At 39.5% G+C, this 423019-nt stretch overlaps 1 protein-coding gene across 4 annotated transcripts; it reads left to right on the forward strand.

The window, feature by feature from the left end:
• Window positions 1-83495: 83495 nt before the first annotated feature.
• CHRM3 (cholinergic receptor muscarinic 3) lies at window positions 83496-369407 on the forward strand. 4 transcript variants are annotated; one of them, XM_055714899.1, is made up of 5 exons: window positions 83496-83782; window positions 173336-173445; window positions 238440-238542; window positions 295195-295308; window positions 367423-369270. In XM_055714899.1, exon 5 carries the CDS (start codon window positions 367442-367444, stop codon window positions 369242-369244), a length of 1803 nt encoding a protein of 600 aa, XP_055570874.1. In that variant the 5' UTR covers window positions 83496-83782; window positions 173336-173445; window positions 238440-238542; window positions 295195-295308; window positions 367423-367441; the 3' UTR covers window positions 369245-369270. The 4 variants fall into 4 exon arrangements, with proteins under 4 accessions (XP_055570874.1, XP_055570876.1, XP_055570873.1 ...); XM_055714901.1 differs by having other exon boundaries at window positions 295233-295308; XM_055714898.1 differs by lacking the exon at window positions 295195-295308 and having other exon boundaries at window positions 367423-369407.
• The last annotated feature ends 53612 nt before the right edge of the window (window positions 369408-423019 follow it).

Below are 423019 nucleotides of genomic sequence, written 5' to 3' on the forward strand. Positions count from 1 at the left end.
ATAATTTATTGTAAGGATATGTTAAATTAGACGTTAAATGACGTGTTACTATACCTAATACTTAAAGTTAGAGCCATGGTATTCTAGATGCTGCCACAAGCCTCAGGAAATGAAGCCGAAACTATTGCTGAGATGGTGAAAACCTCCGTGGGTCTCTCTTTGAGCATGCCGCTCTCAATCACCCTGCTGATAGCAAGGAGACTTGTGGGGAGACTCCAACCCATCTACCTGCTCCCCACTCTGGCCAGGCACAGGTCAGCTCTGGTTCCAGAGCTACAGACCTGAGGCAGGGTGGTGCTGAGCATGGGCTTCGCTCACCCAGGCAGCTGGATCGGGTTGAAGCAATTTAAAATGCAGAAGCGAAGTAAGTCCATGTCCACCTTCTGACACGTGTGCAGGGGTGCCCACGGAGTCTCAGTATTTCCCTTCTCTGACTGGAGAATAAAATCCTTTGGAGGTCTGTTTTTCCACGGTAGGGTGTGGTGTAAATCAGCTCCTGTTTCTTTGTATTCAGGAGCTGCTGAAAGAAAAACACGTGACAGGTCCCTTAGATTGTATTTTCCTGCATGTCACAATCACCCGCATTGTTTTGGGGTCTTTGGACTCTGAAAGGAGCACCTAAATATAACTCAAGTCTCCACCACGTAAGCAGCAAACAGATCACTTAAGGGACCAGAACAACACATATTCTTTAGTTGATCCTACAAGTAGCCGTAAATTTGATTCCAATAAGACCCCAAAAATGGCAATAGGAATTAGTGCAAACCCAACACAGACCTTAAATATTTTTTAAAATTTATTTGGTTTGTATTCTACTAAATTTCTTACTTCCCAAAGTGAAGAAATGTATCTAACATCATTTAAACTGGAATAATACGGTAAAGTTTTCAGTGCACGTAACAGTGAGATTTTGTGGTTTACAATTAATTTGACATTAAAAACTGTATTGAATGTCAAATCCAAATGACCTGTGTTATTTTGCCAAGCCTGTCCAGTAAAGCTTGTTAGGAATTTTTCAATTAAACATTTTTTTCATACAAAGCCTTTCCTGGAAAAGGTTCAGTCTGGAATTCCAATCAAATGAAAAAGAAAAACAGTGAAAAAGATGTATAGAAAATAGCCAAGGAGTAAGCAGTCATGGCACTTTTCAGGACAAGGGACACTGGTTCATGTTCCTCCTGTATTCCTGAGCTCATTTCTCAGCAATGCTGCTGTAAGAATTAAAAAAAAAATAATATTTTAAACATCATCATTATTTATGACAGGGAAATTGTTACCTACTCTTCAGCATCAGTAGCCACGACCACCTGCAACACTGATAGCGTAGTCACAGCGCACATGTGGTAGTGCAAATTTCTTTTTATGGAATAAGACTAAACATCAGGCTTGCAGAACAAATCTGGGTCAATTAGGTCTGTGCCCATCATCATTTCATTCCTTTCAAGCACTGCTTTTATGCAGCAGCAAAACAATACTGCTGTAGTTTCATACTGGTAGCTAATACTCATTTGAATTGTACAACTTCAGATAGAAATCATAGCAGCAGCAAAGCAAATTATGGTAGCAAAGCAGTGGCAAAGTGGTTAATCTTTGCTTATCCACTGTGTTCTTAGAAGATTATATGTGGAGAAGATGAAATTTTTATTGGTGGTTCCCAAAGGAGCCACAGGATAAATACTCGGCTATCTCCAAATTCTTGCATATTTAATTTAGGGTCAAATCCTTCCACAGCAAGCAGGAACTTAGTATTTGCCTAAATGGAATAACAGATATGAAACAAAAATTATGTTTGATGATTAGATATAATGATTATCAGCGTGACCAGAACTTGTATGGTTATGTGACTTCAAGAAATAAACATCCAACAGAAATATTTATTTTCAGTCTTCAGTGGCGTGAAAAATATCACCCTTACCTGGGAGAAGCAGGCTTCGCCATAGCAACTCACACTTTTTTCCCCAGCTCAGATCATTCCTCAGGATAAACTTCCCTGAGCTGTCTGCAAATGCCACCAAGAATGACCTGAGAGTGTCTCTGGCCACTTTCTCCAATGCAGCATCAAAGGGCAAGAGCAAACCGCGCCTGTGAGTCAGGGAGCGCTGCTCGGAGGAGTTGCTTAAGACGTAAATAATTTGGGCGAGAGACATTCCAGACACCTCATCCTCTCCCGCTACTGCTGCCAAGAGGCCACGTTCTTAAAAATTCAAAGCCACTATTCATATGTTTTGGCTCAATCGTATCAGAGGACAAGGTATAAAACACAATACATTTCCGAAGCTTAGCAGGAGAAATGATAAAAGCCTGAGATGCTTTCAGTGGCACGATGTGGTACAGAGCGCCTCAGCACCTGCTGCTGTTGACAAAAGAAATGAAGAAACTCTCTGTATTCTCCAAGTGGGATCATAGCCTGGATGTTTCCCAGAAAGAAAAATCACAGAAAATACAGGGGTAGGGGTAGCCTGTTACGCCCCCGTCCCTGCTGCAGGGAAGGATAAACTATACCTAAACCATTTTTAGTAGAGAAATATCTATTAAATCAAAGCCAGATGCGTTCCCTCTTCGATGTCTATCCCACAGGCTTCCCAGTCGGGGTGGGATGCTGTTGGATATCTCTGCACCTGAGGACAGGGAGAGGGAAGGGGCTGATCTGGCAAGGCTTTTCTTCTCGGCACTGAAGGGAAAGCCTGGGTAGAGGGGCAGAAACAGCTCCTGCCATGCAGGCAGCCTCCCCGGCAGCAACAGCGCAATCCCTTTGCAGCCCCCTCCTGTTTCCTTCATCCCAACTTTTTCTTTTCCCATTGTAGGAGGATGAGACACTGACACTGGTTTTGGCATTGTGGCACCTATAAACACTGCCAGAAGCCAGGAAAATCTGGGCATGGTGGGGGTGGGGGCTTTTGGAAGGGCAACTCCAGCTCTCCAACACCTCTTCTAGCACTTCAAAACACCCCTGAGCTCCTCCACCCCCAGGAGCCCACCACAAATTGCCCTTCTTTGTCCCTTGCAGCCCTCCAGTGACATCCTTCCTCACTGCAGGCTCCTGCGTGTGAGCTCCAGCCTGGCATCCTTGTCCATCCGGGAATGCCCGGTGCCTCCCGCAGCACCCCTTCCTCCCCCCCGCAGCCCAGCTCATCGCCTTCCAAACGCTGCGATGCCCAGTCCTCACCCAGCAAGGTCTTTAGTCTGACCATGTCTCGTACGAGTACCCAGGGCTGTGCTCTGAGCATGGAACATTTATTTCCCTATCAGACTTGTACAAAAAGCCCATTAACAGAGACATATGTCTGCACTTCCATAACACCTTATCTAACAGAGACAATCTTTTCTCTTAATAAAGTGTGCATGGCACAGCCATTAATAGTGAAGGCTCTGCAGCACCACTATTTGTTTTCAGAATGCGTTAACACTTCTACATTTCCAATGTTTGCTCCTCTATCCACTCTACCTCGTGTTTGAGCTTTGGCTGAGCACAGGAAACGGTTCAAACAATTATTCATCTATTTGGACAATCATGGGGAGCCTCTCCATAGCTACAACTGAAACCAGTCTGTCTTATTTTTCACTTCTATAATTTCGATCCCACACAATGAGTTCAACGTGGAGTTTTAATCCAATATTACCTCCATTTCAGAGAGAGAAATAATTCAGCTGTCTTTAAGCTATATTTAAATAGCACAAAGGAAAAGGCAGCAAAAACTGGCTTGAGGTTTGCATTTCCAAGTAACATTCCTTTATCTACCTCAAGCTTCTTAAAAATTCATGCTCAAGGTATACTTGGCAGTGGTTTTATAATTACAAAGCTATTAAGTTTTTGTAGGAAAAATTAGCTAATCATAAATTTTTCAGGAAAATAGTCTTCTGCTAGAAAATGATGATCTGAAGAGGTGAAGTCTTCAGCAGGAGTATGTTGATTATATTATATTTTCTTACAAAAATTACTATATCTCCCCAGTTAATTAAGTCTGTCCTTTCGTAGCGAGTCCACTTCTGTGTGTGGGTAACTCACATCCTTCCGCCTACCACCACCTTTGTAGATGCCGCACACTGGGTGCCAGGAAATCAAGAAGTTAAAAATACTCATGGCCCCATCAATCCCATTCTGAAAAGTTGAGAAAAACTTCTGTATCATTATTTCTCAATGAAATATCTGAATTCAGTGGAAAATGTTTCTTTATAAGGGAATTTTTATCAGCTTGGAGAAATTCTTATGAAACAGATTTCTGACCTCTCCAGCTAATGCAATATAACCGTAGTTTAGACTTGTGATGCATTTTCCCAAAAACTAACTAGAACCTGTCAATATTAGCCACCTATTGCAGACATGAGAAGGCCAAACTGAGGATACATTTATAATAATGACAGCTTTTCACTGCAAAGGAGGTACTCATATTTGGACCCACGATTATACTGTTGTGTTACAAAAAAAACCCAGAGTCACAAGCAAACTGGTGAAGTAATTTACTGCTTAACAGCAAAGTCATCATTGGGTATGTTTTCCTCAGTGCACACAAGCCATGCCTTCTGCTTGCAAAACCCATCGTAAAGATACAAAATTATTTTTCTCAAGCTGTTTTATAATTCCACATGAGATGCATATGTTCCAGGTGGGTTTTAGACATTAAAGGGAAATAAAAGGCTTAGCAAAAAGAACAAAGCGGCTGTATTCAATGTACAGAACAAACAAAAGCCTTTCCACACCCATTCAGTCACACAACCCCATACACACATGCATCGACAGAACTAAATTTCCTGTCACAAGGTGTTTCTACCTGCTTTTGCAAGCTGTTATGAGAACTCTTACTTAAAATTGATATTTGATATCTGATATCAAGCTGGCAAAAGGCTCCTCCAGCTTTTAGGTTCAAAGAAAAATCCTTTATGCAGCCATCAAGGGTGAGAGCAGAGTCTACAGGTCTGTGTTATCTAAGTTGACTTAGTGAGCTTGTTAGCAAGAACCTGAATGATTCTTGAATACCTGAAGCACAGCAATAGCTGTCTTTCTCCCTGACCTCTACAACCAAAGTGTGACAGGCAGGGAGGGAAAAGGGAGTAAGACAAGAAATTGGTGAATCTCCAGTGGGAAAGGTTTTCATTGCTAAATAAGAGTGAGAAACTGGAAACTTGGAAGTAAAGACAGGAGACCTTACAAGATAAGATGATCTTCTAATTTCCCAATGAGCAGAGAGCTTTGTCTACCATTCCCTATACCCATAACAGATGCCTTATCGCACTTCTTAAGGGGATTTGCTCCCAATTTGCTCTCTATTCTTTCACATGTTCCTGAAATAAAACTTCAAAACAGACACCCCATGTCCTTTGCTTAGCAGTACTCATAAAGGAGTCGTTTCCAAGGAAGTTTCAACAGAGATCCATTGCTCCTCCATCCTAATGCTGTATTATCCACTGCGTCTCAGTCACTGTTTCTGGAAAGTGTGAACATAACCTTGGTAGTGTAAAATTAAAAAATAAAAAAATGCATATCTATATTTAAAAACACTATTCATTTTGTGTCAGATTCTGAAGATGTTCTTGGGCACCTTTTGTGTGCACCAAGGCTGCACCTTTACTATATACTGTTATTCCCACACTTCCCTCTGGACTCTGAAGCTCGGAGATGGACAGGAGTTGCAGTCTTGAATTTTTATATCAAGGGAGTACAGGGGGAAGCACATGTGAATAACAACACAAAACAGGAATGCAAGGAGAAAGGAGTCTGCAGCACATTCCCATTTTTCTGTCTGCCTTTGAGGCATCTGTTGTTTTAAGAGCACAGTTGCCTCGAGCTCCCAGTGGAGTCAAGAGAGAGTGAGGGGCACTCCTGAGCAGGGACACCCCATATCTGAGCTGCCCCGTCTCTCTTCTCCAACAATGCACTCCGCGCCTACAATGTCATTTGGTTCAGTGCAGTGTACAGCTGTAAAGCAAACCCTCAGGGTTTGTTTATGCTGTGTGGTTTGGTTCTCAGAGCAGTTTTGGTGTATGTGAGTTGGGTTCAGTTGGGAACTGGACCCAACAGCACTCCCCAAAGCTTTTTACTGGAGCACTGCTCCAGCTCCCACTTTCTCCGCCTTTGGTCCTGCTCCCCAGCACCTGCCATCTCTCCTTGCAAAGGCCACAGGGGCATCTCTGGTTGCTGAGGTCCTTCATGGTGTGGGAAGGACATGTTTGGTGGGAATGGTGATCTTTGAAGGGGACGCAGCCCTCTGCCTGCTGTCCTGTGTGGGGCTGTGGAAGCCATTTCTGCAGCTCTCCTGGAGACACGGCAGGCTGCAGTGTGCTGGTGTCCCTTCGTGAAGCTCGAGGAGTGCAGAATTTTAATAGTGTTTTAGGATAGACGGGTGATTTCTTCCAAAGGGTGAAAAGAGGAGTGAGGCAGATGGGACTTGCAAGAGGGCACAAAGCAAGCCCGTTGCTTGTGAGACTCATTCCCTGCTCCCAGAGCCTGAACAGCTTTACAACACCCTCTGTCTTTCTGTTCCTGGCCAGGTTTCCCATCGCCAGCCCTGTCTCCTGTCATCTCCATGCAGCCCAGCAGGCAAGTGCCCTTCTGTGTCCCACACACGTGGGATCACCCAAGCAGCCCCTGCTAATTGCATTCCCCTAAACAATCCATTTCACTGAGGCCCAGGAAGGGCATCACAGGACTGAGCATAAAGATGTGGGCTTGCAAAAGGGAGGAGTAGGTAATGTGGGCTTACTGAGGTGGCTTCTCTGAAATGAGTGAGAAATACTTGGGGATGTAGTTCAGTCCTCTCACATCTTTATGTGAAAAAGCCTGGGGATGAGCCTTCAAAAGTTGCAAAGAGATGCCCTCAGGTTCAAGGGAAAATACGAGGCGTGAAGATAGGTCAAGAAATTCTGCAACTCTGATGAGGGAAAAGCCGTCGCCTAAGGAGTAATAGCCACAGGATGATAAGATTATGTCGGGTTCTGTCATTTTCCTTAGGAAGAATCTTACTCTGTGAAGGATGGTAAGTTCAAAGTTGTGAAAAAATGTCTTCTTCAATGAAGCATCAAAATACGAGTTTCCTTAGTTATAGGAGATTAAAATCAAGAGGACCCAAAAGATTCCTTTCCTTGGAGAATAATAAAAAAAGAAAAACAGTTCTGCAGGAAAATATTTGGCACTTCTATGACTGTACTGTTAATATTACAGATTATATAAATAATTTATTGTGTAAATAGCTATTTAAACTAAATAAAAAATCATTGTAATTTATTATGAACACTGTATGTGTAACCATAGATATGCTGCCAGTTTCACTCTGTTTGAATAACCAAGGTCTGAATTAATAAACGATCGTAAGCGATATTGTTGACTGATGCGCCTTCCATTTTGGAGGCTGGCATTAGCCAATTTGGCCTTAAATGAAAGAGAAATAATTTTCAATCTACATATCCGTTCTGTTTTGTTAGCAGATTGTCTACTTGTGTTTGCAGATCAGCACGAGTTCCCGATGACAGCTGACTCACACATACTGTAAACCAAGAAATATCAAGTAAAATGATGTTTGGCAGCAAAGTAACTAAAACATATAACCATTTAAATATTGACACTTGACTTTTGTCATATGAGCAGCCACGTATTTTTTATGGGTCTTTTTCTTTTAATGATAAGTCTAGATTGCTGAAGGTCTTAACAGTGAGCAGTACTTTGTCTACCATAGAGATGCCTTCAACTCTCTAGATGTCAAAAGTGTCGTGGAAATGATACAGATATTTTTTGCTGAAGTTGTTAAAACTGAAGTAGAAGCAAGGCATCCTCACTGCATGCACCGCAGTGATACTGTTTGGCTTCTGCAGGCTCTGTTAGAGGCTACAAGCTCCTGCTGTGGGCAAAAGCAGGGGCACAAAGTGGGGCACTGCGGGCACTTGCTGAAGGCTGAAGACAGCAGGAGGTGCCCCTGCAGCGTGGCATCCCAACAGCGGCAAAGGAGATGCTGGCTCATCATGTAGAGGGGTGAGCTCTCCAGTTCCTACCAGGTGCTGTACCATCTTACCAGAGCTGCCCAGCATCACAAAGCCGCTCAGGCTTTGCTTGCCCTTCCCTTGTGCTGAGCACCCATGGTGTGCTTTCCAGAAGTACAGCACCAGTGCTCTCAGTCCAGGTTTTTCAAAGCTTGATGGTGCAACCAGCACAGCAGCATCCACGTTAGGGGGAACTGAGGGGAGCCTGCAGCTGCTCAGACTGGCCACCAGACCAGTGGGGTTCTCTAACAAATGATCTGGTTTTACTTCAGAGGTGGAAAACATAAGCAGAAAGAATAAAGTATTACATAGGGCCTCCGAGTTCAATAGGACCTGTTATTCAGATACAGCTAATGCATGTAAGGTCATGCTTCCAAAGCAGGGGTAATTAAATGCCCTTAAATACCCGTTATGAGCATTATGCTTTTACAGATTGCATTTATTCTTATATCTTGCTAATTTATTAACATTTTTGCAAAGAAGTTATTCAAGATAGTTTTATGCATAAAGAGAAGTTTCATACTCCATTAAACAAAAAGATTTTCTGAACTCTATTTTTGGTTCAAAAGCAGGGAAAGTGGATACACAAATTTGAACTGAGTTGTCAAGCCTCTTAAGATGCCTAAGAAAATATTTCTGACTTGAATGTGTTATAGGAAAATGATTTTAACTAAACTGTTTTCTGATGGGAGTTAGATTCCGTGACATGGAAAATTAGTTAATTTATTTTAGTTTTTCTGGATTATTCATTGTGGTATTCTAATGTTTTCTCCTGACATTTCAAAGAAATTGACATTTCTTTCAATTTAATGTAAAAACTTTTAATAAAGCTAATGCCCAAATCCAAAATAATATTTGTGATTTGTCAAAAAGTTTCTTCCTTGGTTTTGAGTCGGTGAGAGCTGAAATTTTGCCAGCCAAGCAACCAATCAACCAACTAAAGAAAGCAATTATTTTCACATCCTTAACTTGGAAGAGTAACAGGAAAACCATTAGCTATGTAGCTCAGTGGTAAAGAATAAATGCTAATCAATCTGATGAAGTTTATCTCTTCTCACATGCTTCACATATGTTTGTTGACATTTTTCTGTTACACCAATGACATTTCTTGCCATTCCAGAAATTAGAAGGTATCATACTCCATTAAAACTGTACATCAGTTAGGCATCCCAGGCATCCCCTTCTGAATTTACCTTTTCTTTTCCTGTAAAATATCACTCTGTGGCTGTAACAGTGTAACCACAACCACCAAACCAATGTCACATTAAGTCAACCTTGAGTCTAAATCATTCAGTACTGTATTAAGATAATTGTCTCAAAAGATGGAGGCTTTGAAGAGCTACTAATAAAAATGAAAGACCTGTTGCTGTTCTGAGCTAGAACTACTGTTGTTTCATTTCCTAATAGGGCTTAGTTGTAGCTCTTCTGATTAAATGGATCTTAATAATTAGAACTTTATTGATGATAGCTCAAAAGGCTTCACTGAGAGGTGGAGATCAACCAGTGAAAACAACTTGCAGAAAAAACCTGTATTCAACTATTTTCCTAACTGCTGCAGATTCTAGGCTACTGTATGTTTAAGTTTAAAAATTATTTTCAAGTACAATATTGACTTCCAAAACACTAAAAAAAGTGCACTTTCTATACTCTTTGCATTTTTGTTTTTCTCAGTCTGTGTAAAGGATTTATACAGAAGGATTTTGTTCAAGTTTTACAGTCTCAGGCAATTCTAAAATACCTGGTGGGCATATCATGCTTTTCTGGCTGTCATTACTGCTGACCCACACAGGCTTTTATCACATTTCAGAGCTATGCTTTGGGCTGTCCTGTGCTTCTGGCCTCCTACAAGAAGCAGAGTAGACATAAACGTCCTTGAGGAAGAACACTGGCATGTCTCAAATAGGTGCTATTTTTCATCTTATTTTTTGTTTATGCTTGGAGATAGAAAATCGCAGCGTCCCTTTGCAAGGCACCACTGTTTTGCTCGGACTGAGCGAGCAGGCTACCAGTTGCTCTGTGGTGCAAAGCTGCCACGACCTCACAGGCTCTTCAGTCTCTGTCATCCTCAGGTATCACATAGCCTGAGCACACCAGGAACAGAAACAGGAGCAAGAGTAGATCAGAAATCATGTTTGTCAGTTAGGCTCATCTGTAAATGCTACTTTTTCTGAGAATGTATCTACAGTGTGTACAACATGTAGTTAAATGAAAGACAAGGGTTTAGTCATTGCTTCTAATAGGATTATTTTTTTTTGCCCAGCTGCCAAGGAAACTGAACTTTGCTGCAACTGCTTTTTGTTTCCATGAAAACTATAGCACGGTCATCTTCACATGGTTTAGAAAGATATGATAAGGGATGTATATTTCTTTTTCTCATGCCTCTAATGTCAATATGCTGTGTGAGGGAGGAAGTCGAGAGGAAATTGAAGTTTTCCTCTGAAAGATCATAAATCTAGATCTGTTACTTATTAATGAACTCCATATAGCACTAAATTGCTACTAGATTTGCTGCGTAGAAAAGAGCATGGTATGGAGTCAGGAAAGCATGCAGGCAGCAGGCGATCACAGACGTGACCAGTGCACTCTCTCCTTTGGCTTGCTAAGGTGCCTGGTAGACCTATTGAAAGAGCAGAAAATTTTGGTGGACCCAAAACTACTTGGTCTACATTCGTTACCACATTGGTAGCAAAACCAGAAATGTTTTCCACTTAGGGCATTTCCTCAGAGGAAAAAATATTCTCTGCCTGCAACAGGCTGCCCAGAGCAGCTGTGGATGCTCATCCCTGGCAGTGTCCAAGGCCAGGCTGGATGGGGCTTTGAGCACCCTGGTCTAGTGGAAGGTGTCCCTTGGGATGGGGTTTGGAACTAGATTATTGTTAAGGTCACTTTCAAGCACACCCATCCTATGATTCTATGAAGATCGGTTTGCTGCATCAGCTGCTGGATTTCTGAGCGCTGGCACTTAGCCCATGGTCCTCTTTGTGGAAGCTGTTGAAAGAAATCGTTGTAAAGACAAAGCAATTTTGTACAGATTTGCACATCCTAGCCAAAAAACCCCAGAGTTTCAGGCCATAAGTAGCTATTTAAATAAGCTGTATAATATCCACAATTGTATAACCCCAGTATGTCCTATTACTGGGAATTACAGCCTTGGTGCCTGTGAGAAATCTGTCTGGAATGGCTGAAATGCAATAGGATGATCTTACCTGGGATGTAGATGAAGAAACTGCATTTTTGTGTTTTGGTAAGAGGTACTGAAATCAGAGGCTTAATGCTGGGTCATACAATGACTATTTGAGTGCCTAAAGCATAGATTTGGTTGATGAAGAAAGCCACACAGAAAAGATGAAACAGTCAAATACTGTGAAGCATCTTGCAACCTGGACCACTGGAGGTTCCCAGCTCTCTCCTGCTGGCCAGCGATGGCCTTAGTTGTTCTGGAGTTACTAAATGAGTAAGCTGCCTTGAAGTGTCAACATTTTGTTATTTTCTTTTCTTTTGTCCATACTTAAAACACACTATATTCACCCACCTGACCAATTTGGTTAAGAAGCTGGAGCTGGTATGACCACCTCTTCAGGACAAGGAACCGTGTCTGGTTTATCTGAATGGTATCGATTTCATTGCTTAGTAGCAGGACAGGATGTCCAGGTGTTACTAAGGAAATTAACATCTTGAATGTGTGGTGTGCCTCCTTCTTGCTTTTGCAGTGCAGATGTAGCCTTTGATTTTTGCTTCTAGCTCAGCTGTGATCATCTTGGTTTCATCCTCTTCTTCCCACTCACCGTCCTGCTATCCCTTTCTTCCACCATCAGTCTCGGACAGAAAGCTGAGCTGAAGTATTGTTTTAGTCTTGGTTTACAGTTTTAGCCTTTGATTCTGCTTCTTATTTCCTTGACTTCCAGAATTTTATACTCTCTTTTGTAATTTCTAATTCATCTAGATTTTTCTTTTCCTCGGTTGACCCTAATACATCTTGACGTCTAAGTCCCAACCATTTGCCAGCAATCCTTTTTCTGCTCCTTAGGCTCTCTTCTTAGATCTCACATCTGTTTTAGGGGAGAAGAGAATGAAGGGAACAGGAATGAAGGTAGAGGAGAGGAAGATCTCAGGCTTTACCAAAATGTTTCTTCCTTTTGCTTCACATGCAGGTTAATTCTGTACTGATCAATGTAGGTAGTTGACTAAAATGGATTAAAACAGAAAGCAACCAAGAGGCACCAAACAAACAAAACAAAAAAACCTATGAGAATAGCAAACTGTGTGATTACTGGTTGCTCAGTTCTGCTTTATCCCTGGTTACAATAGTGAATTTACATTTAAAGTGCCATTACATGTTGTCAGTCACATTTTTTAGACTGTACATCTTACATTTAGTGATTTTACATAGATTCTTTATCAGAATTGTTTCTTAAATATATCTCTCTTCCTTTGGATGGTTTTTACTGTTTTTCCAGATCTGCCCTCATTTTAAAGAAAATTAAAAGTGAAGGAAAAAATAAAATAAAATCTGAACTTTCGTTGTTAGATTGTCAAGCTATCTGGAAACAAACTTCCTTGCAAGGATTGCTTTCAGACAGTTGAATACTGCTGTCTTTTGGAATTATCCATTAAAACTTAATTACTCCAACTGACCTTATATCTCAAAGATGGTTAGGGCTTTTGTATTTAAACAGTTTATTGCAAAATAAGATGGTATAATCCACGATGTGTGAAAAGCAACCTTGCCACTTGTATTGAAATACTCAAGTGTCAAAAATACTAGCTCAATAAAATCAGACATCTGTATTAATTCGTGTAGCTTTTGTACATGGACTGGTCTTTCATGCAAACTACTGTTCTGAATCCCAGTCAGCAAAGCAACAGATTTATTTTTCCATAGGTGAAAGCTAGGCAATATCTGATGAAATGCATAATTAGCCTGGCAGTATCTCATCCATGCTGAATAATCAAAGGCATAGTATCTTAAGCCATGCATGTGTGTGAAAAATATTTTATTGCTCAGCCCCCTTAGTTCCTCCTAAGGTGATAAAATCAAGTTTGCTCTGCTGTGGTTGAGATGTACACAGGTTTCAAACGATTTCATTTTCTAGGACTCTACATCACTCATTCTCTTTTCGTTGCATAGAATTCATTCTAGTAAATTTGATCAGCAGGCTTCATCCTACCTCTTCACTCAAGAGCTTTTGCTGTGTCATCCAAATATCGTAAGATGAATAGTCATCGTTTGCTCCAGTAGTAGGGAATTTGCTGGAGAGTTTTCAAACAGCTCAGAAAAAATACCTCTGACTTCGCTCACTTTTAGGAGGAGAAAACCACAGCAGGAACCCTAGCAAAGATCACTGTAGAAAGTGTGTAAGTTTTTCAGCTGGGGAAACTGTAACACAAAAAAGCTTAAGTGACTGCACAGCAAGGGGAGAGATAAATATAGAAGAAAAAGGAAATTCTACTATTGATAATCTAAGTCCAGTGTTTTAGTGATTCCACTTCTCTCTTAAAACTGAAAAAACTGGGGTTAAAAATTAACTTTCCACTAAGATGAATAAGAGAGGATCATGTACTATGTCATGCTTTTTTTTTTTGTTCTCCTTAAAGATTTAGTAAGACATCATGAGAAAATTCATTTTCTCCTGCTGTAAAATTATATAGCACATGATACAGTTAACTATAGAGCAACATCACAACTAGGCCAGTACACAAATGATAAAAATATGTATTTGTTTACAGGTTCTTAACACCATTTCCTAATTCACTGGCCTTGTTTTCTTAAACCATTTCAGCCTCAGCTCCTCCTCTTGCCAACATTGCTGATAAACTCGGAGACTCGGGGGTTTTTACAGGTCTTTATTGAGTTATGTAGAAGAATTGAAAAACTGGGATAGAATTCTCAGCCTTCTTACCATTTTAACTTGTTGAGGACTAAGATTTATATTCAGATTGTTTTTCAGTTATAACAGATCTACAAGTCAATAATGAGACTGATAAAGTACGGTTTCAGACCAGTAGGATACGAAGAAGCCTGTGTTAGTGAGCAATTTGGATCCAAGTGTCAGGCTGTGCTTTTGAAAAGAGAAGAGAGAATCACTGCAATCAAGTGAACAAAGCTTTTACAGTTACTCTCCTAATTACCACAGAATTAATTAGCAATGACTACCTGGTTTATTAGTTTGTTTTTCTCATTTGGAAACAAACACATGCACTTGGTTGCGGGTTGTGAAATTTTATTTGTGCTGGTACATGAAAGAAATTTTAAACTTCGGCTTTGTAAGGTGTATGATCCTTTGGAAAAATTCTTCTAAGCTTTGTAAGCAAAACTCCTGAAAAACTAAGCTCTAGCAAAATACAACATGTGATAAATGTTTGAGTGACACGTGATTAAATTAGCAAATTGGTACTGGGTTCTGAAGATGCTTCTGGACCAGGCAGAAATGAGTGTGGCCACACACTTACATGTTTCAGATCCATCGGGCAGCAGTGAAGCACCTGATGTCAGGCTGCTGTGCGCAGTATAGGCTCCTGTCTGTCTATACGTATATCGGGCAAGCGGGCCCTCCCATCCCCCCACCATTTCTTGGTCTGATGCCAGTGATCCTCACGGACAACCATCACAATATCTGAAATGAGGGAAAGGTCTTTCCTGGTTGATTTGCAAAAAGTACATCTTAGTAGTTTATCTCCTATGTGCCACTTAAATGCAGAAAGAAGTGGACTAAGAGAAGCCTGTAGAAGACCATAGAATCCAGCCCTCTTTTTTTTGGATAGAGGATCAAATACCCACATACTGCCTTGGTCAGAAGCATGTCTAACTTCAGTGTAGTAGGAAAGATGAAGGGAAAATGGGCAGCGCGCAGTACCCTAATAACCGATTTCAGCATTTCACATTTTATGCATTTTGAACACACATTTTAAAAATACTAGTAAAAGTGCTACCTTTTTTTTTTTTTAATAATGGTATGCAAGTAAATACACTTCAAAATATATGAGTTAATTTTCTTTCACTGCACCTTAAAGTATATGCGTGTGTGTATATATATATATATATATGTATACCATTTACTTAGGTTACACAACTTTGACTAGGTTTTCTTACTCCTGTAGAAACTCAGCCTCTTTCCATCTTTGTCAGTGTATAAACAGATCCTACATTCATCAGCCAACTAGGCAATCTTCAGAATAAAACTCATAAACTGACTGCGATGGCATAGACCTCTCATATACTGAAGCAAAAAAGCAATCACATCTGTCTGGGTAAGTCAAGCAAACAAAGACCTAAAAACCATTGAAAAATAGTCACTTGTTAGTCTAGTTGCGAGTCATCCCATCTCATTTACTTGTTTTCTTTCCCTTCTATAGCTCAATTTTTCTAGGCCCTTTCAGCAAGGGCTGACATATTTCCTCATTCTAAAGCTTCCTTTTAGAGTATCATGTAATTCTGTGGTTACAAAACCCCCACAGGTATACCTGCTTGGTTTTTTAAGATTTATCTTTAATTGTCAAATAATGTAAATTAATTTTCACGGGTCACGACGCTACTGAATCGAATTCCACTTTCATTAATTTTTGAATGTACACTGTACAATGTACACTGGTGGGGATTAAGTCTGTTTTTGTTTGTTTCTAAAAACTTAAACTTTCTGGCTGCTCTGAATATATAAATAGCAAAAGAAAAAGAAGGGGGTGAAATTAAAAAAAAAATACTGTCAGAGGATGGAATTAATGCCTTTTACAGGGTCACCCAACAGTTACAGGCTCAACAGAGGACACAGGTCCTTCATCAGGTGTGTGCCTAAACATCTCGCTAACTGTTCAAGTGCACAGGCCTGTCTATATGTTCCAGTTCCCTATTGGGAAGTGCTCCTAGTGCACTTCCTGCAGAATTACACAGATGCCACAATGGAAATGTACAAAGACACGTTATGAGGTTAATTGGCCATAGGCATTATGTGGGGTTTTCTAGGGAAAATAATTCTTGAGATATTGAATAGTGAAGAAAGTGATTAATTCCTAGAGGATATCCCTATTTTCCATGTAAAATTTCCTGTGGGAAGACTGTTTCACATACATTTTTGTCTTTGAAAAAAAAATCAATTTGATAAATGTTATCTTTCCTTTTCCTGTATTTTTTTAATATTCCCTTTCTCCCCTTCCAATGTTTCATACTGTGTACTATGGTACTGTAAGGGTACTCTTTACTTCCTTTTAAATTTTCCTACTTTCAACTAATTCTTCATCTATAGAAAAGTTGCAGAATGCTACAGAGAATGAAAGGGTGGAAGGGAAAAGCATTTTTTTCATCATTTTTTTTTATATTTAGCCCATGTTGATGCACAACCCACTTTGTACAGTTGTTACTTCCTCCCCTGCCATACACTAATACATGCACAAAATGCTTTAAAAGGCATTTCAAACAGTTCTTATAGGGAACTGGTATTTAATATCTAAGCTGTGATTTTTAAAACTAGAATTTTTTCATTCAGTCCTGGCATCTGATTTACAGGCATTTGTAATATACAGGTCTTGCATTAATTGCAACCACTCACAAATACAAGAAAACATGAACTTTCTAGATTGTGATTAAATTCAAGTTTAGAGCAGAAAAAAAGGTGATGTGATAGCTCTCTTTACTGTGTGATAACAGCACAGACAGTTTTCCCTTTTGTACCTAGTGGTAACTTAATTTCACGGTCTACTGTGTAACTACACTGTACAGACTACTAGAAAGCAAGTGAAAGATTAAATTATCGATGTCAGCATGTTCCTCATACAGATATTTAGAGAGAAAGAATTACTTGAGAAAACAATTATTCCCTACTAATATCATGAAGGCAAATTTATTCTCTAAGGCATAACTTTGGAAGCACAATAATTCTGAAGTTACATGAGAAGCATGCACCCTAATTTTTTCACTTGCTTGAAGCAAAGCATGTCTCTCACTTGCCCTAGTTAGGGAACCTCTAGGCTACAAATGGGATCCCAAAATCACAGAAAGGGTGAGGCTGGAAGGGATCTTTGGAGGTCATCTGGTCCATCTCCACTACTCAAGCAAGACCACCTAAAGCAGGCTGCCCAGGACCATGTCCAGATGGTTTTTGAATATCTCCAAGGATGGAGACTCCACAACCTCTCTGGGCAACCTGTGCCAGTGCTCAGTCACCCTCACATTAATAAAGTGTTTCCTGATGTTCAAACAGAACCTCCTGTGTTTCAGTTTGTGCCCATTGCTTCTCAGCCTGTCACTGGGCACCACTGGGAAGCGCCTGGCTCTGTCCTTTTTGTGCCCTCCCAGCAGGTATTTAATTGCATTGATGAGATCCCTTCTGAGCTTTCTCTTCTCCAAGCTAAAGAGTACCAGCTCAGCTTTTCTTCATAGCAGAGATGCTCTAGTCCCTTCATCAACTTGATGGCCCTTCATTGGACTCTGTCTAGTACATCCACGTTTCTCTTGTACTGGGGAGTCCAGGACTGGACACAGTCCTCCAGATATGGCTTCACCAGTACTGAGTAGCAGGGAAGGATCACCTCCCTTATCCTGGTGGCAATACTCTTCCTAACGCATCCCAGGATACCGTTAGCCTTTCCTTGGTGCTAGGGCATGTTGCTGAGGCAAAGGCGGCATTCGGTACTTCTGCCTTTTCCATGTTCTGTGTACCCAGGTCCCACATCTTGTAGAGCAATGAGTCCACATTGTCCCTCATTTACCTTTTGTCACCTATGTACTAGTAGAAGTCCTGTGTGGGATGTGAGCTAAACCAGACTAAATTCCTTCTGCAGTATTTTGGGCTTTATTGCAAAACACTGCTTCCAAAATTCCATCCCCCCCCAAAATGATTTACCATATTTGAAAAACAAATCTAAGTTCTACTGCCTTTTTGTTGCATGCTTCCAACAGGGGATGTAATAAATACCAGAGCAAAATTCATCCTCTTCTGTACCTCTTATTGTGTAAACACAGAGATTGGGAAAATCTCACCACTAGCTATGTAAAAATGCCTTTACATCTTTCATTATGGTTTATACAGAGGTGCCCTAGCTCAGAAGGCCACTAAAAAAATAAACGTATCTTGGTAGAAAAAATTCATTCAGCTGAAACCTGGTGTGTTTTTAATTCAGCTCTGCCTAGGACTGTTTATTTGCCAGGTCATGATCAAGTTCGTCAAGGAAGTCCTAGCTGAATGGAGGCGAGCAGGTTGCTGTTAGCTACCGTTTAGCAGGATGGCTCCAGCTGAAGCATGTCCTTGGCTTCCTCCTTCCAAATCCAGGAGAACAGTTTCAATTATCCATGTTGCAAGTTTTTAGCGATGTTTGCTATACAAGGGAATGTGTGTAAAATGAGATGCATCCTAGTTAGCTAAGAAATTGATTTTAGTAATGGAATAAATGTTTGTTTAAAAAATTGAATAAATATTTGTTTGCTGGCAGGTATTTCTGTTGTTTGCTAAGAAGGTAGGGAACTTTCTGTCTCATTAACTTTGTGCGTAAGAAGATCATGAACACAATTGCATAACCTTGGAGTTTCTAACTGAAACGTGAGTTTTCAGTGGTGTAGATCTCTATCTGAAGTATGAGCCAAAAAATAAACTTCAGCTTTATCTACTAGAACTCCCCCAGTTTCAGTCTTACTGGGGAAGATGAGACATTGGTGACCTGTTTGTTTTTCATGGCAAGGTTTCTGAAATCTGGGGTCCGTAGGTCTTTTTTCCTAGGTAGGACTAAGCTGCATCTGGAGTTGTATTTGGTAGAGTAAGAGTCTTGAATATGCAGCAGCCTTAGGGATCCACCTCCCTTGATCGTGGAAATTAAAATATAAATTACCTAGCAATGGACCATGACAGAAAATCTGGACCAGCAGCAGATGACCTGGACCCCACCCACTGCTTTTTCTCGTCATGACAACTGCCACTGTCAGAGGAACAGAGAGACCATTATAAAAAAAAAAATGCATTTGGGTGTAAAAGAGAATGTTTATTGCCCTTAACAAGAAGCAAAGAATAAAACGACCCATTTAGTCATAAGCACAAAGAATGCTGGACTTCAAGGTGTGAACAATCCTGCACGGTTTTATAATGTTTAATATCTGATGAACTGAGAGCCAAAACCAGCTGGATGGTTGTAGAGAGACTTTATAGACATTGACTCTCATAATACCATGGTATTAGTTGATGGTAACAGGGACAGTGCATTCTAAGATTAAAGTACAAGACAATGTAAATGTAATGTCCCATAAAGTCATTATGGAAATACTGTATTGCGTAGACAATGAACTCAACATAATCACATCTGGGTGCTGCTTAATTACACCACAACAACTTTAAACATCTAAGTGCTATATGGTGACTTTTCCTTTCATGATTTCTTTTGTCTTTTCTAATTTCTGTTTTCTTTTTTTTCCCCTTAAGTGTCTGTTGAATTCTGAATGAAGGTTAAGGAAACTCCAGCACCTATGGGCTACCTTTGGCATCAGTTCCCTCACTCTGACATGGCTTTTGCAAAGCCTAAATTGGATGAAACAAACGCCAGAGAAGACATTTGTCACAGGTAAGCCAGTTTTACTTTTTTTCGCTGTTATAATTTCATTTAAAAAAGCCAAAACCTTTTCTTTTTCCTTTTCTCTCTTATTCTAAGTAATGGTTCAAATGCCAACTAAAAGCACTGAGCTAACCGTAGCCTAAACAACAGGTATGATTTTGTTTTTCTTTTTAAGTCCCTGAATGCATAGTGAGTTTATTCCTACCCTATGGAATAACTGAGCAGCATGCAGTCTGTTGTTTTGTGGATTTTCATATGCCAGCCTGAAAAATGACATCCCTTGCAATTACTGCGTGAAGATACTGTGGTATTTGCTGTAAGTAAAGGATTTGTTCCCGTGCCTTTGTGGAAAGTTTCTTTATTCCTTTGAGGAGTTCTAAGCTGGCAGGTTTTCCAAAACTGACTGCCTCACAGCTGCGTTATAAATGTTTCCCTACACCCAAGGAACCAAACCACCACTGTGCAGTCTAGATACTCTAATGATAATACTTGCTATAAGAGCATGCTTTAGTTATCACAACATTTACCGCATTTCTAACAATACTAATGATTTGAAATCTTGACATGTTCTGAACATATAGTACAACATATTACAAAACTACTAACTGGAAAACATAAAGACCTGTTTTGTGACATGGTAGATCTAATACCATACTGTTCTGCAGCCAAATCTCACTTCTTTATCAAGAAAACTTAAGCAAAGTGATGTCAAACATTATCAAATATGAGCTCTGGTAAAATGCAGGTGGCAGAATCGTCTTGCTGTTTTGCTGTCTTGCTGTCTTTCTATTTCAGTTGGTCAGAAATGTCCTAGCAGAAAGCTTTTAATTTAAAAATATGGTCAACAAATACAACACTTTCTGCAACCATACATGCACTTTATGTATGGATGTGCCTACACATGCATGCAAAACTGTCCAGAGCCGGGCAGGGGGCTGGGGAAGGGGCTGGGGCACCAGCCTTGTGAGGGGCGGCTGAGGGACCTGGGGGGGTTGGCCTGGAGAGGAGGGGTCTCAGGGGGGGCCTGATCGCTCTCCGCAGCCATGTGACAGGGCCTATAGGCAGGGGGGGTCGGTCTCTTCTCTCGGATGAAGAGCCATAGGGTAAGAGGAAACAGCCTCAAGTTATGCCAGGGGAGGTTTACATTGGGTATCAGGAGAGATTTCTTCACAGGAAGGGTGGTGAAGGGTTGGAACAGGCTGCTCATGGAAGTGATTGAGTCACCATCCCTGGAGGTATTTATAAGACCTGTGACGTGGCACTTGAGGAGATGGATTAGTGATGGGTTTGGCCGTGCTGGCTTAATGGTTGGACTTGATGATCTCAAAGTTCTTTTCCAACCCAAACAATTCTGTGATGCTATATATTTCAACTTCAATATAACCACTTCTTGATAAGTTTTCTGGCCTTCAGAATACAGTCTGTGAGGATAATATCCTGTCTTTCACAGCAGATAACCACTCTGGCAGTCAGAGCATCCATCCATGATATAAGAGAGCTGGGTTTCTTCTTGAGCACATACTAGACACCTTAGGTCATCAATAATGGAGTTGTTAATCCCATTAATTAGTCACCCTAAGAGTTATTTTGGTAGAAGCTTCATATCTCTCAGTTTCTTTTATTAAAGCTGATTTACTTTATATCAATAAACTAAATATTCATCTGTCTAAATAGAGAAAGCATGATTTACTCTGTTATCTGGCAGTTATATCACTCACCAGGAACACAGGCAAGCAAAGTTCAATTCCTTGCTCTGGTTAACACACATGTGTTAAACTGCTTTTGGACCAAAAGTGGGACCTGTAATCCTTAAAAGACATAGTAAATCTTCATGCAGACAGTCAAGTCCATTGCTGGTTTGATACCGTATTGCTCTCTACAGCCTCAGCACAAGCCCTTGGACAAGGGACAAAGGGCACACTATAAATGTCACCACGCTGACACTGCTGTGTGCTGCAGTAATCCACCCTCCACTTACTGAATGCTGCCTTTCCCCCTGAAAGTTAAACTGTTGACTTATTACCCACCTCCAGCCCCTTCTGCAATGAAACAGTTGGGTTTTTTCCCAGTGTGAAATATGAATAATTAGACCAGTGCAGTGCTCATAGCAGCAAATTAACAAAAAATTTTATGTTGAATTTAATAAGTCTTCCAATCATCACTCTCTCCTTTCCTTGAACATAAGCAAACCAAAAAAAGGAGGCATTTCAAAATGTTCATATCACCTATTTTCAAATATTCACATTTGCATTCAAATCACGACACCAGCTTTAGAACCATGTACTTAATATTTTGTTTTGATTTTGACGCTCTAGATTTCAGATTGGAAGTCTTGCCTTTGAAAATATGGACTTAGAAAAGAAAACGAAGGATGTAGGAAGGGTAAGATTTACAGACAGGCAATTGAGACTTCCTGAAAAATCATCGGATGCTGTCAGGTTTGTGCTAAAGTTATCAGACTTCATCAATTTCATGGATTCTAAGCCACAGAATTCTGAAGTCAAAAAAATAAAAATCTTACAGATTTATCACAAATGTAGCTTAAGAATTCATCTGAGGATTTGTTAAATGTTTGCTTACTGGAATTGAATGAGGCTCAAAATAAAGGTGTTGGAAGGGGGAAAAACACAAACATGCTGAAGCAAAACGGAGATTAAACACTATTCACAGCTTTCACAAATCAAGCAGTTAAGTTTTACCTAGGTCATACTTCTAAGATTAAGCACACTAAAACTTTATTGGGTTGCAGAACTCGGATAGGTGTATCATTGCAGGTGTATCAGTGTGTTACTGTACCTTTCCGAACTGCTCCATCTAATCTTCCCTTTTTCTAATACTGAGCTGGAGCCTAGGTCTGACAGGCTCTCCCTCCTGGCATAGTGGGATGGTATAAAAACGCCAAGTAAAAGATAAGCAAAAGATTGCTTGTATGTAAGTGAAACCTTACGCAATACCTTCCAAGGAAAACAAGGTAACAAAGGTTGGAATGCAAAATTATAGGTGGGAGCTCAGATGTGCTGCAGAAAATTTCTCCTATAGGTACAGCTCTAGCATGTTACAGATCCAGAAAGGTCTAAAATCAAGAAATTGTAGCACACTCTTGTAAAACACTCCTTAGCTCAAGTCTGCTGCAAACTATTTGTTTCAGGCCTTTCAGAAACTGTATATCCCTTGCTGGTCTAGTGCCTATAAGGAGGTGGCAGGTCCCCAAATTGTGAATTCAAAAGCCCTTTTACACCTGGAAACTCTGGAAATAAAGGTGAGGCAAACCAGCTTAGAGAAACCACCAGTATCCCAGGGAACACAGAGAGCATAAACCAACAGTAGCTTTCCCAAATAATTATTGGTGTTATTCTTTTACTACATGTTTAGGTGAAATGACGAGCAGGTCAAAATCTAAACTGTTCAAGAACATTTCCCTAGGAGAGGATAATACCTCTCTGCTATAAATGAAAAAATTCACTTTTGCTTTTTCCTGAGGAAATTGCAATTTCTGAAAATCAGGGTTTGCTCAAACATGCAAAACAAGAAAATAGCCTTTGCAAGCCCCTTTGCTCTCTCTGAAACGGAATTCAAAGCACTGAAATAATGACGTGCTAAGCAATAGGAGAGGCATTTTTCTCCACCACTACACCTTGCAGGCTGTAATTTTCAGTCTGCTCAGGGACTCTTGATCATGCAAACCAAATTGAACAATTGTATGAACGATTTAGAAGGTATGGATGCTTTTATCCAGGGCTGAGTACTCTAGCTGAAACACCCCAAAATTAGATCACGTTGCTGTTGCCATCCTGTCTACTTGTAAAACTACATGGGTATTTGCATTCCCAAGTAAAACAGGGATTATACTGGAAAAGTCTGGGGTAAAAGATGGAAATAAACCAGACTCTGCACTACTCTAAATTTGCCAAAAAGTGTAGCTAAGGGTAGATCTCCCTGGCTGAAAGTGTGGAACACACCAAGAGCTACCAGAGGACATCTGAAGGCACAGTGGGTCACTCACTGAACCAAGAGCCTTCTCTTACACCCCGACTGGCTGACAAAATCCAGCAAGATAATATCACTGACAATCATCTTCCTTTATTCCTGTTCCCATTCACCACATACAATACAGCTAGGAAAACCAACCAAAACCAAAGCCAAACATGAAAACCAAACCACAACCCACATTTGTCAGTCACCTGTATTTGGACACAAAGGAAGTAAAGCAAGGGTTGGATGTTTGCCACCTGGTACCCATTTACCTTTGCTGCCTTTGTTTCTGTCCTGGTTTCATGAGTGCTACTGTACTTATAATTTGGGAAAGCTTCTATGTGTTTGTGTCCATGGACTATCAACACCATGCCCCAGCCTGGGAGGATGCTTTCTTGATGTTTGAGCAAAATGACCGTAACTGAGTGTTGGAAAGTATGAAGTGGACTCCCTATGTAACTGATCTTAAACAACCACCTAACGGACAAACCCTTTCATTTAGCAGGAGAGTCATCTCTATTGTAGGTCAGAAAAAAACATGTCAGAAATGATGGGAGTACTTCAAAGACCCTGAGCAACACAGTCTTCTAAGATGAAACTCTTCAACTTCTTGCCATATTTTTTGATGCAAATAAACAATATCTGGTACTATTTCAGAAAGTACAGAACTTCATTGCCCATGAATATTTTAGTTATGCAAGAATGAGAACTGAACTAAAGGTATGTAATCTATGCCTATAAAAGAGAAGGAGGAAATGCAGCCACCTGAGAGTACGTACTGCACTGACTCATGTTAATGGAGAATGGTGTATGTCCCATCAGCATGTAGAACAGAAGAATCATTCTCTGTCTGGTACAATTTTTTATTTTCCCTCAATTCCACTGCTGAACTGACCCTTAATTCCACTGCTGGAACAAAAAAACTGTTTGCAGAATTCTGGCCAGGAATACTATATTAAACTAGCAAAAGCTTTTCTTACTACGAAGTTAGCCTCACTCCTATAACACAGCCTGATGATATGTGAGCTGCCTTGAACATCTTTCTAAGTCTGTCTGTCGCTCAGTTAAAGGCAATGGCATACTAAATCCAGAGCCCACAAAATCTGTCCACCACCCTGCCTATATGCATTTATAAATTGTTGGAGAGAGTGACATGAATGTCATATAGGCAGAATGACATATTTTGTATTTCAGAATCAAAGCCTAAATTAAGTCTTAGGAGGTGAAAGACTCATACATTTAATCTACCACATACTCTGGCACTGGATTTACCTTTTCAGCCCCTCATGCCTTCCCAGAAGATGTGATTTAGTCAAAAAAAGTACCAAGCTCAAGGCAGAGCCAGCATGGGGAGATTCTGTGGTCTGTGGTAGGCAATCAGGGGAGGCCAGCTCATGGCTCCTGCCATTAGTGAATCTGTATTTCTAAAAAATATATTATAATTTGATTACACCTGTTGATATGAGGGAGAATCCAGAGATAAAAACAAAACTATGCGAAATAAACCACCTTTAATAAGTTCATTGAAACATCTTTAGCTCATACACCAATGCATTCTTGACTCCTAAATAAAAGTCCTAAGCAGACCTTTGGGCTGGCAAATAGCCCCAGTTTGTAAGGAATCTGGTTGATACAGTTGTGGAAATTAAACATGCTTCAAAGTAACGCATAGAGGAGCACGTCGTGGCTCGGAGCGAAAAGTAAACACAGTAATGTTTACATGGCCAGAGCACCGATATATGGCTAAATTCAGCAGAGTATTCCATGCAAAACTAAAACTTTGGATGTTGCTAAACATCCCCTGCTGCTTTTCAGAGAGTAGTTTAACTCAACACATTTGCATTCTGCTTGGATCTCCCAAGTCAGCCCGAGGGCAGCCCAAGGATCGTGCCTTCAGGGATTCGGGGCACAGGGAGGAGTGGGCTCCTCTTCTACTTTGTTGCCATGACACCCAGAAAATAATTGGCTCAGCACCACGAACGGTGGTTTTCAGCAGCTGTGGTGTGTGAGGATTATAGCCTTGGCAGAAATATCAGTTCCCCAACTGACATTTTCCAGAGGGCTTCACGGTGGATGAGCAATATTGAAATGTGGGCTGAGGGATGAGAGAGAAGCTTCGTGTTTTCGTCGGGAGTGACAAAACTAATTCTGACATGTAAGGGAGCAGCGAGTGGGCTTTCAGATCGCTTCTTTTTCCTGAAGTAAGATACCCAGTGGTCACCACTGACATCTTCGATGAGTTCAGCTGTTCAAGTGAATACAAAATCTATTAGTGGACCTGCTTTGTAAAAGAATATTTTGCTGCCTTTTCCACACTTGTTCTCGAGAAACTGTTTTGTGTGAACTCATGCTGCTTCAGCTTGACTGTCTATGTAAAAACTCTACCAAAACCATCTCTACCAGGGCCGGAGAATCCTGAAACAGTTACTACTCTGATCCAATTTGGGTAATTATCCAAAACTCAGCTATCAACCTAAAATAAACAGGGGCTTCTTGGCTTCTTGGAACTGATACATTTCATTTTAACAGATTTTTCACTGTGGAAAGTATAAGCTCCCTAGATAAAGCCTGGATAAGAACTTAATGCAAATAATCATTCAACTCATATGTCCATTTTATTCTCCAGTCTTTTAGTTTAGGTTTTGGGGTGGTTTTTTTTTTTAGTTGTAAATTCTTTGGAACTGGGATCACGTTATGTGTGTACATATTCTGACACTATTTTCATAGTAATGAAACCTGAATTTTAGCCTCAGCTATTCAGGAAAACCTATCAGCCCCGATTTCTCTGTTACAGAGTTCTGCCTCCCCATTAGAAAAGCAATCAAGACTGTAATAAGCATGTAGTCTGAAGCATATTAGTGATCACACTTCAAAATGTAATTTCATATCTTCCCACCTCTCTGTCCTACTTCTCAGGCTCAGAGCAGAGCAATTGCAGAAGAATGGCAGGGAGGTAGGAGGGAATTAATCAACTCTTGTCTGCCTCTATTGTGCCATTTTAATGACAGGTTCACCTTCCGTATTCCTCTGGGAAACAGAGCAAGATGCCAGAGGATCAAGTGAAATAAACTGGTAGTGGAATGTAAAATAAGTTAGAATAAGGTAATGTATGGACAAGGACAACAGCTAGAATAGATGAAATGAGGGTGGAATGGGAAGGTGGAATTGGAGGGAAAATAGAAAAGTGGACCAGATAAAAGTTAGTGCAACATGAGAAAGTGAACAGCAGATTTAAAGGGGCAGCAATTGGGATGGAAAAAACAGTCATTAAAAAGGAGAAAAAGAAGGAGAAAATGAAATTGTGTCTAAGACAATGTAAGAGAAAGATTCAGCAAACAAGAGAGGGGGGAGCACAGGAGTAAGAAAAATAACAAAAATATAGGGAATTAAGAAAATCATTCAAGAAATGGAAAGCAAAATAAAAGATGCCAAAGAACTGGAGACAAGAAACAAGATAGAATCAAGAAGCAAATGAGAGTACAGGCAATGAAGAAGACGGCATTTCATAAACAGAAAAACCACATATGGAATAAATAAAAGATATAAGCACACACATAAAGAATGACCATAAAAGATGACCTTGTGCCATGTGAGTTAAGTTTGCCCTAAGAATAGCTAGTAGTTTTCCCACTGCTGGTTTTCCCTTTGTTGGATAAAAATATTTATATATTATACCAGAGAAAACATATTTCACAGTGAAAAGCTATCTATTCATATTCGAAATGGCCTTGATGTCAAAACAGTCTGAGGAGAGAGGTTCAGACAGTTTGTTTTCTGTGCTTCCTTGTACTCCTTTATGTAAAAAAGGGCACCTACATTTTCAGTCTAGCATTCTGGTATGTGCCAAGTGGTACCATGGCCTGCAAGTGACTGCCGTAAAATCAATAGGACTGCTTGCTGGGCAAGGACTTGACTGCTGCTTTGCCTAGGGTCAACAGCAGAATTCCCATTGCTTCCAGTGCAAAAAGATCAGGCAGTAAGGTAATACTGGTGAGGAAGAACGGCAGAATCGCATATTATACATATGTACATGCACTGGGATGGGTGCATGGCAAGATACTGTGTTATATATTAAGGCAAAATATGAACCGCTTTTAGGAATGTTTCCTATTTCCACCACAAAGTGCAGATGAAAACCATCACAAAACAAACTGGTATCAAATGAATGCTTTTGCTTTTAAAAATATTTGCATTGATAAACACCAGCTAGACACTGTGTCCAAAAGGCATAATACGGTCTTTTGCACGTCATATTTATAATCCAATGTTAGATAAATTAAATTCACTTTGAAAGTTATGATGAATTTTTATGAGAAACATGTATTACATAGTCAGTAGATTTTGGATGGATAGCAAACACATGCTCTTTGTTTTAATACAGCATAAAAAGGATCGGTACTGAGGGTCAAGGATCAGCAGCCATAATGTGTTTAATTACATTCTCTTCTATATGTAGCTAATAGGCTCCCACCACCTTGAAATTCTTAGATGACCCAACATCCATACAATAATGTATGGACCTTTTTTCACTAAAAAGCAAAACTTTTAAGTAGGTAAGTAATGTAAGCAATAGCCCATTGCCAAACCTTTTACAGTTTTGACCCTTCTGGACTTTGGATATCTTCTGGTTTACATAGGTAAAAAGGAAATAGGTTCTCTACTAATGCCCTTAAAAAAAATAATATAAAACTCTCAGAACTGGTTTCACTGCCTTGGACTGCATGAGAATATTCATTTGATTAATCTGTAACTTCCTCTCCACTTGATTCAATAAGTTGAATACAAAGAGAGGAAAGGGATTTTTTTTTTTTTTTACTTGAAGCTCTCTTTTTATCATACTTTGCCCTCAGTGTCTTAATATTTCAGAGGTTCATTTCTGAGTAAAGAAACTCACTAATGGCTTGAAGTTTTGATAGGGAATTACCAAATTAAATTTGTACCCAAAAGATACATTTGTTAAACCTAACTTTCAGACTACACCTCTAGAGGAAAAAAACCCCTGGAGGTTACTCAAGAAACAAAGCAAATAGATACACACTGGTGGAACCAAACGGTTCAAATTGCATGATTGAACAACCAAAGGAGACTGGGAAGAGTAGCTAAAGATATGAGTAGGCTTACAACAGCTGGTAGCTTTCTGATTCTATTCAAATGAATTGTCTTTTAGTATCCATAATATTAAATATTGAAGCTTATGGTTTTTGGTAGTGTGACTAGAAAATCACACAAAAGGAAACACTTGGAACAATGAAGCAAGGGGAAGAAAATGAGAACCGGTAGCAAGAAGATACATTCTATTATGATTTTACCTGTTCCATTCACAAAACGTCTCCTGCTGAACTCCATGCTACTGGAAATCCATCCAAGCTCATGTTGGCTAACTGACAAAAAATATCACACAAAGATCCTCTTTCCAGAGAGATCTTTGCTAAATGGGTCTCCTAGGTCTATGAATAATTTTTTGTTACAGTTGTTTTGCTTGCAATGAGCCAACACACTATGGAGATATATCCATAAGTGAAAATAAGTTCATATATCTTCATATATGACTACAGTCACGCAGAAAATAGCAATCAGTCACAATAAATCTAATAAAATAAATAATGTTAGAAATGAATGTAGTGTTATGAATTTTGTCACACTGTCTGGGTTTGTGATTCAATAGGATTTCACAAATTAAACAAACTGGGGCCTTGTATAATAAAGTTGTGTGCTTACATACAGATTCATTTACCAGATCCATCATACAGGCATCTCATGAGCCAGGTCTGGACCCCAGCCCTGCCATCCAAAAGCCACCAGCCTCTCAAGCATACAGGGATCTAGTTAGCTGCCTACAGCTGGTGATACGCTCTTGTCTTCTCTGTAATCCAGCTACTGTCAGAAAAGATGAAGCAAAACGTTCAACCAAGTCTTCACTGCCCAGAGAGGCTGTGGAATCTCCTTCTCTGGAGACATTCAAAACCAGCCTGGACATGATCCTCTGCAACCTGCTCTAGGTGAACCTGCTTTAGCAGGGGACTGGTACTAGGACCTCCAGAGATGCCTTCCAGCCCCAACCATTCTGTGATTCTGATTCTGTGATTCATTAAATTCTGATTTATTTTTTTTTTTTTTAAGAAGGGGTATAAGTGGAGGTAAGGCTGTTTTCTGTTTATCAAAAAAACACTGCTGTCACACTGGCTGCAAGAGAGGGCGGTTACAGTGATGTCCTGGCTACTCAGGTCACCAGATCCCTGGAGCACTCCCACCACAATCACTGGCATTTAACACAAACCCTCTCTTCAGTGTCCACCTGGGAAACAACATTGGGTGTCCCTAAACTTTGCAGCAGGAATTAGGTAATTCTCGCTTCAGGCCAACTACTAGATGTGATATCCCAATGCAGAATAGTTGCATGGACTCAGTCAACCTTATTCTGTATGAAACCAAAACAGATAGCCTTTCAGTGGTTCAGACTGTCCTTCCATCTATCCACCGCCAGCTTTCACGTGTATCTTGAAATTGTTCCAGCGCCATCAACTGAGAAAGCCTGTAGCTCTCATCTTCTGCCTCTTCCCAACAAGGACACACTTTTGTCTCTCTAAGAGAAATCGGAACAAGCATCTTAAGTACTGTTAGTCTTCTCAATTTTTAGATCCCTAATGGTATATTTTCTACAAGACTAGCTCATTTTTTGTAGCCCTGCAGTATCTCACACACAGTACTGAAGCTGCGTAAGACCTGCAGACTGTTTCTGTGTTATAAATAAAATATCCATGGTAGGATTATAGAAGAAAAGAAAACCCAAGTATTTATTAACACCTCTTCCACAAGGTCCTCAAAGATACTTCAGTATGCAAGTCCTGTTATAAACACACTAAATTTAATACAAAGAATAGAAAAGCTACAGGGAAAATATGAAGGTCAAAAAATCAGAGTACATTTAAAACAAACGGTCATTTAGGTTGATGCATTTGCACTGTGTTGGCTTACAGCCCACAGTGGGATGCTACAAAGGACAGAGCATGCTGAGGGGAGTTTTTAATAATTTCCAAATGTGTCTTCAGCTCTTCTCAGCTCACTCCAAAACTCAGACATACAAGGCTGTTACTAGCAGACCTGGTGCCCTTTGTGACCGGGGCTATTTCTAATGCTCTGTATAGCTATCAAAATATTTGCTTTGGACGTGCTTTACCTAAAGAGAAGAATCATTTTGGAGAGAAAAAAAAACCCAAAACAAACCACAAACCCAACTTTAGGAACCAGCTTTAGAAATCAAACCCAACCCCAAAACTTCATAGGGTATTTTATAAATCACATGACAATGTTCAAATCATAGTGTTTATTTTTGGAAATTAAAAACAATTGTGTGGCAAAAGTTAATTATCTTTTGCAGTAACACCAGCTGACCTCAGTTAAAACAATGATGTCTAATAGTTACCATTCATTGTGCAGGGATGAAATTCAATATATAGTGAGATACCATGATGATGTACTTGAACCATTGGAGGCTATTAGTTGTATCTTTGTCTCCAAAGCCCGATAACTCTGTAAATACACATCTCTGCACTTTGTCATGCATGTTGGGTCAACGTGGAGATGGGCTGCTTCTAAAAAAGTAGTCCATTTGCTTCTGGAAGAGATTCAGAAATCGTCATTAGTCCACTCTGCACTACAATCACATGGTGCTCCAATATGCACTGAAGCTACTATACCTCAAAGAAACGGAAGAAATTAAGGTTGCTCTCCCTTGGGAGCACTACAGGTCACAGAGTGGAAGTTTTTTTCAGCATGCTGTGCTATCCACAGATTCTCCCAGTTTTCATTTACTATACTATCTGTTATTTCTCCATGATATAATATTATCCAACATCCTAGATCTTTGAGATGCTCTAGAACAAACCATAACAGCAGGAGACGTCCCATTGAATTCAGTGGAAATATTTACATTATTTGAAGACTGCCTGGGTTTGTTGCTGCAGTTTTAGCATCACTGAAGCATTTTTTCTGCCAAAGAACAGACACATTTCACTTCTAAATGTCTACCTTTTAGGACCAAGGTGTTTCCAATACTGATATAAATTTATGATTTAACTCCGGATTTTCGTACATATGTTGCAGATATTCTTATTTAGATACTGTAATATGACAAACTTCATTTCTACCCTTGTGTGATGCTTTTAATCACTCTGTTACATCATTTCACATTGTAAAGGCATTAAAACAAACAAACAAACAAACAAACAACAAACGAACCACAAACAACCCTGAAGAACTTGTCATCAAATGTTTCAAGATTCAGTAAATCACAGCAATCCAATCAGGGATATTAGCCAACTGCCAGATCAGTAGCCCTCATTGTTTTTAATGACAACCTTGCAGCAACTTGAATATCATATCATTAAAAAATCTCCCTGCCCTCTTGAAACAATTTCATGTGCCTTTAACAGGAGGTCTGGATCTACCTGTGGCTCTTCTAACCAAGGCTGACCTTTGCTATTCCATTCCCCTGAAAAATGGAAATGCATCCCTCTCTCCTCTGTATCCCTACAATTTACTGTGCTCACCAATTAGAAACCTCTGAATGAAATCGTGAAAATGGAGACAGGCTACGTGTATATGGAAAAACTAATAATGCAAACTTGAGTGTATTCCAGAAACAGAACAAGAAAATTAAAAACTCACTGTCCAAGAAAAGAGTTCCATTTTTTGTAGTTTTGGTGTGCTGTCCTCACATCAGCATGGATGCACGGATTTTGCATATGACTCTTCCAGAAGACAACGCCACCAGGGGTTACTCCACACCTATGTTGGGGGAAAACAGTTGACTGAAAGATGAGAGAGATTGCCTTCACGTGGCTTGGGGGGGTTATTTTGCTAATATTAAAAGGCAGCTAAAAGAGGAGGTTCATCCAGCAGCTGAGCTGTCATTCAGACAGTGGACACCCCTCCCCAGCCCAAGGCGAGTCCCCTTTGGGGCTGGGCACCCCGTCCTTCCAGAGGCTCCAGAACTAGCCACCTCCTTCAAAAGCGGCACCGGCTTCCTCACTCCTGCTAGTGCCCTTGGTAACCAAAGGGGCTTTCACATTTAAGAACAGAGTGTCCCATTGATTAGGGTTATCACATGAAGCCCCTAATGAATGAAAGTAATAGCAGTCATGCAGGCTGCTGTGCGAGCTCAGACACAGGTTGTCTCTTAGAGCTCTCTGCCCATCTCATGTCCTCAGTGTCACTGTTACTGCTCTTGGGGTGCAAGGTGGAGGCTAACTCCTGTTTTCACAAGAAAAGCATTAGAGCTACATTTTGGTTAGGTATTTTCTTTTTTCTTTTCTTTATCTTTGGAGAAACAAAGACACTTGAATTGGTCATACACCAACTTTATTTTGCTTTGCATTCTGTGCCATGGTCTTCCGTAAAGTCACTCCTGAACAAGACTTTGTAAGTGAAGAGAAAATTGGGGCAACTGGCTTTAGGGAACAGGAAACTGAAACTCTAATAGACCATAAGCAGGGATTTATCAGAGCATCTTATGACGCAGACAACCGGTATGTATATACTGGTTTTCACTGGGATAGAGTTAATTTTCCTCACGGTAGCTCACATGGTGCTGCTCTGGATTTGTGACCAAACCAGCGCTGATAACACACCGATGTTTCAGTTATTACTGAGAAGCATTTGCATAGTGTCAAGGCCTTTTATAACTGTTTCTCACACTGCCCCGCCAGCAAGTAGGCTGGGGGTGCACGAGACCTTGGGAGCGAGACCTTGGGAGGGGACATATCCAGGACAGCTGACCCCAACTGACCCCAGAGATATCCCGTACCACATGACATGCTGCCTAGCAGTAAAACTGGAGAGGGAAGGAAGGAGGCTGGCCGTGGCTCCACTGATGGGGGACTGGTGGGCATCAGCTGCTTGGTGGTGAGTAACTGGGGGATTTTTGCATCACCTTTTTTCTCATTTTCTTTTTTCCTTTTATTTGTTTTTGTTTGGTTGGCTGTTTCGGGGGGGTGGGGGTTGTTGTTGTTTTTAATCTATCTATTAAACTGTGTTTATCTCAACCCATGAGTTTTCTCACTTTCACTCTTCCCGTTCTCTCTTCTGATCCCCTGGGGGGGGGGGAAGTGAGCAAGCAGCTGTGTGGGGCTGAGCTGCCTACTGGGCTTAAAACCTCATACCCATATATTAGCCAGGTACATGGACTCAAGGGTTTTTCTCCAAAGTATTTTTAGGACAGGGGCTTGAAAACAGCGACAATAATTCTGCAAAACTGAGTTTTCACCAGCTTCTGTACCTAAAAGTGGCAGAACTGTGCTAATTACGCTAAACTTTAAAGGGTTGTCTTGCAGTCATTTTGTGTGCTAACAGCAGCTGTTTATCACTGTTGAACAATTTTGTTACCTGACTTATCACACTAGAAAAAACAACATAACTGATCATGTTGGACTTTTCACTGTACATTTTTCCCCTTTTCATATGCACCTAAATTGCTGTATCATAGATTAATTAAGAGAATTTTTTTTCCTGGATACATTATTGATGAGAAATTCAGCAGTTACTGCCTGCTAAAGGTCATGGTAGCATGGTGGATTTTTTCATTCTTGATCCACTCTTTAAGTCAACACGGCAGAAACAAATTTTATAAGACCATTAGCAAGTTGAGAAACACAGCAATATCTGCACTTCCATTTAATTGGCATTTGGTTCTTTCTAGATTAAAAAGTATGCCTTGGAGCCCAAATGTATTACTTACACATATTTCATGATTTTTATACTAGTGTTTCTAAGAACAAAATAACAATTGCTGTCACTTCCCACAGCATGTGTGTATGTACTCTGCATCATCCATGTGTCCCAGGTGGAAGACAAAATACTAAGGAAAATAAATGTGTTTAAAACCTAAGCTTTTCTCTTCTTTTAGCCTTCAGTTCAGTGTAAGGTTGCAGATAATGCCTGACAGACTCCTCCTTTGTGATCCATTTGAAAACACACTTTTTTTTTTCTTTTAAGTTGCAGTTAAATATTACAGATTTTCAAAACTGAGTATCATTTGAAGGAAAGGCCCTGCATTTTCTAACTGAAAGTCAAAGAGACTGATGGAACAGGACAGAAGGAAAGGATGCAGAGTGGGAAGAAAGTGACTTTTTCAATAAAGAACTGTTCTTGTCTGAAATTTTTCTGTGACTCATTTGTTTGGAGACACAATAAAGTAGGACAGTGGGATGCTGAGATGCTGTTCAGGAATAGAGACTGTTCTTCCCCACACACTGCAGTGTCACTGCAGTTCTCCTCTCATCTCTGAAATTCAGGCCTTCAAGACATACATTCATTTGAGTGATATAAAAATAAGTCTTAAATTATAGCTTTTACCATGGCAATTGTCTTTTTTTTTTTTTCTTCTTTTTTTTTTTTACACCTTGGTGCTCTTCTTCCTTCTCTATGCATACCTAGCACTGTCTGTTCTCACTGTGACATGGGGGGATGGGGGGCAGAATTATCCCCAGATAAAGCAGCAGTTAAATGGTCCCAGTTGTTTTAGTATTCCCCACTCACCATCAATTGTTTTATTCTCAGGCCTAATAACGTCTCTTCAACCACTGCTGTGCTATGATGGGATGTGACCCAGGATCAATCTTTTATCTGCCGTCTAGGAACTGACAAAGTGTTACAGTGGTACCTGGTATCACACAGGCTTTATAATTCCCAAATATATCCAGCTTTCCCTATCCTACTTACAGTGATTTTGGTACCAAGTGTTTCTTCTATTATCTCTTTATTCATTAGTTTTTAATTTAAACGTTTTTCTCCAAGAGCAGTACTGAGTGTTGTTCATTTTGCCTTCCATCTCATTATTTTATGTCACAGGTCACGTTTTCATTATGTCCTTTTGCTTACACAGATGATGGGGAACTTCAATAATAAACACCAGGTACTCCTTCAACAGTTGTAACCAGCACGGCTTGAGTGGTGACTGACTCTAAAATACTATACAGTAAAGATCAAAGGACAATCAGCATGCAGAACAAATTGAGCAGAATTTGTTTGTATTTCCACACAAGTAATTCCTTACACCAGCTGCCTGTCTGGCAAACTTATGTGCTGTATATGGCAAAATCAAACTGAGTAGGTGTCAGAAATCACACAGTAGAAAAAGCTGTTCTGACTTTAAAGTTATCTCCGCAAAATCTGGCATGTGCACTACTTAAATATAAAACAAATGATTGTCATATCTAGCAAAGAAAAGGTTGATGGATAAGTGAAAGGTCCAAACTGTCCTGGACATTGAAGTTCACATCTGTCATTCACTGATCTTCCATTCTGGCTGCTCCTTGAATACTGGACCATTTCCTTTTTGCCCAAACCCCAAAGCCTGGTGGAGGTGGGCTCGGAAGGGCAATAACTGCACGAGAAGGTGGTGCTGGGCACTTCTCCCGGAGCGTGGGTACCTGACCTGATGCTCAGTACGAAAAGAGCCTGGGAGAAGGCTGGGACGATGCCGAATTCTGAGCTCCCAAGTATTTTGCTAAATAGCATGGCTTTGTTCTAGAAAAGGGAACTATGAATTTGAGGGAAAACTAGAAACTAGCCACGGTGCTCTGATCATAGCTCTTTAGTGCCGGTCCTGTGAAATTTTCCCGGATGAAGTTTATGGTTTGGGACTAGTCTAAGGGTTTATCTGGACATTTACAGTATCTCAGATGGTGGGTTTCTCCACGAGATCCATATTTCTGACTGCTTCCCACACTCTGGGGCAGCAGCTGCGCCAGGCTGCCATAGTCCCCTCACAAGACCATCAGTAAGAATGAGACCCTTCAGTCAAAGTCAGCTTTGAAGCTATGAAGCAGGAGAAATCACTTTTCCTCTGAAACCTGTACGATTTTTGTGGCTTGACTTGTAACAGCCCACAGTTGCCACTTGAAGGAGTGGATGAACAGTGGGGTGGGACGGATGGTGCTGTGAAGGACACCAGAGCTATTCTGTATGCAAGGAATGTCACTGTTGTATCCTTATCAATTATTTAAGTAGGGACAGTGAGTCAGTTAGTGAACTCCTAAAAACTTCCTTCATCGCTTCACCTTTAGTTACTACCGTGACCAAATGTGTGCTATAGGATTCTGCAGCTGAAACTTGTACCACCAGCCACATGGTGCATTGCACTGGCAACCACGGGAGCAGATCCTCGTGGTGGTGATGGAAATAATGTCTTTCATTCATAATACAATGGTTTTGGCAGACGAAACAGTGTGAATTATGGAGTCCTCTCAGACCATAAACCACAATTAAAATTTGTGAATGCAAGATTATCTATACTATCATCCCTAGGATATTTTGGGGGAGTTCTTTTCAGAAATATGTTTCCCAAGTGGGAAAAGATGCTTCCTGAAGGTGCAGAAAGAGATTGAAAAGCACTGATTTTCCAACTGCTGATGCAAAGCTTCTTCGTTGCTCATATTACTACCCCACAGTTAACCCAGCAACTGTATAGCAGGAAGGAGGCTGGAGGCAATCAATTAACATTGATTCTTATGCAGCATAAGCCTAGCAAATAGTACATGTTGGATTTGCTGTTGTATTTGTATTTGTCTATTGCAGAGGAAACACTTAATCAAGGCTGTAAATAATATTATTTTTCAATTATTTCTTTTATCTGGGAAAAAAATCTCATTGAAAAAATGTTAACAAATTCTCAAAGAGTTCTAGGTATCTGTCACTTCACCTATCAGTCAGTTGAGAGGAAGTGTTTATATGAAATTCAGTTAAAACAGCTACAAGTCTGACATTGCTGTTATAAATCATGCAGTAAATAATGCTACTACATTGTCACGTTTCCTGTCAAAATTTCCTATCAATCAACCCTTTTCTTTTTAAAAGAAATTTTTGACATAGTGAACCATTTTATGGAATACTTCATAGAAAAATATGGACGTGTCATTAGGAGACTGAACCACTCCAAATAAAAAACTTCCTGGATCAAAAAAATAAATTCTCCCAGCTTTTGTTTTGTGACAAATAAACAGCAGGGAAAAGAATAAACCTTTCTTTCTAGACTAGCCAAATTAGACTTTTATTATGTCGCTTTCATTTGGGCAGGCAATCTGTCTAACTGTGCTCTGGAAATCCTATTTGCAAATGTGTCATCAAAATATATCTGATTTTCCAAAGCTGCAGATATCTATCATTAATTATTTGAAGTTTGTAATCAGTAGATTCCATACGACATCTTTTTTCCACATTTCTTCCAACAGAATAGTGAATTTATCTAGAAAACCCAACTCCTTTCTCAGGAAATGTCCAAATATTTTCCATTTTAAAATATTCTTTATATTTCTAGCAAGAAAAATTTTCCTTTTGTTTTGCTGTCTTCAGTAGGAAAGCAGTAGTTGTAAGTCTGAAGAAAATTCACTGTTAAACAGGCTATCATAGACTAGCTGAAATATAAAGAGCAAGAGCTTTGGTGCTTCTAATAAAACCATCATCTAACAAATAACTACATATGCTCCCCATAACAACATAATTACTTCTACTTTCAGAAGTAAAAATGTGTCCATGCAATAAATGACTGTGCAGATGCACCCTTGGGTGTGAAATTTTAGAACCTGTTTACTTCCTTCAACCTGCAATCATGATTTTTAGTTTTATTTTTTTAAAATTTCTGTGCATTTAAATGTACTTTAGTGTATAAGTACATGCATAATGATGCGGAGATGAAATTATTCTTTTTTTTATTTTTTAACTGCTGAAAGTTATCTTGAAGAGAATAACTATCATATAATTCAGCCCAAATGGTGTTTTATTTTTCAAAAGTTGCTGAACTTCCCAAATAAGATCTAGAATAAAACACATTTATTTTCTCTCTTCTGCAAGACCAGCATTGCACTAGCATTGCTGCTATACTGACAGGGTCACTATGTGACAGGGTCATTTATCTTTCCTTGCCAGAATTTGCAGGTTTGATGTTTCTTCTATGCAACTACAACCCAGCTTTCCCATCTGTCCTGCAAAGCAAAAGCTTGGAAGTTGACTCTTAACTTTTCTGAGCTCTCTGCAGTTACCGAGGAACCGTTCCACTGGAATCCCTATGTTATCTGTGAAAAACCTGCGTGGAAGGTACTTCACTGGTTTTCCTTCTTTTTTCCTCAGGGGGCTCAGAGTTTTGCCAAGGCATTGAGTCAGGGCTGCCCCCTGGGCTTGCCTCTTCGGGCCAGCCCCACAGGGCAGGTGGTAGCCCAGCCTTCCCCTCAACGCACGGGGACGGCAGCTTTGCCGATCTTGTTTCCTCGCTGTACCTCTGCAGCTGCATCCAGCTTCTTGACCTTCACCTGATTTTCAGCAAAAATTCCAACATGAAATGGTGCAAAGCTAAGACAAGTAGGTAGCGTTCATGCTGGCCTGTGCTAAACCTGAAAATTACAAAGTTTGCAAGGCAAATTAACCTGAATGCCATAAAGTACATTGGGCTTTTGCAGGTTGGTACCTGTCAAATTGTAAAGACAAAATTGATATTGACCTGATTGTGAAGGGGATTGAATATTGACAAAATTCCCTGTGGAGTCAGTGGGATTTCAGCAGTGTTGAAGATGAAAACATGATGTGGTGATCTGATCAAGACAATGTCTGACCAGAACAATTCCTAAGACTAAACATTTTCATGACAAGAAGGCAAAGAAATCACTGTTCTGACCAAATTAATTATGTCAAAGCTGTGAGCATAGCCAACCTATTCCTACACATTTTTCCCACACATGATATTTATTATTGATTCCTAATTAAAGTGGAATTAATGTAAAACTTGGCTCAGAGAGCCCACTGAAGGCTTGTAACAGCAGTGCCTAGTAGTAGGCTTTCCTTGTTTTTCCTAGCTTTGAAAGTTAACTTTCAGTTGCTTTAAACATTTCACAAGGAACAGTTTATTGGACAGATGGAAGCATCAAATAGGCAATTTTTGCACCTCGAGAGCTAAAAAAAAAATCTTAGTTAAAAATGAATGAAGCTGTTCTGGGAAGTGTGTTTTCATTGTCCATCCTGAGTACTTCAAAATGGTCATAAATTCTTCTAAAAAATATTGGGTTTCTATTCTCTGAAAACCCTTAAGCCCTTCCTTGGAGTGTGAACCTATGTCATGATTCCTAGCGTCTGGGGTTTACTTTCTTTTTGGATTTTTTTTTTTAAGGTCTGCTTGACAAACATAAGACTAGTACGCCATGACAGAGAAAAAATAGATGTCAAAGTTTGATCCACAGGCTGAAGAGCTCTTGGAAATGTATACAACAGTAAGAGTGGTTTAATAATATCAGAGTCATATGTTTGTTTAAAGAGTTTTGGGTGTTTGGTTTTTTTTTAACTTAGATTGGTCTAAGGTTTAGGAATTTTTTTAAAATGTTCAGATACAACACTGATAAAAATCTGTTCTAGCACTTAACTCCAGCCAGTAGAAGCTGGGTCTGTATCTCTTCGGCATGGCTTTAGCTTACCTGACATAGTGGAGGAGCTGAATCATAGCATCATACTTTGAGATACGTCTAAGTAAGGACATCTGTCCAGCAAATTCAAAATATTGTAAGTCAAGAGGTATAAGACTAGAGATTTATTTGTTCAGGGCAGCCCCACTGAAGGAAGAACTGAAATATCACTGGGCACAGCTCAGCCATAGAGATGTTGGAAAAGGACTGGAGTTTACATTTTATGTAGAGTGTAAGTTTCAGTAGTTGGGTAACAGTGGACCCATAGGGGTGATAAGATGGATTCACTTTGTTACGTTGTTTTGAAAACAAAACAAGACTGAAAAATTGTTCAGTAAAGAGGGCATTCATATTTTAAATAGGCTAATAGTAGCAGAATAATAGGCGACAAAGTGGAAAATTAAATACTAAGGGGGTTTTGTTTGGTTGGTGGGGTTTTTTGTTTTTGATTGTGGTGGTTGTTTTTTTTTTAAGTGAAACATGACGCTGCTTGTATGTGTATGTGCTCGAACAGCTGTACAAAGAACAAATCTGGTGAGGGTATGCCCTCTCTTTACTGCTTTCTATGTGATTACAAGTTATTTTTTTTTATTTTTCAAGTATCTACCGCTGGTCGATTGTGGACCTTGACCACAAACACTTTAAAAGTTTATGAATCATGCATTTAAATTAACCGCAAATGGATTTTGTGCTGAAAAGTCTTTTCATTCATCACAGATTACCAATGCAAATTTTGTACTTTCCATTGATTATCTGCTGCTTTGGTGACTAAGTGGCTGTAGTTCATATCTTGCAATAAACATTTATTGTTTCCTACATCCATTTGACTTTTGCTCTGTTTCTCTGATTAAAAAAGTTAATGGATATCAAATGAAAATGCAGCTAATGAAATAAGGCAAACAATACATGCATCGATACATTGGCATTGTGCATTTCCAAACCAAGAAAAGGTCTCAATGTTGTTCAAACTGTTATATGACAGATTTTCTGGAATTTGGTACTGTGATGCACACACCTGGACATGCTGCATGTGCTGCGCAGGGCACTGTGGGGCTGTCCCCAGCCACCTCGGAGGGGGACTGCTGCTGCGTAGCATACCTGTTGATGGAAAATCTTGCTCCGCTCTTCCTTCACGGCAGAAAACACAACTTGAGTGCTATGTGATTTCACCGTCATGTCCCACCTGGCAATAATCTGGTGCTCTTATTGTATTGTTTATGAAGGATGACATGCCCTTTGACCAAGAAATGGAGGTAGCAGAAGTATCCCACAGACTTTTTTCATCTCACAGCCCTACAGGGACTCTTAGGGATTCACTGTGGCTAGTTGGGCTCATACGGTTTAGTGCCATCTCTAACTAAATTTAAACAAGTTAAATCAGAGCCTTTCATGTACCCTCACGTGCATCTATTTAATTCTGTTCTGGGCTTTTCTAACAGTTTTGTGAATCAAATTGATTTTTACTTTTAATCTTCATCTGCGTAGTTACACGAATAAGTTAAAAGTGAGGTAGTGCTGTGAGCTGGTTTAGAAATGTATTTTATATGGTTTCTGGAACTAGACTGAAAAATGCTCATCACCTCCAGGGAAAGGTTTTCAAAACTAAAAGGAAGCAAAAGAGCTTGCTTTATTGTTGCGTCCAATCTCTCTGCTCTTACAGGCAGCCGTAGTATGTGTGGCCTCTTTTCCTATTTAACCAAAACAACTGGCCGGATTTTCAGAACAAACTACTGTATTGGGAGCCATTCAGCACAGGTTTGCCTCTGGAAGCAGAGGGATCAGTGACTCAGTTAACTCAATGAGATGTGGCCTGCGACAGAAAATTATAACTGATATTTAGAGAACTTAGAATTAGAACCACGTCTTTCAGGCAAACACAGAGATCAAACATGTTATGAAAAAGAATCAGGACAGTGGTGGAAGAGACATGGATGTACTCGGGGGAGGAAAGGACAAAGGATTTATTTTTTTTTTACAAAGAATCATTGAAAAGAAGTTTAGTGTACTTCTTCTTTTGTGTGGCTTAAATTTCCTGCAAACTTAAAGCAGCATCATGCACTTCTCAGTAGTCAGTGCATTCATTAAAGACCAATTGTCAAGTAAAACTGTAGCAGCTCTGGGCATGTAATTGAGTTGGGCTCCAGGCAGCTGTTGTGGAAGTTTTGATGAAAAGCCCTTACCAAGACTGAAATGAGGGTGTTGTTTTCATTATACATGTCAAAATGTCCCTGCACGAAATACTTGTAGTGAATGTTATAATCCCTTAGTTCAACCCCAAGTTTAAGTCAAGATACATAAATCAATGAAGGACTACTTTTTGGTTGGTTTGGAATCTAAATTCCCTCCTAGCTTACTTAACTGTTTGGTAGAAAAATATCTCTTATTAATGTTTTCTGCATTTGATGTAGAGAAGTAAGGTGTGTGAAAATGGCTTGTCTTCGAGTCCTGATAGTTTGGGGGAGTGTCAAACATTATGCTTCCCTTGCTTCAGCCTCTCTAGCACTCTTGGTGAAAGCAGTGGAAAATTTGACTTTAATAGGAAAGAAAGAGAGATCAATATTTCAAATTATTTATTTATATAATTTACTATCTTGAAATAAATCAAGCTGTAGTTCCAAAAAGCTTCATATTTCTTTCTGACAGCTGATCAGATACTTGCAGTGAAAGCCATTAGCAAATCCCACATGCAGTATTCACCATTTGTGTGTTGTATTTACAGTTCTTTGCAAAGCAAGTGGTGGAAGGGTAAATAATTTGCCTTATGGAGCGATCTCAGAGACTTTTTTTCATTAAATGTAGAATTACATGATCTACTTACAGAAGGAAGACAAGCTGGAAATGGAGTTCAGTCTCCAGGGAGAAAGTCACAGCTCCAGCAGGAGTGACATTTTGAAAAGTTCTCTAAAACACGAACATGAAAACCTCGACCCCCCAGATGCATCTACTGTCAGTTGCCACACGGGTTGCTTATTGAGTTCACCACAACCTGGATTTTAGAGAGGTGTGAACAAGTGTGGCCAATGGTTGGACAATAAAATGCTGCTAAAGGCTCCACTAGCACCGATCCAAACTCCCGAGCTGAGCTACAGCTAAAAAGTCCCCCGTGCCAGGGTAAGGGCCACATGCAGCAAGTGGGAAACGTCTTCTGTCCAAGTTAAATGCACCTCTTCGACCAGGTGAACCCCACACATCGCCCATCAGCACAAGATCAAGAGTGCAGTGTTATCTGAGTGGGAAAACATCCTTCTAGACTCTTTTCTTCCTTTTACAGTGACCCTCTGCCTGGCATCTGGTAGACATTAGGTGACAGCTTTCATCTACGAGCAGCACTGCAAAAACCTAAGGTGTGGGTGAGGCATCCAAGGTCACCAGTGTGAAATAATGTGAAAAAAGTCTGTGTCTAAATCCTCTTGAGGAGAGATTTAAAGGACAGAGACCCATGCAGACCAGTGAGAGAGGAGAGTTTTCAATATGTGAGAAACATCCTGGAAGAAAGCAGAAAGAGGTTTACAAAGGAGAGGGGAAGGCACTGAAGAAGGGCAGTGCCACTGGCATGGCAGTGTTGACCTTCTGACTCAGTATAGAAGTGCAGTTTGCTTCCTATGTGGAGCAACCCATGAAACAGTAGCGAAGAAAGCGTCACTGCTACCACCCAGGTCATAGGCTTTGGGCTTGCACATATAAGAAAAAAACCCAAAATGCGGTATATTTGCAGTTCTGTGTACCTGCTGGCTTTAGGGCACAGAAGCAGCACATAGCCTGTGTGCTCTGTTACCCTCCCTTACACAGTCCCGCACAGCTCCAGCTGGGACATGGGCTCTCTGCGCTGGGAAGGGACATCAGCACAGAAGGCACTGAACCATCACCTCTCCAAGTATTGCCTGTCGCACAGGACAAAGCAGAACTAGCCGCACGCAAAATATTGCCAGAGGAAGGAATCTGCCAAATTATTAGGTGCAGAAAACCTAATTAGGTGCAGTATCTTTGAGCATTTCCATCCAAGCATCCAACCCTAGATACAAATTACCAGGTTCTCCCTGGATAAACTAATGGTGACATCTACCTAATTGCTAAGTGCTTGGTCAAGTCAGATTTAAAATTACACTGAGTTCTGAAGACAACTTAATTCAGTTCATATGATCAAGTAAATGATGGCATAGCATTTTTTTTTTTTTTTTGGGGGGGGGGGGGGCGCGTTACAGTTTATAAACAGTATTGTGGCAAATAAACCAAGAGCCAGAATGAATTCTGGTAATGCTGGAAAACAGGTGTGTTTGTATATATATGTATATGTATATATATATATATATGTGGAATTTGTTCATTTACATGAGAGAAAAATTGCTGCAAAAAATATTACCAATGATCTCTGTGTACAGACTGAAGTTTCAATAAGAAGAATCTTGATCACTTGTGACACTTCAATACATCTACTATTCATGTTTTCAGACTTGTGTCTGCAACTTAAATGGTGAGGCAAAGTCGAGAATGTGATAAGACCAGAAGGCAAAGTGCCTCATAACTCATCCACAGGAATGCCTCCTCTGACACTGAAATCCCTGGAGGGAAAAGAGGAGAAAAAGAGGGTAAGCAACAATTGTTATCAATTCAAAATAAATAGTGGCTTTTATGCAGCATATAATTAGTAATATTTTAACATTTATTATGACAAATGATGAAGTATTTTTACTGTGATTATGAGCTTTTCATGACTCTTGTTCTTTAACTGGATGAACAGTCGGATTTCCCAACAAAGGCAGCTGGAAGAATGGGAACAAGAAAGTGTGAGCTTTTTCATATCAAAGTCTAGGAGTCTTTAAAAAAAGGAAACAGCAAATTATTATAACACACAGGATGATGTAACTAGGAGCCTGCAGCTGATTTTAGGGGGAAAAAACCCACAACACACCAAACGCTAAAGCATGAAAAGAACCTAGTCATGTAAATCCTTCTGAACTGCTGATACTGAGGTTCTTTATATTTGTTAGCAGAGTTTGTTTTGTAGCTTAACTAGATTTAGTTGCTTAGTTGCTTTCCTGCTCAGGGTGAGAGCAATATAACATTTGCCCCCTTTATATTATTTGCCCCCGTCTATATTTTCTTATGGCATACCTTTATGGGATATCTCCTCTTACTCATTTTCTCTCTAAATGAAACAATATTTCAATTTCCTTCCATAAAGTACCCTTTCTATAATTCTAATAACACCGCTTCTCTGTTTGTGGACCTCTTTTATTGCTGTCATATCCTTTTCTGAGATAGAATGATAAGAAGCGAGCCAAATATTCCAAAGAAGAGCCTATAATTGATCCTTATAATGATGGTATAATATTTTTTGTGCTGCTTTCTAGCTCATTTTTCACATCTCATTCTTTCCAGTAATGTTTTGGTCTTGAACAATTATTAAAACAGAAGACATGAGCAGCTCAGATTTCCCTTCCATTGTACAATAGCCTGATATTTTCCATAATTCAATTAACTGACAGCTGTATTCCTTTCCTCCGAGCCTTCTGACCTCTCTGAAGGTGCTCAGAGCTTTCTCTAGTTATTTACAGCTCAAATGTTTGTTCCTCAACTAGCCATGCTAGTCCATGCTAGTGTCCATGCTGCATCACAAGATGCAGGCAAATCTCTTTCCCAGCAGCTCTCATGCAGACAGTTGCTTCTCATAACTTCCCAGGAAGAATTAAGAACAAAACCAAAAGCTGAGAACAAAACCAAGATCTTGTGAGATCTCAGGTTGACTTTCCATTACAGTTCTCTGAGGGGCTGCAAACGCGTCTCAGATTAACTTTTCACTAACTTCTTTCACCAGCTGTGAGACAAAAGTTCCCATCAAATATTTTCGAAGACATGAAATATTATTTATACATAATAACAGAAGACAATTTTTGAAAGCAATGGTCCCAACTATAAGAGGCTGGAAGCCAGGACCCAGAGACTGACAGCATCTACACCAAGGGACAGCCCATGTGCCTGACTCGTGCCATGCCTTCCCACCTCCCAGCCTCTGACAGTTTTCCCTGGCACCTAACCAAGTCCTCTCCTGAGGTGTCAGTGCTTTATATTGTGACGCTGCTCCTCTCCTTTCCTCTCTTCCCTTCTCACTCCTGCATTCTCTTTCCCCTTCAGTAGCCCTCAGCATCTCGTTCCCACCTCTCTGCTCGCACTGCAGGTCCTCCGCCCCCTCCTGCAGCAAGTGCGCTGCCTCCTGTCCCCTTGGTCCCTGGGGATGGGAGGAGAATGGCTGGGGAAGGGGAGCATGCCTACACCCCATCCCCTCCATCACTCCTACTGACCAGGTTCAGACTGTCTTGCTCTTAGCATAAGCCTACCTGCTGATGTCCCCCCCACCCCCAAAGAAAGTAGCCTTTTCATTTGTGCAAACTCTTTAGCCTTTTGTTCTGCCAAGACTTTCTTATTCAGAGAGTGCACACGGTTAACACACTTAGCAATGCTTTGCTGTAGCCTTTTGCAATTCATTGCATACACAGACTTCTCAAAAGTCTTGTGGTATAATAATTTCTTTCTTCAGGCAGGACTTTTACAATTCTCTTAAAAGCAATAAGGACAAATTTATGCTGCTTATTGCTTATGCCTTTATCATTCTCTGTATATATTAAAGGGCTTTTCTCTTGCCATTTTCCTTATAGACTGGAATTTTATAAATACATAAATACATGAAATATGTTTGTTGTAAAAGGTTGCTTACATTCCCTCACATGCTGGTGCACCTCTTGATTAAATGACTCATACAGATCAATGACTCAAAGGCACTTTATATGCAGATATATTCTATGTTTATCCTGCAGACCACCCACTGCCAGCAAATACAATTATAATTTTATAATTGGAGGAGAGCTGGAGGGATACAGGAGTGTGCGTGCGCACGTGTATGCATGCGTGTGTGTTGCTTGCTATATGTGTGTGTGCATATATGTGCATATGCACATATAAAATGCATATGTGCATGCTCACTAAGGGTGGAAAAAGAAAGGAAATCAAGTGAATTAAAATGTCCTGGGTAATATGATTGCAGCACACTCAAAATGTAGCATACTGGCACCAAGTAGGCTGCAAATGAGTGTGAAGGTCTGCATTAAGTGCAAGACTAATGGTACTCCAAACCTCCTGCCCAGCCTGGCTTTGGTAGGGTGTTTAAAACGCAGCAGTCAAGGAATGGGATGGGGGAAGGGTATTGCAATGGCTCTTCCTTGCCCACAACCACACTTCATATCTTTTATGCAATTAGGATTAATTAAGGAAATAATTGCAGGAGATTAAATAATCGAATTATATTCTGTGGGAATGTCTTTTATCGAGGCTTTAAAGAGAAAGGAAATACAAGAGCAGCAAAATCTGGAAATAGCAGTTTTGAAAGAAGGCACCTTGCTGTGATGTGATTTGTAGCAACAGCTATGATACAGTCACAATGACTAAGTGTTTGCAGTGCTAATAGGTGTTTACTCCCATACAGAGATGGCTGGGAATTTTTCATCAGAACAGGTTTTGAACTATCATGCTGGCTTTCTCTGAATTCTCAAATTTAATTCTCTTGAAAAAAATTAAATATGGCATCATATTTCTGCCCTTTGTGAAAGGTCATAATAACTTACTAGTCAAAGTACTTTTTTTTGTATTTGGGGATCTTATTTTTTTAAATCAGAAGTAGTTCTTGTTTGCATTTCAATTAAAACCAAACAGTGGATTATCTGAGAGAACAAAAAGGAAGGGTTTGGTCTGAAAAATAAGATAAAATGTTTCAGTGAGGTAGCAGCTCTCTTTAACCATGTTAAGAATAAAATCAAAGTAGGACATCTCAACAGTGTTAACACACACTAGTGTTATGCTATTGACTTCCATTTCTGACAGTGAAAAACAAAAAATGAAATAAGAGATGTAACTTTGAAGCATGGAAACAATTTTGAATTTTTCCAAGCAACTCAAAATCTAAACAATCCAAAATCCAGTCTCTTTATAAAAGGATGCTTTTGTAGTGTCAGAAGCAGAAAGATATTTGACGAGAGTGGTAATGAAAACTAAAATAATTAATTTCAGAATTTATTTTACATATATATTTTTAGACAGGCATTGCACAATGGAGACCGACGTATTGCATAAAGCAGGCAACTACAGCTCCTACATGAGCAGAAGAGACTGCAACGTTTTTCCAGGCTTCACCGCAAAGCTATCATAGGGAAGAGGAATGGATTGCATGGAGCTGAGAAGCAGTGAACAGTTTTGACAACCAAGACCTCGAGTGCCTGGGGGGACCAGAGGGGCAGCCCTATGGTTCTTTCCTTCCATGGGGAAAGCACAGGTGTAGGTGCAAAATCCCAGCCAGCCGGTGTAGCACCGTGGGGCTGAGGGCAGTAATGCGGTGAGATGTGACAACTCTGAAAACTTAAAACACCGGGGGTACCTAAGTGTCTGTGTATATCTCTGCCCTTCTCTTTTATAGAAGGATTTTTCCGTGACCTTTCAAAAACTGTTAGTAAAGCCAAAGGAAGTTCAGTCAACTGCTTGGTACTCATATAACTCCGCTGTGTAGCTGCTTGTATGTGTACTTCAGGCCATATATTAAGGGTGGGGTTTTTAATATTTTTTAATACAATATTTTTTTAATGCACCTATCATTTAGCCATCTCACCAGTTTATTCCAGTGGCAGCAGCCATTCCCCCCATCCCATGTGGGACTAGAGGCAGTCATTTAGCAAGGAAATGCCGTTTGAATTTTTTCTCCTAATGAGCTTTAGGCAGTGAGTTGAGTTTTCAGTTCATATGATTTGGATAATTATTTTCCCTTTTTTCCTAACTAATCACTTTTTAAGTGATTAGTCTGCTTTTAAGTGATTTAAGGTCTGCTCTGGATTTATGTGGTCTGTGCCCAGGAGGGGACACTGTGACGTGTACATGCCACACCAGTGCAGAGCCTCACTTGGTGTCTTAGGTCTGGAGGTTTTGTTTCTTTCTCATAGGCCTTTCCATTTTCATCCAGTTGCCTACTTAAATTGGGTGCTGATGCTACAAAACAACCCCAAGCACTTCTTTTCTTACCAAAAGTTCCCCTAATAAAGAACAGCTAATGCAGTACATGTGATGGATTTTACATGATGGGATTTTTGTGGTCACTTCTCATTCATTCTCAGCTACTTGAAAATGCAATGCAGAGATGATGACTGTGGTTTTAGAACAACCAAACTGATTTTTATAAGAGGATGAAAAAGTGAGTGAATGTGCTTTCATATTCATGAAGACTGCTGTCTTAATTTTATGAATGCCAGAATAACTATCCAAGATTGAGATTTTGGACAAATGAGGTTAAAAGAAACTTTCTAAAGTACTTAAGATAATTTAAATTTAAATACTCTGTGAAAAAAAGCAGTTTCTGCAAACAGCCTGTTAACATGGGAGTTCTAGTGCCTGCCAAACTCCAGCAGCTTCTTTTTTTTCCTTATTTAAGTAAAGATAGAACACCACTTGCTCATTTGAGTCATTTATGTCAGTGCCTGGAGAAGGTGAAACACAACGATTCCAGTGCAATCCTGTGCACTGTGTCAAATCTACAGCCTAATGCTGCTCATCATCCACAGCACACATTTCACATCTTATGCATTGTGTGATCAGAAAAGGAAAATATTTTCTCTTCTGTTCCCCCAGTTTATAGTGCCAGTGCATTACTGTATCACTCAGAGTATGACACAGACTCCTCTCCAGCAAAGGTAATGAAGTGAGATCACCCACATCATAGTTTTCATGAGTTGAAATCCATACGCCTTAGTAATAAGTCAAGCCTGCCAGCAATTTGCCAGCAACATTATTTAAACGTCATTTAACACCTTACAAGGGTCCTGCCAACAGGGCAGTCAAAATATAAATGAGCATCTTGAACTGAGAGAATTCCTGGGGATGGGCAATTAAAACCCTGCAGTCTTGGTAAAAGGAACAGCATAGGTGGTGGTGGCAGAGCATTCTCTCCGCTACGTTGAACTGGTGTGTTTCAGCCTTGGACTGCATGGATCACCCACAGGGGTGCAAGAAGTCATTTTTCATGCTTATCTGGGCAAGTCCTGACTGTGATCATGGGTCCCAATTAATGTAGGGCACTGGAAACAGTTTATTTACACAGGTGTCCCTTCTGATAAGCTATCTCCATCTTTTTCATCTATTTGTTGCACCATGTTGAGGCAAAACATTGAAAAGTCTAAAGAGAATTAGTTGCTGCAGAAAGAGCTCTTGACAATGACCTGTGTGGGGAAATGCATTTATGTTGAAATTCCCAAGGAAAGGACTAATTTGTCCCATTAATACTAATTATTTGTTCATTTTCTCTTACTTTTGTGTCTTTAAACCTTGCTGAAGCATAGCAAAACCCCAACTGGTCAATTATGGTCATGCATGATGCCTTTCAAATAACTTTCTTGCACCCCTGACTAGCTTCATTTAGATATAAATAGGATGCTGCAAGCAAAAAAATTACAGACTATATTTAGTCAGGCTCCTGAAACATCTAGTCCTGTTCAAGAACTTCCTTCACATGCAGTTATTAGAACATGGTAGGGAGTAAAAATCTACCCTTCCTACGTGACAGCCCACACCATGAGGCTACCAAGGAATTTTCTGAATGTCTTTCCCTCCACACAGAGCCACTTTTCACTTTGGCAAGAGCTGCTGAGCACTTCACCCAGAACAATCTGTGGCCCAAAAAGGCTGACGGCTGCTGCTTGCTTTGGTGAAAGAAAAGATCATAATTTTCCAGATTAAGAGTAAACTAGAAAGTTCATAGGGAAGGTGAACCAAGCAGCTCCTTCCCCATTTTAACTTATTTTTACTGTCTTTGTTGAGTTTAGCTGTGCTGCAGCCCCACAGCCAGGTTCTTCACTCCCATCAGCTTCATTTTAGTTTTTTCTCTTTTGTTCCTCTGATGTCCAAATCAATTGCAATGAAGAAAACAGATAAATTAGTTTAACTAGACATGTTTTGTGTCCACCTCTATTCTGTCTCATGCTTTTTGACTCATTCACTAGGTACAGGCATCCTTGACCTGGAAAAACAAATCAAACCAAAATTTTTCCCTGATAAACCTGTTGTTTGTTTGTTTGTTTGTTTTTTACAATGAAGTAGAGGGGGGAAAGAAGCTTGCAATTACATTGATCTCTCTTGACCTTCTGTGCAACTTATTTGCACATTCTTGACTTCCAGCGTTCCTACATCTGCAAAAGCTTCCTCCAACACATTCCTGTATTGTACTGACTGGCTCCCCAGCCAGGCTCATTTGTTACACAGTGCCGTGCTTGACTGTACTTGCCCTCAAATTTCAATTTGCAACCTCCAGTTAAGTTTTAGATACACTGAAGGGTTAGAAAAACTCTCATTAATTAAACTTTTCTTCTGCCTTCTTTGTAGGTAAGCAGTGATGACAACGATTCAGGAACATTACTAGAAATCATATAATGATGGTTATGATGATTTTAATTGCTTGTGCTGGTTTTAGCTGGGGTAGAGATAATTTTCTTCATAGCAGCTAGGATGGGGCTGTGTTTTGGGTTTGTGCTGGAAACAGTGTTGATAATGCAGGGATGCTTTGGTTGCTGCTGAGCAGGGCTGACACAGCTGCTCCTCACCCCACCCCACCAGTGAGTGGGCTGGGGGGCACAGGGAGCTGGGAGGGGACACAGCCGGGACAGCTGACCACAGCTGACCCCAGGGGTATCCCCTACCAAATGATGTCACGCTCAGCATATAAAGCTGGGGGCAGAAGAAGAAAGGAGGGGACACACACACACATTCAGAGTGATGGCGTTTGTCTTCCCAAGCCATCATTAGGCGTGACGGAGCCCTGCTGTCCCGGGGATGGCTGAACGCCTCCCTGCCGATGGGGAGGGGTGAATGAATTCCTTATTTTGTTTTGCTTGTGTGCGTGGCTTTTGCTTTCCCAACTAAATTGTCTTCATCTGAACCCATGAGTTTTCTTACTTTTCCAATTCTCTCTCCCATCCCACCAGGGAGGAGTGAGCGAGCAGCTGCATGGCACTCAGCTGCCGGCTGGAGTAAACCACGACAGTGCTTCTTAAGATAGCTACGTTTTAAAGTAGAAACACAAAATGAATCTTTATTTATGGCATTAAGCAGTCTTGAACTGTCCCCAAGATGAAATGCACTTTTCATTTTGGATGTATAGTTTCTTCCAAAGCATTAGTGCTTTTGGCTAGCTAACCACTACATCCCTTCTACCAAATTATTAATTATACCATCTATCAAAGCAAGTAGTCAGAAAAATGGTTTGTCCTGCCTTCTTTGCCTTTTTGCTGTCTCAAATCATCTTCCCACTTATGTGGAATAATGAACACAGGAACAGATCCTCCTTCATCCTTAACCTGAAAGAATTTGGGGTTTGGTGTTTGTGACTGAAGGGTGGGAGGAAAGAGGGAGCTTTGGGGGCAGGCAAGGGGAGAACTGCTCTCCCCTGTGGACCCGGGCTGACTCTGCAACCTTTACATGGAAAGATAATTCAGGCTAAAGTGCAGTTACCTATCCTAAACCTAAATTTTCTGATAGGAGGAAAGCCTGTAGGGAGCCTGGGAGGGAGCCATACTTGATCATAATTGTTTCTGTACTTTTGTGATACCTTTTTCTCTTTGACTCCCAACTCATTTGACTCCACTGAACTGGTGGAATAAGTTTTGTAGTAATTAGCATATTAACAAATTTTAAATAAAAATTTAAATTTCTGTTCTAGTTCAGCAGTCAGAAAACCATCCTTCTAAAATGAAGTGACCTAGTACCTGGCAATTCGTATTTCATAGTTCTTGCTTGAATAGTACACCCTTGTCCTCTACAACTCTGCAGAACTCTTTTGAGTCTCCATTATTAATTACACTCTTCCAGACTTAATCTTGTCTTAAATTCTTTTGTTATTTGTTCAAAATCATGCAAATCATACACAACTCAAAGGTAAGTTTAAATCTTTGCTGGCCTCCTTGTATATGGCCACCAGCTACTGAATTTGATCAACTTGCATAGAGGAAATAAAGAATTATTCATCCTATTCGCTATTCTTATTTTCAGTATTCTCCTTAGAAAATTATGATTTCCCTGTGGCCTCCAAAAAAATCTGAATTTAATTCCATGATTTCTGCAGAAATTCAACTCTTAATAGTTCCTTCTGAGCCAAGGAATAAGTAATGAGTTTACTTCTGCTACACCTCTCCCTTATTAAGAGTGTGTTTTGGAAAATGAAAAATACAGCCTGTCTTGCTTGAAATACTCTGATCCCACACCAGCTCAGGGTTTTAATTTGATTTTCTGAGTACTATAAAAAATGCATCTCAGTAAGTGAGGAATTTTCCAAGTGCTTTCTCTTCTTACACTGGGACAAGCCCAAAGTAACTTTTCCAGCCCTGTGTCCTGCTGTGCCTGAAGCTCAGCCCTGAAGAGGTGACCACCTCCAGCTACCCAACACATAGGCTTCACCTAATGAATCTGGTTCCTTAGTCCTGACAATAAAGCTGATATAACTGTGTGCCTCATCACTCCTTAACTCTTCTCCTCCATCAAAATGATTTGGTCTAGAAGAGACCTACTGGTGGAAATGTCTAGGATAGCCATGTCTCCTTGGAAGGCACCTGGCTGTTAACTTTTGCCATTGAGCAGTAGAGCCCCACATTTTGAGGTTTCTTTAGCTTTAATTCCCTTCTGGCACATGAGCTGTATCAATCTAGCATCATCACCTCAAATTTCTGAAGTGAGAAAATGAAGCGCTTGCTGTGTCTCCAAAACCTGCGATGAGATGTGATAATGGTGTTTCTACAGAACAGCTGATGACTTTCCCCTGCCACAGTAAAAGTTGTGACAACGTATGAAATCATCTCTGTAGCTGTCAGTTCAAAACATATCCAAAAATGCTAGCAGGACATAGATAGGTGTTCCTTGTGATCAAACTTTCTAGATGGGAGTTTTCAATGTAATTTTTCAGGGAAACAATAAAACCAAATTAAGGGTCAGGAAGAACCTGGAGTGTGTTAGAATAAATCTTACAGGATTTTGATATTATGCAACACTTCTTGATGACCCAAATTTTACAAACAGAAATTTTTTTTAAATAATATGTTCATATTGATTGCAATGAGATGATACAGGCAGCTTATATTTTACTTACATACTTTTGTTATCAGTTAGCCCTGCATTAGGGCACCATTTTTGTGTACTGATGACATTGAAGCTTCTAAGATGTGTGAATTTAGGTTTCAAAGCCTTGAAAAGCTCTGTAAAGCTGTCTCTACACTGAAACAAAGTAACATCGCAGCCACTGCACTATCAGTGTTTTCTAGTGGCTAATGGAAGCTGTTCAAGATACAAACTGGTGTCTTTCTTCTGTGTGGAAGATCACTATGTATTTTTCTAGAGAAGCAGTAGGTCTAACCTAGGACAGTGGGTTCCAGTTCTAGCTGCAGACACATAGATGTAGGTGTGATGACATTTGCTATACATCTCCAGATAAACAATAGTCAAGGCTGCATAGCCTTTGCTGAGCTATTTTAAGAGGGAAGTGTTGGCTTTCAAGTGGAGTTACAGTCCACATGACATCTGCTTTCTGTCTTCAGAGAGAGCATGTTTGTGAAGACTTATAAAAAAAAGTATGCTCACATAATGATTTTGTCAGGTTAATTTGATCCATCCCAACGTGAGATTTCTAATTTCAGTTTAGATTCGATTATTTTGACAAAGATGCTGCATATGTAGGGCAAAAATAATAACTACATTATACTACTACCTACCAGGGTGAAATGGTGGAAGTGATGGATTCTGAGTTTGAAGCCACTATAACTTTAATTAAAATTAGGAAGTCTGATGCTCTGTCTGGCCACATGACCAAATTCAATGTCTTATTGTTAAAAATGATTTTTGCTATTAAAAGATAAGGAGTTTGCCATATGCATTTGTTGCATTTTAGTATGCTTTCAAATCTGTTGGTAGCATTCAAGTGTTGTCCTTAAATATGTAAGTTGTTTCAAAGTTAGGGTAATTTAAATTTTAAAAGTCTATACTCATTATTACTCATTCTATTATTTTCTTGCTGCTGCTGGAAGAACTGATTGCTTTCTTCAGTCAAATATTGACCAGAAGAGCATCTGCAATTATAATCACCCAATATCCTTTCTCCAGAATTAATATTTATAAGTTTAAATAAAATAATGCTATTCCTGTTGCACAGTTGGTCTAACTTCATGGACTCATCTACAGCCCTTTTCATTCCTTCACTGTCACAGCGGAAGCCTAATGGCCTGTGCCTAGTAATAGCAGTTTACATTGTTCCTGCACTGTGTCTTTTGGTTCAAGCAGATGAGTAAAGTCCTACTGCCACTGAGAGGTACTGCCTAAAAAGAGTGCTGGAGCAGTGCAGAGAGACACTAAAAGATTTGGTTTCTTCCAGTACAAGGCCTTATAAGTATTTTTATGTAGTGCCCTTTGGAAATGGAATCGTGGGAGCTTTTGGTTGATTCAGAGGGATCAGAACAGGACCAGAAGCAGCTCAAGATTTTAATTCCTTTTGTTCATTTCTAATCTTTACCTTCACATGGTGCTCACTGGTGAGCCTGGGTTCAGGTCTCCCTTGCTGAGCCAGTGTTTGTAAGGATGAGGAGCTGAAGCAAGCAAGGGACCCCCAGGTGGGGATGCACAACTGTCAGGGGCTTTTCAGAGCTCAAGGGAAAGGTGCAACTTCATATGTACTTGTGGTGCCACAGATTCCTGGTGACTTATGTCAACTCGCAGGTCACATTTAGGTATTACAATTGTCCCAGTTCTCCACAATATACCACAGCTCCTGGAATAGGCCATAGCCATTAAGTCATAAAGCAAAAGTGGTCAGAAACCCACCCACCAGCTCTTTTTTCCATCCTGTGCTGTCTGGTTCAGTTTAAATACTTCACAGAGTTCAATTTTGATGAATATTAGAAAGAAAACAAGCAGGTCTCTGACGTAGCAGGCAGATAAAGATTTGAGAAGGACAGACCTACTCACCAAATGCCTGTTCCACCCTACCCTGAGCTGCCAGGGTCTGGCATTCTGGGATGAGGATCTAACACCTCAGGGTTTAACAGCAAATCCTGAAGCATGGGGCACAGAAGGGACCTCTCCAAAACACCCATGCAACAACATTTTCAATGGATTTATTCTCTGTGGAAGCAGAACTACATTGCTTTACCATGAAGTGGATTTAATTCGTTTCTTTTCTGAGTTTTTCACACCTGCTTTTGTTGTGCTTCTGTGTGCTTGCTTGCTTACTTGCTAAAGATATTGGCCAGTTGGGGAAAAAGAAAGGATGGAATGAAACAAAAGTCCTAAAGTATACGCCTTGATTAACAGATGGCTGAGAAGAGTGGGATGGCAAAAGCATGTTGGTCTATAAATAGCTGAAGGATGGAGTGAAAAGATAGTGTTGGACTAACAGGAGACATCTTTTATGAAATATCAAGATTTTATCATAAAAATATCAAGATATGTTACGTAAATATTTTAAAAGAATGGTTTATTGGGTGACTCTCTTTCTGGCTCACCTTATCTTCCATATTTCCAAAATGCCAAAAAGAAATAAGCCATCCTTTTCTGCGGATGATGTAATGACATGCTAACACATTATTTGAAAATATTACAGTTAATACCCAAAGAAACTGCTCTTAGATGAAAAATGTGTCCAGATAAGGAAGGTGATCATGTTCAGAACTATGGTGGCAAAGTCATGATCAGTCATCCCACCATTGCTGATATCAAGACATCTCAAAAAAAAAAAAAACACCCAAAAAATAAACAAAAAAGTAAAACAAAAGAAGTGCATTTAAAGGTTAAATTCCTTATTTTTATTCATTGTGTTTGGTTTTGGTTGGGGTGTGTCTGATTAAACTTCGAGGCAGATGAGAAAAAATTCTTTTTTCACAATAAATGTTAATAAAGGTTTTGATTTACCTGTTTTAGGGGGAAATGCCCAAAACAACACCATGGATTTCCCAAGGACTATGCAGACCAAACTCTTCAAATGTTAAATCCCATGTGGGATGCTAACCCTAAAAGAAACAGCAATAGCCTTTTTTTCAAGGGAAGATAATAAAATACGCTGCAGATTTGTTACATGCCCCTTTCCTTCCCCCACCCCCCCTCCTTTCTTTCCTGTTTTGTGTCTTAAATCCTTCTGATTCTATTTGTTGTAACCCAGTGTCTCCTCAAAATTTGTCTGAAAGGTCACTGTGGCCAGCTCTGTGGATTTAAACACCACTAAAGCTGTTGCCTGTATAAAGTTAAAGGCAAGACCTAAAAAAGGACATATTTTGCACAAATTTTAGTAAAATTCAGATGCATAAATTCAGAATTGCAGTCTGATTTAATTTGCTATTAATTTTTAAAACATCCATATTTTATTTATGCATCCCGCATTAAGAAATTAGCCAAACATCTAAACTTTTGCTCCTCTAAACACCTGCTGCAATTTGAACATCTCTGTGTCTAGCTTCTAGGTAATACCTGGACCAATTTAGAAGCAAGTATGTCCATACTCAAGGTGTATTGACACTTACATATTAGTTCAGATCAAGAAAAGTGAATTTCCTGATTTTCTCCATCTACCAAGGTTTGGCCTGCCATCATAAAGTAGTCTTACAGCATGTGAACTGGGGGATGAAACTAAGTTCGAAGATGTTCCCACTAATGGGCTTTCAGCTCAGACTCTCATAAAATATAGACACGGTTTCTGCTAGCGGTTAGAAAATTTATACAGACCTGCATATGGAATGCCCTTCTCAGGGAGGGGTTGGACATGACCACTACCCCTCCTAGAAGGGATGGTTCAAGAGGGAACATGGATCCATGAATTCACATCTAAGGTGTGCTCCTTGGAAGAAGTTCACAGAAGTTAGGTGTGAGTTTTTAAGTAATTTCTAGAGAAAAAAAAGTTTCAGTATTTGTTCCCAGAACTACTTCTGATCTGCAACCAATGCAGCCAAGCCTATCGGCTGGGCTTGCACAGCCATATTCCCTCTCATACTTTTAGGTTTTAGCGCTGCAGATCTTTCCTTGCTCTCTGAATCTTTCCTTGCTCTCTGAATCTTTCATTGCTTTCTACACTGTGTCACGGTTCCAGCAGGAGGGACTGATAAGACACGCTACAAAGCCTGTGACTTGGACTGAGAGCCTGGCAGTGGTTACAGCACAGTCAATAAGCTCCTTGAAGATGGTCTTATGGTCTTTGTCTTAGTTTTGCCCAGGACACCAGTCTGTGTGCTTCCAAGCTGTTCCACACTGGAATCCAAAGCATAACAAAGGGTGATGAGGACATTTGCTTTGAAGGTGCACTCTTGGCCCAAATGAAGCCGTTAACACAGGTGTACCCTGTCGAAATCCTCTTAAAAATAGGATACATTGGCTGGGCACCCTGAGGGTGAAAACAGTACCAAACTTCAATCCCTAGCATTCTGCAAAAATGTTTTGGCATTGTGCTTTGGCACAAAAAAGGATAAATAATCACTTTTCCTGCAACAACTCTCTTCTAGGTCGCTGCAAGTTTGGGGTTGCTGCTCTGTCTATTGAGATAGCAGCTCTCAGGGCAGGAGTCACCGCTGATGTTCCTGTTGACAGCAGTACCTCCATGAATCCCCGAGTCAGGGGGCTTTAATGTCCTTTCTGGATAGCTCTTGATGTTGCCTTACTTAACTGAAGAAAGTTTTTTAGATCAGAGTTTAGCATTCCCCCTGGAGACCAATGACCTGCTTTGGGGATTGGGTATCTGGAAGGTGGGTACTACAGCATCCAACAAATAGTAAAATAAAAATAATAAAAAAAAAAACCCACAGAAGAAACAACCAACCTAAAAACATTAGGGCTGTCTCCTAGAAAACAGAATTTCATAGAAGCTAACAGCCTCAGGATCAGAATATACAGATTTCATATTTCAGGTTTAGGAATAAACAGGCAGTATTTTCATTTTCATTTTCATGACATTTTTTGCTGACTTACTGGGCATCACTGACCCTGTCTGCTGGTGGCAGTGCTTAATTGGCTACTTCTGACTCTTGTGCCTGCTTTCCTTCTCTCACACAAACACAGCAAATCCCTAGCAGTAGCCTTTTACAGATAATTTCAAATGTTTATTCTTTTGGCCAAGAGCAGGTGAAACTCCTGCATTCACTTCTCCACAGTTTATCAAGCTGTCATATTAAAAAATACTTTAAAAAAATAACCCACAGAAATTTAAGCACCAAAATTACATTCCTGAAATAAATAAGTACAATGCACCCAACTCTGCAAATATAAATAAAATGAAAACAGCATACCATATGGGACTCTGTCAAGCTCTATGTCTGTGGGTGTAGCCTAATCATCACAAAACACCTCTTTGCATCTGAATGTTTTTATATTTAAAAGTTATAAAGGCAAAACTACAACAACAATAATAATAACAAAAGGAATACCTCAGTATTTTTCACATTTAGTGCTTCCTATGCAGCAGGTACATATAGAACCCCAGAGCGATACAGACAAGAGTGCATACCCCCTCCTTCTGTCCACCCACATACACAAGGGCAATTATAGCCCAAATGACAAGATCAGTTTAAAAGATTTTTCTTCCAGCTTTCGTGATTTTTATTACAGAACTTCACCTAGTCTGACTAATAAGGACCGGAGAAGATCCTTGATAATTTACATATACAGACCATAACTTCTGTTTAAGCTGCGGCATGTCTTGTGGACAGGACTACCTTTTGGATAGAAGGCTTTAAAGGATGGAGAATCCTGTATTTTTCTAGGTAAATTGGTACAGTGTTTTTTACTCTTACTACTAAATTGCATATAATTTCTACTCTGAATTTGTCTAAATTCAATTTCCAGGCATTGGATTTCATTATCCTTATTTTACTAAATTAAAGAAGTCAATATAGGAAGTCTTCTCTCCACAGAGGTACTTCTGAAGGCCATGATCACATCACGTGTTAGACTAATTAACTGCCCTGAGTCTCTTAATTCTCTCTAGACCTCAAATCAATTTTGTAGTTCTTTCCTGAACTTTTCTAATCTTTCAGCATTCTTTTCCGAGGCGTGGGTAAAATCAAACATAACTAAAATCCCACCCTGTAGGAGCCTCACCATGATGACACAGGATTGTCATGTCCTAACCCTTCCTGGCAATTCTCAGCTCAAACATCCGAGGACTGTGTTCACCTTTGTGGCTTCAACACTGCAATAGGAATTTTTATGCAAATTATTTGGCTCCTAGATGTCTGACTTTTTACTTATATATGCCAAAACGCATTTCTCTCTGATAAACCTGTTTGGTGTTTGGCTTTTGGGGTTCTGTTTTGTTTTGGTTGGTTGGTTGGTTGTTGTTTTGTTGCTTTGTCCTTAGGAACATATAGCATTTTACCAGTTTTTGTAATCTACTATTTTTTCTGATAAGGACATCTTATATTTTCTCCAGGTCATGCTTAGGGTTACCGAAAAACACTAATATAATGAGCCCAAGAAATACATATGCATAAAAGGATTATACTATTTGAACATGTTGTGGTTTACCCCAGCTGGCAACTTGGGATGGCAGGGAGAATCCGAAGAGTAAAAGTAAAAAAACTTGTGGATTGAGATAAAGGCAGTTTAATAGGTAAAGCAAAAGCCACGCACACAAGCAAAACAAAATAAGGAATTCATTCACCCCTCCCCATCGGCAGGGAGGCATTCAGCCATCCCCGGGACAGCAGGGCTCCGTCACGCCTAATGATGGCTTGGGAAGACAAACGCCATCACTCTGAATGTGTGTGTGTGTCCCCTCCTTTCTTCTTCTGCCCCCAGCTTTATATGCTGAGCGTGACATCATTTGGTAGGGGATACCCCTGGGGTCAGCTGTGGTCAGCTGTCCCGGCTGTGTCCCCTCCCAGCTCCCTGTGCCCCCCAGCCCACTCACTGGTGGGGTGGGGTGAGGAGCAGCTGTGTCAGCCCTGCTCAGCAGCAACCAAAGCATCCCTGCATTATCAACACTGTTTCCAGCACAAACCCAAAACACAGCCCCATCCTAGCTGCTATGAAGAAAATTAACTCTATCCCAGCTAAAACCAGCACAGAACATAATGAAGCAATTTTTATATTGTGCAATGAAGACTGTCAGCTCTTTTGCTTTGTGAAATAAAATAACATAGAAGACCAAACTATTTGAAGACGTTTAAAGTCAATATGATACACTGTTATTAAACAAACTTCTAATTTCCATTGATAACAGAACCTAGTTTGTTTGGCAACAGTACGTTCCCTCAACACTCATACCCATGTGAATGTGCATGAGCTGTACTTTCACCTTTTGGGTTACCTCAAGGAACACTCCTACACAGCACATACACAGCTCGGCTTGCACATCATGCCACATAGTCAAGGTTGAGTCCTGACTAGTCTTTGTTCCCAAATTTCTACCATTTTCCTGCAAATCCTTCTTTACCAGTGAGCCTGAAATGTTTAAATACTTTCATTCCCCTGCCTGTGTCTGGATTTTACTCGTGTTGTTTATTTCACTGCTATATTTTAACTTCCTGTACCTGTAAAACAAGTTGTCCTGCAAACTTTATCAAGAAACCTAACTCCCACACAAACAGCAAATGCAAAGCTTACAATGGACCCCACTTTGCACTGGTTTTGACTCACATGTCCAGTTTTAAATATGTTCAATGTTCACTCAAAACAATGACTTAAGTGGATGAAAAGCCATTATTTCAAAATTCATTTTGTCTGAAAGTATCCCTGTAGATTTGTATGGTTTCTGCTCTGAAGACTTAGTGCCTAAAAGCAGTCAATTAAATATCAGAAACCCAATAGGACTGGGGTTTGGTTCTCCTTTGGGAAGGGCAGTGTACTGAAAGTGCCAGCAAACATATCTGGGGCTGAGCTGTATCCCAGTCTTTCCTCCGTATCAGTCCTTCCTCCGGGCTCTCATTGCAGAAGTTGAGGCTGGAGACCAGGGAGTCAGAAAGAGCCCAGTCTGATTTCAGTATTCATCTGGGGGTTGTTGAACAGGACATTGAGAAAGAAGGTTACTCTCTCCTTGTAAATGGAAACTAAATTTTATCTGCAAATCTCAGAGAGAAAATGATAGTGGAATCTGCAATTCCACTTCCACAGTCATTTCTTGGAATACAGTTGGCTTTAAGAGCATTTAAGAGGGTACTTTGACTGCTAATTTGAGGATTCAACATAGTTACTTTGACTATAAAAACAATGCATTTGAAAAATATGTGTGACAGATTTTCTGTAGATTAATGAATATAATCATGAAGAACAAATCAAATGAAGAAGACTTCCAGAGAGAGTAAATTCACTTAAAAATCTGGAGAAAGGGTAATTTATATCTAAATAAAGCTCTGCTAAGGATGAGCATCCATGAACCCACAGCTTTTTTCATGTTCTGGGAGAGAGTTTCCTCCCATTCAGATTTCTTTGAGGTTTTGTTTTTCCTTCACAGAACAGAAAATAGATGAAAAATGTTACAAAAGGAGTTTTTAAGACTGTCAAGATGACGGGTTTCCTCCTTCAGTCTACTGACCTAATTCCTGGCTAAGAAATAAGCACTCTCAATCACACTTAAAAGGGTTCCATCAGAAGGAAGGTACAATACCTTTATCTGATACAATAAAAGTTAAATTGGGTCCTGGTCTCAGCTAATGGAGGTTGCATACACTGAGGAAGCAGCTGAATGCTTGGTCAGGGCAAATAGATTATTTTCTTACATTCACAGTGCATAACTGGAGAGACAACCTGCTCAGACGTTACTCTGCACACACATGTAGTCCAAATTTCAGGAGCATTCTTTCTAACAGGGAAATGCTATAGCTTCTTGATTCCTGACAAATCAAAGGACAGGCTGAAATATCCTTCCTGAAAAATCTTTTTTGTGGTGAGCTTTGGTGGTTTGTTTTTTTCTTTTTTTTTTTTTTTTTTTAAACAATTAAACATTTCTGCTCAGGTAGAGTAGAAAGAGTCTTGAGATTCTTGGAGAATTTCCCAGGCTAGGGACACAGTCTCCTATCCTAAGCCTTATTAGAAACATAAGTCATCATTTCCTTTGACCTTAATGAAAGCAGCGTAGTTAAAGCCAGACTAATAATTTTATGAGACAGAACTAAATCTCTCCAGAATACTTGCATAATAATCAAGTGAAGCAGATTTTCAGTAACATCAGGGCAGCAGAAACAGAGCTGCAGAACATACCAAAGCCACAGCAGATAGGCTGGTATGATTATTTGTCACGTTTATCTAACTAACTAGCTCAATTGCTTCAACTGAAGATGTCTGAAACAGGAAAATCACTTGATTTTTAGAAAAAAGTTATTCTTACAGCTGTTCTTACTCTGAAGCACTGTTTGACTAATATTATATCGATATAATGGTAAATATGAACTTAGTCCTGCAACAGTTACCAGGAAAGCCCTCCTTATTTACTCAGCTGTGGAAATAAATTCAGATATTCTCTTGATAATTATTAAAAATATACACTTATGTTAATGACATCTATGAAAGATGAGCTACAAAACTGAAGTTTACTTGGGAATATTTCCAGCCACATACATAATTGCAGATTTCAGAAAATATCTTCTTTCAACAGCGCACACTACTTCTATGATGCTATCATCAGTCTTGTGTGTAATTTGCTTTTTAATAGTTTCTTTAGAAAGCTGATAGGTCTAATCAAAGCTTGCATAATTTCTGTTTATCATTTAGGAAAGTTAGCAAGTCATCAGCAAAGGAAAACATCTCTGGCAAATAGTACACCTCATCTCATTACTGAAAGATGTGGGCTGGTTCTGTGATGCAATTGCAAACAGTATTAGCCACAACTAGAAAGTTATTTGCACCCATAAACAAATATTAAAGGTTTATAAAAAATTCATCTGATTCTATAACTATAGTAACAGTACTATTACTAAAGTAATTGATATAGAATTAGTAATTATTGTTCCTAATAACACTGCAGCCAGTAACTACTGAAGCATTTTTGTACTTTGGTGAGAAGAAGTAACCAAAAAATATGAATGTATCACTGAAAGTTTTCCTTTTTAGGTAAAATTCAAGTTGTGTTTAATCAAACTAAATTTGACTATGGGAAGTTTGGAGATTTGCAAAATTCTGAAAGAAATATAAGTATTCCTAAATATGAAATATGCAGGAACCGGCGTTCTTGCCAGCAGACAGACATAATCATCTGTCTAATCAGCAAGAACATTCATTAGAAATAAACCGTCTTTGCTTAATGGCTCCATCCCTTTGCTCTTCAGCTGGTGCAGGTCCAGAGGCAGTCCTGCACAGGGACAGCCGTGGACCCGTGCTCTCCTACCAAAATGTAGCTGGGCACTCAAGCTGCTGTAGCAACAGCCTTCTAGTTTTGTCATTGTTTGTGAGTTTTATGGAACTTCCTATTTCGCTTACTGTTACAACAATTACTCCTTAGAAATGCTTTTGTTATACTCAGCTGACTTTAGCTTTATGAAGGCAAAAGTGCCCTTTTCTATTAAATGCAAAGCCTGCACCTCTCTTGTTCCACCTGCATTGCTCTTACTATCACAAGTCCTGATAATACACAGTATTCACAGTCGATGGTTTGACTAATTCCTTTCCTGAATCTTATCTTTCACAAGGAGATAACCTAGCTCACCACTATATGTGAATACAGATTATTTTGTGAATTCTGCCCTCATTAACTGTACCAAAATGCTCTTAAGATGGATATTTATTGAATGTAGTTTCAGCACGATAAACAAACACAGGTTTTCAAAGCATTTTGGTGAGCAAAGGAGTATAACCAAACAAATGTTATGTGTTCAGTAATGGGCAAGAGACTGTTTCACGTCCACTCACTCTTTTAAAAGAAAAAACACCAAATTTAATTTTAAATGCTATCTGCATCTGACATTTTATTGCAGACTAGATTGTTGAGACACTGTGGAAAACAAGACTGAAAAGAGTTAAGAAGCAAGGTACAGCACCATCCAGCTTCTTGTGGTGTGTGGGGGGGGCTTTAAGCATTTTCTTGATCTTTAAACTACAGCAGAACTTTACAGGTCTCCAACTTATGGCTAGAAATGATAATGCCTGACTTTAGTAAGAACTAGAACACAGAAGACATTTTTTCTTGTTAACACAGAAAAAAAAAAAGTTGGCTTTCTAGTTAGGATGGAGTGGTGAAATTCACCGACCCCAGGACACATCCTCCTTGGTATTGTATTCTGGTGCGTCTCTTATGCTGACATAAAGGCTGCCATCAAAACCATCCCATCTGAAAGTTATTGTTTTCAGGGAGAAAAGAACTGTGTGATAAACTAAAATGTATCCCTACAATCATGCCCATTTCGAATTCCGGAGAGATCACAGGAAATCATGCAATATCTCTGTCTGTTCCTTGAAGTGTAATATTTCACAGAACTCTGTAAGGCTGCAACTTTCCCTATACACTCTATTAAGTGCAGTGTTGGTAAAATACAATTGCAGCACCGGTATACTATAACTTCATATACGGTCTGCACAAAATGTATATAATATTCATGTATACATGTGTGCTTGTGAGCATGTGTGTCTGCGTGCACACCCATGAAGAGAAAAGCTGTATATAACTGTGCTGTGCTCCCCAGAACAATTTGTGCAACAAACGTTGTCTGTTCGGCTGTGTCTGCCTGTAGAACAGACGCTCTGTCTGAGCAAAGACACTCTCTGAGCATGAATTAAGTTACCCTCAGTATGAAAAGCAATTTATTGGTCCAGTCCCTGATAGATTTCCTTTTCACTCAATTTTTACCTACTGTTAGCAAACCATAGAGCTTTAAAGGGAAAATTCAATAACTGCTTTTCTTATTGGGTACTGTGTACGTGGAAGACCTAGAGCTCTAAAAGCATCTGAACTTGTAAGAGGACTCCTATTCTGAACCAGAAAAAAAAGAGGGGAAAAAAACTATCAAAAAAACCCCAACATTCCAAAGCAAAAAAAAGAAACAGAGAGAAAGCCATAGCTTGCTTCTTTGGGGAGATCAGGAGAGCTAGACTTAAATCCTTACTTTTTCTGAGCCAAATCAAAGAGACAAATTCAAGTATCATCCTAATTCTTCACTATCAGGCTGTAAGCCAATTATTTCTCACACTTCATAAAAAAAGGACCTGCTTTAGTCTCTGGACAAAACACAATAAAAGCTGAAATCTCAGACATATTTCCATCTGTAGTTCTTTGAGAAGTATAACTACTATTGGCATTTTTCTTTGGAAGAAGTATTCTTCAAAAGAGCATATTCTTCAAATGAACAATGCCCTGATTTATTACGACAACTTGTTTATGAAGTTTTTATTACACCAGGAAGATTTCTGCTTTTCTGTTTGCTTTTAAAATGAAGCTAATGCACTTTTGAAAGCTTTTGTTTCATCCTAGTGAGGCGGATTAGCCGGGGTTTGGGAGAAGAGTCTCACTTCTCCTTTATACAACTTCCTTTTCCTCCCTCTCCCCTATGTCCAGGTGTAATTTTTTTCAGCACTCTAGGTTTTTTCCTGTTGATTCTTGATTTTTATTCTAACATGGGCAAGTTAGATGAGTGGTTCAAACTCCTAATCTTTGCCTAATATGTGTGACAGGTTAGACTCAGGCCTTGGTTTTGCAGTTGGCTCGGACAACATGCATGCCCCTCTGCGAGGACTTGCTTTGGTGCTCCCAGCGTCAGCCGTACACGCTGCCTCCTGTATTACTTGTAAGTAACCATTTGGCCTCCCTCCATGTAGCTTGCTTTGTTTTCGTGCCGGTAAAGCAAACAGCAATTTTCTTTCTTTCTTTATTTTCTTCTTATTTCTTTATTTTCTTTTCTAATTTTTCTTTATTTCTTCTTTTTTGCTTTATTGTAATATTGCTGCCTTAGTAATACCAGGTAAGTGATATTGGCAGCTGTCTTCCCATAAATGTTAAAATACTAATTGCTTGCTGCCCAGGACAGTTCAGCATTCAAATTCCCAGGACTCATCGCTTTCATTCCAAAGGTGAGGACCTCTGTTAAGACCAACACAGCTTATATTAAAAAAGACCAGCCATTAATGATAAATGGCTCCAAGTGTACATTAGGCATTGTATAACTTATACAGAGACATATGCAGGGTTTTGTGACCTCAAATACTCAGACGCACTCCATATTTACAATGACTTAAATTCTTCCACAATAGCAGTAATACAAGGAAGTTTATTTTGTCACGCTCAGATTTCATAAAATAACATCTTCAAGTATAACTTCCCTATTCTCAGTGAAACAAGCAAGCTTTTGTGTGTTCCAGTACTAACACAGAATGCAGATCCTGAAGAGCATCTTAAATATATTCACGGGAATAAATTATTGTATGATTTTAATATGATTTGGTACAGGATACAGCAAAAGATATCAAGCAGCATTTCCCAGAATTTCTTCAGTGAGGTCAGAGTGACCAGAGGAGACACTTACTATGAAAATTGTACTATAGCCTACAGCGAATGGCAAATTGTGAAGATAAATTATGTGAGTTCACAAAAAACTGGGAACAGAGTATGTTTGTCAGATTCCAAACAGGACTTGAAGTTAAAAAATGACACGTAGGTGGAAGGAAAGATTTCAGAGTACCTGGAAATGAAAAGCTCATATTTAGAGGAATAGATTGATAGGTAGGAATTTTATTCCCAGTTCTGCCCTTGACCTACAACATGACCTTCAGTTAGTGTCTTGACTTCTCTGTTGGGTTTGGCATAATAATGTACTGGTTTTCTTGTGGAAAATGCCTATAAAAAAGATTCCTTCCATTGAATTGTTTTGGAAACAAACACCAAACCACAAAACATTTTAAGTAAAAAAAAATGCTGAAAACTTACATAAAAAAAAAAAAAGTTAAACATTCCAAATCAAGTTATTAATTTCCATTTCCTGTCAAGGATTTTCAAGGAATATTTTCAAGGAAGACAAGCACTTTCCACAGCAACCTTTGTCAAGATACACATCTTCCCATCAAAATTAAGTTTCAGTAGAAAAGCACAGAGCAAATTTGGCCAACAACATCATTATGTTGGCTACTCATATGACTACTCATCTATATATAATGAAACAAGAGTTTCAGTGCCCAGAAGGATGTGGCTTTCAGCTGCCCAGGTGGGCTGAATGAGACAGACCCAGCAGTTTTGGAGTATGTGACATGCTCCTGCTGAAAGTTCCTTCTGTTTCTCTGCAGTCTCTCCTCCATAGCATGGCAATACACTCAGATGCATCCTTAACATACCTTCTAAGAATATACAGTGCTAAAATAGTTTCCTCTTAGCAGCAAGTCAATCCATGATTCCTTCAATAACATTCATTTATCTTAATCCCTTTCCTTTTAATTATTCCAAATAATTGTTCATTGCTTTCTCACACAGCTCCTACTATCTCATATATAAACTGGCAAGGTAGTGATGGAGTATGTCTGCTCAGCTGACAACAAGATGGAATTATTCCTGGATTTGTTCAGGCTGTAGCACATATAATGACATGCATCTGATAAGGACCTGTTGAATACTCCACAGTATCCATAGGGTTAACCGGCACAGCTTGGAACAAAATGCATGCAAGGTATAGACAGAGACCTCCGGAGCCTGGGATGGAATCCTTTACCATAAAGAACATAAAACTGGCTAAGATGTCTAAGATGTCACAGTCATAGGATAAGTACAGAGTAAACACTAAAGGTCTATGAACAGAATTAGTTTTGTCCAACACATAATTCACAGCATTTCCAAAGAGTTTCTCTGAAATACCTTTCTTACTCCATGATTTCCTGATGAAGGCAATGTTACCAATTTCTCAGTTTCAACACACATTTATTTCCCCTCCAAAGCTAAGTCCTTGGTTCTTTCACTTTCCAGATTCCTGGATGTTCACATGGCAATGAATTGGTTTCATTTTATTAATATAAGATGAGATGGTTTTTGGTGCTAGCTGTTCACACATCCCTCCTGAGGGCACATGTCATTTTCAAGCAGCTGATTTGGCTTTGACAGAGCTACATTGCAGTTGCCTTAATATTTTCCCAGTTTCACTAAGATGGAGCTTAGATCTTGAGAAAGAGAAGGTTCCCAGCTTTCACTCTGCTTTTACACCCTTGACACATAAAAACCCCACAGACAGTAATTTATAACACCTCTAAAGTAATTCTGCTTGTTGTCTCACTGTGCTCGTCATCACTTCTACTGGATTCAGACTAGGTCAGCTGTAATTTCATGGCCACATCTACAGTTACACCTTTCTCATGTAGAGAAAATCCTAGATGACAGTGAGCTTGATGCCTGCCTGTCTTGTGTAGTCATGTACAGGTAAGTGGATATGATTTGTTGCTTTTCTAATTTAATATTTTACACTTACTTTGGGAAGATATAAACAGAAGAAAGGACAAAGCAGTGAAGAAAGATTAAGTTATTGGAGAAGAGGATAAATCTTCAATAGTTCTATATAAACTATGTAAATTAACTTATCTAGAGCAATTACATTCATTAGAAATAGCACAGGTTTGTGCTGTTGGTTTCTTAAATGTCTTCTCTTTATTTGTCATTAAATGTTACCTTTGATTATTGAATAATAAACTTTTGAAATTGAAAGGACACAAGCCCAATCAGGCATCTGTGACCCGACCAATTATCTCTGCTATTTGAAATAGTATGTCTCTTCCCCAAGCTGCTACTTTTAAAACCCTGCATGACAAATAGGTCAAGAGTTCCATATTCTGTGATGTACAAAAATAATGAATCATGTGTTCATTAAAAAAAATTGTTTATTATAAAAATTATTAACCTTTCAGTTGAGCTTTTTCTGAACAATCTTGACGTTGAGAATATTAGTTGGCCATTTCTATGCACAATAGATTAAGGCTTGGCATAGTTTAGATGAAACTTCATATTATTACTGTTATTACTGCAGTTATAATGATGTAAATGAGTAATTATTTAGATAATAGAAACAATAGACTTTTTAGGAAAAGGCATTATTTAAAAGAGTAAAGAAAAACTTTTACATACTTGCAATTGGATACTCAAGTTATTTGAACACACTTTTTCAGCATGAGGATTATAGCCCTGAAATGGATGTTGCTGAGTTTTCAAAAGTAGCCCTTCACAATGTTTGTTAACAAAAATGAACACCTTGTTTCAACACTGGATGTTTTCCTTATGAATTGCAAACTGGTGTCCATAGGAGAGTTGTTGGGAGGCTTTTTTAGTATCTATTTACAGGTGGTCACTTAATGGCTGTCCAAGAATCTTAAATGCTGTGATGACATCTCTGAACTTGCTTGACTGCTTGCTAACCAACAAATGCGCTCCAACATTACCTCCCTGGCCCATGCCCAGCACCGACAGCACTGAATGACAACATACGAATTCCTGGCCACACAAGCTTTTGTGCTTTTTAACAATTCCTTGGTATATACAGATATGAAAAATTATGGTATTTTTTCAAGACCAGACTCAAGGGGGTTTGGGGGTTATTTGGTTGGTTTGGGATTTTTTTTTTCTATATCTGTCTGTCTGTCTATCCATCCATCCATTTTGGTATAGTATAAAGTTAAGAAATTGAAGGAAAACACTCCTGATAACATTTCTGAGCTTTGATTTCTGTTCTGAGTGCCAAGCTTAATCCTAAGATTCAGCCTATCGCTACTGATACTTTTCTTTAATTTCAGTAAGAGACTGTAAAGTAACATTTCTGAAAAAAAAAAAGTAAATAACGGCTTTATGATACACTCTGTCCCATATTAGACATTCTTTAACCCATTTAAAGATGGTTAACTCACGTAATATGGCTTCTATTGGGTCCTGGGGTACAAGTCAGGAGGAAAATCCAAGAATAGTTTCCCAATAAAGTCAGATAAATCTCTGAATTTATAATGTGATGGGTAGTGCTGAGCATCAGCTGGATGCATGACATAAAATTACTATACGACTTAAAAATGTAATGTAGCAAATAAAGAACAGCATAACAAGCAAAGATATAATAAAGGTGACTTACAAAATTTATGAGTATGTAAATTATAAATGAGAAGGAAACATGTAAAAAGTTTTACATTTAAAATTAGATATTTTTTCCAAAGAATGTAAAAAATATTACTATCCCATGAAAGAAAGAAAACTTTATCTATGTTCAGAGGTTAGACTACAAAGGTCTGGGGGTATGTACAGATGGAAAAATCTCAGAAAAATCTCAGTTTGAACATAGCTTCAAGGCCAGAGAGACACCATACTACAATAAGAATTTAATAGGTACTAAAATAAAATTAATCTTTTTAGAGTAAATAAATCCCTATCTTTAATATAAAAAGATAACCATATGTATATAAAGATAAGATACTTAAACTACCTTTGTGGTTTCTATCCTCGCTCATTTCTTACATCTGAAACATGTCATGTTTGAATGTTTCCCTATCATGTAATTTCCTATAATGGTAACTAAAATGAAGTGTATGCTGCCTGTAATTTTTTCTCACATTTGCTAAGCTTTTAATTATTTATATTCTCACTGAAGGATATTTTATACTATATTTATATAATCTTATACTGTTTACCTATAGGCTGACTAAATGAATGAACATTAAATAATATGGTAGCAGTAGAAGTACAGCTGGGACAAATGCCACGAGTGCAGCCTGCTCTGAACACCTGCTCATGAAACTCTGTATTAAGGCAGTTGATATAAAAATGCTGCCCTTCATAGGCTCATCCTTTTGTAGTTGCTTCCTTTATGTTTTCTGTGGGATCTGCACCTTGATCTTTAGCAGGCTTACAGGTTTTCAGAAGTACTTTCATAGACCTATGGAACTACACAGTGCACAACGTACAGCACTAATACATTGCTCTTGAATCGGATTGATTTGGGTGTGTTTGTGGGGTATAACTTGTACTGACAGAAGCTCTTTGGATGTGCTACAAAGTCAGAGGTTGTCCAGTCATTTTTCACTTAAGTCAATACACAATATTCTTGCTGTGCCAAAAGATAAGAGGCTATATTACACTAAATCCTAATGTTTCCATTTACAGTTAAGGCCATAATATTGCAGTGGCAGAACTACAGGCTAAAAGGTACAGAGTCCTTGAAAATAATTTTTCTACAAACAGTAAAATTTCATTATTCCTGCTACTACCTCAGGATCCAGGATTTGCTTTCCTGAGGGCCTTCTCAAATGTTTCTGAAAGGGTCTGTGTTTCCTTTTTTATAAAAATTCTGAACACAAAAGAGAAGGAAGTTAATCAAAGCAGTTAATCCAACAACTTCATGTTTTGACTTTTCCTATTAGCTTTCCATATCTAGCAATCACAGTCTACTAATATGTAAATCTGTAGTTTGTTCCTTGCTCTTTAACTGATCATGATCTCTGTGAACATATGCATGCTTATCAGTATAAATATGTACATTTTAGGCCTTGGCTTCACACAATGATGAAACCCAATATTTACAAAATATATATAATAGAATCCTCCATGTTAGTATGATTCATGTTTAACACCAGCATGGAATAAATCCATTTCAGTGTTGGCATAATCATTTGCTTGCACTTTTAAAATGCTCAGGAGTTAAAAAAAAAAAGAGGAAATAAACTCTTCTCTTGTACCTACCTGTATTACCTTGCCATAAATAATTTCTAGAAAAAGTTGCACATCCAACTTTGAGAAGATGTCACCATGAGGAAAAGTGTGGGAAGATGGAAGTTAGGTTCAGTCATAATCATAACGTGCAGAGTGAACTAAAAAAAAAAAAGAGAAAGAGAGAGAGAAAATTCCAGCTTAATTTGTTTTTTTATTATACAATGTGCTGCACCCTCTACCTGAATCTTATTCTGCATTAGTGCAAAGTGCTTTTTAAATTTCTGAGTTGCTTGATCAATTATCTTAACTGACTAAAATATCTTCTGGAATACCCCAGAAGAATATATTTTTTTTATGGGCATGACTTTTGCATATGGATATGAATATGAACATAGCAAAAATATGGAAAATCTTCTACTGACTCTGAAGCAGATAATTAGCCTCATGTTGAAAGCTGTTTTAAAAAAAACCAACAACTTGATTTGTGAACCTTTTGACTGCATAATTCCCATAAAATTAATTATACCTCAAATTCAGAAGAGTGGAACATGGGCACTTGCAGGTTGTTAATGTTGCCTTATTTATTCAGAGCCCTCAAAATAGATCACAAATAGTAATACATTACAATCCAGGGTATCACGGAAAAAAAATGGCCTCCCCTGCCCTTGCATCTTTCCATCTTACCTTTCAAGAGACTGGTGTTTCTCCTGACAGCCCAAGCCCAGGAGCAAGCATTTTGCAGAGGCCCTTGGAAACAATTTCAGCTGTACAGATCAACCTTTCCCTATGGATAATTTCCACTTGAATGTAAGGATTTTGGGGAAGCTGCCAAATGCTTTTCCTACACTGCTGAACTGCAGGGATTTTGCTGCAGAGATGGCACCTAACTACACTTCAGGGGACTTCTGTGAGAATTTGATAGACCTCTGATGATGAAGGTTAACCATTATTGTCTTCATTTGTTTCTGATCTCAGCAGGACTGTACTTATTGCTCTCTAGTCTGCAGCATGACATGCTCTATTGAAGTGATATGGCACAGAAATACACATTTTCCTGTATTGAGTGAATTGGAAAATCATGTGTTTTTAATTAGCTGTAAAAGGACACTACAGCAGCTGGTACTACAAAGCATATGAAAAGATTTGCCTTGCTTTGGCTTTGCACTTGGAGAATCAAACAGTTAAGTGCCTGCTTTTCTACAGTGAGTGATGAATGTGAATTATGTGGATTGGAGAAGGCTTGGGGTTTTAAACACAGGCTCTTCCCACTTCACTTTGGTGCTGCCGGGTGGCTGCTAATTTACTCCTGCTCTATTGCCTGTTTCTGGATTGTTACTGAAACTGTTAGTCATAGACTCCCTGAGATGTTTTACAACATTTCTTGAATAACAGACAGCTGGTGTACAGTGAAAGCACACCATACAGGCTCCAGTCCTCCTTATACGCTCACTTGTATGCTCCTGGGCAGGGGAGGGCAAAACACAGGAGCCTGCAGAAAGCCTCTGGGGGAAAGAAAAAGGCATCCCCAGATTGGGATTTCTGCCTCCCAGTTTGTTTTGCAAACTGCTCTGCTCTGAAAGAAAGAGAACAGGAATTGCAGGTGGCCAGGTGGTACATTTCTCTTCCTTGAATCTCTGCTTTGGCTTCTGTGATGGAGAAGCTAAGATGCAGTGCCAGATGTACTCCGTTAATATTTCTTGAAACTGTATGAATTTGTCTCACGTGTTCCACGGTACTCATTTTAGGAAGGCACAAACTTCCACTCAGGCCTCAGCTTCCCAGCAATCAGCAATATACTCACTGATTTGAAAAGGGATACTGCACAAGAGCATTGAATATTGGGAAGGGCAAGCAATGAACATTAACAGCCAATTAATATTTCCTGTGTTTTGCCACAGCTTGGCCTCAGGCTTTGGAAATATATACAAGCAACTTTCCCATCACTCTCTACTTAATTCATGGATACATGGATTAAACCAGGTTTGCACTTTTCTACATTCTTTTCCCTTCCTCACTATCACTCTCAGATTCTCATCTACTCATAACTGGTAGTATTTACCAAAGCTTACTTACTAAAGTCAGACTTGAGTCCCCTTCAGAGTCCAGCATCACCACTCACAGCACTACCATGCTATTATGATACCATGGAAATATATATGAGTGCTAAATAGCCGGTATTATTTATTGTTATCAAAATTATATACCCTTCAAGATCTGTGCATATCAACCTTAAGGCTTTGGAAATGAGTCATTTTTTAAAAATCATATTTATATACTTTCATGTACCATGTTCTGGGTACTTATGTGAAGAGTTTCCATGTTTTGATAACTAATCTGATGTTATTACAGAACACTTTGCCAAAGTATTGAAATACTGGCTAACATTGCAGCCACATAACCACAGACTTGCTATGCTTACACTTACTTTGCTACACCTTCCAAACTGATTTCTCTAAAGTCTTTTCTCCTCCTCCCAATTTCTGTGCAAGTCACTACACTTTCAAAACACTTCTATAGGTTTTTTCATTGTTTCTAACAAAAATAATGGAAAGTCAGTTATTTCTTATAAGGAGTAGCAAACACATACTCTCTGAAAAATTTCCAGGTCAATGATCAAAAAACATTACCTGCAGCCTAAAGGTGCAGTTGCATGAATTGGCACAGTGCTGATCTGTCTCTGTAGCAATGTGAAGAAGTATCTTTTCCAGCTCATTTGATACTCCATTGAAGAATTTCCTCAGTGTTCTCTATATGAGAACTGGACTCAATCAATTTCCATTAGTGAGAAAGCTATCTCTGGGAAAAAAAAAAAAACCCAAAACCAAAAACCCAACCAAACACAAAACCCTTTTAACTCACCATAGCAGAAACACCATTTCATGTTTTTAAAACCTGTCAAAAATTAAATTCATGTTGGCTTAAACAGAAGAAGTAACTTGGGTGTGGAGATACTAAGGATAGGTGAACGGGTCTCTACTCATGATCAGACAACTTCTGGTCTCCCCCAAACTAATGAACTTCATTCTGTCAAGGTGTTTTCCAAAACAGCATCAAACAAGCCAGTAGATGTGCTGGCTTTTCCCCATATAGTACGTACACAATATCACAAGTGGCTGTCCACATAGATCCCCAGCAGCATGTGTAAGTTCACCTATAGAGACATGATGGGTTAGCCTTGGTCAGCTGCCAGACACCCACCCAGCTGCTCTCAGTCCCACTCCTCAAGAGGAAAGGAGGAGAAAATAAAACAAAAAGCTTGCAGGTCAGGACAGAGATCACTCACCAATCACCCTCACAGGCAAAACAGACTTGACTTGGTGAAAATGAATTTTATTATTCTTTATTTTATTTTTTATTATTTATTATTTTATTATTATTTATTATTTTTATTAGGGACAGAGTTGGATGGTGAGAAAAAAAGCCCAAAACTAAAACACCTTCCCCCCACCCCTAACCCCTTTTTCCTGGGCCCAGCTTCACTCCCATTCCAGCTCCTCTGCCTTCTCCGCAACCCCGGGCAGTGCAGGGGAACGGGGATGGGGAGTTCAGCCCATGGCGGCTCCCCTGTGCCGCCCCGTCCCCCTGGCGCTGCTGCCTGCCCTGCTGTGGGGCCTCCATGGGCGGCCGCCCTGCCCTGCCCCGTGACCCTGCTCCAGCCTGGGCCCTGCGCGGGCCGCAGCTCCTGCAGGGCACGTCCTGTGGCTGTGACCCCCCCGGGGCTGCGGGGTGACCCTGCTCACCCTGGGCTGTTCACACTGTTGCGTCTCACAATTTTTTAAAAGTTATAAAGCGTGTTGCCCGTCCTGAGCTGCCCTTCCCGTGAGGCAGCCAGGTGCGGCTGCGGGCCCCGCCATGCCCTGCGGTGGCACCTCAGAGCCGCTGGAGCCGGGGCAGCCCCTGCCGCTCCTCACAGAGCCCCCGCTGGCACCTGGGCACGCACACCTGACACAACAGGTAAACAGAGTCCTAAATGTACAAGTTTGACACATTTTACAAGCATGTACCTGAAGTACATTAAACAGATTTTAGGGAGATGTGGCTATCTAGGTACTCTGAGGTAACAGAACTTGGCCTACACATTTCCGATGCGCTTTGGATGTTCTGCTGGAATAACACTTACCTAATGTCTGTTCTTACAACTTAGAAGCAATTAAAATACGTCCTTCAAGACTTGAACCTTACCAACCTGAATAATGGGAAAGATTTTTATCAGTTTAAAATATTTGGTCATAAATGCTTAGAAAATGACGCCAAGCAACATGATCTGCCTCTGATTTTGGCCCAGCCAACCCTGTCCCGATTTCTCCGTTGTTGTGTCACCATCCACGTCTGATTGATGGTGCCTCAGCACTTCAAAGTCTGAGATTAATGAGCAAGTGCCCATGTTTTGGTCACCTGATTCTGAAAGAAGGAGTGGGATTTGAATTGTAGAGGTTAAAAAAAGAAAATATTTTTCTTGTCTTGTGATGGCTGAAAGGTCATTCTTGAACACAAGCAGTTTAAATAATTTATCGTGAACTACTGAGTCATAACAGAGTTACTGATCTGTCTTTTACTACGGTGACATTCTATTTTTTCAACTCTGTATTTTTTTATTCTGCAGCAGGATTAAATTGCTCTCAATCTGCAGTAACCAGAAATGTTTAAGCACGCTCCAACTGATAATGATGCATCAGATCTGTACCTTTTATAGTCTGACTAACAGAGAAGTGCCTTGATGAGACTACATGCTAAAAAGAAGTGTTTTGCTTGGGAACAGCAAGCCTTTGTCAGCTTTGAGCGCATAATTTATTTTGTAAGTAGCCTGTGTATACTCACTTTGCAACAGGAGATGATTTGGGACTCTAGCGCTGATCTGCTTTTTGCATTTCTACATTGGCGCTGAGAGTCTTCCTACCTTGTTAAACCTGTCATCTTTATTTTGTGTGCTTCATTGTTCTGTGCAGTCTAGGAGGCTTGATATATCCCTTATTATCTCTTTAGCAACTCTGAAAAGTTTCCTAGAAGTTAAAATAATTACAGCTGCTAGCATTTCAGAAATTTCATTTTGTCTCCAAGGCAAATATCAAATATCAAACCATTTTTGTTTTCCCCTCCTAACTTCAAATATTTATATGTACTGAAGATGTTCCGGATCATATTCCCTGAGAGAATATGAAGTTTGGCCCCTTGAAAAGTGTATCTATCAAAATGTCTTTCCGGTTGCTGATTGCTACTTTGATCGCAAAACTTTCCTTCACCGTACCTGCAAATGCTTCTAGTTGCTGTGTAAAACAGTCACAACACCTTTCCTCAAGAAAGTCTTCACAATCCTCTTCACTATGCTTCTTTTTCCTTGTCTTTTCTTTTGACCCTGAACAATAATTACAGACAGGAGCTAAGGCCTCTGCAGGGATATGGGTGTCATTATGAGAAAAAGGTCCACTTAGCAGAATTTCTGTAACTCAAGAAATGAGCAGCAGTGTAAAACTGTCATGGAAAATTAAAAGTAGAGGAGAAAAAAACCCAAACACACACATAAAAAAAGAAAAGGAAACACTGGATCCTGTTGTAAAGCTGTTGGGCTCCACGCAGAGCTAGCCTGTGTGTTGGTTTGTGTTTTGGTGACATAGCCTGCCTGAGAACAGCAACTCTTGTGGGTCCCTCTGCTTGGGCAAGGAGCCCACTGGCTGCCACAGATTTCCCCACTTCCAGCTCTACAGCCCAACCACCCCTTTGAGCCCACTGGAGTCTCTTGTCATGCGGTTCCCCTCACCTGTCCTGCACATTGTCCTGCCCAGGCTGAGCCAGGGCACCCTTAGGAGGCGGTTCCCTCAGCACAGAAAGAGGTGGAAGCTAAAAACAAGCAAGGTAAAAGCATAGGGGAAATCATAACACAGAAAATGACCTATAGAAAAAATCTGGCTTTAAAAGAGACAAGCTGCTGTTACAGGGAGCGTATACTCAATCTATACTTATGCTGGGCATTAGCAGGCACTGGAAGATGAAGGTGGTGTATACATGTTGTTGTTGTATTACATTAAGAAAGACAACTTCATTTCTATATACCGCATTGTTAGATCTGCTATTGCTATTGCATCTGTTTCAAAATTTGAGAAGAATGATATTAAGTTTACAAAGGTCTTGAAAGGATTGATTGTTTCAGAAGAGTTCCCCATTATGTGAAATCAAAATGTTACAAAAATCAAATTGTTATGTTAACAAATAATAGGCCTAGAACTTGAATTTCAGTCTTGACTAGGCCAGTTTCATGTAGAGAAGGCTCCATGTGAACACACTTTTCTGCTTGTATATGTTTTTCTCACAAACAGTTAGACATTACATCAAATGCTGTTTGAAATAATCTATCACTTTGGAAAATTGTGAACCAGTCATCCTTGTTGGACATTCTCTGAAACCATTATGAAACTTGGATGAAATCATACTCTTTTAGAAATATTCAACAGTAGAAAACTCCACAAATTGTGTCTTGTTTTTTCAAATGTGCTTAGTGGTTGGCTGTAGTGCAAGCATGACCATCAGCCATTAACAGGATTTTGATTTTGCTTGCACTACAAGGATCATCTGACTTGATGGAGTGGTGTGTGGTTTGCATGGATTTACATGATAGGAAATCAGATAAAATGCAGTGTGAGTAGATTGTGCCAGACCAACTTGATCCCTTCTTTTAGACAAGATAAATGATTTTCTTGACAAGGGTAATTCTGCAGATTTGATCTATTTGGAGCTCAGTAAAGCTTTTGGCACAGTGACACATGGGGAATTGTTAGTTAAGCTGAAGAGGATGAGGATTAGTACAAGAATGTCAATACAGTAAGGCACGGGCCAAAAGGGAGACAATGAGATGTGTTGTGCTGACAAACCATTGGGCCAGATGCATGCTGCTGGTGAAATTCCTCAGGGAGCAGCAGTTGCTCAGCCTTGGCCAAAGGGAGGGGGATCTGCCAGCTGAGGCTATTGGTGAGACGATCTTCAGAGGTACTGCCCATACTGACTGACAAGTATCTGGTATCAGAAGAAAAAAAATGGAGTAACCATAAGGTCACAATAAGGCATAAAGTGAGAAATACAGTGAGGCAAAATAGGATAATACACGTAGGAGCTAAATACAGGAATTTCTGCCATGAGCTGGGAGTTATCACCTGGAAACAAAAGCAGCAAAAGAAATACTTGTCCATACTGTTTGGCCAGAGGGTAACTACGAGCCAGCAATGTGATGGTGTGGTGGAACAGCTTACAGTCCAGAGCACTCACCACTTCTGAGCTCTTTCTAACTGGTCGTATTCAGCACATTGTGTAAAATATAGATTTCACCCATATTAAAAGAAACAACTCAAAAAATAAAGATGATGCACAAATGCAGCTTGGATAAGCAGAAGAGAAGAGATGAGGACCCATGTTAAAAAACAGGAGTAGAAAGGCACAGGTTTAGCCTAGCAAAACTTGGGGGGGGAGACATATCATAAAGATCTTAAATCAGGAGAACGGTGAGCTAGCTCACGACGAGGTCACACAAGACAAATGGGTATAAAGCATTCAGAAAAAAAAAATGGCTTAAAAATAGAAGTTCCTAACTATTACAGACACGTTCTGCTGTTCCAGAGGAGCAAAAATGGAAAGAGCAAAATATAAAAAATTATCTTAATCATCTGAACTTCTGAATGAAACTATGTGATTCCTGATTCCATGTGATAAATGACGACAAGGCTGAGGAAGTGGTGTTGCCCAAGAAGGTCCTGCAAGGATAACTTCAACTCAACATAGATAACTGAGTTGATTTCTTAATGAGCTTGTTTGGATCTTACCTGCAAATACACAACCACAGAGCATCCAGAGGATGACTGCACAGATTCTGGGAATAGCAGTGGCATTCACACAGGTATGAAAATCACAGGAGGCAAGGGATGCAGTCTCAGCATCAACAAGGATGAGGTTGCAGGCTCAGTGGTCCTCAACAAAAAGTGTGTGTTGTGCATCAGTTTGTCCAGTCTTCCAACTGCATGTTGCTCAATTCAGTGTCCCCACCTTTCTCACAGTGCTGTCCTCTGTGAGGGCTGGCATGTTCCTGGTGACTTGGTCTTGATCCTCCATGGCATCCTACTCAGCAGTTAAGTTTTATGCCATTCATTGAGAGGAGAAACAAATCAAGACATCGAGAGATGTGCAACTTCTGATGCCAGATTTGATTCCTATTCCCTTAGATACCTCATGAGAGATAATCAAGTAATTTTCCTACTTAAAAAATCAAATAAAACAAGTCTTCTTATTAATCTTCACCTCTGTCCCTTCTTCAGAATATATTGTAAAGACCCTAGAGGCTTATACATAGGAGCTGCACTATGCAGGTTTGAACCTCTGGTCTCTGCTCAGCTATCTTGTTAAATTCAATGCATATTTTACATAAAGGGTATTATTTAGCAGTGTCACTGCAAAATTTATTCTCCTACATCGGGCTTCCCTAAACAGTTCCTTGGCTGCCCTGAAACTTAACTTCTTTATATAAGGCTTTATCCAATATGTGTTTTCTAGGATCAATGATTTTAATGTGTATACACTTGCGTTAAAGGCTCATTTTGCATGACTCAAGGTTAAATGTATTTATGGTACACAATTGTACTAGGCAACTGGCCCCTGATTTATAAAGTATTGATACATGTCTTAAATTAAGGGAAATTCAAAGCCAAGCAGATCTTAAGCTTGCTTTGGATCTTTAAAAAAAAAAAAAAAAAAAAAAAAAAAAGTTTTCTGAAATACATTCTGCATAAATGCAGTTACGGTAGATACAAAGCTATACATTTTGACCCTGGTCTAATCATGCTGTGATTTACCATTTGGGAATTCCTCCACCCCCCCACCCCTGATATGAATGGTCTGTGGGTTAGTATATTATCCACTTCAGCCAGAGATCACCATGGCCGTATTTTGTGTGCTCGCAACTGGGAAGCCCTTAAGAACTGTAACAGCTAATACGAGAGACAAAGGGGAAAATTCAGTCAAATTATCTAGGATTTTTTTTTTTTCATATTTTTTTAGTTACAGCTTCAATGGCATAAAAAGAAATGCACTACTACTACTACTATAATCTTAAAAACCAAGCGTGCGTCCTGTGACCTCATCCCTGACACGCAGGGGTGCTGAGCCGCTGAGCCTGTGGCAGCTGGGGTGCAGGAACTCCAAGGACAACCACACCCTGAAGGGTCACCGGAGACAGCTCAGTCACGGGGGCTCTCAGCTGCTCTGAAACCCCAGCCTAGTGTTACAGGGAGCAGCTCTTTCTGACGCTATTTTTAGATGCAAGGTAAAAGGAAGAGCATAGATGGGCAGTAAAGCAAACATATGCAGAGCTCCAGAACAGAGGAATCTTTGCACACCAAAAACTCTTGATCTTTTCACATATAATGATTTTTTTTTCTTTTTCATCCCACAGGTATTTTTAGTGTTATGAATTACTTATTAGATTAATTGAAACCCTGTAGATTTGTAATTTTTATTTTTAAGCACTGAAAATATAGTACTCCAAATTTTATGTTTTCTTTCACAGGCTCTGCTCATGACTGCTTGTCACTAAAGAACCTGAGGCATCTTCTGTGAAAATCCTGGCATCAGAGTGTAGGACGCAGCACCCTGTGTGAGTGGCTGTGGTACCTGGCTGGCACCAGTGGTGTGGAGCGTGAAGAACTGCCACCCAGGGCTGGCCGTGTTTCGGTAGCAGGACCTCCAACAAGCAGGTAATCCTTCTTTACTGAATGCATACGGTGCGAGATGGACCCCAAGTTTTTACAATTTCTTTCTGAAGGCAGTAGATAATTGAAATAATATTACTTTATGAAATTAATAGAGAATCAGAGCCTTCCAAAGTGTAGACTGTTGTTTTGTTCATATTTTCCGGAGCACCAGCCTGTGAACTTTTCTCTTACATGTAACCAAGAAATACACTCACAGGCAAACAGAACACACCCTGCTCCCTCACACCACAGCAACTTTACAGCAAGTAACACGGACTGCAAAAGCAAGTGCTAAATTTGAACTTTCTCTGTGTTGAATGACTTCAACTTAAATTTATTTGTCTTTTGTAACTGAAAAAACATGGAAGTAAGAAACATGGAAGTGTGGGGCACCTCGGTTTACTGGAATAATTTGTCTCATACATTTATAGGTTCTTTTAAAAGGCAAAACTTTTCCTACATTCTTCTGGTTCAACCTGTTTTAATTGTGCATAAGCATGCATTAATACATTACTTGGCTTTCTGTCAGTTCATAGCATAGCCTGATGAGCTGATCGTGGAGAATATTTTAAGCAGGTCTTTTGAAAGATTGCTAGTAATGAATCAATACCAAATTAACATATATTACGGAGCTATATGATGATACGTGACTTGGTTGATGCTATATGCCCCATGAAGAGGCACATTCAATATACAACGAAAAATTATTTACTTTCCACAAATAGGACCGCAATCTGCAAGTAATAGCTGCTCATACGTCTCAATTAAGAGCAATAAAAATAAACACACACACACACCCCAAACCAAAAAAAAAAAAAAAAGAAAAAAGAAAAGAGAGAAAGAAGCAGCCGTGGCAGGCTAATGGAAGCCTTCCCCGCGTAACCTCGTTTTCCGTGAGTCCTTCCTACTCGGCGGGCAGTTTGCGAGGGCAGGGGGTGTTTACTGCAAACCGCTGCTGCGACCCCCGCTGCCCCACCGAGGCCAGGGCCGCCGCCCGCCCGCGCCCCGCCGCCCCCCGCAGCAGGCCCCCGGGGCAGGGGCGCGCCGGACCGCCCGGCATCGCGCCTCCGAGGTGCCGCCGCCGCCCGCTGCCGCCACGCTCCCCGCGGGGGCCGCCCCGGGGCACCCGCTCAGGCCGGGGGCGGGGGGCGGGGGGGGCGGGGCCGGGCCCCGTGAGGTCAGCGGCCGGCGGGCCAATGAGCGGCGCGGCGCGGCGGGCGGCGCGGCCGGGTGCCCCTCGTGCGGCGACTGCATGGGGAGGGCGGCGGCGGGCGCGGGGCGAGGGGTGCGGGTGCGCCCCCGCCCGCCCAGGGGGCGAGACTGAAGGAGGCGGCGCCGCTGCCCGGGCACAGGTGTGGCGGCGGCGGTGCGGGCGGGTGCGGAGCGCCCTCCTCCCGGCGGCGCCCGGCGGGGGATGTGCCGGCCGCCGGGGGCGCGCCGCCCGTGGGAAGCGCGCTCCTAACGCCACCTGGGCGCCGCGGGGAGCGCTCGGCGCGGAGCGGAGCGGAGCGGGCGGCGCGTGGTCGCCGGGCAGCGGGCAGGTAGGAAGGGGAAGCGCCGGGTCCTTGGGGCTTTTGTTTGGCTTTGCTCGCTTGTGCGTGGGGTGCCGGCGGCGGGGAGCGACGTGCGGGACCGCCCGGTCCGGCAGCGCAGCGGGGATCCCCGCGGGGAAAGTTGCGGGGACGGTCTCTGCGGTGGGGCGGCTTGAGGAGCCGCGGGGCCCCCCGCCTGCCGCTCCCCGTCCGCCCGGGGCGGGGGGCTGCGCTTGGGGCGGCGGCCGCCGGGGGGCTCCGCGGACCGCGGCGGGGCCGTCCCTCTCTCCGCGGGACTCGGAGGAGCGGCCGCTGCCGGCGGCTGCTGCGCCCCTGGAGCGGCGAGGGACCGGCCGCCCCGCCGTGCGCGCCCGGGGGCTCGCCCCTCTGTGGGGCCGGTGGGAGCGGGCACCGCGCAGCACGGCGCGCCCCGGGAGACCCGGAGCGCGGCTCGACGTGCCGCCGGCTGCCGGGCTTGTCCCGCCGGGCGGTGCGGGAGGGCGCAGCAGTGCGCGGTGCTCTCCCCCGCCCCGGCCGGCCGCTGCCCCCGCATCGTCCCCGGGCACCGGCGCGGTGTCTCCTCCGTTCGGGATCAAGCGAGGTTCCTCGGGGCGGTGTGCCGGGGTGCGGACTGTCGTGCAGCTGGAGTTTGGGAAGGAGTCCGCGGGCTGGCGCACCCACCGGGCTGTCTGAAGCAGCAGAGCCCAAGAATTTACTTAAAACCAGAGCGAGCCGTGTGCCCTTCGCTGTGTTGGAAAGTCTCGGGGCAGCGGGACCTAGATGGGCTCAGGCGTGCAGGGCGATGGATCAGCTGCTGTGGGTTTTCTTACTGATTAACAGGCTTTTGATTGTCTGGGATTACTTTATGGAAAAATGCAAAACCCAGCAAATATCTGCGCTGACCATATATAGAAGCAGCCACAGACAGAAGAACTGTAACATTGCTGACACACGTCGAGAAACTTAAAAAAAAAAAATGCAAACAAAAGCTGGGATATGTCCTGAGGATGTTTTTGCCCAAGCGATATATTTTTCCTGTGCTTATACCCTACATTGACTGAAATGTTTATACTTTTTTTTTATTTGCATACCTATACACCTCAAAGTTGGTGAATGACGTATTGATTTTATTTCATCTGCTTCTGTATATTTAATCTGTCAGTGTTTTTTGCTTGCTTGTGTTGGACCAGGACTGTAGTAGGTTAACAGTGCGTTTTCCAGAATGGAAGCCTGGTTCGGTGGCTTTCAGAAATGTGTGTCAGCATGGAAGCAAGCCGGTCGCTCTTACAGCAGCAGTTCTTCATGGCATGGAAGAAGCGTTGCAGGGTTTTCTGATGTTTTGTGGCCTAAAAAGTTTTCATGTTTTATGTGCTTTTAAAAATGTTAATTTCCCTTTATTTTTTAATAGATCTGGTTTTTTACCGGGAGCTTTTACATTTATCTTACTGCCCCGTAGAGCAGTATGACGATTAGATTTGCCAGTGCTGAATCTCATTCAAAGTACCATGTTTTTGCTTTGGTGCCATGTGCGTGTTAACAGGGTAACTTCAGCTTTAGGGAACAAGACTGGAACTGAAACACTGAAAACCATTCTCTTGGACTCTTTTGGATGTAGCAGTTTTGCTAGATTTTAATAGCAAGCAGTGAAATCCTCCAGGGATAATCTAGTATGAAATTCACCTGACTTGCTGCCAGCTATATCAAAACAGGTTGCAAGTTTTCTTTTTTTGTTCTATGAGCTGCACTTTGCCGCCAAATCCAGAAATTGAGTTTGGTATCTTTTTGAATGAAATGTGAAAGGAAATAGAACCTCATTTATTACAGAAACTGTTGTGAGGTGCAGATTCAAGTCCTTCTGAAGAAGATGAATAGTAACTTTCTGGAGGGAGCCGAATGCATACTTTATATTGTACATCTGTGTATCGTCAAGTACAATCCATTTTTATTTCTATTACTGAAAGAAATTTAAATTTAATCTTGTAGTAATATAGTCTACATCAAACATCTTACCAGTATCTTTCAGAGCAGCAGTCTCGGAAGTTTTCATGGTGAAAGCCAACCGTGACCTTATGAAACTTCACAAGCATAGTGCTCAATGGTGTCTTAACTGAAAGTTCTGAGTGTTACTGTTAGGGATTACAATGTCTTGGTTAATTTGTAAGCTGGTCTAAAGAATTGTCACACTTAGGGCACTCTTCATTCTAAAGCTAAAGTTGCTGCTTTCAAACTATTCAGCCTTCCTTTCTTGCATTAGTATTTGGATTTTAGTCTTAGTGCTATGAATGTTTTCAGGGTCCTCAAATGTTAAAGAAAAATCTTGTGATGACTAAGGTGGAAATCTTTCCTACATAAATACTGCAACGTTATAGTTCTTGTTTTCATACCTTCCCTCCTCCCTCAGTCTTGATTTTAGCACACAGAAAGCCTAAATGCGTACTTTGTCCTGGCATTTACTGTGCTTATGCAGTGTTATGTGACTCGAAAAGGAAGGGGAAGGAGTGCAGAAGGTGCTTGACACTAGAAGAAAGTTTGAAGTGATCTGGATGACCTTAATTAATTTTCCCCACTATCATATTATGGCTGGTTTGCCATTAAGGAGAAGTATACTCTGAGGATGAGATAAAGCATCTACAAGATATTTGAAGGCAGTGGAAGCGCTGCTCAGTGTGTGTACATGCATGGTTGTTGAGTTTAGTACGTAAGATGATAGAACAGTTTACTAATATTATTAGTGTCCTTTACTGTAGTGGCAACTTTTCATTTAGTGAAGACGTATAATTAGGCTTTAAAATAAGGAGCAATATGGACAAGAATATGTGGGAGAGGATATGCAATACCATTTCTATCATATTTAAGTACCTTAGTTTGTGCATATGTAACAGATGTTTAAATGGATCTGTAAGCTTGGAATGAAAATGGAAAAGTCTGTGTAACACTAAAAGCAGTCTGTTTTGCAAATTCATTCAACAGTGTTGCTGCATCCCCCGTGACTTCATTCTGTGCCTTTCTTCAATAGAAAAACATCAGTTTTGCTAGACTGCACGGCTGCTGCAATGTGTGAAACTGTCGCTTAGAGATGCTGGGAGTGTGTGTATGAACTACACCTCTAAACCCATGAACTGTGCCTTTCAGTCCGTCTGACAAAGCGTTCTAGAATATACATAGGGGTATGTTTCTGATGGTGTTGGGGTGCAGAACAGAAGAAATTAATCTAGTGTAAGCCTGACATGCTATATTTAGTTTGGGACTTCATGCTCAGGAGTTGTTTGTCTTGTTTTTGTTTTAAGAGAGGACAAGAGTGTGCTGCGACACTTTCTACTCCTTGTACCTTGGTTGTGTGCCATCGGAACACAGTCTTCTGTGTGCAAGCCTGGCTAAGAGATTCAGTGAGGGCAAGGAAAAGCCATTATCCTGAATGTAAATTATTGAAATTACTGCGTGTAAAATAGAAGAGCATGGAAGATTAACCCTCTTGCCTATTCAGAGTATGTGGCTTCATGGTGGAGGCATCAATTAGTGTAAAGGAAGGTAGGCTTAAGTGAATTTTCTCATGAAAAGTTTGCAAACTGAAGGCAAGGTCTTTTCTATGGTTGGGAAAGTTTTGGAAAAACAAACCTGAAAGATTTAATTTGTATTATGAATGATAAATACTCAGTTGCTCAAATAAGAGCTAGAGGCAGTTTGATACTTCTGTAAATTAATCTTGATTAAGATGGTTACAGAGAAATATTTAATAATACAGCTAGAGTATGGATTGTGGGAAAATGCTTTCCTGGCTATGATTCGAAAATGCAGTCAATGTTATTACTCCAACTTTAGAATGAAAGCAGAGAAACAGAGGAGGAAAGGTAAACAAAACCCTCACTGTTTAATTTAGAAAACTTCCCTGCAAGCAAATTCAGGTTTCTGTTCATTTAGCTGGATGTAATACAGCAGTGTAGTCACAGTACCACAGAGCTCTCTGCAGACCAACCATCTGATAATTTGTCCCCTCTCTGTTCTGAGTGTTACGTCTCGTATTGATCTCCAGGAGTTTGGGGCTGCTCTGCAAGTTTGTATCAAGCTCTTGTCAGGGTAGTGAAAGTGATTGGTGGGACGGGCACAGGGATTCAGGATTATTACATTCAACAGTTGATGGCATTGTGCTCTATAATGAGTATTTCTGATAGATTTTTTTTTTTTTTCTTTCTCCCTCTGAATGAGATGGCAGTGTGATGACGTGTAAGGATAATCTCTCAGTGTGTGTAGATGATAATCTGTCCTTCTGCATTCTCAGTATATCCCCATGGAACAAGGTTAACCGTGACATGCAAAAGCTTATAATACAGAAAGTCAGACGTTTCCCTCTTACATTTAAGTTCATAGAGGACTGAGAGCTTGAGGGGGAATGGGATTAACATAGAAATGCTTGGAGTTTTTAGGGCAAGTCTCTGATGTGCCTCACTTGTGTTAAAGAAAATGATGTAATCTCAATGCCTGTGGTTGGCTGGGGTGTCTTGTGTGACGTTGCTTGCCTGCTTAGCTCTGTGTTCATGTGTACCGTTAACAGTTCTGTCCATTACTACCTTATCTGAACAACATTAGGTGTACTAGAGCCCAAGGGCTTTTCATGGGCCTTAGAGTTTCATGTGAGATGTAAAGGGACCACTTTCCAGGTCAAGTCTATAGTGTAGTGACAACATGCATTGTCCTGCAGCCACATCATTCCTGCCTCTCCTTCTCTTAAGTAGGAAAAAGCCCCTCCAGCATCTAGGTTTCGTGGGTTTTGATAAATCTTTCCAACATTCCTGCACGAGGGTCTGACGTATTATCTGTAGCATCTAACGGAAATAACCCTGACAGTTTTGAAGGGGAAAAAATGCTATGTATCATCCACAAGGATTTATAAAATAGCTCTGAGGGGCAAACTGCCACTAGCCTACAACTCCATCACTTCATTATGAAATAAGTAAATTTATTGCCTTCAGTAATTGCTCAGGTTTCAAATAGCAGAAAATACATTATTAAGGCTGTCAAAGCATACTTTTAAAAAATCTTACTAAGTACCTAGTGAAGAAGGAAAGCATTTCCGTTTCTTCAGCCTTGCATTATAAACAGTTATGTGGAGCAATGCTATCCTTGATAGGATTGAAATAGTAAGTCAAGACCATTCTTTCTAAAACCTTAAATGTTTTGTAGAAGGTACTGGGCTGCAACAAACCCAAATAATTTGGTGAGATAATAGCAGTCCTAGTGGTAGAATATTAATTACTACTTTGGGTTTCATATGACCTGGAAAACACATACTGGCTTCATGGCTGTTACTCAGGAATGAGAGCAAGCAGGTCATTATCTTGAAGCGACGTACTTGCATTCACTAAAAATGCAAAAGAAAGGTCTGCAAAACCCTGAAATAAGTGTCAAGTCTATAGGGAAAAATTAAATTCCCCTTCCTTAGACTAACGTAGGGGAGCTTGTCCCACAGGGTGCTGTTATGTATGAAAGGAGACACAGCCCTGTGCTCGCGTAGGACTTCCTGAAACACAACGGAGGCTGGGTCTGTCTCGGGATATTAAGGCAGCAACATTCATGCTGCACATACTGAAGCATGAAATATCCATTATGATTGGTTTTTATAGCTGCAAGCTCTGTATTGGTCACCTATGCAAAATCTTACTGCTTTCTTTGGCCAGCAGCCTTTTAGCACTCTCCCATGCTTCTCTAGTAAAAATTAATAGTACTAATTGTCACTTCTTTTATCATTAATTTCTGAATCAACATGAGGTATTGCTATAGCAACAAATCCTTTTGAACTTCACTGCAGACAATTAGTAGGAGAATTCAATCTCGATGTGTAATAAGCACAATAGTAAGAACTATTCAAAGGATTAAGGAACTTTCTTTTAAAAAGAAGGGGAGTAATGCACACACTCAAAACTGTCATGGAAGAACAGAAGTTTAACATTTTCAGAATTATCTCTTTATTAATCCTCTCCAGTTGCTGAACAAAGGTGCATACTTGCTTCTAACAAAATAATTGCAGTACACTGTGTCTCCTCAGAGATAAAATACATCACCCTGTGGAACACTCTGCAGATTTTTATCTCTGATAATGATATTTCAATATAAATTGCTACATCTTCTCTCATAGTATGTCTGTCCTTCGGCACTGACAGTGGATGTGCAGGAAAAACCCAAATAGGCTTTGGGATTAGCTGGACAACAAACAGTCCAAATTAATGAAGTCAGAATTAGGTAGTGCTTTATCTCTACTTTTCTTTTTCAGCTTAAGCATCCTTCTCTCTTTCATCAAAATGGATTGCTGTTTGCATTTTACCTTGCCATCTTTCTTGATAACAAGGAGACAAGGAAAGTTATCCGTATATACGCACACAAATCAGGACATGTAACAGATGTGCATATGCCAAATATCTGAGGAACAGTGCAATGAAATGCAGCTGCCTTGGACTATGAGTCCATGATTGGTGTTCTTGTCTGTGGTAGAATTTGAGGTAGTGAAAACATACGTTTTTAGGGGGAGCTAAGTTTCTGAGGTTGTTGATTGCAGTGGAGGAAGGCTGTGTGAGAAAGGAGCATAAGGACAGGTGAAGGGTAAGAACAAGATAACTGTAAATTAAGGAAACTAAGAGGATAGTCAAAGGCATAGTGCTTCACTAGATGTCAAGACTGGCTCTTTTGGGTGTTATTAATGTATGTTTCCGTATACATAGTGCCCCCACCATCCAACACACTGTTAACTTTGCAAATAATAATTGGTAGAAGGCAAATATTGAAAACGCAATTGCATGCAAGGCCACAGCTCTGCAGCTTTCTCTTGTCACAACACCTCTTTTTGGAGAGCCCTCTGGAGCCCTTTGTATAATGTCAAGGTTATAATTTTCAAGCAGTCAAAGCTAGAAATCTCTCTTAAAGTTGTAGCTCTTGGTTGTTCCTTTTATTGGCATAGTGATTTGGCTTTGTTAACTGGGAAATCTTAAAGAAAATTTTGTAATAAAACCTAAAAGAGCATTACAAAATGCTGTAGCGAAGAAATGCTGAGTGTGTTTTACTTTCAGGATTCGTGGAAGAGAAATGATCCCTGGAATATTTATGAAGTAAATATCTTTCTAAAATACCTATTGCAGAAAGCATCTCCCAATAAATAGAGAACAAGCAAAGTAAAGTCACTTTAACAAAGTGCCTCTTAAAGAGGACTGGAAAAAAAGAATTGGAGTCCCATCTTGGATCTAGAGCTGCCGAGGTAAATCCGGGGGGGTTAAATTTAGTAAGGAGGCTTGGTGGAGGATAGTGTTGCTTACTTCAGATGTCTTTGTGTTCTTTTTCTGGGTACTTTTTTATATAAAATTATTTTGGATTTCCTGTGGAACGAGACGGAAAAGTTCACTTTTAAGAGAAAGGACACAGATTTTCTCTGGAAGATGGAAAAAAAATGATCTCTAGTGTCTGGATGCAGTGTAAAAAAGCTAACAAAGAATGACTTTAGAACAAATCCTGTTGAAAGAAAGGAGGTCTACATTGAAGCAGACAGTTGAATGGGCTAACCTTTGTGTGTGTGGAAGAGAAACTTGTAGGACTACAGCTGTAGGGGTAAAGGGTTGTGCAGTAGCAAATAGTTTTTTTAAAATGCTGTACAATGCAAAGAGAACTAATACAAATAGAAAAGCAATGAGAATTGTAGCTCCGTTTCTGGAAATTGCAGTTCAGTAGCTACTGGCTAGTGATGATGTGGTGGGCAAATGTATTAGTTCTTTTCCTTTATCTTAAACTGCAGTGTGATAAGGGAATATATCAACAAAACCTAAGATGGTGCTTGACTTTGTTATTGATAGACAGGCATATGTGTGTCAGATTGGCAGGTTTTTCCTTTTCAGTAATACATTCATCTTTCACTTAAATAGCATAGTGCCTACCAGGACTCTTAAATAAAAATATGAGTGACTATTAGTTTTCCTCCCATTCCATATCGGCACTTAAAAAAAACCCAAGCCAGTAGTTTTGTGAAAGCAATTACATGGAAGGCGAAGATGAACTGTACTTCTCAGAAGCAGCAGACGGTGTTTATACTGTTCACTACTGAGTCAGTAATTTTCATTCTCACTCAACTCAATGAAAGCTGTGTTTGTTTGCCAAAGGGAATGCTTAAGAGGCACAAATGTGCAAGCAAGATTAAAAAAGGTGTATTGGGTTTGTGTGGCAAAGTTTTGGTAGTGGCGGGGTTACAGGGGTGGCATCTGTGAGAAGCTGCTAGAAGCTTCCCCTTTGGCTGATAGAGCCAGTGCCAGCTGGCTCCAAGTCAGACCCACCGCTGGGCGAGGACAAGCCAACCAGCAACCATGGCAGAACCTCTGGAACAGCATATTGAAGAAGGGGAAACAGTTACTGTGCCATACAGCAATAGCAGCTGAAGAGTGGCATGAGAATATGTGAGAGCAACAACTCTGCAGATGCCAAGGGCAGTGCAGAAGGAGGGCAGGAGGTGCTTGAGGGGCCAGAGCGGATATTCCCATGAAGACTATGGTGAGACAGGCTGTGCCACTGCAGCCCATGGAGGTTAATGATGGAGCAGATAGCACCTGCAGCCCGTGGAGGACCAGAGCAGGTGGATGTGCCCAAAGGAGGCTGTGTCCCCATGGGAAGCCTGTGCTGGAACTGACTCCTGGCACGACCTCTCTATGGGGAGAGGAGCCCAGGCTGGAGCAGGTTTGCTGGCAGAAGTTGTGACCCTGTTGGGACCCACACTGGCGCAGTCTGTTCCTGAAGGACTGCACCCCATGGAAAGGACCCACGCTGGAGCAGTTAGTGAAGCACTGCAGCCTGTGACAGGGACCTCAGGGAGGAGGGGAAGAGTGTGAGGCGTCCTCCCACTGCAGAGGAAGTAGTGGCAGAGACAATGTGTGATAAACTGACTGCAAACCCCGTTCCTCATCCCTCTGTGTTACTGTGGTGGAGGAGGCAGAGAAAATCAGGACAAAAGTTTAGCCTAGGAAGAAGGGAAGGGTAGGGGGAAGGTGTTTTTAAAATTCGGTTGGTGGTTTGTGTGTGTGTGTGTGTTTGTTTTTTGCATTATCCTACTCTGATTTGATTGGGAATAAATTAAATGAATTCTTCCCCAACTTGAGTCTGTCTTGTCTGTGATGGTAATTGGCATGTGATCTCCCCCTGTCCTTATGTCCATTCATGAGCCCTTCCTTACATTTTTTTACTTCCATGTCCAGTTGAGGAGTAGGACTAATAGAGTGGCTTTGGTGAACACCTGGCATCCAGCCAGGGGCAACCCATCACAGAAGGTTTATAAAAAGAGCAATATATTTGCTCATCCTTGAAAAATGGTAGGGCATCAAATCCGCTTTTGGTGTCTTTTTCTTTAATGCATAGAAACCTTTCAGTTGGTCTTTAAAGACTGCCCAAGACATGATCGCTTTCTGCTGCAGTCTGTCCAGAAATTTCTGGTTTTCTTTTGCAATTATGTTAGTTTGAATGCTTCCAGCTTGAGCTAGATCTCATGGATAGAACTTTAAGCTACAAATTTGTATGAATTCAGACACAAAACTGCTGTGATTCTTTCTTTAATGTCCAAACTCTTTGGGAACTGATAAGTTTGGGTTTTTGTGCTGCTATCAAAGTTTTAGTTTCATACCCAGTGATGAAAGATTTTTTGATGTTTATTTTACTGCTAAAAAGTTAATGAAAGTGTTCATTCAAATCTGATTTTCATTACTATGATTCTGAAGATCATATTTTATATGAGCTATGTTTCTCATAAGCACAACCCAAGTGATCCATCATTAAAAGCACATTTTTACAAGCAGCAAGGAGAGTTTTAAAGCTATTTACATTTCCACCCAGTTTAGGGAAGAAAAACGTCATTTGTCATATCAACTTCTGCATTCAGCATAATGTATTGCCATCTGTGAATAAAATATTGAAGCTGAATGGATAGTATGATTCTTACTACTGTATGTTGTTGTTTGGGGAGGAGACAGGGAAGCAGACAATATTAAGTTCTAAAATGAAAATCGTAATTCTGGAAAGACTTTCTCTTCAGGAATGCTAAGTGAGCATGGATTTAGTTTTGTAGATTTGTACTAAACACTTTCTTGAATCAGGTTGAAAAAAAAGAATGTAGGACTTTCAGCTGCTCATTTAAGTAAGTGTATGTTGAGTCCGTCATCCGTAAATGTGGTTCAGTGAATAGGTACTCGGAGTCCAGGACCTTTGTGAAACATTACATGCTGAAGCTTTTCAGGGAACTTGTGATCAAATCTGTTGCTGATGTGAGCTTCCAGGAGCAGCTCCTGAATTATCAGTTTGGTAAAATCAAACTTTTAAATGCCTGAAACAGGAGACTGAAGGTTATGTGACTCTTGTAGGCTGACAGCAATGATCAGGGGATCCATTAAGATCCAGGATACAGCTGAAGATGTTCAGGCCTAAAAAATTTCAGTGTAATTTATTTACCACAACATTATCACACATACACAATTCTAACTCGCTGTTATATTTGCAAGTTAAGAAAATGGAGGTTCAAAAATAAATGTGATCAGATACTTTTGTTTCCAAGAAGAAAGTATTGAAATCAAAACAATTCATAACATACCGATTACTTTTTAATGTAGCTAAAAAAATCTAGCAATCTGCCAATATTAGCATGCAGAGATCTTATCCTTGTAGCAGTTTGAAACTTTCCATGGTACAATGAGTCATGTGGGTGACCATTATCTTTCTCTGTGTCAGATCTCATCAACTTATTTAACTTGATATGTTGGTTTGCTTCTAGGAATAAGGCACTCATTTTCCATCAGCTGTACAGTTTTGCTTCTGTTTCTCTTAACATTTCATTGTCATAACTATTCTTATAGCTATTATGGAGAGCAAAAGTTCCTTTAAAAAACCAAAAAAACAAACAAAACCCACAAAACCTAATCCTTTTGGGTTTTTTTAAAGGTGGGGATATTTCCTTGATATGGCTCCTCGTAATGGGATGGGTGGGAATTTATTTGCATTATGTATTGATTTATATGACAGGTACAGTTGAATACTGAGAACGCTTGTGTTGTAGCCTTTTGTGGTTGTGTGACTTGTATGACTTTGATCCTGCTTTCTGTATTGGAGTTGGAATTGGGCGTTGCAATGTCATAAGAAGAGTGTTTCTGAATCTTAATGTTAATAATACCAAAACCCCCTCAATTTCAAGATTGTTCCTTTCAATTATTCAGATTTTTTTTTTAATTGACAGTGTGTTTGAAACTGTGGTGGTGTTAGCTTTTGGTTTAGCCCCTATTTTCCTTCATTATGCGTTTATTTTTTTACTATATAAAAAAAATAACTTTTGGTGGCCTTTTGCTGGGTTTTTCCAATGATAATGCTGCTGCTCCTGACCTCACTGAGAACAAGTGCAAGGCTTTGTGGTTTCATTGGCAACTGGATTGAATTTACATATTAAATTGTTAATTTAATTTCTGTATGGATTATAGAAAGTCATGCACCAAACTCATGGCTAGTTCCAGGTTAGTATTGACAGTTTAGGGAATGGAATTTAGTTACTGTACTGTTTTCCAAAATAGTCCTTTAAAAAGAAGCATTTCTGTGAGAAATTTGAGAATTCTAGTGGTTCAGCTGGTAAGTTATGCTAGAGCCTGACCGTATGTACTAGAAAACTTTAGTGCCAACACTTCCTCACTCCCTCGAACTCCGATGCCAACTGTCTTGGATTATTAATGATTAAGAGTAATGAATAGGTGCAGGAAATGTTCACTCATCATGCCTGGTTAGCTCATGCAGAAAGTTAAACCTGAAAAGGTAAAACATTAAGAGGAGGCAGTATAGAAGAAGTGTTCATAAATTTGATGACTGCATGTATACATCATCTGGCTGTGTTTCCATCTTCCTTAACGGTGTGGTGTGACACCTAGCACTATTAAGCTAAAGGCTGGTTGGTTTTTTTTGTTTGTTTTGGATTTGGGCAAATTTTCAGTTTGGTCTGTATTTCACTTTCCTTCCCCCCCCGCTTTTTTTTTTTAAGTTTGGACAAGGAAAAGTATAGAGTTTTTTCTGCACAGTTTTACCCGTGGATTTTATTTATAAAATTTTTCTGTAGTTTTCCAGTAGCAGTGGTTCAAAAATCCTCCCATTTTCTTCTACCAAAGGTATTGCCCTCCCCTAGTTAAAATGAAACAGAAATACAAAGTCTGGAAATTCTTGGCCAGTTGCTCTTGTTTGGGTAGCGGTGTGGAGTGTACATGTACAAGACATCCTTCAAGGACTGTCCTAATCAACTTAAGCAAAATAAATTGAAATAAATATCCCTAAACTATTTGCAGCAGTTAAATGACATTAATTTAAATGAGATTAAAGCTATAATACGCATAGTTATTTTCACGTGACGATATGCTTAAGTAATACTCTTCCTCTGATCCTAGTTCAGAGTAACAGACAGCCTAGAACCCTTCATTTGAGGATTATTATTTCCCTTCTGAATTTCTATTCTCCTTTTTTCCCCTCTGCTGGTTAGCTATATAATTATTCCAAATATTCTTGTTTGCGTGTTATTTACAAGTTTGGTTCTATTGCAGTGGTATGTGTGTATATATATCTATGTGCGTTAAAAAAGACTTTCAGTTTCGAGCTGGAAGTAGTTCCATGGAACTGAAACAGATATTCTAAATAGCTAATTAAGGTCAAAATCATAAGAATAGAGGTTGTTATCCACAACTTCAGGTAGGAATTTTTGGTTTTGATTGTGCATGTTAATAGATCTCAGGTGTGCAAAACACATGACTCCTTGAGGAAACTTGAGTGAAACAGCATGTGTGGAGCAGAGTTGAAGTTTTACATATTAAACCCCAATTGTATTGTGTGTGTGAAGGCAAGAAAGTTCCATTCTGAGTCTGAAGAGTGAAAAGTCCTTGATCCAGTATTGCTGTAATAGGAATGTGATTGATTATAGATTTGTGATGTTTTGCCATTTTATCTTTTCAGCAAAATGTAGACAGAAAGAATTCTGACTGAGAGCTGAATGTCTATATTGGAGCAAAAAGATGAGCATCTAGTGATTTTTATCAGTCAAGCAGTTTTCAATGGCTTTAACTTGGTGTTTCAATGGTATTAATAGATTGCTAGACTGCACTATTTAGTAGCCAGTCTTACCTTGCTTGCTAAATCTTCATTGTCTGGATGTAGTGAAATGTTACGTACACTTGAGCTGTTATCATGGATGTCACTGGGATATCACGTAAATATGTGAAAATGGCATCAGCAGTAATGTAGTGCAGAATGCTTTAAACTGGATAAATGATTGTATGTTAAAGCTTTGCACGGTCAGCTACGTTTGCAAAATAGTTACTGAGTATTTCTTAATCTTCTGAACTTTATCTAAAGTGATGGTCATATAAATTTAACTAAAATGTCTAATTTGGGCAAAGAAAAGGTCATTAAAATGTGGAAATTATTCATGAGTCGGCTGGAGGATATAAGGTTGAATTTGCATTGTACGTTTGACTGAAAGGCTAGTTTTACTTTTGTAATTTCAAATATGGTGTGCAAACAGCTGTAGAAATGATGTATTGCAACATTTTGTCCTGAAGAGCGTAGTGTAAAGAAACATGGGCTAACATCTGGGTGGGTATGAATTAGCAATGTTCCATTAGCTCCTATTTACTTATGCCAGTTCGTAGCTCCTCTAAAGTCATCTCCAGCTTTGCACGGAACACCTACTATGTGCACTCTATGTTCTGCCAGCCCTGAGGATTTAAAATAGCTGTAGCTGAAGCTTTTTTAGGCCTCTTGGTGGGGGGGTGGGGGGAGGAATAATATAAAAATGCACTATGTAGACAGACTGTGTACCAGCTGCTTTGTTTTCCTTTTGCGCACCTTTGGTGTCTTACAAGTTTGTGTTGCTTCTGTATTGTTTGTTGATCTTTGAGATGAAAGTTACAGAAAATGTCAGCTGAGTGTTGCAGTTTCCATACTGGGGGTGGGGTGGGGGTGAGGGTGGAAAGTGTAAGTAGTGATTTGTGAATTCCCATGGTGATATGTAAAAACTTTTAGTGCCAATCTTATATTTCAGGAGTTCCTTGAAATTGTAATGAGAGTTGAGCTTAAATGCACAAAAGTTTATATGCTACAAAGCAACTTTACTGCATAATAACTTCAGTACAAAAACTTGAGAGAAATAACTGTGGACTGAGGAATAAGTTTTCTGACAAAGCCTGTAAAAATTAGTCAGCTAGCTACAGTCAAGGTAACTTGACTTTTTTTCAGGCATGACCAATAGGTCTCTGCAGTTCCAAAACAGCTATATTACCGCCTCAGAAAACTTTTAAACCCTTCAGCTTAGACAGCAGATGGACACAATACTGTCTAATTTTCACTGAGTTAGTGCTATGGGAGTTCCCTTTTGCTGTTCGTGTTATTTCTGTTTAGTCAAAATTCAGAGTAGGGTGGTGGGGACAGTTACCTGATTGCAGAAACAGGCTGGCCACCCAGAAGGGTTTAAAGCTTAATAATAACTCTAGTTAATGGGGAGGAGTTGGGGAAGGTTGTTTCTGTCATTCATGGATTTGAAGCAGCCAATGCTTTAAAACTTCAGCATTACTATTACAGCTTGAAAGTCTAGGTAGATACTTCTTGTTTCCAGGAGAATGTAGAAGTTGCCTCGAAGTGAGGGACTGGGAGCCTGGAGGCTATGGCAGGCATGAGATAATGGAAGTGGTGGTGAAATAGTTCATTACAGTGTATTCCTGTCTTGAACATACATAAGCGTTCACACAGACACCTCGCAATGAGGGAGAAATGTCAAGGTTTGGCTTTTGGAAGTCTTTGTATATAATTTTAATGTGACTCCATCATGGTAGGATGCACTTGAATCTTGATATGCTTGTGAGTTTGTAAACTGCTGGTTACTAATGACTCATTTATGCAAAGGGTTTTATTTTTTGCCCTCTGAAAAATGGAACTGCTAATCTGCTTTAATAAAAAGCTTCTCTGTCCCACCCCCCAAAAAATTGCTTTATTCAGGGTTAGTTAATTTCATGGGATATTTGCCACAGGATGGGACAAATTATGATGTTTTTTCCAGGTGTTCAGCTAGAGGAAGTAGTTTGGAAGTGGGTTTCCAGTTTCCCAGCCATCTGTTAAAGCTTTTGTGCTTGATGCTCTTTTTTTTTTTTTTTTTTTTATTTCTAAGGCTGCAGTATATTTCTCACTAAACTATAAGGCTGTGGTAGGGAACAGTTTCCCTGAAGTGGGTTGCTGAAAAATTCTTCAATGACAAATGTAAGCCAGTACTGTTATGTGTCAGTGTAGCAGGTGCTTCACCATTAATGTGAACTGCAATCAGAACCATCAGTATGTCACAGGAGAGAAGCAAATAATGTATGTTGGAGAAAAAAAAAAAAAGTGGGCATGCGTGATTGTGGATTAAGGCATTTGGGAGCTCTTGTACAGGGGAAGAAAGGCAGAATTAGGGTCCATACTGGAAGACTGTAGGCTTTCTTTATACAAAGACATGGTGTTTTAAATCAAATAGATCAGAAGTGAAATGTTTTCTCCCTTACTCAAGGATAATATATCAGCAGACAATTTTCTCGCTCATTTTGATCATAGAGACAATAGGGCAGTTTTGAATTAGGTAGATTAGTCAGTGGTCTTCTGCCAAACAGTTTATGCTGTAAGCAGCGTGGAAAGAATTCCTGTGTATGCTCAAACAAGTTGAGTCCATTTTTTTTTTTTTTTGTCTGTTTATGAGTCTGCCTGTGCAAAAGGGATTCCTGTGCTCGGCCCCAGTTGCAGAAGAGTTCTTCACCAGAAGTGCAGTAGTCTGGCAAGCCAACAGAAAAGGTGAGAACATGGACATCAGTTGCCAGACCATCACAGGCCATTAATTTTACCTTAATTACGCTTTGGCCCATGATTAATATAGGTCATTGCTGCATGGTCACATTGTAGATCATGCTGAATATTGTACAATGACAAGTACAACTCCTCTGAGTCATTTTGACTCTGGCTTAAACAGTCATTGTTTAAACAGGGTAAGGAAACTGTTTATTTTAAAAATATTTCCAAGAAGTCCTAATCCCCTTTTGGGGCAAATGGAAGAGTTTCTGCTATGAGATTACTTTAAATTGTAGAAAGCAGTCAGGTTGAATACTGAAAAGGAAACGAAACAGATACTTTAAGAGCTGTTATGCTTTCTCCGCAAGTGAAGTGACAGATTTTCTTTGGGTTGTGTAGATTTGCTCTTTAGCCCAAGGGCAGTGTGGAACATCTTTGCAGGTCAAGAGATGAGCTGATCAGGCAAAAAAAGTGTTCTCAAGAGAAGACTTTGGACCAAAAGTGCTTAAAGCAGCCTAGCTCAATGCCTGTACATCCACAGAACTCATTACTGTAGTAGGAGCATCATTGGGTAAGAAGGGGGATATCATTATCTTAGCATAGGTCATTCATTCACCATACAAGATAGCATTATGTCGTTTGTTCTAAGGAGTTTTGAACATCTAGTTCTTCTGGTTTTCATTGCTTGCAGGTCATGGTTACATCTTGTGTAGCCCAGGTAGCATCCACTTGAGCAAGAACTGCAGCCTTGCTGTCACATTCCTCTTCCTTAGCACACACCACTCTTTCTGTCCTAATTGCATGTCAGATGTTTTCTTTCTCCATATGTTTCATATCACATGCTATAGCTTCAGTGGGAGGGGCCAGTGCCTGTGTCTCACAAAGGGAAGAGTTTTCATCCGAGTGGCTTGTGAGATGGCTGTCCTGTAGCCCTGCTGTCACCATGCAGGCCATTGAGCAGCCCTCCAAGCGTCATGCTTTGTCCTGGTGTTTTCAGGGGATCTGAAGTTACCATCACTTTGCCTGAAAGCATTTAACTATCAAATGCAGAAATCCTGGAGCTACCTCAGGAGTAGCTGGGTGGTCTGTGCAGCAAGGGCAGGAGCACAGCTGGGACTGACAGTCTCTGTGTACCATGTTCCTGTTAATCCTTCAAAGCCTTTGGAAGAAGCCCTGCCAAGGACAATAGTATAGTCTCAAACTTAAATGTGTTCTTGAGAAGTCAGAAGTGTGTGTTTGAACCCACAAGTTTGATTCTTTGCTGCCCCTGAGAATCTTGTTTGGCCTGAGTGACAATTGTAAATCCTGCGCATGGGCTCTTATTTCAAACCTAAGCCTGTATTTACATGCCTTTTCCGAGCTGGTTGGGTGTAACGTATTTGTTTGACAGAATATGATTCAATTTGGTCTCTGTTTTGCCAGAAAAAAAATTTTGAATAGTAGTAATTCAGGTTTAATCCCCCCAAATTAATTAAATCTGTTGGCTTCACAGTTTTATTTAAAGGCAAAAGATTTATAATTCTGAGTTTCTTGTGTGTTTATATAAGAAACAATGTGAGAGGATTAAAAGTTGAGTCACTTCAAGGCGTAAACTAAATTATTTGCTGACAAACTCACATAAAAAAAAAATAATAAAAAACCACACCACAAACAACCCAACCCCAAACCCTTCACATGTTATCTTAGTAGAGGTTATGTTCTTGGAAGTTGTTTGTTTACTGGTACCTTCTTTCAGGAGTAATGGCTAAATACATAAACATACATGTATGTAAGTTCAGTCCTGCAATGCATACTTCTTGTTCCAGGATTGCAGGAGTCTGACAGGAGCTTCCATAAATGATGACTGCTCTTTTCTGCAGTTTTAATTACATGCGCATAGATGTAGTATGTCTTCAGAAGCTCAAGATTCCCTTCTTGTTGTCACAGACAGTTATGTGAGAGGTTTTTTGCTCATAGGACCAGATGATAGCTTTCTTGCAGTGACGAGCACATGGGAGTAGGTGGAAGAGAGCTCTTTTCACCGAGTCCTACATAATTACATTTAAAATGATGGAATGAGTCAAGACTAAGTAGTCTGGGCATGCATGCGTACTTATAGGTTAATTTAAGTACAGTTCTTACATTTCTTAGATAATTTCCTTATTTTTTTATATGTTTGCAAGAATATGAAATTTGCATTCATTAAGGCAAAAATGTAACAGAAAACTTTCCCTGCTATACCTCATTCCATATACAAAGTACTTGAATAATTTGATCGCAGTAGTTGTTCAGCACTCTCATGTACATATATTTTTCATTGCCTTGATATCTTAGGGAATTTGTTCTTGTGTGGAAGTAAACAAAAATGTTCCGTCTTTGCTATTTTAAGCAACAAATGGAAACTTTCGTGGGTGAAACAGAGTTTAAATGTAAACTGAAACAGCTTTCAAGTTGAAGTTCAATTTTGGGGTTACAAACTGCTTTTGTAAGACTTCATTGTAGCTTCATTGCTTCTTTCAGATATGAGTATGACTGCAAGACACTGTTAGGATTTCCTTGAGGTAGCAGGAGGGGGTAAATGTTTGTCTGAGAAGACTGAGGAGCTGGAACCCTTTACTTTTTCATTCAAAGTCTCTGTGGGCTTCTGTGGTAGGAACCCAATAATGAGAAAAGCATTTGACTAAAAAATGGTAACTGCCTACGGTGTTTTGCGTCATCTTTCCTTCACCTGCCTTTTGGTCTCCTCTAGATACTTTGTACATCTAGGGTGTAGAAAAACTGTAGTCTCACCCAGAGCTCTCTTTAGGTGCTATTATGTTATAAACATATCCTTTTGTTTATATTTTCAAATTTGTGTAGTATGTTGCTTTTGTACTCACTGTCAAAATATCAGTTGTAACTACTGGTATGCCTCTTCTCAACTATTTTTGATTTGCATTTAACTGAAGATAAGGTACCTGCAATTGCATGTCAAGTTTGGTATGCTGCTCAGCTACAGAGATAACAGCCAACTAGAGATACTAATCAATGGTAAGAGAGTTGTAAAACCAATCATATGGAGCTCATAACGATCCCAATTTGTCACTTCGGATACTGAATAGCCTTTTCTGGGGTGCCAGTGTAGATCTGTGAGAAATAAGTTAAACATGGTTTTGACCATCAGGTGCTTAACCAAAATGAATTAAGCTGGACTAGATTCAAATATTGTGCCCAGTCCTTTCCCAGCAGCATGCTAAAGGAAAATATGCTGAATTCTTCCTCTGTAAGAACCAATAGGAATTAATGAGTTCAACTCTATAGAAACAGGGTCCAGTTAAATTTATGATGTTGGACTGAATCTTCCTGATACTTGTATAAAAACCACCGTGAGAGGTAAAGCTAGTGGTTCTTACTATCCATGTGTATGAGCATTGTTAGTGCAGCTCCAACTGCTTAAATCTTTCAGTTTTGCGCATCTGCACAAGAACTGAGAGGAACGGTGGGGTGTTTAGGTTTGGTTTTGGGTTTTTTTGGTGGGTTTTTAGTTCTGTCTTAACATCATGCTAAATTAGCCTCAGAGAAGTGTTTATCTTTTCAAAAGTCACCTTTTTACTTTGCTGTGTTGATCTCTGAAGCCATAATGGACTACAAGGCAAGAATACCTGGATTAAAGTTTAGTATGTTTTGAGCCTAGGGCTGTACTATCAGTACTAGAACAGCCTGAATCAAAATACTCAATTTTTGGAAGGTACTCCCACCTTAACATGGTTTGAATTTTCTGTGGCATGGAGCTTTTCTCCTTCATTCTCTTGTTTCTTCCAAGTTCTATTTTAATTACCATTTAGAAAAGTGAAAAGTAGCACCAGGTGAGCTAAAGATTTATTGGCTTAAATTATTTTTGTGAACAGTAGAATGATTCTTTTGTTTTGCGTAGCTGGTTTAAACAATGTTTATTTTCATTCTTAACAGAAACCAATTTGAGTTGGAGCAAAAATGAAGCACCATGTAATCTGAGCAATATACTTACTGTGCAGAACATGTCTCAACAAATACTGTCAAATATTGACAAATATTGTGTACTGATACATACTTGAGAAATTATTGATAGTATTGTCATTGCAATAAGGTTTGTCTATGAAACAAATGGCATGGGTAATCCTTTGTTTCTATACCTTGTTGTATTTCCCAAACTGGGCTAAATTATAGTATAAGCGTATTTATGCTAGTTTAGTAATAAGTTGAGATGAAATGGTAGCAGGTAGGAGGAATGCTGTTGCTGTGAGCAGACTGGCTATGGTTGAAGCATAAAGCTTTCTGCTAGAGCTGAACCTTTAAAGACTACAAGGATCACCTCACTTGCTCCTGAGGCAATACATAGGACATGTAAAAATCTACACATATGGTATATGACAGTTTAGGATAGGTGGCAATGCATTTAAACTGCAGGCATGGTACAGTTGTCTAAAATGAAGTTTTGCTGCTAGTCCAGGGTTAAGGCTGGTCTCTGCAAATGACATCAGATATCTGGTTACAAATAGCTCAAAGTTTCCACCTGTGTGATGGTTCTCACTAACAGGCTCATGGGGTTTTGGTGTGGTACTGACATCCACGAGTGCTGATTTCCATAAAGATACCATTACGTGTACACTGCTTGCTTCCACTCAAATATCTACCTAGTGCAACCTGTATTTTCTTGTTGCCCTACCAAAGCTTATGTTTATGACATCTGAGAACTTGTTGCATCTTTTTGCATGGTGTGAAGTACCTAGCTTATTTTTACTGTACAACTTCTTGCATATCTATATGAATTTATTAAACACTCTGGAATGCTATGAAAGCATTCAAGTTTTCATATATCTTAAAAAAAAATGCTGGTTTTAAAAAAATAATTCACAGGTGAGGTAAAGTCTGTGAGATATTTCTGTCCAATTTATATATGCTATTATCTTTCTTCTTAAGACTAGATGAAACTGGCTTTGGATAGGTGGTATCATTTCTTAATGCACACTAGCAAAGACCTTGAGGTTTTTCCTCAACATTCCCTCACCTGTACCCATCTCCCTTGTTTTGTTACTTTATATTGATAGTTGTTTTGCTAGAAGATGTTTTTAATTGATGAGTGCCGTTGTTTTTCCTCCTTGGCTATGGTAGGCTATTTTTGTTTGTTCTATTGAAAGCATAAACAAAGGTTACATCGCCATATGGTAATCTGCTCATATGTACACACATCTAAAATTAATTGTTAGTGTACTTTGTTCTTAATTTTCAATGTTTTTTCTTGAAAAGGTGGTTAGTTTCAAACCGAATATTTCATTTAAAATATATGTTCCCATTACTAGAAAAGCTGAATGTAATTTTTGACAAATAGAATACAATATGTTTAAAAGACATATTTTTCCTCTATATTTGAAAAATAAGAACAAAAATATTTTAGAAAGTTATGCTTTTAGCTTATTGGCTTAATTAACTTTGAAATATTAAATCATTATGCCAGTTTCAGATATTCATTGGAAAACTTGAAAATACTGATTAGAAGCGAAGCCTTCACTAATACCATAGCCAACATCTAGAACTACCTCTGAAGGTGCTTGTATCAAAAGATAGCAAGTTTGCTTGAAAATATGTTGAAATTCAGTGCTTTTAGAAGTAATTTTTGAAGCGATATTTTCAATTTGTGGGTGATCTTTTAAAGATACCTTTAGAAGAGGTTTCATTTATTGGGTAGAAGGGAAAGGAGTTACTTTTAATTTTTACTTGTTTCTTTAGTGTCTCCAGTTGTGTTCATTGTGTAATAGAAATCTAGTCAGCTTGCTTGGTCTGAAATACTACTTGGAATAAACTAAATTTGTAACTTATTCTGAAATTTTGTAGAGGAAGAAATAAGCATGTTTGATCAGGAAAAACTGAAATGAATGAGGTCGGTTTAGTTGAGATTGACATTTTAATCGCTGTCCGAATAATTGTGGTACGTTGTAAGAGTTGCTGCGTTTTTTTCATACTGGCTTTTATCTGTATAATGCGTGGCCACTGTTAGCCTGTGTTGACTCCTGCCTTGTTCAGATATTAAAGCTGACCCAAAGTCAAACATCTCTGCCATCTTCTATAAAACTGCTTATTTTGCAGAAGCTAGTTCTTCTTTTTTTGGTTTTTAAATTCATACTGGAATTAATTCAACTGTAACTAGTTCAATTAGTTCACTCTTTGCCTTTGTAGAGTACTTAAGGCACGCTAATAGAAAGTCTGCAAGATATGGGGCTTAGCTTTCAGCTTGGAGGGGGTGGGGTGGGTGTGCAGACCCTCACACACCCAAATGTATTTTAATGTTACTGCTCATTTGAATAATTCTGCTTTATGTCAACATTTTCAGTCTTCAGTGAGAAACTGTATGTGTCAGAAGAAATGAGCACCTAAAGTGCAGCTCGGACAGAATTCAGGATCTCTGTCTAAAGAAATTTATACCTTGCTTGTTAAGTGGCAGACGCTTAAAATATCTTGATAATCTAATTTTTTTCACCATGATACAGGGGAAAGTGAAACATGTGGAAGGCTGTGTACTTGCTTAGTACTAAGTGGTTTAGCAAGGGAGGAATAAAAACAAAAAAATGTTGTCTGCAGTGAATGAGTATGAACTGGAGGGAAAACAAAAGCACTAGGAAGGTTTCTGATTGTTGGCCTTTCTCGGTAAATTGAAGTAGAGCATTTCTTCCTTTTGCTCCTTTAGACTCACCAAAGCTTTACATGGCCCTGGTCACCCCTGAGATTTCTGACTGCCCTGATAAGGGCTCAGAAAGAGCTGGCTGAGGCTGGCGCTGGGAAGTCAGCCCAGAAAGGAAGGAAGGTCACACAAAGGGAAACCATGTGAGGAGCCTGAGGATCACATCACCTGCTTGAGGAAGACAGATGTAAGATCAGTCCCCTGTAACAGCCTGAAACGTTGAAAGCTGTTCCTTTGCTGGGAGGTACCTTACCTGTCCCGACTGGAAGGCCGCAGAAGCAGCACAGCTTTTGCAGTCCCTTGGCCCTTGTTGAGAAGGGAGGGAACGGTTTCTGTTCCTTGCTTCCAGGAGAGGTTATGCATTATTTCTAGTGAGTCCTAATACAAAATACTTAAGCAGTCCCGGAATGGAAGAATGGAAGTTGGGAATGTGCTCATCACTTTATTGCACTAACTTGCGTTATCAGTAAAGCATATACTAAATTTATTAAGAATAGGCTGCCATCTCAAAAGTGGCTCTTCAAAAAGAAGCCTGTCCATCTCTTCAGAGCTTAAAATAATTTTTGTTAATGATCTAAAAACAAAGATGAAATCATTGGCGATTGTGCTGTATACATGCTTTATCAAAACAGTGAACAACTATGACTGAAATCAAAGGAGTTAGACAGTTGAAGCAACCCCTTCCTAAAATCGAGTAAGTCAGACCCCGGTCATAGGGCTGGGAATCACAGGCTGAAACACTTGGACTTCAAAAAGGCCAATACCTGAGATCATGTCCCCTAGGTGGTGCTGTAGAAGAAAATGCTTGTGATATGCTTATTTTCATTATATCTATGTGAGAGTATGCAAATATATATATATATATATATAGGAATATATACACAGCAGTGTGTGTATATATTTATATATGAAAACTGGTGCAAATTGTTGAGGCTGACCCTAGGCAGCATAGCCTTTTGGTATTTGCATTGAAAAGAAGTGTTAGGGAAAGAGGAAGAAAAAGGATTGAAAAGAACACGTGAACAAGGAGTTAGGAGAAATGCCTCTGGAAAAAAAAAAATAAATTCAGAGCTCAGTTTGCTAACCAAATCAAAGATTGGAAGTTAACACCATAATAGCACAAAGGAATTTTGAGGATAGAAAGCCAAGGATTAAAGCATTCTCTGCTCAAATGCTACAGACAGATGCAGGATGACTGAGATCAAGGTCCTGATTTTAGCATGAGCAGGGACAAGTTACCAGAATCTGTGAATGTTCTCCAACACCCAGCACTCCTTCATCACGCCTCCGTGCTGTGCTGGCAACTGTGCTCTGGCAAGTTAGCAGTGGCAGAGTTAAATACAGCAGATTAAATTATTAAAATGAGATTTACAAGCTACAGAACAGAAAAGAATATTTCTGTGAAGATATAGTATCTTCTGACCTTAAGTTTGATTAAGTGCTCTTATACCTCAAAGGGACATTCTTGATGTTTTACAGTTAAATTGACTATTCTTGTGGTAGGACAAGGGGTAATGGTTTTAAATTAAAAGAGGGTATATTCAATCTAGATTTAAAGAATATATTTTTTACGATGAGGGTGGTGAAACATTGGAACGAGTTGGCCAGAGAGGTGGTAGATGCCCCATCCCTTGAAAAGTTCAAGGTCAGATTGGATGGGGCTCTGAGCAACTTGATCTAGTTGACGATCTCCCTGCTCATTGCAAGGGAAAGTGAGTAGATGACCTTTAAAGGTCCTTTCCAACCCAAACCATTCTTCGATTGATTTGTCTACAGAGAGGTTGTATGATGGCCTTACAAGGTAGTTGGGGTTAAAATGTAGTCTAGTTGCAGTGCATTGGTTAGCATCAGTATTGGACACACTAAAAGATAGTGCCTCCAGTATCTGTCTGGTCACAGACCACTTACATTCTGATTATGTCCTCATGACACATGGTTGAATTCTATAGAACAATTGCTACTGTTGTCACAAAATAGAAAAAAAAAAATACACCCTCATCTGGAAAACTTTGATTCAGTTTAAGTCTGTATTTCTTTTTTGCCTTGGCTTTATATCTTGAAAATGATACTAAAAATCCTCCTATTTGAGCATTATTAAAAAGCGTTTTTCAGAAACGGTAAAAATTTGCATTTTTGTCTGCACAATATGCACTGAGATGTTTCTAAAAAGTGACATTCACTATTGTTTAATAAGCCTTTTGAGTACTTCTCATTAAAGGGAATTACTCAGAGTATTTCTTATAAAGTAATATCTCATGGAAATTATGCTCTCAGAATTTACTTTGTAGTGCATTTTGGTTTTGTGCTAACTTCAACTGTTAGAACAGAAACCTGAAAAGTGCCATTTAATGTGAGGAAACATTTTTCAGATGACATTTCAAACCAATAAAATGCATCTTCCGAAATTCATGTGCCCCTTTTCTCCTATTTTAACAAATTGTGTTGCAGAAATACCTCTCTATAGTGTTTGATTTTTTTTCATTGAATGGTAATACAAAGGAAGACTTAATGAAGACACTAGTCTAAATGCCTGTTGCCACTGTTCAGAAGAGTTGAAGGTAATGGCACATTAACCTTGGTATGCTAGTTGTTTGGGAGAGCTCTGGGGGAATCACTCTTTCAGCTTACACTAAATTTAACATCTTCTGGTTATTAAAGTTTCCTTCCAAGAAACTGATTGATTTGTATAGTAATGCTTAAGTAAGGATTCAAGTTGTGTAAGGCTTAAATTTCTGTTCACTTAAAGATGATTCAGAAAAGAACCCTTGTGCTTTAAGACCACAAAAAAAATATAGATATGTATAAAAACAACAAACAACTAATGAGATTTAATTAAAAATGCTGATGTTTCAGTTGCTTCTGGTATTACCCTAGCAGTAAACTACACGCCTAAAGATTCTTTCAATAATGTTGGTTATTAGTGGTAGTTGTGTGGGGTTTTGCGTTGGTTTTCATAGTTAAACTTTCCAAACCACTGCTGGTCCTTCTCCTCATCACAACAACCTTAAATGGGAGCCGCAGAGTAGAGGGAGATCTATCTTCGTCTGTATCCCCAAGTGATACCTTTATTTTCCCCACTGCATGTGCACAAATACTGCCAGGGACTCTTCATTCAACCCTGAACAGGTGGGAAGGGCCACCTCCTTACAATTTCTCTAATGAGAGAGAGAGATTGAGCTCTTCAAGAGGAAAACCTCTCTTTACCTGCATCAGTGTCCTATTCAGCAGAATAGATGGGTGGCCTCTGGACAACTGAAAAGAAAACATCAAAATGCAGCTGTCAGTTCTGTCTCCGTTATATCATTCAAGTTATTTTCTAAAACTAAGGAATCAAAAATTAATTCAGGTAACATTAATTCAGTAGCTGTTTTGAATGTGTTAGTACAATAGAAATCCTGTTACGTTAAAAGACAGACGATTGAGGCTGTTAACATTTAGCACTGATCACACAGCAGTATTATTAGTACTCTTCTTTTTTATACCCTTCCACCCTGTGGAAGGGAGGGTTTGTGTGCCAGTGTGCACATCATGGTTTGTTCTACCACTGTCCTATTAATCTCTGTGAGCTGTTTGTTTGGCTGGCTTTAGTCCAGGAAAATCTTTATTTATTGAAAGTAGTCTTCCACTGGATTTTGAAATTTAGAATATTTTTTTTCTCTTCTACCTCACATACAGTGCATTTCCTGAGGTCAGTACATGTGTGTGGACAAAGAACTTATTTTTGTATTATCTTCTGTTAAATCTTTTCCTGCTAACCATTGTCTTGGGTCTTTTATGTGCTTTTTTTTGTTGCTTGCTTTTTTTTTTTTTTCTTCTGGCTGACTGACTGTTTGACTGTACCATGAATTTCTTAAAGTTCTTGCATGGTGAGATGTTGAACAAAATTTTCTGTCATGGATTTGAATGGTAGTAAGGCAGAATATCAAAAGTCTCAGAACTTTCTGAAGTACTCTGCATTCCTCCTAAGTAAAACAGCTTTGAAACTAAAGTTTCCACTTGAGTTCTGTGAAGGTGCTTTGAACTGCAGGATGCTCCCACCTCCCAAACATTTGCTACTCCCATGAACTTCGTAGAACCCAGTTGATCTGTACTTGACTGTCTCTGCAAATCTTCTATTTGTGACTTCAAAATCTTTAGGTCTGTGGTGCTGCTGCAGCTGCTATCAACTCTTTATTTTCCCGTATTTGTTGCATACCTGCAGGTGGCATCTCTGCTTTCTCACTTATTCTGTCCTTGGCTCCAAACCAAAAAGTAACAAAATATTGTTGGCCTGGTTGTTATGCTAAGTGTCACTTATCTATGGTGATATACTGTCATTTAAAAAAATGGGGGGAGGTAATTCATTCCCTCCTTAGCATAAAAGCTTTTAGTAAATAGAAGGTGGGATGGGCTGGGAGCCAGGAGACTGGGTGCTCTTGTCTCTCTTCTGAAAACTGTGGTTGCTTGGTCTAGGCAGTTCACAATCCCTGTTGATCCAAGCCTCTGGTGTCATTTTTAATGTGGACATAACTAGCATTTTGTATATATTTAATGCTATACTCAGTCATTTTAGCGAGCGTTTGAAATGGTTCAGATCTCAGCTGTTTATCACACTTTGATCTCATAATACTTCTGGCATGAATGTGCAAAATATGTATTCAGCGGAATCTGTTTACATCTGACACCCTTAGTAGGGCACACTTTTGCTTCAGAGGTGAGCAAGTAACTCGGGAAGTACGATATTGAGGCTGCCATTGTCCTGGGGTAATACAAACAATGTTACAAATGTTTTCTGTGGCACAGCAAAGTGTGGGCAGAAAGGTTGTCTTAAGGGGAAGAAAAAAAAATAAAATCCTATGCTAGCTGCTAACTATGAGCATCTTCAGGAGTCCATGGTACAGCCAGCCGCACTGTCTATTCCTCTTGCAGCTTCTCCATTACCATGGAGGCAGAGAGAGATGTAAAAGATCGTGTGTTCATGTCCTACTGATCCACCATATGAAACGAACAGTGTGGGATGAGCGTTTATTATGAAAACTGTAATAGCATATGCAGTAGTCCTGCCCCTGTGCACTAAGCATTTTCTTATTAGAACTTTGTGGGCATGTCTCCCCTCTCCTCCTCATCCTGCTTGCTATATTAAAGAATTCTTAGTAATAGAGCCGCCTATTTTGTTTCAGCACTTCTATCTATAAACAGAATAGTAATGGATTTCAGTAAAAAAATAACTTTTTTGAAACTTTAGCCCTACTCTTTCATCACATAGTGCTTTCAGCCATATGCTGCTTCATAAAGACAAGTAGAATTACTGAAAGGGAACATCTTCAGGAAGGTGGTATCTATTTGTGTTTTGTAAGCCAATAGCTGTTTGCTTGTGTGCAATTAAGGAGAGAACAACAAATAATATGTCAGTTTATTACAGAAATATGAGTAAAATAGCAGTCAAAATATTTGTGCTATTAGCTTCAGGTAAGCCTCGGAGATCTGCTTGACTTTGTGTATTTGAAACTGATAAAAAATGGGATAGCAAAGCATCAGAGTACAACCTCTGTGGTGATGCCTGAATGTGGTGATGTCAGAGAACCAGTCTGAAAAAAGGAAATCCCAGTCTCCATTTAGGGGGAGAGTACAGTAAGAATATTCTAGATTTCTGACAACAACGATAGATTTCTGACATAATGGCATTATCTGACTTCAAATCCAAAACGTATATAGCATCTAACTCAAAGAAACAAATGGAAGCAAGACAAGGGAAAAAGTCTTCAGAGGAATCTCCACGATGCAAACAGTTTGCTTGTAAGGAGCAGTGCAAAGCATGGAGCAGAGAGGCACGCCTACTGGCATAAGCAGTATTTTTCTCTTTTGACAGAGAGACTGAATTTGTAGGATGGTTATGCTTCTCACAAAACTGAACAGGAAAGAACATAATGTACCGGGGGGGGGGGGGGGAAAAAAAACCCCAGAAGTATATATATCCTGCAAAACTATTTGTTTAATAAACTACTACATCCCCTAGCTGGACTAATTTCCTTGAGCATGATGGAACATGGATGTTGCTTGTATATTTGACACTGAAATTGTTAGATAGCCAAAATTGTAACAATTGAAGGTAAAACCTACTCATATGTGAGCATAAGTAAAAGCTAGGTGGTGTAGTAGCTAAATCACATTTGTAGTTGACAGAGAAAGCAGTACACTTGGTAGCTGAAAGCAGGTGGAGACAACAATAGTGTGAATATATACAGCAGTTTAATGCTGGAGAAAACATCAGAAGCCTACCTAGTCCCTTCTCTATTTTCATAAATCATAGACCAGTCTGGGTTGCAAAGGACCTTTAAAGACCATCTAGTTCCAACCCCGCTGCCATGGGCAGGGACACCTGCCACTAGACCAGGTTGCTCACAGCCCCATCCAGCCTGGCCTTGGACACTGCCAGGGATGGGGCTTCCAGAACTTCTCTGGGCAGCCTGTTAATAGGGTCTTGCCACCCTCACAGTAAAGAACTTCTTCCTAATGTCTACTCTAAATCTACCTTCTTTCAGTTTAAAGCCATTACCCCTTGTCCTATCATTACATGCCCTTGTAAAAAGTCCCTCTCCAGCATTCTTGTAGGGCCCCCTTTAAGTATCGGAAGACTACTATCTGGTGACATCTGATTCTGTAAGTAAGAATGTTTCATATAAAAGTAAATTTTAAAACAAAGAAACAAAAAAACCCAACCCAATTGAATGAATTCAGTGACATTGCACCACAGAGAAAAAGTAAAATAATAAATGTACCGTGACCAAAGATCCATTCGGTTAAACGTTCATAGCTACAAACGATATGCATGTAATGGTGAAAGGGCTATTTCAAAATCCAGCAGTCCTAGACCGTAGGAAGGGGCTGGGGGATAACAGGGCAGCCAAGCAGAAGAAGTATTAAATGTCTTCAGCTTCACTGTAGAGGGAAATATGGATGCATTAGGATGGTGCTCTGATCAGGAAAAGTTGCATATAAGGTCACGTGGTTGTGTGTGTGGGTTTTTTTTTTTTTTTTTTTTGTGACCAGAGGTTTTCCAGAGTCAGTCCCTGCTGTGCTGCTGCTGTGAGGCTGTCTGGAGGCTGAGTTCTCAGCAGTGCACACAGGACCCGTTCCCTCCTTCATGAGGTCCGCCTTCCTGTGCCTGTGGTTTGACAGCGGCATTGCAGTTTCGTCCCAGGGGGTCTATCTCTGCATTACTCTGTCACCACTTAGTAAAAGTGCTGTCTGAGGCATGCAAATATAAGACACAAAGCTATGAATACAGTTGCAGCGTCAGAAACAATGTGTATCTAAATTGTTTGGTAAAAGTTGATGTATACCTCCTTGGTATGAATCACAGAAGCACCAATAATTTTCCAGCTCTCCAGTAGAAGAAAAAGTATTGGAACTTTGCCACACCATCCAACTTTCACAAGTTCACATTTGTGTTATCTGGGAAAAGGGCAAGAGGCAAACTGGAAGTTCCTTCTGCTCTCCTGAAGTAGCAGGGAAGATGTTGGCTACATTGGCTGTGTTCCAAAAATCACCAGCAGAAGTCAACAGAAAAATAAGGTATTGATGAATTTCATTACTACTTATATCATTACCACTGAAATTTCTCCCTAGGTATGAGGGTATGAGGAAAGGAGGTTGCATTTACTATTTCATTTTTAGAAAAGGCCAAACCAAAGCAATAGTAAGATGTCTTGTAATGACTGCAGCAGGCAAACAGGGTAGGAGTTGGTGGTGCTGTGTGCCCAGAAGTGCTTATTGCAAGGGAACTCTGCAGCTGATCTGTGCCTCTTGACAATAAAATTAATAATTCCATGTAGATTTCTCCTGGCTTCTTACTGAGTTTTGTGAAGAAGGCTTCTGACCTACATTTGCTTTAAATAATAGCTGTTGTTTCAAAATTATCTCCCAATTGTAGAAACTGAAATTTATTACAAAATCGTGATGTTTTATTTTATAGCTTAATAATGTCTTATTCATAAAAAATTGGAATTCTTAATATGGATCTTATTTTAGCCTTGTTAAAGGAAAGGGAAATAAAATGTTTTGACCTCAGTTTGTGCATGCTGGCTATTGGGGCTTCTGGGTAGGTTCTAAGTTTTTGGACATGTGTGCATGTCCTGCTTTCCAGAGGATCACAAAACCAAACAGTTGCTTAACAGACTCTTGAGCCTGCATTTCTGGATGTCTGGTAAGAGAAGCCTGATCATCTGTTGGTGCTGAGTAGAAGGATACAGACTTAATCTCCAGGAATAGCAAGGTCTGTCTGTGTTGGAGAGGGTAAGCAGAACCAAACAAAAAGCAAACTCTGGATTGTTGTGTTAAAAACATGACTAGTGCTTAATATTGATTTTTAAAAATAGCCTGAAGGGTATTCATTAATTCATTAGTGTTGGCGATTACATCTCCCTAAACCTTTCCATCCAGTCATGCTTCCTGGCAAGAGTGAGGAACTTTTATTTTCTTGTTGGTCTTCTGATCTAATTGAGCAGGTGGCAAAATAACAATGTTTATTAAACAAAAAAATAAATTAGATTTTACTGCTTTGTAGGACCCAAATATTTGGCCCAAGTACTGTGTCTTAGTGAGTTACTATAGTTCAGCTGAGCTCTTTTTTTTTTTTTTTTTTTTCCCTTGAGTATGGAAGGAGCGGAAAACATGCACTTGGTTGGTGACTGTGTGTTACCAGACATGCAGCATCTGAGTAAGCTATGAGGAGGCAAATTTATGTCAAAGGTCTTTTGGAATTGCTTTTGGACTTCGAATAACTTTTTTGTTGTGTGGGTTTTTTTTGTTTGGTTTGTTTTTTTTTTTTTTTTTTAAACTCTGTCATGCAGAGTGTTTCTACCTTGGAGAACATGTTGATCTCCTGAGTCACTGATCTTGGATAATTAGAAAATAAAGCTTTGTGTACTTGATTTAAATAGTTGGAGTGGCCTGTGTCTGTAAGGAAACTTTGTTTAAGATTAAATTTTTAAATCTTTAAAATTTACTTTTGCATGGCTTAAAGTGCATCTTGTTAGACTAAATACAATCCTAAACGGTAGGTAGATGTGTGTGTGCAGGTGATGCCAAAAATTTAATTCAAACCAGTTTTAATTCATATTTTCACTAAAAGGATTTGATGGGTCTTTTATTGATGAGTCTCATGTGTTTATGGCATGGAAGCAGCTGTTGGGTTGTTTGGAAATAGGTGGGTACTTCTGTTGTGTTACAAGTAATGATTGGAGGTTTTTGCATTCTTCAAACTTTGTAGCTGAAATTAAATTTTAAAGACCCTCAAACCTTTCCATCCTACACTGGAATGGAAGTAGCAGCTGTTGAGATCTTGAGAGTAAGACTTCTGTAATTAGGAGCAGGCAAGCATTTGATTGAGCCCCTCAGTGTGCTTACATACAGGAGAAAGGGGAAAGCTTGGTACCCATCCCTGCCTGAGGGACCCTCATGTAGTGTCAGGCAATTCCTTTAGTTGGGATGGGGTATCACTCTATCACCTCTCTTCTCTGTCTCCATCCAACCTGCGCTTTCTTTTTTCTTCACCAACCCTCAACCCCCACCCCAATTAAAAGAAGCATGTAGGTGCTTGTAAGGTATTGGGAGAACTCAGTCTGGTGGACAGTTTGAAGATCTGTGCGGAGTTAAGACAGGAGACTCTCTTGACGTTAAAGGACAAATAAGGCATGTAGGGAATCACAGGTTTGGCATTTAAGGACACTTGTGAAAATCTGAACCCCATTGGGACTCAGGGACGAGGCAGGATATTTGAAGGCTGCTCCTCTCAGCCTGTGTAACTGTATTTCTTCTAGCCCATTTGTTGATCTGGGCCTAACTACCACAACAGACCAAGCATACAAATCTTTGCTAAATGATAGGAAAAAGCAGATTGGTTAAGCATCTTGCTTAAAATAGGTGTCCCCTGTGGAGGAACTCTATTGCAAACCCATATATCATTATATTTTTAAGTGCGCTTCAGGGTGCAATAATCATGCATATTTCAGTAAAAACAAAAATATGATGGGTTGCAGAAGTCTGATATAACTCTGTATAATTTGTGAAGGACTTCATAAGGCTTCACTGTCTCTCTTCCTTACACCCAATTCAGTTTGTATCTATAGAAAAAAATAACTAGGGGGGGTGGAGGGGGGGCCCCTGGGGATTAGTAAAACTTACTATAGTAGTTAGATTTCCAAAGGCTATTTTTCAGAAAAATTAATGATCTACAGAGGCAGAAAAATTTACAATATTTAGTGTGAATTCAGGTTACATAGTATTTTTAGAAAGAATGTAAAATAAAAAGCCACTAACTCTAACCTGGGGAATAGGGCTTAATTCAACATCAAGTTCTTTGGATTCATCAGTGTGTTAAATTTAATGAACAATTTCCTAATATATAGTGAAAATATTTTAAAGCTTATTAAGAATAGTTTTAATTAAATATAAAGACACACACTGACTTTAGAGGAGTCATATCAAGTTAAAATTATAGAATCACTTAGGTTGGAAAAGACCTTTTAAGATCACTGAATTCAACTGTTAACCCACTTGTTATCTAGGAGAAGAGACTGCCCCCCCCTCCCTACGGCCCCTGTCAGGCGGCTGCGGAGAGCGATCAGGCCCCCCCTGAGCCCCCTCCTCTCCAGGCCAACCCCCCCAGGTCCCTCAGCCGCCCCTCACAAGGCTGGTGCCCCAGCCCCTGCCCCAGCCCCCTGCCCGGCTCTGGACACGCTCCAGCCCCTCCACGCCCCCCTGCAGTGAGGGGCCCAAAGCTGAACACAGGGGTCCAGGGGCGGCCTCACCGGTGCCCAGCGTAGGGGGACGGGCACTGCCCTGGTCCTGCTGGCCACGCCGTGTCTGCTACAAGCCAGGGGGCTGTTGGCCACCTGGGCACACTGCTGGCTCCTGTTCAGCCGGCTCCTGACCAGCACCCCCAGGCCCTTTCCCACCAGGCGGTTCCCAGCCCCCTGCCCCAGCCTGTAGTGCTGTGTGGGGTTGCTGTGACCCACGTGCAGGACCCGGCACTGAGCCTGGCTGACCCTCATACAACTGGCCTCGGCCCTTCGGTACAGCCTGTCCAGACCCCTCTACAGAGCCTCCTGCCCTCAGGCAGATCAACACTCCTGCCAACTTGGCATCATCTGAAAACTTATGAGGGTGCACTTGATTTCCTCTTCCAGATTGTTGATAAAGAGATTAAACAGGTCTGGCCCCAGCACTGAGCCCTGGGGAACACCACTTGTGAGTGGCCACCAGTGGGATGTAACTCCATTCACCACCACTCTTCAGACTTGGCCATCCAGCCAGGTTTTTGCCCAGCATAGATAACACCCATCCGAGCCATGAGCAGCCATTTTCTACCAGGAGAATGCTGTGGGTAACAGTGTCTAAGGTCCAACAGACAACATCCACAGCCTTTCCCTCATCTACTAAGTGGGTCATCTTGTCATAGAAGGGGATCAGGCTTTTCAAGCAGGACCTGCCTTTCATAGCCCCATGCTGGCTGGGCCTGATCTCCCGGTTGTCCTGCACATGCCACGTGATGGCTCAGGCTGATCTGCTCCTGGCACCGAGGTCAGGCTGACAGGCCTGCAGTTCCCCAGCTCCTCCTTCCTGCCCTTCCTGTAGATGAGCATTACATTAGCTAATTTCCATTCTTCTGGGACCTCTCCAGTTTGCCAGGCCTGCCGATAAACAATGGAGTGGTTTGTCCAGCTCCCTCAGTACCCTCAGTGGATCCCATCCAGTCCCACAGACTTCTGCATGTTTAAGTGGAGCAGCAGGTCACTAACAGTTTCCTCCTGGACTGTGGGGACTCCATTCTGCTCCTCCTCGTCCCTGGCTTCCAGCTGAGGGAGCTGAGTGCCCTGAGGGTAACGGGTCTTGCTATTAAAGAATGAGGCAAAGAAAGCGTTAAAGTACCTCGGCCTTTTCCTCATCCTTTGTGGCAATGTTCCCCACCACATCCAATAAAGGATGGAGGTTATTCTTGGGCATCCGTTTGTTTCTAACATATTTGTAAAAACATTTGTTGTTATCTCTTATGGTAGTGGCCAGCCTGAGTTCTAGCTGGGCTTTTGACTTTCGAATCTTTGCCCTGCATAACCTTATGACATCCTTGTAGTCCTCCAGAGTTGCCTGCCCCTTCTTCCAAAGCTGGTAAGCTCTCCTTTTTCCCTGAGTTCCAGCCAAAGCTCTCTGTTCAGCCAGGCCGGTGGTCTTCCCCACCAGCTTGTCTTTTGGCACATGGGGACAGCCTGCTCTTACACCCTTTTAAGACTACCTTCTTGAAGAATGTCCAGCCTTCTTGGACCCCTTGGCCCTTCAGGGCTATCTCCCAAGGGACTCTGTCAGCCAGGCTCTTAAACAGGCCAAAGTCAGTTCCTTGGAAGTCCAAGGTAGCAGTTCTGGTGACCGCTCTCCTTACCTCTCCAAAACCAGAAAACTCGTTGTCATCTCATGATTGCTATGCCCAAGACATCCTCTGACCACCACATCACCCACCAGTCCTTTGCTGTTTGAAAACAGCAGGTCCAGCAGGGCATCTCCCCTGGCTGGCTCACCGACCAGCTGTGCCAGGGAATTATCTTCCACACACTCCAGGAACCTCCCAGACTGTTTCCTCTCTGCTGTGTTGTGTTTCCAGCGGACATCTGGTAGGTTGAAGTCCCCCAGGAGGACAAAGGCTAGCAATCTTGAGACTTCTCCCAGCTGCTTGTAGAATGTTTCATCTGTCTCTTCATCCAGGTTGGGTGGTCTACAACGGACTCCCACCAGGATATCTGCCTTGTTGGCCCTCCCCCTGCTTCCTACTCAAAGTTGTGGCAGCATGTAATTGAAAATTTTGTTGTTAACACTTAAACTTTAAGTATTTTATGTGTTCAGATTATAAAGAACTTTATTCAAAAGTTACTTTGGAAGAAAACAAAGGGTTTTAAAGGAAAGTTAAAAGTTTTTGAGGAAAAATTTCCCAAGTATGTAATGCATATCAGTATTTAAAAAATAAATATTAGAAATAAAAGCCATTTTATGGAGTACTTTGAAATATTGGGTGGCTTTTTTTTCCTTTTTTTTTTTAATTCAGATTACAAATGAACCCACACACACACTTCAAAAACTGTCAAAAAAGAAATCTTTTGAAATCAAATGCCAGCACGGTGAATGCGGTTTTTGCAAAGCATTTTGATTTCAATAAAACAGCATTCTCTGGTGCATAATTGCTTGATTGTAGTTTTTTTCCAACTAGCTCTAGTATAAAGTGGCTTATTTATGCACTTTTTATTTGTGCATGTTTTATTTTGTATGGCACACTTCCATTTCATCTTAAGACCTTTATAAAGATTAAGCTTTATAGAGCCCTTTTCTGCAGATATTATCCCCATTACACAGGAAGGTAAGCAAATACAGAGGAAGGTTAATTGAATTGCCCTGCTGCAGAATGTGAGTATTGGAGCTGGAACCACAATTTGGGAATGATTGTTCCCAAGTCAGTACTTTAATATAGCACAGGAGTCTTTCCTCTGGTATTGTAACCATAGAAAAAAGAAGGGCAGGAAGCACAAAGTTAGCAAGATCTTAAAATTAAGCTCTAAGTCATTGCTTTTAATCTTGTTAAGACTGTGTTTTCTTCCTCATACATTATTTCCAGTAACAGCCACCTTCCCTTCATGCCATAGCAGGTAAGATAAATGGGACTGACTGTGGCCAATAGGAGCCCTGCTGTTCATTTTAGGGACCACAGTTGATTGTACATTTTGGTTACGTTCTTCTATGTATTTGAGTAAGTGGTAAGGCACAGATTTTTAAGGGCCTTTAGAAACTGAACAATGAAGACTGGTTTAAAATTGTTTGTGTGACTAACAAAGGAGATTGCCTTGTAGTCATAGCAACAACTTAGTGGCGTTGACTGTTTAAACAAAATAGGTACAGTCACTATCCTGATAAAAGTAAATCCTTGAACCTGGAAAGCTGTACAAGTGATCTGTGACCTGTATGGTTGGCTGACTTTTTCCAAACTAGTGTGTGTGTGTGTTACAGCTGTGTGTTTGGTGTTCTTGTTTCACTTAAATCAGGATTGAAAGTCGAGAACTGATCACAAAGTATATTGTATGGTTTTCTGATTTTGGGAGAATTGTTTAGTTAAAACCTTTACTTTCTTTCTTTAACTTGAGTTTCTGTGAGTAGCTTAGTTTGGCGATCCTGTTGGGCATGTAGTGGAAACTGAGGTAAGCAAGGCTGGCATGGGGCTTGTTTTAGGCCAAACTCCTCGCATGAGCTTGTATTTGGGGAGAACGGGGCAGCACAACAGGGAAGGGGGGCTTTGATCCTTCCTTGGAAAGGAACCTCATGAACGCGCTGTAGAAGCACCAGCCACGGATACAGTGCGTCTTTCACAGAGCCTGTTTAAGGGCAGCCTTTGGGTTTCAGTGAGGCACGGAAAAGCTTGTTAGTGGTTGCAAAAAGGATTTGCTTGTTTTGCTTTCTCCCTGTGCTCTTGGAGCTGCACAGCACCCTCCCTGAGAAACAAGGCTATGGATGCATTGCACCCTTTGCAGGACTAATTCCTTTGTAATTATGTTTCAGCTGCTCATTGTCCCAAGCATTTAGCACAAATGTGTTTATGGAAAATATAAGACTTTTATGTGATAGTGGAAGGGCAACAATCAGTTCTTTCTTCAGGAGGGTGTTTTAAGAAGCAGCATTTTTTTTTGTCAAAACAAATGTCTAACTCCTTTATTACTTTTCTGGGCCTGGTTGTTAGGTTAGCATAGCTTCATTTTTAAACCGCATGTAAAAAAATTATTTACCACATCATCTGTAGAATGTTCTGGGGACCTTTGCAAATACCTGATAAGTTTAGGTCCATGTCCAGATACTGGGTCCTATCCCAAAAATAGTTTTGTTATAAATGGATGAAAAGTGCTGGCAGGTGAGCATGCAAAGAAAAAAGGAATTAAAGATGAATTGGTTTTGTTATTTTGGAGAAGTGTCTTTTCAGTAGACTTTTTTTTTTATGAAAGATGTTGTCAGAGCTCCTGTTGCAGATAAACTTGATTACTTGGGACTGCAGTTCTAATGCAAGAGCAAAATTTAAGTGCTTCCTTTTTCATGCTGAAACTTACAGAAATATAACAAACCTGTAATATTTTGCCCTTTCTCTAAAAAGCTGGAGACAACAGCGTCCAAATGCATTTGATTATCTGAAGTATGATAAAGGAGGCTAACTTGTCTCCACAAGAGCAAGGTATCTAGGGCTCCTTGCCTTGCCTCCTAGGAAAAAATAAGGAAAACATCTTTCTATACAAACATGGTGACTGTATGTACTAGACAATAAGGGAGTATACTTTTCTATTGACAAGCTGCAAGTTCAGGATCTTATTTACCCAGTGGTATGGTGTTTGTATCTGTAATTACCCTCTAGTCCCAGTGTCTCTTGAAAGTTTGACTTTTTTTGCACAAAGTTTTGCAATGTCTGCAACCAAGAGCAGTTCTGTTATTCCCTGGCAATGGGGATACTGGAACTCTATGATACTTTTTTTTTTCTAGTTTTGCATGCCTTTGTGGCAACAATGCACAATACTGGTTGAATGTTCACTGTTAAGGAAATAGAAAAACAAAAGTGTATTGAGATAGTATGAAACACTCTAGGAAGTACTGACTTAAAATCAGTTTATCGAAACTCCACAGATTATTCTCAACAAGCGCTGTTGAACTGTTTTTGAGGTCTGTAGTACAGCTGGGCCGCTATGTGAGACCATAGCTATTAGGCTGTTCTGCTACTTTGTAATACTGCTAACTTTTTCGCCTCTTTAAAAACCACCTGAGTAGCCGTACTCTGTTTTTTGAGAAGCTTCAAGTAAAGGATTGCTGTGACAATTCCCTGCTCTCCTGCAACATGAGTTTTATTGACATACACTGACAGATGTGGGGTAAGCAACCTGTTTGGTGCTTATCAACCATTTCTGGAGTAAAAGCAAGCACTAGTGTTGGTTGTTCTGGGCACTGCAAGCTAAAGTTGTACCACTGCACCTGCTGTATGTTGATCTCTCTGTAGCAGCTGGTGAACTTTTCTGGTTCAGAGAAGGTTGGTTGCAGAGAAGAGTGATAAAAAGATAATTCTTTTTATCATTAAGCTTAATAAGACATAGCCGATTTTCTGAAAGTCCAAGGTGGCATTCATTATGTTGTCCATGTTATATAATTAACATGATTAAAGTAAAGTTTTCCCTTGCTTCTGCTTTTTCCACACAGTGACTCCAGTGACACGTGTAAACTGCTTCAAAGAGAGGGAGAGAGCTGCCCTGAGAGATGTAGGGACCGTTTGTGTCCTGGGCTGTTTCCCCAAGAAAAAACATATCTGTCCTGTACATACTGTACAATACATAGAAACAGGATTTGTGTTACAACCATCTTTGATTTGCTGGTCAGCACTTCCTGTAAATACTTCACAGAAAATTAGGAGAGGTATACGTTCCCTCTTGATGAGAAAGCGATCACTAACAACTTTTATTTTTGTCTGATTACGGACTAAAATTTTGCAGTTCCCTCTGAAGAAATATATTATTTGGAAAAAAATATCAATTGAAAACTCCAAAACAAGCCTGTCTGACTTTAAAGAATGAGGCTTTCTTCTGCACCAGGCTATGTGCAATAACCAGGTGTGCATGAACCATACATTCTCTCTACTAAAAAGGTGTTATCTGCCGTCAAGAAAGCCATCATATTTTGAGAATGAAACTGTGAAATAGTTTAAAAACACAAGACAAATATAAACAAGATAATTGGCTCTGTTTTGCTATTTGTGAGATAATACTTGAGAGGTATGCTGCTGTGCAGTTAAAACTGTGTCCTCATAGATGGTGTTGGAGAAGGGACACTTTCATTTCCTTCTGCCAGCCCCAGGCGAGGGCTGAGCCGCTGATCTCTACCTGGTGCTCTGGCTCAGCCCTGGCTGCAAACTGCTGCAGGGTGCCTGGGCAGGGGGGAGGTGGCTGGGGTATGGGGAAACCCAGCAGGTGGCTGGTCCTCTCCTCCATCTGTCCACCTCTGCTGCAGCCGCGATCTTTACTCATTCACATGGTTTTGGTTAGTTGACTGCCTCTCCTGTAACCCAGAGGGCTGGAGTTACTCTTCACTTTTTGGGCAGCTTGCTTTCTGCACCACCCCCCACCAAGGTGTTATCAGTGGTGCCCTGATTGCTGCAATCACCTTCAGGCATATCCAGAGTATGGTGAGAGCAGCCAGGGGAGAGGGGGAAGGGCCTGGGAAAAGCTCTCTTGAGCCCTATGGGAAGGGTGGGAGGCAGGGACATGCCAGTACATGAGCCCCTGCCTGGTGCAGTGTTGCTCATTTGTGGTCTCCAGGGCTGGTAATTTGGAAGTAATACCTACAGTTGAAGGGTTTGGACGTTTTCTTTCATGCCAGGGTCTGTTAGGCTGTAGTGGTCACTCTGGTTCCCTGGTGAAAACTCCCTTTTGGCTGCACCTGTGTGTAAATGCTGACCCACCACCTGTGTTGGGGTGGCTGGGGCGGGTGTGTGTGTGTGTGTGCCTGCAGGAGCAGAGCTGTGCTGATCGGTGATCGCACCTGAGATGTGTTTACTAAGCAGGCTGGGCATGCCAGGTGGTTAGTGGTTCCTCCTGGTGATGACACCTGGCAGCAGATGGCAGGGCAGCCACTTGACACCTTGGGGTGCCCAGCTCTGGCGCCTCCCCCTCTGCTCAGCCTTCCCCTGCCCAGGCAGCCTGTAGGTCCCTGCCTGCAGCCGCTGCCTTTCTTGGTGTGATGGCTGATATTGCTATTTGCTTCATTGCTTTTCCTGCCCACCCTGGATTAAACTGAACTATTAGTATAGATAAACTAAATTATCATTTCCAATAACCAAAATAATTCTAATTTTAGTAAGTAAAACTACAAAGTAAAGAGCTAAACAATACGTAACATTTGAATAAGATCAGAGCTGCTACTTTGTATTGGATTTTAACACAAGGGTTCTGTTTATTGTAACAGTTTGTTACCATAGAAGTATAAACTGAAGGTAGCGATGATGACTTAGTGTAATATGTTGTATTAAATAAACTTGTCCTGCCTGTTAACGCTGCGTGCAAGGCTTTGTTTATATTACAGTAAGCTGTTTTCTGCTGCATTTACAATTCTGCTATACAAATAAATTAAGGGAACTCATGACAGTATGATTTACTTTCTCCTTGCAGACTGAAAAACGTTAATATTTTTAAGCATATTTGCTTGAAGTGGTTACATTAAATTTTTTTGTTGGTGCACCATCAAACCTACCATCTAAGAAAGGAAGTAGATGAAAGTCAGTCTTATCTTCTTGTTCCTATACTTAATGGATGGACAAATATTAAATACTGTATTTAAAATTCAGTGCTATTGCAAACAGTATTGAATAACCCTGTAAAATATACTCCTGTCCTGCAATAACAGATGAACAGCCACAAAATGAAATAAATTAAGAGAGCCAGTACAATCTCACACACAGCTTTGAGTGTTTAATCTTCTACGTTGTACAAACGTACTGTGTCGGAAGTCAGTGAATTTATGCTTCAGCTTTGCTCAGGCTGAACAGGTGCAGCTGAGTGAATGATTTGGCCTGTAGTATTGGTGGCTTTGGTGGTGATAGGTAAGCTGTGAAGGAAAAACTGAATCTGAACTTCCAGTCCCAGGATAATTTGCAGTGCTGAAAAATTGGGGGGTTGAGGGCAGGGAAGAAGTATTTCTGTTTAAATAAAGGAACAGATGTTGTCTGCACTCCAGCTACAAAAGCCGTAGAACATCACAATCCAGTCTGTTTTTATATAATATTTTCATTAAGATATATACTTCCGACATGATATGGGTATAACTCCTGTGAACATCTGTTCCTTTAAAAAAAAAAAAAGTGTCAAGTATAATTTCATTTCATATAAGCATAGAGCAGGTAGAATCAATTTGAAACATCTGATGTAAGTATTTGGAGTTAAGGTTTTCCTCTTTCTACCTTTTTTTTTTTTCACTGAAAGCTGTTTGACAAAACACAGGGTAACCTCTTCTTTTTTAAAACATTTCCTCCTTTGGTTGCTCAACCTGATGCATTTCCTGTTCATTATGAGCTCTCAGCCCAGATCTTGGGAGGAGAGGGATGCTACACTTGCACGCAGCTGACTTCTTGTGCTGGACACCATATGGCAAAGTGCTCCCCATGAGGGCACATGCCATCAGGTATTCTGGGCCACCAAATTCAGCATAATTTGAAGTTATAAACTATTTAGCTAAAACACTTACAGACTTAATTCATCTCATAAATGAAGAAAAAAAAAAAAAGATATTTGTAAGTAGTGTAGCCCTTTTGTCTGTAGAAGCTCCCCTCACTTACAGCAAATGGTATTAAACACTCATGCTTTTATTTCGAGTATATGTAGGAGCACAAGAGAAATGCCAGCTCCGCTATGCGGAGTTGATTGTACTATGATCCACACTTCGCGTTTTCTGTTCTTCCCAGCTGGCTGCATTTCTTGGTTACAACTTTGTGTTTTGTGCGTCTGTGGTGTGATGGCATTGGTTTCAAGGTCCTGTGTGCTGTGCAGTCTGTTTTCAAAGAATTTCCTGCAGCGTTCAGGTTTGGTTTAACGCCTGTAGAAGGCACTAAAGTGGGTGGGAATAATGCCCGTGGAAACTAAGTGCTGGCATTTGGGAAAGTCTAGATAGTAGTATAGTTCTAAATAAGTGGGGAAGTAGGAGCAGGAGGAGGCACTACTCTTAAGCCTGCTAGCAGATAGCAGTGCAAATGTTACTCTTATTAACTATTTACTTATATTTTTCCTTCTTCTGTTTTTCATATTTTTTCCCCTCTTCTTTTCCTGAAGCAGCAGCATGGAGCAATTGCACTTGCAATTCTGTAAACTTTTCTCAACTGTATACCCTATTTAACACTTAAATGCTAATCCAGTCCTATGCTTTCTTTATTTCCAGAATGAGCCTCCCATTAGTTTTCAATGGAACAAAAAGTTGCAGAGAATACTGATTAAAAAAAAAAGTCACATGAAAACTTAGAAATTACCGTAATAAGATTTAAACATTTCTAACCTAGTGGATCTACTTTGTCTGAAAGCATGTTAGAGTTACGATGGTTTTTTTTGATTACTGTAGCAAAGTTATAGTAGTACTGCAAACTGTTTTTAAAATAAATATTTTCTAGTTTATAGAGAGGCTCTTACATAATTAAAAATGGACTATTTAGCTATGGTAACACATTGTCTTATATTAATTTAGTAGTTATTAATATTACATTGAAGGTTTTTTGCATGAAAAGTTATGCAAAGTCCCTAGTGCTGAATATCAGGTAATAATCAGGGAAACCAACACACCAAAAAACCCCAAACAACCAACAAAAGAAAATAGCAAGCAATGATGTGTAATTGAGAAAGCTGCTACTCTTTAGTGTTTGGAGCTGGGCACAGTGATGAATTATCTGGGAAATTGCAAGTTATCTGAGAGCAATCACTGCTGATTTGAAGTTTCATTAGAAAATACTACTATTTTGCTATTTCTGGTGAAGGTTAGCTGAAATGATTTGTACAATGTGTCTGCGGCTCTTTAAGCTGTAATTCAGATATAAATTGATACTACTTGACCTCTCTTGGTAGCTTCTCTGTCAGTGGAAGACTGAACTGAAAGGACAGCTTGATGCTTTATTGCCATTTGGCAAAATACTAATGAGCCTTGTAGAAAGGCTTTATGCATTTATTACATAATGCTTACAAAAACCTCTGAATCTGACAAACGTGGAAGACTAAAAGACTTTGAAAGCGTAATGTAGACAGATTGGCTTTCTGGTATTGAGTCTGTCTGTCTTTATATCGGTGTGTCCATAGGAGGGTGTGAGGCTGCCTGTGATCCAGACCATCTCTGAAAGCCCTGGAAGTTGTTTCACTTGCCTTAGGATGTGTTAGGTAATACCACATACCAACAGTTAGGCAACAGAAATGGCTTTTCAATATCTATTTTATTTAACATACCTATAGACACCTAAGTATAGGTGTGGAGATCTCAAAGTGGACTTTGCAGTAAGAGCTTGACATTTTTTATTACAGTATAAAGCAAGAATATCTTGTTTTTTCTTCTCCTTAAAAACTGTTGCACAAGGTCAAGTTTACTGTCGGTGTTTCTGAATGTGAATACATTTTGTAGATTTATCACTGACTTCCATTCCTGCCCTCTCCCCTGCCTTGTTCTGACAAAAGTGTGGACTGCAGCTTGTGTCATCAATGTGGAAACACTGAGGAACTGACCCAGGGCATCTGCCATCTAGTTCGGAATCCCCCTTATGTACTGTACTTTGACATATACATGCATAAAGTTTGGTTTTTTCACTGCTTATCTTATGATTTTATCCTTTCAGAAGAATTAAAGAAAAGAAACCCCATCTTTTTTCATTACTTTGTTTTATCTCGTTATCATCAGTATTAAACCAACAGTACTTAAATGAAAAGTTTTCTTCTTGCACTGAGATGACTTTAGGATATGTTTACGTTTGTCTAAGCTGGCATATTTCTGTGCATGTGTAATTTTTTTTTGAAAGCAAATTCTCCCATCATTTTGCTCCTTTTTTTTGCTCTGACCTCTCTGTAGGAGTTTTCCAGCCACATCTCTAGTGGAGACGAGCTTCAGCTATGCTAGCATGGGTGGGATGGAAATATACTTATTTATGTATGGTTCCATTTTTATACTTAATGATGCTTTTATTTGGTTTACAATGATATTGGCTGTTCGGTAGTCCTATTGCATAACATTCAGGTTTCAAATTAATTTCCCCCAGGGTTCTTATTCCTCTTGCATTTCAGCTTCTCCCTGTATGCTAAATTATTATGAAGACCCTCAGGTAAGAAAGGCCTGGTAGTGCTAGAAAACAAGAGAGCAGGGAAACAGTGTGTCTTACGTGGGGAGCAAGAAAAGGGTTAAGGCACTAGGGAGCTGTTAAAAACTCTTGACACACTGGCCTGGCAAGCAAGGGTTTTTTGCCATTGCTGTAGTTTCTTTCATATCTAAATCACTATTTAAAGGCATTATTGTTAAGGAGGTCTGGGTTTGTAACATTGACTTTAAGTGTTGCAAAATTACTGAATATGTACACACACACACCCCCCACCCCAACCACCCCCACCCCCTGGGAAAGGCCAAACACGAGTACTAGGAAATGTAATTACTTTTTTCTTTTTCTTTTTTTTTTTTTTTCCCCCCTCATATTAGCCAGTGGACTTTTTCAGTCCAAACAGTATGTATAAAAAAAATAATCTGTTATAATATGTAGCTTGTTGACATAGTAAAGATGTGTCAGTGTCTGGACAAATACCTATAAAATTTTTACGGTGTCTATAGATAATGTTAAGATTAAGTGAAATGGTGAGGGATTTACCAGACCTTCATTTCACTGTATGAAGGAAATAAGGATTATTTTTTTATTATTGGTTTTGTTTTGTGGGGTTTTTAGGTGTGGCTGGTGGTATTTTTTTGTTTGTTTGTTTCAATTGGTTGGTTGGTGATTTTTTTATAATTCTTAGAAAGTATAAACATTTATTTGTAATATTTTACCTATAAAAGAGATTTTTGGTGAATACCCTGGGGAGATGCCTATTATCTGACTACTTTTCTAACTTCTTAACCCTTTCCCCTAGCTGTTAATTCTGGTACAGTATCAGTACCTAATGAAAAGGCAAAACAGCCAATCTATGTGAAGCTGTAAAACTATGTTTATGACAATATCTAATGTAGTCCATCTCTACATCACAGAAGTGATTATAATTTATAAACGTGGCTTTTACTTTGTTGTTTTCCATTGAATTTAGTGTTGCGGATGGTGGTAGAATCATACAATCATTTAGGTTGGAAAAGACCTCTAAGATCATCAGGTTCAACTGTTAGCCCAGGACTGCAAAGTCCATCAGTAAACCATCTCCCTGAGCACCACATCTACATGTTTTTTAAACACCTTCAGGGATGGTGATTTCGCCACCTCCCTGGACAGCCTGTTCCAGTGCCTGACAACCCTTTCCATGAGGAAATTTTCCCAATACCCAACCAAACCTCCCCTTGTGCAACATGAGGCCATTTCCTCTTGTCCTGTTGCTCGTTATCCGGGAGAAGAGACCGACCCCCCCTGCCTACGGCCCCTGTCGGGTGGCTGCAGAGAGCGATCAGGCCCCCCCTGAGCCCCCTCCTCTCCAGGCCAACCCCCCCAGGTCCCTCAGCCGCCCCTCACAAGGCTGGTGCCCCAGCCCCTGCCCCAGCTCCTGTGCAGAAAGCATAAGGTGATATAAGGACATGATCTAAAGTGGGAATTAGGCAGGGAGAAAACAAACCAAAAATGAGTTCATCCATAACATTCCTTGATGGATACTGCAGAGGTTTTGATGTGACTGACTTAAAAATTGCTCCTGTGGTAGCAGCTCAGCAGAGACAGCCTTTGTGCATATGTGCTGGGAGGGGGCTGGGGCATGCTTTTCCCCCCCTGCTTATTCACTGCTGTGAGGAAAGGTTACCTTGTGCACTGCATTTGAATCACATACAGGCGCCAAGAAGAAATTTCCTCTGTGGCTTAAGCAGCCTTTTAGATGGTGTCATCAAGCCCTGCCTGGGCCAGCGATAAACTCTTGTTTCTCTTAATTCTGGCTTTGGTGTAAAAATACAACTTGTTGAGAATATTAGTAAGAATTAAAAGTGAACATGCATCCAAAATCTTTAGAGGATGCTATTACCCAAAATAATTTTAACTTGTCAATGTATGTCTGATTTTATAAGAAACTTCCTTCTTATCTAGAGGCTTTGTTTATCACCACTGTCAACATCAGGCTCGACAGTTCACCTAGATACTTTCTTTTTTATTTTTATTTAAAAAGTCACCTTTCCCATTTCTCCTCAACTGATCATGTGAAATGCTTTTCAGGAAGGTGCTGTGTGTGGGTGCGATCACCCACAAAGCGCTGGGAGGAACCGTGGGTGGCTGCACTGCCATCATCCCAGCCTTTCGCCTCCCCCGAGGACATGGGGCCGCTGCTGCGGTTACAGATGGTATGCTTCAGGGTTAAGTGGCAAATGCCTGTAAATTTTAATGGGATTTGGCTGCCAGAATCTCTTAGGCCAGTTTTAAAATTTTAAGGCATGATTGACTGTTTCTTGGGAAGAGACTTGCCCTAAATATTCATTTCTCTGGCTGAAAAAGTGGGTTTTCATTGTGCTGGTTTTTAAAGCTGAAAGAATCAGACTTCACGGAACCATTTATTCTACATAAAATGCGTAATCATATAATTCTGAAAGAAGATGCTGCCTGTGTACTATATATGCATTTTTAAAAAATTGTTTCTGTTGATGTATGGCCTGTTCGTAAAGACATTATTTTTTAATTGTATCAAGTGCCCTGATTTATTACTTTTTATACCTCATACTTCACGTAATATTAGGCTGAAGCATTTACCATAAATTTTTGATCTGATGCAACAGCATATACTCCTATTATTTTCTCTACATATTCTTTTTTTCTTTACATTTTATTCTAGGAAATTGCAGGTTGCATGGAAGCAAGCTCTCCTGTTCATCGCCATGTGTAAAGAGCTAGCAGATAGGCTTTGATATCTGGGTGCAAGTCTAATTTTGCACCACCACCAACCAGCTTTAATCCAAGGTTTCAGGCAGGATGGGCAGGCGCTGCAGGGAAAGGTGCGTGTCAGACTCAGGGGCTTGTAGGAGGCAGGGTAGTGTTCAGGAAGGGGAAGTCCCTCCTGCTCATCCTATTAAGTCCACCAATGATTCAACATAATGGATAAGTAAATACCAAAGCTATATAATGACCCTCTTCCTATGAATAAACCAAACACACTCAGTTTGGAAGAGGTCAAATTTCAAAATTACTGCTGGAAAAAATGTCAAATATGACATTCATCTGAAGAAGAGGAATTAGGGTCGGGTGTTTGTTGTTTTTTTTTTTTTTTAATAGTTATATAAATAATATATATTATAAAAGTGGTGAAACAGGGAAGGAACAAAGTGGCTGGGTACGTCTTTTGATGATACGCTAAACTGTTAGCCTGCTGATGGGGGTGATCTTGCTAGCCTTAGTAGACTCAGATTCAACTCACTTTTTTTATCTAAGGACACTTGAACACATATCTCCCCTCTCTGAAGAAAATGCTTTGTTAACCAGGCTAGAAATAACTCAGAAATAAGGTCTGTTGTGCTGCTCTGTATACAAAATTAAACATTCAGGGGAGCAGGGACTGGAACCAGATGTCTCATTTCCCAAGTGACTAATCCAGCCACCAGGCTAAAGTGTTGCATTTTCTCATTACCCCTCCTTTCCTCCATTTGCATACAGTTAGTTTATACACGGGAGACAGTTCCAATTGGTCTGTAGCATCAGTCATTATCACACTGGCATATAATTTTCCACAGGGTATAGCTGGACCATGCCTAATTCAAGTGCAGGTGGGAGTGAGTAGCCAAAAGATATTTTAGTAGGTCAAGTACCAAGACCTGCATGGTCCATTGCAGAGACAAATTCTTTTTATTTTTGTTTGCTTTATCTGAGGAACTTTTGAGCCCTTGTGGTTGGTCTCAAGGAGCCAGAAGACCTTCAGTTCTAGTCTGAACTGAATAGAATATGAGGAAATGGCTTCCTGAGCTGCGTGAAGAGAAGTGTTGCCTGTGGGTTGAGGGAGGTGATTCTTCCCCTTTGCTTGGTACTGGTGAGTCCACACCAGCAGTGTTGGGTTCATTTCTGAGTTCCCCAGTACGAGAGATGTGGACATATTGGAGCAAGTCCAGCACAGGGCCACAAAGACAGTGAGGGGGCTGGAGCATCTCCTCTATGAAGAGAGGCTGAGAGAGCTGGGCCTGTTTAGCCTGGAGAGGAGAAGGCTCAGGGGGATCTCATCAGTGTGGACGAGTACCTGAATGGAGGGAATGAAGAAGATGGAGCCTTTTCAGTGGTGCCCTGTGACAGGGCAAGAGGCGATGGGCACAAACTACAACACTGGAGCTCCTGTCTGAACATCAAGAAACATTACTGTGATGGTGGCTGGCCCCTCCATCCCTGGAGATATTCAAAACCTTACTGGACATGGTCCTGGACTATCTGCTTTAGCTGACCTTACTTGAGAGGGGAGGGTGGACTAGGCATCTCCAGAGGCCTCTTCTGACTTCAGTTTCTCTGTTCTGTTCTGTTCCCTTATTCACAGGTACTCATTGACTATATAAACATCATGTACCTAGGTTTCTTACTCTGTCAGATTAAGAGGTGAAATCTGTATTTTAAAAAAACCACAAAACGAAACACCAAGCGACAAACCAAACCCAAAAGTAAACCCGAGAAGTTAAAACAAAAATGCAGTCTTCCCTTAAATTTGTAGGTAACAGAAGCCAATTAGACTGATGGTATTAGTGTGATTACATAACACACAAGAAACTTTCAGAGTTTAGATAAACTCTGAACATTTGTTTGAAATGAAGTTTCCTTAATGAATGCTGATTTTTACCGTGTGTTGACCTGTACTTGGTTTCGGGATAGTGGGATTAGATGGCAGAAGAATCTGCCCTTTAAGTCTGAACACTATACGCAGGTGACTTGAAACATGGTTTTCCTTCTATAGACAGAGTAATTCTTGGAGGGAAAAAAATTAAAAAAAAGAAAAAAATTTTTGAGAAAAGCTTAAAAAAAATTGTGGAAGAAGCGAGTTCCTTTCAGTATTACCCTGATGACTTTTGAGTCCCAGAATGCCGCAGCAGTAAGGAGAAGCATGTGCAGATGTGAGTCCTCACTCCCAGCACACAACCACTGGAAACTGTAGTATGTAATTTGAAGAGGAGAAGCTGTAGTAACGTTTGTTTTCTTTTCCTGAATCCACTTATCTCCCTGATGTTTGGTGTCATTAAAGTGGCAATTATAAATGAGGCTTCAACAGAGAAAAATGTAAATGAATTTTCATTAATATATTCAAGGAAAGAATACTTTTGTAGGTTCTATTCAAAAATGTGAATGTAAAACACATCTTGCTGATTTTTTGCTTATGTTCAGTTCTCCATGATCTGGTCTTCCACGGCTAGTGTAAAATGTGACAGGTCTCAATGGAGAAGTACTTGTTTACTTTCAGCTGGAGCTGGCTAGTGTCCCTAATGGTGGCAGGCTTTGCCTGGGAAATGGTAGTACATACGATATTTCCGTGTGCTACTATCTGGTTGTGATGGTTTGAGCCCTCTGCCACTGCAGGCTTTTTCTCTGTAGTCAAAGGCAGGCAGGCTGGGACTCTGTGTGTGTGTCTGTGAGTGAAAGGTTTGGGGTCATTCCTCTCGGAAGTTCCTTGATGGCTCACCTGGCACTTACCGCATCCTGCTTGTCCCCATGCGCGGCCACCTCGGTGGTGATGCAGAATGGCTGGCAGGACTGTGCAATGGCCTACAATAAGGCACGGCTGGAGGCTAAGAATAGACATTTTTACAGAGATGTTGTCAACCTTTATCACTTCCCTGCCCCAGATCACTGCCTGCCCCCCGCCCCCTGCCAGCCCCAGATGCTTGAATTGGCTCGAGCGCTGTGGCGGCCGAGTGGCAGGCAGGGCTGCCTCGTGCCTGCGCTGCTGTCGGGGGGAAAAGGCTCTACAGCCCACGTATGGAAATGTAGACACGAAATGTTGTATGCCATAGGGAATAGAGTGAAGAAATACTGTTGTATTTCTGAATGCAGTTTGCAAGTTGCGTGTATCTATTAACTCTATGATCAGCAACCATATTTCTAAAAGTTGTCATCTTACTCATTTGTACAAAATTTAAGTGTCATGATTTGGAGTCCTGGGTTTGTTGTGACTCTGAATATGTTCCAGTGCCTTTCTGTGTAACTAAGTGTTTATTTTTACCTTTCACAATTGTATTTTCTATTCTTCCAGTGAAGACTTCTGTAGTTCCTAATACAGCAGGCTGTGGGATTCACACCAACAACACAGCAAGGTGTAAGTCCTGAACATCATCTTTCAAATGCCTTCCTTCAAAAATATCCTTCTCCTCCCGTTTTATTAAACTGAATTGCTTTCTATTATTAGGTAATACAGCCTGGGTAAACTTCACATCATAACTTAAAGACTAAGTCATCAGTCACGAAGACAAACCTTGAAGGGGGCTGGTTAATATTTGATTATAGCAGACAGTGTTTGTAAGTTTATTGACTCTGTTAGCCGATTTGCTAGTAAATGAGATAACACATCCATAAGATTAGAGTGGCAAGTTCTGTCACTTTAAAGTGTTTTATGATATTTGATATTAATTGTAAAAAGAAAAAGCTAAAGCCTCACTTATACTACATTCCAAAAAAGGAATATCCTTATGGCTTTTCATTTTACCTCCTTTCAATGAATCTGTTCCTTCATTTATCTTGATTGAAGGAAATGAATTGTGTCATTTTAGCAGCTGTCAAGAAGCAGGCTGGGACAGCATAGTTGCTGCTTGTTTACACTTGGTGCTTTCATAAGTTCATTAATGAGGAACGTAATGAAAAGGTTTTTTTTAAAGATGAACTGAGAAAGGAAAAATCTATGTTTTATGTATTTTATTACAAGGAGGCTAGAAACAGGTGGAAGATGTGAATGTATATATAGGAAGAAAGGGAGCACAGGTGCTAAACTGAAGAAAATGACGATTTTCAGCTATTAAATTCAAAGGACACTTAGGCTACCTGGAAGCTGGGTACTGAGGGACTCCTAAGGTTTTAAGTATCAGAGTAAGCAATATTGATTGCCAACAAATACTTTTTTTGTCAACCTTTCTTAATACTTGTATAAAGCAACCAACTAAAAAAAGGGAACGCTCAAGAGCTGTATTGTTAGATAAGTTAGTTCATATTGCCTCAATATGTATCATAATTTTACTTTGTAGTAATAGAAAATAGTGGGCAACGGCTGAACAAGCAGTATAAGCAGAGTAGAGCTTCTCGATGCTTGTGTTATCTGTTAGTTGCAAATTATAATAGAATGAATAAAATCAGTAAAAATAGCAACATTTGAATTACTGAAGTTTCTCTTTGTAGATTAAGGGAATTGGAAATGATGGCCCTGTTTGACATCAGTTTGAGTCAATGTCAGCTAATTTCATTTCAGCGGTTGAAAATAGTTTAAGACAATTCCATGTTTTCCTTGAAGTATTTCTTTTTCCTTTTGTGGTTGATTTTCCTGCCTTTGTGCTCTTGGGAGCTGTTTAATTCTTTCCACTGAAATAATTTATGGCTGAACGTTATTTCCTGGGTTTTTTTTGATTGCTATGTTTCAACTTTGCTGGAAAGTGTAGATGAAAAAATGAAAATTAATTTCTGCCTAACCTAATTCAAGATAGTTCCTTCTTTGAATATGGCTATGAATTTTATTATAGTTCAATAACATGTTTGATGATGGCCTCCCAAGATTAATTTCAACTTCCTTGAACTGCATTTTCTGTAACACAATATAGCTTGATTTTTATTTTATTTTATTTTTTAGTTAATTTTCAAGAGGAGGTCCTTTCAAACTTGTCAGTTAGTTTAATAAATGAAAATTGAACAGTTTATCTGAAATATCAAGCGATATTTATTATTTCAATCAAAAAATTCAAGTTATTTAAATGTTTCTAAACTATCTTATTTCTGTTGCACAACATTTTTTTTTAACATACAGAAATGTTACCACATTAGAAACAGGAATAGTAATAACTTAATTCTGCAGCCTTGAATAACTTTACAGTAGCAATCTGGCTAATTTATTTTCTAACATTTCTTTTCCTGGTAGGCTGCTTTTAACATGTTTCTTCAGTGATTTGAATTCTCCCTTAGCAATTGGTCGTACCTTAACTCTTCAAGTTGTTCACATGTATGTTTTACTTTCCCTAAGGAGAAAAAGCTGTGCAAGAAGTGTCCGATGTTGGTAAATCTTGGTTTTGATATATCCTGAAATATATAGAAAATTAGTGTCTGCAACTTGTTGGTCCTCCCAAGGAAAGAAATCTTGGAGTCTCTTAACAACTTGTCTCTCCAGCTTCCTTTTCAAACCTCTGCTGCTTTTTATCCCTCGGTGAGGCCGTTGGACTGTCTGTTAGGCGATATTGGCAATGATCATTGCACTGGTGGGGTGTGTTGCTTATCTGAAAGCAGGGGAGCCGGGCAGCAGCAAACTTCTTAAATCCACAGGGACTCGTGGAGCTTCTCCTCAATGCAAGGTGTGGTCTGACCCCCTGAAATGCTTTGCCTTACTTTTTCTCCCTGAAGTCGCTTTCAGTCTCTTCTTTGGCATCGTCTATGAGCATACAGATAATTTAAGTGAGTAATTCCATTAGCTTTAGTAGGATAACTTGAATATGTAAAGCTAGACATACTTGAACACTTTATTGAATCAGGGACCAGATTTTTCATAATCTTCTCTTTATTTTTAATCTGAATGAGTGTGTCAGTCTCAGGAACCAGATGTCTTACTTTCGGAGCTCTGCACTTTGTCAGTTGTGGTCAGCCCATAATATTTTTTTTTTTAAAACCAACATTTATGTGACATTTTTTCCAGTCTACAGAAAATAATGAGAATCTCTACCATATTAAAACCTCTTTTAAACAAGGTGTAAGTAATAAACCCATAGAATGAACAATAGCTGTATCTCTGTAGTACAGCTTTGGGAAGTTGCAAAGTAATTGTTAAATTTCCTTTGAGATAAAAACAACTTATTTTGAGGCTCTTCTTTGTACATGTATCTGACCTGGCGAGGTTAAATTACAATAAGCGAGCAAGGCATTTAACATTACTTTTCTATGTTGTGCATGTCAGGGCTTCTGGCATTACTGGAAAATGACATCTGGCCGAGTTAAGTGTTGTATAAAGTATTGAAGAAACTCTTCTTAAGCTTGGAGAGTGGAAGATTGTTAGTGTGCATGTTTCCCTGACCTAAGAGATGTCTAAATTGGAATTACAGGGAAATGTCCGCCAAATGGCATTATTTCCAATTGTATTAAAATTTTGTTTCCTTTCATACTTTTTCAGAAATTTTTAGAAGCTTTTATATTATCTTGTTAGCATTTTGAGGAGACATAAGTGTATCCTGGTGTAAAGCACATGCTTTCATTCGCTTTGTGTTATATGCATCCTACAGGATGCTAACATTCAGAATCCAACCGATCATGTAAAATTCTTAATACTTAGTTTTCTGTATCAGAAGGGTTGGTTAGAAGCTCTTAAGAGTAAAGTTGCCTGACTTCTATAACATTAGGTTCCATTAAGGCTGCCCCGGTAAGTTGGCCAGTATTACATAACCACAATATTTGTATTTAGAAGAAACATTCACTTTAAAAAAGTTAGAACAAAAGTTGATCAAAGTGATGCAGTAGCCAGCAGTTCCACTTGTAGTCTTTAATGTGTTTATTTTCATAGTGGTATTGGGACATCACAAATCTGAGTAGGACTCCGCCTGTAACATGGATATGAGGTAGAGAGACTATGGCAAAAATTTAAAGATTAATAGGTGCTTAAAACCTATTTCAAGAGAGAAATACTTCTGATATCAAGAAGTACCTCATCATGAACTACTATTTTATAACATTTTATTTTTTTCCTCTTTAGTCATTAAGCAAGTGATAAAAACCTGGCTTCTTATGGCTGACAAAGCAAGTTGGAAAAGAAAACAGTGAAATGGAAACTTCCGAATACCTACTAGGACTAATTGTAGCATATTTTCTGAATTCAGGTATATAAGTAATTCAGTGAAAGTGATGCTTTTTTTATGTTGCATTAGTTTCTTAATCAAGATACTGTGTTGTACCCGGTCTCAATAAAAGCAAAGTTACAGTGGCAATATACTTAACCAAGTCTATAATCTTATGTTTGACAAAAGTAATGTTCCAAAACCTCATCGTGAGTAAACATCAACTGTATTCACTTCCGTTACCACTTTTGATTGTTATCACTGTTTCTGTTGTAAATTCATAATAACTGCAGTTTTTTAGTTTGCTCATTACCCTTGCCAAACATACCGTAGCTTGCTTTCAGTCTTCTGGAAGTGTTGCTGAATTCCAAGTGGTAGAGTACTTCTTGGACAGACCTTGTAATGTTTTTTAAAGGTAGTTGTTGGAATTTGCTAGTGAGAAGTACCAGTTTGTAGCTGCTGTTAGCATTCTTTTTACATATTATCATACTAGCAAATCCATATGAAATAAATATTGCCTGACTTTGAAGCTACATATTGGCAACTTTTCTTGTCTATTAATACTTGCTAAAGCACTAACATTTTACTAAAAATTAGGTTTTCTTCCACGCTGTAAAGAATGCTGGATCATGTGTTGTCAGAGATTTCTCAGTATGTATATATAGTAGCCCGTATGTACTTCCTGGAGCAGCAGCCCATCATTTGAAAGATTTTTTTCAATTATGAATAAAGTACTGGATTAAATTTGATCCTTTTTAGTAGAATTACTTTAACTCTTAAAATTGGACATCAAATTGATCACATTCTCAAAGATAAAAATACCCGCAAACACATTCTCCTTCACATCTGCATGAAGACAACCAGGTGGTAACTATTATTTTATCATTTGATTGTATTCTTAGTATCGCATTCCACAGATTTTCAGGAACAAGTTGTAATGGACAGTTTTCCCAGTTTATTTAATTAACTCATAAATACACCAGCTTATCATATATTTCCTCCTTAACTAGTTAAAATTTCACATCTAAATTTTGTGGAAGAATGGAAAAATAAATTTTTTTGTGCAACTTTCTTACATTGCTTCTCTTACGAGATTTCTTATAAGACCAGCCAGGGGTTTAGCCCTGTAACTAGGTAGTCACATGCCTTTTTAAAAGTGTTTCTAAGAAATAGGCCTGCTGTTCAACCTAATCTTTCCTTTATATTTCTATAAAGGACCTCTGAGTGTTCCTTAAGCTTAAAATCTCGATCCCATGTGCTGCCCTTTTCTGTTCTTTATGTATCTTTCCAGGGATTCTGATGTCTTCAGGTATCAATATATCTTTCCATGGCATTTCTTCATTTTTGAAATAATTTTTGAATGTAGTTGTTTGCTATATCTCTAATTCATGGTCTTCCTTCATGTTGTCCGTCATTTTAATAGGAATTTCTCCTAGAGTCATCTTTTCATTAGATTTGTTTTAAGGCACTGTGATCAATGAATAAATTACATGTTTAGAAAACTTTCCACTTTGAGTGCCTGTCATACATTCACAAAATTATCTAAGATATTCTTGCTTATACATAAACTATACAATTCTTATTTGTATTTGCAATTCTAATAACCTTGTCATTGTCCTTTTTGTCACCGTTTGGGAGTTTTGCTGAAAGAGTATATTCATGTACTGAATCTTCTGTCTCTAAAATCTGCATTCAAGTCCATTATGAGGCAGGCTTAAAATAATTTTGGCAGTCTTAGCTAGGTCTTTTCTTAAATTTCTGTCCCATAATAAAGCATAATGCAGAATAATTGTCCTTTTCTGCTTCAGTTGGTATGAGTGTCAGGGATATTGCAGGTCAAGGCTGAAGTACATAAAAGCTTGCTCAGCACATCACTACCGTTTGTCCTACCACATTAAATTTATTTTAATGTATTTCTTGAGATTGTTTGAAGCAAAAAGAAAATACTAAGCTGAACTGTTCATGAGGAGAAATACAGGCACAAATCATCCCATTTTTGTGCCACCATTTGAAACCCTGGAGCCATGAAAAACAGCATTTTCATCAGCCTTTCCTGAGTTTCCACTATGTATTCATCTTTTTGGACTGGATCCTTTAAACTATAACGTTAAACTTGGGTAACTCATTTTGGTTGGTACATGGCCTATTAACGAATGCATTGTTTCACAGTTGCGCACGTTACTCAGGGCTTATAAAATATAGATACTTTCTCATAATATTAAATACTTAGCATTAATTACTAAATCTGCATTGCAACGCAGTCGTCTTGTTTGAATGCCATCATCTAGGGTAAATACAAAATGTTTAGTCTTGTATTGGCAATTCATTTAGTTTTACAGCTTTATTATGCACGTCTATGTAATGAACCAGTTAAGCATGGCTTGTTATCTGAACTCGCAAAGCAAAACAGATCAGCCTTTCATTTGTTGGTGACGAATCCTGATGCTTTCTCACTTATACTGTACTTGTAACATTGTTTTCTAATGATGCAAAGTATAATTATAGATATCAGAAAATGTTGAAGCCAGCTGCAGCTGTTAATGATGGAGACATTGAAGTCTTGCTAACGAGACAAGTATCTACAAATTTACAAAGAGAGAAGAGGAAGAGCCAAGAGGGTAGATGGCATCTCGCAGGTCGTTCCTGTAAGAGTAGCTGGTGCTGGTGAGCTGATTACTTAAAAGAGGAAATGTTACAAGCAGTGTGATGGTGTAAATTGCACCAGTTGTCTTCCCAGTTAAAATACACAGGAAGGCAGTGATACCTGTGCAGAGGACAGACTTTTAAAAGCTTCTCTGTCTTATCTCAGGTGGCAGTGTCTCATCGGGGGGGTCATTCTTGCATCACTGTTCTGTGCCCTGCCATTTTTCAGCCCACCTGATTTACCACTTTTGCTCATATGGGTTAGAATGCTTCACTGCATGCACTTCACGCAGTTCTCTCTCTTCATCTGAAGTGTGGGTTTAGGGTTGTTTTTCTGGGGAAAGGTTTTGTATTTGCTGCCCCTCCCCCCAGTAAATTCCAGAGAGTGCCCATGCAGTTGGGCAATTCAGAAATTTCAATAGCTGAATATTTAGACTGTTGTATTTTCTTCTGTGATAGAAGGCACTAAAGAGTTTTGTTACCATTACGTCCAAAATTATCCTTTTGTTAATGCAAATAGGTAAATTTATATGACTAAATAGAAATTAAGTTTGATTTTTCTCCATAATGAAATCTCTTGGTGACAAATATTTCTGACAAAGGAATATCGTCATCCAAAGACTGATCTAAATGGGTGACTGTAGGTGGTTATGAATATTATGGTCATTATTATAGTATTATTAAAAAAGAGTAGTGTTAAATGGCTTTCTGGTCGTAAACTTTGTTTTCTGGATATATTTTTCTGTTATCATTAAATGAGGTATTTGAAAGGGCCTGTGCCATGGATGGCAACCTTAACCTTTCACCAACAAGACTTTCAGTAGTTTATTTCCTTGCTGGTTTTGCTTTTATTCAGAAAGAAAAATATTCTCTTTTTTTGTACTAAAATTAGCAGCTATGATTAATATTTTAACTTACTGTGCCTAAGAACAAGTAAAGAGTAACCTGTGACTAAGTAACTCTTTTCCTTTTTGTATAATAAAAGGAGTTTTATGGTCAGTCATGGGGAATGTTTTATGACAGAGATGTATTTTAAATGCACGTTGATTATTCTAATGTTAAGCAAAGAAGGAAGACCTAGTGTATGCTCTGTGGTTGCCTTTCCCCCATCTACAACCAAGCTGTTGTCTCTTTAAGGAAGCCATTGATATTTTAGAAGAGCTTTATAAAGCTAATGTGAATAATTATCTTTCTGGTTACAAAAAAAGCAACAGAAAAGGAAGGATGTGTTAAGAAAACTGCCACAGATTAAGTAATTGTCTTCTTTTTATAAAGTAATTCTGTAATTTGGGCTCAGTTCCTTCCTCTGCCTGAAAGGTATTTCCTCCCTGGGACGGTGCAGTGAGTGCAAGGCTATAGGAAATTCAGGTGCTTTTAAAGGCTGATTACAGTTGGCAGCCCTCTTAATTTCTGCAGGTCATACTGTTCCTGTTATTGCACTCTTTGCAAAGGGGGTGGCGGTGGGGTTGGGGGGGGTGGGTATGCAAGCGGGAGGAGCAGTTCCAAGGACGTTTGGGCAGGTGCCTCTTGTCTCCTGTGATGGTGAGCAAAGCCTGGATGCTCACAGAGAGCCAGTTCCTTATCCCTCTTCCCTAGTGTCAGCGCACGTTTTGCAGCAGAGGTGCGCAGGAGTTTGGCAGGCAGCCCCGCTCCGGTTCCTTCCACTGTGTGACCAGGTTGCATGCTGCCCCCCCTACTTTTTTTCACTCTTTCCTGCTCCCCATCCCTTTACTCTTTGCTTCTTTTCTTCCTGAGTTTGCCATTTTTTCTTTTTGGCTTTTTTAGGAATTATTTTTTTTTCCCATTTAGAGGGCTTCTTGGTTTTAATTCTAGCTTGGCTTAGGTTCAGCCAGACCCTAGTTTGTTTGGTTTTTTTTTTTTTTTTTTGGCTTCGAGGGAGTCCTGACAACCCCTAGTATAGACAGGGCTGACAGCATGCCAGCTCCCCATTCTGCCTGCCGGTGATCCCTGTGGCCTGGGGATAAGACCTGCCTCTGCCTGGAGAAACCCAGTGCTTTTCAGCTTTTCACATCCCAGGGGTGTCAACTTCAAGGTGTTCCAAGGCAGGACTGCATTCGAGTCTGTACAATTGAAAGACATTAACTGGATTTGTCAGTCTTAAGCAGTACCTTTTAATTTGCAGGGCTATGTTTTGGTAATAAAAACCTTCATATATGAAACACTGCAGCTCTGTTGCACTCCGGTGAGGCAGGGGAGCTGTCATACAAGGTGGCTAAATATTGTGGGGTTTGGAGCATCTAAGTCTGTCGTTACTTATGGCAGAGATTCACTGTAAACAGCGTAGGTGAATTCATCTTGCAGTCAAAGATGAGAAAAATTATGTCCAGTTGGGCAGGTACCCTAAATTATTATTATTACATTTAAAATAAATTACATATATATATATGAAATACACACATTCTCAGCTCAAACCTGCAGTTTCAGGATTGTGGTGGCGACATCACTGCAGTAGATAATGTCTAGGAAAAAATGGCTCAAGTGACTAAAGGCATATGATTTCAGATGCTTATAAGGAAAGTAAGGAAAAGGAAACATACTATTTAGACTAAAATAATATAAATTTGGACAGCATCATGTGGATACATTCCTTCAGACAGCTGGGACAGACATGATTTTTTTATTCTCAAAGAGATACCACAGCCAAAAATGGGAACGGTTATTTTTTTTTTCCCCCTCAAAAAAAGAAAAAAACAATTACTTTTTTTCTCTCTTGGTCAGATTGTTTTCTTTTACATACTCCAATGGTATTCTTATTAATAATATAAATATTATATTATATATGATGCCAGAACACATACAATATTTAAGTAGGATACCAGTACTGATTGCATCATTATTGGGAATTATCACCTGTAGGAGATGTGGGTGATAATCCGGCATGGATTTGAATGCATGAATCAGTGCCATTCTGTAAGTTTACTTACTATGTGAACCCGGGTGTAAATATGATAATGCATCTAACCATTTGTGGCTGTTACAGTGTTGTACAGACGTATGTGAAAATGAAGTTAGGTCAGAAGTATTGTGGTATTAGTAGAAACAGTGAGTTTAAGGCTGAATGTAGATGCATTAATCATTTGAGGTTTCTTATTCTGTGCACAATGCATATGCAGAGACTGGGCTTGAAGTTATGTTTCACCCACACTATCTGTAATAACATTATTTTCATTCTCTTTATCAAGGGTCTTATTTCAGAAAATGTTAATTCTTAGATGCTCTTCCAAGGAGAGCTGATCATTCTTTGTTGTTCTCTGAAAATACAAATGGAGCAGGAAGCCATACATGGTGCTTATTTAGCTGGTGTGGGGTTTTAATTTAAAAGACACAAATTTTAGCCGTAGATCACTGGTGTGTGGGTTTTTTTTTTAATGTTTGAAATAAGAAACTGTGAGTGTCACTCATAAAAGCAGCAGTTCTTTGTGGTTTTGCCATTCACAACAATAAACTAAGTACTAAAAGATACCACAGTTCTTATTTAGAGCCTTAGCAGCTACTGTAAACATCCTCTTGCCTTCCATATGTCTTTTTTCTTCTCAAATATGAGAAGTTTCCTTTTGCAGGAATGGCCATCTCATTTTACCCCAGGACAATCCCATTCATCCATTTGCTTATCCCTTTGAACTGTTTTCCACAGCAAAGTGTCTAAAAAACCTTTGCACTTTGAATGGTTTATTAGTTTGTGTGTTGTTTCTCCCCCCGCCCCCCCAATTTTTCCTTTTGTCTGAGGAAAATTAGATCTAGGGTAACCCTTTTCTGTCACCTAGTAATGCACAAGATATGTCATGTCAAGTGGGACCCACACTCGTGCCTGGCTGTTTGTGTGGTGTGGTTTTTTTTTTGTTTTTTTTTTTTTTTTTCCTCCTAGAAAGTGTTTTTGCAGTGATGCTGAGGCTAGTACTTTTGGGGTACAGGTATACCCGTTGTTATATTTTTAACAGGTGTTTCAGTCTCTTGTTCTGGCCACCAAAGGGATTGGAGTTTATACGGTATCTGAGAAACTTACCTTGGAGAAAGTAGTGTCAAAATGGAAGCATTCTTGCCAAGTATCCGTGCCAACAAATGGATATTTCTGGTTAGAAAGACTTCGACTATTTATGATTGACAGCTGTCTCTTTCTTTTTTAATTACAGTTCTGTATCTTTGAGTGCTGTAGAAAGGGATTGATTTACCTTTTGTTTCCCTTCTATGATCACAGTATGTTCTTGGCACATAAAATCTAGCTGAATTTCATTTGCAAGATGGGCATATGTGTGAGGAAGGACGTGGACTAGTGTGCGATACACTCTGCAAAATGTCTGCTGTGATTTTCAGTCTTGCTGTGCGTCAGCTTCATCATTTCCAAAAATCTTGTCTCCCAGATACATTTTTGAAAGAAGTTTTTCTGACTCAATTGTATTTATGTCCCTACTTTATTGTCATGTAACTTATTCAGATGATACTCAACTCTGCTTAGATTTCTGTGACTTTCTTGTACAGATTACCTTTATCTTATTTTTTTTTTAATTAAATAACAAGGAAAAGAAAAAAAATAGTTCTGGGCAAGATGATTTCCAAACTCAGTTTGGTACTTCTGCTGCAAATTCTTAGTTAAGGTTCACTCTGGGTTTTGTTTTGGTATGTTGCCACTTTTCTTTAGATAAAAAAGGGTTGCCTCGCTGCAGTCGGTTAGCACACCCCCATCAGTTGTGAAACTGTGGGCTATTTGAAAGAAAATTTGTGAGAAGTGGTGCCATATGCTGAATGAGCTCTGTCCCATCTCCATCTGAGGCAGCAGCATCCTGCTACCCAGTCAGCACCAGTGAACCGGCCGTCTCTCGGGAGAGGGTCTGGAAACGCATCCCTTCTATTCTGCTGGGGAAGTGGGAAGTGGCTGCTGGCCTGGCTGCCTTTGCTTCCTCAGCAGCTTCCTGCAAGAGCTCAAAACTTTCTGTTCCAGTATGCGCGAGATGCAGCTGCCAGCACTCTCCCGTGGAGCATAAACGTGCAAACAGGAATCCTGAAAATAGTACTTCTGCTTCTGTGTAGTAGGGTTCTTTTGATTTGGTTTAAGAAACCTTTTTCCCCTCTGCTTTCTTTTTGCACTTCTCTGTATTTCTGTTCTCAATGGCATATACTTCTGCAGGTTGAAATGGGGGGTGTCCCCCTCCCTTCTAACTTCTTTTGTATGTAATGCCTCATCAAATTGATTTCCTAGTGAAATTTCTTTCCAAATATGACTTGAAAAAACATGTCTTCTTTGCCTTTCATCTTAATACTTCTTCCTGGCTTTGATGTATTATTTAATTCCGTAATTTTATTATTTAACACCTGACATCATGCTCGAGTACAGTTTGAGGAGCCCACTGTATAGACATGCACACTGTTTAAAGCTGGTTAGAGATTTGCCTGAAAACAGGCAAACTGTGAGAATCTTTGGAAAGTGGAAACTGACTGAGCCTAAATGTTTTGTTTTAAACACCTGGGCTGAGAGAACTTTGCCAGTTTGAAGGGAGCAGTCTGACAAGAACGCAGCAGTGTCAGGAGCTGTGGCTTTCTTCAGAAAGACTAAAGCAAAGGTTGGGGCGAGAATTAAAAAGAAAAAAAAAAACAACTTTCATTACATTATTGAACAGTCAATAAGACAAAGAGAAAAAGAAATCACCATTTCTAGCTCCTTGCTCCTGGTTCCTCAGAAAAACCATAAACCCGATGAGAAATGCACTCTCAGTTCTAATTCCACAGGCTTGGGTTCTTCTCAGCAAATAGCTCAAGTGACTCAAAGTCTAATTTTGTATACGCAAGGCAACTCACACATGAGACAGAAGAGTGAAATGAACGCTGTTAAATAAGGATTAGTGTTTGGCGCTGAGCCTGTACTCCTCAAAGCACCATTTGCCTGATCCCTCTGGGACCAATGGTGAGTACCATCCTAAAGCAGTGGCAAAATATCAATTTAGTCCTAAGATTTTTCCAAGCCCACAGCAAGGTCTCCAGGAGGGGAGATACGGCTTACGGCTGGCTGAATTTTATGCTTAGAGTTTCTGTACATCAGAACAGATTAGTGTTCATTGCAAATGGGTTCCTTGCTTCTGGAAAATGCCAGAAAATGGTGTTTTTTCTATTTATCGGTTTAGCTGGGCTATCTTTTACCTTGATTGTCTACTAAACATCAGGACTAAAGAGAAAAATAATTTACAATATAGTTATAGGAAGTGACATGTGACTTTCTCAAAGACAGGTAGTAAAAATACTATTGTTATGGCCGCCTCCCTGTTCTGCAGCACTCCTGGTACATCTATATGTGCACGGTGTTCTGCCATGTGAAATAATTGAGTTAACCTTGAATAAGCAGTGTAGCCTTGTCAGATGTGTGCTCTGTGCAGGTTAAATGCTGTTTCTCAGCAGTGCTAATTGGAGTGTTGCACTAATATTAACTAAACTGCCGCCTTCACATTAGTGACCTGGCGCTTTCGATTCAACTCAATTTCAGCGACTTTGGGCCTTTGGATTTCCATACAGTTCAGGACACTTTCCAGTTATCATTCTGTGAGAAATAATTAAGCATTCAAAATTGTTCTCTGGTTTTTTGGTTGGTTTTTTTGGTTGTTTTTTTTTTTTGGTATCATTAAGAGCATGTGCATATACATCAGTGGGTTTTTGGAAGTGTGCAACAGTACTGTGTGCCTGAAAGTAAACCAAACAAAAACACCTTAGTAATTGTACCTTTTCCTAGTTTTCTTCTTCTGTGTTTCTTGCTATCTACTTAAAATCCTGCTTTAAGATGTATCTTTTCGACCAGCATAAGAAACAGCTGAGGGGCCGTCAGTCAAATCGTATTTCTTACTCTGATAGAAGAGACTAACAAGGTAAATTCAAATACGTAGTTCTACATATTACATTTTCTAGGAGACGTGTAAGTGTGTATTTGACTGGATAAAGCTACAAATGTTTTTGACACTATATGGATTTTTTAATATATTTACATTGTGTTAATCCTAGATTTATGATCTAGAACCGGAGCCAAGAGACCAAAGGCTAAAATTATCATCCTCAAGAAGATCCACAACACTGAGAAGATGTAACACACATTTTATGTGGCTTTGGGCCAGCTTCTTAGAAAAGTAGACTAAAATCTTGATGTTTTTTTCCCTTTTATTTTAAATTTCAGATTTCTTGTAATGTTTCATTAACTTGATATAGTTGTGAATATTTCTTTAAAAATGCAAAATAAATTCTTTCAAGATTCTTCATGATTTAGGTTTAATCAGATTTGCCTTCTAGCCATAACTTCAGATGAGAAACCCATCTTTCCTTTCTCAAAACTTACATTTAATTTTTGCCCTTAACATTTAGAAAAGTTGCTAGACAGTTCCAGCTGGCACGATTTGATGTCATGGTGCAGCTCAGGAAAATATATCCAGGATTTATTGACCCTATAATCTGCTGTTTAAGTATTGAAAAACTTCCCAACTTAAGCCATGTGCAAATGTTTATGTATTATGTGACAGCCCCATGGTGCCATAAAGTGGCATTCTACACGTGGCAGCAAGCAGCGTATCTCTTATTATAACGGGTGTGTGGTTGAGACAGTGTAGGCTGCCTAATAATCCCTTGTCAACGTGCCAGTTGGGGCGATTGTGGTCAGGTGCCCCGATAATCTTCATGTGCTGCCAAACTGCAGGGTCAGATAATGTTTTTCTCAGTATTTCCTTCTCTGTTATGGTCCAAAGTTGCTTAGGGATGGCCTATCTGGAGGAACAGAGGAAATCTGCTGTTCATTCAGATTGTGGCATTGTAGTGGGCAAAGGACAGCTTCTCAATGTGAAGCAAAACATGTTGGGTAAGCCAGAGATAGTAGGAAACGATATTTTGGGTGTCTTTTCAATGTACTGAGGAGTGAGCGAGAGCCGTATTTTCTAACTTGACAGCAACTAGAAGTAACAAACTTAAAGCAAGATAACTGTTTCCCTAAAAGTAGTAGAGGCTTGATATCACACCCATGCTCATACCAAAGAATCTTTCATCCTAAGGAATGTATTGGAGAAACGATGATAACTGTCATGCTATGTATGCAGGGCCCAATGGCAGTAGTCTGTGTGCATCCCCTGGGAAGGTATATGATGTATATGATGGAGACCGAAACAGCTCAAGCCAGGCCATAAAAAGGGTGGTAGATCATAAGTCTTGCCTTTCCAAGTGCTGTATTAAGGGCAGACTAATTTATGGCATGTAGCATTATCTAATGGTTCTGCTCATAAATGCAAATCTTTATTATAGTTTCAGTAGCTTCATCGTTTTAGACACTAGCTTCTGCCTCTTTTTAATGCAGCCAGATAATTTGAATTATACCATTAGCAGGAGAAAATGTTTTCATGCCAAAACCTCTTGCCAATCAGCATCTCTTATATCACCCGTCTACTTCACTGCAGTTCTACATGACATTTCTGTATGTACTTCTGGTGAATCTCGTCAACTTTCTACCTTTGTAATGGCTTACCACTTAATTAAGCTAGCTGGCTGAGTATAAACAGAGCCAGCATTGATGGATAGCATCTATACATACGTTAAAAATATTTTTACCCTAAGTCATTAGAGCAGCTGCTTAAGTTCATGTTAAGTGTAAGGGGAGTGTGGATGGGAAGGACCATGGAAACTGGGATGGCTTTCAGGATGGGATGAAATTGTTATCCCTCTTCAGAGAAGAACAGTTCCTGTAAAGACTACCGTTTGGGGCAATTTAGGGAATTTTTGTAATGAAATTCATTTGGAGAAGGAGAGAAAAAGTATTGAAATACTTTTATTTACTGAAGATGTAGATGTGTATTAAAAGTTCCAAGGCTGCTGAAATAATTAGGAAAAAGTAGTGTTTGATGTCAAACTTGGCATTGCCCAGTGGATGTACTTTAGCAGGGTTCACCTTCTCGAGGTCAGTTCTGGTAAAGTTAAATTTAACTTTAGTGCTGCCTTTGTCACATAGAGCTTCCCTTGATCAATACAGCGAGGGCTGGACCAGTGTGGAAGCGCCTCTTCAAAATAAAATTCACAGTGCTTTGGGTATTTGTGCTATAGAACTTTTTTTTTTTCCTTTTCTGTGAACACTTGACATAAAAATTGTGATCCGTATTTCATCTAGCTTTAGGTCATTACTGATCTGACTTAATTTTGAAACTAATGAGTTTAGTAGAGAATACAGTATTTCATAGTTGATCTCTAAAGCTATTCAATGTCAAAAAGTTTTGGTTGTTTTGGTTTTGATTTAATATATGACAATTAACATTTACCAGAAAACTGAAATAGGAGAGTTCTCTTGTGGAAGTTTCTTCAGTTACTGTGGAATGGTGGACAGCAGGATTTGTGTTATGTGCCCACCTGAGAGAGAATTAAAATTCTAATGATCATCAGATTGTGGTAAAATTATTTTAATGAGAGGAAAAACAGGAAAAAAGTATTAGTTGTAGTGTTTCTATAAATTTGCTCAAACCAGCAGAACTTTCTTATTCCCACATAACTACTTTTAAGAGGCTCTTCTGTGTTTAAAATAACATTTATTTTTAAAAGAATGTTAAATATTAGACTTTGTTAACACGTGGCATATTTTCCATCTCCTTGCTGTAGTAAACTACTGTAGTAGTACCGTTTAGTGTTGAGCCTTTACTCAGTTTGGATTAATATAGCTACTTTGAAAGCTGTGGTAATTATGAGTCCTTTCTTCCAAATTGCAGTTCAGACAAAGATGGTTCATAAATCTTCATGTGTCCTGAATGGGAGAAGGATGGCAATTGTTCATATGCCAGGAAAATTAAAAATAATGTATTTTCACCAATTTACTTCCATGTATTCAGTTAAACCCATTCTCTATGAAATTTAAACTGCAAAGCTTCTAGAAGAACCGTATACCAAAAGAAGACAATCCTCCTAATCTTCCTTTAATTATCAAAGACGAAACAGAAAGATCATTGAGTCACAAACCTAAGTGTGGAGATTAAAGAGTGCTTTGCTCTGATTAATAAAGTGCCAAGTTGAGCGCTAGTTGCAATGTTATCAATTTTATGAAACAGGAATTATAGCAGGTTGACAAAGCTGAAAAGATGTAACAAAGTTAAGAAAAAAAAAAACCAAAAAACCAAGTTCAAAGGATGATGCAAGCTCTTCTACACACAACTTTGATGTTTGATATTATTTCCCTGTGGGAGTGTTCAAAGCCAGTAGCCTTGGGATTGACTTGCTTAAGCCTCACTCTTTGTCAGCTCTGCTTTTTTTTTTTTTTCTTTTTACCCTCAAGGAACAATATTTTGGCTTTGCAAAATATGTTGCCGTAAAATAATTGGTTATATTTTAAAACTTTTGTAGTAACTAGCAACTTTGCTGAGAATCAAGGCATCTCTAAGGAGCACAGCTATCTTAGAAATCTGACTGCTTAGGTAGATTGACAAAATAGTCATTTTTAGATGCTGTTCTTCATTGATAGCAGGCAGATTCTATGTTGATAAAATCTAGTAACAGGTAAAAAGCTAAAAGCTGCCCCTATCCAGGTTATATATTTGAATTTCTATGAATTTCGATCTGAATAAAATAAAAATCGAATTGTTAATGACTCTTTGATATTTCTGTCATTAAGAGATCTACTCTTGGTCCCACACCTTCCCCTGTTCTACAAAACCAGTCATGCAGCAGGATTTGTGGCATGGTATTTCCAATTTTCCTCCTCTGTGCAGAGAAGTGGTATTTAGTTAGAAGGCAGTGAGCGCAGTGCCAGTCATCTAGCTCCTCTTCAAATGCAACTAAAAGAAAATAAATAATAAAGCTAATTTGATTCTATGTAAATCAGTTTCTTTAAAGAACAAAAGAGCATCTGTTACTTCTTACATGGCTTTAGTGTTTTCTTTGAATGAAAGAATAATTTTGTTCTGCTTCGGTGTTTCAGTTCTTTTATCCACCTCTGGCTGCATATGCATTGGTGTTTGTTTCTGATCGGTGGCGTGGTTTTAAGGCAAATTCCCTGTTGGTTCCTACTTACTGCCTACTTAGTGCATGTTGCTTTATTACCTGTTTTTGACAAGCATGAACTGGCAGCTTCTCAGAGGAAATTAACCTAGAAGTTCCATTTCAGATCCACACCAATAGAGTTTATCCTGGTCTTTTATATACATAGGGTAATTACATGACTTGGATTATAAAATTGTTTGAAAACTTAAATCTGGCTTATCAAAAATTTTAAAGGCAGGTAAACCAGAAAACAGTGAACTGTGCTTCATAATTTTCTTTTTTCCACGTTTGGTAGTTTGCTTTTAAATCTGTATTGAAATTAATTGCTTTTTTTCCCCCCCTGTTGGACAACTTTATCTTTTGATTCTTACAGCATTTTCCTAGCACTGAGTTTTGAGATATTCCCTCTATATGGAAAGTACTTCTAAAGAGAATAAAGCTTTCTGTAGAATTCAAAATGGTACAGGCAACTATTTATATTTTTAAAATAGTATATATCATCAGTGGGTTGTTTGAAAGTATTCTAAATGATTTTTTTTTTTCTGCCTATCTATTTTGAAATTTGGAAACTAAAGTTTCAATTTATAGTGGTTCAGTAATAACATACATATTTAATCTTTAGCGTTTGGTTAGTTGTAAGGCACATTTAAATGGGAAAATTAATTGGTAGGCTAATTGTAGAAGTAAAACAATAACACAGACATAAAAAAATCTTTTAAGAAGATAAAGAAGCATCATTCTTTCCTTTGATTTATGAAAGCAGTTGAAACACGCTGCAGTATTATCCTCAACACTTATTATATCTAATGGACAATTAATTTAAGTTTATTTAAGAAAGAGCAGGGGAGAAACAAAAGGGTTGGGCTATAATTAAGAGGGGATGTGAACATTGAGCATGGTGGGTCAGGAATGAATCAGCAATTTGCCATTTAAAGGCAAACATCTGATATGATCTACAGCTTTCAAATGCTTGGAGCTGACACTTGGTATAAATGTTGTAAGGGATTGTTGCTAGCACTGGGTGAAAACCAAAAAGATTGCTTTTAAGAAAGCACTTTCAAAATTGTGGTTTTGTTCCAGCGAGGAAACAAAAGATTAAAAGTCTTCATTTGGTCTTGATAGAAGATGGATGCACTTTCTCAGTCCTTCTGCCCTTTGGTGGAGTCCTTGTTCTGGGCTTTGTGCAGCTGGTCTCACCCTTACCTGCTTTGCCAAGCCTATGTGCTTTGTCTTTTGGGAAACATTTTGCAAGAAAATATGAGTATAGGGACGCTTTCCAGTGAGGGATGTATGGGTTCAAAACTTTCTTCTTATCCTTATGCATCCAGTCACGTGCTTCCTGTCCTGCTCTGCCTTATGTCGGTGTACGCGGTGGTGGCTTGTGTGAATTACAGATTTCAGAGTCTTCTCAAAGTTCCTAGCAGACAAATACCTACATCAGGGAAAGAAAATGTCATTTTAAAGATGTTTCTGCTAGGAATTATTAGGACGTGGGGTTTTTTTGTTGTTTGGTTGTGGGGTTTTGGGGGGGATGGGGGTGGTTGCACTTAAACCTCTTTTCATCTTCTCTTCTGTCCTCCCTGCACTTTGTGTGGAAGAAGCAGTTAGAAACCTTCCGCAAGGACCGAAGCAGGAGGGGGTATGGCTTTAATACATTTGATGGGCTGAGCTGGTCTAGTAGTATAAACCAAGCAATCACAAGTGTGGTTTGGGACAGTATGCACATTTAATGTGAAATCAAGCGATAGTAAAATGAAAGACTTTCTGAATGCATTGCAACAGTGTGTTTGATGGGCAATGTTCTAAAGAAATGAATAAATACATGTCAGTTCCTTTTGGGAGGAGGTGGGGAAAGTCCATACTGTTTCTTCAGAAAGGACACGTAAGGTAAGGGTCACCTTGTGGTCAGAGCGGGTGGGCAGCCTCTCTGCAGCAGCGCTCTGTGCATGCGTTATGCTTCGGTTGCTGTGAACTGACAGCTGAAATGTCATCATAAAGAAACCGTTCCAGTTCCGACCCGTCTGCTATCTGTTGAGCGGTGGCATTTTCTAGCAGATGAGTAAGTCTCTGGGCAATGGCTAGTTTACTGCAAGATGCTTTTAGGGCTTTTACCTGTCGTGGCTTGTGTCAGAAGGGAGACAGCACCATTTATTTCAATAAGTGTGGCGGGCTTTTCTCTCTCTGCTTTGCAAATATTTTTAAACTGGCTTTGCTAATGTTGCTTATGTCTTTAACACTGACATATCCCCTGACATACCCCCATATTTTTAACTGGCTGCTTGTTAGTTCTGTTTTTCCCATCAGCGTGCTCTACTAAGTGTATTTTGTGGCCATATCCCATCTGTATGGCCAGCCGGCCTTTCCTGTGTCACGGGGGCACCAGGTGGCTATTGCTAAAGAAGCCCCCTACTCCGGCTTCTTCTGTGGCTTCTAGTCCCCTCCTGCCCCATCAGGCAGCTTCTCCAGTTTTCTTTCAAAAGCAGCTAACTGCGAGTATTCGTTGGTAAGACAGATATAGCCTTACGCTGTAGGACCTGGGAGAAATGGTTAGTTTCTGGGTCCGCATGTCACCCTAGCCACATCCACGCACTTCATGCACCTCTTTTCCCTAGGTGCTCAGGCCTAAAGACAAGAACAAAACTTTCTGAGTGGACCCCTGGCTGGGTGATGAGGTGCCTGGGCGTCTAGGTGTGATGCTGGGGGTGCCTTGCAGATCTGGGATGACCAAGGCTGGCAGGGCTCACTGGGTGGAAGCCATGGGCAGGGCATGGTCCTGGGGAAGGCACTACAAAACAAAAGATCCCTCTTTGGATGTTTTTTCATGCTGGGTGCTTTGCTGTCATCTGCAGTGTCAGTGGGGGCTCACCCCCACAGCTGCTGCTCCAGAGCCACGGTTTATGTTCACAAAGGCTAACATAAACCTAGAGTGAAATGCATGTTGAAGGTCCGAAACAAAGAGTGTATTTTTAGTCCTTATCTGAAGACTTGGTTTAGGAATGAGTGACATGGAGGGCTTTCTTCTGCTACGAATCCCTCCATTAATAATAGTGCTGTTACGCTTTTACCACAGACCAGTCTCTTCCTGCATTAAAAGAAAAAAAAAAACCCCGAAAAACCTTACAAATTCTGAGCGGTACCAATAACAGTAGTCATAGTAATCCTGAGGATTCTGAGTTTTATGTGTAAGCTGCACAGTGTGTTGTAACAATGTCCTTTATTTAGTTTCCTGGTTGACCCACACCTCAGTAACATGTACTATAACAAGAATACAAGTACAGAATAATTTAAGACACTGATTGGTGTAGTCCAGGTGATTGGCACCAGATTGAGGGGGAAGCTCCCTGTATCCCTACCTCTGCCACCAACTGGTAAGGGGATTTTGAGGAAGCTAATTAATATTTGATCCTCATTCCCTGCCTGAGATTCATTCCTGAAGATTTTTGGAAAGTGCAATGTAATTTATAGTGGGTGGTTTTTTTTGTTTGTTTGTTTTTTTTATAAAGGGAAACCTTGCTTTTGGACTTCACATTGTAACTTCTAGGGAACAAATAATGTTTGTTGTATGGGATATTGACAGTGTCCCAGTATCCCATTATTGAATGGTTAGTGGTTCAAAGAACAAGTTTTAGAGACTGGTGTAGTTGATTTATGCCTGTCAGTAGATTATTTAGAAAACTTCCGACAAATTTAGATTCTTTTCCTATTACTAATATTTTTATATTGCAGTATAGAGACAAGTCTAATGGCATAAATCTGTGCAAGAAGAACTGTAATTTATTACACACAACAGAGAATGGGGGAGAAAATAGACGAGGACAAAAGAAGAAAAGGTTTCTACAAAGCAAGATGCTTCAAAATAAAATAGATATGAAATGCAGCATTAAACAGCAAAAATGCAGAAAGCTCCATCTGTTATCCTGTGGTTGTAAGGCTGAACCCCCTGTTGTGTACCGCCAATAACTGTACCTCAAAGATTATTGGTGGCTGTAGCTGTTTTCAAGAATGAGCGAAAATGGATTCACGATGTTTAATTGCTGCTTTACAAATAGCAGAGTACAAAGTAGTAATAAAAATGCTGGTCAGATAATGCAGCAATTAATATGATATGTGGGATTTTTGCAAATGAGATCCACCTTTAGGTTTTTCTTTTCTTTTAAGATTTATGATCTGTTATTTTTTAATAAGCATTTTTAAAAGTAATTCTGGATTGTCACATCACTTATACAAATCTGGAGGAATATACATGCCTTGGAGCACCTTTCTGCCTTGGTAGGCAGAGACACAGGTTCACTGAATGAACTTTTCCCCAAACTCATATTGTTTTCTATTGCAAAATAAGATTGCAAAATAATTTTTACCCTTACTTTTAGTCTTTGAATTCTTAACTGTGACTTCAGCTCCTCCACCCTAAATTGCCATGGTTATGCAAAGGCACCTGGAAGCACCGTAAGTTCCTGTACTGGAATGGAGCACAGCAGTCTTAACTTTTCTTGACTTTCTGTCCCTGGAGCTCAGGTCTCCTTCCTGTGGCTTTGTGGCAAAATCATGGAAAGTTAAAGATGATTTGATATGTGAAGACTTCCTGTCCCTCTAACATCCATCTGCATTTCTGAGATGGAAGTGTTGGGTCCCTTTGCTCCCCTCCTTTGCCCATTTTTTGCTTCATTTCCTTTAGATCTTTCTGCATCCTCAACCTAGTTTATTCCAGTTGGACATCAAAGTAATAAAGCAGAAATGAATCATCCATGCATCTGATGAGATAAAGACATCTTAACATGAAGTTTTATTTTAATTGCCTTTTATGGAGCACAAGGGAATTCAGAAAGCTCATGTGGCTATTTTGTAGTTATCTGTGATTAGTAAAACTGGCCATTCCCAGAAAATGATAAACCATAAAAAACCTGCATTTTGACAATTGAGAAAGGAAAAATACATAAATGAAGTCTCATTTTTCATATTATTTGGCTACATGCCAAAGCATTTTAAGTACTTCAGAACTGACCAACACATTTACAGCATGAAGCAGTAATAAAGATTTAAAAATATTAATTTAAATTTTCACCTTTCTCAGAAGCCAAAATACATGTTTTAAAAAAAAAATGGGGTTCCCTTTTAGAGAGATTTGATGAATCTGAATCTGGGTGCAACTTGATTAAATGAGGTTCTCGATATAATTTCTATAACTTATATGGTGTTCACACACCTGAATCCTCTTCAAGGCTGGAGCATGAAATGGTTAAGGCACTTTCTCAAGCCCTTGCAGGAATGGTGTGTTGAAACAGGAGTAGACCATCTTCCTGGTGAAAGTCACTCTGGTACCATAATCACAACAGCATCTGCTGACACTGCTATCCTTGGAAGTAGATCTGTTCCTGACACTCTCCTGGTATAAACAGGTGACTCCAAGGGCGTAACACGTCCAAATTTAATTTGGGTATCTCTAGCCAAGCAATGAACTGAAAAATAGCTAAGTTACCTGGGAGATGTTAGTTAGCACACTTCATAGGAAATTGTATGGCTGTAGCTCCCTACCGGGCACAAATTGTAAGGAAAATTTTTGCCTTTGAATTATTCATAGGGTAAAATCATTCTTCACAAGACTCACTTTCTTGCATGTTATTGAAGGTGGCTTTGTACGTGGATACCTGGTAGGTCCTCTTTGTACCTTAAAATGAAAGTTTAAAGGATTTTATAGACTTTTTGATTATTTTAGTAAACACAGATTACTTTTTTTATTATCATTGTTGATTTATGGGTATGTACAACTGGAGTTGTCTGTCCAGCCATTTATTTCGTAAAGCCCTTTATGATATACAGGATCATTTAAATACTTTTATCTGGAAACCTGGAGTATTTGTAATAATTGAAGAAGATGCTTTTTTCAGTGCTCACTATGATGCTACGCTTTAGAAAGTACTTATCTTTTAGGGAAGAAAGATTGTAAAAGCTCTGCAATGGAGAAGACAGACATTAGTCATTCAGGCCTAAGAATGATGAGCAATGCTTAAACTGAAAATATGTCTGAGACTCAGTCTCTCTTTAAAAGGCATTATTCTTCCTGCCTGGACTGCATCTTAGGTTTGTTTCTTCTCTCTGTGACCCTTTCCTTTACCCTTTTCCATATGTGATACCCATGCTCATACCACTCCTGCCTTCCCTCTGCCTGTATCCTCTTCAGAGCCAGCATTTCGGAGCAGAGAAATACACAAACCATTTATTCATTCATTCATCCCTTTCCTGCCTCCTCCTTGGTTGCAAAACGAGCAGGAAACTGTTTGTGCCTGGTGACTCACCATCAGATTTTACGAGGGGATTATGCTGAACATCACGATTCACACACTCTCGGCTTTGTTGGAGGTCAATGTCTTGGCAGCATTCCCCTGTAAATACCATACAAGTAGTGAGGTGTTGATCTCCAGAGCTTTAAGTCATTTCTACCTTCCATGGTAGTGCTGTGTGTCTTGTTCAAAACAGTTGCCAACAGGGGGATGAGGTGACCGTTTCTGTCTCTGTGTCGAACAGAGAATGACATTCCATTTCAGTAGCAGCCTCCTCTCCTTCCCTTCACCCTGAAGCGTGCACTGGTTTTTACTTTCCTGAATTCAAAGAGCTGTTGAGATGAACACAAAATGTGATTAGATATTGTTCACGGCCTTTCTTTTTGTAATTCTCCTTCCCTCTTACCACGCCGTTGCTTCCTGTGCCTTTGTATCCATGCTTGCATTTTCTGTGGCCTTCCTTCAGGGTGCTAATCTTTTGGGTCCCTTAGTTTGAGGAGATATTAGCTCTTTAGAAATCAGGGAGATGCCTATGAATTGAAAAGTTAGGCTACAGATTCCCAGCTAGGGATTTGGCATTTATTTGTTTGTATTCCTCTTAACACTTTCTGCATATTTATGGGCACATGGACATGATGCAGCTGTAGTAAGCTGTGTATTCAGTAGCTTATGGGGAGGTCCAAGAGGCAGTTCTGCAAGAAGTAACACAACTGCCTAATTAATTTTGTTTTCCTGAGTTGTGCCAAAACAGGAGTTAATTTCTTGCAGAATGAGCCACTGTAGAGGTTGTACACGGTATCTTGAAAAGCAGGTCAGCTGAAGGTTTACCAACCCTGGAAAACAAGAAGTGTCCCATACAATATCCAATATGCATTGATACAAGTTTGAAGATGTTCTTTTTTGTGTTGCAATAATTTTCAGATTTTAAGAAAGTTAACTTGCTTATTTCAGTTCTCAAATGCTTTGTTCTCCTTGAAATATTAGAGTAGAAAAGCTGAGAAAAACTTCCAGACATGGATAAAGGTTTCTGCCATCTGACACCCCCAGTCAGTCCTACTCCTTCCTGATGCCCATGTGCGACTCTGCTCCTGCAGGACATTTGCTTGGAGCCATTCTGCCTCCACTGGAAATACAAAATTTCTCCAGATCTCACTGGGAAGGCGAAGATCATCTGGCTTGGGAAGGCTGTCACATGGATGAGCTCTGCTACCACCAGACATGCCACTGGATGCTTTGTTTAGATTGCTGACAGAGACTGCCAGGATGGCTGTGATGGGGTAAGATGAAGAGCATTCTGCAGGTCATCCATCCAGCCCTGGGGACATGTAGTTTTGGGTAGAGCTTAGTGTAGAGATAGATCTTCCCCTCTCTCAATATCTAATATCTAGTCAATAAACTCTCTGTACATAGGAGAATAGTAACAGACCATTCTTCTTCCTTCACAGCAATGTTCTTTTTCTTTTGTGACTTGTTTTCTTACAGAAGAATAAAAATGTGCTTTTTAAGCTCAGTTGCATACCTTTCTCACGTCCTTGCACATAAAAATCATCCGTTACTAAAATACTGCTGTTCCCTTTGGCTGCTTTATAGACTAGTGTATAAAACACCTTCCCCCCCCCCCCAATATAAGGATGTTCAATTAGATCTGGAATTTAAAACAGTTTGCTCTGTAAGCAAAGAGGGGATTTCTTTCCTGTCTTATGCCGTCTCCATCTTCCTATCCTCCTCTCTCAGGATGGACACAATTCAAAAAGGGCAGTGCTAGAACAGAACTGCAGATGTGTCTGGTGCCAGCAGGTGGGATGGATACAAGGCAAAACAGATAAATGCCGAGTGTTTCCCAGCTTTCTCTAGGCATTCTTTCATTACCAGTGTCTGTTTACCTATTCATCCTGAAACTCATGGAAACCTCACAATTTGGGTATTCATATCTGCATTCCATTTTGGAGAGTTTTTACTGAAAACTGGGGAAAAAAACCCCGCCACCGTGTAAAGAGGGTGTTTCTTCATTTTGTATTATGACAACTTCATTGTATCTGATATTACAAAAATTGATTAACCTGACATTAGAACTGCTCATTCTGGTGAACATACTTAATCAAATCCTCTGAGTGGCAAAGTTTGCTGATAGTGTAAACCTATTTGGGATAGCGAGGGGAACTGTAAAGAATTGCAGAGGGATTTTAGGAGATGGAGATAATACCATACACAGAAGCCACCACCACATGGGGCTCAGTGATTTTGTCAGGTGTCTGGAGGCTGGAAAAAAGGTGGGGTATGCTTGGTGGTGGCTTATGTTGCTGCCTGAACATTTGCTTTTGGCCACTGTTGGAAGTGACAGGCTGAGGTCACTGGACTCATTTCTGAGGCCGTGCAGTACCCTTATGTTCCTACAAGTTTCTGAAAAGGCAATGCGTTTAAAAAGCCAGAAAAGCTGTTTCAAGCATGAGAAAGAACTAAGGAAGGGAAAAGCCTGAAAACAAAACAAACAAACCATCCATGTGTAAATTTTACTGGGGGAGAAGCAACTGCAATATGGAGAAGTTATGATGTAGTTCCTATTTTCTATGCAATAAAATGTATAAGCCTCTATTTCTTATTAGTAGGTCTTCAGCTGTCTTACTTTGGTGGCCTGTGCCCTGTTTTGTAAAGGAAGATGTTAGCATCTTTGGGAGAATTAAATGTTTTCAGGTCACTGGGCAGGAAAATCTTTAGTTTGGCTAGATGTACAAAGTGAACTTAAGCACAAATTCCACAAGATGAGATTAAAATCATACATTTACATTTACTGTCTTTTAGAAACTTCTTGAGAAACAAAATCTGTTACAAGTAAAATAGTTTGTTTTGCCTGGACAGAGATGGTCGTTAATGTTTGTTGATTTATCATGGTCATTATCTAAAATACAAGCACAGTTCCTTGTCACCAGAGTGTCTGAGGAACTGCTGGTTAACTCTGCTTGGAGGGAGAAGTCAGTGTGTTCCAGAGCTCACCCTGTCAGAATTGTCAAGTACTGTTGGAATTACAGGTGTGGATGGTATTGATCTTTATTGATTACATCCAGGTATCTTGCAACTAAACTCCACATAGGCAAAATGTATTTCCCCCTCTCTTTTTGTCTTTTGCTTTTTTTACCTGGAGAAGCCAGTCTCAGACATCACCCCAGGGTTGTTAGGGGTTTGGTATCTACTTCCTCATCAGCTTTGTTCAGGATGGTTGAGCATCTCACTGTTTTCATTGATTCATGGCTGATTTGCTTTAAAAACAAATGATTTGGTTTGGTGTTGGGTTTGGGGTGTTGTGTGTGGGGTTTTTGTTGTTGTTGCTGTTGTTGGTTTTTTTTTTTTAAAGGAACATACAATCTTCAGCTCTTCTGTTTCTCTGTATAACTGGTACATTGTTTGATGAAGATACTGGTGCAACTAAGAAATCTACCACTTCAAGTTAGGAGTTTTCTACTGTAGAATACTCCTTGCGTTTGTGGGTTGTTTTTTTTTTTGTTTGTTTGTTTTGTGGTTTTGTGGTTTTCTTTTTTTTAAATACAGCCAAATAGTCCCTTCTGAGGCATCAATTGTGTCACTCAAGACTTGTTTTACTCTATCTCTCATATACTTTAATCTGTCTGATTTTGAACTACAGGTTTTAAAACTAAAAAAAACACCTGTCCAGTGAAGTCATGATCGCTGTCAGTAAAAAGTATTAAGCCTACCCTTAAACTTATTTTACCATAACGTAATCTATGTTTTCTCTCATTTTGTCATAGTTTTGTCACATTTGCAGTATATGCAAATAAGATTTGGATGGAGAAATCAGAAGATTTGAACTCAGTCAGTGCTTTAATTTCTTGCAGCTATGCATTGCACATTTTGGTTAAAAGCTTGCTAAGCTTAGTGCAGTGTTTCTATTATTTTAAATGTTTGAAATTTGCTACTGAACTCAAATTTTGACACCATAGCAATGGACGTTCCGTGAGTACCTAGAAGATTAATAGGAATTTAAGATATATGTTTCTAATCATTTACAGTGGAGAATAGGGTTGAATTTGATGCCCCCCTTCTATGTTGTTTTATTTTTGCATTATAGATGTATCGTATAGAATGCTGTAGTATTTGAAATCTTGATTTCCTGTAGTTTACATGACTTTGCAATTTGCTTTTTTAAAAAAGCAAATTGCAAAGTGAATGAACACAGGCTTTCTGTGAAGATTGCCTGGGAATAACATAATCTTTTTATTAAAAACAACAGTGGTAGCAAAATACTAATGAAAATGAAACACTTATAAGGCATTCTTGGTTATCAGAATTATTTTTTTTAACAAGGCCTCCAGTCTTTCTTAAAGACAAATGCTACAAAACACAAACCTGAGTAAAATACATGTCCCCCCATCCTCCCTTATAACTTATACTGTGGAAACAAACTTACAAATCTGTTTTGAGTGTGTTCAAAACCCAGAGTAGTTTTTCAAAAGCCTCTAATATTTTAAAAAGCTTAGATCTGAGAAAGCAATATGGTTAAGCATCTTCTATGTGAAAAGGATGGCTCTTAAGCAAAAAACATGTCTTAAAATTTTGAAGTTTTTTAGAAGTTGCAAGTTCCAGGATGCCATGTGCTCTGGAATGTGCCTGAATGAAATAGAGATCACATGTTACACACAATCAGATCTGTAAAAAAAGAGAGAGAGGGGGAGAGAAAATAAATTGTATTTGTTTAAATGAAATAAATACTTCCTAATATTCCACCAGGGTAAAACAATCATAGCTGCTTCCCACCTCCCCCCCCCCCCTTTACCCTTTTGCTACCAGTTGCAATACAGGATCACGGTTTTGTACTCTTGTAGGATTTGTTAAGATCACAATTATCCTGTTATTTTGTATGAAGCACAGTTATAAAGCTGCATGGTTCTGTGGGTAGTGTGGGATAATGGTCATGAATAAGAAGGACAGAGGGATAAAGTTGTGACCATAGAAGAGTATTGTGTTTTAATGAAAACATCTATCTATCTTTATGTTCTATTGAATAATTCTGATTGCTTTCTGTTTCAACATCTCATAATGAAACAGAAAAAGTGTAATCTGTCTTTTAAGCCTTAACCAGCCTTGAAATCATTCTCCTCTGAGTTAACTGTTAGCTGACAGCAAGTGTTGAATGTTTCTGTTCTTCCCCTTCAACAGTCGCCTGTTTCAGAGGGTAGAGGGAAAGGCAGGATAGTGTGGGTGAATACGTGTGACAGCACGTAGCAATGCTTACCGTTCAAACAGATTTCTTCCCACACTGCCTGACATCCTTGATGCAGGTGGAAATCTGCCGGCCCGTCCATAGCAGGAGGAGCGAGGCTTTGCTGCTGCGCTCACAGGGATGGTACGGAGCATGTGGGCCACATGCTGAACTCTTCAAGCCTGGTTACCGCGGAAATAAAGTCAGCATTTGGGCTGGGTTTTTTAGGGTTTCCTCAAAGTATAAATTTGCAATGACTAAAGCATTCTTTCTGGATCTTTGGATGCAGAAAAGGTCCATTGGCATAGAAGCCTACCAACTGGTTGAATTAGCAAAGTTACCCACTGAGAAGAGAGGTACAGGAGTTATTTTGTTCTGACTGTACTTATATTGCTGTCTCTTACAGACAAGCATTTGTACTTGCTTCATCTACAGAAAAGGTACAGGATAAAGCAGAGGATGGTGTTTTACAGAAGTTTATCAGGACTGAAAACTACGATTTCTCTTTCCATTTCTATGTCTAATTCCTATTCTAATGAAGCACAAGAAGAATGATACAGTTCTTCAGACATCTACTTGAAGTTTATGAAGTGATTATCCCTCCATGTATAGCTTGTCCTTGCTTGCCTTTTGGAAGCTTTTCTAATATCTGATGGTTAGCCTTTAGCTCATAGTTTTTATAGGTTTAGCATAAGCCTTTAATCTCTCTTTAATGATTTTTGTGTGTAACTTATAATTATTACCAATAAAGCTACCGCATAGCAAAGTACAGTACATCCTTGTAGTATCAGAATTCTTTATCTTATTTTTGCTGTTAATAAGATATAAACAAAGAGTGCCTGTCTCTTTTTATTTCCCCCCCAAAAAAGAACCTTCCTAGGCACTATAATAGCACAGAGCAAGAGTAATATAGAGAAAGAATATTCAGATTTGGCTGACATCTTGGTCAGGGAAGCAGTGTTAATTTTGAGGGAAAAGGTTGCTGAGCTGGGAGTTTTTTCCTCCTCTTTTTTTGTTGCCTAGGGTTAAGTTACAGTAAGAATTATACTAAAACAGTAGTAAAAATAGGTTTTTAAACGTTGAGGTTTATCACCTGTATAAAAATCAGTAATATAATTTGACTCTCTGGGGTTTGTACAATATGTACTTATGCTGTAATAACAGAAGACATCTGCTGAACTAATTTGCTTCGCAATTTAAAGAGCTGCATATATTGTGAACCGAATATTCTGTTACCTCAAAGCCTTCTGAACATTGTTTGTCTTATTCATTATAGCAAAATTACTTGTTACTTAGAGATCTTGCTATACAGGTTTTTTTTACAGAAAAATAAATGTAATGAAACTTTCTAACTCTACTTTCTTCCCATCTTTTGTGATTTTCCTCCTACTTCTAGGATGCTACCTCCAATACAATTCTTCTTGCAATTTGCTCACTATGCCTCTGGTATCTCCATTAGTTTTTTGGTCCCTCAGAGGGAAAAGCTCTGACAAATGAGCCAACTGACTCCTTTCCCCAAGAGGGAGAGAGTAATTTTCCTGGCTCCTATAATTCCTGATTTGAGGTTCTAACCTTTGCTCTCCCCAAACCTGCCACTCCAAACAGGCAGCCTGTGAATCACTTAGAGCATCACTAGCAAGATTCAGGGTAAAGCAACACTTCAAATGTTCAGTAACTCATCCAGGTACAAGGTGGGTGAGGTAGAGCATCAACACTTTTCAAGCTCTTTCCAATCGTGTTTTAAAAAATATTTTTTCTGGTGCTGTCTTCTGCATCCTTTGAGAAGTGCCTGTATGTTTCTAGCGTGGACCTCTGTCTGCCTGTAAGGTTCCCTGAGGGGTTTTGGCTGATGCTTGACACTACCACTGTAAGTGCATCCATGCTGGCTGTGCTTCACCTGCTGGTATGGCTCAGCAGAAAGCAGCACCAATGCCCAGACTTGAGAGCTCAGTACCTCTCTTATTGTCAGTCAGCAGAGCAGGATGTGAAGTTTTGGGAACATATTTGACTACCTTCTGTGTTTTGGAAAGGAAAAATACCGGGGCAGTTTGTCTTGTCAGTAGTCCTGAAATTTTTCTGTTTTGCAATAAGCTGCTTTCTTACGCCACCCCTACTGCGTTTTTTTGAGTTTCAGTGATGCAGATGAGTTATTTTCCATTCTGAAGTGCAACTTTTCTTTCCTTCTCATTGTATTTTTTGGGAGGTTGGGGGCGGGGGTTAGGAATTAGCATTTCACACCTACATCTGTAGAAGAAAACACTAAGTGAGATCAGGGGGTCCAGAGGAAGGCTTTAGAGCACCCAAGTATATGACCATAAGGGAATCGGAACTAATGAACACCAGACAGACACGTAGCGTCAGAAGTTGCTAGGTGAAGACAACCGGCGCAACTAATATGAAGGCCATGAATGGAAAGACAGTTGAACAGTTTTATTTATAAGGTCATGATTAACATCAGTCTGTGCACTGCATAATGGCCAGTTACTGACTGCTTTAATTACCTTGTATAGTGGGACTTCATCCTGTAATCCACAGACTCCGAAATGGCTGCTTTCTTTCCTCTACATCTTAAATTTTATCATTGCTCCCAAAAAACCCGGGTTGGTTTTTTATTTTTAATCCTAATAAGCGTGTTTGGTGCGTATTTGCTGCACCAAGTTGCATGTCCTGTCTACCAGTGATAAGGAGGGCGAATGACCTTTCTGAGGAGGTAAAAGCAGTCTGTCACCCCCCTCGCTCCTGGGTCCACATCCACATTGCTGGTGTTGACGTGTGTTGAGGAAGAGGTGCCATGAAGCTGTTCCAACCTCATTTCTCTTAGGCAGGTTTTATTACAATATAATATAGGTGATATTTCAGGCTTTATTTATTTTTTCCACGAGTGATGATATGGCTGGCATATTTAGTTTTATTGTTAATTAACACCAGTTCATTAAAGGATTAGTTCTGCGGGCACATGCTAAGCACAACCACATGGCTGCTGTGTGAGGGTAAGCAGGCCAAGGCAACCGTGTTCTGCTCTCAGGCTCCATCCACAGTCCCGGATAAGGATTCTTAGAGAAGGATTTCTTAGAGAAAGAGTAATTTTCTTTTGTTCTTAGCTTGGTGGTTTGTTGTTGGGTGTGTGTTTTTTTTGTGTGGGTTTTTTGTTTGTTTGTTTGGGGTTTTTTTGAAGTGTTATTGCTAGATGGTAGAATATCTGCTCAAACCATCAGTTCTACTTTATTCATTGCCCTTCTTCTTTATTCATATCTCACACAGGCGAAAGGTGATAAAATAACAGTACAGAAAAAGTTTTTGGTTTGGTTTTAACTGTTGTGTAGCACAACAGACTGCGCAGGAACTTCTGTAGTTCCCCAAAATATTATGTGTTTTATAGGATATGAAGATACAAACGCTTACTTTGCCAAGCACTATCAACAGCAGTTCAGAGAGTCTAAATGTGTTGAGAAGCAGTATTTTGACATGTGACATTTCCTTTCTGTTGCTCATATGGTAAAAGTATTCTGGTGGGTCAACCCTATTTCTGCAAGGTGGAAAAGAAATCTAACGCTATTCCTCTAGTGTAAAAAGAAAAAAATAGGTAAGTTGACAGGGGAAGAGCACGGTTTTTCCTGATGGCTGTTGGTCAAGAATCTGTGAGAGTCTGTATATTGCCGTGAAAGTTAATCTTGCATCATAGGAAGGACATGCACCACAGCGCTGGAGAGCGAGTGACCGTCACGTCCTCATTAGGTATTTGCTCAGAACAGAGCTCTCGCAGGAAACGCATTAGCCCTGGTTCTTTGCCTGATGTCCTGCTAATGGAAGAGAGTGAGTGACAAGGGAAGTTCATGGACTGATTTAGGAGGGAAGTCTTTTTAATATTACACAGCTCTTAAAAATTATACTCAGATGGTATTAAATGCACAGTTTATTACCGTGCGTACAAGAAGTGATATGCAGAACCTCTTAATATAAACTGACATGTTAATTTCTCTGTTCTGTTCTCTTACAGCAGCAAAATGGTATTTTTCCCCACAAGCATCTTAAAATAAGTATGCAGACAAATATGGACTTAGGTTTGCAAGACTTCATGCAGATATGAAATAAATAGCCTAAATGAAGACCATGGTTTGAATGGGAAATCAAGAGCAAAATATTAACCCAACTACTCCTTGAAAGTACGCAAAAGAAAAAACAGATACCACTGTGTATGTAGTGACTACATGGAGTCCTACCTAAATTTCAAACCAAATTGACACTGGTCATCGGTAATTTGTTACTAGAATTTTTAGTTTAAATTACAATAAAATCATAAATAATTTTACATACAGCATTGCAGCATTGTGGCAAATAACCTTTAAATTCATTGCAAGCACTGGATGAGGATTTAGTAAGGTGGGGGTTCATTATAGAGAAAAAAGTAAAGAAAGATGGAAGTGTAAATTATGTTTCACAGTTCAACTTGCTCTACCAGAAGCAGTATTCACTGTTCAGAGATTGCAGGTAAACAGTCCTTCCTTCCTGAGACTGAAAATCTGTTGTTTGAAAAGTTAGTATGAGCCACTTATTTGTGAAAATTCAGGTTTGGTGTTTGTTTTTGTGGGATTTTTTTTTTTTTTTTTTGAACAGTACATGCTGCCAGATGCACTTTTAATTAACAGTGCTCTGAATGCAGCTTCATTAGATTTATTTTTTTTGGACATCTTTTTCTCTTTGGAAAATTGCATTTTGGTGGAAAATAGTATTCTTCAGCTGAGTAGTAGATATTTTTTGTTGTAAGTGTAAGTTGAATTGGTTACACTTTGAAAATAGGTCAGTGGCTAGTAGAGTTTTTATAAGGACTAAAAAGCACTTTATCAGTACTCATTAGACACTGTGGTTATAAGGTCTAACTGTTAAAACAAACAAGAGTTTCAAGCAATAATGTGCTACTCCATAATTTTAAAATATTGCATATTCATAACATTAAACAAAGTTTGATTAAAACAACAGTTACAATAGTTGCCAGGGGTCAAAATGTTTGGCCGTTTGGATATGATCCAGTTTTGTTCATTATAAGGGGACAAATGCATCCAGTGTCTCTTCCTGCTGTAAACAATATATTGTTATTCTTCAGTGTGTTATAATAATCAACTGATATTTAGCATGTCACTGGTGCAAATGTTAGCATAACCAAACCTAATGGGAGGTTTTAATTCAAATACACCCCACCCTCCCACCCCCCGAACATATATATATAAATAATAATCAGCCTGAATATAGTAAATGATTTAAAACAAGCTGTACGTTGAGTGTTTTATCATGAAAGCTCTTTAGTAGCGCTTGTATGCATTTACAGTGTGTCTGTGCTGGTTTGCACAATGTGTAGCTGGCAGCTACTTTTTCGTTGGGGTTTTGTGTTTTCTTTTTGTTATGTTGTACCAGGTAGTAACTGTGGGATTGACTCATTGAAAAAAAGCAAGAATGAGGATCAAGAACTGAGTTTAGAATTTGAGGTACACAGAATGTTCTCCTCTGTGAAACACTTTGAGCAAAAAGTTAGGTATCCAACATCTACATACGTATTGGATACTAAATAGGTATTTTGTCTCTGAGGGATGCACGCGTTGTAGCAGAGGCAGTCATGGAGTGAATGACCACGTGCCACTCTGCCCTTGCAGGTGAGCAAGGCTGGGACAGGCTTGTGTAACCTGACTGTAAAGGGTGTGCAAGTGACTCTGGGTTTTGTCTGTACAAGCTGAGCCATTTGCAGTTAGCAATTCAAAATGAGTCTTTCAGCGGCTATGCAATATGCAAAATACTTGTAGTTTCTAATTAGCTTTCAGTGCAGGTTGCTTGTTTGGAAAAAAAAAAAAAACAACAAACCAAAAACAAACACAAAACAACTTTGACTTTATTTAAATGACAGCTTAGGTTTTGATAGAGAACAATAATTGCAAACTACTACTGTCAACAATGTTCACTTCCTTCAAAGCAACTTTTCTAATTAATGAAATCAGTTGCTGGTTCATGTGCCACCTGGACACACGTATCTCTGCACAGGACCCTCATGAAATTGTGATTTTTTAGACTGGCTTTTGGGGAGATGGTAGAGACATATATACAGTCTAAAAACATATCCGCATTTCTGAGGTGTGAATCTGGGATAAATTTTAACTTCATCCTCAGAGATCATCCAAGTCTTTTTGTATCCTACTGACCTTAGAACCTCTCAGAGCAGGCTGCCCTTCATATTGGAGGTGGTTACTGGTGCCCATCCCTGCGCCCGTACTGGGACACTGGTGACCTTGTGAGGGCTGGCTGCAGGGATATGTGGTCCCAGTATCACGGGGATGCACAGGGGCCACTCTTTTTCATGTAGTTGTACATGTGACTGTAATTTCAACCAGATTTTTGTGTCCAGCAGTAAAGTCATAAATGAACTCTTAACTGTCTACTTGTGCCACTGGAGTGCTGGGAAAGATCAAGGCTCTGGCTACGATGAGCAGATTCTTAGTTGTTTGCATTTCAGGTGTTTTGTAACTTTCACTAATATTTAGTAGCTTCCTTAAAAAGCCTCTGTAATGTGAATACTACTTTATTTGGTTTTGTGTGTACTCGAAAAAATATAAGGATGTTAATCCTTGCAAGGTTTATTGTTCTTTTATATTCTTAAAGTATTTGAAAACATCAAAGTATTTTTATGGCTTTTAATTTTATGGGCAGTCAAAATACCACAGGAAGGCCAAAACTTGTATTGTTTTGGCTCTGCAGATATCGTCTTGAGGGATTAAGGCAGTCAGCAGAATGTGTAAACACCATTTCCAGCTTCTTAAGTTGGTCACTAAAGCATCCTTAAGAGCAGCTAGGGAATCTAGTCCTGCAAGGCAGAGCCCTCAGTCGCATTATCGAGTGACGGTCAGGGACTTCGGCTAAAACCTTTTCGTAACTTCGCACTTTGCAGCAGTGAGTCAATTCTCTTGCATTTGAGACCCAGTGACTGATCATGTGTATGTAACTAGTCTATTGACATATTAAATAGAGTGCATTTGCTTTAACCACAAGTTTACCTTGAGTTAAGACAGTGTAATCACTTAAATAAAGGTGTAGTTATTCAGAAATTATAATGTGACTGCAGCAGTTACCTGCCCAGGCCCTGCTGATGACTTGATGACTTTCTACATTCTGCAGCTTCTCACACTGCAAAGAAGAATATTGGAAGTCTATGAAAATTTTGGGGAAGATCCTGCTTTAGTGGAAAGGGGAATATATGCCAATATAAAAAAAAAAAAAAACAAACAACAAAACAACACTCTTGGAGTTCTCACATTAATTTTATATTTTTAAAGGAAAGAACTGGGAGAGTGGAAAATTTTCTCCTTACAGTTTCCTTAAATATATAAAAAAAACCCCCTAAAACTCTAACTTTTTTTTCCCTATACTTTTTATTGGGGGTTTTTTTGTTGGTTTGGGGTTTTTTGTGTGTGTGTGGTTTTCTTGCTGTGTGGTTGGTTTGGTGGTTACCCCCGGGTTGGTTTTGTGGTTTGTGGTTTTTTTTTTTTTGTTTTGTTTGGGTTTTTTTTTTTTTTTTTGACCTGGAAGGAAGTAATTTAATGAAGTCTAAACCTGTTCAAGGAGCAATGTAGGGAAAAAAGTAATTATCTGATTACCCACCTCACTGTCTTGGCAGGGCCAGACTGATGCCCTTTCATAAGTTCAGAGCTGGAAATGATGAAAAGAAAGTAATTTGAATAAAACAAGAAATCGATCACTTTAAATAATTACTGGAAGAGCTTATCATAAAGATGTTTGTTCTTGCAGACTGTGGGGAAAAGAGAATATCCTGTAAAAGATCCCAAATATCATGTCAATTCTGTCCGACTTTTTTCACGTTTTATTTGAATTTAATTTTGTCTTTAAAAAGCCTTAAATTTTAGAAGTTTGTACTGCATAATACATTGACATACCAAAGCTGTAAACTTGCAATATGGTGTTAAAATATTAATGTATTCATCTAAATACTGTCTTCACTGTTAAAATATTTTTCAAAACAAGGGTGTAGTTTGACATGCATTTCAGTAGTAGCAGTGGCAGGTTAAGCAGTTTATCTTCTTCTCTCTGTGCCTATACGTGCGCTACCCCATTCATTACACCAGTGTTGTGGGTTTTGTAGGCAAGTGGTGAACCTAGTGTGGAAAACAAACCTACCTTTTTTTTTATTAAAAAAAAAAAAAGTTTTTGACAAGTTATTTTTGAATTGGACCAGTTCCCCACTCCTGTTCCCTTGTGCTGATAGTGGAGACATGAGTTGTAGCAGTAGCAAGCAGCCTGGTGTAGGATCTCTTGAACGTTGCAGATTGTCTGAACAAAGCCCGATTATACTTGAAAATGGGTAATTTTTGTCCTTGGAAAGGGCATTAGAAAATGAGTACAAAAGTATTTAGAAGAACACACATCAAAAACTATTGTACCTGAGTAGAATGCATTTTCCTAAGCATATTTGTTTTGAGTTTCAGGCAAGTCTCCACCATGATAAAATATTCTAATGTTGAAGACAATTAAGAATTTATTTTCCCTGTAAAATTAACCTGGGTAAGAGTTGATTGTAGCAGATTTGTGTGATGACATTTTTCTACCCATCCAGTTTTCATAAACTTATGTATCACTTGGCTGAGCCTGTAATTCAGCATTTCTAATGGGTTTTTAGAGAAGAAATGCAGAACAGAAAGGTTAAAGGCTTGCAAGGGTCATGTAGCTGCACATAAGCTATTAACTGAGTTTAGATGTAGGATTTCAACAGAGGGTGGCAAAAGAGTGTGATTGATGCAGGCAAAGATAGTCTGTGGGAAATGGTCAGAAAATTTTATTCATTTTACCTAAGCTTTGCTCATTAAAGGTGAAAAGAAAATCAATTCCGTAGCTTTTAAGGTCTGTGCAGTTCTATGAAAAATGTAAAATGTCACTTCAGAGAGATCTTTGAAATCTCAGTCTTTATCTGATGAAAAGCATGTTTTGGAACTCCCCGCCTTTAAAACCTTTCATGAGAAAGAAACCACCATGCTCGTATCACGCTTTCACTTTAGTCCTGACTTTCTTTTAACTTAAGATTTGACATTAAATATAACTGAGACAAAAAAAGACTCTTTTGAGAGGAGATACTTGAATACAAAACTATTGAAATGGCATGTTTCAAAAATGGTAGAACTCTCCCATCTCTTTTTTGCTTTGAGAAAAGAAAACAAAAACAAAACCAAAAACCAACACCAAAACAAAACCTAAAAAAAAACCACACCCAAAGACAAATTTCTCAAATTTTCAGTGTGAGCCAGAGTTTCAGGTTTTTTGCTGCATTTTCTAGGAATTGAGGAACCACGAGAGAACAGTTGTCTAAAAAAAAAAAAAAGAAAATATAAAAAATGAAAAAAATTGAGAAGCCCCACTAAGGATTATCAAGGAAAAAACAAGATGACTGATAATTGCTGACATCATATATTATTCAGTTAAACTTCATTGACTTTTACCTCAGTGCTGTACAGGCACTTGGCCTGGCACCCACCTCTTTTGCCTTTCTGCCCATTGCCTGTGTTTAAAAAGACAACTTTGAGATCAGATCCTCAAATGAGCTTTGTATAGGACCAACGAATTGGTAGGAATACCTTGCTGGTTGGTGTGATGATGGGTGTTCCTCGTGCTGCGTGCGCTCCTAACCCCAGTTAAGCAGCGTCCTTCTGTTAGAGGTGTTGGCATGGTCAGCTGCCTGCTGACACGTGTGCCGGGCTGCACTGGCAGCCAGCTGCCCGCTCACACGCGTGCTCTTCCCCGGCGTGCAACTTGGGCGTTAATTTTGGTGTGTTGGTGTTACACAGTGGTGCAATGTGCACTGGGAAGTCCTGCATAAAAGAAACAAAAAGGAGTATATATATATATAGTGCTTGAAAATTTTGAGTAGAATGCTGATGTATAAATCTATTAAATTATCTATTAAATCTATAAAACTATCGTAATTAAATGACGATAATTTTTTAAAAAAATATTTGAATCCTGAAAATCCAGCTAAAAGCCAATAAAAACCTGCAAAAAGTACTCAAATGAAGTATCTGAGCAAAATGCATTGCAGTGGTTGTAAGAGAAGCTCTTGCTGCATGGCAATGATGTGCAAAAGTCTCTTTTCTAACTGTCTTTTTAAAAGTACGCTTTAAAGAGGAGTGTAAATTGTATTTTAAATAAGGAACACTCAGGTTTTACTGTTTCAATGTCTGATTATCTTTTGTGTGTTTTGTTCTTTGTTTGTTTCTTTGAAGATCTTGATGGTTATGGCAAAGTCTTTCATCGGCATATGGTATAGTGGGCTACCGGTTGGATGATTTACAGTCATTTGAAACATGATATGTGCTTCTCTTCCTTGTCCATGGTAAGTTTTGTTCCTGTACATACCTATTAAATGCTTGACTTCAGAGAAGGAACTAAAAGTTTGCAGTGACCCGCATTGGATGTCGTTCCCGATGTTTTTCCATAAGGACTAGCCTAGAGTTCTTTTACTGAATACATTAAACCCAATGCTTTTTCGTAAGCTGTTTGAGGATTTTCACAAAACTTAAGTTAAAAAAAAATAACTGTATTAAACTTTTGTCTCTTTTGGGTGATTTTAGAGCTGTGCAAAAGTCCTGATAACGTAGCTTGAAATGTTATCTTTTCTTTCAGTTTGAAAGCATCCTCATCTCCTTGCAGATTGTCTTAGTTCCAATTAGATTCCAGCCAAATGTTCTTTTTGGTATGACACACACCACAACATATTTAAGAACAAAATAACTATAACTATGTTACAAATATAATTCAAAATGCAGGGGAAAGAAATATTGGAGGAAATATTTAGAAAGTTTTCGGTTTTATTTTTGCACTGCTGCTATGTTTTGTGCCTACAATTAATCTGATTATAGTATCCGTGAGCAATGTTAAGTATTGTATAAACAATAATATTAACAGCAAGGCTCCTCATAGTGTAACTGAACTATCACTTCTGATTTACAGTCTCCAGACATGCAATAATGAGATCCAAAGAACTAGTTGTTCATTTGGCTAAACACATTGACAAACCAAATTTGGATATCAAAATGTTCCACTGACTGCTCTTTAACACACCAGAAATAGCAGCCCAGTCTCCTGTCCAAATATCAGGTTAAGCATTTGAGGTTAAAATCCTCACTCTCTCATTCTTTTGCTTTTTAAGGATTTTTGAGGTGGATTGCTCTTACACAAAAGTTTGTTTGTGAATGGTACTGAGTTTTTTTCTGGAATAGTTGCTAAGCTGTTGTTTAAGTCTGTCTCTAAATGTTTGTTACCTTAAGTCTGTGTCTCGGGTTCAAGTTAGAAAGGATGTGACGTGACAGCATGGAAGGTATCCTTCCTTTTCTATTCCTGTTCCAGATTTTGGAGTCCTTAGAGGTACACAGAAGTAGTGAGAAAAGATGGGATGCAAGCACTGAGAATAGAAGAGGCAAATTAATGACGTTAGTCAAAGCCATTCTTATGATATGCTTAACTAGTGTGATGAACTAAGACAGAGGCAATACAGTTTCCAGAAGCGCGTTTGCCCTTGGTAATGGAAAGATATGTTTAAATATCCCATGTAAATACATAGAGATATTTATCAGCAAAACTGGCTACTATTATTTTTGGTGAAAGCAGGTATTTACACAGTGAAATGCACAGACATAAGCGCATCTTTTTCATCCTTCAGAGGGCATCTTCTGCCTGTCTCTCTGTTACCAATTTCAGCTAGCTTTGCCTTTCAAATACTGTCTCTCCCAGGTACTAACCATTCAATCCTGAAATAAGGGAGCCAGATAAATAGCAAAGAAAACATCATCTCACTTGTTTCCACTAGCAAACTATTGAGAAAAAAAATAAACAAAATATTGTTTGGTGGGTTATCTAGCACCTGTTGATTCTGCGAGGCAGTTCCCCGGGTATTCATAGAGTTCTGCGTTGTTCCCTAACCAGGCTTTTTATTTGCCGAATTAGCCGACCTGCTTCAAAGACTTGACCTTTTCTTTTCTCCTCATCCTTATCAGCAATGTGCCATACATTTCTGAGCCTGTTTTTGCATCCTGAATGTGCATGATTCATGATGAAATAAGGGCTTTGTGACAGGTCTGGTGGAAGAACTAACTTCTTTAAACAGGGAAAAGAATGTCTGTCCCAAATGTGTAAACACTGCAGGAGTTTGTCTGCTTTTCCAAAGGTCTGCCACACCACATTTTACTGCAATTATTCCCTGTGTCCACCAGGTTGAGAACTGGATCCAGGCCAGTGTTTCCTTTGTGACCAAAAACAAAAAACCAACAAAAAGCCCCCAAAACCCACCCCCCCCAAAAAGTGGGGGAAAAAAAAAATGGTCACATCTGAAATTGTTTAAGAAATGTCGTTTTATGTTACCCTGATAATTCAAAACCCACTCTGCTTGCTTTGGCAGTCTTTATTTGTCAGAATTGTTCCTCTTTGCAGTCAAACTCTTCAAGCAAAGATGATGTTTGTGTGGAAGGGCATCTTCATCCCCCCTTCACTATTGTATCCGGTCAAGACTGGCATAGGCTCTCAAACCCCAGTGATTTACCCCACTGCTGCTTTCTAACCAGATTAAAGCTGAGGTGAACATCAGGAAGTAAACTGAATGTCACCATGCATGATGTGAAACCTAGAGGATTTTCTACCCTTGCTACAGAAAGTAGTTGATTTTCTCAACTCAAAACTATCAAACCCCATGTACTGACCCTGCTGTACTGACACTAGGTAATGGAAAGCTTGCTTTTTGGATGCTTCTGCTTCTCAACTCTTGTTTCAACCTCTTTGAATGGCTTTTAATGGCTCACCGCAGTGTGGAGATAGTAACTGAAGTGCTCCATTTTAACTGGAAATCATCGCTAATAAGTGTTAAAAACAATACCTTTTTTTTTTTTTATTTGTACTGCTTTCTCCTTATTGTGGAAATTCAGGGTTCTCTAGACTGCTACTGATTTTGCTTAGGGCATTGCTCCGTCAGAGTTCACACAGATATTTCAGTGAATCTGGGTCCATCCCGCTTTGCCACCTGCTAGCAAGGCTTTCTGAAACGCATCGTCAGCTCCATTTGGGAGCCCGAATTAATGGCATAGCAGGTACACTGAAAGAATCAAAATGAAGCATGGATTCTTTATGGAAGTAATCACAATCCTGCTGAGAGAGATCCTGAACTGAGATGCCTGCAGCTAATAAACAGAAACAAAAGAATAACGGTTAGTGTTTTTCTTGAAAATTTCTGGTTTGGGTGAATTTAAACGAGGTTTTTAATGGTGCCTCAATACATTCAAATAAAATAAGAGCTCCCCTTTGCCCTTTTACTTTCATTTCCACGCACTTCTCTGTACTTCATTTTCAAGCTTATATTGTGATCCAGAAGGGCAGCACTATGTCAATTCTTGAATAAATTATGCCACAAAAGCTTCAGAAGGTGCAGAGAAACTAGCTTCAGAGTTAGACATTGGCTAAAAGAGGGTTCAGTAACTTAAGAGGCATTACTGCTGATTTGCTGCCTACTAATCATTTTCTATTAGTAGGGAATCTTGACTAATGATTCTCTATCGGTGTGTCCTGATTGATGTGCTAGTCAATGGATCAGTGCCTCGTTTTATTTCCTCTTAAAGAGCGTCCTTCTAATGTGAGTGTGATAGGATTTGGCTTCAAATGAACTGCTGCAAGCAATTTTTTTATTTGAATGGAGACAGGAATGTATTTTCACTTTCTATAGGTTTGAATTTGTGCATAGTTTTCTTCTGAGTTGTTAAATTATTTGAGCCATGTAACTACCTCTCTGGGCTTTTTTGCATTTTTTAAAAATATAGTGATTGAGTAAAGGTGCTTGGAATGAGAAGAGGCTCCGTGGTAACATTATTGTTGTGGTTAAATTCTATACTCTTTAGCTGCACCAGTTTCTTAAAGTGCTGGGTTTAAAGCTCCAGCAAACTTGGTTGAAAATATATTCAGTGAATTAATATTTAATTTTTAGCCTTTCTACTGTGCTACTATAAAAAAGCAATGGCAGCCATTTTCTACAAACAGCTAAAGGCTTGGGTTTTACTAGGGTGAAAAAAAAAAAAAAGCAACATGCAAATACTAGTAAACTATTTGGTTTTGTCCTTAGAATGTTAATCTAGTTTGTTTTGTTAGTTTTTCTCAATAACAATTAGTGGTATAAGAATATACTGCAAGTGCTTCAGATCTGGGTTTTTTGGTTTTGTTTTTTTTGTTTGTTTGTTTTTCTATTGTCCTGTTATGAAGGTAAAGTTTCAAATGGAAAACCAAGATGCAGGGCAGAACTATCCAACCCTTCACCATTTTGATAGGGGAAGATCCTGGAAAGCTGGAAGGGTTTAAATGTTGTGAAGTCTAGGAGAGCCATCCCAGTAATCAACTGCCTCCGGTGCCCCTGTAGCACCAGCTCCTCCCCTCAAAGGTAGACCTTGTTGAGCTGCAGGAAATTAGTGCAGGTAACTCAGTGAGAGGTCTTTCTGAAGGGAAAGGTGGCTCTATTTTTCGATAATCCATAATCAAGCTGATTTTACCTGTTTCTGTTCTCACACTGGCATGCTCATAGCACTGAAATATATGTCCAGGTGGTCTGGCCAGCATCACTGGTGTACCAGTCTGTAGGTGAGGAGATGCAGCAGTTACGTCCTCACGGCTCCTCTTGGTTGGTGGTGACAGGTGAGTTTTGGGGAAGCTCTTTTCTATGACATAGGACACGACGATTGCTGTATTTTGATTCTTCACCTCAGAATTTTGGTTACTTCAGCATCTGTAAGTGTTAGATCTGCTGCCAGGTGTTCTCATAGTTCTCAGGGTGGCTGGGCTGGCAGGAGGTGGCATTGTCATCACTGCCTGTGGTGTCACCTCTCCTGCCTGCTTACACCGCACCCTGCTTTACAGTGTAATTAATTACACAGTTTTAATTCTGGATACCTAGCCTGAGAAAATATGTGAAATGCTTCCTATTCAAATAAGATCAGTCACCCAAAAATATGCTTAGAAAAGGGAACTTTGTTTCTTTTTAAGAAAAACTGAATATGTCTATCTCTTGTTTGGTGGACGTTGGCTGCTGGAGTCAGGTGGTACGTCCTGTATCCCTGAGAAGCCTGAGATTGATAACTCCCAGAGTTTCTCACAGAAAGGATTCAACGGGGTCTTCTGGGGGGGGAAAAAAAAAAAAAAAAAAAAAAAAAAAAAGAGAGAGATTGAAGAAAAAAATGCTGCTTTGAGTGATCTGTAATGTTTTCTTTGTCCTTTCATAGTAAGCCAGCAAAGTTCCTTTCTGAATGCTTATTATTTCGGAGCTTTTGGAGTTTTATGTTACATAAATATATATGTTGGAACTAAGTTTTTATGTGAGTATAATTCTGAAATAAACAAGATAATATTAAGATATTTAAAAGCTACGTAGGCCCAACTGTGGGAGAGGAAAGAAAGCCTTTGATAGAGTAAATAATATTTTTCTAAAAAGCAGTTTAACAAAGACTGAATTACTCCCTCCCCCCAATCACCTAAGTAACTGGAATACCCATGAGTATTTATGAAGCCCAGGGACATGTTGGCTGTAAGGCCCTCGTGTTCCTCCCCCTCGAGGCAGGACCATCACCCGGACAAGCCAGCTGCAGCTCTGCCCTTGCCCATCCCCACTGCTTCTGGTCCCTACTCACACCAGGGCTTATTCTGTACCACAAACCCACCTTGGCACCTGGGGAACGTCATGAGGTTTCTGTTGGCCCAAACACCAAGAGGATAAAGGTCTTTCCAGCTAGAGTGACTGTCATCAGCCGTATCAGCACTCCCCTTAATTTACTATCAGTTGCGTATTTGCCAGTGGGACCTCTTTGGCAACCAGCAGGTCAACAGATGAAACTGTTGAACAATACAGACCACTGAAATTTATCTTTACATTGAAGTATGAATAAATTTTTCATTTTATTTTTAATTTTTTTCAACATACCAATGTTACTGTGTAATTCACCTAAATAGCAGAGGATTGTTATGAGAACACGTGGCGTAATTAAGCATATCATTTTAAGACTAATTTGAAAAGTAGCGTCACAAAACGTAATCTAGAAAACAGGTAGGAATCACTGTGGTTCTGTGATTTCCAGCTGATCAGATGCAAACAGTATCTGTATCTCCTCTAACTTTGATTATTCTTGTAGGCAGCATCAGCAATAGGAAAAATGGGAGAATGAGGAGACTAGGAGAAAAGATATAGCTTCTGAAAAGCAATTTACATTTCTCAGTTCAGGGAAACAAAATCTGGGCTTTTTAAAGGACTAATGAAGTGTTTAGAAGGGGAGGAATGAGATTCATAAGTTTAATTCATGCTGTTACAGCAGGCATCCACAGTTCAATTCTGCATTCATTGCTTTTAGATGAGTTCTGTATTAAATCCCAGTGAATTTATTCAGAAATGTAGATAAGATTTTTTTTTTTCTTTTTTAAAAGCTTCTAGTTATTGGCAGTTTGTTAGCTTGGATAGAATTATCTCATTGAGATCAGACCTGTTGCTAGAAAACTGGAGCAGTGCAGTTTTTTATAAGTAGATCTGTCATACTTTCTGCTAGAGTAACTACTGTTTGTAGATAATGTTCAGCTTTTCAGACGCTCTGGTTATGCTGAAATGGTATTTGATACCCTTTTTTACCAGAAAAATAACAAAGTTTGAGTAAACCAGCACAAAATCCTCAAAACTTCAAGGAACGTCTTCTGTGGAGTTGCTTTTGACAACAGCTACTTAATCTTTAATATCCTTCCCTGTTAGGTTTAACATCTGCTTTTCGTAAAACCAGGTAACACTTCCCCTTATCAGCTTTCCTCTTGTTTTTTTCTCTTTGTATTATACTGTTTTCTACAGCTTTACATAAACATGTCTTCTGGCTGCATTTTATGTGAATTGAGTGCATTTTACAGCGGTTTGTAGCACTAATTTGGGCTATAAATTTCTGTTGGTAAGCATTTCTCTCAGCAAATTTTAATTTTTTCTGCTATATTATTTGCTTAAATGTTGTAGTGAATAGATTTAGTATCAAAAGGAGTGATTTTCCGTGCTATTATTAAGGAAATAATAATTTAGGTAAATCAGAATACTGATTTTGAATAATTGGTACTTCTGGCTTAGTGAGACACGATATTTATTATTCTAAAAATTTTAGTATATGCTGTTATATCTCAATGTTAATTTGCCCTGTGTCATTAACTGATGTCTTTTTTTGTGTGGTGTATGCATATAGACATAACATGCACATATATCAAAAGGTGAAATAATAGTTTAAATTATCCAGAGACACTAAAAAGAAGTCGTTTGGGGGGGGGGGGGGGGGGAAAGAGGATCGTCCTCGTGTGAGAGATAAGCAAACTTGGAAAGTAATTTCTTTCCTTTAAAATAAAACTTAAACTTTTTTTTTTTTTTGGTAAATTGCATGCTTTATCCGTGTTCTGAAGCCATTACTGTGCATCTCTTATTACACAGATCTTTATAGTAAAGATAGGATTCATCTGGTATTTCTCAGTTGTCAATGGGAAGATGCAGGCATCTCCAGAATGCAATTCCTCTCCCACATCGATCTTGGATACTTATCTTAGAAGGGGATCTATTACCCTCTGAAGTTGGCTGTGTATGTAATACTGTTTTTATATAGAGAGCAGACTGTTAACTTCATTAAAATTAGGAGTTTGGAAAAAAAAAAAAGTCAGGACAAGCGAGATGGTTTTGAACCATTTTCTACTTTTTCTATTTGTTACTGGAAGAGTAATGTCTGTCAATGATACTCATTTAACTGGTTTGTGCAACTTCTCTATATTGACTCCTGCGTCACCTCTTTTTTCAAAAATCTTAGTCCATCTTACTGTGTTTTTGTGGGTTTTTTTAATTTGTTTTTACTGTTTTTTCTATTTTGGACAAGCTTGTGCTCTCGTTGCCTTCCATGTTGCCTGTACTAACTGAACTACTGAAAATCTCTGCCTCTGTTAGACTATTTTGCCCAACACAGGATCAACTATGGAAATACAGGGATGCTTCAGCATGGCGTCAAACTAGAGTCTTGCCTATGTTTACTCATTACAGTAGCTTTTATCTACTGTCTTTGCTATGTCCTCTCTTTGGCAAGAGCTTTACCAGTTTAACATGTTTACATGTGTAGTTTTCCACAGATCGGACAGTATTCATTTTCTGCCCAAAGTGAAATGAGTATCGTGGTGCTCTGTTATAGTTAGCATTTCACCACAGTAACGTGGACATTTTAGTGGTGTGGAAATTAATTCCCACTGGAGAATATATAGCTTTATTCAGGACTTAATACTTACAGTCTGAGTTTCATCTTCAGCCATGTGAAGTTAATGGCTTGACTCTGTGTTACACAACACCTTTTTGTATAGTGATAATTAATCAATGCCATGCATTAAAGCTGAAAACTTTTGGATAAAAAATAACAGCAAAGTTTCAACCATTTCTACTAATAGAAAACGTGCCATTTGGGGTTGTGCTGACCAGATTTCAGTTGTTTTACATCTTGCATAATAACCTTCTTGCTGCATTTCAGTTATATAGTCTGCGGTTCTCTAATTCTTCCTCTAAGCTGTTTTGTTGCTTGGCACAGTTGAGCAGCTGCTGTGTTCCCTCCTCCAGGTGATTTCGCTTCAAATGTCTGGAAAAAAAAAAATCCTCTTAGAAACAGGTGACACCACAGTAACATGTAAGAGGTATTTAAATATCTCATGGTTCACTTTTTCTGCCTGAAAGACTGTTGATATTTTGGCTTTACTACATTAGAAAATAGAGGGAGCATTTTTCATGTTAGGAAAATAATTTAATTGCTTTATAGGCTGCCTAGCTACATAGCTATCAAAGAGCAGCTAAAGACTGTTGAGAGAGAGGATTTGTGGGTGTGACTGCACTCAGGGGAGTGGAAGGACTTGAAGGATCTGCCTCAAAGTGGTGAATCCTGTGAGAACTGAGGCCTCAAATAACCTTTCCAACAAGAACCTAAAGCAACACATTAGTATCTACAACAGGTGATGCCAATGAGTTTGAAAAGCTCAGATTAAATGAATGCAGGTGTTGGTGTTAGAAAATCAGGTCTCTCTCTAAAGAATGGTGCTAGTTACTGTCAAGGGATTGTTCTTGCCAAAAGAAGTTTGGAGGTAACTGAAATTGCAGTGCAACTCAGCTTTGTGTTAACTCCAGGTAAGGTTGTAAAATAGCAGTGCACATGATGTAGTTCTGAATGTCAGTCAGCCATGGGCAGGAATACTCTTCTGTTGCATTTGTTTGGAAAATTTACATACCTGATCTGATTCAAGCACAAGCTCGCCATGTTTGTTAAAGATCTAATACAGAGTTTTAAAATCAGAAGAACTAGAACCTGAGAATAAACAAATCAAATTAGATTTTTTTTTTACAAGAAGTTCCTTTGCACGGTAAGGAAGAGCTTTTTCAAATAAACCCATAAATAGAGCCTTGGACTGTATGTAGAGGACACTATTTAAATCCTTTTAAAGGATATTAACATTGTAGATAATCTTATTAAAAAAGAAAGGAAGAAACAATGTTCTTGCACAAGTAGGAACTTTTGTTCATTGTTTTTGGGTGTAACCCAGCTGGACAAGAGGGACAGAGAACCTTTGGCCATTTATAAAAGGATGTGGCTTTAGGAAGGGGTGACTCAATTTCTGTGGGCAGAATGGACGTGGTGACTCCACGTGGGGTGACGCCGTCCAGTGCTCCTAGCCTTTTCTGGGTGACAGATGAAAGAAAGAAAAAGCTTGTAACTGATGTTATCCATGGGAGGGCTGCATGCATCCTCTGCCATTATGTATGTCTATAATCCTGAGCTGTTTATAAGATAAGAGCTAATTCAGCTGTTCCTGAAGAGTCATTGTTATTTCAGAGGATAAATAATGCTGTCATATTATCGTCACTTCACTGAGTATTATGAGACTGCTAACATTGATTTCCTCTCTATTTGGTTTGTTTAAAGAAAGCTATAAACCTTGCTTGTAAATTGTATTTTGCACAACTGCTTTTATACTACGTTTCTGTGAGCCATATAGTTGTTGACAGAGTTCTTGATTATGTTTGACTTTTATTTTTGCTTCTAGTGTTCTATGAACTTTGGATTGATTTCATGATTATAAGGTGTCTGATTACTGATAAGCTCCTAACTATCGAAAGGACTGGAATAAAGCACTCTCGCTTTTCTTCTTCCTCTCCTCTCCCTGTAGTTGTGTAGAAGAAAGCCAAAGACACCAATATTAACGTACACAATGTTTGTCATAATCTGGTTATGCTGTTGCTAAGAGTGCTTTAACTTGTTGAACATGTGTGATACAATGCACTTAAAAAGCTGTCTGTGCTCAGTCTGAATAAATTGTTGGAACAATTGGACACTTCTCAAACTTGATGAACTATATATTATTTTTTCAAATACATTAGTTAATCCTTAAGATTTTAGTTTCATGACGTGATACGTGAAAAATCAACTAAATGAAGAAATGTTTTTGTGATGGCATGGTTGGCCGTGCCGGCCAGGAACAGCACTGGACCATCAACTTGAGAAGGGCTCATTCTGCACTGAAGCTGAACGTGCTCCCCCTTTCCCTTCTCCCAGTCTCTGATCCCCAGGCAGCATAGGTGCACCAACTTCCAGTAATATTTTGCCTGTCCCCACTAGTTCTTAGGAACTGGGAGATTCTAAGAAATTTTTGAAAATTGAGGGGGTTTTGTGAGTTTCCTGACCTCATGTTAAATTTTCCGGCATCCCAAAATAAGGTTAAGTTCTGTGAATATTTTGTCTCCCCACTAACTAAATCCATGCTGCCTTTCCAATAAATTAATTTTTAAAACTATGTTGGTTTTTGCCAAAGGGGAATTTTGTGTTATGCCAATTAAAAACAATAAACCTTCACTTTTCCGGGCCATTTAATGTAGGGGTAGGGATCCCAGTGTCACTACCCCATTATCCATGACTGCTTTACCTGTGGGTCTTCATGGATGGCCACCCAGTTTATGTGAGGAATTGCACTAAGCATAAGAAGTTAGAGCTTCAAAATTCCTTTACTGTGACAAAAGAATTTTGCTCCCAAATACATGAGCATCTCTTGGCTGGAACCCACTTCATTTCTGCAGAGATCATACTCCCCTGACTCAACTGAGAGGACGGCGGTAGCTGTGCCCCAGCAGAAGCTCATTAGGAAAGGGCTGTCGTCATTTCAGAGGGTTTCAAGTGGAGGAAAATGGAAGGGACAGGCATTCAGGGAAACGAAAGGCAAGGCTAAAACACAGCTGGCCATCTTAAAACTGTAGTTGCATAGGCATAGCTAACATTGAGATTTCAAAAGGATGCCCCATGGCAGAGTGTCGTTTTATGACTTTAGGACTTGCTGTTTAGAAGTAAAATAGTGCAGTTAAGAAAACTATTTACAAGTTAGAGAAGCAGACTTTTCCAGTAGGTTACTTCACTTCTCTGATACCCACATAAAGTTTGTCAGAGCTCTTTTGCTGTCCCTTAAAGTTCCACAGATCCCTGAGCATTTGGGGAAACCATTATCTTGTGGTGTACCATGATGAGTGATAAACCAGCATTATCTTTTCAGTGAATCTATGGGGCTTGTCCTCTACTTATAGAGTATATGGATAAATTAAAAGTCGTAATCCAGGAAAAGAACAGGTGAGGTTAATTTAAGAGATCTGTGACATGGTGGGAATAGGCCAGCAAGTCAGTTTAGTACCTAGTTGGTATGCTCTTACATATATTGGAGTTATAAAGAATATACATATATAAAAATAATATATATCAATATATAATATACAATCTATTTTATATATTATAAACATATATACTATTATATATAGTGTATATATGCAATATATATTATAAATAATATAATATATAATAAAGACAACAGCAGAAAACTGGAATAATGGGGGGCAGGGGGAGATGGAAGTGGAAGGACATTGCAAAGAGAGAAACAAAAAGTGCACATGTACTTTGAAATAAATTGACCTTTGTTTGGAAGTCGGACAGTTTCTGCCGTTCAAGGCTTTCTGTTACTTGTCTCTGAGGGTCAGAGTGCCTCGTTGGAAATCCCGTCCTCAGAAAGTAGGTCAAGCAGCTTCTGTCACGGTGGAGTTTCATTTATGAGGGAAAGGGCAAAATGAAAATTATTTACTAGCAATGCTTGAGAACTTTCCCCATCTACTCCTTGACGGAGTGCAGACGACAGTAAGTGGTGTGTTAAGGTACAAGTTAAATTAGCAGTATTAATTAGCTGTCTGAGCTCTCTGTTTATTGTTTTTCGGGCTGTGAGTCTTTTCTAGACACATCTTGTGGGTCATACAGAACACAATCAAAGCAGTTGACTATGCATATTTACTTATCTCTGTTTTATAATCTACTTGTTCCAATGCGCAGACTGCTCTGATTAACTCTGCTTAGTTAATCTGGCCCAGAGTGGTGGTGTTTTTATCAACTTTTTTGTGCTTCAACATGGATTCCAGGTAATTTGAACAGTAAAAAGTATGTGGAGTAATATTGAGAGGTACAGGAGTGATTTTCAGGACTAAATGGGAGAAACCGGCTGTGTGTCAAATTTACAATCTGTAAATTCATCAAATATAGATCAAGTGGAATGTGGAGATGTTTTTGAATTATGCAGCTATTCAGCTTTTTCTTTAGTAAAAATCTGTAAATATGTTCCTTATGATTTGGTTTTCAGACATGCCTACTCTGATTTAGGATAGTGATCTTTTACTGTGGTCAGGAGAGCAATTATTAACCTTAGGTAAGGTCTTTTGGACAGTTGGTCCGTTGAAAATCAGTTTGGATGTGTCCTTTATTTCTGGAAATGAACTGTTCTCATATTGCTTGCAGAAGGAAATACAGCAATGTGTAGTGGAAGGTATGATACGATATATCTAGCATTTACTTGTGTCCGCATGCACTAAAATCTCTGCCTGTCCCAGCACTAGCAAAACAAAACTTCTTGGTTTCACCGTGCATCTGCTATGAAGCTGACATGGTCGTTTTTCCTTAGCCCACCATCTCCTTGCTTTTCTTCCGAGGTCAGGATTAGCTGTCTGCAGGCTTGCCTGCCCAAAATCTGTTCCCAGGCTGCCGTGCAGTGGCAGGTACAGCTGTGTCACCCAGCAGGCATAGCAGGACATGGAGAACAAGTCCTGAGCCCTGCAATGCCAGTGTAGCTGAATGCAGTGCTCCAACAAAAGAGGTTAAAGGGTGCTCTGAAGGCATGATTTGTATCCTGGCTTTCTGCACCAGGTGCCTGGGCTAGTTTCCCAGGCAGGTGTAGTGCAGAGGGGATGTTGTCCAGGCTTGGCACTGCTTTGCGGCTCCTGTCCCCCTGTTTGCTAGCAGCCCCTGAGGGCTTGTGTCGCTCGCTCCTCAGTTCATTCAGAGTCCTACAGTTTTGGTGGGAAAGGGGCAAAATTTTCAGTGGTACCAGTGGATAGTTACTTTAAATATGCTTTGTCGGTTCTGATTGGGCTTGGGTTTGTTTGCTATTTTTATTTAGCGATTTGGCAAAATAGTGATTGAATTGATGTCCAAATGAGGTTGAGTGGGCTTGAATAAAACAGAAAGTTACCCTTTTTTTTGGTTTTGGTTTTGTTGTTGCTTTGTTTGCTTTGTTGTTTTGTTTTGGTTTTTGTTTGTTTGTGTGGTGTTTTTTTTTTTTTTTTTTTTTTTTTTTATGGACCTATTCAGTATATACTTAGTTCTGTAGGAGTACATGAATTAAATCTGATTACTTATGTCTCTCCTTTATCTGTGTCTCTGCTTTTATACAGGCTGTTTTGGTCACTACTGCACTTGTTTCTACTTGCCTGTGAAAGAGATTGCAGGATGTGTTTTACTGCTTTACTGATGGATTTATTTATGGATTCAAAGTGATTATTGCTTTCTTTGTTGCCACCAGTTGCTTCTCAAAGTGTTTTTTTGCTTTTATTGAGGTGCTGGTACTGTTCTGGGGTGGGGTTTTTGTTTTGTTTTTCTCTCATTGTCATTATCCTTGAAAAAGAATAACGAAGACCAACCCTCGTTAAATGGAAGAGTAATTTTTACACAGGACCAAATGGTATAAACTATGTATAAATGTAGTCGAGGAGTTAGAAGGGAAACTCTTAATCGTTAGGGCTGTTGGACTGTGCGACTCTGAAATATAAATAATGAGTTTGATAAATATATTAAATGGATCATATTACCCTTTGCTGTTGAGCACCTTGGTAGCTGAAGATCAACTTGAATCCATACATACGCATCCATATATATCCATACATATACAACCAGTGGTTCACAGGCTGGCTTTTAGAAGTGTAACTGCTTCAGGAATTTATCAGACATCAGTGAGACATGGCGGCATAGCAATATAACAGGACTGATTTATTGTCAGCTCAATCTAATCATGGCTGAAGAATGGTGTTTATCCATATGGGAACCCCCTTAAAACAAGCAAATACGAACTTCCTAGCTGCAGCTTTTTTATTTTTACAGAGCAGCTACTGGCATCAGGAAGAGCAGAACCGATAGCGTGGTACCTCGAACCGAGTCTTTTTCTACAGGCTATCAGTGCTCAGTAATCTAATTTGTTGTGTTGATGATAACTGATAGACTTAAGCACTACGGGGTAGGGCCAGAAAGGAGGTTATAAACAGAGGTCTCGCAGCACTGGGGAAATAGATTGAAATCATCCTCCTGAACAGTGTGCATTGCAACTGCCGGAGTCACGGGAATGGCTGGGAATGTTTCAGCACCTCAGAGGTACGTTACAAGAGTCTTAGCACAAAAAGATGAACAAATCTAGATGTTTAAATCAAGATGTTAAAATATATTTTTGAAAACATGCCTTTTATTGCAGCTTTGAACCACTCTTGCATCTAACAAAAACCTTCATGTGTTGACAAGCATCACCTTCCTGCTCATGCCTGTCCTTTCTTGTGCAGACAGTTCCCTTCTCCTGAGCTATTCCTGCATTTAATTGTTCAGCTGAACACATGAAGAAGTTGTTCTCTTTCTCTTCATTTTTTGACTGTGTTTTGTCTTTAAGTCCTCCCTTCCTCCTCCCATTATTTTCTCAGACTCTGGAACATTTAAAACTCGTTTTTATCCTGAAGTCTCTGTTCTCCCACTCAGAGATTTGTCAGCTTTCTGAACTCCAGCCACTCCTACAGCCACGGCAAAAGATGATTCCTCTGTAGCATGAGACTGCCAGCTGAATGCAATCCATAGACACAATTCATTAATTTACTCATTAGCTTTTCTTTTATGTTGATGGGGCACAAACAAATTATTCCCTCTGACTTTGCTGTGTTCTTTCTCAGATCTGGAGGCTGTACTTACATGCCCTGAGGTTACTTTATGGCAGCACTTTCTTTCCCAGCAGGTCAGGCAATGCAGAGCTTACCCTCAGTAAGTCTGCAGACACCACCATGTTGGGCAGGAGTGTTGATCTGCCTGAGGGCAGGAGGCTCTGCAGGGGGAGCTGGGCAGGCTGGACTGATGGGACAAGGCACACTGTATGAGGGTCAACCAGGCTCAGTGCCGGGTCCTGCACGTGGGTCACAGCAACCCCACACAGCGCTACAGGCTGGGGCAGGGGGCTGGGAACTGCCCGGTGGGAAAGGGCCTGGGGGTGCTGGTCAGGAGCCGGCTGAACAGGAGCCAGCAGTGTGCCCAGGTGGCCAAGGCGGCCAGCAGCACCCTGGCTTGTAGCAGACACAGCGTGGCCAGCAGGACCAGGGCAGTGCCCGTCCCCCTGCGCTGGGCACCGGTGAGGCCGCCCCTGGACCCCTGTGTTCAGCTTTGGGCCCCTCACTGCAGGGGGACGTGGAGGGGCTGGAGCGTGTCCAGAGCCGGGCAGGGGGCTGGGGCAGGGGCTGGGGCACCAGCCTTGTGAGGGGCGGCTGAGGGACCTGGGGGGGTTGGCCTGGAGAGGAGGGGGCTCAGGGGGGGCCTGATCGCTCTCCGCAGCCACCTGACAGGGGCCGTAGGCAGCGGGGGTCGGTCTCTTCTCCCAGATAATGAGCGACAGGACAAGAGGAAACGGCCTCAGGTTGCGCCGGGGGAGGTTTAGGTTGGGTATTGGGAAAATTTCTTCACGGAAAGTGTGGTGAAGCATTGGAGCAGGCTGCCCAGGGAGGTGGTGCAATTGCCGTCCCTGGAGGTGTTTAAAAGACACATGGATGCAGTGCTCAGGGACATGGCTTAGTGGTGAGCTTGGCAGTCCTGGGTTAACAGTTGAACCTGATGATCTTAGAGGTCTTTTCCAACCTAAATGCTTGTATGAATCTGTGATTGTTTTTCCTGCCTTCTGCCCGATCCTGGGACAGTGGGTCTGCCCCCCAACTCCAGCTCGGCTAGGTGGGAGAATTGCTGTCCCAAGGACCGGCATGATCTGCCGTCTGGAGCTTTCTTCTCAGGATCCTGTCCCAACCTTTCATCTCAGCTGCAAAGCTTTAGGCTCCACTGTGTAGATCCAAGTGGTCTGTGCAACCTGTGGCTCAGATGCATGTTACTTGGTACTTTCATCCAGGAGCCCAAAGCCTTGAACCAAGTTTCTTAATCACTGTTTCCCACCACACCTGGTAAAACAAATGAGAATTTTGGTGAGGGACAAGGCAGAGATATTGTGTGCACTAGCAGTGACTGAAACCAGTGAAAGATTTCTCTCAGCTGCAGTGATGGAGGCATTACAGTTTAATGTGCTGAAAATCAAGATCAGTATGTTGTTGATCTCTTAGCTTAAAGTTCCTTTTCTCTAAAGTTTTAAAATGTCATTGGTAAGTGTTGGCTAAGGTACGCTAGCACTGCTTTACAGAGCTGTGACATTTTGCATTATGAAATACTTCTTGAAGCACGGGGGTTATTTATTATCTCATGCGTCTGGGCTGATAACCAGTGTGGAGGTTGTCATTCAAGATACAGATTAGAGTATGGAACCAAAATTAAGTTGTTTCACATGTATTTGAGCAAGAGGTATAAAATATGCTAACGTTAATTTATGATCTTGAAATTAATACTTATTTTCAAATAAAATTGCTGTGTTAATGGAAGGTGCGTATTTCAGAATATCTGATCATAATAGGATACAATAAAACTTTCGTTTTTCTCATTTGAAAGGTAAATTAATATTTAGGCACACATAGAAGTGATCTTGACCTTTTTTTTTTTTATAATGCTATGCTACAACACAGTCTACAGAAATTTTCCAGACTCTGGAAATGCAACTTTTTTTGGGTTTTTTTTTTTTTTGGTTTTTTTTGTTTGCAGCTTGACAGAGTGCAATTTTAACGCTGAAATGTTAATAGCATTTTCAGGGAAATAATTCATGCGGTTCTATTGCTTGTGTCACTGTCAAAATGGAAAGAAATTTGCCAGACCTGGGTAGCCGTTAAAAGGCATTGTAAGCTTGAACAACTTCATGAAGGGTGCACAAGTCCTTCACGGCGCAGAACCCTGTCCGCCGGACGAGATTTGAGGGCATCCTTCGGGTTTGGCTTTCTGCCGCGCTTTTTGGTTTTGGTGGCAGTGAATGATGTTGCTGAACTTCCCTCCCAATGCTCGCAGTACTTCCCGTGAAATCATTTTCTCATGCTTGGCCCATTTCAGAGCGTACCTCAGCCGTGAGCGGGCTGAGAGACCTCCCTGACCTTGTTAATGTGCTGTAGAACAACTTGTCTGCTCGGATAGATTCACCTGACATAGTGACATGATTGCGTTGGTTTTAAATTGTGCTTTCCTCTTGTTTTTAATATAGCTTCACATTTTCAGGGCGTAATCTGGCTCTTTCCATATTGTGACTTTCTCTCTGAATTTCAGCGGAACTGCCCATGTGTTTAAAATAAAACATGTGCCTAAGTGCTCTGGTGGCTGGGGGCCAGAGCACTCAACACGTTGCAGGGCTGAGCCCTAAGTGCGTGCTGCTTTAATGTATAGTCTTCTCCTGCCCGGGATAAATCTGGATTAACTCTATAGGAAGTGTTGCAGTGCTGTAAGGATTTGGAAAATACCTTCCTTTCATGGAGGGTGGCTCAAGCTCCTAGCAAATACAAGTGCAAAAGAAGCAGCACCCGTGGTGTGATGCTTTTTTAGGTGGTCTTCAAACATGTGGCGTTTTGTGGCTAATTAATTGGTCAGTTAATTTGCTCATCACTGTGTTCAAACTTGTTCCTGCTGCTCTTGTCTTTTCACACGTCATTGAAGATGGCGTTAACTTAACCTTCTTTCCCATTATAAGGGCTTTAAACGCCTTCACGCTAATGTAAAATAAATGGAAATTGTGGTTTAATCTGCTCATAGAGTACATTATTGCTGCTGAGGAAGCAGAGGCAGGCAGGTAGGAGATCTCCATTCTCTTTTTTTTTTATTCTCATCAGACCACAGAGGCATTCCAGGGTCCTTGTTAGCGAAGCAGTTTATGTGGGTTTTTTCCATGGTTATAGTGACATAAAGTGTGATATAGTTCAGACATGCATTTTGACAGTTCTTATTTGGTAAATAAGACTTCAACATGTAATTTGATGTGTATTCTATTTTTCTATCAATTTCTGTGACAGAACTTCTTCCTTTTGGAGATAATTGAAATACACTTTTTAAAAATTGTTTTCATTTGAACTAAATTCTGGGTTATTTTGCTTTGGATAAGGTACCAAGAGACAGAAAAGTGAAGTTAACTAGTGTACGGTTATTTTTTTTTCATTGATCGCTGAACTCTGGATGGCTGGTTCTGTTGCTGCGTTGTCTGGTGTACTCCTGCTCTTTTTTTTTTTTTTTTTTTTTTTTTTTCCCTCCCCCCCCCAGTCAGCTAGTTTTATATAAATTGTTACACACATTTGGTTTCCAGAGGATATTTTTTCCCTTATGCTTGCCAGTGCTGGCCTCTTTCAAGTCTGACTGGGCTGAACAAGTTCGCTCTGGTGCTCAGGAATCTCGGGGGGGGGGGCATTTAAAATGCTGCACAAGCAAAATTCAGGAATTGTGTGTACTGGGTCAATAAAGCATGGAAGAGGGGCAAGTGGCTTTCCAGTCCCCTGAGGGGAATCTCTTGGCTTGATGACAGAAGGTGAAATAATGGGTGTAGGATAAAAATAAAATGGAATGTATGGAGCTAGTAAAGCTTACAAATATGAAAGCCAAAACATGTAAACAAAAGGGCTGGGAGTTGCAGAATGCAACATGGTAGAGGGCCACAGCTGAACGTCTAGAGTGCTGGGGATTTTCTTAAAAACACCCTCAACCAAACGAAAAAAAAATATCTGCAGTCTCAACTGTGGTGATGGAGAGGTATAAATAATACTGAAAATACAGGAGCAATTCAGAGGGCTTGCAGCGGGTTCTCTGTTTAAGAATCACAGATGGGTTTTGTTCTGTGATGGGGGCTATTTTCCCCCCTTTCACAGTAATAGCTCAGTCCTCAAATGAACTTCCATACAAACATTTTGCTTTCCTAAACTTGCCTTGGCTACTGTAGCTGATAGATTGCCCTGCTGGGTGGCTCCGCTGCCTGTGAGCTAGCGTGAAGGGGCTCGACACTGTTTATTCCCCTACGTACTGCAGTTGGTTATTTCTAAGCAAGTTTAATTGTGTGTTTCTAGTGAAAACATATGCTGGCATCTGCTAAGTGCAAAGTGCTTATGGTGAATGAAAATAAACAGAGCATACAGTTTGCCTCTCTTCAGATATTGTAGGTAGTGAAATAAAAACTGTTAAGCCAGGTTTTGTGGGTTTTTTTTCTATCCCCTGCAACATTATGTACTTGCCAATCATACTTATTTCTCCAAAGTAATTCTGAAGCCTGTTACTTGTCTTCCCCCCCGCCCCGTTCCTTTTTTCAGCAGAGATCAAATCCTTTCTCTCTACATTTTTTTTTTATTTTCACTGATTTAGGAAAAAAAAAAAGTCATGTATGTGAACTCCAGTGATCTTGCAGGAAAACTTTTATTGTAGAGTGCCAATAAAAATAAAGGATGACGAAAAGTGGTCCAAAACCTAAAATAGGCAAAAGGTCCCAAAAGGTATTTATTGGACATTATGCTGCTTGATAGATATATGGGACTTCTGTGCTTGCCAAAATCTACAGGTTAGGAGGTTAACAGCGAAACACATTCTTGTGTCTAGGGAGATCTTCCTGTATGCTGTTGAGACAATATTTAAATAGTCCTTAAAAGCTATTACACTCAGCATGAAGAGAAGTTGACATAGAAGTATGCAGAAAACAAAAAGAGCTGATATTATGCTCAGACCTTTGCACTTTGAGAGGAAAGAAAAAAAAAAAACAACACACAAAACAAACAAGCAAAACAAAAACCCCCACAAAAATCCAGCAAAGGCAACTTTATGGTGGAAAGGGCCTCTGGAGGTACCTTCTTCAGTCCACTGCTTAAATCAGGGCTGACTTCATGCTTTGACTGGGCTGTGCCCTGAGCCTTGGGCACTCAGATTTTGAAAATGTCCAAGGGTGAGGCCCCCCACCCTCCCTGGCTTCTGGCATTGCCTCTGCTCAGCATCCTGGTCCCAACCGGGTGTTGCTGGGTTCCTCTGGCTACCAGCACCTCCAGGAGGCAGAGAGATGAGGCATGTCCTACTTGTGGAGGACCACGTGAAACCTGTGAGATGGAGAGACAAAGACCTCAGAGCTAAGAGAACAAAAATCCTCCTTTAAGATTTGAAAAGCAAAATAGTCAATTAAATCAGCAGGTTTCTTCCACTTCTGGTAGCAAGTGCTGTTGCTTTGATTAAAATCTGGAAGGTATGCACTGCTACCTTGGTAGAAAGCAAAGCTCACATATTTCAAAGAGGAAACAAAGTTTCATGTTTAATTGTGATGGAGATTAAGAGCTTTCTAAACGGCAAAATCCTTGCAGAATAGTGATGTAATGTAGTGATGTGGAATAGTGTGCAAAGTGATGTCTTTCAAGGTAGCAATGAAGTGTGACTACGTAGAGCATAGCTCTGTCTTCACTAGTAGTATGTGTTTGCTAAGTGGGTTTATCGCTGCCCATAGTCAAAAGCTGCTCTGTGTCACAAGCCATTGTAACTCACTCTAGTACTGTGGTACTAACATATTTTTAATTATTTTTTTTTTTACTGAACTACCCTCGAACACCCTACAAGGTATTTCAGGATACATGGTACTGCAATAGTCATTTTAGATAATATAAGGAAATAATCACCTTTTTCTTGTTGTATTGATGATTGTGATTTGAAAAGTTAAGATTTATTACCATTAAAGGGTATGCTTTTGAGAGAGTAAGCCGATGTTTGTGGATGTAAGTAATCCTACACAAGACTGATTGGGAGGATTGCCAATTGCCTTCTTTTTATGGAGCATAATGACAGGCTTCAGATGTGTTTTCCACTGAGCTCCCTCTGAAGGAGCTCAGCAACCACGGAATAATGATGTCAGAAAGCAGTTTGTGCTTCCGCTCGATTAGCTTGTGTCACTTCTGTGTCTTTTCTGAATTTGCTTTAAAATCCAGCTAAATCCTTCCATTGCTCCATACATGCCTCAACCTGTGCTGCCAAATCGGAGGGGACGATGCTTATGAAAGCATCTTGCTGAATCATCTGGAGCATCTCTGGGGTTTCTCTGGCCATAGCAGGACAGCGTGCTGAGCCCAGGGAGGATGGGGCTGATGGCAGGGAAAGGGTTGTCCCTCGGAGGGAAGAGGGCTGCCCCCAGGGGACATCCTTCCTTGGTGACCACTGGGCAAAGCCTCTAGTCCGGTAGGAGCAGATTATCATACTGTGTGGCCATCTAAATGCATGGTCATAGCCAGGGTCCCCTTGTGCCTGTCCTGGAAAGATAGCCCCGAGGCTGCTTGTGACGCTGGGTGCTTTGGGAAGGATATTTGGCTAACTCTTCCCAGCAAATTGCATCATGAACTGTCTCCTGTGCTTAGAATAACTTATTTGGAAATGGTCTGTGCAAATGCTCCTTGATAGCCATGCAGATGTGATGGCGAGGAGGTACCTCAGTGAAGCTGGAGAGCCTGACCAAATGCAAACCTTTGAGAAGTAGTTCTGTATTTGTTCAAGTCCTTGTGCTGCAGTTATTTTACAGGGCTTTAAGTTTGTTTTTTTTCCTTTTGTTCAATAAAATAGCACTAAAATCTAAACCAAAAGTAAGCCCAACCAAAGGAGAAAATAAAGTCTATAATTATAACATTGTTCTAGGCAGCACAAAAAGGACAGACAGCATTAAGTAGTGGCATTCAAAGTTTCCTTTGTTTTCTGCAGGCTTGTGTGGTTTTATATCTTCCATTGCACGCACTTATGAGAATAACAGGCGTACAAGGTTTCTAACAATGTATCAGCAGCTTGTTCTGATTTCTGTATACTGAGGATGTGTCCTCTACCAGGTGTTGAGGAGGGAGGGGAGAGAAAGTAATTTTAATAATCCGTGTAATATCTCTCATAATAAATCACTTTGAAGACAGGCAGAATCTCTAATACAGGGAGATATCTCTAATGCCAGTTAGAGTCTAACAACATCTAGAATTAAACTATTTTATCCTTTGATAAGTTCCCTGTAATTGTTCACAAAGTGCTGTATCCTAGTTTGTCATTTTCTGCTGCAGAAGAATAAGTATTGATGAAGTGGTGAATGCTTATAAAGCCTTTTCATGGCATGCTATCTTTAATGAGAATCTTGCAGTCTGCAGCTCTGATCAGGATAATATATTGCCTGTGACTAAGCATTTTGGAAACTTTCAGGCTTGCTTAGGATCAAAGAGTTCAAAACTTTTAGCTCTGTGCATAATTGTTACCTTAATTGATTATAGACATACGTACACATTCACATTACATAGAGCTGAGTTCATAGATCTCACTTAAATGAGGTACTGAGCAGGAACTCGGGCATCCAGCACAAAAACGTCTTAATTCCGTGGTGGAGGATTGCTCAGAAACGGAGAGCTGGTGCAGTAGTTGTCTGGAAGGAGGCATGGCAGCACTCCAGTCTCCTGCCTGAACTTTCCATCGCTGTCAAGCAATGCAGAAAATGGCCCAGGTCTCTTACAAGTCAGTGTTACAGCAGAGAGGCTGTATAGGAAATACTTGATACCTGGGAACTAATTACAGAGCAATTCTGCAGCCTGTTCTGGAAAACACCGAGAAGGAGAAGTGTCCGTATGATTAAGGTACACGGGGAAAAAGAGTGAGGAGGAAAGAATATTCAGCTCTGTGAAACTCCTGCAGGTGTCAAGTCCCTGTCCTTCCGTACTGATTTGGATATAAAACAACAGTCCGTAACAATAATTCTCAAAAGCAAAGTTGGAGGAACTCAGTCGACCATTTCTACAATAGAGCAAGGGAAACTACGAGGGAGATGCAAAAATGCTGTACCAGGTCAGAGAAGAAGTCTGGATACAAACCCTGGCTTAAAATTTGTCCTACCCTGAGGTGCGTGGGGCCAGCCATGGTTTGGTTTTCACCTCCTGGGGCTCTGCAGCCCCCTGCCTTGGGCAGCCACACGCTGCCCTGGGGCACCCACTGCCTCTCCCCCAAAGCCCTGGGAGATGCCTTCCTCAGGCACAGCTGCTTGGTGCCATGTGCTGAAGGTATCCAGGAGAGGGCAAGGGAGCTACAACAAATTAAGTCAATCTCAGACGGAGGCATGGAGCCTGCTATCGCATTCTTGTAGCAAAAACCAGTAGCTCCTTTGGCCTTCCTACCGCCGAAGGGTTGGGCTGATGAGTACAAATGATGCTCTCTCTCACCTTTTCCTGATCCCTCACCTCTGCTGCAGTCCTGTTCATCTGTCAAAGGTAATGCTGCAACCACACACTACAAAATCAAACCCCAAATTATCTTTTAACTCCTCTTCAGTCTCCCTGGTCCAGCTTTTTATAAGATGTTTGAAAGCAAATGGTCTCTTCCATGCCAGTTTTTCCTTTCCCTCCTGCTGTGTTTGCTTGTGTGCGTGTGCGTAACTTCTCTCCCAAGCCTAGCTCTGATCTTCAGCAGGCTCCCTCTGGAATCCCAGAGATGAAAAGCATATGCCAGGCAGCCAAGCACCACCTTTCCTTTCAGAAATTATTTCCTTTGAAAAGGGGCAGTGGCTTTTCTCCTATTGCCTGTGTATCAGCTCTAACACCACATCCTTCTCGAGGCCTTTGCCTTTCTCGTCATTGAGGTTATTAATTGATTTCTGGTGTCTATTCTGTTAATCCAGGCACCTTGTCAGTGTTGTGGTCGCGCCTGGGCACTTCTCTCCAGGCTGTGACATCCAAGCTGACTTTCAGCTGGATGCCATCCCTAACTTTCATCTCCCTCTCTGGATACTTGAAGAGCTATGCCATACAGGACAGATATTTTTATTGTAATATAAGTATAGAAGGGAGTACCCTTCTGTAGGATAGATCTAGAATAAGATTTGTGACAATTTATTCAGACATCCAGACACACACTCGTCCTGGATGTATCTTGAAATAGTTTTGAGTTAGTTTTTAAAATAAAAGCTTATTTTGTTTTTCATTTGAAGCATTGCCTATTTTTATTCCTTTCTAGGCAATAAAGCACTAGATTTTGAGTTGACTTTATCATCATATCAGTATTTTACTGGTGTTCATTTGGTTCTTACTAATTACATACACAGTTTGGTTTGCTAGTGTAACAAGCTCTGAAAGTACTATTCAATAGATGATTAGTAAGATTTGCCCTTACAATTACTCATCTTGACCGTGTTTACAGATCTTGTGTAATAAAGTGGCTGCAGTAACCGGGAACCCCGGTCAGCAGCTCAGGGAGTGCTTTCTGATCCTGCAAAGCTGGTGGCTTCAATACTGTTTTCTGTATTGCACTGATAAAATGTGTCAAGATTCTCTGTACGAAAAGAAAAATATGTTGACTTGTCATGTGGCAAAGATAATCCCAGAAGTACCTAAGCATATTCATCTTTTGTCTTTGAGATTGCTCCCTATCCTCCTCAGTGTGGCTGTCAGGAGAAATAATTCACCAAAATTTTCACATTAGGCAATGACAATGACTTACAGCATTGGACTGTTCAAAGTATTTTATCTCCAATCCCAAAATGAGTGCACAGACGAGTCAATAAACTGCTGGATCATATTAATAATTTATTGTAGGGATAATTATGCAGGAAATAAAAGGGACAGAGAAGTCCATCATCTACTTGCATCATTTCTGAACACTGAGACATGTATTGTATGCCTGATGTAGGTTTGTAATGCTGCTTAAGAAACATTGGCCTGTAACTATGCAGAACACCTTAGAGAACTATTAACACAGCTCATAAAATACTGAGAGACTAGTTACTTATTAAAGGTATGAACATCAGGGAGAAATAGTGCAGCTTTAAAAGTTTTAGCTGGGATGAACAGTAAACTTTTAATAATAATTAAAAAAATCATTAATTTAGTGTTAACAATCAGCCTTGTCAGTATCTTTCATGCTTTTTCACCAGTGTAATTCTCATGCCTAAATATGACTTCTGAAGGATCAGAATAACAAGCACAGAACAAGATCCTGTTTTTTGGAAAGGTGGGATAGCTCTCTATTAGCTTCCACCAATCCAGGCTTCATTCTGGCATCTTCCTGGACACTGAAAAAACGGTGAATTAATCAATAAAAAGTCCTGTTGCACATAGAAAATATCCTTATTTGCATTCTAAATGAATATGAGGATCATTCATAGATGGAAGCCAGGAGGGAGTATTGAAATCATACAAATTCTCAGGCTGTACCAATATCCTCATTTCATTTCAAATGAACCAGAGGTACTTTCCCCACCCTCACTGGAAAACATTTTAGACACCACTCAGACACACACAGGGCCAGTTCTGATTTTTAAACTTGGTCACCACTCACACACAGGGCCAATTTTGATTTTTAAACTTGGTGGTGGTGAATGTATATTAATTTTATTGAGGCATCATATTGCCCAACTGGTTTGAAGACAAACCACCTTGCACATCGTGTCTATGTTAAATGCTGTCACTGAGATGACAAGACTGGTGGGTTTTTTTGGTGAGGGTTGTTTTTGAGGTTTTTTTTGGTTGTGTGTGTTGGTGTTTTTTGTTTTGGTTTGGTGTTGTTTTTTTTTTTTTATAAGAACAAACAGTACAAACTAATCACTCTCTTAATCTTATTTCTTACTTGGAAGATTGGGTTGACTGAGACAGGTGGGAATGGTCTAGTTGACTACATAATTTTAGATGCTTGGTCTCTTTTGATTGCCTATACAGTGAGAATAATTTATCTAGAGAAATTACCCATGCTACCAAAATTAAGCTGATGTGGCAAGTCCCAGTCAATAAATCTGATCTCTCTCATTTCAGGCCAGAAAAGCAGGTAGGTTAGTATCACTCATTTTTCGTATCAATTATAGCTCGTGTTTCCCAGTGGTCTGTGTCATATTTTAAAACCAGTCACTGGAAGCAACATGCCCTCATTTCTTCAAGCCTTGCTGAAGCCCTGAGACCAAACTTATGTTCTTGTTGTGTGGAACTTAACTTATTCCAACAACGGGAGCCAACAGGCTCTGCAGGCACATTTTACTTCCAAGATCTCACTGGAGACCTGGTAACGAATTACTGGGGCAACTCTCCATCCTGCGGGCAAAGGAGAGCAAGGATGCATGATTACCTTCTCCCATTCCCCCGATCACACACACGCTCCTTTTCTTCAGGCTCCCTTACCCTCTCCCGGGTACCTTCAACACCTCCCAGCAAGAAGCTGTGCCGTGTGTGGCTCCTGAGGCTGGTGGCTGCAGAGCCTGGGGAGGTGAAGTGCCCATCGCTGGCCTGTAAATTGTGATTGGTCCTGTGCATCTCAGGATGCTGAAGGATGAATTCTAACCCGGAGTTTGTATCCAGACTTTGTCTCTGTCCTGGGACAGTGATTTTGCATCTTCCTTGTAATGTTCCTTACACCATACTAGGAATTCTCTATTAGTTTCCTCAGAATTTTCTTTGCAGAATTAATGCATATGAAGTGTCTTTAAATATGTAAAGTAGTACACAACAAAGCTTTTTGTTACTTCCATTGCGTGCCATTGCCAGCCTGTTAATAGGCAATTTAAGCTATTTTCATTTGAGTGTATTTTATTTGTTGGAGAAGAAAGTTCATTGTATCTCCCCCAAAGAGATTAGGGAATTAGTGTAATTGCCTCTAACTTTTGTTTTAATTTTTGACTTAAAGGAGAAAAGTTTCTTTCAACGTAGAGATATTTTAATGCAGATAAGCAGACTTTTGAAGCACAATACACATTTAAACTGTGATTTAAAAAATTGTTTGCCATTATAAAGAGGGGATCTGATGGAACCGTGGAAATATGTGTGTGTGTGGGAAATCCCTCCTGTTTCGTCTAATATACCTAGACTGACAGATGTCCCTGCATTTTATAAGAAATAATTGAGTTAGCCACTGTAGAGGGTGTTCCCTTAGACATGTTATAATAAAGCATTCTCTTTGAAGAACGAGAATCAAAGCGGCTGGTTTGAAGCACCGTAGTCTCTGTGCTCAGCGACATAAATGCTGACTTACGCCTCGTTTAGATCAGGCTGAATGGGCTCCTCTTAGCTGGGCAGCGTGGCAGGAGGGGGGGTGTGCTGGGGCGGGGAGGAGTACCTTTGCCTTTTAAAATTCCCCAAACCCAAACTTCTCTTTCAAATGGACATCTCTTTACTCTCAGTGCTCATGGCTGAGTTTTTGTTTACATGGACCGGGCTCACCCCCCTTCGCAGCTCTGAACAAAAGTCTCTCTTAGCCCTTAAAATAATGTTTTCAAAGAACTACTCCCTCTTAGGATGTATTTTGGCGGCTCTTGCTTTGTGTTTGTGGGCAGAGCTGGCAGCACACCCTCTCCTGAAGGAGGGTAGAGGCTGCTGGGGTGGCTGCAGGAGCAGGGTGGCTTGGCCAGGGGCAGGTGGGCAGCAGGGGCCCTGGTGCCTGCAGGTGCCCACTCGCTGTGCTGCTACTCATGCCAGCTGTTGTGTGCCACGCCACTTAGTGATGTCGGCATCGACTCTGATTGCTCTCTGGAGACAGGTACATTCAAACCCCAGGAGATAAAGAGCATTTCTAAGGGTATGGGGGGTGTGTGTTTTTTGTTTGGTTTTTTTTTTTTTTTATCCTTTCTTTTTTTCCTAGGAAGCTGAAAAGTGAGTGTGAAGCACTTTGAGTCAAATGCTGCTGGATGTAAATCCAAACATGCAGGACCAGCTTTCGAGCAGATGAGAGCTTCCCTAATATGTTCAGTAGTCCGGGTCATTTTGAGGGAGTGACAGTTCCCTTTGATGTCCTGGGCTCCAAATATTTAAGGACAGTGTTGCAGGAAAGGAATAGAAGGCCAGTAGCGTACTACTTCGTTCTGAAGCCATAAATGTGGAAAGAAAACCTTGAAACTAAGATTTAAGAGAGACGCGCTCATGCCTCAGGAGAGACATTGAGTCCTAAGAAGCGGAAAATCAGGTAATTCTGTGGTTTGATACTTTCATCTGCATATAATTTTATCCTTTGTGCTAATTCACTCAAGCACGTGTGGGCTTTGGGTTGCTGGGAAGATTTTAATTAGAAACATGCTGAACAGATTAACAGTAGTTGTAAATATACGAAAACTATGTTTTTACAGTGATTTCCAAAGAAGGCAAGATGTTTATTGCTACGGTCCCTCTTCCCTTCCCTTTACAACTGGTGTTTGCTGAAAAGTTAGCGCTGATAGCTAGTGTTTCAAATCTAGCATTGTGCACTTCATCGCAATGTGTTGTAATCCTGAGAGTACATTATAGTCGATAATTTCATTGTGGGTAATTTAGGAAGACATACGTTGAATGCAGGTGATGATTTCATCTCAGGTCTGACTGTTCCAGGCTGCGTTGCCAGGGAATGGAAGGAATACTACAGTTCCTGCTTTGATACCAAAACTGTAGCAGTTTTCAAATTGTCCATTTCTGTAATGGTATCATAGCTCAAGTCTATCACTCCAGCTGATAAGAGGAAGAATTCAAATTAAAGCATGGTGTGCTCTTTGAAGTAACTGATATTTTATTCCTTTATTTTCTTTAAGAAGCCCTCGTTTTGCACATGTTATGACTATTAACACTTCTTTTCACTTCAGGAAAAGTGTTCTGCTAAATTTTTTCCTCCTCTTTAGAAAGGCTGAGGAAGTGGCTTAAAATATTTCAGAACTACCAGGTTTTCCAGACCTCTCAGCCTGGCAGTGCAGCTATGCATGCATTCCCAGTGAAATGCTCTTTTCAACAGTGATAGCATAGGGCATGCAAGCCATAGAAGTCCTCTTAAACTATCAACATGAGTCTTGCTAGGACTTGGTAATTTTTGTGCTGCCTTGATGGGAAAGAAAACATTTTCATCTTAGATCACTCACCAGTAGCTCTATAAAAGAAATACAGGGTGACAAGGCTAGCTGAGGGTTAAAGACAACCAGGTCCATCTCTACTCTGTTTAACACAGTCTTATTTCAGTGGAGTCATACGGGTGTAATTCTGGGGTAGTGGAGAATCTGTCCCCAAGCACATTTGGTTGTTCTGAGCATACACGCAGCTGTCTTCTGGTTTATTACAAGAAAAGTGTACTGTAACATCTACGCGGTGACGATGCTAATCAGAGACTTTATTAGTACCCTTCAGGGGCTCTGCGTAGCAGTCTGAAACTGTGTTTGTCACATGAAAGGCCAAATCTTTATCAGGGCAGGCAACGTATGGGTGCATGTAGGATTATTTCCTACAGATCACAGTCACAGAATGGTTAGGGTTGGAAGGGTCATTTAAAAGGTCACCTAGTCCAACCCCCCTGCTATGGGCAGGGACATCCTTCACTAGATCAGGTTGCTCTAAGCTCCGTCCAACCTGATCTTGGATACTTCCAGTGATGTCTGATCCAAGAGCCTCTCAGGACAGCAGCTGGTGGAAGGAACCCCTTGCCTGCTAGACATCCTTGGGGTGGGCAGAAAAGGGGGAGTTAAATGTAAAAGGATACAGTGAAATCGAAACACCTCACTGTAGGTTGGGTGTTCGTTGTGATCATCAGACTATGGGCTATTCTGAGGTGCCTCCCTGTTGTTTTGACTTGTAATTTGATTTGGGAGAGTGTCTGAGTAAGAACTCTGTACTGATCCAGCAGACGTCTTCATTCATCATAATAGTACCCAGGAGATGCAGCTGAGTCACCAAGCTGGTTTATTTTTTCTAACTTGCATCTGTGTTTTATTTGATTATAAAGTCCAGATCCTCCTGCTTTCTGTTACAGGGTTTTTATCTTACTCTGCTTACATCAAAATCAATTTGTAATTCTGTGTTGTACACATGAAAGTAGTTTTAATTTGCTACATGTTTCCAAGGGTGACTGACATTTAATATTTTGTTCTAAGGGTCTCATTAGTACCGTGTACCTATTATCTATTCTATGGGTATAATGACAGAGGGTAAGTGAGCTATTGAACAGCATCCATCTGTCCACTTAGTGAATGGCCAGAGGGAAATACGGAGGAAAAACAGGTGGATGATTGTCAACATTTCTGTATTTTGTAGTTTAGAAAAGTCAAGTAAAATACTGTGGATTTGCTGTGAGCTTCAAGGGGTTTGGCCCTCCGTGACCCAGAAGACGTTTCCTAGTAGTAATTCATACACACCAAGCAAAGAGAAAATCATGGCACAATCTATAGAGTCAGAGCTGATTTTCAAGTGTGAGAGCAGTTGCTACACTGCGGAAGGAGCAGTGCCTTCTGTGTCCCTAACCTCAGTACTCAGAGGCAAGTTACATTAATCTAGTAACTGTGAGCCTGTCCCTTCTCTGTGTTGTAGTCAAGATGTGTGTGGGTGCCCACCACTTAGGGCCATTGGTCGGCTTTATTTTTGCTGCCCTGTGAGTGACTTGTCTCAGGGGTTTTGAAGATCTGTTTGGTTCCGTAAACCTGGTGTCAACTGAAGTTATGGAAGAAAGATTATTTTTTTTTCTTCTGTTTGTTGTGTGGCTGCTGAAGTAGCTGTCTGCTTTGTCTTTAGACTTTAATGAGCTTGGAGGAAGGGGCTAAGAGGATAATATAAGAAATGTCCAGAAGGCAGAGCAAAAGGAGAAGAGGGCAGGATAGCACACAAGAGAAGCAGCAAAAGGTGGTCGTGACCAGGAAAAACACAGAATGCAGCAGTAGTAGTGGTGCAGTGAGCACAAAAAAAGGTCGACTGAAACTTAAATTTGTGCATGCCACCAGAAGTATTCTTAAAAAAAGTTCTCTAAAGTCTTTGAGAAACCTGCCCATCACTCTTCGGCTGGGTCTTTGCCCTTGTTCTCACCCTGCAAAGACACTGCTAGTATTTCCGGTGCACTTTGAATTAATAGAGAAGAAATAGAGCTCTATAGCAGTAATTGGTGAAGAAAAGAAAAATACTGGATTTGGTATTTAAGGAATCATGGAGGAGTTTGTATTTGTCTCCAATTGGTATGAAACTTTCCTGTATTTGTTAGCTATAAGTAAATGTGGCCACTTTCTCTGCAGCTGATGGAGTGTTTTGACTAAAACATTGAAGCCGATAGGTTGGAAAGATGCATGATGCTTTAACTTCATTTAATTTGTTCAAGGAATTGCTACCACCTTCTTATATTATGCGTATTTATAGTGTACTGCACAGTGGGATCCCCACTGTTACCTTAGCACATTGTGATAAAAAACAAACAAAAAAACAAAAATCAGTACTGAGAGCTTATTAACTTTGCTAGAATTTCATCATATATGACTGCATACTTCTTGAGTATTTTTCAGTAAGTTTTGTTAATAAGTTATAGTAAGTTGACTGATACTTTTAATATCTGCAATTTACTTCATTAAGGTATTTTGAAAAGCTTTGCTTTTCTATGTAGTGACTAAGATTGGCTGGAGATTTTTCCCTAGAAGGAAAGTTTATTTTGTATTGGTTAGCTTGTATTTTTTATTAAATATACACTAACTTGGTTGTATTCATCTGGCAATGTTAATGACTGTTCAGTAAAATAATAGTGATTTCTACTAAAATTTGGATAGAATGCATTAGAAAAAGCCTTTAATCCTGTCAACATAGATCTTTACTTTAAAATATTTTGGGATGTTTTCAATAATGTATTTTTGAACTGTGGACGATATGAATTTAATCTGAGCATATAACTGTATTTTTAAAAGTATATATAAACTATTGGCTATTGTTTAATTACAAAAAAAATGTCCCTAATGGAATAACTCATGTAAACCTAGTAAGTTGAATTGCATACCAGAGGCTGCTTATCTAGTTAGTATTGATTGATGTATGAGTTTTAAGGTAGTTTTGGTTTCCATGAGAAGTTCATCTGAAGTTGAGATGAAAAACAGTGTAAACCCAATTACATTAATTGTATAACAGTTACTCGTAGAAGTAAAATTATATGATCTCATGGCTACTTTAGCAGTCGGTTTGAAAGGGTAAGTTGACTAGATTCCTGATCTAGAAGGAGAAGCATCTCAAAAATAGAGCAATGATGTTGTGAGTTATTACGTATAAGACATGCCACTACTGATTAGTGTTACGGTGCTGAGGCTTCTTCCCACTTCTGGTCTTTTTGCACTCCACAGCCTTATACACCACTAACTTCCTGTGAGTGTGACCTACAGATAAAATGCGAGTGAGACTGCGACTTTCAGAAACCTTGTATGTCTTCTACAAACTTCTGTCAAACTTAACCTGAAAAGATATCTTTATATCTGGGATATTTTAGATACCTGTGATACCTTTAGAGATCCTCACTACGTTTAACAAAAAGTACTGATTCGCAGAAAAGCCTTCCACTTTAAACTTCTTTGTTTCTTAAATGTCAAAAGAAGGTAATCATATTTTTTTTTATTTTTTTTTACACATAAGATGTTTGGAGAATTTTGTGTTGCCAGAACCAAACTTCACTGTCTTGGCTTTTTAGCAAGATTAACCTATAACTCAAGTAAGCAAACCCAGTAGTAGCAAGTATAATCAGCATAAAAAAACATAAGAAAAGAAGCAAAGAAAGAAAAATGCAATGAAGTGATTCTAAGATAACAGAAACCTGTGTGAAAGTAAGCAAGGAGAATAATGATTTATTGTAAAGCACAGTATTTCAAACCTCTTTTGTCCTGGAAAATGCTTGAGATTAATAATTCCAGGACATGAATTATGTTGCAGTGCAAGAAAAGTTAATGTGAATTGTCTTGGTGGTTTTGGTTCTGTTTGTTTCTTGGGGGGGGGGGGGGGGGGGGGGGGGAAGCCAACCTGCAAGTTTTTTTCCTCTGACCTTTCTTTAGATTCCTTTTTAAAATCTGTTTTGCTTTTCATGTTGTTCTTTGCCTCTGTTCAATAAAAAATTCCCCTACCTCACCCATCAGAGCTGAGGTGCCTATCATGGTTATGCAAGAGCAGAACAAACGGTAAGGGCAGAAGAAAGAGCAGATTGTGCTGTTAGTTTGCAGAGTTATTTACGCCAGGGCAAAGGACACACAAAGGCTTGCTTTCCAGAACAACTGCTCTTATCTAGACCTTTTATAGTGCTTTTGAAGTTTTGCCTGGTGCTTATAGTGTCTGTCATCACTGAGCCTTTGACTTTCAGCAGTCCATGTGACCTGCTGTAGTACATTTGCTCTTTTGGGGAAACATTATTCTGCACTGCAGAGTTTTCTTTGTTTTCCTTATATTCGATCCTGCTACGAATTCTTGCTTTTGTGACATACATATATTTAGATATATCTATATATTTACATATTCTGTAGAAAATTTATTTGGCTATGTAATAAATAACTAGTGATAGTTGCATGCAGTATTTACCCTCAGAAAATTTTATAGCATTATATTAATTAACCAGCTGTAGTAAAACAGTTGTATCCATGGAAATCTCAAAAGAAACAAAGCGGAAAAAAAGTCCCCATACTTCCATTTGACAATTTTTAGCAAGCAGTGGGAAATGCAAGCATCTGCCATAACTGCATGCATCTTGCTGTTAACTTTCTCCAATATGCTTCAAATTTCTACTTCATTTTTATAGATACTAGTTATACAAAATTATAAAGCTACACTATGTCTTTATATTATAAAGATATTAACTTTATATTTCATATATAAAGTAAATTATATACAATTTACATAGTTTTACAGTTACAATTCATAACCTTTGTATTGTAAGGCTATAGTAGGTCTTTATTTTAGGAATTGACTTTATTAGGAGATTATTACAAAGAGAGAGAAAGAACAATTCAAAGTATGTGTCCAGCTAGTCTGAAACAAGCCAATTTTATTCCTTTTCAGGTGCCTGCAAAAAAATATGTGAGGACTCCTGTGTCTCTTCCTTTTCTTACCTTAAAGAATAGGCTAGGCTTTTTGACCTGTCTCATTTGCTAATCAGTCCATCAGCTCCTTTCATGACCCATATAGGAAAATTATATGGAGCTACAAAGTTCAGTATTGTATTAGAATCATTTTCTAGTTGAGAAATCACATCACTGTTCATTGTGAAGCTGGTTTGGTTGCATGTAGGAATTTGCCCTCCTTCTATGTAGACATCCCCCATTTATGTTAATGGCATGTGAAAATAGAAAAGATAAACAACAAAGATTATATTCCTGACATTCGGAAGTTAAGACTTTCCTTTCCTTATGGATCTGCACTCATTTTGTTAGAAAGTGTTATCTCCAAAAGACAAGAAATGCCAATGTTGGTGTCAGCATTTTTTCCGTATAGATTTTCTTTATAGATTTTTAGCCTTTTAAATGGCTGTTCAAATTTATTCTTCCAAAGGGCCTAACCACTTAGAAAAAAGTGTGAAGGGATGAGAAAATGGAAAGGAGAGGTTTGTCTCCAAAGTTTGCTTTCCATACAGAGGAGGGAAATGCCATGGACAGTCTATCAGTTACAAGAGAGCATGCTTTAGCTTTTATGCTCCTGAACCCCTCTCACGCCTGAGCTGACTTTAATATAGTTTGGTCACTTATACCTAGAGATCCTGGCCTGAAGCAAGGCTGCTTACTGCGTTTTAGCCTATCGCAGCAATTATATCGGTTCAGAGTTCAGCTAAGCTTGTCAAGCTTGTCTGCTTGATTTACGCAGAAGAAAAGAAGGACAGGAGAGAGGAAAACATGGGAACGAGGATCAAGTGCTGCATGAACAACAACAAGAACAACAAAAAAAACCAAAACCAAACTTGAAGATTTAAGAATCTTAAATCTGTGCTAAACATACTCAGAGTATTAGCCCATATTGAACATGTTTAACGTTGCCTTCCTGACAGGGTGCCAGGCTGTTTTTACAGTTGCCTTCCTTTGGACTCCAGAGACAATGTGTTTTTTGTTGCAGATTCAGGGGATCTTGCCTCTTCCAGAATTGTATACCTGCTGGTTAGATATCTCCTTCTTCAAGAGAAAAATCAAACGTCACTGTCCTATCCAGCTGAAGAATCAACATTTTTGTGTTGTGTTTATTACTTCAGTGTTTTAAGCCATCAGTACGCTAGCTTGTAACTTCAGTTCATATGAGGCAGTGTCACCATAAAAGTCTTATAGTGAACAAAGACTGAACATCTGCCTACGTATTAAGTATATACCTTGAATACGGGGCTTTAACAGAGCATAGTTAAGATATAATTCCAATTTTCTCATGCACCTACAGAGATGCGTTAACATTTATTGTTCCAAGAATGCATAGATCTAAACCAAAGACACAGGTTCTGCCTTTTTAGCTTAGAATACATTGTTTGGTTTTTTTCTTCCAAGTTTTAGAAAGAAGTGAAGAAGACATGGAATGTAACTGTGCTGTCTTGCCAAAAAAGAAACCCTGTTTCATTTGAACTGTCTTCAGTTGAAGTAGCTATCGTTCTTTTCTCATTGCTCCTCAAGTAGCTTTCAGTGGGCGAGTTTATACAAATATAAATTATATTCTTATAGTCACATAACAGCAAGGATTTTGACTCTGCAGTTCAGCAGAGTCAAAAGCAAATATTAAATCTCACACACTCTACTATAGTAACTGTCTAATGTGACTATATATACAGCTAGCTTGTTTACAATTTCCATAACCCAAGAATAATTGTAGGAGGAAGGTGTTTGACAGAAACAAACTGTGTCCTTTTGGTGACTCTTGCTCTACCAAGAGTTTTAGTTTAGTTCAGAATTCACCCTTGGAGCAAATCTCCTGATCTGCAGTTTGTGTTTCAAAGTCATCTTGGTGCATGCAAAGTAGATGCATGTGGTTGAACTACACTGGAAGAAAAATACAGTTTAGAAGCCAAAATTGTAAGTAAAGGACTTTGGAGATTCTGTATATTTCATGGGGTTTAATTCACTGTAACCTCTTTCTCAAAATGCTCCACTTGTGACTTTGAATCTCTCCACTGAGCAATGAAGCAGAAAGCACCTGATAGGAAGTTAGTCCAAAATCAAATGTAGCATATTTTTGGTATTGCTAGCTGATGATCAGCGTGCAAAATACAGAGATTAAAAATCCAACCAAACAAAAGGCAAACTAAACAAATTTAAAATAAAATAAAAATAATAATTAAAAAAACAAAACCAAAAACCAACCCACCCCTAAACCACAGAAGCATTGGTAGTAATCTAGGCTTACTTACCTCTTTTTTACTTTGTTCTTTTATATTGCTCCACGATATTTTGTTTTAGGCTAATGTAGTAGAGAACGGAATTAGCTTTTCTCTGTCTCCAACTCTTTAACTCTTTGATGAATGACTTTAGCAATTGATTTTGTTAGAGAAAACAAAAGGTCTTTTATGTAATTTTTTGATTGATAGATTCATTTCCTATTAAAATTAAGAATGTCCCATTATGAAGCCTTTAATTTTAGAAATATTCTGAAGCTAATATTAAAAATCTGTATGATTCCTAGTCTTTATTTCTGTGGCTTCAGAGTAGTGTTGTCTTGAAAACAAGAAATATGATGCATTTTGAAATCTTAAACATTCTTTTATTCCTTTTGTCCATTGTCTTTGGTTTGAAATTTTGGATTTATCTGAAAACCAATAATGGGAGCAATTGTTTCAAGCCTTGTTGTAAGACAAATTAAAATTGTAATCAGTCTTGAAATATCTGTATGTATTTGGAGACAACAAAACCTCTTATCTAAGTTTCGAGATATGCAGGATTAAAGACTATAAAACCTCTTATCGGAGTTTTGATATAATAGATGTAGGATTAGAAATATTTGTTGCGGTGCTTTGTGGCCTGTTTATCAGCATTTGCAAAGGATGCATTGTTGGGATACAAGTCCACACTCTGGGCTTATTTTCAGACTACAGATTTAAAGTGCAAAAAGATAATTCCTGCAGTATTTAGATGTATTAAATGTAAAGAAGAGGACTTGACATGGCAGATGAAATTCAGCAAAGCACTTCCTTCTATGATCTAAATTTTTCTTTATTTGTAAAAACCGCGATGTGTTTAGAAAAGGAAGAAGTCAAAATACTTAAAGGAAGACTCAATGTAGAAGCTATGGGGCCTTTTTTTTTCCTCATTTCTAATAAGGAAATTAAGTAGGCTAGTAAATAAGGAGTGTGAAAATATTTGGCGCTTTTTACTTTTTTAAGTTTTGGTTGGAAAAATGGGTATCGCCGCTGAGGACTGGTGAGAACACGTGTCTGCGTTAAACATTGTCTCAGGGGCATCTTATTTATATTATGGACCAAAGACAACATTCTCTATCTGGTATTTTCGCAGAATACCTGTAAACGGGGCAGACAGAATGTATGTGCTTCTGCTTATCAGTTTTGACCTTTCTAAAAACTTAAGGCTGCTGAAATTACACAAAAAGTATTTAAATGAACATTCTGGGTGACGTTTGTATGAACAAAAAGTGACATTTAGATATGACATGCTAAATGATGGTATTAGCAAAAAAAAATTAAGTTGAAAGCCTGTGCAGCAAGCCCTCAGCAGGTGACACGAAGCCGGGGGGAGCGGCCGATACACCCGAAGGCTGCGCCGCCCTTCAGCGAGGCCTGGGCAGGCTGGAGAGCTGGCGGAGAGGAACCTCGTGGGGTTCAGCACAGGCAAGAGCAGGGTCCTGCCCCTGGGGAGGAGCAGCCCCACGCACCGGTACGGGCTGGGGCTGACCTGCTGGGGGGCAGCTCTGCGGAGGGGACCTGGGGGTTCTGGTGGGCAGCAAGTTGCCCGTGAGCCAGCAGTGAGCCCTGGTGGCCAAGGGGCCAGCGGGACCCCGGGGTGCGTGAGGGGGAGCGTGGCCAGCAGGGGCAGGGAGGTGACCCTGCCCCTCGGCTCTGCCCTGGGGAGGCCGCACCTGGGGCGCCGTGTCCAGGGCTGGGCTCCCCAGGTCAAGGGAGACTGGGAACTGCTGGGCAGGGTCCGGCGGAGGGCTACGGAGGTGATGAGGGGCCTGGAGCATCTGCCTCATGAGGAGAGGCTGAGGGAGCTGGGCCTGTTCAGCCTGGAGAGGAGAAGGCTGAGGGGGATCTTATCAAGGTCTAGAAATACCTTAAAGGTGAAGTGCTAAGACGACGGGCCAGGCTCTTTTCACTGATGCCAAGCGACAGGACAAGGGGCAACGGGCACAAACTGCAACACAGGCAGTTCCACCTGAATATGAGGAAGAACTTCTTTACCCTGAGGGTGTCAGAGCCCTGGCACAGGCTGCCCAGGGAGGCTGTGCAGTCTCCTCTGCAGACATTCAAAACCCACCTGGACATAATTCTGCACCACCTGCTCTAGGAGACCCTGCTTTAGCAGGGAGGATGGACTAGATGATCTCCAGAGGTCCCTTCTAACCCTGACCATTCTGTGATTTTCATTTCTGTCTCCATAGCCAGTGCAGGAAGATCCTGAAATAGGTTTCTAGTCTGTGTTATGCTGATATATATATTTATTCAGTGGGCTTCCTCAGAATTTACACTGGTCTGATATTAGCCAGAGTGAATTTCAGTCTTAAAAAAATACCAGGCAGGACTCCAAACTCTTCCTTTTGAACTCTTGAGATGATGTAAGCTCACTGACTGCCCTGAAGTTGGTATGAATTTATGTTCTGTCTTTTTGCCTTCTGAGTGTTGTTTGTTTTTTTTTTCTTCTTTGTATGTAAGAGTATTAACATGTCACATCTAGCTGTTGGGTGTAAGTATACAATATATGCTGCGGAGCCTTTCATGTTAATTCCTTGTAGTCAGCAGTGGGTGTGACAGTGAGGTGTGACTAATGTCAAGAGATCAAAAAGTAAACTGCACCGGCTCACCACGGGATTAATTTGCTGTGGTGTGGCAGCAGCGGCAGTGGGGACTGCTCTGGCATCCCCAGGCTCCTCATCTGCTGGTTCTTCCCCAGCACCCTCTGGCTCACTGCAGGGGCTCCTGCTGGCTTTGCTAAACGTGAAGCACAGGTTACCTGAGTTTTATTAGAGTGCTCTTTCTGGCCAATGGGAATAAAATTAAAGTGAGTGAAAGTGGTGGAAAAGAGGAAGGGGCAAAGTAAATGGAAGTCATGCCGTAAGGGAAGATCAGCTGTCATTGTCAAGCAGGTTGCTCTGTTTCGGTAAAGCAACGCCGATATTAAAGATGACAAGTGGTGACATCTGATTTATACTGTAACTTTTATGGTATCTTTAGGTCCTATGTGTATATATAAAAAGAGATATAAAATACATGAACTCCCTGTTTTAGTTCATTGAAAGTTCAGGCAGATGGAAGAGCTGTCATTTCAAAGTATGGCGGTCCTGAGGTGCACCGAGAGCACAGCGTACGTCCTATCAAAGGGGTAGTCCCACTTACTATTCTCTGTGTTTCCAAATATAATTGACTTTCGCAGCTGTTCCCAAAACTCATAGCTCTTCCTATCTCGTCTGTTTTTCCTCTTGCACAACCAAACGTGAGCACTGGGTGGACAGAAGGGGGACCAGTGACAGCACAGGGGTAATTGGTCAGGTGCCTCATTTAGGAGGTCAGGGAGGGATGTCAACAGCAAAACAGCATCAAGGTGGGGAATGATACTTTTGAGTCTTACTTGTGCTTACAGCTTCAGGGTTTTCCCAGCTCTAACAAAATGGAAAATTGCTTCTAGGAAGCATTTTGGATGGCGATGATTTTTGGATAATTCTCTTTTGCCAAGTTTTCTCTTTGCCGAGATTACTGTTGGGGAATTCTTCACATCTTTGACTGTTTTCATCATTAATAGTAATTTGCACATTGTCACAGATATGTAACCTCTTAGAATGTTTTCATCATTAACAGGGATTTGCACATTGTTAGAGATATGTAACCTTGCAGTACAATTACACATGAAGAAATATTAGAGCAGCATTAAGAGCTTGAAATATAACCACCACTACGTGGAAAATCAGAGATAAGTGTGAAGAGTAGTTAGTAAATTCCTTACCCAAACAGAATTGCGTAAATAGTGAGGTGTTTTCAAACTAAGCCTTCAATTTCTATTAGATAGAAGAAATCCATTGTCTAGTTTTAAGGAGTTATTCTGTCACCTTTTGGTTAAGGCACCCTTTCCTCACGTCCTCCTGCCAACAAATAGAAAGTGGAAGCTATTCAATATAGTTTGGGGTTTTTGTTCTTTTCTTACAGAGCATTTCTCTCCCATTATCCACTCTGTTGGCACAGCCAGCATATAAGCAGTCAAGATTGAAAAGAAAAGGGGAAAAAAAAAAAAAAAAAAAAAAAAAGGCTTAGCTACTCTCCAAATTTTTATCTAATTGAAATGATACGTGGCAGATTTAAAATTTCAGTAACTTAGCTGCAGTCAAAGATTTTTTGCTAAGCATGGCTGATATAAAAATATTTAATAGACCAGTTTTATTTTGTCTATCAGAAATGTGTGTTTTGCTCCAACAGAAGGCTCAAAAGAATTTTGCCAGGATATAGTCATGTGAATAAATGTTGTTCTCTTTTTAATACGTGAGCAGTTCTTGGTGCCATATTTTTTGGTTTTGTTCTGAATCTTGCCAAGACTTGACAAGGCAGAAGTTACCACCAACTTGGAATGCTCAAATTTCAATTTAGTTGAAGCGTAAAATGATGGCTTTTGGATTTGAGGAATTTAGCAGATATTTTTAATGATCCATGTTAATTTACTGAGTTTGCAATTTAGTATGTTTCCTTTCATAGAACCTGAAAGAAGACAGTCAAGTTAATTAGAACCTTGATAGATTTTCAAGTATACCCTTTTTGTTTAATTGCACTGAAAGGGAGAATGAATAGTTTTCTTATTAAAAAAAATGCTGTGATCTGACATACTTTTTTACCAGCATATCATTATAAAGTATAGTCTTATGTGTGAGTTATGTCCATAATATGTATTATGTTCCACAGTTGTAGCAAGGGTTAAGGTAACCATTGAATGCAACAATAATCAGTGAAACATTGAATATTAATTAGGTTTTATATAGATCAAACCAGTAGGACAAGAGTGACTTACTGAACTGCAATTGTTCACAACTTTGAAAGTTATTAAAAAGATGTATTTAGAATGCATTCTGTTTTTTAGGTAATGTATGCTATTAAATAGGCTGTTCTGAAGGTAATGCTGCATTATTAAATACTTGTATCTAGTACAGTTGGATAGATTCAAATTATTTTAGCAACTGTGCTACCTGTGAACATATTACACAAGCCATGTAGTTGATGTTTTTAAATGCTTAATCCAGAGGCGTGTATGAGATTTGCTGCAACGCTGAGGGGACGTACGTAAGTACTTTCCATCCGTAGTTATGCTCAGAAGCAGCCAAGACCCAATTCAGCTCTTAGACCAGGCCTCTGACTTGCTTTGATTTATTCTGGCTGATGTAACAGTTATGCTAGTTTCAAGTTCAAAGAGTAAAATATGAACTAGAAATTTCCTAACCAGCTATTAAGGAAAGTTTTGGGATATTTCTGGTTGGGGGTGGGGGGAAACATATATAGTACAGTATTACTGCTATAGTAACCATTACCGTTCATTCTTTTTAAAATGAGGAGGCAAAGGCAAAGAAAATGACCATGGAATTTAAGGTGATGTAAAGAGCTGAATGTACTTTTTGATGTGATTCTCATCATTCCTGCGATATTTTTCCATCAGCAAGTGATGCATGCAGTCCAATCTCACGGCAATAAAAGCTTTTAACTCAACAATCTGTCATAATCTTTCATACATAATATGTGCAGGACGATTCTGTTAGATTAGTTTTGAACAGAGTAGATGTTTTTTTCATCCCCTCTCAGCTATTGAGCTTACTTGTCATTATCTATGTGTATGAAACTCAGAGAAAAGCTTCTAAAACTCTTCTCAAAATGACTATTTCTTTGCTTTGTGCATGTATATGGCATTCAGTGTTTGCACTCAACAAGTCAACAGGGCCGAGCCTGGCATTTAGTGTCCAATAAAAGTGATCAAGACAAGAAAAAAAGACTCACTTATCATTTGGGAAATATCCTGGGTAAATTTTCAGAATTAATGTTCATGATGGTTTTCAGATACCGTCTTTCTAAATTTCCACAGGGCACTGTATCAAATGCAGTGCTTCACAATTTAGCTCAAAAAATCTTTTGCCTTGTGGCAAAGGTGTGAAGTTCGTGGTGTTCGTTGATTAAACAAGAGTATTGGCTTATTCCTTCTGGTTTAAAAGGAAAAGTTGATTTACATTAGATTCATCCAGAAAGCATCATGCACAAATTATTTTCCCAGTTGTAAAAAATTGTCTATCATGCTTCTTATGGAAATTCTCCTGGTGAAGCCCACATAAACTCAGGTGTTTAATAATTCTAGTGAAATATATCTATAGTTTCTTAAAATAGAGATCTCTTCCAACTGATGTTACGTCTACCTCATCCTGGGATTTAAGAGTTTAAATTGGATTCTCTTCTGTATCTAATCATGAACAACAATTAGGCAGTTGCTAACTATTTCCTATCCATTTCCATCTTCTGTGGATACGATGGTTCTGCAGTGTCAATATGACTTATTAACACTAGTTAATAACCGTGCTAATAGTAATATTGCTTCTACAGTAAAGAAAGGATAGATCTGAGTGAGAAGGTTCTGCGTTGTTTCTTAATTGTGCGGTCTCAGTTTCTGCAGAGATAGATGTTGAACTTTAAGAACTGTGAATAATTCATTTGTCTCCAGTAATGTCACGTGAAGGCAAGGATACTCTGCGGTCTCAGCAGCACCAACAACTTCAAAGCAGTATTAATCTTGGGTTTCACAGTACAGATATCCAGCTATGCTGAAGCCTGGTATTTTCTGCCTGTCACACGTTCCTGTGTTACCGCAGAACTGTTTGTGCAGCTATGTGGTGAAACAGATTGGAAAACTGATCCATCTTTTTTTTCTTGAGAGAGATAAAAAAAGGAAGAAAGGAGATTGCAAAGAGGTTGTCTAATGTTTTACATCACAAGCTGTACTTTAAATCTTTCTGCACATATCCAGAGAGATTGCTTACCTGTTATAACCTCCATGTGACAAAAGCAAAATAAGTCACAAGATTTAAAGCATCATTCAGAAGCATTTTGTAGTTCACCCTAGAATAGTGTGTATGAATTTAAAAACTGGTTAAATGCTCTGAGTATGTTTCTCCTGATAAAAGATGTAGCTGTCACATTGTAAATGACTCTGCTGCTGCCATTTAATGGTAAAGCGGCTCTTAATCCAAACTGACAGAAAACTGGCTTCAGGTGTGGAGCAGTACCGGCAAAAGTGGAAGTGAATGATACACTTCAGAGCTTTGCAGTGCTCATAAAAATGTTAATACCTTAAGTACCAGGAATTAGCACTTTCTTTTTATAAAGAAAAAAAATATCTATAAATTCTATTATTGTATTGAGGTGTTTCTGTATTCAGCATCTCAGGTTGTACTTTCATAGTCATTAATAATAGATTTGTGCCTTTCAGGATCACCCAGAAATACAGGTATAATCTGCACCAAGAGGCAAACCTCTTTTTGTTCATTCTGTTCAAACTTATTAACCCGTGTGATAGGGAGTTTCTACCATTGTTATCCTTCTGTATATCACAGTACATCAGAACAGTATAGCCAGCGTGTAAAAGCAGAGAGACACACACGGAATTGAAAGCAGAAGGTTAAACACATTAGCCTAAGACAGTTCTAGTCCAGTAATAAGCATGTCACAATTTGTGCAGTTGGTTGCGTAGCAAAAGTCAGCATCAAACACAAAGCTCAGAAAGCCAAGTAACAGTCTTGCATGGAATATAAAAGAGAAAAATAGTTTATGCCTGTTGGAGGGAGTAATGGCTGGGTGCTAATGCAGTTGTGTCAGTGCCATGTATTTCTTAGGTTCATTTCAATATTTTGCTGTCTATTTGTATCTATTGGAGCTGACATTTTTTTGTTGATCCCACTTCAGAAAACAAGTTACCATCATACCTTTTTCCTGCAAAGTTCAATGGTTACTGTTATTCTGCGGAAAAATGGAGAAGCTGCTACTTGTCACGTTCTGCGTTCTGGAGAACTGGAATTAGACCAAATGGTGTGCACTGCCAGAATCTGTAACTGAGCATGCATTTCACCTTTATAAAATCTTGTAAAAGGAGATGGTAATTTTCTAGCATGCTTCTTGACATGCGTAGTGCTGTGGAACTTAAAGAGACTTAATATGAGCCAGTCAGGCACTGGAGGAAGTAATCTCTTTTCCATAATATTTGAAATGGTTTGAAAAGCTGATGCTAGGAATTAAAAATCAAGTCATTTTCATCAAAAAACAGTTGTAGCAATAGTATCAACTGAAGTGCTCAGTAACATCATATCAGTTTCCAATAGGAATCAGTCATGTCACTGGTATCTTCTGGTTAAGTGCTTTAGTTTGCTTTAAATGCAAACAATTCAGTCCACTGATATCAGAAGTAGACTTGTTTGTGTCAAAACAAAATTTCTGACATTTCTTATGCTTGAAGAGTCTTAATTTACATTGAAATTGCGGAGTTTGAATGTTGGTTTCTTCTGGAAATAGCATTTGAGATAAATGTGAATTACAAGCATTTTTGCACAGGATTTGCCTTGCTGCTTACTCAGGATTTGACTGGAAAAAGTTTTGGTTTGGTTTGTACAAGAGACTTAATTATCTAGAATAGAAGAAAATTCACAAGAGTGATGGTGAGAGAGTACTGACAGTACTGTCTAGTTCAGATGCTGAAAGGTCTTTGGGAAGGAGGAGTTTGTCAGAAAGTTTATTCTGGCTTAACTTTGTTGATGAGTTTTATTTTGCAGCCATTCAGATATGGAGTGTACTGCACTGAAGCTACCTGAAGTATTCATCATCTAACCTGACCACTTAGAGCAGATCAGAGCGCCTAAATCTTAAGTAAAATATGAAAAAAACCCCAAACCCAAACCAAAATAAAACTAAACAAGGTTATAGATAATTGATGCTTCTGTAGACATTCTTCTGCTTGATAGATTACCAAATCCTAGTCATCTTTATAGTGGTGTGGAGCTTCCAGCTCTAATAGGCGTCTCTCAATGGAAGTAATACTAAAGTTGCACAAAGAATAATACATTTTTTTCTTTAGTCTGTTTGCAGAAAAAAAATGTATTTTTGCTTTCCAGCAGTGCTATCACCCAAAAGGCTGGCAATAGCTAAAAAAGAACTGAGTAGGCTTAACATACTTTCCCAGTTTTGTTCCTTAACCTCACCATGGTTGTTAGCAATTACTAAAGGTGTTACCTTGCTGTCCACGTAAGCACTGTTCCTATCAGCAGACATGCTTTTCAGGATGGGATGTAAGATGTTCTTTTCTATGTTTATCCTCTGTTTAGAAGCAGATTCTTCCTTCCTCTAGCCAAGTCAGGCTTCAAACAGTTTTCCTTTCACTGGTGGTTTTCTTTCTGTGAACTCCTTAAAGTGTGTTACCTTAAATCTTCCAGGATTGCCCAAGTCTAATCAGAATGATGAAGTAGCCCCCCTCAAAAAAAAATCACGGAGCTGGCTTTGAAAATGAGAAAATAGAAAATGAGATGTAACATTATCTTTTTATGCGTTGGACTGCTGTTCATCTATAGCTATGAGGCTTAGATTTATTTTATTTTCATGTTTGTAAATAAAACTGTAAATACTTAGCCAAGGGCATGGTTGTACAAATCTGTGGCCTAAAACGAGAAGAGAAATGTCAGAAGACTAAGGAAGAGCATCAGCTAGGTGATTGGCTTGTTCAGAGCTTTCTACTTATCTCAGATTCTTCAGTAACCTTTTTTTCAGACCAACGCATTTGATTTTTGTAACTTTCTTTAGAAAGAAATCTCCTTAGACGTTTTAGTGACACCTGGTATTTTTTTCTGATCCACTTGGGTGTTTTGCTCTTGCTGAAAGATCCTTTCCTGGCTAAGATATAGTAACTTTCATTTTTTTGTGAATATATGAATATTCTTGGAAAGTTAAATATCTCATCATAATTAGTTATTAACTGAGGAAGTAGATACGTTACTTGTAACTTGAATTGTATTCCCTTGTCTTTATTATTTATTTCCCAAGCAAGGCTGAAAAAAAATTATCCCAGGAATCGAGTGTTTGGGTTGTTTTAGTTTCCTTTCTTCATTGTTGTTTTTGGTTTGGTTTTTTTTGTAATTATTTTTTTTTAAAGTGTGTGAAAGCAAATAACATACCTAATTTTCTATTCAACTGTTATATTATAAAATATTACTAATCTGTAAATATCCCTGAATAAATTCCACAGTTCTTGGACTTGCTTTTCTCTTTCCTGTGCTTCAATTAACACTGATTCACATGTTTTTTCTTTACAGGTTTTCATAGTTGAAGGTCACAACTTACTGTGCCTCATCACCAGGTTCATGCCCTCCTTACCATACTTTTCAGCTTTATATCATACTTTATAATAACTAGAAAAGTAAATTAGAGCACAGTTGGTGCATTTCCTTCTCTCTGTCTCTCTCTCTCTGGTACTGATAGGGCATCTTTTTGAAGTAGGTCCAGATTCTAAGTGTCCTTTCTACTCCCTACCGGAAGTCAAAGGAGAGCTCTGCTCTGCCCTTGCTCCCTTGGACACCATGGTGGTGGGTCTCCATACCGTGACCTGGTTAGAGGCCACCTCTTGCCCTTCTGAGGGCACCTGGCAGTGGAAGCTGTCTGGGAATGAAAGTAATATGTTTGGTTTTTCTTGTTCTGAGATTGCTGTTTGCAAACTGTCTCCAGCTTTTTTATGGTGTTTACTTGTCTGTGCTTCCACATGATTCAACCTCCAAAATCCCCATGCAAAGCCCTGTTCAGAATACAAAATTTAAAGTATAAAGCAACAAAATAGACTGTGGCAAAAGAATTCAGAACACAACATTTAAACATCTGAAACTTCCAAACTACTGTGATGCTGATGTAGCAGTTCAGTTACTACTTGTTGTGAAAAAAAGATCATCAAGAGGAGTATCAAGACACACACCCCCCTCCTAAATGTAGCATGAAATCTGATATAGTGGGGTTCAGGCTGCTGCTTGCTTTTCTTTTCAAAGTGTTCTTTGAATATTATATCCTATGTAATTTTGGGAGGAAAAGGGGAGTGTTTTGCCACTTTGCCTTACCACAGTGGGGTAGTCAGCAGCCACATTGGTCATGAGTTTAGTGTAAGCATCCTCACAGGAGAGACCTACTTGCTCTCGGGAAGAAAAACCAAAGAACTGCAGCGAGGAAATGTTGGATCTGAAGCTAAAACACATTTCTCAGCAAAGGCTGAGGTAGCTTGTAATACTGCAAGCAAACGCCTATAGAACCTGGGGTGGGAGGGCAGGAGGCTGGGGGGTGTTGGTTTGTTGGGGGTTTTTTGGGGGTTTTTTTGAGGTAGTGGTGGTTCTTTTGAGAATAAAAGCCAGGTTTTGGTCATCAGTTACAGTGCATGTAGAAGTCACCTATGTTTTGTGTTGACTCTTGTAAAAAAACTGGAGAGGTGTGGGGTTTTTTTTCCTCCAATGCATTTTATAATATTCCTTTTTGTTCATATAGCTACTGGACCATTGCAGCTGTCTCTTTAGAAAACACTGCCCTCTTCCATTTACTTACAGTGTTTTATGACTTCTTATCCTACTTTAAGGAGGGGAAAAAGAAAAAAAAAAGAACAAACCCCACAACAACAGCATGAAAAAACACTCAAAATTCTATTTAGAATAAAATAAAATTCTGTCATCAAGTTAAGTGCACTGCATTTGAAACTGCCATAACTTTTGAGCCTGGCTAGTAATGCTATCCTTTCATCTTATCCTGTAGGAGCTGGAGTAGGATTTGATAAATACGTAGAGGTAGTCTTTAAACTGCCAAGGTTTAATGATCATCCCAGGGATGCTTGGGACAGGAAAGATTCCAAAGAAATTGTCATCCCTTATAGGAGAATACTTTGTAAATCATCCTGTGTGCTACTTTTTATTAGGTTAAGTATATAATCAGAAAACTTTTTTGGATCCAAACTTTGATTGCTTTGAAGTCACAATTCAAAGGGAAAGTTATCTGATTGTTTTAAGGATGAGGAGTAAAATACTGAATGGGAATGCTGGTTCAAGAAGAGTGCATGGGTTATGGACTGTCTCTTCCTCTGAGTTCCGTATATATTTCTGGGAACTTATACAAGACAAATCACCCAAGGCAAAGTGTGGTCAGGCTGCTGGCTTTTCTTATAACTGCCTGTCTCCATTTCTCCATTCATCTCTACTACCCTTTGAGGCAATGACCTTTCTTTGGTCTGCATCTGCTAGAGGTAATACACAGCAGATACTGTGTAAGAGTAGCTAACAGAGGATGCTTCTGCTTTAGTGATGCTCCGAGGACAGATAATATGCTGTGCTTAGCTTCTTTGTGATTACTGTCTCTCATCTGATGATGTTCAGGGCAGTTACAGAGGCAAGAAGAGCAGACCAGAGATTACAGCCAGAGTAGTATTAAGATCCAGTTAGTACAATCTCCTATAGAAGTTTAGTTCAATTTAATTTGTCCAGTTTGAAACTTACTTGGTGAAACAAACAAACAAAAAGTAAAAAAAAAAGTACCATTTCCACACAGGGTAGACAATAATTTACTCATTACTCTCTAGGATATTTTCTTACTCTAAGCTTTGCTTTCTGCAGTAGATGCTCCTGTCAGAAACATGAATGTATGAGGGGATCACATGGTTAATGAATTTAAAGTAATTTTATGCCAGCTGCTTATTTTGGATCTATGAACCGTAGAATTCAGAAGCAGCTCCCTAGAAAAACATACTTTTGTTAGGTTTCAACAAACCTTATAAAGTACACAAAATAACCTGAATATAATATAGTTTATGAAGTGTCCTTTAATGCATGTGCACATTTATAGTTATTATTTCTGATAGTTGAACAAAAAGTTGTCTTGAGTTTTTAAATTACATTATTAATCTGTCCATTTCACTATTCATTTATTACCTACTTGTAAACCACGTAATGGATCTTGTGAACCATACAGGTATGTATCCCCAGGCACAAATGAAAGAAAAAAACCCCAACTGTTAATTTTGCAAAATAAAATACAAGACTAATGCAAATGAAAAATAAATTACTCCCATCACATTTGCCATCCAAGCTATTCATAACGTCCCAGAATTTAGCTATGTGTATCTTGCTGTGGTAACAAGCAAGTTAAATTTATGTTATTGCAAAATTGTAACTAATTGGGAAGATTAAATAAATAACTCAATCTGTATTTTCCTGGCTAAAAATGTTTGTGTTTTGTTAGCAAACATGCTGTCCATCATTAATTACCCGTTAATACTCATCTGTTACTTCAAACACTCTTGTAAATCATTTGATCAGGATACAGCTCTGCAGGGGTTGCCAGCTATGCTGTCACATCAGATGGTTCCTCCACCTTTTTTCCTTCTTGGATGGCAATCACAGGATGCAAATGGCAAGTGCTTGTGAGATATTTTGTAACATCTGGTTCTTGATGGGCTCCTCAGGCAGCTGGGCTAGATGCACTGGAAGAACTTCTGAGCTGTTCTCATAATGAAGTGGCTTCCTGGCCTCTTAAATGTGGTGTCCCCTCCAAGTGCCCTTCAGATGTGAAATGATCTGCACGTTATATCTTGCCACAGAGTCCAAAGATGCAGATTATTATACAGTTAGAAAGTACAAACATATGGTGTAAATTGAATGTGCTGCATAATCATAAGGCGAGTGGACAGCTGTGGGTAGTCTGTTGTGATGGCTGCTGTGTTTCACATCAGCATGTGAAAAGCCAAAACAGCTGAGTTGTGGCAAATAATTTCACAAAGCTTGGGAGCTACAAGGCACAAAGTGGAGGCAAAGGGAAAGAACAAGTAGATATTTTGATTTTAAATTGGAAACAAAAATATGCTTTATGTGACTTTTGTCTATGTGATTTTTTTTTTTTTTTTTGGTAGGTGTTCTTAGGCTGCAGGTTCTATTTTGCAAATAGGTAATCAGGGGCTCTTTATAGCCTAGTGGGCTTTCAGGCATTCCGAAGGAAAATATTTACCGCTAAGTACAACTCAAGAGTATTTTCTCAATGATATGGAGTTTCAGCTTCAAGTAAATATAATGCTTAATATTCAAGATTTCAAAACATGTACCAGCCTACTATGTTAACAATGGTAACAGGAAACCTAAAAATAGAGAGCATATATTTTGACAATTAAATTAAATCGTTATCTAACCACACAAGTGGACTTGACAGTTATTTGTAAAATACCTGGTTTCTGGTTTTTGTCATTGATTATTGTCATAGATAATCAAGATTGTTGTCTTGATAACTATTTGTCAGGAAAAAAAGAAAACCAGAACATAAAATTTGAGGAAGTTTAGATATCACGTTAAAAAAGAAAAAAAAGAAAAAAGAAAAAAAAAAAGAAAAAAAAGTGTAAAAATGTGGAGATGAAACCAAACCCACATCACACTTCAACAACTATTTTCCAAAAGGCTTTTACTTTTTTTCACAATGTAGTATTTTTCTGCATGAATTGATACCTGATTATAACTAAATATCTGAAAGCTAAAAAATAAATCATTCCAATTTGAGTAAGCATATAAACCTGGAATACTTTTAACATCTACTTGGATTCTCTTTGAAGAAATAACCTGAATCGAACAGGCTGCATCTGCTGGATTCTTTGAATTGCTTTGGCAATAAAAAGAACTTCAAGTAATCTTGAAAATGTCAACATAGACAGTACATTGATGTAAGAATACCTTCTTTTAAAGAGGAACTTGGGATTTATTGTTACAAGTAAAAAGATGAAATAAGAGAAATTACAGATATTGCATTAGGAGGAATTAGACCATTTTCTAATTGTCCTTTTTTCGTTTCCTTGCTATAATGTATTTGAAGATATGTCAACCTCAGGTAGGAATTTGCTATTTTTCAAATTTCTGAACAAGTAAAAGGACTTCTGTGTTACAGCAAATAAGGCTTTTCATTATTAAAATTCTTACAAGATTTCAGTTAGACTTTTCTCTGTTGAGTGGAAAAAAACAGTCCTCAGCATCAGTTGAGGTGTTGTAACAAATTAGAATTTAATCATCTTTTTTTTGGTGTGTTTTGTTTTAGCACTAGATCTGTATCTGTATTTTACTCTTGATGTAATGTATTTGTTAAAAGGTTTTTTGAACCTTTTTGTATTTTGACTTGAATTCTTACAGATACAGAATTGAGAAGTAGCTGATCTTCTGATCCTGTGGCTGGAAAATTAAAGTAGATACAAATTAATCTGGGTATAAGAAATTGTAGTGGTTCCCTGGAAGAAGAAAAATTTCATTTCCTTTTAGTGAATGAGCTACAGCTCAACATGTTTTTCTGATATGACTTGCAGTGCAATGTTCTGGAATGTGCTGCCATGGAGCATGTAGTAATCTTGTCATTTTATCAATCCTTGTAGGAGAATTCGGCAAACTAGTTTCTTAAACAGAGAGATAGATGTATATAGATCGTGTGCTATAAGTTATGGGAAAACTGTGCCTATATTTAAGAAAGGCAAGAAAAGGGAAATAAAGAAAAGTGTAGCTGGAAACTTCTCTTTGAGGCTTTGGTTTGGAGCCACCTGTGTGGTTCCTTTGTTACTTAGGGACTAATCCTCGCATGAGATTCGCTGGTCTGTGTGAGGAGCCCAGGGGAACTGCTGTGCTCTACAAACTGGTTGGCACCGAGGCTAGCGGGGTGCTTGGTGCAGCAGCATTATTTCAGCAAAGCATACAAATTCCTTCCAAGAGTGCAATGCAAATTCGGGATCACCCTAAAATCTTGGCTCCTGGCGATACTTCGTTGGTTTTTTTAGTTGAGTTGGGTGTTTATTTGTTTTGGGTTTTTTTCTTCTCCTAAAAGCTTTAGTGTCTAAGAGTGAATTAGTATAAATGCTGTGCATAGATTTTTTGAGAAATTATACCAGCATCATGGATTCTTCATCTTGAGCAAGATGCATTCAAAAGTGGAGTGACTTCTTTCCTTGTATCTCTTCCTTTTGAGTTGAGAATTCAGTTGAGTAGTGTAGTCGTGTTGGAGCAGCTTTAATTACTAATTGGGATTACTGGCAGGCAAGGATATGGGCAATAACCTATCACTGCAGAGCAACAGAGTATGTTGGTGATAAGCTATTTTTCTAATAACTTCATGTGTATTTAAGATGTTTTTTTAGAATCTCACACTTGGGAGAAAAAACTAGGGTAAAGCCCAGCAAATTTGCCCTATCATTTAGTAAGTACTGTTGCACCATTAAAAAGACCAGAAACAAACTATTGTTCAGAGCGGAATTTCCTCCTTACCGCAAAACAAGATACATGCTTCTTCTCCATTAAAGTATAAAAACTTAGAGAAAGGGTTATATTTAAATGGACACAGATTGGTTGTACATTGATGTACTGAGGAGAGTATCATGAGTTTACCAAGTCATTTGAATGCTAGACAGCTGTGAAAAGATAAGCTTCTTTTAAGTTAAAGCAATTGTCAGAGTCATTTCCATTATAAAATTCTAGTCTCGGCACCAGAGCAAATCTCTGTTTCAGCTAACATTGCTTTGAAAAGTGTCTCATTGAAATCTGCAAGTAAACAAGCAACAGCCACTCTTTCTGCCTGAAAAAAGGCGACGATTCCACCTGGTTGAAGGCTTACCTGACACGGGAGCTTGCATTGTTGGGCCTTTACTCTTAAGCATCACATTTCCTTACTCTGCTTTCTTCTCTTTCAGAGCACAGAGTGGTATATTTTTTAATAAGTGACATTTTTACATCTAATGCATATATAATAGTGTTTGAGGCATCAACACACTTTTCATAATTTCACACTGCTTTTTGAATTTACAGGCTTATTAAAATGTTCCCGTCCCAGCTGTTCCTTGTGTTTGCTGGGCTGAGAAAGAGCTACTCTGTGTAACCATACAGATAGCAGGGCTTTGAAAAGTTCACTTTTTTGAAGTTATGCGGTAGGGAAAAAATTTTTGTAGATGAAATTTATTTATCTGCTGCAAGGTAGAAAGACTGTCCTTGAAAATGACTAAAGTATAACCATCCGATTGTTTGAACTGATACTCCTGTTAAATTAGCTCCCCATAAGAAAACTGTACTACTCAAATGAATAGATGACATCAGAAGCAGTTTCATTAGTGCTTGGCCAAGCTTTTCTTCCAGAATAGGAACAATATTGAGCAACTAGGAATGCTTCCTTCTCTTTTTACATTATATTTGCTTCATGCAGGTTGACGCTAGATTTCTTTTATTGACTTAATGCAGAGTGAGATTATGACCTGATTCCTAAACTGAAAAAAGCACATACAGGCAATTTCTTTTCTAAAGAGATGAATAGCTATAGGAATATGATAACATTCAGAGTTGGAACAGCTAGTGTTGCTGTCTGTAAGCAATATATTTGCTTGGCTGACAGCACTTTTAAAAAAAAAAAAAAATAGGAGGGAATGAAGTACTGCCTTAATGCCTGTTGGAGCTGAACTATGCTGTACCAGGGTGTACAGTGGAGGGGAAGATGTCTGCAGGACCACCAAGACCCATGCTGAAAGAGTGGTGCTGAATGGGTGGTAGCGTAGCTTTGTGTGCTCAGAATAATCCGTTCAATACAAGGTCAGTCTTTTTCCCATGGATAAGGATGGTTAAGGGATGCATTATCTTTGAAACAAGGAGGAATTTGGAGCAGATGTGTAGAGTAATGCCTTGCTCTCAGCTCAGCTTTGGGGCTCAGTTCAACAACATGCTGTCCTTGGTAGAGATCATGGCAAAGCCAAACTTTAGTTATGAATCATGAAGCCAACTGATTTCTCCATTGGCGTATGTTTAGAAAGGTTAGGGGTGTTATGATAGAAAACCATAAAATGTCATACACAGGAATAATTAACATCAAACTCATTTTCTCATTATATGTCCTTGATGCTTGCATTTCTGAGCAGAAATGTTGCTAACTAAACTATAGACAAACAAACCAAGTAGAAATGTAGGAATTACTGAGTAAGCCATGTTGCTCTGACAGACCTTCATACAAGCTTTAGCCGTTTAGTTTAGCAATCAATGGTTTTCAGACCACTTTCATATGGCTGTAAAGAGGGTGATATTTGCTGGCTTGGAAAATCTTCAGATCTTCACTGTATCACTAGTGAAGGAAAATGCGGGATTTTTATTCAGACTCTTGACTTAGTTTTGGGTGGAATCCACACCCATTAATTCAGAAGTTACCCATACAGGCACATTTTCTGCAAGAAAAAGCCCAACACAGTAAGTTCTGTTGGGTATTCTGCATTGGCATTTTATTATGCTAGTGCAAGATTGTTACCTGAGCTCAGACTTTGGGGGGTTTAACTCTGCCTTTGACATAATTCCTCTTACTGCATTTAGAAAAATAGCTGAGCTTTCTGTCTCATTTTCTGTGTTGTCAGCAAGATACATAATTTCTGTAATTTCATTGTTAGCTTGTAATAAATCAGGACTTTTTTTGACTCATGAACCCCATGAAGATGATCATAGAATTTTTGTTATGAAGTAATTTTAAAATCTTGTCCCAGTGAGAGCCCTTCTTTGGGCTGATTGTATGCTAACATGTCGTCTTCCAGAGGCAGCAACTGTCATAAGGCAATGCTGCTAAAGATCTTTAATTGTCTCAATACATCTTGGTGTGCTTTAATGCTTCTAAATTAATTAGGCAATTTAATATTGTTATTAAGTCTGGAATTGCATTACTTCAGCAGAAACATAAAGGTAATGTGATTGTGTGCCATAGGAATGGAAGCACCTGTGTTTTTAAGGATTATCCCCAAACATTGCAATTATTTAGTGAATGTGTAGTTCAGAAGGTTCACAGTACATCTTGCTCTTATGCTCCGGGGGGCCACTTAAGACCTTACATGTAACTTATGACTTACAATAAAAGGTCAAAAACCACAATTATAGGATGTCTCAGAAACAGAGTATAAGAAATGAAGGCTATTGCCAAGAGCCTAAGTGCCTGTAGAAGCAGAAAATACATTAAATAAAACATATTTGTAGGGAATACACAGCATCCTGTATTCCAGGGAAAGGCAATAATAAAATAAAAACTAACAGTCCCTGCCAGTCTAACCTGGGGACTTTTCTTCTTACCTTCAGATTTGTTTATTGGCTTAAAGATCTTTTTGGTTTTGTTTGGGTTTTGGTGGGGGTTTTTTTGTGTGTGTGTGTTTGTCTGGTTTGGTTTTGTTTGTTTGTTTTACACAGAACCTAGCTAGGTTCCTGAAAACTTTAGTATTGCGGGCAGCATTGGTTCACATCACTTTGAGATTGGTCTGATATAGTTAACCTTTCCTCGAGGAGGAAAAGGGGCTTTCACTATAATTTCACCTCTGCCTGTAATGGGAAAGAAAACAGATAATGAATCCTCTTCCCAGTTTCTGAGGTGTCTTAGTTTTCTTAAATATTTAAAAATCTAGAGTCATCTCCGCTCTTAGCATCTATCAAAAAAACCCCCATTGTTTTCTTTGCTTCCCAAAGCATCACTCTGAAAACTGTATATACAGGAAAACCAGAATTATTATGCTTTGGGGCACATCACTTCTACTGTGAAGGTATAGAAACAATACTACTGCTCGTTGATTTAAATTGCAATAGAGAAGGAAATGTGTATAGGCAAAAAACCCATGGTTATCCCAGCTAGAAAATGCAACTGGGGTTGCTCTCAGTTCTCAAGGGAAATGTTTACTTCTACATTTTGTCTAGATGACAGCACTTCCATTACTGTAATCACCTGAAAAATCACAGAATAGCCAAGCAGCACTGTGACACAGGAGTGTTCTTATGCCTGTTCTTATGATACTGACTGTGGAAGTCAGAGCCTACATACAGTGCACACAACTTCTGGTCCTCACCTACTCTCTGTCCTGGTAGGATATATGTGATTCTGTTCCTTTCATAGATAACATCTCAATTAGAGCTTAATCTCATATACCACCAACTGAGTTTATATACTTCCAGAGTTATTTACAGTATTTTTTCTCACATTAACCCACCTGAGCAAACATATATCACCAACAAATGTTGATTACTACTGCCCTCAGGAGTAATCAGTTGCAAGCTTTTTCCGATACTCAGAATTAAATAAATCCTGTGCAAAGTCAAACCTGTATTATCTGAGCAGAAGAGTTAAATGGTGATAGGAAAGCCATTGGCTTATTTCTCCTGGGCCATCTGTCTAGTTTTAGTAAAGTATTGGCATTGGGGTGACATAATATACTTTGTAATTTTAGGAGTCTGATTTGTTGATTAAATTGTCAATTTAATGACAGAATGTGGCATGACATAAGGGTTTCATGTCAGGGTTGTTCTCCTTCCAGATATATATATTTTTTTTTTTTTTCTTTCCTCGCTTCCTCGTCCCTTCTCCCCACCAGCCGAAACTGGTTATCTTTTAGTTTGTATAAACATTCAAACAAAATTCAAGATACTGATAGGGTAGAAATGGCTGAGCTGCTTTTTCCAATACTGAAGTTCTGTATGCTAATTCGATTAAAAAAATTAGTAACAGATGTTTAACTTCAGTTGCACAGAAAGCCATAATGCAGGTGATCTACAGAGGTTGGCACATTTTCAGACATGGGCAAAGGCATCTTGCAATTCCAGAGCTTCCTTGTGATGCTCACCCATAGGGGATCAGTAGTATGTCCCTGCAGTGAGCACTTCTCTCCGTTTTTGCTCCTCAGCCCTGATGCCTCATGGCTGTTCACACCACCACAGAAAAGCAGTGAGCGATAAGTTGCATTCCTTAGCAATGAGAAATTTTACTTACAAGTCAAAATCAGCAGCTTTTCCTACACTGGTTTGTGTTATGTTAGATGTTGCTGTCATCTGTAAATGGTACTTTACTAGATATATATACAGTCCTGGGGCTTAAGTAGAGTTAGGCTGTCATATACAGAAGTGCAGATCTCCCTGTTGTGCACCAGCATCCAAAATGGGCAACCTGTGTCTTTGGACATGGGCATCAGAGAGCGCAGTGGCTGCCAGGCCATGCAGAACTCCCTTTACAAGGTAGCAGAAGCATCCTGCTAAAGCCTGAGGTTGTTGCCCACAACAGCTTGGACATTTCACACTGTATGGAGCTGTAGCCTGTGGGAGTTTGTTTCGATCCTAGTTCACCCAAAGAGCAACCCTTCAGGGCTCCCTGCTGTGGACCAGAATGGCTGAGCTGCTGCAGCCACCTCTGTGGTGCTGCTGGGAGACGGGGACAAGGCCTGTGTTCAGCCCATGGCGGCTCCCCTGTGCCGCCCCGTCCCCCTGGCGCTGCTGCCTGCCCTGCTGTGGGGCCTCCATGGGCGGCCGCCCTGCCCTGCCCCGTGACCCTGCTCCAGCCTGGGCCCTGCGCGGGCCGCAGCTCCTGCAGGGCACGTCCTGTGGCTGTGACCCCCCCGGGGCTGCGGGGTGACCCTGCTCACCCTGGGCTGTTCACACTGTTGCGTCTCACAATTTTTTAAAAGTTATAAAGCGTGTTGCCCGTCCTGAGCTGCCCTTCCCGTGAGGCAGCCAGGTGCGGCTGCGGGCCCCGCCATGCCCTGCGGTGGCACCTCAGAGCCGCTGGAGCCGGGGCAGCCCCTGCCGCTCCTCACAGAGCCCCCGCTGGCACCTGGGCACGAACACCCACAGCAGAGGTAAACCCAAGCCCTGTTCACTCAATTTATTTCATATTCGAAGTGAGATTTGTACGTGGCTCATGCCACCGCTACCACGTTTGCTGTGTCCCTGAGGTGTGCAGGAATGTCTCTCCCCTTCTCGGGGACGCCATTTGTGCCTCTCCCTTGGGGTGCCAGGGGATAGCCACAGTGGCAGGAGATGGTGCAGATGCCTCCATCGAGTGTGCCAGGGTCCTGCCCTGGGCCCAGGAAGCCACCCGCTGTACAGGGAACTGGGATTCAGGCCGGAGCTGATGCCCGCCGGCCGGGCTGCCAGTCCCGCAGGGCTGCCAGGCCTGGCCAGTGTGTGGGCAAGGTGGCCCTGGCCGCAGGTCATGCCCTCACCCTGTGGCAGTTTTACAATGATCAGTTCCTTTCTGAGCTGTAAGGATTTAAAATTGCTCTTTAATTTAAAATACATTTTAAAACGAAAAGTGATTTCTTCAGGTCCACAAATAGATTCAGTAAAACTTCTTGGATACAGAAGTCTAATTCCAGCAGATGCAAATGCAGCTGTTGTGTCTGTAGCTCTTGGGTGTGGAAGGAGCTGAACATTTAATATTTCATGACCTTTTTTGTTTGCTCAGAGACATAGTTTTATATGTTTGAATATAAAAGCTGCATTGCAGCCACTGTCTGGGTTCATTTAGGGGGTGGTTTATGGTTTGCGTGTACATATTGTTAACTTTTTTGACGTAGGAGAGTAGATTTTGGTAGGTGAGTGTGGGAGATTATTGCCTCTTGCCAACAATTTCTCTCTTCTCTGTGCTTATAAACATCTTTATCAACCCCATAATTTCTCATAAGAAGTTTCATTAAGACAATTGTTGGGTAATTTTGTGTATACTTCATACAAAATGGAGTTTAGGAAGGAATTCATTATTATTGAGATTTTCCTCTTTGCCTAGCAGGCATAGTTGGGAAGGAGCAAGTTATGGGACATCTCCTACTTGGGTACCCCACTGAACAGGCAGCACATTTCCATTAACAGACTTGCCATCCCTTTTCAGGAATGTCCATCTGCTTCCAACTTATAAAGCAGCATATTAATCGCACTTCATTCCACTGCCTCATATGATAATTCAAAACTTTACTTATGCTTTTCTACTCTCTCAGACTTAACACACCAGGTATGTATCTTGTGTACATGTCACAGCCAAATATTTCCTGAAATATTGAAATTTCTTTTGGTTTATGAGATTTTTTTGTTATTGTTGTTGTTTAGAGAAATCAGTGACACTGAAAACCATGAGAGGGGGAAACATCTTTCTCAGTTTCAGTGATAGGTGGAGAAAAGGCTGTCTGTAAGGGACTCATGAATAGCTTAAAACTTTTGACTAACTGTTAACAGTGAAACTCTGTATGGAAGAAACAGAGTGGTATGTTTGCTCAGGACGGGGTTTTTTTTTTTCAGATAAGGTTGACTTCTGTGAGAAAGAGTATGTGGGTTTTTTCCATGTGTATATATCTTTAGTGGAGCCTGAATGGCTGGATGGATCAGAATATTTATAGTCTGAACAGTGGATGAAAGGGATTTCAAGAAACAGTTATTACAGTTACTGATTTATGATCGTGAGAAGCGAACAATTGGGATGGATTCATCAAACCAGATTTAAATGTGCTGTGTAATGGATGGAAGTCATGAGCTACTTCTAAGGCTTACTTCATCGCATCCTCGAGCCAACAACTGAAATACATCAGTTCTGTTGAATCATCCTTTGATGGCAGCTTTTCCTGTGTTGACTGCACAGTCTGTACAGCTCAGAGATACATGCCTATAACTGTGAAGATATCTATAGTTAGTGGGATCACTTCCTAGATTATTGATGCCGATAACTGTATACCAAATAAGTGAGCTTCCTGATTTCATCTGTTTAGCCATGATAATCTTGCAACGTCATGTAAATTTATACATGACATTTAACAAACTGGTTTTAAAAAAATAATCTTTGTTTTCTTAAAAACAGATGTGCTAGAAGTCAGGCGTTCAGTAGGCACCCAGAGGAATCAAAATCTAAGAGAGATTCTAATCACTTCTCAGATTTTAAAAAGCCCTTGTGATTACATATCAGATACATAGAATATGTAAGTGGTAAAGAGCAATTAAACTGAAGTACTCTTCTAGTCATTGTGTTTTCCTGAATGTTTTCCTTTTTCCTAACTGCTTGTGCTACTGTATTCAGACACTGTAGTACACTTATGAGATGCTTTGTATATGAGCTGAACTGAGTTGAACACTTCTACACTGAGCAGATCTATTTCCAAAATAGCCACTCAATTTGCCAATAAAACACTGAAGTCACGATTCTAGAGTCAAACAAATGTGATATGTCTAGGCTGAACAATTTTTGAGCTATAAGACTACCAAATTAAAATCATACCTGAAATAGCCTGATTTTGTTTTACCATACTCCTCAGAATTTCAAAATACAGTTAAACCTTCTAGTTATTCAGCAGCTGAAACAGATTTGGCTGAGCCAGTACTATGAATTGACACCTCTTTTTTGAGAACATTGTCTAAATTCAATATGTTAATAATTAATTTTTATCTCAGTTAAACTGGATTATTTTTATAATTATAATTTTCAGTCATCCTCTAAAAATACAAGTTGAATAAATTGAACAAACCGTTGTCTGACACTAAATTTGTCCTTTTATTTTGGCCTTATGGAATTTCTGCTACAACCTCAGAAACGCAGAAGATGATACAGTTCAGTGGTGACTTAGTTGACATTTGCACAATACAGGAAGAACTTTCTTTGTCGCTACTGTTTAGAGCAGACACAGGGCATCAATTTGTCTTTTAAGTCCAAGTTCCTAGAATGAGACTGTGCCTTCTTCTTCCATTTAATGTATAGGGTATTCTAGAACTGTTCTTTCTTAATGTAGCCTTTTGAAGCAGTTCAACGCAAAATGCAATATTAACATGTTTATTGGGCTATAGATGGTGATCCCATTGTTTCAGATTGTGTGAAGGGGACCACTGATAGCCAGTGATTGCAATGAGGTCTTTGAGCACATCAAGCGATTCAGCATTTTAAATATTACTTCCATAACAAACATGGAACTTAAATTGATCTTGTGCTTCTTTTAAACTCCATTTGACAGGTCTAGCCTCCAAACTTCAAGAAGTGAGTTCACAAAGACATTGGCAAAAAAAAAAAAAAAAAAAAAAAAAAAACCCAAAAAAACCCTGAAAATACTTCTCCAGTACATTTCCAGAAAAAATTGTAAACAATTTTGTTTCACTTTTGGTTTTTTTTTTAAAAAAGAGTTCTATTTTTAATGTGTTTTTCTTATTCTACCATATATTCTTCTAAATGCATGAGCCATGATTACTATACTGATAGTGCTCATTTTTGAGCTATCTAATCAGAAAGCTGTACAGTTCTGTAGTACCTCAACTTTGCAGATCTCTTACCTACTTTTGACCTGTGCTGGCTTGAGTTGAGTTGGCAGCTTGTGCTTGGAAACTGGCTTGATTCTTTTTGTCAGTCGTACAAGAAAAATCTCTTTTTATGAATGGACTCTTTCCTTAAGGTAAAAAACGAACTCTTAAGAATGTGAAAATAAATAAACAACAAAAAACATGTTCCCAGCAAGCAATGCTGTTTTGAGCTAGGTGTGGCATGTTTTCCTCGTATCAGTGCAGGGGTGCTTTTCAGTGTATATACATTGCAGTTGCAGTCTCTTACCATCCAGCTTTGATCTTGTCTTGGTCCAGAATGATTTTAACCTCTGTCTAATGAGATCTAGTGAAAGACATGCAAGGCAGAGACACCTCTTTCAGCTTGCAGCCTTTTTTGTACCTGAAACTCAAGAATCAAAAGATTCTCTGCCCTTTAAAGTCCATTGGAAATAGAAACTGCAAGGCTGATATTACAATATGCCTTTTATCTGATTTTGTGAAGTCATCAGGGTTATAGCCATAAAACTATTAAAATGCCTTTCATCTGTGTAAGGTAAACCTATAGGCATTTTTGAGGATGATAAGCGTGATTTGTACAGTGTTGATTTAATTTTGGCATGGATCATTTTGGCAAGAAAGTACAAATATGTAACTACGTCTCTCCAATTTTTTTTCTTTCCTCAGGGCAAGACCAAAATTGCCCAAAGTTCATTTAAAAAAAAAAAGGTCCCATAAAGTCACCTTGACCTGTTGATAAACACTCAGGTGAAATATCCATCTTATCATACACATAGTTTTACTAGTCTGTGAAATTTATTTCTGATTGTGAGAAACCTACTTCATGATATACAGGAACTCAATTTCCAAGTGCAGGTTCATCTTCAGCCTGGGTTTTTTGGGTTTTGGTTGGTTTTGGGGTTTGTTTTTTTTTTGGACAAGCGCCCCTGAAGGAATAGAGGAATAATGAACTATATCAACTCAGAACAGTTCAAACCGTTGTTTTCCAGGTGTAAAATCCAAATCAACCTTCCATGATTTTATCCTGGGTATTTAAGATGTTAGCAACCACATTTTATGATGTGTATTACAGGTCCACCCTCTTATTAACATATAAGCATCTACTTCCAAATGCTTTCTGTCAGATAACAATCTTTCTTTCTTTTCTGAAAGAATCAAATTGGACCAAGATGGAAAGATGTGTGGGGATAAAACTTTGACGTGTTTGCTTCAAATGGACGCACAAGCTGAATTGCCAACAGATTTTGATTGCTTTTCATAGAGGGTAGAGTTTATTAGTTTTGTAGCTGAATATACAAACAGCACAAGCTTATTTGAGGAGTCTTTGTTTATTGTAAATTAGGGCAATGAATTCCAAAGTTATGAGTCACAACCTGCATTGTTGGGGGAGTAAAACTGGATTCTTGATAGTAATGCCATAAAATTAAAATATAGTAGAAAATTACTGGGAAAAAATTTCTTTATTGAGAATAGCTTGAAAAGCTAATTTAATAATGAGTTAGTTTATTTCAAGCTAAAAACATAATAACTTGATAAGAGGGAAATTATTAAACATTATTAAAATTCCAGTTTTAATTGTCAGAAGCTGTAATTCCTCAACTAAAAGGAGGAATTTGCAGTCTTAAAAGTGACTTAAAACTGGCTTTGGCAATGAAGCAGATTTTTAAAAATTATTTTTCTGCATTGATAGTGTGAATGAGTAATGCTTTTCATCCTTTCTATTTTCTATATAAAAAAAAGTAATTGAACTATTAATTTTTAAAGTGTTTCTAAGTCTAATTCTCATTGTTGTTTCATGGGTGACCATACATAAGATTTCCACCAAGGACCTTTTAGAACTTCAATTCAACAATAGCCAGCACATGCTGTGCAAGTTGTAGTTTAATAGAAGAGTGAATGACTAAGGTGTAGATTCACTGCCACATCACTGAAGTATTGAAACCAGAGCTGCTATTTTGAAAAGTCTGGAACCATCTTTCCTGATCCACAAGATTGAGCTCTGCCACCAAAGGCTCCGCAACACCTGTACAGACCTGCATCGCTTTAGAGTGAAAGCTCTTTCCATGTGGGAGGTGGTTAAATGATGCACGTGAGCTCCGTGGCTGCTCCTTGCCTCTGAGTTTTGCTTTCTTTGCTGGTGACCTTCGGTGCAGACATGTTTCCTTAAGGGTGCTGCACGTCCTCTGCATTGTGGGTCTGGGAGCAGTGGCAGAAACAGAGTTTGAGTAGCAGTGTAATGGCTCAGCAAAGAAATGCCTAGCAAAAAAAAAACGCTTCAGGAACTGGGTTTGGAGTGATTGTATCTCACCTAAATGTTGGCCTGGGTGGAGAAGGGTATCAATGTCTGCTCTTATGACAGTTTGCCACTGATGTGTCCAGGCTCCTTCCAGTTAAGAACTGCATGGCACTCTTTCTAAAACAAATAATCTGTATTCCTTCCTTCCTGGCTGTATTTCATCTGATCTTGCTTCCATTCCACTCATTCTTGCAAATACAGCCTCTCTTGTCTTCATTTGGTGTAAGGTTTGCCTCTGCTCTGATGCATTGTGCTTCTTGGCTGTGCAGGGTTAACAGAGGGCATGGCTGTCTTCCAAGAGAGCGTTTTACCAGAGGAGGGAGAGACTTTCCTGCTTCATGATGTATCAGAGCTGTCTTATAAGTGCTGTGTTGGGTAGTAAATGTGTATTTTCTTCCGTTCTGCAAATGAACTGGAATATAATCTCAGTCTAGTTCTGTTAATAATCTCAGCCTTGTTGTTGTTGTGGGTTTGGGTTTTTCAGTTTCAGGGTTTTGTGTGTGTGTTTGTTGGTTGGTTTTTGGTTGGGTTTGTTTGTTTGTTTGTTTGTTTGTTTGTTTGTTTTGTTGGGGGTTTTTTGTCCCCCAGGAAACTGTGCATCCAGCATAGCCAGTCAGTTCCCTTCTCTGGTCAGCTGCTTCTTGTTATAACACCTGGGAGTGAAATCCTTCGGCATGCTGATAAAGGCTGAGACACTGAGCAAACACATGGAGCATCTGTTGATTCAGCATCACTCTTCTGCGTTTGTTATTCAGAGGGGTCTTGAAGCCTTAGGCTGCAATGGCAGGCAATAAATGAGTGAGGGCACATGGTTCCACTTGGCTCTAATTATATATAATGAAAGGGAACATGGTAGTCAGTGGTTAATCAGTCTCCTACACTTCTGGCTTTAGTAGTTTACCATTTTTGCAGAGGAAAGTGTGTTGTTTAGGTTTTTATTATTATTTTTGCTTCCTCTGTAGTTGTGTCAACTTTTAAAAGCAACAGTATATTAAATGCAGCTGAAAATGTAATGTATGGAATACGTTAGGGGTTTTTATTTTTCTAGCTTTTTACATTTTTTATATGAAAATTAATATTCCAAACCAGCTTTCTAAATTGGTTAGCTTGAGAGACTGTTGAGCTGCTTCTGGTGTCTGGGCAAACTCAGCATCCCATCTCTCTCTCTGCCCAGAGGTGCCAATTTCCAGGCACAAGCCAGCAAAGCTCCCTTGCTGACTCAGCTGCAGACTTATGTGTGCTGTCTTGGAGAAACTGTTACCCTCATTCCAATTTGGTCACTGGGTTTGAAAAATCATGCGTAGCCCTTTGGGGGTAGGTGTGAGCAGCCCAAAGGCTTGTCAGTACCACTTCTCCAGATTTGTGATACATGCACAGTTTAATTGTTCTATTTTCGGCTAGGTCTCTAAGATTAAAAAGAATAAAATATTTAGCAATAGAAAGTATTAATAGTTTTTGCCTTCTCTTGGTCCAAAGGAGGCCTTTGGCTTGTATGGCTGTGCCTCCCCCGTGTGTCCATAACCTATTTTAATAGTTTTTCTTCTCTCTTTTGTTTTGTTCACAGCCTACATGCTGACATACTACCAGTTTTGTTTCCAAAAGAGAAGTTCACAGAGCTACACAGTGCCTGATCCAACTAGCCACTTTGATGTTCCTCACTGGACCATGTAGGTAAACTTCAAAGAAACATATATAGTCACTTACATCTTTCCAAGCATAACAGGGAACAGCTGATTTTTGGCAACAGTGCTCACTTTGTGAAGTCATGGCCTTTTGTAATTCATGGACTACAAAATCATTTATTAAGGCCCTCCAACTTTGCAATGTGTTTTATCATCAACAGGCACACAAGTGTAGACCGTCATATGTCACGATGTGTTTGGTCTCCTTGTCACATCAATTTTAAGTTTTTGAGGGTTCTGGGAACACTGTGATGCCTGTCATTCCTGTAGGTGTACCTGAGCTAACTCTTAACAGCAGCTGCAGCGGCGCACATTTCAGCTTAGACATAAAATGTGGCAGAGATATTGAATAAATTCTCAAGCAGTTGGCAAATCTTGAGCTTTTTGTTATTACAGCTACGCAGCCAGCAGAATAAGACCTACCCTGTAAGAGGTAGGCTGAACAGGTTTACGTGAATGAACCCCTATGCTTGTCTTTAAGAAGAGTAGTGCAGTGGCATGGTACTGGTAATCAGGAGAAAGATGCCTTCAGGTTATTCTTGTTGATCACCACGAGCTTCTGCACAAACCTTCAAGTTTTCTATGAGTTTCAGAAAAAATAAAAAAATGCAGCCAATATTCTACCTCCAGGATTTCCCTGCAGAATAATTCAGTCTTTCTATAGCAGAAGTGAGAATCCAACAATTTGAATTCAATTTCTTGAAAAGTGTGGTTTCCCTTCTGAGTTTGATATGCTGGCTGGGTTTAGTTTCAACAAGTCATTTCCCTCTGTGAGAGTAAACCTAGGGAAAGAAGTAAATTGTTCTGATTAAATTGCCAGCATTCATTATCATTTTACTACTTTCTCCCTTGTATGTTATGCTGGTTTATGTCTCAGTTGCAGTGGCATTTAAAATAATTTATGAGTCGGTAGGCTGCAGCGTTTATGTCTGTGTTACAGTTGTTCTTTCTTTTATGTTCCTCACACATTTCTGTAAAACTTCCACCTTGGTTTGCATTTCTAATTTTGTGGAAGTGAACTATAAACATGGAAATATAGCAGTGGTTTAAAATGACCTGTATTTACACATGCTGACATACTCTCCTTACGCAGAAAACAGCTCTCCTCACATACTTGCTTTGGGGACTGTGGCGCTGACAGCTTATTGTGATTGTTTCTGGAGTGCCCTGAGATTTCAGTCACTCAGTTCTATCTGGAGAAAGCTTCTAACCAAGCCGTCTCAGGAAATCATTTTCATGCTGGCTGGATCTTTATGGCTTCAATACTACCAAAGGTGCCTCAGATGAATCCTGAAACAATGCTGACTCCTGCTTTCATATCCTGAAATTAGGACATGGTATCTTGCATGCTGTTACACAGCTGGCCATATTCAGTCACAGTTGGTGTTGCCTTTCATTATGTGTTGGCCATATTCCAACTTTACTTAGATTTTTTTTCAGGTATTTTGTATAAGGTGAAAGGTTGTGGGTTTGTTGGGTTTTTTTTTGTTTGTTGGGGTTTTTTTTTCAGATGACAGATTTTCTATTAATAAAATACTGAAAACAAATTTTCTGGTTTAGTAGTTAAAAGCAAATTGTCTCAATTCAGAAGTGGGTTACTAGCTCTGAACTGGAGAAAAGATTCATGTTCCCTGTTGTATCAAAAATCTTCCCCAGTCGTAACTGATGGGCAGGAAAACAATCCCAAAAGACATTTATCATGCTGGAGACGATATCAAGTCTGAGGAGAATCCTTTTCTGCAGATACCAGTGGCACAGCTATTCCTTGGCAGGACATTTTTAAATTGGTGCCAAAATTCAGAGTACCCCAAAGGAATTGGAAGTGAACTGTATTCAGTTTTGGCCTAAAAGGAAAAAAAAAATACATGAATTCATATGATTAACTTCTGCAAATTTTATTACACTCCACATCTCTTTCCTTATATAAACATTTGCCATTTAGACCCTGATGTGGCAGTGGGGAAACAGTGAGCAAAAAAGTAAGAGGTTAAAGCACCAAAACCTATAATCCTTGCAATATAGTAACAAAGTTTTCAGAAAGACAGAAATTAAATTATCTTTTTTTTTTCTTTTTTCTTCTTGATACCAAGTTAACAAGAACAAAGCCATTCATGCAAGTAAATCTAATGGTTTGCTTTAGATTTACACTGCACTGTCATGCTACCTCTTAAGGGATTATATGTATGAAGAAATAATAATGTGCTTTACTGCCCACAAATGTTCAGCGCATTAAACAGAATTTGTCAGTTCATCTGAACACATTACATTAGTCAAGAAGAACATCATCATTTTGCATAGCAAAGGTACATTAGCTAAGCTGTTCGGGCTGTCAGAATCTTAAAATCTTTCCTCTTCAAAATGCAAGAGTGATGGTCACTATGACATGCATTTGTCATTTAACACAAGTAATGCTTTTGCTTTGGTAGCTTTTAGCAAAATATAGATGTTTGCAAAGGTTGTGGTACAGGTCGGCTCTCTAGTACAAAACGCAAATTCTAACACAATTGCTGTAACTTTCAAGGAGGAACTAGATGATGTCTGATCTAAGAAGAGCCAGAGGAAATGGCCATTCTTAGAATGTTTTACAGCAGTATATTTATGTTGATTATTTATTTTTAAAAAAGTGTTAAAATTTATTTGTATTTTTTAAATACTCATAAATGTGATTTTTTTTTTTCTTTTTTTTTTCTGCATTTAAGTATCCATCTGTAGCTGTGATATTGACAGAATCTGCTATCTCAAACAGAAGTTTAACTCCAGGGCACTGGTGGGTTTTTTTATACAGTAGTGACGCAGAAATATTTGCTCCTATACCTTATCTCTTGAAAAATTATTCAAGCTCTTAATCCAAAGCTAATAAGAACTTGCATTTTTATTTATTTATCTGTTCTTTTATTTATAGATTTTGGTAGTAGGTTAGAGTAGAAGAGTAGCTTTGACAAAAAGAACAACCGGTTCAAAGCATACGTAATTAGTGACTGCGGCTGTCATGAGTTCATGGCGTAAGCAGTTGCACAATCAGCCAAATCTTACAGTGCTTATTTTCCTAGTCCCTTTGAAGTGACCTGGCCTGACATTATTTCAGAAACATCACAGCTTAGACAATTGTATATCTGTGGCTGGTTTGTTGAGTTATTGGTTCATCCATAAAGATAGGGTACTATTGTGCTTTAAAAATAAGATCAATAACGAAAATTAATTTTCTGGAGACAATTTCCTCTTGTTTCTAGTTATTTAACTGAGTCTATGCAGTACCTATTGATGGTAAGGAGACCACGTAGACTGGGGTTCAATTTATTCATTCATAGTTTCTTACATATTTGTAAATAGACTAATTACTTGGAGGATAAAAGCAAACTGGTCATTTGTAACTCGCATCCTGAAAGAAAGTGTACTTTTTGTACTAGAATTAATTTTTTGGAGGATTTGTGATTTAAATGAAAGATGGAAATATTTACATACTTAAATTTAAGTTTACAAAATATACTTATTCTCAGCTGAAAGTCCCTCTAGGGTATAGTGTACAAATTTCTTCTTTCATTAGATACATTGAAAAGCCAAGTGGAGTGATTATGGCTGAGTTCCATTCCCTCTGAAAAAAAACCACTTTTTTTTTAATCAACAAAGATCTTTCCATACCTTTTTATGGAGGGAAGGCTATCAGGTTTTGGAATTACAAATTTGTATTTCCTCTGGCATTTTAAAAAAATCTTGGGGTTTCATGTACTGTACTTCACAAGACTGATCATGTCTAACTTTTGAGGACTGACTAGTTTGCAGCAGTAGGTGGTATGTGAGATACAGACTTCAGGAAGAACATGATTTCCATAACCACTTCAAAGGAAATACATTATAAATAAAATACGTTTCTCTGGGGGCTTACAAAACCATTCTGTTTATAATTTAAGTTGGATTAAGCTAAATAATATAGTACAGTAAAACCCTCAAGGGAAAAATACTTCATTTAAGTTTCAACATTACCTTACTTCCATTAATTGGAAGTATTTTACTCTGTCTTTTAATAGTTTATTTTTCACTGAATATGTATAATTAAAAGTATTGTCATTATAACAAGAGTGATTTTTTTCCCATTTTGCGTTCCAAGCCCTTCTGTTCAGTAGATCAGTATAGTTTTATTTGTCTACCTTTCTTCATTTCTGACTGCTTTATTCCTGGTGACTAACTCTCTGAGCATCAGTGTATGACAGAAGATTACCATCGCTGTGTCACGCATGTTCAACTTAATCAAACTCATAGTTGACCTGAGACTCTTAACCAGCCTGTTGTTTTGCATCAAAACCAGTTAGCGTGAGGCTTTCTTCTGTTGGAATATTTTAGGGTCTGCTCATCCAAACCGTGCAGCTTGCTTCTTCCAGTATGTTCACAGGGGTAACTGTTGAGTAGGAGCTGCAACACAAGCAAGAGAACCATTAGTCTCCTTACTTTATAAATGTAACTTGGAGGCAAAGAGGATATGCTGTACATGCATGCATACATGCGTACATGCATGTGTGTGTATTTTGTGTATCTACGGTTTTAAGGTCATACTTGCGTGTGCATGTGATTTGCTGGTGTACATGTTTTCCTTTCTTTTCTTGCCATAAATTTATGCCTATTCAGTTTCATATGGGAACCTGATAATGACATTCCACTTTAAGTCATATGAAGATGACTTCCAGGAGAAGGGTGACTAGGATAGTATTGGAAAACCTCAGTGAACGACCTAATTGTAAGGGTGATTTATTCCACTTCCTTTTTCACTCCATGACAAGAGACCATCCAGGCTGAACTAAATCAGGTTATTGTTCTTAACAGCATGGAAGGCAGTAAATCTGTAGTGTCAAGCTCCTCTAATATTGACAGCTTTGCAATAAGGGTTTCTGTAGAAACAGTCTGAGCACATACAAGCTTACAGAAGCTGAAGCAGGTTTTATAATAGAAGCAGGTCAGTCCCATGTGCAATGTTTATTTCTACTTTAAACTCAGCTTTAAACCAGTCACTAACTTCAAATTAATCCCCATTTAAGGGGATTATATGAAGCACAAGCTTTGTGTTTCATACAAATTAATTTCAAGTGATAGAGTATTTTTTCCATGAGGAAAAAAAATCTTTACAGCTAAATGTTAACAATATTGAAATATGAAAAAGAAAGAAGGCATGCACAAATTTCCCCCTAATTTATAAAATGTTTATTTTTTTTTCTTAAAGAGTACTTTCAAAAGGCAATAGTAATTAAAAATAATGCTGCATTGAATAAAAACTTTGTTGACCTGAGAGTTTCATGCTAGACTGAATAAACCTTGAGGGGGAAAAAAGTAGTACAAAATCAAAGCTGAGACTCAGAATCTAAATTTTATATGAAAAAAGTAAGAATGCTTAGTCAAAAAAGTCTAAAGAAATTACTTCTGTATTTTCTAAAATTTTCATTAAGGCTTAACTAAGTTTACAGTTTCATTATGAAACATTTCTTTTTCCTTTCTGCTTTATAAGAATTTTTCCCCTCTAGTATTATTTGTCTGTTTTAAAACTAGCTTTTCTTCCTACTGTAAATGGTGATTAAATAATAGAGGTAATAAACTCTGTAATGAAGTACCAAATGCTGTACTGTGGCGAGTAGGAACTGATCGGAGTTTTTCTATACTGTTTTTCACTTTCTCCAAATGGGAGTACTGGTGGATGAAAAGCTGGAAATGAGCCAGCGGTGTGCAGCCCAGAAAGCCAACTGTATCCTGGGCTGCATCAACAGCAGCGTGACCAGCAGGTTGAGGGAGGTGGTTCTGTCCCTCTGCTCTGGTGAGACCCCACCTGGAGTGCTGCGTCCAGCTCTGGGGCCACCAACATAAGGATACAGATCTGTTGGAGTGAGTCCAGCAGAGAGCCACAAAAGTGATCAGAGGGTTGAATCACCTCTGCTGTGGAGACAGGCTGAGAGAGTTGGGGTTGTTCAGCCTGGAGAAGAAAAGGCTCCAGGGGACCTTATAGCAGCCTGCCAGTACCTACAGGGGCCAACAGGAAAGCAGGAGAGGGACTTTTGACAAGGGCAGGTAGTGATATGACAAGGGGGTAATTGTTTTAAACTAAAAGAAGGTAGATTGAGACTAGATGTTAGGAAGAAATTTGTTACGATGAGGGTGATGAAACACAGGACCAGGTTGCCCAGAGAGGTGGTAGGTGCCCCATCCCTGGATCTATTCAAGGCCAGGCTGGATGGGGCTCTGAGTAACCTGATCTATTTGAAGATATCCCTGCTCTTTGCAGGGGGCTTTCACTGCATGACCTTTAAAGGTCTCTTCCAGCCCAGCTGTTTTCTATGACTCTGAAATTTATTCAAAATAATGAGGGTAAGGAATTGGCCATGAAGATGATCAGAGGGCTGGAGCACCTCTCCTATGAAGACAGGCTGGCAGTGTTGGAGTTGTTCAGCCTGGAGAAGGCTCCAGTGAGGCAGGGGGACCTTAAAGCATCCTTCGGGTGGGGGGGGATCAAGAAAGCTAAGAGAAGAGCTTTTTATAAGGGTATGTAATGGTAGGACAAAGGGTAGTGGCTTTAAACTGAAAAAGGGTAGATTTAGATTAGATATCGGGAAGAAATTTTTTACTGTGAAAGTGGTGAGACACTGTTAACAGGCTGTCCAGAGAAGTTCTGGCAGTGCTCAAGGCCAGGCTGGATGGGGCTGTGAGCAACCTGGTCTAGTGGCAGGTGTCCCTGCCCATGGCAGGGGGTTGGAACTAGATGATCTTTAAGATCTCTTCCAACCCAAACTGTTGTATGATTCTGCAATTAAATTACACCATGATTGATTTTTTTTTTCTTTCTTGTCTCCTATCCCTTTCCACCAACTTTAAAGTTAATGGAGAATAATTTTATGATTTTAATAAATATAAATACATATATCACCATGTATGTTGTTTAGCTCTCTGGCTGGGATGGTGTCGTGGTTCATCTGGGATAGAGTTAATTTTCTACCTAGTAGCTGGTATAGTGCTGTATTTTCAATTTAATATGACAGTAATATTGGTAACACACTGATGGTTTAGCTGTTGCCAAGCCGTGCTTACCCCAAGTCAAGGACTTTCCAGTTTCCCAGGCTCTGCCAGTGAGCAGGCACACAAGGAGATGGGAGGCAGCAGGGCCAGGACAGGTGATCTGAACTAACCAAAGGGCTATGCCATACCATAGAGCATCATGCCCAGTATATAGACTGGGGGCAGCTGGCCAGGAGTGGCTGATCGCTGCTCGGGGACTGGGGACTGACTGGGTGTTGGTCAGCAGGTGGTGAGCAATTGTATAGTGCATCCCTTGTCTTTCTTGGCTTTTATTCCCCTCTCTCTTTCTTTGTTATCTCCCTTTTCATTAGTAGTAGTAGTAGTAATATATTTTACTTTGTTTCAGTTATTAAACTGTTATCTCAGCCCATGGGTTTTACCTTTTTCTTCCCCATTGTCCTCCTTATCCCACTGGGGGAGTGGGGCAGTGACCAAATTGCTCTGTCTTGCTTAGTTGCTGCCTGGGGTTAAACCATGACAGATGGTTTGTGGTAGGCTGAGCAAAAAGGTAGCTCCTCATTAAAAATCTGAAAGTTGTGTGCAACGGAAGTCCATCTGTCTGTAGGTAAATGTGTGCTTGTATTTTGTATATTGCAACATGCCAAGGTAGTTCAGGTCCTACTCTTAAGGCTGACTGCTTAGTCATAACAAAGGAAAAAAATCCCTTGGAGTAGTTCAGGTTGGTAGCACACAGTGGAGAGGTGGGCTGGGAGGGCAGCAGTCACTTGGTCCCTTTTCCCAGCTCTTCCTGCAGCTGTGTCACCCTCACAGTGCCTACTCTTCTCCAGAGCCACGGTAATAGGAGGCGATGGTTATGTTCTCTTTGTAACCTCTCACGTGCAAGGACTTAAGGAGGACTTTCTAGTCATTATTGTAGTGATATAATCTGAGGATCTTGCTGAGGTGTCCAGATATAGTTGTCATAGAGGTTCATAGCTAAAGCTGTGAGCTAACTGGAGTTTAACAAGGAACTGCAAGGTTTTGAGATGAGGCTTTGTTCGGAGTTTGCAAATGTGTCTGTTTGACTAGTTGTGCACTTGTCGTGCTCTGTCTTCAAACACCCAGAGTTGCCACCCAGCCATGCTCTGAATAACACCAAGGCACTAGATTCACATGTTTTATTTGGAGTACAAGTCACAGGAGAGCATAGTTGCAAGTCCACCATACCTGTTGTTTCAATGTAATTTATAAAATCACCTTTCAAATGGACAGTTAATGTGGAAATGAAAATCTTTTAATTCTGAAAGGTCCAAAAGTTTCATTACAGAGTATTTTCAACCTTTTTTACGTATGATAACATCTTGCTTGGTCTGCTTTTTCAGTTGCATTGCTCTGAGCAACAATCTTATCTCACATTTGTGCCTTTCATATTATATAGCATCTCATGATGCTATAGCACTGTTTTGAAATATCTCCTTTTTTATTATTATTGTTTTGAACACTGTAGTGAATAAGTGAAAGATTGCAGTACTAAAGTCAGGTATACTTCAAGGTTCAAACATATAAAATTGTTTTTAACACACATATGTAATGTAAAACATACTGTATTTTATAAATATGTTAGGTATCTCTTTCTTGTTTTCTTACTTAGCCTGGGAGTTTTCTGGGGAGTGTATTGTGTCTGATGTGTTTGTGGCTGCTATCAAAATACAAGTAATAAAAGCTATCATAGTGGAGGTGTCAGTCCAGCTGCAGTAGTAATCAATGTTGCTTTGAAGCAGAGAGTGTAGGAGGAAAAGAAATGATCCAAACAAAAAAGCTGCGTTTATACTTTTTCCCTAGGATTTTTCAAGCTTTTTCTATTTTAGACATCAGAAGAGTAAGTCATTATAAAACTGAGCTTTATATTCAGTTCTTGGGCACAGTGTATCGCTTGTGCATGAAAGCTAGAGGGGTTCACAGTTAGCTCTAGCAAGATGGTCACTGCTGATTTGCCTGGTGCTGGGTGAATTCAAAGGTTATGCTTTCTTTCCAGTGGATATCTTCTGAAAAATGCCCATGTGTTTTTTGGATACTATTGCAGAGCTGATCCTACCAAGTAAGGTGCCAAGGGCTGATTCCCTAAGGTGTAGCGACTCTTAACGTCAGTCCCTGTATTGATTTAAATCTAACTTAATACAGTTGTTTGTATGTGACAAAAAAAAAAGATTCCTCGATGTTCAAAGCATTTTAAAATCTTTCTTGGATCTCTGTTCAGTGAGGATTTTGAATAGGTGACCTTGAATGAATCTCGTTGTTTCAGAACAAATGAAGCAGGTCCTAACGTAGGCTCGCAGCATGCACTGGTACAGTGTGCATGGGAGAAGAGTTAAGAGTCACATTCACTGCAACCTGTAATTACATTGTTGATGCATTTGTAAAACTTATCCTAGTGATTAATAGAAAAGCAGAAATTCATAGTATGCCTCTATAGTCTTAAGTGGAAGATATTCCATCCCTTATGTTATTTATATTAACAGGTTGACTATGTTGACAGTCTGATACTAAGGAGTGGAGCTTATGAGTGATTTTTTCCTAGGTGTAAAATGAATGATTCACCATGAATTCTTCAATTTCAGTTTTCTCAAAAGTAATTAATTAAATAATTCATTTAATTAATTAAAAGAATTGTTGTTGCTTTGATGCTTATCTTAAAGCGAACTGAAAAGTATTTTCAACAACAGCACAGAAAATCTGCAGTGTCACACTGTGGGCCAAGGGATGCCCAAGATGGTATTGCAGCTCTTGGGAAAGATAGAGAAGTACAACTGAAAGCAGAGCATACTGTGGCATGGTGACAAGGACTTGGACTCAGTAACCCCCATGCCCTGTATTTCTGTTTGTAACTGGCAGTTTTCCCAAGCATTTTCAAGATTTGTTTCAGTTTGTGCTCGCTTTTTAACATTTGCCTCATAGATTTTTCCACTGCTATGCGATAGCTGTGGGGTCTGACGACCACGGTCTCAAAGTCTGGTGTGTAATCATTGACCATTTCCTACGTGATCGCTAGGTGACAGAGCTGCAGGCAACACAGCTTGCAAGAGAGGACTTTTCAGCATGATTTCTGATTTTCAGGGGAGCTCTAGGCACCATCCTGTACTACTCATCTAAGGTTATTGCAGCCCCGGTGTGACTGTGCGAAGGGTTTTGAAGAGGCTCAAGCAGGCTGAAAAAGATGTATTGGGCTACTCGTTGGGTGGCATTTACCAGCTTGAGTGACTTGTGAAAGCAAACTTGAGAAGCAACGTTTTGACATGCAAATTGTCAGTGGCATTTGTATTAAATGGATATAATTTCTGCCATCAAAAGTACTGAGCTAGATCTTCAGGCTGTGTTACTCTGAATAAATTTTAAAACTGTTTCTTCCCTTCTGAAACATTAGTGGACATTGCATGGTTAATAAGAACTAGGTGTACCAAAAGGCCCTTGAGGAAAGAAACAGGTGCTTTGTGTCAGTTGTGTTTTTTTCATATGGGGAACATCAAGCTGAAGATTGACTGTAATATACTATATCATTTTATTTCTCTCTCCATCGAAAACGTTGCATTCTATATACCCAAGTATTACCTAGTGTGTCTCAGGGAGAGGATGTGGACCTTTAGGTTTCTGGTCTTTTGTTTGTGTGAGCCAGTGACTTTTAGATGAGCTGCATTTTTGCTTCAGATCCATGCATGCATCTGTAGAGATCCCTTTTCCTCTAAATGGCAGCCAAGGTTGACTAGTCATTATTATCCATCTTCTTTATGCATCTGTCTTTTGGGGACTACTTGGATTATATGCCTAAAACACAGTCACGATTAAGAAAGATTAAAGTACTGACAAATCCATTTTCTTACTACTCTTCTTTTTAATTGGGGAAAACTCAGAAACCTAAGGAGTACCAATCCATATATCCCTTTTTCTCTCTAGCCAACATGTGTTGCATGACCAGTGGTTCTATTAGCGATTTTTTGGTTATCTGTAATTGCTGAGGAGGCCTTTGGGACAAACTTTACCAAGTAGCTACCAAAAATATATAGGGTTGTGCAATGCATTAGATGTCATTAAATACCTGAATTAGATCCCTAGTGCACTCATGTACGATGATTACTGCTTTTAATATGTATCGACAGTTTTAATTCTAAAAATTTAAGCTCAAGCTCTGTAGTAGCCACTGTCATTAATTTGCTTGACCGTTTCTCAGTACATATAGGGATTCATTGAAGGTGGTCAATAATTAGTGGAATATTTGCTGAAGTTTCTTCCTCTTTTTAAAGATGGTTTAAAAATTTTATTTCAGTTATTTCAGTGAGTCTGATTAGCTTTGGCAATGTAAATGAAGGAAAAGAGCACATATTGAACTGGGAAGAAATATCTGCATTCTGGGCCCTGATTTCTGCTAACGCTGCCCATGGAGTAGAGCAATTCTACAGGAGAGTGTCTATCACTTATACTAAAGTAGAGAATCAAGGAAATAAAGCTTCAAAACCTTCAAGACAAGAAGGTAGGGAGCTGCCTAGAGAAGAGGAATATATTTAGAAAAATGATTTGAAGTTGCTGCAACTTATTTCTAGGAGGTGGGGTGGGGAGGGAGAGAAAAGATGTTATATTTAACAACACAGAGGATATAGGACTTCATCTTTTAAAAGTCCTGTGGAGGACCCCTATATGCTAAACTACACAGAATTTAATCTGCCTCTGAAAGATGAAAGGATGAGGTGAGCCTGCCAGAATTTAAGCCTCTGCTTCTAGGGAGTCTGGGTTTTTCTACCATAGTGATCCGATCTCAAACTTACTTTCACTGTCTATAAATCCCTCTAAGTCATTGCTTTAAAGAATTGTATACAAACTGACTGTATCTTCATGAGGTAGCGAGGAGTCTCCATTATTTCAGTGCAAGGACCAAGAGGATTGTGAGTCAGGTATTTGAGAAAAACAGACTATTCTTGGTTGGTTTCTTCTTACTCAGTCCTTTTCCATTTAGGATACTTACAGTATACACAAATAATACAGCTTTGATTTTCCAGTTCAGTTTCTCCTGTAAAGATCCCAAATTTGGGGGTTATATATTTCTTACGTATCAGATTTAGAAAGTTCCCTGCAGATTAAGCCAAAGGGATTTCTTTCCTGATCTGTATATTTATGTATGTATGCATTTGTTTCTTTTATTTGTTGTACTTGCCTTCATGACTACAAGTTTAAAACTAGTGGAATTCTATTGTTCCACTTTCGTGAGGCTTAAATAAGCATAAGATAATGAAAACACAGAAAACCAGGTGACTTCTTTCCTATTATCTTAATAATTAAAAAAGGCTGGACATTGTATTCAGAGTTTTATATGTACATGCAGTATGTTTTGTTTGTTTGTTTTTAGTTTAATAGTATTGTATACAATTAATATGAATGGAAACATCTTTTTTTTCTTGAGATTTATGATTAAATGTAATAGCACATATTTTCATTTTAGTGATAATCTGTGCATTCTCTATCATCACAAACTGACTTAAAGTTAAACATAATAAGAATATAATTTTTTGCAATTTTTTAAGTTTTAAAATGCTTTTGGTTTTTTAATTATTATTATTTACTCTGAATTTTTCATATAGTGTGATATAAATAAACTAGTGACTTCTTTTATCTAGGAATGAATTGTTCTGTGAGCTATCTAGTTACATCAATTTTCAGAAGAACAGCAAACATTCTTCTGCATAACAGCAGATAGAATAAATGAGACTTTAATGTTTTGGTTTCAGTACTGCTTTCTTTTCAGCATTTTTTGGTGGTCTGGCTGTTGGTGAGCTATACACATAGATTTATATTTCCCACCTTTATGTGCTTGTTGTCATAGATGGAAAGCACATGCCAAATAGTAGCCAGGTCTTTACTTTTCATTCATTAAATTTTAAAATTATTAAAATGATTTAAAAAATTAAAATTGATTATGCCTTTTTTTTATAAGGCAGATGTAATAACACTATCTTAATGACAATTGTTTGAAAGAGTCATTAGTTTATGGGTTTCTGGAAGTGTCTGAAGATTAAACATTCAACAAGAAGTTTTAGATATTTCTTTTTTAGAATAAATTAACCTATTTCTGAGAGGTTTCCTTCTTCAGAATACCAAACTAACTAGTCGTTGGTAATGGCTGTAAATTCAGTTTTAAGTGAGGATTGGGTCAGAGCGAAGTACATGATTTCTAAGATGTGCACCCATGGGAGGGATGTGAAACCAGGATTTTTCTGCCCCGTTTACAGGGAGCTGAGTAGCAGCAGCAGTATTACACTAGGAAAATCTGTACATTCCTTCATTTCTCACCTTTGTGCAGATGTATGAAAAGCAGGGGTGTCACAATAGTCCACCTTATCTATTTTTGATCCAAAAATACCAAGCACAAACAGTGCTTTTATGTATGCAAACACACCTCAGAAAAACATGGGCATCTGGCTGACAGGGACTGAATGGACTTATACCTTGCTTCACAAATTAATAGACCAAGGAAGCAGAACATTTATATGATATTGTTAATCTCAGAACAGTACGGGTGGCTATCATCTACAACTTCTGATAATGACTGGATAGGAAGCATGGATAAACTGTGGGAGACTGGCAGCTCAGATTGGAGTTCAGCAGGCAAGGACTTGAGAGCGCAGCTGTCTGAAGGCAAGCACGGCGCTCTCTTATCCACAGGTGCAGATGTCTGTATCAAGGTATCTGTTGCTATGCTTAGCCCTCCACAGAGGTATATGACAAGCGGGAGGAGTGGATATGCTCTAAGCTTCAATATGATTTTAAAGGAGTTTAATAATTGTCATAGATCAGTATTGCAAGGAAGAAATTCTACAAAATCAACAGGACGGATGTGTGATCTGTTTGGAGTGTGACTTCTTACAGCAGATTGCATCAGAGCAAGTTAGCAGCCAATACAAGAGAGATTGCTATAGCTCAAAAATCCTGTAACATGAAAGTACAGAGGTGTAATGACAATATGATTTCATTATTCCATTTTAATAGTTGAGAAGTAAATTCTGGTGTAACATTAAACCCCAAACAGTAACAATACTATGGCCAGGGTCCTTCCTGATCTCTACAATCAGGATTGGTCTTTCTAAATGTATGATTTATTTAGTTTTTAATAAACTATTTCCTGTTACAAAGGCTGAAATAGTAAAACAGTAGAACATACATCAAAACTCTTAATCAGGCATTGTTTAGAGACTTTTCTAAATATGGATCATAATACTCTATCTAGTAAACAATAGGGTTTGCAAACACAAAGCACTTCTTGTTTTATTGTAGACATGTTGATTGATTGCTAGATGCTGTTCTCCATCACTTCTAGTGCTGCCTTTCCCATAGCAATATTGTAATATTTTTTGGCTATGAACTGATCACTTATCACATAAGTAAAGAAACATGTCCAGTATTGTGTTCTGTTGTAGAAGGGGGTTCCTGAAGCACCGACACTCCTGAGGAAGGACGAAAAGCGTTGAGGCAAGGGATTGTGCTTGTTCTTTGTTTCTGTGAGAATTAATTCCTCATGTTCCGACTAATTTCTAGGAAAAGTTTTTTTACTTCCCATATAAACATTATCTTCATAGAAATTTCTATTATGCTGAAGAAGCCATATGTTTGTAAAAAGACCTAGTCCCTAGAGGACAACTTGAAATATTACTCCCAGATGGATCAGCCTGAACAATGCATTGCCAAAATGTTACCATGTTTAGAGACCTGCCCATTAAGCGATACTGCCAGTAGTGTTTATGACATTTTTGTTGTGCAGCTGCAAATAGCATGTGGTATTCTTTTCTGTTCACTCCTGCATGCCTTGTAACACTGAAGTAGTCTCTTTTGTTCTGCATGAAGTTTCCTCTGTAAATTGCTTTCCTTTAAAAATAAAGCCTATGCCATTCTGTCGGTCCCTTCCTAGTCAGTCTGAAAGGGAACAAGTTAAGGGAATTCATCACAGTGGAAGCAGATGAAGAGCTTCAGGAAACTGGTGAGCAAATAGATGAACTCTCATTGAGCTCAGCTGCTGCTCATGAGCATGCAGGAGGGAGATACTCTGAATGATGGAGAAAGTTGCTTAGTTTTCACCCATTGAGAGGCATAAGGAACCTCCACCCTACTCAAAATTTATTATATGTCTGGAAAAAATCTCTGATATGCTGCAAATGCTGTTGCCAGTCACTCAGCCATTAAGAAGTCTTCTTCCACCAGATTTTAATCTTTGATGAGGTGGAGAAGAAATGTAATATTTTTGCAAAAATAAATAATTAAACAAGGGATATTTTACATTTATATCAGTTCTATTTCTTGCTGTTTCTGTTGGAGTAAGGTCACTTTTTAAATAAGCAAAATACTAACTGTGGCTTCCCATCTCTTAAAAGTGAAACAATATCTAAAACGTACCTTTATAAATGTATCATCAACATGATATTGTAGTTGTTACCTTGTCAATCTGCACAACACATTTATTCAGTCTGCCAAAAGACTATTGCTATCTCTTAGTCCGCTAACTTTCTTCAGGTAGTGAAAGTAAGCTCCTTCCATCTTCCATGCTTTTATCTTCCGTGCTTTATCACCTGTACTTGAGACTCTTTGAACTTACTGTCAATCCATTATTATTCATTCTCTACTTATGCGGTCTTCAATTATACCCATGATTTTCACTAGGGCTACCGAAGAATTCTTAATATAATGTGTTTCAGAGCTGGCTTGGGCTAAATACCTTCAAATGCTAAGAATCTTTTATAAAAGTTCAGAACCTTTTTCAGCCTAAATATGCATACAGATATATATATATTTTAAGTAAAGAAGGAAATCAATCTGAACGATTTTAATTCTATGTAGGCAGTGTATCAAAGATTAGAGATAGTGAATGGATGGCTATGTTGTACTTAAAAAAAAAAAAAAGAGAATAAACTGGTTTCAATGAAATTTTCGGGGGGGGAAGCAGGGGGAGGGAGGGAGAACACAGATTCAGAAAGTACCAACAGGAATCCGAAGAAGTTGGTCCACCTCATAAGGAAATAAAATAAAATAAGGCATTCATACCGGGGTGGTTTAGCCTCGAGAAGAGAAGGCTTCAGGGAAACTTCATTGTGATGTTTCAGTACTTAAGGGGAGTGTATAGGAAAGATGGAGAGTGACTTTTTCCCAGGGCTTATAATGATAGGACAAGGGGTAATGGTTTAAAATGAAAATAGATTTTCATTAGATATAAGGAAGAAATCCTTAACTAAAAGGGATGGTGAGACACTGGAACAAGATTCCCAGAGAAACTGTCGATGCTCCATCCTTGGAAGTGTGCAAGGTCAGATTGGATGGGCCCTTGAGCAACCTGATCTAGTGAAAGATGTCCCTGCCCATGACAGGGGACTTGGATTATATGACCTTTAAAGGTCCCTTCCAACCCTAACTGTTCTGCGATTCATCTTATGATTCTATGTAGGAGACAGTCTTTGCTTTAAACCAGCCAAGCAATGGTTTGAATTGATTGTATTCTCACATAAAACCTCCAGATCTTGAGTTAGTAGATATTCTGGTAAATATGTGTCAGTGTATCCTATTTATAATGTTTAAAAAATAAATTCCACTTCTCTGCTAATGAAGAACAGAAAAATGCAGCCATGACCTCAAATGTTTTTGGGTGTGTGGGGACATTTTCCAATAAGATCTACTTCCATATGCATTTTTGTTTTCAAAGGTGATCTCAGCACAGGAAAGAACATTTCACTTTCTTTTCCCAGTTTTCTGATTTGAAGGGTGGACACAGTAATATCATTTATGAACTCCCAGAGAACTCCAGAGAATGTTGAGTCATATACTACTACATTTGCTCGTATTACCCTAATTCTCATTAGGAAATGCATTCTCAGATCTGTATAATGATTTTTACATCTATGCCATTTTATCTTTTGAGACAATCACTATTCACCAGTCTGTTTTACCCCCACTCAAAGGTAGTTTCATAGACCCTCTGTGAGGGCTTAATATGAAACTGTATCCCCCGGTTGCTCCATTTCTGTGAGAGCCGTTTTCAGGCTCTCCTCACAGACCAAGGATGCTGCACTTACATGATGCAACAAACCCTCCTAATTTACGAGATTTTAAGACCAAGACCTTCAGTTTCTCCAGAAATTTTCAGAGATGGGCTCAAGATAAAGTTATAAATCTATATTGTTATGCCCATTTAAAGCACAGCTCTGCCTTTTACGCTAAGGAAAAACACTGGCTGCCTTTCAAAGCTCAAAGCATTTCTTAGCTTTACTATTCCTGTTCCTACTTTTCTTTTTTATCATTTTAATGTAGATGTGCTAAATGGATTAACATGTGCTCAATCAAAACATTTGCAACAGGGACCCTGCACCTGTTGACCTTTGTGAGGAATATTGATATCCATGTTTTCAGCTGTATTTTCCATCTTTTCCATTCTGTCAGCCACAGAGATAACTGGGTAATACAGTTAACGCAGTCATTGGTATCTTATTCCTAAATCACCACCCTGCTTTGGTTTTGGCTGTTTGGTTTTTTGGGGTGTTTGTTGTTGAGTTCTTTTAATCTTACACACAGTAACCTATCCTAACTTGAATATTCTGTGTGCAACACAGACCAAAAAAAAGTAAAACATCAGATTATTTTTTTTTTAAAAAAATATATAAGTAAGGGAAACTTTTGTTTTTGTTTTTCCTTTGGGATCAATAGCTGTAATCTTTAAAATATAATTTTCATTATGTCCTAATCCCTGGGACTGTGAAGACATTTGCTTCTGACGATTTGTAAGTTGTTGCTAGAGTTTGGGTTTTTTAATATAAATTAAGCCATTTGAAAGGTATTGTCAGTTTCTATCTTTCTATGCTTGCAGAGATATTCCAGGAACAAGAAGACAGTTCCCAAAAGAGCATATCTCTATTTAACCGGAGTTAAGGCTAGTTGCACCAGTGATTAGATTAGTCTGTCACATATACTTTTCTTTCCAGATTAATTTCTTGCGGTATTTTCATCTGCTTTAGATAGCAGTTAAATTATATTTGTGGACCTTCTGATCCGTTACTATGATTTTTTCCCTAAATAAAACATTATGGCAGCACCTAATCAAAGTAGCTGAGCCAAAGACATACAATGACATTGGAGGAGTAGGGAAGAAAGTGGGGAACTGTCTTGATTTTCCTCTTGCTTAGCATAAACAGGTGCCGAAAGGGTCAATGATCTGATATTCTGGGTGACATAACCTCTTGCAGATTTTGCAGAAATTAAGAAAACTCAATAATAAATTTTATGCAGATTTTACTCCAGACAAAGCCGGAGCCCCCAGAGAGTGCTGGATTCCTCCTCATACCTGGTTCCCACTATATCTACTCATCCATTTTTGTCTCCTCTCAGCAATGTGCGTTTCTGTTTCTTCTTGGCCCACCAAGAACGATTCTCCCATTCTGCCACCTGCAAACACATCTTAAGAGGAACATAAACTCCTGCAGCACTGTCAGGTCTGGAGGTGGGACAGTAAGGGGCAGCGTCTGCTGGTACTGCAGATAATGCAGAACTGCAAAGTGCATAAAGCCAACCTGCATTTCCAAGGTGTCATTGGGACCTCAGGTACTTAGACTTGTTTTCAGCCTTGTTTCCTACTTGAGTTCATTGAATCAACAATTCCCTGCCATGCTCTTTGTGTGAAGCTCCTTGGAGGAATAAAAGCTATCCTGGAGAGCAATCAGGAGAGCCTGGGTGGCAGCAGTACAGTGGCCTCCTCAGAGGTGCCATCCTCTCAGAAACTATTGATAATTACAGCCAGCGTTGTTCCTGCCTAGGTGAGGACATCCTTATATCTCATCTTTTTTTAGAGATGAGCTGGTTCCATTTTGCCAAGCTTCTTTGTTGGTACCACTAATATTTAAGGTAAAGAGAACTAAAGAATTGATTAAAAAATTACATGTATAGTTCATCTGAAAGATCAACTTTAAATTTTTGAATTGCTAGTTTTTCCTTCTTAGCTTTCAATTAGAAAGGTGGAAATAAACACGGTGGCATCATGAAGAATCCTGTAAAATGCATATTGGTCTATTTTCAGGATTAGCTGTGGAGTTTTTATCTACCAGACTATGACAAACTGATGGCTATATCTACAGTATAATCACTTGAGGTAATGTGCCTCATATAAACATCTCATTGCTGGCTTAGAACTGCTGAATCTGGGATAATTAGAGAGTTCAGTTCAGGTTAGCAGCCTACCTATCTACCCAACTTCTTAGACAGGCTGTGCAGTCAGTGTGTTAACTGACCTTGAGGTTTGTGTTGTCACAGCAGTCTTTAACCTTCAGTACCATCAAACTGAAGTCTCTTTGCACATAGAATGATAGAATCGGTTTGGTTGGAAAGATCTTTAAGATCATCAAGTCCAACCATTAACATGTAACTGTTAAAGCTGCTGGATTTTTAGTTGAACAGGGAACGCAAAATGGACTGTCAGCCTTGGTCTTTGCATTGATTTTATGGGGCATGTGCACTTACCGTTCCACCAATGGATTTTTGGCCAAATGAAATCAGATAGCTATTGTTCATTAGCTTAGACATTAGAACTAAAAAAGGTAATAAAATACTTTTGCATACCTTGGTTAATCTCAAACTTTATAGCTATGCTTAAAGGTAGATGCAAGATGAATAAACATCCCTTAAGAGTCTTTAGTGTGGTAATACACCGGATTCCTTTTAATTTAAAGCAGCGTGCTCTGCAAACCATGCTGACATTAGCCATATTGGATTTTAAATTACGCCAATTACTCGGCACTGCCTTAATCCATGGAAGTATTTGCAAGCTTCTCTTACAATTTCTTTGGCTCTGAAAAGCCAAGTCAAGGGAATATATAACAAGGCCTGGTTTTTATCATTCATATAATACACCTACATTCTGAGCACAGCCAGAATGCATTTTTAATTAGGGTCTGCCACCTCAAACTACAAAAGGTGAACGATGTTGTTATCTGTGTCCAGAGAGCACATCTGAGTTATTCCAGCAGGAAGCCCAGGCTGAGTAGAAGATGACTCTTTTGGAGTTTTCAAGCTGCAGAGACTGGATTTTGCCAGCTAATCAACTACATAGCAATCACAGAAACACTGCACCCACTAACACGATTCAGAGTTGTGCTGCAGCAGGAGGTTGGTCTGTGATCTTACGCACCCCTGGAGACATTTATTTTCCTGCCTTTTGGGCTGTATGTCTGGCTGCTGAGGGTTGGTACATGGGTGGTGTGTGCAAGTTGCAGCCTTGCATCTTCACTACCCCTGCTTAGTCCCCTTCAGGAGAAGCTGTCCCTTCATGATACATGCAGTGCTTTACGCACAGTTGCTTGGACAAGTAAATTCTCTGTTAGTTCCCCTCGTAATCCTATGCCATGATACGGTTAAGCAGAATTAATAACAAAATATGTGCTGAACTCAGCTTCAGCATAAGGGGGAATTCCTGTGTAACCCTTTTCAAATTAGAAGAGCATCTATGTTTGATTTATTTGGACATTTTATTTGGTTGTTTTTCTTTTTTTAGGTTTTGGGGTATTTTTTTAGCATTCTCACTGAAAACCACTTAACTCTTCTAGGTCCATGTTTTGCATATGTGTCATCAAGACAGCCGATTTATTTTCTGCTTCTGTTGATACAACAGCAATTGATACCAAATAACCTCTCACTTTACAAATTCAATTTCTGAGGAACATATTTACGCCTTTCGCTCTCATTAAATGGGAATAAAACAACTGCATGCTTCTCCCTGGGTACAAATAAGGGAAAACTGTGGTCTTAAAACAAAATTGATATATAAAACTCTCTTCTTTCTACTGATCTTTCCTGCTCTCCCATATCAAATTGCAAATTAAAAATTCGCTAACTCAGATGTGTTTATATAACATTACAACATTTTTAAACTTAAACTAAGCCACTGTTTTGCTGGACTTTGATGAAGGATGAACTTGGCCTAAATATTGCCTCTGGGGCAGGTTTTGTTTTTTTTCGTTGTTTGATTTTATTTGTTAGGACTTATTATGTGCTGATATTACATAAACACATCTAAGTTATTGCATTATTTTATTTGTAACTGGAGAGCAGAAGGAATCAGGGGGCAGAAAACATCTCTGGGATGAGAAACACTACAGAGGGCTCAGGTGTCAGTAGCGGGTGTCAGCAGGGCACTGGTCATGAGCATGACATTCCAATCCTGCTCTTGCAGGACCCAGCTGGTACATCGTGGTGTTGCTGTATCCACAGTTGTGCAAAACTCTGGCATTTTTCATTCCCTTAGATATCATTCGTAACAGCCTACTCTGGATTAAAAAAAACCACAGAAATATAAATAGGAAATTAGACTTTACCAAACTCTGTGATGTGCCTGCAGAACTCGCCGTCAGAATGTATGTCAAGATACAAAGTAAAGTTACATTTTCCGGGATTTTACATGTTACAGACAACATGTTGAAACAACTTTATAGAATAAATGAGCCATTTACAGTAAGGTTGTTCCTAGTTCAATAATAACACCACTTTTTTTATAAATACTTCGAGGCTTACAATTGACATGACCTCCTACCGCTCTTGCTTTTGTTTATGGGCATTAATTTTATACTGTTATCACTTTTTTTTTTTTTTTTGGGGGGGGGGAGCTTAAAAGACAACACAGTGCAAGAAATTAATATTATAACCAACAATCACTAGTTTCCTATTTTTCATTCATTCATCTTACCTAGTATGGCAAATTCATTTCTCCTTCTGCCTAGAAAATTCAGGACACGATTAAAGTACATATATGCAGTAAAGACAGTAATCTATGGTAGATATCTCAAGTAATACTTATTGTTATAAATGAAAGTTTATTTCACTGAAACTGAACAGGTATTGCTTTATAAGGACACAGAGAAAGCCAAAACTTAACTCATGAAATTATATGTTGTCTATAATAAGAAAGGTTTTAAATTCCCTAATCTCAGAATTTATCGGGTTATATTTAATCTGTTCCAGATGCTACAATTAATCTTCAAAAAAAAAAAAAATATGGAAGATTTCTGTCTTCTCTAAACCCATTTATTTCTGTCTTTTCAGTTACGATGAGCTGCTTTGGATCGTATATATTTTCAGTTACATGTTTTGAAGGTAGCTTATTTAGGGATTATTCATAGCTAATTCTATCTTTTGATCAATCACTGGGGGAATAATTATATAATTATCAGGAGAAAATTATTGTCAGATGAACTATTTTATAATACTTCATGGTTTTAAATGCCATGAGATACAAATAATTTTTTTTTTTTTACTATTCCACCAAATACAATATATCCAATATATGTATATAAAATATTTCCTAGCTCAGAGTGCTTAAAGTCATATTAAATAGTTACTTTTGACTTTTCATTCAGGCTGTATTCATAATCTTTTGGCAAGGGCATGAGCCCTAGACATATCAAGTCTTTACCAGCACTTCACTGCAGAACACTGACTATTGCAGAACTGCAATTTTGGATGCTATATTTCCTTGTGTGAGCTTAAACTGTGAATCTAGTGTCTTCTGCAGTATATAGGAAATGGCACCTAGAACGGCATCACACTGCATGGCAGTCTGCCTAAAGGAGTTACCAGGAAATGCTGAGGAGGGAGATGGGGGCTGCAGCACACCTTTCATGCAGGGTAAAGTGAAACATCATCTTGCACTCGTGAATTTTCTGCTGTAGGCAGCCAGCAGCCTTTGGCATACGCTGCAGTTGGAGCAAAAAAGTATCTTTTGCTTGTTGGTTAAAGTATTCACGAAGGTTTGAGGAAAATCATTTGCTCGAAGGGAACTCATGCATCCTGCTCCCAGAGAGTGTCCCACCAAGGGGGGTGAAGTGCTGTGGTTGGGACCCCCCCAGCAGTGCTGCCAGCAGAGCCCTCCTTTGCCCAAAGCACCGATGCTCAGCGATGCCTGCAAATCTAGAGCATTGTAGCCCTCAAGGAGCACCGGGCTCCCCTCCCCCCTGAACAACTTGAATATTTTCATCTCAATGTGGAGATTTCCAGTTCTTATCGTCTCTGATATATTCTTCATTATATTCTTCAGCCAGTTTGGTGAGTCCTCCAAAATCCTGACCCCAGGACAAGGGGTCAGAGAAAGCCAAAGCCAGGCCTGTGGGCTACTCCCTGTCTTTACATTTTTGGGGGATTTGGTGTTTTGGGGGCAGTTTTGTCTGTGTTTTGAGAAGGGGTTGTGGGTTTTTTTGGGTTGTTTTTGTTGTGGTGTCCCGTCCCCGTCCCCCCCCCTTTAGAGCATCATTTTGAACTAAGCACATAAAGTTATTGAATTCTGCATAGTATCTCTATAAGTCAGTGTTATGAAGAAAACCTTCAGTCAGGCATGGTTTTAATAACTGCAAACTGATTCCAAAAGATTAATGCGTTTAAAGGACTTCATCCTCTCTGGTCCTCAGGAGTGTAATTTAAAGTTGGGGGTTTGTTTTTTTTTTAAAGCTTTTGATTTTCAAGTATCAGTGTGTTTCCTACTTTTGATACATTTGAAGAGGTTTTATGCTTTGCCAGCTCTCAGTAAAAATGAGGGTTTTTTCAAATGACCTGATTACCCCTATACAATACACGGAAGGAAGAGGAGTGGGAATGACAGCAATTTAACAGCTGAGAGAGGAGACAGACAGGGCTGAAAGATGTAGGTTAAAATCCTTACAATTAAGGCTCCATGATAACTGAGGTTGAATTGTTTCAATAAGCATGTCTGTACATAATTCAGAACCTCAGAAAATGGGAGTTTTGTTTAGGGAACGGTCAATATATCACTTACTTGACTTCCCCCAAAAAATCTCTTGTTTCTTTGGAGTTTTAAGATGGATGATACCTTTGTATGTTGAATCCCCAGAGAGTGTTACAGAAGTAGATGCTGTCTCCTTGCCACCTGCCTGTGGCAGAAGGGCTTTAGCTCTGGCCTGAGGGAGGTGACTGTGCATCCTGGCACTTATCAGTCATTGACACTCACAGCTTGGTTGGAAATGCATCTTTTTTTATGAGTAGCCCAAGTTCGCTCCCAGTTGCAAGGATTTTGCCTGCACACTATTGGTGTTGCCACCTTCCTGAGAAATAAGGTGCCTCCCACCTCTCAGGGTAGCTTGAAATCACTTTCTCTTATGTTTCACCAAAAAAATTGTACTGTCTGTAGAAAATCGAGGGCTCCTTCCTAATTGTTGTAGGTAGCTTGTAAATGTGATGAGGGTGACCCTACCCGAGAGCTGGTCTGCCCCAGCAGCTCTCCTGGACAGAGCAGTGTCAGCAGGGGAGCAGAGGCAGGACCAGTGTCCCTGTCCCTGGGCTGTGCTCCCTGCTCTTGCCTTGGCCCTGCCATTTGTGAGACCGTAGGAGGCTGCAACAGTCTGACCAGGCTGAACACGAACCCCTGCAGGCCTGGGGGGTGGGGGGTGAGGGTGGCTGCACCAACGTACTCTACTCCATAATTCGAGCTGTAGCTGCTCATGTGAAAGGGCACTCCCTCTCCTCTCCCACGTGTGTGTTTCTTGAAGACTCTTCTTGGTCCTTTCATGCCTGAGAGGTGTATTCGACTATAGCTGTGCCTGTGGTATTTACTCTTCCACCTACTTGTGCTCCCTAAACTGGGTTATAAAATCAGGAGCTTTCCCTTTTCCAGGAGGTTGTCTCTATATTTACATAGTTACTATATTCTAAAGCAATATTTTTTTATTGTTGTTTACTTTAAGTGAATTCTGGTTGCTACAGTGTTTACATGAATGCCAGAGTATTTTATGAGTCACAGGCCATAAAATGTGCATAATGTGCAAGGACTAGTTCTTAAGCCACCCTAAGATCATCCGTGACATACTGTTGGGATCTCGGGGTGCTTTTCCCCTGGTTCTACTCTTTCACCTTCAGGAATATGTCACATTATGCTCAGAGACCACATTTCAACTTCAAGAGGGTGCTGCTTTTACAGTCCCTGTGCAATCAACTCCTCTACGTGAGCCCATGGCCTTTTCCCCCCTGCGTTAAAACTTGATGATCAAATCTTTAATACTTAAACTATGTTTAATGCCAGCCTCCAAAAGTAAGCTGGGAATTATTTTCAAGTGGAAATATATTCAAGTGGAAATAGTGCAGTTCTACAAACAATGATTTTTCTGGTTTCACAGGAGTGCTGGTACAGTGAGAGAGCTAGAGAATGTGGCTAGTGACTTGAGGAACAGCAAGCCTGTGGTTGCCTTGATTTAAATAAATTGTAGCTGCTCTGCATCCACATTGGAAATTTATATTCTGAAGTCACAGAAAGCTGACAGGCCATGCAATCTGCTGCTGAAGAGAAGCCCCATTTCTGCTTCCCTGTTTCCAAGGTTCAAAGCAATGTGCCATAATTTGTGCCCTGCCTTATGTCTAAAGAGAGTATCTAAGAGATAGATTTCCCTTGCACAGGACATATCACAGAGCACAGCGATAAAGCGGTGTGTCACCATTTCTTTTTTACGCTCCAGAAAGAACGAAGCATCCCTTGTTCCTGATAAATCCTGAGTGCTGAGGCTGAATGAATGACTGAATGAAGCTCTGGGCTGAGTGCAGATCTGGGCTTTCACTGAGGACTGTTAGTAGTATGGCTGCAGAGGTTCCAGAGGCAAATATTGGTTTACATGTGAATATAGAGTAAAAGTGATGGTACCTACACTGCACGTGTCTGTGTCAATTCAAAGTATTTATACGACTCTGGGAATGTGTGTAACTCTGCAGTTTGTTGTGTTTGATTTGCAGCCTGACTTGTATATACAAAATCTGTGGGAAAATTTAAATTGTCTTCATTTTCTATTTAGAAGAAGACTTTGTGGCAGAACAGAATTTCATCACCATTTTTGTATTGGTTGATAAATATCTGCAGAACCACTTCATGTTATAAGATTGCTAATACGAAATAGTAAAGATTCCACAGCAGAGACTGAGTATTAGCCAGATTTCTCAGCAGAGACCATGAGAGGATATTCCGTCTTCATTTTCTCTCTCTGCCAGCGAAGTGATGCAGCTCATCTGTTTACCACAGAGAACTTGCTGTTGTGTGCTGTTGCTTGTTGTCATAAGATGTGTGTGTGTGTGTGCGTGTGTATATAGGTAAGTATGTTTCATTAGTACCAGCCCTACTGTTTTGTATCATTGGTTAGCAAAGTTTCCAGAGATAGACATCAGTTTAGTCTTCAACGTGTAGTAAAAGCAATAGTACCCACGTTTAATGCATGTGACTGAGAATTTAGATAGAGCTTATGCTGGTTGAATTTGTAGTGGTGTTCAGGTTGACAGAAAGAAGTTAAATCTTTCATGACCTCCTGGCTGTTCCAGAAAGAGCCTACTTAATGAAACACTTTATTGTGGTATTTGCTGTGTTCTGAATTTATTCCTTGTACTTAGCAGAGAGATTACTTCTCAGATGAAGGTAAATGCATCTATTTACCCCTAACTACTGATCTTAGCAATGCTACAAGTGGTAATAAAGAGCAACCATAAACTCACTTGTGCTTCTACATCAATGCCAGGATAATTTATTTTACTGCTGCACCTTAGTACTTATCACAAGGATTCAACTCTCTTTACGCAAACATGGCAGATGATTTAGCTGTATTGCAGTGTATGTTATTTATCTCCTAAACTTTATTTCTCATGAGACAAAGGCAATATGTTTACTCTATTTTTGTCGATGTTATATTTCCGTAAATGTTGGCACTCAAATCCTATGCTTGTATATCCAAAAGCTTTATTTTAATTTTGTGAAATACTGGTCAGCATTACTACTTTTTTAAAAAGATTTTTTTTCTGCGGCTACTTTTCCTGACTTAAAGGTAATGCACTTAATGTAGTCTGAAAAATAACCATTGTCTCAGTTACTGATTGCTGCAACAGGATATGAAGGTAATATTAGATATCTTTTTTTTTCCCTAGTGTAGTATTAATGGTTCCTAAAATGCAAACCTTTCCCAAATGCAATAGGTGATGCAAAATGGTACAGTTCAAAAAGGGAAGCTGTCCAAAAGGTCAAAACAGGCATGGCTACATTCAGAAGCAGAAGCTTCATGACTTTGCAGGAAGGTGCAGAAGGCAGGACTAGGTGCTTTGGTTGATTGTATACATAATTCTTGCAAAATAAAGCTTGGAGTTTTGCTGGATCCATCTGCTCTTGATCCAGAGTTTTTGCTGACTGTCCACAAGACTCAAATGGGCATGGATGGAATTTCCTGTAAGATGTCATTATTTCACTCATCTGAGAAATCTTGATGTTTATTCATTGAGATTGCTAAGGTTTTCACTGATTCATAGGCTAAATGACAGAGGTATTTCTTTAGTATTCCTTTTCATGGACGGTGTTTTCATTATTTTAATAAATTTAAGAGGTGGGAAAATGGCAAACAGTAAATGGATTTTGTTTTCATTTTAAGAATTTGAAGTCCATTTGGGAGATTTCTGTCATGAGAGAATGTTTGAGAAGTTATGCCAATCCTTTCATAATAATTTGAATTACATTTGCATACACCTTATGCTTTTATAGAATTGTTCAAATGAAAACTCTGGATGTTTTAAATGTCATAGTACTCATTTATATGGCTCAGAAACAGTAACATTACTTTTCCTATACTAGTAAAGATAGGCTTGTTCCTCCGTTGTCCTTTTTGTCTTGTAATATTTGTCATTTCTCTAAGACATAGCTGTCTGTATGCGGTCTCTAGATTAGATCTGAAGTAAGCTGATTTTTATCAAGCCACTGGGTAATTCTGACCACTTCATCTGTCAATTTTAGTACTGTGCCATGCCAAATGAACTATGTAAGTCAGGGATTCCTCTGTCACCAGCATACTGAAAAATGTCTTGCAACATTCTTTCGGCACATGCCTGTTAAAGGTAAGAGAAGGACACACTTGCTTTCTGCGTATGAAAAATGTAACAACTGTTACATGGAATTAAGGGATGAGCTCTGCTTACATTCTGGGTTTGTCAAGGCTTTGAAGGAGGCATCCATGTGGGTCTGTCGTGGCATCACATTGTTTTTGTGTAGAAAACATGCTATTGTCATTGCACTGTTCTTCTTCGATCCAGACAACAAAATTGTGACACGTTCTTTCTGAAATCTGTTATGCTACTGTGAATGTAATATTTTAGTGGGACAGAACTGTGAATTCCCTGTATTAAGGGGTTTTGTCTGTACAAAATACTTAGCAGCAGTGGTGCTCAGTATGTTCTTCGTGCTTTTATTTCAGCTTAGACTAGCATTTTCTCTTAGTATGAGTGCTGAAGCAAGGCAGTATGTTTTTCTTTGTCATACTTCGTGTTGCGTGAGGAGTAGATAATCCTTAATTCAGGTCGATAAGGCTGAAAGGGATTTCAGCTGCTTGTCTTTAGCAAAAGGATCTTTTCTTTGCTCCACCTGTTTTCTTTTTTGGTTTTAGTATTCTTTTCCATAAACAGTTTGTACTATCAGCACAACAGAAGGGTATTTTTTGTCTAGCATGACAGACATTCTGGCTGGCTGACCTGTCAGTTAGGTGTAAGATACAGCAAGAAAAACAGTAAGTTCTGATCAAGGCAACAATGTGATTATGAATCATTCTCCTCCTGTGAAAAAATAATGTCCTCTGTAGGAAGCATCATTTCATAAGGAAAACCAGATTGTTGAAAACTGCTCTGGCACAAACGTATGCTCTTAAATAGGCATTGCATCATCCAGGAAACTCACAATGGCTATCCTTTCCAGTTAGAGACTAAGGTACTAAGTTAATCAGTTGGCTTTTGCATTAGAGATCTCCTTACTGTATGCCTTGGTAAAGATGTAAGTAAAAAATAGGATTCAAAACTTAAGATACAGTTTGTGTAAATGATTGTTGTTCTTGGGATGCTCCTCTCTCAGGAAAAAGCACTCATTTCCACAAAGCAGGACGCTTAGTTTTACAAATTCTAGATATTTTTTTGTAAGCTCTGTAGCCTGGGAAATGCAGAGCATATTGGGAATACTTTGAAATATTCACAGTAACCCTCATATCTCATTCTGAGTTCATTAGAGCCTTTAGCTTTTGGTCTTTTCTGAGTAGCCTTCTGAAAGAATAAAGCGAAATAAAATTTCTTCCTCTACCTGAGAGCCAAGTTCGCTGCACAGTTCAGCAAGGAGAAAGTGTAAGTGGTACTGAAATTGCCAGCTCACTAGTTCAGCTACCTCAGTGTTTGTCTTCAGTGCCTGATGGCCTTGATAACAACAGCTGACAGGCTTTGGGTCCATTCTAAAACTTGTATTTTAGGCCAAGCATTTGTAGGTACTTGGTATTTAAAAAAAAAAAAAAAAAAAATCACTTCTCTCTGTTATGAAGATACGCCATATTAAGCTCTTTTACATAAAAAATTTTCAAAGATCCAAATTTTCCTTTCATTTATGTTTGTTAAAGCATAGGCAGAAGTCTCTGGTGAAAGCAGACTAAGACAGGCTTTTACATTAGGAGCATTATAAGGAACATTGCGTAATGCCATTTGTGCTGATATGATTTTGTTAGACGAGTAAGACTGAGGAGAGGGAAAGACAAATTCATATTCAGTCAGAAATGCTAATGCCTAAGGGAATTGTTCCATGCACTGCATATTAAAAGAATAAATGATTTTTCATATAAAGAGTACTGTATGTTTTAAGTTTTAGAACTCCCACTTACATGAGCAGTGCTTTTCCTTTTGTAAAGAAAGATTTAATGTTTTAAATAGTGGTATTGAAGAGAAGATGAATAAAGATCTTCCTGCAAGGTATTTAATTTGAGAAAGGCAAAAGGAAAGGGAATATGTTTGTTAGTTTGGGGTTTTTTCCTCCTCGTTAGATGTTTACAGGTTTAATTGCATTACTGCATTATTATTTTAAAATAAACTACTTTAAAAGCAAAACAAGTGCAATTCCTTTACTGCCCTACCCACCAAGGGAATGATCTGTTATTTTTTACCTCCAGAAACTGAGCAAGATACCTCCTGTCTGGACCAAAACACCTGAATGGTACTTGAGTTTAACTACTCTGCTCCAAACCCAGCACCTCCCCTTCACCCTGGCAGCATATGATGCATAGGCTCGTGCAGTAAGCTGGTTCAGGAAATGCAAATTCTAATCAATTTTTTTCCTCCTTCTCTGGAATGATTTATGATGTGCATTCTCTAATATTAAAATGTATGGTCACTATGAAGCACAGTTCAGAGCCTCTTTGTCATAGTGCCTATGAATGACGATATTACCAGCCAAAATTATGGCCCTAGGAATTCTTGCAAAGATCCCATCCATTTCAAAAAAAAGAAACTGCAGTTGTGTCAGTAGCCCGGCCACCCTGGCCACCAAATCTTCTTGATACTTCTATGTCTGAGCCAAGATTTGGAAGGGAGATGACACAGGGAAAGAATAGAGAGGGATGGATGGTGAAACCTGTTCCTGCCTCTGTGGCATGCTAGAAAATGGCTAAAAGAGTCTTCCAAATAATATAATGTTATTAAAATACATAGGAAATAAAATTGCCTAAACTCCTAAGCTTACGTGCTGTGGAGGAGCACAGTGCAGTAACAAAACACCTAGTACCATAGCTTCATTCATTTGTTCTTGTGCTCACAGTGAAGCTGGGGGACCTGCAGATTTATAGAGTCTATAGAATATCCTCATGGCTTGAACTGGAAGACTGGTCAGAGCTTCCTAGACCCTGTCTCAGTTCCTCTTGGCTCTGAGCGTATGCTCACTCAGCACTATTTTCTCATCCCTCTGAAGCTTCTCTCACTGGTTACCGCTCACAGCTTACTATTCCTGCTAATTAGGTGACAATTTAATAATTGATTTGTAGGTATTTGCTAATTAAAGTTAATCATGAATGCACACTTGTAATCTTATCTCATTTCAAAGGAGTGTGATCACAGCCAATGGAAGGAGGGCAGGAGGGAATGATTCAATGTGTGTGCATAATTTTCTTAAAAAACATGTAAATGCCTTTCAGATTTTTTAAATGCTGTAGATTCATCTACCAGTTGAGCTGAAAATACTGCCAGTAACTGAACAGAGAATCAGGTTTTTTTAATCTAATGAAAATGCTGCCTGAATGGCTAAAAGCCTCCGAGAAATCTCCAGGTGTATCAAGCACATATCATGTGACCTGTGGTGACATAAGTGAGAGCTGGGCTGTTCAAAATTTGTCAGCATCAGCCTTCATAGTTCATACATTTCTGTATCAATATTCTTCATCCTTCCACCTACAGTTTGTCCTGTAGGTTTAAAATGTTGGAGAGTTTTAGTCTAACTTTACGCCGTGGGTGTCTGCGGAGGTCCTCTTGTGAGTTAAAGTGTTAGCTGGTAAATATATCAAAGGTGTTTTTTGCAAATTATCCACTTGAGTGAGCAGTGAGTATCACCTAAGTGGATGTCTTCTTTGTCCTTATGCCAGTGCATTTGAACTCTTTCTTTATGTGGGTTTCTAGGCCATCATTTGCATCTAAATCTTAGGAATAATACACAGTGGTGCAATTACAGGTGAACTTTGATTAACAATATATTTGTCCACACCTTTTTGTCTCCCCTGGACTCTCCTAGGAATGGAACTTTCGTGGTGGTCTTTTGGAAATCAAAGGGATAAAACATATGCAAAGCATTTCCTCCTTTTCCCTGCATATCAGGAAAAGATGAATTTTAATTCATTTGACTTCAGGAATTAAACTGGTTTGGTACTGGGAAAGAAAAATTATCTTGGTGTAAGGAAATGTGGGCTTTGCAGTTCCACCGTGGACATGGCCATGAACAGCAGTGCCAAAACAGAGAGAGGGTGGTGAGACTGGGGGTGTGAAAGGGGTGTGAGCTGGTGAAAGTGCAGAGCTGCAGTGGGGGAGGCCACCTTGTTATCTCCCGACCTGGATAACAGGTCCTAAGTTATTTCTCTGTTCTAAAGGAAATGAATGGGTAAGGAAGTTCACTTTCACTTCCCACCTCTGAAGTGGGCTGGCAGCCAGCCAGGCACCAGTATAGCCTGGGAAACCACTTGCATGCCACTGAGCAGCTGTGGATTAGTTTCTCACAGGTGAAAGGAGTCTGAAGTGTGTTTAGCACCTTTGCTATGCTCCCACCACCTTTGCTGCCTGTCCTGCTTTTCTCACCCCTGGGTGCAGAGTGCTGAAGCGGGTGCCCCTTTCTCACCACCCAGGAACGGTCATGAAGTTTTTTGTAAGAAGTATTTCATCTGAAACCCAAGTGTGCTGAGGTGCTGCAGAGAACTCCAGCTTCAGCGATGGCAGTGTAAGTGCTTTGCTAAGCAGTATTTTACAAATTGCAGCTATGCATCATGGGCCCATTTGTTTTCCAGAGTTTTTGTGTTTTGTTTTGGTGGGGTTTCCCCCCCCCCCCCCCTTTTGTTACAGCTCTTGGTAACACTTCATTAGATTTGTTTATCTGTACAGCTTATATTCGCAGATCCCAGTCCTGCCTGGGCTCTGTGCTGGATTGCAGCCAGGCGCTGTTGTAGGACAGGAGTCGGGGTTAGTGATCATCTTTGCTACACACCAGCTTTATGTTGTGGAGCAGCTTCAGGGGTGAGTAACAACATGAAAGGAAGTATAGGCTTTAAGTACAGGATGGGTCAAAGGAGCAGGAGGGCAACTAGTGAGCTTAATCCAGTGAAATTGGCAGGGGAGATTGTGTGCCTGACTACAGCCAATCTACAGCTGCTCCTCCAGTGGGTTTGTTCAGATGCCTACCTCAAGCTAATTTTCACAAAATGCACCTAAACAATGGCTCAAAGACCAGAGAGGACAGAGATATGAAGAATAGGAGGAGTTTTTTTTCAAAGTAGTTTGTGCTACATGTCTGTGATGAGTTGCTCTGTGTCACTTTGGTGATGCAGAACAGCCGTAAAGCTGGTTTAACAACATGTTTTTTCTGGATTTACTGCTTCACCAGAGCAGTACGAAACAACTGGAGTTTAATGATATAGCAGTCCTGTTTGTTTAATTTTGTTTTGCATACTTGAGCTTTACAGCAACATTATTAATGGCTAAAACTTGAGAAACATTCATCTTTGTTTACAGCGGAAGCTAGAATAATTTGAGAAAAAAGATGTTTTCCTCTCATCTTCTTCAACTTTTTCAATTAAACTACATTTGAATTGTGAATCTCTTGAGACTCATTCCTCGTTATCGTTTCTCAGGGTAGTGTGTGTGTCATTTCCCCTGAGCTGAACTCCCTAGGGCTAAAAGTCACTTTACATACTCCTTAAAGATGAGGCAGTAAAGAACAAATGCATTAAACAAAAAGAAAGGAAGAACAATGCAGTAGAAGTAGTCATCACCATGTGCAGTTATAATTACTGTGTGTTGTCTTCTTTTGTATCTCCGCTTTACCTCGGATATCCTCTACATATTTTTCTGTGTGTACACTGAACTGTAACTTAGCATAGCATATCGGATCAGTTCAGCAGACAGACTCTGCTGATGACAGAGAAACTTAGGGTTAACAGTGTTGTGAATCCTGCCAAAAACTAGATTTTCCATTGAGTTCAAAGGTGACTTTAGCAATTTTAACTGTGGAAATGAAATCTTAAAGTGTGGTGAAAATTATTAGTTGGATTCTTGAGTAGCTTCTTAGAAAGTTTTGGTTCAGTGCAGATCTTCTCTTGGGCCAAAGAGTTTGGCATTTTCCTTTTTATTACATTTATTGCTCCACTACTTCTTTTAGCAAAAATGGCAGCTAAATCTAGAGCATCTCTCTTCTTGATTGTATTTGATTAGTAGTTTTCAAAGGCAGTAGCTTTACAAGCGAAAAGTTTAAAGATGGGCTTCACATGTTTGTGTTCAAATGGAAAGACTTTGTCTCTACCCCCTGACAATTTACAGCGGCTATGTTTATTCATTTTCAGCCAGTTTTAAAGGAAAAACTTAGGATCATAAGCACCTAAAACTGAAATGCAAAGAAATTTGGTAAAATACAATTTCTGATGATATAGCAAGTATTTTTTTCCCTAGAGACAGCTTCACAATCCCAATGAAATTCAAGGAAGGGTCTGTCTTCATCATTTCTCTTAAAACTTACAGCCAGAGCCAGTCTCCCTTTATTGCCAAAGAAAGGTCCATAGACATTACCCTGCAGTGTTATGAACCATTCTCCCATCCAACAAAGAGAACTCGACGTATATCTGTCTTTCAAGGTCTTTCCACAAAACAGAGTGGCCAGCTCAGGGGCTCTTGTATGGCGGCTGCTTTACTCCAATGCACCGTGCTCCAGAATGCACAGACGGATGGATATGCAGTGTTTGCAGGGGGAACAGAGCAGAAATCACATAGCTCAAAAAAAAGCCATATATTCTCTGCCAGAAATCAAGTTGCACTGATTTTTTTCAGAACAGCTAAAGGAAGTTGTACCCTGTTTATTGCCTGTGGATTTTTAAAATGTGATTTTCATTTAAATAGAGCTTATTCATATTGAAAACATTGACCTTAAATTGAAATTTGGATTTCCTGGCTTTTGGTGTCTGTGGTTATCAATTTAGTTATTTAGAGCAAATTCTAATGGGAAATAAGCCCATTTTTGCATTCTGACATTGAAACAGTAATCCCGTCGCTTCATTAAGCAGGTACCAATAAGTTCTATTTTCCCATTTGAAATATTTTTTCTAAGTCATATTATTGCAAACATCTGAAATAAATCCACCCAGCAAATCTGATTTTTCTTAAAACCGCCAGTGAATAAACACATCTGGAGAAACATCCTAATACCATTCCATTTTTATCATGTGCTACTGCTTAGAGTGTCATTAAAGTTTGTTTTAAAGAACGCATCATTTTGAGTTCTTAGAGAAAAGGCACCCTTGATGACTTTAGAAGAATCCGTGCAAATTTTAGAATGTGTTTGTGTATTGCGGCCTTGCAATTTCATGTCATTTTCTGTAAGTTAGTGCCAGTCATTTCATAGTAAAGTTTATTAGTTTGTACCCATGGACACAGAAATATCACTTTATTTGTAGTAATAAAGTTTAGCTCAGTTTAGCTTGCTTACAATCAACAAGTTTCTTATTTGCTTAAAGAAAAGTAAGGAGGCTTTAGAGATAGCCGGTGTGGGTTTTGCCCCCCTACTTCTTTGAAGCTGGAATATCCCCTCCTATTTTGCTTTTCAGTTCCCTCCTCAGTGAACTTGCTCTGCCTCTGGGTTCTCGGCATCAGCTTTTCCACATTGCCCATCCCAGGAGTGGGTGCTGTCCATCTCTCCTGGCTCTGCCCTGGGGAAGCCTCAGCACCTGCATTTCACTGGGTCTCACCGGCGTGGTTTGGGGGATGTTGTGAAGGTGAGAGGGTTGCATGGCTGCCAGTGAGCCCCCAGTGCTGCCAGGCCAGCGGGCTGGGAAGGGGGGTGTTGTGTGGCTGCTCCGAGGCTGAGAGTGTGCCACTGGGTTTTAAACAAAATCCTTTCAGCCTGAGCATTACTGACACAAAGCCTTCCAGGTTTGCTTTAGAGCCAGGTTTGAGTGTGTGGGTGGAATTTTTAAACATATTTATTCAATAAAGCTGCAGTCTCTGGGTACAGAAAGCACCCATTCATTGACAGCTCCTGCTTTCCCTCACGGCGAAGCGGCTGGCCTGCTAGGAAGCGCCGTGCTGGCAGGTGGCTGCAGAGGCACCAGCCTGTGCCACTGCTTTCACCCAGGCTGTCAAGACACTTTGCAGTTGAGTGTTCACTTAACAGCTCCAGGACATGTGTGGAACTGGCATAAAGCTGCCCTGGTATCTCCTTCTCTGCGTGAGGTACAGCACCCAGTGCTGCAAGGTGAAATCCAAGCTCCTTACTGGTGCGGGAAAGGGTCCTGATCCACTAAGCCAACACAAAGCAGTCTAATTTGCACTGAGCAGAGATATTAGGGCAGTGGCAGCTTGTTTATGGTATTTATTTTAATTTCCATTTTCAATTCTAGTTCTCCAGGTGCCAGCCTCGAAACCTAGTGAAGCCCCTTGGAGGCTTTGTGGGTTTAGGCTGAAGTAAAATAAGCAATATCTTGCTTTTCAGTTCTGGAGGAAGGAATGACTGCCAAAATACACCTTTTAAAAGAATAACTTCTGAAGTTGAAAAGTTGCCTGGTTTCTCATGTATGACCCTTTCTACTTGCTCTGGTATTGTGAATTGTTTACATTTTGTCAGGTAAATCTGAAGAGATGTTGTTTTTTTTCCCTTGATGTTTATTGCAGGACTTGCACTGTAAACCGTGAAGATACTTTGATAGGTAGTTCAGTTTGTGGCTCTGCATTAACAGGATCATAATGACTTCATTTTTTATTTGGAGTCAAAGTTGTCACAGGTGGTTACCAGCCCTAAGGTCTCTAAAAGTAGAGAAGCAGTCCTAAATTTGCTGTACGACTCTGTGGATTTCACAGAGTTTAAACAACCTGATAAAATGAATATCTGCTATTTTCTATGAAAATGTTTTTTTAATCCTTGATAATAGTTTTATTCAAGAGCTTGAGTCCAAGAACATTCTTTGAACACAGCTATAATTGCTTATGAATATTCCAATTATGGAGAAGGCAGTGGTAAATCATCTTGTCTTTCCAAAGAAAGAGGAGTGTCGTTGTGTGATGAAGACTGTGGGTGGGTAATCAGGACTGTAGAATTTGCAATACTTTTTTTTTGCCATGACTTTCTGTTTGACTTTCAGCAGTCGTTGCTACTTTTCTTGCTTCGGTTCTTCTAAATATGTCAATAATGGAAACAGTCAACTTAAAAGGATACTTAATATTTGCAAAATGCTTTTCAGTTTTTAGCAGAAAAATGCAAAAAGAAAACAAAATTAATATATTAACTTGCTAATTATTATATTTCTTCTTTTAGTTGTCATATTCTAAAATCATAGTCACAGAATCATTTAGGTTGGAAAAGACTTTTAAGATCATTGACTTCAACCATTATCCCAGGACTGTGAAGTCCACCACTAAACCATGCCCCTAAGCAATGCACCCATGCGTTTTTTAAACACCTCCAGGGGTGATTCCACCACCTCCCTGGGCATCCTGTTCCAATGCTTCACCACCCTTTACTAATTTTTCCCAATACCAAACCTAAACCTCCCCTGGCGCAACCTGAGGCCGTTTCCTCTTGTCCTGTCGCTCGTTATCCAAGAGAAGAGACCGACCCCCACTGCCTACGGCCCCTGTCAGGCGGCTGCGGAGAGTGATCAGGCCGCCCCTGAGCCCCCTCCTCTCCAGGCCAACCCCCCCAGGTCCCTCAGCCGCCCCTCACAAGGCTGGTGCCCCAGCCCCTGCCCCAGCCCCCTGCCCGGCTCTGGACACGCTCCAGCCCCTCCACGTCCCCCTGCAGTGAGGGGCCCAAAGCTGAACACAGGGGTCCAGGGGCGGCCTCACCGGTGCCCAGCGCAGGGGGACGGGCACTGCCCTGGTCCTGCTGGCCACGCCGTGTCTGCTACAAGCCAGGGTGCTGCTGGCCGCCTTGGCCACCTGGGCACACTGCTGGCTCCTGTTCAGCCGGCTCCTGACCAGCACCCCCAGGCCCTTTCCCACCAGGCAGTTCCCAGCCCCCTGCCCCAGCCTGTAGCGCTGTGTGGGGTTGCTGTGACCCACGTGCAGGACCCGGCACTGAGCCTGGTTGACCCTCATACAACTGGACTGAAAATGAAGTTATTATTCGATGGTTTCTTGGTGTAAAATTGCTAATGATAAAGATATTTGGATGATCTTATAGATATGCAGATACCGACACAACAACAATACACAAAAAATACAGCATTTTCTTTTAATTATGAAGTTCTGGATTCTTCCTTCTTTTTGAAGAGTCCGTTTTGGTTACTGGTGAAGTAAGAGTAAAGTTAGTTCAATTATCCATTGCCTTCTGTAGAGCATTCAATAACATCAGAATTAGAGCAGCAGAAATTTTGGGTGTTTTCAGTAAATTATTCAAAAATAATTGAATACTCTGTGACCGGTGGAGTTTTGAAAAGGCTTTTTGGCAGCTGCCTTTTTGTTTTCCTCAGTTATATATGATTGGATGTATCTTACATTTCTGTAGCTGTAAATTTTGCTGAAATTTATGCTTCTTTTAATTATTTGTAAAGCTTCAAGTGGAAACACAGAGTTTAGGTAGTGTTGAGAATAAAAAAAAAAAACCAGTAAAACAAGGTGTTTTTCAAGCTTCACTGGACTTCTGTGTAGTTCTAATGTGCTTACTGTGGATATTCCGTGTAATTTTTTTTTTTCATGTAAGCTGTGTGACAGTCACCAGTTCAGAGGAAGAATGGCTAAACAGCACTGATTGCTAGTTATGTCAGTCTTGTTAGGGGTATTCTGATGGGATATTCTGACCTCCTAACATGAGAAAGAGATGGAGAAGAAAAAAACCCCAAAACATACAGCTCTCACAACCCTGAGTGCAGTGCATGAACTTCTTTCCAAAGAAGTAGAAGTTTTTGAAATTTGGGTCCTTAAGTTCTTTCCATCTTCTTTTTTAATCTCTTTATAATTGTTAGGTTGATGCAATCGATATTTCTTCTGTACGTTTTCTAAGATGGGTATGTTTTTAAATAATGCCACATAGATTAATCCAGGAGCTTCCAGTCCTGAAAATACTATCTATTAAAATGTGAGGCTCACTTGGTATTCAGAAGAGTACAGGTTGAATTTATACTAGATACTCCTCTCTGATACACACAACCAACAATAAAAATCTTCCTTACGTTTTGTTTTCTAATCAGAGTATACTTTGTGCTTAGTGCGTGGGTGTCTTGTGCACGTTATCCCCGCCTCTTCAGCTCTTGCTGCCTGAAGTTCACTGTTAGCGTCTGAAGTGAATTTAGTCCTTCAAGTGAATTAAGTTTGTTCACTGATGTGTGACTTTATCTCTTGGTATATCAAACACCCTGCAAAAAACTGATGAGGTAATTGCAGGTGAAGCAGTGCAAAACACCCTCCCAAGACATTGGCTGGATTATTAAAGGCAATGCTTAAATGACAGTTTAGTTCTCTTTTAGAGTAATAAAAACACTTAGGACAAGATCTGCAATGTACTTCCTTTGTATGACGTTTTGAGGAAGGACTATCTTATGTGTCTTCAGGTCGAGCGTTACGGCTAATATCAGTTATGGTATGATTATATAAACCATGCAATATCACTTAGAGCTCCAGAAAGTAAAATGCCCTAGATCGTTTAGCCTGAGAGAGGGGAAAAAATCATTAATCATCTAGGAGCTTTCTTAAGATACAGAAGCACACTATGTATGAGAGTGAAATAGATGTCAATTAACTGTATTTAGTGTATTTTTATGATGGATTGTTACTTACTGAATTGCATTGAAGCAGTGATTAAACATAAAAATGGTGAGATCACTTCCAAACCCCTTTATTACACATTTCTTTGGTTGTAGCCATGTGTTTCAGCTGACATCCACTTGATAAAATGTGCTGCTCCTTTCCCTTGTATCCCAAGATGTAAGCTCAGCACCACTTTGTGAAACACAGTTTGAGAGACAAATGTACATTTACTATGTAAGAACTATTGATGTGTCTCTGAAAGTAGGATTTTTGACTTTGGGCTCTATCAGACAAGAGGAGGAGACATGTCCTGAGCACTTTCACCCAAAGACAGAAGGCATTCGCGAGGCCGGTGGTTACAGCTGAGAGACATGGCAAGAAAATGCCAGAGCACATAGCTTGCAGTGATGGCATTTTAGCATTTAACATGCACACAGTGGCAAAAAGAAATCAGTAACCATGTGCAAAGGTTTCTGGCAACCCCTGGGAGGACATGGCCATCGTATCTATGCAGTGCTGTGTCTGTGATAGGTGTGTGGCTCTCCTCGTCCTCCCAGGACTCTGGGCTGCTGATGCGGGGGAAGCATTACTGCCTTCCTCTCAACATGGACCGCTGTGCCAGATGGGCATGCAGTCATCTTGGAGGAGGTTTTGTTCTCAGTGTCTCTAATAAAGGCAACTAATGGGAAAATTGTTTCTTCTATCCGTCTAGAAAAATAAAAAGATTACCTCTGAGTGTTAGCCTGTATTGTGGGAAGATACACTCCCAAAATATATGGACTCGGAGGCAAAAAGTACAAATCCTATACATAACAATTTATAAAAATATAAACCCTAATTTTTTATCATATAGTAGACACATAAGTTCACAAAGGTTCAAATAATGAAACTTTCATGCATTCCTTTGTTTATTGTTAATCAATGAAATAATGAAGCTATTGATACTGCTGTAATTTGAAATTGGTGACCCGAGATGAACATGTTTAACAGTGTAGCTTCAGGGTTTGTTTTTTTTTTTTTTCCCCCCAAAAGATAATGCCTTTCTTTTATGTGCAATAAAGGGATAACATTTAATACTACTTTAGTTATAGTTACCATAAAAAGTTAGAATTTTTAACATCAAATGGCCAAGAGAGCTGCTTTTGCTACCCATTACTCCTGCTTCAGTTTCTGCTTTTTCTTCCTAAGTCTGTACATTTTTGGTTACAGACAGGCACCCTGAGTCTTAGCAAGTTCTGCTACTGGTAGATCTCTGTGCAGCAATGGAATATAAACAAACTTATCAGTCAATTTCTTTATAGTGTATACATATATATATGTATGTATATATACGTGTGCATTTTAGTATTTTGCTAAAATAAAATGCTGTTTCTGTTAAAGCTTTGCATTCAGAACTGATGGCTATTGTAACGCTTTCTTTTGTTTCGATGGAGTACAGTTAGTGATATTTCATTCTGCTGAAACTATTAAGGTACAACAAATCTGCTGACAAAAAACAGAATTGGGAAAATGTCTCCACATTATGATCTATTTTAAAATGCCTTGAATTAGCTCCTTCAGGGCAATGCAAATTACTCTGGCTCTATTCTTAAGAACATTTCTTGAAAATAAGTTCCAAAGGAACTTACTTAGAGTGATTGAGTTAACAACAAAAACAAATTAGGATTTTGGTAGAAAAATAGAAACTGTGGGAACAATAAACAATAATGGCGCTGCCACCCTAATCACTGTGGACAGAAGAAAGTGCTTTAAGGAAAACGTGTTTCACGCTAACATAATACATATTCAGTTTCCCTTATTTGATGTGAATAAAATGAGATAAATTGATGCAATCTGTAAATCCAAAATTAAAACCACATGTGTAAAATTCAGACAATTTATCTGTTGGACTAAGTGTGCTTTTCTCTAAAAAGGGTATGAATAAACGCAGTACATAGCCTTTTGTATATGCAGTAGATGTTTTGTTGAAACCATCCCCTGTGGACTTTGTTTCACAGTTAAATCCATGACCTGTTTGTCATTTTTCGTATGTCCTAAGTTCACGTTGTTTAGCTTTATCAAATCAAATGTGAGATTATGGATTCTTCCTAGCTTTTCTAGTGTCTGGTGCAGAGGACTTGCTTGTCAAACTATCCAGTGGACAACCGGGTGATATTCAGCACCTGTGAAAACAAGGGAAAATGAAGTCAGTAGCAGAGGAATTGCAGGGATCTCCAGGTTCAGATGAAGAGCTGCTCAAGCAAACCTTCCTAACTACATCTTCCTGATACCGGGCAAAACTGTTGAAGTAAATACACATATAGTTACATGAGTTTGCAGCAGTTTAGGACCCTTCTTAACTTACCTGAATTCATGCTTCAAAATCCCAACTCTTTCGCACAAACAGAATTAATATAGGTAGGAAATAAGCACATTTTAAGCACCTCTTGTTCTCTCCCAGCTGTTTTCCTTATAACTGTAACCTAGATGCGGATTAGTTTTAATATTTTCTCTCTTGATGAAGCCCATGTTTCTGAAGCCAAGTTTTGCCCACTTGCCGTGGAGAGCAGAATGCTGCTTGCCCACTGATGTGATTCAGAGTTCGTCAGTGAAGTAGCCACCGGGTATGCACTGAGTCCCCTGTGAAGCCCGGCCAGAGCAGCACTTCCAATAGGTCGAAACATCTTCTATCCAGAAGATAAATGTGTGCTGCTTGACTGTGAGATAAGCAATGCTTCTCAGTCCACTGGGGGGGCAAATAGCATGTCTTTTAGAGCAAATGAAAAATTCAGGTTGTTATTGCAGGAGGAAAGGCAGTTGGTATTATCAGAGCTGTAATACGGAGCAGAAGATGGGAGGTACGGGTACAGCAGAACTATTATGGTAGGAGGAATCGGTGGGAAGAGAATGGAATAGGAAAAATAAATACTATTTTATTTTGATAATGCCCTCTCTGTGACCTGACCAAGGGATGTTTGTCCTAGGTCCTCAGTCCTGAAGAGTATATTTATTTAGTGGCAGTTTCTCTAGTACCACATTATTGATATAATGAAGTCAAGCCTTTCAAAAGTATTGATTTTGAAGGTAAACATTACAGAAATATAATACCAGTAAACAGTGACGTTGTGTACCGTTCATCTATAGCCAGCCTGAGGTGTTGCTAAGCCTACACAGATTTGTGCACTGCAAGCACGCTGGGACCTGCATCTCTTCAGGACTCCCTATTTGGAGGGTTTCCAAGAAAACAGGAACAGAGTTTCTCTCTCTTGGCACTTAGGAACTTTTAGTTTGGAGGTTGAAAATGTACCTAATACTCCATTCCCATAGAAATGCTTCTCAGGCAGTCCTTAGAACTTAACCTGGTTTCCTCCACCCCTTTCTGAAGAGTTTTATGATAGAGCCTTTATCCATGTGTTTTTTCCTCGTGTTGTTTAAACGGAATGATCCTGTTTTTTCACTACAAGCTTTTTCATTCTGAAATACTGCGATCAGCAAGTCAATCCCAGTCACTCCGGAAAGGATCATTACTTATTCATTAATTATGAATTATTCATAATTCATTACTTATTACTTAACCTTCCAAAGGAAGCAGAAGGTCACACCACAATAGGACTTTGTGCATGTGAATTATTTGCAAAAGCTGGTAAGAAAATATAAGTTCCCCCCAAGTTTATTAGCTCCATATATGACAAGGAGAAAAGACCTCTCCTGCTTTCAGACTCCCTGCATTATCCCTGGTCACGCTGACAGTTGTTGCTATCATTGCCCTGGAAGCCTTGAACTCTTCACTATGCTGCTGGCTCCACCAGTTTCCAAAAGCCCCAAAAGATTTAATAGTTCCTCATCTCTCTGTACTCTAACTTGGCACTTATGTCATGGACTGGAGAGGGCCAAGGAGCTGTTCCTATGTGGCTCTTGGATTGGCGTTTATTATTTGCCTGGGTGCTCCTAAGCACCTTCATTGCTTTTCTTTCTTTGTCTGAAAACCTGTCACATTTAATTCCACAGCAGTTTACTTTGATTGCAAAAACACAGAGGTTTGCACCAAATTCAGAAAATAAGCCATGCATTTTTGTAGCTAGGCAGTGTTTCCTTGTTCAGCTTGGCATTACACCCTGCCTCGATAGAAGAAAGGTAAATTTGAAGATGGCCATGAAGGTATCGTTAACAAAGAACAGAGAGGAAGAAAGAAAGAAACACTCCTATCTAGGTAGGAGGATTGTCTTCTACCAAAACAGTCAGGTGAATGGCAATGAGAGAAGACTCCTCAGTTCTGGCTATGGGTTACTGAGATTGTTAAATAACTATATGCCAGTCATTTTTGAAGAAACTCCTTTAAAAAAGCTAAAAAAAATAAATTAAAAAAAAATGTGGAGGATGAACTGAAAGGGAAGGTCAGTGAAAACCTGAGAAGCTGGAAAGTCTCAGGGAGATAGCTGCAAGGAGCTGGGGTTCCTTCATCACTCAGAGCCAAACCTTCGTCTGCTGTGAGAGAAGTTAGTCGTGTACAGCTGTGTCTTCGTTTCTTTTTGTACCTAGTACAGATATGTCCTCATTTAACATTCAGAAATCATCAAATTTCACCAAGTTATTCTTGTGTTCATCTAGAACACTTCAAATTAAAAAGTGATTTTCTGAATGATGTAGAAGACACCAAGTGATAGAAGATCTGTTGCTTCTTTCAGTGGTTTTCCTAGAGGATTATTATATTCCGTGACACTTTGTGCATTTTTGGTTGTTTCCAGACATTTATTTCAGCTTCAGGCCATTAACTCCAGTGCTCTCCTTTGACAGAATGAAGACCCTTGTAGTATTTTCTCTTTTTGATGGCACATATACACTAAATAGATTACAGGTCAGTTTTCTTTTGAGTAAAGTAGAGATAACTGAGTTTGAAAAAAAAAACCCTAACTCTCTATTCTGCAGCTACTTTTAATTTTCTATTTCTTTTACATAATTTCCACCAGAACTGTATGTATTTATTTATTACAAGTTGTCCCAATTTTATCTGCAGAGATGAAATTACCTCCTCCCTATATATGTGTGTATACACATCCCTTGTTCATATGGCTTATTGGTCTTATAACCCTTTTATGAAAGCATTGCTCTAGGACCATCTCTTAGTCTGCTGGAACCAATAGGTCTTCTTCATATTCACTACTTTCTAGGTTGGATACCTGCCCACTAAATAAAGACCACCTTTAAAATAATTTGTCATGCAGATTGTGAAATCAGAGCTTTCCAGACCATATGCTCCGCCAGAGGAGTTCCACAGACTTCTGTGGATTTACTGTGGGGTCATGGATTTCCCTTCATGCAGCTGATTACAGGAACGTGTCTTGTCCTAGGAAAATGTACCCATGTGTTCTTTACCCTTAATTTGCATGCAGTCCCATGTACAATATGTCTCTTTTGCTTCTCTGCTGTGAAACTCATCTGGTGACATCAACAAAAAAAACCCAACAAAACAAAAAAAAATCAAACCCACTAATGCCATTTTTTTTTTTTAATTTTGCATTGTCAGTTGTCATTGGTGTTTGTTAAAAAGATTTTATGTGCAGCCTGATTTTCACTGCCTCCTCACTCTGTGCTCAGGGCAGAAAAAATGTGTCAGTAAATATTGAACAGCAAAGCTGTATTATGACTGACAGTTTTCCTAATTCTTTGAGATACACTGGTATCAGTAAAGTAATGTCTGTTCAAGAATGAAGTGCCTAATTTCACTTTGTTTTGATGGCAGAGCTGATTTGGTTCAATCAAAGAGTGATGGCTGGTATCATTTTTAAGGCAGATGTCTTATGTGCTTTATTTTTTGGTTCTATGGTCTAAAATTGCCAACGAGTGCTTTTCTGTGGCATGGTCATTTCTAAATATAATGGTGTAAGAACACAAATACAAGAACAAATCAGTGGGTTATCTGTCTCAGATGCATCCAGCAGAACCTGGTCACAAAGGCCTGTCGAGGAAGCTCCCACCAGCTCCAGGGCTGTCATGTGGGCAAACAGAGGGTCTGGGAGCCCAACCAGGTGTAGCAGGCTACTTGTGGTCTCTAGCTATCTCTGCGCTGTTGGCAGGCTTCTCTCTACCCCTCTACTTAGTGGACGTCCACTCTAAATCTGTCACCACCCTTCCACATCTGTCCGAAGTGTTTCTAGACTGGTCATGCTCACCTGCATTTCGTTTCGCTTTTCTGTTTGAGTTGTCCCTTTCCTAGTGCCCTCTTTTCCCCCGTGTCCCATCTCAGCCTCTTGTTCTCTCTTTGCCATTGCAAAATGAACATTTGCCATGATTGCATTGCTCATGCCACTCATTTTTTGTGTGACTTTCCCCTCTGGTACCTGTATTGTTTACCTCCTCTATAAACTCTTCAGGATAGCTGTGGGCTTTTGCTGTGTGTCTCTGCATACTACAGAATCCTCGGAGGCTCATCTTTTGCATGGTTTTAGGCACTACTGTAGTAAACATGATTAATAATACTAACACCTACTGTAATGTACTTCATTTATAACTGTACCATAAAGGAAAGTGACTTCCTCACCCAGCTACTTTGTATTTTGTCTGTTGCAACTGTAGATATAGGTCTCCATCTATAAAATAGTTTAATAGCCTATTTTTTTCTGGACTAAAATTCTAACACTGATCTATTTCTTAGATCTTTTAAGCCCAGTGAGTCCAGCTAGTTTTACCTCACTGAAGTTCATCAGTTGGTCCCTGAATCAGGTAGAATAACTTGTCTGATCATAAGAATGTTATTTAATGGTTAGTATTGCGACAATGCCTGGGAGCTTTCCTGCACAAAGCACAATAAAAATACTGAAAAGAAAAAGAAAAGAAGATAAACTGTCCCACTGGCTTAAAATTGAATACAGGTAAATAATGAAAACTTTCTCACTATGCCCACACCAGAGGCATAATCTATGTACATTATCTGGTGGTTTTGGAAGTCATCATGGTGGAGGAAAACTTTAAGGAGACATTTCAAGGAGCCTTAGCAGGGGTGTTTTTATGATTTCTTTTATGCTGTCCTAAGCGTTTGATGACTTGATCTATCAGGGTACTAGACTGGCTTCAGAAACCTTAAGAAATTGTAATGTTAGCTAGAAAAAAATGTTCTGTGCTCCTTTCCAAAGAGTTGTGGGCTTGCACAGACTGTATGATATAGCACATCTTTGTGCTCTAAATTATAATGAAAGAAGGTCCAGCATAAACCCAACCCAAAACTAAGGGAGCTAGCATGGCTCCCTTTCAAGATACCTCAGCAGTTGCCTGTACCTCTCGTTGAGAACAAGGCAGCAGAATCTATGCACTAATACCGTTACTAGCATTGTAGACATACCACCCACACCTGCGTACCTCTGCAAATGCTGGGGAATGTAATGTGTCGTGGTAACCTATCTTTTATATGCTGAATTAGCAGTCCTAGTTTTATGTCTGTTCCCCACACGAATGATCCTCTTGCATCAGGATAGTCTCACACATTCACTTATTGCATTTTTGGTCTTTAATTGTTAAAATTACTTGGTTGTGGGTTTGTGCAACAAGCCATTACAGAACTAATTTCTTATATTACTCTGGAGGGGGGTTTTTTGAGAAAAGTAGGGAAAATATTAATTTCCTTTAAGCTCATACACTGCCGTGTTGTCATAATGAAAATACTGAAATTAATATTTAACAATAATCCCACCTTTATACTGTCTAAACTAATAAAGCAAATGATACACCATACCTCACAAGGCTTACTCATAAAATGTCATCTAGAACTCCCTTAAAACCAGGTTAGGGAGTTCAGTTGTCTTCTGTGGCTAATATATTTGAGAAGATAAATTTAGGTAGCCCGGTAAATGGTAGGTATAGCCAAGATATTTGCATCATGATTGTTCTGACATACATTTAGTCTAGAGTTTACATCCCCAGGGTTTTCCCGTATAAAAGTTAGGCAACTTGTCTTAACTAGTAGACAACCTAGAGGGAAGTGCTTCAGGAACTGGTGGTTCATCCAGCAATGGGTGGTGGTGAAGGCAGGTGAGGTGAATAACTTTCCAGGAAAAGGTTTTGTCTGTGAGCCATTTCCTTCTGAGGCCGAAGGCCAGACATTAGCAGTCTCACTGGATTCCTATTAATAGTATTTATGTCTGTTGCAGTGTCCTGTTCTATTTGTACTTAAATACATTCTTCCATAATTTCAGTTAGGGAAAATTATCTTTCTGCTCTGAAGCTACTATGCTTGTGTTGTCTTGTACAATTAACTATCACAACACTATGTATAAACTATTGTGTTTTCGCCTGATTTATATCAGTTTGCAAAACTGAAGAAAGTCCCTGGCTCTAATTTCAGCGATAAGGCACCTGAAGTGTAGATGTGAAGATTTTCCCAAGTAATGCAGATGGTTACTGGCTTAAGAAAAGCAACCTGTGTATGTTCAGTCTCAGTTTAGTCCTGTAATCATGAGGGGGAAGATACTCTTTATAATATTCAATAGTTTAAAACCCTCGCCCTGTAAGTTTCTAAATACTTCCTGTATTAACTTTGACACATAGAAGTAATCACACCAATTTAAACTAATCAGATTTAGAAACATTTATAGGCTTAAAGTATGTTCTTGTATGCAGCTGTACTTAAATGTTGTAGATAATTCAGGTAAAACTTTTTTTTTTTTTTTTTTTACAATGCTGATTACCATTGTTGTTTGCCAGGACACTTTTAAAAAATGATCAAATTTTATTCTAACCTTTTAAACACAAATAGTGTGAAATAGCTTGAAAAAGATACAAAACTTTTGCTGCAGATTTCTTTGACAGCAGCAAATAATGTCCCTATTGTCCTGAGAATAAACCCCCTTCCAGGCAGAACATACAGAATGGGGCAGGGGGGAACCAGGGAAGGAGACAGCTTTGTTGCATCTTTTAAACAAAGTGGCCAGCACTTTGCTCTTAGAACTGTGGTGGGATGAAGATGGAAAAACCCCTCACAGTTATTTTCCATTACAATAATGCAGGAAAAATTAAATTGTTTGTTATCTTATGGAAATGTTCTGAAATGAAAAATGTTGTGAGCTGAAATGTGAGAGACCTATGTCCTCTAATTCCTGCCTCTGATATCATTAAACTCTGTGAGTCTTAACACTCACAAACATGTCGTCAATCACACTAAATGACGGCTGTAGAAGAACAAGATTATGGAAAGTCACAGGCACAACTGCGGTGTTCAGGTACCTTAATTGGTCTGCCCCATGACAAATGTATTGCTTCTTGTAGCATTTGATGGATTAAAATTGTACAGGCATCACCAAAATGTGCTAATTATTGTGTAAAAAAAGAGACCTGTCTCTGATTATTCAGTAGGTTTGGGGTGATGTTCAGTGTTAATGAGAGGATAAAATAAACATTAAATAGTTCACAGGCATTTTACAATTACTTAAGAAAACTGGAATTGTTAGGATAGGCATCCTTCTCCTTATGTAAGAAAGCACTCTAGCAACTAAGCTTTTTAACGAATAGGCTATCGTATTCTTTTCAAGTTGACATGCTTGTTACTACATTTTGTATGTTTTCTCAAAAGAACTGAAGTACCTTTCTGCCAGATGGTCCTATTGGCTTACCTGTTCTGAACTAAATATGCTTCCTTTAATGAACGTGTCATACCTGTCTGGCTGATTAGACCGTGGATCCATTCCTTAATATCCTTTTCTGCTGAACCTCTATTTATACTCTATGGGAAGACAACAGTTTTTTTACCCTCAGAGCTGTGTATCATACTCTGGGGTAATAGAAATTTCCATGTAATCTATCTGTTGAGAAATAACCCTTTCCAGTGCAGCCTGAAACTGTGTCTCTGGCATATTGCTAACTTCCATCTGTGCGGATATACTGACAGTCACAGCTTCTGAAAAAGGATCTGCCTGGGGTGCTTTTGAGAACCCCTGACTGGCTGTACGCAGAACAGCTTAAAGGGGTCTTGCTTCTTGCAGCAGCGCTATTGTGGTTAACAAGAAATGTTCTGAACTACGGCAAGTGCTAGAATAAAGGCGTTTCAGCAAAATAAAAGTACATACTCTGTTCAAAGCCTTAACTTGGCTTCACGCGTTCTAAAGGGTGAGTGATTTGCCTTTATCTATAAAAGAGGAATGCAAGATCACAGTCTGATGGCAAAATTGTAAAGAAATATTGGCATGCTAAAATAAATCACTGCCACCAGTGCTTAAGAACCATCTCTCTGTTTAGCTTGGTTTAGACCTGTCAACTATTTTCCTTGGTAGATAGCAGACAATGTTTCAGTATGCCATGCGATCTGAAATGACAGCTCAATTAGCATTTCATTTCTAATGTGTGTTTTCTGAAAGACCTTTAGGACCAAAGTCTGTCCCACACAGTCTTTCTGATTTAAAAGGTCATTAGAATCTGACTGAACACCTCCTTCTGCTATTATTCTCTCAGGCCTGGAAAAGGTTAAGAGGCATTTATTGGCTCACTGAGGCAGATGACTCATAACTTCTGGATATAAGAGGGGGAAGTGGCTGCCCGAAAAGATAGAATCTAGGGTGTGGGCTCAGAAGTCCCACAGTAGTCATCCTAGCAACAGGCTCAATAAAATGAAACAGCATCAACAGAAATTTTGAGCTGAAGTTTATCTTACTTTCTTTGTTCATAAAGGCAAATCTCTGAAAGGCACTGGACTAGAGTTTATGTAACGTGGACTCAGTGGAGAGCGAGTGACAAAGGTACCTGCTCACAGAAGGAAGCACCAAGAGCTAACAGAAAAGGTTTATGCCAGATGAGCAGAGCAAGAGCAGAATACTGAACTAAGTGGTTATACCAGTAAACCTGCATAACTCAGTTTGTATCCGTCTCTTAATTGTTGTAGGTTTTCTTGCAAATATTTTGTTGAAATTTCTTTTTCCTCTGTATCAACTGACAGCTGTGTTTTACCTTGACCTCCCTGAGACAGGTACATAGCAAGCAGCATGCCTAGAAATACAATTTTGAGGTTTTTTTCTGTGTGAGGTACAAAAGAAATGCATTCAAAGTGAATGTAAAGAGAAAAATAAGAGAAAAGTAAACTGAAATCATCTAGCTGTGTTTTCCCTCTGACATTCTGATTTCCCGCATGGAAAAACATCTTGGTGTATATCATAAAAATAATCTCTTATATGATTATCTCCATGCCACTGCTAAATTCAATTTACCCTTCTTTAAAGCATCTAGCTGCTGAGCAGACTTTTCTTTGTTTCTGAGCTCAAATCGTCTCTTCTGTCTGCAATCCACATCAGGTTGAATTTTTCTCCCATTCCATCATAACACTTTTGATGAGATTCTGATTCTCATTATCTTCAGAGGACCAAGCCTAACAGTGTGCCTCCTTTTATAAAGTTCGTATGTTCCTGCAATCTCATCTCCTCAAGAGATACTGGTTTCTGTTGTATTCAACTGATTATGTTTACCTGACCACAGCTGAAATCCATGTCTCTCTTTAGCAACTGCAGTCTTTGCTATAGATGGATTTTTATTTTGCTAACAAAATTGGAATGTGTGTTTTGCAGTAACAGGAATTGCTTCTAATCCTTTGTTTTGTTTTGGGGTTGGGTTTTGTGTAGTTTTTTGTTTGTTTGTTTTGTTGTTGTTGCTTATTGTTTCAAATGGTTTCTTTGAAATTAAGGCATAGGTAAATCTTCCACAGCAATCATCCTCAGCAACATTAGCATTAGGACCTAAGATTTGGGGAGTGGAGGCAATGGGACATTGTTTTGCAAGCTCTTCCCCTTTGTAGCAGTTCAAAGCCAAAACAATATGGATACAGGGTCTCTGGGCTTTTTATCAATTTAAATATTTGTTAGCAGATAACAGCAGTGGATGTGTAGCCAGAGCTTGTTGTATTCCACTAATACCTATTTGCCACAACATTTATGGGTCATTGGAATCGGAATATATTCTAAGGAAGTAGGAATATATTCGAAGAGAGAAAACAAATCTTGCCTTGAACTCGCCTGGGGTTTACCAGGAAGTTTTGTGGTACTTTAATTTGAGATACAGCTCAAGCTCACAATCTGCCATTATCTTATTTTCTTTCTTCTCTCTGCTTTTACAGACCCTGAAAATGATTGATTTCTCTAGGCATACTAGCCCATCTCCTTGTGTTACCATGTACAGTCCATATTCACACATATATCTTTTAGAAATTAATTTTCTGCAGCCTGTTTCTGTTTTTTAATTCAGTGAGCTTTCATGTTAAACTTCGAATTTTATGTAGCTTCTGATGTCTTAAGAGTTTATATTCACAACCTCCATCTGCCAGGCTAACCTAAGGGTGCCATTCCTTCAGTCCTCTTTTTCAAAATCGATTTATTTTTTTTCTTCAAGAAATAACTCAAATTGCCCTCAGTTGAGTAGTTCTAATTAAGAAATATGCATTTCATATAGCCATCTCTTTGGTAAAAAAGGATGGAAATTTACACCTAAGCAATCAGTACATTGCATAATTCTTGCTTAATGTTCCCCTTACAAATGTCGTAAATGAGACAGTGGCAAACAGGTGCAGTCGCTAAAGGGTATGGTTCATACGAGTGATCTTTGTCAAGCACAGAATTCCTTCTCTAACATTTTCTGAGTGCTTCAGAGTCTTAGAGTCGACAACAGGAAGAGCTCATTGGTTTTATAAAGGCTAAACATTGAAAACCAAGTGCCAGTGACCTCTCAAGCCATTTTTCATTAGTGTGACACAATTAGCTCAGTGTTAAGCCATCTTTGATTTGCATTACAGTGAGAATGGAATCTGTGAGACAGTATTTTCTTATGTAGAAAGTTAAATAGTATCTGAATGCTGGTTTTTGCCCTCATCTCCACATATTTAATGCTATGGTATTTCCATAGCATTCAGTGCCACACAGAACTATGTAGACATAAGACATGACTATTACATTTACCACTTTTTTGGATAGTTGACTAAAGCACTCAGTGAAAAAAAAGAAATCCTTAGCACAAGATCTGGGAAAATCTACTAGAATATCCAGTCCATTATTTGCCAAGCCTCAGGTGCACTGCTTTTCACCTTATCTCTGCCCTCTTCACTGTATTTTATTACAAACACACCAAACAAACTCTCACCCTTCCTCGGAGCTGCGCTGGATGGGAGCCTTTTCCCTGACAAAAGAGTTTATTCCCTTTAAAAAATCACTTTAATGTCTGCTAAATTTTATAGCTTCTAAACCTTCTCATCCAGTCCCTTGCCTCTTATGCACATAATGTCACTTAACGCTCTACTTCTCCTGTTCGGACTAAATGCATCTCTTGTATGTCTGCTAAGAAACCTCCGGCTGAAGCATCTGTCCGGTGCTGTCTGCATAACAGTACTGAAAAGACGCATCCAGCACCATAAATCTTTTTTGTCACTACACTGAGGTCATGCCCAGGCCTCACTCAGGTACATCCTCCCACCAAGTGTTATGTGTCCCACTATTTGTCAGCACAGCCTGGTCCACAGCTCAGCCTTGCCTGTGCACCGTTCGGTACACCCGTACCATCCAGCTCACGTGGTGGCATCCTCCCAGGTAATCCATCTGTATCGGTCTGGCCGAGGCCCATTTGGGAAGGAAAGCTGGATAGACAAGTCTTACTAAGCTATCAGTTCTAAAAGGTCAGGCAGGATTTGTCTGAGATGAATAACATGATATGTCAACACTTTCTTCTATATCCTAAATAAAGATATTGCTTGTAAGAATTAGTGAGCATTTGGATAACTGTAGTTGTCCTGCTTTTTTTCATTCAGTCGAATGTATGATACGTGCGGTAAATATAAACTTGCTTCTCAGCTCCCAGTCAGTAGTAATGGAATGAAAGTTTCCCATCACTGGAATATTTTAAGTGTGATGTTACAAACACAGCCAGAGAAATCAGATAAAATTCGTCCCCTACATTGTTGACTATCCGTTAAGCAGTAGCACAGGAACTTTTAACATAAGAGAAGAAATAATATATGAATTCTTCTCTCTCTTCTTATTTCTCAATCTCCTTCAGGATTCAACGCTGTCCACCACAAATCTCATAATTTAACTTCATCAGCATGAACAAAATTGCTCTCTGTTTGCTATTGTCTTCTGCTTTATACCTGTTTTTATCACAGGCACTTCTGCTTGAAAGTACACATCTTTCCTTGGTTGCAGTACCTGGCATACACTGATATTCAGCCTCCTGGTCTCTCACATCCAGTTGTTCAGTCATTTTTAACAAGTCACTCCCTCTGGCAAATGCTCTCAATTCAGGTAGTTTTGAGGTGATCTGTAAAGGCTTTCCAGGATCCTTTTAAAATTCAGTTTGCCTAAGTCCAGAAAGACAAATTCAGGCTAAAGAAGGAACCTTGGCCTTGCAAGTGAACCTTGTGCAGTCTTTGCACATATGTGAGGGGGAGAAAATAAACCTCAAGAGAACCACAGTTTCTGGATCCTACAGGTGTGTGGGCTTAGGCACAAACAGAGAGGCAGAGAAGCGTTACCTCCGGAGCTTTGCTTTGTCCTGGATATGCTGATTAAGATTACATAAAGTGGCAGGAGGATGCTTTGAAAAAACTGGGTGAATTTCCAGTTGCTGAGAATATTCAACCTGTGATGGGGGTCATGCTGTTATTCCCTGCTGTGCATGAAAGAACGTTTTAATATTTGCCAGCTTGCTGGGTGATTTATAGATGAGTATACTGGCTAGAGTGACTGAAGTTCGGTGTCTTTATTATGTTCTGTTTGATCAGGAGAGACACCAAATCTGAATGTGTACTTTGGAGAACCTTGCAGTAGCAAGTAGAACTGCTGACCTTTAAAATAACGTGATTCACACTATTGAGGGCAGTAGAGATAGTGTTCCATATATTAAAAGTTATGATGAAAAGCTGCGTGAGGTTTTTTTCCCTACCTGATTTCTGTAACTGTGGTTCAACACTCAGAAAATCCCCATGGAGCAGCAGTGACTTGAACATGGGCACTGAGCTGACCTGACTGAATTCTTGTGAGATCTTGGGAAAGAATCTTGGCAGGCAGAAGGCTTTGAAGTAGGGCATCATTAATGCCCGTTACTGTCAAGGCTGCATTATACCGCATTTCAGACTGAGATTTTTTGTTTGTTTTCTAGTACAGCCTATTTTAACTTGTTTGTTATAGTGAAGGTGAACACAATAAAAGTTATTATATAAATGTTATAAATAATATTATTTATATAATAAGACATCAAGGAAGGAAGCTTGCTGGCTGAAAGACTTTTGCTGAGTGACCGTTATGGTCAGCCTTTAAGGAGGGAAAAACAGTCTGAACTTGCCATACCATCCTGGAAAATCTGAGCCTTGAAGTTACTGTGGACAATCATTCACTGAAGAAATAGTGAAAAAGTACACAATTTCTGTTATCCAGCCCGCAAATAATCTTTGGAGTCTGTGTAACCCACCTATATCAGCTACCCATCACTTCAGCTACCTGGCCGTCACTACCAAAGTGCTACTAGTGCTGAAAAAGAGGTTTAGAAATACGCAGTAGAAATAACTCTACTCCTGCCAGAGACGTGCTTGAATAGGTATTCCTAATAAATTGTCTTTACAATGTTTCCTCAGTCGATAGGAACGGAACTCTTCTGAGAGCTCTAATGAGATTGGCTAAAGATGCAATGAAAACAACACCCGGAGGGATTGCAAGGCATTGCAGTTACGCAAGTGTCTATTCCTTTTAAGCAACATAGGGATCACTGTTCTTTCCCCAAAATATTTCAGAACAACGTGGAAGAGTCCCCACAGGCTCAGACTCACATCTAGTGATTTTCCTGCTGACATCGGGGCACTGTGGCAAAGTGACAGCCTAAAACACAGCTCTGCCCAATTGTGTGCAAGCCTATGAACCCAACAGACTGAGAGAGCACCCAAATCCCGCGTGCTGTTCTTTCACTGCCACGTTTACGGCTGCCCAACCTGTGCACAGCTGGGCTGGGGTCACTGCACAAGAACTGCCCTCGCTGTGGTCACTTCAGTGACAGCTTTATCCATTTGGGGGACATATCCATTTGTACCACAAAAGTACCACATGTACCAAAATGTGCCAAATGTACCACAAAAAAAGGGGCAGAAGTGGTAGTTCTTCTTGCCCTGCCAATAAGATTAAAATGCTGCTTCATTCTCCTGCACTTAAATGGAATTGAGGGCTACAGTCACTGACCAATGAAGTGTTCCAAGCAGTCTAGGCAACAACAATAACATCCAAAAAACAATGACTTTCTGTTCCAAATTTGTGGTTGCCGTAGGTTGTCTTGCTTCATCTCAGTAACTTGGAATACTCTAGATGTTTTATACCCCTCATTTGTGTGAACCAGGACATGCTGCCTCATTTACAGTCATGGAAAGAATGTGCTCAAGATCGCAGTTATGATTGTCCTGCAACTCTGCAAAGAGCTCTTAAAGTCAAACCTTTTGTAATAGTTCATTTTCTACTTCTGTGGTGCCAGTAGTGTTGTCTCTGTGAGTGCCTGTTGTGGTAACCAGCACAGTATTAGAGCTCAAAACTCCTGTAACAGTTTTACACTTTGATTCTGTATAGGATCTTACACTGAAGAGCAAGCAGCACACAAGTCATGCTGAGGAGAGTACATCTCTTGACAGTGTGCTCATTTGTATTTATATTTATCTGGTATTTTGCTTTCAGTGATTTAAAAGCAATCTAAAGTGTAAATCATATTCTCTTCCCAGTAAACCAGAGCACTCTGAAGGAGGTTGAAAGCACCAGGAGATAACAGGGGGAGCAACACTGTTGGTGTGGGCCACAGCTCACTTGCAGGGTTCTGCCGCGGTAGTGGGCATGGCCCGATGGTCCTTCTCCCACCCACTTGCACAATGCAAAGGCCAGGCAGAGCAGCAGATTGGGGAAAATGCAGCCTAAGCATCACAATTAGTGCCATAGTCTTCACATTTGCTGCATCTCTTCTGATGAGGCTTGTATTATGTCCTAATATGTTGTGCATTAGCAATTAGCATTTTTTTTTCTCTGCTTCTCTCCCCATGCTTTCCCAAGAGAAAACTTACTTGATTTTTTTAAAAAAATCTCTCTTTTGGAACCATGGTTAGAATTGGATAAAAATCAATTACACTCATTTAAAAAGGGCTAAGAGAGGGAAGTAAACCTGATGTAAGACTCCAGCAAGGTCTAGGGATTGTCAGTGAAGTCTTACTTTAATTCTCCTAAAAACTTAACTCCCTATTCAGTAAATAGGACCAGAAATCCACTGTATAGTGTATAATTTTGTAAAGATATGCTTGAAAAACTGCAGTTGCTAAGACCACAGTTACATAGTGAAATACAGTTAGGTGTGTATGAAGTAACAATATCTTTAAGAAAATCACCCTCAGGATCTCTGCTCACTGTGTTGTAGATACAGACTCTGATCTGAGCCCTCTACCATTCCTGCAGAGCTCATTTCAAAGGATCTTGGACTGCACCTGTGAGTGGCTGAGGACTGGCACAGTCCATCTCTTACACTGTACAGGTAGGATGAAAACATTCTGGTCAGGAATCATTTTTGGTTACTTGAAGCTTATAATTTACACTCCATTTGAAAAGGGGTGGTGAGTCTTATTAGTTCGTTTACACATCAGTGTTTCCATAAAAATGTTCCTTCTTCCTTTGCTTTGTGTGTTCAGTAAAGCAATCACTTCCTGCCACGGATACTCAGGGAACTTCCTTGCGCTACTTCATAAATGAAAATACTTTTTTTTTTTTTTTTTTTTTTTAAACATTTTAATGCATTTGTTCTGATTGGAAGCATATCTGTTGCATATGAAAAAACAGAAATGCTTGTTCTAAGTTGAAAATATTTATGCTAGGGTAGCTATTGTTTTATGGAATTACTAAAGAAAGATATTTCTGAAACATAAATTTTACAAGTGATTATTTCCTGTGTATGTTACACCTATTTTTCTGTGTTGAAAGGGCCAAAATCTTGACTTGTTCTGTTTAGATTGGGCAGTACAACCTGTCTCTGAATGGCTCTGCCTGGACGTGGCAGTGGAATGTATCCATCACTGTATGCCTATTACAAACAAGGTTGGAATCTGGCTCATTAAAAGCAGAAAAAAAAAAAAAAAAAGAAGTCACCAAGTAAGAATAACAGTGTCAGTTGTAGCTATTGTATTCATCTTCCTGTGAAGATAAGTCTCTGTGCTCTGGCAAGTTGGCTGTTGCATGGACTTCTCAAACAAAGGAACTGAGGCCAAGGTGGTGACAGCACTGCTTTTGGGCACCAGGTAAGGGGGCTTTGCATGGGAGTTAGCCGTGTAAAAGTATACTGGGAGAAGATCATGTGCTAAAAACTTGACTGTGGCTTTGAATAAATCACAAGGAAGGAGCAGAATTTTGCTCTCTTACCCTGTGAGCAGCCAAAGAGATCATGCCTGTGTGAGCCACGAGAGGCACGTACGTGCAGTCAGAAGGGGAATTATTTTCCTGGCCCAAAATTATTTCACATCTGTTTGACATGGCTTGTATATCAGAGGCTAGAACCAGAGAGGCTAAACTACACCTCACTTTCCCCTGCCAGAGCATCTTGTTGGTAAGGTCCTTCTGAAGGAAGCCTTGGGTAGCTCAGTATGATTTTTGGAAAACTGAATCTGCATGAAACACTGTAAAACATTATCACTGTGAAATAAGTACAGACATTTCTAAGTATAGACACACCCTTGTTATGGGTGTTTCTCAACCTAGGGTATTCATGGACAGCAGCTAATAGCAGGAGCAATATTGTGCACTGTGGTAGGCTTAGGAAATATAATATGATAGAAATGTGCCAAGTCTTTTTGCTGGGGAAAAAACATTAGTATGGACAATCAAAAAGAAAACTTACTAAACCTTGATTCAGAAAATAATGACGTATTTTAAAGTTTTTTGTTCTTATCTACACATTCGCAAAGGAGACGCTAAGTATCACTCAGGTTACTTAAAATGTTCCAGTACATGTGCATTTGTTGGGTTAAGATCACAAAAATTATAAACACAAGGATTCAGGCAATAATTTGATGGAAACATCTTTCTTCTCTGGCCTAAGTACTGTTCTGAACATATCACTAACTAATGTTTATCTAATTTAGGTTCTTAATTGTATTGTTTTGTGTTTCCATGTAGTATTTCTATGCTCTGCTTTCAAAATACTTGTTAAAATTTAACATTTATATACAATTTTATTTAGGTTGGTGATACAGTGTCAAAAATCAGTTCCTTTCCTTTGAACTCAGTCTGTGTTTAATTTGTATTCATCCCATGAATATGTCGGCTTAGTGTGTAGTGAGGTAAAACAAGTAGGTTCAAAGCAAAGCTGTTTCTGAGAGAACCCTGGAGAGCTGATAGTATTCTAGGAAAGAAGAGGAAAAGATTCAAGAAAACACAAGTTTAAATAACCAGGCAGGTGTAAAGGAAAGTTCTCACAGTCAAAAGACTGGTTAATCTTCTGGTGGATGTGCGTGGGGAAGTTACTTCTACGTAAATGTGTCTTTATATATGTACTATATCTGCTGTTCACATGTGACTTCGAAAGTGAAGATCCACCTGTATTTTGACTAGCCCTGACAGAGTAGAAAACAACTGATGTGTTGTGGTTCAGAGCCTTGCCCGAGAGTAGGGTATTGCAAAGCTTCACCTCACAGCAGGCGGGCAATACAGATGTATTTGGACCTTTGGCAGCTTTGAAGTTCTCTGTGATGGAGTACATGCTCGTTTTTACTCGAGATGAATAAATGTGTTACTTTCATGACTCTTAGATTCAATACAATGTTTAGTTGGTAAAGGTAGTAATAGTGGAATGATGGTCATATTTTAGAAAACAGTAAAATTCACAGGAACTAGGTTGTTCCCGGGAAGCTGTGAACGTTCAGGGGTGGAAAATCAAACATGCTATTATGTAAACTATCATTTATCTTAAAGAAATGAAAGCTAATGAAATAACACATCTGTTTCATTAGAAAAAAAAGTGCTTTATGGATATCTTTATATATCTTCAAATATCTTTAATAAAAATATCTAAATAGATACCTTTAAATATCTTTAAAGAAATCAAAAACTATAGTGATCCAATAGTTTAATTTTCAGAATGCTTTTGATACTTCACAGTACAAAGGTTCATTAATATCTCCTTAGGGAGAGGAGGAGATAGGATTACCTCATTTAAGCAAAAAACCAAAGACATTTGACTGATAAGAAAGTGAAAGCCTTACCCATAACTTTAAAGAATATTCTCCTTTCATAGATAGAATTTTAAATTTCATTAAAAGTATCCCTGTGAATTCAGTGCATTCACTTATTTTATCTTTAAATATTTGATTCTTGCTTGCATATTCTCCAAAGAAGAATAAGTTATACAGTAGAATTTTTTTAATTAGCTACCTGGACAGTTTTGCTCACTTTAGACTTTTTAGCAATATATTAATTTATAAGATGAAAAATATTAATGGAAGTGATTCATTGCCCCAGAAAAAAGTCTGCTTTAAACAATGGCAGGTTTTTTTTTATTTTGTATTATTTCAACAGCTTTGAAATGCATCACTTTATAGAATTACTTGTTTTCATCTCTACCAGTACCCAGTACTAAGTTTTTCGTGTGCTTGACTTTAGTAAAGCCTCTGTTTATAGTTTTGTGGGTGGAAAAAAAAAATAAATTTAAAGCTGTACAGTCTCAAGATATCTAGAACATAGGGGCACAATCCAACAAATACAACTTACTTTTAAGAAAAGCTGAATTAATCCTTTCAGTGAAATGCTCAGTTTGACTTCATGTAAGAAGCTGTGAGGACGTGGAGCTTTTCGTATTGCTCAGGAGGTATTCTGAGTGTGACGACTGAGAAATACGCAGGGATTTCAAAGGGAAACTGTTCCTATTAAGTTCAAAAGGAGTTTACTTGACCTTAAGATTAATCAAATTGAACCTTGTATTATTTTTGTAACATGTTTACAGAGAAACTCATTCTGCCTGCAGCACAGTGCTGTCCGTGGTACATTAGTTTCACTTTCGCCTTGCTGGAGCTCTTAAACTTTTTTTCCTGCCCACTGCACCTTGGAAATGGAATGGGAAGCAGAACCTCCTTTCATAGCAGTGGCGGTAATTTTCATCTTTGATTTAAAATTAATTACAGATTAAAAATGCAAAAAATTTGTTTGTGTGGTGCCTGCACACTCTGGACTGTTTCTTTAGCTAGCACGTGGGTGATGTTGCAGAAGTCCTTCTGCAGAGGTGGCTGGTGCAGCTGGGGCTGCTTCAGAAGGGGGCTGTGCACATGAAGGATTTCCAGGGTGCTGGAACTAGATGGAAGACCATTCTATAGCTGGCAAACATGAAGGGCTTTAGTGTAGCCTTCCTTTTGGAGTGGGAGGGGAGGGGGGAATTAGATGGGGTTGGAGCTTGATATGTTTATGAATTACATTATTTGATTTCTCAACATTGCCTTCATGATGCAGAAGATGTGTTATAGTTCTGTGTTCCTAAAATAAAGTTGCACTATATCTAGAAATCAGAACAACTGTAATGGGGAAATTCTAGCAAATAAATACTGTAAGTAGGTAGATCAAATGTACTCTTTCTAAAAAAGAGCAAAAGGAATCCCCACAAATGCATTCACAACCCCCCTTCACATTTCCTTGAGAGGCCACTGAAATTTGAGAATGAAGGTTACATGCAAGAGCATTGCAATTCTTAATCTCTCTTCTAATTCACAGAAATCCCAAATATCAAATCAAGAAGCTAATTAAAGACGCGTTTCCAGTTAAAATGAGGGTTTTTACTGAAGCGAACTCAAAAATTGCATAATGAGCCTCCATTATCTCTCAGTGATTTCAGAACAAAAGTAACTAGTCTATCAGGAAAAGATAAACTTCCTCCTGTAAAGCCTCACTCTGCAATACAAGCCTGTGATTTAAAAATGAAGTTTGAAAGCTCATACGTACTTTGGTTGCTTGCTAGTCCTTCCCAGAATGGCACAGTGGGTAGTTCTGTTCCCCGGGTTACAGCTGCACATTATGTCAGTTTGACAGGCGTGAGAATGAGCGAAGTTTTTTCATCATCCCTCAAGTGTTTTTATCCTGCCGGCTGCCTGCCTGCAAGTATGTGCAGAGCTGAATCGGTAGCCTGTGGTCTCCTCACCACTACATGGTGCTCTGGGAGTGTCTCAGATGTTCAGTGTCCAGTCTGGTGGGCTCCAGTTGTGCAGTCCTTCTCCAAGAGGCATGCCCATTCATGCTTTAAGACAATAATGCTTATAATGATAAGAAAAAGCATGCTTAATATGCACATTATGCATGATTTCTGTAAGATTCAGTTTAAGAATTCAGGTGCCTGTGGGTAGGTGTTTTCGTATGAATGAAGCAGGTAATCTTCTACTATGGCCAATGCTGATATTGCCAGTAGTCAGTGAAGTCTAAAGAATGATGTAAGTTAGCTGCTTAATTTGTTTACATAGTGAATTAAACTACCAGAGCCAGAACACAAAATCTGTGAATACATATGCTCCCTACAAAGGAAAGTTTAAAATCTGTGGATCCTATGAATGCTCAAGACAAAGTGATGACACGATATCTAGCATATTCTATGCCCTCTTGGAGATTTTAGAAAAACATCAACTGTGACCACCTATGGTCTTGTACAGACAATTGACTTACACAGACAACCGATAAAGGATAGAAACACTAAGCTGCTGTTGGAGGCTCATTCCCCCCAGATAAACACCTTTATTGAGGTTAAACCCAACCGTCATCACTATGGGATACATAGAGAAAGTATTTAGTAGAAGAGCCTGTGAAGTGAAATTCAACATTTCCCAGGTAGCCAAAAATAATGGAGTCAGCAGAGACCCCGGGTTCACGTCTTCTTACAGTCATTCTGCTGCTACATCTTTTAACGTCCAATACTTAAAACTCTCCTTTCTGTGTCCCAAAGTCTCCTAGCCTGTCAGTTTTTATGGCCTTATGTTGTGCTACCTACCTGTTTTAGCTCAGTAACTGAAGAACACTGTAAATTCAAGCTAAGGATTCCTGTGCCTGACCTGTTCCACCCTGGCATTTTCCTTCATAACAGCTTCGATGAGGGAACTGCAAAACTGCATTTCCACAAGGGAACAGCCTCAGCTGCTGAAGTGTTCCTGCTCACTCATTCCTGCCCCAGCACCGTATTCTGCCATCCTCTCAGCTTTTCTGATACAGCTGCTTACAATGTCTTAACCGTATTAGTTCAATAGAAATTGAAACACAACAAAAACAAAAACAAAAACAAAAAAAAAAAAAACAAAAAAAAAAAAGAAAGAAAAGAAATAAACCCAAAACCAACAAAAACCCTACCACCACCTTTCCTAAAAAGAGATTATTTTTACCTGGATTACACCAATGATAAAATTCATCATGTGGCCCATTACCATTTGCATTGCAGCAGTGGTGGTGTGAGAAGCTGCAATATAGGGATAGCGTATCTTTCGTGCTGGCTTCCTTGACAAAGAAAATGTATCATATAACCCTGAATCTAAAAGTTATCTTCTTTTCCTAATTATCACAATTTGTCTAACAGAAGATTAGGAGGTTAGTAGATTACCTATGCCTTCAGGCGGTTTTCCTTTTGTATTTATACCATCACAGCTGCAGAAAAGCTATTTTAAAGAACAAAATTAAAACTTATGTTTTAAAATGAATAGGTCTTTGAATAGCAAAACCCCAGACCTGTTGAATAAAAAGCTGGAAAATTTACAAATCCATATTTTCTCATACAGAAGGACTATTCATTCTCAATCCAAATTGGAAACATCAGTGTTATATTTTAGTTCTAGCCTCAAAACACAATTTTTCATGTGGCTTGAGATTTACAGATACAAAATCTGTTGTGCTTTCCTTCAGTAGTACCTTACCCGTTATCGATCTGCATGTATAAAGGTGTGCAGATACACTAAATCTGTCTTGCAAACTCTTAGTTTCAAAATGTGTTGTGCTTACTCATAATCCTTATTTGTATTTCTCATCACAAATAAACTCACAGGAGGTTGGAGCTGTGTTCCCATATTGTGGATATTTAGCTTGGTAGTAGGTACATTTGGTGCAGTTTGCTTCGTGTTAGGATTGGTTCAGTTCTTAACGTAAGGTTAATAATATGAAATTAATTAGTTTTCCTATCAGCAGTCACTAATCAAATTCTTTTATTGATGCATTTTTGTGTGTCTGGTCTATGATTTATTTGTCTCTTTTTTTTTTTCTATTAGAAATAGAGACACAGCAAATACAGCAGGGACTGAGTAGAAGGCAAAGTTTAGGTTAGACTGCTGAGCACCATCCGGGTGGCAGGCAGGGGAGCAGCTGGGGCTCCTTGCTGTGCGGCTCCACATGAAGGCTGGTTCCCCTTTCCCCCCCGAGCTGCAGCTGTCCCTGTCTGGCAGATTATCTGGTATATGCAGATATGTAGAAACCAAATCTGATTTCCACATGCACTACCCTCAGTGGTGTCAGCCCTCTTTCCTTAAAGATTATGCAAGGGTAAATTAAATTATTTTGTTATCACAATGCTTAAAAAAACAGTTAATAAAAATGAAAATGTTTTTTAATTGCTCTCATTAGTTACAAAAATAGCTTCGTTACTGAGTTCTTTTATGTTGGACTTGACTTTTAAAAATGAACAATTTTGAAAATCCCAGTTAAATTCCATTTTTGTGTTCTAAACGTTTTCTACATTGTCCTTCATTTGTTTCCATTGATGTCCTTTCCTCATACTCCATATCATTCTCCATTTCTTTTCCTTTCCTGATTCATAGTTCTTCCTTTTTAATAGTCATTTGAAACCAACATTTGTTTGGTAAGACAGTTCATATTTATACATACTAGAATTCTAAAAATTTATCTGTGATTGAACACTAGTCCAAAGACGACTGCAAAGTTTAAATACCGCTATATGAAAGCATAAAAAATATGTTTCTGAAGAACTCTGAGTGCTTTGAAATGTAGTTTCATTTTCTATCAGAACTGAGCCTCTAAATTCTTCATATAACCTGGTAAAAATAAAATCTGCTTTGAAATGATTCAGCAACTTATCTGAAATTTTTGGTTGAGTCTCTGATGTTTCTACTTTAGCATGTAATGAAAATGTCAAAACCAGATATAAGGCCAAATAGAGGATCGCTGCATTTAATTCACGTTATGTTATAACTGTATGTTTCAGTACTTTCCATGCATTTTTCTTAGTATTAATTGGAAATGTTGGTAACAGTGGAATGCATTCAGAAACATTTTTGAAAATTCATTTAGTAGATCTGATAGATCTGTATGAAATGTAATTTGATAGATTTTTTCAGTTGATGAAAATGGTTTCTTTAGTATTTCTAACTGTTCTTTTTGCTTGCAACTTTGGGAGCCCTCATGTCTTCATGGTCTATGTACTCTGTACACAACACGTGTCTTAGGTATTAATTTACATCCAGGATCCTTACTTTTCTTACTCGGTGTAACTATATTTTAGTGCACATCTATCAGACATGCAAAATTGGGGAGGTTTCCCTTCTAACAAGTGTATGGAGTCCCTCAGCTATACACAGAGATATTACAGAAAATCTGAAACTTCAGAAGGAGCAATGAGGAAGAAAATGGTTTCATTTTCTCACGGCAATGCTATTACTGGGGACTTCTCCAGGTTTTTTTAAATGTGAAGTCATATGTTTATTTTATTATAGTGTCTTTCATGAGGCCTGTGCTCCGAAGTATAGTATACTCCCTGAATTGAATGATTGGAACAGGGGTGTTTGAGGTTTGGGGGTTTCCTCTGGCAGTTTCTGCTTTATGCTTTACATACAAAAGAGTGAAGGGTGTCACTTTTTATTAAAAGCAGTGTTTGAGTGTTACTGCCTGCTGGAGAAACCCATGGTAAAGGGAGAAGCCAAGCCAGGAGGAGTGTTTGCACTTGTGGTGATGAGGGAGATGCTTCATCCACTGAGTGAGGAAGGGCGGAGGGTTTCCAGCGCATGGGGTGGGATGCCAGGGACAGAAGGACCGAAGGAAAATGCTGCTACCCATTTCCCAAAGCCTGCAAACCCAAAGGGGAGTTGGGTGTTTCTCCTGTGCCCTTTTTGCTTCACACCTGTGGGGAACTCAGCAAAAGAGGCAATGTGTCAGTCCCTGGCGGAAAAAGGCTTCATGAGCTCTGTGTGAGGAACCAGAGGGGATGGATTTGATTCAAAACCTGCTCTAGCAAAGTGTACTTTAATCAGTATAAAATCTCATAGTACCATCCTAAGATCCACAATTAAAGGAGAGCTGAGGCTCTGTTAATTTTAGCTTTGCCCAGCTTTATTGTTGGCAGGTTGCAGACAACAGTGAGAACCATATAAGGCCTGAAAAATAAAAATAGTTCACAAATGGTTTCATGTCAAGAGCCTTTTATTTTTGAAAATGCAACCAATAATCAGATCCTTGAAACGTTCCTGTGACATATAGATAAGCATATGCTTAAATGAAATATACTTAAATGAAAAAAATCTAATTTATGATTGTCCTTCAGGAATTACATATTCAGAGAGAGAATAGAACCCCTCTAATTTCTTTCTCAGGTTCTTTTTTAAGTGTTAGGATCCTTGCCAGTGTGTCTATGTTTTTCTGACCTTTCTTTAATTGCCCTGGCATTTCCATTACAGCATTTGAAAATTGCCATTAATTTATTTGCTGAGTTGCCAATGCTTGTATTATGTTTGCCACCTACAGAGAACCGCAGTAGTACTTGCTGATACTATCACACATTATTCTTGGCTGTACTTTGGCTCAAAGAGTAGAGGGGGTCTGCGTGTCTTTTCCTCAGCTTCAGTGTTCTGTTTTTTTCTAGAGAAAATAATTTTACTGAGATACAGTGTCTCTTTCCACCCAGCAGACCAGTTTAAAAGGCTCATCTCTCAACTCATTTTTTTCAGTTTAGAGGATAACAATAGCAACTTTGAGTACCATATGTGTAAAGTGATAGATGCTGCACTGCATGAATAAAAAATTAATCTCAAGCGTATTTTTACAGTTTATTTTCATATTTGTGAATTTAAAAAATATCTTAAGCATCATGGTAGTTGAATTCCTGTCACACACAGCAAAGCAACTCGCAGATGTTAAGTGGTCTTCTGAAAGTCTCTGTCTGATGATTTTATATAGAAGAAATGTATTTTGCAAAAGTAAAATTCTTGTTAAAACTGAAATTTCCATAAAACTGAGCAGATGAAGTCATCTAACAAAAATGCTGTAATAGAACAGAGCTTTGTAGATGATGATAGATGCACTTCCCACGTGCCTATATTCAGATTGTTTTTTCTCAGCTGTATATACTTGCTTTTCTAAAAATGTAGACATTATGTGTCTCTGTTTTGCAGGTTTTTTTCCTAACTATACATGTTTTCTTTCTGTTTTAATCTGACATTATTTGCTATCTATTTACATTTTGGTTTGTATCACTATTTCATCGGTTACCGATGTCTTAAATATTTTGCCAACACCTTTGCAAACTTTCTAGAGGTATTTAGTAATCAAAATCACAATAATTAAAAGGGGATTACCAACCTGTGGTATTTAGCTCGAATTTAAATATTTATTTAAATAGAATCATGGAAATACTTTGTCCCATGGAGCCACCCACAGTTGATAGCTTCCTATTTTCTGTCAATATACATCAGTCATATACAGCAGGTACAGAGTATGAATCATCGACTAAGGAGTTTCTCACATTTATCAGGGTGTTTGGAATACCACTTCCACCACTCTTTGTATTAACCTTCATTTTCCACTTTTTTTTTTTTTTTTTTTTTTTTTCCCCATTGGCACTTTGGTGACCTCCCAGTCAGGGAGGATCTTTCCTTTCATATGTAACCCTTTCTAAAAAATGAAGATGTGAAATCTACTTATCATTTGAAATTATAGACATGGCACATATATTTAAGGTCAGGAAAGTTAATATACTATGCTTTTGCGGCAGTAGCAATACTCTGCACGTCACCTGCTCCTTCAAAACACTGTTTCTGGTGATGATGCTAGTTACCTGTTCCTTGCAACCCTCAAAAAGCATACCAAAAGGTCACACTTCATACTAAGTTAAGGACCTCAAACAAAAAGATGGATTTAGGTATTGAAAATTTATTTTATTGGGGAAAACTGAAATCTAAGATTTTGCTATAGGGTATTGGAGGCAAACACAACAATGAAAATTATCTTGAACACAGACTATTTTTTTTCTATTTCTGTGTCATTTAGGACTCTTTGACACTTAAGCACCTGGACCAATTTGTTCCAACTGCTTTACAAAATACAGAACAAAAGAAAGGTGCTGGCACCAAATATGGGAATTAACACTGAAACAAATTAATAGAAAAAGCACTAGTGATGTGAGTTTGCAAAGATGTAGTGTGACTTGCTTGTGTGCAAACTTTTAACATAACAGGAATACTGTGAATCTACACCTGAAGCTTGAATCTGGATGACTGGATGTTCCAAGTGCTGCCAACACTGGGAACGTCCAAGTAAGGCATTGGGAAAGGGTAACAAAAGAACCAATACAACTGGGGCACCAAGGAACTGGTTTACAAAGATTAAAATCACAGATCTGCTTTCTAAGAGGAAGATAAGATCTGCAAGCATTTGAGGTATGTAAGCAGAAAAAGAACTGATCAGAATACTCTAGATGGATGTAGCTAGATAAGATGGGTTATATGAAAAGGACTGGAATTTGACAGGGAAGGGAAGTTTGGTAGCTATGAGATCTTTCAGCTGTTTAACAGCCTGCTTATACAAATAATAGGAGCTTTGTCATGTAAGTTTTGAATCAAAGTAAAAAACACGTTAGGGGATTAATTTTATATAGGCAGAGGAGAAATTAGATTATTTTCTAATAGTATTACATCCCTGATTAATTAACTCCTGCATAATCAGAATATAATTTTCCTTATGAGGGCTCATGACCTGTGTCTGGAGGTGCTAGAACAGCCCTGTGAGTTCAGAGGAGTCAAAATAAAGGAGATTTAGGTCCGAACCATGTAAGCATGAGAAGGACCCAGAGCCCAGTTCTCCTTGTCCCTGAATCAGCACCAGGACACTGTGGAAAAACAAGGTGCACAGCTGTTACCTTGGTTCACCTGAAAAAGCCTGGGTCTCCATGTTGTGTTAGGATAGAGACAGGCAGGCATTTATCCATGTAAGTGTATTTTAATTTTTTAATTAACTAAATATCTGTCTGAAGTTAAAATCCAAGAGAGCTCTCAGCTCAGAGAGGGCACTTGTAGCTACTTTCAAGGTTGGACAAAAATTGAGGTTAAGAGAGCTGACTCACTGACTAATAACCTCTTGTTCATCATTTACACTTAAAGCATTTTAATTTTCTTGAGATTGTCATATTCCATCCTCACTTATTCTGATACAAGTTAATGGAGAGTCAGACAATTTCCTTTTCCTGAGAAAAAAGGGAAAATAATAATTACAGATGACATTGTTCTTTTTAAGTAGGCACTTAGTGCTAATATATTTAATATTGAGTGTATATATATATAAAATATATATATAAAAATATATTAAAATTGAAAAAACTCATTATTTGTTCTTATTGCCAAAGCATGCCTTCCTGTATCATATTACGTCAGTGAGACAGCTTTTCCACTGTGGCAGATTTTTGAGTTTTTTCAGATCTTTCTATGAAAATTTATTCTGACAGCTCCATGTTTGGTCCATCACATTTGCTAACTGTTCTCAAGTTGCTAAGCAGTCTTTTGCATTTCCTCCCCCTGATTTTAAAATTAATACTTTTGATTCTTCAAGACTTCAGGTTTATTAATGCTTTATGATCACTTTTCACAATATCTCTGTACAATGGAATATTAAAAATGCAAAGCAAAGTTTTATACTTGACTGCCTTCTTCCTTGAGATTGTACCTGTACCTCAGCATAGTACCAAATAATACCAAATTAAAATAAGCCCCACTATTGTATATGAGTCTGATTTTAAATTTCTGGGGATCTGGGAACTGATACTGCATGGTAAATACATGCTTTACTTGTAGTTATACACTATCCAACTGAACAAAGAGACTATGGTATATAGTATTAGCAAGAAAAGGGGAAAAAAATATATGAGAAGTGAAATGAATGAAGCTTTTACCCAATTTATCTATGTGTTCAGATGAGATTCTGTGGCCTTTAATAACATAGAGATTCTGATGCTTTTCCTACAGTTGAGATATTTTTAGCACCTCTTTGCTATCAAAGTTTAGGGTCATATTTCCCCAGACTACCATGTAGATAGAGTCTCTCTCTTTCACACAGACACTAATGTTTCATGAAACTTGTAGGCTTTTCATATTTCTGTGGTCTTATCTTCCATATCAAATGTGAATTACGTTGGCAGATAACTCAAAGTCTTGTAAGAGGAGGACATAAAAAGTGCATATACATACACATAGATACAGTTTGATACTTAAGCCATGTCTGTGTCGGAAGGAAGGCTAGAAATGACACTACAAAACCTCCAAACAATTCTTAAGTGCCTTTGATCCTTGCAAATCTAGTTCTCTCCTCAATGTATTTATTTTTCCTATGTGCTTAGAGAAAAATGTTAAAGAGACATAAGAAAAACAAGTGGAATACTTAACTACAAATGATTGTCATATCTGTTCATTACTGAGGCAAGAGTAAGTACCTTGAGAAAGTACAGACAGCATCTAAATGATGCAGGCATTGTTATTTCATCACTGCAAAGTTGCGTGTATTACAGTATTCAGCCCAAACATAACTAGAAAACAAGTCCAGGGAGGTTAATTTTTATAAAATCCTTTTCAATCCCCAACTGTTGGTTGTGCCTATTAAGCACGAAGTCCAGAAATTAGAAGAACTATGGAAATGATGTGATGCTTCTATTTGTCTAATCAATTAAAGCATTGTGTCACGCAGGCTTTGGTCTCAGGCCTGCATCCTTACTCAGCAGGGTGTAGCCGCAGTGCAGGGTGGCGGTGCAATAAGCCAGCTTCCTTACCCTCACACACAAGGGTCCTTACATCCATCGGACCTCTGTTATTCGTTCAGCTCCACTGTATCACCTAGCCCTTACTGTCACCCATGTTCCTCACCCGCCTGCCGCGCACACATCTCTGCCACAGTGCAGGGGAAGGCCGGCAGTGAGGTCTTTAAAGTCAAATCTTTCTTTCTGTCTTTCTCCAGTCACTCCTAAAACCAAAAAAAATGGGCTTAGGAAGCAGGAAAATTAACATCTCAATCTTAATTGAAATGTTTTTCTTTCGGGACTTGCTTCCTCAATATAGTGGCAGCTCTTTCCACTGCAAAAATTCTGAGCTTGTATTATTAAGACAATAATTTCAGTTTCTGTAGTGTTTTCGTTCTGGTGAAACCAAAGTGAAAATGAAAACTGAAATTCAATATCTAAAATTAAAGTGGAATTGAAAGACAGCCTGATGCTTCACATCGAAGACTCAGCAGCCATATGCTGAATGGGTGTTGAAATCTACTGACATGAAGGCAAAATGTACATTGTTCCAGACAGTCACTGAGACGTCCTGTGTTAGCTTGATGTGCAATGTTCTATCCCCCAGAGGCACGGTGGCTTCTTCCAAGAGAGAGTTTACTTGAAAAGGCTTATTTTGGATTAACTTACCGGGGTTTGAGGACGGGGACCATCAAGTCCTACCTCAGAAACTCCCTCTGCCCCACTGGTACCCCACTTCTCATGTGGCTCCAGCGCAGGGGTGCAGGATGCACACTGACCAAGAGCCACTGAGAGCTGGTAGGGTGTGAGGTTCAGCTATAAAGCCTCACAGGCTTCAGGTCTCAAACTAGCCGTGGGTCATTCCCACCTCCTCTTTCCTTCCCCTCCTCTCCTTTGGAAATTTGAGCTCTCAAGACAAGGGGAAGCCAAAGGTACTACCTGTCAGGTCTTGTGTTCTCAGAGGAACTGTTAGGCAAATGTGATTTCTGGGAGTCTGGTATTTTGATATTTGGCTTCCATATCTAAAAAACCAAAACCTGCATTAAATTATTTTATTGCATGAGATTAATGTGGCCTTACTGTAATATGCAACTTTAATAAATAATAACATACATAGAACATATAAATTATAGGTATATCATACATATACTTTATCACATATATTACTTCAGTTGAATGCAAGTGTGATCAAAAGGAAATACTGTATGTTGGAACAGAATTGTTTTGAAATGTTTTCAATGATGTAATCAAAGAGTTATATTCCAGCAAAACATTTCAAGTCTGACATAACATTTTCTAATGAAAAAGTCTTCCATCAATTATTTTCTCTCTAACCAGCTCTGGCTATTAAGCATTGTTTCTTGTAAGGAGAACATGACATTTGTTTCGCATAATTCATCCTGCTTTCCAGGGGATACAATACCAAGAGATAACTTCAATTAATGTGTGATGCCTCAGCTATGAGCTGCATACTGTAATGTTTGTCTCTGTCAGTGTGACGCCTTGCAGTAATTTTACTTGCAAAAACATTACAAGGCAGGAGCTCTTTAGCTAATACAGAAAGAACATGGTAGTAGAAAGTTCTTTGGAAAGGAGTGACCATTTTTCTCTAGTTCACCAAACCCAAGCTTCAGACCGCCAACCATATTTCTCATTTGAGGCTCTTTCCTCTGTTGAGGATTGAATAGAGGGGCATGTCTGTGATAAAATTGCAACTTTGAACATCAATTTTTCAGACTTATGCATGTGATTTTGCATGCAAGCTAAGAGTCTTTATTGGTTGTATTTTTAATAACTTTTATTGGCTGTATTTTAAATAGGTATTAGTTGATGTGTTGAATTAGCAGAGGAAGGCTGAAGGATGGGGTTACTCAACAGATTTTTAGCTATTCCTCTTGCCAATTTCTAGCAAAGTCTAATGGACATTTTTGCCAAGAGCTGTTCTGCATGAAGCAGAGTACTGGCCCCAACTGTGGAGCAAACCAGGCACAGCAAACCACTTTCATAGTTGGCAAGCGTGATGGCAAGCCATAGCTGCTCTTAGTCAGACTGGGAAAATGGCAACATCTCCCTTAGAAACACAGGAGCCATCACATACACGTGGCCTTGGCCAGATCAAAGTTTACTTGTGGCCTAGATCCAAGTCAGAGTCCTCCATCTGAGTAATTCTGGATAAAGAGAGGAGTCAGGGCTTCCTTCCTCCATTGTGAGTTTTGATACCACCCCAGCACAGTGGGAAAATAATGTGCAGTTCTAATTTTCAGAAAGAGGCACTCTTTAAAAGAAGCTTCAGCATTTATAGAAAGGCAGTTCCAGGGGCTATTGATTATTCACCTAAAAAAAGAGATTGCTTTTTTCTCAACTAATTCTCTTCACTAAATTATAATTTAGCGTCAATATTTGCAACATTTTTTGCATTTCTGTGATCAGTCATCAAAAGATCCTAAAAAGCACCCCAGACCATCGGTTGCATTGCCCCCTTTTGTCTGTGTATTTGTTTATACGTAAACATATACGCACAAAATTGCTGTGCGACTGGTGTCCTGCCCTAACATTGTGTGCTCGATCCTGCACTGAGACAGGATGCTAGGACATGCCTCCAGAGCACAGCCAAAGGCATCTTTAATTTTTTTGATAGTTCTGCCATTTTAGTTGTGGTTTTTGTTTACTGCCCTTGTCAGCCCGGAGTGGAAATTGTCCAATATCTCAAATAGTTAAATACCATTAAAAGGATTTACAGCTTTAAATGAAGTGTAACCTCTGTCCTTGTGGGTGTGAATTAACTCAGTTCCAAGCTACTGAGGTTTCAAAGCATTTTTAAAGTATGACATGATAAGACTTCAAACATCATAAGACCTTTCTCATCTCCCTAGATGGTCACGTTTTACAAATTGTCAGATTCATCTTGGTTTACTAGCAGAGGATAAAGTCCTAGCTGTTTTATTTCAGTTCTGCAGTTTTATAGCCCTTTTATATGCCTGAAATTCTGGAGATTAAGAGAAAGAGTCTGAGAAAGGCAAGATTCAGAACATAATTTTGAACAGTTATTTAATTGATTGTCTCCCAGGGAAAACAGTTAGCTAGTCAAGTGACATAAGTAATAGAAATGTCCAGGTTATATTTGTGCTTCTATCCTACCCCTATATGTTTCTATATGAATTCATACATGCTTAGCTGTGTTTTGTTTTACAAGCTGCAGTATTGCACATGGAAAATAGGATGAAAGGTGCAGCTTAGAGTCCTCCTCCTACTTAACAAGAGATACAGCTACAGGGAAATACCCATGAGGAAATGTTAACGACAGTATCATATTCCTTCCTGCACTTTATCCTATGCTGTTGCAGAGCACCGTTATGTGCCATTCAACAGTTGCTGTGTTTCACCCCAGAAACACACTTCGTTTTGCTGAATGAAAATTCGTCAAAATAGCAGAGACCCTGTCAGGGTAAGAGTGCAGGGCTGCACCGGCAGCTGCGCTGGGTGCAGAACGTTCACCCGTATGCTCACATGCTGTGGACACGACTGCCTGGACAAGCATCATGAGACAAAACCTTGACTGAATATTAACTCTTCTTTCCCATTGTAATTACAGGACATTTGCGAACTAAAATTATATTCTCCTACATTGCTGTATTACTTGTAAACAGGATAGTGGTTTTAATGGATAGCCACACTGATTTTCAACTGCTTTCAACTCGAGGGCGTTTCATGCTTTTTTTTTATCTTAAAAGAGCACATCATTGCATGTATTCATGGTAGGCAGTTGATGCTTCTTCACTCTGAAGTTCCAACTCCTTTAACTAAGAATGTAAATCTAGTACAATGTATGTTGAGAAACTCAAGTGAAATGTACCATGCAAAACAGGCAGCAACAAATTAAGTCATGTCCCATTTTCCATCTGTCTTCGGCTGTAGTTAAACTGCATTTTGACCTCTTTACAGTTACATTCAAATCCTACTGTAACTCCCTTTACACCTGTCTTTGCACTATTGTACTGTGCATTTGCTTTTGTTCATAGCTACCCTCCCTTTTCGGGGAAGGGGAACAAGTTGTCTGTTGCTACATTTATTAGCAGAATTCATGTTCCTCAGCCTCCAGCATGATCCACCTCCAGGATGAGTCCCCCTTGTTGTCCTCATAGGTCATCTCTGCTCCTGCTGTGGTCTGTGGTTCCTCCTGCTTGAGCACAGGAGGCCAGAATGGCACTAGGTATTCCAGACCATCTGGGCTAGAATCGAAGCATCCTTTAGGTTGGAAAAGACCTTTAAGATCATTGAGTTCAACTGTTAACCCAGCACTGCCTAGTCCACCACTAAACTATGCCCCTAAGCAATGCATCTATGTGTTTTTTAAACACCTCCAAGTATGGTGATTGCACCTACGCCCTGGGCAGCCTGTTCCAATGCTTCACCACCCTTCCCTTGAAGAAATCTCTCCTGATACCCAATGTAAACCTCCCCTGGTGCAACCTGAGGCCATCTCCTCTTGTCCTGTCGCTCGTTATCCAAGAGAAGAGACCAACCGACCCCTCCGCCTACAGCCCCTGTCAGGTGGCTGCGGAGAGCGATCAGGCCCCCCCTGAGCCCCCTCCTCTCCAGGCCAACCCCCCCAGGTCCCTCAGCTGCCCCTCACAAGGCTGGTGCCCCAGCCCCTGCCCCAGCCCCCTGCCCGGCTCTGGACACGCTCCAGCCCCTCCACGTCCCCCTGCAGTGAGGGGCCCAAAGCTGAACACAGGTTCAAGGTGCAGCCTCATAGAGATGTCTTGCTTAGCAAAAATACAGCTATTTCTCCTGTTGTATAGGAATAACCTTACTTCAGTTTTGAGCATATTTTCTATCTCTAATATCACATCTTTTCTTGACCATCCCCTCGATTTCTTTTAAACTTTATTTCTATTTCAGATGTTTGATTTTTCCTTTTAACTTTTTTTTCCCTGGAAAACAGTCTGCTCCCGTCAGCTTCCCCATGTCACATAGCTGCAGCACCCCTTCATTTCCCTCCTTCCTGGCCGTATGCACTTCTGCAACTGTATCATTGCCGATGTCTTCAGGGAGGATGTCACCCTGTGTGACACAAAGCTGCCACTATTCTGTCTAGTCTTTCCCGAAGGGAACGTTTTACAGCTGAAAAATCCTGGTATTCATGTCGTCTTATATAATAAAGTAAATGGACAAGCAGTGTTTAACAATGTAGTTACGCTACATTCTGTAGTGTAGGCTACTCTACATAGTGTAGACTATGTAACATCTATGTTCTTTTTAAATCAAGAAACAGTCTGTTGCTATCGAAAGGAAAGTGAATAGACCCTTCATGGTCAACTGCCCATCAGTAGGGAAAGGGCAGCCAGAGTCTCTGGAAAACAGGAATGTGTGAGTAAGTTTTTGGAAGGGAAGGAGATGTTATATCCAGCGTACCTCTGCTGGGGCTTTTTGGCCTCTCTTCCTGTAGCAAAATATCTGAGAGTGGTGAACGATGTTGGCAGTACTTTTTTTCAACTGTTAAAAGTGAGTTCCTCTACCCCGTTTAGTAGGGGAACAACTTGTAGGTTTACAACAACCAAAATCTTTATTATTTACACCTCTGCTCGGTGTCATACATCGATGTTTCCTAATAGGCACACAAATAATCCATTGTATTTTGTCCATGTTACAACATAAGAAAATACCTACTTAAGTTAGGGTTTCTACAGTCATTCCTAATTTCCTTAGGGGTTTTTTTGTTTGTTTTGTGGGGGATGTTTTTTTTGTGGTTTTGTTTGTTTGTTTTGCGGGGGTTGGGGGGCGGGCTTTAAATTTTTCTTTACAGTGGTGTTGCTTTAATGATAGGAGTCTCCATGATACCATGAAAGGAATTTTGATTAATATTGTTTTTCTCCCTCTTCAAAAAAAGAAGGCATTATATGATGCATTCTTCTTCTATTTGGTCAACGTTGGATCAGAAGAATTTTTTCTCCCATCTGGATTAAGCAAGCAATGCCTCTGTTCTGTTCTGGGTTCAACTCAACTTTGCTTAGTATTGTCTATGAAAGAGGTTGCTAGCCACATCCTTGGAGTTGTTGAAGAGAAAATAGTATGTATGGGTAGAAAAATTCATAATGTTGCAACTTAAACAATGTCATACATTTATAAAGAAGCTGTGCATAAACAATTACAGAAAATTGTTAGGCTCCAAAGCTCACAGCAAGTTGTTGGTTTTTTTTTTTTTTCCGGTTGGGCCCAAGTTTCTTCCAGGAGGTCACTGAAATAAACACTGATATCCAAACCCAGGGATAAATCTGTGCTGCAGTCAGAGGGGTAGGTCTGTGCCCTGGTCAGTGCGCTACCGCAGGAGGCTCTGAACACTTAACTCCCTGTTCTGTTGTAAACGTGGTCATATAACCATCAGCAAACAATTTAATCCACCCCCCTTTGCTAACTGGGTGCATTAGCATTTCTCCATCTCACAAACAATTTTGTCTAGAAGAGGTTCAGAGGCTACAGTCATGGTCTCCACATAAACGCATAAGAAAGAAATCTGAAAATATTTTTAATCAAAATGCTGGGGAAATATGTTGATTCTGTGCCTGGAGGGGTGAAATAAAGGTGCATAAATTTACCAGACTTCCTAATTCTAATATTCAGTTATTAAATTTCTTTAGGAAGGGATTTCTGTAAGTCATCTGCATGGTGGTAGGTGCCTTGGAGGTCTAGCATCTTATTCTTGGATTATTCCATAGGGGCTTTTAAAATGGTGAAATGTTCTCTCTGTATAAGAATGTTTACTCTTACTGTTCAGGAATTATTAGGATGGTTGCAGATTAGTCAGCTAGATCCTTGTTATGTTTCCTAATATAGTTCCTAATTGGCTTAAAATCTGAAAATTATGGTTGTATAGTTAAACTGGTCATCTACATGGGGTGAGGGAACATGTTACGAAAGCCTATAACTCCTAGAGAAGTCAGCTGTGTTATATTTTTTAAATCAACCATGCTTTTAAGTGACTGATGTATATTGCTGCTCAGTTTTGTCTAACTGAGCTAAATAAGAGCTAAATAAGAAAAATGTTGTGGGTTGTTTTTTTTTTTTTAAATCAGGAGACTGTCCTATAAGTCAGCAACTACATCCCTGCATAGGAACAAGGGTACATCATTTACATTTATTGTCTGAATTGTATATTGCATGAAAAGAAGACCAACCTGTCTAGTCAAAAAACAGAATGGACAGAGAGGATCTCTTCCAGGGCTGCCTGGGGCCTTTGATCCACTGTTTGTGCTAGGTATTTGCTGCCCTGCATTGCCTCTTACCCCTGCCCCAGGGAGACCAAGGGTGATGGGATTAACTATGTGACATTTTTCTGCAGTTCCAAGGGCAGCTCCTCTTTGTGCTGTGCCTTGCAGGAGGTTAAAAACAAAGCTGAGATTCGACCCCTGATTATATAACTGGTTAATAAATAAGAACATAAAAAAGAAACAAGCAGTCATAAACATACTTACGGGGCTTTGTTTCAGAGTCTGTATTTCTTGTTGCTGTTGCTAGGATCGATGTAGCTCAAGGAAATTCACATTTTGTTTTCTCTGTACATGAGTGGTTCTGACACTTCAGGCTGCAAATGTGCATATAACAGCACCTTTATTTAGTGTTAATGTCAACATGTACAGGCTTGCAGCATCTGTGGGATGCCCCTAGAGTGCTTAGAAATAAGGCTTAAGGGAAAAAAGCATTCAAACTTCTTCTGTTTCTTTCAACTGGAGCATAGAACAATCAGACTTGTATGAATCAGATTTATATAGTCCCAGGCAGAAGGTATATCCTGCCCTCAATACTCCACTGATGTGATAAGTACATAGAAGAAACAATGCTGCATTTATCAAACCTGAATTGAAACTTTACTTTTAAAAAGAGCACCGAGACTGCCTGTTCACACGTTTTAAGAAAAAGTGATAGTATTGTCAGCCACTATAGAATCCATTTCTAACATTTACCAAAATCAGAAGAGGCATTTTTCAATGCATGCTGCTTCTCGAACAGGTACAGAATGCAGCCAGCCTTCTGCTCATGGATAGAGGCAGCTGAGGGGCTTCTTCTAAAATTAAAGTTTTATGCTAAACTAAATTTTTCATGCAGAATTTCATTCTCTGTTAAGTTTTCAAATATAAAATATAAATAAGGATTTTTTAGTTTATAAATTAATAATTTTTCACACTTCATCGAGGTTCCTCAAATGTTTAGAACAATTTACAACAATCCTTCTTAAATGTTTGTCTGGCACTCTTTTTTTTTTTTTTTTAATCCATATTTCTGAAAACAGTACTTTCAGCACTAACTGTTGGGGTTTTTTTCACTAGCAGAAGCTGGACAGCAGTTAGAAACTGTGGGAAATCTGGTTTCTGAATGCCTTCCAACTTTTGCCAGCTAGAAGGACAGTATAAAAAGAACAAGAATTGCAAAAATTATTTTATTCATATGAAAAAACTGAACTAGAATCATAGCAAGAGGAATCTGTTAAGTTCAACTGTTAAGGAAATTCATGCTGACTTGCATGGACTCAAATTCCCACACAGTTTCTTTTAAACTATTCTATTTCTAGCGTTGTAAACAATTTCCCTTAGACAGTCATCCAAACTGCAGTTAGGATTAGATAATTGCTTAATGCAATGGTCTTTATGTGAGGGGTTGCAGTTACTGCGGTGAGGTCCATGGCAGAAGTTCTGGCTGAATTCCCTTCGAGGGTCTGGAGTGAGTACACGCAGGAGAGGCAGCTGCACTGTCCTTTGGAAAGATGATCCTTTCTTCTCCATCTGTTCCACTCCCAGCCAACTCCACTTGGCCAGGTCCCTATCCTCACTGGGCAGGGAGCACAGATGGCAACCTGTGGATTTTCTCCAAATTAGCTGGAACTAGGGCACCCAGATTTCCTGGGACAGGACGTATTTTCCCACGTGTTTTTGAGTTTTTCATGTTTTCTCCCTAGCTTTTCTTTTGATTGAAAATGGTGGAAGTTCAGCATGAAGTTGTGAATATTTCAGCAGACTCAGAAGTTTGTTCTCCCTTTTTTGGCTAAGTACTCTTCCCGAGCTTTAATACTAGAGATCACCTTGTACTGCATATACCCAAGAGAGATGGGTATATGATATGCATATGCATTATGCATGTGATATGCACTAGAGAGTGAGAAATGCTTACTGTGTGTGTTGTCAGGTGACATCCAAAATCTATGCACTTTGTACAATCCTCGTTTTATAGGTCATAACACTTTATTTATTACTATAAACTTTCTCAGGTGAAGTGCAGCCTCAGCAGTAACCAGTGGTGAACTGAGCTGGTTGGAGCAACTGGAAACTATTCAGGTCCCTCTCTAACAGCTGGAGCTGCTGCAGGCTGCCTGGGCTGGGGTACGAAATGCTGAGAAAACAAGATTTTGTCTCACTTGTGTGGGTCAGTTGGGCCCATTTTGCTATCTGAATTGTCAGGCTTTTATTAAGAGTTTGAATACAATGGTTCCTAGCCTTTGGTTTCATTTTAAATGTAGGAAAGTTTGTTCCTCTCTCAGAGCGCATTTGCCTTTAGCTGTCCATCTTAGCAACAGGAGAAATTGTTTGTGTGGAGAAATTCCCACATGAAGTTAAACGGTGCAATGAAAAACGCCTGCTCCCATTCACACCTGCAATAGGGTCACGTCCCAGCACCGCCAACAGTCGATGCAGAAGGAGCTTCAGGGTTGTACAGAGATAAAAATGTCTGTGTACCTTCGGGGAAATTTCTGGTGCCGTGTAAAGGGGAATGGAGGAAGGAGAAACAAGGCCAATATGTAAAGTGCCATTAAGAATTTAATCATATGGACAATGACAGTTTTAATAGCCTGTTGGAAAACCAGAAAATGGATTTCTCACAAAATCAATAAGCTTCCTAGAAGATGGTTCCAAGAGGATAGAGCAGTACATATCAAAGTAATCAAAAAGCTGAAATAGAGGACTATTTAAGCTCTTAGATACAGGGGAACAAGCTGTTAAAAATCAAATGGTCTCCGCTGAGTTTTCTATATCACTGTACTTTATGAATCTATCCTATTTAACGTTGGATGAAAGGCTGACCATTTTTGAAATGGAAATGTGAGACTAAAATAGAATTTTCTGTAATGCTTGGTCATTGCCATTTCAGGAAAGTGTTTTAATTAGGGGGATGAATAGGCAATTAATAAAGGCCAGAGTAACCTGAGTACCAATCAGAGTGGTTTCTTGGAGGATTTCCTTAACTTGTCCTGTAGTTAATTTGCCACATTCTTCTTGCATTATCAGATTTTAAATTCACTTCCTTGATAAGGAAGATTTGGGAGTATATTTGGCTGCAGAATGGTCTTTTTCAAGCATTGAGCTGTTACCTTTCTGGAGGATCACAAAAGCTTTGAGATTGACTGAAAAACTTTAGGAAAAGCTTGGGAAATACTTTCTTCAAAGACAACTCAGGCCTTCTACAGGAGCAGTACAGACAACCAAGAAAAGAGGACTCAGTATTTCAAAAAGTCAGAGAAACACTTGTATAGATTATACCTTATTCTAAGACTATACCCTGAGAATTGTTTAAAAAACAAATTCAAACAAACAAAATTCCAGGAAAATAGACTGTGATGCAGGGGATGTGTGATCAAAATGAAGGAATAAATTATGAGGAGAAATATGCCACAGCACCCTTCTGATGCAGAAATCCCACAGCTTCTGTTGCCCGAGGGCTGCACGCAGTGTTCCAGCAGCCCCTTCCTGCCTGCTGGAGGGGGGGGGGGGGGGGGGGCGCGGGGGGGGAGGGCTAGCTGAGGGTGAAGTAAGCTAAGGATTTATTCTGTAATACAAGTACTTTTTGAAGGTGGAGGATTACTTGAGGAGTGAGCCATTGGTTCAATGTCATTGATGTAAGGAAAAACTAAAGCAGTGGCATGTTTAGATGGAAGTGCCCATAGGAAAATGTGGAGTGAATCCATTAGGAGTAAGGAGGTAGAAGCACTCCAAAGAGCTGTATAACGCCCTTAAAGCAACTAAGGAGAACTACATGGGCGAAAAAAAAACCCCAAGCTCCGCAAGTTTTAGGTTTCACTTTCCATACCTAAAGTTCTTTGCTGTGTCTGCAGGGTTAGGGAATGGCAAATCAAAGCAGATCGGAAATGTGGTCATTAATTTTGTTCAGTATGGAAAGTCTTCTTAAAGAGAGATAGGGCATGTTCCAAACTTGCAAACCAAGTTGCAAAGAAGGACAAAGGCAGAACGTTTCCAGTTTCCATTATCCTGTAGTGACCTATAGTCAAGCACGGGATAGTTTCTCACACTTCATCCTTCCTATAAAAAGAGCTGGAAAGCTTTTGTGCTTGCATTAGCGTAGGATGAAGCAAATACAAAACCCCCAGATTTTTTCTGGGAACGGTCATTGTCTTGTCAGTGCTATTAGTAAGTGATGTACCACTGTGCCTCTGTGTAACCTTATCTTGCAGTACATTTTTTTGTCTTGCTGTTGTCCTTGCTGTTGATACGACTTTGCTTTAGAAGTCTTCTAATGCTCACACTGGGCATCCTTCACTGGAGTCCCACTGTGGTTGTATTCAGGGTAAAGGGATAGGGAACAGTCACATCCAAGGGGAGAGACTACCACACCCATGTCACCTTTGTGGCTGCGTCAGGCCCCTACTTATCTGTTGCAAGATAAATATATGGAGGAAGCCAAAGTTAATGTAATTCCTAACTTTACTGCTTGATGACTTAGCTACAAGTGTGCTTTTTTTCTCCTGCAGTACTTTAGAATTATGGTACCATCTTAATCTAACACAGTAAACTTGTAAGCATTTATTTTTAGGCTGGGGATTGAAGGTCCCAGCATCTAACCTTTAAAATTCTCTGACTATGATATCCTGAAGGACTTGCACAGAATGGAAGTTACAATAGCATGCATCTGATTTAGCTGCTTCTTACTGGAATTTCAGGTGCTGTCTTGTTTGTGTATGCAATGGTCATATCACTGGTTTTCATCTATCAGGAGCCTGGGAGTCTGCTAATGTAGCTGAATTTGGAAGAGCTGCTTTAGCGTATCTAACATCTCTAACCTTTGGACAGAAGTAGTCATCTCTCTTGTTTTACAGAGTATATTTAATTTTATTATTCAGCTTGAAACAAGATAAATGATTTCAGGACTTTACCAAGTCCCTGATCTGGATGTTTCTTGAGGAGTTTGTTTTAAAGCAAATGCCGTGCACATAAGGCTTTAGGTAGATCGCATTAATGACTGATCCACTGAAAGGCTTGAGAGAGAGCCTGCGTTGTGTTCCCTGCTATGTTCTACAGTTTTCTGTCAAGCACTGGCCTGCACTGTTCCTATTCTTTGATGGCAGGTAGCACTCCTACCTATGCCATGATGCTGTTTGCTGAGGTGATCCCAGGGTCAGAGAAGCCCGTGCAGCAGGACAGAGCAGCCTGCAGGTCTCCACTCTCAGCATTGACACATTCAATGCTCAAAGTGTCAGGTGGAGCTGCAAGGGGCAATACTGCCCTCCTAGCCCTGGCCATCCCTCCCTCTCCCTCCTGTGGCCAAACCCCAGTGGCTCAGCAAACCTGGTCCAGCCATAGATTCACCTCACAGGTAGATACATGGAGTTTATCTGCCGCAGCTCCAATCCTAATGGCGGCACAAGGCGGAGGCTGAAGGCATAGCTGGGAGTGAAGGGGCAGGCTGTCAGCAGCTCACGCTTAGGCTGGCTGAAGCAACCGAGATCCCTCAGCTGCAGACTGAGATGCGCACAGACGGGCAGGTGGAGGAGCTCGTTCTGGGGCTGCACAGCTGAAGGCTGGCTGGCTGCAACCAGCTGTCCGACAGCCAGCTTTCCACCTCGGTGGGACGCGTCCTCATGCAGGGACAAGTTCCTGCAGCCTCAGCACGCAGCCTGTTCTCCAGTCACAAGCCAGGCCCCGGTTTTATGGTGTGTACCCACCACGACAGTAGTATAGCTTAGTTTTCCAGACCAACTCGGCCCAGTATAGTCAGTACAGTTGGAGCTAGTTAGTGGCTAAGACAAATGGATGAGTTTGGCAAATTCCACCCAGACAGTAGTTCTGGAAGGGGGCGTGGGGGGGTGGGGGAAGAAGAAATCCTCACGTTTTCCCATAAATCTGATAGATCAAACTGAAGAACAAGATTATTTGCTTCTCTTCCAGCTCTGACTTAACCATTTATTTTTTTAAGCACCGCAGCATGCCAATCAGCATTTGACAGGATTTTAGAACCACTCCTATGCTGCTCTGCTGCGGTTTTGTTTTAGCTGTGACTGTGAAGGTTTGTTCTTTCAAGTGCCTCACGTCCCGCATTCCCTCCTCAGGGTTCAGAAAATAAGCGTTATGCAGCCACCTCTGAAGGCTGCCGCAATGGGGCATGGCCTCCCCAGGGTTATGAATGCAGCCGTAATTCTTGCCTTGGTGGGTTGAAGTTTGACTCAGTGTTGTTTTATGTAGGTTGCAGTGTTCGGATGCAAGGGAGGGGTTATTAACTCTGAGTGTGCCATTGAAGCTTGAAAGCACTAACTTTCCAGACACACGCTCGCACACAAAACTGAGGTGAAGTTGCAACTGAGTTGTCATTAACTTAGAACTTAGGATAAGAACTAGAAAAATGTTCCAAGTCCAGGCTAAAAGTCATAAATCAAACATGTTAAGATATGGGTAATAACAGTTAGATCTTCCAGGAACTTTTACTGTGCTAATAAATGACAAAGTGCCAGAAGAAATAAAAAGGAAAATGGTAATGGACTTCCACAAGCAGTTTACTGAGTCTAGAAGTACTGCAATAGTTTAATCATTAATAGTATATTTTAGCATGATCTCAGGCAAAGTTTATATTTGATGTTTTTAACTTTTTATTTTTTATTCTGATGTTTGTAATGCTTGCAGTATTGAACTAAGAAGTATTATCTACCTCGATAAAGACACTGGGTGGTAAAATGCAAGAGAATAAGGCCAGCGATACTTTCTGGGTAACATCGAGCAAAATTATTTTCCATTTTTGAATGAGCTTTTTTATACAGTTTCAGTACCTATGAATACAAAATGACAAAATGTGCACAACAGAGACTGAAATGAGGTGTGATGAATAAAAAGAGCCCCTTGCTGTCCTACCTAGTGTCTTAAGCCATCCATCCTTAAGAAGGGCTAACTCTAATCATCCAGGTTTCTGGTTTTGGATGATTGTATGAGGGAGGTCAATGTCCTAAAGATAAGTGTGTTAGTCAGAGCCTTCTTTTTCCTTCAGTGTGCTGTGGGGTTCAGAGGGTACATCCCCAGGTCACCACTCCAGAGCCCCTGGGCAGTCCCAGGACTAGTTTGTTCATGGAGGCATAGGCTGAAAGAGCCTGGCCCGGGAGCAAGTGCTGTTGAGCTGCATAGCTGCACTGTGAGATTAAATATGTCACGGGACGTCATCTCAAGTTTGTTGTCAGAAGGAGTTGGGTGTGCTATGAAGTAAGCAGATACAAGGCAAATCTCAGAGCAAAATCAAGAAATGATAAAGGAATATACAGGAATGTCCAAAAGTAAAGTCTATCAACTTGATGGTCTTCTCTTTTGCATGAATGACCCTACTCTTCCTATGTGAACAGTTTTCAAATGCACATTGCTCTGGACCCTTTTCCTGCCCCCAGCCTTTCAGGTTTCATCTTCTCTAGGACATATCCTTCCAGATTGCTTCCTGTCCTTTTATTGTACTGACACTTCTCCTTCTTCTCTGTTTGCTCAATCCCCTTTCCACTGTTTGAGTTTGCATCTAATGTCATGCTAGATCATGACTGTCCACCCTTCTGAGCAGCAGCTGTTTGTTTGTTAGTGGGTGGCCACTTGATGAGACTTAAGTGATACAAAACTCCCACCAAAGGCAGGATTGGTGATGTCTGAGTAAATTCAGATTAACTTTTGTTCATAGAATCAGTGAAGACTCAAAGGAAAGAACCATATATATATATATATATTAAAAAAAAAAAAAAACCAAACACAAAACCCACCTGTTTTTTATCTCCCTTTTTAAACTATCTTGCAATACAAATTACATTATCATGTTTTGTGATATCCATTTATTTATTTCTAAACAAACACATTCTGAGAGGCAGATTCCTTCTGCAGATGGATGTGCTTTCTTTACCATTTCTTGTTTATTTTCCCACATTTAATTTCCTTGTAAATCTGAATTGTACAGTTTGTGCTATTAGATGAGAACTAAATATAAAACTTAAACATGGTGAGAACAGCTGAAAGCCAAAATGCGCTGACAGTAGATCCCCTTAGCAAATCACTTATACGTTATGAAAGCCCATTTCAAAACAGTTCTCTTTACATAAAATGCAAATACTTTTTTTTTGCTTAGCTTTTCTGTTTTATTTACCAGCATACCTGTAAGAATAAGGCTTTTATTTTTCAGTGCAAGCCTCTGATTGCTATTTAAAAAAACAAACAAACAAAACCAAACCAAAACAAAACCCAAAAACCAAACACACACACACACATATATATATATAAAATAAGTTTCTGAGAAAACAATAATGATAACATGGATAGTGCAGTATGTTACATTTGTATTACATTAACATACACATTTTCACTTTGAATGGATCTGTTTGTTGTTTTGAAGTGTAAAGTACTTTAGATGAGCACAGGCATGTGCCTTTTCAATAAAACATCAGAGGCTCCTCAGAGCTATTTATGTGTGATGGCAGAATTTAAGCAAGTGTCAATGTTGTGCCTGTTGAGCAAACCAACATTATTCTTCTGACTGTTGCTGGAAAACAGGTGAGTAAGGTCTTATTAATTTGGAGATAGGAGGGTTAGTGAATCTGAATAGTTCCCTGAGCCAGAAAGAAATACTGCCAGGAAGTTAACAGTTCGGTGGAAATGTTGAAATGTTCAGCCAAAATTCATGTCATAATTGTACATCTAATTTATTTAAGTAGCAAAAGAATAAAATGATGGAAAGGAGTGAGATACAGCAATAGGATTTGTAGTTTAAGGAAAAAAATAATCACAATTTCACACTAAAATAAGCAAAACAGATTCTAACAAGCAAATTAGATTATCAAAATTGCCTGTTATGGGCAGCTTATAAATCTAGCAGTCACATCAGAAAACATTATGCACAATTTTTGCATAGAACTTTAAAGGTAGAAGATGAACTTTTTCAGTCTATTTAAAAATAATTTAGAACTTTCTTACCATTTTCAGGTTGTATTGTGTTCTAAATGATCACCCCATATGTCATTACTTATGTGGTAGTTTCAGTGATAAAAATGTATCACTTGGTGCAAGTTCTTTTATGATGTGCCCTGCCCACAAGTTATTTTGGAATTATATATATATATATATTATATTTATTATATATATTATATATATATTTATTTATTTGTATATAAAATCAATATATTTGGAACATATTATTGAGGAATTACAAAGATCAGCCATAGCAGGAGGACACTGACACTGCAGCACAGGTTGGTTATAGTTTCTGAATCCATGTTGTTGCAGTGACAAAAACTACAAGTGTCTTCAGCGTTACACCGTTCTTAACACGTTTTCTTAGCTTGCTACACCATTATTATTTCTTTAATAAAGATAATTTTCAAGCAGCAATTCATATAACAAATTCTTAACTGGCAGGGTCCCTGAGCCCTGGGATTTCTGTCAGGAAAGCCAACCATGTCACAGGTGGTGCCAAACAATTCAGATTGTATCCCAGATAATGTATAAGAAGAATACTGAGGGATTTCTTGGAAAGCTGCTTCTGTTTACTCTTTTCTTTGTCTTTCTCTGCTTTCAGGCTTTTTGTCATTTAATGTGTGGAATTGTGGGGCTAACTTGTCTTTTCTGAACTAGAACATTTTGCTTGATTTTACTTTATAAAGTTCGCAGCCTAAGGAACACTGCAAACTAGGAAAGAAAATTTAGCCAATAGTTTGTGAATTTGAAAAAAAAAATGTGGCATTTGAATGAAAAGGGAATTTGTGATAAATCTAGGTGAGTGGTATGGAGATTGTTCTTGAGGTAATACTGCATTCGGGCTTAACAAATTTCGGTATTTGCTTGTACCACGTATGTGACATCTTCCAAGCTGTGGAGTTCTGCCACAGCTTCTCGTTTCTGTTTTGTGCACAGTGCCAGGCGAGCAGGACAGAAGTCGCCCAGCACACAGCATTGCTGTGAATAATGACTCTTTTTTAAAAAGCTGCCTTTTCTTTGAGATAGATGGAAACAAATCCAGCTGCAAAGTAATGATAACCTGAAAGGAATTCGTACCGGGTTGAGAACCTGGGGTGTTAAATGACTGTCACCAGGCTGGAAGTAGGTGTCCTGAGGCTGTGTGGCAGAAGTACTGCAAAAAGAGATTTGGGTATTCCCATGAGATTTCCTGGGAATTCATGGGGAGGTACGTCCCCATCATGACGGATGCTGCTGCTACACGACATGCAGCACCTTCAGCCCTGTTTCCCTGCAGGCAGAAGATAAATCCAGAGTAGCCAGGGGACGCAGAGCTGGCAGAGAGGGCAGCAGTGTCTCTCGGCTGGGCTGGATGAAGAGGTCAGGTCCATGTGCTTTCTGTGTGCCCTGGGAGACCAGGAGATTAGGGACTGACTCAGGGCTGCTGAGAAAGCTGGAATTTATGCTCATACATTTCAGTACATGGGTTTAGGTATCGAGTTTTGGAGACAATGGCACAGGGCTTTACTTCCTTAGCAAACAGGAGCACAGCAGCAGGTCTGCTGGTTTGCTTATGATGTTTACATAAGTGGAGGTTCACGTTTCTGTTTTCCTGAAATGACTGCCATGAATTCATAGGGCTGGCTTACTTTAAACAGCAGCTAATGATCAAGGGTAACAACAACAAAAAGTAAACTGGAGTAAATAAGAATGAAGTAAATGAGTTAAATTGGAAAAGTGGCAAGAATTAATGTGCCTTGGGAAAACAACTAAAATGATCTATGGAGGGTGACATTGTTGAGGAGCTATTGTAATTATGTAAAGTAGTCAGCAAATCCAGGGAGCTGTCACATGTTTTATCAAACTGGTTAATTTGCTCTGTCATTTTTAACAACATGTTCTTCATCTTACATGGTCAATACAGGCTTGCAATAATGCACATTTCCTTCATTTGGCAAAGATGTTTTCCTTTGCATTTAGAGCAACCATTATAATCCACCTCCTTCATTGTCAAAAGACTGCTGATAATTTAGAAATAATTAAAAGCTTGTACAAGAAACATTCATCCTACTGTTCATTTTCTGAAAAGATGACATTCCTGTTGAAGATTTTCATTTGCTTTTTGATTAGCACTGCCTGTCGCAGCAAGGTTTTGTGGAATCACTTCAGTACAATCAATACCAACTTCCAGCCAAATGTCAGACTGAGAGATATTTTAATGCTATTACTGTTTATCAGATATCAGTATTCTGAGCATTGGTTTCTCACAGGCTTTTTGATCCCTGGAGTCCTTGACTCCCACTGTTTATTTATATATATATATATTTCTTTGTTGTCAATTAAGTTTGTGATTATGTTTACAGTAAATTAAAATCACAATGTATGACTATCTTGAGTCTAGCAAAAACAGAAAATAGGTCAATATGCTCAGACTAGCAGCATGTAGAAAATACAGCATATAAATATAAATACATTTTAGTATGGACAAACCAGGAAAGAATCCTTAACGAAAGGATTCCTCGAAACAACACAGACTTCAGATCTTTGAAGAGCTAGAAATCAGAATTACATGCTGAACTCCATGTTAAAAGGTCCATTATTAGTGTTCCAATATCTAAAGCTCTCCAAAAATATGAAATGTCAAAACTGAGGTGACTTGCACATGTTGATATATAGCCTTGATCCTTGACAACCCCAGTGCAAAGAACAGCTCGAGGAAGGGTGACAAGAATATTTCCTTTGAAATGTTAAACTCTTTCTCACCTTTTCTGCTCTCATTCCCTTTTTTCTCCTGTAGCCTCATCTTCCAGTGTGCCCTCTCCACATTGCTTCTTGTTCTGCTTTAACTTTTCAATTTGTTTTGAAAGAAAACCAAAAATTTCCTGTCAAGGTAATGTTTCAAGAGATGGAGGAGAGGAGCAGTCAGCTCAGACTGACAGTGCTTGTGCAACCGCGATGCAGTCTGCCAGGGTCACCCTGTAACACACTCACTTCCAAACTTCAGGATCGTTTCATTTTCCTACATGGTGCTCCAGCTAATCACAGTATGAAACTCTCTATTCTCCTGTTCAGAAGGATAAAACAGAGAATAAGCGTTGTTTTTTACAGGACTTTTGCAACATTTGCATGTGAACCACATCACCCAAGCACTGAAGCAACACTGGCACTCTGTGTGGAGTGAATTTTTTTAAAAAACAAAATCTGGCTTTTATTTTAGGCATTTTAAAAGCAGCTGACTCTGCTTTCCAAATTTAGTATTTATTCTGAGGGTGGTGACCATGAAAACCTGGCAACATACTTAAAATTGAGATCAATGCATCTGAGATAACAGATCAGCATTTGGTTATAGAGGCACCAGGCAGGTCCTGCAGTATCAGAGATGCGGGTTTCATCAGCTGTCATGCACGTTCAGAAATGCAATGCTGCCAGGGTGCTCGTAAACTTCGCCCCACCTTCACCAGAAGGCTCTGGGGAAGAGGAGGGCAAGAAAAGAAGCAAGGCAGCAGCAAGGGAGGAGTGGTGCCTGCAGATCCTTCAGCTGATCTCCTGGGGCATTCCAAAGAATTTACATGGCTGTTGGTGGCAAACTAACCTACAAGTGTGGGTCCTTAGGACATTATACGGGAATCTGGTAAACAGGGGCAAGGAGGTGGGAATCTCTGCAGCGCAGTTAAATACGTCAAAGTCATCCATAGGGTCATTTTAGATTTCTTTTTTAGAAGCACAAAACCCATATTTGCACTAGAAAGTGACAGTCTCTGTTTCCAGAAGCAGTATTTGTACTGAACACTTCAGTACCATTGCCAGAAGAGGCAAGAGTTGCATGTGTCATGTCAGGAAACTTTTTGTTAATTTAACAGCCATTAATATATACTTTTTTGTTAATTTAACAGCCATTAATATATCTATCAGTACAACTTTTAAATATGTTGTAAATGTCTCTTTTTGTGACCAGGAGGCTATTGCCTAGGGTATGAATAATGAGATTAGTATTCTCTGTGTGGCAGACTCTTTGTGTGTAGCTTTTCCATTTAATAAATGCAAATTATATAAAAGTCTGGGCTGTCATTCTCAATTTTGTATATGACCCTTATGGAAATAAGGAAAAAACCAACAAAAAACCAACCAAATTTTCTATTGTGTTCCCAAGGAGAATTCGTAACTAAAAGTGAAAAAATAACTCTTCTTGGAATAAGCCAGTGAAAATAACCATAGGACCTTTCTTTATTTGAACACCACTCCACCAGGTTTCTTTACAAAACTCAATTACAGTTGCTATATTCTATTCCGTTCACTTTGCCAACCTGTAGAAATAGCTGTCATAGTTTATGAAAGCTACACTATGACAGAAGGTCTGTGTGTCGATAAAAATATCCAGCATATACTGCCTAGTTCTTTTTGCAGACAGAAAAGAAGAGAAAAATGTTAATACCAATCAGTCCTTCTTTATCACCAGATCTAGGAGTGGATAGTTTTAGAAATGAAGGAAGTCGTAACAATCCAAGGCCCATGTTCCTGGTTGTTGTCTAGAGTCAGAAGAGTAGTTAAAGGCATCCATGTACCATATATTACTCAATGGTGATTGGATGACCCATTAAAATTAGGAAAGAAATGCTGTTTTGTCTCAAACTTTATGTTTCACAAACTGTTGACATAAGTATATGACAAAAAGCTATTCACCTCCATATAGTAGCTTTAAAATGTTGACTTCCCAGGACATTTGATATAACTGTGTGAGTGAGAGGAAGGAAGGGCATATGAAGAAGATGGTAGGGTTTGTATGGGTGTCCTTCCTTGCAAATCACTTCAATTAAAAGGATTTAGGAGTATGAGTCTGGAAAGCAAATTCTAGCATAATGCCAGGCAGGAGACTGTTTAGGATGTGGTTAGACTGAAGGAGCTGTAGGCAGCAGTTGTACCTTAATAAATTACTGATGAATAATTCTGATAATGAAACAAAACTAATTATTGGTTTGTCATGGCAACTGTAAAATGTAGGTTTTTACTTGATGATGCAGACAAGGCTTGACACTGAGGAAAATGAATTTAGACTGGAGGGAGCAGTGTTTTGAACTATTCAAAATAAATCAGAGCTGTTGCAAGTTGCAGTATTTGTACGGGAGATAGAAGTGAACATCTTATCACCCAACATGAACATCAAACCAGGCCACGCTAAGCAGGGTTATAGTCTTCTAGCTCCATCTTCCAAAATACCATATATGTGGATATATCCGCAGCTATACATATACGCGTATGTCCTTAGTTGTGATTATTTATGCTTATCTGGAGAGTTCCAGGGCTGATAGCCTTAGAAAAATGTTTATTCTTCAGCTCCTAATAATCATCTTCTGAGTGATCTCTAGACAGATCAGAAAATTAACGGGAGCTCCCTTTCTTTTGAAAATTACATGTTTGCAGGGGTTTATGGGAATATCATCCACTGGATAAGTTCTTTAGTTTCCTCTAGTTTTTGCTGCTCTTTAGGGACAAATCAAGGAAAGGAAAGGTTAATGGGACTATATTTTACCCTAGTTCACATCAGCATACGCTTGGAGTGACTTCTTACTTTCTAGTGGGGTTCCTCTAAGTTGACACTGATATAAATGAGAAAATAAATTGATCTACACGATTTTCAATTCCTAAAAATTATTTTAATATTCCAAAGATTCTCTGCGCATTACCCTGAAATGTAAAATGTAATTCAAAGCAATTAATGTGAATGTTACAATAGCTGCTTCTAGGCTTCCTTGAAGGTGATTTCAACTCTGTTTAGAAGTGCATTATTTTTTGGTTAGTTTTGTATTGCACTTTGGTTTTGGAATCACAATTTCAGCCCATGTTATTTCAATTTCAGTGATCAGGTACCAAGACTTGCAGGGACCACTTTGCAGCAAACTAACCAGATGTTCTGTAAATCCAATTCCTAAATTTCTCTGAAAGCATGCAGTCAGTTCAACTGACAGTAGTCAAGAGAATATTAAATATTTTGAACATATTACTGGGCTTTGACCGTCAAGCACAAGTGGATTGTGGATTGCTATATGCCATTTACATTGGGACCACTGTGTTCATTGTGTACTTACTGTAGGTATATAGAAGACGTCATTTTTTCATATAAAAACAACTTGCTGCTTTCTTTTAATGAAAAATGTCTTTGTGTCATGGCTATGAGATAGCCTAGGTCATGGTAGTTAAAGTAAGTGATGTATTTTAAGATCTGATTTATTGGAGGATCTGTTTGTGATTGCAAAGTAAGATTTGACATTGAATGGTAATAAAGGAACTTCTGGATTATTTAGCACATCCTGCTAATAACCAGATGAAGAGTAATGAAATAACAACTCTTACAGTAAAGTTTGAACTACCTGTTTCTGATTTAGAAAAAGACCTAAATGTCGTGGCCATTAATAATTATAATCGATGGGAAATGAAGCCAGAACATAAGTATTTTAAAAGTTTTTTTAGAAAATTGGTTGCTTTTTTAATGTTCTGTTGCTTCTATAGAGGCATGGGAATCTCCTAGGGAGGAGAAGAGGGAGGGGGGATGTAGGCGGCAAGAGATGAAATATGTGTTTCTCAGGAGGTTAAACTGATTAATTGGTTTTAATCACAGTTCAGGAGACTTTGTTTTTCCACATCTGAAACCTGAACTCAGAAATGTGTAACTCTGCCTTCCCTGCACTTCAGACAAAAGCAGAGATGACAGGTTTGACCACCTTCTGTCTTGGAGGAGCACCAGGAGGATTCAGGAAGCTTTTTTCTTTGACTAGAAGTGTTAGGTCCGTTGTACATTGAATGCATAACTGTGCCTGGAGTTACTGCAGACACCAGTGGTAGGGCAACCCGTCACTGTAGGGAGCTACTGTAGAAACACGAAAGGAAGGGATGGGATGGGATCTCACTACGACCTGGTTACAGTCAGAATACCTAATACAACAGCACTATCGATCACAGCTGTTCCTGCTCTTTTTTTATTTAATATACAGCAATTTAGCTGTGTGATCCAGTGTTTCTAAGATCATTTTGCCTGTCTTATGTAAATAATGAAAATCCTACAGAAAAGCTCAGACCAGTCAAATGCAATGAAGCTGTGAATTTCCAAGCAAACATGGCTGGATATGAAACAAACCAGTCTTATCAGTTAAGAGGAAACGATAACTACAGTTTCATGAAGCAAAATTCATAAAATGGTAGACATAATTTGGACACATAATTAAAAATCATAATTCATTAAAGTTACTACAGAAATTTCTGCTCCTAACAAAATTGAAGTATTACTCTCATTTTTAGCAATCATGTTTCTGATTATTTTCTTTTTTCTTGTTTTTCTTGTTTTGTTTTTTTTTTTATTTTTTTATTTCCAATTGCTCTTTATTACTGTAAGATAAAATATTTGGAAGCTGAGCAAAGTTTGGTAATTTTTTGCTTGTTTTTATTTTATCTTTTACAAGATTATAATGATACTTAGTTTGATTCTCTTTGTAACATATAGTAAATAAACTGCAGTTGCCTTGTATCACCCCCTGTATGCTCTGCAGACATACATAAACTGCCTAAATAGTGCCTAAGGTGAAGGCACTTCATAAAAGTAAAATCTATTATTGGAAGGACTGATACTATTTTGGTACTTTTTTAGTACTCTTTTAGATTAACTGCTTTTTCATTAACACATATTTGGGTAATGATTTTTTAAAAGTATTCATTTAGGATGAAATAGAGTTCTGTTGAGAAGATTAATACAGCTTTAGGATGACATTTAAGTCAAAGTATGATGACCTTTGGGACCTAACTGCTGCATAAACTTCGTGATACCTTTCTGCATAGGAATGTTTTTCCAGTTTGAAAACATACCATAAAGTGCTTGAGTTTTAAAACTGAGTGTGAAAATGAAGAAAGCTTAAAATTGAAATTGTATGTATCTACTGCTGGTTTTCTTTTGTATTTTAAACTCAGGAAGTGGAGAAGTCCCTGATGTGTGGAATATCACTGTGTAAACAAGATTTCTTGAATGTATTTTTTGCAAGGACAATCTTAGGTGTATAAAGGACATTATCTTTAATACCCTTGATGTATACCTTAGTATACTTCTACAGTTATTATTTTGCAATTAGCTTTACTGTGTTAGGACCTGCATGAGGCCTTAGGGAATAGAATTTGGCTGCTATCAGTTTCCACTTTTACCAAAATAGATGTTCTAGGTCTGCTGGAGCTCAGTTGCTCCTTACTGCTCTAGGCTCTACAGCCTCTTAAAGCCCATGGTCAGCACAGTGCTGAAAGACAACCACAGGCTTTGGCCTTCCTGAAGCTGTGACACTCACTTCCCCAACTCTACTCTCCACAGGTCACGAATTAATCTCGCACTGGCTGCCTGGGGTATTTCAGCCGTTTCTACAAGTCCCCTTGGCCATTTTTTCCTCCCTGACTTCAATACACAGATCTAGATTTAAAGGTGGATGGATGCGGAAGCATCTTCCCTTCTTCTCTTTTTAAGCGCCCTCCACGTCATAATACACCTTCTGTGCAGGTGGGATGCCCACCTCCATGCTGCTTGTGGGAGCAGTCCCTGGTAAGCCCCTGATATGGTGCTCATGATTTATGTCACCTATTTGCAAAGTAGGGGAAAATTTAAGCCAGCCCATACCTTGTGGTAGAGTCTCAGCCACCTTGTGCCATAATATAGGCTAAAGTCCATAGGAAAAATCCGTGGGTCCCCACTGAGGTCAAATTAGCTTGAAGGGAGAGGTAGAGAAGTTTGCCCTGAAATCTTGCAACTGTTTCTGGCCCTCATCCCCAGCAGCTTTCTTCTCTTAACTTCATTTTGCTGACACTAATGAAAAGCCTTTAGCCTGGTTCTGGGTACAGACCTCACCCAGAAAATCTAGCAAGCCATACTAAATAACATGTACTACCATCAGTGATTCACTAAAATAGCCAGAAAAGAGATTCTATGTTTGAATTCAAGTCCCTTTCAGGAAAACATATACAAAGAAACTTCATACCAAGCCAAATCCATCTGGAACTCTCAAATGAACAATTGCTAGTTTTATCTATTATAAAGAATAAGGTTTATGGTGCCCCATATAGAGGCTCTATATAAATTCAATAGTAAGGCTGAAGACTGTCCAGTGTGGGTGTTTCCTGAATGTATATTTCATAACCACATAAATTACTATTTCATTAGGTCTAGAAGAAGCATTTCCCTTGGTTTGCTTTCACTCTTTAAGTTTCTCATATTTCTTTTTTTCCTGAAAATCCTGTCAAAGACTGACAAAATATATATCTATTGATATTTCAGAATTTTCATTTCATTCTGTCCATTCAATTATAGAATCCCATAATTCCTCACTTCTTGTGCATTTGCCAACTTTTGCAGATAAGATGCCAGTGACATCCAAAAGTGGCACCTCTACTATGCTGTCTGTGTTCTGGCATTGGAGATGCATATATATATATATATATGTATGTATGTATGCATGTATGTATGTATGTATGTATGTATGCTCTGAGCCAATATGAATCAGTGCAGAACATGTCTTTCTGAGACTGACTGGAGACTGTAAATGGACAGAAGTTCTGCGGCACTAACTTCTTTAGTTTCCATTGCTTTTGGGTAGGCACAATGTAGAGTTGGACCTGGATGCAAGGCTGGTAGCTGCTTGATCAACACCATTCACAGATGGAAAATTACCATTTGCTATGCGCAGTGTGGTGAAATCTGTTGCAGATGCCACATCCACTTGAAAGGCAACTGAGTGTCAGTTCAGTACATGGATTTGTGTTATTCTGAGGGATTGTGGACTTGTAAAACACAATATCCAGCCTTGGCTCACAAGAAGAGACTGTGTAGGGAGGGCAACGAGGCCTGAAGAAAAAGCAGAAAGCTTTCTTCAGGTGCTTGTAGCTCATGTTCAGGCCTAGCTTTCCAACGTGATACAAGGCTGGGTGGAGAGGACTGCAGGACAAAGCATGTGTGCTTGGTTTGTGAATGTTCAAAGCTATCAAAACCATGCCATACTTCATGTGAGATGGTGAGGTGTTGTGAAGCAGACCCTCCAGCTTAGGCTGTGAGCTGTTTCCTAATACATTTCATATCCTGAAGGCCTCTTCCTGCTTTTCTAATACCTTGCTGTGATGAAACACCACTTTAAATCTTCTAGTAACTCTTTCAGCAATAAGTAGCATTTTGCAATATGTGTTTTTACCCTTTATTGTCAATGACACTGGTTGTGAATTGCAGAAGAGTCACAGGGAAGAGAGGCACTCCTGCCGTGAGGCATCAATGGTTTCCAGCTTTTCTTTCTGAAAATTCAGTGAAGTGGTTGACCGTACTGTGGGAGATGTTGCAGATCCAGATCATGTGTATTGCATTTGTACTCACAAATAATCAGCAGCTGCACTTAGAAACAGGCCGATCAATGTTCACATGCAGTTCACATCAATTTTTATCTCTTGGTAAATCTTTGGAAGTAAATGTCATTTAGTCAGTCTACTTGTCATGATTTTTTCCATTACAGGTTAGACTGCCCTGTGACAGTGCCAGTTGATTTCTTAGAAGTAATTTACTACCAATTTTTTTCACTCTTTCTGTCTTTGAGAAAAACAGACATAACCCTATAGACTAACCTGCATACGGTTTAACACCCTGCACTGTTGGTAGCAAACCAAATACATTCATCTTTCTTTGTTTCACAAATAAACTTTAAAATAAATAAACAATATATTTTAAGAAAGTCTGATTTAACAGAGAGGATTAGAAATGTAACAGCACTGAACGTTTTTTGTAACTATTATCCACAAGTGAATTCTACTGTTCTGCAGCCATCACTATTTGCAGCAGGATCTTTCATTTTTTATTCTTCTTCTGTTTGTGAATAGCTTGCTCTTGTAATTGATTCCTGCAGGGATTTTGTATCTCAAACTTACTTTTTAAAAGATTTTCCAGTTTGGCTGGCAGTTTGTTTAGATGCTAGGATAAAAGAAGCATGTCATTTTCAGTAGAATAAATCCATTTTTACTTTGTAAAGAAAATATGTCAAGGATGTCTAAGATCAAAGTTTTTAACCAAACTGACAACAAAGATTGTCACGAATGAAAAAAAATGTCTTTCTACAGAAAAGAAAATCTTTGTAAGGTTTTGGTCATAAATACAAAGCCCTCAGTACACAGCCTCCAAAGTAAAAAAATGGATCTGCAAATACATTTCTGATTATTGGTTTGTATATACTGAGAAGAAATGCAGCGTGAAAAGTAGGAATAATTGTTTTTGTTAGATGATACCAGCTATTTTACTGTGAAGAACCACAATTAAGGATACAATTATACACTGTAATGTCACACTTCTAATACTGGGGGGAAAGGCAGGTAGGAGTGAGGGGTAACAAAGATTACCAGACACTAAGAATTTTGTCTGTGGGTATGCTAGTACAGTAAATCACTTGTTCATAGCGTTTTTTTAAGGATGAATGTATTTTGCTTAAAATGAGTCATTACTACAATCATCTATTTCCAGCATGTATATTTTTCACATAGAAAACACAATAGAGGCTTTACCTTGACACCCAACACATTTCCTTCTTAGTTTCCAAATTTAGCTCCGTTTAGTGTTTAGAAAAAGATGTACTGTGAGCAATTGTAGGTAATCCCTATGAGTAGACTGTTTTCTTTATTGTAATCAGTATGAACTCAAAAAAAACCCTTTGTATTTACTTACTGCAGTTGCTAACAGTTTTATTCAAATGTGATTTACAACAGAGTACCATAGTTCCTAAAGTTCTCACTAACGTGGTAGTTTCTTTCTTCACTGAATTTGCAAAGGTCATTTAAAGAACCATTCTCCAAAAGAAAATTCAAAAACTAGTAATTAAAATTAGTCTATAGTCTAAATCTTTGTCTTGACAGACTAACTGAAGTATAACTCAGGGTAAGAACATTTGATCTTACTGGATTGTTCCACAAGTTTGTTTTCAGATGTGGAATCACATCTCTGATGCACGTCCTACCCGCGTAGTCTGGATTTCCCGTATTCACAGGAGACATTACAAGTGAGCTGCATCACCCAGAATTCCGGCCTTTATGTCTGTGTTCCACTGTGGCATGAGGGCTACGTTTGACTGAGCTGATGTAGAAGCAGAGTTCTCACCCTTCCATAGTCAGTTAAAGGAATATATTTTTTCTGGTTACTTTCCTAAAGTTTACACGGCAGTTTTGTTGTTTGGGGCCAGTTGAGACGAAAGGACAGACTCAGAATAAAAAATATGAGGGAGTGTGGGGTTAAAAGATCACTCAGCACAGATCTTCATCAGTAGACATAGTCTAAAATAATAGCACCTAAGTGTCCCTACTGCTGGTACAGGAGTGCTTTAGCTCCATTATCATCGTCGTTGAGCTCTTGTTTCAGCATAGCTGCATGTTTCAGCCTGGTCATCCCATGGCACAGGCTGCATCTGTAGCTTTCGAAGCAACAGGAATTTTTAGGCTGGATGGAATCCATGAGCAGTAAGTCATCATTGGTGGGAACAATTACTCAAATTACTGTTATTAGTATTTTTTGCATGAATGCTAGCAAACCATAATTGACTCAAAAAAAAAAAAAGTAGTTTTTTTCATGGGAACTGAAAACTGACAAGATCCTACAAGCACAAAAGGGCACAAAAAATGTGATCCATGTGTCAAAAGACATTGTAAACCTTTTTTATTGTATATAAGAGACCTTCAGAAGATGAAAACTTTAAAACCTGTAATCACATTTTTATTGAATTTCAGGTTTGAATGTTGTGAAGTGAGCTTTTTCCGTTACAGTTCTTCCTGATGCACATTGCATTTGATCTGGAAAGGAAAATATGTTCTCAGAGTCTATAATAGCAGAGAACAAAAGTTTTTCATTTCTCTAACCGGATTCTTCCATTGGAAATCATTTAGGTGCCAAATAAACTCTTCTCAGATTAAATTTTAAAAAATATATATTCACATTTTCATAGACTTATAAAAACTGTAGACAGCTAAAACTCATTGGACCCTGTAGCCCATCTCCCTGCTAATATGAGTTTCCTCCTTATGGTACTTTTTCTCTCACTTTGCCAGTTTAGTGTGTTCAGTTTTTTTGCAGTTTAGCATTTTAAGAACCTCCTTCATCGCTTCAGGCATATGCTAAAGGCTGATAGTTCATAGTGCCAGGAAATCTTCCCTCCTGTTCATACAAAATTGTGTACCCTTCTTATAACACCATATATAATCCTCCCTTTTTTGGAGCTATGCTGTGATTTTTTGCCCCCACTGTCAGACTGTGTGTTAATTAATGAACACTTGGACTTCATTGCTGGGAGTAATTTCATTGAAGATATAAGCACAACCTGTGAGAATAAGAATGTCACACTGGTTCTGATATGATTACCAAAATTACTTGCTGCCCTTCAACATTTTAAGTGTTTTGCCTGTACTTGTCATTTTGCTTAAACAATGTGTTTCCTCACTCTCTTCCCATAAATCAAGGCCTCCTATTCTTCAAAATTTTATATTTTCCTTTAGTTTGTAAATATCTAGTACAGATCAAGTTGGCTGGAACAAAACTCTGTGGTCTGACTGACGTGTCTTTCAGCCTTCTGTCTTCTCAATATGAAGTATGACAGAAATCCACAAAAGGCTGTGGGTCATGAAGATGTCTAAGATAAACCAAAATTCTTTTTTAACTAAAGGATAAAAACATACTTGTATGAAAAAAAAAAAAAATCTTTAAATCATGTATTTTTTTTTCTTTTGTTCAGATGGCAAAACTTCAGAACCTTGGAAGAGCTTTGTACCTTTGCTGCAACATAGAGTATTACTGCTGCTGAAGTAGTGAGGCATATAGCTCCCAAGCAGGCTTACAGTGTTAAGGATATCAACTGCTATAGAATCAGTTATGAAACCTCAAGCCTGAGATCTTTTCCTGCTTGTGAAGTTTTCAGTTCACCTGTTAAACAACTACTCAAATAAGATTAAATCAAGATTAAAGGAAAGACATCAAAAGATGTCTGTCGAAAGCAATTTATTTCTGTAACTTGTCCAAAATTCAGAGTTAATATTATGAACTCACAAGTTAATTTGGATAGTTAATATTTCAAATGAATATAACAATATTGTAAAAATAAGTGTCTCAGAAGGATGATGTTTATAATTCTTAACTACTTTATTCCACTAATTTTCTTTTTATATATACCCTGATTCTTTAGGCTCAGATTAGAAAGTGATATTTTATTAGGGAGGTCAAAATCAATTGCATAGACAATTGCAATGTACTTGCATAGTAAATTTTTCTGATCAGCACCATTAGTTTTTCCAAAAGATGCTACTGGAAAGCAGTTTGGTAGTGCGCAGGGACTCCCTGTTGTTTCTGCACAAATATGGTAGAGGGCAGCCAATGAGTGTCCATTGGCAATGGTTCAATATCCATTTTTTTCCCATTATTTTAGCTCTTGCCCATAATTCACTTGCTGTCTGGCCTTGAGGATATTGATTTATTAACAAATGGGACAAAAGAACCTTAATATTTCTAGTGAACCATGTTTTGCTATGAAATTCAGTTCCAGGTTATCTGTCAAAACTAGATCTGATACATTTTTATAAGTGTCTGCATTTTATATATGAAATATGCAAGAATACCTGTTTGGATTGAAGAGGTTTCTAATTCAAATACATAATATCTGGGGTTGTGTTCTGACTGGCTGGAAACTTAGATGCAGAAATTTTATTTATTTTTTTTCTGAAAACATACAATTTCAAAGGAGTAGAAATACCTGCATTAAAACTTTCTGTAGCAGTATTCTCTTGGCAAAAATCAGTATGAATTTTTCAGGTAGGCTTTATAGGCAGTGAGTTAATTTCATTTTCACCTGGACTCGGTATGTCCTGGAAGTTTCTTGCCTCTGAATATTGAGACAGCTGTACTTAGCCAGAAATTAATAATAAATGGAAAATAAAGAAATTAAGAAATAAAAAAAGAACAAGCAGAGACAATGCATGGCTTAACACTCTCCTCTATAGATGCCAAGAGTTGTAAGTCATTGCAGTCCACTTCTAAAGGTGGGCCAGAATTAAGGATTAAAATGTCAGAAGCTCCTGCAGGACGGGAGAGGTCACATTTTACTTACCTTTGGGTTTTGGTTGCTTAATCAACATTGTTTGATACAAGTAGGATTTGCAGGCTAAGTTAAATCATGTATGCTACTGTGATCAAAATATAAACCTATGTCGAAAGAACTTTTTCCTAGAATATTGTGAAACATCAGTAACTCTTTTCAGCCCAACCAACCATTTCACTTATGCGTACATCAGTCTGACAGTTATGTGTGTAAAAGAGAACTGTTAGCAGGAAAAAAACAGCTGATCTTGCTACACATGACTGGTTCCCTTTTGTGCTACGGAATCCTGTGTCCAAGTCCACGTGGTTGGAAAAGATCTGAGAATCTTCAGGGGTTCTGCTGAGGAGCCCTTGGGGATCTCAGATGGAGATACAGAGGCAGAGGAAAAAGTAAACGGGATTGGCAGCAAACCAAGAGGAGCGTTCACACGGAGGGGGCAAGCCACCCTCAGCACTTCTGTTGTTGCTTGGTTTATGTGTGTGTTTCCAGCAAACATGCTTGGCGTTTGGCACTCTAAAAGCAACAAGAAGCTGCTAGCCTTTGTATATGGGTACTCCAGTACCACCTAGAAAATCCTCATCAGTTAAATTAGTATCCATGAAAGAAGATGGTTGGAAATCAACCCCAGCCTAACTCCTAAGTTTACTCAGAGTAGTAGGTGTTTGGGAATTACAGGTACTTCTTAGTGTAGTACAGCTGGTGCGATAAAAAGAGGCAACTCGGGCAACCGCAAGCATAAATGTGAAGGGGGAACTTGGGGATGTAAATTCCTCAGAGCTGTGCTGAAGTTGTGGTCAGTGTTAGATTATTATTAATCTTGTGCAGGTGCTCAAAGCAGAAAGGACAGAAACTGCAAAAATCTGCTGCTGCCTCCCTGTTTGTGCAGAGGGATGTGGTTCCAGCTGCTGCTCTGAGACAGATGTGTGCAACACCGGTGCTGAGAGTGGTACCAATCGCTTGAAAAGTCACCTGAGCAAAGTCAGTTATTGCTCAACAGCCAGTGCACCTCTTGTGCCTGGGTGGGGTGTGCTCTGGGATAATTTTTCAGGGAGCAAATAAGGAATCTCGGTGCAGCTTGCCTCCTCGGGAGGGGAAGCAGCTAACTGTGTGCTACAGGAAAACACATTTCAAAGACTTTGTCTCATTTAAAGACACAAAAAACCTAATAAACGTTGTAGTAGGAACTCGCTGATACGGGTATATATATATATATCTCTATATATATATCTTGTGTTGCTCACAGAGTTGTAGTTGGATGACTACATGTAGTAGATCTTTGGAGTACTTGATTCCTCTTCATAGTTATTTCCTATTTGACTCATTTCTTACAAAAAATGGCTGTGAAAAAACAAAATCTGGTGTGTATAAATAGTATAAGAAAATTATGCCAGGCATAAAAAAATTGATAACCATTCTGTTCTGGTTTCATGAATATTGCATAATCACTAAGGAGACATTCTAGAAGAGTTGTGTAACTATGTGTGCCTGTGAATACACATACTCTCACAACTTCTTCACTCCTAACTGATACGCCCAGCCTTGATTAACCTATCCCTGATAACAAACTGCCATCAGCAGGAGTTGAAGACATAGTCTGAGAGAAAAGAGGCAATCTTGCCAGCAGTCTCTGCAAATGCACATATACGTTATAGTAGCATCAGTAGTAACAATGCCCATAATCAATATATTAAGCTGTCTTCTCTTTCTTCCTGTTATGATGTACTTTTAACTTTCCCAATCCTATTTGTTTTAGTTAAGTTGGAGTGTGTGTATGTGTTTGTATAAACACATAAATGCACAATATATTGGTCCCTGGCAAGGCTCAAGCTAGCGATCTGTTTTGTAGATATCTACTGCCAAATTGGAAAAGTGAAAGATAAGTTTGGCAGAGGGGTAGGTCTTACTGAGGAATTATGTCTTTCACTGCTTAGGAACAAGCTGGTTTAGACTTAAGCAAGTTTGTTTTTTTAAAAACTATGGACTGACAGTGTGCCAGAGTTTGTTTCATGAAGGCCATGAACTAAGACAGTGGGTGCAATGAGGGGCTTTAATACTAAATCTGCAGTTCCTGGAGATGGACTGGCACTTTTTAAAACTTAAATGTGTAAAAATAAGGCTTCAAAATAAATTTCGAGGTGAGTAATACATGTTCAAATTTTTGGACATGCTGAGTACATTTGTTCCCATTTATTTAAACTTAGAAAGTAAACCTAAACCCAAAGATTTAAGGGGGAAAAAAAAAAAAAAAAAAAAAAAGGTATGTGGGCACATATCTAACCACAGTCAGTTGTAACTGACTCTCTGCTCTGACCTTCCGAAAGTGCCATTTGGACTGGACCCACATCCTACCTGCATATAAGGCTGCCCAAATCTGATGCTTTCCCATCAAATTATTCTGGGTGATGGAAACGGGGCCAGGCACTGCTGCCATGAGTGTGGCTGTGGTTGTCCCACTTACGCCCCTTCCCACCTGCAAAGACTCATGTCGCTTCAGCGCTAGCATCTGCAGAACCATGCTTAGAGGTCCATGATATGTTCCAGAACATGCTGGAGTTACACCTTCATCCTTTAGGTGAAAATATGCCTGTTTCACTTCAAGTCCTTATTTCTGCAACTCAGCAGCCATAAGGGAGCAATTCTGGGCTGTCTGCCGGCCACCAGCAGCGGTGGCCAGCCACCAGCACAGGGTTGCCTTGCAGCAGTGGGGTAACAGATGTGGCACTCTGAGGGAAAGGTTTCCTCCTGGATATAAAGCAGGGCTCCAACACCATAAGCTATCAAGCTGGCAAGGTTGCCAAGGATGGGTGACTAGAGAATTCAAGGACCTTGGTAAGAAATGTATTCTGTAAAAAAAAATAAAAAACCACCCACAGAACAACTGTGCCACAATATTTGCAGCATTAACTTACTTTATGCAGCATTAACTTACTTTAAAAGGTTAGCCATGTCATGCCTTGTTTCATTACAAAAGGTGATCCGTGACTTCTATGATGGTGCTTGTTATAACTCTGCTGGATTCTATAATAAGATTTTCAATCTGTATGGAACTATTTTTTTTTTTTTTTTTTTTTATGTTTGCTTGGAAATAATAGTTTGCAGTGTTTAGAGCCATCTTTGGTTTTGAATTTCTGGACTTCTAAGCACTTTTCATATATGACAGTCAGTAGCTCAGGGTGAAAACCAGCTGTAGCACCTTTTACAATTCTATCATGAGGAACTTGATTTCAAAGTCATATAATCACTGTCAGAACTAGAGAGAAAATAAAAATGTTGACTGCTAGACTAAATGATTGACCTGAGCCTCAGCAGTGCTGGGGATGTCAGCTGAGACCACTCCCTCCCTTCTCAAAAGGTCTTGTGGCAGAATCACATCTTTTGAAGTATTGTAAGCTTAGCCCTAAAATTATCATTGCAATTTCTTTCTCCTTAAAAGTTGATGAATTCATTTCCCCAAAACCTGGGACTTTGGAGGAACTTCAGCTCCAACTAGTTATCTGATATTTGAAAGCTTTGGGTTTAATTATAATCCAAATGAGAATGATGTGAGTGAGTATGAATTATGGTTGTAGGACAATACTTGAATGACATTTACCACATCTTAATGGTTTCTAAAGACAAACCTGTATAATTCACATAACCTTCTATCTGAATCTGGCACTGGACAGCATCCTGATATTGTCTCTAATGGTTTAATCCTCTATATCATGTCAGAGGTTTATTTCACATCTTTGGAGTGTCGATGCTTTAATTCCTTTGGAAATGGTTCTAATTCTTCAGATGGATCAAAAATGAGTGCTATTGGATCAATCCTTCACTTTGTGCATGTATACCATTTAGAGGACCAAGGGATACCCACTGTCTTCTTGTAATGCCGTTTGTTCTGCTGAGCCTCGTGCAAAGCCTTTTAGGTCAATACTGCAATAGTGGTTGATGGAAAAATCTCTGATGCTTCATAAAAAGCCTTTTAAAAAGGAAACTCAGAAAAACTCTTTACTTTGAACTTTTCTAATGAGATTATGTCTGCACCTTGGCAGAGTAACAGATAACTTCACATCTATAAGCATTACGGATAGACCTGGCCAGAAAGCGTTAGGTACAGCAATTTCTACAGCTAAACACATTTTTGAGGAAATGGAATACTTTCCCTGGAATATAGCAATCCTACTGACATTTTAGATGTGAAAATGCCTGAATGTATTATGTAGACTACTAATTAATTAACTAGTTATATTTTTAAAATTTAAATATTTAAACCCCTTTATGACATTGTCAAAGCAAAATATTTTGATGCTGAAATGATTTTTCTACATTGCCAAAAGGAAGACCTGCTTGTATTCCAAATAATGGTGATGATAATGATAATAATGATGATTATGATGATGATAATAGTAATAATAATAATAATAATAGTAGTAGTAATAGTAATAATAGTAATAATGATGATCACAACCAAAAATCCCCTTCTGAATCTGAACTATTGTCTTTTCATTCCAATGGAAAAAAAGGAACAGTTCCTCTGAACAGAAATTGAGATCTTCACATGCCCAGTTTTGCCCATGGTCTGTGCAGAGCTGCTCCAACCATTTGTTGTGGTTTAACGCCAGCCAGCAACTAAGCACCACAGTCTCTTGCTCGCCCCCACCCAGCCCCGGTGGGATAGGGAGGAGAATCAGATAAAGGTAAAGCCCATGGGTTGAGATAAGAACAGTTATGTAATTGAAATAAAGTAATAACAACAATAATAATTGTAATAAAGAGGAGAGGGTGAGAAAGGAATAAAACTTAAGGGGAAAAAAAATAACACAAGTGATGTGCAATACAATTGTTCACCGCCTGCTGACTGATGCCCAGCCAGCCCCCGAGCAGCAAAGGGCCCCTCCCGGCCAGCCGCCTCCAGTTTATATACTGGGCATGACGCTCTATGGTATGGCATAGCCCTTTGGCTAGTTGGGGTCAGCTGTCCTGGCCCTGCTCCCTCCCGGCTCCTTGTGGACCTGCTCACTGGCAGAGCCTGGGAAACTGGAGAGTCCTTGAGGTAGGGTCAGCACGGCTTGGCAACAGCTAAATCATTGGTGTGTTAACATTAATTCTCATACTAAACCCAAAACACAGCAGCGTACCAGCTTCTAGGAAGAAAATTAACTCTATCCCAGCCTAAACCAAGACACCATTCTAACAAATGAGTCTTCTTCAAAGCTTTCTCTACTTAAAATCATGGGTTTCATACCATTTTTACACTGATAAGTCCATACACTTTTTTGCAGTTTCATGAAGAGTAGTGGGGAAAACTCTGCAACTGGAAAGTTGTTTGCTGAACTACAGTTTCAGAAGTCCAGATGCATTTTACCATCCCTTTGCCTGAAGACATTTGTTTTAATTATGGCCTCAGGGATACCTGGAAACCAAATCTGCTTTCAGTGAGCTGAGAAAATGACAACTGTCTTTAGATGTAGCCAGCATTTTTTCTGTAGTTCATAGAGCACCATTTTGAAACTCTGCCATCAATCACAAAATTGTATGTAAGTTAGATTGTAGATTCTAAAAAGCTTCAGTAGAAACCGGCAATACTGAAAGTCAGAGAGAAAACATTTTGCACGGTGAAATTCTGGAAGCAGTGGGACTTCCTGTAAGTTCAAGGGATTTATTGCATCAGAGACATCAATTACATGGGAGATGTGGGAGCAATACCTTTCAGATAAGCTACCGAAATGATGAGGGAGAGGTCTTTTTGTGGTATTCAAGGAAGCAATCATTGACTTAATATGATTTGTTGAATTCTCTGTTCAGTATATCTTGTTATCCTGCGACCACATGATGGCCCAGGAGTCTGAAGGACCTCCACCAGGATTTGTGCAGTGGGTATATAAGCAGCAGCTGTATTTGGCTCCTGCCATTTGCTTTTTTTGAGCAAACTACCATCAGATAGTCAGGAAAGGATGTGGCGCAGAGGAATGGCTCCTTGATGTGTACATATTGGCTGGCCATTCACAGAGCTGAAAGGGCAAAGTGATCCACGGGACGTATTTGCTGTCAGGGCACAGTTTGCTTCTCAGCAAAAAGAAGTAATTTTTTCAATTCTTTTTTCAGCAGTTACCTTTTCCTCTAGTACTCTTTTCCAGTCCCTAATCAACTACAGGAGAGGTTAAGAAAGAAAAACATAAAATCTAATGAATGAGATTAGGATCAGTTGTGCCATAGGCTGGTGGATATATGTGATGTTATGAATGATAAAAGTTATTATTTCACTGGGGTTTTTTACCGTTTCAGGGGTGGGAGGTATAGTGTTTCTGTAGTTAGGCGAAAAATCCAAATATTAGTTGATAGTGAAAAAATGTATATGTTACACCCCACTGTTGGGATCTTTATATAATATATTTCCAATAATTTATTAAGAACAATGTTTTAAACACACTCTGATGGACATCAACAGTAAAATAGAGTATCAGCAGGATTTATTTCCTTGGACTCTTAAAAGCACCTGTGTAAAAACAACATGTCAATCAAAGTAACTTTTGTTTAGTTTTAAAATTGCGTAACATTACATTCAGGTTTCTTTATTTTTCAGGCCTATTAGTCATGACTCTGTGTGTGGTCTCTACACTCTCTACAAACACAGTAGATTTAGGCACATTAAATCTATAGCAGGCCTAACTCGATTTAAGAACATGTGTGGACTGAGAATTTAAATGTTTTTTCTGAGTGAAGACCATATTTTAATTAAGATCACAAGTCTGAAGGTCACATCATGGATTATCTAATCCACATTCCTGTTTCCATCAGAGAATTCTCTTCAGGAATGCATTGTGCTCCCCTCTGAAGTTTTAAAGGCTTTATGGTGGTATCACTGCGGCTCTGGTTTGGACAGTGATTTGATTTGGTTTGGTTTGCCACGATGTGGTTTGGTTTGATCTCCAGTGAAACCTTATTCTTGGCCAACCTACAGCAATATATAACATTGGGTGATAATTTGAATAAGAATTCAGCAGATCAGTTGGCAATAGTAATTTTGTACAACTGTTGCTGAAGGAAGACATATCAAAATCTTGGAAGAGGACTATTAAACATGACTACAGAAAGAAAAATATGTGTTAATCCTGCATATAGGCAAAAACATGTAGGAAACACCTGTCAAGCCGTACACCAGAATTTATTTTTTAACAATACTTGAGATACCTGGCAGGTCCGGGCAAGAAATAAGTCAACTTCCGGTTTGCTTTTTTATCTATCTATCTATCTATCTATCTATCTATCTATCTATCTGTCTGTCTGTCTGTCTGTCTGTTTGTTTGTTTGTTTGTTTATGGTATAGCTGTGTAACAGACCTCCGTGCAAACTTCTGCTTGCAAATGACTTACACATTCTATAAAAAATAATAAAGGAATTATGAGTTTTAACATATCGAACAAAATCCTGCTGACCCGCAGAGGATGTATAAATAGCAGTGAAGATGCAACTACCTGAGTCCACAGGCCAGTGCAGAAGGTGTGTATAGGGCTGAGCCGCAGAGCACTGAGGAGCTAAATGTTTCCCAGTGGCCCAGCTGGTGTCATCCATCCACTCCCTGACTGCTACACATAGTTCAGGATTAAACCATCTCTATTTGTCCAGTGGTGAATTGCTACATGACTGGTTGTCCTTATCCTTCTCTGATTGCAAAAAAGCTAATGGAGATATGCGGCTGGTTCTTTTAAGGAAAAGAAAATAATTTTTTTATGTATATGCCCCATTCACTCATATATTGGCTTGCACAGAAGGTCAAATATCAATCAAGCATATAGAAAATAACAAACTTTGCAACATTATGTTCCTGCTGGGCAGTTAAATTGTTGAAAATATAGCAAACCTTTTTGATGCATTATATATTTTGTGCCGTTTTGGTTTAGTTTATTAATGATTTTTTCAGAATCCATTCCATAAGCTACAATTCTAAACTGGTAGGGAAGCAAACACTTCTACATAAGCAAGCATATTTGAAAATGATTGTTTCCTGTTGAGTGCATTTTGAATGAAGACATAAATGCTGTCCTTCATTTACTATGAGTCAGGCTTAATATCATTTTTGCAGAAAAGAAACAATTGAAAAATAATCCCCCTTTGCCACTTTACGCTTTATGAACATGCTTGCATCTGTGTGCTATTGGAATAAGTCACAAATAAGAACAGTAGGGTTTTATTCCTGTTTTGTGTGGATGGAAATGAGCGGAAAGAGAAATGAGGGATTGATACGAATTTGCAGAAAAATCATATTAACACAGATATAAGGAAGCTCCCAAGTTTGTGTATGTTTGTAAGAGATTAGGGTGAAGATCTTACGGCAAACAGAAGAAGAAAATGATTGCGAAGAAACCAGGATTGTTTGTTTTTTAAAAGGCTAAATCCAAATATTAAGAGCATGATAGTGCGTAGCAGCCTGGAAGTGGAGAACTTGAGTTGTCTAACAGAAGCCGGATGAGGACAGAAGGGTCAGTCCTGACAGCCTTTGAAGACAGGGGACTGACTGTCTGCACTCAGAGCCCATGGGAGTCCCCGTGCAACACCCCTTGCAGATTAAATTTCAGGCTGTATCGGTTAACAGCAGGCACATATAGAGACATCTTGAAATGAAACTGAGCTGATAACTAGCAATTTATTAATCCAGCTGATGGCAACTTTTCACAACCCTGAATGATCTGGATTTCCCCATGAAGTTTGCTTGCACTCTCCATGTCCGCGGCGCTGAACATGAGCAAAGGGAGCAGAACTGGGGTCCCGCGGGGTGGCTGTTCTAATCAGGTGGGAGAACATCATTCAAGAGTCATGAAAGTATCGCTATTCCACCTGGATTTCTCAAGTCAGATTTCATCTAGACATGCAAAGTAAGGTTTGATATTTACCTGGCTTTAGGGAAAAGGTCAAATTATATTAGCTATTTCCTATAAGCTCTAAGGAGTTTTCTTTCGAAGGCATGAATATGTCATACAGAGTAATTCAGTTGGGACTTGGACATCACAATTAGGTAAATGGATTTTATACCCATTTATAAAAATGAGGGATTAATGTGACTTACAGAATGACACACCGGTGACTTCCATTAGGAACAGAGCCCAGAGCAGCGTATTGACTTCTCTAACCACACAGCACTGAATCTGTCTGTGTGTACATGCACACACAAGGGGCTCTGTTCTTAAATATGTACAGGGAAAGATGTTCCAACAGGTCTTTTTATTGGAAAGTGTTGGGGTTTTTTGCAAGTTCAAGGAAACCAAAATGGTTTGTTGAGTTATTTGGAAATTTCTTTACATGTTAGAAGAAAAAAAGTAACTTCTAGAGAAAGAACTGTTGCCACCCACTTATAATATGCACCTACTAGACAGTTAAGTAATATGAATTTGCTTGCATTTCATGTGTTTCAATTAAAGTGAATATTACTTGATGGAAAAATCTGCCTTGAAGAGACCTTCTGCTAGAGTTTTTTTTTTTTTTTTAAACTCCCTAGGTTTGCAATAAGACATTTTTATTTGATACTGATGTATCTGCTTTTTTTGAAAAACAGTTTTGAGTGAAGATTATAGTATTGATACAAATCAGATTGGAGAGGATCAAGTACTTGATGCAGCCAGGAAAATGAATGATATATATTAAAGGGAAAGGGTAGTAAAGGGAAAGACACATGGAATTTTTCTCCAGTTATGGCTGAAATGAGGCATCCCAGAACCCTGCTCCGTGTGCGTGCATATCCATTACCCCCCTGTGTTTTGTTAGCAGTGCTGGTTTTCTCTGCACCTATGGCTTTAGGCTATCTGGTGCTCCCTGCCTCCGACAGAGAGATTAAGACGCTCTAAGTGCAATCAGCTGAGATGTGGTTACTCAGATTCGTGGCTTCCAGGTCTCATCTCCTGTTCTTCTGGTTGCCTTGATTTCTGCCCAGAAGTTTCAGTGAATAAATAAAAAAAAACCCTAGCAAACATCTCTGACAGTCTCGAGTGAATTCTGACCCGCCGTATCATGAGGCCCGTTGCTGGAAGTTCCTTTGTGACAATTACCGCACAGCATCCCTCCCAGCAGCGCAGCCAGCTGAAAGCAGTGACGTTAGCACCCGGGAGTTCAGACTGCACACCTGAGACCCTGCCACGCTGGCTTGTCATACCTGGTTCTTTTTGGCAGGAGCGAAGAGTAAAATCCCAGCCTTTCGTCTCCTTGGGGTAACAAGGGCTCACAAACGGCGTATTACCTCTAGACATTTTGTGCACTGTATAAGGCACAATATTCCTGAATCTCTGATGGTGAGCGCCCTGTAAGCCACATCCCCGTCATTCCCTCGAACTCTGCTGTATTAGAGACTATTATGGCTGGCAGTTTAAATGTCTTCCGTTTCCCTTCTCTGATACTGGTAACTTCTTTCTTCCTTTTTATGTCAGGGGTTAGGTGTGCACCCTGTTTCCAGCTGACCTTCTCTTTGCCCATGCCAGCAAACTTGCATGTGCATTCATGTCTCCAGTTTGTCTTTGCAGTCTAAATAATATTTAGGTTTGTTTCAATCTTACTTTTTATTATTTTTTAAAATTATTTTTTGCATTACAAAATAAGAGAGGCAAGAAGCATTTCAAATGTGCTAAATTACTCAAATGGAAAAAAAAAAGTTGAAATTATAAAGTGTGTTGAAATAAACTGAGTGTGAAATCTTGCAGCGTTGGAATTAAGGACAGTACTTCCAATTACATCAGCATTTATTATTGCCCAACTCTCACATTTTTACAAGTAGAACACGCATTTTTATTTCTACTTCTCAGAAAAGCTTTTCCTCTGCTTTATGAAAAGAAAAACAAGTGTTGATGAGTAGAGAGGCTCTAGTGAAACAGTAATTCATCTAGGTCCTATAATTTGAAAATTATTTCTAATAGCAAAAAGCATGTGGTTTATTATGCCATTTTGAATAAGGTCATGGGAGTGAAACAGTAGAAGCCCTGATTTCTGCTGACACTTTGCATCTCAGAAATTGTTTCCTCTGGTACACTAATGAATCTTTTTCCTTTTTTGCCCTCGTCTGACACAATTTACCTCTACCTTGGCAGGAAAAGTCACTTCCTCCTGTGAGTAAATGAGTGATAAAGGACAGATGAAAGGGCAGAAATGTGCAAGTGCCATCAAACCCCTCATTTTTTAGTTTTAATACGCTGCAGCTGCAGACGTAGAACATTTCTCCTGCAGCTGAAAGCACAGCCAGCATGGGAATATTGATAGGTTTACGTGGAACCTAAAGAGTTGCAGCTTAGTTGTATTCACTAATAAACTGGAGCTTGGAGGATACTGACTCTATGAGTATGTTTTCAGCTGAAAACGTCATGAAACAGCAATAAAGGTTAATGAGAGGGATAGGTGGGGAAACAGAGACATTTGGAAAAGCAAGCTCAGATCAAAACAGGCTACATTGAATGTTCTCCATTTCAAAAGCGAAGGTAAATATTAATACATAGCAGAGTGACTGCGATCCAGAACTGTCCCTTGTGGACACATTTTGCCTTTTGAAGCTCTTACCAGTTCTCTGGCAACAATTAGTATTGTTAAGTGTCAATAATTAAGTTAGTGTTACTTCCTTCAAGATCTTGGAATTCCTGTATGCATTCATAATTTCTTACTACAGTAGGAATGCAGATAATCTGAATCTCAGAAACTGGGCCATGTTTTGTGATTAAGGGTAGGATTTTTTAAAAAGCTACAGACACTGGATGCTAAATGCCTGTTCAAATCAATAGATCATTTTCAGTGATGGCTAGGTACCCCAATGCTTTAATTTTCATTAAGCATTTAGGTAGAAATTATATTTTTTGGCACATACTATTGAGAATGGCTGGGAAATCCAGCATTTTGATGATAAGTACAACAAAAAATCCAGAAAATCCTGCTGTGTGCTATATTGATGATAGAGCATTTCAATTAAATCCTTCAGTGGTGCAGACACAAAGTAAATTATAAAAGCTCCCTCATATGCCATTCACCTGGGCTGATCCCCCTTACTTTTTCCCCCGATAATGTTTCAAATCTGATATGATGGAGTTTGTCACTACTGGAGGTGCCCATACACATGATAGCTGGTTCTGACCTAATGTAGACCAAATGCACCTTTAAAACATAAATAAATCGATAAATAATGCATGCTTTGATGATGCTAAGTAATGTACATTATTGTTTTAAAACAATTGTATTCAGGGACCAGAGCAGTGTTGTTTGTTCGCTCTCTGCTCAGAGTTGCTACCCGTTTGATGCAAAATTAGTTTTATGTCTCCCCAAAACATTATTTTGGCTGTGCAGACTTAAGAAGCAGAGGTCCATCTGGTGTAAGTACTTGGTCTCTGAAGGGAGCCAGCAGCCAGTGGTTATGGATCCACCTACAAGCAGGACAGGAATACTGAGCTGCCTCAACTTTGAAAAGCTCTTAAACATGACTTTCAGCTGTTACACCACCGCACCACCATGTCATTGTTTGCCCTCTCTGGTCAGACTATACTACAGCGATGTGGGTCCTGCATTCCTATTCACAGCTACGGTTCAGTTTACGGTTACAAATTCAAACTAGTTACCTTGTGCTACAGGGAAAACGATCCATCCTCCTCATGTAAGTGAACTTGTCCTAATATGTCTTCTTTGAAAGCTCATACTGTTGAAACAGTCTGAACAGAGTTGAACTGGCAATATAACCAATATTGAAGAGGAGATAAGCCTTTAGGGCAGAGGCAGGTTGGACACCATGTTTACACTGTTATTTATTTCGGTGGAGCTTGAGCATCATGTTGTATTTTATGCCCTCAAATATCTCCTTAATGTTTTTAGAAAGAAATACCAAGAGCTCTCTTGGACCATAAACCTAAAATGCTAAGAACTACTTCCTTCCTGGGAGACTAGGGGTACGTGTTGTTTTAACTGGCCACTGATGTGAAATTTCTCATGATCTGTAGAGTCATGAGGGATTTATGACATAGACGTTTTTGTATATAAGCAATGTTGAGCTCTGCTGCAGCACTACCAAAGGAAGCAAAGCAGGGAATGGTGTATTATTTTTTTTTTTTTTTGTACATCTGAGAACAATACATTGAAGTGCACAGAAGAGCTCAGGATGCAGAATCCTTGTAGCTACAAGGATTATAAAAAAATCAAAACCTACTTTGCTGGAAACACTGTGCATAAATATAGCGGCTCCAGCACATTCCGACACTGTTCAGTCTTGCCCGGCTATTGCTGGAAATAATCATACGATGCAACAGTGTTTGACTTCTTGAAGTCCAAGGTTTTTGTAAATGTAACACAATAGCCACATGTTCTCTTTCATAATAACATGGTTTATGCCTTGCACATCACTTCTGGGCTGACCCATGAAAATTACTAGTTATTACTAAAATATGAATGTCACTTAAAGAGTAAAGATAAAGAAGCCAGTCAGGATGTGAACTCTAGTCTCATACATGTCAGCACAGAGCCACTTGAGGAGCCAGCTCCAGTTTTCCTTCCACATGCCCTCTCCCTCTGTATTTCATGCACATACGGATAATTCCAGGCGGTGCATTTTCCTGGTGCCCATGAGTTTCGGATACTGTACACTCGCTGCCTTTCTGCAACAGCTGCTCCCCAAGCAGCAAGGAGCCACCAGGGCTCCCAGCTGAGCCGGCACCAGAGCCGGTCCCTTAGCTGCCTCCTGCTATCACTGGGGGAGATCGTTTTATCAGATGGGCCACTGCTTATCTGTGCCTTTCTTCTGCTACAGCAATTCACTGTGAGAGAATAGGCATGGGAACAAGTTGCTTTTCTTCTTCTCATCTGTCGTTTTTAATGTCTTCTTGCTTTGTGGAAACTGAGTTTTCCCCGCCTCCTTTGTTTCATAAAACAATACTGTATCAAAGAGGTCCCATGCAATGAGTATTTCAGGAGCAAGCATGGTGGATTTGCTGGGATACTTGCGGCAGCCGGAGGGGCAAGAAGAAGGACTTGACTCAGAGGCTCACATGTTTGTCTGCCTTCACCTGGCCTCAGCTCGCTGTGCCAAGTCACTGGCTCCTCCATAACGCCTGGTCTCTTTGGGAACCTGATTCTCTTTTTAGCTGTGTTCTTCATTCTATTGTACCAAGCATCTGTGATTAAATCTCAGTCTCAGCTGAAATGGTGTAAAACTGAAGCAACTGGGTGAGGGATTTTGAAAATAATGCATTTTTTTTAACAGAAGGTGTGGGTTTCCTGAAAGTCTGGGTGGCTGTGTGGCTTCTAACTTGTCTTCACCAAGGTTATTGCTGGTATTTTTGCTGTCACACATATGAGAGATAAACATTGATCTGTTTATAATGTATGCCAAAACAACTCTGTGCACTCATCTTGCTCTGTAAAATTCTGGTATTATTAACAGAAACCTTGTTCTTCCCTTCCTACTCTTTGAATTTGTATTTCTGCTGTGTCAAACAAAAGTTTAGGTTCCTTAGGATGGAGGCATTTTTTTTTCCAGCAGCTCTCAAACAATTCTTTTTCTTGCTTAATTTTGAATAATTAATTACTGAACATGCTTATTTCTGTAGAAGAGGGTTACGAGCCCTAGCTGTTCTTGACTTATTCATTCCATTATACCTGGACTCCTAACTATAGCTGCGGTTATACCAGCCTTGCTTTCTTCGAGAGTAAGCTGCGAGGGCTACCATAGGAAGAGGGAAGACTGATGACAGAGAATCACTGCTCCAACAAATGGAAATGTCTTTTTATTCAAGTGATTTTGTTGCTACTTTTAGATATGGGAATCCTTATCCCAAAAGAAATGATTGCCTGCATGCCCTTCCTGCCTTCCATGCTAACTTCAGGTTCCCATAAAGGGTTATCAAATTGCATCTTAATAAGCTTTTTACCATGCCCTACCTATCCAGTTGTTTTACCTTCTGTCATTCCTTCCTCTGTGTTTTATAATCTGTGTTCCTTTTATCTTTATCCAGATTGTTGTTGTTTGTACAGTGAAATTTCGTGCAGGGCTCCGGGAGCTTTTAACACACAAGCATTCACCGGCACAGTGCAGTTTACACTGATCATTTGTTTTTCCCCTTTTCAGTACACCAGCCCTGGGTACAAACCCTAGCTGCACCTCTTCCCCTCCAACCCCTGCCCCACAGGGCAGGTTTTTTAGAAGAACACAGCGGCACTGCAGTACCAGCTCCTTTCTGAGCACGACACAGGGAACCAGCTCACAAGTCTTGCAAACTGGGATGGGAATAATGAATTGAAACCAGCACTGGGAGCTGTTGCTCAGGTCACGTAGGCAAGCAAGAGGCAGAGCCTACACTGGGCCTGCTACAGCAAACCTCCCATCCTGCAAGAAATGGGAGGGGACGGTACCAAGAGCAGCAACTGACATTTCCATTTGTCCCTTGCTGTGATGTCCACCAGCAGAACTCCCAAATCCATTTACCTCATCTGAAGTCTGTCTGGGGTTTGCTGCAGATACTTACCTAATTAAGACTTCTCAGTCCTAGGAGCTTTTACCCACGTGGATCACTGTAGGGCTGCCAAGAAAGGTTAAAAAAACAACAAACAAAATAACTTCCTGAATGGTAACCAAATAGGAATAGGTGGCCAGATAGACCCACAGCAACCTGGAAGTACAGACCACTGGCAAACAAAAGCACAAAACTGGGTCAGCTGGAAGATAAAGGCAGGTGAATGAAGGAAATACTTAATGAATCATTAATAATTCTTTTTTTAGGGCAATGGGACTCGGTGAAACCACAGAAAGCATGCATCCCTGTTCATAGTTCAAGCATTAAAATTCCTTTGACCTTTCAGGGAAGGAGGCATTTTTTCTAGGTGCAGATTCTTCTCTTTCTACTAGCTTTCCACTTCTTTTGTGGAAGTAACGTATTCAATACTTGCCATTTGAGCAACCCTGTCAAAGCTGGGAGAAATATTTTCCTTCTAATTTATCTGGGACTCCTGATTTTAAGTTTTTTGTTGATTATCCTGGACTCTAATGTGTTTGCAAAATGCAGGTTTTACAGGCTTGAAAGAGCAAATGCAAATAATCGTGAGTCCACTTTACCTTCTTATTTTAGAAGCAAAATCCTGTTACTTAGATAGCAACCTTTACAGCTAATGTAATTGTATCTCCATGTCTTTCTATTTGCCGTGTCATAATGCATGAATTCTCAGAAGCAGCAACAAAGAGGGAGTGCAGAGTATCATGAGTGTGTTAGCTAGATAGCGAGAAGAAAACTTGTAGTGTAGTAGATGAATATATAGTGGCTGAATTGAAAAATGGCTTTTTTTGTTGGTGGAATTATTTTAATTAGAAGCATTGAGATGAAAACTTGCAAAGATACAGTTCAAGAGTGTTCATTTTGCAAAACTGCAGATATATAAAGTTGAGGAATGCCTGTGAGTTACTAAATTCAGCTTTGCAGTATCTTTTTAAGGTAAGGTGATATTATTTTAAAGATCTGCATAAGTCACTCCTCCTACAGTGTGTGGAAACCCTGCGATAGAATTAGGAATACACTTGAGTACCTCATTTAACTTACTTAAGCGACCTTCCTTTTTCTTCCTCAGCCTTGTGCCCCCTTTACTACATAACTACTACAGCCATAAGGCAGGAGGTGTTACAGAAACGCATGCACTGCTGTGCAACTGTGATTAACCGCTGGGGCAGGTCCATGCTGGACACTGAATAAAATCACTGCTTTGTGAATGTGTGTTCTTTATATTAGAATGTCTTTTTTAAGACTGTAGCTTCAAACTCTTGGGATATATTTCAAGTAGGCAGAAAAGGCAGATATTCAAGCAAATAAATACAGAGCAACCTAGTGAAATGCTGGTAGGAAGAGGGCACTGTCACGGGGGTTGCCAACAGGCATTTGGGTAGAATAACTTAAAATAATTTTTTCATTACCACCTCCTCCCTTTCTGTCAGGACTATTTTCATTGCGCATGTCTCCATTTATCTTGCTGTGTAACTCTAGAAAAGCAAACAACCAAAAAAAGAAAAGAACAAATCCTGAAAAAAAACCCTAAAAAATATTATAACATTGGAGCATTATTTACTTACTTGTATTGGAGTGAAAAGCAATTGCTTGCAGGCATTAAAATCTGCAGTGCCTTCTACCACTAATTTCCCAGAGACTTTACAAATTCCTGGCAACATGCCTACAGGAGGTCGCAGTTTGGAACGGGCCGTTTTGATTAAGTTACAGAATTCCCCCAGGACTTTCAGATATGTCTAGTCCAGGGGAAAAAAAAAAAAACCAAACAAAAAAAAACCAAAAAAAAAAACCGCCCAAGAAGATATGTTAAGCTACAGCACAAAACAGTTTTTGGTAATTTGGCTACTATTTTGATTCAGACCAATATTTGGATGATTGCATTGCTTTTAGCTGTTATCCCTATCAAGGAATAGATATAAATTGGTTGGTTATAATTTCCATGTATAAGACACAGGATTTATGGAAGACTGGTTAAGCTTTTGTTACAGTCCAGACTTTTGCTTCTGAATAACCCTTGTGCCACCTAGTGGGGATTAAAATCCACCTTTAGACAGATGGGAAGGGACTTAAAATACACCAGTGAGTAATGAAACAGTATTTGCGCAAATATTTCCAGTGACACGTTGAAACAAACAATTTTCCCTTTTTAAAATAATATTTACCAAGGTGTTCCATTGAGGTAAAAAATATTCCATTTCAATTATATCATAGCATTTTGTTTATAACTATTAAAGGAATGTAATCTATAAAAAGGGCACACACAGACCTCTTTAATTCCCTGGCAGTAGCTTCATTCCTTAATAAATTACTAGCACATATGCTTTGATTAAATTGTCAGTATGAAAGGATATCCCCAAATCTCAGACGTTAGGAATTTCTATTCAGTAAAACAATTGAACAAATATATACAATGAAAATATTATTTTCTGACCAACTGTGCCAATCTTCATTTGACACCAAACAAAAATGCTTTAAAGCATTATTATGATTGCATGATTTAAAGCATTATGTAGAAAAAAAAATAGTAATGTGATTAAAAATGTAGTATTCTGACACAAAGTTTCTCTCATAAAATTTTCTTTTCCGTATAAATAGTTCCAGTGTCCAAATATATATATATAGATTTAATTAGCTAATAGCTATTTCTGATCAGTTTTTCTCTTCTAGCTGAAACCTCTCAGCAGGTTGGTGTGTTGTTTTGTGTTTTTTTTCTTTCAGCTTTTTAAGTAAACCATCTGTCCAGTGTGGGAGTGTTGGTTTTGCCACAGTAGATAGCAATAATATTTCAGTCACCAGAGCCAATAACAATAAATTTCCCTTAATAAGTGTTTCCTAACAGTGTTCAAGTCACTTTATTGCATCTTATGTAAAATTGCCAAACTATCCATCACCAACAGCTATAGTAAGTGGTCTGCATTTATAGCACCTGCATGCAAAGCCTTAGTTACGGTAGAAAACGCAGTGGTCAGCGATAGTATAATTTAGAACCTTTTAGGATTCACCTAGACTCAAGAGAACTTTCAACTCATGATATTTAATACATTTAAATGATGTAAATTAGAGAACTTTCATATAATGGGACCTGACTGCAGATGAACATGACATCTGGACCAGAGGCTTTGATAGCTCTTTGCCAGACCTTGATGCAATGACAAATATTTTTTATTATTTTCCCTAAATAAATAACAAAGCAGAGTTCATCTGCTTTCAGCAGAGTTTGTCAAAATATGTCTGAGATTCAGCTTGAAGTTGACGGAAAATGAAATGACTTTCCAAAAGAAAAAAAAAAAAAACTGTTTTTGAAAAGGTAGAAAATCAAAACTGTGGTTTGAGGTTTTATTTATGTTTTTTAGTTTGGGCTATTTGTTTTCCCTCCATGGAAAGGATTTCCAGAAAGAGGATATTTTCCATTTTCAGGTTTCAAGGCTTGACAACGTTTTGTCATTTCCTTTTCTTCTTGCAGACAAATGAAATCAAGAAGAGTGTTCCAGGTGAACCTCTTTAGAGCTCAGTGTCTGGGCTCTCTGTCTTCTTTGATACTTGAAAAATGTTTGTACTGTTTTCTGTTTTACCCTGGTGGTATATTGTGTCAGTGAGCAAACAGTAAAAGCAAAAATGTGTCAATTTCATAGCATAAACAATTAATTACTTTCTCTTAAAGCAGTTTAGTTAAAGATAGTAAAGAGGTCTTCTGACGAGGGCTGTTGTTCCCTGTAAAGGTTCTTAAAGGCAAATATCCACATTAAATATGGATTTTAAATGCATGCAAGGATTACTGAAAGTAAGGCTGGATTACAAAGATAGTTAAAATTTTCTTGGTTTATCTAGCATTGGTTACAAGCTCTTCTTGATATTAATTTTCTCAAACATGATTAATTTTTTAGTGAAGGATGCCATTTTAGTAAAAGAGGATAAATTCATTTAGAGGGCTTGAAATCTTTTTCTCTCTATCTAGGCACGTATTTTTCCATGTCTACTCAAGGTGTTCTGGCAGTTATCAATACCTAGGAAGACAACATAGTTAAGTGTAAGAATTCCCATTACTTTATTTCACATGATCAACATGTTAATGTGATTTTGAAATGCCTCATTGGGAGGATTATCTGTGGAGTCAATGGACAGTATTTCATACAGAGATAGCAGAGTGCACGGTGAAATTTTAGATCGTGACTTCAATGCAACATTGTAATATATAACAAAATATGAAGTAGTATTATGTTGAAAAGTGTATGTATAATAAAAAATTGAAATGATGTCTTTAAGATGGGTAGGTTTTAATCAAAGGATAAATTATGCACCCCTCATGCATAAACAAGATTATTCAGTGGGTGGTGGTGTTCTTTCATCTCAGTCTAATATCATGTTTAAATTCAATGTAGCAACCAACCCTTCAGCCCAGCCTCCCACAGCAGAGCCAGTGGGTTGCTCAACGTGAGTGAAACTCTCCGTAACTGTTTGGAATTCCCACTACATTTCAGAGCACATGTCCGTTTCCTCCAGTGTCAGTTGGACAAATGCGATGTAATTCTAATAAAGCTCTCTGAAAGAGAAACTGCCTGGAATTTAAATAATCTCTTCATAAGAGCACACCTCGTAGATTTAACTGTTCTAGGTGATAGTCAGTATTTACTGTAATCAGCAGGACCTGATTTGCTCTGCTTTTCAAGCATTCAAAAATTGTAGAAGCATCCAAGCTCAGGCTTTTGAAGGTTTCACTTTGTTCTGTGTGAGATGTTCAGACAATAACCGCCCAGCACACGTGCCCGAGCGAGAAAAGTGCTACTCCTTCAGCAACTCTGCTGCTCCTACACGTGATAAACCTTCGCTGCCCTTAGGCCATATCACTACTGAGATTAGTAGCTCATTTTGGAAACTTCTCCCTGGAATCATTTTAGAGGATTTCAAGACAGGATTATTTTGAAACTGAAAGCCATGGAGTGAATGAGTATCGGGTCACTGAAGCTAAAGAAGTAAATCATAAATAGCACAAAAGAACTTTACTTGGTAAATGTGGATATCTGTTAAAGTCACTGTCCTTTTAACTGTGCAGCCTAGGATGTATGTCATATACGGCATGTTTGGAAAAATTATGCAAGAGAGTTTTACCGTTCATGTAACAAATTCAGTCTTAAATGGGAGTCTTATGTGCAAGGGATCAGCATTACACATCTGGATTTTTGAACAGATGCAGCGTGTCTGAGATTTTTTTGCTTTTCTGGTCCCAGTGGTAACAGTATTTATTCTTTCTTTTGTAGCTGTGTAAATAAGCAGATCTTTCCACGGAAATCACCGGCCATTAGCACACATTAGTATTCAAAGCTACATTTCTGTCATAATATAAAAATCCTCAGTGAAGGGTTAATACTACATAAGTAAGGTGTTTGGAAGAGCAAGTGTTGTGAAAGCAAATTCAGTGTAAGCAAGCCAGGTCTGCCGTGGGTGCTGCAGGTACAGCTGGGCAGTGTCTCAGTCCAGGTAAAGGAGACGGTAGATATTTGGCAAAAACTACCTGGCAAATTAAGGCATAAAAGAGGCTCGTTGCATGGCCCAGCTTTAGATACCGAACTTGCTGGCTGTGTCAGGTGGGCAGTCACAGGTGCTCCCAGTGTGCCATCCTTACGCCTCCCAGTAGGAACACCTGAGTTACCATCCCCCTGCCTCTCCTCCCGGAGGGATGCTCCCCTCTGCTGACTGCAGGGCAGCAAGGGAGACAGGGCACAGAGCTTGGTGCTGTTCATTAGGTGCTCTAGACCCCCTCCAAAGTAACAAAAACAGCACGTAAGATTAAAGAAACAAGTTCCTAGTTTGCCCATGCTAGGCTTCACACGCTAACAGCAGCAACACAGTAAGAAAATATTAAGCAAATCTAATTCATTAACTACAAAAGCAATTTTAAAGCATGGACATTAGATCTTAAGTAATTTTAGTAAGCATAAGCAAAACATCTTTATGCATGGAAAATGGAAGAGCTTGGGTTGAAGTGTTAGTGGGGTATGTTTGACCGAGCTTTATCTATATCGAGTTGGTATCTAATTAGTGAAAGATACAGTCTTTCCTTATAACAGTGTTTGGAATAATGTGACAAAAGTATGTGTATATATTTGCACAGATATATGTGTGTGTGTGTATATACACATATATCTATATATACATATACTTTCATCTGCAACTATATATGTGCATACTTTTTCACATTATGTGATAAATATATTTGTATGTATATATTCTTATGTGTATATGTACATACATATAAAAGTATAAAAGTGTATCAGTTACTTGTGTGTGTCTAATGTGAATGTGTAAGACAATGGCCAGGAATTTCATAATGGGATTGATTTCTGTGCCTCAGGACTCTCATTCTGCAAAGATGCAAAACTGCATTCAGTGTAATATATTTAATCTTCAGTATAAGTAAGTCATGATAAATCTGAGCTGCTGTTCACAGATAATAACACTGTGCTTGCTGTTATCACATACACATTAATAAGGAATCCTGTATCTTGTGCTACACTAGCTGCAACTGATGTGATCTGCTATATAATAAATGTAAAACCATGAAGGCTAGCGTGGATACTTGCATCTTCTTTTCTTTGTTTCAAGTTTTTAGAATTCTTTATTGTATTTAAAAAAAAAAACAAACACAAAAACTGTTATTTGAAAATTCATTATATGTAATCTTGGGAATAATTTCAGCAGAACTTTAAAATTCATACATATTTTTATTTTACCAAATACTACTTTTGGAACAAAGCACATGTGCTAGTTTAGGTAAAGGCTTGGATTCTTTATGTTAGAAAACATTTTAATAATTCACTGCATGGAGTTCTCTGATGTTCAGGCTAATGTGTATGCAATAGCAGTGCAGAGGAAAATGGAAAAATTGGAAATATAAGGTAAGCCATTTTCTTGTCTGTGCAAATGGATGGGGTGCGAAATTCTTCAGTTGTAAAGAGTTACTGCATTTGAGCCCACCTGTAGCCAAGCCCGTAGTGTGCCATCTGACTTCCTGGAAAACACATCTGGGAAGTCTTTAAAGACAGCAAGAAAATGGATTTCTCTGCAAAAATGGAGGTTGAGGGTTTGTGAATAGGAAGGTTTAAGGAAAGGAAAAACACTGATAAACAGAAATGTGAAGTATTCACAAAACTGCTGAAATATATATGCAGAGAGAAAGGAAATGCTTTTCCTACTTTCTATTTAGAGCAATATGCAATGAATTAGACCATTGCAAAAATTCAGGCTTTCAAATCTGTGGTTTATCCATGTATTGAAATTAGTGACCATTCTGCAGCTTCTTTCTCCTTCCTTTCCAATGGGTCTCAGTGGGATGCCTAATATCTCGGACCCTCCAGTGAGGCAGGGGGCAGAGGTACATCAGGCGGGTTGTATGTGGAAGTTTGTACAGCCATTCCCTCGTCTGTACCTTTCATAAGCTCTTGCTATAAAGCAGAAACAAGAACCAAAATACCCGCAAACCACAGTTTAGTAGCATAGCAGTAATCTTAGGTAAGTAATTATATATTCTTGGGCTAAAAAAATTCTCTTTTGTTACTTCCTGGCTTGAAATTGTAATGTAGCATATCATACCAGTGATTTGTAAACTCTTATCCTGGTATATAAACCTATAATCATCTCACAGTTTGGCTTGTTTGCCTCGCTCAGGCTGTGCTGCACTGTTTGCTTTACTGAGACGTTTGTGGCTGCTCTCCCACTCGCCCGCGCGTCATTCTGCCGCTGCGCGTGGTGGGCTGGGCAGGTGCTGGCCGGCTGCACTGCAGATCACGCTGTCCTCGTCTTGAACTCAGGACACTTTCCCTGTAGCACTCATTAGAGAGAGAGCAGAAAATGCACAGAGTCACAGAAACATTTTGGTTGGAAAAGACCTCGAAGATCGTCAAGTCCAACCGTTAACCCAGGGCTGCCAGTCCACCACTGAACCATGCCTCTAAGCACCGCATCTACACATTTTTTGGCATGGCAGTTTTGGAGATGATGGATAACTTTGTTTGCTTTGGCTTCCTAAAGGAAAGAAAATGTAGTTGCGCTGCTCTGGTGTGTTAAGATGGTGGCAGTGTTTGTTTTTTTGGTTTTTTTTTTTACATGCAGATGAACGTATGGAGGACACTTTTTATTGAATGAAATGGTTTAATTACAGGGGCTTGTAGAAGAGCCAGAATAACAAAGACTGGTCCCTTCATCCTGCTAGCACTTCTGTTTTATCAGATTCTCCAGTCAATGCAGGTTCAGGGGTCCCTTTAATGCCTGAATTGTTTCAAAAGCGGAGTTCCAGCTTTGCAGGATGGCGCTGGGCAGCAGGGAGCTGTTGGTGGGTTGCTCTCAGTCTCTCCTCTTCCTCAGTTACCGGACTACTAAGGACTGTGCAGGTTTTCCTTGAAACATTGGCTTTCAGAGGAGTTCCTTTGAAGTCCAGGAATGGGAGAACTGACCTGAGAAATAAAAGTTTAGTTCCAGCACTTGCTCGGCATCTGAAAGACTGCAGCTGAAGTACTGCTTGCCCAGGCTCCCTCATGATAAGTCTTTTGAAGCACAGCTTTTCTGAAAGGATTTATTGGTTAATTTACATTGAAACTCCATTTCAAAGTCTGCAATTAAACAGAATTCACAATTGTTTTATGGACATAGCGATAGATAGTGCAGCATTTACATATTAATTTTGCAAGAATATTTCTGTCTTTTATGCGGTAGGTTTTTTTGGACTTGCAAGGCTAACAGGTTAGTTTATGGTTGTGTTATGCAACGAAAATGAGATGTACTACCAAATTGTCAACTATTTATATTCCTTAGTAATACTGTTATTTCTACCATCACTTCAAAGTGATACTTTTTTTTTTATTCTGTGTCCTGTAGTGAAAATTTCATTCCCTTCATCAGTATCTTCTGCCTGGTACTTTCTTGTGTATTAGAAGATACCAGCTTGCCTTTTTTTATGAAAAAGCAGCATTTTGATATCATCGCCATTTAAACTTACCGGGCAGACTTCTCATTCCATGCTTGACTATGGTGGCTGTTGCCTTGTAGGGGTTTTACAAGTTTTACATGTCAGTGGAGGAGTTGCTTCCTGGATTTCATCCTCTGTTCTCTGTCCCTAACGTCAGTGAAGGAAGGCCTGCACCCTATAACATTAATCATTTACAGCATATATTTAACAAATATAATTATTTCAGATTTCTTTCATACTCTTCTGGTTTTGACCTCCTTCTGTGTGACAGCTCTGGAGAAGATGCCAGTAAGACAGTAAAACATTGCAAGACAATGGTTTCCAGCAATCCTGTTTGGGTCAAAGATTTTTTCCCCGGTGTGAGTAACCACCCTGGCCCATGAAGAGCTGGCAAGAGCGTTGTCCACATTTGCTTATGTGGTTGCTCACAAGCCACCTGTGTGTTTGTTTCACCCATGCATTGGAAGGGGCAAGCCAAAATTGAATACTGCTGTGCTGTCTTTGTCAAAGGAGAACATTATTGTTTCCAGGGTTTCCAGGGGCCTTCATTTGTAGTATTTGAGTATGTGGGATCTCCATTTTTGTAGGCGTTTTTATAGTCATCTTTGGTCAAGTCAAGGGAGTGAGCTGTAGGAGTGTGCCTGAGGGGGTGTGAATAAAAACCAAGTGACCGTGCTTCTCATCCAGACCTCTGCTGCCTTGTTGCAAACGACTTTCTGCAGACTTTCATTTTGTATAGTGTGGGCGGGATGAGCCTCCCTCTCACGCAGGGCAGATTTGACCTCTTCAGCTTCTTTGAAACAGTAAGGTAGGGAACAGTGAAGGCATGTTGCTGTATGCTGGGTAACCTGAGCTACACCAGCACCATAGTCAAAAGTAGTATATCTTGAGGAAGAAAAAAAATAAAAATGCTGTGTCCCACAGCTTCTCTAATAGATGGCAAGGACTGAAATTCTGTGAGAAAAGTTCATTTAGATTTTCTTGGGAAAGGAACAATTAAAATGGTAATAAATATGAAGCGTCTTAGAGGAGCAGCTTGACAAATTTTCAGAATGTCTTTTTTGCCCAAAATTTTATGCAAAACTGCACATTTCTGTCATATGAACTTTGCAAAGAAAAGAAAACTTGGAGTGTCAAAAGTTTTTTTCATAAAAGGTAGTTTTAATTTCAACCTACTTGGATTTTAAGAAAATAAAAATTTCATTTTTAAGAAAATCAAAGTTATCCGTGTTGGTTTGCAGTTTACTTACCATTTGTCTTTTTATAAATGGTTTGAGTTGCTCCAAATTTTCCATCTTTCTATAAGGAAAAGAGTTAAATTTAACTGTGTGATTTCCCAGAGCTATATTTACTGTTGTCATTATTATGTTATTATTATGGTCACATCCTGTGTGATATGATGATGAATGCAATAAAATTGAATTAGATTACAATAAGGCAGCATCATTGTAACCCTGTCTTCCTATTAATAAATAGAAAAAATAATATCTCGTTTATGCTAGATATCAAAATATGGGAGGGGGTTGTGTTAGTTTCTGTGCACGAGCTAAGGGAAGAGATTGTTGGTCTGTTTACTGCATACGCCAAAGGCACTGCTCCATTTAAAATCACATAGTGTCTTATGGCTTACTAACAAAGCCAAGTACAGTTCAAGGGAAAACAGAATCTAGAATTTAATTAAGGAATCAAACCCAAACCCTCCTCTTTTGAATAAATATTTTGTGTAACACCAGTGCATTTTGATCCTTGTTATTATTTCATGCCATAACAGATTGACTCCCGAAGGATTCACAGTTACAAAACAAATGTACGTTTCTTTGACAGCATCAAAATTTACAGTCAGTGATGGACTTTTTAATTAGAATTCTTGCATCCTGATGATATAATAGGTTTATTACAATGAATCTACTCAGTTGAACACCAAAATTAATAAAATAAGGGAAATGCAAAATTCTCTTTCTAAGCATGTCTTCATTTTACGTAAGTACTTGGGGAAAAGTATGAAGGCTTAATCATGAATCCTTTTCACACTTCTTTCCTCTTTTCCTGAAGTGTTTAATGATTGCTTTGACATACATCAGCCAAACATTTTTTCCTGACTCTAGAGACTGTTTTCAAAGGAAATTTTAACGTGTTGCCTCAAAGACATTTTGAAGTAATTAGATGCACAAAATCTTTAGTCCAAGTATAAAAATGTGCATGAAAAATGAATAGTGGCATGTGCAAAAAAGTGCTAATGAGAACTTTTAGTGCCTTTATCAGGTAGCCAAAATGTAGATTAAAATGAAAAGATCTTTGCAGCCTCACAGGTTATAGTAGCTTGACTCATGAAATGACGCTTTCGTTTGAGAAAAAAAAAAAAAAAACAAAAAACACAACCCCCCCCCGATGCCATAGTTTGAGAGAAGAGAGAATATTTTTTGTCACTGACTGTAGCTAGAAGCAGCAGAGGCTGGGGCTCTTTTCTACTAGTGCCAGGGTGGCACTGGGGACCAGCATCGAATCGAACTTGGAGGATGTGTGGCTGTATGTGTCTGGCATTTAGCTTTTGAATGCTCCAGGATAGTGGCCTGTTGAGATTTAAAGTTCAGGGCAGATCCATCGGGGAGTGTTTTAATTAAGAATTAGAGTTAGTGGGTATTTAATATACTGCAGGTTCAAATTCTTCTGGGCTTTTGGCTCTTCTCTGACTGAATGTTTTCAAGGAAACACTATGTGATGACTACAAAGAGCTCAGATTAATCACAGCTGTAAGCTGAGTCCTACCACGTACGTATTTGACTTGGAATGTGTCACAAACAACTTGGCTTTTAAAGACCACTTTCGAAGTGCTAAAGGGATTTCGTGTGTGCGTATGAGGGTGATTATATATGTACCATCTTCACCCGTTCACTTGATTTTTGTTTGTTTTTTGCCTGCTGCAGACTATGTCAGAGAGCCACAATGATCATGCAAAACAACAGTTCAGCCTCGCCCCTGTTTTCAAATGTGAGCTCCTTCTGGAAGAGAGATTCGCATGGACCGAGACTCCTTGATGAAGCAGCGTCACTCATTGGCAGCTATGATTTCCCTCAGACCACAGAGAGTTTTCCCTTCTCCACTGTGGACTCAACAAACATGTCCCTAAATGCCACAAGCAAAGACCCTCTGGGCGGACACGCTGTCTGGCAAGTAGTTTTGATTGCTTTCCTCACTGGGATCCTTGCACTGGTGACCATCATAGGAAACATCCTAGTGATTGTTGCATTTAAGGTCAACAAACAACTGAAAACGGTCAACAACTACTTCTTGTTGAGTCTTGCTTGTGCAGATTTGATCATTGGTGTTATTTCCATGAATCTTTTCACCACATACATCATCATGGACCACTGGGCTTTAGGAAATTTGGCCTGTGATCTTTGGCTCTCCATTGACTACGTCGCCAGTAATGCCTCTGTCATGAATCTCCTTGTCATAAGTTTTGACAGGTATTTTTCCATCACTAGGCCACTAACGTACAGAGCCAAACGAACAACCAAAAGGGCTGGGGTGATGATTGGTTTAGCGTGGATCATCTCTTTTGTTCTTTGGGCCCCTGCCATCTTGTTCTGGCAGTATTTCGTTGGGGAGAGGACTGTGCCTCCTGGTGAATGTTTCATCCAGTTTCTAAGTGAACCTGTCATCACTTTTGGCACTGCCATAGCTGCCTTTTACTTGCCAGTCACCATTATGAGTATTTTGTATTGGAGGATCTACAAGGAGACCGAGAAACGCACCAAAGAGTTAGCAGGGCTACAGGCTTCGGGCAGTGAAGCAGAGGCAGCTCGCTTCGTACACCAGACAGGCAGCTCCCGGAGCTGCAGCAGCTACGAGCTGCAACGGCAGAGTATGAAACGCTCCACCCGAAGGAAATACAGACGCTGTCACTTCTGGCTCACAATGAAGAGCTGGGAACCCAACACAGACCAAGGGGACCAAGAGCACAGCAGCAGCGACAGCTGGAACAACAATGATGCTGCTGCCTCCCTTGAAAATTCCGCCTCCTCTGATGAAGAAGACATTGCTGCAGAGACCAGAGCCATCTATTCAATTGTGCTGAAGCTCCCTGGTCACAGCGCTATCCTCAATTCGACTAAACTACCCTCCTCGGAAGATCTGCATGAGTCAGGGGATGAACTGCAGAAATCCGACACAGAATCGAAGGAAAAGAAACCTAAAAAATTACATCCTCCCAAAAGTGTTCAGGATGATGGAAATTTCCAAAAGAGCTTTCCTAAGCTTCCAATTCAGCCAGGGTCAGCAGAGACAACCACAGCTTCTGATGGCATCTCATCAGTGACCAAGACATCTGCAGCCCTGCCCTTGTCCTTCAAGGAAGCAACCCTCGCAAAAAAGTTTGCCTTGAAGACCAGAAGTCAGATCACAAAGCGAAAACGAATGTCACTTATCAAAGAAAAGAAAGCGGCACAGACACTCAGTGCCATTTTGTTTGCCTTCATCATTACCTGGACCCCATATAACATCATGGTTCTGGTGAACACCTTTTGCAAATGTATCCCCAAGACTTTCTGGAACCTGGGGTACTGGCTTTGCTACATCAATAGCACGGTGAACCCCATGTGCTATGCACTGTGTAACAAAACATTCAGAAACACTTTCAAGATGCTACTGCTGTGCCAGTGTGACAAACGAAAACGACGTAAACAGCAGTATCAGCAAAGGCAGTCCGTCATTTTTCATAAGCGGATCCCTAGGGAGGCTTCATAGAGTAGTATTTTTTAACCAATTAAAAAAAAAAAGCAAACAAGGCAGGGATGGGATGGGGCGGGATGAAACAGGATGTGATGGGATGGGATGGGACAGGGTAGGATGGGACAGGATGGCACGGGACGGGACGGGATGGGATGGGATGGGATGGGATGGGATGGGACGGGATGGGATGGGATGGGATGGGATGGGATGGGACGAGATGGGACGGGATGGGGTGGGGTGGGGTGGGAGGGTGGTTCCAGGGTGCTGATTCAAATATTTAAACATCAAGACATGAAAAGCAGCTGCCAGGCTTATGTATCCTTTTAATAAATCCAGTTTATTATAAAAGTCAAGTCTTGCATTCAGCAAAAACTAACAAACTTCAATGTTTTTACTAAGGAATGAAAGACTTAATAAAGTTTTCCTACAAATTTGCAAGAAGCTGTATAGCAATTATAAACCCATTACTGATCTGCCCAGCTCTTTGATTATAATCAGCTCTGGGATCTCAGGTAAGCACATCTAGCTAGCCCAACTCTTCTGTTTCCGAGGAATCCAACAGCTTTCAATTTGTCACATACAGATGTAGCAAGCTAGCAAAACAGGATTATGAAATTATTTGAGACACTGTATAGGTTGCAAAATTGCTTCTTGTTGTCCAGGTAGAGCTTCCTGTCTACTCTTCTGGTGTGTTGTTACTTGTACCCCTGATTCCTGATTGCTGAGTGTCTACGTGTGCAGCTCATGTTATGCTTATGTGTGTGTGTGAGTGTGTATGTATGCATAACATACATTCACACTTCTAAAATACACACATACCAGGAAAGAGGTGATCTGTTTTTCTAGGTTTTACAGGGGCCCCCATCACGATTACATGTGAGTGGAAAAAAAAAACATAATCAGAAAATCGTATTATAAATGTATGCCTTTTTTATTTGCCACCTGAAGTTCAAATTCATCTTTGATACCAAAACATAACGTCCACATTTCAAACGGAGAGAACCAAAGCATAGCCTGGGAACCTAACAGTCTTCAGAGTTTCATAATGGGGCACACACCCAGTAAAACCTTAATCTTGAGCACAGTAACTCTCCCCAAAGGGATCACGCCTCTTTAAAAGATGCGAAGGTGAAAGGAAGGCTACCTTCAGGGTAGAGTATGAAGCTAACCTGGTAGGGTGCAGGATGACGAGAGCCCACATCTGGGCTGTCAGGGCTGATGCTCAAAGGGAGTTGCTCAGGCACTAGGTGGGCAGAAGCATTAGCAGAAATCCTGTTTCACACTCGGGAGGCTACGCTGCTGTCGGCGCACGCACAGCTGCTGCAACACCTTGGTCTGAGTTGCACCATGTGGATGCAGCACCCTTCTCAGAGCCAGCTCAGATCTGATGCGTAGCATTGGGCACAGGTTCCAATGAGAGTTTTTGTTGTAATTTTCTGTCTAAACTCAGCGAAGCTCCCCCCACCCCCCCACCCCCCCGCTTGCACTGTCTGCCCAAGTGATCTTCAGATGCAAAAGATACTTGTGTAAAAGAAATGCTTGAGTTTTGCACATGAAGGATGCTCACTAAAAAGCGTTTCTTTTCCAGAACCTGTTTTAAAAATCATCAGGAGAAGTGCACCTAAATCTATTGAATGCCAGGTTATTTGGTGTTGCGAAAAACTTGATATTGCCAATTTATAACCTGGCAGGTTTTGATAAAGAAAAATTTAAAAGGGCTTTAATATTTATAGCTTAGACATGACCAGTATTTCCTGGTATTTGTGACGTGGTCTACACCAAACGTGATTTATAAAAGTCAGAGATCCCCTGGGGAAAGGATTGTACTTTAAACTATTGTTCTAGATCTGATTTAGTTACATGTTGAAAGATAATTTTGTATTCTCCTTTGAACTGACCAAAACTTTTTTTATTGCTTAGACTCTTATTTTGCTGAAAATAAAACAAATACCTTCTTTTACAAAGGGGCATCAGTGTTGTGAACACAGAACTGATGTTAAAGCTGCTTTTGTATTCAGTGTGAGATGGTGTTTACAGATGATTTTGACAACAGTGGAAATATATTAAATGGTGTCTGTGTATCTGAACTATTTAATTTTGTGTTATGTTCATATGAAAAAATATTTATACATACTTCACCAAATGTTTTATTTAATGTTGATAAATATTGCTCTTCAGTCTTCAGCGGTAGTGTCCTTCTAAAGTGATTCATAAAGGTCTGCTTGAGAAATGAATAGAGTATACCTAGCCTTCTTGTCACTAAAACAAATATTCTTTCTTTCGTATGAGTTGTTCAAAATGTCTACCTAAAGGTAAATTATATTGCAAGTTTACTGCAAATACGAGTTCAGTATAAAACACAAAAAAGTCAAAGCTTCATCTATAAGTCGCAAGTGCATTTAGAGCTAAAGATAACCAGAATCGGTTTACCAGTTTGGTAACAACATACAACCAAAGTCTTATAAGGCACCCATGTTGCAAAGAAAATTAATGACCTTTATTTATAGAAAGAAGCATATATTAGAAATACATTCATTACTCAAGTTGACCTAGCATTTTAACATTTAAATATATATCTATATCTATATATATTGCCATATTATTATCTTCTGATATCTAGATTAGTGCTGTGCCCCTAATACACAAAATGTGAGAGCATGTAAGGAAGCCAGAGTCATCAGGGGGATTTACGATATATTAGTATTGATTTTAGAATGGGAAACTATTATTTTTAATGAAGTTAAGCTTCCTTGAAAGCGGCTGTCACCACTGTTTACATAATAGGAAGAGTTAAACCGTTGGATTGTTTAAACAGACAAATAAACAACCTGTCTTTTGATGCGTGAGCAGGCTTTACAATATTATTTACAGGCATCATGAAATGTGTACGTATACACATATTGTAGCATAGATCAATTTAGTTAGTTATTTAATGGAATATGCACTGTAAAATATTAAGAACTTGACTGTGTTACAAGTACAGTGGGGATCAAATTGATTTGTATTTTACATGTCTATGTGTTTGCTTTAAACCCATGCACACACAGAAATGTTAGCTATATGCATAAGTGGATATATTATTTATGAACACAGGCGCACACGATAGGTTGCAGAAGAACAATGCCAGACCAAAAGGTACAATCTGACACAGCACTACTTTTAAGAAGTACGAATGATGTAATATTTCATCTGTTTTGGGAAAGATTAAGTCAGAAACATGATAGAAAGCAGCATCCTGAGGGCAGACAAACTGCTCAGCCCCATTAGCACGCCTCACATGGGAAGCTGGCTTTTCAGAGACCAGGCATCATCCCCGTTAATTGCGATAATACAAGATTAGACTCCATAGAAAGAGGCTCAAAAAATCAGAAGCAATAGCCAGACGGGAGCCATTGGGTGGTCTGGAGAAAGCTTTGTAGAAGGCCCCAGTCACTGTCAGCCTCTGAATGGCTCTAAGAGAACAAAATACTTTATAACATATATGCTTGGCTTTCTGGATGTAAAGTTGTAATAGAATTTTATTGGTTCTGCACCAATATAGGCTGTGAGGAATGTCTGATCCAACGATCCAGGGCCAGGTGTCACGGCGCATGAAGTACTTTACCCTACCCCAGCATAACCCACTTCCTACAAACGCAAACTGCAGGTCCGTGTGCTGCTGTTCTACAGCCAAACAGATGTGGGAAAGGCCTGAGCAGTTCCCAGGATCTAAACCTGTGGATCGATATATCCTGAACAATGAATGACCTAAGGGAATCTGGCAGTTTTGTGAGGATATCCAGACATGTCCTGAGGCAGTTGGTGACCTTTCTCAGTTATGTACAACTTCACTTTCTGATTTTGCTGTCTTGATTATTGTATTTCCTTACTTCTTCTGCAAGAATATTCTAAAAAGTCTTGGCTCATTAGCAAACTTCTATATATAAGAAGTGAATACAAGTCCCAAAGTGTGCTCGGTTTGCCTCTACAGAATGCAAACATCAAAGCAAAAGGAAATTTTAATCTTTTTTTCCCCTGATCAGCAGCATCAGTGATTTTGAATACACAGTTATCATCATGCTGCTATATACGCAGTGAGGATGGTCATGGAGTGTCATGCTAAGCTATTTATAAACTGCATTTCACTTGTCCCTGTGACGATCTGACTATGTACGCGTCCTTACTCAAATTTATATTTGAGATTCCAAACCCTCATTCTCCAAATGGCTCCCAGATTCTTTTCATAAAATGTACTTTACCAGCCTGTCTTGGTATCAGGCTTTATCTTTCCTTTCAAAATGTTCCATTGCAAAGTTAATCTGCTCTTAGACTGTCAGAAGGCGCATTACAACCTCCAGCAGTTGTATTGCTGAGGTCTGATACTTTCTTTTCTAAAGGCTTATCAAAAGGAACTGAAGCAGGATCCACGTATTCCAGGTCCTTACGGGCAGAAGCAGTCGCTCCCACAAGCTGGCTGTTCACCAAGCCTGACCCTTGGGGCATTTGGGCATGACCTGCCCTGAAGGACATTCTGCCAAGCCTCCACTAGCTTGACCTTCATCCAGTTCATGAATCATCACCTATTTTAATGCATCTGAAAAATTCTAAAAACATACATATTCATTGTGGTAACTCTGAATATTCTTTGACCCATGTAAACCATCGCTTTTCACAACTTGCTTCCAACTTCTGTCATTTTCTATTTTTTATATTCCTTTTATGTATTTGCCCATGCAAATACCACTGCACTTGCTTCTGGGAGCAGGTCAAAGTGATACGTACTTGTAGATTGCTTCACGATGTCCCAAAGGGTACGTACAGACGTCTGGTAGAGCTGAGGCATTCATAATAACGCTGTCTTTTCTGTCTCACATACTGGTCTCTCGTGATACCCAAGCACTTCTATTTGGAAGATTAGCTAAAGCATGTATGACATTCAGGTTTTCATAGTATTAAAAACCGTACTTAATTAGGATTTTCTTCCTTGTATCGGGCATAGATCATTTGTAGGTTCTGCACTTTCCTCCTTCTACTTTTCGGAGCGGCCAGACAGATATTAGGGAAAATACTAATTTGTAATGTCTGATCTTTGAGTATTCTTGTACTTCAGCTTTTAAAGTAAGCAGGCAGAGGGTAGCTAATCCAACCGTGCTATTTGTTGGAAAGATGTTCAGTATGAATAGGGATGTTTGGAGCTATACGCTATGTTTAGTCTGTTTCATACATTGTGGCATCACAGTTGGCTGAGATTGGCCATCACAGTATTCGATGTCACTGATGGGTCTTCACCGTCTCATTGGCAAACTCATGAAGTGTGGCAACTGGCATTCAGGACTTTGACTACATTTCACCACCCACATTGCATGTTCAAAATATAACATAGATTGTAAATTCTTTTCTCAAGCAAGATTATGGTAGTTCTTTTCAAAAACCTTCCTAGATGTGCTTGAGGATTTTTAGCTTAATTTTAAATATTCAAATGGCTCAGGGGAGTTTCAGTTAGCCCTGACAGAGATTGTTTGATGGAAGGAGTACAGGTAACACAGGAAAACATTAAGACAAGTGCTACTTATTACATGGCGTATTCCAACATGTATCATGAGGTATGCATATTGTACCTATACATCTCTATGCACTACGTATATCTCGGAAGGATAACATATGTATAATGTAGTACTGTGCATGTACATAAAGAGAGATGCACGCACATCTAGAGCAATGTATACAGATGTATATACAAATATATGCTGAAACTGTCAGCCATGGTAAACATTGCCTTTGATGCCTCATCAGTTGTAACTAGACAGTGAAACTGCGTTTGTCTGCTCTGCTTAGCTGCAAGAAAAGTTTCCACATCTTTCCTTAGTGCGTACTTTTCCAATTGCATTTTTATTTCTGAATGTGGTGTTTGCAGTGTATTGTGCTGGCTTTTCAGACATTACCCAAAAGTTAGAAATGCATGACCAGATTCTGCTTATTCAGCTATTGCATCAATACTGCACTAGGTTTAACTCTGTTAGCTTAACCAAAATCACTCTGGCTTTGCCAATAGGAAAATAAAGGTCTCTATTTCTAACATTTCTAACTTCTATATCTAAGCTCACCTAAGAGAAACTACTATGTTCATGTGAACATCACTGTCGGTTTCTCCACATAGGTACAGGAAGCCAGCCACTATTAAAACAGCATGCGGCAAATGTCACAAATATATTAAGTCAAAATAAAGCAAGTCACCACTGCAAATTATTTAAGGTAACAAGAAAAGCACTCATCCCATTATAAATGAGAAAAAAAAAGAAGTCTTTCTCCCTCACCCCATCCTATTGCTCTGCCCTTTCTGTTGCATAGAATAATACTTTTCATTTGCCAGTCCCATCAGTGGAATTGTGCAAACTTTAAAAACCTTGTTTGCCTGGTGAGACTGAGAAATGCATGGTATACCTAGATCATTCACCCTTTTTCTGGTTTTGGAAGCAATAAAACCTTGACTGAGTTTAACTGGGATGTATGATGTTGGCCTCAGGGAAGGTCTTCCAAAAATGGTGATAAAACCATTCAGCTCAACTGTGGTGAGGAGAGCTAACTTTTTTCCAAGCTAGTGAAGCTATTAGAATTTATTTAACTTAGCAGAAAGTGTGGAAAAAAACCCACCAAGATATTTAAAGTTTTTATAGATGTGAACATCCTCCTCGCATAAGGGTGAATAAACACATGTAAACAGTGCCCAAAAACATTCAGCATATGAATGACTCTGCAAGCCAAAAGCTTGCATCACCATCAGCTACACCGCTGGCATAGCAGCCTGACACCCCACGCAAGCCTCTGTGAAGACATCCTTAATACAGCAGCCTAGGACTAAATAACTAGGCATTAATGTGGAAGCAGGATTTGCTTGCCCGACTACATATGCATTTTCCAGGAATTCAATGGGAAATTTTTACCATCCCTAGGACAGAAGTTATTTACTGCAGTATCTGGAATGAAAGACCACTTGAAATGCCCTGGTAATCACTGTTTGACCATGGCTAATAATCAGAAGAGCACAGGATATTATTGTACAGAGAGGAGTTAAATTCATTTTTAAAATCATTCGTATAGCTAATTTATTTAAAATACTCAAAAGATCTGAACAATTCTACACTATCATGGAAATAAAGTCTCTGGGCAAAAATCTGATTCCTTATGTGACTTCAAAATGTCCAGTGCTCTTGAGACTGTTTTTCTTCTGGGCTGAAATCTTTGCTTAGCAAAGTAGCTGTAGGCACCCCACAAATACTACCAGGTCTAGAGATGTCAAAGGCATGAGAAAATGACCTTCATTAATTTGTCTTTAATGAGCCCACTTTAAGAATTACTACTGTTGTGGCATAGATCAATTAACACCATGAGGATAAAAGATATAACCCAATTTACTTTGGACCCTGCGCAGTGTTGCACTCTGCGTTCACAAGAACTAGACCTGTGCAGCGTTTCCCGATGCTCAGTACTTTTCTCCACTCCTTTTATTGTTCATAGGGATGCAGGCCTCTCCTATTGAATATACCTGTCAAACACACCTATTGGAGTAATACCTATACAATACCTCCTTATTGAATATACATGCCTATTCAATACCCTTTACCATTAATTTAGAAGTATGCCATTTTTTAGCATCTGCAACGTTATATGAAATCAGATGTAGCTGAAGGTAAGCAGCTTTTTTCCTCCAGTGGTGTGATTTTTTTTCTGAATCAGAAATATATTCCATTTGCTTGCTATGTTCCTTTATGATGTTTACTTTACAACTGATACTAAGACAAAACTTTTCCGCTGTTCAGGCTGTGGAAGTATCTCTCAGTAAATATTTGGTACCTTTAGTCAAAATGAATGGGGTTGCTGGCCCATAGGCTAATCTGAACAAAAACTTCTGTGTGTAAGGCCAGAACAGGCTTTATCTCCTGCTCTGCCCATCCACTTCAGTGAATATGATGGCAGGTCCTTTCAGACTTGTTTTCAAAATGGTATAGCTACATTAAGAGCTGCACATCTCCCCAGCTACCGGTACTGTCTGAGGAGCCAAGCTCTGCGTTGTGCTCCCTGCTGTGAGATAGGAATTATCAGCATGAAGAAATACTACGCCACTGAATGCAAGAGAAACGTAAATGTGCACGTGCCGTTTGTTTGGTACTCAGTGCAACACAGATTGACTGACACACCATCCATCGCTAGGGGTGAAATATAAAGACGAGTTTTGCAGCTGCTCACAGAACCAAGCTGCACAGGGAAGGATCACTGAAATCCGTACGCTCGGCACACAAAAGCGCATATTCAAACTTTCAAACTTAAAAAAGCATGAATTGCCATTCATTGCTTTCTGAAAAAAAAAAAAAAAAAAACACCAAAAAACTAAGAAAATGCTAAATATGATGTGAAGTTTGCCAGTTGTAAGCTGTAGATGTTAGAACATGTCAGTCAAGGAGACGTAGTCTTTTTGACATGAATTATCCCTGGGTTACCAGAGGTGTCCCCTCTCCCAGTTGACTCTTACCCCCATTCTTCCCACCCGACTGCTGACTGGCAGCTGTGGGACTCCTGCCCAACATGAAACTGGAAGCGAGCTCCTGCCCCTTCCACCCTGCTGCGGGAAGGGTGGGGACCACACCAGGCAAGACAAGCTGTTACAGGAGAGAGTCATAAGCTTCCTGCTTCTATTTGGAGACAGCGGGTATTTTGGTGATAGAAACAGAGATAACATTACAGGAATCTGAAGAACATATTTTATGTGTTTCCTGATATGTTCTCATGCTCCCGCTACTTGAAAGCTTTCTGGTCTTTTGATTATGGAACAAAACAAGTTCCAGGGACAGTATCTGAATATATACTTTCAAGGCTTGAATATTTAAAATAAATCGACATTTTCCTGGTTCTTTCTGATTTTGAAATATGTGGGAAAATTACACACAGTAATTAAGTGGCTCAGAAATCGCTTTCATAAGACGGGATTTGCAGTTTTACCTCTTATCAAGTGCTGATTTTCTTCAGCCAAAACCAGTGAGCTGAACTTACTGTAAACTGATGAAATAATTAGGAAGCAGTAGAAAGGACCCTCACTTTCTGCTACGTAAAAAGACAGTTTGTGAGCATTCACTCCAAGTCTGGTATCTATTGATATAGTTGTAGCCATTCTGATACTCTACAAAATATTAGCATTTTTTAAATTATTGGCCAAGTTACCCTTTTTTGTTAATAGCTGCCTTGCTGCACAGCAGTCCCTCTGCTGACTAATTAAATTCTGTGTCTTGGTAAACTCTCAGAAAGAATAATCGGTCCTAGCTCATATTGACGGCGGTTTGCAAAATACTAGCACATTAATTGGAAGGGTAGAGGTGGATAGTGTTGGAAAGTAATTGTTTTCCTTGGTAGCATTGTTTTAAAGGAACCTTCCCTTTGGCAGCTAATAAAAACAAGATTAAGAGAAGATATACTGAGACAGATTCAAATGCTTTTGTAGACGTCCTCCCCTCTGGAGTGACCACCAGTGCTGCAGTCCTAAGGGCAGAAGGTGGATGGCCATGTGTTGGTCAGATGTCCTACAAGGGTTCATATTTCTCCTTTCACTGCATGGGTGTCAGCCCAAAATGTGCTGTCAAAACTTGGCTCTCGCTGAACTATCACGGTGGAACATTGTGCTCTTAAAAGGTTTTCTCCTGCCAAGATGCTTTACCTTTTTTTTTTTTTTTTTTTTTACCCCTCCACATAAACCTAATCAGGTGGCACCTTCCCATGTGGAACTTTCCTTGCAAATATATTATTGTAGTCTACAAATGACTTTTACCCTGTGTGCTCCTGATAACAACTGCATTAGTATAAGCTGATAAACTCATTTCTTTAGTTGCTGCTCATAGAGTGGCTTGCTAGTTAAGATAAAAAGTAAATGATGTGATATAAAAGTCCTATCTGATCGTACAATAATACGCTGTGTGCCAAGCAGTTGGTGAGGTAAGGTTTACATAACCACTAGAAGTTGCTTGAACTTTTGAGATAGATTTCCATGTTCTCTTTTCCTCTCTGAAACCCAACGCAGGGGCAGAACAACGAACAAGCAATTAAGAAAAAATGTAATTTTTTTTCATTAAAGTAATTTGAGATTAGAAGTTACAGGAGGGGTAAATAACCTAGAGAAAGTGTTTGGAAGTCTTCATTGTGTAGATCCTTTCCTTTGGGGAAACTGTCATTCCCCCCAGCCTGGGAGGACTCTCTTTACATGCGGATTTGTAGGAGGAAATTCTGACTCCGTTCACATGCCACAATATTCTTTGGCTGCTGCTAATCCACTTAATGACACAGTCAGTGGCTCAGTGAAATTGCTGTGCGCCCTCTCAGCAGCGCCGAATGCCAGCCTTTTCTGGGGGCTGATCCAAGCCCAGCTCCAGCTGTTGGACAGCCTCCGGCTGTGCTCCTGAAAGGCACATATCCCCCCGAGCCGAGCCGGGCAGGGGGCGGCCAGGCCCCTGTGCCACGCGTGGGGCTGTGCTGCATCCCAGACCTCCGCCCGCACACCCACAGCCTCCCCTCACCGGGCACCAGCCGGCGATGGAATTCTCTGGGAGAGCCTAGAGCGAGCCCAGCAAGCCAGCAGTGGCTGTGTGTCGCCTTCCAGTTCCCTTCCCCCTTCCTGCTGCCCAATGGCAGTGCAGTCACACAGCAAAAACAGTGGCTTCTAAAATCATTTCCAGCTCCATTGTCAACTGCAGTGGCCTTTATTCCCAATAGCATTAGAGAAAAATGGAAATGAGGAATTGCTCTGGCCCTTTTAGGACTTTTTTTTTTTTTTTTTTTTTCATTCTCATTTAAATGGTGTACATGCAACGTTTATTTGTTTGGAGGAAAGCTTGCAGGTTACTCGTGCAGCATTCTGATTGGCATTTTAGCATATTCAGAGATGAGAAAATTTAGTCGCACAAATAGACATCGTGGATTTCTTTTTCCTTTCTTACCAGATTCATCACAGACAGTTTAAGACTCACCTCTGGCTGCACGAGTGTCTTCCTGCATTTTGGACAATTGAGCAATTTTCTCACATGCACCAGTTTGTTCAGATTACTTCCTTACTCTGTTTCCTCGCTAATGGTTTCTGCATTAGCGAGCCTTTGCCCTTTTGACGGTGCACAGAGGCTGTTTGCTCCGGCTTTAGATTAACTAGGCGGTCTGAGGCACTGGGAGCAATCCAGCTGTCGGGGGATGAATCTCCTCTACCTTACCTTATTTTACGGCTTGATTTAGACCCTCAGCATTCTCAATTATCATGTGCTCACAGATAAGGGGGTTGGCCCAGTGCTTTTAATCTTCATAGCATTTAATAAAATAATTAAGTGCATATAATTGAGGTGTTAAAAATACCAGTCCATAACCTGTCCTATTATTTTAAAGTACCATATCAAATATATTTTCCTATTAGTAGTGGAAGCAAATATCTCAGTGCATAGCCATGACTAGCTATGTAGCCTATAATGAGTTCTAATACAAAACAGATATTCTTCAAATATTTCATTAAATAATGTGACCTAATTCATCCTGGCTGAACAGACTTAATTTAGCTCAATCCTGCTGTTAAGCCTTCTTCAAAATTCTCATTAGCATCAATGGAAATTCTAGCAAGAGCAAATAAATCAGTCTCTCTTTATAGGACAGATAAATAATGCTTTGGTTTTGTATTTCTAGTTAATAAATGTAATCAAATTACTTAAAATATAAACACTCAAAGCCTGTTCTGTGCCCTCAGGGAACCCCTTTTGCTATCCCAGTGCAGTAAAGCTGCATATAGCAGGATGTATTCCACTAACACAGTCAAAAATATATGGGTGTATAAGACTAAACAGCTTAAAAAAAATCATACTGTAAATGATGTGATTGAGTGAAATTGTATGTATATTTTTCAAGTCTTCAGGATAGTTGAAGTTTTAACTTATTTCAAATTTTTAAGTTGAAATCTATTCATATTTGGAAATTTTGTACAACCTTGTAAAGTTAATACTATGTCACTGTAATTTATTTTTGTTGTCATATATTGACACATGCTCATTTATATATGAAGTGTAATGTTTATCAATTGCTTCTGAGGCAGCAATAAAAACATGAAAGTTGTTCTCATTTTCCTGTCACAGCTGTCATTTATATCCAGTATACTTTTTTACTTTATTTTAATACATTTAATTCTGCTCCTTACTGAAAGAGATAGCATGCTGAGCTTTTAACTCTGTCTTCCAGTGCCCTACCAAGACATGGGCTAGTCTTCTCAGTGCCACCACAAGGAACTGGGGACAGACACACTGTGCAGAAGCCTTGGGAAGAGATTTCCACTTGAGTGCCTCACCCCAAGAGGCGGTCAGAAAGTGAATGGGAACAAAAAGTCAGAATTCCTTCTCTTTTCCTTCCACTTCTGGGTTTACTTTTTAACTGAGAGGTTCCCACATCACACCACAAGTCCTTTCAGGCTCTGTAATGTGCAGGGCATTCAGGCCTCTTATGAAAATCAGGGTGAGTAGAAGTTACAGAGCGCCTTAGAAAATCAGTCCCACTGTTGAGATTTGATTCATTAAAACAGCTCTTCTCCAATTTCCCTTGATCCTGAAGGAAATTCTCGAAAACCTTCCTCCACAAGCACAAACTGTGGGGGCTGAAGTACTTTCCCCACCTCGCGCACCACAGGATGTACCCACACATGCCTGGCCATACGGAGCGGTTGCGCATCTCCAGCTTTTCCCTCAGCCCAACCCAAAGGCTAGCCGTGTAACAGAGGGAAATGCATTTTCCATACGTCGAGGAGCACTTGTTGTTATGTAATGTGATCACCTACAGATTTCTGAGTGTCATATCTACAGCCACTTTAAAACAGAAGGCATGTGAGCAATGGGTGTAGCTGGAGGAGTTTCCTGCAGTGATTCAATTTCTTTTCCTTCTTGCTGAACTGAGAACATAAATGTAAAGGTAGCTTTGATAGCAAAGGGAGCTAGAAACAATATTTTTTGCTTTATATGATGGTCTCTGCAGTAAAGTACTAGAGGAAATACACAAAATCTTAAAAAACAAAAGGAAGACCCTGGATATTGACCACACATAAATTAAAAGGAAAACAAATGTACGTTGTAAAGTGGGGTGTTTCGCTTTGTGTAGTTACTACAAAGGTAAACTGTTTTCTTGCTGTATGTCCTTCACTATCTGCTTGTGTCATGAGCCTTTCTTTTTGATCACCATCAAATTTCACCTGTCCGTCCATCGCCCTTCCTTTCATTCCAGGATGGAATAGATTTATTGTCACCCTTTCAGGAATGAATGTGAGCTGTGGATCATAGAATAACTCAAGCAGCTGGAGCACAGCTGGATGCAGCAAACGGCTGAGTACCACTCCTCCAGCCCCGGGCAGCTGAATTACACTGAGCTATTGGTGCCAGGCTCTGGGGGGAGATGGGAGGCAACACACAGTAGCAGTTGTAACTGGTCACCTGAAAGCAATAACTCTCCACCCAGATTAGGAATGCCTTCTCAGCTGATATAAACTCACCTATTTGCACTGTAAAAGAGGAAAGAAAGGGGCAGGGAGGAGGATAGGAAGAAAGAAACTGGTACAGCTAATGGAAGTGTCAGCTGAGGTGGAAGTTGCTGCTGTTTGCTGTTTCTGGTGTCTCTGGGACCCTCTCACAGTGGTTTGTGTGGCTGAAATGGGCTGGGAGGTTTGGTTGGCCCAAATGTCCAGCATAGTCTTAACCAAGGTCTTGTTACAGGGATGCCAGCAACAAAAACCTTATGTCTTGGGAATTATTGGTGCTGCCTTCAAACATCAGTTGCTTCAAGTAAGGCTAAGACAAATAGCTATAGATTAAAAACCTGGATTAAAGTTTTAAAGATGCTTTTAAGCAATTCAAAAGTCTGGGACTAAAGCAAGCTCCTAATGCAGGTACCTCAAAACTGTATATCCAGCTCCAGTTCAGAAGCCCTAATATAATTTCTTTAAAAACTACTCATTCCTGATTCTCTGAATGCCCTCAGCTGCCGCCTTAATGCAAAGGGTTCTGTGCTGCACTCATTATAAATATCATTCAGACTGCTTTATTAAATAAAACAATAAGCTCTCCCTATGACTTGTAACCAGAGTAATGTCTGCCACTTTGGCAGCTAAATACATCTGCCTGATGCAAGAAGAAAATGTAAAAGCACAAATCCTTTTCTCCAGCCAGCAAGCTGCTTCCTGACGAGGCTTTCAAAATGGAAATTTACTTCTGCTTTATTGTACAAATACCCATATGCTGTGTTTTTTCAGCATTTCTTCCAGCCAGCTGGTATAACCCTTCACAGCTTTTGGGGTGTGCTACTTAATGCAACTAGATGTGGAATCCTGTGAGTTGTTTGTGTCTCTGCTGAAGCCATTTATTCTGCCTGTGAAGTCAGTGGGGAAGTATGGGAAAATGTTGGCTTATTGGAAATGTTTCCCGGCAATTTTTGTGTGTGTGTGTCATTCAGTTAGGATCAAAGGAAAAGTAATGCTGCTTGAACAAAACCTGAGGGTATGTTACTCAGTCTGTTCCTCAAAGCTTCCACCTGCTTTCTTGCAGTTACTTCAACAAGAGTTTGCACTATCGCTTAACTACACTGACCTGTGGCTCTGAAACATAGTGGATAACTATTTTTTTGTAACTATGAAGTATGGCTGTTTGGCAGACTTCTACATGGCTTAAATTAAAACACGCTTATCTCAGAGAAAGAAAGATGGGATTTATTTTTTTTCTCCAAAATGTCCATCGGGGATACAGAGCAAGAGCAGCATCAAAATGTCCAACTAACATGATGCAATCAAAACCCTTGACTTGACTTTAGCTGCTTTTTGCAGATTTAAGGATTTATCACCCCAGTTGTAACCAGTCTGAATGATAATTACATTAAAGATGGCAGTCACACTCAAAACAAGGAGGAATCTTGCACAGAATGTATGTGCCTGGCTTTTGAATTATTTTAAGAAAGTATAAGAACACTTGCAGGAGTCCCTTGAACTTATTAATTATGTTATCAACAGATTTTAGAAATGAGGAAATACTTGCCTCTTGCCTTTCCTGTATATAAAAATAAAAGGCTACAAACACTGTGGAAACAGTATTTTTTCTCCTGGTTTTTTTTTGTTTTTTTTTTTTTCCCCTTCCCACTATATGTGCCGGGCTGTCAAGATTATGTTCTTGGAAAATACCTTTTTCTTTTGACATACATGAGGATTGAGGGCAAGACAGGAGCCCCCAGACATAAATCCAGCCTATACAAGTGAAAAATTCTGTACGCTGCTCCAACCACAGCGGTGTTCCCTGTAGAAACATAGCAGTAGAAAGACAGGAGAAAATGAGAAGTGGATATATCTGTTAACAAGAAAGATCTACTGAGTGCAGAGAAAGATGACGTGAGGCAGCTACGGGTCGATGCGTAATTATGGTTTTATTATGGATATCCATAATTATTCTGAATACGTAATACATAAATGTGGCTGAGCACACTGCTTGGTTTGTGAAGCTGTGTGCGTTTTTTGCCAGCGTCTTCCCCTATGAGAATAAGCATCAGCATTTTCTTGAAATGGGAGGGAGGGGGGAAAGAAGACAGAAACCGTACATGGAAGAAAATAACCTGTGACTTCCACATATTTCACTTTAAGAATTAGCATCAGATTCACCAGCTGTTTTTGACTTGTGTAATGAAACAAAGTTGTCCTAATTCTCAAGCCTAAGTATGATTTCTCTCTCCTGAATAGAGACATATTTTGCTTGAGTGATCTGCAACACTAACAGGGCATGTAGAATGTCCAGCCCTTCCCCTATATGTTGTTTGTAGGAAAATAAGGAGAATGACTAGACTGGCAGGTGATATGAAATATCTCCAATGGTAAGAACTATCAAATTGTAATGAAAATGAACTGCAAAGGTGGCTGCAAAAATATATGAAGCATACATAGAGAGTAGTCTTAACACAGAAAGCAAGAGAGAGTAACATCATGTCATCTTCTAAACTTTCCTCGTAAATTTCTATTCGAGTGGCTTGACTTTTCTATCTGTCAATACAGGGTGGTGTTAGCCTTGTTATTATTGCTCTTTCCAAAGAAGAAAGGAGCTGCAAAAGCCATCAGACAACTACCCCTTCCCCACTGCAGAGGACAGGTCCTTGTAGGTGAGTTTCTCAGCTGCTGCTGAGTGCTACTTAGAAAACCACCCAGGCTCAGTGACCAGGTCTAACACCAGTTTAACTATCAGTTACTGGTAGCTACTGTCAGGAGACTTGGAGCTACTGGACTGCCACATCTATTCTGTATGTGATCGCTTTCTTCAAGAATTCCTTTGCATTGCAGTTGCTCGCCACTTTAATGAAACAATTAAAAAAAAAGTTACTTCAATAATCCTTCCAGCTATTTGGTAATCTGGTAGAATTGGATAAACTAAATTATGGCACAGCGAGAGCACTGTTATGAATCAATACAGGTAAATTAGGATTGAGAACACCCGGAAACAAGGGAATTTCCAAACATAGATCAAGACTTTATGAAATATGTTATTAAATAGAAGGTTTTATCATATAATTTTATTACAAAACTGACGTTTCTCCTTCCCTTGTCTAACAGCATCCTCTCTAATCACCTCCAGTTTTTTTGGTAGTCCATGCTATTTCGCCTTAGGAGATTCCTGTGCCAATCACTGCTTTCTCCCCATGCATTGCTGGGTAAGCATGTGCAAGGTGCAACACTGCTGAATGTCCTGCCTCACTTTATCTAACCAAGCCGACTAGATGTGAGTGAGGTCTGATTTGAAGGCAAGTATGTCATCAACAAGGCAGATGGATTTGTTTGAGCACATGGATACCTTAACGAAGCAATTTAGCTTTCAATCTAGAGCTTGCCTGGAGCAAGCAACCACTGACCTGCCTAATGTGCAGTGCCAGGCTTATTTGTGTCTATAGAATATTTGAAACTCCAATCTAAGAACACAAACCGTTGGAAAAAAGTGTCCATTTTGTGTATGCAGTCATTTTTCCCGTCTACAACAGATGGCAAGATGAATCCTGACTTTTGACTTGAAATATCTGTAGCAGAGGTATTAATCTGAGCTAGCTGTAGAGATGCCTCTTATAGTCAATTGTGACAGCTTCTTTCATGAGGGCCTCTGTTAAGTGTCCCCATTAGATGAGTCATTCTGCAACAGTTCAGATGAAGTTCACCTGAAGTGTAAAACAACTAGCTTTATCAGCAAATTACAGAATCACAGAAAGGTCAGGGTTGGAAGGGACCTCTGGAGATCACCTAGTCCAACCCCCAACTAAAGCAGGTTCTCCAAGGGCAGGTTGTACAGAGTTGTGTCCAGGAGGGTTTTGAATGTCTGCAGAGAAGGAGACTGCACAGCCTCCCTGGGCAGCCTGTGCCGGGGCTCTGGCAACCTCAAGGTAAAAAAGTTCTTCCTCATATTCAGGTGGAACTGCCTGTGTTGCAGTTTGTGCCCATTGCCCTTTGTCCTGTTACTGGCTATCTCAGAAAAAAGCCTGGCCCCATCATCTTGACACTCACCCTCTCAACCTTCTCTTCTTCAGGCGGAACAGGCCCAGCTCCCTCAGCCTCTCCTCATGAGGCAGACGCTCCAGTCCCCTCATCACCTCCGTAGCCCTCCGCCGGACCCTGCCCAGCAGTTCCCAGTCTCCCTTGACCTGGGGAGCCCAGCCCTGGACACGGCGCCCCAGGTGCGGCCTCCCCAGGGCAGAGCCGAGGGGCAGGATCACCTCCCTGCCCCTGCTGGCCACGCTCCCCCTCACGCACCCCGGGGTCCCGCTGGCCCCTTGGCCACCAGGGCTCACTGCTGGCTCACGGGCAACTTGCTGCCCACCAGAACCCCCAGGTCCCCTCCGCAGAGCTGCCCCCCAGCAGGTCAGCCCCAGCCCGTACTGGTGCGTGGGGCTGCTCCTCCCCAGGGGCAGGACCCTGCTCTTGCCTGTGCTGAACCCCACGAGGTTCCTCTCCGCCAGCTCTCCAGCCTGCCCAGGCCTCGCTGAAGGGCGGCGCAGCCTTCGGGTGTATCGGCCGCTCCCCCCGGCTTCATGTCACCTGCCCACGTGCTGAGGGCACGCTCTGTCCCCGCGTCCCGGTCACCGATGGGCAAGTTGAACAGGACCGGACCCAGCACTGACCCCTGGGGAACACTGTGGGCCACAGGCCTCCAGCTGGACCCTGCGCCGCTGGTCACCACCCTCCGGGCTCTGCCCTTCAGCCCGGTCTCAGTCCACCTCGCTGTGCCCTCATCCAGCCCACGCTGCCTGAGCTTACCTACGAGGATGTTATGGGAGACGGTGTCAAGAGCTTTGCTGAGGTCAAGGTAGGCACCATCCACTGCTCTCCTTTCATCTACCCAGCCAGTCATTCCATCACAGAAGGCTATCAGGTTTGTCAGGTATGATTTCCCCTTGGTGAATCTGTTGACTACTTCTGATGACCTTTTCTTCTACATGCTTAGACATGACCTCCAGGATGAGCTGTTCATCACTTTTCCAGGGATGGATGGGAGATTGACCGGCCTGTAGTTTCCTGAGTCCATATTCCTGCCCTTTTTGAAGGCTGGAGTGACATTGGCTTCCATCCAGCCCTCAGACACCTCTCCTGTTCTCCTTGACCTTTCAAAGATGGAGAGCAGCTTTGTAATAACTTCTGCCAGCTCCCTTAGCACTCGGGGGTGCATCCCATCAGGGTCCATGGATCTGTGCGTGTCAGGTTTGCTTAAGTAATCTCTGAGCCAATCCTCCTCAACCAGGGGAAAGTGTTCCTTTCTCCAGGCTTCCTCTCTTGTCTCCAGGTTTCTCAGGCTCTGAAGGCTGCCGTTGGCAGTAAAGACTGAAGCAAAGAAGGCATTCAGTAACTCCGCCTTCCCCGTATCCCTCGTCACAAGGGCACCCTCTTCATTCAGCAGCGGGCTCTCATTTTCCTTAGTCATCCTTTTCCTACTGATGTACTTGAAAAAGCCCTTCTTGCTGTCCTTGACCTCCTTTACTAGATTTAATTCCAAACAGACCTTAGCCTTCCTAATTGCAATCCTACGTGTCTTGGCAATGTTCTTATAATCCTCCCAAGTGGCCTGTCCCTTTTTCCACATCCCATAAACTTCCTCTTTCTGTTTGAGTTTTGCCAGAAGCTCCTTGCTCATCCATGCAGGCCTCCTGCCCCTTTTTTGTTTGCATTCTAGGGATGCACCTATCTTGACCTTTGAGAAAGTGATGCCTGAATATTAGCCAGCTCTCTTGGACCCCTCCCTCCATACCTTCTAGAGCCTAACCCATGGGATTCCTCCAAGCAGGTCCTTGAAAAGGCTGAAGTTAGCTGTCCTGAAGACCAGGGTTGCAATCCTACTTATGGCTCTGCTTCCTCCACGCAGGATCCTGAACTCCACCTCCACACCTAATGCATCACTGAATATCTCAACACATACTCAGTGCTTTGCACATCCTAGTGGATTTTAGTTAGAATTGACTGGTGTGCGCTCAGTGGAATCAAAGGCTACATCATGATGCCAAACAGCATCATATGTACTGCCAGCTAAACTGTTTGATTTGGTGATCTTCAAGCCTTACTCACTGGTAACAGAAGAAATCAATGCTACTAACACCCACTCCTACCGATGCTCTCTTCAACATCAGCTGGAGCTCCAAACCCCTTGCTGCAATCCTTAAGATTGTCTTGAATGGTTTTTTACTTACCTCCTCTCTTTGGATAATTCTTGACTCCGGGATGACACGACCCCCCGAACTTAAACTATAAGCAACAAGCCATTTACCAGTGATAATCCTTCTAGAGCATGCAGGAAGAACTGCAACTGCTGTGCTGCACTGAACAAGAGGGTGCTGATATGGAATGCTCTATTGCCAGGTGTTGCACACAGATTTACCAGTCAGGATGCTATTTCTGCATGTATTGCTTCTTATGACAGAATAATAGTCAGCATAGTCTAGATATGTACATAAATATGATGCCCTCTTATAGCATCTAATCCTCCTCCAATCTGACACACTTGCTGCTGATAACAAATTCCAACCTAACCCAGTCCCCCGCTTGTGAGGGAACAGGTACAGCAGAAGAGCCAGGTCTTCTTGCACAGTGTGCCACCTGAGCTGGCAGGTGTCCCCGCGCAGCAAAGCACCTTCTGATTCTTGGGTGCTAATTTTACCCTGCGTTTAGAGTCACTGTTCTAGGTGGAAAGCAGCTTCATGCTCCATTGAGAGTCTCCCCAGGCATGTTCAGAAAGCAAAAAAGAAGTCAGAACTTTTCAGGATTAATTCATTTTGGTGAAGTTTCATTCTGTGCCACCCCCAACTTTTAACTGCCCTGCCTTTGGCTCATCAGCCCCTGACATCCCAGGTTTATACAAGATTTTTGTCCTGTTTCTATCACTTTACAAAAAAGGTAACTGAGAGCAAATTTAACTTGCCCATAATTTGTGTAATCCATAGGTTTATCCATTCTGTGGCCAGTATTGGGCTGTTGTATAATATATTCAATTTATGTATTTGTCTACTAGTAGTGACTGTCATGATCTATAAATCCAAGAGCTACATAGAGATCTTATTGAGGAAAAAAATAAAGTGCGTGCTTGAACTATTGAACTTATAACTATTAGAACTAATTGTCTGCTTGACTTGTAACATTTTCATGAAGGGACTGGTTCATGAAAATATTTAATTTTGGCTGCTTTTTAAGCAACTTCTGGTGGAACAGTTATTAAAAGTGTTAATATGTTTCTTAAGCAAATACATTTTTCACTCTTTCTAATATATTCTCCACAATAGTTTTGCTGACGGGGTTAAATGGTAATGCCAAAAATTGCTTGTATGATAAGGGTGTTTGCTCTCTACAATACTTGTAAATAGCTCCAGTTTAAAATCACTTGCTTTGCCAGGCATTTACTGGCAGGTTTGAAGCGTGCAGGCATCTCAGGTTTACTGGGATTAGGCTTTGTGTTCCCCTGTTGTAATGCTTTGCATATGTTTCTCTGGAAACTCCCCTGCCACATTCATCATCCTTGTGTTAAGGGAAACTCTTACATTCAAGCTTATATTACCATTTTCAGTGTAATCCAAAAGGATTGCACAAGTTTACAAACTGTTTCCAGTTACACCACTGAGATACAACTCTGATAATTTCCAAAGTTTGGATCATACTAAACTCTGGGGCTTTGGTGTGAGACTAATTGTAAGAAGAGGATAAGGCTAATAGCAACAGAGTAAACTGATGCTAAAAGAAACCAGATCCTTTAATCCCATAAACATACAGATCAGTTAACAACTACTGTGTCAGCAGTTATGCAGGGGGTGGCAGAGGGCTCTGTGGTCTCAAAGACCATTCCAGTTTACTAGACGACATCTCACCGAAGTGAAGCAGGTTGCCCAGAGTCCTAAATCAAGGAGGTGGCTATAGCCCTGCATGCCAGGTCAGCGGGAACCCAAGGAGGCACAGGCTGTAGCTCTCTGTGGGTTTTACAATAGGTGCTTTGTGAAGGATGAAATGAGAGTGCCTGGCCCTTGCTGGGGACAAATGTGCAGGTTAAGGAGGTTTTCCCTGGTAAGAACCATACTAAGCAAAACTATCTTGGGGTTCCTGCTAATCCTAAAACCAAAAATAATAATCCTGAGCAGGGATATAGCTGTCTGTACCAAGCAGTCTGTATTGATTAGTTACAGGAAAACCCTAGAAAGAAACAGAAAATCAAAGGACGGAGCTGGGTAGCTGTGCAACTGGAGAAGGCAGTGCTCAGTATCCTGGGCTTCTGGACCTGGAGGACAGCGTGGTCCCAACAGCAGCTTCAGCCTGCAGAGATGCTGTATAGCAAAGTTCAAGAAGTCGGTGTTTTGACCTTCTGAGAAAAAAAAGAGAACAAGGGAAAAACGTGTATTGATTTTCACAAAGAAGGTGAAAGACTGCCTTTAAAAAAGCTGTAGGTCTTGGACTCTTGCTTATACCAGAAGGCAAGAACTTGCAGTGTGTCCAGAACACGCAAAAATTATAAATTGGTTGGAATTACTGTCTATAGTATTGAGCTCAGGAGGGCTATCAGGCAGATCAGCTCAGCCTTCCCCTTAACTTATACATACATCACTTTTAACAATTCCATCCTTTCCGTACGTGTTTATTTTTACCTTTGTAATGTTTAGTTATAATGCATTCTTTGGGCTTAGGTATTATGAACTTCTCTGTGTTGATATTACCACAACAGTGACAGGCAGCACATTTTTCTGTTTTGTTTTTCCTCTGATTAACAGACAGCTGCAAAGTAAAAACCAAAAGAAAAATATTTTAATCAATTTTTAATCATAGTTGGAAAATTATTTTTTTTACACAAATATACATATGTATTTCTTGTGCAGGATGACTCAATATAATACCATCTAGTGCGTATCTGTGTCTATTAGGGCTAGGCACTCCTACTCACAAAGCATTAACCACCTCATTACACATGCATTAAGAGAACACGTTTTGGTAACAGGCAACATCACGCTCCTTCCTTGATAAATGGCATGTGCCTGGGGAAAAGTGCTGTCAGATGTGGGAAATGTATGGCAGATGTCTGCGAGCAGCCTGGTGGCACTGATTAAAACTCCACTAAATTCTATTAGCCAGTAGGTTTGCTATTGCCAAAAAGAAATGAAATCTGTCAGAATCAGACACCTATGACAATATCCAGAGCAGCAGTGTTTATACGTGACGTGGCAGAGGAGCTATTGCATTTCCAAAAGGAAGCGTCGTGGAAGCCAAGGTTTGACCTTACAGAAACCCTCTGCTGTGCAGTAATGTAAGCAGGCTTCCTCTGAACATTTGGGGGAAGAATGGTAGCAAGTGACAGCAAGCTGTGCAGCTTGTGCACCCTACTTGTATTCTGCCTGTGCACCACAGGGAAAGTGTTTGCTTATGGACAGCGCATTTGAGGTGAGAATTTGGCTGAGGGAATTGAGTGGAGACCTCTGGGAGCAGCTATAGGGGGAGGATGACGTGACAAGGACAGCACTCTGAGTTTTCCAAAAGCTTCCCGACGGCCATGAGCAAAGTGGTGGGGACTGTCTGCCTTGTGTGATAAGGCATGATGCCTCATGCAAACTTAAATAAAAATAATATTCTTGTCAGTCTATAGCTGTACTAGCTTGATAGAACTCAGTAGTGAAAGAATTAAAAATCTGTGCTATTTCTTTTCAGTCCCTGAGGCTGGAAGAGTTGGCTCAAAGCGGAGTCATCTACTGGTAAGCACAGTTATTCTGAGGTTACATTTAAAAACGTATCATTTTAATTGTATTGCTAAAGCTGAATCTCTCTGTGTATAATGGAGTTACACCATAGACTCTGTCCCCACTGCCCATGCTACTTACATCTATAAATATTTGGTCTTCATAAATTAAGCAGTCTCAGACCCTTCTGCATTGAAAAGTACAAAAATTCTGGGGGAGATTTCCCTTTGCAGGATAGTGAGGAGAGACGCTGATTCATTGTATATTTCAAGGTTTCAGCGCTGCTTACTGTGCCAGCAGTGTCCAGCTGTGAGCTCAGTTGTTGACTGGATGGACTCAATATATTCCAGCTTCAAATCTGTGGGAATAAAACTGGAGATTTAAACATGATTCTGGTAATTAAAAATTGTTTGAAATACTAAAACATGTCAGGTGCAAAAAAACTACTTTTCACATACACAGAACGAATATGATATTTCCTTACTCTGAAAGAGATTTTATTTATTAATTATTTTCCAGAGTATGGATACTGTAGCCATGACAACAGTGGGTGCCTAGAAGAAGTGTGGAGATGCAGCAGACATGCCAGAAATACATTATCTGTCAGGATAAAAAATTGCCTTAAGACCTTTGAGTCACAAAACCAAAATCCCTTAGAAGGTATTTTAACTTTGTATTATTTTTAATCCAAGTAAGGTAGGGTGAACTATTCAGCAAGACAAGAGAATTAAAAAAAAAATCAAAACCCAACCAAACCAAAAAACCCATCTTTCCTCAGTTCCTGTCTTCATTCCACTTTCCAGGACTTTGATAAATTAGAGTTACAGTGCTCAGTTTAAAAAACAAGGTGGTTTTTCTCTTTTCTTCTATCTTAAAATGGCAAATATTTTAAACATTTGTTTCAATGAAGTGTAACAACATGAATGACTTCGCAGAAATCTTAATATGGAGAACTGAAGGAAGGAAGGAGGTTCTGTTCCCTCTGTCCCTAGCAGATATTCATGGACATGGCTCCCCTTCTGTCCCAGCTGAATTTAGGACCGAGGACAAATTCAGTGGGAATCTTTCTCTTGTGTTCAGTGCATGCTAGTTCAGGCCCTCAGGTTCTATTTCCCTTATACCCAGAATCATAATGCAGGTAGTGTACTAAAGTCTTCCGGGAGCCTTAGCAGGCTTTCTGACTTAGCTCCGTGTAGCCTCACGTGTATATTGAGGTGGGATGCCTGCAGTGCCACTCTGCCAGAATGATGAGGTGAGTCTTGGTTTACTTACAACCTTTTAATAGCATTGCTGTGTTACGTGGGTCTCACCCTGGAGAGGATCCCTTGGCTGACTTGACTGCAAGCCATGCTGTAAAGCCCACAGCGCTGGCACAAGGTACTTAGGTGTACCACGTGCCTGGTCTCTCTGCCACATAGAGATGGGGGTCTTCATCCTTTGTGGATAACTGGCTAGCTGAAAAGGGTCACATAGACATAGTCCAGCTGGCTGGACAAAAATGCACATCGCTCTCAGCTTATCTGAAGTAAGGCAAAAATACACTGTCTTTGGCTGTTCTTGTTACACAGTAACAGGAAGATTTCGGTGGGAGAAGAATGTTGCAGGTGGGAACAGATAACTACAGAAGAGAAACTAGGGGCGGGCTTGGTATTTAGGCAACTAACCAATAATGAGCTTAACTTTTGTAATATGTATGAGCTAATTATAACAAGGCATAAAAGGTGACTGTAAGGTACAATAAACGAAGTCTGCTGATCACTCATATTGAGCGACTGTGTCTTCCCTCCCTCGCAACAATCCTTCCCCTTTTGGGAAGGAAGCTTGCCACCAGCCTACAAGGCAGTATCCACAATGTCAGTTCAAATGAAGTTTGACATTGAGACTGGGTTTTGGGTTGTGTTCAAAGCAGAAGTTTGACCTTAAACTATACTTATTTTTAATAGAATTAACCCCATTGTGAAAGAAGCAAACCTCAGCCTGTATACCTAGGGCAAAAGTACCTGGCAATTCCTTATCCCTCTGCCTAAGCATACAATCTGCAGAAGAAAGAACTGCAGGATCCCACCTCCCTACTGCACGCAGCACCAGAGCTGCAGCACAGAATAAATGCTGCCAAGCATTAAAGTAGCTTGGTGTGCTGTGCTCCAGTGAAGATTATTGCCTTGTCACTGGGTTTGCATTACCCCTCCGTACACCCTACCACATTACGCTTTTCCAGCAATGTTGTTTTCTCTGGCTTACCTTGTTTCAAAGACGCGCGGAGTGTTCAAGGGTTCTCAGGGAACTTGTGGTCAGCTGAGACAAAGTCGTCAAAGCCTGAATGAGAAAGTCTCTGAAATACCCTATAGAGGGAAAGTTTATCATTTGTACGATATTTCAGTAGGCCAAGTCCTCATGCTATGTGTTTATGGACTAAAGAGGTAAAATCAGACTATTTGTTGGTGTTCCCAGACCTAGAAAGTTCCTTGCAGTGACTGCAGGGGTGACTTTTATCAGGCTAATATTTGCATCCAAACACTTTCTATTGCAAGTGAGCCAACAAATGTCAGAATTAAATAACCTTCGGTTTTGATGGTTTCAGCATGATTATAGACTTTATTTTTTTTTAAAGAAAGATAGATTTGCTTAAATATAGCAAATTCTGTAGTGCTAGGCAAACGTAAATCCATATACAGCTAACCTTAAAATCTGTATATATTTCATGTTAGATGATTGTCTACCTGTAAGCCAACAGTGCCATCCACTGATTTTTGTATGTTTTCACACAGATAGTACTCAAGTTGTTCTAAAAAACCCAGGTGATCCTAAAAGTGTTCTTAAGGATGCTTGTATGTTGCTTAAGAGAACAAAATCCTTTTAAACAGACTAACAAATAATAAAGAAAAAATATATTTGATAGTCTAGTAGGGTTTTTAATGGATTTGATCCTCACATCTGCAGAGAGCTCCTCTGCTTTTGCAGGAAGCTGACCTGTATTGGTCAAATTCTTATCCTCACTGTCCAAAAATTCTAATGTCAAACAGAAATTCAAAGATCAGATGGAAGTGAAGATTCTAGTTATAAAATATTAACCCTTATACATTTATCAAAGGACCTGAATTTGTGCTGGTATCATGCATCACTGTTTTAACCTGTTACGTGCTATAGAGGGCACTCAGAGACCTGTAAAAAATCACTCCTCTGCCAAAGGCTGTATAAATAAACTCTCTCTCTGAAGGAAAGTGCTTTGAACTAAGATATACAATCATTTTCCACACTACAAATGGAAATGTCATGCATGAGTACTCCCAGAATTAGCCTGCTTGTTTATTTACATATTTATTTATTTATTTTTAAAGGAATCCAGGAGGTATGAGGAATTATGTAATCAAGACTTTGTTTTTTAAGCCTTTAATGTTTGTGTTTTCAATTTGTGTTCTGCAGCTGTAAGTGCTAGAATAATATTTATTTTTGTTTGGCTTCGGTTTGATTACATGAAAGTGCAGATTGCTGCATAAGTACCTGACATACAGATCTACGGAAAGAAAGCAAGATTTTCATACAACTGTGGGAAGCCACACTGTAATTTTAATTCTCAAAAAGCCACCATTCAAGCTACTTCTAGGGTTACTTCATACCTGCATAGTTACGTAGAGGCTGACCATACTGCCACTTCGTTCTGCAATCTGGTTATGAACTGTAGGGTGTCCTTCTATTACCTGTGGGAGCAGCCCCACTGAACAGGGCTGCATTACTGCTGCAGGCTCTGATGTGCACGCTTACACTCTTGTATTTTCCTGGGGCTGAAATGGTAGCTACATCTTGCTCTTATTTCCATTAGATCTTGTCATGTGTAGGGGGAATTTTTTTTTTTTTTTTCTGGTTAATTACATTTTATGTAGCAACTTTATGTAGAAGAATAGTAATTGTTCTTCTCAAGCATGGCTTCTAATTGCCTGTTAGAAGTTTGGTAGCTTTGTATGTTGTCCAGATAAACGTTTTGTACATCATAGTAATAAATGTGGCCCTTCTAAATTTGAAATGAAATAGTTACATGTTGAAATATTCTATACACAAGTGATGCTGCAATAACATATTGGGGAGGGGGTGGAGGATGACAACACGACCCTTCGACCCTTCTTCCTCCCAACAAACCAAGCAAATCACTTCTCTGATAACCTGTTGGAGAAGTAGTTGGTTTCAGCTGTACTATTTTTCTGCAAACCTCAGCAGTACAAGCAGGTGGCACTGCATGACCAGTTGAGAGACTGCAGTGTGCCATGGAGTGCCGTGCTCATTTCCCAGGACATCCTCACAACTGCATGAGCAGCAAAGTGCTGTCCAGTCCTCAGGCTGATGTCAGAAACAGTTTAGCTCCAAAAGGAATGCTGTAAGTAAGTATGAAAATACATCAAGGTAGTTGATATCTCAATTTGTTAAAGTTTAGATTCTTAAATTGGATTAAATATGTTCTTTTGTTAAATTTGCTTGTTGTCTTTTACATTAAATGTATGTAATATGAGTACCTGTATCTATATATCTATATATCTATATATACCTACACCATGCACAGCATCCACAAAATGCGCATGATGTTAAATAGAATTTGTTCCTAAGTTCTAATTTCTGGATGAGCAAAACCCAAGAAAAGTAGCTCTTTGGTAAAATAGTTATTGCTCATGGTTCTTGAATCATTGCTCTTGACATGTAATTAAACATTACATATCACAAGGAAAAGGAAAACCTGTGACAGAACTACCTAAATTGTTCCTCTGGTGTTTTCTTCAAAGGCAGAACTTCCTGGAGCTAATCAGGAGGGTTCACTATCATCTCAGGATTTTTGTCTCTAAGCAAATACATCCATCTTATTACATCCTCCTCCATCACGTTGCCAGCTCTCAGGGCACCCTTTCAGGCAACTAACCAAGGCACACACCTTGGAGTAAGGAAGGCAACATCTGAATACCTGCTCCATGGTCTCCCTTTCCAGAGACCACGTAACTCAAAGCACATACAGGCTGCTGGATGCAAGGACTGGAAGGTGAGGTTCGCCTTTGCAGCCATGTACTGTGTACCTTGCAATGTTGACTGGCCGTGGCCAAGGCTCAGCAAGTGGACAGGGGCTGCTTCCCACCTCCCCCAGCTCATGCCCTTCTTTAGCCCCTGGTAACTGGGATGTGGACCCTCACCAGGTTTCCTGCATCTGTAACCAATTCCTGCGCTGCAAAATCACTGTACCACTGCTAACTCTTGTGTTTACACAAGGGCATGCCCTCATTGACTAGAAAGCTGCCCTCAGGGCAGAGGACATGATACTGTGAACCCCAAGTACATGGATACACCTGTCTCAGAAACTAGAAACTGTTGAGATATTATCTCAGGCTTTGGATTTTCTGCTTGTTGGATGTAGGCAGGTTTCATTTAACATTGAAGTACAGTAAACTACCTTTTGCAGGAGCCTTCATTTCACCACAGGCTCTGTGCACAACTAAACTGAGTTCCCTGAAAAACACTGCTGTGCTTGGGGTCTCTAAGGCTTTGCATCATTTACATGGGCCACTGACATCAGGAAAGATAATTTCCCCTCCCTAGTACAAACTCTTTAATTCCAAAAATATTTGCCTTAATATATTGCTGTCCTTCAGGTTCTACTTACCCAAAACCTAATAGCCTCTAGCCTATATAATCTGCTTTTTTCTGCCCTGTCAGTAAATTATTGTCATTTTTTTCACAGTCTTCTTCCCCTGTTAAACCCAAATGACAGATGAAAGCACTGTAACTTCTCAGCGCTCCCACCATCATACCTGGAGGTTTTTCACATTCATTTCTAGGTGTGAATTGTTTCATATCATTTTAATGGAAAAAGAAAACACTTTTAAAATAAGAGCAAGAGCCAAGAAGTGGAAGAACAAATAACTGGGGTTTGAGGAAAGAGAGCAGTTTCAGGATATACAAAAAGAAGGATCAGAGAAGGAACCTAGGAAAGGAAAACTTGGGAACAGAAAGAGAAAAATGGTAATTGTTAAAAGCTGCAGCACTGACAGCTTCTGTGGGTTTGGTGTTACACTGTGGTGTTTTCCTTAATGCTCACTTTCTGGAGTTGCATGGTTTAGGGAAGAAAAACTTGATTCCAAATCTGTAAGGTACATTTGGATAATAGCAATTTTTCTAAATAAGTTGCTAGCTTAGCCATACTCATTTATTTAGATGCAGAAGAAAAGAATGTAACACAGAATAGTAAAGCAGGCCTATATACCCTTACATAAGTACCATCCTGCTGACGTCACTGGCAATATTAACAGGGATATTGATTCCCAATTTCAGCATTAGATTCTTAATTTGGTATCTAAGCCTAGCTCCACTTAATTAGTTTGCTCCATCAATAAACATTAATGAAAACCTATGCCTGTGAACTGTGTTGATTTTGTTGGGGTTTTTTTTCCCCCTAGATGTTATTTTGCTGAACAAACTATGCAGAGATGCCTAACAAATACACGTGAAAATAAAATGAAACAGCTAGGCACGTTATGATCACAAACACACAAACTTCCACAAAGTTTTTCACAGCTTAACTCCAACTGCTTCCTTCTGAAAGCCTAGCTGATAGACTGATTGTCCTGGTTCCACCTGGGATAGAGTTAATTTTCTTCTCAGTAGTTGGTACAATGCCTTGGTTTGGGTTCAGTATGAGAATAATGTTGATAACAAACTGATGTTTTAGTTGTTGCTAAGTCATGTTTACTCTAAATGAAGGACTTTTCAAGTTTCCCAGGCTCTGCCAGTGAGCAGGTGCACAAGCTGCTGGGAGGGGACAGAGCCAGGACAGCTGACCTGAACTAGCCGCATGAAACATCAAGTTTAGTATATAAAGTGGAGGGAAGAAGAAGGAAGGGGAGGATGTTTGCAGTTACAGTGTTTGCCTTCCCAAGTCACTGTTAGGCTTGACGGAGCCCTGCTTTCCTGGGGGTGGCCGAACACCTGCCTGCCGATGGGAAGGGGTGAACGAATTCCTTATTTTGCTTTACCTATTAAACTGCCTTTATCTCAACCCATGAGTTTTATCACTTTTCCTTTTCCAGTCCTCTCCCCTGTCCCACTGTGCAGGCAGTGAGTGAGCAGCTGTGTGGTGCTTAGCTGCCAGCCAGGGTTAAACCAAGACAGTCATGACCGGTGGTATCCAACTTACAGCTTTTTTTGCTGTTCAACCAGCTATTCAGATGCTTGCCTATACAGAAATAATTAAACCTTATTTGATTAAAAGGTAAGTCTAGGAACTTATATATATATTTTCATACTGGGGTCATCACCCTCAGTCTCATGGCTGAGTTAAATGCTCTGTAATGATTTCAGTTAACTGATACAAAAATGGACTTTGCACAGGTGGAAAAGCCTGCTATGTGTGTGCTCATTTATATTGCATTTTGGGACAAAAATCTGAAATTATTAGCTTAGTGTAGTAAAATATTCACCAAATTGAATTTGGAAATTATTGAACAATCTGTAGCACTGCTGTTGATTGAAATGAAGTGAGTGCCTAAATAGAGATTTTCCTGGGGATTAATCTCAATTTACACTCTAATTACTGTGTTGTGCCACAGGTGTCTCCTGTTTTCATTACCCTGCATGCACCCAGCTTTCTATCCAGGCAGCACCTTCTCTGGCTCATAGCTGTGAGTTTGCTGAACCTCGCCGAGTGTAGCTCTAGCACTACAGAATATGCACCAGATGTTATTGCGTATGAGACAAATTTTTATCAGCCCAGTGGAGCCAGACCAGCCCACGGTAAATTCTGTAGTGATGATTTAAAAGACTGTATGCATGGGGGAAAACTGGTTGCTTACCAGTGTTAATGCCAAAAGACTGGGGATAATACAGCTATCATCCTAGCTGGCTTCCCAGCCTATAGCGTATGGCTCTGGACTGCGAAGCCATGTTACATCTGCTCTGCCTAAAACAGGTCCAGAGGAATTCAGCGCCAGCCCTCACAGTTTTGTATGTTACTGTGCAGGCGGAGCAGAGAGGATCTGCTACCAGCGAGGAGGCAAAAAAGAACCCTTCTGCTCTGCCAGCAGGACTGCTAATCTTATGGGAAGGAGTTCAACAGCTCGCTCTTTCTGGAAAGAGTGTGGTTGTTCCCCACAGCCCCTTCTTTTAGCAGCATGCTGAGGCGTCTCTCCTGCTGCACAGCCCTGTTGGCCAGGCTAAGCCCTGACTCCCCACCAGCCACAGCAGATGCATGGCTGGTCCAGGGCTGGGGAGAAGCTCCTGCTGCCATAGCTTAAAGCAGCCCACTGGGACCCTCCTCTCAAGGGAACCAGGCTGATGGTTGTGCTTTTAGTGAATGCCCACTACTCCGGGTCTTTCCTGATATGTGATGTGATGCAAATAAGTGGAGGAAAAGAAAAAAAGTTTATCCCATATTCTTTCTACCTAATCTTTTTTTGACTTCTATTCTAGTTTCTCTCTTGCCTGTTTATCTTTCTTTTCACCTTATTTTATTTCGGCTGTTTTCGCCTTTGTCTCATTCTATTCTCTGCCACAACAGTCATCCACCTTCATCCAGAGGTAAGAGGTGTGTATGCTCAGTTTTATCTGCTCATTTAAGGGTATAAACAGAGATTACCTTAATATCTGTGCATCGTATAAGTTGTTATGCTAATAGCCATTAGCAGAAGAGAGGCTTTCAATGTAATGCTCTTCAGGGAGCTCTTTCTTTCCCCCTTTCCCATATTTTCACATCTTTATTGTTTTCTGGTTCCTCCCTGTAGAGTCATAGTACAACCCACAGAGAAGGATACATGTAAATCCTTTGCTGACAGCATTAATACAGCACTGGGACACCTGTGGCAGAGGCAGGAGGGATGGTAAAGAGTCAGAGGTGCAGTTCCACAACCCTGCAGAAATGCTGATTTTTCTTAATCATCTATGAAAAGAGCAAGAAGTAGGTCTGACTACGCTGACTGTGCTCAAACAAGATACCTAGGCAAAGCATCTTAAAGCTGATACTTTTTTAATCAAGTGGGTTCTTCACCCTGAAATCCATAGGAAAAGGTAATTTTCTCCCTCTACACTTGGAATTACATTTTTTTAAAGCAAAACTTGAATCATGTAAATTTTTTTCCTCTCTGATATTCAGCAGTCTGTTCTTAATTGTTATCTGCTTGACAATATCATCTGGTACATGTATTTCTCTGGAAAGAAAAAAAAAAGTTCCTTTCTCTCTTGTAAAGAAGTATTATCTAAATGCTTCCTGGCAGCTGATGATAAGAACACAGCCTGTAATACACTTCTCCAATTAATTTCGGGCAAAAAGCCAGATGTTAGTGCTGTCCAGTTTGCCAAACCTATAGGAGTGCTTAGATTTTTATTTTTTTTTTTTTACTACAGAGGTGGAGGGAGTCAGCATTAAGTTGTGCTATAAGCATTTGATCAAGTACAAGGTGAAAAAGAAACGAAAGCCTCCAAGCTGATTCTTCAGAAGGTAAGTCTTCTGCCATTTTAGTGAATTCATCAGACTTCTACTGGATCTTAAGACTTAAGTAATGTATCTTTATGTATTCATTTAAATCAGAATTGCTTAAATGTTTGGGGGGTTATTTTTATTATTTTTACCTCTGTTACAAGTTATATTTACACCATAAAGCTGTCTTGCAAGAAGACTTCTGCAAACAGAATTGTTGGGTTGGAAGGGACCTTAAAAATCATCTATTCTAACCCCCCTGCCATGGGTAGGGACACCTTCCACTAGACCAGCTTGCTCAAAACACCAAGCAGCTTGGCCTTGAACACTTCCAGGGATGGAAGTTTTTGTTTTAAACATGTTGTTTATAGAGCTAATGTTTTACATCTTCAGGGTTGGAAGCAAAATGTAACTTGCTTTATTTCAAACTAAAACGTAGAAATGTTACTAAGTTCAAGAATAGGAGTATTATGCCAAAACTTCATTCATGTGTATACCTCAAAATATCCACAGGTTGCTGGAAGGGAGGAAAATGTTCATAGGAATTTTATTTTTTTTTTATAAGAAACTGAGCGCTGAGTGAAGAAAAAGAAATGAATAGGCAGGGAGTGGCATATAAACCATGCAAACTGCAGCAAAACACTGTGCTTTTATCAGTAGCAAACTTCAGGTTTGATGAGTTGGTTCGAAAGGCAATGTGAGAAAATCCAGCACCACACTTGTAGCTTCAGCTTTAGGCAGAGTATGTTTTTGCAACAAATGTTAGAGAATATATCTTGATGTGGCTCCTGATACACAGTATTTCCTTTCCATCTCTTACCTGAGGAGCAATTAAAACAAGATGGTTGGATTTATAGCCAGATCTTCCTCTCTTTGTTTTTAAACAGAGTGCCTGCCTTATTCAGTGCGACTTGCATTACCAAGCAGGTACGGCTTTAGACCTTCCTGTGAAGTCTAAGGACCGGCTGGGGGACCCAAAACAGAGACAGAGCTTTAGTTAAACTGGTGGCTTCTTTTAAGGATTGTGGTCTTCAGTGACGTGGGCTCGAGGCAGTTCTGTTCCCTAACTACTGGACAGCTTTTGGCAAGGTGCATTGTCTGTCCATACTCCCACACTTGTAAAAGGGATGTAACAGTACCAAGGCACCTGTGAGCCTTCTGTTGCTGGGCCCCTCTTGATTTATGTGTTTGCTGAGCAGGCAAAGTGTTACAGGTTCAGCTGTGCGAATTACCCATGATCAGCTCAGAAAATGACAGATGCTAGAATGGACTTTCAATTTGAACTGTGGAACACTCCCAGTCCTTGGAAAACAACTCTACAGTTTCCTATAAGTGAAGTCAACAACTTTATTTACTTAATGATCAGTCTAGCTTTTATCTTTGTCTGCTTGCTAGCTTTTTCTCATCACGCCGATTCTTCTCTTTTAGAGGCTGCATGATAGACCCAGTAGGCAGTGTTAAAACTGAGAGCACATTCACTGACATGCACCTGATTTGTGAGGCAATATACTATATCCCATATACTGGGATTATGATTCTCCTCAGGCCCACATACATGGAAAAGCCACAGGAAATCCTGCCTGATGCTATTTCAGGCAGCTGACAACAGCTAGCTGGGCAATGAGGTTGCTGTTTTGAGCTGAGAGTAAGAATTGCATGTTTCTCAGTAGTATAGTTACCGTAGACATATTCTTTACTATTTCTGGCCTTTTCTTTATCCAGTGGGATTTTATTTTATTTTTTTTAAGGTAATATACCTTTTCAACAGTAGTCCTGTCTGTCCCAAAAATATGGGACTTTTCTGGAAATTCTGCCTTAGCCTTTGAAATGCAGGATGTGATATAAAGGCTAAGTTGATACTCTAATTGCTTTATTACTCTTTCTGTCTCCATAAAATGAATGCTATCTCTGTACGGGATATCATAAAATTTAATAATATCCATCTGGTGTTCTGAGGATGCTTTGTAGTGTATAAAAAAGCTGCTTATGCAAAATAGCTACCTTAACTTCCTCTACACAGCACTCTGCAGGATCTCTGATGAAGTAATATGTTCAGCAGTATTTCAGTGAGTGGATTTGAAATAATCACTGGAAGGTAAAATAAAGGCTAAAAACTAAAGACAAATTTATAGAGATGTTATATATATATACATTATATTATATATACATAAAAACAATGTTGTTCCATAACCTGGCTTTTTTCGTGTGTCCTTTAAGTATCTCTGCTTGATACTCTTCTATCTTGCTCAGCAACTCAGTTTAAAATACTGATTTTTTTTCTATATGCGAGAACTTCAGTACCTGGATTATTACAAATGCTGACACATCACACATCTAGCAGAACCAAGAAATCAGACCAAATATTATATCATAGGATTTGAAAGCTGCGAAAGAGCTTGCTCTGTGCTGAATGTTCAAGCAAAGGAAAGTGTACTTACAGAAACCATTTCCTTTATTAAAACTACCTTGTTTACTGCTCTGCATTTCTCAAACAGTGATGTGCTGCAAGTTACAGTTCTTAAATTTCATATTGTGTGGCTGTCAGTCTTAAAGCCCCATTTTGGGAATTGGAGTAGGATTAGAATTTGTGGACACTTTCAAAACCTAATGTAACTTCTCATTTACAGCCTATGAAGGGCCAATATCAAGGCTATTACAATGTACTTGGCTGTAAAAATTGCCTCCTTTGAGGAGATTGCATCACATAAAGAAAGCAGAGTTCTGACTACTTGGTATAGAACCCCTGCAAGCATTTTCTTCACAAAAGCTTTTGTACCTAGTGACTCAATTTCAAAGAAATAACATTTGTAGCTTGCCTTCAACAGCTTGTAAGGGGAGAGTGCAATTACTCTCATTTCATCTCATTCTAGATACTGCTTTGGACACTGGAAAAAATATTTCTAGCCCATTATATTTCTACCCTAGACATGACTTTTGGCAAGGCAGTGATTTGAATGCATATTATCTTGTATTTACATTTCACCAAAGCTGGGTTTGTATTTCTGTCCTGCACTAAAAAAAACAAACCAAAATAAAACCCCAAACCAATCAAGAAAACAAACAAACCCACGTCCTCTGGCTTGCTCTTCCATTGTAGCAATTTCCTAGACACTCCTACAAATATATGGCAACTTCACTATATGTTTTTTTTCCTTGACAGGTAGAAACAACAAATTAAGATCCACTTTACCCTCCTGACTGACTAGAACTGTTGGAGACATGTTGTAGCAAAACACCTCCATACAGGCGTTTTCCTTGTAGACCATCAGTTTTGATTGACCTTAACATTAAGATAGGATGATTTGATAATTGGTGAAAAACAGGTTTGGGAGCAGTTTCTCTGACTTGCACCTGCAGTTAAACTAGCTTATGTGGTGGTAAAGACACAAAATCCACACATATGGGTGACTCTGTAAATGATCAGTGCATTCCCTCCTTGGGGGATTGAAAACTGGATCATAAGTTCAGGGGGTCCCACACACAGTTTGATAACCGGAGGGAGCCCTGTAGGCTGTTGAGTTGGAACATATTCAGTCTCAGTTGAAGTTACTGCTGTGACTGTTCTACAGACAAAATAAATTCAAAGGGAAATTTTCCCATTCAATTTTTCAAGCAATCTTACCAGGTAGGGTTTGTTTGTTTTGGGTTTTTTTGTGTGTGTGTGTGTGTTTGATTGTTTTTTAAACAAAAGATAGTTTTTTGCACTTCCATAGCTTCTTGTATGTTGTATACATACAAGTACAACATATCTTGCTTGTACTGTTGTCCTTCCTCCAAATATCTTCTCATAATTCATTACTTCACAATCTGACTTCATGAAATGGTCTCAAATTATGTCTTCATGATAACCTTGCTAACCCACACAGGCAAGACAAATCACCCTCTTTTGGACTGTGGAGTTTTCAGATGATAAAGATATTGTTCTGTCTAATTCAGTGTCTAAATGATGATGATGCAGGCAGAGGAGAAAATAGTGAGATACCTAATCTCCTTTAGGTCTATTCCTTTAAAGGTAGGGGAGGAGATCTTACAAAGCAGGAATACTGTGATGTTCTCACGGCTGTATGTGAAGTCTGCTGAAATTCTTGCTTCTACAGAATTGAAATTTCACACCTTTTGGCTAAAACTATGTTTCTTTGCTAGTGGTTTGGGTTTTTTTAGAGGAACACTTAATTCTTTAAGTATAATCTAGGCTGAAAATATGACAAAGAAACAGCAACATCTTCTTGTTCTTACGAACTAAATGAAACAAGTCTTCTGCTAGCTGCCTTACTATACCTAGCTTTTGAGATGTGTATACAAGATTAGGACTGATCTAGCTTTCCCCAAGAATTATAGCTCTTTCAGTAGAATTAGCAAAGGAAATGACAAGATTACATCTATTCTCAGTTATTTGCAGGCGTCAGACAAATCTGCCAGTGTGGATGCTACATCACATGGATAGTAGCTTTTACTGCAACACTACCTACTACATACCCTAGCTATTTCGGGGAAGCACAAACACTGGCCGTGTAGCTCACGCTTATTCGGTCTATATGCTTATTGTATCTGAAATGCATATGAAGGGGGAGTTTCCTGACATTAATTAATCTCTGAGGGATATGATCACCAAATTAGATCACCATTAGCTTCTGAACAAAAAAAAAAAAAAAAAAAAAAATCCAGTTAAGATTATCCCTTAGTAAATGGCTTTGCTTCTTTTCTTTGATCACCTATACCAAACATACAAAATCAACCCCTTTCTGGCAAGCGTTGGATTAACTTAACGTACAAGTATGATACGGGTGATTTGTACATGGGAAGTCTGACACCCACAAAAGGTGTCTAACCTTTCCCTGCAAAGCATACATTAGACAGCAGCTATTTACCAGCTGTGTTAGAACAACTACTCTGCACCACTGCACACCTATCCTTTTCTTCTTCCTCCTGTGCACAGAATGGAATCTTGCTTTAGCAGTGGGCACCTCTTTGGCTGAAGGTGTAAGAGCTGTGGCAACCATGCTAATGGAGAAAGATGAAAGGGCTCTGTGACTTTTTTTTTTTTAATTCCTCCCTCCTCTGTTTCCCCTTAGAAAAATGCCAATATTATGCTCCTAGAACCATGCAAAGATTATAAAGGGACAATGTCTGTGTATTGCTTTAATCTGTCTGCTTTAACTGGGTGTGAGTTGTGGGTGGTTGTTTTTGGTGTTTTTTTTTTTTTTGTTCTCTCACTGATCTCGAGAGGCAAAAGATTTTGACAATTCTAAATGCTCCTTCTAGGCTTCATGAAGCCTTCATTTTTATTCCCCCCTCCCCATTTGCTTTAGAAGACCAGAGACTGCAGAAATGAAGTACCTCTTGGGTGGAGGAAGGCTTAAAGTAATCCACGTGACTTTCATTTACACAGAGAGGAGTAAGAGTTTGTCAGATGCTTGGATCCAGCTACCTCTTATCCTGTAATACAGTGATTCAGGGACATTGCTATGCCCCTGGAGGTCACCTTCTGAGCATGAGACTTCCTCAAAGAATTACATGAATTGGGAAAAACAAGAACTACAGTCTGAGTGTCTCCCCATTACTGCAGTCCTGTGAAATGTAAACTACAAATCTGTTGTTTTCCCTGTCCCTAAACCTCTAATGTTGCAAACCTGACGGAGAACTTCTGATCTAAGACAATAAAATTAAATCCTTTTACAAAACTGAAAAATATTTTTAAATAAATGGAGAGGGAAGGGAGTTTACTGGAAGCTTATATGCCAGTCACAGATTTATTCCAATTCATCACTTTTGTCATCCAGAGGTGGAACTCATCCCATTCAATTTCTCAAACTCTGACATCCGTTTAAAATCAAGTGTCAGATTCTTCTCTGATTTTCATGCAAGTCCTACTTCAGTGAGCTTATGAAGACGTGAAAGCCAGGACGGAATTTTATTCAATATGGTTAATTTCTTAACATACCACATGGCTACGTGTTGTGTTACCGTAAACACTTATATTATGCTACTCTTCCTGACAAATAACATGCATATCGTATTTTCAATAACCTTTGTGATAAGTCTTTTAAACAGTGAAATTTCTCAAGGCATTTATAATTTTTTTTTTTTAAACAACATTCCTGCAAATGTCAGTGACTGTTAACATCTGAATCAAGCTGTTCCCAGTTCATGTGACTGGAAATGGTGCCCAGAGCAAAAAAGCCAGACAGTCTGACTCTCACATAAGTATAGTCTGTGTGGAAATGTTACTACTGAACACAAGTAGAAGTTGCTGAATCCAAATCAGAATACATTTTGGCAGGAAACAAGGTAAGGCTGCATTATGAACATTTTATTATTATTATTATTATTACTTTCATTAAAGGTATATTATAGAAATGGTCTAAAAGCTGAGGAAAAAAACACAATAAGCTGCTAAATAAGGATTCTGGCTGGACACAAGGCTAACTGGCTCACATGTTGCTGGCAGTATCTGGAACTCTTCTGGGAATATATTGGAATTATCTCACAGGAAAGAAGGCTGAATTTGGGGGTTTAGCTTATAGCCACCCCCAGGGAGCAGTTATGAACTCCCTTATGTTCTTGAGAGGTTTTCCACCCTCTGAGTAGAAGGAATGCCATGTAGTAACCAGCTGTGCATAAGGGTAAAGGACATTTATATCAAGGAAGAGTGAAAGAGGTGACCTGAACTGTATACACATGTGAATGAGACTTATTTGAAGTGTCGCATGGATGGCACCAGAGACAGAAAAGTGTGCCAGCCAGAGATGGCTGAACTAGGAGCAGCTGCAGAGGTACACTTGCATTTTACCTCCAAAAGTGTTAATGTAGCTAAATATATTTCAGTCATAACACACTGACATATGCACATACTTTCAGAGAAATTGGAAGATCTAAAAAGTTAGCAGAAAATATGTAACTGAATTTCCAACTGCCTATAAAGCTCCCAGTGCATAAGAGAAATTTCTTTTGTTGTTAGAAAGTAGATCATACTTACAGGCTCAGACGACTACTCTAAACTTCATCTGCCATTTAGGAATAACTCTTTTTTTTAAGATCAGGCACTGGATGGCTTATGGCAGGTAGTTAGGGTGCATACAATGTTAAGATACTACTTTACTGAAAGGAAAGAAAAGAAGAGGGAGCTAGCTCCTTCTCTCCAACCTCCAGCTACCTTCACTTATTGTCACCTGATGCTGTTTGCATGCTCCTGGCTATGTGGAATATATGGAATATGCTCAAAGCAAGCAGTAGCTACAGAATATGACAGCTGTGGTCCTTTGTTTCCCTTCTCTTTCTTCCATAGCCTGCTTATATTGTGTGCTTATGTAGGCAAGAGGAACAGAACAGAGAAATAGCTATGCCATACCTCCACCATAGTTGCAAGAGCCTTGCTGCCTTAGCAGCACAACATTTGTGCTCCTATGTGCCTACAGGGCAGGGTCATCAGCTTGCTCCTATAATGCTTGACTAACTTATATTCATGGGACCCAGGGTACCTGCTTGAACGGATGGATTGGGTTGGGTGTTTGTTTTTTTTTTTTTTCTTTCCTTGCAAAAGTTCTTTTCTTTCCTGCACACTGCCAAGAGGGGACATGGTGGGGGAACTGAGAAAAATAGGTACTCGATTAATTTAAAAAAAAAGGCTTATATCATGTTTCCAAAATAGCCTTGGTGTCGTGTCAAAAAATTTGTAATTGCCCTAACTACGCTGGATGTGGATTTTGATTTAAACACAAATCCTACAAGAAAACGAGTACATTAAATTAATAAATAGCAGGTAATGAGGTGTTACAGCAGCTCATGTTCAATCTTCCAAGATCTGCAACTGATCTGCTGAAGCTGGATCCTTATCGTTTCTAACTGATGCAAAGTTATGAGTTGTCTAAAGATGCTGGAGTGGGGAGATAATCTGATGAAAGACATGAAGCTGTACCCTTACTGTTTAAAAATAACCAGCCAAGTAGGTGGCTTAGTACATCAGACCCATTTAATCTTGTTTGGGATGATAGATGGGGTAACAACATAAACTCAGTTTCTGTGGATGTTTCTAGCAACAGAGACAGTATGAAATATTTGCAAAAGCCACAAACTGTTGAGATAACTAATACCACATAGTCCAGTTACATACAGCCCAGTATACAGTAAAGAAGCCAGTTGTGCTCAAGAATGCAGAAGAATTCAGAAGCACTTTGTATTTGAGGTTTTACTAACAAATTGTTTTAACAGAAGAAAGTGAGGTTGAACACACTTTCAGGTAGTTGTTAAACAAATGGGCCTATAAAACAAAAATTGAGATGTGCTAGGTAAAAGACATTTAAGTAGTGAGAACTTTAGACAGCTCTGAAAGTCTTGTAACTAGTTCCAGTTACTGAAATTTTTGATGTCTACATTTCTGTAATGTATCTTAATTTTAGTCATCAGATGACAACTCAAAAATAGCCCAAAACCCAGCAGTTTTCTAAGTTAATCATACCAAACATTTACAAGGATTTTTGCAGTTTGCATTAATACACTCCCCTGACCTGCATCAAACTTCTTTTGCATTTTGCAGAATAAGAGAATTCTTTGTTCCATCCAAAGTTAATAATTGTTTACATGTTCAAAATTGTAATCCTTACTGATGCTAAATTTCCTATGATGATGTCTTCACATTTGAACATAAGAAAACTCAGTTTCATTGTGTTTGAATTAATTTCTTTCCAACACTTTAATCATTATATTCTGATCTGGAGGTTTCCCTGCTTCATGCAACAGCCTGGGTCTTTATTTCTTTTCCATTCAAACTTTATGACTGTGTCTTTAATGTTCTACTCTGTAGCACAGCAGTTTACATACAGGCTGCCTTTTTAATGGGATCTTTAAGGTTGCGTTCTCTAAAGATGCCTTTGCCTATACTCATAAATATTTCAAGGGTTACTTCTCTGCACTTATTTTCATAATAGAACCAGAAGTGAATGTGGAATAAAACATAATCTACAAAGAAAAAGAATAGCTCACAGCACACACTATAATTAAAGGAATTTTTAAGTAACTTGACATTCTATCTCTTTGAAACATAGGCTATACTGCATGTTATTATTTGTGTAAGGAAGTTTTCTAGACCATGAACAAGGTCTTGCTGTCTTTTCTTTGTATGCCTTCCTCAGAAATCAGCAGGCAAGATCTATTCATTTCAAGCTACACCAACTGGAGTATCAAGGGTTCTAGAACACAACTGGACCAGATCCTAATTGAAGGAACAAGGCAGCCGTGTCAAGATACATGTATATTTATAAATAAAAGTGACTTTTGTGTGGGTTTTGCCTTAAGGTCTCAGAAATCTTTCATGCAGTTAGGGTTTAACTCACAATAAAAGCCACCCGATTAATAAATGATTTGGGCTGATGCCGGTTTAAGGATCTGTAACTGTGCTGAGGAGTTGAAACAAAAATATCTTTACAATTTTTTTATATATATATATATATGGAAATTGTTTGACTTCTAATTTCAGAAAAATCTTAGAACCTGCATACCATTAAACTTCCTCTCTGGGACACAGCTGGACTTTCACGTCAGAGGGTGAAATGCCAGGCTGCCAATAATGCAAAATTTCAAGCAGAAACATTAGACTGCTTAGAACCCTCTTAAGGAACTTGAGATATTTTAGATCAGTATTGAGTTACAGGGGACAGAAGAAGCATATTTGTGTCTAATCAGATATTGACATGATGCTGGAAGAAAAACGATAGCATCATGAATAGTCCATAACGGAAGTGAATAACAGTAAATTCAGTGGAGTGGAACAGAAAAAGCAAGATAAAAACAAAACAACCCCCCCCAAAAAACAAGAGTTCTTAGTGGACAGAAAGCCCTTGATCTAGATGTGGGCTAAATGTCAATATGGATCCTGTGACAAGAGTTGCTTTCACCTTTGAATACTCACATTTGGCCATGGTACCTTGCCACAAAAGCCGCATTGGTAACAGCAAGGGTTGAAAACAAAGCTTAGCATGTCAATGTGAGTAATTATGTGTTCCTGCAACAGGGCTGGAAAAGTCCAGCATTTTGGTATCCGTGAGGCAGTGAAGGTGTTCTTGCTCTTTCAGTGCTTGAGAGTTTGTGTATTTGGGTGAAATGAAAACGCTAATGCCTAGGCCCACAGCTGAGCCACCCAGGAGCCAGAGAGTTCAAGGCAATAATCCCTTATGATGTGTTACCGAAAAGATCTTCCATCTGTCTTCAGTTTTCCTCCTCCAATTCTTCCTTTATCTTCCTTCACTTCCTTATAACACTACATTGTGATTGAGCTTTTCATGTCCATTTTCATCCCATGTTAGTGATGCATATGCTCTGTATTGTCCTGAGCCTTTCTGTAGCTTATTGACCTTTGCTTTGAAAGTGCTGACAAATTTACTCTTTCCCACCTTTACATGTACTTGTGTGGTGCTGTACACATGAAATGACCACTTGATTTTACTAAGCCAGGATGTCTATCCTTTCTGTATCCAGAATCTTTCTCAAATTCATAATTTCTGGAAAGCCACTAATATTTATCTATCAAATGCCTCTTCGCTGCACTGTGGTGCAAAAACAACAGCAGTGAAAGGCAGAGGGAAGTAAAAAAATGTAATCGAGTTAATGAGGTTGTATACATTAGTCTACTTGGACTTTAAGCTTTCTGGGGTTGGAACAGTAGTAATGTTCTGCTTAGTGTTTGGTGCAACTGGCCCCAGCTTTGACTGACATGTCTGTGAGTGCAAAATGCAGCTAATACAATAGCAAGAACACCCTAAATTACAGCACAAGATTGGAGTTTTAAGACAAAAAAAAAAAAAAAAAATCAAACCAACCTCCTTGTCTAAGGACTTAACGTCAACCTGGATGATAGACTTGGGGAATAAAATTTCCCATTTCTTACCTCTAAGGTGTTTCCTGCAACCTTGTACTAACCACTGCTAGAGGTATGATGTTGAACCAGATGTATCAACAGTCCAAATCCCAGTTTTTTATTTTTTTAAGATGATACATACAGAAATATTTCAGGACCTGTAGATATTGGGAAGATTTCTGGCACAGAGGCAAATAAACCAAGTCCCAGATGACAATGTGAATTGCCTATTTATAAGCCATGAATTTTCTCATGACTTATTTTTTTTTCCCTCTTTCTTTAGGCTACACTAAGGTAGCTTAACACTACTTTAGTAAAGCAAACACTTCCTGTAATAACGCCCCAGGTAAGACTAAGCTGGTTCAGAAAAGACTGTCAGAATTTTGTTAATTGAACATTTGATCTTTTTCCCCAGGTGGTGTTTTTTTTCTCAGGGCTGAATACATCTTGTAAAGAATAAAATGATGAATTATGCCCTAAGAAGTTTTATCTTTCTTATTGTACACACATACAAAAATATGCTATATTGGCAGTTCACACAAAGTCTCTTCAAGTTAAATTTAGGACTATTACTGAGCATTTCAATCTTGCTTACTTGAATATCTTCGCTGAACACAAGTGAAATAGGAATAATAGATCTCATGTCATTTGATGAGTGAGGCTGACCAGCTTTGAAGTTAGGAAGGACTCTATTTTCTAAATAATTTTATGTAAGGTCTTAATATGATGACATTGGCAAGGCTGGGGACAGAGCATAATAAAACGTTTGCTTCAAAGTTTTATTGCCAACTGTTGCATAAATCAATGCTTTGGTATTACTTGAGGTTCCATAACTAATTTCCTAAAGTGCTGTAGGCTGTGACATTTTAAACTGAAATGATTTAGGAGAAATTAAGACCTTGAGAGGTGGTGCAAGCATTTTCTGAATTATAACTCTCCATGCTGTTTGCCATTCTTTCTCAGAATTGAAGCTTGTAATAGTTAAAAGTAATTGTTCTTAATCTCTTTTCTACATGTTTTCTCAGTGGAAACTCTGTAAAAAGATAGGGAGGCAAGTCTTTAATTCTTTCTTTTCTGTTTCTAACCAGATCTGTTTGGATTGTGACACAGAAGATGACTGGAACCCAGTTCAGGGTTCCCACAGAGGTGAAATGAATCTGCTGTATAAAGCTAAAGGAAATTGTATAAGAATTACAGATAAAATAGATGATGAATACAGAATGTTCAGTCGTGTCTTGACAGTATTTGAGACAGGGGCATTAACATTTAATAGTGTTAACAGAGAGCTAGGATATGGGAGGGAAAAGTAAAAGTAATGATAATACCCAAGCTCTAAACCTGTGGGATAGTTTTGTTGTACTCCTTACCCACAGTAATGGGTGAAAGAAAGAGATGTTTAGTCCTATGCAATTCATGGACTTACTACTGGCTATCTATCAAGAGATGGAAGTAGTTCCTTCCATCATAGCCACAGATGCGAATGTAGGTAAAGTGAAGAAGATTTTGGATTAAAAGATAAAAAAAGTGTTGTGATGATACCCAGTTTAAGGACAAAGCAGTTAACACATATAGGATAGAATGGGGATGGATCACAGAAGGATGAAATGGCACTGCAAGGGAAAGTGCAATAGAAACTGGCAAAGTAATGTAGGTCTTCAAAGTAAAAACCAATTTCAGACAAAGAAATGAAGGCAAACATGTACAGCAGAAGACATGACATTTTGTAGCTAGAAGCAGCTCACCCAGCATATTGGAATGTTCTTGGTCAGTGGATGACCATGGGGAAATCATGAAACAAGATGTGACATCACAGAGTTCTTGCATACAGTGGTAGAGATGAAGTCAAAGGAGAGTTGTTCAGGACAAAGAATTCAGTAGGACAGTCGATATTAGATACCTGGTGAGATTAAGATGTTAAAGTTGAGGAGGAAAAAAATATAAGACCTTGGGTATAGTGAGTGGAAACAGTGATCTGGTAAAATTTTAACTTGCCATTGCTCATGAGAGGGACTTTTCATTCCCTAACTGGATCACACTAGTTGCTGTGTGTATTTAGCCCTACCAAAGCTGTATTTCAGTGGTGGCCTCTGTGTGTGGCATAATCCTTTTGATACAAAAACATCATCATCCTAATTAAACTTCCCGACATTTATCTGGGCATCTAGGTTATTCAGCTGCACCATGATTCTTTTGTTTTGCTCTAGTCAAATAGATTTCCAGCTGTTCACCTGCAACATATTTGCTTTCTAAGGACAATCAGCACCAGAACTCAGCTTGTTGTGATAACTATTCAGCTCACAAAAGAAAAGCCATTTACTACAAAAACAGTGGGAATTCACTGTGTGAATCAGGCTTTGGGTTCCTCATGCTGAGGCCTAGCCAAGGACATAAAACATAAGTTATGAATTGAGCCCACTTTACACAGTCACACGTGTCTAAGTGTGGGTAAGTCCTTCCTGAGCTAGTTCAGCCTAGTCAGGCAGTCAGGACTGCTTGGACGTTACCAAATACTGTATTTAGGTGGATTTGTAGCCCAGCCAACGTCCTGTGATGCTGTGGCTGATCAACTGCTGCTGTCTCCCAAGACAGCTGCTTTACTATACTGCAGAGTTAAAAGGCAAATGACAAAATTCTTGAATACAGATGAAATTAATTGCAGCAATAACAACATCCAACTCTGGAGTACTTTGAGGGGTATAAAGCTGCTCTGCTTGTGTCCTTTATACAGGAACTTAGTGGAAAGGACTAGTGTTCAGTAGAAATGATTAATTTCAGGAAATTACACTTAAGTGTACTAAATAGTTCTACAGCTAGCCTTATTTTCTGCATACGAAGTCCAGCAAGAGTAGATCTCAAGGTCTTGAATCAGGTTTCATTAATTCCTCTCACTTTCCTGGTCTCTCTTTCCCCTCTTATGAAATTAGATAAAACCCTAAAATAAAAGTATTGGGCCAGGTAAGGCTGCACCTGTATAGACAAGGCAAAGAGTTTACTGAGGAGAGGACTCCTTAAAGTGGAGAATACTATTCCCTGTGCATCAGCAGCTCTTAGCAGTATATATGCTAGAGATTGCATCTATCCAGATTATTCACCACAATAGCTTTCCCCAATCTCTGCTTATGGCATAAACTTGAATATGTAATTGTTATAGTAATTTCAGTTTGAGCTGTACTGTGGAGATAAGTAAAGGCAGAAATCTGAAGACAGCAGTTACGAACCTCCATATGGATGACTCTTGCTGATCATCGTGTGACAACATGGATCACATGTTTACAAGGAAGTAAAACCATGTGACACTAATATTAGATAAGTGATACATACTGCTTCAGGTTTCCTTTGGATTCCTCAGAGTTCCTTTCCTTTCTGGCTTCTCAGTGCTTATCTTTCTCTGCATTTGTTGCTGGTTTATAATTTAATTTTCAGTACGCTTTATTCACTCTACTTGCAAAGACCATCATCCTATGAACTCTTTAAGAGACAGGGACATTCACATTTGTTCATTGGTACAAGTAGTGTTCCCTTGCTAATAATCCACACTAAAGTAACACAAAGGCGAGGAAAGAGATAGTTCTTCCCTATTTTGCCAATTTGGGTTTGTTTAATCCCAAATCTGTTTATGGAAATCCTATTAAAAAATGCATTTTGGTTACTAAATGTATTTGAGACAATGCAACAAATTTGTACAAAAATATTACCTTATCTTCAAAACCATCCCATTTTGTAAACTTCCCCAGGTGGTTTACAAAGTGAGCTTGCCCCAGGGTTGTTCTCTCTAGGGGGAATGTATTTCTGGCGATTGGTAGGAGGTTGCCTGTTGTTTTAAAAAGCACTGAAAGCTGATCAATAGCTTTTTATTTATTTATTTATTTGACTCAAACTCTGTACATCCACACGTGTGTGAGTGTCTGCAATGGAACAGAAACTGATGCCTAAAGGAGGAGGGTAAAATAGGATTTTATTTTTCCCTTTCCACATATTTTTAAAAACAATCCATGTCACTGGTTGAGATCCTTAAAAATTTAGGGAAGAATCCCAGGAAAAAACCTTGATTTTTGTCAGCTTTTCCTTCACTCTAGTAGATACTTGTTGCAGTAGAAAAGATAAAATTAGATCCCTAAATACTTAAGTTAATCCCTTGCCTCCTACAGAAAAGGACTAGGCTCAAATATCTGCCATTGTTTCATGGCATTTTGGGCTCTCTGCAGGCAAAATGTCCACTGATATGATCAAAGTCCACATTTTTCAGCCCTGTCATTAAGTACTCTGGGAGTGTTCCAAGAAAACCAAAAAGACAATATGTAATTTTCTGCTTGATTTAACAGAATATGTTCTTCTCTAAAGAATGAAAATGAGGCGGCCCAGTTTCCTACAGATTTGTATTCTTTGTTCTTTTCTCAATCCTCTAGTACAATAAATCTCATCTGCTCTTATTTTTCCCTGTGAAATGCTTGCTTCTGGTGGGTAGTCCTAAATCATGTGAATCATGTTTGATCAACTGACACAGTCAGTTCTGCTTATCTTTCCCTTCCTCTACCCCAAATACTGGTTCTGTATGTGTGTGAATTTTGCAGGGGTTTAATGATCATCTTAAAAGTTTGGTTGATGTTCCCCGTTGTGCTCAAAAGCTATTAAGAGGTCTGAAGAAACACCCTTATTGCACAAATTTCACTCCCTTAGAAAATAAAATTTATAACTTAGACTCTTGCTCTGATTTTGACTGTACTTTACAATGGTTTAAATGATGGAAATTGTCTCATCTGTGCTTCTTTGATAGCCTGATCAGCAGATACTTTACTAATTATTTTTTTCATGATGCAGGTTACATTGTGTTACATTGAATTTGCTTAGCGTATATTAGCAAACAACTGCTGGGTATCTGCATTTGAAATAAAATTAGTCTGAAATTAACTTTGTGCAAGGAAAAGCAGGAGCTGTGCCACAATATACCTCACTTTTCAGTCTGCAATAGGGAATAAAACTTTCATGCTTCCCTATTTCTTGAGTTCTGTTACAATACTAGCATAGCATCTTGTTGTCCAAATACAAGAGTCCCTGGCTGCAGTATTTGAGGAGGCCTGGATTTTTGGAGACTGTTTCTGTGACCTGACCCTGACCTGCAATGCATATATTGCTGGAATTCAAGCAGTGTTTTGTGTGCAGCTGTTCTGCCAGCCCCTCCTATATAAGTAGCTATGAAAGGTTCTATATAGCTTTTATGCTTAAAAGTATATTTTACAATAAGCAGCAGCAAGAATATGGAAATGCTGGGGAAAAACAATAAAAAGGCTTGTTGGGATGCGTATGGTTTTTGCTATGTTGAGCTGATCGTATTTTTAAACAAAAAAAGCTCTGTTTCACAATGCATAAATATATTATTGCATTTAGGTGAGAAATCCAGGAGGTTAAGCACTTCACAAAGATTTTGGCTCCTAACCAGTGGCCATTCTGCAGCACAGTAGTTGGCAAACATTGCATTGCTGGAGACCCTGTTTAGATACATTAATTTTAAATGTTAGTTGTCACTAGCTAGAAATTATGCGGGAGAAAGTCCAGCACTATGTAGCAGGCGTACACTCACCTAGGATCACTGCTTGCTGGGTTCAAGCTCCTTATAAAAGAAATCTTTCAATAGGTAAAACAGATTTCTCATTAGCTTCATCACCTCAACATAATATAAATACAAAGCATGAGGTGTGATTTCATGCTGCTCAGACAAGTATTAAGAGAAAAAGCAGAATCTCACATCCACCAGAAACTAAATGATGCAAGGGCACGACCAACTTCATCCCTAGCCACTGTGGGCTCTTCATCCGCAATATATTTTTCTGGTCACCTAACTCGGCCCTTGCCGGTCAGATAGGGAAATGTTTCTTAGAGATTGTCAAGTCATAAAAGATAATTTCCCTTATAGCTGAAAAAGGGAGCAGGAAATGATTTTCAGCTGCTCAGAGCATGGCTTTGGCAGTCTAAGGTAGTATTTAATGGCAGTCAGTGCTTTCTGGGGAGATAACTTTTCCAGCACGCTCAGCATGGCAGCTGGGGGAGGCTTCCCACTGCCACAGGACAGCAGGAGCAGAGACCTGGCTCCAGCACCGGACTGAACGGGAATGAGCCCTCACCTTGCTTAGCAAAATCAAGCTTAAATAACACATAGATGGCTGGGAATATTATCCTGGTCTGCTTAAATAAACTGTTCTTCATAGGGCTTGCATGACGATAACCCAATCAGTAATGTGACACCAGAGTACTTTAAAACAGTCCCATTAATTTATGTGCCTTTATCTCTGACCCAAACCCATGCACATGGAGCCACTATTTAAAAACTAAATCTCTACAGGCTGTGTATGGTAGAGGTGAGGATCCCCTGGCTGTCCCTGTTTTTCCTCTCCGAGCAGTCGCCCTGTCCCTTCAAGAAGCGGGGTGAAGGGAGACTGGAGCAGCCGCAGTGCCGGGGGAGCAGATCCCAGCTCCCAGTGCACTGCCATGGCACCCATGCTCTGCCCTACAGTGCCACAGCTCTTGGGGGGCTGCTGCCGCACCCTCAGACCTCCTCTGTGCCAAGGAGAGGCAGAGGGTCTGCCCATGGCAACCACGGCCTTGCCTGTGGCCTTGAAGAATGAGATTCAGCCTCTTCCAGCAGGCCTCCACCCTGGGCCGCCATGGTGTGGCTCACCCTCAGGAGACCATCTGCCCTGGGCTGCAGTAGCTTCCCCCCACCCCAGCTACTGAGCCTGTCCAGCAGGGAAGGGGGGCACAGATCCCATATAGATATGTGTACGTAGCCTGGCCAGCTGCTTTGGGCTGCTGGCAGAGCTGGTTAATAGCCCATGTACAGCACCTGCGCCCAGTCAACGTGCAGGGCAGTACTGGGGTACGTGCAGGGCACATGGCGCAGTTCATTCTGGAGGTGCGTTTGCTTTACCCCCCCATGACCTTTACTGCATGGTGGCACTGGTGTTTCTGTGCTGGTAGCCACAGCATTACTACCAGGGTGCTGTTTTGGAGTACTCTGTGTGCTGCCAGCACTCCTGTAGTTTAAACCCTTCCCTGGGACCGTACCTGTGAAGCCAAACCCTGCCCCAGAGGCTTGGCCCCCAGCAGGCATGGCCTGCAGCACTGCCATGTCAATGGCAGTCATGGGGTGTTCTTCACTCTGCAGGGACTTGCTCGGTGGCTACTATTGAGAGCAGAATGAAATACCACAGTAAATAAATCATGGGGAAAACTCATTCACCCCAAGAAAGCTGTGTCTCCTCAATGCAGGCTCCCCTAGGCACCCCTCTCTCCCCTCAGGCACCCCGTGTTTACGACATACTAGGGTTTCAAACCCCAGCCTTTTGGTGAGGAATCTGAGGGGGAACACTCCCACCGTGGTCCCAGCCCTGACCAGGGGGCAGTACCCTGTGGCCAGGTGTGGGCAATCCGTGCTGCTGGCAGCCCTTCCCCTCAGGGCAGGTGGGCAAGCAGTGCTGGGGGATCTGCCCACCCTCCCACAGAGGCTGCAGTAGATCTAACAGTCCTCTGAAAATAACTGCGGTCTCCCAACAGGGGCTTCCTTTTCTAATAGGAACGTGTTAATGTGGAAGTCTCCAGGTGTGCAAGGGCAAGGCATCTTGACTGTAAGTTTTGACTCTCCTCTGTGTGTTGCCAGTCATGTCTCCTGAGCTGCGGAGGGCATGAGGGGTGTGGGGGATCTCAGGCCTGTGCCTGCCACCTCACCCCTTGGTATTTTTGACTGACCCCTGGCAAATATTAAATGAGGTAGGCAGGCTCACAGATTAGTCTCTCTTGACAATTTGTAGCAAGCTAAAAATGAATTATAGTTATTCTTAAAAATTAGTTTTCCTTCTTGACCACCTCAAACCCCCTTTTTTCCTCATTTACTTTCTGATGTAAGTCTCTCTTTTTGGTGTAGAATATTGGATACATTCTTAGCTTCTAAAATGTAGCTTATACTGATGCTGAAATTTTCTGGTTTCTTGCTGACTTATTAGTAACATATTTTTCTTCAGGTTCCTGAGAATAAACAAACTCTAAAATATTAACATTTATTTTTATGTTTGGCTAATTTCAACCTTTTGTACTTTCCCGCAAATGCTGATTGAGAGTTGTGTCTATCACTGCCACTTTGGGGTAACTTGTGTCCTGCCCCTGCATTTTTTTTTTTTTTAATGTTTTTTTCTATGCCTTATGTGGAATAACCAGAGCAAATTCTTTGATGTTCATATGCATGCCTCGGTTCACATAAGTATGCTCATTTTGGTGATGCTCTTTTCCTATATAGATCAGAAATCCTGGTTAGAATCCATGATGATTAGAATATTATACTCAGAGGGACTATCTAGAAAATGGTTTGGCTTTTTTTAGGATTACAGCTGCAGATTGGAAAAACTGAATAATTTTTACTGTGATATAATTAAACTCGTATTACACATTTAAGTGTTTGGTTTTTTAAAGAACTTGCCAGGATGTGCTGTGTGAAAAATTCTAGGAAGTGGTGCAGATATATAATTTAATTACAAGTTTCTAGTTTCTAATTAAAAAATGAAGATCAGATTTGACTGTCTTATAACCCCAGCTTTGTTGATGGCTTGGGTTTGCAGCATAATTTGCAGTGTAAATACTTCTGGTGAGTTATCATTTCTTGAAACGGAAGTGTGTTGAGTTTGTGATACAAGTTTACAGAGATGGAAGGAAAGGGAATGTTTCAGATCACACTACTACATTTCCTTTACACGTTCATTCCACAGTAACTTTATATTACTTCTGCCCTATGTTAAATTCTGGCAGATTTTAGTGGGAAAAGAGCTTTTAAATGGGGTTGGAAGCTACATGTGCTCCATTTGTAATCAAGGGTTAGATCCTTGTCAGTTCTAGTCAGTGAAAATACCCATCAAGACAGTATTCTACTAATACAGTTCCCTCAAACTGTGCCTAAAGTGATTCTTATTGTGTATCTTCAGATGGACTAAAATTACCTGAGCTTTCAAAAGCCTTTTGCAAGTATGTAATAATGCTGTAAAATACTGCAACAAATTAGAAACTAAGTAGGATAGCAGAAAGCAAAAGCAGGAATAGAATAAAAAACCAAAAATCACTCAATATGCTTTTGCAGGTTTTGCTATACTACCTCTTGCTATTATATTTATGAATGCTAAAAAGGAAAAAATTTTAAAAAAAAGTTTCAGCGCTTCATCAGATAAGTGAAAACTAAAAAAAAAAACAACCAAAAACAAAAAACCCACTGAGTGTACAAAGTCATCTGATCCACTTCAAACACTTGGGTCCTTGTAGAAAGAAGGCTTCTGGTGCCTGAGCCACAGGCCCCTCAGGACAGGACTTACATCAGAGCAGTAAGTGACCAAGAAGCACAAGGAAAAAATTATGATAGTTCAAAATAATTTCAAAATAAAAGTATTATTGAAACTGCTGGTTTTTTTCCAAACTGAATTAACAGTGATTATTTAACAATGACCCCAGCCCAGATTTGTAAAGGTATTTGACATCCCTTAAAAAAACCCAAACTTGTGTGTGTGGAGTGTGCCTGCCTAGTTTATAAAGTGTAAATGATAATCTTTTTATATTTCATCTTTAATGTGTATTAAGGCAGAGGAAAGCAAGGGAAACCTCTTGTAGGAAGAGACTGATATTAAAAGTAAGAGTTAGGTAAACCAATAGGATGTGTTTTGCCGGAATGTTGTATTGCTAGTAAAGAAGCTCAGAGGTGTGAAAAATAGGTAAAGACTTTCACAGAAATGGGACCTAATAGACCAGGTAGTTAAGAGATGATAAATCATAAACAGGAATCTAATTAATTCTTGGCTAGTGTTGAACCGCGATATTGAACTGCTGAACTGATCCAGCTTGGCAATTTGGCATTCTTATGCCTTTTTGTTCCTATTCCAGTTATTTTAAATCTAAATTTTCAAAGGGGAAGGGAGTGCCTGTCTGGAAGTTCAGGAAATGTGTTTATGAAGTATTAATGCTTATACATCTAAACCAAAACCAGAGAATAAGCAACTGGTTAAAACTGTTCCACAAGTTTCCAAAACTGTTAGCAATGTGACGGCGTCCAAATCAATTATTAAATATATAGGGTGAAATAGAGGAATACTTTACTGTATCCTTTTCCTTAGTAGCATTTAAATACTGCTGTTTTTCTTGTTTGTTTTATCTTGTTTCATGCCAGATGTTCTTATCAGGGAAAACAATGGTGGTATGTTTTAATATTGATGAGTTGATTCTCTGGGGAATAATAGTATATCTACCTTCTCAGAAT

This window comes from Falco cherrug, chromosome 6 (assembly GCF_023634085.1).
Source record: "Falco cherrug isolate bFalChe1 chromosome 6, bFalChe1.pri, whole genome shotgun sequence".
NCBI lineage: Eukaryota > Metazoa > Chordata > Aves > Falconiformes > Falconidae > Falco > Falco cherrug.

Excerpts from the sequence above, each read along its gene's own strand:
- CHRM3 (XM_055714898.1), top strand. The coding sequence starts at position 238,445 with ATGCTGACATACTACCAGTTTTGTTTCCAAAAGAGAAGTTCACAGAGC. Across the intron at positions 238,543-367,422 it reads GATGTTCCTCACTGGACCAT|ACTATGTCAGAGAGCCACAA; the intron begins GTAGGTAAACTT and ends TGCCTGCTGCAG.